The sequence below is a fragment of the Acartia tonsa genome, chromosome 5 (genome assembly GCF_053477335.1).
Source record: "Acartia tonsa isolate MP-2025a chromosome 5, ASM5347733v1, whole genome shotgun sequence".
Taxonomy (NCBI): Eukaryota; Metazoa; Arthropoda; class Copepoda; order Calanoida; family Acartiidae; genus Acartia; species Acartia tonsa.
Genome location: NC_137264.1, coordinates 7,720,364 through 8,204,663, shown reverse-complemented (window position 1 = coordinate 8,204,663; position 484,300 = coordinate 7,720,364). Strand labels below are relative to the sequence as shown.

Below are 484,300 nucleotides of genomic sequence, written 5' to 3'. Positions count from 1 at the left end.
ATGGACCATTGGAAGAAAACGACTTAACGGTTTCGTCGTATTTTCACAGTAGATTTTCTATAGGTTAGGTTAGGTAAATGTTAATGATTGCCCGCAAGGGCTAGAAATAGGAGAAAAATACTGTGAAAATACGACAAAACACAATGCTTCGTTTTCTTTCCATGATCCATATATATTATATTTATGTGGCCTACTTTTTCTAGGTCCAAATTGATTTACCATTATAATATATTGTTTCATATATGAAATTGCTACCCTACGCAATGGAAACTAATAAAGTGAGATTAAATTCAAGGTAGAACTAATAGATGTATAACACAGACAACTACCCGGTCCCTGTCATTGGGACCTTTTTTCGTCCGCTATCAAATTGCTTTTTGCAAATATTTACGATGTTATTTGCTGCTATTATCTCCTTTGATTTTATATTTTTTATCCAGGGATCTAAAGGGATAAGACAATGGCAGATAAATTGATGTACATCCTCAATAATAATGCACAAAGTTCTCTTTTTTGCATAGATTACAATTTTTAGTCGAAACGTTTGGACATTTAACTTAATGAATCAACAAATCAAAATTCTTTAAAAGTCCTCAAAGTTATTAATTAGTGAATAAAAAAACGTAATTAAGAACTCTGGGGACTAGTGTAATAGACAGCCCATTGGGTCCTTCCTGCTTTTCATCAATTTGAATAGCTACAAAGAAATCTATAATTTAGAAGTGAAAATATGATAAATTCAGTATTTACATACTGAACCATTTAAAGGTATTTTAAACAAGGATGAGACCTTGAGTAAGAATAGAATATATATCCTTATACTAAAGTAACAGGATGTTTGTGTATCTGTGTGTCTATCTGTACCGAAGGATCTCGCTAACCGCTGAACCGATCGGGTTCTCCTTAACAGGGTAGCTTCTCATAGGTCCCGGGAAGGTTTATAACTATTTTCTTTGGGGGGTGGGACACCCCCAACCCCCCCAAAAATGAAAAATACCCCCCCAAAAAATTTTTTTTTTTTAAATCTTTTAACTAAAATTAAAAATAATGGGGGGCACTCCCCCCCCCAAAAAAAAGATTTCCACCCCCCAAAATATTTTTTTTTTACTTTTTATCAAATTCGACTCCCCCCTCCTTAAGTGCCCCTAGAGGCCTCTAGGGGCGTAGCCGCTAGTATATACTAAAGTAACAGGATGTCTCTCTGAATGTCTGCTTAGATCTTGAAAATGGCTAAACTAATCTCTTTTCAGAAAAGTTATTCACATTTTAGGCTTTGGTTTTAGGCTGATGAACATCATATCCCACAAGAAAAATACCCCTTCCCCCTAATTTTTTATCTGAACCAAAATAAGTTTGGGTTAAAGAGTTGCACACTACCTCTTGCTTTGAAGCCCCTAGAGGCTTGTGGTGCAACCACTAGTAATGATATTTTTGTACAGAAGCATCGCAATTTAACATTTCTAAGCTTAAATTATAATTTCTCGCCACTACTTTGATTCTGAGAATAATTGCATGAATTTTCTATTCTACTATTTCATTGCAAGGCTTATTTAGGCACGAATAACGAATATTAGATTAGATTTATTATTCTTGGGTGTACATACATAGAAAAAAACAACAATAATAAATGAATTAAATGAGTATTATATACATTTATATATACAGTCAAATTTTATTGAAATGGTTAATTTATAAAAAAAATCTTTCTTCCCAAATGGCAGTTTCCTAAAAAGTAGGAAGTATGCAGTAATGTGTATTTACACATTGTTTTCATACAAGCCATATAAGTAAGACAACAAAATAGAAAAAAAGATAATAAGCAATAGATAAAATCGTATTGGAGAGGAAAGAATGATAATAGGAAGGATTGATTAGGGCATACAAGTCTCACACCATTATTGCAATAATAGAAATTTAAGAAATTTTCAACAAATAAATTTTAACTAATTTATCAGATTTTAAACAATATTGAAAAGAAATATACTTGTAGATAAGCTACTCTATAATTAGTGTTGCTTAGTTTAATGGGCTTCGAAACCGATTAATATTCGCTGGATTAAAACCGGTTCTCGCCATGTGTAACATCGTATATAGCCAGTTTTCTACAAATATCAAAATAAAAATCATAAAATGACCATTTTTGTTAACCTATGCCTTCGGCTCTTCAGGGCTAAAATAAATGTTTTTATTTTTTCTACATTAAAACATCCGCGGAAAGCTGTCTATAATATGATGCGATAAATAATAGGACGGGTTCATATCGGAATTAGACAAAGAGGGGATATGCAACAGATAAAATTAACCTTTAAAACATTTCTGACCGAAAAAAACTTTAAAAAATTGAGTTTTAGAACGCGACCACTAAAAAATATATTTAAAAGAATTAATATGCAAAGATGACATTCAAAAATTTTTTGAATCAGAACTATTGCTTCATGGTGCTCCCTGGAAAGGCCTTGAGGAGCTGAATCAGGAACTTTTGTCCGTTTCAAAATATCTCGTTCCTAGCCTTAGAAATCACTAAAAAAAACACATTTTATTGAGAATTGTCCAATTTGTAGAGGTTTTTAGATTTTCTCAGGCTAGGAACGAGATTTTTTAAACGGTCAAAAGTTCCTGATTCTACTCCTCAATGCCTTTCCTGGGAGCACCATGAAGCCATAGTTCTGATTCAATAAATTTTTTACTCCCATTTACAAATAGCTATACAATTGAATGTCTGGTCGTCAGCGGTTTTAAGACTTAGGATTAATTTTAAATCATCCAGAGGTGTATTATACTCATACAAATCATTTGCAAATCCCCGCTTTGGCCTCAGAAAAAAAATGTCCAAAATCAACCCTCCCTAATAAATAACTATTAATAAATCATATTCTTTTTGGGTAATGTTTTTCAATTTTAAAGGCTTTATTCAAAACTAGCGGCTACACCCCTAGAGGTCTCGAGGAGCACTTGAGGGAAGGTAGGAAAGCAAAATAGTAAGATTTTCTAGATAGTACTAACCGTTGACTCTATTGTTTTGGGATAACAGGGAAGTTTCACATAGGTCCCAGGCTTGTTGAAGGCTATCTAATCTATGTAGTCGTTGGATGTTATTAGTTATTTATCGCATCTTATTATATACAGCTTTCCGCGGATATTAAAATGAAAACTAAAGCCAGTTTTCTCAGTCCCAAGCGACCGAAGGCGCGTGCTTACAAAACTGGTATTTATGATTTTTATCTTAATATTTGTGAAAAATTGTCTGTAATACGATGCTATACATAATTTTTCAGTATGACTGAGCACCGGTTATAATCCAGCGGATTTTAGTCAGTTTCGAAGCAAACCTGGAAAAGCTATTTCTCTACCTCCTTCAGATGAAAGGATCCCTACTGACTAGGGGCGTAACCGATGATATCTATAATACAAAGTAGCTTGATGTCTGTCCGTCCGTCTGTCCGTCCGTTCGTCCCTTAAGATATCAGTAACCACTGAACCGATCGGATTCTACTATTCATTGAATAAACCTACTGATTCTATGGTGGTTTTAGGCTATTTTCTTGGGGGGTGGGACACCCCCAACTCCCCAAAAACAAAAAGATCCATTTTTTCCGCTGGGTAGGTAATAGCAGATGTAATTATACCACTTGGGGCACAGCCCCTAGAGTCTAGGGGCGAAGACCACTGATATCAAATATAATAGAATCTAACCCTAAACCAATTTTAATTAGAGAATAGGCAATCAAGTCTTTGTTCCAAATAATAGATATTCTCACACCCATTATGTGTAATAAGGTTCAGGGAGGAAGGGGACATTAAGCTGTTTATTACACTAGTCCCCCAAGTTTTATAGTAACATTTTCATATTCCTTGGCTTCACAACTTTGGGGACTTTTAATGATTTGTAACTTTGTTAATCATTTGTAACTTTATTAAATAGAGTGTCCAAATGTTTAAACCACTAACTAACCACTCGAGGGGTGATTGTGTGTACATCATTGGCATGTACTTCATTTTATCGGCCATTGTCTTATCCTTTTAGATCCCTAGATTACATGTATCTATATATTTAGAGATAAAGGCAAAAGTCATATTCCAAATTTTTAAAAGCATTTCAATAGAACAGTATAACCATATTTGATTGTATTGTAGTAACTCTTTAAGTAGAGAATGTCAGTACGTCTTTTTACAGATTTTTAAGTACGTTGATCTAGTAAACGGTTGAGGGGGGTTGTATTCACCCCCAGACATAAAATTACAACCCTAATTCAACCCTCGCACCTCGATTTTGGGATCAGCGGGGTGTCAAAATTTTGGACCTGGCAAACCTATGGGCACGCCACTGCTTTACAACAAGCTCTTTATGGTGCCAATAAAAATGATGTCATAGAATAAAAATGACCAATGAAAGGCCAATACCAAAACTAAATTACCCATAGCAGGCAAGTATACATTTAATTGACCAATGATAGGCCAGCATGACGTCATTTTTTGTAGTCACTATAAAAAGCTTCACTTTACATATCTATCTATTCTTGGGATTTCCATAATACAATATTAATATTTATTAATAATTTGATTAGATTTAAAACTAATTATCACATGTGTGTGTGTGTGTGTGTGTGTGTGTGTGTGTGTGTATGTGTGTGTGTGAGTATGTGTGTGTGTGTATGTGTATGTGAATCAGTTTCAGAATAATTGCCCATTATTTCGAGTTAGGGATCTTAAGGGATAAGACAATGGCCGATAAATTTATATACATCTCCAATGATAAAACACAAATTCCCACTTCTGTAGATTTTAATTATTGCCTATAACGTTATGACACTCAATTAAATAAATCAAAATTCAATAAAAGGCCCCAATGTTGTTTAGCAAACGAAAAAGAAATCGTTATGATCAAACTTCGGGGACTAGTGTGTCTGAGTTGATTGACTACGCTTTTATTGATGTTGTCATCCTTGTTTAAAGTTATTGTATATCAAGATAATAATCACAATATTATTTACTAGCGTCTATACCGGCCCTAGAGGCCTTTAGGGGCACGTAAAAAGTTTTTTTTTCTTTTCAATTATGTTAAGATCAGCTGGTTACCAAAAAGTATTTTTTCGCTAATATTTTTCTATGGAGGGTGGTTGTATCCTCCTTTAAAATAGCTATAAACCTTTCCAGGACCTATGAGAAGCAACAGACAGAGATCCTTTTACTTTATTATAAAGACTAGCGGCTACGCCCCCTAGAAGCCTCTAGGGGCACTTCAGGTAGGAGGGGAAAAAGTCGACCTCATCCCATTTTAAATCTCAAAAGAATAGGTAAAAAAAAATATTTTTTTGAAGGGGGGAAGGGGGTGAAGACACCCACCCAAAAAATAGGTTAAAACCTTCCCAGGACCTATAAGAAGCTTCACTGTAAAGGAGAACAATATCGGTTCAGCGGTTAGCGAGATCCTTCGGGACAGACAAAAACGCTTACTACTTTATATAATAGGATAGATAAAATTAAATTGCAGCTACTCTACAATTCTTTCAAGAAGGTCTGTCATTTACAAACTAAGGGCGACGCTATTAGTATGAGAAATGTAGCTACACACAGTGAGGGAGGGGACATTGAGCTGTTTATTACACTAGTCCTTAAAGTTTAGTTTTCTTTAACGTTGGCTAAAAAATTATGGGGACTTTTAGTCAATTTCGAGATTGGTTGGTTTATTAAGTTGAGTGTCTAAATGCTTCAACCACTGATTGTAATGTACATAAATTATGTGTATAATCAATGGGGATGTACATCGGCCATTGTCCTGTCCCTTTACATCCCTATATACAAGGGTTAACCTTATTAAAATTGCGTCAAAATATTTCTTAAATATCAGCTATAATAATACTCAATATCGTGCCAAGTAGGGTAATTGGTTAAAATTAAATATAGGTGGGGTGTTACAAAATAACAAAAGATTTTATATGGATGAATTAAATTAGGGATCTAAAGGGATAAGACAATGGACTATAATTTGATGAACATCCCTAGTGAAGATACACAAAGTTACCCCTTCTGTAGATTACTATTAATAGTTGAAATGTTTGGACCCTCAACTTAATAAAACAAACTATCAAAATTCACTAAGAGCCTCCAACATTGCTAAGCTAACGAAAAAGAAAACGTTAATATTAAACTTTGGGGACTAGTGTATTAAGCATTCCAATGTTTCCTCCCTCCTTAACATTATAATCTTTTTTAGGACTTTTATCTTTTTCTCCATGAAAAATGATTTTGTAGCTCCTCCTTATTAAATCTTTTGTTGGTTGGCACGTCAATTTTAATATTAGGGGTCAGGTACCAGGGAGGGAGAAAACAATGGGCTATTTATTACACAAGTCCCCAAAGTTTTATGATAATGTTTTCTTATTCGTTGGCTTAACATATTTGGGGACTTTTATTGACTTTTGATTGGTTGTAATTGTAATTTACAAAAGGGGTAATTTTGTGTATTATCATTTGGGATGTACATCAATTTATCTACCCTTGTCTTATCCCCTTAGATCCCTGGTCAGGTACGGAGCTAGGGATAAGTATGAAAAACAAGTACAATTGTGTCTTTAAGCAGGGAAAAATATTTCATATTAAATCAGAATAAAATGTTTTTATAGTAGGGTCCTTCCAGGGATCTAAAGAAATAAGACAATGGCTGATAACTTGATGTTCAGCCAAAATGATGATAAACAAATTACCCCTAGGTAGATAAAAATTATTAGTTGAAACTTTGATACAGCTATTTGATAATTAAACTAATTAAGAACTTTGTGTACCTGTGTAATTTACAGTCCAATATCCCCTCCCTTCCTTTCACGTTTTCGATATTTTTATAATTTAAGTCTTTTTCTTTGAAATTTGATAACAATACTTCAAATTAATATCTATCTATCTATATTGTTTAGGACAGAAGCAATTATTCTAAAAACAAAAATAAGAAAGGTCTTCCCATAAATATTTTTATATTGAATATTAGGGATGTTGTGCATTTATTTAGTGGCAATTGTCTTATCCCTTTAGATCCCTGGCATTTATTAGATTTTCTAAAATTGTTCCCTACCCCTTTATTATGGAATTAATATGGTGTTTGATATGGGTTTAATGAGATGTATTGTTAACTTGACCTATACCATTAGAACCAGGAACAAAGTGATATTTTCTTTTAAAAATATTATCATTTTTTAAAATCATTAAAAAACGTTTTTTTTGTAAATTAGTACTGCTTTAAATCTATCTTTAGTCATATTAGTAGTGAAAACTTTCTTTGCTTTAAATAAAATAGTAAAAAAAATAGCGGTCATGCCCCTAGCCTCTAAGGGTTCTGTATCCCAAAAAAGGAACTCAATCGGTTTAGTAGTTAGTGAGATCTTAAGATTCAAACAAAAAAACTTACTAATATTAGGACTAAGCCCTTTTTTCCTTATCTACTTTAACTGGACGACTTTCAATCCTTAGGGAAACATATGATTTTAAATTTAAACATATGAAAATTTTAAAGAAAGTGTAGCTTATTTTAGAATATCCAAGAAGATATATAAAAAATATTAAATTCGTTAAAGTGCTTTTATACTTTGTTGCGTTGATTCAATGACGTCCAAGCTTTTTATTTGGGATATGAGAGAGGGGTCCTTTATTGATGAGTATAGGCGTTTCTGCCATTGAAATATCCCTGACAGGGTTAATGGTATGTCATGGAGGGAGTGGGCATTGGACTGTTTATTACACTAGTCCCCAAAGTCTTATAATATTTTTAAAAGCGAAGCTTTTCTATGATTAGGGTTGGTCCGTCCGTCTGTCCGTCCGTCCGTTACAGTTAGCATTTTTCATTAATTTAAACAGGTTAGAATTGTCCTATCGATTTTATACTTTGCATGCTGATTCCTATAACAGTTAGGTACGACTTAGAATGCGCAGCAACTCTATTATCGTTACCAGAAAGTCCGTATGTCCATTTAAAACAGGCTGATTTTTACTTTTTTGACAACAAATTTTTGAATGTTTAAATCATCCTATTCATCTGATTTTTTAAATACTGATTCCTATTACAACAAGGTATACCGTTATAAGCGAAGCATCTCTATAATCAAGTCCTAAATACGTCAGTATGTCCTTAAACAGTAACATGTATTTAGTAACATGTATTTATAACATGTTTTGCATCAAATTTACTTATAATTTTGCATAGACAATGGACATATTCATTAATATTCAGTTTATTCAGTTCTTACACTCTACAAGTGTTAATGTTCGTTTGTCCTTCCATTTATGGATGTTGTCATCCTTGTTTTCTTATTTGTTTGCTTGAAAACTTTGTTGGACTTTGTTGAATTTTGATTGGAGGGTTCATTAAGCAAAGTGTTTAAACGTTTCAACCACTATTTGTAACCTACAGAAGGGGCAATTTTGTGTATTACCATTTGGGATGTACATCAATTTATCTGCCATTGTAATATCCCTGCCAGGGTTAATGGTACTTGGCCCTGTGGAAATCTTTATTCACAACAAATGAATAAATAACAAGAACAAAATTCTATCATAGAACACAATTTCGTATACTATGGTAATTTTTATTATGTTATTGTAAGAATAGTTTAAAACCACCCTGAAACTTAAATCTGGAAATTAAATAGCCTAAAACAATCATAGGACCTATGTAAAGCTTAAAATAGAGGACCCTTTCGGTTTAGTAGTTATTGAGAACTTAATTTAAATAAGAATAATATAAAGGTAGAGACTTTAATTGACTTAAAGAAGTGCTTAAAGCTAATATGATAATTCATTTCTAATACATTAAGCATGCACGATAACTTGAGATAGGAATATGGGAACAAATAACATATACAGATCAGTTGAATTTGAATTGCCGAATGTGTACACAGTTTCCTCGGTGTTTCCTCATCATATCTCAATATTACTACTAGCTAAAAAACATCAAACTTCCAAAAAATATCTAAATTTGAATGTATAAACGATTTATACATATACATTCAAATTTAAATTTAGATTCTTTTTAATTTTGAAGCTTTTTTAGCTAGTAGTATATATTGAGTTAGGATGAGGAAACACCAAGGATACTGTGTACACATTCGGGAATTCAAATTCAGCTGACCCATATACAAGGTCATGCAGAATATTGGATATAGTATATGTGGATATTGTGATAGATTCTTGCATACCCTCATAAAATGTTTCTCTCAGCTGGCTAATATAACGATGCCCCCATCCACCCATATCATGACTTTACGCCATCCCCTCCGTTGACCAGGAAGGAATGTATTGACCAATATATGAGGACTATATTAGCAACCTTTATTGACGACAAAATAAATAATACCCTGTCATAATATCCACGTATTCTATATCCATTCTTAGAATCTCCCAATCGACCTAGAGCGAATATGCAGGGAGGGAGTAGACATTGGGCTGTTTATTGCACTATCAATTTATCGGCCAATGTCTTATCCCATTAGATCCCTTGCAAATATTAGTGAACAAGGATGACAACTTACATAAAAAATATTGTAAAAAAGTACAAAGCTTGTCAAAAGTAGTTTCAAGATAATAAAGTAAGTGGATGTATGTAAGTGTGTGTCCAGTAAAATATAACATAGGGCTGTACTGATTACTTCAAGATTTTGAGTTTGACCTGCGCAGGTTTTAGGCTATTTTTTTCACTTTTTTTAAAACGAGGGGGGGGGAGATATATCCTCCATTCACATACGCCCCTGGAGGCGTCTAGGGGCGTATCCTTTTTTGTAAGAAATGTGAAGAAATTGAAAATTTATTTCTAGATTTTTAAATTTTAGTTGTATTAAAATTAAAACATGATAATAACAATGAAAATGATAGATAGAGGGCACCTGCTAAATCTTTTTAGGTGTTCCTAAAAGATGCACAAAAAAAAACAAGAATCTAGAGGGATAAGACAATGGCCGATAATTGATGTACATCGCCAATGATAATACACAAAATTACCCCTAATTGTTTATTATTTCTATTGAAATTCTATGCTTATTAGTATTTCTACAATTATAAAAAAAATTGTGTTATATATTATCGATATTTAGCTATTTTAAATGTTTGTTGTATTATAAAATTACCCAATCACTACTTTTTTCTAGCGAGTACAGGTGTCTTGTCTTGTATTAAATACCATTTTTGATACATAGAGTGGCCGTTTTTTAGACAAAGAAATTTCTTATGCTTTTAGAGAACATAACATACCCCCCCCTCCCTATTGTATGTAAGAATTATGTGCACACATATTTTCATATCGTAAGGATCTTAAGGGATAAGACAATGGACGCTATATTGATGTAAATCCCTAATGATGATACACAAAATCACCCCTTCTACATATAGATTACAATAAGTGGTTGAAACACTCGGACACTTAACTAAATGAATCAACCAATCAAAATTCAATGAAATTCCTCAATGTTGTTCAGCTAACGAAAGAGAAAACGTTATTATAAGACTTTGGGGACTAGTGAAATAAACGGCCCTATGTCCCCTCCCTTCTTGATTATGGGCAACCATATACACAACATGGAGGCTGATATTTGTCAGGGATCTTGTGGGATAAGACAATAGACGATAAATTGATGTTCATCCCAAATAATGATAAACAAAATTACCCCTTCTATAGATTTATATTATTGGTTGAAAAATTTGAACTCTACTAGTTTTGAATGCAACCAATTAGAATTCAAAAGATACAAAGTTTTGTAGCCAACGAATAATATATTGTTGTAATGAAACTTCTGGCCACAGTGCAATTTTCAGTCAAATGCCCCCCTCCCCGGCCCCTCACAGGATATTTGTATTTTTAGAATACTTGGATTTAGTCCATGGAAGTTTGCTCGATCAGAGAGAGAGAGGGAACAATGGGCTGTTTATTACACTAGTCCCAATAGTTCCAAAAGAACGTTTTCTTATTCGTTGGCAACAACTTTAGGGACTTTTAATGGATTTTAATTGGTTGAATCATTAACCTAAGTGTCTGAACGTTTTAACCTGTAATCTACAGAAAGAGTAATTTTGTGTATCATCATAGGGGATGTACGTCAATTTATCAATTGTCTTATCCCTTGAGATCCCTGGAGTTCGGTCAATTATTAGGGTGGAGCTTGGACAATTTTGAAATGAAGACAAGATTTCAAAAAAATAAGAAGGAAACAATTTAAACAAATGTCCCACCCCCCGAAAAAAAGATTAAGACCACCACAGGACCAGTAGGAATGATCCTCGAAAAGTAGAGCCCTGTATGTTCAGCGGTTACCGAGATCTTCAGCTTAGACAAACTGCGAACGGACAGACGGACAGACGGACAAACAGACAGACAGACCGACGAACGAGAAAAAATGTCTACTGTTTATAATCATTCATTAAATGAGAATCTAACTTTTTCATTGAGAGTTAGTGATTCTTTTAAATAACAAAATCCCTTTAAAATAGCCAAGTACCAGCTAAGGACCAACATGATAATTCAAATATAATATTATAGACCTTGTAAAATAGTAGTTTTAGAGCTCTTATTGGACATACACATCTCAGCTTACAGGATAATGAGATATTTGCAGAGAGCTAGGGGTGTCCCCAAAGTTTTAGCCTAACAACCTTGGAGACTTTGAATTTTGACTGGTTGGTTTTTTAAGTTGAGTGTCCAAACATTTCAACCACTAATTATAATTTGTAGTTAATATTTGGGATGTACATTGTACATCAATTTATCGGCCTTTGTCTTATCCCTTTAGATCCCTGGATATTTGTTTTAATAAATATCTATCCCTCTCCGAGTGCAATTGTATTTTTTCTCGTATTCATTCGAATCCGGTGGATAGGAACCGGTTATCATCCATACGAAAAAACTATGTCTAGCATCGTATTATAGCTAGCTTTCTACGAATATAAAAATGTACAATCATAAGATTAAAACCAGTTTTTTAGCCGGTGCCTTCAGCACCTCGGGGCTAAAAAACTGGTTTTAAACTTATAATTGTACATTCTATATCCGCGGAAAGCCGTTTATAATACGATGCGAGAAATAACTATTATCACTTAAAATCTAAAATTATAGATCAAAATTGTTGTCACTTTTAACAATTCATTGTTTTTTATTCTAAATAACACTTGGAGTAAAATTACTATATTTAATAGCTCAGGTCTAAATGATTTTAATAATGTTTAGAGTTTTAGAATACAGCCTAATATTTATTTACCTTGTATTATATACAGCTTTTCGCGGAAGTTAAAATAAGAATTTAGGCATGAAAATCAGTTTTTTTAGACCCGAGGGGCTGAAGGTACGGGCTAATAAAACTAGTATTAATGTTATGATTTTCATTTTATTATTCGTAGAAAACTAGCTATAATACGATACATGATTTTTCAGGAAGTCCTAGAACCTTTTTTAATCCAGCGGATATTAATCGTTTTCGAAGCCATACTGAAAATATCTAAATGAAATTTTTAAGTATAATTGCGGCAACCGAAAAATGCTTGATATAATTAGGGTTAGATTTGTAACCGACTTTTTGAGGTTATTTAAAATACATATTTGGCTGTTGATACTTTTTAACTCAATATTTTGAACAGCCATAAAAATAATCAGATGTATAAAGTTACTAATACAACAGATTTTTGTGGTACCTTAAATTTATGTTTAATGTTTTAATTTATGTCCATGAATATATGACCAAAAATTATGTAAATATATTGTATTCACATTTTTACTATTTAAGACTTTATAGTTTAGTTATTTTAAATAAACACTTTAAACTAAAAAATGCAGTAATTTTGGCGCACCTGCCCTATACTAACAAATTTAGTTTTTTGGTTTTGTTTTAATATTAAAAAACTAGCAGATGCGCCCCTAGCATTTAAAAGGACTCTCCACAGAAAAATCAACTTTGGATTTTTGAAAATCTAACCTGAAACTATTATTCTCTGTTCAATTTTAGGCATTTTTTGTTTTTGTGGCATCGCGATCGAAGCCCTTTGAAAATTTTGTCCGCCGCCTATTTGTACTGCCGCTATAATAATATATACTACACTTTCCTCCACTCAATATATGTTTGCCGCTAAAGAACATTTGCTCCATTGCAACCGGCCGCTCTACAATTTATCCTCTTCCTTGACTGGACAATCCTGCCGCCTCCATTTTGTGTTCGCCTCCGCCAAATATAACCATCTTTTGCCGCAGTTGCCGCATTCATCGCCCTTCTCCGCCGCTACTCCGCTATACATTGCGTACGTCGCTATACACAACACCCCCAGCCTCCATTTAATTTCTGAACAAGGGAGAGGGGAGCATGTATTAAAAAGCGACGTACAGTGGAGTAGCGGCGGAGAAGGGCGATGAATGCGGCAACGGCGGCAAAAATAGAAGCTAAAAATCACTAAAGCAGCACAAATTAAATGGCGGGAGGATTCACTTAAAGGAGGTAAAAAATTTCAAAGGGCTTCGATCGCGATGCCACAAAAACAAAAATGCCTAAAATTGAACAGAGAATAATAATTTCAGGTTAGATTTTCAAAAATCCAAAGTTGATTTTTCTGTGGAGAGTCCTTTTAAAGGGATAGTGATTTTTTATAGAAGTTACCTTGGATCAACTGCAGTTCACGGTAAAATATTCCTGGTAACGAATATTTTCAAAAATCTATGAATTTTAAAGGCTGCTAGCTGCCAAACGCCCACTGTTTTAAGCGGTCTAAGAAGGCCTACAATTAATCTGGAATAGCCATAAATCACTAATGCATAGTTATCTAGCAGTGCAGAGAAATGCGCGAAAAAAAACCTATTTTACGCGTTTTTTCTTCAGTCAAGCCTTCCCTGTGCATCATTGGATCTTGGCTATTCCAGATTATTTGTAGACCTTCTTATGCCGCTTAAAATGGTGTGCGGGTATGATCTGTACGTTCAGTCGTTTGGCAGCTAGCAGCCTTTAAAATTCATAGATTTTTGGAAATATTCGTTACCAGGAATATTTTACCGTGAACTGCAGTTGATCCATTACCTTAACCCATCCAAAGACTTAATTTAAGAAAAATAACCTAAAACCATTGTTGGACCTATTCGGTGCCATCTTAAATTCTCAATTATTTGAGTATTTAGAGAGATTTATCTAACAAACACAAAAAAAACTTACTGCTTTATGTAACACTAAATCTTAAAAGAAATTTTTTTAAAAAATTTTATAAAGTTTTTACATTATAAATCATATGATTTTCCTTATTTTTATCCTTATCTTTCTTAGATAGTAGTAAAACTTCTTATATTAAATAAGCAAGGATAACAACATCCATTAAAGCGAAGCTTCAAAATGAAAAGGTAGGATAAACGAACATTACTTGTAAAGTGTCAGAACTTAATAAGCAGAATATAAATGTATAAACATAATTGTAAATAAAATGGTTACTGTTAAGTACATACTAAAATTGTACTTTGTTGTTCGAGGATTCAGTATTCCAAAAAACAGATGAATATACATCACACTAAAAATTATTGTCAAAAAAGTTAAATATTATGAATGGACGTACCGACATTCTGATAACAATTTTGAGTTGCTTTCTAAATCGTACCTTACTGTTAAAGGAATCAAAATGCAAAGTTTGAAACCGATAAGACAATTCTAACCTGTCCAAATTAACGAAAATATCTTACCATTCCGGACGGACGTACGGACCGATCCTAATAATAGAAAATCTTCGCGTTTATAAAGATAAGATGGATTCTTTGGGCTGTTTATTACACTAGTCTGCAAAGTTTTATAATAACGTTTTCTTATTCGTTGGTTTAACAACTTTTTGGACTTTTATTGAAATTTGATTGGTTAGTTCATTTAGTTGAGTTAGTTCAAATGTTTCAACCACTAATTGTAATCTACAGAAGAGGTAATTTTGTGTATTATCATTGGGGATGTAAATCAATTTATTGGCTTTTGTCTAATCCCTGACTATATTACACTATTATACTTTCACTGATATGTAGTTTTTAAATTTGCCGCTAGATGTTATGATAAAAATATGAAATATACAAAAATTTTAAATTTCAACAAAATTGAAGATAAAAATCTTTTGTTATTAGTAGTTTTTTTAAATAATGATAAAGTTGTTATTTGGTAATACTTTTAAATAATGTAAACATGCAAAACAGAAAAATAATTTTTATTATAAATATATAAACAATGATATTTTATATCATGCCATCAGAAGCTGAGTCCCATACGTAAGGAATTATGAAGGGCTTTTACGCCTTGACAGAAATATTTAAAACCTATGACTACAAGCAAACATTAAATCTTATGCGTATTTTTAGTAGCGAAGCTACTCTATAATTCACTTTGTCAGTCCGTCCGTCCGTCAGTCCGTAACGCTATGGGGGAAATGGGATTTACTCAGCTCCTATAAAAGATAGAATGCTGAAATTTTTTGACAACATTCCTATCATTAAGGAGCACAATTAACTATAAAACATCATTTGCGGTCAGACCGCTTTTTAGCAGGTTTTAGGCTATTTTTATATTTTTCTCCATATCTTCAGTGTTTATGGACCGATTTTCAAAATTTTTTCAGTTACAGATATCAAAATTAAATTTCCCGTCGTTTAAAGAAAGCAACCATGAAGGCCTGACTGTCTTTTTTGCAAGTTTTAGGCTATTTTTTTATTTTTCACATTTTTTCATATTTTCACATTTTTCTCCATTCATTCAGTGTTTATGGACCGATTTTCAAAATTTTTTCAGTTATAGATATCAAAATTAAATTTCCCGTCGTTTAAAGAAAACAATCATGAAGGCCTGACTGTCTTTTTAGCAGGTTTTAGGCTATTTTTATATTTTTCACATTTTCTCCATATCTTCAGTGTTTATGGTCCGATTTTCAAAATTTTTTCAATTATAGATATCAAAATTAAACTTCCCGTCTTTTGAAGAAAACAACCATGACAACCAGACTGCCTTTTTAGCAGGTTTTAGGCTATTTTTATACTGTTCAAACTTTTCTGCTTCGCTACTTATGGATGTTGTCATCCTTGTTGTTAATTACTAACGGCTGAGCCATTAACATCCAGGAGCACTGAATTTAATGGACTACAGAAAATCTTGTGGAACCAATCAAATACTTTAATCTAAAAATTAAATAACCTATCCTAGGTCAAGATTTCCTAAAATTGAGAACCCAAAATAAAGTAGCTACTGTGAAAATACGACGAAACCCATTACTTCGTTTTCTTTTTTCTTTGGTGGTGATAATTTTTTCTGGGAATGATTTCTCTTTAGAGGATGTTGGTACCCTACCTAAAAATAGTTTTAATCCTTCCCAGGACCTATGAGAAGCTACATTGTAAAGGAAAACCATATCGGTTAGCGAGATGGATCCTTCAGTTTTACAGACAGACACACATATAGACAGATATACATCCTATTACATTTATGTAAGGATAAAATAGCTTCACTTTTAGAAAATTTAATAAATATTAAAGGGAGTCACAAATATATGCTAACCTAATGAAAATTTGAATTTTTAGAAAAGATTTTAGTTAGTTTACTTATGAAGTATTCTTATCTCTAGCTAACTCTGTTTTTTTTGTCAAGATAACATCCTTTTGTCTGAAGCTTAAAATATCTAAAACTACTGAACTGATTGAGTTATTCTTTTTCAGGACGCTTTACATGGGTACTTGGATGGTTTTAGGCTGTTTTATTGATAGATTTACTAATTTGGATGGTTTAAGCTTTTTTTTCTGTCCCCTTTGTCCATTTTAATACGGAGCCCCTAGATGCTAGGTGCCCATAGTTGCTAGTGTATATAAAATTTAAATGTGTAGAATGAAAGGAAAAGTCTTGGCAATAAATAAAGTTTCACATGGGCGTTGTAACAATAATTTTAAGGGAGATAATTTTGGACAATTCAAGCTATGAAATATTTGGAAATGTTCATTTCTACCCCAAGTAACTTCCAAGCTATTTATGTTTAACGTTTTTTATAGGAGGTGGGAGGCATTCTTGGCTGGGGTGAATCCCAATATTACCCGCCTTCCCCCATATGGGAAAAAATCTTTTCAGGGGGGTGAAATGAGAAATTAACTTTCATTATTTAGCAATTCTCCCCCCCCCCCACACCCAAAGAAAAAAGTTTGGACATCAAGTTTGCTACGTCTCCCCACTTCCTAGAGGTATAAAACCCATAAAGACTTCTTCCTCCCCTTATAAAAATTATTTAAATGCATGATAAACCCCTTACCTATCCATTGGTATATATACACATACAGTCCAAGGAGGTTAAGGCCGAAGCATCTATTATAGATGTTAATTATTTCATTGTCCGAAAGTTTCAGCATGCAAAAGCGAAGGTACATGTGCGAATTGTGTCGTGGTATAGGATTCAAAAAGATAACTGAAGAATAGAAATGTTGTTCATACAGTGCAGTCATGTAAATTATGCTGCTTTACTATTCTTTTTTTTTTAGAGCGAATTCAGACTTCTTTGTAAGGCCAGTATAATTTTTCCATTGTCAAATGCTCACCTCCATGGCAAAGTTTATAATCTTATCATCATAGCACGTTTTTGCAAAATGTATGAATATTTACATGCAGTACTGCGTAAACACCCAAAGAATTTCGCCGACAAATAATGTATTCTATTGAAAAGGGCATGGAAATATTTAGTATATACAGGTGCAGGTATGCATATTCGCTACAAAGATAATTATGTCCGTAAGAAGCTCAGCAAAACAGGAAAAAAATGTAGAAAAACTTGAATAAAGACAGGTAAAAAGTTACAGCTGGTGTACTTTCTTGCGTACGGTTGGATTAACGAAAATACATAATAATCTTATCATAGACAGCTTTCCGCGGATATTAAAATGAAAAACTATAAGACTAAAACCAGTGCTGTTAATCCCCAAGGGGCCAAAGACCATGGCTAACAAAACTGATTTTAATCTTATGATTTTTATTTTAATATTCGTGGGAAATTGTCTGTAAGATGATGCTATACATAATATTTCAGTATGGCTGAGAACCCGTTCTAATCCAGCGGATATTAATCGGTTTCAAAGCATAAAAATGGGTTAAAACCAGGACTAATATCTTTCCATGTTCAACTCTTTTATTCAATGCCTTAGTGAATTTTATTTGTTAGAATTTGTTATATACGTTTTCTATATGAGAGTTTGTGACCATAGACTAATCATTAGCAAAATCTCTAAAAACTTTCGGAGAGAACGGTTTTTATTTATTTCCCAATATTTTACAGAGGAGGGAGGGTTCAATTTTTGCAATTTTCAATTTTTACCCCCAATTTTAGTAAAACTTCCCAAAATTGTTAAGCCATCAAATAAAAAACACTATTATAAAACTTTGGGGACTAGTGTAAAAAAAACATCTTATTTTTTCCTCTCTCTCTGGAAAAGAATTATCTAAAGATACTCTATTGTTAAGATTCTTAAAGGGTGGGTAATAAATATTTTATGAGATTTATGTATGATAAAAAGAAAGAATTTAGCATTAAAAACTTACAGGTTATGGGTCAAAAAGGGTAGGTTACATTTTTATCCAGTACGGCTTAGAAGAAATAATATATATTTTGGAAAGAACCGGTTCTAAGCCACAATGAAAAATTATGTATCATTTCAATTTTTTTTTGTGGGGGGGAATATGGACAATAAGCTACTATTACCAAAAGCCACTAGGTGTGAGATTCTGCTTTTGGAAGCTGACCATTATTGGAAAGAAAAACAATTCAAGTTATTGTCCCCTCCCTTCCTTCAAAAATAAACTAAAAATAAACCAAGATATGTACAATGTACATGCCATGCAACTTAATTATAATTGTCTGCTGCTGCTATGCCGGGCTCATAATATAAATAGTGAGACTACGGAAATGCTTGGTACGAAGCTTTTTATAGTGCCTAAAAAAAAAGGACTTCATAATGGCCTAACATTGGTCAATTAAAATGTATACTGGCCTGCCATTGTTAATTTAGTCTTTTATTAGCCTATCATTGGTAATTTTTATTGTACATATGTCATTTTTTATAGGCACTATAAAGAGCTTCGCCTGGTGCATTACCAATTTACAGTTCAAACTTTCACATAGGACACGTGCAATCAAATGCAAGGATCTAAAGGGATAAGACAATGGCTAATAAATTGATGTACATCCCAATAATTATACACAAAATAGATTACAATAAGTGGTTGAAACGTTTGGACACTGAACTTAACGAACCAACCAAACACAATCCAATAAAGGTTCCCCAAAGTTGTTATATCAACGAATAAGAAAACGCTATTACAACACTTTGGGTACTAGTGAAATAAAAAGGCCAATGTCCCCTACCTCACTGAATCCAATGGTTGGTTGTCTGTCGGGCTCTGTATTTTAATCATAGTGTCCATTTCTAGGCAAATATTATATCCCAAATATGCTACGACTTAAATTCCTTACGGGATTAGAAAATAAGTTTTTTTGTTGCGATAAACCCAATCAGAATTTAAGAATGAATACAATCATATTAATTAGTAGCATAGTTATCAATCGCATCTTATTATAAACAGCTTTCCGCGGATATAAAAATGTACATTTATAAATTAAAACCAGTTTTTATATCTGTAGAAAACTGGGTATAATACAATACTTAATTTTTCATTATGGCTGAGAACCGGTTCTAATTCACCGGATTTTAATCGGGATCTAAGAGATACTGGAATAGTTATTTCTCGTATCGTATTATAAACGGCTTTCCGCGGATATAGAATGTACAATTATAAGATTAAAACTAGTTTTTTTAGCCCCGTGGTGCCGAAGGCACCGGCTAAAAAAACTAGTTTTAATCTTATGATTGTACATTTCTATATTCGTAGAAAACTGGATATAATACGATGCTAGACATAGTTTTTTCGTATTCATGAGAACTGGTTCCTATCCACTGGATTCAAATGAATACGAGAAAGGCTATTACTCTATAATCATGGAAAGCCTCTACGTCTGAATGTGAAACTTTATAACAAAAAAGTTGTTAGCTGGTAATAATTTTAATTTAAACATATAGATAAAAGTTTTTCCTTTTTGTAAATCTGTCGTAGACAACCGTCTGTTTTTTGCCAGGCTTAAAAAGGTTGATTATGCTCATAATGAAAATGGCGGTGGTATTTAATTGGGTTTTTACTAACCCGCAAAAATTTATTGATAGCATAACAAATTGTCTTTAGAAGTAGCGCAGCTACTCTATACTTATAGTTTTTGCACGTCACGCTGAGTAAGACGTGACGTTATTTACTACACAATTAGTTAATGTTGCTTCGCTTCAAATAGACACATTTGTCCTTGTCTTGTGTATTATTAAAAGTAGTTTTTTTGTGCGTTTTTGTGTGCACACTTTATTTAATCCTACATCCCACAGATGACAATTGTATGTTTGCTTTGGTCTATATATGGACTACAATTTTTAGGGAGGGAGGGGACATAGGAATATAAAAGTATTTTTTTTAGGTTAAGATATAAGGAAGTTTAAAAAACAAGGATGACAACATCCATAAAAGCGAAGCACTGAGACGGTAGGACAAACGGATATTATCTCTTGTATAGTGTCAGAACTGAATAATCAGAATATAAATGTATAAGAGTCAAAGCAAAATTATAAGTAAATTTGTTGAAAAACTGCTTGATACAGAATAATGTTTATGGACATACTTAAATTTTTAGGACTTGATTATAGAGTTGCTTCGCTTATAATATTGTACTTTGTTGTCCCAGGAATCAATATACCAAAATTCAGATCAATCGGATAATTATATCACGTAAAAAAAATTTTGTTAAAAAAGTAGAAAAATTAACATGTTAAAATGGACGTACGGACATTCTGGTAACAATCAAAGAGTTGCTACGCTTTCTCAATCGTACCTAACTACTACAGGAATCCCCATGCAAAGTCTGAAATCGATAGGACAATTCTAGCATGCCTAAATTAACGAAAAAAGCTATCCGTCTCGGACGGACGGACGGATTAATTATAGAAAAGCTTTGATTTTAAAAACAAGATTAACAACATCCAAGAGTATAGTAACGAAGCCAATGTGTACAAACAAGAACTTGATAAAAGATGAAGGGTCAAAGTAAGCTGAAGAATAAATAAGGTAAATTTAAGATAAAACTTTCAGACTCCTATCTCATATTACAGCCGATTAAATCACATTTCGTACAAAGAAATCAGTTTAACAACAAATAAATAAGATGGATGGACATGAAAATCTAAGAACTGTCCCAAAAGGTATTTTGTTCATATTATAAAAGTTGAGAGATTCCCATTACTTAGAACTATGATGTGCTATCACAACCACATATACATTTTTCTTTTCCATAGTGTTTTAAATTCGCCAAGAAGACTAGAGTAAAACAATAGAGGGGGAAAGGTTTAAATAACTAAATATCCCTACCCCATGGGCTCTATCGCTAAAAAAGAAAAAAACATTTTGTAGCAGACAAAAAAGATCCCCAACACTGGAACCAGGTAGTTGTCTGGGTTATACATCTATATTTATATATTTATTCTAAGATGAGCAATAGCTTGTCAAAAGTGTTTAGTTATATTTAATGATATGAGTTCAGCAACAAAAAAGGCGGCTTATGCCAGGGATCTAAAGGGATGAGACAAAGGCCAATAAATTGATGTACATCCCTAATGATTATACACAAAATTACCTTTGCTCTAGATAATAATTTGTGTTTAAATGTTTGAACACCCCAAATAAACCAACCAAAAAAATCAACGAATAAAAAAACGTTATTATAAAACTTTGAGGACTAGTGTAATAAACACTAAACAGCTCACTGTCCCTCTCTCTCCCTGGGCTTGTGCTGTAGTAATAACTGCAGTCTTCATGATTTGATAAAGTGATCTAAAATGTGTAAGTGATAGCACAAAGAAAACTAATATTATGATAATATTTTAATCCTTCCTTATCTAGCAAATGAAAAAACTAACACGCCGCGCAATAAAAGATTAAAATCGTAATCTAAGATGTAGGCAAATTTTTATTTAAAATGTGTTTTACAACTTAAAACTATATGTTTATTTGGCTTTTTAGTAGCGAAGCTACTGTATAATTTGAAATGTCCGTATGTCTGAAACGTTTTGGGGAAAACGCGATTTTATCGGCTTCTATAAAAGATAGAAGTCTGAAACTTTTTGGCACTATTCCTATCTGCGAATCCAGTATGTAATTTACTTTGACCGTCAGTCATCATAAAAAAGCAATCAGGTTTTGTGTTTACTTCTCCAATAAATTTATTCTTTATTTTAACAAATACTCTTTCATTCTACTTGTATGTATTCCCATCCACAATTTTTTTGTGCTTCGCTACTTATGGATGTTGTTATATTGATGTTGATATTTCTAATTGTGAGATATTTCCCTCCCCCCCCCCAGTCTCACCCCATTATAACAAGGATGACAACATCCATAAAAGCGAAGCTCTAAAACGGTAAGACAAACGAATATTAACACTTGTAGAATGTCAGAACTGATTAATCAGAATATAAAAGTATAAAAGTCGAAAAAAATTGTAAGTAAATTTGTTAAAACTGCTGAAATACAGGATAATGTTTAGGGACATAATTACATTTTAGGACTTTATTATAGGGATGCTTCGCTTAAAATAATGTACTTTGTTGTCCTAGGAATCAGTATTCCAAAAATCAAATCAATCGGATAATAATATCACATTACTAATTTGTTGTTAAAAAAGTTAAAAATCGACATGTTTAAAATAGACGTACGGACATTCTGGTAATGATTATAGAGTTTCAACACTTTCTAAATTTTTCCTAACTACCACAGGAATCACCATGCCAAGTTTGAAATCGACAGGACAACTCTAACATGCCTAAATTGACAAAAAGGGCTATCCGTTCCGAACATACAGACGGACCGACCCTAATTATAGAAAAGCTTCGCTTTTAAAAATTAAATTATTCCTCTTTAATCAAATATAAACAGACCACAGGTAGATGTATTCTTAAAGTCGAATCAATGAGTAAAATAAAAATTTTCTCGCATTTGCATTGTGTCATTAAAAATGCATTCTAAAGATCAAGAACGTCCATGCTTCTTTATTTGGGTGGGGTAAAAAATTGAAAATTATTTTTTTTTTTTTGTGGGGGGGTAAACTTTATCCACCCCTTTACCCTCCCCCTTGGACAAAACTGCTTAAGATCTCATGACTTAATAAGTTTTAAAAGTGCTAATCAAACAAACATCCTGTTACTTTATTATAATGATAAAAAGGTACCTAGTTTTCTTAATTGTTTAATAAGTTGTGTAATAGTAATGATTCTTAGATTAGGTTAAGTAAGGGTTTGAGTATTCCCGATGCATGCACAGGCTAAAAACGCAGGGATGTAAAGGGATAATACAATGGCCGATAAATATACGTATTGTACATCCCCAATGATGATAACAAAATAACCCCTTGTGTAGATTACAATTATTGGTTGAAAAGTTTGAATACTCAACTTAATAACCAACCATTAAAAATTTAATAAAGTCCCCAAAGCTTTTAAGCCAACAATACCTTTTTATAAAACTTTGGGGACTAGTGTAATAAAAAGCCCAATGTTCTCCTCCTCTTCCTGCTAAAAACTACTTTTTTGGGTATAGTCCTTTCCACGACATCCCTCCATAAGGGGCGATTCTTCGTATTTTTCACAGTAAGTTTTCTCCTATTTCTAGCCCCTGCGGGGGGCTCTAACCCTGCGGGGCCAATTACCTAACCCTGGGGGGCAATCACCTAACCCAATATAACCTAACCTAACCTAAAATAACCTATAAAAAGCCATTTTCAAAATACGACAAATCGCCCCTTATGGAGGGATGTCGTGGAAAGGACTATACCCACTTTTTTTTGTCTTCCCTGTTTTACAATTTTTTTTTCACAATATTTATCCATTTTTCTAAATTTTTTAATATTTCCCTCCCCCCTACATACAAATAATGATAAAGGAAGATCTCGATCATAACTATTTTCGGATAGATTCACCCCCTCTCTTTCTCCATTCCCTTTGAACTGGATGGTTCTGGATTATATATTCCAAAACTTGCTAGCGATAAGGTGTTTATACAAGTGCGCCAATGTTTTTTTATATAAAATTGTTAAAAAATGACATCTGTTTGGTTTTCCTTTGCAACTAAGCTTTTTTTTAGGTACAGGGAAGGTTTTTAACTATTTTGGGAGAGCGTATCTCCACCCTCCCAATTTAAAATCACACCCCCAAATTTTTTTTCTGAATATTTCTTATCAAAACTTAAATTAAAAAGTAGAAGGGCGGTTGACTTATCCCCCTCCCACCTTAAGAACACCTAGAGGCTTCTTGGGGGCGTCCGTTGCCCCTAGTCTTTCTTAAAATAAAAGCTATGTCTTGCATTTTTTTTCAATTAGGTGTTTGATCGTAATTTCATATGGTAAAAATATTTTTCTTATTTAATTGTTATCCTAATAAGATAAAAGTTATGCTTGAAAATTGTTTTAATAGCTATTTTTATATGTTGCATTTTTAGATAAACGTCAGAATTTGCGTCAGAATTTGCGTCATTTGCGTCATTTATATTTCAGATTTTTATTACCCGTCATCACAAATAATTACATTTTTTTCCTTTTTTGTGTGTGTCGTTCCTGCAAAATAAATAAATCAGATAGAAATAGCGATCAAATAAAAGGAGGGGGGGGGGGCATTGGGCTGTTTAATTAATTTAATGTTAATTAACGTTTTCTTATTCGTTGGGTTAACAACCTTCTGGACTTTTATTGAATTTTGTTTGGTTGGTTCATTACGTTGAGTGACCGAACGTTTCAACTACTTATTGTAATCTAAAGAAGGGGTAATTATGTGTATCATCATTGGGGATGTACATTATTTTATCGACCATTGTCTAATCAAATCACTGAATAGATAAAATAAGTTGCTCTGTTGTTTTGAATCTATATGCACAACTAAGGAAACACCACAACTCCGCCCATTTTAATAATCAGAATAAAACCTGAATGTCATACCGGGATCAAAGACGCCGCTACGCTCCTTTGCCTGTGGTCGAAAAAATTTGTATCAAAATTATGGGGTCAAGGGATTATAGAATGATATTAAAAATTTGCTATATGTTTAGATTTTTTAATAAAAAATTTAAATCATTTTAGGTATAAAGTAGAATTTTTATTAAGTTTAAATAACTACTGAACAGATTCTCCATTTTATGGAAGCTTCTTACAGTTCTCTGGGTGGTTTTTGGCTATTTAAATCTTCTATCTAAATTTGATTTTAGGCTATTTTCTTGCTCCTTCAAATACATAGCTCCAAAAGGCTAGAAGCGCAGCCGCTAAGTAAATGTAAAAAGTACCTAAATGTACAATATTTAAAAGTTTAAAGACCAAAAGAATTTTAATGATATGCTAAAATATAAATATTTTTTTTGTGATATTAGATTTTTTCTTACAATAATCAAATAAAAAAAAGAAATTCTTGGTTAGGAGCCCAGTATTCTTAGATCTTGATTAACTGGTAAACATTTTTTTTTACAATTTTTAAGATAATTTTTTTTAACAATTCCTTTTTCTCTGAATGAAAAATGACACAAAAATTTGGAAGAATAATTTATTAGTTAAATTATTTGACAGGCTAAGAAAAGGATTTTGGGATGTTACATTATGGTTTGGGGGGTTTCTTATAGCCTACTTGTTCTGGGAGGGAGGAGACATTGGGCTGTATATTACACTAGTCCCTAAAGTCTTAAAATATTATTAGTCTGATTCGTTGGCTTCACAACCTTGGGGACTTTTATTGAATTTTCATTGGTTGGTTCATTAAGTTAAGTGTCCAAATGTTTTAACCACTTATTGTAATCTACAGATGGGGTTAGTTTTGTTTATCATCATTTGGGATGTATATCAATTTATCAGAATTTAGATCCCTGCTACTTATTTCATAAAGAGTGTAGATACACTTCATTTTACTTTGTTTATACTCTCAAGAGGGTAAGAAGTAAAACTAGGAACCATCAAATGATAAAAATTTAGGATTCGGCGATGGGATAAGAGAATCACAAATATTTTAATTGGTTTTATCCTATAAAATTAACAGGATGTCTGTGTGTGTGTGCAAGAGAAAGGATCTCGTTAAGGTTCTATAAGTCCAAGAAAGAACTATTTTGGGGGAGGTTAACTCGATCCAGGCTTCTAGAGAAATCGTTAATAGAAAAAAATGATATCCATCAATTAATGAAAATAATATGAATGGCTTTTTAATCAACTCGTCGCTTTCCTTTTCTATTTTCAAAAGTGAAATTGAAAATGTGCTGGTTATTTAAGTTTTTATTAAAACAACATGTTCTCTTATTCGTAGACTTAAAATCTCAAAATTTTTCCATCAACAACTTTATTCTAGGATATATAGTACTTTGTATATATTTACTAATGTTCGGACATTCGTTTGGTATTTAAAGTTTCCAATCTATGTCAAGCCTGTTCAACAATGTTTTTTTCAAAATTTCTCCCAAAGAACGTGGCCTAATAGATTTTCAAAAAAAAAATACTCAACAGCATTAAAAAAGTAAGGTGTCAAATTAAAGATTGTAGAATTTTTGTTCATAATGGCAATTTTCTTCTTTTTTTGTTGCGTTTTAGTACCTCAAAACCAACTTAGTTTTCAAAATAAAACTAAGAGTTCTACAAAAAAAACCTATTGCATATCTAAATTCTATGTATCATTTTACATCTACTACTTACTAAAAGCACTGACTAGCTATTCTTTTTAAAAATCACAAAAGTTAGGACACGTTCTTTTTTTACATACATACATGATGTAATTGTTGGGCGTTCCCCTATTTACTCCTTTTTATTTTCATATAGGGTAATTTTAGATTCTTTTGTTAGAAAAAACTAATTATTTTTATTATTATCATTCTACAAAATTATGACAATATAAAACATCCCTATTTAGGAAGTGTAGCTTCTCTAAAAGCGAAAAATTAATTATAAAAATTTTACAAAATCCAGGGTGGCCACAGACTTTTTTTCAAAATAGCATAAAATAGTATGCAAAAAAAAAGTAAATAGTATGCAATAGTATGTAAAATTTTAAAAAATAGTATGCAATAGTATGTAAATTTTTTAAAAATAGTATGAAATAGTATGCATTTTAAACAAAATAGTATGAAATAGCAAGCATTTAAAACACTATAGGGCCTTAAAATGTTGGTTAGCTATCAGGAAACCATTACTTTCTTGTCTTATTAGATTGAAAAACATAGTAACAAACACCAACATTCTATTCTGAAAAAAAATAAAAAAAAATGAGCTAAGAATTAGTAAAAAAATAAGTTGTTTATTGACTATTAAAAATTTTGGACTAGTAAAATAATTTTGTTGTGCACAGTGTCATAATTCATATCGTGATTTTAAAAAGAAATATTATATAAAAAAATTGAAAGTTCAAATATAATAATAAATAATAATAAATAAAGGTAAAGTTTCTGACAGGGGCGTCAAGCTTTTTATTTTGGGGGGGTTAAAAATTTTTGAAGGGGGGGGTAAAATGGCGCGCGAAGCGCGCCGCAAATTTTTTTTACCCCCCCCAAAATTTTTACCCCGGGGGTAAAATTTGCTTGGGGGGGGGGTAATTACCCCCTCTGAAATCTGTTGGCAGGGGTAAATTTAGTTTACCCCTCCCAAAATTTACCCCCGGGGTAAAATTTTTGGGGGGGGTAATTTAAATTTTGTTAAATATATAGTATTAAAAATGCGCGCGAAGTGCGCAAAAAATTTTTTTATTAGAGATTTTTTATTTTGGGGGGGTAAATATCCCCTCCTAAATGGTTTAATAAATAATAATAATAAAAGTTCAAATAATAAATATTTTACAACAAAATGAGAGGATCTTTCTAATGACATAGAGAAACACATTATATTTATATTAGTTTGTTAGGAGTTAATCATAAACCTCAGTAACCTGTAGGATCATTTAATAATAAAAGTACTCCTCAATGATATTGAAATTTAAAAGGAGAAATCTTTACATTGAATGTAGAAATACCAATAACTTTCAATAAAGGTACAACAATCTGAACTGAAAGACTACTTTCTTCTGGAAACATTTCTAAAAAAAAATTGAAAACAAAGTAGCGAGTTTGCCGCATTTTCACAGTAGCATAGATAGGCATTTAGGTTAGGTAAGTGTTAATGATTGCCCCGCAGGGTTAGAGCCCCCCGCAGGGACTAGAAATAGGAGAAAAGATACTGTGAAAATGCGATGAAACCTGCTACTTGGCTTTCTTTTCATGATCAAAAAAATCAGTTTGTTTTAGTTACCTAAAAATTGAAGATTTATCTGAAATCCAAAGAAATAGTGGAAATAGTATGCAATTTTGGACAATAGTGGAAATAGCATATTTTTTTGGAATAGTTTGCATAGTATGCAAAAATAGTGGAAATAGTATGTTTGTGGCCAGCCTGAAAATCGTCCAGATTTTACAATTTCTTCAATATCAGACCAAATGTTTGAATCAATGCAATACTTTCAAGTGATTAATTGGGCTATATTCTAGTGATTTAGTGTGTTGAGTTGTTTCTCAGGAATCTAAAGGGATAAGACAACGGCCGATAAATTGATGTACATTGTACATCCCCAATGATGCTCACAAAATTACACCTTCTGTAGATTGCAATTAGTGGTTGAAACGTTTGGACACACATAATAATAATTAAACCAATAAAAATCAATTTAAGTTTCCAAAGTTGTTAGCCAACGAATATGAAAATGTCATTGTTAAACTTTGGGACTAGTGTAATAAACAGCCTAGTCTCTGTCTGGTTGTCAGTTTTAAATTTTGAATTATCCTAGATTTAGACAAGTAAGGTGATTCCAGGTAAAGAGCCAGTATTGTCACTGCGCTACTCTTGGAAGTAACTATCCTTATAGACAGCGTTGCGAAGCCGTTTGATTTTGGTGCGGCTCCGGTTCCGGCTCCGCGGAGCCGCCTCTAAAAGTAAAGGCTCCGGCACCACCCTAAAATCAAGGAAAACTCAACATATTTTTTTGCCAAGTCTATTTTTGACTTTTAAAGGTTTTAAAAGTTCAATTTTTAATAAAAATGGACTTGAAAAACTTAATAAAAAACTTAACGACACAACAGAGTTACCAAATTATAATTAGTAAAAGATCCCTTTTTTAGCTAACCCGGAGCCGGAGCCGTTTTTGAACGAAAATAACGGCTCCGGCTCCAGCAAAATATGGCGGCTCCACGGCTCCAGGCTCCGGCTCCATTACGCTGCTTATAGACAATAAAACTGTTATATTTTAAACAAAATATTTCTATTAGCATAAAAGAAAAATAATATTATGATGATTATTTATTATAAAAATGCATAAAAATGAAAGCATCTATAAAAAGTAAATTAATATTTTTAAAAAAATATGTAATATTAAGTAAAATGCATAAAATGCATAAAATGTGACCTAAATAATTTTATACCACTTAATTATATCAATATGGCACTAAAGTTAAAGTTAAAGTTAACCACAAAAAAAACATTTGAAAAATGTTTCAAAAGAAACTTTGCCTTCAAATCATTATCTTTTTAAAAAATATTTTATTTATTTTTAAACAAATCACTTTGATCAAAACCGCACATCATCTTTTCTCTGTGTCTCTTCAGTTCACCAGAAGTCCTAAATCCCGTATTACATCCGACACATGGAAATGGATTCTCTTTTGTATGCAACAAAAAGTGTGTGTTCAGATTCTCTTTTTGTGTAAAACCCGCGCCACACGTTGAACATTTATACGGCCGTTCGCCCGTATGACTTCGTTTGTGCTTCTCCAGGAGGGTTTTCCCGATAAATGCTTTCGGGCATACGTCACACTTGTATTTCTTGCCTAAAAATTGGGGTTGGGCCGGATAAATATTTGGCCAGATACCGGATGATTTCTAAAACCAGATATCCGGTCGGGTAACCGGATATTGGGATATTAGAGTTTTATTCATAAAATTATGTTTTATTATATGAAAAAAAACTTAAAAATTAAGCCCGTCATTCTGTAATATTAATTATTTATTACTTTTTGTTATATAGTACCTACTAAAAACTTAAGAAATAATTTTTGTGAATGTTTGTTAACAGGGATTTTTGTTGTATAATATAAAAGATTACATTGCCGGATATCCGGCCGGGTGGTTTTAATATCCGGTATCCAGCCGGATAATGAAAATGGCCAGAAATTCGGCCCAACCCTACCTAGAATATGGATGGCTCGCCGGTGGTCATTCAGCTTGCGCTTCGTATCAAACAGCCCCTCGCACATGTCACACTGCAATATCATTTCACCCGCGTGCATTCGTTTGTGGAGGGTTAAATTTTTGGCGCGAATAAATTTCATGGCGCAAATCTCGCAGGCAAAGTGTTTGCACACGTGCGAGTTCATGTCCTTTTCAAAGTAGAAAGATCGGTGGCAAGTTTCACAGCGCAGCTTTCCTCCTTCGTGGATTTTGTTGTGCTTGCGCAGGCTAAACCTAAAATTATGAAGTGTGTGTGATGAGGGGTTTATTGTTTAACATGAACACTGAGGTGAAGCATGGTTCCCCTTAATGTGGAACAATAGTTATTGAAGGCATCGTATTACAGACAATTTTCCACAGATATTAAAATAAATATCATAAAATTAATACCTGTTCGCTTAGTATGGGCCTTAGGGCGGATTCATATCGAAATTAGACCAAGAGGGAATGTGCAACAGATAAAACTAACTTTAAAAATTTCTGACCGAAAAAGAATTTTAAAAAATTTATATTTAGAATGCGACCACTTAAAAGTGTATTTCATTAATAAAAAATTCGTTTAGGGGGGTAATCACCCCTTCACCCCCCCCCCCCCTTTGGACGTCCTTGTCAGGAACTTTTGTCCGTTTTAAAATATCTCGTTCCTAGCCTTAGAAATGACTAAAAAACCATCATTTTTAAAGGTTTATTGAGAATTGTCCAATTTGTAGAGGTTTTTTAAGTTTTTCTCAGGCTAGGAAGAAGATTTTTTTAAATGGTCAAAAGTTCCTGATTTACTCATCAATGCCTTTCCTGGGAGCACCATGAAGCCATAGTTCTGATTCAATAAATTTTTGACATCCATTGACAAATAGCTATACAATTGAATGTCTGGTCGTCAGCGGTTTTAAGACTTAGGAACTTAGGATAAATTTTAAATCGTCCAGAGGTGTATTATATTCTTAAAAATCAATTGCAGATCCCCGCTTGGGTCCAAAATGTCAGAAAAAATGTCCAAAATCGACCCACCCTAAGCCTCCTGTCACTCAGGGCTAACAGAACTGGTTATAACCTTGAAATTTTTCATTTTAATTTACGCGAAAAGCTGGCAAAAAGATAACTATACCTAGACACAAAGGACTGTCCACAGTTTTCACAGGTAAAATTTTTCTGCTGAGGATTATCTGTTCTGTGAGTTCTCATGTGGGATCTGGTGTCAACAAATATGCATCAGAAAAATAAAAAGATTTTCTAAAATATTTTTTTAAAACAAGAACGACAACTTTTATTATAGCCAGATATTAGACCATTGTATCTGTATGAGAATAAATTAATCCTCCTCTAACCCCCAGATACAATAAACAAAATCATTTCTTTATCAAATTATTGGAGGAAGTTGAAGAATGTTACTTTGTACCATCCAATCCTGATCAAACCTCATTCTCCAAGATTTTTAAGCCAACTAATAACAAATCAGTTTAAAAATTGAGGGAGAAGATTTATACAGTAAATGGTCCCCTCAAACAAATTATAAAAAAAGAGACAAGAGAATGTTGATAAATACACTAGAATCCCCTCAGAAATAAAAGTTAGGTATAAAAAGTTTCAATTAATTTACAAAATTGCGTGAAAATAAAGATATTTTAAATGGCCTACAATTAAAATATGCATAATTTAAAACTATACATAATTGTCTGCCTGTAAGAAATTTTATCATCAAACTGGACTCCACACTTTGAGCAAGTTGTGTTCTCCTGGTCATCATGCCATTTCTTGTGCTTAGATAAGGCTCGGATATTTGATAATTCTTTCCCACATGTGTCACACATATGCACACTCTCCTAGAATTAATCCAATATCAGGGGTATAGGTATTTTCTGCATAGGATCCCCTGCAGTGATACATTTTTTCCATTTTTTTCCTTCATGAAGAAATAAAAAACAAGAAAAATATGGGGGAGGAGTTAAAAAATGAAGAAAATAAAGAGTACTGACAACATTTATCCATTTTTTTGGGAAAAATTAGGGGGGGGGGGGTGGAAATGAAATATTTTGCAACCGAGGAAAAAAATGAATCTTGTGCAGAATATGCAATACACCCCTGTCTAATATAAAGGGGTAGTTTCACGAAATGCATTGGAACTTAATTTAGTGAACCGCATATTTTTTGCTAGTTAATGGGTTTTACTATATTTATATGGCATATATTTAAAAGAATTTCAATTTTCTACCACGTAGTTTTGAAAATATAAAGACTTGAAAATCTAAACTGACCAAGCTAAATTTGCTTGATTCACTTCACTAAGAGAGAGAGGTGGATCAAGCCTCTCCATTTTTCAGAAGCCGTAAGCCCCGAACCTGATAAAAAGTGCTATTTTACCTTGTGATTAAAATGTATGGGCCAGGCAAAAATGAGAGGTTCAGATTAGATTAGCTGAGTGATACACATTTTTGTTCTGTTGGCAAATTTGTGATGCGTTGAGCCAGGAGGCTATACAGCCTGGTGCCACAAAGACATTATTTAATTTTAAAAGTTATGTGAAAGCGTCTGGGAAGCTTTAATAGCCCGGGAGCCCTCTGGATAGCTCAGATATCCTTATTTTGAAAAACTTAATACCTAAACTGATAACCTTTAAAACTTGATAACAAATATTTGATAACCAACATTTTTAAATTGAATTTTCTTTTTATACTTTGTATTGATACCTAAATAGCTTTGAGATTATTTTGTATATGTTTGTGCATCCATAAAAAAAAAGATAAAAAAAAAGAAAAGGAAAAGAAAAGAAAAAGAAAAAACCTAAAAAAAAAACCCAAAAAAAAACAACAAAAAAAACAACAAAAAAACAAACAAAAAAAAAACAAAAAAAAAAACAAAAGAAAAACAAAAAAAACAAAAAAAAACAAAAAAAACTAAAAAAAACCATAAAAAAAACAAAAAAAAAATAAAAACAAAAAAAGGATGCTTTAGTGTTTCTTATATTGTGATTTGAAATTAAATGTGATTTTGTTGTACTCAATTTTTCAAGGACACCTTTGCAGGGCCACCCTTATAAGGTTTTTAGTAAACCTTCGTCTTAGGGGAAAAAAAGAGTACTTTAACTTGTATTAGGATGGCAGCGGAAAAAGTAAAAGATCCCTGCCTAGTGTGCAATGAAACTGTTGCCAGAAAGACGGGAGGAATCCAATGTAATTTTTGCGAACTCTGGGCACATCCAAAATGTGTTAAAGTTAGTGTGCAACACCTAAAGGCATTAGCTGAACAGCCTGGCATGACATGGACCTGTGAACGTTGTCGCACTTTATCAATGAAACTTCAAAAACAGATACAAGCACTAAACCGCAATCAACAACTACTGGACGAGAGGATAACTAAAAATACAAATGCTATTGCTGATAACAAAAACAGTATTACAAGCTTAAATAAAAAAGTTGAGAATATTGACAAGGACGTGATTGTTAATAACAGCGTAGCAAAGTTCAGTGAGGAGTTAAAGGAGAGGAAAAAGAAAGAATATAATGTAATCCTACACCAGTTTGAAGAACCACCAAATACCCTTGACACTGGTTTTGAAAAAAAGGAATGGGACATTGTACAAGCAATTCAACTTTTTAAATCAATTCAATGTCCATGTACCAGTAATGATATCAAGTTTGTCTTCAGACTAAAAAGCAACAATAGTGAAGATATGAGCACTAGACCACTTTTAGTTGGTTTTCGAAGCACAGATAGAAGAAACAAAGTTCTCTCAAATGCTTACAAACTAGCTGAAATGGAATCCAACGTCAGTATCATACCTGATCTCACACCTTTACAAAGAGATGAAGAAAAAAAACTTAGAGAAAAGGCCATGGAATTGAATGAAAACATGGAAATGGAGGAAAGTTTAAACTGGGAATGGAGGCTGGTGGGCATGAAAGGCGAAAAAACGCTAATAAAATCACGGAAACAGAAGCCAGAAAATGTTGCTCCACCCCTAGGGCCAAGGGGCAGAGGAAGAGGTCGGGGAAGAGGACGTGGACGAGGCAGGGGGAGGGGAGGACAGATAGCCAGTCAGAGAGAAATTCCCCGCCAAGATACAGAACAAACCACCACCACACAAGGATTCATGAACAGCTCAGTGATACTTCCAATGAACGGAGAGGAGGAGACCAGCGAGGAGGAGGAGGTGGACGAGGAGGACTTCCCCCCTGTCTCCCAAATCCAAACCCTCAACCTGGACGAGGATCAAACCACACCAAACCTTCGGAAAAGGGACAGGACAGAGTCTCAAAGCCCCCAGGACCATGTAAAAAAGAAGAATTAGAAACATTAAAATATATTTATCTTAACGCAAGAAGTCTAATATCTAAACTATGTGATCTTGAACTTTTATTAAGTGAACGTGACCCTGATCTTGTTTTTATATGTGAAACATGGCTCAATGAAACAATCAATAATTCTACCCTTAAAATTACTGGCTACAATTTAGAACAGGAACTTCGTATTGACAGAAAGGACACAGTAAATGGTATTGGAGGAGGTATTCTTGTTTACTCCAAACCTGGCATTGTAATAGAACCTGTTCCAGTTAACAAAAATTTTATTCAATTTTGTCAATTTAAAGTTTTATCTAAGGAGAGTTCAAGTGATAAAAATCATACCTTTACAGTTATATATAGATCTCCAAATTCCAAAGAAACCAATAATGAGCTGCTTTTAGAATTGATAAATGATGTGTCTGATAACTCAACTCTGATTGGAGATTTCAACCTACCTGGCATCAACTGGACGAATGGAACCTGCGACAGAAAATCCTCACCTTTTTTTGAAACCTTTGCCAACAAAGGACTGGAACAAATGATCGATTTCCCAACACATGTTAAAGGTAACACTTTAGATCTTCTTCTTACTAATGACCCTGAAAACATTATCTCGGTGGAAAGTCTGGGCAATCTAGGCAACAGTGATCATTGTATAATTGAGGTAGAAATGTTATACAAAGCAAAAGTATCTGAAAATGAAACCTTGTTTCCAGACTGGCAGAACTGTGATACTGAAGGTCTCCAGAAGCATTTTGATAATGTTAATTGGAACAATTGTCTTTCTGGAAAAGATGTAGAATCCCAATGGCTGTGTTTTAAACAAATAATCAACGAAGGAGTTGACAAGTATGTGCCCAAGAAAAAAAGAAGCAGACAAAATAACTGTGTTTGGATGGACAAAAAGGTTAAGAATCTTATAAATTACAAAAAAAGACTTTTTAAACTTGTCAAAACTAATAGATCTGAAGATAATGTAAACAGACTAAGATTAGCCGAAAAAAAGTGCAAAAATGCAGTTAGAAAAGCAAAAAAAAATTATGAAAAAAAACTCTCTGCTAATGGTTCAAATGTCAAAAAATTTCATGCCTATATAAGAAGCAAAACTAAAATCAAATTTCCAGTCGGTCCCATTAAGAAAAATGGAGAAACAATCACTGATAACAAAAAAATGGCCAACCTCCTTAATCAATATTTTGGAACAGTTTTTACAAAAGAAACAAATGAACCAGCCCCAAACTGTCATATCTCTAGCAATATCAAACTTGAAACTGTTGTTATAACACAAAGCAAAATTATTGAAAAGATAAAAAAGCTGAAAGTTAATTCTTCCCCTGGTCCTGATGGTATCTCTGTCAAACTACTTCAAAGCCATGTTAATAGCTTATCTTTAGGATTGGCGATAATCTATGATAATTCTATAAGAACAGGCAAAGTTCCTAGCGACTGGAAGCTAGCAAATGTCACCCCAATCCACAAAAAAGGCTCTAAAGGAAATGTTGAGAATTACAGACCAATATCACTGACATCCATCCCATGCAAAATTCTCGAGGCTATTATTAAAGATAATATTGTGGATCATCTTTTAACGAACCTTCTTTTGAAATCAACACAACATGGTTTTATCAGGAACAAGTCAACTGTAACAAACCTTTTAGAATTTTTTGAATATGTTTCAAAAACTGTAGATGAAGGAAACAGTGTTGATGCTATCTACCTTGATTTTTCAAAGGCATTCGATAAAGTACCCATAAACAAACTCCTCATCAAACTGAAAGCTCATGGAATAGAAGGTTGTTTATTAAAATGGATTGGGGACTGGTTAACAGACAGAAAACAAAGAACAGTGATTAATGGACAATTTTCAGATTGGATAGCAGTTTTATCTGGAGTCCCTCAAGGGTCAGTTCTAGGACCAGTTGCCTTTATTATATTCATCAATGACATTGATTTTTGTATTAACAGACAACTAGTTAACAAATTCGCTGATGATACCAAAGTTTGTACCAAAATACTAGACCTAAAAGACGCCGAAGACCTCCAACTCTGCCTAGACAACCTCCTTTGCTGGTCCAAAAAATGGGGTATGTCATTTAATGTTGAAAAGTGCTCTGTAATCCATTTTGGGAATAATAATCCAAAATTTAGTTACAAAATGTCTGACACATCTCTCAAGGAAACATGTTTAGAACGAGACCTAGGTGTTTACATTTCTCCAGACTTGAAGCCCAGCGAACAGTGTAAATTAGCTGCCAACAGAGGTATACATGCACTGTATCAGGTACAGAAATCATTTTTATACAGAGACCATAAAACATTTGTTAACATTTATAAACAATATGTTCGTTGCCACTTAGAGTATGCCTCACCTGCCTGGAATCCATCTAATTTAGCTGATATTGACAAACTTGAAAATGTGCAAAAAAAGGCTGTCAACCTCGTCCAGGGATTAGAAGGATTGACCTATGAAGAAAAGCTTAAAAAGCTTAACCTAGAAACATTGAGAGTCAGACGAATAAAGGCAGATCTCACCCTTGCATTTAAGATCATTAGAGGATTTTCCGACGTTGATAAAAATACATGGTTTCATCTAGTTGATCAAAATAACAGAGTTACCCGTTTATCTTCCTGTCAATACAATCTTAAAACACAAAAATCAAGAACAGAACTGAGAAAAAACTTTTTCTCTAACAGAATAATCAACTTTTGGAACTCTCTACCAACAGAAGTGAAAATGTGTGAAAATGTTAAACAATTTAAAGAAAAACTAAAAACACTTACAATTGATGCTTGAATCCAGTGAAAATGACGCTTTGAAAAGTTAAAAATTTTGTTAATAGACACTTGATTCCTGAGACAATATGATATTCCTTTAATGGACCTCTTGGTCCGCATGGAATTATAACAATCAAATCAAATCAATCAAATCAAATCTTTTTGTGATATATGCAATATAAAAAGACGATTTTCAAGTCTTGATATTTTAAAAACTACGTGATAGAAAATTTAAATTCTTTCGAACATATGCCATATAAATGTAGTTTAACAAATTAATCAGGAAAAAATATGCGGTTCACTAAATTAAGTTTAAAGGCCTTTCGTGAAACTACCCCTTTAAAAGCTATAAAATAGTTTTATTATTATTTCTTGTCAGAAATTAGCAACCATAACTCTCCCAGGATACTGAACTTTACCTGACCTTACGTAAAACACTAGATAGAGCACGAAAATGTGTTTTATTAAAACTTTGGGGGAAGCCCTAAGAATTCTTATCTCAAATAAATTAATTTGATTTTTAATGATTCTTATTTAGTTAGAATTGACAACAATTTGCTAAAATATGCTAAAAATCCAAATTAAATCAAAGCTTATAAACATAACCATTAAATATCCTTAACGATTTTAAATAAAATTTGCACATAGACAAAAATTTGCAATAGATGACAATTTGATGATGTTGATCCCAGAGAGAGAGGGGATAATGGGATGTTTATTACAATAATCCCAAAAGTTCTATAATAACGTTTTCTTATTCGTTAGCTTAACAACTTTGGGAATTAAGAGAATTTTGATTGCTTGTTTAATTAAATTCAGTGATCAAATAATTGGGGATGTTCATCAATTTATAGGCCAATGTCTTATCCCTTTAGATCTCAGAGATGACCCCCCCCCAAAAAAAAAAATATCATACCTTATTTTCTGGATCCCCGTTGACTCCATTGGATTCAAATTTAACATCCTCCACATCATCCTAGGTGCAGATTGGAGTTTTATACAATACAACAATATGCCTATAGAAATACCAAAAATTGGAATTTTTAAAAAGTATCAGGATGTCTGCCTGCACCAGAGGATCTTGCTAACCGCATAACCGATATGGTTTTTTTAAATGTGTGGCATTGGGAAGGTTTATTATTATTTTAAGGAAGAGTATTTTTTGGTAATCAGCTGATCTTAACAGAGATTGAAAAGAAAACATTTTACATGCCCCTAGAGGCCTCTACTGGTGTAGTCGCTAGTAGTTTAATAATTGAAATTAAATTTTTGAATTATGTCTGGTAGTTAATAGACTATCAATTCCTTATTCTGTGATTCAATTTCATCCCAAAAGGATTTTCATAAAGCATAAAACCTGTGCCATACATTCCATATTTTTTTCTTCTACAACTAGAAATACGTAATGATATACATGTTGTTTTAATGTACAAACATTCCTTAAGAGCTGGATTAAGTAAGGCACTGTCAGGATTTCCACCTCCATTTTCTAGAGCAAGCTTCGCTCCTTGCACCATTTCCTAAATACACAAACATAAATGAAATGAAAATTTCAGGGATCTAAAGGGATAAAACAATGGCCGATAAATTGATGTACATCCCCAATGGTGATTATCAACATTCCCTATTCTTTAGATTACAATTAAAGGTTGAAATGTTTGGACAATCAACTTCATGGATCAACCAATCAAAATTCACTAAAGTCCCCAAAGTTGTCAAGTCAAAGAATAAGAAAACGTTATTTTTATAACTTTTGGGACTAGTGTAATAAACTATTAAACAGCCTATTGTCCCTCCTCTCTCTCATTAAATACCTAACTTATTAATACCTCTGGAGACGGTTGATAACAACTTAGGTCCAGACTTATAGTAGGTCCTATAGCATTACTATTGCAGACAATTAACCATTTGATTGCACTACCTTTGTCTTAACTTTGGAAATGTAATGAGCAGAGTTGCGCCTGCTTTAGCCCAAGGCATTCCCTCTTCTACTTCTATAACGTCTCTAGTTATGGATCGATTTGGGCCGAGATTCGAACCAATCACCTCCATAACAACGACCAAAAATGCTTTGTATTGTTAAAGAAATAGAGATAGTTTTCTAGTTGCTTTTTTTCAAATTAAGAGTTTTATTTGTTTTTTAACTTCATTTTTTGTCTTTCTCATTAGTTAATTTTCCCGAACAAATGAATAAACAGGGATAGGTAGGTATACATTCTGCATGGAATCCCCTGCTAAAAAAATATAAAAATATGTGGGGGAAAAAAAATAGCAGTGAAAAAATTTTTTTCATTTTTTCTCCTCCTTGGGAAAAAAACTTGTAATATATGGGGGAGGGGTAAAAATAGTACTGAAAACATTTTTTTCATTTTTGGGGAAAAAACCTGAGGGGTGAGGTGGAAATATTTTGCAGTCGTGGGAAAATCTTGCGCAGAATATACACCCCTGTAAACAAAAATTATCTACTCTTTGTTTTACCTTAGTTTTATCACTATCCCTATGATATCTGACCATATGTTCTTCATGCCTGTCTTTGCTAGTCTGTGTCCTCCAACAGACTAGGCACAGGTGGGCGCTTACATTTCCCTCTCCTTTCTCTTCATGTTCCTATAACAAATGTAATCTAGATAACTACCTGGATCCAGTGTTTGGGACCTTTTTTTGTCTGCTAAAATATTACTTTCTGCTCTTTTGTAGCGACTTAGCTGTGTTAATGTTTGCGACGCTATTGGCTGATATTCTAAGACCCAATTGGAAGTCGACACAGTGTCTACGGGGTGGGGACATACAGTTATTTTAATCATGCCCTTTTATTTCTTTACTTTAATGTTTATATAGGTAGCATAGAAATTGTTATTGTCTCATGTAAAGGGATGAGATACTACCTACCATAAGAAGTAGGGAATGTATTGATATGAGTATTGGATTAATAATCAGATATCATAGTCAGACCTTATTATGAAACTGATTATTATCCAACCTTGTACTGGGTAATTGTATGACAGGTGTCCTACTATTAAAGGCTACCTATTAGTAGGGCGTTAGAGGAATTCAAGTCATTACAAGTTTAGGAGGAAGGTAGATAGCTGGAATTCATTTGTCTATTATATAAACAGACAAGCGACTACGCCCCTAACATCTAGAAATTCTTTATTCAAAGGGGTGAGGAGCCAAAAAATTGTCTGAAATCATCTTGAGGCATAAATCTTTTTAAAAATGGCCTAAAACCTTCCTGTAAGGTTCTGTTACAGGGATAGATGTATAAAAAGTCGAGAGATAGAAAGCAAGAGTAAACACTTCGAGAGATGAATGGATAGAAAGTCGTCTTACCTGCATATGTTGGTAAAACTTTATTTTATTTGAAAATACAGAGGAACAAACTTCACAACTTTGGTCAATTCTATAAATAGATGGCTCAATTTTATTAATCAAAATCTAAGTATGAGGAAAAATAAATTCTACTAAACGGCAAAAATTATTAGGTACAATACAATGCTGTATGGAAATATTTAGTTTCTAAACTTTATGCTTTTAATTAAAACCAAAAAAGTTGCGCCTTCCTGTGATTTGTACTCATGTGTTGGTTCAATTTCTTCTTTTGGTCAAATGATTTGTTGCATATCTCACAAATATATTCTTCTCCACTGGGTTTTAACTCTCCTTTCTCCTGTTTATCCAACATTCAATCAATAAAATGCATAATTTGGATAACCTTACTTCAAGGATGAAATACAAGGATCTTAAGGGATAAGACAATGGCCTATAAATTGATGTACAACCCGAAGGATGCTACACAATATACACTTTCTTTAGATTACAATTATTAACTTCATGAACCAACCTATGAAATTCAATAAAAGTCCCCAAAGTTATATAAAACTTTGGGGACTAGTGTAATAAATGTACCCTCCCACCCTGATGATTACGCAGCCAAACAACCTACAAAATGATTGAACGACCTTTAATTTAGTAATAAATTTATCCTATTTTTACCAAAGAATTTCCTCCTACTCTAAATACAAATATCTCGAATCTGGCATAGTAGAACTAGAAACCATGATTTTTAAATGAAATAAAAAAATCAAAAAAGTGTTGCATACCTAATGGTTTAAAAAGAAGTAACTAAGTTTAAACATAGAATGGAGAGCTTAAAGGAAACCCGCAAGAAATACACCGCTCTAACTGCTGAAAGACTGTCACAAGTAGACCCAATAATCGACATAATTTATCAGTAAAATTTCTATCATGAGCGCCATTTGAAACGCCTATAATTTTTTTTTATTGAAGCTGAAGGCTTTAGATATGGGGTATTGGGTCTACGTGTGACAGTCTTTCAACAGTTAAAGCGGTGTATTTCTTGCAGGGTTCCTTTAACTAATCTACAACCCCTTCTTTCCATCGTTCATGGATTTTAATTGAATTTTTCCTTATGCTCTCTCATATGTTGCCAATATTTGATCTTGTTCATAAAACTCATGAAACAGACCTCACATTGCTGCTCCACCTAAAATTATTGGTATTATTATCAGGGATCTTCAGGGATAAGACAATGGAGGATTAGGATGATGGAAAAAAATATTCTCTATATACAGATTTAATATTGTCAAATGTCCAACTGATGCTGTTTTAGGTGTGGAGAAAATTACCTGCTACCTCCAACTTTTGAAACAACTCCAGAAGATGGATCCAGAATTAGTAAAGTACATGTTTTTATCGTTTGAAATTCATAATTAGCTAGAAAAGACAATAATGGCTACTAATTTCAGACTTTAAAGACATTACCTGGATTCCGTGAACTTGCCGGCATATATCCTCCCGCTGTGGATAGCAAAGAGGAGCTGCTTAGCCAGGCCACGGAAGTTGTAAGTATTTATTTCATATTATGTAAATATTTAAAAAGAAAAAGTAATTTTAGCATTAAAGCAGGACCAAAATGGTCATAACTCAATTTCAATATTTGTTTAAAATCATTGTTAAAAAAGTTTACTTTATAAAAAACAGAAAATTGAAAAGATTATATTGTATTTAGAAAATGAAGTTTTCCTGTTACCTGTAACATTTGAGCCCTTAGAGGACATTTAAAGGAATTCTGAGGTTTGTTTGATTATTATACATTTTTTGTTAATTTATGTATTATCAAAATTGCCGTTAATATGCAATATAAAAAAGATTCAAGATATTTCAAAAAATAGAAAGACAATTAAAAGTTATAGTTAATAAAGAATATTTAAATCTTTTAGTTGTACCTGATTGTATCTGGAATCATCTTGTTCTATCTGTATACCTGCAAAAGCCCGAAAACAATAGTGGTTTTTGAGTAAGGTACAATGATTATTTAATATTGAATGAAAATTTATCATTTTAAAGATTTTTGAAAAAGAAAGAAAATAATGTTGTTTTTTTTACTTACCAAGTTTATTTCCTTTTAAGATTTAAAAGTTCAACTTGCAAAGTGTGATGATGAAAAAGCTCCTATTTAAGAAATCTGCAATCCCTGACTAGGTAAAAGTCATTATATTTGTATTTAATTTATAAAATTTGCTAGTAAACTCCGGGTTATATTTTGTAGCACCATAATTTATTGTGTTTTTTGTAGCACCATATTTTCATATATTTAAAACATTTATAATTTGCAATTAAAAGAATATTTTTTTTTATGGAATGATCTTTAAACTTGCTACCAAATGCATAAACTTTCAAGAAAATTAATCTTGTTATTTTTCTTTGCAGTTTATTGATCAAGTCCTGGCAAGCCAATCAGCTAAGCCAACGTATATCAACTACCTGAGTGTATTCTTTTTCTACCAATTGTTCAATGCCTATTGCAGAAGACTATGGTAAAGCTTCCTGGTAAAGATGAGAAGAGGATATCTACATCAGATTGAGACTGTATCTAATGACTGAAAGTGGATTGTATCTGAGGTATAAAATTAATCCTTCCCTGGAAATCAGATGTCCTATACCTCGTCCCTGGAATAAAGGAAGCAACAAAACTGGACATTTGACAATCAATAAACTATGGTTCCAAGCTCGGTCAATTATAGCTTGAAGAGTCTAACAGCCACGTTTTAACCTGGAGGACTGAAGGTGGACCTGCCTGGGAGCCCCACCTGGCAGCAGCTGCGAAGCTAAAGCCGAACTAGCCGTCCCTCGCGGGGTTGCTAGCACATCACACTAATTTGCACTATTATATATTATATATATTGTTTTATAGTTGAACTTTTTCTTGCTCAATAAAAACGGCCGTAAAAGCGCCAACCCACTAGTCTCATGCGGTAGCCCGATATATGGCTACCGCCCGTCGGGCAAAATGCAGACGTTAAACCTTGTGGGCCCTAACTTGAGATTGAGACATTGGCAGTTTTAAGGATCTTAAGCGGCATAACTCTAATTTTCCATAAGTCCGCATGATTAAGTAGACAATTCCATGAACCTGAGAAGCTCTGGACTCACAGACCCTGGGCTGGATAACTTGCCCCCATTGCGCCGAGACAGAGCCCATCCTGTAAACCACACTACACCAAGGCCGCCAGTTTCAACGCGCGCTAATTTTGAGTCTGACTTGCCGGCGTCCCCCTTTACATCACGGAGAAGTTTAGCCCGTTCTCCCACTGGCCCCCTACCTGCCGCCAACGTTCCTATTGGTCCCTTGTCTGCCGCCAATTCCACGTTACGTCCCCTTTCTGCCGCTAGAGCTCCTATTGGTCACCTATCTGCCGCCAATTCCACGTCGCGCCCCCTTTCTGCCGCCAGAGCTCCTATTGGTTCTCTGTCTGCCGCCAGTTCACCGTCGGGCCCCCTTTCTGCCGCCAGCACCCCCACGCGTTCTGACGTTAGTGAAAGCAGTGGGGACACCCTACAATGGGATAATAGTGTTGAAGAAACAATACTTAGCTCAGATAATAGACAATTTGAAATTAGCCACACCGTCCGTGTAAAAACCCCCAATATGGTTTATGAAGGGGAAGTAAAACAGGCACTTGCGTCCCTCTGTAAAGCCCAAATCCTTTTTGAAAACCATCAAGAGAAAGGAAATGATTCTTTCAAGTATAAAACCACCGTCCTAGACCGTGCTGTAGAAGATTTAAATTTATCAGCAAGTCTGCTTAGTGACGTCCGAGCTCATTTTGAAACCAACCCGCCCGAGGATAGAAACCTTGTTGAGAAGGCCGGTTCCGCAACAACGCTGCTAAGTGATATACGGACGTTGGTCACTAAACTTTGCGACCACCTTTATGAAAGAAGTATAACTGAACGTGAGGCCGCAGCCGCGCCGCCGCCAGCTATTGCACCAGCAGCCGCCGCCCCTGGAAATCTTCCAACAGGGATTAGGGTTTATCCTGTCAATCCAAACAAAATGAATGATGCTACACGGCAAGTAAAATTAATGAGACTTGAGGCCACCAAAACCACAGACGTCCCGCGTGCTGGAAATGTGGAGGAGCTACTCTATGCCATTACAAACAGGATCCCTGAATCGGACGCACACTTGATGGAGATGCTGTACGATTTTGAAGAGTTACAGAAAGAGACTTTGGAGTTATTTAAGAGGCTTGACACACAAATTGTTGATGCCATGGAGCTTGATGAAGTTGAAACGGCTACAATGCTTCAAGAAACTAAAAATAGTCTTGATAAACAATACTTGCAAACACACGACTATGTAAAAGAAGCAGAGCTAAGTTTTGGGCTAAAAACAAAGTGTGTCACCAGTAAACATAAGGCCCAGTCCCTGACCGTCCCGGAATTCAGTGGAGAAAAGGGGTTAGATTATTTCACCTTCAAGCAACAATTTATAATCTACGTTGGTTCTATCCCTGACCTTACCAACTCTGACCGTTTGGAATTTTTGAAGAAAAAATGTTTAAAGGGACTCCCTGCCGCCATTTGTCTGCAAGAAACAACTATTGAAAAATGTTGGGACAAGTTATCAGAAAGGTATGGAAACATTCCCATGATCTTTAACAAATACAAGGATGAGTTTTTCCATTTCGGCAGATGTCCTTACAAAGATTATGAGAGGACAAAACAAGCAGATTGGTTATATAAGGTTCAAGCCAAGCTGCTAGAGGTTGAGAAATTTGCCGAGAATAATGACGTCACAAGCTACTTATATACAAAAAGTGACATTCACACATTGGTCCAACAGCTGTTAAACCGCGAGCGCCAGATAGAGTTGGGACGGCGATACCAAAAATTTAAATCTGGAATGGGTCTCATGGATGAACACAAATGTTTTGATGAATGTATCACTTTTCTTACTGAACAAGTTAGTGACATTAGTTGGCAATTGTCCATGCCCGCAATTTCTCTGCCTGGTGAAGATAAAACTAAGAAGGTGGAAAAGCAATGGAAGGAAAATAAAAAGGAGAAGGAAACTGTCCTCTCTGTGGGCGCCGGAAACAAACCAACTGACAAAAGACACGGGAGAAAAGTTATGGAAAAGAAGATAAGCAAAAAACCCCACAACTCCAACAGACGGGCGACGGCTATCCACCAATTGATGTTGTGTGTGGGGAATGTGACGGCATCCATACCCACCTGTATTTTTGCAAAAATTTCTTGGACAGGCCTATAAAGGAGAGGGCAAAGTTGGCCACCTCCAAAAAAGTTTGCCATAGATGCCTTCGAATGGACAGTAATGTTGATTTAAATGATCTGCAGTTATGGTGGGACAGGCATGCCAACGACTGTCGAACAGACGACTTTTGCAATTTGGATAATTGTGGTAAAGTCCACCATAGAAGGCAAAGGCATATTTTGTGTTGTAGTTATCATCGTAATACCAACAAAAAGAGGCTTGATAACTTCAAGGCCTCTATTGATAGCAGCAGGCTTCCCGGCGATAACCTTCTGTTTGTTGACACATACACAACATTACCTGACATTGGAAGTCAGGTGACGGCAACAGACCTACCTGCAAATGTTATCCCAGATGTTGAAAACCCTGGTATATTTATGTGTCAAGAGTTAGAGATAACAAAAGGAGGTCCAACTATACTACTTTTTTATGACAGTGGTTGCGGATCTGCCTGTTTGAGCACGAGAGCTGTTAATCTGATGGACACTAGGGAGATTAGGCCTGGACCTACAACTTTAAATGTCGCTGGAGGAAAGTCAATATACTTAGAATATGGTGACCGGCAATTTGAGCTACCAATGGCCGGGACTGACAAAAGAGCCACCATCAGTGGTATACAAATGGATCATGTCACCACCCAGTTCCCAGTCTGGGAGTTAACTGAGGCCTATAATGACATTGTTAAAGCTTATGGACACACTGTCAAATTGCCAACTGTACCTAAATCTGTTGGTGGTTCTGAAGTAGACTTGTTACTTGGGTCAAAATATAATTATTTGTTCCCTACTGTGGTTGCTACTCTGCCCAGTGGTTTATGTCTGTATGAAAGCAAGTTTGCCGGGATGGGTGGTCACCGTGGAATCCTTGGCGGTCCCCATGAAGCCTGGAGACTAGCTGCCCATGCTGCCAATTTTATGGGGTCAGCAGCATTTTTAACCTGTGAATTAAGAGCCTATCAGAGCCATAAACGTGCATTGTGGTCATCTCTGGACTGGAGTGTTGATATGCCAACAAAAGATATGGATGTTGTTGAAGATACGGCTGGACTGACAGAAACGCAACATTCAATAAATCATGCTAAAATGATGGAAAGACGATACTTTGAGCTGGAAGGTGTTGGAACAGAAGCCCCCTATAGATGTATTAACTGCAGAGGCTGCCCTACCTGTAAGAAGGGCAACCAACTGGAGCATCAGAGCCTAAAAGAGGAGAGGGAGGATGAGATAATCAGTCAATCTGTCAAATTTGCACCTGAGGAAAAAAAGGTCGTTGGTACACTTCCATTCATTTGTGACCCTGATGTTGAGCTAGGAGAAAATCATCATGTTGCTTTGGCTATCCTAAAAAGTCAAATGAAACAATTACAGGGAAATCCTGAAAAAAGGCAAGAGGTTCTAAAGTCACACAATAAGTTGGTTGAAAATGGTTATTCCTGTAGAGTGTCAGAACTACCGCCAGAAATACAACTTGAAATGGAAAAGAATAAAGGCTGTTATTATCTGCCCTGGCGAACTGTTCACAAGGAAGGCAGTTTAAGCACACCCGTAAGAACAGTCTTTGATGCATCCAGCAACTCTACCACCGGCAAAAGTCTTAATAACTGTCTGGCTAAGGGCAGTAACAGATTGGAAAAAATCCTTAATCTCTTGGTGAACTTCAGGAGTGGTGTGTATGCTTTCTGCTGCGATATTAAAATGGCATACAATCAGATAAAACTTGACCCAAAGAGTTACAGATGGCATAAATATCTTTGGATTGATGAACTTGACCCGAGTAAACCAGTGGAGGAAAGATGTATGCTAACCATTATTTATGGTGTAATTAGTTCCGGCAACCAAACAACTGAAGGTATTACACAAGTTGCCAATTATTGTAAACTAAATCATCCTGAATATACACTAGGAGCTGAGGTGCTGATAGAAAAGTGTTATGTGGATGATGCCAATGATGCTATGGATACCATTGAGGATAGAGTAGAAGTTATTAATGGTATCAATTTTACCTTGGACCTTGCCAATATGGAAGTTAAAAGTTTTGTCTTGTCTGGACAAAAACCTGATGAAAAAGTCTCTTCAGATGGTGTAAATGTTTCAATCCTTGGCTATACCTGGGCACCAGAGGAAGATGTCCTGTCTCTTGAAGAAAAGCCTTTGTATTTTGGCAAGTGTAAGCGTGGAAAAAGACCTGACCCTGTTAGTGGAGACCTTAAGGAAGCACTTCGTAGATACTTCACTAAAAGGACTATTCTGTCCCTCATTGCTCGCAGCTTTGATCCTTTGGGTTTAGTTTCCCCTGTTACTGGAAACTTTAAGCTTGACTACAGAGAAATAATCGACTTACAAGTAGGATGGGATGATGGTTTACCTGATAAGTACCTGGACAAGTGGGTTAAGAACTTGGAATTGATGCAACAGCTGCCGAAGATAAAGTTTCCCTGTTCGGCTGCTGGTAAAGATAGTGTTGATTTGATTATTAGTGTTGATGCAAGTAAGGATATAGCTATTGCTTGTGGCCATGCAAGACACATATCAACGGATGGCGAGGTTACTGTTAAACTAATTGCTGGCAAATCCAAGATTATCACAGGTTCAACCATCCCACGTGCTGAGTTAAAGGCTGCCGTCATGGGGGCTGTATTATCCAAGGTCATTATAAATAACTACAGAGGCAAGATTAATAACACATATTTTGTTAGCGACAGCTCTGTTGTACTTTCCTGGCTAAATCAAGATAGCCGCCCAATGTCCATTGGTGTAAGAAATGCTGTTGTTGAAATCCTGAGGTTCAGTTCCAGGGACCAGTGGTATCATGTTGAAACTGCGTTAAATGTGGCTGATACTGGAACCCGTCCAGGAGTAACAATTGAAGACATTGGTCCAGAATCTGCCTGGCAAAGAGGAAAGGAATGGATGTACCTGAGTCCTGATGACTGGCCAATTAAAAAGGTTCAGAGTATCCAACTGACTAAGGAAGATAAAGAACAGGTTGGAAAAGAAATTAAGTCTATTTCTGTTAATGTTAGCCTGCAGGATGAGTTGACCGCTAGATATGAATATGGCAAGTATGTTATTGACCCTAATCGTTATGGTTGGTGGAGGACAATACAAGGATGCTGTTATTTAAAAAGATTTGGTTTGTGGCTCTTAAGCAAGTCAAAGGATATAAGTGGAAAACTACCAAATAATGTCAATATGAAGGATCGTTTGAGTTCTGTGGAAATTAAAGCTGCTGAAGACTACTTTTTCCGTATCGGAACTGCTGAAGTAAAGAAGTTCACTAAGTCAAAGGACATTTCTGGCACTGTTGAAAGGGACGGAATTATTTACTACACTGGCAGAATTCTTGATGGACAGAATATTTTGGATCCTGAAAATGTTTTCCCAGACCTGCGGCCACATTTGTTAGACCTGTATTGGACAGGTACAGCCCAATTTCATATGCAATTATGAAACATGTCCATGAAAATCTTGTCAACCATAGAGGGACTCAACACACCCTCCTTGAGTCCAGATATATTGCCTTCATTATTGGAGGTAGAAATCTGGCAAAGGAAATCAGACTAGGATGCCAGCTGTGTGTAAAAAGAAAGGCCGGACTGTTGGAGGTAAAAATGGGTCCTGTTCATGAAAATAGGATAACTGTAGCACCACCCTTTTTTAACACCCAAGTGGATCTCTGCTGACCATTTATTGCCAGATGTGAGCATAACCACCGTTCATCTGTTAAAGTTTGGGCGGCCATTTTCCGTGACCCTGGATCTGGTGCCCTAGCCACTCACATTATGCAAGATTATTCAACAGAGGCTTTCTTACAGTGTTTTTCAAGATTCTGCCACAACCACTGTGTTCCAGACATGATCTACATTGATCCAGGTAGCCAGTTAAAGTCAGCGTGTAACAGGATGGAGTTAAATGTGACCAGGTTGACCAGAACATTGAATGGTAAGCATACCATTGGAATCAAGTATCAGGTTGGACCAACAGGTGGTTCAAATTATCAAGGTGTTGTTGAGAGATCTATTGCTGAAGTTAAAAAGCTGTTTTTCTTGACATTTGGTGGAGTTAAACTGAGTATTTTGGCCTATGAAACTGCTCTGTCATTTGTATGTAACGAGTTAAATAATCTGCCTATTTGTATTGGGTCTAAAACCAGCGAGCTTGATCACATTGATTTGATCACCCCCAGCAGATTAATGTTTGGCAGAGCAAGTAATAGAAGCTTAAATTCCCCTGTGTGTGTAGATAAACCGACAAAACTATTGGCTCAATTAGACCAAGTCTATGAGTCATGGTGGAAGGTTTGGACTACTGAGAAGATTGCTGACTACATCCCAAAAGCCGCTAGATTTGACAAGACGACGCAGCAACCTAAAGTTGGAGATGTCATTGTTTTCTGCAAGTCAGAGGGGGAGAAGTTTGTCGGAAATCAAAATTTTAAGCTTGGGATAATTTCTGAGGTGTTTACCAGCAAGGATGGAGTCATTCGTTCAGTTATGGTTGAGTACAAGAATGCCAATGAGGCAGGCACCCGCCAGACCCGCCGTCCTGTCCGCAACATTGCAATCATTGTCACTGAGGACGAGCTGACACTTCCAGAGATCTTAAACCAAGCAGCCAAGAGAGCAGATTTAATGTACTTGTACAAAGGTGATAAATAAACGTTAATAAACATGTGAATTTTATGTTATTTTTATGTGTAAAAACACTTTTATTTGCCGAAGTTTTATTCTATAAAAAACATTCATTCAGTTTTATCCTAATTTTATAAAACCAGTTTTATCTTAATATTATTCTTGAAGTACAAAAAGTAATTTCAAAAAAATATCAAATAAATAAAAATATTTATGTTTGTAAATGCATAGCAAGAGGGTGTGTCATCACTAGACTATCCCTCAAGTTCTGCCAATAGTTAAACCCGGAGTGAGGTTGCAGGTAATTTTTCTTCCGCCCGGCAGTGTCAAATGTCCAACTGATGCTGTTTTAGGTGTGGAGAAAATTACCTGCTACCTCCAACTTTTGAAACAACTCCAGAAGATGGATCCAAAATTAGTAAAGTACATGTTTTTATCGTTTGAAATTCATAATTAGCTAGAAAAGACAATAATGGCTACTATTTTCAGACTTTAAAGACATTACCTGGATTCCGTGAACTTGCCGGCATATATCCTCCCGCTGTGGATAGCAAAGAGGAGCTGCTTAGCCAGGCCACGGAAGTTGTAAGTATTTATTTCATATTATGTAAATATTTAAAAAGAAAAAGTAATTTTAGCATTAAAGCAGGACCAAAATGGTCATAACTCAATTTCAATATTTGTTTAAAATCATTGTTAAAAAAGTTTACTTTATAAAAAACAGAAAATTGAAAAGATTATATTGTATTTAGAAAATGAAGTTTTCCTGTTACCTGTAACATTTGAGCCCTTAGAGGACATTTAAAGGAATTCTGAGGTTTGTTTGATTATTATACATTTTTTGTTAATTTATGTATTATCAAAATTGCCGTTAATATGCAATATAAAAAAGATTCAAGATATTTCAAAAAATAGAAAGACAATTAAAAGTTATAGTTAATAAAGAATATTTAAATCTTTTAGTTGTACCTGATTGTATCTGGAATCATCTTGTTCTATCTGTATACCTGCAAAAGCCCGAAAACAATAGTGGTTTTTGAGTAAGGTACAATGATTATTTAATATTGAATGAAAATTTATCATTTTAAAGATTTTTGAAAAAGAAAGAAAATAATGTTGTTTTTTTACTTACCAAGTTTATTTCCTTTTAAGATTTAAAAGTTCAACTTGCAAAGTGTGATGATGAAAAAGCTCCTATTTAAGAAATCTGCAATCCCTGACTAGGTAAAAGTCATTATATTTGTATTTAATTTATAAAATTTGCTAGTAAACTCCGGGTTATATTTTGTAGCACCATAATTTATTGTGTTTTTTGTAGCACCATATTTTCATATATTTAAAACATTTATAATTTGCAATTAAAAGAATATTTTTTTTATGGAATGATCTTTAAACTTGCTACCAAATGCATAAACTTTCAAGAAAATTAATCTTGTTATTTTTCTTTGCAGTTTATTGATCAAGTCCTGGCAAGCCAATCAGCTAAGCCAACGTATATCAACTACCTGAGTGTATTCTTTTTCTACCAATTGTTCAATGCCTATTGCAGAAGACTATGGTAAAGCTTCCTGGTAAAGATGAGAAGAGGATATCTACATCAGATTGAGACTGTATCTAATGACTGAAAGTGGATTGTATCTGAGGTATAAAATTAATCCTTCCCTGGAAATCAGATGTCCTATACCTCGTCCCTGGAATAAAGGAAGCAACAAAACTGGACATTTGACAAATATATTGGTTGAAAAGTTATGACACTACAATGCAAATTCATTAAAAGTACCCAAAGTGTAAAAGGGAAAAAATAGAATTACTATTTTTGAAAATATGATGAGGGTAGAATCAAGTCATATCTGTTTTAAAATCTGTTTTCTATATTCTAACATAAGATATAGTCCAGGTTCCTTGAAATACAGAAGGAAACGATTTGAATAATATATAGAAAATTGTAAATGAAAAAAAAACGCAATTAAATGCAACCATGTAGATAAGCTTGATATGCCTTTATATGCAACTAGCAGCTACGCATTTAAAGCTCTTTGGGCACTTGAGGGGGAGAGGGGCTGTTTTAATTTAAGGATAAAATCAAATATTTAAAGATTTGATTTTTACAACTTTGCTAATTGTGAACATCATATTTTTGTTGCCTTTTTTAAAAATATGTCCAGAAATCCTTACCTTATGAAATTTACTTCGATGTGCAATTAAATGCTTTTTGGTTGGAAAACTTTCATTGCAGTGTTCACACACAGATATTTCAAACTTTTTGGGTTTATGCGTTCTTTTGTGGTAGTGCAGTTTCACAGAGGTTGAGTAAGTTTTATAGCATACATCACATTCAAATGGCTTGTTAATGTCAGACTTGGAATCGCGAGAATTTTCCTCATTTTCATCCACTTCATAGTCGGGGTCTGTTTTATAATAGATTCCATTATCATCTATTGATCTATCCTATTACAGTGGGATGCTTTTAAGGTGACCAAACGCTAGATCCAAGTTTTGACTTTGCCGAGGCACCAGGAGAGATACAGTAGACCAATCTTTGATGTTAAGGTTTCTATGGTGAGCTAGTGTACTTAGACTTAGGGTCTATCTCTTACCCGGCTCCCACCAGAAGAACGAGGGAAATTGTGTACGAAAAAATTCACTTTGAAAGCATCCCACTGTATATAAAGTAGATAGATTCTATTTGTTTGTCCGTTAAGGTATCGCTGACAACCGAATCGATTGAGTTCTCTAATTTTTATAGGAAAGCTTTATTATAGTAATTGGATGGTTTAAGGCTATTTTTCCTCTGCAATTTAAGTCTTAGAGTAGTTGTTTTAGGTTCATAGTTTTATATTACAGAAGCTTTGTATTGATCCTTTGCAAGTTTTAGGTTATTTTGTTAAGGATACACCCCCCCCCCCCTACCTTCTCTAAGAAATAGTATAATCAACAGTTCCAGTTTACTAGAATAAATCTTGAGAATTTAAAGGAAGCGTGCAAGAAATCCACAGCTTTAACTGCTGAAAGATTGCCACCAGTTGACTCAATACCCAAAATTTGAAGCATTTAGCTTCAATAACAAAAAAGTTATAGGCATGTTAAAATGACATTTTAGGTCGATGAAAATTTTAAAAGTTTTCCAGCACTCAGCTTCAATAACAAAAAAGTATGATGTAGTGGGTCAACTTGTGGAAGTTAGAGCAGTGTATTTCTTGCAGGCAACCTTTATCAATTTGTAGTGCTTTTCAGAAAATTAAAGGTACATGTCAATAATGGAAACTATCCTTTCTTCTTCTTTTTCTTTTCCTCGTGTGTTTTGGAATGTTGCTCAAATTCTTGTTTACTAAAACAGGTTTTCCAACAAGTTCTACAGGTAACATGGAATAGGGACAAACATTCTGACACAAATAATCCTTATAATAAAGTAACAGGTTTGTTTGTCTGTACCGAGTGATCTCGCTAACCGCTACACCGATCGATAAATTTTAATTAAAAACTTAAAAATAAAAAATGGGGTAAGGGGATGTCAAACCCCCCACTTCCTCCCCTCCTCCACAAAAAAGTTTTAATTTAAAAATAAGTTTTGGGATTTAATTCCTATTACCTCAAGTGCCCCTAGAGGCCTCTAGGGGCGTCGTATCCGCTAGTGTAAAGATAAAGATTTAAGAACTTTTTTAATAAGCATTAATGCCAGTGCTATTTAATTTGTACTTAGTTGTAGTATTACCATCAATGTTAACCGGGGATCTAAAGGGATAAGACAATGGCTGATAAATTAATGTATATCCCCAATGATAACACACAAAATTATTCCTTCTCTAGATTAAAATTAGTGGTAGAAACGTTTTAACACTCAACTTAATAATCAAACCAATCAAAATTCAGTATAAGTCCCCTAAGTTGTTAAGCAAACGAATAAGAAACGTAATTGTAAAACTTTGGGTACTAGTGTCATAAACAGCACAATGTCCCCTCTCGCTCTCTCTCTGATATGCAAGGGTGAACCCTGACCCCATAATCAGAATGGCTATCCCCCTCCCTGCAGAGTATAGCTTCAGATCCATCTTCCATTTCTCCACTTTCTTCATGCTCCTTCATATGCCGATAAAATTTTACCTGGAATAAAATATACCTACTGATGATGACAGACAGAAAATTGGGAAGAGTAGGAAATCAGGGAGCTAAAGAGATAAGACAATAGCCAATAAATTTATGAATATCCCCAATGATAATACACAAAATTTGAAAAGTTTGCACACTGAACTTAATGAAATAAGCAATAAAAATTCAATTAAGTCCTTAAAGTCATTGAGGCAACGAATAGAAAAAAAACGTTACTATAAGACATTGGGGACCATATTGCAAGAAACAGCTCAATATACCTACTAATAATGACAGAGAAATAGGTAGGAAATAGAATTATGTACATTTCTAGAAGAAAAAAAAACTATTAAGCTATGTATTGACAGCAGCTAACGTCCAAATGGCTCGCTGTCAGCTATGAATAAAACAACATAAGATTTTGGGAACCATTGTAAGAAACCCCTCACTGGATACACTGATGATGACAGACAAAGTATTTTTAAAACAGAAAATTGGGAGGGGTAGGTAATAGAATTATGTACATTTCTAGAAGAAACAAATAAACTATTAAGCTATGTATTATAATTTGATGACAGCAGCTAACGTCCAATTGGCTCGCTGTCAGCTATGGATAAAACAATATAAGATTATGACCTTTTTAGTGTGAAAACCGCAAGAAAGTGTACTATTTACTATCATTGTTTACTAAACATGCAATTATGGTCAAACTTGATATTTTGGTCTTAACTCATTTTTATCATTTAAATTTTAGAAAAGTCAATCATGAATTTTACCTATAGGTATAAAGAAAATCTTTTAAATGAACTAGAAATAATAAGCTTACCTTATTAGTTAATGTAACATCACAAATATGACAATTCTGCTCAATTTTATGATTCTGACTTCTGTGCAGAATCAATTTCTTCTTGTCGTCAAATGTTTTATCACATATACCACATGTGTGCACCTTCTTCTTGTCTTGTATCTCTCCTTTCTCTTTATGTTCCTACATTTCAAGAAAAAAGTAATTTTAACAGTTATCTAATGGGATTAGACAATTAGCGATAAATTGATGTACATCCCCAATGATGATACACAAATTACTCTTTCTGTAGATTACAATTAGTGGTTGAACTGTTTGGACACTCTACTAAATGAACCAACCAATCAAAATTCATAAAAGTCGCCGAAGTTGTTAAGCTAACAAATAAGTTACTATAAAACTTTGGGAACTAGTATGATAAACAGCCCGATGTCTTCTTCTTTTAGCCCTGACCCTTCTATCCGTGATCATCAACATCTGTTGCCAGATTCAGAAATCTGGCAGTTTTCACCGGGTTTTTCCACAAATCCTTGGATGTGAGGCTGGTTGGGTTTTGTCGACAGTTGAATAAATGTGATGTTGTGTGGGAACTGTCACAGTTGGGGCATTTATCCACTGTGGAACCAGTCTTATCTATGCGGGCCTTGTAACTATTAAGATAAGTACTGTATCCAGATCTCAGTTGTGCCAGAGTTGATCTGGTGGCTCTGGGGAGGTCGCGTTCAGTTTTACTGATCTCTGGTGGGCGGGCATTTAAGACCTTGTTGGTGGTGCTGCTGATTAGGTCCTTCACGGATTTAGTGTGAATGACTTTCAGCCTGGACTTGTAGTCAGCCTCTGGCAGGTTAGGTCTAGAAATATTCTTGACTTCCTTGCCAAATTTTGACTTTAAGGTTTGTTTCATCTGCCTGGGTGGTGGGGGAGAATTTAGGTCCACCTTGTTCGGGTGTCCCGATTTCTGCGTTGCAAGTAGAAACTGTTTGCTCAACATTTCACAATGTTGGCGCACCTGCATTACCTTAGTTTCTGAGTGAAGGTGGTCAGTGTCTGACATCATGTGACAGCCTGTGGCTACTCTGAGAGCAGTATTCTGTGCTGTCTGGAGGTCTTCCCAGGAGGTTTTACTAAGGGCAGGTGTCCAGATTGGGCAACAGTAGTTGAGTAGGGATTGTCCTGTTGCCTTGTAAGTGTTGACAATGACTTCCTTCTCCTTCCCCCAAGATGTACCAGTCAGGGCTTTGAGGATGTTGTTTCGTGACTGTATGTTGGATTTAAGGTTCTTGGTGTGTTCTCTGAAGGAGAGGAGGCCATCGAAAGTGATCCCAAGGATTTTTGGTTTCTTCACTGTTGGAACTTTCTCTCCAGCAATTTCAACTCCTAGTTCCATACTAACTTCATTGGAGAAGGTTGTAAAAACTGTGGCTGAGGACTTGGATGGAGAGATAAACAAGTTGCGGCTCTTGAACCAGGTGTCCAGGACATTAAGATAAGAGTTGAGCTCTTTGACAATTGGTTCAATTACCGGGCCAGAATTAAGTATGTTGCTGTCATCTGCGTAGGAGACAAGTTTTATGTCCCCTGGAGGTTGCGGCATGGAGGCCATGTAGAGATTAAACAGGACTGGAGACAGGACGCCACCTTGCGGTACACCCTGTTTTACCTTCCTATATTTGCATCTAGAGTTTCTAAACACAACATAGGTCTGCCTGCCTCTGAGATATGCACATAGAAACCTCTTGATGTAGTCGTTGAGATGGAGCTGGTTTATATCATCAAGAAGGAGCTGGTGGTCAACTGTGTCAAATGCCCTGGACAGGTCTATGGCAACTGACACGGTTCTATGTGATGGTTTCTTCCTGTTTAGTCCTTTATGTACGTGGTCTATGATGGAATATAGAGCAGTACATGTGGATCTTCCTTTCCTGAAACCATGTTGGTGGTCGGCAAGTTGGACGGCCTCCGTGACATATGGGAGGAGCAGAGCTTCAAGGATCTTGATGGCTGGAGACAGTAGTGATACTGGTCTGTAGCTCGGTCCGAGGTTGGATTGTTTGCCAGGTTTCAGTAGAGGAATGATCTTGGCCGTTTTCCAGATGCTTGGGATGATTGAATCTTTCATGCATTTGTTAAAAATCTCGGTAAGAAAATTGATGGCATTCGGTCCAAGATGTTTTAAGGTGACAGGTGAAAGATCATCCGGGCCAAGAGCTTTAGAATTCTTGGCCTTCTTGATTGCTGCTAACGTCTGCTCTGGAGTGAAGATAATCTGTTGATGTTTAGATTTCTTTTTCAGGGATCTTAAAGTTCGTCGCAGAGCTTGGTTAGGTTTCTTCTTGGATTCTGGTGTATATTGCCTGTTAAATTGGTCAGCAATCTTCTTAGCGTGGGAATAGATTTTATTGTTGAAGCTAATACCTTGGTTGCTGGGTTGTTGAGGCTGGTTGCCAAGACTCTTGATGGTCGTCCAGAGTTTCTTGGAACCGGGCTGACAAGTGGAAAGGTGTTCAATCCATTTCTTTTTACGGTGTTCGTTTATTGTCTTGTTGATTTGTTTGTTTAAATCAGACAATCTGTTGTCAGCTGGATTAGCTTTCTTGATTTCATCACGCTGGTTTATAAGTCTAGCAGCTTCTGTAGGTAGGGCATTAAATGTCTGAGGGATTCTGCCTGCAGGAATGTATTTTTTGGAAGCTTTTTGGAGGGTTTTGCGGAAGAATTTTTCAGCTTTGTGGACATCTCTGACTGGTCTTGCTTTAGAGAAAATGCTTTCAGTGAAGGAGGTGAATTTAGGCCAGTCAGCTTTGGAGAAATTTATGAAGGTTTGGTGTTTGGAGTTAGATTTAGTAAGTTCAGCTGTCAGACTTATAGTGATGGGCTGGTGGTCGGAGCTCATCTTGTTCTCGACTTTCCAATTTGTAACAGGAATAAGATTAGAAGAAGCTATGCTTACATCAGGAGCAGTTGATGCTGTACTGGTGACTCTGGTGGGCATATCAAGATTTATGATGGCAGCGTCTTGATTGGATACAGCGTCAGCCAGTTCTTCCCCTCTAGTGTCGTTGGTGGCGTCAGAATGCCAAATAATGTTATGGGCATTCATATCTCCAAGAATATAGTAGGAGTCACCAAGGCCTGTGAAAAGGTCGTTGAGAGGGGGGGCGTAGCCGCTTGCGCAGCTACTTTGTGGAGGAATGTACACATTTCTAATGTAGAGTGGTGAGTCCTTGCTTGGTATGGAGATGGTCATAGATTCCAAGTGTGGGTCTTGGGCAAGTCTCGCAGGTGTTTTCTCAAGGTTAAAACTAACTTCTTTGTGAATTAAGAAAGCTAGCCCTCCTCCTTTGTCTCTACCACGATCTTGTCTAACAAATGTGTAGTTGGGTGTTTTCCTCTCTTTTGAAAGACGTGTAAGCTTCGTTTCTTGTATTGCAGCGATGAGGATCTTGCTATTCTCCATATGGTGAAGAAGTTCATCGAGTTTATTCTGGATGCCATTTATATTCCATTGCAATACTTGAGTGTTGTATCCTCTGTTGGGGAGTATGTTGGGGCGGGGGTTGGGGGGGGAAGAAGGGGGGCGGGGGGGATTCCGCCTATTTGGGGGTTTTTGAGATCTTTTAGGGGGTGAAAATTTTGGGGGTGAAGATTTTGGGGGTGAAGATTTTGGGGGTGAAAGTTTAGGGGGAGGGGGTGAGGATTTGGTGTGGGTGAATCCTGTGCAGCATGGTCCAGTCCAGGTCTTGTATTTTCTCCGTTCATTTGATGATTTAAGGCCGGAGCATTTGACATGGAGCCATTTTAAGCAGATGGAACATTCGACAGAAACTGGTGAAAGTTGTTTGTTGCATAGTGAGCAGAACCAAGTAGGACCTGGGTTTTGTTCAATGCCAGCTCTGATTAATAGGAGCCGAATAAGACATGCTGGTGTTGTCCTATTCTTTGTCAACCAAATTAAAAACTCTGTTTAGCTGAGGAATGTGCCTCATTGTCGGATTTAGTGAAAAACCGGTTTTGATGTTGATGATCTCTCTTGAAGGGTGGGAGATTGTGTGCGTTGGTTCTTGGCTCTGCTGCTGCTGCTGATGGTGTTGCTGCTGTAGTAGAGGTGGATGCACGGCGTAGACATGACCAACATAGCATCCAGCCCGATGTCCCCTTCCTACCTTGTTCTAGGTACATATACCTAGGTATGTAAGTTTCAACATTTTTTTACTTATATAACGGTATGACCTTTCTTATAGCCCTATTTATAACCTTCTCAAACACTAATTATTTTATTCATCACTTTTTATCCTTGCCTTAATATGTTGATAAAACTTAATTTTATTGATGAAAATTTCTTCACAGATTTGACACTTTTGTTCAACTTTGTGAAATTTACTTCTGTGCTGGATAAGTTGACTCTTGGTATTGAAACTTTTGTTACATTTCTCACATTTGGATGGCTCCAATTTCTTTGGCCTAAAACATTAAATAATTTTGTCGGTTTAAAACCAGTTTTTGGTCATAGGAATTTATTAGTTATGATTCATTTAAAAACTAGCGGCTACGTCCCTAGAGGCCTCTAGTGGCACTTTAAATATGCGTTGAACTATCTGTTTAAAATTGAGAACGTAAAGAAAAATTTAGATGTTTTATTATTTCTCTTGGGAGGGTGGTGGTACCCTCCCCCAAAATAGTTAAAAACCTTCCCGGGACCTTTCTGAATCTACCATGTTAAGGAGAACCCGATCGGTTCAGCGGTTAGCGAGATCCTTCGGTACAGACACACAGACAAACAAACAGACAAACATCCTGTTACTTTAGTATAAGGATAATTAGGCAGCAAATTACTATGAACCGATTACCTAATCAGACAATATTGTGTATAGTGTATACTATAATATTTTTTTTTATTATTTATCCACTTATCTACTTGTTGATAATCCTTATAATAAAGTAAAAGGATCTCTGTCTGTGTGTGTGTGTACCAAAGGATTTCACTGACCACTGAACCGTTATGGTTCTCTTTTAGCTTCTTATGGTTCCTGAGAAAGTTTATAACGATTTTGGAAGGGTACAACACCCTCCCAAGAGAAATATCCTCTAGAAAAAAAATGAGCCCCCAAAATTTTCTTTAACTTTTTCTTTTCTAAACTACAATTGAATGTTGGGGGGATTAACTTAAGAGGCCTCTAGGGGAGTAGCCGCCGGTATAATATAAAGGTATAATTGAATTCTGTTGTAATCAAACATTACCTAAAGAATCAACAACAAAAGTTTAACAAATGATACCTATGGTTTCTCTTATGATAGTAAAATTTCAGGGAAGTTGTAAAAGATTTATTACATACATCACAATGAAATGTTCCACTTTCTCCATTATTAATAGCACCATCCTCTCCATTTTCATCAACTAATCCATCTTCAGGGACAAAATCCTCGTCATCTAGGTCATCAATGTCAGCCTTTTCCTGTACATTTGACTTTTCACACAGGAATCTAAAAGGATAAGACAATGGCCGATAATTAAATATAAATCTCCAATGATAATATACAAAATTACCCATTCTGTAGATTACAATTAGTGGTTGAAACATTAAGATACTTAACTTAATGAACCAACCAATCAAAATTCAATAAAATACCTTAAAGTTGTTAAGCCAACAGAAAACTTTATTACCTATTAAACTTTGTGGACTAGTGTAATAAATAGCCAAATTTCCCTTCCCCCCCCTACTTTATCTCAATCACGTGCATGATATAGCAAAAAAATATTTTGTTTTCCATCAATCATTGCCTTAAAATTATTTTTCTAATTAAATCATTTTTTAAACTGTGTTTTAACTTGGCAATCTGCCTTTTCATTAAGTTCTTTTTAAAACTAAAAAATTAAAATATCAATTAGGAATGTAATTTTTATTTAATATTCATTAATAAGTCAAATGTTCCTTTGATTCAAGAATTTCATCAGGCTGAAGAACAAATTCCTCTTTAATCTCTGTATTTACCTAATAACAAAGTATAGGTATTAAGATCTATTAATTTAGCCAATAAATGATTTGAAGGACAATACTTTATTTAAATAACTAGCGGCTTCGCCCCTAGCCTCTAGGGGCTTTGCCCCAAGAGGTGATAAAAAAAATTAAGGCGAAATTCGTTAAAGGACCAAGCAAAAAAAAAAAAAAAAAAAATGGGGGGGGGGGATTTTTTGTTTTTGGGGGGTTTGGGGTGTCCCACCCCCCAAGAAAATAGCTTAAAACCACCACAGGACCAATAGGTATATACCCTGAAGAGTAGAATCCGATCGGTTCAGTGGTTACCGAGATCTTAAGGGACAGACAGACAGACGGACAGACGGACAGACAGACATCGTTCTACTTTGTATTATAGATGTATCTAAGTCTAAAATAAGATTAAGGATGAAATACGAAAAGCAAGAAATACACAGTAATAATACTTGATTTCAAAATATGTAAAATTATTTAATAATTATCCTTTACATTTAAACTTTTATAAAAGTAACAGGACGTCTCTGTGAGTGTGTGTCTGTCTGTGACCGCTAAACCGTTCTCCTTTACAATGTAGCTTCTCATAGATCCTGAGAATGTTTTTAACTATTTCACCATCCCAACAATATCGCCTCAAGAAAAAATGACAACCCCCCAAATTTTGTTACTTTTTCTCTTGAAATTTAAATTTAGGGAGTGGGGTGGGCGAATTTTTACATCCCTCCTTTAGTGCCCCTAGAGGCCTTTTAGTAGCGTTTCCGCTAGTTTATGTATATTTGAATCGTTGATCAAATAGAATGGACAATGACAATCATATAGACTACCCCCCCCCCCCACCCATTTCTAAAAATATTAAACCACCACAAAAAAGGAGGATGTGCTTAAGGACCATTTGGGCAGGAGGGGGGGTTTACTCGAGAACCCTTAGAGCTAGAGGGAGCTAATTTTGGATTTAAGCTTCTATGGGGCCAAAGTTACTTTTAAAATTATCGTCGACCCCCCAAAATTTTTTTTATTGCATTTCTCGCCGAATTAGGCAATTTGGAATCATTTGAGACCATGTTATTTTTTTCAAAAATTTTTCGCCTTACAAGCAACCCTGCGGGGGGACTTAGTCATTTTTTTCAAATTCTCGTTTATGAAGGTATATCTTAAATACAGTATGCTACTCTCTTAGTTTTAAAGATAGTTGGATGAAATCTTTTTGATTGTGTCACTAATTACCCCAAGTTTTGGTATCTTTAAAAAAAAACGGCGGCGGGACCGCCGCTCCCGCCGTCCGCCGCCGTTTTCCGCCGCCACCAAAAAAGAAATTTTTATTGCATTTCTCGCCGAATTAGGCAATTTGGAATCATTTGAGACCATGTTATTTTTTCAAAAAATTTTCCCCTAACAAGCAACCCTGCGGGGGGGACATTTTTTTCAAATTCTCGTTTATGAAGGTATATCTTAAATACAGTATGCTACTCTCTTAGTTTTAGAGATAATTGGATGAAATCTTTTGGGCTGGGTCACTAATTACCCCAACTATTGGTATCTTTAAAAAAAACGGCGGCGGGACCGCCGCTCCCGCCGCCTCCAAAAAATTTTTTTTATTATATTTCTCGCCGAATTAGGCAATTTGGAATCATTTGAGTTCATGTTTTTTTTTTCAAAAATTTTTCCCCTTACAACCAACCCTGCGGGGGGGACATTTTTTTCAAATTCTCGTTTATAAAGGTATATCTTAAATACAGTATGCTACTCCCTTAGTTTTAGAGATAATTGGATGAAATCTTTTTGATTGTGTCACTTATTACCCCAAGTTTTGGTATCTTTAAAAAAAAAACGGCGGCGGGACCGCCGCTCCCGCCGTCCGCCGCCGTTTTCCGTTTTGAAAAAAATAACATGGTCTCAAATGATTCCTAATTGCCCAATTCGGCAAGAAATGCAATAAAAAAAATTTTTTTGGTGGCGGACGGCGGGAGCGGCGGTCCCGCCGCCGTTTTTTTTTTTTTTAAAGATACCCAAACTTGAAGTAAGGGGGGGGGGAAGTTTGTACAGTTATAGGAAATGAAATTCAGTGTAAAAGTTTGGGAGGGCCGTGTGTGCTTGTTTTTATAGTTATCAACCTAATTCTTTTTGTAAAGTCTCTTATATGACTGGATGTACACATAAAACTTTGAAAATTGAATTTCGGCACTTTCCTTCTTGGGGCTTGTGGAGCACAAAAACCCCTCAAACGCTAAAAATATGAGTTCTGAGCTTATTTTTAAAGATATCAACCTGATTCTTTTAAAATAATACTTTTTTAACATAACTGAATCAACGAACCATTACAGATTTCATTTTGGGACTTTCCTTCTTGGGGTTTGTGGAGCACAAAAACCCCCCAAACACTAAAAATATGAGTTCTAAGCTTATTTTAAAATATGTCAACCTGATTTTTAAAATAATACTTTTTTAACATAACCTAATCAACAAACCATTACAGATTTCATTTGGGACTTTCCTTCTAGGGGCTTGTGGAGTAAAAGACCCCCAAAACACTAAAAATAAGAGTTCTAAGCTTATTTTTAAAGATATCAACCTGATTTTTTTAATAATACTTTTTTAACATAACCGAATCAACAAACCATTACAGATTTAATTTTGGGACTTTCCTTCTAGGGGCTTGTGGAGCAAAAGATCCCAAAACCACTAAAAATATGAGTTCTGAGCTTATTTTAAAGATGTCAACCTGATTTTTTTTAAAGAAAACTTTCCTAACATAACTGAATTAAGGAACCATTACAGATTTCATTTTTTACTTTCCTTTTAGGGTCTAGTGGAGCAAAAGACCCCAGAAAACACTAAAAATATGAGTTATGAGCTTATTTTTAAAGATATCAACCTGATTTTTTAAAATAATACTTTTTTAACATAACCGAATCAACGAACCATTACATTTTGGGACTTTCATTCTTGTGATTTGTGGAGCAAAAGACCCCCCAAAACACTAAAAGTATGAGTTTTGAGCTTATTTTTAAATATATTAACCTGATTTTTTTAAAATAATACTTTTTGGGGGTCTTTTGCCCCACTAGCTTCTAGAAGGATAGTCCCTAAATGAAATCTATAAAAGTTACCAACTTTGGTTATGTTAAAAAAGTGTTCTTAAAAGAAATCAGGTTGATATCTTTAAAAATAAGGTCAGAACTAATAATTTTAGTGTTTTGTGGTTCTTTTGCTCCAGAAGCCCCTAGAAGGAAAGTCCCATTTTTAGTGTTTTAGGGGTCTTTTGCTCCTGTAGACCCTAGAAGGAAAGTCTGAAAATGAAATCTGTAATGGTTTCTTAGTTTGGTTATGTTAAAGAAGTATTATTTTTAAAAAATCAGGTTGATGACTTTAAAATTAAGCTCAGAACTATTTTTAGTGTTTTGTGGTTCTTTTGCTCCAAAAGCCCCTAGAAGGAGAGTCCCAAAATGAAATCTGTAATGGTTCTCTAGTTTGGTTTATGTTCAAAAAGATTCCTTTAAAAATCAGGTTGATATCTTTAAAAATAAGCTCAGAACTCATATTTTTAGTGTTTTTGGGGGTCTTTTGCTTCACAAGCCCTTAGAAGGAAAGTCCTAAAATTAAATCTGTAATGGTTCCTTAGTTTGGTTAAGTTAAAAAAGTTTCCATAAAAAAAATCAGGTTGATATCTTTAAAAATAAGATCAGAACTCATATTTTTAGTGTTTTTGGGAGTCTTTTGCTCCACAAGCCCCTAGAAGGAAAGTCCCAAAATGAAATCTATAATGGTTCGTTGATTCAGTTATGTTAAAAAAGTATTATTTTAAACAAATCAGGTTGGTATCTTAAAAAATAAGCTCAGAACTCATACTTTTAGTGTTTGGGGGGTTTTTGTGCTCCACAAGCCCTAAGAAGGAAAGTCCCAAAATGAAATCTGTAATGGTTCGTTGATTCAGTTATATTAAAAAAGTATCATTTCAAAAATATCAGGTTGATATCTTTACAAATAAGGTCAGAATGCATATTTTTAGTTTTTGGGGGTCTTTTGCTCCACAAGCTCCTAGAAGGAAAGTCCCAAAATGAAATCTGTAATGGTTCGTTGATTCAGTTATGTTAAAAAAGTATTATTTAAAAAAAATCAGGTTGATATCTTTAAAAATAAGCTCAGAACTCATATTTTTAGCATTTGGGGGGTTTTTGTGCTCCACAAGCCCCCAGAAGGAAAGTGCGGAAATTCAATTTTCAAAGTTTTATGTGTACATCCAGTCATATAGGAGAGCCTACAAAAAGAATTAGGTTGATAACTATAAAAACAAGCCCACACGGCCCTCCCAAACTTTTATACTGAATTTCATTTCCTATAACTGTACTGTACAAACTTCCCCCCCCCCCTTAGTGACACAATCAAAAAGATTTCATCCAATTATCTCTAAAACTAAGAGAGTAGCATACTGTATTTAAGATATACCTTCATGAACGAGAATTTGAAAAAAATGACTAAGTCCCCCCCGCAGGGTTGCTTGTTAGGGGAAAAATTTTTGAAAAAATAACATGGTCTCAAATGATTCCTAATTCGGCGAGAAATGCAATAAAAAATTTATTTTTTGGTGGCGGCGGAAAACGGCGGCGGACGGCGGGAGCGGCGGTCCCGCCGCCGTTTTTTTTAAAGATACCAAAACTTGGAGTAATTAGTGACACAATCAAAAAGATTTCATCCAATTATCTTTAAAACTAAGAGAGTAGCATACTGTATTTAAGATATACCTTCATAAACGAGAATTTGAAAAAAATGACTAAGTCCCCCCCGCAGGGTTGCAACTGTACAAACTCCCCCCCCCCCCCCTTAGTGACACAATCAAAAAGATTTCATCCAATTATCTCTAAAACTAAGAGAGTAGCATACTGTATTTAAGATATACCTTCATGAACGAGAATTTGAAAAAAGTCCCCCCCGCAGGGTTGCTTGTAAGGCGAAAAATTTTTGAAAAAAATAACATGGTCTCAAATGATTCCAAATTGCCTAATTCGGCGAGAAATGCAATAAAAAAAATTGGGGGGTCGACGATAATTTTAAAAGTAACTTTGGCCTATAGAAGCTTAAATCCAAAATTAGCTCCCTCTAGCTCTAAGGGTTCTCGAGTAAACCCCCCCCCCCCCCCTGCCCAAATGGTCCTTAAGCACATCCTCCTTAAATGCCAAATATAATTCGGGAAAATATTAATTTATCACCAATTATCATATTCCCAAATCCATTGACTTGCCTCAAAATCAATGTCAGGAATAAAATTTTCTTCTTCTTTAGAAATTTTGTTGTTCTTCTCGACAAGAACTGGTAGATATTGAAATATTTCTTTTTGCAAATCTTTAAGGGTAACATTTCCTACGACACGTTCACCAAAAGCCTTCTTAACTTGTCTTGGCAGGCGGGTGTCAATCTTTTCAAGGCACCACAAAACAATAATTTCTTCGAAGGTTGGGGATAATATCTCATCCATACTTAGCTCCAGAGATCTTAAGGGATAAGAAAATGGACAATAAATTGATGTATATACCCATTGATGATAAATGAATTTGCCCCTTCTGTAGGTTGAAAAATTTGGACACTCAACATTATGAATTAGCTACCTATTCAAAAGTCCCCAGAATTTTTAATAAGAAAACATGATTAATAAACTTTGGGTACTAGTGTAATTAAGAGTCCAATGTCCTCTCCCTCCCTGTTTAGTTCTCTATCTGTACTGTAGAAATCAATATTGTCTCCTTGCTTTCTTAAATTGTTGCATACCACAGATCTATATGCATCAGATTGAAGGATAAGTAAATCAGGGATATAAAGGGATAATACAATGGCTGATAAATTGATGTAGATCCCCAATGATGATGCACAAAATTATCCCCTCTTTAGAATGCAATTAGTAGTTGAAACGTTTGGACATCCAATCAAATTCATTTAAAGACCCCAAAGATGCTGAGCCAACGAATAAGAAACGTTATTATAAAACTTTGGAACTAGTGTCATAAACAGCTCAAAGTCCCCTCCCTGTAAGTAAATACGTAATTTTTCTATATTGCTTTCTTAATTTTTTATTTCACAACAAGGACTTTATAAAAAAAACATTTCTCTGTAATGCTAGCCAAATGCTTAAGGAATAAATATGAAAAGAACAAGGATACCAACATCTATATAAGCGAAGTTCTGAAACCACAAACGAACATTAAAACCTTTAGAGTGTCAGAACTGAATAAGCAGAATATAAATGAATAAGTCTCTTGATAGAGATCCTACAAATTCTAAATTGTACTTGACAGTTATAGGAATCATCAAGCAAAGTTTTACAATTCTTAAATGTCTAAATTAACTAAAAGAGCTAACCGTTACGGAAAGACCGACCCTAATTATAGAAAACCTTCGCCTTTAAAACGATATGGGTAATAAAATCTTTTTTACATAAATGAAAAGAATTTAATAACCTATTTTGGTTTTAAAAAATCATGTTTTAAGTATAACTAACCAAACTGAAAGCCATTGAACACTTCATTAAATGCTACGGTGAAAATTTACTTGGATCTTTTCTTAAATTTTGAAGTGATTTTCTACACGATTTTAGGCTAATTTACTTATCCACCAATCCTTGCCTGAATTTAACATAAAAGGTATTAAAATCTTCCTTTCCAGAGTATTGAACATCACTAACATCAAAAATGCTTGGTTTTCGTTTTAATCCATGAAAATCCAGCAAAATGTCAATAATCATATCAAAACTTGTACTGCAAGTTGTGACTGCATTATGAACCAGGCTACTCGTCAGGTCACAAATACTTTTCAGGAAGGAGGTCAGTTGAGCATTTCTTTTTACAATAAGGTTGTCAGTTGTAGTAGAGTTATTTGCCATGTCAGTTTCAGTATGAATATCATTGTCAGTTTTGTTTGTTAAATTTTCCGGATCGTCAGGGTGAATGGTAGGTATTCGAGTTTTTCCTGTTAGAAATTAATAGATTTTAATTTGCCTTGAATGCAGGAATAAGGTATAGCCAATCAGCGAAATAAATTTAAAATAATAATGGGGGGCAGATCAAAAAATCGTCTTTAATACAATTCTTTGCTCCCTATGAATCACGAAATCTTTCCAACTATTTTTTTCGAATTATTTCAGTTGCTGGTTACAGCAGTGGGTTTCGTTGTATTTTCACAATAGCTTTTGAGTTATTTTAGTTTAGTTAAATGTTAATGATTGACACGCAGGGTTAGAGCTCCCCGCAAAGGCTAAAAATAGGAGAAAAGCAACTGTGAAAATACGACGAAACCAGCTATTTCCTTTTCTTTCCATGATAAAAAAATAAAAATACAAACAAACAATAGAAAATCTATTTTCCTTTAGATTCTGCTATGGGCAGCCATGTTGAATATAATCCACCAGGCAGAAATAGATCAGAGCTTTCCTGTAAATCATTTGCATTCATAATAATTTTTTTAGTACAGGCATATCGTTTATGTTTACTTATGAAGCTTTAAGGACAAAGTAATAAATAGGTGCTTTCGCACCATGTATCTTGTTAAGCACTGACAACCCCTTCTTATTTTTGAAATAAACTGAAAAAAGGGAGAAGGGGTAGGTTTTAGTTTGTCTAATACTTTACAGGTTAGATTGATTTAGGTTTTATTGGGTACTTACTGGGTAACCCCTCAAGGTTAGAGTCTTTAGAAAAAATACACCCATATAACCATTAGATAACAAAACAACAGTTGAACGTTTCTTTTCTATAATAAAAGTAAAATCTGCCTATTTGGGCCTAGACATAAACAGTTTTCCACGAATATTAAAATAAAAAAAAACATAAAATTAATGACAGTTTTGTTAGTCCGGGCTATCCTCTCCTCGGGGCTAATAAAACTGATTTTAATTCTATAAATTTTCATTTTAATAACAGCCTGAAAGCTTTCTATAATACAATTTGATAAATGATTATTCTGTTTAGTATAATCTCACGCCTGCGGAATAAAACCTAAGGACGCGTTACAATTCCTATTCATTAAACAAGGAAAAGAATTAGCATGAACTGTGCCTGATTGTAAAGATAGGCGCAGACTTGATCCTTCCACCCATCAAACTGTTGTCTTGTATTGCCACTAATGGCCAATGGTTTGGGTGGTCCTGCTGTCTCAAGGCCTGGCTTGTCCAACTCTTCCTCTACCATCACTAAAAAGTAATAATCAGGGATCTAAAAGGATAAGACAAAGGCTAATAAATTGATGTAGATTCCCAATGGTGATACAAAAATTAGTGGTTGAAACGTAAGGACACCCAACTTAATGAACCAACCAATTAAAATTTAATAAAAGTCCCCAAAGATATTAAGCCAACGAGTAAGAAAATGTTTTTATAACACTTTGGAGACTAATATAATTAACAGCCCAATATCCTCTCCCTCTCTGTCCCTACCTCCTTGAGTCTATCCCTATTGTTTACACAAATCTGACCAAACCACTTCTCCACTTTACATTCAAATTGCAATCATAAGACTGCTTTAATACCTGTCCTTTTTGTGAACTTTTATAAAATATTTACTTTTTGTTCAATCAATAATTTTACAACTAAATATGTTAAGAAAAATAACTTTAAATCAAAAGTTATATTTACCTTCCATTTTCCTAAAATTGGTCATAAAAAATATGAACTATGCATTTTTTTTACTGAAACAATACAAAATGATAATTAGTGTGAATTAAAATAGATTATTAAATATTAAATACAGTGTAAAATACAACAGATCAACTATGAGGAAGAACTTAACAAAGTTTTAGGGACATTAAATAAAAATTGTAAGTGGATTGATTGAACGACAAATAACAAAGAATATGATCAAAAAGTGAGTAATACTTTCGTTTTCTTAAACTGTTTTTAACCTATTTTTAAAACGTATATAAAAATTATACTATGACACCAGTAGAATGAGACTGCAGAGCCTAAATTTGAATTAAGTCCCCAATAAACTTTTTTGGGGGGATTTAAATATTAATTTTTACTGTTGCCGTGATCATTTTGATCCGAGCAAAAGGTCTTTTTTTTATTTGGGTAAAATTCGTAGGTTTTAGAGTGTTTTGCTTCATAAATATTGTATTCTGGTATAGAGTAAAATTAGGCCTTATGATTTTACTATAAAAATTCACTAAAAAGTTAATTCTTCATAATATATCAACGAATTAACATTAACATGTTTGTGTTCTCTCACTTATTTTAAAAACATAAAAAATGGCTGTAAAGGGTTAAATGACAACAAATGTTTATGCAATACAACAAATTTATTTTTGTCACCTATACAAATGTGTTATAAAATAAGATTATTCAAACTTATCTTTTAAAATAATTTTAAAAAGTATGTATCTTTTATGTGTACGGTTTTCATTCTTTTCATTTTACTAAATAAAAAATATTTAACTACATTGGAAATAAGTCACTTTGTGAAAACATTCTTTTTTTGAATTGTAAAGAATTATATAAAACAAGGCTTCTTATTGGTTAGATTTCAGAATTATTTGTTTTATTGTAAATGTTAGATTTTTCAATGAAATTAATTGTTTTGGAAAAAAAAATTATTTCCAATGAACAGAGTAATGTTTTTTTATTGTATCAATATAAAGTGAATTATATAAAAATGTTCTGTAAGCCACAATATTACCCGAAGTAAAAAAAAGCTTTTGCTTCGGTCAAAATGATCACAGCAACATATAAAATTAATTTTTAAATCCCCCCAAAAAAGTTTATTGGGGACTTAATTCAAATTTGGGCTCTGCAGTCTGATTCTACTAGTGTCATAGTATATTTTTTATAAATGATAAAAAAATAGGTTAAAAACAGTTTAATCCATAAATACAATGGAGTATTATAAATTTAAATATAAATAATTTAAACAATTACAAAAATGTCGCGTTGTAAATAATCTAAGAGTAAATGTGATTGCAAAAAATTACGAAAATCAAATAAAGACATTCAGTTTAATAATAAGTAAATAAATTATTAGTTTGGTATCTTTTGCAGGAATGTGATGAATGAATGGTAAGAATAATTTTTGGCTTAAATGTACCAATTTATGATGAAAAATACCTATAATTGGGACTCAAATTCTAGAATGCAGACGTGAAAAAGTCTTTTAAATGCAGAAAGGTATTGATAATGTTAAAACTTGTTTATATGCATGGTAGTAATATACAAGCAATGATCCTATGAAATTGATTCAACAAAAATTTAATACAAGAAAACATATTTCTAATAAGAGAGTTGTTTCATATTTCGAGCGGATGCGGCATGGTCGCGGGTTATGTGTTGTAGTATATATCACTAGTGTCAAAAAACATGGGAGTTGGGGGTGGAACAAATCCTTTACATTCCATCATCATTTTTACATATTCTGGTGATAATAATATAATATTGTCCAAATCATCACTCACATTTGATTGGTCATTTGATTCTTTTTGGGGATCATCAATATCATCTGATTGTTCATTATTTTCAGTGGTTGTTGTTGATTTTGTATTAGTTTCTTTGGTAACCTTAGAGCATTTGTGATTAATTAATCCATCCTTGCGCATATATTTTTTACAGTTATTGCAAAATTTTCTTTTATAAAGATAAAAATGTTTTCTTTTATGCAAAATAAATGCAGATTTGTTATGGAACTTGACATCACATTTAAAACATCTTAAATTAGCTTCATTCATACATATATGCCTTTCATCTAATTCAGAATTACATTTTAGGCAGATTTTCGCTGGTTCCTTCCCTGGCTTCGGCTCAGATTCTTTGGAATCTTTTCCTTTACTCTTTGGTTCAATGATTAATACTTTATTAAAATACCTTTTTAATATTTCTTGCTGTTGCCATATTGGTATCTGTGATAAATTGGTATCTACATGTTTTTTCTGGTTATGAGATACTAAGTTTTTGAAAATTTTATTGCATAAAAAACAATAATCATGTCTCGATAAATGCATTAACAAAGCATACGGAGTATCAAAGTTTCTTTTACAAAATCTACATTTATTATGTTCTTCTTTGGCATGCATTTTTAAGCTCTTTTCATCAACAAATCTAAGGGGGCATAAAGAACATACTAGCTCTGTTTTATTCATCAAATGTGTAATTTTGTGGCTAGTATACAGTCCTTTTGAAGCAAAAGTAGCTTTACAAACATCACATTTAAATGGATTTTCATTGTCATGGAGTCGTTGGTGAATTACAAGGTCTCCTTCGTATGAAAAAATTTCTTGACACAAATGACAAACAAAAGATTGAGTATGAATCTTTGGTGACTTTTCATTGTCGTGGAATCGTTGGTGAATTATAAAGTCTTCTACACCTGAAAAAGTTTCTTGACACAAATGACAATCAAAAGTTTGAGTAGGAATCATTGGTGAAGTAACAGGTTTAATATAATCATTCGTTTTCTTTGTTTTTCTTAAAACTTTAGAAAGTGGAGTACAGATATCATCAGCAATCTCTTCAATTGAACTATTAAGCTCAGTATTATCATTATCTTGTGTATTTAAATTTGCAGCACTATTTGATGTCATGAGCTTTTCTAAATTAATAACTTTCAGAAAAGGAGGAGGGGGAGGTCTATCTTCTGCTTCAGATACTTTTATTTGGGGTTTTGGTAGATCTGAAACAAAAAATATAACTAATTTTAAGACATGTAACATTTTCTGAATATTAATCCCAATAAAACCATAATTATCCCTTCTTTTACTTTAATGTTTCCTGGTAAACTTCCTGAATTTAATGTTTGTGCTAATAAAAGGGGTGTAGGTTTTTTCCAGCTAAGCTGAATTTCTTACGGCGAAGCGTTAAGAATTTTTTTAATATTTAAACTTATTTTACGATGGGAAATTATAAGATTGTTATAACAGGGAATAAAGGAAATCTAATTTTAAACAGAAAAAAGTATCTAAGATAACAAAAAGCATAACATTAGGGAAAATAGATTGCATAGTTTTTCTCCTTTCTTCTCCTATTTCATTATTTTCCCTTTCTTTTCTTTTCCTATTATGATTACCTTTTTTATTGGACTCATTGGTTTCCCCATAATTTCTGGCTGCTGTCCCACTCGCCTGTGAAGTAACAACACCGGTCGCAATATTCAAGGCTTGAACTGTTCTATTTGCGGGCAGAATCTTCCTATACCTGGTCGGAAGTAATTTTCCTGCCTTTCTGACCCAATCTCTGATGATATGCGGTGATATTCCATACTCCTTGCCAAGTTGGTTGATGGGATAATGTTCTTCTGATACTTTGCGCACAATACCCTCCTTCTGTCGGGGTGTAAAGGTTGGGGCAACAATCTTTTTTGTTTGCCTCTTTAACCCAATCTCTGATGATAAGCGACGATATTCCATATTTCTTGCAAAATTTTTTGATGGAAAAATTTCTCTCAGATACTTTGCGCACAATATCCTTCTTCTGGTTGGGTGTTAAGTTAGGGGTAGCATTCTTTATACCAAGGATTGATATCTGATATATGCTTACGAATCTTTAAGAAATACACCTGTTTAATTTTATGTTTTCTAGAATATGTTTTTGTTCTATGTGCACCCATTTAGTCTGACTATTTAATTTCTTAATCAAGATTTTCGTGTTTGTGTTCAATAAATTTCTCCAGTTTACTCATTCCGATCACTTTATGTGTAATAGTGAAATTGTAAAAATGAACATTGTTAGCATTTTCTTCTAAAATAAAGAATAAAAGTTTACAACATATTCTGTATCTACGATGAATATGTAGAGACTCGAACCTTGGAACTAATCCATTTCGAATGATTTCAAAACTACTTTGCTTATTAATACTATAAACAATTAAGGTTAGATAATCGCGCGATTTATCTGTAATACAAAGTAGCTTGATGTCTGTCCGTCTGAAAGCTTTAGATCTCGGTAACCACTGAACCGATTGGATTCTCCCCTTTAGGGAATATATCTACTGGTCCGGCCTGTTGTGGTTTTAAGAAATTTTCCTGGGGGTGGAACATCCCCAATCCCCCTTAAAAAAAGAAACAAAAAAATCCCCCTCAATTTTTTCAATCTACATAAAAATTTCACAAATTAAGTAGGTATATAATGTAAACATGGGTCTAGGAATAAATTTCCTATTATAAAAAAAAGTGGTAAAATGTTTTGTCTGCAGAATCAGATTTCGGTGGTTACTGATCCGGATTGAGTTCTACATTTTAGAGAAGCTTCATAAAGGTCCCAGGACGGTTTTAGGTTGTTAATAATCTTAATATATTTTTTGTTTTTTTTTCCTAGATGCTAGTAAATTTATGACAAAACATCATTCTTTTAATATTTTTTCAGTTTCTCTTTTGAAATTTGATTGATATTTGTTGCGGAATATGGTAGGATTTTTCTATAAATTTGCTTAAATGTGTCTCTAGGAGCAGTTCAATAAGCGGCTCAGAGCGTCGAAAGAAAACGTGGACAGGGGAGGATTAGAATTTCGCGTACAGACGATTATAAACAACCAGCTTTTGAGATCTTAGGGTGAATTTTGTTAAAATTCATTGGGAATTGTCTGACCTGATATTAATAAGAGAGAAAGCTCATAGAGCTAGCAGACAAATGCATATAGAATTAAATTGTCAGCTACGGCCGCTAGGTGGCAGTAGAGAGACGTGTGAAAGCTCGTAGCTAGCAGACGGATGCCTATAAAATTAATAGTTGTCAGCTACAGCCGCTAGGTGGCAGTAGAGAGACGTGACGTAACTGGGAGGACCTCTTACGGATTAATTTTGAAATATTTGTAAATTGGGCCCCATCGGCAGGCAAGAATAACGGCAGGGGCCATTTTGAATAATAGAGGAGCACTCTATGAAGGCGGTACGGGCCAAGTTCAAGTTTACAATTGCGGTAGACGGAATTTAGTCGGACCGGTACAATTATAGTATACCACGAGGGAGAGAGGGGGCTAAAGGAAAGCCCGTATATTCAATCATTCTTATTTTAACCACGGAACGAGCAACATCTAAACATAACAGTGAAAGAAAACCTAAAAGAGTTTGAACGTATTTATTTAAACTTTTCGCTTGTGATATGGATTTTAAGCTTAATAATATTTTTTCATATTAATACTAAGGAATCAAGCGAAGTTTAGATAACAAGTTTTTAACACATATGAAATGTAATAAAAGTGAAAAAATTTCCCTTTTCTATAAAAGTTTCGAGAATGGTGATTATATTTTAAAGTTTATTTGTTTTTGAGTTTGGTAATGTAAATCAGATAAATCAAAGATTCACAATTAGGGCACGTTTTTCGTAAAAAATCGATAAAATTAGCGATTAAATTGCACGAAATAGACGTTCAATTATAAGAATTTGTTCGATAAGATTTTACGAATACGTGTATTCGAGGCAAGATAAATACAGTTTTTTCATTTTTCGAAATAAGATATAAGTAGAGGCAAAGAACTTATTCTGTTCCTTTAAATTTTAAAATTTCCATTCTCGAAACTTGCAGGTTGTTTATAATAGGATCAGATATTCGTTCCGAGCCTTTCCTCGTTTTATTTCGACGTGCTTCAGACAATTATTGAACGCGAGGTTGGACACATTCCAAAGCAAATTTTGAAAAATATAGCTATGAAGAAATAATGTGAGGTTTTATTTGGAATTTTTCAAATGGAAAAGAAAATTGATATTTGTTGCGGAATATGGTAGGATTTTTCTATAAATTTGCTTAAATGTGTCTCTAGGAGCAGTTCAATAAGCGGCTCAGAGCGTCGAAAGAAAACGTGGACAGGGGAGGATTAGAATTTCGCGTACAGACGATTATAAACAACCAGCTTTTGAGATCTTAGGGTGAATTTTGTTAAAATTCATTGGGAATTGTCTGACCTGATATTAATAAGAGAGAAAGCTCATAGAGCTAGCAGACAAATGCATATAGAATTAAATTGTCAGCTACGGCCGCTAGGTGGCAGTAGAGAGACGTGTGAAAGCTCGTAGCTAGCAGACGGATGCCTATAAAATTAATAGTTGTCAGCTACAGCCGCTAGGTGGCAGTAGAGAGACGTGACGTAACTGGGAGGACCTCTTACGGATTAATTTTGAAATATTTGTAAATTGGGCCCCATCGGCAGGCAAGAATAACGGCAGGGGCCATTTTGAATAATAGAGGAGCACTCTATGAAGGCGGTACGGGCCAAGTTCAAGTTTACAATTGCGGTAGACGGAATTTAGTCGGACCGGTACAATTATAGTATACCACGAGGGAGAGAGGGGGCTAAAGGAAAGCCCGTATATTCAATCATTCTTATTTTAACCACGGAACGAGCAACATCTAAACATAACAGTGAAAGAAAACCTAAAAGAGTTTGAACGTATTTATTTAAACTTTTCGCTTGTGATATGGATTTTAAGCTTAATAATATTTTTTCACCCACCCTCCCATCCCCTTTTTAACTTCTTTTTTCATTCTTATTTCCACGAAGTATTTTATATAAACTTTTCCTTATATCTTTTCCGCCGATAAAAACATTTTGATAATTAATGAGAAGTTTTTCTTTTGTAAATCTTTTGAAAAATAAAATTTTTATTTAATATTTCATTCGCCGCAAGTCTTTGATTTCCATACGTATTTTCACGCACATTTTAGTTCTTTTTCTACGCTTGGTTTTATCCAATTTCCAATTTTAAGTTTATAGATTTACAATGCTACTTCTCTTTATTTTTGCAAGAATTTTTCCACAAATTTAGATTTTCTTTCATTCGATTTTTAATGAATTTATATATTTTCAGATTTTTCCTTTTCACAAGCTTTAATTTTTGCCGTTTTCTTTAATATGGCTGACGCTGAGGATGATGTGCAGCTGCCCGATATTGGCGATATCGTCCAAGACCTCCCAGTGTTTGATGAGGAAAACGGTTTCGAGCCTGTTTCTCCAGGTAAGCATAGTGATTAATTAGCCGCGGAAGTATTGTTATTCTTTTAGAATTTACGGCAGTGCCTAAACATTTGCAAAAGAAAATAAAGAACAGGAATGATAATAATAAGAAATCTGAATAAATTAAGGAGTATAATTTACGTGACGATATTTGATTGCATATTTCTAGTTTTTATTTACTGTTGGTTTTCAGTCAACGCACACCAATAACAAATTTAATTTGAAAGAAAATCACATAACCCATGTACATTTTGCAACCGTTTTTAGGGGACAACACATTGTATAATTGCCGACCTCTTCATTTTTTGTTTTTTAGATTTATATTTGTTTTCCTAGCACCATTTTAGTTATGTTTTTCCTACCACTAGAAAATTTTTCGCATCAAATTGCGATCTTCAAAGGTTTATTTTTTGCTCAAACAAATTTTATATTTTTAGCGGGAGATAATGACGACGGTCAGGACTCGGCCAGCAACGATGACAGCGACAGCAGTCACAACAGTCACCCTGCTCCACCGCACATATCACCACATGTGTCACAGCAGCCCCCTTTTATAGATGAAATAGCGGAGGCTGACCGCATGAATGTGGGAAATGAGAGAGACCCAGCTGAGTTGTTGGCAATGGTGGCCGACGGTGCCCCTTTCGGGCCTAGGCCTTCAAGAGCCTCTACACCCCTCATTCCAGCTCCAGCGTCGTACATTCAACAGGAAAGGGAGCGTTATGGGCAGCAACAGGAACAGTACAGGACAGCTCAACCCCATCCTCAACATGTTCCACTTGGCCGCTCTGGACCCGTTCCCCAACCCTCTCAAAACTTTCACCATGTCAGCATTCATGCACCCCCGAGTTTCCCTGGGGCTGCAGGAGCCAGGCCACAGAGCAGTGCTCCCAATGGTCGCGCACGGCACAGATCTGAGGAGACGGCTAGAGTTCCCACAAGTTTGGCTCAGCCTTTTATCCCGCCAAGAAGTCAAGCCCAAAGCAGAGGTTCAGCGACGGACAGGCCACAGGCACCGGATACACACCCAAACCAAGTTCCAAACAACGTTCTCATTGATGTCATCCGGATGTTGGCAGAAAACAGGAACCAGGCTGGCAGCAGGCAACAAGCCACAAACTCCCCCCAGCCCTCGACCAGCGGCGTTGCCGTTTCAAGCCAGCAGCTCCAGAGACCGGCCGCACAAATGGCCTTACCACAGAACTATGCTCAGGCCACTCCATTCCCCGATGGATGGCCAATTGTGGCGCTACCTAGCAGGAGATTAATTGGGGGCATTCTCACGAAAGCTAAGCCGCCGTCGTTCTGTCTCGCACATTATGCCGTAATCCAACAATCAAGGCTGGGTAAAGCTGCCGTGACTCCAGTTATTTAAAACTCATGCAGAAAGTTGGATTAGACATATTGTCGGTACAGAACAACGTCGAGGTAAAATTTACATAACTTTTTTCAAAATTTATTTCAGCATATAAAAGATCAAGTTGTTTTTTGATAAACCTTTTAAAATCACACAGTTTTTACTAATTTATTTAAAACTCCACGGGACATTTTAACGTTTCCTTCACATAGTAGTCAATTTTTTATGAGACCTATAGGTAAAAAATTTCTTATTTTATAATAGGACGCGGTTAGAGAGTTATACAACACGCATTTACCCCCAGAGGCACACGGTTCCATCCATCGGGCTATGGAGTTCGCATTAATGGCTGTGGAACTGTTGAAATTCATGTCTCTGTACTCAAGCTTGGCGTTTACAAACTCCCCCTCAGTTATAGTCAAGTAAGTTTTTGTTATTTCTACAAGAGCCTCGACATCTCTTTTAAATACTGAGCAGTCAGCATATCGGCTGTTTTTCATTAAACGATAGAAAGGAAGCGAAGTTGCTGGTCATGCTCCTAGATCTTTTATAGCATAGCCATTGCAGTGTCAAATATGGGAATTTCCCTTTCCATGAGTTCCAATATTCAACTATAAGTCAATTGTCACAAATACATATTTTAGATTCGCCTGTAACGATAACCGTGAGGTCCTCCATGGTGAGCGCCTCACCCGACTCAATAATCTCCGCAAGGAGCACGAGGAGGGTGAGAAGCGCAGGAGAGAGAGGGAACGCGAGGCTAATCAGAGGCCAGCCGCAAAACGTTTTACAGGCATATGCCACAATTGGTGAGTAATGTTTTATAATTTCTTTTTATAGTCCATAGAAAGAAATATATATATTAGTTTTTGGCAGTTATCCTTCAAAAAAAAAAAAAAAAAACTTTTTTCACATTGGCCGTTCTATTGATCTACGTTGTTTACAAATATTTTGTTTTTGCCGCTTTATTGCGTTTTCATTATAGAATTATCTTCACAAGCAATTTTGAGTGAAAGTTCTGTATTGATTCTCATGTTTTGTTTCCATACTAGGCATACAATAATATTTCTGATTTTATCGTTGGCCTATATTTTTCAGCCAGAAGCAAGGACACAGAGCCTCCCAATGCAATGCCCCGAAAAAGAAAGAATAGGGCGAGGCATCGAGCCCGACACTTACGGCTTCCTCTGCTCCGCAGTCGCCCACTAAGTTCCAGGAGCTCGATAAGTCAGAAATTTTCTTTCAAGACACGACCAAAGACAGCCAAAGCCCAACCTTTGACCAGGACAGCAAGAACTTTGATATCGACGGTGAAATTCATACTGACGCTTTTAATCCTAAATTAAACATTACTCTCAGTGACTCTTTAGTAAAATCCTTAAGTGACATATCTGATCAGGATTTTGCTGACTTTATCGACAACCAGATAAATGAACTCAGCTCGAAGGGGTTTGGTCTTGTCTCGGGGGGAATACATGATCCTCGAGCAATCATGTTTTACGATAAAGTCCTCCAGGCAAACGATTCAGTTTTAGACTTACTACATAACGGTTACAAGCCGGACATAGTGACAAAGTTGCCAGAGGCAACTGACCTTAGAAATAACCTAAGCGCTTTACAAAATATTCAGTTTGTATATACGAAAACTGATAAGTGGATTAAAGATCGCATAGTGGCAAAAGTTAATCATAAACCCTACTTTGTTAACCCCATCACCGTCGCACAAAAACTCGACGGTGAAGGGAATCTTAAGTTGCGCCAGTGTGTCGACTTGTCCAGGACACTCAACGATTGCTTGAGAAAAGTTAAAATGAAGATGGAGGATATCGGCGCGGTTTTACCCAGAGTTACACCTGGCTGTTGGATGTCAGTTTTAGATATCACGAGTATGTATTGCCACTTACGGATCCATCCCCAGTTCCGCAGCTTATTTGGATTCGCAGTTGTAAATCCTTCTGGTGTCCGCGAATTTTATGAATGCTTAACTCTGCCATTTGGAACAGGTAGGAATTCTTTACATATTTTACATTTTTTGTATATTTTTCGACGAGGGGATACTTAAAGAGCATAATGAAATGTTGCAAAATCTATTGTCACATATATCTTTTTGCGGCTTAAGAACCCTGAATTTCGGCGAATCAAAACGCAAAATGTTTACCGTTTTTCCTTTGGTTTTATACAGTTTATTTTTTCGAAAAAAACCCTTATGGGTTCATTCTTTTTTCGTCACAACAATTTTTAGAATTATTTTTATTAGGTCCAGCAACTTTCATCATGAATTCCCTCATCTTACCGATCAGGAGATATTGTCATTCACGAGGTGTCGACATTTCGACCTTCGTGGATGACTCTATCAACTGCGCATTATCCAAGATAAAAGGGACAGCCAGCTTAAAGTTCATCAAGTTTATTTTTGAATGCACAGGGTGGGAGCTCAACATTTTAAAATGCGTTGGTCCTACTACCGTTCTCTGTTATCTGGGTTTTAACATCAACTCTATTTCAATGAGGATAAGTGCCCCACAAATGAAAATAATCATTTTAACAAATGATATCAACAAAGCGGTGTCAAAGTTCAATAAAACGGGATTCATACACGCCAAGGAACTCGCTCACATCCTTGGCGTGTGTTGCCACTTGATCAGTTCCCACGGAAACGTAATGAGGGTTGTCACAAGAGCATGTCAGCAGACACTAGGACAGACTGTCCAAGAAAAGGGATGGAAGGGATCACTTGTCATTAACGCTAGAATGCTCCAAGAGTTCGACATGCTCCAGACTTTCTTAATAAGGTGTGTACATAAGTTTTAATTGACGGAAACTAGTAGTTTCGGGGTTCAAAATATTTTTCAAGTTATTAAGCCATAAGTTTTTTACACTTTTTCAATCTATAAATTTTGTTACTATCACCTCAGAAAGAAAATATTTTAACATTACTGTAGTAAATTTAAAGGGAGTGTGAACCAGAAATTTTCTGTTAATATATGTATAGAAGAGTGTTTTTGAAACAACATTAGATAAAAAAATTATCTGAAAGTTCCTTGTATAAGAAAATATTGACTTTTTAAACCCGGAAAAACCTTGTTGGGGAAGGGAAGAAAATTTTTTTGAGCAGCTGAGACTACATTTTTACTGTTTAAATCTATTTTCAATAACATTTTGGATGTAAAATATAGTTTAAAAGTTTTCCTGACAGTGTCTAATTAGTTATGTTATATCGAATTTTTATTTTACTACTGTGTTACTGTGTAATTGTCAAAAAATGAAGTATTTTAAAATGGAAATTATCTGTATAATGTCTGGTTTAGGATAGCACTGCCATCTCGTTCCTTACATGAATTTAATGATTGGACAAATGACTCCTGGGTATTTTTTCCGTTTTTCATTTTAGTTACTTATCATAGTTTAAAACAAAAAAAGTCTTTTTTGATAGTCTTATAATGTTGTAATTATATTTATCGCAAAATAGTTTGAAAAAAAATAATAATTATATATGTTTTTTACAAATACTCATTTGGGTATGGGTTAAAAATTACGACTAATATTTTGTCCATCTTCCTCTAAGGAAGAATTTACAACAGCTGTTTTTTGTTATTATTTTGTATCAGTAAAATCTAAGATTGGAAAAAAAAAATTTCATATATTTCCGAGTTTGTTTCATATTTTTAATTGATTAAGCGTAGCAATTCTAATATGATCATTCCTTGAATTAAGTTAAGTCCACTTAAATTATGGTGATTTTTTATGTTTTATGATGAGATTATGTTGTACGTACTTATAGCTGTGTGCCTAGTCTGCATAGGCGAAATAAAGCATAACCCACACAGACCAGCAATAACTTTTGCTTAAACCAAAATAAACTTAATACTTTACATTACAGACTAGCAGCTACGCCCCTGGAGCCTTGATAGGCACATGAGGTGGGATGGGGAAATCAACCTTCCCCCAATCTATGATTTTGATTTTCAAAAGAAATAATTATTTTCCTCAGGGCAGTTTATCTTCACAGGGTGTTTGTAACCTCCTAACGTACCAATAGTTATAAACCTTCCCAGGATATATAAGATCAAAGCTACATTGTAAAGTATAACCATATCGGTTTAGAGGTTAACAAGATCCTTAGTCAAACAGATAAGACATCCTACTAATTTCATGTAAGGATAATATATTTATTCTTTTCACTTTGAATTTTGATTTCTTGGATAATTAGACATAAGGGTATAAGCGAATCATCTCTGAAATTAAGTCTTAAAATGTAAATATGTACTGTACACATTAATCATTTTGATAATTTTACACCTATTTACACAATATTTGTCGTAAATCATACTTATCTATTCGTGATATTTGGTTTTACCTTTTTATTATTAAAGGTATGCCCCTTACTTTTGCCTATCAAATGTGCTATAATTTGTTTAATTTTATTTATTAAATTTTCAGAAATTAAAAATATGATAACATCTAAGTTGAACCACCTCCGTATTTCTTCAATTTGTGAAAGGTAAATATTTGATACAGATTTAGCTGAAAGTAAAAGCACGTCCGCTAGTGGTACTCTCCCCAAAAATACTTATAAACCTTCCCAGAAACTATAAGAAGCTACCCTGTTAAGGAGAAACTAATCGGTTCAGCGGTTAGCGAGCTCTTTTGGCGCAGACAAACAAACAATCATCATGTTAGTTTATTATAAAAGGATCATGTTTAAAATGAATTAACATCACCTTTTAATTATTGGCGTGCACAGGGTTTTACCAAGGGGTTCGTGAAGCGCAATTGAAAATTTGACTCCGTCTTATACATAAATCGATGAGGCTGTATAACAGACAACAAACTGGTGTATTTTTAGTGTCAAGGGGGTGGCCCAGGCCCCCCCCCCCCCCAATATGTCCATCCATCCACTCGAAAATCAAACAAGTGTCCTTGAATTGAAAAATTGCGAATTGCGCAATTTTTTTACATTTCGTGGGGTGTATCCACCCCACTTAATTTTGCCAAGTGGTGGGAAACAAGCAAGCCTGTGATTTTATTGAAACAAGGATGACAACATCCATAAAAGCGAAGCTATGAAACGGTATGGCAGACAAACATTATCTCTTGTAGAGTGTAAGAACTGAATATACAAAAATTTTAATATATAAGTTTTGACAAAATTATACTAAAATATGTCACATAACTTTTTAAGTAAAGAATTCTGTTTATTTAAGGACATACTGACATTTTTAAGACTTGATTATAGATATCAAAATATTGTACCTTATTGTAATAGGAATCAGTAATCCAAAAATCAGATCAATCGGATGATTTTATTACATAAAAAAATTTTTATGAAAAAGTAAGAAATCAACATTTTTAAATGGACGTACGGACATTCTGGTAATGACTATAGAGTTGCTACGCTTACTAAATCGTACCTATCTACTACAGGAATCATCATGCAAAGTTTGAAATCAATAGAAAATTCTAACATGCCTAAATTAACGAAAAAAGCTATCCGTTCAGGACAGACTGACTGACTGACAGATGGACGGACGGACTGACCGACCCTAATTATGGAAAAGCTTCGCTTTAAAAAAGAATAATTAAGGAGTAGATAAACTTTTGAATTAAATACATGTTGGCCTTCAAAATTAAATCAGCCCAAACTTTACATTTACATTGTCTCCAAACATTTATCTAATAAAATATTTTTTTGTTTAGACGACGTGGACAGTGATATCTAGACAAACTGAAGCTGATGATTCAAAATCAGTTAATAAGAAACATGTTCAATGGTTCAATTATAACAATCTCAATTTTATATTAGTACTTTTTTCTGTTCAATGATGACAACTCGAGGGGGAAGTTATTAGTGTTACTTCTGAAACACAAACTTATTCAGCTTACATTTCTTGGTATCAAATACGATTGCACGCCTCCGCTATTGGGAAGTTTTTTTTTCTGTTGTCATTAAATCCACATATATGACTAAAAGTGGACTTTTCACGAACAAGAGGCAGTAATTTTAAAGCTTCTTTTTAATATATACATTTAGTTACATTTATGAAAAAAGCATGACAACAACCATAAAAGCTAATAGACCTATAAAGCTGCTGGTGATGATTATAGAGTTGCTACGCATTCTAAAACATACCTAACAGTAACAGATATCTAATTACCCGTGACCGTGGCGCAATACTTAACACATACACTCATCGTCAGAGAGGTAAAAGGTTATATTCTCAGCTTAAAATCCCTTCATAGTTAAAGACGTTAAAAATGGTTCCTACTGCTGCTATGTCTGGTGCGCGAAATAAATAGTTAGAGTAGGGGGAATGCCTTGGCCCAAAACAGGCGCAACTCATTACCATGCACAGTTAGGTTTTACTAGCCTTCACACCTCATTTATGACGCAGAGTATTAAAGGTGCATGAGAGGTATAGAAACCGAAGCGACACCAAGACCCCTTGAGGTCATAAACAGATATTATTATGACAACTTTATGACTATTTTAACATGCCTAAATAAACAATCGGACTTACCATTTTATTGTAGAAGAGTTTCGTTTTTAAAAATAATTTGAAACTACAGTTACTAATACAAGCCTATATTTTGTGATGTTTTTGTTATATATGTATTTATATTCGTTTATATTATTTTCATAAAACATTAGTCCAGTCCACATTTTTTTTTCATTCATTTAACTAACATCACTTTGTTTGCTTCTTGCAATGTATTTGTACAGGTATATAAGTACAGTCCTCTTTCTAGTAAATATTTCGATAATAAAATTATTAAAGTCCAGAAACAATAGAAATATTTCCAATCTAAATATTTGTTAAATACACTTTATGAAAAGATCTAATTTCATAAAATTTCCATGGATTATATCTTTCTTTTAATTTTACCTAGAATATCATGGAATGACTCCTTTAAATATTATGAAAGACAGCTGTAATTATGGACCTTGTTTGCATTTTATTTTTTGTAAAACTGTTATATATGTATGTACTAGCGGCTTCATTCCTAGCCTCTAGGGGCTTTGCCCCAAGACGTTTGATCAAACCAATTTTTTGTATTTTAGATTTAAAAGAAAAATTTAATAAAAAAAATTCTTTGTCGGGGGGGGGGGGGGGGGGTGGTCGACCCCACTATTTTAGTTTGTTTTAAAAAGAAATTTTTTTTTGGTGGGGTTGGGAGTGTCCCAACCCCCAAGAAAATAGTCATAAACATTCCCGAGTCCTATGAGAAGCTACCCTGTAAAGGAGAACCCGATTGGTTCAGCAGTTAGCGAGATCCTTCGCTACAAACAAACAGACAGACTTTGTATTATAGACTAGCGGCTACGCCCCTAGAGGCCTCTAGTGGCACTTTAAATGTTTTTGTTTGCTACGATAATTCTTTAGTACGATACCTCTTTATTTTACGTTGAAGTCTCCCGTATTTAACAAAAATTTTCGATTTTTTTGTCATTTCTCTTGGGAGGGTGGTGGTACCCTCCCCCAAAATAGTTATAAACCTTCCCGGGAACCATGAGAATCTACCCTGTTAAGGAGAACCCGATCGGTTCAGCGGTTTAAAATCTAAATTACGTAAAATTGGTTTGATCAAATCTCTTGGGGCAAAGCCCCCTAGAGGCGAAGCGACTATTAATAATATACATCAATTTATTTATAAAATTATATCTATTAATAAAGTATATTTTAGAAAAGAATTTCTTGATCCATACATTCTATAAATCCATCGAGTTTAATTTGTTAGATAAGATTTAACATATCTAACTTCGAAATTATTAGATGTTGAAAATAAGGATGACACCATCTATAAGTAGCAAAGTAAAAAATTAAAAAATGTAATAACATCTTTATGAGCATGACAAAACTTGTGCCATTGGAATCTTTACTGAAAATGTCACCTGTCTATCTCCAGTAGCAGCCAAGATGAACACAAATACCCCATAGCAATATGGACTGACTAACAGAGAATTATAGAGAAGCTTCGCTAAAAAATAAAATCAAATACTAATAATAACCCGACACGTAACCACAAAATGCTTCAAAAAGGTAAAAAAAAGTAACTAAAATGACTACCTAGTTTTTATGAAAACTAGCGCCCGTTTGAAATGAAACAAGGATGACAACATCCATAAAAGCCAAGCTCTGAATTGGTAGGATTAACATTAACAGAGTGTCAGAACAGAATATAAATAATTAACGTCTAATCAAAATTTTAAGTTGAGGGAGGGGGGTAGAATTAGTGACTAGTCACACGACATACCAGCAATTTTATTTTGGGTGCTACTCCCTTAGTTTTAGAGATAATTGGGTAAAATCTTTTTGGTTGTGTCTCCAATTACCCCAAGTTTTGGTATCTAACTTAAAAAAATGCCGTTCACTGCCATCTTCTGTCGTCGTCAAAAAATTTGTTATTGCATTTCTCGCCGAATTAGGCAATTTGGAAACATATGAGACCATGTTATTTTTTTTCAAATTCTCTGTTATCAAGGAATATCTTAAATTCAGTGCTTCTCCTGTGCTTTTAAAGATATTGAAACAAAATCTTTTGAGTTTTTAGGTTAGTATAGTCAGTAAAAAATATTTGAATAGAAAATGGCGGCAGTACCGCTTCTGCCATCTACTGGTGTTTTCCGCCGCCACCAAAAAATTGTTTAAAAATTGCTTAAGTAAAGGACATACTTACATTTTTAGGACTTATTTATAGAGATGCTTCGCTTATAACATTATACCTTCTTGTGACATACATAAGTTTTGTCAAAAAAGGTTAATAATTAATATGTTTTAATGGACATACATACATTCAGGTGACGAATTTCGAGTTGCTACGCTTTTTAAATCGTACCTTACTATTTTAGGACTCATAATTTGAAATTAATAGAGTAATTCTATCATGTTAAAATTAACGAAATGAGCTCTTATTTATTATAAAAGCTTAGAAAATATTCTAAAACTTAAGGTCTAAACAAGTTTAATATCAATATAAAGCAACCTTGCACCCTAAAATGATCTCTAGGTTAATATATAAACAAGGATGATAAAATCTATAAGGTGAAGCTCTGAAATGTAGAACAGACCATCAATAACACAATAACAGTGTCAGAACTGAATAAGCATAATATTCATGCATAAGTCTAACTAAAATGTAAGTAATTGTTATGATTCGCTTTTATCATTGTACTTTGTTGTAATAGAAATCAGTATTTTAAAATTATATAATTTTAACTTTGAATTTGTTATCAAAAAAGTAAAAAATCAGCACGTTTCAAATGGACCTGCGGTTTTTTCTGGCAACGATTAGAGTTGATGTGCTTTCAAAGTTTTATCTGACTGTTTTAAGAATCATCATGCAAAGTTTGAAATCGATAGGACAATTATAACCTGTTTAAATTAACGAGCTAACCATTACAGACGGACGGGCGAACTGACCCTAAAAATAAAAAAGCTTTGCTTTTAACAACTAACCAAAACACATTTCTATCTGTCCCTGATATTTAATAGAAACCGAGAAAAACAATTCTAGCCAAATTTTAATCTCCATTTTTAGTTTTCCTCTGACATATTTTTTTATTATAGTTTATAGAAGCATCGCTACTAAAAAGCTAACCCTTGTAATAGTAAATATTATGAAAACAAGGATGACAACATCCATAAAAGCGAAGCACTGAAACGGTAGGACAAATGGAAATTAACACCTGTATAGTGTCAGAACTGGATATTCAGAATAGAAATGTAAAATTGTAAGTAAATTTGTTGAATAACAGCTTGATACAGGATAATGTTTGTGGACATACTTACATTTTTACGACTTGATTATAGAGTTGCTTAGCTTATAATATTGTACTTTGTTATACCAGGAATCACTATACAAAAAAATCAGATCAATCGGATAATTAAAACAGATAAAAAATTGTTATTAAATAAGTAAAAAAATCAACATGTTTAAAATAGACCTACAGACATTCTGATAATCATTATAGAGTTGCTACGCTTTCAAAATCGTACCTAACTACTACAGGAATCACAATGCAAAGTTTGAAATCGATAGGAATTCTAACATGTCTAAATTAACAAAAAAGTTATCCGTTCGGGACAGACGTGCGGACCGACCCTAATTATAGAAAAGCTTCGCTATTAAAAAAGTCTATCCTTTAAGAATGTTTATATTTAAAATTTAACTAGAACTAGTTAATACATTCACATTTTTAAAAAATACAAACAGATCAAGAAATCTTTGTTTATTTGATATTCAGGTTTTCTTGCATTCTCGACGAATTTCTTTAACACCTGAAAAATAAAATAAAAATTAATAAAGAACATTTTTGTATCTGTAGTTTATATTTTACTCGAGAACCCGTATAGCTTGAGTGAGCTAATTTCGGATTAAAGCTTCTGTAGGGACAAAGTTACTTTTAAGAATATCGGTGAACGCCACTCCTGCCAAAAATCGCCGTTTTCGGCGGTTTTCAGCGGGAGCAGCGGATACCGATATTCTTGAAAGTAACTTTGGCCCTAGAGAAGTTTAAATCCAAAATTACCTCACTCTAGCTCTAAGAGTTCTCGAGTAACCACACCCCACCCCCCCACCCCACCTCCTGCCCAAACCATTTTAGTGGACATTCTCCTTTAATTATCTATAAGTAAGAATTAAAAATAAATTTTACTCTCAAAACTTTGTTCGCGGTTTATAAGCGATATGAGGGCAATTGCCTTTATTTTTGTCTCATTTTTAGAAATCTATAAAAGTAACAGAATGTCTGTATGTGTACATATGTGTGCGTATGTCTTCGCAGAAAAATATTGCTATCCGCTGAACCTATATGGTACCCCTGTACATTACAATGTAGCTTCTCATGGGTACTGTACTGTACCTTCCACCCTCCCACATTCTCATTTTTTTATTTTTAAATTTGTACAACTTAATTGAAATTTGGGCCCCCTCCCCCCCAAAAAAAAATGGTTAACTGCCGATAGTTTTGATTCAAAGAAAATATTTTTGTCATGTTTATGTAAATTCCATTAAAAAAGTAACAGGCTGTATGTCTGTGTCTATGTACTGAAGAATCTTGCTTAGATAACTTTTTTTACTACAACCATCCTTAGAGAAATCGCCCTTAGAAATAATTATCCACCCCTCTAGTGAAGCTACTTATATGTCTACTACTTATTTCGTAAAGGCGGGATTATCCTTCGATGTATAAGTGATCATTTAGAGAATCCAGAGTATCATCTCCGTTAATGGGATGCAATACACCCAAGGATATTAGGTTTAGTAACATATGTACATCAGACAAAACCCTTTGATTGCACAACCTAACTGTGCATGGTAATAGGCTTTGCTGTTTTTGGGCCAAGGCAATCCCCCTACTCTAACTATTAATGTTGTGCATCTGACATAGTAGCAGTAGGAAACATTTTTAGCATCTTGTCATGTCGCGGTGTCGGGAAGAGATTCGAACCTATCACCTTCCGTACGACGGGCGGATGCGCTGCTTGTTGAGCCATGGTCGTGTAAAAGTCTAATAAAAGTTTAGAACTCAATATCTATAATACAAAGTAGAATGATGTCTGTCCGTCCGTCTGTCTGTCTGTCCCTTAAGATCTCGATAACTACTTAATCGATCGGATTCTACTCTTCAGGGAATATACCTACTGGTCCTGGGGTGGTTTTAGGCTATTTTCTTAGGGGGTGGGACACCCCTAACCCCCCAAAACAAAAAATCCCTCCACCAATTTTTTCTTTTAATTATTTAAAATAGTGGTGGAGTGGGGGCTCTCCAGGTAATAAAAGATGTAATTATACCTCTTGAGGCAAAGCCCCTAGAGGCTAGGGGCAAAGCCGCTAGTAAAAAATAAAATGCAAAAACAATTATTTGATTAGAATAAGGGGAAGTCCCAAGAAATCAACATTTAAACAAAAAAAAATTATTGATTTGAATATTTTTTTCATCTAGAGGCCTCTAAATGCATTTGAGGAAGGAAAGGAGAAGTCCAAAATTTTAAAAAGAATATTTATTTACTGCATCGTATTATATATAGTTTTCCGTCGATATTAAAATAAAAACTTAGTTAGTTTTGTTGAGTTAATAATACTAAAATTAATCTTATGATTTTTATTGTAATATTTGTGGAAAATTGTCTATAATAATACGTTGCTATACATAATTTCTAATCTAGTGGAGATTATTTGGTTTCGAAGCCATACTTTTTTTCATAAAAATATTTAGGTTGGGTGAGGTCGTTTATTATGTTTCTCTTGTAAGGGTGGAAGTGCCCTCTCTCAAAATAGTTATTTACCTTCAATGGAACTTTGATACAAAAGCTCCACTATAAAGAAGAACCATATTGGTTCATTGGTTAGCAAGATTCTTTGCTGAACACACAGACAACAATTTTTTCGATCTTCCTTTTACTAACAACAGAACTGATTAAAATCTCCATTTTGAGTGAGATAAAAAACATTTTGAGCCAAACTTATAGTTAGATAATGTCACTTTAAACAGCATATAAACTAACTAATTTTCAATTTTCTTACCAGCCAATAAAATGTGTTACTCGAAGATCATCCCTATTTAATTCTCTCTATTAAAACAAAATTACCTGTAAGAGTTACGAAGCTGCCACGAAGCAAATTTCGGGGAAACAATCATAATTCTTGACTGGCACCTTCTATTCACAGTTCTAAATATTTAGACAATTTAATTGATGGTTAAAGGATGAATTTAATTACTTACTCCCTAATGAGTCCCTATCCCCCCCCTCCCCAGCCCTTAGAGAGTTTTTTTTTAAAACAAAAGTATTTCTTAAATTAATCAATCACGTGAGGTAAGGGTAAGGGGGGGGGGGGGAGAACGCCCTCACCATTAAAGTTGCTGAAATAGGGGATAGGAAAGGAGGTAATCTCTTCCCCCTTCAAAAAATGGATCAAGGAAAGAAAACGAAGTTTCATCGTATTTTCACAATAGGTTTTGAAAGGTTATTTTAGGTTAGGTTAAATATGTGATAATGATTGTCCCACAGGGTTAGAAAATATGCCCCGCTGGGGCTAGAAATAAGAGGACGGCTATTATGAATATACGACGAAACCCGAAACTTCATTTTCTTTCCATGATTAAAAAAAATAAGTATTAAGAACTCGTCAAATGCCCTATCTTTTAATGTTATTTAAGGGGGGGGGGGGGTTATGCAGCCATCTCGTAATCAATGTATAAATGGCACATAGAATTCGAATTTCTATCTGAAATTCTGCATGAGTAATCCTTGGTAGGTAATTTTCCCTAAATTGAACAAAAAGTTGAAAAAGTAACGAAATTCGAATTCTAAGTGCCATTTACACATTGATTACAAGATGGTTGCTTTACCCCCCTCCCCCCCCTCCCCCGCGGCCGCCATCTCTAGAGCAGTTAACAAAATAATATTATTTCTCATATTTATTCAAATCCGGCGGATAGGAACCGGTTCTCATCCATACGAGAAAACTATGTCTAGCATCAATTATATCCAGCTTTCTACGAATATAAAAATGTACAACCATAAGATTAAAACAATTTTTTTAGTCGGTGCATTCGGCACCTCGGGGCAAAAAAAACTGGTTTTGATCTTATAATTGTACATTCTATATCCGCGGAAAGCGGTTTATAATACGATGAAAGAAAAAACTATTCCTTACTTAAAGCTTAACTAGCGAAGAAGCTGAAATAGTCAACATATCCGAGTAATTTCTGCATTTTGTCTGAAAATTATGTAATATGTATTATGTTGGCGCTGGTAGCATTAGTGTACTAACAATATAAAAACCACGTCCAACTGAAATTCATCTGGATAAAAACCAGTTGGATATGCATACAATTTTACCCCACATGATATTAAGTAAATTTGAATGCCTAAATTTGTGCCAATTAAAACCTCGGGAATGGCATAGACGTAAAAATCACGGCGCAATTAATATGATAACTATGTACGTTGAACGCTCTACTATATTACTAGTTTTGCCTACATTGAAAATCTTTCATAAACAAACGTGATGTTTATTTAAATTTATGTAATTTTCCAATCAGCTGTTTATATTTTCTGCTTCAAAATAATGGAGGGGAAGTAATGAAAAAAGGGAAGAGTGGAAATACTAGACTAACCTATTCCGAACCTAGAAAAGAGTTAATATATGTGTCACAGTAAATTTGTGGTGTCAATTTTGTTATGTAATTTTAATGCCTGATTTGAATTTCCAAAAAGAACATGACTTATTTCATCAATTTCTCTGTGCCTGGTTCATATTTTAATGAATAATTTACATCTACAGATAGCTTAACGGTTAGGAAAAGTCAAGAACTATGCGAAAAAGTTTAATTTTAGCTATAATGAGAGAAAAAAGCAATTTAATGCACATTTTATATAATACGGAAAATTTCTTCCTTTCCCCGTACCTTATAAAAATCGGCGGAAAAAGCCGTTTTTTAAGCAAACAAAAGCGCGTTTTGCTCTATCTGTGAGATATTATGAATGAGATAATGTTAAGATTTGATATTAAGATGAGAAAAATTCTCGTTCACAGTCCCTTTAACATTGCTGTAGTAACCAATAAAAATCTTTTTGTTTTAGTTTCAACGGGCAACCTGTGAATCGCTGCAATGTCACTATCAACATCATTCAACCAGCGAAACAGGCAGTGCTTCTAGAGGCAGTTGATCCCCTGGAAATTGCTCGACTGGAATCCGTTATGGTTTCTGATTCGAGCGATTCCAGGGCTTTTGTTTATGAAGCGGAACAGCTGCGCATAGTCAAGGAATTCCCATTTGAGATGTCAGAAATCCAACAGTCCAGTACTTTAAGAGAACTGCTGGCCGTCTCCAAGATGTTCCAACAGGAGGCTTTCCTGGAGCAAAACAGGCATAAAACCGTAGCCTGGTGCAGTGACAATCGGGGAATGGTAAGCATATTAAACCGCGGATCCAGGGTAGAGATTCTCCAGCGCCATGTCATTGACATCAAATTAGCCCAATTGAGATATGACATAAACCTCCTGCCCGTATGGCAGAGACGCAGTACACTCCTTCTCAAAATTGCGGACGAAGGTTCAAAGGTGACAAATACGGACGAATGGGGTTTCAAAATGGAGGATTATGACTTAATATGCAGACAGTTCAAAGTTAAACCCGTCATAGACCTAATGGCAAGTGCCACAAATTCTAAATGCCCTTTGTATTTTTCTAAGCTGCCAGATAAAGCGGCTGCTGGAACGGACTTTTTCATACAGCAGTTGAATAGTGATCAAGTTATGTTTGTATGCCCCCCCATAAAATGTATCATACCAGTATTGCATAAGGTTTTAAGCTTATCAGCAGCCACTATTGTTTTTGTAGTACCATTTTGGCAATCTGCCTGTTATTGGTCACAATTCATGGAGGTAGGTAGGTTCAGATCTTTTATAAAAAGAATTTTTGTTTTTAAGACAGAGTTTTCATCTGAGGCATCTGATTGTATGTTTAAAGGGGCATGCAATTTCTCCATGATTGCTTTTTTAATCAAAACCTAAATATGCCAAATATTATGTTGTTAGTCATTTATTATGATATTGCAATTTATTATTATCTGTGTGGGAAGATTGTATGATCGTAATACCTGATCCTCCTTATCTGTAATCTAAGATTAATATTATAACGTAGATTCCAAATTAGATTTTTTGGTTGCTTAAAAAGCCTTTATAGAAAAATTCTATAATTTAACACATTTATTGATGACATTTATCATGAGGCCGGTATATCTGGAATATATTCTTTCCACACAAAATGTTATATGTATTTTTATGTTTTTTGTATTCGGACAAAATAGTAATTGTCCAACTGATTTTTCAAATATGTTTTTTAGCCTTTTTGGCCGACGCTAAAAGGAAGTAAAAAATTCGTTTTTTAAGATCTCAGGTTGTGTTTTAGTCCACACATTAAATTGTACAAAGAATTTTACCTAAAAACGCATTTTATGATAAAGTATATAGTATCGACCGTTTGTTTTTTATATGTTTGTCAGATTTATCAATTTAGACCATTTCCTTTTTCGGAACAATACGCTTATTGAAAATTATTCTAGTCTGTGATATCAGAAAATTTAATTTGTTAAAGCCACATAAAAAGCAATGGGATGTGATAGGTTGGGTTTGAAGAAATTGTTTCATTCTTTAGGCACATCTTTTCCAAAATTTTTATTTTACAAAATTTGATAAGTTTATAAATTATTTGTTATAAACATCTTTCTTAAAGAAACTCTAACTTATTATACCCATTTCAGACCATTTTCCTAGAGTATTACCGGACGTACCCTCACAGATTTTGTTAAAATGGGCCGAGCCAGATATGATGCCGGGTTTCGTGCTAGAGGACAACAGAGACCTATGAGAGGCAAGTATAGTCAGTGTAGTTAGATCCAGGATAGACGGGGTAGAGTCTTTGTGGCATTAGCGTCTTTTTTCCTAGTAGTCAATGATTGTAACATCATATTTAATCGTTTAAATTAACGGCTTTAAATCATCCATGTCTCAGGGAACATGAGGGTCACACGCGATAAGATTGAAAACATTTCATTTCCCCAGTTTAATTGTTTTAAACTTTGTTTAGTTGGTGAAAGTTTACCCGCCGGAATCTCACACAGGCCGGCGCTGAGGCTCATGAAGGCGGCCAGAGCTTTAAACCTATCACCAGAGAAGAACCGTGACGCTCTCCTGTATTCCTCCGCAAGAGCGCAGTCTACCACTAGTGTGCATTCTCATGTAGTCGAAGTCTACATGGCATACCTGAGAAAGAGGAATCTACCAGCGACCACGTTCACTGAGAGGATTCTGAAGGATTTCATACACCACGTGGAAAATATCCAAAAGCCGTATTCCTTTTTAAAACAAGTAAGTTTTTTCAAATAAAAAATTGAAATGCGTTTCAGGTTGTTAGATATCTACCATTAGGATTCAAGGCCAATATTAAATTATTTACACATAAGATCCTCCTTTTATGATTTTGACGTAATTTGCATCAGGATTATATCACGTTCAAATTCATTATCAACTAGGCATCAGATTTGTCAAAGTTTATGTTTCTGGCTTTCCAAACTAAATAAAAGATGGTTCGTCTTTCCGTTTGAAATGTCCAGATATTCTCTCGTAACATAAACATAGCAATCATTACCTTATTACTCATAAATTTAGGTTCAAATTGAACCTTAAGTTAACAGTGGATAGCCACGAAAATATATAATGGCAAGCAATATCGTATTATTGACAAATCTAGGTAAAATTCGGAGCAGTATGTTAACAACCCATGAACAAATAAAGAATACGTTTTTTATTTTTTCAGGTGAACGGATCACTGAAAGCTTGGTCCTATATCATAGGCAAGCCGGTCACAGAATTCTCTGAGCAAGTATCGCGGCTCCTAGAAGGAGCCACCAGGCGCGCCGCGATCGAGCGCGCACCTATTAAGAAGGCTACTCCCATACCCAAAGCGACCCTCACAACAATAATGCAACGCATCGCCTACGGCTACAGAAACATCTGGGAGATCCCATTACCAATCTTCAGAGCAGCAGTAGCCATAATTTTGCAATTCCATACCTTTACGCGCCTCGCCGATTTAGAGCAAGTCCGCGCGTGTCATATAAGCAAGGACATGATCGGCGGGGTGGATGTTTTGCGCGTCATCTATCCAAAGCGCAAAAACGACCAAGAACATGATGGAGTGCAAAATCTACTCGTAGCTGAAGGAGGAGAGACGTGTCCTGTGCTGCTGATAAACAAATATTATCAACGATGTGGCTTCAGTTTTATGGGCGAAGGCGTGTTGGATGAGAATTATTTGTTCTGCAGATCGAGTGTAGTATGGACTCCAACCGGGAAACAAACTGTCTCAGACGGCAAGTATATGCTGAGCCTCAACACATTATTGAATGATATCAAGAACATTTGTCGTCAAGCAGGGTACTTCGGTCCGGTAGGCCGAAAAAGTTGCAAGATGGCAGGAGTTTCTGCCGCTTGCGACGCTGGCCTATCGGACGAAGCCCTGCGCGACAAGGGCAAATGGCGGTCGGTCGAAATGTCGAGAATGTACCGCCAGATGACGGAGCCGTATCAAATGGCATTGTCGAGATGTATCACCATGCAAGATAATCCTTATGTAACAAACTTTGCGCGAGAGTCCGGTCAACCTATCTACAGGGACAACGGAGCGCAACGTGATTGGTGCAAAAATAATTGTTCTCGACATCCGACCGCCATTCCCAAAATTGTCGTTCATTCGCCCCAACGAAGGCATAGAGATATCACAGTACAGCGGCCACAAAGTCGTCCAATTCCAACAACCCAAAAACGATTTTCTTTCCTACCGGCGATGAACGGCCAACCAACCAAACCGGGCCTGTTCCATAACATCGTGATAAATTCGCCGTTCACGGGCGGCAGGCAGCAGCCAAAATTCGTCGACGACGAGATTGTAAATGCCCATTTCACAAGGGACAATGAGACCTTCAGGTCCAAATTTAATATGGGTAATTAAGTTTATTACCAGTGTTCAACATATTAGTCTCAATTTTTTAAAGTATTATTTATGACCTTTTGACTACATTGATAGTTGAGATTTCCAAGGGAAAGTGTGAGAATTTTTCTAAAAAACAAAAAATCATAGGATTTCGTTTAAATAATTAATTTATAAGAATTTAATATCAGGATCACGGATCATATTTTTAAGATCACTTCGATATTAGTACAATGATTTTTTCATGTTTTTTCACCACACTTTTTCTTGGATTAAAACAACTTGAACCACGAAAATTCATTCTTTGACAAAAATCTTTTATATACACGAAAATTCTTTATGACATCCGAAATATAAATCTTCGGTTATAGTAATTCAATCAGTAAGCGTTTCAAGTGTTTTTATTATACCAGTGCCAAAATACAGTATCACAGATTTTATTTAATATTTGATAGTCATTTTTATATTTGACAAAAGTTTTTTATATACACGAAAATTCTTTGTGATATCCGAAATATAAGTCTTCGGTTATAGTAATTCAATCAGTAAGCGTTTCAAATGTTATACCAGTGCCAAAATACAGTATCACAGATTTTATTTAATATTTGATAGTCATATTTGGCAAAAGTCTTTTATATACACGAAAATTCTTTGTGATATCCGACATATAAGTCTTCGGTTACAGTAATTCAATCAGTAAGCGTTTCAAATGTTTCTTATACCAGTGCAAAACACATTATCACAGCATTTATTTAATATTTGATAGTTATCATTATATATTTTATCATAGAAGTTGTTTTTCATGTTATGAAAATTGTTGAATATACTTGTTAAAAGCAATGGTTTTGTTACATTATTTTTAATCGTTTTTCAAGCATGACCGAAAATTCGAACAAAGATCAACAATTTCGGGATATAGTTTTATGGTTTCTTACGGATTTTCGCTAATAAGCGACGAATTTTACGTTCAAAACATCGATCATACAACTTATTGTTACGTTAAACTCGATATCGAAGATTCAGAGGATTTCCCGAAATAGTTCATTTGTTTTGCATCACCGAACATCTTGAAAATAGTTCGAATTATATCGAGTCAAACACGAAATTCGCATATTGTCGCAATATTTCTTTCTTCCAACCGGCGAATTCGACGCAAACAGTTTGGGTATTCTTTCGCCAAGAAATTTCAAAATATATGGAAACAGAAAAGCATAGAACCAGGGATAAAAATTTTTCGAAACAGCGGGGTAATGTAAATCAGATAAATCAAAGATTCACAATTAGGGCACGTTTTTCGTAAAAAATCGATAAAATTAGCGATTAAATTGCACGAAATAGACGTTCAATTATAAGAATTTGTTCGATAAGATTTTACGAATACGTGTATTCGAGGCAAGATAAATACAGTTTTTTCATTTTTCGAAATAAGATATAAGTAGAGGCAAAGAACTTATTCTGTTCCTTTAAATTTTAAAATTTCCATTCTCGAAACTTGCAGGTTGTTTATAATAGGATCAGATATTCGTTCCGAGCCTTTCCTCGTTTTATTTCGACGTGCTTCAGACAATTATTGAACGCGAGGTTGGACACATTCCAAAGCAAATTTTGAAAAATATAGCTATGAAGAAATAATGTGAGGTTTTATTTGGAATTTTTCAAATGGAAAAGAAAATTCCAGGTTCATAATAAAAACATAAGGATGCCAAATTTACTGAGAAAATTTCATTTATTAATTTTTTATATAAGAAAATTTATCATTAAAAATAGCTTATTTTAAAATTTTATTTTGATATTTTAGAACTAAAAGCGTATTCAAATTGAATAAGAAAGGATATACAAGCGAATTTCTCAGAAATATCAATTTTAAAAATTAATTTATTAAAGTTTGGTAACCATGATTTTTATTCGTCTTCGCGGCAAATGCGCAAACTGGGTTACCAGATTTTAAATTTGTAATTAATATATCTTTTTATTATAATCTTTTTGTACAATAGACATTCAAAAAATAATATTGTTCTATGAATTCTATCAAAAATTGAAGAATTGTTTTTAGTTATCTTTTAACAAAGAAATTAATTAGAGTAAATAAAAAATATGGATTTCCAAGATATAAATTACTATGGCAACTCTGTTTCTAAGCACGTAATAATACTTTGAACGTGGTCGAGGAAAGTGTAAGTGGAATACATGATGGTGAGTTTTTATTCTATTTTATTTGAAAAATCCTTAATCTTTACAATAAGAATGCGTTAAAAATATTGTACTTTAAAGACGGTCATTATATTTTTTTTATTTTAACGCTAAAATTTGCATTTTTTGTAATTTTTTTTATTTATACAAGGCTCAATTTCAACCAAGTGATATGACATATCGTGATGAGAACATACTTAAATTAAAAATACGCTTTTTTTTGTGACGGTTCCGTTATTATATGATAAACCATTATAAAAGCTATTTAATTAGAGATCCCGTAACATGAAACGCATTGAACAGTAAATTAATAATATTCATTATAGTTAATTATGTGTACGTATAAGGGGAATTATTTTTGTCTAGAATTTTCTAAACGTGTTATTACGGAATCACACAACTTTAATTAAATGAGCCTCCATTTATTTTCAGAGAAAGTGGATTGTTTTTGACAATGAATAGCTTGGATCCTGAGTGTAACGAACTGAAGGCAAAGTATGATTCTTGCTTCAATCTTTGGTTCACCGAGAAATTTTTAAAAGGTTTCAATTTTACATCATGCTTTCATATATCGTATTTCTATAACCTTGAAATCCTATAATATAAAGTAATAAGGTTTTATTTTTGTCTTAAGCTAAAGATCTTTGAAAATAATGACACGAATTAGTTGTATTTATCAGGGAAGCTCGAGCGCTCTACAAGTGTCTGTGTCGTTTTAGGATATTTTTTTTCCTCACCCAACATCCCCTAGATGCTATGGGCGAAGCAACTAGTTTTATGATACAATTCAAATATTTTTAAGGAACACATTTTGTGATTTTGTGATACATTATATTTTAAAACACATGTCTACAACTTTTTACTTAAATTACTCAATAAAATCCACCTTAAACTGGTCAATGCTTTGAACTGAAACATTATATGCATTATTTCAAGACTTTTGTATTATATCATAAACGGAAAGTTATTCTATAATTATTAACGGATATGAAATTATTCGGCTGTATATATTAGTAAAGAAAATTTTATCCGTCGTATCTTATCAAAACACTTATAAGCTACATTTACCAGGGTGGGAGGGGATATTGACTGTTTATTCCACTAGTCCCCAATGTTTTGAAGTAACGTTTTCTTAATCTTGTCTTTAAAAACTTTGGTGAATTTTATTAAATTTTAATTGGTTTGATCATTAAATATAGTGTTCAAACGTTTCGATCACTAATTCTAATCCAATGAATGAGTAATTTTGTGTATCATCATTCATTGGGGTTGTACATAAATAGGTACATTTACTCTTTTATGTAGGTGATACAAATGATGATATGTGTGCTCCCCTGTTTGTTGTCTACAGAGATTGTGTAAGAGAAGCAATCAAGAAACAAAATATCAATTTAAACGAGGTACGAAATTGTTTTATTATAGGGGGAAAGGGTACTGTTTGATATACTAGTCCCCATAGTTTACTGATAACGTTTTCTTATTCGTTACCTCAACAACTTTTGGGTATTTTATTGAATTTTGATCGGTTAATTTATTAAGGTAAGTGTCCAAACGTTTCAATTAGTAATTATAAACTTCAGAATGGGTAATTTTGTGAATTATCATTGGGAATTTGAATCAATTCATCGGCAATTGTCTTATCCCTTCATATCCATGGGAAATCCTTCAGTTTTACCGTATAAACAAAAAAATCTAAAGAAGCCGTATACTTTATAATCTTTTAAATTAAATAGTCTTTGAACCTAAATAAAATCCAGAGGCTTAGGATTTTTGTATGAACTGGTTGAGGTCTCCTTTTTAGCGAAGCGTCATATATGTCCCGGGATGGATTCAGGCCATTCAATTTTTAGATTTAGCCTTTGAATGGTTTTAAACTATTTTTGTGCCCCTCCCCCCTTTTTTTACCTACACTAAAAGTTCTTAGATGCTAGGGGCGGAGCCGCTAGTATTCTTAATAAGTAAGAAAAATACTTGTTTCTAAAAATTGTCTATAAGTTAATATAATTTTAGGTTGATAAAACCGTGTTAGGAACTCCCGCTGAGAAACAGGTTCCAAACCCGGAGGAAACAAAAGCCCAGTGAAAATATAAATCTCAAGTGATATAAATATATAAAAACTTGTTAAACATTAACAGTTAGTCCTTATTAGTGTATACATATAGTGACAAGTAGTGGAATATATATCTGACTTAAGTCATTCTTATTGTTTGATCTCTACCTATACAGTAAATCACTGATATATTTGCAAGTTAGGTGATTACCAAAATGCCTGAAAACAAGAGAAAACGTCAGCTTTCAGGTTATGATTTATTTTTATAAACATCAAAAAAACTTGGATAGACAAGCAGATAAATCCAGGTATAGAGCAGATGTTCAGTTGTAATGTAAACTTATAAAGGAAATAGAGAGAAAATGCCCCCCCCCCCAAAAAAAAAACAAACTATAAAATCAAGATACCTCTCAAGAAAACAGTCAGTTACAGGTCATAGTAATCTGTACTGAAATTAAAAAAATATAAATAGCAGTAAATAAATTTCCGATAAGGTTACAGACTGAATGACGGACTAACAGACAGTGAATTATGGAGTGGCTTTGATACTAAAAAAACTTTTCTAACTTTGCTACCTATGCGTTTATCATTACGAGTCTAACCATATTATTATTGATGTTTATATCATAATGTAATTCAAACAAACAAATATTATATAGGCAATTCTCCTGAGGAGCCCGAAGCTAAACGTGCCAAATCTCTGGGAACGCCAAAATTTTCAAGCACGCCGCACCCTGCCAAAACATCTTCCAAATCATTGGATACCCCTAAAAATAAGAGCACTCCCAAAAATGGCGACACCCCCGACTCGGGCCTGCGCAGCTCAACTGCTTCCAAACTTTCTGGCGGCTCTGGTCCAAACAGCGGCAGTTCTCCTGTCCTCAAGGTTAAACCATCTCCCATAAGAACTAATTCAACCAGTACACCTCTATTAAAAAGTGTCCTCAAAACAGGCGGCACTAAATTAACACCAAATAATAGTGGCTTAAAATCCACCCCTTCAAGTGGATTTCTTTCAAGATCGTCGCTGAATGTGTCCACCCCAAACGGACTGAATCTAAGCGTCAACAAATCTGTAAGATTAAATGTAACTGGTGATAGTTCAATTAAATCTCCAGGAAGGCTAACAAAGGGAGAATTAAAGAAGCTCAATTCAAGCTCGTCGACTGCTGCAATGTTCTTGGGAAAGTCTACTAAAAAGTAAGTTATGTTTTTATACCATTTATTATTAAAACTAATTTAAGAAAAGGGACATATCTTGATTCAGTGGCGTGCACAGGGTTTTCCTATAGAATGTATTTCTTGAGGTGTTAATAAAAGTGGATGCTAGGCCCTTTCAATTTGATGGAGATTTTGACACTCCATTATCCTTATGCTGGAAATGTTATTTATAGATAAGTGTCTTTTATTTAAGTACTTAAGTAAGAGTGTAACTTAAGCAACGTGCTCTTAGATTTGTATAGATTATTTATTTGTTTTAAGGTCTGAAAATTCTGGTAAATTTTTGAGTGTGAGAAAGCGAACTATTGAAGAATACGTGGAGGCTTTTTTATCTGAGCCAGTGTCGGCTGCCAGTCTAGGAAATTTAATTTCTGGTATTGTGTTCAACACTGGTAAAGGTCTTATCGTAGCCTTGGATAAGTTGAGGGAAAATTTGGAGTACTTGGATCTTTCCCATGCAGGTACGTACAGCTGTTTATATTTTCCGCCTTATTGTGTAAAGGATTTTTAAATCATTTTGTTCTATTTGATAATAAGTGGTTTTCTTTAAAGGGGAAATTAATTATTTTTATGCCAAAACTTATTTTTTTCTCATAGATTTAATGGATGAAATGACGAAGCTGCCCTGGGCCCACCACCCTTCAGAAATCAGCAAAGCATTCAATAAATTCTTCATTGCCCTGTTGATTTACCATCCATTCTACAATAAAGACGTGTACAAATCCATGCTCAAACAGCTGACCGTCATCACCAATATAAATGACGCGAATAGGACAGAATTTAATGCGGAAACAACTATGGTTGTGTCCACCATTAAAAATGTTGATAATGAAGTTATAAATGCGCAGAAGAATATAAATAATTTTGTGAAAGTGTTGCTGAAGACTAGACCGAATGAGAAGACAGAGCTGTTGAGACAGATAGGTCTCAACTTTCCTTACTATAAGGCAAATATAATCTAATAACAACTAAAAACAACATTTTTTTAAGATAAAAGCGGTAGGATGCATGGAGGGATGGGTCAATGGGCTGTTTATTACACTAGTCTCCAAAATTTAGGATAGCGTTTTCTTATTAGTTGGATTCGCACTTTTGGGGACTATATTTAATTTTGACTTCATAATTGGGATTTTTTATCGGCCATTGTCTTATCCCTTAAGATCCCTGCTCGATGTCACTAATGTGTCGTTACAAAAGTATTTTGTTCAGATTTTCCTTGATTATACTCCATGCAGGTAGAAAAAAACATTCTATTCTCATAAAAGCACGCATTCCCCTCCCCTCCCAAAAAAAAAGTTTTGTCCACTGACTTCGGGTCTTAGATACCTTGATTTTCAAGATCTTGGGTTATGTTAAAATAACTTAATTTTAGCTTTAATACTTATTTAGATTATTTTTATCACCAGGGAGTGGCTGAAAGCGCGCCAAAATTTGTTAATTATCTACGCGGCATTCTTAGCCTGTACGGTTATTTATCAGATGCTGGCGAAGATATTCTTCAGATTGCTTTTGAGAGCATCATTGGGTAAACATGTTTGCAATGCAGAGCTGTCCATACTAGCAGCGCAGCAACTTTCCTTTTTTGTATTTCTGAACGTTTATTACTCATAATTTAATGTTTATTTCATTCGAAAATTGATTGTTGAATTTTGCAGTAAAGATTTATAATTCTCAGTACAATTAATAGAATATTAATCACAATAACAGTTTTTTTTAAAAGTCTTAAAAGGTTTTCATATTCTTTCTTGGAAATGTAATGAATTGACATTATCAAAGAATTTCTTTTTTCGCAGTAAGAATTGTAAGTCATGGGTAGCATTGTAACAATCAACTCTACAAAAAATCACGAAACCTTTTAAAGTAAATGGAAGTATATTTTTTTCTCTAACGTAAGTGAAGAGGGGTGGGTAAAAAGTGGATGAAAAGGGGATGGGGGTTGTGGGGAAATTTTCCTTTTGTATTGTTTGTCAGAGTATCATTCCCTTGTCCCTGACAGTAAGTAAATAAAACGGAACAAATAACAGCACCTTTAAGTTTGCATGGAAAATAGTTTTTTAATGCGTCAATTTAAATTAACTTCATTTAAATAAACTAGCGGATTCGCCCCTAGCCTCTAGGGGCTTTGCCCCAAGAGGTGATCAAAAAAAAATTAGGCGAAATTCGTAAAAGGACCAAGGAAATCTTCTGCATAAAAAAGGACCAAGGAAATCTGCAAAAAAAAATGGTGGACTTTTTATTTTTTGGGGGGTTGGGGGTGTCCCACCCCCCAAGAAAATAGCCTAAAACCACCACAGGACCAGTAGGTATATTCCCTGAAGAGTAGAATCTGATCGGTTCAGTGGTTACCAAGATCTTAAGCTTCAGACGGACGGACAGACAGACATCAAGCTACTTAGTATTATAGATAGCTTCATGTAAACATGTTATAAAAACTAGGCTTGATGCGAGCATTCCCAAGAACCATTTATTTCAATTTTACAACCAGCAACAGCGGAAAGAATCTGCTGGGAAGAAAGGGAATCCCCAGCAACAGAATGGTAAAGCAGACGATAAGTTAAATGGAAACGATGACAACACTAGATCTAGCGAGGTACTAATATTTTTTTTTCATTTTAATAGTTCATTTTAGGTAGTTCTAGTTTTTTGCTTGATAGAATGGCCGACATAAAATGGAATTTATTATTTTCTTTATTACTAGCGGCTACCCTCTCGGGGGCCCTTGAGGTGATGGGGGGTTGAATTCGACCCTCCTGGTTTTTTAGTTTAAAAAAGAAAGAAATACTATTTTTTTGAGGGGGGAGGGGGTTAGTTTCAATAAAAAACAGTGAAATAAAAAGTATTTAGTATATGGGAAAAAAAATTTAGTGGTGGTGGTATCCTTCCCGACTATAGATAAAATCCCTCCCAGGACCTATGAGAAGTTACACTGTAAAGGAGAACCTTATCGGTTCAGCGGTTAGTAAGATCCTTTGGTACAGACAGATAGAGATCCTGTTATCCTGTATATAAGGATTTACTTTTTTTTTTGATATAACTATCTAAAACTCAAGGGGTACTAGGATATGAAAAAGTCGATGGACGTTAAATTAGTCCAACTCTCCTTCAAATTATGATTTATTTAGGATACCAGTGCCGGGGAGGAGAATGTGGACGATAGCTCTGACAGTAACAGTGATAGTGATACAGACAGTGATAGCTCTTCTGATGAGGTAACTATGAGCCTGGAAAAATAGCCAAAAACCGGCTAAAAAGCATTCCGATCGACATGGATGTTTTTGATAGTTATTTATGCTTCATAATGATTGGAATGTTGACAAGAAGTTTCAGCTTTCTATCTTAAATATTAGCCGAGTAAACCCAACATAGCAGTAAAGCTTGACTGTCGATTTGACGGACAGACAGACATTGTGAATTCTAAGGAAGCATACTTCCTTTTACACTGTCTTTAACTTCAGCTTATTATTTTAGGAAGAAGATACATCAACAAGCACACCTGCCATGGACGAGATTGACCTTGTTCAATGCAAGAAAATGGATGATTGTATGGAGGCGCTCTTTGATTTTGTTAATGAAAAATGTTTCGTTGTAGAAAAATCTTCAAATGAAATCGATGAAAAATCTTCTAAAAACAAGGATAAAACTGATGCAAAGATTGTATTTTCATCAGAAAAAGCTCAGTCTGTGGTTCAGATCCTTTTCAAATTGTTCACCACCCATATTCTTCTTTCCTGCGAGCTTCACAACACTCAATATCTCATCTTTTATTTGGTCAATCAAAAGAGAGAATATGTAAAAGAGTTTCTGTCGCTTACCTGGGAGATCTTCAGAACCCCGACTCAGGCCAGCATGATCAGACAGGCGGCCATTTCACATTTTTCTGGATTTATTTGTCGGTCCCAGTTGGTTGATGCCAAGTTGTTGAAGAAATGGTTGAAGAAATTATTTGATTGGCTGCACAAGTATACAGCTCTTGACTCTAGGCATGCGCGTTGTATTTCCTTATTCTGTGTATAGCTTTTTAGGAAGGGAGGGAACAATAGGCTGTTTTTTTTCACAGTATCGTTTTCTTATTCCATGGCTTAACTTTACTTAATTTTGATTGGTTTGATCAATGAGTACTGTGTAGCGTCCAAACGTTTCAAGTACTAATTGTAATCTACAGAAGGGGTACCTTTGTAGTTCATATTTAATTTAATGGCTATTGTCTTATCCCTTTAGATCCCTGAATATACACCCTGTCAACTTAAGTGTTACTGGTAAATCTATATCGATTAGTATCGCCTAAATACAAGAAATACAACATGACTATGCTTCCAGTTCCACCTGTGATTTTATGTCGTCAAATTTGAAAGTGCACGGACCATTCTATTCTGCCTGCCAGTCTGCCTTCCACATCGTCGCTTTCAGACACACAGATCTAGTTGAGGTAATATTTTTCCAGTAGGGCTTCGAAACTGATTAATATCCACTGGATTAGAACCGGTTCCCAGCCATACTGGAAAGTCAATAATACCGTCGTATTAGATATAAATATATTGAAATAAAAATCATAAAATTAATACCAGTTTTGTTAATCTGGGCCTTCGGACTTTCGTGTCTTAACAAAACTGGTTTTAATTTTATATTTTTCATTTTAATATCCACAGAAACCTGCGATGTTATAAATAACTTTAATTTATCGCTGACATAGGCATGTCAGAATTGTCCTATATGTAACAAACTTTAGGTACAAGTTTCCTTTAAAAGTTAAGTACTGTTTAGTAGAAAGCTCAGCTTAGCATGTCTATAATTAACAGAAAGTCCGTACGTCAATTTAAAACATGCTGATTGTTGACACTGGAACAATGATTCCTAGAACAACAAGGTACAAGAGGATTTATGGATGTTGTGTCTGAAAGGAAAATCTTTTTTTTTTATTAATATTCTTATCTTTTAGCACGATGATGTCTCCTTTTTGCGAGAGTTGGATGTGAACAGCTTAATCATCCACCCCCTGAACCCACTGAGAGCTATGAACAAATCTGTAGTCCAGGTAATAGAGACGCCTATCGGATATTTTATTAACCACAAAGCATATACTTAAGAATTTGTGAAATTGATTAAAAACATTGTGGATCTGTGAAGAAACGGCGTTGAAACCGCGTTGGACCCAAGATAATTGAACTATCTATTAGCAGAAAGAGAGAGGACAATGGGCAGTTTATTGCACAAGTTCCCAAAGTTTTGAAATAACGTTTTCTCATTTGTTGGGTTTACAACTTTGGAGACTTAGTTGAGTGTCCAAACGTTTTAACGACAAATTGTTATCTGCAGGGGGGGGGGGGGTAATTTTGTGTACATCAATTTATCGGGCATTCTCTTATCCCTTCAGATTCCTGATTTATTAGCATTGTAATGCATCAGTTTTCATGAGTACGATTTTTGTTATATTTAAATATCATTTTGCAGGTATTTAGCAAGACTATGGCATTCTATCAAGTGGCATACTGTGATAATATCATTCAGAGAAACGCAAGGAAACAAGATATTGCATTATATTGGCATTTAACATTTTTTTAAAGGGGGGGGGGGGGGTTTATGCAACTATCTCGTAATCAATGATTAAATGTCACCTAGAATTCGAATTTCGATCTAAAATTTTTCTTGAGTAATTCTTGGTAGGTCTATTTTCCCTAAATCGAACAAAAATTGGAAAAGTAACGGCTGGCGGCTCAGTCGTTTAGCCGTTTTTTGCCTATTTTCAGGGCAAATTCGTCATTAATCACGTAGGAATTAACTTTTTAAAACATATTTTTGGGTTAATTCATGTTAATTAATAGCAATAACCATTTTCTAAATTTCTAGTACCAACAGCTACCGGCTAGAACCGTTTGATAAGGTTTTTGAGCGACAAAAAGTATTATGTGGAGATAGGTTTCGTGATTAATTTTCTCTTAAGATAGCCCAAAAATAGCAAAAAGGCCAAGCAGCCAGCCGTTAGCCGTTACTTTAACAACTTTTTGTTCGATTTAGGGAAAATAGACCTACCAAGGATTATTCATGCAAAATTTCAGATCGAAATTCGAATTCTAAGTGCCATTTAATCATTGATTACGAGATGGTTGCATTACCCCCCCCCCCCCTTATTTGCCTCAATTGTGTCATTTGCATAATAAAGAGGCACTCAAATGTGACGTGTAGTATAAAAAAGGTTAAGATAAGATATACGATTTTTCATTATGGCTTAGAACCTGTTCTAATCCAGCGGATAATAATCAGTTTCAAAGCCATACCGGAAATGCCTTTCCCATCAACAGTTACAGGTATTACTTACTGGTATTATTCAACAACATCTAGTAAACTTCATTCGAATCTGTGTTTGATGTAGTAACTTTAAAAAAATTCGTGACGCCTCATATGTATTAATCCAGAACATGTAATGCAATACTACGCAATTTAAAGGATAACCCTACCAGTAATTGGCCTTGCTTCACAGGGAAGTACGGCCAAGCCTTTGCTTCTGGACGATCATTTTCCGTACGATCCGTACATGTTGCCAAAAACAAAGCATCTTATTGAACCCTTGTTTAAGAAATACGAAGGTAAAGATTTGAATGTCGGATTTATAATTCTTTCCCTCTCAATCCTCTTAATTTTTTTTCATAATTGAAATTATAAAAATTAGTCAATATACCCAGACCTTGGATTTCTTTCCCAGCGTATAATTTGGTCCGTTGGTAGGTATTGCGCAAATGAGATATCTGAATTGATAGGATTATTGTCTTGACTGCTTAATTTCTTTCCCAGCGTATAATTTGGTCCGTTGGTAGGTCATGCGCAAATGAGATATCTGAATTGATAGGATTATTGTCTTGACTGCTTAAGAGACGCAATAATGTTATTTTTGATAAGTATTTGATGACCAATAAATTTACTCTTCAACTTTCTTAGTCCTTCGTGGATTAAGGAGATAATATTCATTTATTATTATACATGAATTGCTGAACTTTGTTGTGAATTTAATTTCATTAAAAAAAGTTTTTAGCATTTATTATCTCAGGGTTGAAGGATTATGTCTCAGAAACAGATGGAGAATGCGAAGATGAATTTAAAGGTATGGCTTATTTCAATTTGTTTTATTTAACAAAAATATTTACTTTATTTGATGCATTAATATATATAGATATTATGATTTATCAACTTTTAATTCCAGATGAAGTTGAGAAGAGTGAAGCTGCTCGCAAGCGCCGGGAACGGAAGCTGAGTAACTGCTCCTCCACCAACCTTTCCTTCACAAGTCAGACCAAGACTGGACGCACCAGAAAGTTGTCCTTCACTGAGGTCATCTCCAAAGAATTGGACAGCAGATAAAAACTCCTCAAGTTGATATAAGCTTTTCAAAGTGCATATAAAAAATGACGTCACACTGGCCTACCAATTTTCAATTAAAATTTATACTGGCCTGCCGGTGGTAATTTAGTCTGTTTATCGACCTATCATTTGGTCATTTGTATTGTATGACGTCATTTTTTCTTATAGGCACTATAAAGAGCTTCTGGTTGTTACCTATCAACTTTTGATTATAAAAAGTTGTCAAAATCTACCTACAGTTTAAGTTTCTACCTACAAGATATTTAATTTAAAAGCAAAGTTCATTATTTTTTTGTATTTAAAGAGTTAATCATTTCTTTTCTTTCTTATATTCAGAAGAAAAAAAATTAATACTGATGTTTAACTAAATTGAAAGTATAATTTTAAGTAAGAAATAAAGTCTACAATATGTAATATTAATTATTTTTATTTTACTTCCTACCTGCTTATAATGCATTGATGAAAAGTCTATTTTGAAATATTTCTTAATGTATTTTTCTTTATTTTTGAGTTTAAGATCAATTTTGAAGTAAATATTATTAATCTTATCTTAATTACCTAAAGTTTAAATGTTTTCATTTCAATTTATAAAAGTTTAAATTGTTATTTGTATAGGGTGAGAAAATAATTCTTGGTAGTTCATTAAAGGATTTGCTGCATTAGAGATCTCTACTACATTTATTAATTTTTGTATCAAGAAATTTTATTTATTAAAATCCTTTAGGGAATGAGAACAGATTATTTTCTCAATTATTTTGTATTACAGTTAAAAGAAATTTGTTATATTTTATTTACATGATGTGTTTCACATATGATTCATTCTTGTTTTCAAATTATTAAAGAAAAGAAAAATTTCAAATGTTGTTTTTGTTTATTTGAGTGCCATGTTCTTTTCAGATGTCAGAAATGTCCTTGGTTAGCTGTGATACCTTTGTAGTGTGCGGGGATCAAACTACCACGGGAGAAATTATATTTGGAAAGAATTCTGATAGGTACTATACAGGGGTGTATATTCTGCACAAGATTTTTTTTTTCCCTGCTACAAAATTTTTTATATTTCTTCCCCCCTAGTTTTTTCTCACCAAGTAGGGGGGAAATGGAAAAATATTTTAAGAACTCTTTATTTTATCCTTCCTACCACACATTTTTTTAAGTTTTTTTCACCAAGTATGGGGGGGAAATAGAATTTTTTTTTTCAGTTTTCTTAATTTTTACATTTTTCCCCCTCCAACCAATTATTTTTTATTCCCCCCCCCTCTGAGCAGGGGATCCCATGTAGAATATACACCCCTGGTACTATATTTAGGCAGTGAGGAAGGAGATAATGGGCTGTTTAAAACACTAGTCCTAAAAGTCTCATAATAACTTTTTTTTTATTCTTTAAACCTTTGGGACTTTTAATGAATTTTGATTTGTTGGTTCATTTAGTTGAGGTCAGATCCCTAATATTCAAGGATACGTTACGTGTAGAAATCTTTTATACCTTTCCCCTATTTGAATTTATATAGATGTTGAAACTAAAGCTTTTGATACCTGTTATATATTTTGATGCAATAAGGGGGGGGGGAAGTTTTGACACATTTGCGTAAACAGGGAGTATAGGCTTTATCTTTGGGCTGAGAGTATAGGTTATTAGGGATAAAATCATTCTTATATGATGAATTTTCCCAAGTTTTAAGATTTTTTGGATAGGCCTCCAGGTTCCGGAGCTCCAGGCCTCCAGGTCCTCTCTGTACAGGTAAAAATGAAAAAAAAAATTTTTTTTTGAAGAGTTAGAAGTCAACTTATGAAACAAAATATGCGTTTTTTTCTTCAAATATGTGAATAACATTAAAAAATATGCATATTTTTGTTTCATAGGTTGACTTCTAACTCTTAAAAAAAAAAATTATTTTTTTAATTTTTACCTGTACAGAGAGGACCTGGAGGCCTATCCAAAAAAAATCTTAAAACTTGGGAAAATTCATCATATAAGAATGATTTTATCCCTAATAACCTATCCTCTCAGTCCAAAGATAAAGCCTATACTCCCTGTTTACGCAAATGTGTCAAAACTTCCCCCCCCCCCCCCTTAATTAATAGTAAGGAGTAATTATTGCAAGTTTAATCTCGCTAACTGCTTAACCGATATGGTTCTTCTTTACAATGTAGCTACACTAATTTTAGTGGGGCAAAAGTTTTTTAAGAATCCACCACAGTTCTGCTCTATATTTAAAAATCATGTATCGTATTAATTATAGACAATTTCCCAAGTTAAATAACAATAATAAAATTAATACCTACCAGTTTTGTTAGCCACTAGGGACCGAAAGTATGGGTTTACTAATCTTAAAATTTTTCTACCCGCGTAAAGCTGTCAATAGCACGATGTGATAAATAACTAATAACTATTCTCCAAAAATTCAGTTGTTAAAAGAATCGTGTAAACTAGAAAACCTTGTTATGTTGAAGCTTATAAGCGTGAAGTTTTGTAGGCCTACTTTAACCCCACCCACCTTTCAAACTCTGCACGCCAAATATATTCCAAGATTTTTCTTTTACTAGACCATGTGGAGAGATACAAGAAGTAGTGTACTACCCTAGACAACAATATACAGAGCAGGAGAAATTAAAATATTATATATGTCTAGACCATGTGGAGAGATACAAGAAGTAGTGTACTACCCTAGACAACAATATACAGAGCAGGAGAAATTAAAATATTATATATGTCTAGACCATGTGGAGAGATACAAGAAGTAGTGTACTACCCTAGACAACAATATACAGAGCAGGAGAAATTAAAATATTATATATGTCTAGACCATGTGGAGAGATACAAGAAGTAGTGTACTACCCTAGACAACAATATACAGAGCAGGAGAAATTAAAATATTATATCTGTCTAGACCATGTGGAGAGATACAAGAAGTAGTGTACTACCCTAGACAACAATATACAGAGCAGGAGAAATTAAAATGCACATATATTGAAATAGACCAAGTTGAATCTACACACGCAGGTGATTTGATTGTGCTTTAGATTGGCAAAAAAAATATGATAGAAACATATTTTAAATTTATTAAATAGCCTTCAGTATTTTTAGGGATCTTGGACAAAGTAGCTTCGGACAAAGTAGCTTCGGACAAAGTAGCTTCAGACAAAGTAGCTTCGGACAAAGTAGCTTCAGGACAAAGTAGCCTCTTATGGGAAGTAGCCTCCACTGTTAATAAAGATCATAGCCGCAGCGCTCGGCCCCCTGGCCTGCCTAGCCGCGGGCGCTCGGCCCTCTAGCCTATAACCTAACCTAACCTAACCAAAAATTTGTAAAAATAATATTAAAAATTGTAAAAATCTATCAACCACTTCTTGCAAAATCCACGAAATTCTAAACCACCTATGTATTATCAGTTGATGATATTTTTCTAAAATAAATGTTCTGAGGCTAACATAGGTTGGGTTAGGTTAGGTTAAAGGCTAGGGAGCCGAGCGCCCGCGGCTAGGCAGGCCAGGGGGCCGAACGCTGCGGCCATATTGGAGACTATTTTTCTTAGGAAGCTACTTTTCTTAAGTAAATGTCCTGAAGCTACTTTGTCCTGAAGCTACTTTGTCCGAAGCTACTTTGTCCGAAGCTACTTTGTCCGAAGCTACTTTGTCTGAAGCTACTTTGTCCAAGATCCATTTTTAGGAAATATCTAGTAAAAATGTTACAACCTAGAATTCTAACGTAAGTTAAAACTAGTTACAGTCATGCATTGTCAAAAGACTTTTATGTTAGAGTTTATTATGTAAATGTACAAAACAGACACACATCAGATATAGAATACCTGCGCTTCCAAACAAACAAAATATTCCTATAGTGTTGAAAAAGATTGAAAAAAAATCTGATTTAGATGTTACGAATTTTAAAAAACCATCCATACAATTTTTTTCTGTTCAGTTATTCTGAGCAAACCCGAATGGATGTGGGGAGCTGAAATGGGAGCAAACGAACACGGTGTAGTTATAGGTAAGAACTAAAAAGTATCCCGCAGGGTTAGCTCTCTTCTTAAATTATCATCTTCATAATCATTCTAAATTTATATGACATTATTGTAAAAATAAGACACATTCTACAGTATCATATATCATAAGAGTACGAATTTTTAAGTCTTCAAACTAATGAAGACTTAATGAACTTTCAAGGTTCAACTAGAATTCTATTTTTAAATCTTTTTTAGGCAATGAAGCTGTATGGAATAGATTATCAAACGGTTCAGAGGATTTAATACCCAGGCTTCTGGGAATGGACCTTCTTAGGTAGGTATCTGTTCTCAGAGAGAGTGAGGAGACAATGTGCTATTTATTATTTAGTACCCAAAGTTTTATATAAACCTTTTCTTATTCCTTGGCTTACCAACTTTTGGGACATTGGTGAATTTTAATTGAGTGTTCAAACGTTTCAACCACTAATTTTTATCTTCTGAAAAGGTAATTTTGTGTATCATCATCGGGGTAGTACATCATTCAGCCATTGTCTTATCCCTTTAAATGCCTGATCTGTTCTTCCGCTAATTTCTTCTTGTATAAGAATGAGATACATCTATGAATAATTTAAAAAGAAAAAAATCAGATCCTTATCCAATTACAGGGTGCGGCACATAAATCGGGACATTTTGTAAGAGGGGGGGGGGGGGGGGCGGGGGGAGTTTGTACACTGTACAGTTATAGGAAATGAAAATTCAGTATCAAATTTTGAACTGGCCGTTTGGGCTTGTTTTTATAGTTATCAACCTAATTCTTTTTGTAAACTCTCTTATATGATTAATCAATCTATCTTAACGAAAGCCCATATTTTGAAAAAAATCCTACAGATTTTTAATTAATTAATGCATTAGTTATGAATATAGTAACAGCTTTTCCTTAAGTCAATCATAAATAGACCTATGTTAACATAAATTACACACATCCTATTATTTTACAGGCTTGGTTTAGAAAGAAGTTCAACTGCCAGAGAAGCAGTGGATGTTATCACAAATCTTCTAGAGAAATATGGACAGGGAAATATACAAACATATACTACTACGTAGTCAACAAAATAATCAACATTCATTAAAGTTTTTGTAACGGAGTCACAATTTTGTTAGGTTTTTTAGTAGTGCAACCAATCTATTTGGCTGATAAAAAAATATATAACCTGAAGGGGAAACGAGGGTGTTAACTAAACCAAAAAAATAGTTTAGCAGTTGCTTTATTGTTAACTGTTAATAAACAGAAGAAGTGTAACCGCCGAAAACTGTCAATTCACGCCATAATTCACAAAAAACACAAAAGAATACCCAATCTTAAATTAAAAGATTTCACTATTGTTGGCCAATTTGTATATTGATCAGGGTGGTCAGTGCTCAAATATCATTTCAGACTTCTCCTACCACAATTCTTTTCTTATAGCGGATGAAAAGGTAATGTTACTCAGATGGGAAGGGGACAATGGGCTTATTATTACAATAGTCCCCAAAGTTTTATATTAACGTTTTTTTATTCGTTGACTTAACAACCTTGGGGAATTTTAATGAAATTGATTGGCTGGTTCATTTATTTCAGTGTCTAAACGTTTTATCCACAAATTGTAACCTACAGAAGGGGTAATTTTGTGTATCATCCTTGGGGATGTTCATCAATTTAAACATTTTAGTTAATTCTAGGATGAAGCACATTAAAAATCTTTCCCTTTGTAAAGTCAACAACAAAATAATTTTAGGAGGCATGGGTGGTTGAAACAGCAGAGAGGTTGTGGGTAGCCGAACTTGTGACCACAGGGGTCAGAAATATTTCAAATTGTATGAGCATTACCAACAAGATTGATCTATGCCATCCGGAGCTTAAAACAAGGTTTGTAGGAATTTATTTTAGCTGTTTATTACACCTGTCCCCAAAGTTTTATAAAAATGTTTGGCTTAAAAACTTGAATTTTGATAGGTAAGGTTAATTCAGTTGAGTGTCGAAACGTATCATAATTCTTAATCGACAGAATAGGTAGTTTTGTGTATCATCATTGCGGATGTACAATCTACATCAATTTAACAACCATTGTCTTATCCTTTTAGATCCCTGGTGTTAATCTATTTTTGTTTTTCCTAGGGCCAAAAATTCAGGATGGTGGGATGGAGAATCTGAATTCAACTGGTGCGAGGTCATAGGAGCAACTGCTGGAGACCTTACGGATCCAGGTTCCAGGTAAATATAATAAACATTGACAGGAAAACGCAGGGAGGGAGGGACATTGGGCTGTTTATTGCACTAGTCCCCAAAGTCCAAATAAAGTCCTATTATTCGTTGGACAGGGGTGTATATTCTGCACAAAATTCATTTTTTTCTCCTGCTGCAAAATTTTTAATTTTTTTTCCCTCCTAGTTTTTTCTAGCAAGGAAGGAAATAAAATGGAAAAATATTTTTAAAACTCTTTATTTTATTCATATTATCCCCCCTCCCACATATTCTTTTAGTTTTTTTTTCACCAAAAAGGTGAGAAAAATGGGAAAAAATGCTTTCAGTTCTCTTTAATTTTTACATTTTTTTCCCCCAACCACTTATTTTTTTACCCCCCCCCCCCCTTTGCAGGGTCAAATTTGAAAATATACACCCCCTGTCGTTGGATTAATAATTTTGGGGAAATCTATTGAATTTTGAGTGCTCAAACGATTCAACCACTAATTACTATTAATAAATAGTAATAAATATCTACTTATTTTAGATTTAGTTGTGGTAGAAAGCTGTTGGAATCTGGAGCCTCTGACAAAAATTTTACAGTGTCCTCCATGATGGATGTTCTGAGAGATGAACCAAGCGGCATTAACAGACCCAGGTATCAATATTTGCTCTGTGAACATTAAAATAATAGAAATAACATTTTATTAAATGTACACTAATTCCTTTAGGCTTTAGATTTACCATCATTAAATAAAATTCCTTATTTTTATCGTATTACTAGTAACTTAAAATTTTTATCCAAATATTGTAAATATGTCGTTTTCTTCATTTCTTTTTATCAACAGCATTACCCTTGTTAAAAGCTATTTATCAAAGGGTTTTAAAATTCCATAAAATTGCTGGATTTTAGAGTGTTGTACATGAAAATATAACCAAAAATGTAATAAAAGCATGTAAACTTGACTTAGTGAATTGCATATTTTTAACTTTTCAAATGTTTAAACTAATTCATATGTTTGAAAGAATTTCAATTATCTACCATGTAGTTTTAAAAATATCAATACTTGAAAATCTTATTCTTATATATTCTGATAAATGCAATTTATAAAGCTGGCTTATTTTCACAAAAACAGCATGACTACTTATTTAGTGATATATATTTGTTTGTTATTTATTGTAATACCAAATTATATATTATATTTGTTTGGTGGCATACTTTTAACTTATAATTGAAATTATTTTTATAAAATGCACTTCATGCAACTATCCCTTTAACACTTTACTCTTACCTAACTAACCTAAATTTGTTTAGTGGTAACTTTCCAACAGCTGGTAGTCAAGTCTCTATTATGGGCAAAAGATCAGGTATGAATATTTTAAGAACCTCCCTCTTCCGTCAAGTACCATTTTGAAGCCTCTAGGGGCGTATCTGCTTCTCAGGAAAGGGGCTGTTTATTACACTGGTCTCCAAAGTTTTATAATAACGTTTTCTTATCCGATGGTTTCATATCTTTGGGGACTAAATTTTATTGGTTGCTTCATTTGGTTTAGTGTCCAAATGTTTCATCCACTAATTTAATCTACAGAAGGTGTAATTTTGTGTATCATCATCAATTTATTGGCCATTGTCGTTTCCCTTTAGACCTCTGGCTTCTTCTAGCATTACAAAAATCTCTAACTATTTTATTTAGATAATGTGAATCATTATCATTGGTTTACAGCTACTCCTAGTCCTAACAAGTAAGTTTAAGCTTTTCTTTTTGAATTAAGAAGATTAAAAATTAGATTGAAAATGATTTTTTTGGTGAAGAAGACATAGACATTTTTTCTTGTTTTTATAATCCGCAAAATTTATTAAATTGTAACAAACAAACTGAAACCTTTCTTGGCTGTAAGAGTAATGATGGGTCAAAAAGATTTGAGATCTAGGAAGCCGTTCATTTTCAGGGCGTTTTCTATGACTGTTCCATTACAATCTAACAAAGGTGGCTGTTGTTTCCATTTTTTGACATTTTGGCTAGGCTGCAGATAGTCGACATCTTATTTAGTTTGCCTTTAGTTGCTAGCTTTACTTGAAATATAATTCTTAGATTATTTAGCAAATTAATTTTTCAGGAGCATTTTTAAGCCATTCAGTTTCCGCATGAGCCTGCCACTGACTCAAGCTACTAGTTCCAGTTCTCCATTGGCACAAGGAATACATACATTTTGTTAATAGTTATTTATCGCATCGTATAAAAGACAGCTTTCCGTGGATAATAAGATATAAAATTGTATGATTAAAACCAGTTTTAATGGCTGAGAACCGGTTCTAATCCAAAGGCTATCAAGGGGGGGGGGAAGTTCTGACACATTTGCGTAAACGGTGAGTATAGGCTTTATCTTTGGACTGAGAGGATAGGTTATTAGGGATAAAATCATTCTTATATGATGAATTTCCCCCAGATTTAAGATTTTTTGGATAGGCCTCCTGGTTCCGGAGCTCCAGGCCTCCAGGTGGTCTCTGTAAAGGTAAAAATGAAAAAAAAAAATTTTTTTTTAAAGTTACAGGTCAACTTATAAAACAAAATATGCATTTTTAATATTATTCACATATTTGAAGAAAAAACATGCATATTTTGTTTTATAAGTTGATTTGTAACTTTAAAAAAATTTTTTTTTTTTCATTTTTACCTGTACAGAGACCACCTGGAGGCCTGGAGCTCCGGAACCTGGAGGCCTATCCAAAAAATCTTAAATCTGGGGGAAATTCATCATATAAGAATGATTTTATCCCTAATAACCTATCCTTTCAGTCCAAAGATAAAGCCTATACTCACCGTTTACGCAAATGTGTCAGAACTTCCCCCCCCCCTTGGTTTCGTTGCCATACTGCAAAAAAATCTTCTAAATCTAAATGTATAAAATGATGATTATATTAGTACGGAAGCACGAACTGTGGGTGCATCACGCAGGGGCGTGCATACAAACCGACCATCTTAGAAAAATTGAACATACTTTTATAGACAAGGCTTTTGAGGCTAGGAAGAGGTAATACCTTTTTTACTTTTTTTCTGGTTGCTTTAATCAATTTCTTATTTTTTATTGATTTTAGTTTATCATTCTCAGTGGCGCTGTCTGCCTGTCCTGTCCTTTTCATATTCTCTACATATATGTACTGTTTCTCTATGCGTTGAATGCTAAACAAAAATGGGCGTTATCCTCTTAGAAATTTTTTTTTCAATTTTTTTCAGGGAAGATACCTCCATACTTTTTAGAAAAACTAGCCAAAGTCCAAACATCTTTGTGAAGCTTCTCTATAATGGAGAAATTAATCGATTCAGTAGTTTCCGAAATCTCTTCAGACAAAAATTCTTTCTATTTTAGGAAGATTAAAAGTCCAAAATTAAAGTTGCATATAATATTGTAACATTCCTATTATTATTTTAGTGGAAAGGAAGAAGAAAATCTATTTAATATATCAACAGAGGAAGAGCTGAAGCTTTACTTTGCTTAATGAGAGAGGAGAAAAAATCGTCGAGATAAGTCGTTTAAGAATTTAAATTATTAAAATTTAAAAGTTTAGATGTGGAGAAAAAGTTATTTATCGCATCGCATAGAAAGCTTGCCGCGGATATTAATATGAAAAATTATAAGATTTAAACCATTTAGCCATTTACTTTATAGTTTTTAATTTAATATTTGTGAAAAATTGGCTGAAATACGATGATATAGATGTTTTTAGTATTGCTGAGAACCGGTTCTAATCCAGCGGATAATAATCGGTTTCGAAGTCATACTGAAATAAGAAGTTTCTCCTTATTTTTGTCTCGATGTACAGTACATATAAGATACTTAAGACATGAGCTTAACGACCTGACTTATTCTCTGACTAAATTATTCCTGATCCAATGGTCTATTTTACAAAAAGAAGAGAGAAAAACTTAATCCGTTGATGTATTCTGATATGTTTTTCTTTAGTTTAAGCCTGTTAGAAGTTAAATGACTATAAAATAAATGTAAAAGCAAGTAAAAATACAAATGAATGTTGATAATTTTAGATGCTAATTGTTAAGAAGACTATCTGGTCATTTTATCGTTAAAAAGAATTTTAATTATACTAATATTATTAATTCTCTATGGAAATATTGTCATCGAATCTCCTTTCAAAACATTAAGATAGCAAACAACTTTATAAGGGTGGTTCCAGGAAAGGTTCTAAACGAATTAGATAAAAAAAAAGTTCTTGTAGTTTAGTTTTCTTTAAATCATTTATTCAACAACTAAGTTACAACTAAGTATATGTGAGTTACATTTTAAAATAGTTATTGATTGCTTCGTATTATAGACAGCTTCCGCGCAAAATAAAAAGAAAAAATTTGAGATTAAAAACAGTTTTGGTAATCCCGATGGGCCTGGTTAACAAAACTGACATTAGTCTTATTATTTAATCTTAATATTCATAAATAAATGTCATCAATACGATGCTATACATGATTTTTCAGTATGGCTTAAAACCGGTTCTAATTGAGGGGTTATAAATCGGTTTTGAAGCCCTACTGGAAAAGAAATATTAATGCATTATTTACTTCCAAGATTGTAATACGACTGATTAATTCAAAATTTTAAAAATTACAGAACATTAAACATACATAAGAACTTCGTTGTTGTTTCTCATTCAATATAAAGATTATTTTAAATCTCTTTCATGGAACTAACCCTTTAAGCTTATAAATGATGCCAAACTTTAAAGAAAATATATATTTAGGTACATTTCACTAAACCTTATTGTTAATGTTAGATATTTTATAAATTGTTATATATAAATGTGTATTTATTAGCATTTGTTATGTTTTTCCGTCCAAGAAAAGACTTGAATAGTTATTTATCGCATCGCATAATAGACAGTTTCCCGCGGATATTAAAATAAAAATTTACATCAGTTTTGTGAGCCCCAAAAGGCCGGAGTCCTGTGTTAACAAAACTGGTATTAATTTTATGATCTTTATTTTAATTTTCGTAGGAAATAATCTGTAATACAATGCCATTCATAATTTTTCACTACGGCTGAGAATCTGTTCTAATCCAGCGGATGTTTATCGGATTCAAAGCCATACTGGAATATAGTGTCTATTTTTAAAAAATTCCAATAATATTCTTGTTGTGTTTGTTATGAAATAGTCAAAAATTGTTAAGTCCATAACTGATGAGTAATTTAAGTGATATTAGTTTTTCAAATCTATTAGGAAAAAATTGAGGAAAGAAGGGCTGTAGATTAGTTCAAAATGCATGGGCTCCTTTTTTTCTCTATAAAACTGATAGTACTTTTTGAATCTAAAAAAATTTTTGTAGGTTTAATTTTTTCCCTAACCCTTTTAACTTTTTACCGTCAAAAATTAGACGTTCGCAATTCTCATGAAATAAAATATACTTTAAGGGTGTGCAAAAAATAACGCGGACATTTTTGAAATTGAAATATAAGAACGATTCCTCTGCTACGTATAGTTACGGAGCTACGTGTTAAAATGTCCCAACTGATGTAAAACTTGACTTGCGAGTAAATTTTAAAATATAATTGAAAATTAGAGAAGATATTTAGCAAAAAGAGATGCCTACATTTTTTAATTTCAAATTGCGCGGCTTGTGTTAATAGTAGAAAAATGTTACGCATACCGTTAGAACCGATATGAACTGTATTTTTGGGAAATATAAGAACGGTTCCTGTGCTACAAATAATCTAGGAGCCAGATGGGAAAATGTCCCAAAATTTACTCGCAAGTAAAGTTTTAAGGCAGTTAGGATATTTTTACACATAGCTCCTAAACCATGCGTAGCACAGGAATCGTTTTTATATTTCCTAAAAATAGACTTCTTAGTGGTTCTAACGGTATGTGTAGTATTTTTCTACTATTAACACAAGCCGCGCAATTTCAATTTTAAAAATGTCCGCATTTTTTGCACACCCTTTATATGCTAAAGAGAGACCAAAGAATTGAAGAGAGTGATTAGTTATACTAAAACAGATGTCTGTCTGTGTGTTTCCGAGAGACCAATATGTATTTGCAATTTTTCAGCAAATACCATAATTTAAAAAGACCCATAATACTCTGTCTTTAACCATAGGATATAAGAAAAAATTGTTATGGGAATCATATACGTCCAAAGGGTGGGGTATGCGGATGTTTGGGTGTTTACCTCCAACCCTTCCCCCCCCCCCCCCTTCCTAACTTGGTAACTACTCATGAGGGGTATATCTATATACTGCAAAAGATTTATTTTATTTTCATTCCCCTTTAGGGGGGGGGGGGGCATGGATAAATCAATGTGTTTAGTACTCTTTATTTTATTAATTTATCCCTTCCCACATATTTTTCCCCTTCAAAAAAAGCTTGAACGTCTACGGGAACTGCTCCTATTCCTCCCACAATTTGGGAAAAAACCGTAGAGCGCAGCCACTAGTATTTTTTACTTTTCTGGTCAATTATATGTTACCTGTAAATGTTATATGTGATACAAAATATATTATATTTTAAAAAGAACCAGATTTAGAAAATAAATTTTATGTTATTTTTTTATGAAAATACTATAGAAAACAATGTTAAGATTATTATTGCAAGAGGGGGGGACTTTGGACATTAAATTGTAACGGATCCCAAAGTTGAAGACGTGCTCTAATTCGTTGCCTCAAAAAATTGTCTACTTTACTTAACTCTTGATTGGTTTTTGTAAACTAGCAGTTTCTAAACTTAATAACAAATATTTTTATTCTACAGAAGGGGTAATTTTGTTTATCATCATATTGGGTTTACAGTACATCAATTTACTGTCTATTGCCTTATTGATGAAGAAATATTATTGTTGTTACTTGTTATAGTTATTTGTCTAATTCTTTGCAAATTTGTTATTGTGGTCTACGAACAGTAAGATGGAAATTTTGTTATTTAATTTCTATACTCTATAATATGTTAAATGTTATTAGAATTTCAGATAAGTTTAGACTGTAAAGATGAACGCCATATTTCGTAAGCTGACGACGGTTGTACATTTTGATACTAAGAAGAACATAGCAGACGCAGAAAGATTTGGTTTAGGTCAGTATTTCAGGCAGGGAGGGGATATTGGGCTGTTTATTACACTGGCCCCCCAATTTTTTTTAATAGCGTTTTCTTATTCGTTGGCTTCATAACTCTGGCGACTTTTATTCAATTGTGATTGGTTGGTTTATTAAGTTGAGTGTTCAAACCAATAAATGTAATATACAGAGGGCAGGGGCGTCCAAGCTTTTTTATTTGGGGGGGGGGGTAAAATGGCGCGCGAAGCGCGCCGCATTTTTTTTACCCCCCCAACCCCCAAAATTTTTACCTCGGGGGGGTAATTACCTCCCCTGAAATCTGATGGCAGGGGAAATTTTTTTATACCCCTCCTAAATTTACCCCCGGGGTAAAATTTTTTTGGGGGTAATTAAATAATGTAAAAAGTACCTACCTAATTATGAAATATTTAGTAAGAAAAATGCGCGCTAATTTTTTTGTTAGGGATTATTTATTTTTTTTTGAAGGGGGTGGTAAATACCTACTGGGTAGGGGTAAATTTTAAATGTTGAGGGTAAAATGGAAAAAAATTTCGGGGTGCCTACGGCACCTCAAATTCATTTGAGGGGAGGGGGTATTCACCACTTTACCCCCCTCCCCTTGGACGTCCTTGACAGAGGGGGTTAATTTAGCTAAGAACATTGGGAATAAAAATCATTGTATTATCTCTTCAGATCCCTGTCAGTATTTAGAGAATTTAGAGAACAGCCGGACTAATTAAAAACTTTACTAGCCCTAGAGGCCTGTAGAAGCTAAACTGTAGAAGCTAAACAGACAGACTGACACAGATCTTGAGGATATCTTCTCCATGTCTAAATTTATTTCTGACGGATTTCTTGTTAATTTGTGTATATTTAAATTTCTGTTTTCCTAAACAACAAAATTTTATAAATATTTTTATTCAGTGAAGAAGAAGGAAGCGGAACCGGTTAAAGATAGAGTAGAACTTCCAACTTTAAATCAGGTTAATAGTAAAGTTTTTGTTTAATTTAGACAGATTGATTTTTAGTAGCGAAGCTACTCTATAATTTGAAATGTCCGTCTGTCCGTCTTAGTTTGGGGGAAACGTGATTTTCTCGGCTCCTATAAAAGATAAAAGGCTGAAATTTTTTGACAACATTTCCATTATCAAGGAGCACAATTAACTATAAAACATCAATGGCGGTAGGACCGCTTTTTAGCAGGTTTTAGGCTATTTTTGTATTTTTCACATTTTTCTCCATATCTTTGGTGTTTATGGTCCGATTTCCAAAATTATTTTAGTTATAGAATCAAAATTAAATTTCCTGTCGTTTCAAGAAAACAACTATGACGGTCAGACTGCCTTTAAGCAGGTTTTAGGCTATTATGTATTTTTCACATTTTTCTCCATACCTTTGGTGTTTATGGCCCAATTTCCAAAGTTTTTCAGTTATAGATATCAAAATTAAATTTCCTTTCGTTTCATGAACACATCAATGGCGGTCAGACTGCCTTTTTGCAGGTTTTTGGCTATTTTTATATTTTTCACATTTTTCTTCATATCTTTGGTGTTTATGGTCCGTTTTTTTTTAATTTTTGCAGTTAAAAATATCAAAATTAAATTTCCCGTTGTTCTGAGCATCCAGTATGTAATTTACTTTGACCGTCAGTCTGTTAGTCATAGTACTGAAATATAAATAAATATTAAGAAATTAAAAACAAATGTTGAAAAGGTTTCGTGATTTTTTCCTAATATACATGCTTTTGTCAACTAATATCTAAATTCTTATTTAATTGTTTATGCTTCGCTACTTATGGATGTTGTCATCCTTGTTTTGATTGATATAAAAAACGTGTTACTCTTCTTTCGAATGCTTACGGCTGTAAAATTGTGCAACCTGGGAATTTGTAGGAGGGTTGCATCCGCCCTGCTTCAGCAGGCAGCTCAGATGGACAAGGAACAGGCATGGTTAACATAGTCTGTGGACAGCATTTTAACTTTGAAATAGAAGAAGAACATCTCAGCTATGCTTTCACAAAACTAAAAAAGAATTTATGTTTTGTAAAAGGATAATATAAAAATTAAAATATAAAAAGGGGGGGGGGCGAAAGTGACACTTTTTGAAACCAAAACTAAAAGTCAACAAAGGAACTCAACTATAAAAAGAGTTACAGGTCTGAGATTTTGCATGGCAGTTGCTTTATAGGGGTACAATATGGAACTGTGAAGAAACGGCGGCGCAACCGCCGAAAACCGCCGTTTCCCGCCGAAGTTTTTTTTGCCTTTTCTCGCCGGTTTTCGGCGGTTGCGCCGCCGTTTCTTCACAGTTCCATATTGTACCCCTATAAAGCAACTGCCATGCAAAATCTCAGACCTGTAACTCTTTTTTTTAGTTGAGTTCCTTTGACTTTTAGTTTTGGTTTCAAAAAGTGTCACTTTCGCCCCCCCCCCCTTTAAAAGAATAGATGATAAAATAAATTTGTAAAGTATTACACTATGGAATAAACTTGGAGCTTAAAACATAAAATGCATATACAATAATATTTTTACCTCTGGGGGTATATTAAGTTGCCTGGGTTGGTAATTTTACTCAAACACACTGCGCTCGTAATGACTAAAAAGGAAAAGAGCATGCAGTTATTAAAAAAACAGAATTTTAAAAAAATTAAATATTTTTTTTCTTTTTTATTTTATTAAAATTTAACTATCTCTGGGTATTTGAATTTGAATTTTTCTTTATTAAATATTTACCAGAGAAGGGTAAGAAGGCTGCTATGCCAACAAAAATATCAGGTACAGCACAACAAACATCTAAATTGAATAATATGTTTAGGCTAAGATTTTAAGGATATAAAATTAATGATAAAAAAATACATTTTTATTTGATTATTACCTAATAGGTACACAGTTAACAATTATTTGACCAGCTTTTCAGGTACACAGCTTGTAGTCTAAATATTGATTTCATTTTAAGGACACAGTAACAAATTATTAAAAAGTTTATAAATGTTCTTTTAGGTAGGTACTATAGGTAGTTACCTTGATTCTTATGCAACCAAGCACTTCTTGCAATAAGATAGATTAATTTAATGCAGCTACACAATCTTTCATATGGCAGTCACATTCTAAATTAATAACAAAATTTGATAATTGTTCAATTGAATTAAAAATTAAGGAAATTTTGTATTACAATTTTTTTATAAGAAAGCTTACTTTTCATTTTCCTCCTTGGTCTTGAGCCAGCTATGGAACATGAGGTGGCTACACGGAGTTAAAAATTGAATTATCTTTCTGAAATGGTTTGATAAGTTTTAAAATTTTGCTTAATATTTTTTGTAATTTAAACAGAAAGAAAGAAAATATATAAAATAATTTTACTATAACATCTTCATGGTACAGGCAGGATTACAGGTACAGATGAATAGTTGACCAGGAGGGGTGCTCGTTTTCTTTCCTTAACATTGAAACATTTAGGTTTGTGGCTTAGCCAGCACAAAAATTGTGTTTGTATCAACGTAACATTATAGGAGGCGTAGCAAGAAACCCACGTTCTTTTCCGTTTATTTCTCTCCCTTAATGATCCTGTTGATATTTGTTATTTGTCGCATTGTATTATAGACAACTTTCCGCGGATATTAAAATGAAGAATTAAATTATTAAAACCATTTTTGTTAGCCTCCCCGTGGTGATGAGAACCGGTTCTAATCCAGCGGATATTAATCGGTTTCAAAGCCATATTGGAATACTCTTTACTTAAGGTTAAAGAAGAAGTGCTTGCTAGGAAAAGAAAACACGAGGACACAAATAATGATGCAGAAGGAGATATTAACATATTAGGTACCATATTTTGGACATACTAGCGGCTTCGCCCCTAGTCTCTAGGGGCTTTGCCCCAATAGGTTTTATCAAACCAATTTTTCGTATTTAGATTTAAAATAAAAATTTAAATTTTTTTTTTGGGGGGGGGAGGGGTAGTTGACCCCACTATTTTAATTTTAGTCATAAAAAGGAAAAAAAACTTTTTTTGGGGGGAAATTTTTCTTTTTTTGTGGGGGCTCGGGGTGTTCCACCCCCCAAGAAAATAGTTATAAACCTTTTCGATATGAGAAGCTACCCTGTAATGGAGAACCCGATCGGTTCAGCGGTTTCGCTACAAACAGACAGACAAACAGACAGACATACATCGTTCTACTTTGTATTATTGATAATGATTTATAAATGGTTTGATTTTACTGGACAGACAAAAAATAAATTGCTTTTTCAGACCAAAAAAAACTTGTTTCTTTATATTAGAACTAGCGGCTACGCCTCTAGGGGCACTTGAGGAGGAGAGAGTTGAATTTATCCCCCCCCAAAAAAAATTTTTAAATTTTAAATAAAAAAATAATTCTTTTTTTTTGGGGGGGGGGGTTTAATTTTTTTGGGGGGTTGGGGGTGTCCCACCCCCCAAGAAAATAGTTATAAACCTTCCCGGGACCTATGAGAAGCTACCCTGTTAAGGAGAACCCGATCGGTTCAGCGGTTAGCGAGATCCTTCGGTACAAACATACAAACAGACAAACACACAAACACACAGACATCCTGTTACTTTAGTATAAGGATAATAATATAGGTATTAGGATAATCATAAAGGAAAGTTTTTAGGGGTGAGAGATATGTTATGGGATGGGTAGCAACTCCCCCTGATATAACCTAAAACCTTTTTCAGATCATTAATAAACTTTTAGCTGTTAACGAGATCTTAGCGGACCTCCCCCATATAATAGTTAGACCAAGTATTAAGTACTTTCATTAGATCTTTAAAGTGCTACCTTAATTTTTGCTTTGAATTAATCCTTTCTTCGCCATCATCATTTTTAATAGCCTGCTTATTGTGACTTTCAGTTGGACGTACATAATGGACAAATAGAGGCAATGATTAAAATGTTCTTTTTAGGAAATATAAAGGAGATAAATGTAAAGAAAAAGAAAAAGTCACAACAAAAGTCAGAAAAAGAGCAAGTTAAAGAATTAATGCAGGAGAAAATTAACCGTTTCAGGTAGGGAGGGGACATTGTGTTTATTACACTAGTCCCCAAAGTTTTATAAAAACGTTTACCCATTCGTTTTCTTCACAACTTTTATTGATTTTTGATTGGTTGATTCATTGAGATGAGTGTCCAAACGTTTCGACCACCAGTTGTAATCTACAAAAGGAGTAATTTGTTGTTTTATCATTGGGGATGTACATAAATTTATCGGCCATTTTCTTATCCCTTAAGATCCTTGTATCAACATAATCACATAAACAAAGTAGTTGAAAATCTGCTTGATTCTGACGATCTTTAGCATGTTTGCTTTTTTGCTAATGTTCTTATTTGGCCATTTTGAGGTTTGATGTTACAAATTTTTTTAGTATACACTGCAATTTTAAGCCAGATTTTGCTGCGAATGAGATCGTGATATAAATAACTGCAAAGGGGATATGCTAATTCATATTTCGATCCATGAATTTCTTGTGCTACGCTGCTTATTGCTGATATCATCCTTGTTAAAATGTTTTTTAGAAATGTGAACAAGATAGTTGTACAAGGAACTGACATACCCTCTCCCATCTCTGAATGGAAGCAGGTAAACAAGGATGCACTGCTAGACTACATTAAAAAGAACAGGCTTCTCCAGTAGAAAATATTCAAGCCTTTATAATTCTCCAAAATATGCTTGGACGTCCCTAACGTTATGTAACTAATTACCCTCTCCCCAAACTTTAACACTAAAAGTAACGCAGGAATGACAAACGTCGGAATGGACACTTATTTGTATATTATTATTTATACCTTAACCTAACCTGTAGAGAAATGCATAATTAATTAAATTTTTTAACACTCCTGCGTTTGTTCTGGAACCCTTAAATTTAATTCTTCTCCTTGGTAATAAGAACCTAATACAGAAGTATATATTTTTATACATTGATTCATCACTGACATTAAATGTTGATTTTAGTTGGTTGACAACTATGGTGTTGGTGAGACAATGTTCAACAACATCACCTACCCCCGCCCTACTCCAATTCAAATGCAGACCATTCCCTTGATGCTACAGGACCGCGAGGTTCTAGCACGTGCCCCGACAGGTAAATATAAGTTTTAATTCAATGGCTATGTATCTCAATAATTTTAGTAACTCAATTGAAATGTTTTTTCCATCATGGCTTCGAAACCGATTAAAATCTGCTGGATAAGAACCGGCTCTCAGCCAAACTAAAATTGATGTAAAGCATCGTATAACAGACAATTTTCCATAAATATTAAAATAAAAATCATCTAACTATTCTCAAAAATATTTTTAAAAGGACCACCCTCAACGTCACAAAAAACGGTTTTTGATATTATAGCTCCCATAGGGCCTATATGAAAAATTAAAGACCATTTTTCCATACAATTTGGGGTCGGAGATTCCGAATCTGGCGTCCATTTGTATGTAGCTAACCTCCTTCATGCCGAAAAATGGCGCCAAAGTTGACTACCCTTCGAAAAATCCGCGAATGACAATTTTAGCAAAATAAAAATCTACCAAATTATTTTGATCATAAGATAGATAGTTAGATTTAAATGAATATAATTAATTTTTTTCTTTCTTAAACGTTGAGAGAGAGAGAATGAGGAAAAGAGATAGAAAGAAAGACAAAAGGAGATAATTATAAAGGGAGAGAAAGAAAAGTTTTTTTTGGATAAGACAGAGAGAGAAAAGGGGAAAGAAAGAATGAGAGAGAGGGAGAGAGAAAAGGAGAAAGAAAGACAAAGATAGAGAGAGAAAAGGAGAAAGAGGGAGAGAGAGAGAAAAGGAGAAAGAGGGAGAGAGAGAGAAAAGGAGAAAGAAAGACAGAGAGAAGGAGAGACAGAGAGACAGAGAGAAGAAGAGAGAGAGAGAGAAAAGGAGAAAGAAAGAGTAAGAGAGAAAAGGGGAAAGAAAAAGGGAGAGAGAGAGAGAGAAAAGGAGAAGGAAAGAAAGAGATAGATAGAGAGAGAGAGAGAGAAAAGGAGAAAGAAAGACAGAGAGAAAGAGAGAGAGAAAAAAGGATAAAGAAAGACAGAGAGAGAGAGACAGAGAGAAGGAGAGAGAGAGAAAGAAAGAAGGAGAGACAGAGAGAAGGAGAGAGAGAGAAAGAAAGAAGGAGAGACAGAGAGAAGGAGAGAGAGAAAGCGAGATAGAGAGACAGAGAGAAAGAGAGAGAGAGAAGAGAGAGAGAATACGAGAGAGAGAGAAAAGAAGAAAGAGAGAGAGAGAGGGAGAGAGAGACCAAGAGAGAATTAGAGAAAGAAAGAAAGAGAGAGTGAGAAGCAGAGATAAATAGTGAGAAGGAAAGAGAGAGAGAGAGAGAGAGAGAGAGAGAGAGAGAGAGAGAAAGAGAGAGAGAGAGAGAGAAAGAAAGAGTGAGATAGAGAGAGGAGAGAGAGAAATAGAGAGTGAGATAGATAAAAAGTGAGAAATGTGTTAGATAGATAAAAAGAGAAAGAGGGAGAAAAGGAGATAGAAAGCAAGAAAGAAAGAGGGGTGTAATTATAAAGTGAGAGAAAGAAAAGATATTTTGTGATAGAATAGAAGACCTTACGTGTAATCCCCTTATAATAAAGTTTGTCTGTCTTGTTTGTCTAAATGTTTGTCTGTCTGTTTTTTTGTCTATCTGTTTGTCTGTATGTTTGTCTGTCTGTTTGTCTGTCTGTACCGAAGGATCTTGCTAAACACTGAACCATTATGGTTCTCCTTTACAGAGTATCTTCTCATACGTTCTGGGAATTAAAATATATTGAGAATCAACTCATGTAAAATATTTAATGAACAAGGATGATAACATCCATAAATGCTTAACAAAATGTGGGGCATTGTAAAGTGACAGCTAGGAAGGGAGGAGACATACGGCTGAAAATTTACTGGTACCAAAAGTTCTTTTAAATAATTATCTTGTTCGTTGGCACAGAAGCTTTAGGTACTGTTATAAATTATGATTGATTAAAACCAAACTATTACAGTCCAAACTTTTGAATCAAATAAATTTTAATCTACCGACAGGGAAATTATATGTTTAGTAATTGGGGAGGGGGGGGGGGTATATCTATTTATGACCTAATGTCTTAAATTATCCCTTAAGATCCACAAAGTTTGAGAGTCACTCATTCGTAGGTTTAAACACTATTGTGACTTTCTGCATACATAGATACGTTGTACATCAATGTATTCCATTGTCTTATCAATGCTGCCTATCTGCTACAGAAATGGATATAGAATACGTGTCTATTGTGACAGAGGAATTTTGTCGTCAATTTAGGTTGCTAATATATAGTCCTCAGAAATAAGTCAATACCTTCCTCCATGGTCATGGAAAGGGATGAGGTAATGTCATAGAAGGTGATTGAGATTATAGTATACTAGCCAGCGCGCGAGAGAAACATTTAAATTTTATTCCCGTATTTATATCAAACTGTATCCATAACTACAGAAATCCTTGAAAAGGTTTAAATAAATAAGTTGATATTATAATTACTACTAATTACTACTACAAGTTGCTTCAACCCCAACCTCTGGTAGAAGGAAGGGAAAATAGCCTAAAACTACCCAAAGATATTTATAAGCTTCCCTGTAAAGTACAATCCATACAGAACAGTAATTTTAAAGTTAGTCACTTCAGACAAAGTAAAAAATATAATTTTTCGGGGGGTTATCATTTTTCCTAGAAACTATTTCTCTTGGGAGGGTGTAGATAATCACCCCAAAATGGTTATAAACACTCCTTGGACATATAAGAAGCATCACTGTAAAGAAGAACCATATCGGTTCAGCGGTTAGCGAGATCCTTTGCTACAGACAAATAACCTTACTACTTAGATAATAGAAAATACTAGCGACTACGCCCCTATGCATCTGGGGGCACTTGAGGTGGATGGAGGATTGAAGTCGATCACCCCCTGTTATAAATTAAGTTTTTAATAGAATAATTTTAAAAAAATCGGGGGGGGAGTCATTTATTCTAGTGGCAATTTCTCTTCTGAGGGTGATGTTCCCTCCCCCAAAATTGTTATAAACCTTTCCAATAGTTATGAGAAGCTACAATGTAAAGTAGAACCATATCGGTTAAGATGTGTTTACTGGGTGTTTTTTTTAATAGGACAAAAATATTGCTTAATTTAACCTACCTACTATTGACATAAATTAATGAACTATATCTTATTTTTTTCATTGGGTTGGAAGTTTCGTATAAGAAAAAAATATTTAGCGATCTGGTGATTACAAGTAATATAATAATATATCCAGGTTCAGGATCTACTTAGTAACAAGGATGACAATATTAATAAGTAGCCAAGCACAAACAAAATCTTGAAAAGCCGAGAAAATCACTTCATGTCGGATGGACAGACAGACGGACGGACAGACATTTGGAATTGTAGAGTAGCTTCGCTTAAAAAAAAATGGTGTTATCTTTAAGTAAATATAAACTCTTGAAATTGTATATCTGTAGAATGTCAACTTTTTCTGTCCGTCATTCCTTAACGCCATGGGAAATAAAATTTTCTCTGCTGCTATTGATGATAGACATCTAAAATTTTAAGTGAAGATTTTAATAGCATATGCACATCTAATTAATACATTGTTTTGTCCGTCTGTCTGTCGGTCATGCTTCAAAGCAAACATTATTTTTTAAGGTTTCGTGATTTACTTTTATTTTTTAATTTTTAAAGAACTCAACAACTGCCCCATAACTCACTTTGTCTGTTTGTCAATTCAGTGATATTTTTCTGTGTATAACTTGAGTTAATCATGAATAGGAAAAGAGAAATTCAAGAAAAACTAAAAATCTAGAAATCGATCTGGCACCCGAATTAATAAACAAATCTTAATAAAACTTGGTGAAAATATGTATAATGTAATAGACAAGTGGACAAAACAATGTATAGAATAGATGGGCATATGTCATAGGAATCTTCACTAAAAATTTTAGCTGTCCATCTTGAATAGGAGCCAAGAAAATCATGTTTCCCCTATAGCGTTATGGACTGACGGACTGACGGACGGACGGAATGACGGACAAACAAAGTGAATTATAGAGTGACTTCGCTTCTAACAAGGATGACAACATCCATAAGTAGCGAAGCACAAAATTTCGTGGATTGGACTGACGGTCAATGTTGTTTTCTTCAAACGACGGGAAATTTAATTTTGATATCTTTAACTTAAAGAATTTTTAAAATCGATTAATAAACACTAAAGATATGGGGGAAAATGTAAAAAATACAAAAAAATAGCCAAAAACCTGCAAAAAGGCAGTCTGACCGTCATTGTTGATTTCTTCAAATGACCGGAAATTTAATTTTGATATCTTTAACTGAAAAAAAATCTTGAAAATCAGTCCATAAACACCAAAGATATGGGGGAAAATGTAAAAAATATAAAAATAGCCAAAAACCTGCAAAAAGGCAGTCTGACCGTCATTGTTGTTTTCTTCAAATGATGGGAAATTTAATTTTGATATCTTTATCTGAAAAAAGTTTGAAAATCGGACCATAAACACCAAAGTTATGGGGAAAAATGTAAAAAATATAAAAATAGCCAAAAACCCGCAAAAAGGCAGTCTGGCCGTCATTGTTGGTTCTCCAAACGACGGAAAATTTATTTTTGATATATCTAACTGAAAAAATTTTGAAAATCGGACCATAAACACCAAAGATATGAGGAAAAATGCGGAAAATAAAAAAATAGCCTAAAACCTGCTAAAAGCCGTCCGACCGCCATTGATGTTTGATAGTTAATTGTGCTCCTTAATGATGGGAATGTTGTCAAAAAAAATTCAGCTTTCTATCTTTTATAGGAGCTGAGTAAATCCCATTTCCCCCATAGCGTTAGAGACGGACGGACTGACGGACAAAATGAATTATAGAGTAGCTTCGCTACTAAAAAGTATGACATTCCTAAAAGTGCAGCTCTAAAATCAGAAGTAAGGACAGACAACCATTAACCCTTGTAGAGTGTTAGAACTTGTAAACAAAATTGTCCTTATTTTTGTTCCAAAATTGCGTAAATACTTAAATTAAATTTTAGGACTTATAAAGTTTCCTCGCTTATGATATTGTACTTTGTTGTCATAGACATCATTATTCAAAAATCAGATTAATAGGATAGTTATCTGCATGCAACAGTTACAACCACTAATTGTAATCTTCAGAAGTTTATCATCATTGGGAATGTATTTCAATGTATTAGCCATTGTCTTATCCCTTTAGATCCCTTTTATTTGATCTTTTTGTTACGTTTTCCTTATTCTCTTTCTCTCCCTAGTATTATCTCTTTCTCTCTCTCTCTCTCTCTCTAATATTCTTTTTCTCTCCATCGCATTATCTCTCTGTCTCTTTCTCTCTCTCTCTCTCTTTTCTTTATCTCTCTTACTCTCTCTCTCTCTTTCTCTCTCACTTTATGTATTATTTTTTCTCTCTTTCTCATCTGCTCTCTCTCTCTCCTTCTCTCTCTCTCTCTTTTTCTCTCTCTCTCTCTCTTTTTCTCTCTCTCTCTCTTTCTCTCTTTTTCTCTCTCTCTCCTTCTCTCTCTCTCTCTCTCTCTCTCTCTCTCTCTCTCTCTCCTTATCTCTTTTTCTCTTTCCTTATCTTTCTTTCTCCTTTACTCGCTCTCTTTCTATCTCTCTCTGTCTCTCACTCTTTCTCTCTCGCTCCCTCTCTCCCTATCTCTCTCCTATACTATCTCTCTATGTGTTTCTTACCTCATCTTTTTCTTTCACTTTCTTTTTTTCTCTCATTCGCTCTCTCTCTCTTTCATTCTATTCCTCTCACTTTCATTCTATCTCTCTCTATTTCTCTTCTTCTCTCCCTCTCTACACAATGGCATAGACTCGAAATAAAGTATTACCACACTTTACCAATAAACTGTAAACAAATATGATAAATATACAAGCAGAATAACAAGTTAATGTTGAGATTCAAATCCTTCTCGTCCCTTCTTAAGCATAAAATGAATTTGAAAATTTTGAATTTAGATTTTAATTTCCTTATAAGAATGTTGTTTTTATATGTCGTCTTTATGACAGGTAAATATTTTATGAATATATTTCTTAAATTATATATATAAAAAATATATTGTACGATAATATCAAATTAAATCAAAAGTATTTCAATTTGTTTTATTTTTTTGGTGCTAAAATCATCCCTGACTTGAATGAGCGAAAAAGTTTGTTTTGATTAAAATTGCAGAAAGAACATATCATTAAAATACACAATAGTCTCTTTGTGAGTTTAAATTTATAACATTATTTTTTGTTAATGAATTAATGAAGAAAATTTTGTTTAAAATTTGAATTAATGGCATCTTGCATAATATGCTTTACATTCCATCTTAAAAATAAATCTGTATGACATATATGTTTAGATATCTGTAAACCACCAATTTATGACTATTGAAATTTGATCAGCTGATAGGTTTTAATACTAGATGTTTTTTTAAGTAGCGCAGCTACTCTAAATCTAGAGATAAATCTAATTTTGCTTGGAATTTACTTTTAGGTGTTTTAAACATTGTAAATTAAAGATTTTATTTTGATAATTAATATTTTAAAACATTATCTTCTATAAACTGTGAGGAAGTTTGATAAAATTACGTTTATTTTGCAAGCTTGATTGAAAATACTTCATTATTTTTATAATTCTGACAAAATAGATTTTCTGTTTAAATAAATAACATAGCCACAAAAAGGTTTAAGTAGTTATTGAAATATTTTATTACTATTCTTGCTAATAAAATATTCGTTAACTATGTTTAAATTGCATTTTTAAAATAGACAAGAAAAATATCCTACTTAAATGCTAATTTTATGAAGTTATCTTAAACCTTTTCCAAAAGTTTGTTTTATAAAACTATTTTATTTTTCATTGATTTTATTGATTATATAGGTTTAAAATATCAAAAGTATGTTTTAAAGGCTATAGATTAATTTTGATTAATTCGGATTTTTTATTTTTTCAATTTTTTTCAAATCTAAAAGAATATGCATGTCTTTTCAAAGAATAGATTATATAAAAAACAAAATTAAACATATTCAGGCTATCAAAAAGCAAAAAATATTCTTTTTTACCAATAAATCGCAAATTTTTAAAATCATTAAATTTTAAGCTTATTTTGCATGGAAACACATTTTTTCAGTTATTTTTTCTCAACAATGGATCTTAAATGATTATTACAAAAAACTTTTATGAATATGTTATTAACCAAAACTTCAAATAAAGGAAATAATTGCCGTTTGCGAAAATGTGTGCAAAAAGTTGCCAATATCTTGTTAGAAGGGACTTAATGGATTTTAATTCTTACTACTTACAACTTAGTGGACTATAAACTATTAGAAAAGTATCTCTTTAAGGTGAAATTTTTAGGGTCAACTTTTTTTCTTTTAAAATTCGCAGTGTCTATCTCTCTCTCTCTCTCTCTCTCTCTCTCTCTCTCTCTCTCTCCTTCTCTCTCTCACTCTGTTTCTTTATCTATTTTTCTCTTACTCTCTCTCTCCCTCTTTCTCCTTTTATCTCTCTCTCTCTCTCTCTCCCGCTCTCTCTCTTAGTCTTTCTTTCTCTTTTCTCTCTCCTCTCTCTTTCTTTCTCCTTTTCTCTCTCTCCTTCCTTCTTTCTTTCTTCCCCTTTTTTTTCTCTCTCTCTCTCTCTCTCTCTTTCCCCTTTTTTTCTCTCTCTGTCTCTTTCCTTTTCTTTCCCTTTCTCTCTCTATCTTTATATATTATATTATACATTTTATCCAAAAAAAACTTTTCTTTCTCTCCATTTATAATTATCTCCTTTTGTCTTTCTTTCTATCTCCTTTCCTCATTCTCTCTCTCTCAACGTTTAAGAAAGAAAAAAATTAATTATATTCATTTAAATCTAACTATCTATCTATCTTATGATCAAAATAATTTGGTAGATTTTTATTTTGCTAAAATTGGCATTCGCGGATTTTTCGAAGGGTAGTCATTTTTGGCGCCATTTTTCGGCATGAAGGAGGTTAGCTACATACAAATGGACGCCAGATTCGGAATCTCCGACCCCAAATTGTATGGTAAAATGGTCTTTTCATATAGGCCCTATGGGAGCTATAATATCAAAAAACATTTTTTGTGACGTTGAGGGTGGTCCTTTAAACTATTTTGTTCTGTTCTTCGTAAGCTTCATTTTGCAGGAATGAATATAAAATCAAAACTGTTGGCGATAGTTATAGAGAGATTATAGTTAGTTGAGTTTTTTTAACTCAAAATTAAATTAATTTTTCTGTTCTGGCTTATTCTTAACTTAGTTTATTGATTTCGGTTGTTGAATGTGTTAATTTAAGGTTCCGGCAAAACAGCAGCTTTTGTTATTCCTTTGCTGCATTCGTTGAAAGCTCCCAAGAACGGGGGTTATAGAGCTCTTGTATTAGTTCCTACTAAAGGTAATTAAAAAAAAAATCAATCTAAAATATTTTTACTATGGTTTCGAAACCCTTTAATAACAGCCATACTGAAAAATCATGTATTGCATCGTATTACATTCAATTTCCCACGAATGTTGAAATAAAAATCCCAAGATTAATTAATTAATTAATAAGTTATGTTAGCCCAGGCCTTCGGGGCTATTAAATCTGTCTATAATACGATAAATCTAGAACTAGGCCTTCAGAGCCGTTAAATTGGTTCATGCTAAAGTATTAGGATGTATGTGTGTCTATCCAATTCAAATTTTTCTCAAAAAAATACTTTACCTTTAACTGGGTTTTGTAATTTTGTACGCAAAACCAGTAACTTTTTAATTTAAAATGCATATGTTTGTAAGGAACAACCGCGACTGTGGCTCAACACGTAGCGCATCCGCTCGTCGTCGGGAAGGTGATAGGTTCGAATCTCGGTCCGACACCGCGTCATAACTAAAGACGTTAAAAATGGTTCCTACTGCTGCTATGTCAGGTGCGCGACATAAATAGTTACGAGTATGGGAAATGCCTTGGCCCTAAAACATGCGCAACTCACTACCATGCTTAGTTAGGACTTCTCAGACAAAGGTCGTGCAATCAAAGGGTTGGTTGTCTGATGGAAAAATGGACGCTTTACACCGCAATCATAGGGCTTAGGGCTGACAACCCTATCCAATATCCATAAAAAAAGCCACATTGTTACAGAAACACTGACAAATTGTCAGCGGCCTATGCTCCCCCTGTGGAGTGAAAACGGTTTGTTACTGTTTTTTCTTAAGGAAACTAATCTTGTTTTAATTTTAGAGTTGGCAATTCAAATAGAACGAGAATTTTGGAAATTTTGTCAGGGTACTGGATTAAGACCTCATTCACTCAGCAAGGTATAATGGTCGGGGTGCTGCCAATTTTAACACCAGCAAAAATAAAGCTACTGTGTTTTTGACAAAAAGTGGGTGTGTTTTTGTCAATTTCGATTTTAGCTGTATTTTTTTTACAGGAAGGGAGGGGACATTGAGCTGCATATTGCACTAGTTCCCAAAGACTCTTTGATAACGTTTTCTTATTCGTTGACTAAACAACCTTGGGGACCTTTATTGAATTTTGATTGGTTGGTTCATTTAGTTGATTGTACAACGAATAAGATAATGTTATTGTAAGACTTTGGGGACTAGTGTTACGTGTGATAAATAGTCAAATATCCCCTCCCTACCTGAAGATTATACCAAACTGTTGGAGACAATTTTAGTAATTTTGATTGTGTGTTGTAGGCGAAAGAAACCAAAAAGCTTGTGGTAGCTAGGCATGATATTCTAATTTCTCCACCAAACAGGTAGGACAAAATTCATATATATTTGATATAAACAAGGATGACAACATCCATAAAAGCGAACCTCTGAAATGGTAGGACATACTAATATTAACACTTGAAGAGTGTCAGAACTGACTAAGAAGAATATAAATGTATAAGTCTTTACAAAATTTTAAGTTGCAAAACTGTTTACTTAAAATACATTACATACTTACATTTTTAGGACTTCATTTTATGGGGATGTTTATAATATTGTAGGTACTTTGTTGTACTAGGAATCAGTATTAAAAATCACATATATAGGATAATTATATATCATATAAAAAGGTTATGTCAAAAAATTTAGAATAAAAATGTTTTGGACTTACACGGACTTTCTGGTAACGATTATAGGATTGCTACTCAAAATCGTTCCCAGCTGTGGCAGGTATCATCATACAAAGTTTGAAGTTGATAGGACAAGGGGGGGGGGGAAGTTTGTACACTTATAGGAAATGAAATTCAGTATCAAAGTTTGGGAGGGACGTGTGGGCTTGTTTTTAAAGCTATCAACCTAATTCTTTTTGTAAAATCTCTTATATGACTGGATGTACACGGAAAACTTTGAAAATTGAATTTTGGTACTTTCCTTCAAGGGGCCAGTGGAGCAAAAGACCCCCCAAAACACTAAAAATATGACTTCTGAGCTTATTTTTGGAGATATCAACCTAATTTTTTAAATGTAAACTTTTTAAAAATAACTGAACTTAGTAACCATTACACATTTCATTTTGGGACTTTCCTTCTAGGGGCTTGTGGAGCAAGAGACCCCCCAAAACTAAGAAAAGGAGTTCTGAGCTTATTTTTGAAGATATCAACCAGATTTTTTCAAAGAAAACTTTTTTAAAATAACTGAACTAAGTAACTACTACACATTTCATTTTGGGACTTTCCTTGTTGGGGCTTGTGGAGCAAGAGACCCCCCAAAACTAAGAAAAGGAGTTCTGAGCTTATTTTTAGAGATATCAACCTGATTTTTTTCAAAGAAAACTTTTTTAAAATAACTGAACTTAGTAACCATTACACATTTCATTTTGGGACTTTCCTTCTAGGGGCTTGTGGAGCAAGAGACCCCCCAAAACTAAGAAAAGGAGTTCTGAGCTTATTTTTGAAGATATCAACCAGATTTTTTTCAAAGAAAACTTTTTTAAAATAACTGAACTAAGTAACTACTACACATTTCATTTTGGGACTTTCCTTGTTGGGGCTTGTGGAGCAAGAGACCCCCCAAAACTAAGAAAAGGAGTTCTGAGCTTATTTTTGAAGATATCAACCTGATTTTTTTCAAAGAAAACTTTTTTAAAATAACTGAACTTAGTAACCATTACACATTTCATTTTGGGACTTTCCTTCTAGGGGCTTGTGGAGCAAGAGACCCCCAAAAACTAAGAAAAGGAGTTCTAAGCTTATTTTGAAGATATCAACCTGATTTTTTTTGAAAAGAAAACTTTTTTAAAATAACTGAACTAAGTAACTATTACACATTTTATTTTGGGACTTTCCTTCTAGGGGCTTGTGGAGCAAGAGACCCCCCAAAACTAAGAACAGGAGTTCTGAGCTTATTTTTGAAGATATCAACCTGATTTTTTTAAAGAAAACTTTTTTAAAATAACTGAACTACCTAAGTAACCATTACACATTTCATTTTAGGACTTTTCTTCTAGGGGCTTGTGGAGCAAGAGATCCCCCAAAACTAAGAACAGGAGTTCTGAGCTTATTTTTGAAGATATCAACCTAATTTTTTTATAGAAAACTTTTATAAAATAACTGATCTAAGTGACCATAACACATTTCATTTTAGAACTTTCTTTTTAGGGGATTGTGGAGCAAGAGACCCCCCAAAACACTGAAAATATGAGTTCATAGCTTTTTTTTTATAGATATCAACCTTATTTTTTCAAAGAAAACTTTTTTAATGTAATTGAACTAAGTACCTAACTGTTACACATTTCATTTTGGGACGCTCCTTCCAGAGGCTTGTGGAGCAAAAGACTCCCCAAAACTAAAAATATTAGTTCTGAGTTTTTTTTAAAGATATCAACCTGAATTTTTATGAGAAAACTTTTTAAAATAACTGAACTAAGTAACCATTACACACTCTTGATTACCACTACATTATTGATATCTTTAAAAATAAGCTCAGAACTCATATTTTCAGTGTTTTGGAGGTCTTTTGCCCAACCAGCTCCCAGTAGGAAAGACCCAAAATGAAATGTGTAATGGTTACTTAGTCAACCTGATTTTTTAAAGAAAATTTTTTTAGACAGAACCGTACTAAGTAACCATTTCATTTTGGGACTTTCCTCCTAGCAGCTTGTGGAGCAAAAGATCCCCTAAACACTAAAAATATGAGTTCTGAGCTTATTTTTAAAGATATCAACCTGATTTTTAGCAAATCTGTTGTGGCTACGTAGTTCAGTTAAATGAAAAAAGTTTTCCTTAATAAATCAGCTTACCTAATATCTTTAAAAATAAGCTCAGAACTAATATTTATGGTTTTCAGGGGTCTTTTGCTTTACTAGCCCCTAGAAAGAAAGTCCCAAAATTAAATCTGTAAAGGTTACTTAGTTCGGTTATTTTAAAAAAAGTTCCTTTAAAAAATCAGGTTGATATCTTTAGAAATAAGCTTAAAACTCCTATTTTTAGTTTTGGGGGTCTTTTGCTCCACAAGCCCTTAGAAGGAAAGTCCCAAAATGAAATGTGTTCTGGTCACTTAGATCAGTTAATTTTAAAAAGTTTTCTTTTAAAAAATTCAGGATGATATCTTTAAAAATAAGCTCAGAACTCCTATTTTTAGTTTTGGGGGGTCTTTTGCTCCACAAGCCGTTAGAAGGAAAGTCCAAAAACGAAATGTGTTATGGTCACTTAGATCAGTTATTTTTAAAAAGTTTTCTTTAAAAAAATCAGGTTGATATCTTCAAAAATAAGCTCAGAACTTCTATTTTTAGTTTTGGGGGGTCATTTGCTCCACAAGGCCCTTAGAAGGAAAGTCCAAAAATGAAATGTGTAATGGTTACTTAGTTCAGTTATTTTTAAAAAGTTTTCTTTAAAAAAATCAGGTTGATATCTTCAAAATAAGCTCAGAACTCCTATTTTTAGTTTTGGGGGATCTCTTGCTCTACAAGACTCTAGAAGGAAAGTCCCAAAATGAAATGTGTAATGGTTACTAAGTTCAGTTACATTTAAAAAGTTTTCATTGAAAAAAATCAGGTTGATATCTTCAAAAATAAGCTCAGAACTCCTGTTCTTAGTTTTGGGGGATCTCTTGCTCCACAAGCCCCTAGAAGGAATGTCCCAAAATGAAATGTGTATTTGTTACTTAGTTTAGTTATTTTTAAAAAGTTTTCTTTGAAAAAAATCAGGTTGATATCTTCAAAAATAAGCTCAGAACTCCTTCTCTTAGTTTTGGGGGGTCTCTTGCTCCACAAGCCCCTAGAAGGAAAGTCCCAAAATGAAATGTGTAATGGTTACTAAGTTCAGTTACTTTTAAACAGTTTTCATTGAAAAAAATCAGGTTGATATCTCCAAAAATAAGCTCAGAACTCCTGTTCTTAGTTTTGGGGGGTCTCTTGCTCCACAAGCCCCTAGAAGGAAAGTCCCAAAATGAAATGTGTATTAGTTACTTAGTTCAGTTATTTTTAAAAAGTTTTCTTTGAAAAAAATCAGGTTGATATCTTTAAAAATAAGCTCAGAACTCCTTCTCTTAGTTTTGGGGGGTCTCTTGCTCCACAAGCCCCTAGAAGGAAAGTCCCAAAATGAAATGTGTAATGGTTACTAAGTTCAGTTACTTTTAAAAAGTTTTCATTGAAAAAAATCAGGTTGATATCTCCAAAAATAAGCTCAGAACTCCTGTTCTTAGTTTTGGGGGGTCTCTTGCTCCACAAGCCCCTAGAAGGAAAGTCCCAAAATGAAATGTGTATTAGTTACTTAGTTCAGTTATTTTTAAAAAGTTTTCTTTGAAAAAAATCAGGTTGATATCTTCAAAAATAAGCTCAGAACTCCTTCTCTTAGTTTTGGGGGGTCTCTTGCTTCACAAGCCCCTAGAAGGAAAGTCCCAAAATGAAATGTGTAATGGTTACTAAGTTCAGTTATTTTTAAAAAGTTTTCATTTAAAAAATTAGGTTGATATCTCTAAAAATAAGCTCAGAACTCATATTTTTAGTGTTTTGGGGGGTCTTTTGCTCCACTAGCCTCTTGAAGGAAAGTACCAAAATTCAATTTTCAAAGTTTTCCGTGTACATCCAGTCATATAAGAGATTTTACAAAAAGAATTAGGTTGATAACTTTAAAAACAAGCCCACACGTCCCTCCCAAACTTTGATACTGAATTTCATTTCCTATAAGTGTACAAACTTCCCCCCCCCCCCTTACTACATGTCTAAATCAATGAAAGGAGCTAATCTTTACGGACGGACGGACCGACCCTAATTATAGAAAAAATATATAAAAGATATATTTTGTTTTACTTACTGATATTGGACATAATCGTCCTTGTGTTTAAATGAGTAAATGGCGTTTCTACAACCTGCAGTTTATCAAAATGTAAAAACTTCCACCAAAAATGCAGACATACTTAAAAACCTCCACCAAAAATGCAGACATACTAGAAAGTAACTGCCATAAATATTAAATCTAGGACTAGCACAGACATTTAAACATCAAAAATTGTCAATTATACATATAGTTCTTGTCAAAATTACATCTAAACCTTTTAATATGCCATAAATGCATCCTGTGACATCCACTGTAGTTGTGCAAGTTGTGGAAACGGCAACGACCCTTTTTAGGGTGGAGTCTAATAAATTGCCATTTTTCGCGAACGTACGCGGTCATACGCAGTGTTAGAAGGGTGACGCACATTTCTGATCTTTTTCACGATTTGAGAAAAATTAATAATTATATTATAATGAATTAAATAATCTTGCACTTACCGTTTTTATCTTATAGAGAAAACACGTAAATCAAAAGGCGAAAACTGAGATCTGAATTGTGCGTCACCCTTCCAACACTGAGCATGACGGCGTACGACCGCGAGAAATGGCAATTTATTAGACTGCATCCTTTTTTAGATTGGTGTACATGCTAGCACACGACCCTCCCTTGATAAATCTGGAGAAAGTTGAATGGCTGGTGGTCGACGAAGCTGATAAACTATTTGAGGTAAATTTAGGGATCTTAAGGGATAAGACAGAATAGAAGTATAGAATATAATTATTGGTTTAAATGTTTTTTCACTAAAAGTAAGGAACCAACTAATTAAAATTCAATTAAAATACTCAAAGTTTTGAGGTAACAAGTTCCAGCTGAAAATTTAAAAAAAAAAAATAATCTTTTAATAAAAACTGTGGATGAACCCTAGGTTCTCGAATAAAAAGATATTAAAGATGATAGTTTTAAGGGAGAAGGGGGGTAAATAAAAGTAAAATTGCCAAACATACAAAACTTTTGTTATTTTTTCAACAATGTACTACAACCCACTAGTTAGAGATGTAGCAGTGCGGCAGGTGTCCCAGAATGAACAACTGCCATTAAAACAATCAATGAAGCTTTCAATACTCGTTTATTCAGGTAGAATACAGCGGTTTTAAACAACCTAAAATAAAATCACAGAATTAGGTTGTTATAAATGAACTACAAATAGAACAATAAAGTATAATACAGAGTTAAAATACTAAAAATTGCATTGCTTTCTTAGTTTCTTTTAAAAGTCTTTTATTTTGATTTCGGGCTTTTCAGAATAGTGCATTTCAATAAAACAATCCAATGGTTCATTAGTCAAAGAATGTAAAACTTACTTCTCGAATCCAGCTCTTTCCACTTAATAATTTCCAGAACTACAGGCTTATCAGATCATCTCATCAACATAACCACCAGCAAATATCCACAGCAGCAATCAATACAGAACAATTCCACGGCAGTCAAGGACTTAATACTTCAGACCACAAGCCAGATTTGAGGATAACTCCATATGAATCGGTGTTACAGTGGCAGAATTTCAGTCTAAAAACATCAATCATATACTTTATGTTAGAAGGAGCACCATTTATAGATAATCAAGGGTAACTCTGTGTTTTTAAGCTTTGACTTTGAGGCTTTCTAATTAATTTGAAGGAATTAATATAAAGGTGAGTATTCTGTACCTTAATTTTAGCGAAGGATCTCCTTTTTCGCTATTGGTTCCAAGTTCTTTGTTCCACTTGGTGAATCCTGCAACGAAAAACCATAATTAGGTGATATTTGGATAGGCAGCAATCTACACTATAACTTTGATTCCAAATTTCATTAGGTAGTTATTCAATCAACAACATTTTACCTATGGTTCTTTGTGCTCAAGCTTTCCCTCTGATCCGTCACGAGGGGCACCAACAAGCTTCTCCACTAGAGATAAAAAGAGGGCAGATCCACTCTCAACAGGCTCAGCTAATTCCAGGCCTTAATAATATCAAATTAAGCCCAAACTTTTAATGGACTACAATGCTTTTAAAGTTAACTTGGAGGCCGTTACGGTACTCATTTATTGGTTCTTTACAATTAGATAGGGGCAGTGAACTCAATAGATTTATATCTTCAACTTTGGTTTAAATGAAATCTTTGCATATACGGCTTCGCTGGGTGAATGAATTGACTATTTTTAATATTTGTTTTACCTTGTATCTCAGCAGAGACAATTTATTATTACATTTTGAGAACTTTTTCACTCGTTAGCACTTTCTGAAATGGATTAGCCCATATTATTTGATGTAGATATAGGTTTCTTTATCACTTTTTACATATATATATAATACAGTTTTAACGATAGTAAATTTAACCAATTTTTGCTTAAAAGAAACAAAATAAGTTGTTAAAAACTAATAAACTTGGAGGTAAAAAGCTCAAATTAATTTTATAAATGCTTTGAATTGATTTAAATGTGTATTTTGTACCAAAAAATAACAATTTTCTTTAAACTTTTAGATAGACTATTTTTCCTTGCTTATATTAAGATGGCTGACGTTAGACTGATACAACGAATATAGAGATTTGAACGCTTGCGCGTCATAGATTAATCACATACATAGATTGGATAATATTTCATATTATTTTTACAAAATTAAACATTCTTTGCTAAAAATGAATTTGAAAATAAAAATGGCTTTTGCATTAAACAATTACAATTTAATATAAATTTAAGTTTTGTAAGTAATTAGCATTATTTCCGATACATATTTTTTTTCTCTATGGTGAAGAAATAGGTTGCGTGAATTTACTTTAACATATTTTAAATTACTAAACTTTGGCCTTGTTATGGAAGCCTTCTCTCAGTCTTCGTGGGGTGATTTGACTGGATTCCTTCTAAATATAAAACACTCCCCCAGGCAAAAAATCCACGAAAATCATCCCAGGTGTCTTCAGTTCCGGCCCTTACGGAGCTCACAGAACCAGTTTGAACTTTGAACTTTGAACTTTGACAAATATTATTTGAACTTTTACTTTGAACTTTGACAGAAATAAATCTTTGAACTTTTACTTTGAACTTTGACAGAAATAAATCTTTGAACTTTTACTTTGAACTTTGACAGAAATAAATCTTTGAACTTTTACTTTGAACTGTAGTTTTAACTTTGAACTTTTAACTTTGACAGAAAATAAAATTTTTGAACTTTTACTTTGAACTATAGTTTTAACTTTGAACTTTGAACTTTGACAGAAAATAAAATTTGAACTTTTACTTTGAGCTGTAGTTTTAATTGAACATTACATAATTTTAAAATCAGGTAAAACTTTGTACTTTACTAAAACTTTGATAAAATTTGGCATTGTTTAATTAATAACACAGAGCAATTGTCTTATGTTTTACTTTGGTCACGGAGCACTTGTCGCGTGATTTTACAATTTAATAGATTGATAAATTGATAGATTGAGAGTTTGAAAATTTGAAAACATGATAAATTGAAAGATTGAGAGAAAGGATAGAACTATGTGCTGTACTTACGGACCCATTGGAGATGGACTGCCTCAACATCTGCCTCCGCCAGCTGTCCTCCAAGCTCTAACTCGTGCTCCTGGTGCACCACCGCCAGGCCTCTCACCGCTCGCTTGGTTGTCCTCATATCCTTCTCCCCGTGGTTTCTATACTCTATCGTCACCTCTCGTACGTGCCCATCCCTAGATATGTGCACTTCTCTGGCTCTGCCAATCCTCCATATACACGTACCTAGGGGGCTACTGCCATCTCTACGGAACAGGACTATGTCTCCTGCCCCAACCTCTCCAACATTTTTACTCCACTTCTTGGGCTTTGGTACATACTCACCAACTTTCAACTCTTTCCACGCTTCCCACCAGGATCTTTCCACATCCTCCATGGCTTCCAACATCTTGCCAGGCCTTTCCACCGTTAACTGGCCCCCAGGTGCTCTGTTATTATTCCTGCCCAACAATAACCTGGATGGAGTTATCAAATCCAGTTGATCAATGTTCTGATACCTCGATCCTAAACACAAAGGCATCGAGTTCAAATCGTTACAACAGAACGACAACGCTGTCTCAAACTCCAACGGCGTGAACTTCAGCCCCTTGAACGCCACATTGAGAATCTCCTTGATGGACCGTATCGACCTCTCTACCACTCCTTGGTAATTCGAACTCTTAACGGGAGCAAGCTCAACCGTTAATTTGGCGCCCTTCTCCTGGTTCAACAGGTTCTGCACACTGGCTACACATATGTCAGCTGTCTCGAAAGCTCTCACTAGCTGGGTGCCATTATCTATCTTGACTAGACATGGGATGCCATACCGATTAATGTGGCGGGTAAGGGTTAACAAAAAACTTTCTGTGTCATACCCAGTCATACTATACGCCGCCACAGCCAGCGTCGCCGGACACTTGTACACCGCCGCCCACAATTTCATCGGAAATCTATGTGTGCCATAACTGCATCTTCCTTCTACAGGCCCAAACAAGTCAATCATACAAGTTGTGTATGCCGGCGCTATCTTCAACCGGCACGGGTCTACAGCACCAAACTCTCTCTCTATCTCCTTGGCCTTGTATCGCCGACAAAAGAAACAGTTCTTTTTTACCTCAATCGCCAAAGAGTTGCCCTCTAAGATAAAGGCGTGTTCTCTGCTCCTTCTCAATGTTGCAATGGATCCTCCATGGTGCGTCACATTCTCATGGCAGTGACGCATGATACTGTACGCCACCGGACTGTACCTGTCCAGCACAGGCTTGGCAAAGGCCAACTTCTCTAGATCCAGCATATTTTCCGCCAATGCATCGTTGCCTCCCGGTAAGATCCTCCCATGGTGGTACATAATGCCATCCTTAACTGTGCCAATGCTTTTTAACTTGTCTCGACTGTTGAATTTAGTTACCTCTGCCGTAGTCTTGCTAAAAACATATTTTTCCGCTCTCTTCAAAACATGCTCATCAACATCCACCAACACAGTGCCAGACACAACACTAAACTTGTTGCTGCTCCTCCGCCGCCAAATATCAACAATCTTCAAACATACAGCAATCAGCCGGACATACCTATCCCACGGGACCTTACTCGGGTTAACCAAGTAATGTGAAAACTCGTACCTCTCAACCATCCTCGCCGAAAAATTAGCCAGCACCAGCCCACGGCTTTCTTTGTTCCTCATCTCCTTCAGCGCCGCAACTTTCGTGTCCTGGTCAAGGGTAATCTCATCAATACTTCTCGTTGGCCACTCTGACTCTGGCCTGCTCATCCAAGCCTTTCCATCCTGCCACTCCGATCCAGGCCCAATCTCTGGGGATCCATCAGGTCTAGTCAATATATCAGCTATGTTCTGTGCTGACTCAACGTGGCGCCAACTCGTCACGTCACAGAATCGCCTTACCTCAATCGCCAGGTTGCGGATGCCAGTCTGCAGTGGTCGTGTATCACAGTGGATCCAGTATAGCGCAACCATTGAATCTGTAACATAGGTGATCTTCTTGACATAATTCTCAAAATTAAGTTTAACTAGGTGAGCCAATACACATCCCATGGCACATGCTGTCATCTCAGCTTTGGGGATGGTTAGTTTGGTGGTCAGCTTTGACTTGGACGCCACCATTCTGGTTACAAACCCGCCTGACAACAACTTCATTCTTGCGTGGACGACGCTACCAGCTAGCACCTGACTTGCATCTGTAGACACAATCAATTCAACCCCATGCTCTACATCCACAGGGTTACAGAACACACTACGTGTGAATCGTATGTTCCTTAGTTGCTGGACCATCATCAAATTTTCCACCCAAGTGTCTAGGTAGTTGTCCGGCAGGATCTCGTCCCACTCTGTCCCCAGTGAACAGATGGAACACATGTCAATTTTTAGTTTATTGGACCTCGGTGACACTAACCCGAGAGGGTCCCAGCACTCCATGGTTTTGCCCAACAGAATCCTTTTTGTGAACATGACCCGCAGCGCTTCCTTCAGGTCACCGGTCACTTCTTCTGGCACTTTACCTCGCTTCTTTTTGCCCAGGAACAAAGGTTTCACCTCGAGGGATATTGTGTCTTCCTTCGGCTGCCAACAATACCCAACGAGCCCAACACTTTCTCCATCTACAGACACTTGTTCATCCGGGTCGTGACCACTCCTCGTGACCGCTTTGACCGACTGCTGGCCCATTTCTAATACCTTTACCAGCTGCTCTCCTGCTAAGTCGCGTGTCTTCTCATCACGGTGGGCAGAAACAATATCATCCATGTAGTCTTTCGTTCGGATCACAGCTGCTCCAATCCGAAGCTCTGGTTGTTTGGCTTCAGCTATGTCCGCAACCATCTTAAAACCGTGGATGGTTTGGTTTCCTGAACTCTTGATCCCATAAATAATTGTTCTGACCACGTAAACAATGACTGCTCCAAGCAGGGACAATCCATCAATCCACAGGAACTTGTGATATCTATAATGCTGCGGCTGCAAGAACACGGAATTGTATGCCATCCGGATGTCGGCGCTAAGGGCAGCCCCTCCGCATCTGAATCCAATCAACAAGTGCAACAAATTAGCCAGCTGGTTACTTCCCTTACATAATATGTCATTTAGGCTCTTGCCTGTCTTGGTCTTGGAACTGCCGTCAAACACAAGCCGAACCGGGGTAGATATACTGTGGCTGTTATGGACAATGCGCCACGGAATCACATATCCAGCTTTTCTGGCCTCCACCTGTTCCTCTGGCGGCAGCGCCGCTAATGGTGCTACAAACCCATTATCCGCCAACTTGTTAAAACTCCGCAGGATCTCCTCTCTGGCAACTTCACTCTTGTTGGCTAACTTGACCTGAGTGCCCAATATCTTTTCGGCAACGTAGGTATTATCTGCCAAAGCTGATTCAGGATTCTCAGTAAATGGCAGGTAAGCAAATAACCTCCTCTGCTCGGCATCATAGCTGACACTTTGCTCTATATCATGTTGTTCACGTTCTTCCAACAATGATTCTTTCTCCACTCGCTCACCTTTCTTGCACTCGGAACAGACGCGGCACTTGACACAACGGTATGACATATCTGCACCTATCTGGTCTATCATCTGGTATTCCTTGAGCATCTTACTTGGTCCGGCGGCAAAAACGTGGTGGACAAACACATCATCCTCATCCATTAAGGGGTTCTCGGCTCCAGCATAATGCGAACATACCTCATGATGGTGATCAATGGTTGTGGCACTTTCATGAATCATCCCATTGTTGGAAAACAAACAGTCTCTCTGATATCTATATGCTTTAAACTCTGCAGTTAAAAATGCAGCAGGTCCCATCAGATGAGCGCGGCTCATAACATCTTTCCAAACTTCATGTGGTCCAGCTAATATCCCGTTGTGGCCTCCATATCCAGCCAACCTGGATTTCATAATGCAGAGTCCACCTGGTAAGGTAAGTACCACCTGTGGGTAATATAAGTTGTATTGAATGCCAATCATGATATCAACCGGCTGTCCTCCAATTTCAGGTTCAGTTGTCGGCATCTTTGCGGCAGGATGGCTCTTAGTAAAGACGGCATTAAGTTCTTCCCATACCTGTTTCAGCGGCCACTCTGGGAAACGTGTGCTAACTTTGTCCATTTGCAGGCCTTCAATGGTCGCAACCCGTCTTTTACCATCTTCACTTACCATCGGTAGCCAGAAACGTTCAATGCCATAGGGGATCTCAACCCTCTGGCCGCCAGCTACCTCAAGGGCGGTGGGGCCAGGCCGCTGCGTCTCTGTATCCAACGACGCACATGCCCGTGTGCTCAGGCAGGCTCCATAGCAACCGTTGTCGTAAAACAGGAGCAGCTTCTCACCGTTGGTTCCTTTTACATATTGCAACATGTATATGGGCTGGTTCTGTATACTTGGCTCCACTATGACGTCATCAACTTTACCTCGGCCGCCGCTGGCGGCGAAACTCGCATATACATCTCTGTCACCTTTGTCGGGCAAAGCATGATAACTGGCAAAGAAAAACCTGACATCGGTTGGTAGCAGCTTCTCGTCCAGGGAACGTTTAAACTCTGCCTCCTTCTCCATGTTGGCTTCCAGGTGATAGGTGCAGATGGCGATATGGTTCTTCCACACATCTGGCTTGTCCTTACAGGTTCCTTCATTGCAGATCCACTTGCTGTCACAGTACGGTTCGTGTTCTTTGAACCAGGCCTCCCTATTCTTCATGTCAAACTTGGCATCTAATCTCAGACATCTGTAGCATGCCTCTGCTTTCACCGTCCTACCGAACCTTCTCTTGACACGAGTTTCTTGGAACACTTCACAATACGCCAGGGATGTATGTGAACCTGGGCACAATCTACACTTAACCTGTTTCGCCTGTCTGCTCTTGTTCATCATAATGGCGGCAGCAGCATCGCCACTTGTCTTCTTGTCTTTATCTTTAGCCTTCTTCTTTTCCTTGTTGTTGGCGTGGGACACGGACCCGTTGTTGGCCGCAGCCGGATCGGCACCAGCTGAACTTGCTTCAGCGGTAACGTAGCTTTTTGCGGAACCGGCGGAACTTTCAATAGCTTGGGCGGCCGTATTAACAACTCCTTCACCATCACTGCTCAACTCACAATCTGCTGGCATCACACTGTACTTGGATGTGACTTGTTTCCTTGACTTGCTGCTGTCATAGTAACGTGTGCCAGACGTCACCATGATATCTATTTTAGCCGTGACCTCCCACAACATGGTCTGCAGAAATTGTGTCAGGGTCTTGATCATCATAGACTTGGTCTGTCTGGTACCAGGGTCAGTTCTTTTCTCAGCCAACAGAATCTTGTGAAATTCAATGAGGTCATCTTTCAACAACGCACCTGACAGGACAGCCAATACCGGTGACGACTCATACATATCCAGGATCTTATGTTGTGTAGCTAGCTTGGTGAGTGCTACAAGCTTCTGCTCAACTTTTATCAGCCAGCTGCGTTTTTCAAACAAGTTATCCGGGCAGGATCCACAGGCTTTGATTTCGCTTGATTTCGCGGAAAATAACAGTTCAGGCTTGCCGTACACTACCTTCAGGTGATCCATGGCTTCCTTGTACGTCTCTAGGTTGAGGATACAGTCCTTTGCGATACCAACCACGCATTCAAATTTAAGCTTTAGGTATTTCTCGTGCTCGTTGAATCCACCCATTGTCTCAAAGAATAGCTCCATCTGTGTTTGGAAGCTGTAAAAATCAAGGTTGCCGTGGCCCGACTCACCACTAAAAGTGGGAGGTTTGAGCTTGACCTTGTTGACACCAGCATCGTTAGTTCCAGGCGCAAGTCCAGCTTCGTCATACAGCACATCAAGGTGGGCTCTGGCCATTCGTTGGGCATTTATGCAGCTCTGCTCAGCTTCGTCCAACATCTCTACGGCACTGCAATCTCCGCAACTCGTTGCACACTTTAACAGGTCACTTATCTTCTTTTGGAAGTCTCTGTGTTGCTCCGAAGCCTGCCTGAACAAGGTTTCCCCTCCTTTGATCTCGTTGGTGGCCCTCGTCTTTAACTTCATCAACTGTTTGTATGCGCTGGTCACATACATAGTGTTGTCACTCAAATTCTTCAAACCATAATCTAAGCGTTGCCGGTGTACAGAGGACGCCTGATTTACCGCGGCGGCACTCTCAGATGGCGGCGGCGGCTGGGGCGGCTGTATCCTTGCATCCTCCTTCCTCCTTAACTCCTGGGCTTCCCACAGTTGCTTCCTGAGGCCGTTTAAGTGTGCCAGACATTCGCTTGAATTGATACTGTCATCCTCGGTGAACTCATCACAAGGGTTGCTTTTGAAAAACACTACAGCATTTGATAATTCATTCACTAATGTATGAACTTCACTGTTTATTGTTTCAGCCTGGGCTGTTGGGACATGAGCTGGGTTTATAAACACCAGATTATTGTCCCAGGTGAAAGTCACTCTTTCAATAACATCAATATGTTTCTTTATTTGAGCCTTTGCCATTTTACTGCGGCGTTTATCACTGGCTTTCGGCGGCGGCTGTTGCTGCTCCGGCGGCGGCAAAGGTTGCAGGCCTGCCTGCAGCTGTACCGGCGGTGGCGGCTCTCTAGCTGGCGATGTCGGCACTCTAACCGGCGGTGTCGGCACTCTTGGCGGCGGGGTTGGCGTCCTTGGTGGCACCAACGGCTGTGTTGGGTCACACGCCGCTACAACAGTTGCTTGACTTACACGTGACTCCGGCCGTTCCTCGTCACCAGTCGCAAACACCTCGCAGTCACAGGCTTGTCCTGGCGGGCACTGACATTCACTGGTTCTTCGAAGGTTGTGATGCTGACTAAACACCGTTGCCAAACTGTCGTTTCTAAACACTGATTGCTCTGTGGAGGTTCGCAGCTGTTGAATACCAGCCACACTCAGGTCTCCATAACTCCAATTCGTGTCTCTATCAACATCGTTCTGGTGGCGTTGGTCAGTATATGATCTTCTGTCCCTGATCCCGTTGATCAAATCGTTTACTCTGGAGTCTGTCTCCTCGTACACTCCCTCAGCTCGTGCTATACTCGAACTGCGGTAACCATGGAATTCCGGCGGCGATGAGGAGGCGTCTCTGGGGCTCGTGTAGCTCATAGGTTGCTCTGGGTAGCGAACTCTTGTTTAAAACTGTACTACAACCCACTAGTTAGAGATGTAGCAGTGCGGCAGGTGTCCCAGAATGAACAACTGCCATTAAAACAATCAATGAAGCTTTCAATACTCGTTTATTCAGGTAGAATACAGCGGTTTTAAATAACCTAAAATAAAATCACAGAATTAGGTTGTTATAAATGAACTACAAATAGAACAATAAAGTATAATACAGAGTTAAAATACTAAAAATTGCATTGCTTTCTTAGTTTCTTTTAAAAGTCTTTTATTTTGATTTCGGGCTTTTCAGAATAGTGCATTTCAATAAAACAATCCAATGGTTCATTAGTCAAAGAATGTAAAACTTACTTCTCGAATCCAGCTCTTTCCACTTAATAATTTCCAGAACTACAGGCTTATCAGATCATCTCATCAACATAACCACCAGCAAATATCCACAGCAGCAATCAATACAGAACAATTCCACGGCAGTCAAGGACTTAATACTTCAGACCACAAGCCAGATTTGAGGATAACTCCATATGAATCGGTGTTACAGTGGCAGAATTTCAGTCTAAAAACATCAATCATATACTTTATGTTAGAAGGAGCACCATTTATAGATAATCAAGGGTAACTCTGTGTTTTTAAGCTTTGACTTTGAGGCTTTCTAATTAATTTGAAGGAATTAATATAAAGGTGAGTATTCTGTACCTTAATTTTAGCGAAGGATCTCCTTTTTCGCTATTGGTTCCAAGTTCTTTGTTCCACTTGGTGAATCCTGCAACGAAAAACCATAATTAGGTGATATTTGGATAGGCAGCAATCTACACTATAACTTTGATTCCAAATTTCATTAGGTAGTTATTCAATCAACAACATTTTACCTATGGTTCTTTGTGCTCAAGCTTTCCCTCTGATCCGTCACGAGGGGCACCAACAAGCTTCTCCACTAGAGATAAAAAGAGGGCAGATCCACTCTCAACAGGCTCAGCTAATTCCAGGCCTTAATAATATCAAATTAAGCCCAAACTTTTAATGGACTACAATGCTTTTAAAGTTAACTTGGAGGCCGTTACGGTACTCATTTATTGGTTCTTTACAATTAGATAGGGGCAGTGAACTCAATAGATTTATATCTTCAACTTTGGTTTAAATGAAATCTTTGCATATACGGCTTCGCTGGGTGAATGAATTGACTATTTTTAATATTTGTTTTACCTTGTATCTCAGCAGAGACAATTTATTATTACATTTTGAGAACTTTTTCACTCGTTAGCACTTTCTGAAATGGATTAGCCCATATTATTTGATGTAGATATAGGTTTCTTTATCACTTTTTACATATATATATAATACAGTTTTAACGATAGTAAATTTAACCAATTTTTGCTTAAAAGAAACAAAATAAGTTGTTAAAAACTAATAAACTTGGAGGTAAAAAGCTCAAATTAATTTTATAAATGCTTTGAATTGATTTAAATGTGTATTTTGTACCAAAAAATAACAATTTTCTTTAAACTTTTAGATAGACTATTTTTCCTTGCTTATATTAAGATGGCTGACGTTAGACTGATACAACGAATATAGAGATTTGAACGCTTGCGCGTCATAGATTAATCACATACATAGATTGGATAATATTTCATATTATTTTTACAAAATTAAACATTCTTTGCTAAAAATGAATTTGAAAATAAAAATGGCTTTTGCATTAAACAATTACAATTTAATATAAATTTAAGTTTTGTAAGTAATTAGCATTATTTCCGATACATATTTTTTTTCTCTATGGTGAAGAAATAGGTTGCGTGAATTTACTTTAACATATTTTAAATTACTAAACTTTGGCCTTGTTATGGAAGCCTTCTCTCAGTCTTCGTGGGGTGATTTGACTGGATTCCTTCTAAATATAAAACAAACAATTAGTCAAAAATTTGATATATTTATTATTAAGGCTGGAGATACAGGTTTCAGGGAGCAGTTAGCCACCATATACAAAGCATGCAGTGGACCTAATATCAAGTAGGCATTTATTACAGGGATCTAAAGGGATAAGACTATGGCCGATAAATTGATAAACATCCCCAATAGAGACACATAAAATTTACCCTCCCGTAGTTTACAATTAGTGGTTGTCCCAGTGGTTGTTAAGCCAAAGAATTGGGGAATATTGTCTTAAACAGCCCTATGTCCCCACCCTCCTCCTTGCATTTATTATAACCCACGGCATGAAATGATAGGGCAGCTGCTTTGTTTCGGGTTCCAGCATGACTCCGATTAATATCCGCTGGATTGGAACCGGTTCTCAGCCTGAAAAATCATGTATAAAATTTGATTTTGTACGAATAAAAAATTTAAAATCATTATAATAATACCAGTTTTAATCTTATAATTTTTTTTATGTCCTCGGAAATGTTTCAACAATTCAATACGATAAATAACTATACCTACATTTAATAATTACAATAGGAAGAGTAGGGGGAATTCCTTGGCTTTCAAACAGCTATAATTCATTTCTATGTATAGTTAGGACTTACAGACAAAAGGCGGGCAATCAAAGAGTTGGTTGTCTGTTAAACGCTACTTATATTTATTGTGCTTGTTGGTTATTCCTCTATCTGGAAAAATCTAAGTCTTCTAATTTTGATATATTTCAGGCGTGGAATGTTTTCTGCTACTTTGGGAGAAGAAGTAAAGGATTGGTGCAAGTTAAAGTGAGCTTTTTTTTGTTGAAAGCGAAGCTTTTCTACATATGATTAGGGTCCGAACGTCTCTCAGTTAGTTCTTTTAGTTAATTTAGACATTTCAGAATTATCCTATTGATATTAAAATTTGCATGATGATTTCTTTAACAGTTAGGTACAATTTAGTAAGCGTAGTAGCTTTATAATCGTTACCATAAAGTCCGTACTTCCATTTTGGTTTTTTAATCAAGTGTTAATGTTCGTTTGTCCTACCATTTCAGAAGTTTGCTTTTATGGATGTTGTCATCCTTGTTTGTTTCAATATATTCGAGGAATTATAATCCTAAAAAATCAACCTTTGGTTTTATTAAGGAACAATTATGTATAAAAATCAAAATTGTTTGGTAACTTATATTGATATTTAGTTCAATAAGAAACTTAATAAGAAGCCTCTAGGGGCACTTAAAGGGAAGGGGAAAAGTCAATCCACCCCCAATTTCAATTTGTGTTCAAATAAGAATTTTTTTTTTTTAAGGGGAGGATCATTATTTATTGGGAGGGTAGATATAACCTCCCACAAAATAGTTAAGAACCTTACTTGTACCTATGTATAAGAAGATTAACTGTAAAGGAGAACCATATGATAAAATTGGCCAAGGGCCAATAAAACAGGTAACTTTAGTAATAGTACCTAATGACACGTGGCCTGTCTACACACACACGTACGGTAGCTGTACACTCTCATTTTTATAGCTATACTGAAAATAGATTGTACAGATCAAACTTCAAAGCCTTAACTATTATGAACACTGAATATCTGCAATGATAACAAGGATCAATTGTTAAGTCATATATTTTCATAGACGAGGATAATTGACATGATCATATATTTAATATAAATTACAATAATAAAATGTGGGCTCTCGATATGGTAGAACCTCGTACCAGGACTCGCCATCTGTAATAATAAAGAAATCATTTTATAGGGAACTGATTTCTTGTCACTAATACTATTTCTCTAGTTTTCTTGTTTTCTGGCTTTACCCTTCTTTTTCTTTTTCTCCGTGGATTTCTCGTTGGTGTCCTCCACCAGGTTATCGTAGAGACGGGCCAACTCTGCACGGCTGTCACGAAGCTCGTCCAGCTCTTTCTTGAGATCATCACGGGCCTGGCGCATGTCATAATAATCCTGGATGATTCTGTTGCACTCGCTCTTCTCCGTGGACAACTGCTTCCTAACCATGCGCACCTCGTGCTCGGACCTGGACAGATGGTATTTGTAGGAATCTAATTCCTTCTCCAGTTTTACCGGCTTTTGATTCAACGTTTTAAGTTTAAAACGCTGAAGCTCGATCAACTGCAGGTTAAGCTCGCGGATCTCATTCTTCTGTGCGAAGTTCTGCGTTGCCAAACGGCCGTAAGCGTTCCACATGGCGTGAAAACGTTCCGTTTGATCACCTGACATGCTTGCAGGGTTGTCCTCGCTGCTGGGGTCGTTGAGGGCATTCAGGAAGATGGTATCCAGCAGATCATTCGCCCGCCTCTCCACCGCAATCGCAGCTGTGCTCGACTCACTGCTGGAACGGGCACCTGCTGATGACAGAGAGCTGCCGCTGGCTCGGGAATACCTGCCACTGCCGGATGGCATGGATTCAGCACTGGACCTCGAGGATCTGCTGCTGCCGGATGCTCGCGGCTCACCACTGCTCACTCCACTGCCGCTGCCGGAGCTGCTTGAAACTCTCACAGGGATCATACCTGGAGGAAGGACAGCAGGGGGACGGCGTGCTGGTGGCTCTGGGAGGTGACGGCGGCGCTTCGGCTCTGACACTCTTGGCCTGGACAGGGATCTGGCGCCTTTCTTCGGGTTGGTGGCAACAAAAAGCCCACAGTTTCTCATATACTCCACGACAGACTGCGACCTGAGAAATTTGACTGTGCATCCAGGAGGCGTTGGGGTTAGGGACGCCGGGTCGTTGCGGGCTACCAGGGGATTTGTGCACTTCATGCCTATCATCAAATGTTTCACTATAGGACTGACAAACTTCTTCTGGCCGTCACGGGTGAGGGTAAGCCCCATGCTGGAGCCTGCCAGGAACTCCACGTATAACGTGGGGTTCACGCACATGACGGAGTGGTTCCGCTGGCGCTCCAGCAACGGTTTGTGGCAGTACAGGGGCTGTGTTGAGTAGTCTATCGCTAGCTGGCGAAGCTTCTTGTTGAACAGGGCAAACTCTTGCCAGTGGGCATAGAGATCTGGTGTGAAAACACAACTGCCGCAGCTAAACTTGTGGATTTGGCTTTTTACAGCCTTCTCGTGCATGTTGATCACCGTTTGGAAGACCTCCTCCGACAAGTTGTCAACCAAGTGTTGTTGGTGCGCCACTGAAACTACGTGGACAGGGGTGGTGGAGTCCAAGAGCAGGCTGATGCGGGTTTCAAGCTCGGCTAGAGTGCAACCTCCCAGGTTGTACCAGGTGACACCATGCTTCTCTTCAAGCACACTTTCCGCTGGGCGAGGCATGTCCGCAACCACATATAACTCGGGCAGATATGGTTCAATCTGCATTGAGTCCTGTGGGGCTTCTCCAGACGGGGCTGCTGACTTGTCCTCAGACATCTAAAAAATTTGTAGGTTTTAGATGTTTGTATAAAAATTCTAGAGAGAAAGAAATCAAGTTTAGATAGCTATTTGAGAACTTTTGTAGAAAGATAGGCGAAAAAAATTTGTGATATTTCGAATAAGCGTTTTCTAGAGATGAAACTTAAACTTGGCAGTAAAAAAAACTTTTGTTTGAGCACAAAGAAAACATTTATAAAGTTCGGGTTTTTAAATATTAATTTTTCTTTTCTTTTTATATAAAGAAAACGACGTCGTTTATCATTGAACAGATATAATTATTTTTGAAGAACTATTTCTTTAAATATCTATGTAAAGAGACCTGAGTTTTTGAAAAACTTTAATTATATTTTTATAAACACGCATTTTTGTATGAAATGCTCTATTTCATGTTCATAAAGAAATACGATGAAATTTTGGAGATGATATAATCAAAAAAAAACTTGCGAAGCACATAATAAACAATTATAAACTAGCATTATTTGTAAAATTTCATTTGTCACTTTGTGTTGTGATTTTTCTAGTAAGAAAAATAAGAGAGAAAACGAAAATTTTTGGACATAATCGTTTTTCCTTATCAAAATGTTTGAGTACGCGTTTTTTGAGAAAAAAATTACTATTGAAATTTTGAAAATATTGAGTAATTTTAAAAATAAAACTTACGTTTGTAGGCTTGGAATGGCTGATAAAAAGCTTTGTAGGGATTGTAGAACGTAAACGAACTGATGAATAGCACATATTTTTGTTTTAAAGTAAATTTGTGTGTATCGTGTTGACCAATCAGAAATTAAAAATGAACTAAACGTGCGGCTCATGGAGTGAGCGCAGAGACCGGGGAATGCCGCGTCTAAAACTTTCTGCCGCTTTTTAGTATGACGACTTTGGTGTAAGGATATTTGGGAGTAATATTATAATATTGTGGTATTATATTCTTATCTTTTAATGCACATAATAATTGAATAGAACGATATGATAAATTGATTTATTTACAAAATTTGTTATTTCTAAACTTTGAAAAGTTTAGTAGCTGCGTCTAATGACTTGCAAGCTCTCGGAGCTTATGAAACCTGTCTGTAATACAGTTAGCAGTTTGTTTCCATCTGCTCCTTTCTTGGTAAGAACATCACTTAACTGATGTTCTCCTTTCACCCAAATGATGCTGTTGACTTCTCCATCTTTTAGGCATTGTTGAATGGCAGCTATTTCTCGACGGAGACGCCTTTCTCCTACATTTGTGCTGGAGTGAATGGCATCGTAGGTGTCCTTGTTGTCTATAATGGCCCTGAGTTTAAACTCATACTTACCACCAGTCATGTCTTGTAGCAACTTTCTAGTAGCAATTGCAGCATCTAAACCATTGTATAAGCTAAGTGCTTCAGCTCCTAGGGTGGAGTTGACAACTCTCTTGATTTTGTTAGATTTCCAATCAAGAGCAGCAGCTTTGCCTGCAGCTGGATCTACCAAAAAAATGATATAGGCTCCAGTGCTATCTTTAGCTTCGTTTAGATTGCCATGTGAAGCATCTGTGTATAGAAACAGTTCAGCTGTCTCTAACTTTATGCTTGGCAGCTTAACACAAGCTTCATCTTTCAGCCTGAGTAGTGTTTTCTTGGCTGCTTTGAGATCTGCTACTTTTCCACCTTTGAATTTTGTGGAGAGATTAATCAGCTCGAAGGCTAGATCAGGTCTTGTACTCCTGACTGTCCAGTTAAGAGAGCCAACCATTTGTCTCAGAGTGGTAAGCTCTTCTTCTGTTAGTTCACTATCAAGTTCTGTTAACCTTTTGGCCTCAATGGTTGGAATCTTGACTCTTTCAACGTATGCTTTTTGGTCAAGAGTGATAGCATTTCTTTCTTGGTTTAATTGAAAACCGGTATACATAAAAATGCTTTGTTCTGACTTGCCAACTTTGAAAATTGACAGTACTTTGGGCATAATGACTTTGTTAAAAAAATCTGTACCAGCGTGAATAAAATCATCCACATGTAGGCCTATGATGCCTTGTAAAACTCCATCTTTGACCAGATAGAATAGACCATAGTCATCAACAGATTTCTTAAAACCGAGCTTTAAGAGCCTGTTTTCAACCTTGCCATACCATTGTTTGCTGGCATCTTTCAAGCCATATAGGCACTTGTTCAGTAACCATAAGAAACCATTCATGTTGGCTTCTTTGGGAGGTTTAACATAAACAATTCTATCAAGATCATTGCCTTGTAGGAAGGCTGAACGAATGTCAGTTGTTTGGATCATCCATCCTAAAGCTGTAGCTAGTGTTAACACAAGTCTTAGTGATGATTTGTGTAGTGTTGGCGAGTCTTTGGGAATATCCTCTGTTTCTTGGAAACCTCTAGCTGTCAACCTAGCTCTTGTTTCTGTGCCTTTTTCAGTAAGGACCCAGGTGGTTGTAATCCTTTCCTGACCTTTGTCTTCAACAACTTTGTATGTGTTGAATTCTTTCAGCTTTTCTAGCTCATTGTATTTAGCTTGCATACATTCATCAGATTTGTGCCTGTCTTGTGGGACTAGCACTGCCAGGAGTTCTTGGCTGATAGTGAGCATTATCTGATGCTCTTCGTTGATCCTCTTGAACTCTTGCTGAGCCATGTCAGTTGAGAATTTTTCTCCAGAGTCAAGTTCAACATTGTACCAAGTATTGCTGGCTTTACAGGTGGCTTTGCCTGCTCTGTTCATGATTAGAGCTGGTTTCCATTCATCATTGATTTTTAGCAGCACTTTTTCTTGTGTTTTAAATACAAGAGTGTTTGCTTGATTCTTGGCTTTGGCAGCTTTTGTTTTGCTTGCTTCTTTTCTCAGTGTTTGTGGTTGCTGGTCATTACTTGTAGTTGACTCATTTTGGGCCTCATGAAAGATTTCATGATCATCAGCTTGATTTAGAATATCTTGATCAGCGTTGTTGTCAGCTGCTGAGTGTTCAGCAGTTGGGTTTTGCTGATTTTTAGTGGTATCATTGTCCACTGGGACATCATTGTCAACTTCAACATTTTGGACAATGTTGTTTTGTCTTGTGATTCTGGCAGTGTCATTGGTGACAGCTTGATTGTTGCTGTCATCGTTGGGATTTAGTGCTTCCCTTTCAATGTCTGCTCCAGCAATCTCACCAGCTTCAATCTTCCTTCTAAGCTCTTCCTTGACAGGTAAGAGTCTGTTGGCGCTGACTCTTGTACAGTAGCCGCCGTGTCTGACCATGATAACTTTGTTATCTTGCCACATGACTTTACCTGGACCAAGCCATCTGTCATCCTTCTCACGGCGATAATATACATAGTCACCAGGATGATAAATGTGATCAACAGTTCTGATCTTTGATCTGAGAGCTAGTTTTAGCTTCTCACAGTTCTGTGCCTTTATAAAGGCTGCTTTAGCTGCTATCATAGCATTCATGTTTTCCTCAAACACTTGACAATGGGTGCGGACTTCTTGAGCTGTAGGAGGAGCCTCTAGGATATCAATCATGTGAGGTTTTCTTCCAAAAACAAGCTCATATGGAGAAAAGCCATATATGTTAGAAAGGATATTCTTGGCATAGCATGCCCAGGCTAAGCTGGTTTCTAGACCAAGTTCTGGATAGTCTCTCAGATTCTGCTCCAGAATAGTGTCAACAACATAGTGATGTTTCTCACCATATCCATTCTGCCAGGGACTTGAACTCCCTGTTGTGTGTATCTTAATATCAAGCTTGCTGCACACCTCCATCATCATGGTGTTACTAAATTCTCCACCATTGTCAAACCAAAATTGTTTGGGCTTGCCAAAGATTCTGATCCAAAGCCTGATAATAGCTTTGATCACTACCTGTGGCTCCTTGGACGGGATTACAGTGCCTAGAGTGTATCTAGTAAAACAATCAACCATGTATAGTATGTATTTACCGTGGAATATTTTAAGATCCATAGCAACAATATCATTGAAATCATTAGCAGGATTCAATGCTACTGCTGGTCTGTCAGGGCTCCTTTTGCGCAGGAGGCAACCTTCACAACCATCTATAATCTTATCAATAATGGGTAAAAAGGAATCATTGAATTGATCAGCGGATTTTAAAAAATCTATAAAAACCTTGCGGGGCCTGTGCCCTAGTTGCTTATGCAGCTTATCAAGAAGTTTGTGTACTTTATCAATAGACTCTTCAGTCAAGTCTATATTCATACATTCGGCAAGTAGAATGGTGTCATCATTATCATTTTCACCAAGTAGGTTTACAATGAAATGTCCGGCCGATGTTGTGTTAACCTTGAGAGGTTTACCATTAGCAGTGGCAGTATCATTAGCCATGTCTAACGCAATACCTAACTGCTTCATGTGAGACTTGGAGAGTAGCAATGGAATATCACTTGGGATAATGTCTACAGTGATTTCATGAATATCACCTGCAACTACAATCGGAATTGTATAAGCTTTTCCTGATTTTAAGGACTGATTATTACCAAATGTAAATTCCGTGCCGGTTGAGAAAGGACCTTTAATTTTCTTTTGTAAATGCTTAGGAATAGCCTTGAGATAAATTTGCATCCATTTATCCCCACTTACGGAACTTGTACAGCACGTATCAAGTGCGGCACAGTTAAGCGATTCTGCGGTGAATCTGCTTAATTCTGCTTTATCATTTGTAAAAAGAACTTTTTGTACGTTGTCCTGAGCGTCTTCATATTCGTCGCTCTCCCCTTCCGTTACTGAGCCCCTGTCGGAAGTTTCCCCTTGCATCATGTATGCTTGCTGATCTCCCTTCCTTTTCTTGTAATAGGGACATTGTTTTTGTAAGTGTTTGTATGACCCACACTCTCTACATTTTAACACTCTCCCCATTTTATCTTTTGGGTTTTGATCACTATCATTTTTGTACTTTGAGTTATTATTATTATTATTGCTAGAATTGCCTTTATAGTTTTGAAAACCATTGGAATGATTGTTATTATATCTATTGCTACTTGGATACGATTGTCCTTGCTTACCTTTGTATTGGTTTTTCTTTGCTTGCCAAGCAGCAAAGGCTTCTTCATGTTCTGTAAAAAAAGCTTCGTCCAGCGGCTGGGACTCAACCTTACCTTGGCCGCATACTTCACCTAATGAATTTGTGAGAACAAACATCATTCTTTCTTTTACCTTTTCATAGATCTCACTTTCATCACAGTCGTCCATGTATCCCTTGAGCATCTCGTACTGATGATTCTCAAGGGATGCACCGAGCAACAGGATGAAAGTCTTTTGTGTTTGATCTATGGCTACATTTTTATTTTTGCATTTATTACACGCGATGTCAAACTCCCGTATATACTCCGCAATCTTTTGACCAGATTTACGCCTAAAAAAATGTACCTTTGCAAAGGCCTCAATACTTTGTGATAATGGAGTTTTGCTTAAAATACTATCCAGGTATTTTATTACTTTATCATACCCCGACTCGTCATTAGCGAGTTCTGAGGGTCTATGCTTGGCAAATAATCCCTCTTGGATGTTATTTCCAAACGCTTTACTTTTATTTGGCAACCCTGTTACAAGATATGCACCGAGCTTTTTCTTTGGATGGTCTGTTGTGACTTTCCATAGCTCTACAACGTCTTTATATGCGTCATAACTGTCGAAGTCGTTCAATCTTGGAATCTCCAATCCTATCTTTAACTCTGTTGCCTGTGCCATTTTGTCTCACCGTTAAAGCTTCGTTTGATTAAAGCAATATACACCACCTTCCTTTAAAATCCTTTACTTTGAATAGTATGATTTATGAAGGCTAAGCTTTATAGAACCAACCTTGCGCGGTTGTTAGTTTCCTATTTTCTTACACTATAGCTTTATAGAATCCACCTTGCAGGATTTAGATTCTTTACACTGCCTTGGAAGGCTAAATTTGCAATTATAAATGCTGTCCTGAGATGTGTACTACTTGTACTTATGTGTGTTGACTGCCAGTGGCCGTAGATCTCTTGTTTTTTGAAAAAAAATTAAGCTACGCTCATGCTAGCATTGATAAAATTGGCCAAGGGCCAATAAAACAGGTAACTTTAGTAATAGTACCTAATGACACGTGGCCTGTCTACACACACACGTACGGTAGCTGTACACTCTCATTTTTATAGCTATACTGAAAATAGATTGTACAGATCAAACTTCAAAGCCTTAACTATTATGAACACTGAATATCTGCAATGATAACAAGGATCAATTGTTAAGTCATATATTTTCATAGACGAGGATAATTGACATGATCATATATTTAATATAAATTACAATAATAAAATGTGGGCTCTCGATATGGTAGAACCTCGTACCAGGACTCGCCATCTGTAATAATAAAGAAATCATTTTATAGGGAACTGATTTCTTGTCACCATATAGGTTCAGCGGTTAACGAGATCCTTTGCTACGGACAAAACTTACTACTTTATTTTATAGGATTTTATTTTTAGTTTTGATAATGCTGTAAGTGTCCGAGTGGGCGCCCTACAGGCAGCTACAGACACAATTGAACAGAAGCTACAATACTGTGGAAGTGAATATGGAAAGCTTGTGGCATTCAGGTCAGGAATTCTTAAATCTTATTTTTTTCTTTAAATCTGAAGATAGGCATATTATTTATATTTAAAGAAATAAAATAACTCAAATTAGATTAAAAAGATCATTTTCCTTACCTCGTAAGTGCAGGATCCTCTTTCGATTTTTAAGTGATAATCTAGAGAATCCAGAAAATTGTCCGCTTGTAATGGGATGCAATATAAAGATAATAGGTTAAGTAACATCCAACTGACAACCAACATTTTGATTTCACGTCTTAACTGCGCCTGTTTATTGGCCTTGGCATTCACCCTACTATAACTATTCATGTCGCGCACCTGACTTACCAGCAGTAGGAATCATTTTTAACGTCTTTAGTTATGACTAGGGTTAAGCCGGATATCCGGTTAAATATCCGGCCTGATATCAAATATTGCAAATATTTGGAAACCGGATATCCGATAATTTGCCAGATATCCGTCGTTGGCCAGTTATCCGACCGAATATCTGGTATCCGGCCAGACGAGTGGATGCGCTATGTTTTGAGCCACGGGTCGCGGGTTTCTAAAGTAACTGCCCTGTTAAGAATTGTTATTGGGTATTTGATATTAATCTGATGTAAGATTTGTTTATTTTCAGAGAACTGGTGCAGAAAGGCATAACTCCGCCTGTTCTAGTATTTGTCCAGTCCAAGGAGAGAGCTCAGGAATTGTTTAGAGAACTATTATATGATGGTAATTATTTTCTTTTTCTTTTCTTTTTGCAACATAAAATGATGTAAACTCCCCATTAAGGATCATTGTTTTCCATTACAGTTGGAGTATAGATTTATAAACCTGATAACTATCTGCCCCAAGGCAGAGACCTTTTTCGTCTGCTAGCTAATAGCTTTTTGTTTCTTTTGTAGGGACTCGATTGTGTCTATAATTCCGACTATCGTGGCTGGTTTCAAAGACACAATACAATGAAATTGGCGACAGAGTCCTGTCCTAAGCTTATTCCTCATTTATTCTTTTATTTTATTGTTGGACATTGCCTAAATGTAGAAAGGCGTTTACTTATTTATTGTAGGAGAACTGTCATTTTCTCAATTGCTATTATAATTTTAGATAGACAGCTGAAATTTCTAGTCATGATTCCTAATATTTCTACGGATCTGCTTTATACATTTGCTGTCGGTCATCCTTAAAAAGACAAAAACCTTATGATTTCAGTTCAAAAAGTCCTCAGTTTTCATGAAAACTATTCTTGTTTGAATTATAAATTATGTAAATTTAGGTATCCATGTAGATGTTATACACTCTGACCGCTCTCAATTACAGAGAGAAAATACTGTCAGAGCATTCAGGTAACTTGTAAAATATTTTTAAAACATTTTTGTTCACACTATTAATTCTTATCTTTGAATAATTTTGTCTTAATTCCATTTATCTCTATGGATTTCTATATAATTTTTCTCTCTTGTGAAAACTACACTTTCCCTGGGAGTGAGGGGATATGGGACTGTAAATTACGCTGGTACCCAAAGACTTGAAATACAGGCTCTGATACTTTGGGTACTTTTATTGAATTGTGATTGGTTAGTAACAAAAATGATAGTGTCAAAACCTTATAACCAACAATTTTGATCTATGGAAGGGATGATTTTGTTTAACACCAATGGGGATGTGCAATGTTCATTAATTTATTCCCCATTGCCTTATTCCTTAAGACCTCTCACTTTCTAGTAATTATCAACTTTTCATCTCAAATATTCTGTTTAGATCTGGAGGAATTTGGGTGTTGATCTGTACAGAACTGATGGGTAGAGGTATTGACTTCAAAGGGGTCAGTCTCGTCGTCAACTATGACTTCCCACCTTCTGCTGTAAGTATTCCTAGTAGCAACAATATATGATGATCTCTAGGGGACTTGTTGTCGCTTTGGGTTCTAGACCTCTCCGCGCACCTTGAAACAAACAATTTTGGTGTAAAGCGTCCATTCGCCGTAAAGACAAACAACCCTTAGATTGCACGACCTATGTCTGAAAGTTATAGCTGTGCATGGTAATGAGTTGCTCCTGTTTGTTGGTCAAGGTATTCCCCCTACTCTTACTATTTGTGTCACGCGCCTGACAAAACAGCAGGATGTTCCATTTTTTTACGTCTCTAGTATGACGCGGTGTGGTAAAGACTCTACCTGACAGCAAGCCGACACGTTACTAATATGCAGACACGGTATTGTAAATCATACTAACTTATCCCCAAAGTTTTATAATTATGTTCTCTAATTTGTGGGCTTACAAATCAATAACTGTAATCAACAGAAAACGTAATTTTATGGTCCTTTCAGGGACTTCGAGGACATTAGGCTGTTTGTAACACTATCTCAATGTTTATAACTATGTTTTCTTTTTCGTTACCTTAACAACTTTAGGGACTTCAATATTTTTTGACAGGTTGATTTATTAACAAAAATGTACAAACGTTTCAACTAAAGAATCTGTCCTAAAAAAAGGCGGATTCCGGATTCTAGCAATATTTTAAAAGGCTTTTTTTTTAATTAAAAATTTAAGTGCTACATATGACCTAAAAATTAATGTTCTTGGTGTTCTTACAAGAATCGAACCAGATTTTAAAAGATATTATATATAGAGGCGGAGTTGAAAGAAAAATCTCAAGACGCCTACCAATTATGAATCCGAATCCGCTATTAAAAACGGATTCCAGGTTCGGATTCGGATTCCAAAATTCGCTAAAAATTGGGCGGATTCCGGATTTGGATTGCCAACCCTAGTTTCAACCACTAATTGTAATCTGCCGAAGTACATATATTTATCGTCCATTGTCTTATCCCTTTGGATCCCTACAATGAAATCTTTAATTTTAGGTGAGTTATATTCACCGAATTGGCCGAACAGGTCGTGCAGGGAGGCCGGGCAAAGCTATTACTTATTTCACAGAAGAGGATAAACCTTTGCTCAGGAGTATTGCTCAGGTTAGTTACATTTACATCTTGGACTTTTTATGCAGAGAGATTGGGGACAATGTGCTGTTTAGTGTTTATTACACTAGTCCCCAATGTTTTATAATAACGTTTTCTTATTCGTTGGCTAAAAAACTTCTATTGAATTTTAATTGCCTGGTTCATTAAGTGGAGTGTCCAAACGTTTTATCGCCAATTGTAATCAACAAATGGGCTAATTTTGTATATCTCATTGAAGATGTACATTAATTTATCAGCCATTGTCTCATCCCTTTAGATCCCTGCCTACTAATAGTTTTCACTTCTTCTAGTAATTCAATTTTTGTTTATTGCTTTCTCGTCATTTGTATGTCCCTCGGGACATCAAAAACGATGGTGTTTTATGACGATTGAATATTTGTTTTTTTGCTCGCTTTGTCAGTTTGTCCCTCTATGATTTTATTTATTTGTATTTGTGCCTTACTTATTAAGAGATATAAGTTTTCCGGAATTGTAATGTAGGGAGTAGATTTGAAATCTGCATCACATTTTAAGGATTTTTTATAAAATTCGTTTTTTGTATAATTCTTTATCTAAAAGCGGAAATACAAATTAAGTTAATTAATTTTGGCATCCGTGATTGGTGGATTTTAAAAATCTGCGCTCTGATTGGATGTCGTTCATCATTCAACCAATTAGAGCGCAGGTAGTTTAAAATCCACCTATCCTATTGGTCAAAATTAATTAACTTAAAATGTATTTTCGCTTTTAGATAAAGAATTTTACAAAAAACAAATTTTATAAAAAATCCTTAAAATTTGATGCAGATTTCAAATCTACTCCCTACATTAAAATTCCGGAAAACTTATATCTCTTATTACTTATACATATTTTGTAAACCGGTCCTTAGCCATACTAAAAAAATCATGTATAGCATCGTATTACAGACATTTTTTTTTTTATAAAAATAAGAATAAAAATCATAAAATTAATACCAATTTTGTTAGCTCGTGCCTTTAGCCCCTCGGTTCTAACAAAACTTGTTTCATTCTTAAAATTTTCATCAAATGTCCGCGGAAGGCTGTCTATAATTCGTTGCGATAAATATCTAAACTTCCCTGAATCAGTGATTTTAATTTCAGGTAATGAAAAATTCTGGATGTGATGTACCTGACTTCATTCTCAAGCTGAAGGCATCAAAGTAAGTAATACTATATACACATTATGATTTCTTATATATATAGATCAGGGATCTAAAAAGATAAGACAATGGCCGATAATGATACACTTAACTATTCCTTCTATATATTACAATTAGTGGTTAAAATGTGTGGACACTCAACTAAATAAACCAGCCTATAAAAATTCAATAAAATTACCCCAAAAATACCATCGAATAAGAAATCATAATTATAAAACTTTCGGGACTAGTGTCATATCAGCCCATTGTCCACTTTCTCATTCAAATACATAAAGTATTCTTTTTGCTTTTGTAAAATCACGCCAGGAATTTCACGATTTTGTTTAGGGATGCAAAGAAAAAATTGAAAAACAAAGCACCAAACCGCCAACCAGTGTCTATGAGAGTTAAAAATGAAATAGCAAAAGAAAACGAGAAAAAAGCCAAGATTGAGGTAGGTTTTAAATACCCTTAATTTTAAATTGTATTCAAAACTAGCGACTGAGCTGCGCTCCTAGCATCTATGAGCTCTGTATTCAAAGGAGTATGGAAAGTTGGTAACTAGCCTAAAACCAAACTTAGATATAAAATTGAATAGCCTAAAACCATTCAGGGATCTATAAGAAGCTTCCATAAAATGGAGAAGCTAATCGGTTCAGTAGTTATCGAAATATTAAGCTACAGACAAAAAAAGCCTTACTACCTCATACAACAGGATAAGGGGGGAAAGTAGTTTTTTTTTCTTATGTCCAACCCCTGCGTCGTCTATGCATGCAGTGTTTTCAACCTTCGGGGCTACCTAGTACCCACTATATCCTAACATAATGTAACCTAAAGTAATAATTTTAATTAGATTTGATAATAAAGAAGGGCGTGGGACGGGTGGATTTATAATTGCTTTAAAAGGTTCTTATTGTGTAAGCGCCGAAATACAAAAAAAGAGTCATTAGGGTGTTTACGCCAACTTGAATGCGATACTTTGGCACAGTTGGGGTAAGCCCGATATTGGTCCTGGTTTAGTTTATAACTATTTTGAAAGAAGGTACCACCTCCTTCCCAAGAGAAATCGCCCCTAGAAAAAAAATCCCCCCCCCCCCCCCCCTCCCAAAAAAACCAAATTAATTTTTATTTTACTTTTTCTTTTAACTCTAAATGCCCCCCTCATAAAATGCCTGTAGAGGCCTCTATCTGCTAGTAAAAATATAAATAGCTAAATCATTTTTAGGCTTTGAAGAAGAAAAAGAAAGCAAAAGGAACCGGTATCCCGAAAAGAAAAGAAATCCAAAATCCAGAAAATTCAGAAAAGCCGTTAATCGAAAGAAAAATGAAATCGTCCAAAATCAGTAAACCCGCAAAGAAAGATAAAATCGGCAACCAATTTAAGAAAAACGAAGTTGTCAAGAAAAAGCTTAAAAAGAAGAAAATAGAGGAGGAATAATTTTTTTCGTTATGCTTGAGTAATGTATATTTTTTTTGTATCAACCCTCAAATTTTGTTAATTTCAGATTTTTAATAATGAATAAGTCTAGGGGTAAACCTGGTCAAAAGTATCAGAACAGGGAAGCATATAAGTTTGATAAATGGAGGACAGACCCTAAAGCAAAAATGTTAGCGGCTATGCAGGTGATGTATATTTTGAGTAAGGTTGGGCTGGATATCTTTTTGTCCGGATACCGGATATCCGGTTGGTTTATAAAATAAAAATAAGAAAATTACAGCCATTTAAAATTTAAAAGTAGGAATTTTGCAGTATAATATAAAAGATTATATTGCCGGATATCCGGCCCAACCCTAATTTTGAGTTAGGCTCAATAGTTTGCAGTCTTTCGTAGCGACTTGGCTGTGGTAATATTTACGTTGCTATTGGTTGATATTTAAAGATCCTATTGAAAGTAGGCAGAGATTGGGGACATAGTTATTTAACCCATTCCCCATATATTGTTTTAGTCGAATTGATGCCTATGCTACTAACTAACTTTTTTCTAAATTCTTTTTTTTGTTTCATTGTGCCGTTTATCTTAATTTTTTTCTATTTAAAAGTCATATCATAAAATCTTTGCAAATTGATGAACCTTTCTAATGATGACACATAAAATTAGACCTTCTGTAGATTACAATTAGTAGTGAAAACGTTTGTACAATCAGGGGAACAGTAGCTTTCGCAATATTCCGTAAAATTGTGAGCTTCCTGTCAAATGCGATTATTAAGTTTAACTGTTCTTATTATTGACCAAATGCATAGTATAATTCAACGTATATTTAAAAACTTTTTGACTTAATAAGCGCATTTGACTAGAATCTTACTTACAACTTACCTACAAAAAAAACAAAATTCAATAAAAGTCCCCTAAGTTGTTAATCTAACTAAGTTGAAATAAAACGTTATTATAAAACTTTATGGACTAGTGTAATAAACAGCCCAATGTCCTCTCCCTCCCTTATAATAATGTAATAAATGTGTTTAGGTTATAAACTGTTGTCCCAAGTGTACCCAAGTAATAGAATGGAAGATACAATTTGGCAAATATAAAACCTTAACAAGGCCAGCTACTTGTTTAGATTGTAAGGTAAATATAAATTACAGCGGCGGTGTATATTCTAAATAGGATCCCCTGCTAAGGGGGGGGGTTGAATATATGTAGGGGGGAAGGGAGAAATGGGAAAAAAAAAGAATAAAAAAATCAGCTGAAACTATTATCCAGAAAAAAATTTAAATCGGACCATAAACACAAAAATATTTGAAAAATCAGCAAAAACCTACCGACACAAAAATCAGACAAATAAGAGTCATTGCGGAGCGAAAAATTGTTGTAAAATTAACTAACTCTGAATATTTGTTCAGGAAAAAGCAGTGAAATATGCCTACCACACTCGTTGTATTCCCTGCGTAGAAAAGTCTAAGAGATGTTCCAAGTGTGGAGATAGCCAGTCTGAGTTTGTCAACCTTCCTCCGCCATCAGATTCAGAATTAGCAAAGTTAGTCATAATATATTCTTTTTCTTTATTGATAAAACAAGGGTAAAAACATCCATAAAAGTGAAGCTCTGAAACTGTAGTACAAAAGAATATCATCATTTGTAGAGTGTCATAACTAAATTATCAGAATATAAATGTATAAAGTCGTAACAAAATTGTAAGTAAATTAGTCAGGGGTGTATATTCTGCACAAGATTTATTTTTTTTCCCCAGCGACAATTTTTTTCATCCCCCCCCCCCCCGCCCTAGTTTTTTCTCACCAAGTAGGGGGGAAATGGAAAAATATTTAAAGAACTCTATATTTTATTTATTTTTTCCCTCCTACCACACATTTTTTTAGTTTTTTTTCACCAAAGAGGGAAGGAAATGGAAAAAATGTTTTCAGTTTTCTTAATTTATACATTTTTTTCTCTCCAACCACTTATTTATTATTTCCCCCCCCCCCCCTGATCCGGGGATCCCATGTAGAATATACACCCCTGAAATTAGCTCAAAAGCTGCTTAAATACAAAATAATGTTTATGGACATGCTTACATATTTAGGTCTTGATTATTGAGATGCTTCGCTTATAACATCGTTCTTTGTTGTCCTAGGTATCAGTATTTCAAAAATCAGATCAATCGAATATTTGTAACACATAAAAATTTTGTTTAAAAAGTTATAAATCAACATGTTTAAAATGGAAGTACGGACATTCTGGTAGCGATTATAGAGTTGCTACGCTTTCTAAATTATACATACCTACTACCAGAATCACCATGCAAAGTTTGAAATCGATAGGACAATTCTCACATGCCTAAATAAAGCTATCCGTTCCAGACGGACGTACGGACCGACCCTAATAATAGAAAAGCTTTGCTTTTGAAAACAGCCCTATATTTTGCTATGCTTGTTTGTCCGTCTGCTTTGTTGAGCTTCGCTGTTATAGATACTGCCATTTATTATCCTTGTTTTAATTTGATATATCCAGGGCGAACACTGCATACTATATATACTATTTATACTATATAGGATGAATTTGGATACTATATCATACTATATGACCAAAATTTACTATATATACTATATATCATTACCTTTACTTGACAAAAATTAACTATATATACTATATAACATTACATTTATATAACAAAGAACGAATATTGTCAGTTTTGTGACAACGCCTCTTAAGGAGCGTTTTGTCTTATTTTCACAGTAGGTCTTCTCCATTTCTAGCCCCTGCGGGGGGCTCAAAAGATACTGTGATACGACAAATGCATAAAGCTCTAGGTACAGTAAAAAAGAGACGAAGAAAATCCTTTAAAATATGTTTTTGTTTGTGATTATGATTTAAATATCATTTATTTTTTATAGAATTAACTTAAGGGTGAGGGGGAAGTTTTACCACTTTCGCTTACTCCGGGATTATTAGGCTAGGTATCAATGTGAGACTAGGTTTATTTAGGATAAAAGTTTACTTTTGGGTAGTAGTTCACTTATATTTAATAATTTTTTTTTGATAAGTTTCCAGGTTCAGGTGCTGCAGGCTAAAATGTGGTTTCTGGACAGGTAAAAAAATTGTTAAATTTAGAGATCAACTTATTAAACAGAATATGCATCTTTCAGAATTTTATTAACAATTAACACTCTGGACTGGTATAAATTCAAATTTTTTTTGAAGAGTTAGAGGTCAACCTATAAAACAGAATAGGCATCTTTTTGGATGTTATTAACATATCTGAAAAAAATTGAAAATTAGCCCCCAGGGTCAAGCCCTGCAGGCCTCCAGGTCCACTCTGGACAGGTAAAAAATCAAATTTCTTATTTTAAGAGTTAGAGGTCAACTTATAAAACAGAATATGTATTTGTTTTGGATCTTATTAACATATCTGAAGAAATTATATAAATCGGCCTCCAAGTTCAGGTCCTGCAGGCCTTTAGGTCCACTCTGAACAGATAAACAATAAAATTTTTATGTGAAGAGTTAGAGGTCACTTTATATATAGTAATATGCATTACTTGGATAATATTAACAATAACATATAGGGATCCAAGTTCAGGTTCATTCAGAACAGGTAAAAGACTCAAATTTCTTATTTGAAGAGTTCAAGTTCAGGTCTCCAGGTTTTCTCTGGACAGAGTCTACATGGAAGCCTAGAGCATCTGGAACTGGAGGTCAATTGTATTTTTTCTTTAGATATGTAAATAACATCTAAAAAGATGCTTATGGTGTTTTATAAACTAACCTCTAACTACATAAATAAGAAATTTTTATTTTTACCTGTCCAGAGTCCACCTGGAGGCCTGCAGCATCAAAACCTGGAGGTCGGTTGTCATTTTTTCTTTAAATATATAAATAGCATCTATAAAGATGCTTATGTTGTTTAATAAACCTCTAACTCCTTAAATTTAAAATTTTATTTTATTCGTGTGCAGAGTCCACCTGGAGGCCTGCAGGTCCTAAACCTGAAGGCCAATTTTATTTTTTTCTTCAAATATATAAAGAACATCCAAATATAAGCTCATTTTGTTTAACAAATATACCATTAAATGTTCAATTGAGGGAAGTTTGATTTTTACCTGTCCATAGTCTGCAGGACCAGAACTTAGAGGTCGATTTAAATTTTTTTCTCCAGTTATGTTATGTTAATCCAAAAAGATGCATATTCTTTTTTATAAGTTGACCTCTAACTCTTCAAATAAGAAATTTGAATTTTTTACCTGTCCAGAGTGGACATGGAGGCCTACAGGACCAAAACTTGGAGAACAATTTAAATTTTTTCTTCAGATATTTTTATTTAATAGCATTCAAAAAGATGCATATTCTGTTTTATTAGTTGGCCTCTAACTCTTCAAATAAAAAAATATCTAACCTGTCCAGAGTGGACCTGGAGGCCTGCAAGACCAGAACTTGGAGGCCTATTTTAATTTTTTCTTTATCTATGTTAATCTATCTATGTTAATAACATCCAAATAGATGCATATTTTGTTTTATAAGTTAATCTCTAACTCTTCAAACAGAAATTTAAATTTTTTTACTTGTCCAGAAACCACCTTCCAGATAGCCTGCAGCACCTGAACCTGAGATCTATCCAAAAAATGATTAAATATATGTGAAATACTAACCAAAAGTAAACTTTTATCCTAAATAACCTATAGTCTCACATTTATACCTAGCCTAATAATCATAGAGTAAGCCCCTTATATGTGAAATTGCTTTGATAACAGCTATGCTTTGAGTTATTATTGATGATGTATATACTATGTATTACTTAATAATTCTAAGTCCGATACTATATCATACTATATGAGTTTTAAAAAATATACTATATGGATTAAAAAAATATACTATAAAAATACTATATTTTTTTTGTTTTGGAGTGGTCGCCCTGTATATCTTATTATAGGAAAGATGCAGAATTCAAATCAGAGTTGAAACGTTTGCCTGAAAGAAAAAGAAGAACTTTACTGAGATATATGGAAAAATTAAAGCTTGGTAAGTTTTTCCCAGTATGGCTTCGAAACCGATTAGTATCCGCTGGATTAGAACCGGTTCTAAGCCATACTGAATAATCATGTAACGTATCGTTATATTTTCTTCGAATCAGGGGTGTATATTCTGCACAAGATTTATTTTTTTTCCCCGGCGACAAATTTTTTATATTTTTTTCCCCCCCTAGTTTTTTCTCACCAAGTAGGGGGGAAAATGGAAAAATATATAAAGAACTCTATATTTTATTTATTTTTTCCCTCCTACCACACATTTTTTAGTTTTTTTTTCACCAAGGAAAGGGGGGAAATGGAAAAAATGTTTTCAGTTTTCTTAATTTTTACATTTTTTTTCCCTCCAACCACTTTAGTTTTTAATTCCCCCCCCCCCCCCCCTGAGCCGGGAATTCCATGTAGAATATACACCCCTGCTTCGAATATAAAAATGTACAATTGTTAAAATAACCGGAAACGGGTAATTTGGAAATGTGCGTACCTACGCAATTGTAAGGCAGCTGCGCTGCATAAACTCTCTCATATTCTAGGCATTGTGGAGATACTGAAATAGATGTAAGAACATATTTAAAACCCCAAAGGATTCTGCAATGATAAAATCATAGACAAACACATGATAAAATGTCAATCTTATTTTATTGATAGAACATAGATAAATTAGCAATAATCAATAATAGCACATAATGATGAATTAAGATTTCATGATGATTTGGTGGGCAGCACCTGTAGAAGGGTCTTGGGCCAGTAAACCTGTAAGCAGTAATAATCAAATATTACTTCCATTTTCATTTGCGGCTTTTCTTCTCCTTCTTTTTCTGGCGGCGCTCTTTCTTGGACAAACGGAGATTTTCCATCTCTTCCTCCAAGGCCTTATTGTCACAGTGTAGCGCGTCCCTGACACGTGCAAGCTTATCATAAGCTGCATCCTGCCACCTCTCAGTCTCACGCAGCTTCTTGTTCTCTAAACGTAATTTGTTGAGTTCTAATTCCTGTTCTCCCTCCTGTCTGTCCTTCTGGATCTCGAGTTGGAGCTTTAGCGTCTCGACCTCGACACGGAGGTTAACTACCTCCTGACACTTCTCCCAAACAACTATGCCCAAAATTACAATGATCAAGGGGAAAAGATTAACCCTAAAGATGCTAGGGGGCGCACATTACAATGCAGAAATCCTGGTGGTGACCCTGCTGCACTCTCTCTCCCTGACGTACGGGTCCCGGGCTCTCCCACCTCTCTGCACCTGATGTAGCAGTCTCTCCAGGCACCCATTTGAGTTGGGGCTGCGGCCGCCATTAGGTCTGGCACCGCTCACAAGCGAGTCCGCTCGTTCCCTGCTGATGGTCCTATGGGACTGTCTCCTAGGTGGCGCACGCCTCGATGTGCTACGGGTTCTCCTCCCCCTAAATAACCCCCTGCTCTTTAAGAGCCTCACCATGTACTCGTCGGACGCCCACTCCTTTGTCATTGCTATCGGCAGCGGTAGCGGCAATGGCGCCAGCACTCTCTCCTTGGGTCTCCTCGGATGCTGATACGCGTGGCGAAGAAAGGAAGGCTTCTTCGTGTTGAGCCATAAAAGCGTCTGATAATTTGTCGGAGCTATTTTCATTTTTTAGCCCAAAGACATTTGTTAACATATCAAACATTTTTGTTTTGACATTATCATATAGCTTTTTATCATCGGATAAGTCAACTACCGAGTTTAGTAGTTCTATTTGTTGCACAGATAAATTTGCATTATTCATTAGAAACCCTGCTTTAATATCGCTAGAAAGAGTTGTCAACCCTGCATTTTCGGCTTTGGAAACTAAGTATTCAAAGTGTTTTGCATATTCTGCAAATTCTTGTCCGGCCGTTCTTTTATACTCTACTATTTCTCTCAGACATTGGAATTTAAGATGTTTAGAGGGTTTGCCAATGTGTCCGTCAAGAAATTCTAGGATCTTTTGTACAGAATCCTCTGCGGCGCCTATTTCATCGGGTCTATATTTTTGAAATAATTGCCTCTGGATGTTTTCTCCAAAGTGCTCATGAGTGTTTTTTATACCCGCTAATAGAATCGCCCCTCTTTTTGTTTTGGGAATGTCTGTGATCATGTCCCATAATGTCACATTGTCTTTGTAATCCGCATGTAATGAGTAATCAGAAAGCTTAGGAGCTTCTGTTGTTACCCTTACTTCTGACATTTTTATGGAATCCAATGAGGTTTCGTGAATTTGAAAATTTTGAACCAATGAGGTTTCGTGATTTTCGGAAAACTTAGCCTTATGAAAATTGTATATTTCTTTGGCTTTTGTACTTTTCTTTGCTTTATAATTGAAGCGAAAAGTTGTGTTTTGTAAATTATTCTTCTCTTTAATGTGGCGAGGATTTAACCTACCCATTAAAGGTTAGCTTTTTAGGTAATTTTTGGAGATTTTAATGTTTTGTAATGACGCTACTTTTGGATATATTTTCCTTTAAAAAAAAATGACAATGAAATAACACACAAATTAAGTATTTATTTTATTACTGGTTATTGTGTTTATTTGTATTCAAAAACATAAGCATATATTAATTATATATAACATATATTTCTATTACAATATCACCGGCTGCTACGAGCCTAACAAATTTTGGAAATTAATTTCTTAATGAAAATACACCGGCTGCTACGAGCCTAACAATTATTTTCGACACCGGCTGATATTAGCCTAAGATTTATATCATATAATCACACAGATTATTATTTATCAGACACCAGCCAGCTACGGGCTTAACATTTTCATTTATTTCAGTATTCCTTGAATTTTGACAATATAAATGTGTATCACCAACCTCTACGGGTTTAATCTTTGGAAATTTTTGCCTAATGAACAGAGTTTATGCATTGTGGAAGTTTACCGTAGATCTTGTCTTGAAAATCCTTATATTTTTCAATTGTAGCGCTGCTACTATTGTTAAAATAACCGGAAACGGGTAATTTGGAAATGTGCGTACCTACGCAATTGTAAGGCAGCTGCGCTGCATAAACTCTCTCATATTCTAGGCATTGTGGAGATACTGAAATAGATGTAAGAACATATTTAAAACCCCAAAGGATTCTGCAATGATAAAATCATAGACAAACACATGATAAAATGTCAATCTTATTTTATTGACAGAACATAGATAAATTAGCAATAATCAATAATAGCACATAATGATAAAATAAGATTTCATGATGATTTGGTGGGCAGCACCTGTAGAAGGGTCTTGGGCCAGTAAACCTGTAAGCAGTAATAATCAAATAACAATTATAATAATAAAATTTAAAATCAGTTTTGTTAGTCCGTGCCTTCGGCATATCGGATCTAACAAAGCTGGTTTTAATCTTATGATTGTACATTTTTATATCCGCGGAAAGCTGTTAATATGATGCGATAAATGTCATTTTATTTTGTAGTTCACATTCAATCATAAGGACATTGACTTGAAATAAAATAAAATGTGTAATATTTATCTTTTGCATCGTATCATAAAAAGCTTTCCTCTGACATTAAAATATAAAATTGTAAAACTAAAACCAGTTTTGTTAGCCCCAAGTGGCCATTCTTTACCCCTGAACGTCTTATTTAATGTATAATAATGTATATTCAGACAGTGAAAACCCAGAGAATGAGAACCAGGAGGCTATCAAGGATAAACTGCAAGAGTACACTGAAAAATACGCAAAGAATGATTTCGAGTTTGATGAATTTGATGATGAGCGCAGCGACGTCTCTGATGACAGTGATAATGAGGATCTAGATGATTAAATTTACAAATTATTTTTTTATAGTTTCAGATTTTTAAGCAATGTTTCCCTTACTGCCATTGTGGCAAAAATCAGTGAGTATTAACATTAATTTTCACCAAAAAAGGACTTTTCAAACAAGCATTTTATTATTTAATAAAAAGTCAGTGTCTAAAAAGTATTCGCAGACACTTTTTCTGCCAAGCAGTAATTTTCCAGTGAAATTGGAAGGAAAGAAACGAGTTGACAGGGACAAGCAAATAGCAGAGGAGTGCAGGCTCTCTCACCAATATGCTTGGCAGAGACAAAATAGGCATTGTATTGTTTTATTTAATACTGCGCCCCTAGAGGCCTCTAACATAACGTAATACGGTTTCTTTTAAATTAATGTTATAATCAGCTGTTAAAAAATGTCTAATAGGCCGCTAGTTTCGTTGAACATGATTTTTAAGCGATTTCTCTTGTGAGGTTGGTACCCTCCCTCAAAATACAGTCATTGACCTATGAGAAGCTTCACTGTAAAGGAGAGCGATTAGCGAAAAGCTTCGCTGCAAAGAGACACACACAGAGAGCCTGTTACTTAATTAAAAATATTACTTTTGCAGATTTTTTAAAACTTAAACTAAGAGTATTTAAACATTGAGGTATGTAAACAAATATTTTTCTTCCAAATGTTATTTGCAAAAGTATGCTTTTGTTTTTGTTCTGCGTATATTGTAGATTGATTTAGACTCCATTCTTCTTTCCCTTCCTGGATTTGTAGTCAGGGAGGGGGGGGGGGGGACATTGGGCTGTTTATTACAGTAGTTCTAAAAAGATTATAATGGTTCGGTTTAGCAACTTCGGGGACTTTTGATTCAGTGAGTTAAGTGTCGAAACGTCTCAACCACTATTTGTATACTAATTTTTCTGAATTTTCTTGGGGGAAATACATCAATTTAACGGCCATTTTCTTATCCCTTTAGATCCCTGATTTAAAGCACATAATTAAACAATACATCAAACAGGAAAGGTCCGGAATTCTTTTTACACGATGGTCCACCTTATGCTAACGGTTCGCCTCACATTGGTCATGCCATGAACAAAATTTTAAAGGATATCACAATAAGGAAAGATTAATATAATAGTTATTTATCAAATCATATTATAGACAGCTTTCCGCAGATATTAATATGAAAGATTATCAGATTTAAACCTGTTTTGTTAGCCCAGAGTGGCTGAAGTGCTGGTCTAACAAAACTGGTTTTAATTTTATGATTTTTACAGGGGTGTATAATGTATATTCTGCAAAATTGACCCTGCTAAAGGGGGGCGGGGGGGGGGGGGCGGAATATGTTGTTGGGGGAAAAATATAAGAGAAATGAAAACATTTTATTCCATTTTCTCCCCTCCTTGGTAAAAAAACTAAAATAATGTTGGGAGGGGGGATAATATAAATAAATAAAAAGCTTTGCAATTTTTTCCCCTTCCTTGCTTAAAAAAACCAGAACTTGTGTAGAATATACACCCCCTTGATTTTTATTTTAATATTCGTGGAAAATTGTTTGTAATACGATGCTGTATATGATTATTCAGGATGACTTACAACCGGTTTTAATCTAGCGGATATTAATCGGTTTTAAAGCCATACTAGAAAATATGTTAATTTTAAAAAGTTGACTATTAATTTTTCATACCAGATTTGAATGCAGCCAATGCAGAAAAGTGAACTATATAGCAGGATGGGACTGCCACGGCCTTCCCATTGAATTAAAAGCTGTAAAAGGCGATAAAAAGTTAGATCCAATTAAAATCCGCGAAATTGCAGAAAAATTTGCATTGAGTGCTGTCAACACTCAAAAAGAACAATTTTGCAAGTGGGGCATTCTTACAGATTGGAATAACATTTACAAAACTCTGGATAAACCATATGTGAAAAGACAGATTGAAATATTCAATGAACTATTTAAGAAAAAGCTTGTATTTCAAAATTATATGCCAGTTTTCTGGTCTCCTTCATCAAGAACAGCCCTAGCCGAAGCTGAGTTAGAGTATAATCCAAATCATAAAAGCACGTCTATTTATGTTAGGTTCAAATTGATTAAATTGTCGGATAAATTGAAAGATTTTGATGGCAGAAATGTTTTTGCGCTGATTTGGACAACTACACCTTGGAGTTTACTTGCCAATAAGGAAATTTATATTTGTAATCTTTGATAAAAATAATGGATTAACTAAATTGATTATTGAAACATTAGTATTATTTACCATGAATTTACAATTTTCTATTAACAAATGGAGAGGTATGGTTCGACTATAAGAGTAGGGGGTAGAGAGAGGTTGTGCCCTTTTATCCTTTTTAAGCAACTCTACTCTAAATCAGATAGTGGGACCAGTAACCTGCTAATTGCAATGAATTAAATCTACACCACTTTCTTCGTCATTTGCCAAATTTTAGGTATCAAATAGTAGAATCTAACTGAAAGGAAACGTGAATGCTTAATTGAAAAATGGTAATAGTTATGGCCAAACAGGATTTTAATCAACTCAACATATTAGTAATCTTTTTTTTTTATTTTTATATACGTTAATCTGCTTGACAAGTGATTACAAATATAAATACTATACCTAGGCAATATGTTACAATGAGAAAGAAGATTATCTAATAGTAGAACATGAAAATGATCTCTACATAGTTGCTAACAAACTATTTAATGATGATAAAATTAAGTCTGCCCTTCCAAATGCTACTGTAGTTTCATCTTTATCAGGTTTGTTATCAATGGTGTAACTGTGTATTTATTACTGCACATTACGGGTGTTCATAATGCAATCATCAAAAGATTTCTAGAACCAAGTAGGCTAAAAAGGGTGGATTTTTATGAAAACTTATGAATCTTTTGAAATTTTAAAAAAATTTACTATCTGGGCCAGTGGCTTTAAGTTTAAAAAATGCTGAATTAAAAAAAAACCTATAAACTCAGTTAAAAATAACAAATTTTACTTGCCACTAAAGAAGTTGTATCAACTTTTTTGCTTTTTATTTAAGATAGCTAGCCGGTTCTTTCAGTAAGTAGTAGATGTAAAATTTTTCATAGAATTCAGATATGCAATCGGTTTTTTTGTAGACCTCTTATTTTTAAAGTAATTTAAGTTTTTTTAAAAAATAATTAAGTCGGTTTTAAGGTACTAAAACGCAACAAAATAAAAGAAGAAAATGGCCAGTATGAACAAAAATAGTAAGATCTTTAATTTGACACCTTACTTTTAAAATTCTGTTGAGTAATTATTGAAAAAATCTATTTTTTTAACCTCGGTTTAATAAAAACTTTAGACCTAAATATTTTCTCAAACAGACATAAAAAACATGGGTACATATATACCTTTAGAATCAGAAAAATATTACGAATCTATTCTAAGCAAAATTGAAAAAGTTTTATAAAACTTAAATAAAAAAAATAAGTTTATTTTAAGAATCATAATTTTCGGCTTTAAAGGGTTAGCTTGAACCAAACCTGAACAAAACCTAAACAAAAGACAATGCAATGTAGCAGATATTTTTTAAACACAAGAAACAATAATGTATTTTTAACTGCATTGTTTTGAAGTTTATAAACAGACTGATGCATATTTGTTCATAATTTTTCATTCTTTACATGTTCTTTAATATCACTATATTTATTGTAGTATCTATTGTATATATTGTATGAACGTTCTCCTTTTTTTCTGGCAATTCTATAGGTTAGTTTTATAGGTTAAGCTTCCCGATTCGTCAATTTTTGCGATTTGTGATTGGCTAGTTTAGTAGTTACAATTCTTAAAATAAACTTTTTATTTTTTCTATTTTTTATTACAATTTTTTAAAACTTTTTCAATTTTGCTTAGAATCGATTCATATTATTTTTCTCATTCTAATGGTATATATGAACCCATATTTTTTATGTCTGTATGAGAAAATATTTAGGTTTAATGTTTTGATTAAACCGAGGTTAAAAAAATAGATTTTTTCAACAATTACTCAACAGAATTTTAAAAGTAAGGTGTCAAATTAAAGATCTTACTATTTTTGTTCATACTGGCTATTTTCTTCTTTTATTTTGTTGCGTTTTAGTACCTTAAAACCGACTTAATTATTTTTTTTTTAAACTTAAATTACTTAAAAAATAAGAGGTCTACAAAAAAACCGATTGCATATCTGAATTCTATGAAAAATTTTACATCTACTACTTACTGAAAGAACCGGCTAGCTATCATAAATAAAAAGCAAAAAAGTTGATACAACTTCTTTTAAAACAATATTAGGTTTATATTGACTTCCATAGAAAAAATTATCATGATATGTGCGTAAATCTCTATAAGTTTAAGGCCTGAATTTCTGCTCAGCAATCAATCAATCACTTTTCAACAGGTTTCAGAAGCATGTGCGCAAAGATTTTAAAAATTAATACCCATTCAAAATTTTATGATTTTGTACATAAGTTTTTATTTTGAAATGATTAGGGACTGAATTATCTGGCTGTGAGTATGTTCATCCACTGGATCCTGGAGCATCTCGTCCTTGTTTACATGGAGACCATGTTGTTATGACTAGTGGCACAGGACTGGTACACACAGCTCCAGCACATGGACAGGATGATTTCAGGTGCACTCAGATGATAGATAGATAGTATGAAAACCATGTTGTTATGACTAGTGGCACAGGACTGGTACACACAGCTCCAGCTCAAGGTCAGGATGATTTCAGGTACACACATATAGATAGATAGATATATAGTATGAAATATGTATTTCATCCAGTAGGAGGGGAGGGGATGGGTGAGGTCGCTACAAGTTTCACTTTATTAGAGTATCTGGTGTAATATCCAAGTAATAAACCATGTCATGACGAGAGAAACTGGATGCGAACACAGGTGTCAGTCACAAACCCTTTAATGAACAAATGTTTATTAATATTTTGTCTAGGATTGGTATGTCCCACAACCTTAGTACAGAGTGTCTTGTTGATGAGGATGGTTGTTATCTTGATTCTGTTCAACATGGACTTGCTGGTCTTAATATTCAAGGTTAGTGGAAACGCTCTATTTTCTCAAATCCCACTAAATTCAGTTCAAATAACCGAAATGTTACTAAGGAAATTTGTTTTGTATTAAACGCATACTTATTTCATGTCTAGAGAGAGGGGACAATGGGTTGGTTATGACACTAGTTCCCAAAGTTTTATAATAACGTTTTCTTATTCGTTGGCTTAACAACTTTGGGGGATTCAGTGAATTATGATTGGTTGATTCATTGTGCTCGAACGTTTCAGCCACTAATTTTTATTTACAGAAAGGGTAATGTTGTGTATCATCATTGGGGATTTGTACATCAATTTATCGGCCATTGTCTTATACCTTTAGATCCCTGAGTACAAGGAATAATCTAGTTATACAGTTATAAATTCTTAACACTAGGATAATCAATAAATTTTAACCTATGTCATATGGTAATAAACTCCCTCCTCACTTATTATATAACTTGTATATGATTTTACCTAGGTGATGGTAATAAAAGAATAATGGAATTATTGGCGGATGACATCATGCTAGAGAACGAATATATTCATAGCTACCCCTATGATTGGAGGAAAGGATTTATTAAAATGTAAACTTATATAAGGGGGGGGGGGGTAATGCAACCATCTCGTTGTCTGGGAAGGATGCTGTATCCCCCGAGAGGTATGAGACTTACAGACAGGATAGTTATAGAGCAGCTATAGCAAAGATAATCTACCTGTGTCTGCAAAGCAGGGCTGATCAAATTTACCACAAGAATCTCCAGAGGTTATCCAAGGGGTGCACGGCTGGCGGGACGGGAGTAACGGTTAGGGTCTCCAGAGAGGCGGGCAGTGCATTTATTGGTTCTGGAAGTATTATGTGGAGATCTTGATTGAAATACCTAGATAAGAATATGTTATAACATTGGCGAGGTGGTTGAAACCTAACTTCACCTGGCCTAACTATATCCTATTCTCCCCCCAGTGTACATTATTTGTATTAGTGACAGGAGGGCAAGGTTAGTGTAAGTGTATTATATAGAGAATTAAGCTGTACCTGGTTGTTAAATCTGGACAGCTTAGTTCTCTAAAGAGCCGGCAGACATTATAATTAAGCGGTCTGAAAAATGAAAATCTTTATTTGCTATTTGCAACCGCGAAATTAGAACGTCTGCCGTAGTGAGCCGCAGGCAACCCGTTGTTCTTCTCCGGTGATTTGATGGCCTGAAAGTGTACATACATTAGTGTACATGACACTCGTAATCAGTGAGCATATGGCACTTGGAATTCGAATTATGAACTAAAACTTTGCATAAGTAATCCTTGGTAGGTCTGTTTTCCCTAAATCGAACAAAAAGCTGAAAAAGTAACGGCTAACGGCCGTTTAGCTGATTTTTGGCTATTTTTAGGGCAAATCTGCCATAAATTATGTAGGAATCAACTTTTGAAACATATTTTTGCTTTAAATCATGTGAAATGATACAAAAAATTTTTTTTATATTCCTAGTACCAGCAACTAGCGGCTAGACCTTTTGAAAACGTTTTGGATGGTTTCGTGATGATTTGATATTAAAAAGAGGAAGGTGGTAATGTTATTTATTGGCAGGAAAATTCCAGGGCAAATCAAACCACTTAGTTTTTTTTTAGGTTTTAATCACTAACAAAAATCCATAGCAAAAGTCCACCTTGAAAAAAATGCTGTTTTGCCTCCAAAAATGTCCTAAATTACTGCTTTTTCTGAAGAAACTTCTTATTTTTTCTTTTTAAAGTCCGCGGACTTTTCTAGAAAAAGCCGATTTTTTGCCAACCCTGATTGAAAGGAACACAATGAAAATCGATAATTCCTGTTGTATTTTTTTGTTTTAAAACTTCCGCCCATCAACTTTCTGGCAAAAAGAATACCTAAGATTTAGAATGTTAATCATGTAACTAATAAATCTAAAAGTAAAATATCATGATACACAACCAAAAGATATGTAAAAATATCACTAAAAATAAATATTTGAATAAATCCTCCATTTTGAATAGAACAAAGAAACCAGTTTTCCTTCGAGCATCTAAGCAATGGTTTATCAACACTGACATATTGAAGCCAGCCGCTTTAAAAGCTGTCGATGATGTCACTATTCATCCACCAACTGCTAAAACTACTCTGAAGGTTAGTTAGGCAGGCTGATATTTTAATAACATATGTGCATAGAAAAGAAGTAAATAGATTTTTTTTAAAGAAAGGCTTATCTACATTTAGAGTCGAATACCTCTTATGGTTAACTGAGGCATGTTAGAAATGTCCTATTTATGTTAAGTATGTTATGATAATTCCTGTAACATTTAGGTAGAATTTAGAAAGCGTAGCAACTCTCTACCAAAAAGTATATATGTCAATTTTAACCATGGTAAATTTAACAATTATAAACAAATATTTTATGATATACTATTCACTTAATTGTTGGAATATGGATTCCTAGGACTATTGGCAGAATGTTATAAAAACATATCTATATAACAGAACAGATAACTACATCTCCCATTTTTCCAATGACCTTTTTCGTCTGCTAGCAAATCATTTTCTGCTACTTGGCTGTGTTGATAGTCCCATTACCATTAATTGATTTTCAAAGACCCAATTGATAGTCGGCACAAGATCATTGTGAAGTGGAGATACAGTTATTTAACCCTTTCTCCCTCTAGTATTTTAATGTTATATGCAAAGCTTCTCTATGATCAAGTATTTAAATGTAAATATGTCCGTATTCGTTGTTCGCATAATATGATAAATGCATTATTTGTTAAGGGGTAGTTGCACGAAGTGCATTTAAACTTGAATTTAGTTAACAGCATATTTTTTTCTGTTCAATAGTTAAAACTAAATCTAGGACATATATTTGAAAGCATTTTAATTTTACCTGGTAGTTTTATAAAATCCAGACTTGAAAATCATATTGTTTGGATATAAGCAACATAAATGACTGTCCTGTTTTTACAAAAACTGCAAGATGAATTTAAGTGGGGCCTAATTGATTGTTATTTATTGTAATACAAAATTATATATGTTAGATGGTATCTTGTAACTTGTGCTTGCAATCAAACTTTTTAATGCACTTAATGCAATTATCCCTTTCTATGTTGATTGTTAATGTTTACCTACCCAAGAAATTGAGATTATTTTTTCAGAGTGTTGTAGAAAACCGACCATATTGGTGCATTTCAAGGCAAAGAGTTTGGGGAACCAAGATACCTGTTATTTATAATATTAAGTAAGTTTTTTTCTATAAAAAAATTTTTGTTTATGGTTTGTCCCATGAATTCCATTTAACGAGTTAAGGGACTTTGAGTATATTATGGAAACCTTAAAATATTTTCATTTAGTATGAAAACCAGAGATAAGACATGGCCAATAAATTGATGTAAATCTAAAATGATGATACACAAAATTACTACTTCACGTTGACACACTTAACTTAATGAACCAACCAATCAAATTAATTACAGTCCCCATAGTTGTTAAGCCAACGATTAAGAAAAGTTTCTTAGGGGACTAGTGTAATAAACAGCCTAATGTCCCCTCCCTTCCAAAAGATATTTAAAAGAAAATAGTTTTACCAGGCGATGTTTGAATTGCGCCAAAAATATAATATAAAAAAAACTAATTTTGTTTTTTCTACTTTGTTAAGAACTGAAGAGGCTGTGATAAGTGATGAGTTAGTGGAACGATATTTAGATCTCGTTGAATCACATGGTACCGGGTTCTGGTGGACTTTAGGTAAGTCTTTACTTACAATGTTAACAAAGTATTAAGGTACAATATTTTTAGATAAAAAATGTTTCAGTGAGGTTTTCACCACCTTTGCTCTCACAAAATAGATATGCGAACCTATTAGAAGCTACATTGTAAAGGAGAACCATATCGGTTCAGACAGACAAACACACAGATCCAGTTACTTTATTACGAGGGTAAAATTAAAGGTTGACTCAACCACTGTTATTAAATAAATAGGGATTTAAAGGGATAAGACAGTGGCCGATAAATTGATTAAAAACCCCAAACAATATTACCACTTCGGTAGAAAACAATTATTGGTTGAAACGTTTGGACACTCAACCACAAAATAAAAATTTGAGGAAAGTCTCCAAATTTGTTGAGACAACGAATAAGAAAACGTTATTATAAAACGTAAGGGACTTGTGTAATAAACAGCTCAATGTCTCCTCCCTACATGTCTTGATTCACTACCTTGATATGATTAAAATATCGTTATTCAATATTCATGAATCCATTTTACAATAAATTGATAGGTACAATGTTTGTTTCAGAAATGGATGAAATATTAAAGGGGACAAGTTATAATCCAACAGAGTACAGGTTTGATTCTTATTTTACCACAAATAGAAACCAAATTTTTTGAAGTCCTTGGTCCTTTTTACATTGAAAGCCTTTATAATACTATATGAAGATAGATATTTGTCTATTGCTTAAGATGGCTTAAATAGCTTCACTTTGGTCCCGGGATGATCAGGGATTTTTGATTTTAGATTTAAGTCTTGGAGTGGTTTTAGGCAATTTTTTAAAAATCTTTGCAAACAATAAAAGCAAAAACAATTGAATTATATGGGATTCGAAAAGTAAAATATTTAGTTCTGCCGCATGTGCAAAAAAAATACATAATTCTTTTCTGAAAAAAATAATTGTTTAGACTTGGAAATGATATTCTTGATATCTGGTTTGACAGTGGAATATCTTGGTCAGCTGTTCTGGGCAGACAGGCTGATGTTTACCTGGAGGGTCTAGATCAATTTTCTGGTAGGTCAAATATTGATAGTTTAACATAAAGTGAGTCAGATAGACATTTTAAAAGCGTAGCTTTTCTATAATTAGGATTGGTCCGTCCGTCCGTAACATTTAGCTCTTTTTTAACCATGTTAGAATTGTCTTATCGATTTCAAACTTTGTAAGATGATTCCTAACAGTTAGGTGCAAAATAGAATGCATAGCTAATTTACTCTTATTTTATTTTTATTTTACAATCCGCGGAAAACTGTGATAAATAGTTATACTGTGTCTAATTTAGGTTGGTTTTACACTTCGCTATTGACTAGTGTAGCACTCACGGACAAAGCTCCTTACAAGGAAATATTTGTTCATGGCTTCACACTTGATGAAAAAGGAAATAAGGTCAGTGTATGTTACGTATATAGTAGAGCAGCTGCTTTATTGCAAAGGTAAATCCCTTACAACACTTTGAGTCAATGTTATCAACACCTACATCCCTACACAAACTAAAATCAGCTGTGAAACGCTTAAACTTTGTCAATTTTATTCCATAATTAAAGCAAAAACACATTATAGATTTTACACCATTATATATTACAAGAATACCATATTAAATGCCATTTTTAAGTCAAACTTCGCAAAATGTAACCTGTATTATTTTTAAACTAACAGGTACATTCCATTTTTCTAAATATGTTAAATTATTATATTTTTTTGGTAGGTATAGTTTCGTCGTATTTTCACAGTAGATTTTCTCCTATTTCTAGTCAATGCGGGGCGCTCGAACCCTGGGGGGCCAATTGCCTAACCCTGCGGGGCATTCACCTAAAATAACCTATCAAAATCGGCTTTGTCAGGAAAGGGACTCTATCTGTTTTTTCATTTTAAAAGTCTATCTATCTAGATGTCAAAATCTATTGGAAATGTAGTGGACCCCCAAGATGTAGTTGAGGGTACTAAATCTAAACCCGCCAAAGGTGTTGACGTTTTAAGGTAATTTAAATTAGTTTTTGTTTTGATGACTTCGAACTTAACAATTGGTGATATTTTGTTCCTTTTTCTTATGATTAGGGTTGGCAATCCGAATCCGGAATCCGCCCAATTTTTGGCCAATTTTGGAATCTGAATCCGGAATCCGTTTATAAATAGCGGATTCGGATTCTTAATTGGTAGGCTAAAATTAGCGTCTTGAGTTTTTTCTTTCAACTCTCCCTTTTTGAAGGCAAAGATTATCATGCTTATTATTTATAATATCTTTTTAAATCTTTTTTTTTAATTTATTTTAAAAAGCCTTTAAAAATATGGCTAGAATCCGGAATCCGCGAGAATCCGCCATTTTTTTGACGGATTCTTGTAAGAATCCGAATCCGGTCCAAAAATTTGACGGATGGCCATCCCTACTTATGATATTAACTCTCCTAGCAATTACAGTGTCACATATTTATCTGAAATGTATCAGATTCAATAAAATATTAACTATTAAGATATAACTATTAAAAGTTTCAAAATAAACAAGAAAATGTTCTTTTCAAAGCTCTGAAACTTTTTTTATCTTTTACTTAAAACACTTGATGAAAGGTTTGATTAATCGCTTCTATCCATAATTTTCGGCGGTTTCTCTCAAAGTGACAGAACCACACCCTTCCTATTTTAAAGGGGGGAGGCGGAAGTGACACTTTTTGAAACTAAAAGTCAAAGGAACTCAACTAAATTTAGTGTTACAGCTCTGAGATTTGACATGGGAGTTGCTTTAAAGAGGTAAAATATAGAACTGTGAAGAAACGGCGGCGGAACCGCCGCTCCCGCCGAAAATCGCCGTTTCCCGCCGATTTTTGTTTTGTCTTTTCTCGCCAAATGCAAATATAAGGAGCGATAGAAAAGTGGAAGGCTGCTAATGCAGTAGAAGAGAAGAAAAGTTTTACTAGAAGTATAATGCCGGTCAATATATTTCCACTTGACACTTGCGATTTTAATATGGACATGTTTAAAATATTTCAAGTGTCAAAAGAAAATAAAAGGGAATGAAAAGTTTATCTCAGATGATTGCAAATTGTCGAATTTAGTGAGAAAAGGCAAAAACAAATGTTGAAGGGAAATGTAACTCTTTATTTAGTTGTGTTCCTTTGACTTTTAGTTTGTGTCACTTCCGCCCCCTCCCTTTATTTGCAGAGAGGGGGTGTCAGTGTTTTCAGGCACTGGTGTAGAACTCAACTTTCTATCTTATCTATCCATCTATTTAGATGGTGGGTTGGTCTGCACGCTTCCAGTGGCAGTTCTGTTCTAGTTGGGGATAATATCCTAGCTGCTTCTCAACTTGAAGTCAATAAAATCAGAAATTCTTTAAAGTAAGAATTAGTTTAGTTTTTAATGAAGTTTAGTTGAAGATAAGTAAATGAGCTCTTAATTGTTACCATTTGCAGGGGTGTATATTCTGCTATTTTTTTTTCCCCCTGCTACAAAATTTTTTATTTCCCACCCCCCCCTAGTTTTTTCTCACCAAGTAGGGGGGAAAAGGGAAAAATATTTAAAGAACTCTATATTTTATTTATTTTATCCCTCCTACCACCCATCGTTTTAGTTTTTTTTCACCAAGGAGGGGGGGGAAATGGAAAAAATGTTTTCAGTTTTCTTAATTTTTACATTTTTTCCCCTCCAAACACTTATTTTTTATTTCCCCCCCCCCCCCCCTGAACAGGGGATCCCATGTAGAATATACACCTCTGACCATTTGTTAAATGAATAGAAATAATCTATAGGTAATAGGTATAGCTAATAGGAAGGTATATTCCAGACATGTCGTTTTGTAAGGGCATAATTTTTTTCATTACGTTCTTTCGTTCGCATTTGGGTGAGCTATAAATTGTCGCACAGGGGTGTATATTCTACATGGGATCCCCTGCTCAGGGGGGGGGGGGGGGAATAAAAATAAGTGGTTGGAGGGGAAAAAAATGTAAAAATTAAGAAAACTGAAAACATTTTTTCCATTTCCTCCCCCTCCTTGGTGAAAAAAAAACTTTTAAAAATGTGTGGTAGGAGGGATAAAATAAATAAAATATAGAGTTCTTTAAGTATTTTTCCATTTTCCCCCTACTTGGTGAGAAAAAACTAGGGAGGGGAAGGAAAATAAAAAATTTTGTAGCAGGGGAAAAAAAAAATCTTGTGCAGAATATACACCCCTGTTGTCGCATTTCTGAGGAAAAGGCGTTTCTTGGATAAATTTTTCCGTTTAAAAATTTCTTCCCTGTTTAGGTTTAGCGAATACTGGGGTCAGATGTATTATGTAGATAAATTATGTCTATTGTTACCTAGGTTTGAAATAATATTTGTGATGATCTATTTTGTGTTGACATGTCTTAAATTCACTATAGGCAAAAAAAAGAACTTTTCATTTTATTCAGATTTTGTTTGGGAATGTTAAGCAACCACACAACAGAAGAAAATTTGAAATATGAAGAAATGTTACTTTTGGATAAAATATTGCTACATAAACTTAAAATTTTTCAGGTAGTAGTGCATTTTTCACATTAATAGGTGTTTTAAGAAAACATGAAATGCGGATATTTTTTGTCCTTCTTGATGAATTTTTCCTATTACACTGGTACCCAAAGTTTTATAAATTATATTGGTTTGCTCAAAAAAATTGGGTCCTTTTTTATTGGTTCAAACTAGAAGTGTCTTACAACCGAAAATATTAAACTACAAAAGGGATTATTTTGCTTGTAATTGGAGATGTACAATGTAAATCAATTTATCTTCCATTGTCTTATCCCTTAAGATTCCCGAAGAAAAATATATTGCTTTAAAGCAATTTTCTGTTCGGTTTAAGGTCTTTCAAAGAATAATAGTGATTTTGCCAGACTGATATATCTTAGTATAGAGTATTTAATATTATATAGGATTTTTTTTTAAGTTAGTACCTGTTTTTTTCAACCTATTTTTTAAAAAATACACTATTCTAAGACATGAAGGTATATTTCGATTTTAGCAATCATTTTTAATTCATTTTGTCTAAAAAAATATAGGTATGAGACATAAGACAACAGCAAATATAATCAAAAATTATTATATAGGATAAATGTTCACTATTTTACAAAAGCCGTGAGTACAACAAAGTATGTCTGGCTGTGTTGGCCTTGGCTGCTGAGGTTTCTGCCACGCATTTCCATCTTGTCAAAGACAGGTACAATACAGGGAGAGAGGGGACATTGGGCTGTTTATCACTCTAGTCCCCAAAGTTTTTTATTGGTTAGCTTCACAACTTTGGGTACTTTTAATGAATTTTGACTGGTTAGTTCATTAAGTTGAGTTTTAAAATGTTTCAACTACAAATCTTAATCTATAGAAGGGGTAATTTTATGTATCATCATTTTGGATGTATGTACATCAATTTATCGGCCATTGTCTTGTTATCCCCGTAGAAACCTGGGTACAATAAGCCCTTCACTGGTCTGTTATACGTAGCGCAGCTACTCTATAACTAACTTTATCTGTACGTCTTCTAGCATTCTGTAACTGCATGCGGAAAAATGGATTTTTTGTATGTCCTGTTGGCAGTTCAGCTAATTAGGCATTTTGCATGCACTGGCATTTTTTGAGTTAGGTTTCTGAATTTTTTCTGGTTTAGACTATTTTACAAATCTCAAAAATAACATATGATGTAAAAAATAAGTTTGAAATGACCTTAATATTTTAATTTTATTAGACTTTATTGTGACCCAGAGGGATCTGTATCAAGAAAATCTGGCCTATCAGCCATTCATTTATTCACACAGGTTAATTTTTTTATGTAAAAGATACCTAACAATCCGATGCATTTTCCCCCGTTTATGAATTAATCCAAAATGAAGATTATCTATGCTTTAATACCTTTCCGTTTTTTTTTGGAGGGGGGGGGGGGGAGATGTCACACTCCCCAAGGAAATAGCCTAAAACCACCTCAGGACCAGTAGCAATATTATCCTAAAGAGAAGAGTCCAATCGGTACAGCTGTTACCAAGATCTTCTGAAAGGCCGACGTACTTTGTTTTATATTTTAATTATTTACCTTAGTTAGTCTTAAACTCAATAAATTACCGATATTCGTGTTTTTGTAGGCATTGTTAGGATGTTTATCCCCAATTCTGCCTCATTTGAGCGAAGAAGCTGCTAATACAGGTTTTTGATTTTATTATACTGTAACTTTCACCCCCTAAAAATCGCTTTTAATGTCTTTAAATCTACATAATCTTTCTATGTGTTATTTAGAGACATACTCCTGTTTTAAAGTCTTGAAACACATACCTCTATGGAAAATTCGCGCAATAAATGTCCCCCTTTGTCAAGTTTTAAGAAATACTAGTAAATAAAAAAATCTTGCGTTATGTTTAGTTGAGTGTTTAGAAAGTCCTACAAAGCAAGGCTGGTTTTCAAAACAAACTTGGAAAAATAATCAACTTGAAGAAAGGTAAAAATTTTCCAGCATGACTTCAAAACCGACTAATATCCGCTTGATTAGAACCGGTTCTAAGCATTACTGAAAAGTCTTGTATAGCATCCTATTAAAATAAAAGCATAATATTTTAACCAGTTTTGTTACCCCAGCCTTCGGCCCCTCGCGGTTTACAAAACTGGTTTTAATCTTATAATTTTTCATTTTAAAAGCGGAAAGCTGTCTATAATACGATGCAATAAATAACTATTAATCCCGTAAGCAAAAAACCATTTGATTAATATTAATAAAAATAAACTCCAATTGAATGTCTATAAAGCATCCACTAATAAATTCATATAAAAATTTAATCTATTTATTAATTAGTGCGAAAATTTAGAATGTTTACCTACGCACAGTACGCATATGCAAACATGCATATTAAGCACAACAGCCTTGGTGGTTGCATGCACAATCCAGTAATTTGAGCTTTTGCTGATAACAGTCATATACCTAGATAGGCAATGGAATACAATAATCTGTGCAACTGGAATTTCTAGCAGACTAATTCACGAAATATTTACATCCTTTATAATAAAGTAACAGGATGTCTGTTTGTCTGTGTGTTTGTGTGTCTGTTTGTACCGAAGGATCTCGCTAACCGTTGAACCGATCGGGTTCTCCTTAACAGGGTAGATTCTCATATGTCCCGGGAAGGTTTATAACTATTTTGGGGGAGGGTACCACCACCCTCCCTAGAGAAATTAAATTTTTTTTAAATTTCTCAATTTTAGAAAGAGAGTTCAACGAAAAACAAACATCAAACGTAAATTTTTTTTTACTTTTTCTTTTAAAATCTAAAATAAGAAATTGAATTATTAAATTCGACTCTCTCCTCCTCAAATGCCCCTAGAGGCCTCTAGGGGCGTAGCCGCTAGTATATTGATATATTATCAAATAAGCCATAATTTCCAAGCCCTTATCTCTTATTTTTGACTATTTGAAAAGTAAAATACTTGCCTATCTAATAAAAGTTTTTTTTTCTTAGTTTGACGCTATTGGAAGAATTACGAGGAATTATCAATAAAGAAACTCAAAAACCTTTAGAACACAATGCAGTTATAAAGGTAATAACTGTATGATTGTTATAATCAGTCATAGTAACGGTGTACGACGACGTATTTAATAGTTATTTCTCGCATCGCATTATAAATGGCTTTCCGCGGATATAGAAAGTACAATTATGATATTAAAACTAGTTTTTTAGCCCCGAGGTGCCGAAGGAACCAGCTAAAAAACTGGTTTTAATCTTATGATTGTACATTTCTATATTCGTAGAAAGCTGGATATGATACGATCCTTTAAATAGTTTTTTCGTATGGATAAGAACCGGTTCCTATCCACCGGATTCGAATGAATACGAGTAAATGTTTTCTTCTCAATCTGTTTAGATCAGCTGTTAACCAAAAATATCCGCTAGGTGGCGCTTTGATATTTTTTGCGGCGATTTCTCTTGGGAGGTTGGTACTACCCGATACCCAAATAGCTATAATCCTTCCTAGGACCTAGCCTATGAGAAGATACACTTTAAAGGATAACCATATCGGTTCAGGGGTTAGCGAGATCCTTCGGTACAGACAGACAGACAAATAGAGATCCTTTTACTTTATTATATTGATTGTGTTTCTGTTTAATAGATGAACGAGGATAAATTGAAAACCCTTGAGTCTATTTCAACAATCGAGGTAGCTGAAGTACTTGGTGTACTTTCTGTCAACTTTCAATTAAATAGCCAGGTATATTTTTAATCTCTATTCGAATATTTTATTTCTATATACTGAGGTAGCTAGATCATTTACTTTTTTGATATGTATGAACTGAAAGATCTCGGAAACGGCTTGCTCCACAAGCTTAAGGAAACTTAATATTTGGTCCTTCAAGTGTGCATATTTTAGGTGAGGGGATGATAAGTTTGTAAATTATTAAAAAAAAACTACTTCTTAAAATCTTTCACTTCTTTACACTAAAAACTAAATCTTTTTGGGCGATGGATCCATCATAATAGAACAAGGATGACAACATCCATAAAAGCGAAGCACTGAAACGGTAGGACAAACGGACATTAACACTTGTATACTGTCTGAACTGAATAATCAGTATATAAAAGTATAAGTTTCGAAGCAAAATTGTAAGTAAATTTGTTGAAAAACTGCTTGATACAGGATAATGTTTATGGACGTACTTACATTTTTAAGACTTGATTATAGAGTTGCTTCGCTTAAATATTGTTCTTTGTTGTCCTAGGAATCAATATACCAAAAATCAGATAAAACGGATAATTAGGTAGATCACATAAAAATTTGTTTTTAAAAAAGTAGAAAAATCAACATGTTTTAAATGGACATTCTGGTAATGATTATAGAGTTGCTACGCTTTCTAAATCGTACCTAACTACTACAGGAATCACCATGCAAAGTTTGAAATCGATAGGACTATTCTAACATGCCTAAATTAACGAATAAAAGCTATCTATCTCGGACGGACGGATGTGCGGACGTACGGACCGACCCTAATTATAGAAAAGCTTCGCTTTTAATAATCAACTTAAACTAAATGAATTATCATCTATCTTAAAGAAAAATTTATTAACAGGCATAAGGTATAGCCAACAAGCGTAATAAATCTAATATGATATTTGGGGGGCAGATAAAAAAGTCGTCAATTTTACTATGTGTTTCTCCCAACGACAGCAGAAAATTACCTATAGGTTTCGTGATTTCCCCCCGAATTATTTTCGCTGATTTAATTTTAAAAATATTAATGATATTATTTTTTAGGATAACATAACAATAGAGTTAAATAAATCCAACCTTGAGCCTTGTGAAAGATGTCGGCGGCTAACTGCTTCGGATTCTTCTGGATTATGCGGCCGCTGTTTGGCGGTTGTAGCTGCTATATAATGCCAAAAATTAATGCGTTAATTGGAGATTGGAGATTGGTTATTTATCGCATCGTATAAATTTCGGTTTTGTTAACCCTTATGGCCAGAAGGCCCGGGCTACCAAAACTAGTATTAATGATTTTTCATTTTACTATTCGTAGAAAATTGTCTTTTATACGATACGATACATGATTTTTCAGTATGGCTGAGAACTGGTTCTAATCCTGCGGATATTAATCGGTTTCGAATCCATACTGGAAAAAAATAAACATTTGTTAATCTATTAGATTATTTGAATTATTTTACAAAAGATACCTGCCGAATAAAAATAAATATTGAAAAAAAAAATATTTTCATTTATTATTTAAGTGTTACTCATATGTTTAATATTAATCATACAAAATTTTTTTCAGAGTATGAAATAAAATGCTTTCGTAATATTTTAATTTTATTGCCTAAAACTTAAGTTTACCCTTTACTTTTCCAGTGTGGTCTTCAAACCAATTAATATCCGCTGGATTAGAACCGGTACGTTCTAATCCAAATTGAAATATCGTGCATTGTATCGTATGATATCCAGTTTTCTAAGAATGTAAAAATGTACAATCGTAATATTAAAACCAGTTTTGTTAGCCTCTGCCTTGGTCATCTCGGGGCTAACAAAACTGGTTTAAATCTTATAATTGTATATCTTTATATCCGCGGAAAGCTGTTTATATTACGATGCCATAAAAAAAAACTATTATATTCTGAAGAGAATTTCTAATAAAACAAAGTTTTTCAACTATCATATTAGGATATTTCTGTAAATTCAACATTATAACATTAACAATATTTACATATTTGAAATTAAAAACTAACATTTAGAGGCCTCTAGGGGCGTAGCCGCTAGTTATGGAATAAAGGATTATTTTATTATTACAATTAAATTTGCCAGGGTTGAATTTTATTTTGTTAATTGTGTTAATTATTTAGACAATTAGGTTTTATGGCTTCCTAATAATTTACATGATTTTATTAAGGAGTTTTCACAAATTAAATTAAAACAGGCAAGGATAATTACGTACAAATTATCTCGCAAACGGCTTGATCTTATGTTCCATAATTTTTATTTATGATTCAGGGGAGGATCTACAGGGATAATACAATGGCCGACAAAGTTATGTACATCCCCAATGATGATACATAAAATTACCCTTTCTGGTGATTGAGACGTCCTGATATTCAAGTTAATGAACCAACAAATCAAAATTCAATGAATATTCCCGAGATTGTTTGTTAAGCCATCGAATAATTAAACGTTATTATAAAACTTTGGGGACTAGTGTAATAAACAGCCCAATGTTCCCTCCCTGTCTCCACCACTTGTAGCGGAGCCACAAACCGTTTTGGTGTGGTGTAAGGGGTGATACATGAAGTAAGAGAGGTAGGGAGGAGAAATTATTCTTGTCCCCAAAATTTTACAATGACATTTTTTTCTTAATCGTTGGCTTATTAACTTTGGGGACTTTTATTGAATTTTGGTTGGTTCATGAAGATTAGCGTAACATGTTTCAACCACTAATTGTAATCTACAGAAGGGGTAATTTTGTGTATCATTATTGGGGATGTACATCAATTTATCGGCCATTGTCTTATTCCTGTAGATCCCTGGGCACAGTGCAAATGAAGGTGCTTTGACTTTTGTGTCAGAACCTAAACTGGGACTTAGTGCATTTGGTTACCCTAGGTTAGGTAACTTCATTTCACTTTTCATTAAAATCTAAAATGCAGCGGTTTTTGAGAAAATTAGATTTGAAAATTTCAAGATCAAATTTCACCCACTAGGAGTTACCGCTTAATCATGACAAGAAAAGCAAAGATTATTTATTTAAACTTTTGAACAACTTTGCTTTTATAAAGTCTGTCATAAAACCTCTCTATATATGATTTATTTAAGGCTGAATTCCCGTGACCTTAGCAAAGCAATTGATAAAAATGACCATTAATTAACTCACTTCAGAAATGGTTTTATGAAGAACTTTATAAAAGCAAAGTTGTTCAAAATTTTAAATAAATAATCTTTGCTTTTCTTGTCATGGTTATGCAGTAACTCCTAGTGGGTGAAAATTGAACTTGAAATTTTCAAATCTAATTTTCTGAAAAACCGCTGCATTTTAGATTTTATTGAAAAGTGAAATGAAGTTACCTAATATAGGGTAATGAAATGCATTATGTCTAAATTTAGGTTCTGACACAAAAGTCAAAGGACCTTCGAATGCACTGTGTGGGATTTAACACATAGTGAAATTTGTTTAGCAAGAATGTATGAACACTTAAAATATTTTAAGGTTTAACTTGTCAGGTCATAAATGACACTAATTCATTAATATCTTTAATATTAAAATTTGTTTCGGCCCAAGCCTGTTAAAAGGATTGGTTCTTTTCCGAGGTCAATTTTCCTAGAAATTCTTCCCAAAATGCATATAACATACATGGCTGGTGATACTAAAACTAAGATTCTTAGAAAATTGTAGAGCAAATTAAGCAGAGCTGGATCTTTAAATCATTTTAGTGGTGAGCCAGATCGGGGTGAGCCAACTTTCCACCAATGAGAGCACAGCATTTTATGAAATGCCGCGCTATGATTGGCTGAAATTCTGCTCACCCCGATCTGGCTCACCACTAAAATGATTTAAAGATCCAGCTCAGGGGTGTATATTAAGAGATATAAGTTTTCCAGAATTGTAATGTAGGGAGTAGATTTGAAATCTGCATCAAATTTTAAGGATTTTTTAAAAAATTCGTTTTTTGTATAATTCTTTATCTAAAAGCGGAAATACAAATTAAGTTAATTAATTTTGGCATCTGTGATTGGTGGATTTAAAAAATCTGAGCTCTGAGCTTGATCTTTAAATCGTTTTTATGCCGCGCTGAATCGGGGCGATTCAGAGGTGAACCGTAGGCGCGCTGGTGGTAAGCCACAGCGCACCTTATTTTTAAAAGATTTTCGGTGCGGTGTTGTTAAATCGCTTGCGCACTCACTAAAATATCGATCCGCGCCAGTACAACTTTATTACTTAAGCAGTGTCAGTAAGGTATTTTATATAAAATACCATGTCAGTATAGTATTTTATATAAAACATTAATATATAATTTATTTTAAAAATAACTATAAAAATGTTTCAGGGGTGTATATTCTGCACAAGATTTATTTTTTTTCCCCTGCTACAAAATTTTTTATTTTTTTCCCCCCCTAGTTTTTTCTCACCAAGAAGGGGGGAAAATGGAAAAATATTTAAAGAACTCTTAATTTTATTTATTTTATCCCTCCTACCACACATTTTTTTGGTTTTTTCACCAAGGAGGGGGGGGGAAATGGAAAAAATGTTTTCAGTTTTCTTGATTTTTACATTTTTTTTCCCTCCAACCACTTATTTTTTATTTTTTTTCCCCCCCCCTGAGCAGGGGATCCCATGTAGAATATACACCCCTGAAATGTTTTCACGATAGTTTTGCAATAAAATATTAAAGTACCTAATAAAAAAAAAATATTTATTTATTAAATAAATCACCCCGATTTAAACCGCCAATGCCACTCGGTGATTTAGATAAAGAATTTTACAAAAAACGAATTTTATAAAAAATCCTTAAAATTTGATGCAGATTTCAAATCTACTCCCTACATTAAAATTCCGGAAAACTTATATCTCTTAGTGTATATTCTGCACAAGATTCGTTTTCCTCCCCTGCTTATTTTTTCCATTCTTTATCCCCTTAGTTAAATTAGATTTTCTATCTTTCTGTAGGATTTTTGTGTCTGTAGTGTAGATGAGGCTTCAAGTAGATTTTTGCTGACTTAATTATTTCCCCATATCTTTGATATGTGTTCAAAAACTTTTCTGGTTAAAAGTATCCACTGATGTTTTATTTTTTCATTCAACTACCCCCCCCCCCCCCATATATTCTTGTGCTTAATTTCAGATTAGTAAAAAATGTTTCGCATTATTATTATAAAGTATGATTGGCAATGGAATGCCCCGCAGGGTTAGGGCAATGCAAGTGAAAAAAAGAAAGATTTCATATGTATTTACTATTTGGCATTTCAATGATTTTTTTTCTGTTTAGTCTTCATACAGCTTATACCAACAATGAAATTATTTCGATAAAAATCACGAAACCTGTACGTGATTTTCATCATGAATTGACGACCTTTTCATCTGCCCCTCAAATATTTTTTTTAGATTTATTTCGCTTGTTGGCTAAACCCCATTCCTAGTTTTGATATTATTTAATCGCATTTTCAAAACCTTTGTACTATGAAAATAAAAAATATAATAATGATTTATCCATCAGATATTTGACAATTTTGTATTTGACATTCCTGAACTAATAATTAATTTTATTTAAAATATCATTCCTACGACAATTATGCACTGATTATAAGCGAAGTTTTTCTACAATCAATTCGTAGAATATGTAAGTCTTTATTAAACATCCTGTATTTAAGCAATTTGCGGATAGATTTATTCGAAGTTTTGCTTTTTTTCTAAATAATGTCAAATATTATTTTTGACTTGTTAAGCTTCGTTTCTATGGATGGTATCATCCTTGTTTTTCTTAATTTATCTATGAATTATTTCCTCAGGAAGAGAAGGGACAATAGGCTGTTTATTACACTAGTTCCAAAAGTTTTATATTAACGTTTTCTTATTCGTTGACTTAACAACTTTGGCAACTTTAATTGCATTTTTATTGGTTGGTTTAAGTTGAGTGTCCTAATAATTGAACTACCTACAGAAGGGGTAATTATGTGTATCATTATTGGGGATGTACATCAATTTATTGATCATTATCCTATCCCTGCTATGAACTATTTTCTACATGTGAAATCATGTAAACATTATTATATTAAAATCTAATGGTCAATAATAGTGTGTGAAAATTGTACAGAATGATAAATCTTACAGACAGGGATCTAAAAGGATAAGACAATGGCCGTTTAATTGATTTATATCCCAAATTATGATACTCAAAATTTCCTCTTTTGCAGATTAAAATTAGTGATTGAAATGATTGAACACTTAACTAAATGAGCCAACTAGTCTCCAAAGTTTTAGAAGCCAACTAATAAGATAACATTATAATAAAACTTTGGGAACTAGTGGTGATTTTTTTAAGGAGGGGGGGGGGTTGTCTTTTTTGGCGGGGAGGGGAGGGTTGAATATAGGGCAAAAGTCAAAGTGGCATTCTATAAAAAGATATTATTTTGAATTGAGAAATTTTCTGTTTTTTTTGGAAAATAATACAATGACATAGGCTTGAAGTATTGCTTTTTTTTCCTTTTTATGTTTTTTTTTTCTTCCTCCTTTCTTTTTAAATAAAATTCTTTTTAAATAAAATCTCTACTTACTAATCTTCAATGATATTTTAAAACTTAAAATATGGTATTAAACTTATATACAACAATGATCCATCTTATTATTTTTTATATTTGATTTATTTTGTTTTACTTTTCTCTAAATTCCTTCATCTATTTTTTTTTCTCCATCTTTCTTATTATTTACTGATTTCTCTTACATAATATAAATGTTTATTTGTGTTTTTCTTTTTTTTACCATCCCCACAACTCAATTTAACTAAATTAAAGTTTTAATTTTCCCTTTTTACAATTAATTTGTTTTATATTCTTTTTTTTCTTTTCGTCCTCCTAAAAAAGGGGCTCCAGGAATCAAATACACTATCCCCTTTTTGGTCAAGATAGTACTCCTGTAGCTCCTGGTGCATATCCTAAAAAATTTTCCTTTTATTCCACCAATTTATATTTAGTTAATAATTAAACTTAGTATATATTATATTATTTTTGTATGAGACTGAACATTATAATGTAAACTCTAAATTGTCAATAGATAGCAGCAATTTAGAGTATTGTATGTGCTATCTCCTAAGCTAGGGGGTACCTGGCAGCACCAAATAAACAAACATTATTATTATTATATTATTAATAAACAGCCCATTGTCCTTTCTCTCTAGCTCTAACACTCAATTTGATGAGCCAACCAATCAAAATTCACTTAAGTCTCTAAAGTTTTATAAGCCAACGAATAAGAAAACATTATAATAAAACTTTGGGAACTAGTATAATAAACAGCTTATTGTCCTCTCTCCCTAGCTCTAACCAGTGCCTTGATTCTTATTGATGTTGTCATCCTTGTTTATTATACCACTTGTCTTTACTGTATAAATCTTGTTCTGTACAACATGAACGATATTAAAGTTATTTTGACTTTTTCCCACCCTCCCTAGCTCTACAAGATTTAAACAATACCAGCTATAGGGATAGATAGATAGATTGCAATTAATAGAGTACTTCAGTTTTCAGAGAAGGTTACTATTGGTACTGAGAATCATTAATATAGAATTTATTGAAAAATACATCATATCAGAGATCTAAAGGAATGTGACAATGGCCGATAAATTGATGTATATCACCAATGATGATACACAAAATTACCCTTTATGTAGCTTACATTTAGTGGTTGAAACGTTTGGACACTTGACTAGGAAAATGAACCTACCATTCAAATATATTAAAAGTCCTCAAAGTTTTTAAGCCAACGAACAAGAAAACGTTAACTAAAATTTTGGAGACTAGTATAATAATCAGCCCAATGACCTCTCCCTACCTGGAGAATATATCTATTCTGATTTTATGTGAGTGGGTAAGAATAATTTATCTTTCATTGTTGTGTCCCTGTATCCCTGAGAATACCGGTATATTAGAAATTATTAAACCATGGTTGCTTGGGAGGGGCTAACATATTATTAATATCTTTCTTTACAACTCAGGGTTAGAAGGGATAGGCCAAGAGACGAGAAATTGTTTTTCCTCCTTAATTCTTGCGTGTGAAATTTTGTCTTTGGTGATAATTATTGGGTAGAGAAAGCTAAGGAGATAAATTAATCCGGGAAGGGGACATGGGGCTGTTTATTACATTAGTCCCCAACGTTTTTTTATAACTTATTCTTTTGTTGCCCAACAACTTTGGGGACTTTTATTAATTTTTGATTGGTTGGTTTATTAAGTTTAGTGTCCAAACGTTTCAACCACTAATTGTAGTCTACAGAAGGGTTGACTTTGTGTATCATCATTGGGGATGTACAATAATTTATTGGCCATTGTCTTATCCCTTTAGATTCCTGGTAACCACCAGTCTTACTAACTGATTCATATAAAACTGTAATAATCATATATAATGTTGGTGTTTATTCAAGCAAGCAAATTTTTGTCTCTTTTATTTTACTGGTGTCGCTACTATTACTGGTATATAATATATTTGATAAACTAAAGCCGATTTGTCAGGGATCTAAAGGGATAAGAAAATGGCCGATAAATGATGTACATCCTTAATGATGCTACACAAAATTTCCCCTTCATGGATTACAATTAGTGGTTGAAACGAATGGACACTCAAATTATTGAACAAACCAACCAAAATTCAATAAATCTGTCCCCAAATTTATTAGATAACGCATAAGAAAACGTTAAAACTTATCCAATTTGGGAACTAGTGTTATAAACCTCCCAATGTCCCCTCCCTTCCTCTATAGTATTGCCTATGTATTCGTATAGAGAAACAGAGAACAGGCACAGTAAAAATGATAGCTATATACTTCCCTATAGTAATTCAGCCTTTTTGGATGATAACACTTCTGAGAATTGTTTCAGTTTGCATGTTATTGTTCAATCTTATCCTTATCTTCTACCAAGTGATGTGCGCTTATAAGCACAGGATATACACCGCGCATGCGCACTCCAAGCACAAAACCAGAACTCACACACACACAGTGAAAAATCAGGTAAAATTCAAAGGTTACTCTGATTTAGGAGGTGGGGGAGAGTAAAGGAGGGGAAGGATATAAGGGATTGACTTAAAACACCGTATTCACAGTGTACCGCCTTAGTTTACAGCATTTTTGTGTAAAACATATGTTGTATAATAACCCATAATTTTGTATTATCAAAAATATAAAAAAATGAGTTGGTAAAAAAATTTTGTAAGAAATGCGCAAAGTAATGATTTAAAAATGCGCGCATATGGCGACCCCTGGCGCGCAAGCAAGTGCGCATAGGGGGGACTATCTAACCAAACATACACACAAACATAACAACACATTCAATAATACCTTTCCATTCCATTCAGCATAAATATATAAGATCACTTCCTTAACATTAAATCCATTATAATGTCCTTTATTTCAATTTTATTTTTGCATTAATTCAAATATAACTTCCTTTTGTTAATATAGTGAAATTTGTGAAAAAATGTTTGTGTTTGTTGGTTTTGCAATAGAAAGAAAACTTTGAAGTGCTATTTTCAAATATTTATTTGTGTTACCAGTTTTAATATATACTGCTATAATTTTATATGCAAATGTTAAATACAGTGGAGAATTTCTTGCAAAGCTTATGTTTTGAAATAGTGAATTTTTATAATTACATTGAAGTTAATTTCAGTGAATGTTAATCCGAATTTTGAACAGTGATTTTTAGAGAAAAAAATAAAACTAGAAAAAAAATGTTTAATTAAAGTAAGTTTATAGGGTTCATTTAGATTTTCCCCTTTCATTGTCATTTTTTGTTTTGAAAAGAATTGAAAATTAACAGTTTTCAACATGAATAATCAAATATTAATAAAACTTACTACCAATTTTCTAATTTAAATACGCAGCTAGCTAAATGACACTGCCTAATTTTACTTATTTCTTTAAAATCAATCTCTTACTTTTTCTTTTAATTAATATCTTATTTTAGAACCTAGTGTCAAGTTTAACTAATAATTTACATTTCATGTCATTTTTATAAGTTTTATGTATCAACAAAAACATGCAAATAAACAATATATATTTGAAGACACCTTAGCTTTTGTTGAGTCCGTTCTAAACAAAATATTATCCTATTATATAAAGTAAGAAGGTTTTGTGTCTGTAGCTCAAGATTTCAATAACTTCAGATCTTCAGGAAAGCTTCACTATAGGTCCTAGGATGGATTTAGCAATTTTTTAAGTCTTTGATGGTTTTGGCCATTTTTCTGTCTTCATCCAAACCCTTTGAGAGAGTCCCTAGGGGAGCAACCGCTAATTTTACTTTATTTTAAAAGCCGTTTTTGTGTTTCTTTATAGATATCATTTAATCTAAAAAATTTACAAAAACCTGCTCGGGACATCGAGATCTAAACAAAATACCTTACCTATAATATTATGATTCTGGATAAATTTTTTTTTTCAGAATGAAAATGCTTAAAATAACACTGAAGAGAAAAATATCAATAATGAAAATGCCATAGTTAAATAAAAACAGTAACATGTTCAACACAAACAGAAAACAAAAATCAAGAATAAGACAGACAAACAAGTAACAAAAAAAGTTATAAAAAAAAACATGGCGGCTCTACCGCCAACTGAATTTTCGCAGGAGGCTGTGCGGCAGCTGATGCTGGCGAACGGCGGGCGGATTACTAATCATGATTTGGTGAAAAGTTTTCGGCGGTGGCTAACAGATCCGTCGTGCAGAGAGGAGGCCAGGGTACAATTTAAGGTAGGATTAGCTTTTTTTCAGAATGGCTTCGAAACCGTTTAATATCCGCTGGATTTAAACTGGTTCTCACGAACATTAAATTAAAGATATATAAGATTAATGCCAGTTTTGTTAGTTTAGCTTATAATTTTTCATTTTAGTATCCACGGAAAGCTGTCTTTAATACGATGCGATAAATAACTATCAACATCATTCCGTTTTTGACAAAAATTAGTACCTATTGCTGAAATTGTAGGGGATTTTCATTGACCCATAAACAGGCGCAACCAATGCCTTTTTCTTCACATCCGGTTCTTCCTATTTTTGACCGCGTTATACTCAAATAAAAAGTACGTAATGCTTGCAATTGTAGGGAATTTGTATTGACCCATAAACAGGCACAACCCATGCCCTTTTCTTCACAAATAGTCCTTAATATTTTTTATTTGACCCAAAATAGTACCTACCTTAATAAAAAGTGCTTACTGCTTGCAATTGTAGGGAATTTGCATTGATCCATAGTTAAACAGGCGCAACCCATGCTTAGCTTCCTAAAAAAGTTAATTTTTCAAATTGTAAGGGAGAAAGGCTCTACAGTTTGTTTATGAAGTATTCCTTCAAAAAAAAAATGGCAGTTGTTCCACAAATAAAAAAGTACCTATGTATAATAAATCCCTAAAAATGAGGTCGCACTATCGTTTGATAGGTGCATGGTTTAAAATGAATTTTATGTATTTTTATCCTCTTTTTTTGTTAGCAGAACTAGAAAATGCAGTATTTTTGGAACACCTCGTATATTAACAATAAGTTAGGTTTAATCCAGATTAAGTTTGAACTACCCAAGCGTTGTAAATATCATTCTTGCATCATTTCATTTTGGAGTATTATTATAGAATATTATATCTTTTTAAGAATATGGATTGTTTGTAGGTTTAAAATATTAATATTTTAATAAACTCTAATCGCCATATCAAAAAAAAATATCACCACAACTCCAGTAGAGCACAAAAATGTATTTTTGGTGCTTATTTTAGATTTAGTTAAATGATACCTACTAAAAGTCTCCCCCCCCCCCCTCAATTTTAATTTGTTTTTAAAAGGAAATTTTTTTTCGGGCTTGTCATTTTTTTCTAGGTGTGATTTCTCTTGGGGGGTTGGTGTTACCCTCCCCAAAAATAGTTTCAAATCTTTTCAGGACCTATAAGAAGTTATATTGTAAAGGAGAACTATATTGCATAAGCGGTTAGCGAGATCCATGGGTACAAACAGACAGATGGACTGAAAGACATCCTGTTACTTTTATTTAAGAACTAGCGGCTACGCCCCTAGAGGCTTCTAGTGGCACTTTAAATGTTTGGTTTTTTTGGTTCAAGTCTCCTACGATACCTCTTTTTGTTGCGTAGAAGTCTCCTGGAGATTTTTTTTCTCGTATTTTTATTTAAGAATAATAATACCTGCTCTGCTACCTATTGAAGATAATAATCAGGGTGGATGTATTTTTTTTATAAATTGCAAAAAGTAATTAAAAAACTAGCTGCTGTCAAATTGTATCAATATTTATGCAACTGTTAAGTACCTAGTCAGTTAATGTTTTGCTAAGTTGAAAAGTAAACTGGATTTTTGTATTATTAAGCTAATACGTAAAGGGTAATGATATGTATTGTATAATGTATATATCTCGAAAAAAAGGAACAGAAAAATAAAGCAACAGGATGTGTGTTTGTCTGTGTGTGTGTCTGTCTGTCTGTACCGAAGGATCTCGCTAACGGCTGAACCGATCGGATTATCCTTAACAGGGTAGCTTCTTCTCATATGTCCCGGGAAGGTTTATAACTTTTTGGGGGGAGGGTACCACCACCCTCCCAAGAGAAATAAAAAAAATCGGAAAAAATTAAATATTTAAGAGAATTGAACGCAACATAGAAGTATCGTAGAGACTTGAACAAAAAAATCAACACTTAAAGTGCCACTAAAGGCGTAGCCGCTAGTCATTACATAAAGCAAAACATTTTTACATCGGTAATGACTGTTTTTTATACTTTTGATTTCAAAGGTTTCATTAGAAAAAATAGCTTAAAACCATGATGGGAGCGGTAGGAAGATATCATGTAAAGCATAACCCCACTGATATCCTTTGCCTTAATAGATAGACATTCAGACCTCGATCTACTTATGAATATAATCTAACTATTTCCAGTATGGCTTCCAAACCGAAAAATATTAAAACTATAATCATGAAAGTTATACCAGTTTTGTTAGCCCGGGCCTTCTACAACTTAGACTGACCAAACTGGTGCAAATCCTATAATTTTTATTTTAATACCTGCGGAAAGCTGTCTATAATACGATGTGATGAATAACTATTCCTTACCCTTAGCGAAATATTTTCTCTTATTGCATTCTTAAAAGCCTTTTAGATTAAATCATTAATAGCTGTTCTTAAATACCTTTAAATTACAGATAAAACACAACAAGTAACTAGTATTTTAATATTTTATACAAGGATGGCATTTTTAATGAGAGCAAAGCTTATCAAATTAGCCAATGTTTCAAATGGGCCAGCGTGAGAGAGGACAATGGGCTGTTTATTACACTAGTCTCCAAAGTATTACAACATCGTTTTCTTATTCGTTGGCTTAACAACTTTGGGGACTTTGTTATCCTTGATTCATTAAGTTTAGGGTTTTTAATCTAAAGGTTAATTTTGTGTATGATCATTGGAGATGTAAATCAATTTATCTACCATTGTCTTATCCCTTTAGATCCCTGATTATTATCGAATGTTATGAAGGATATATGTATGAGTTATATGACTACGTTTGTGTGTCCGTCTTGTCATAGATCAAGTTACTTCTTTTCAAAACAAAAGAAAAATTACTAGTAGACTTTATTTTTCAGGGATCTAAAGGGATAAGACAATATATTGATGTACATTCCCAATGATGATACACAAAATTAACCCTTTTGTAGATTACAATAAGTGGTTGAAACATTTGGACACTCAACTTGACGAAGCAACCAATCAAAATTAAATACAGTCCCTAAAGTTGAAAAGCCAACGATTAAGAAAACATTATTTTAAAACTTTGAGGACTAGTAGAATAAAAAGCCCAAGATTTTTTATTTAACTCGCATTGTCTGACCCAAAGTACTGGTACCCAAAGTTTTACAAAAATGTGCTTTTATTCGTAACATATTTTATAACATATTAAATCTGATTGGTTGGTACAAATCAACAGTGTCTAAACTTTTTCACCGATAATTTTAATCTAAAAATGTTAGAAGATTTTTGTTATATCTTAAATAATCAGTGTAAATGAGAATTTCATCAAAAGCTACCTATCAATTGGGACACATTTTAATATATTCTTTTAAATTATTCCTTTAAATATATAAGTCTCTAATATAACTCTATAGTTTTCAAGCTTAGTTTATTGAAATATTGGCCAGTTAATCCAAACACTTACACATCAGCGCATATACTTATTCCTAATAGATTAAAGTTACTAGAGTGTTAAAAGCTCATTTTATTGTACGTTTCTTATTAATTTACATAAATGCATCGTTTTTTTAAATTTTCTATTAGAACTACTTTGGATGGTGGTACGAAAAACATTCAATTTAAAAATATAAAAAAATTGCTTTTTAGTACCTAGTTACTTTTGAATAGCTTTTGCTTTTATTAGTTTTCATGCTGTGCTACTAATGGCCATTATCATCCTTGTTTTTCAGTAAACTTTTCGGGTATAGTCCCTTTCGTGGCAACGCCTCTTAAGGGGCGGTTTGTCGTATTTTCACAGTAGCTTTCCCCCTAATTCTATCCTCTGCTGCGGGGCCAATTGCCTGAGCCAACTTAACCTAACCTAAAAAAAACAATAAAAACTAATGTGAAAATACAACGAAACGCCCCTTAAGAGGCGTTGTCACAAAAGAGACTATACCCGACTTTTCCACTTTACCCTGTTCCTAATAAAACTTTGATTTGTAAAGAAAACTTTCTAAAGTCGCGTATGGCAAAAATAACAGTGGATTTTCACCCTTTCCCATCATTCAGCCTTCTAAGTGAACTGTTTTTCTATTAAAAAATATCTGTTTATAGACAATCGTTGCAAAATATTATGCAACTTTATTTTCAGTGGTGTAAAATGATCATTTCAAAGTAGGTAGGTGTTACTGTTCATACTTAAATATTATGAAATAACCAGGGAGGGAGGGGACATTGGGCTGATTATTACACTAGTCCCCAAAGTTTTATAATAACGTTTGCTTATTCGTAGAGATAACAACTTTGGGGACAATATTGAATTTGATTGGTTGTACCCAATCTACAAAAAAAGGGTAATTTTGTGTATCATCATTGGGGTTGCACATCAATTTATCGGCCATTTTCTTATCCCTTTAGTTCCCTGAAATAGCACCTAACTAGGACAACTATGTCCATAAGTAACAAAGCGACAACAAGCTTTCAACATTTAACGTTTGGCTGGTTTTGTCAATAAATCATTGATTATGACATTTTATTTAAAAAATTATTATTTAAGGTACCTAATGGTTTTTGTTTTTCTTAATTCTATTATATACCAAACGTTGTAAGGTTTTTCTGTTGCCCGTCTGGATCTTGCTAACAACTGCACCGATTTAATCCTCTATTATATGGAAGCTTCACAAAGGTCTTGGATAGTTATAGAATATTTATTTTTAAATTTGGATGGATGGTTTAAGTTATCGCAGTATGCAGCATCCCCTAGATGATAGGGGCACAGCAACTAGGTAAAGAATTAAACCAGGCAAAGAATTAAAGTATGATTTGTAAAAAGCAATAAAAACGAATGTTTTGACTAAAAATGCTAAATAGTGATTGTTAGTTTTTTTTTATCAATAAATGCATTGTCATTGCTATGATACTGTATATCTATTTATAACAAATTTACATTATTTAATATAAGGTCAAATTACAATTGATAATACTCGATTTAAAGATTATGGCTGCGTCCCTAAACTAATTGTTATTCTACCCATATGTGGATATGGCCACCATTTATATTCAGGAAGAGGGGGACCTTGGGGTGTTTATTACTCCAGTCCCCAAAGTGTTGTAATACGTATTCTTCTTCGTCGGCTTTACAAACTTTGGGGACTTTAATGAATTTTGGTTGGTTGGCTCATAAAGTTTCCAAAGAGTCTCCAAACGTTTAACCACTAATTTTAATCTACAAAAGGGGTTAATTTTGAGTATCATCATTGAGGATGTACATCAATTTATCAGCCATTGTCTTATCCCTTTAGATCCCTGACATTTATTGCTATAAAACCATAAACAGCTTAAATTTTGCCCAGGACAAATACGAAACTTTAGAAAAATTGTCCAAGTCTAAATTGCCATTTCTCAGGTCTTACTGGACAAAACTAAGACCAATGTACACAAATAGGAAAATAATTTTGCGATTCAATGCTAAAAGTATGAGGTAATATTTGATTACTTTTCATTAAAAGATAATGAAAATGCCATGATAAAATAGAGGAAAGGGGAGTATTTTGATTAAAACATGGGAATTCAGCGAGGTTTTTAAACTTTTCAATGTGAAGCCGCTGTTTTTTAACCAACTAAGCTCCGATTGTAATGAAAAAGGTGCCAAAAACATTGCGCTATTAATTATACTAGTTCCCAAAGTTTGATAAAAACTTTCTTATTCATCAGATTAACAACTTTGGGGACTATAAAGAGTTTTGATTTGATGGTTCATTAAGTTAAGTGTTCAATCGTTTCAACCACTAGCTGTTATCTACAGAAATGGTAATTTTGTGTAATTTTGGGGTTGTACAACAATTTATCAGCCATTGTCTTGTCCCTTTAGATTCCTTTGGCTTTTAAGTTTTAATGCTACTAACTATAACATATTTGTTAGTTATTTCATCAGGTTTTCAGCAATTTTACTTATAGGTATAATCCAGGAGGACGTACGGACAGACAGGTATAATAAACTAACGAGTAGCTGCATAACAGATTCAGCAAACAAAGGGAAATAAAATAAATTGATGTAAATCAAGTGTTTTATTCAATTTTATTGCTTTAATAAAGAAAATTTATGTTATAACAATGTAGCTACCTACCTACTTAACATAATATTAGATTTTCCCTATTTGTATTTTAACAAAGTAGTGTTTGTATCAGAGAGAGAGGGGACAATGGGCTGTTTATTCCACTAGTCCCCAAAGTTTTATAATAACATTTTCTTATTCGTTGGCTTAACAACATTGAGGACTTTAGAGAATTTTGATTGGTTGGTTAATTAAGTTGACTGTTCAAACGTTTCAACCACTAATTTTAATCTACCAAAGGGGTTAATTTTGTGTATCATTATTGGGGAAGTGCATCAATTTATCGGTCATTGTCTAATCCCTTTAGATCTTGTCTGACTTTTTTTGAGCAAGTTAAATGGGAAACTTTGTTTATCAACTGCTATTAAAGATAAATAGCTGATATTTCTTCTTCCATGAACGTTTGGCATTTACTAAAGTTTGTCTATCTGTGGTTCGCTTTTAGTTTTAAAGGATGTTGTCATTCTTGTTTTGTTAAATAAACAAAAAGTCTCTAAAACTGGGGCCTTGTAAGTATAAGTTACATAACAAAAGTATGGTTTTCAAGTCTTTATTTTTGAAAACTGTATTTTTTTTGTTTTGATATTTCTGAGTTGGATAATCTAGTTGTAATCATGGAATAAGCCCTACTGCAAATTATTTTGGTTGTTTTGCTTGATAATATTTTTTATGTATATATGAGTAAGAATATATTTGAATAAAACAGTTAGCTACATGTTTATTGTTTGTTCAATAAGTGTCTTAATAAAATTTCTGTTTTACTAGTTTAACTATTCTATCATAATAGCCCGTGTCAGTTCTTTTGTTCTTTAGAATAGCGTTTCTTATTCGTTGGCTGACAACCTTGAGGACTTTTCTTGAATATTGATTGGTTGGTTCATATGAGTTCAGTGTCCAAAATGTTTTAACCACTAATTGTAATCTACAGAAGGAATTATTTTGTGTATCCACATTGTGTATGTTCATCAATTTATCGGTCGTTGTCTAATCCCTTTAAATCCCTAGGATATACCCTATTTATAGATTAGCTGCACTGCTAAAATGTAAGCTAATAACAGAGACCTCATTTCGTCACTTAAAGTTTTGTTAGAAGTACTAAATTTTAAGTTGCTGCTCCTTTAAAAATACTATCATTCTTGTTTTTCATTTAATTTTGTATTACATTCTTTAAGAGCTTTGCTTTTATGGATGTTGCCATCCTTGTTTCAAATAAGAAACTTTTCCTCTTAAGTTTTGATGTTCGTCTTTTTTTATATGCTTAGCTATTGGGGATGTTGTAATCCTTGTTCATACATTAAATGAATGCATGCATAACACAATAAAAAATATATAATTTGCGTTTCATACATTTTATATCAGAGTTTACCAAGTATTACAATAAATGAAAACTTAACGAGTAAGTGCTAAAATCTTGAAAATAAATAATATTCATCACAGAGAATGCCTTTTCCACTATGGCTTTGAAACCGATTATTATCCTCTGGATTAGAACTGATTCTTAGCCATACTGAAAAAATCATTTATATCATTCTATTAGAGACAATTTTCCATTAAATAAAAATCATGAAATTAGTACAAGTTTTGTTAGCCCGGGCCTTCGAAGATTAGGAGATTTCAAAGGAATATTAGTTTTATATTTTAAGATAAATTCGTCTATTTTTGTAATATACCCACAAAAACTTTTGATACTAGAGAAGCTTAAGATTCTTTTTAGCACATACCCAAGTTAAAATCATCGTATTTTATTTTTTGCTGCTTTATTTGATAAAATATTGGCATACTCTGCCTTACTTAATGAAATATTGGCATGTTCTGCTTAATTTGATCCAAATAATCTATATAGACTAAACAAAATATATATAATCTCAATTAAAATATTTATATTTAGGATTTTGTAAACAACCGTGCAACAATCAGACAATTTCATACATATTTTTTTTATAATTTTGACTACCTATTGATATGAAAAAATCTATCTATACCAAAAAAAATAGATATTATCTCAATTAAAATAGTTATTTTTAGAATTTTGTGAACAACCTTGCAACAAAATGTTTATTTTTAGGATTTTGTGAACAACCTTGCAACAAAATATTTATTTTTAGGATTTTGTGAACAACCTTGCAACAAAATATTTATTTTTAGGATTTAGTGAACAACCTTGCAACAAAATATTTATTTTTAGGATTTTGTGAACAACCTTGCAACAATCAGACAAGAGGACGGGGAGAAGTATTTAGTTCTGAAGAAGAAATATTTTCCTGAATATTATACAAATGACACCAAGGCGCAAATTCTCAGTCCCCAATATCAACAGGTTTGTACTATTTTAGTTCAGAGAGGGAGGGGACAATGGGATGTTTATTACACTAGGCCCCAAAGTTTTATAATGACGTTTTCTTATTAGTAGGCTTAATTACTTTGGGGACTTTTTTTGAGTTTTGATTGGTTGAGTGTCCAAACGTTTCAACCACTACCTGTAATCTACAGATGTAGTAAATTCGTGTATTATTGTTGGGGATGTAAATCAATTTATCGGCCATCTTCTTATCCCTTTAGATCCCTAATTTGTAACTCACTGGCTCCGACCGGGGATATTAAGGGATAAGACAATGGACGATAAATTGATTTAAATCCCCAATTATGACAGAAAAAATTACCCCTATGTAGGTTAAAATTATTGCCTAAGAGTTTAGACATTTACATTTTACATGCTGGTGGTTTGAATCAACCAATTAAGAGTTTAGTTTTTAAGCCAACGAATGAGAGAACGTGTTATTTATATAATCAAAGTTTGGGTACCAGTATTATTTTCAGTTCAATGTCCATTCGCACCCTTGCTTTTGGCTGACAAAAAAATTGCAGTCTTTTGAGATGTTTCAGCTTTATTTTCCTCCAGTCAAAAAATATTAAAGAAATACACCGCTTTAACTGCTGAAAGCCTGCCACGGATACACCCAAAACCCAAAATTTGAAGCCTGACTGAAGTCATGTACGTAATTTCATATTTATAATGGACAAGAGATGTAGAAAATATTTGCCTTTGAAAATACAAATAGGAAACTATTGTGGATATTCATCTACCATAGGGGAAAAGTGTGGATATTCAACTACTCTTGGGAAATATGCGTGGATACTCAGCTACTTTTGGAAAATTCGTGGATATTCAGCTACTATGGAGCCGTTAAATGTTTTTAGTCGATGAATTTTGAAAAATCATTTAGTAAACTTATTTGAATTTGATCTAACAAAAGAATTGAAAAGGTGATACTGATGAAAGTAGTAAAATTAAACATTTATCTTCTAAACAATACAACATAACATTAGTTTCTGATCATAAACTTAACAAGCAGAAATAGTAGGTATTGGATTACAATTTATTACTTACAGAAATAGGATTCTTCCCATCTATAAGGAAAATCAATTTTAAATACAAGAAACAAGGATGCCTTTGAAAATTAGGAAGTTATGAAAATTCGGTTTTTATATGTATGGAATCATTTACTAAACCATCCCCTATAATTGAACTATATGATAACAAAATCAATGCGACAATAACTTCAAATAAATCTGTTGTGACCAAGATACCTTTTGCTTAAAATTAATTTTCAAATATAATTTCAGGAGTTTTACACAAACAATCCAGAGAAAATGTATGAGCGGTCAGGCTACATGCCCAGCCCTTCAAGTGGGTACAGCAGTTCTTCTGGAGGTCATCAGCAATCTCCAGGTAATACAGCTATGTCAGGCTACATGCCCAGTCCTTCGAGTGGGTACAGCAGTTCTTCAGGGGGTCATCAGCAATCTCCAGGTAATACAGATAGGACAGGCTACATGCACAGTCCTTCAAGTGGATACAGCAGTTCTTCTGGAGGTCATCAGCAATCTCCAGGTAATACAGCTAGGTCAGGCTACATGCCATGCTCTTCAAGTGGGTAGAGTAGCTCTCCAGGAGGTCATCAGCTATCTCCAGGAAATACAAATAGTTCAGGATACATCACTCTGTATTTAAGTGGTTTCCAGATTTTTATCAGCAATCCCCAGGAAACATTACCAGCCAGGAAAAACTTATTCCTTCAAATAAATAATCAAAGAAATTTATGGAATTTTTTAATCTTGATAATATAATATCTAAAATTACTCTTTACTTTTAGGTTATATAACAAGCCCTCCATCGTATACAAATGGTCCCTCATCACTAAACACTCCATCCAGCTTGATATCCCCCCCTTCCTCTTCATATCATACAAACAGCGGGAGTGGTGGGCGCAGCTCCTCCCCCTCCTTGTTGGACGAAGTTATGGCTGGGTTCAACCCCCCGTCCCGAACCCTGGGACGTCAACCGGCTTCGTTGCCTCCTGCCCCTCCAACACAGACATACAACAATAGGAATTTATTTATTTTTTTTATATCATAACTTAAATATATTTCAAGGGCAGCATTCCTAAGAATTGTTTTGTTTTCTTTGCTATTCTATCATGTAAAATATATTTTCTTTAGTAGGAACTTTTTCCAGGGAGGAAGTGGATATTGGGCTGTTTATTACACTAGTCCCCAAAGTCTTATAATAAGGTTTTCTTATTCGTTGGCTTAACAACCTTGGGGACTTTTCTTAAATTTTTGATTGGTTGGTTCATTTAGTTATGTGTCCAAACATTTCAACCACTAATTGTAATCTGCAGAAAGGATAATTTTTTATATCAACATTAGGGATCACTTTATCGAAATGCATTTGAGCTTAATTTAGCGAACCGCATATTTTTTGCTAGTGAATGGGTTAAACTATATTTATATGGTATATATTCGAAAGAATTTCAATTTTCTACCACGTAGTTTTTAAAACATATACCTACTTGAAAATCGTCTTTTTAAATTGCATATATCACAAAAAGAAAGATTTTCAAGTCTTGATATTTTCAAAACTACATGGTAGAAAATTGAAATTCTTTCAAATATATGCCATATAAATATAGTTTTACCCATTAACTAGCAAAAAATAAGCGGTTCACTAAATTAAGTTCAAATGCCTTTCGTGAAACTACCCCTTTCGAAAATAAAACATTAAAATGAATTACAGTAATCAAACTGGTTATCAAGCGCCTCCCTCTTCTCGAGGAGGAGGATATCAGCAACCTTCTTACCCTAGCTCTGGTCAATATAATACAGGTATGCATTAGAATAGATAGATATTAGGATTATAGATGGATAGTATAAGGGTCATTTTTTTTACACAGATGAGTAGATGAGTTACGCCCCTTATTAGGGGCATTTGATTGTAAATAGAATAGTTAGATCCCTCCCCACTTTTTTTTCTAGGCATAATTTTTCTTCGTAGGGTAGTGTTATCCTCCCCAATATATTTATAAACCTTCCCAGGCCCTATACAAAGGTATATAGTAAAGGAGACCCTAATCGGTTCAGCGGTTACCGAGATTCTTCGCTAGAGGTAAAAAAAACTAATTGGGGGAATTCCGGTCATTTTTTCTTCTACCTAAAAAAAACATACTTCTAATAACTTTTTTTCAAGACATTATCGTCGCTTATGAAAGCTTGATGCTTTTCTTGGATCTCGCAACTAAATCTTGGAATTTTTTGAAAAACGTGATTTTTTCCTCAAAAATGAATTAAATACTGAAGTAGATAAATAGATTTTGACTAGATTTTTATGTTGATGGATAGAATTAGACATAGATAAAAATGGATAGATATATTTGTAAAGTTGACAGTTTTATGAATAAATAGATAGCTGTCGCGTCCACCAAATAACTCCTGGGAACACCAACATCAAACTTGTCTCTGTTCGCCTATGATAGACTATTAGACATATAGTCATCAGTTGAGAGGAATTGATAAATAGACAGACAATGAATCTTATATCCTTTTATTTTTAGGAACCTCACAACGAAATTCAGTATCTGGTGGTGGATCTGGTTACAGTAACGGAACCAACAGTATTCAAAACAATCATTCTTCAACAACAAATTACAACAACTTTGCTCAACAACAACAACAACCGTCACAACAGTCAAGCTCCAGGTATTGTAGTTGTTGTTGCTTTAGAACAAAGTTGTTCTACAAGTCACAACAAGTCTTTATTTACTATGGATCTAAATAAGATAAGACAATGATGATACACAAAATTCTGTAGATTAAAATTAGTGGTTGAAACGTTTGAACACTCAGTTTAATGAAACAATCAATCAAAATTCATTGATGTCCCCTAAGTTGTGAAGCCAACGTATAATAAAACGTGATTATAAAACTGCTAGTATATTATACAGTGAAAGAGTGAAATACATTACCTACCTATAGAGTAGATGCGCTTTTGATAAGAAAAGTAAGGTCAATTTCAAGTAGTTAATTTAAATGATTTAAAGAATGTATTTTTTTTGCAGGTATAATGGTTATCCAGGCGGGCAACCACAGCCTTCCTCCATCCATCCTCAATATAACAATAACAGTATTAGGTAATTTTCAAAAGGGGGGGGGGGGTAATGTAACCATCTCGTAATCAATGATTAAATGGCACTTAAAATCCAAATTTCATTACGAAACTTGGCATGAGTATTCCTTTCCTTGATAGGTCTATTTTCCCCAAGTTGAATAAAAAGTTGGAAAATTAACGGCTAACGGCTGGCGGCTTAGCCGTTTAGCCATTTTTTGGTTAAGTATTTTCAGAGCAAATTCATCATGAAACCTATCTCCACATAATACTCTTTGCCGCTCCAAAATGTTTTCAAACGGTTCTAGCCGTTAGTTGCTGGTACTAGAAAGGGGGGGGGGGCGAAAGTGACACTTTTTGTAACCAAAACTAAAAGTCAACAAAGGAACTTAACTAAAAAAAGAGTTACAGGTCTGAGATTTTGCATGGCAGTTGCTTCATAGGGGTACAATATGGAACTGTGAAGGAACTGCGGCGCAACCGCCGAAAACCGCCGAATTTTTTTTTGCCTTTTCTCGGCGGTTTTAGGCGGTTGCGCCGCCGAAAACCGCCGAATTTTTTTTTGCCTTTTCTCGGCGGTTTTAGGCGGTTGCGCCGCCGTTTTTTCACAGTTCCATATTGTACCCCTATAAAGCAACTGGTGCATTATTTGCCAAATGTACCACTTTTCTGCACTACCTCTCCGATTTTGTTAATACTCTATATTTTGGTCCGTTGGGTCATTCAAGGATGCTGGATGGCCAAAAAAAAGTTTCAGAGTCCCTGGATGTCTAGATATCTAGCTATCTATGAAGGTAGGTAACAAAAATGTAAAAAACACCCATTTTTTCATTTTAAAAATTAATTATTTCATCAATCTTACATCCAATCTATACATTTTATACACCAAAATGATTGCTTATTCATGTAAAAATCGCACATAATGCTATTTTGGCCAAAACTCTAATTTTTCAGGGTGTCCAACAAAAAGTGTATTTTGGATATCTAGCGTAATACCCAAAATACCTGTCCGAAAAAAATCATTTTTTTTGGCTTAAATCCTGTTTTTTATCTGTGTGCATATGTGGCATATAACGGTTTGGACCACCCGGGACTATAAGGTTGTCAAATTTCACTTTGGGACACCCTGTAAATGTGATTTTTGCGTCTGTAGAGCTAAAACTTGGTCCAAATTGGCTATTTTTTTCAAATTACTCTAATATGTGTCTTAGTATGTTTGGCCATAGTGTTTTCTGACCAGATTAATATTTTCATATTTTTTGGACACCCTGTATTTTCAAAAAAAGAGAAAAAAAATTTTTGTTTTTTTTTAAATTTTTTTTCTATTTTTAAGTTACTTAAAACTGTCATATAGATACAGATTTTGACTAATAACAATAATATTTGCCTATTTTACAATATTTTACACTTTTGGGACACCCTGTGCATGTTTTTGAAAAATGATGGTTTTTGCCCATTTTTGGGGGGAAGGAGTCGTTTTAAGGCCATAGACTATTCTTCATTTTTGTAGAACTTTTCAAGACACATCATTTGTTTTTAATGCAAAAACCGCAAAAACCGAACCGTTTTGCCGTTATTCACCGCCAAAGGCGGAATTTTTTACGATTTTGCCGTTCCGGAGGTTGTAATGGGCATTTGTGGTAAGAAAACGTTGATTTATCAAGATCCCTCTTAAATACTTTTATTTAGATATCTAGACATCCAGGGACTCTGAAACTTTTTTTTGGCCATCCAGCATCCTTGAATGACCCAACGGACCAAAATATAGATTATTAACAAAATCGGAGAGGTAGTGCAGAAAAGTGGTACATTTGGCAAATAATGCACCAACTGCAATGCAAAATGTCAGACCTGTAACTCTTTTTTTAGTTGAGTTCCTTTGACTTTTAGTTTTGGTTTCAAAAAGTGTCACTTTCGCCCCCCCCCCCCCCCCCTTTACAAAATAGTGTTTGGTAAAATTTCACATGATTTAAAGCAAAAATATGATTCAAAAAGTTGATTTCTACGTAATTTATGACAGATTGGCCCTAAAAATAACCAAAAAACGGCTGGGCTGTTAGCAGTTACTTTTCCAACTTTTTGTTCAGTTTAGGGAAAATAGACCTACCAAGGATTACTCATGCAATGTTTCGTAAAAAAAAATTGGATTCTAAGTGCCATTAAATCATTGATTACGAGATGGTTGCATTAACCACCCCCTCCCCCCACCTTATACCTAAGTTAAAAATTTGTTGTAGATTATTAATAGACAAAGGGATAGATATGAACACAATTAAATTAAAACCCAATCCTTTTGAAGTTGAAACTATAGGTATTTTTATTTTGCTTTTTAAATTTAGAATATTATATCATATAAGTTTTATACAGTAAAACAACGTATTTTTCTTCATTTTTTTATTTATTTCAGCCACTAATCTTACGCTACAGGAGGGGTAATTTTGTGTACATCAATTTGTCGGCCATTCTCTTTTCCCTATAGTTCCCTGATTAGTAACGCACAATACCTGGATAGACAGATTGGTAGGGTGTGTATCATCATTGGGGATGTCAACTAATTTATAAGCCATTGTCCTATCCCTATAGATCCCGGGCTAATTGTGCATGATTTATTTAATAATTTTATGTTGCAGGTCTGATTCACGGCAAGATCTGCGCTACGAGGCCACCAATAGAAGCTCTGTAAAAGATCTGAGGTACAACAATAGTCCTGCCAACAATCCACCAAATAATATCAACCATGATCCCAGGTTTGTTAAATAACAGTTGTTAATCATATCAGGAATCTAAAGGGATAAGACAATTGGCGATATATTGATGTACATCTCCAAAGATGATACACAAAATTACCCCGTTTGTATATTACAATTACCTAGTGGTTGAAACGAATGGACACTTATTTAATGAACCAATCAATCGTAATTCTTTTAAAGTTCCCAAAGTTATCAAGCCAACTAATTTGAAATATTGAGTACTAGTGCAACAAACATTCCAATGTCACCATCCCTCACTGGTTTCATCATATACACCAAGACAACATTTACACCAGAGGCGTGCAGAAGGGGTGGTTGTGGTTAAAATCTACTTTCAATTAAAAATCTGCCTTCAAATCACTTGTCCTTATTTACGTCCAATTTTTTTTCTTTTCTACTTAAGGATATTGTCATCCTTGTTAATTTTTACACTAATAACATGAAATAAATATATATTAAAATCTTTTAAACCAAAATATAAAAACTTTAGGTTACAACGAATGGACAGCAGACAATCAATCAATCAAACCCCGCCGTACCTACCTGAGCGTCAAAACAGTCGGCCCGACCTTACGATGGGCGGTGTAGGTCCCGGCGGCCGACCTTCCTATGACCGGCACAATTCAGTGAGCTCGCCGCCGGTTGCAGCTGATTCTGATTATAATCCTAATATGTTCTCCCCGCATTATTCTGCTAATTCTAGGTAACACATTATTTCAGGGGTCTAAAGGGATAAGTAAATAAATTCTCCAATGATAATACACAAATTTCCCCTTTCGTTAGATTACAAGTAGTGGTTCAAACGTTTTGACACATCATAAACAAAACTTTTAAAAGTCAAAAAATAAGAAAACGTTATCATAAAACTTTTGGGTCTAGTGTAATAAATAGCCCATTGTCTCCTTTCTCACTCAATGGGACAATTAAAGTACATATAGAAGGGAAGGTGATTTCTTAATGTACAAATCTCTTAACCCAAGTATCGTGGTAATTTAAAAAAACATAACTGCAAAAATGTGTAAGTATAGCTTCCTTAAAACATTTTTAGACAACCAAATCAAATACAAATCTTTACTTCACTATAAAAAACACTGTCATTGTTAATTTATTGTTGTCAAATACGTTATGAAAAAAAAGATCTTCAATTAATCTTTCTAAAAACCTTTATAGTTATATTTTCTTATTATAGGTATTCAATAACGAGTACAACCTCTCATAGTAGCGGGGGATCTCACATACCATCCCAAGCTGGCTCCTTGTCACCCGGATTAGGCCCAGGTAAGGAAATTTATATTTTTAAATTTGATTAAAGGTGTTTAGACGCCTTGAAACTATATTTTTTTTTTATATATTTTGCACAAAGAAAATTTTCTGCTAGGTAGGCATAAGAAAGATGTGTAACTTTTTATCTTAAAGAAACTATCTTTATTGGCATAAATTAAAATAATATACTACTTGAAGCAAGAATGCAGATTGGCAGAAACCAAGAAACTAATTTCATCTATCGAAAGAGTACATTCATTTTGTAAGTTGTTTTAAGATTGACAATTATTTGTTTAGGTTCCTCGTACCCAGGTGGGCCACAAACTACCCCACCTTATCCTGCTCCACCTGGAGGCCAGCAGCCTTACCCTGCGGGTCCATCTGGTCCTGGAAGGAGTGCCAGCTCACCTCACACACCCTACCAACCTGTCTATCCAGGTATTGTGAGTTAGTAATCATGGAACTAAAGGGAAAAGAGAATGGCTAATAAATTGACGTACATCCCTAATGATGACACACAAAAATACCCCTTCTGTAGATTAAAATTAGTGCTTAAAAACTTTTGAATACTCAACTTGATATCAGGGGTGTATATTCTACATGGGATCCCCTGCTCAGGGGGGGGGGGGAATAAAAAATAAGTGGTTGGAGGGGAAAAAAATGTAAAAAGTAAGAAAACTGAAAAAAAATTTCCATTTCCCCCCCCCCTTCCTTGGTGGAAAAAACTAAAAAAATGTGTGGTAGGAGGGATGAAATAAATAAAATATAGAGTTCATTAAATATTTTTCCATTTTCCCCCCTTCTTGGTGAGAAAAAACTAGGGGGGGGGGGGGAAATAAAAATTTTTGTAGCAGGGGGAAAAAAGTAAATCTTGTGCAGAATATACACCCCTGCTTGATATACCAACCAATCAAAATTTAGTAAAAGTCCCTAAATTTGTTAAGGCAACGAATATGAAAACGTTATTGTAAAACTTTGTGGACTAGTGTAATAAACAGCCCATTGTCCCTTCTCTCTCTGGTTAGTAATAATAATAGAAGCGTAGCTGTTCTATTTATAGGATTTCTCCGTCTGTCCGTCAGTGATTAAAGCAATAATACATACCTAATCTACGCATGCTTCCTCCGTACTAAGTGGGATTACATGTTTAAAAAGTCAATTTTTCTATTAATACATTGATTATATCATAATATTTTCTGTAGGTACTGTTAATTTTAATCTAAAATATTTTTTTTTGTTTTTGCTGCTTTACTCTCCATGTATTAAAATATTTCTTTTTTTCAAGATGCCTCGAAAAGAAGCCAACTATATACCCGTACAATGAGCAATTCTGGTCTACCAAATACCCTGCAGGGATACAGCGGGTCCCCTGGCACCCTGCAGGGATACACTGGGTCCCCACAGGGTTACTCTAGCTCCCCGCAGTCAACCTTACCCGCTGCTAGCAGCTATGCTACTTCGCCGCCGGCTAGAATCAGTCCACCACAACCTTCAATTCCGTCTTCCCGGTATTTGGACGGCGGCTTGGGACTGCCGCCTGCCCTACCGCCCTCCAGATCTTCTGTAACATCATTAGAACAATCGGCGGGAGAACGTCGGGGCAGTTTAGCCTCATCAACCGGTAAAATTGAGCCACCTCCCTACCGCCCTCCACCGCCTGAATTGGGGCTGCCGCCCCGAGCCCTTCCACCCATTCCCAGCTCCGGTGTAAGTCGGCAAAATTCAGCGTTGCCGCCGCGGCCTGGTTCTCGCCCTAGCGCCGCCCCGCCGCCAGTCCCAAGTTTGGATCCCCGCCGAAATTCTACAACCAGTCTGCATAGTTTAGCCAGTAGTATGCATGGCTTGCCCCCGCCACCAGAACGGCCCACTCGCCTTGATGTAGATCCGCCTGATCTAGGACTACCACCAGTTGCGGCAAGAGATACAAAACCACCGGCCGCCCGGCCGCTACATCATTCATCCGGCTCTAGGCCGGATGAAACCATGTTATCTAATCAAAAATCTGCAGGGTCTTTATCAAAATCGTATGGTAACCTTACGGCCACATCATCTGTGAATAATTTTGATGAAAACAAAGAAAATTATCGGCTGGAAGCTTCACAAAGTGTTGACAACCTCTCTGAGGAAGTGATAAGTGTCCGTGAAAGAACTAAAACATTCAACCGTATGGCCAGTGACGTCTCGTTAACGGGCAGCACTAATAAGCTGGCCAGCATTGTTAAACGGCGGAACTCGCGGGCTATAGAGATGGGTATGATGTCACGACGAGGCTCGAACCATAGCACCCGGGGCGGTGGGGAAGAGGACTCTCTGCCGGATACGTCGAGCATTACCACCTTGGATCCTACAATCAAGTCATTTATGATCATGGCAGCTAAAGGTATAGTTTTTATTATCATGTTTTAAAATTTAAACACAAAAGTATTTGAACAGTGAAGCTTTTCTATATTGAGAATTGGTCCGTAAGTCTGTAACTGATAGCTTTTATCGTTAAATTAGGCATGTTTGAATTGTCCTATATATTTCAAACTTGGCATTATGCTTCCTGTATTAGTTTGGAATAGCGATGCAACTCTATAATCATAAACAGAAACAAAGGCACAACGGATAAGGAAAGATGTTAAGTATTTGTAAACGAGCTTAATTAGTAATAATCTTACCTATTTTTTTGCGTATTTTCCGTAAAGTTGGATTTTGGGTTGTAGTCAAATACTCTTATTAAATCAAAGTGTTCTTAATTATAACCAAATGTATATTTATATGTAATGGTTCATACGTAAGAACAGATTGACTAAATAAAAGCATTCGACTAAAACCCAACATTCAACTTTACGGAATTACGCGAAAAAATTACCCTCTTTATTTCAATTCTCTTCTAGTTGACCTTTAAGTAGGTTACGTTGTAGTTTTAACTTTAATTTGGTTTAGGTGATTATCAAACAGTTGCTAAGATGTTATCTGAAAATCCCAAGTTGGTGAGACACAGAGATCTTACATCAGGTAGGATATATAGAATACAGCCTCAACAAGGATGACAACATCCATAAAAGCGAAGCTCTGAAACGGTAGGACAAACGAATATTAACACTTGTATAGTGTTAGAACTAAATAATTAGAATATGATGTATTAAAGTCGAACGAAACAAAATTGATTGTAAATCTGATGAAAAACTGCTTAAATACAGGATATTATTTAAGAACATACTTATATATTTTTAGGACTTGATTATAGAGATTCTTACAGCAATGTACTTTGTTGTCCTAGGAATCAGTATTCCAAAATCAGACCAATCGGATAATTTTATCACATAAAAATTTTATGTTAAAAAAGTTTAAATGCAACATGTTTAAAATAGACATACGGACTTTCTGGTAACGATTATAGAGTTGCTTCGCTTTCTAACTCGTACCTAACTCCTATAGGAATCAATTCATCATGCAAAGTTTGAAATTGATGGGACAATTCTAACATGCCTAAATTAACGAAAAGAGCTATCCGTTACGTACTGACGGACGGACGAACCGACCCTAATTATAGAAAAGCTTTGTTTTTAAAAACTGTAGCAAACCAGCTTATTCCAACAATGAAATTAATTCGAGAAAAAAATTAACGAAACTAATAGGTGTTTTTTCAGCTGTCGTTGGGGGGCAACACATCGTAAAATTGACGACCTCTCCATTTGTCCCCCAAATATTATTTTAGATTAATTTCGCTTGTTGGTTATACCTTATTCCTGCTTGCAAACAATTGAAATAATTTTTAAGAAAAAAAAGTATTTACCTAAGGTTTTTGGGGCTTCTTTTAGTGCAGACCTTTTAGTTCTCATTAATTTTATTTTTCAGTTTATTTTGCTTGTTGGTTATATCTTATTCCCGATAGGTTCATAAACATTTATTTTTGATTTGTAATGTCCTTTAACAAGGCCAACAAATTCCATTAGCAGCCTATTGTTCACCTCTCCTAACCTAACAATTCAAAATGATTTTCTAAAATATTTATGATAAAGGGGTGGCTAGAAGGTTTACCCACCACCTTAAATTTTAGTTTAAAAGAAAAAGTATTTTTTTTTTAATGGGGAAAGATTACTAAGCTATTTCTGTTAGATACTCTCACCCCCCCCCCCCCACCCCCTTAAAAAAATATTGAAAACCTTCCAAGGATAAGATTTTTACTGAAAAAGAGAGCTATATCGGATAAGCGGTTATCGAGATGTTTCGACACAAATACATAGACAAACACACATCCCGTTACTTTTAGTTAAGGAGATATTTTGTTTAGGTTACACAGCTCTGCACTGGGCTGCCAAGCATGGAAATAATGATCTGGTCAAACTTATTGCCGGCACATTCAAAGCTCAAGTCAACGTCAAGTAAGTCTTTTTTAATAGAGTAAAATGTTTTCTCGTATTCATTCGAATCCGGTGGAAAGGAACCGGTTCTCATCAATACGAAAAAAAACTATGTCTAGCATCGTATTATATCCAGCTTTCTACGAATATAGAAATGTACAATCATAAGATTAAAACCAGTTTTTTTAGCCGGTGGCTTCGGCACCCCGGGGCTAAAAAAACTAGTTTTAATCTCATAATTGTACATTCTATATCCGCGGAAAGCCGTTTTATAATACGATGCGAGAAATAACTATTCTTTTCAACCTATGTTAAGATCAGCTGTTATCAAAAAGTCTACGCTAGGCGGTGCAAAATATATATATTTTTGGATTTTCGGTGATTTCTCTTTGGAGGGTGGTGGTAACCTCCCCCAAAATAGTTATAAACCTTCCCAGGTCCTATGAGAACGCACACTGTAAAGGAGAGCCATATTGTTTCAACGGTTAGCGAGATCCTTCGTTACAGACAGAGATTATAAAGATTAGCGGTTGCGCCCTAGTATCTAGGGGCTCTATACAGAAGGAATATGGAAGGTCACAAAAATAGCATAAAACCATACCCAGACTTTTTAAAAAGTTGTAATAGCCTAAAACCATCCTGGAACCAGAGATGGGAAAAAAACAGGTTTTTTTAAAAAAGATCAAATCAGTGTGGTTTTTTTGGTTTAAACCGGTTTTTATTGGTTTTTATTAATAAAAACCAGGTTTTTTTGTTTTTTTTTAAATATTTTTTTTGTTTTTTTTAATAATATCCAAATTAAAGTATTCTAATTTAATATAAAGGGGTAGTTTCACGAAATGCATTTGAACTTAATTTAGTGAACCGCATATTTTATCCTGGTTAAATGGTTAAACTACATTTATATGGCATATATTTGAAAAAATTTTAATTTTCTACCACATAGTTTTTGAAATATCAAGACTTGAAAATCGTCTTTTTAAATTGCATATATCACAAAAAGACAATTTTCAGGTCTTGATGTTTTAAAAACTACGTGGTAGAAAATTGAATTTATTTCAAATATATGCTATTTAAATGTAGTTTACCCCATTAACTAAGAAAAAATATGCGGTTCACTAAATTAAGTTCAAATGCATTTCGTGAAACTACCCCTTTAGTATAAAGATTTAAACTATTAAAAGAATTTTTAATTAGGTATTTATGTTTTTGACTATATTTTTTACATTATAAAAAGACTAGCGGCTAGGCCCCTAGAGACCTCTAGGGGCACTTGAGGAGGAGAGAGTCGAATTTAATAATTGAATTTTTTATTTTATATTTTGTAAGAAAAAGTAAAAAAAAATTATTTTTTTTGGGGGGGGGGGCCAACATTTTTTTTTTTTTTTGGGGGGGGGTTGCCTGCCCCCCTCATTTTTAAATTTAGTTAAAAAGTTTTTAAAAATTTTTTTCGGAGGGGGGGTTGGGGGTGTCCCACCCCCAAAGAAAATAGTTATAAACCTTCCCGGGACCTATGAGAAGCTACCCTGTTAAGGAGAACCCAATCGGTTCAGCGGTTAGCGAGATCCTTTGGTACAAACATACAAACACACATACAAACATCCTGTTACTTTATTATAAGGATATAACTGGAAAGATAGGCCTTTGTATTAAAAAAAACCATTTAAACCATCCCACCTTGGTTTTTTTGGTTTTTTTAGCTTATTTTTTTGGTTTAAACCACTTGATTAAAACCACGTGGTTTTTATTTTGCCATCCCTGCCTGGAACCTATAAGAAGCTTCTCTATAAAGTGGGACCATATCGGTTCAGCGGTTAGGGAGATCCTTCGCGCTACAGACAAAAGGCTTACTACTTTATATAATACTAGCGGATACGCCCCTAGAGGCCTCTAGTGGCCTTTAAATGTTTTTTTTTCATTTTAAATATCTAATTTGAGAAATAACTTGTCTATATTATCAATTTTTAAATTCATGCGTCTACGCAGCGCGACCACGCTAGCGAGACTACTCTAGCGACACTATGCGGCGGAAATATTTCAATTTTTTTCTCGATTTTATTGTGATTTCTCCTGGGAGGGTGGTGGTACCCTCTCCCAAAATAGTTAAAAACCTTCCCGGGACATATGACAATCTACCCTGTTAAGGAGAACCCAATCGGTTCAGCGGTTAGCGAGATCCTTCGGTACAGACACACAGATACATAGACACACAGACATCCTGTTACTTTAGTATAAGGATAGCATAGAGTGATCAACACAGTTTAATTAAACATGTTATTTTTACTTTATATAATAGGATACTTAGAAATAGAATATTGTTATTAACTTGTTTTACATTCGTTTGTTGCAGAATTAAAGCAACAAATCATCACCTGAAAATAAGAACAAAAACTAGGGATATAAAGGGATAAGACAATGGACGATAAATTTATGTACGTTACAAATGATGATACGCAAAATTAACCCTTCTGTAGATTAAAATTAGTAGTGAAACGTTTGAACACTAACTTAACTAATCAAGTCTCCAAAGCCAACGAATAAGAAAATGTAATTAAAAAACTTTGGGAAATAAAAAGCCCATTGTCCTCTCTCTCTCTCTCTGATTTAAACTAATGCTTAAATATTATTTCAGGTCTCACGGAGGGTACACAGCCCTGCACCTGGCCGCTCAACACGGACACCAGGACGTATTTGATCTTCTGGTCGGGGCATACCATGCTGATGCTAATATTAGGTAATTTTCAGGGATCTAAAGTAATAAGACAATAGCCAATAAATCAATGTTGTACATCCCAAATGATAATACACATAATTACTCCTTTTGTAGATTATAATTTATGGTTAAGCTTTTGAACACTTAATTATTAAACCAATCAAAATTCACAAAAATCGCCAGGTAAACGAATAGGAAAACGTTATTATAAAACTTTGGGGACTTTTGTATCTTAACAACAGCCCATAGTCCCCTCCTTCCGATCCAAGGTAATTATACAAATATTTCTCTGGGTTCTCTGGGGACATATGTGCAGTGGGTATTTTAAAGTCTATGGTATGGTGCGGTTTGATTCAGGCTGCCACAATTGCTAGCCATTTATGATAATGCCTAAATTTCCTCTGATGTTAAGAATCATTATTAAAGATCAATCAATATTTTTTTCCAGTATGGCTTAGAAACCTATTAATATCTACTGGATTAGAACCGGTTCTCAGCCATACTGAAGAATTATGTGGAGTATCGTGTTACAGACAATGTTCCACGAATATTAAAATAAAATAACATTAAATTAAAACCAGTTTTCTTAGCCCGGGCCTCGACACGCGTTTTCATTTTTTTGACCGCGGAAAGCTGTCTATAATACGATGCCATATTATGACTATTGCAGGGATAATTCTGGAAAACGAGCTCGACAGTATGTGACACAGGCGGATGCCAACTCCAGCACTTTCTCATTAAGCAGTGATACATTCAGGTAACAATCACGTGATTATTAACAGGGATCAAAGGAATAACACAATGGACGCTAAATTGATGTATGTACATCCCAAAATATGATACACAAAATTATTCCTTCAAAAGATTAAAATTAGTGGTAAAAACGTTTGAACACTTAACTTAATTTAATTATCCAACCAATAAAAATTTACGAAAGTCCCCAAAGTTTATAAGCCAACGAATAAGAAAACGTTATTATAAAACTTTAGGGACTAGTGTAATAAACAGCACATAGTCCCCCCTCTCTCTGTGTTTATCAACAGCACAACTAAGATTTGATGAATTTTAATACAGACCTTATTTTGAGGTTTCATTCATTATGTTGAATTTAAGTTGGATATTTATTGAAATCAGGCATTTAAGCTGTGGTTAGGTTTATGGGTCACATCCATAACATTTTCACATGCTTAAAAGAAGAATCACACTATAATTTTTATTATTTTTTTAGACAATTAAAAGACAGACGACGAACAAGAACGAATCGGTTAGAGAAGAATCAGAGCGGAGGAATGCTCAGATTTGGCTCCATTTCAGTCAAGGTATTTTTTATTTTTGTTTTAATTGTTTTTTTTAATTCATTTATATTTTGGTAGAATTCAAGCACAAAATAGAAATGAAAGAATCAGAGCAATTTTAGATCTATCTGCGTTCCCTTAAAATATTTTCATATTACTAATGGTTTTTAGTACCTCAATTTATGCGAAAACCTATTTTGTGATTGGGAAATCGGGTATAGTCCCTTTCGTTGCAACGCACATTAAAGTGGCGATTCTTCGTATTTTTCACAGTAGGTTTTCTCCTATTTCTAGCCCCTGAGCTGCGAGGGGCCCTAACCCTGCGGGGCCAATTGCCTAACCCGCTGGGGCAATCACCTAACCCAATATCACCTAACCTAACCTAAAATAACCTATAAAAAGCCATTTTAAAAATACGACGAATCGCCCAATAAGGGGCGTTGCCACGAAAAGGACTATTCCCGGGAAATCTTTAGTAATAATTAGAGGATGAGAAAGTATGATTGGGTTGAATTTGAGCTTAAAAGGATCCTTCGCAGTATACTTCGCCCTTTTTAAAAATACCCCTACTTCAGGGATCTAAAAATGAATTGATGTACATCCACCATGAGAAAACACCAAATTACCCCTTCTGTAGATTGCAATAAGTGGTTTGAACGATTGGATTATAAGATTATGTTATTATAAATCTTTGGGGACTAGTGTAATACTTTCTTACTCCTAATTGTTTTACTTTCGTAATGATTATTGAACCAAATTTAAATTTTTTCAGGTAAAAAAGACGACCGAAGCTTTCAACAATTATTTTAACAGCAGCAGCAACAGTAGTAGCAGCCACAACTCTAGCAGTCACAACAACCCCAGATGGCAGGACAAAGACTCGCAAAAAATGCCGCCGCCCAAGTTTGCGCCCATCAAAAAGCGCAAAAGCAAGCGCACCATTGACTTCGGGTTGTCGCGGAGTGCGCCGACGACGCCGGTGGGCAAGCCGCCCGCCGCCGCCGCCATTCCCGAAGTGAATGAGGAGCGCGGCTCAGATAGCGACAGCGAGTTTGGGTTCGGCAACAGTTGGTCAAATGCTTGATTGACTTTTTCTTTTTTTTCTCTTTTTCACTGTTTATTGAACCTAAACTTGCCTTTCCAAAAATGTCACTTTTTGAAATGCCCTTTTCGCTTTTACGTGTGTGCTTTTAAATTACCTAATTTCTTTTTTTAATCTTTCTTTTATAATAATCAAAAATTTACTTGCTTTTATTCTTAAATCTTTATACCTATTAGGATAAATGAAATAAGATATTTGATTATTTTCTTCAAAGGTGGCATTTTTTGAAAGAGTCGTTTTATAACCTGTTCAGTAATTGCTTTTGTGCTCTTCTATAGAACAACCAAATTTACAATTTTTATATAGTCATTTTCTACGTATCTTACACAGGATAAAATAATGTTTTTTTGTTTTGTTAAATAAACATAAATTTCTAATAACATACACCTACAAGAGAAATTTCTTTAAAAAAACTTAATTATGCATGAAAAAAAAAAACCGGTTTTAAGGCATATTTTTGAAATGGTCATTTTTAAATATTTAGATTTTATATAACAGGCTTTACAAAGGTTTTCAAATGATTATTTTTTTTCTATGAATAATTAAGTTTTTGTAAAAGAAATTTCTCTTAAAACACCCTTCATACATTATTTTTTTGATGGGGGAAAAATGTAATATTATTTTGCATGTGTAAGAATCCTGCTTATAATCTACCTACTATGAGATGCTACCAGGGGTGTATATTCTTCAACTGATTCTTTTTTTACCCGCCTACTAAATATTTCATTTCCTCCCCTAGTTTTTCCCCCAAGGAGGGGAAAGAAATGGAAAAATGTTTTCATTATTCTATATTTTACTCATTTTTTTTACCCCTCCTACATATTTTTTATTCCTCACCCCCTCCCCTGGATCCCATGCAGAATATATACACCCCTTACTATTAGATGCTACTGTGCTTATATATGATCTGTTAAATTTTGTCATAATTTCAATAAACTTAGTCGAAATTGAGATGGATGAAAAATTACTAAAAACTACCTATGCTCTTTTTAAGTTTCTAAAAGGAGGGAAATTTTCAACATGGTTATTCATTTTACACATGTGATTTTTAATATTCATGAAATTGTCATAATTATGAACAGTTTAACTCATTAAGTGTCGTTGACTAAATGGCAACACACAACTTTACTGAAAATACGCGAAAATAATGACCCTCTTTCTGACCAAAAACGACAAAAAATTGATTATTAGAAACTCACATGTGAAAGATATTCATTTTTTGTATAATGGACAAAGATGGCGGGAAATATTTATATATTTTGGACATCTATAATTTTTAACTAGTTTATTGAAATTCTAAAATTCTTCTTTATCCTATTTGTTCTGTGGTTCTTGTAAACCTCGTCTATTTCTTAATTGTCAGAATATGATTCTTTATTACCTAGCTTTTTACAAGGTAGCTGTTCACGAAAGAGAGGTCAGAATTTTAAAAAATCTATTGATTTCAACAATTTACTACTTAAAGATTTAATTTATTGCCTGAACTAATCAAAGGGACTATGCACGAACGAGAGCACGTGATTTTTAGCACCTTACAGCAATGAATTTGAACAGTTTTTTTTGTGAATGTATTAGGTTTCTGTTTAATTTAGTTATATCGACTAAAAAATCAGTTTTACCATGGTTTTATATGAAAAAAACTCTGAAATGTTAAACGATTTTTGACGATATATCATCAAATGTTTTGTTGAGTTCAAAGCCCAAAAACATCAAATGCTATAAAATGCTAACGTACATTAATGAAAATGTTTTAATTAATTATTACAATTTACCACATATTTATAAGTAGATTTACAGTTTTCATCGAAAAAGTAAACTTTTGTGTCAAAGCATTCGATAATATATAACCTCAACTCGTTATTCATTTTCAACATTTTTTGTCAAGACCATGACAGACCTTGTCTTTTTTCATTTATTTAGTTCTTTATAATGGAAACGAAGTATATCAACTAAAAAATTACTTATATCACTTCTGGAAGGCAGAGAGAGAAAGAGAGAGAGGGGATAATGGACTTTTTATTACCCATTTTTTATAATAAAGTTTTCTAATTCGTTGGCTTAATAACTTTGGGGACTTCAGTGGATTTTGATTAGTTAGTTCGTTTAGTTCAAACGTTTCAACTACTAATTTTAATCTACAGAAGGGATAATTTTGTGCATTATTATTGGAGTTGTAAAACAATTAATCAGCCATTGTCTTATCCCGTTAAATCCCTGGCTGAAAGGTGCTTAAAATCACTCGCTCTTGTTGGTGCACAGTCCCCTTTTTCAGCCCTTATTCGCAAACAGTTTCCTTGATTTCTTGCATTTAAATATTAACTTTGTATTTATACTTTCTATCTATCTATCTTTCTACGCTTTTTTTAGTAGCGCAGCTACTCTTTTCAATGTAGCTACAAATGACAATGTATCATAATTAAATTATGCATTTCTTTTAGAAGAAAAAATATGTGATAAAATATTGTAACATTTTAGTATTTAATTATTATGTTTGAAATCTTGATTATAAGATGCGAATATTTCTATAGAATATTTTATATAATATATTATTAATTAGATAACTAAGAAGCACATTTAGTAAGGCAGCTTATACGTTTCTCCTTTCTTTGTAAGAAAAAGGGTGTAAGGCCCGGGCAAACAGAAGGATATCATATGATTTTTTTTTATTGTTCGTGGACAATAGTCTATAATACGATGCATATTCTTTTCAGTGCAGTGTGGCTAAAAACCGGTTTTAAATCAAAACAATTGGACAATAAAATTATTAATTATTAGTAGATGTATAACCCAGAAAACTACTTGGATTCAATGTAGAGGGGATCTTTTTATTTTGCTTGCAAATTGATTTTCTGCTCTTTTGTATCGGCTTGGTTGTGTACTTGGTAGATATTAAAAGACCCAATTGAATATTAACCAATGATGTCGGGTTATTAACACAGCCAAGGCGCTACAAAAGAGCAGAAAGCACTTTGATGGCAGACGAAAAGGTTCCCCAACACTGGATCCAGGTAGTTTTCTGGGTTATACATCTTTACTTATTACATTTATTGTCTTTTGAGGAAATATATTTCAGCTGCCTAAAGGGTGTGTAAAAAATGCGGACATTTTTAAAATTCAAATTGCGCGGCTTGTGTTAATTGTGGGAAAATGTTATAAACTCTAGTTTTTGGAAATATAAGAACAGTTCAGGTACTACAAATAATTTATGAGCCAGGTGCTAGAATGTCCCAAAATTTACTCGCAAGTAAAGTTTTAAGTCAGTCTGGACATATTACCAAGTAGCTACCTAACTATACGTAGCACAGGAACCGTTCTTATATCCCAAAACTAGAGTTCATAGCGGCTCTAACGGTCTGCGTAACATGTTTCTGCTAGTAACACAAGCCGCACAATTAGAATTTTAAAAATGTCTGCATTTTTGGCACACCCTTTAACCTAGGAATTGAATATTTGCACTATCATTATTGGTTCACTTGTTTTTATATCACTCCAAACAAATTATATTTATTTAAAATTACAGTTTTATTTAAATGTTGAATTATTAAGTATTAAATGCAAGAAGTGCCTTTATTTTATTTTTCCTTGTAATATTTTACATTTTTTAACTGTTCGCGATTTTATTTGATATGAATCCTGTATGTTTGTGCACTTTTAACCCAAGTCTCCCATAAAAAATTAATTATAAGCTTTCAATTTTAATAGTTATTTAGACAGGTTTCCGCGGATATTAAATTGAAAAATTATAAGATTGAAACTAGTTTTATTAGCCTTAAGCTCAGAAGGCTCGAACTAATAAAACTGGTATTAATTTTATGATTTTTATGAATATTCGTGAAAAATTGTTAGTAATACGATGCTGTACATGATTTTTCAGTCTGTTTGAGAACCGATTCTAATCCAGTGGTTACTAATCGGTTTCGAAGTCATATTGGAATAATGATTCCATGAGTAATTATTGTAAAATCTTAATTGTCACAAAACTAATTTTTAGGATATAATACAATGTAAATATACAAGGAAAAATTTATATTAAAAACTTCATTACAAGAAAATGACAATCCTATAATTAAACTGACAATCCAAACATAAAAAAAATAACTATTGCTACCATTTATTTTAATATTATCATTCCACAATGACAGGTATTATTATATATTAATTAACAAAATGTTCAACGAAATGAAACAAAATCAGACGAAATATATATCTTATAGATAGAATTCATGTTTTTTTTCAACGCGAAGCTTTTTTAGGACAGGTTCGTCCGTACAGTCATCTCTTTTCGGTAATCTACACAGGTTAGAATTGTCCTATCGATTTTAAACGTAGCATGATGATTTTTATAACAATTAGGAACGGGAATCATATCAACTGTATAATTGTTACCAAAAAGTCCGTACGTCCATTTAAAATATGCTGATTTCTTACTCTTTTGACAAATTTTTGTATGTTATAATCATCCTATTTATCTGATTTTTGGTCATTTTTGTCAGAGAGGTGATTGGTTAAAACACAGCGTCATTACTAAGAGAGTAACAATTGTTTCTACTACTGTCGGCACCAATAGAGTATGGGGAATGCCTTTGCACAAAATACAGGGAGTAAGGTAGGGGACAATGGGCAATTAATTCAATTTAAGAGTTTTCGCTGAAAGACCATAAAATCCAGATTTATCCAGAAAAGGGCGTATTAATAAACTGTAGAAAACTATAAAATGAGAAAACAATTCCAAGAAAAAAGCATTAATTTAAAAATTAGACTACCAGCACAACAGACTGACGTAACCATTCAGTAATTAATTACTAGAAAAATCATCTCTGGAACCTGAAAAAAAAATTATTCAAACCAGCCATCTCATAACAAATTAAATTTATTGATACTCGTCTGCTATATTCAAAACTAACGTTACGAGTTAGCGGCATTTGATGCGCTAGTACTCAAAGTCAGTCAGAACCTGCTAAATTCTTGCAAATTCCCTTTAAGCCAATACCTAAAGTCTGAGACTCCTAAAAATTGAATATTCGATCCATTGTCCCCTCCCTTACTCCCTGCATTACCATGCACAGTTAGGACTTCCACACAAAGGTCGAGCAATCAAAGAGTTGATTGTCTGTAATATCCCAGATGTTTGGACAGAAAAGTAAAGATTTTGATCCCTTTATTATCCTCGGTTGTTAAACCTGACAAGAGCATCAGGGTTCTAAAGGGATAAGTCAATGGAAGATTAATAGATATACATCCCCACTGATAATACACAAAATTACCCTCTTCTGTAGATTAGTAGTTAAAATATTTTAACCATTCTACTTAATGAACCAACCAATCAAAATTCAAGATAAGCCCCCAAAATTGTAAACTAACGAATAAGAAAACGTCAATATAAAACTATGGGGACTAGTGTAATAAACAGCCCAATGTTCTCTCCCTCCCTGCACAGCATAAGTATTCATTTATAAATTTCTTTGTTTCGTAATATTTGTTCTTTTTAGTAGCGAAGCTACTCTATAATTCACAATGTCCGTCCGTCCGTCTGTCCGTCCGTCTGTCCGTCTGTCCGTCCGTCCGTCTGTCCGTCCGTCCGTAATTAATGAATTGGGGGAAACGTGATTTTCTCGGCTCCTATAAAAGATAGAATTCTGAAATTTTTTGACAACATTCCCATCATCAAGGAGCACAATTAACTATAAAACACCAATGGCGGTCGGACTGCTTTTTAGCAGGTTTTAGGCTATTTTTTATATTTTCCAAATTTTCCCCATATCTTTGGTGTTTATGGTCCGATTTTCGAAATTTTTTCAGTTAAAGATATCAAAATTAAATTTCCCGTCATTTGAAGAAAACAACAATGACGGTCAGACTGCCTTTTTGCAGGTTTTTGGCTATTTTTATATTTTTCACATTTTTCCCCATATCTTTGGTGTTTATGGTCCGATTTTGGAAATTTTTTCAGTTAAAGATATCAAAATTAAATTTCTGGCATTTTAAGAAAAGAAACAATGGCGGCCAAACTGCCTTTTAGCAGGTTTTGGGCTATTTTTATATGTTTGACATATTTCCCCATATCTTTGGAATTTTTGGTCTAATTTTAAAACTTTTTTGCATTAACAGTTTCAAAATATTTTTTCCCATTGTTATGTGCATCTAGTATGTAATTTACTTTAACCGTCTTCATCATACAAAATAAAACAAGGTTTTGTGTTTTCCCAATAAATCTACTCTTGATTTTAATAAATACACTTTAAATCTACTTTTACATATTCCCATCCACAATTTTTGTGCTTCGCTACTTATGGATGTTGTCATCCTTGTTATTCTCCTAATCCTCTCTTATTGACCTCTTGCTTATTGTATAGCTACTCAATAATTAATGATGTCCGTTCGCCTGTCTGTATGTGTTTCCTGTGAATGTTGACTATAACATGGCTATTTACCGACGGTTAAGTCCCCAAAGTTTTATATTAACGTTCTCCTATTCATTGGCTAAACAACTTTGAGGACTTTTATTGAATTTTGATTGATTGGATCACCAAGTTGAGTGTCCAAACGTTCCAACTACTTATTGTAATCTACAGAATGGGTGATTTTCAGTATCATCAGTGGGGATTCGACGGATATTAATCGGTTTTGAAGCCATACTGGAAAAACTATTTATTTTTCTATGAATAGAATCGTCCCTGTTAACACAAAACATTTAATTCAGTTTTTCTGACCTCTTTGTTCAAATATTTGCCGAATCAGAAATTGTATTCAATTCAACTATTATACTGGGATATAGGGACGATACAATAAATCCTTATAATAAAGTAACAGGATGTCTATCTGTCTGTACTGAAGGATCTTGCTAACCACTGAACCTATATAGTTCTCCTTGACAAGGTAGCTTCTCTTAGGTCCTGGGAAGGTTTATAACTATTTTGGAGGAGGGTAACACCATTCTCCCAAGAGAAATCGCCAATAAATATTTAAATTTTTCCGCAAGGCGGCGCCAGTATCGTAGAAACATGACTTAAAAACAGCTGATCTTAACATAGACAAATCATTTATCAAATTAGATATTTAAAATTAAATAAAAAACAAGTGCGTATCCTCTAGTAAAACATATTTAGCATTTTAAAGATAAATATCAAAACATTGTTAAACTAAGGGAGGAAGGACATTGATTTAAAATTACAATGGTAACCAAAGTTTTATAAACATGACTTTGGATACATTTATTTAAGCCTAATTAAGCTCTGTAATTGATAACGGAGGGAGGTTGCAGTAAATACCCTGAAAAAAAACCTTCTCTAAACGAAAATGAAAGAGCCAAGAACCATCCCGGAACATTTTTAGAAGATTCTTTATAATAGTGAACTCTATTGGATCACAGGTTAGCGAGATTCAAAGTTACCAACCCTTTCTCTGCATGTGTCGTTGAAAACAGGGAGGAAGGGGACATGGGGCCGTTTATTACACTAGTCCCCAAATTCTTACAATAACCTTGGGAACTTTTAAAGAGAATTTTATTTGTTTGGTTCATTTAGTTGAATGTCCAAATATCTAATAACTAATTGTAATCTACAGAGGGATAATTTTGTGTATCATCATTGGGGGATGTACATCAATTTATTGACCATTGTCTTATCCCTTTAGTTCCCTGCATTGAAAGAATTTCTTATTACTTTTCTCTTTATCCCGGATCTGATCAATTTTATGAACAAAGAAGATCATTGACATAAATTGCGAGTAAAAACCTAATCTTTCTCAACAAAAATAGCTTCTTTGTAACATTGTATAATCAGGGTTCCTAAGGGATAAGACAATCAACGATATGTTGGTGTATACCTGCAATGATGATAAACAAAGTCACTCCTTTTGTAGGTTAAATCTATTAGAATACATATAGTCTTGAAGTCGACGAATAAAATAACGTGCTTATAAAACTTTGAGTACCAGTGAAATATAAAGTCCAGTGTCCCCTCCCTCACTACATTATACATTTACAATAAAATTAAAATGCTGATGTATTTAAAATGTCAAGGTTATATGTCATCATTTTAATTTTGCTACCATAAGAAGTTCAGTTAAGGATAAACAAGATGACGTCACAAAGAAGCAAAGCCTGTGCTCGAACCCACGACCCTAAGATTAAGAGTCATGCTCTCTGTTTAAAATGAAAGGCTAAACCCCTGTAAAAACTAATGAAACTCTATTGGTCGGTAAGGGTTCATGTTGGATGTATTTATAGCATGAGAAAAATACATCTACTGTACTTTTGCCGGATGTAAAAGTGTTATAGTCCTGATAGTAATCAATTCCATTTTTACTATTTACAATGTTATACTCAATTTAGTTTGTTATACAAAGTCAGATTTCTCCTATCCTACAATATAAAGTAGTAAAAATCTTATATAAGTTACTGATCAACAAATAAGATTTCTAAAACTTATTTGCTACTCCACAGATTATGACGTCATACGATAGAATAACCAATGAGAGGCCAGCATAAATTTTACCATTGGTCAATTACAGTGTATACTGGCCTCTCATTGGCTATTCTGTCGTAAGACGTCATAATCTGTGGAGGGACTTTAATCATCTTCAAATAAAAATCTTAATTGTAGTAAGTAAGACTTCAGCAAAGCAGTTAACAACAAAAATATAAATTTACCTTTTAAATTAGTAATATACGTAATTTGTGGCCATATCAGTGATCGAAAGGGATAAAACCTAAATGATGGCTGATAAATTGATGTACATCCCCAATGATTATACACAAAAATAACCTACTGTAGATTACAATTAGTGGTTGACACGTTTGGACACATGTTGGACACACATGTTAATGAACCAACCAATTGGAATTCTATAAAAGTCCTCAAAGTTGTTAAGCCAACGGATAAGAAAACATAATTATAAAACTTTGGGAACTAGTGTAATAGGCAGCCCAAATTTTTCCTATCTCACTGCATTAATATAGCCGACTTAAATAATTTTAAGTAAATAATTTTGAATAATATCATTTTGAAAATATGTCAGAAATAACCACTTTTATGTAATGTCATAAAGTCGACATAAACTATTATGTAAATATATTCAGTAAATATGAATTAACAACATGCATCTATAGAAGATGGTTTAAGTAATTTCATTCATTCATTCATACTATCTATCTACCTATCAATGCATGTATTCATATTAAAGTTCTTTGGGATTGGGTCCGGTTTTAGTATAAGAACAAATTTTTAAGTCAGGGGCGTCCAAGCTTTTTATTTTGGGGGGGGTAAAAATTTTTTAGGGGGGGGTAAAATGGCGCGCGAAGCGCGCCGCAAATTTTTTTTACCCCCCCCAAAATTTTTACCCCGGGGGTAAAATTTGCTTGGGGGGGGTAATTACCCCCCCTGAAATCTGTTGGCAGGTGTAAATTTAGTTTACCCCCCCCAAAATTTACCCCCGGGGTAAAATTTTTGGGGGGGTAATTTAAATTTTATTAAATATATAGCATTAAAAATGCGCGCGAAGCGCGCAAAAATTTTTTTTATTAGAGATTTTTTATTTTGGGGGGGTAAATACCCCACCCTAAATGGTTGGGGGTGCCTACGGCACCCCCAGGGTAGGGATAAATTTTGAATGGGGGGGGTAAAATGAAAAAAATTTTGGGGGTGCCTACGGCTCCCCCAAAATCGGTTGGGGGGGGGGGGGGTAATCGCCCCATTACCCCCCCCCCTTGGACGCCTATGTTTTAAGTAAAGGAATTAAGAATGATACCTCTATCAACAATTGAAAATTTAATTAGAAGAGGAATTGAGGGTGGCTTAATAAAAGTTTTTTATAATACTAAAAAAGATAAAGGGATCTTTTTATACATATCCTTTATTTAAATTTCCAAACGTTTAAGGTTTAGATTAATAAAATATGATAGAAGCACCTTATAGTGCCTAATAAAAAATGACGTCATACAATACAAATGACAATACTAATAATAGGCCAGTATAGATTTTACCATTGGTCAGTTACAATGTACATTGGCCAATCATTAGTCATTTGATCTTCAATATGATATGCCTATAGGCTCATTTAAATCTTTTTTTTGGTAAAAGTGCCAAAAAGAAAGCTTAATGATTAATTTGGATGACCTTTATTTTTGCATTTTCCATTTATTTTATTGGACGGTTTATGTGTTAGAACCTGAGTAAATCCTGTAGATTCCTTAATGTGTATATATATGTACTCAGCAAATTTGCATATTGAATGTACTTGTTAACCATACACTTTAGCTAATACCATTACATTATTCTGTGTGTGTGTGTATATTTTCACAATTAAGTCAAAAATTTAACTACAGCGAAGTTTTATATAGTGCCTATAAAAAATGACGCCATACTGGCCTACTATTGGTAATTTTGTCTGTGTGTTGGCCTATCATTGGTCATTTGTATTATATGACGTATATTTTTTAGGCACCATAAAGAATTTCACCAACAGCTATATACTTTGAGGGACAACTTCAATGATTGTTTAAGATATAAAGGTCGTTTGGAGGTGGAGTTTCTCTAATACTATCCCTAATAATAATTTCATGGGAACTTCATGAAAAGCTTCAATTTATATAGGACAAAACTATTATGGTGATCTTTAGGTACAAACATATGTATAAACTGGCATAGATAGACATCCTACTTTTTTTATATAAGGATTAGTAGTAAATCTTCTCTGTAACTAGGACAAATCCGTCATTTGTCCATCTGTTAAAGATTTTGAGCAAATTTATGGGCAAGAATGTCCTTATTGTATTACATTTTTGCTGGATAAAATCATCTTTTTTCTTATGTTTTATTTAAACACTCTTATTATGTACATAATGCACTAGGATTTCCTTACAAAAATTATTCAACAAATCAGCATTTCTAAAATTAGATTCTCTTTAGTAATAACAAGGACGACAATTGTGTCGTTGAGGAGCGCAGCACTAACAAATCTATATCATAGGGATCGTAGTATAACATTAAAAAATATGAACGAACTGACTCTAATTATAGAAAAGTTTTGCTTTCATTTTACAACTAAAGTCAAATTTAAAATGAAATTATTTGTTAATGTAGATAACTTTCTATCTGTTATTCTATCTATCTATAGATGTATCCTTATAATAAAGTAACAGGATGTCTGTCTGTTTGTCTGTCTGTGTTTCTGTTTGTCTGTACTGAAGGATCTCGCTAACCGCTGAACCTATCGGGTTCTCCTTTACAGGTTAGCTTCTCAGGTCCCGGGAAGGTTTATAACTATTTTGGGGGAGGGTACCACCACCCTACCAAGAGAAATTGCCCCCCCCCCAAAAAAAAATCCCCCCCCCAAATCTTTTTCTTTTAAAATCTATAATAATAATTTGGGTTATCAAATTCCACTTTCCCATCCTCAAGTGCCCCTAGAGGCCTCTAGTGGCGTAGCCGCTAGTAATGTATAAAGTACATCCTGTTAGAATAATGCATCAATTTATTTGTATAGTGTTTGCAAATAAGATTATCTAATGTAATACTATTCAATGCGCAATATCCCCCAAACTATCCTTGGACCACAACAGAGTCCCCAAAGTTTATAATAAAATTTTTTTATTCGTTGGCTTATCAACTTCGGGGTGAATTTGGATTGGTTGGTTGTGGGTCATGAAGTAGAGTGTTCAAACGTTTTAACCACTAATTTTAATCTACAGAAACAGTAATTTTGTGTATCATCATTGGGAATGTAAATTAATTTTATCGTCTATGGCTTGTACCTTTACATCCATGGAAAAATTTGTGAACAAAATATGTTTTGAATAAGAGTTAAAATATGGGAGGGGGGGGGGGCATGTAGCCCACAAGTAAGTTTGAGGGATATTGCCATTGAATATAATTATGCACTTACCCTTCCATGTTATCACAAACATTATTAAAAGCATGGCTTTTATATAATAAGGGTAGGTCCGTCCGTCCTATCGATTTAAAACTTTGCATTGTGATTCCTACAACAGTTAGGTACGATTTAGAAAGCGTAGCATCTCTATTATCGTTACCAGAATGTCCGTACGTTGATGTTGATTTTTAACCTTTTTGGCAACAAGTGTTATAATCAGGGTTCGGAAGCCGCGCGTAAGCCGCGTGTAAGCCTCAGTGAAATCTTCATTTTATCACTATAAAATTCAGCTGGATGTATAAAACTGCTCTTTAGCAGACAATCCTTCTTTCTGAAATTTTTTTTTCTGCTCACAACCAGGTTTAAAACTGAGGCTTATGCGCGGCTGAGGCGCGGCTTCCGAACCCTGGTTATAATTATCCTTTATCTGAATTTTGGATACTGATTACTAGGACAACAAAGCAAAGTGTTATAAGCAATATAATAAAGTCCTAAAAAATAAAGTATGTCCTTTAAACAGTATCCTATATATTTAAGCAGTTTTGCAATAAAGAAGAACAATATCTCATTATTTACACCTATCTGTCCCTTAAGATCTCGCTAACACGCTGGATTGATTGGATTCTAATTTTTGGCGAAAATGTTAACTGGTTTTGACATCGATTTACGCTAATTTCTGAGAGAGACATAAAACATTTAATTCTGCTAAAAATTATATGAAAAATCCAATGTTGAAGCTCTTTGTAATGCCTATAAAAAAGGGGATAAATTTAAAAACTTTTGGCCGATATATTCTGAATTACGTCTCATTAGAGTAATGGATTTGATTATAAAAAATTATAATTTACCAGGAAAGATTTTTCTCGTTGGTTGGAGCTATCCTACCCCTAAATGATAAACCATGAATTGGAAGACGGAAAAAAATCCCTCAAAAAATCAGCAAGTCACGTCATAATAACGAGGGATTGACCACCTCTTTTTTAGTGGTTTTCTTTCCTACTCCTCCTCTCCTCATCCCTCATTTTTATGACGTCATTGAGGGACTTTCTTCGTCTTCCATATATAGATTCTTGGAAAAGACATACTTAATGGGCCGAGCAATTGGCGAGATCTTATTGGTATACAGTACACATACAAGCAGACAGATACAAACATCCTTTCATTTAATATAAGGCTGTCTAAATATTTTAATTAAAGTGTTATATTTTTATCCACAGTAATAGTTTAAACCTACTCAAAGATATGAATTAAATCCTGTAAAACCTCTGTGCTGATATTATATCAACATTATATATCAGGTATGACAATTGTTATTTTACCTCATATTTTATCATATAATCATCACTAGTGGCTTCGCCCCTAGCTTCTAAGGGATTTGCATTAAGAGGTAATAAGAAGTCCACCTCTTATATAAAATAATTTTTAAGTCAATAGATAATATTTAGATATATTATAAAAAATTTGGAGAGGTGGGTATTTTTTCTTTTTTGGTGTGTATCCCAGTATATATATTCCCTGCACTGAAGAGAAGAGCCCAATCAGTTCAGCGGTCACTGAGATCTAAAGCTTCAGACAAACGAAAAGACAGATGGACAGACGGACAGACAAACAGACAGAAATCGTTCTACTTTGTATTAAAGATTATGTTGAGATAATCAACATAAGTAGCTGTAGATAATGTAATTTTAAATATAGACAGCTACCTGGATCCTCCATTTGGTGATCTTTTTCTTCTGCTAGCAAATTGCTTTCTGCTCTTTTGTAGCTACTTGGCTGTGTTAATATTCCCGACGCTATTAGTTGGTTTTCAAAAACCCAATTTAAAGTGTGCACAGGATCCTCGGGTTGGGGACATACAGTTATTTTACCGCTTTCCCCTCTATTGTTTAAATCTAATTTCAATACAAATATCTTCTTTAAGTTTAACAGGAATATCGCACTTTACTTTATGATCTTTCTCAATTGAAATAGAAGCCATAAAAATGATTTATACGCCAATTCAACTGAAAAATATACTGAAAGACAATCATTGCAAAGGGGAGATTTTGCACCAAGAGAAAACAAATTTTCCTCCAACTTTTAGTAATTTATGAATATGAATATTTTAAAAGTAAAAATAATCATAGGGATCTAAAGGGAAAAGAAAATGGCAGATAAATCAATGTACATCCCCAATAATGAAACACAAAAATACCCCTTCTACAGATTACAATTTGTGGTTGAAACGTTTGAACACTAAATTTAAGAAATCAACCAATCAAAATTTCCTAAATTCCCCAAAGTTGTCAGGCTAACAAATAAGAAAACGTTATTATAAAACTTTGGGGACTAAACAGTGTAATAGACTGTCCATTGTCGATCTTCTCTCTCCCTTAGTCATAATAAGCATTTACTTTCAAAGCAATTTTACTGATTTTTTGTTCAGACTTCTTTTTTTCTTTGCTATTAGCAGATACGCCCCTAGAGGCCTCTCGGGGACACTTGAGTTGTGCTGGTGGGAGAGGTGGGGGCGGCATCGACCCCCCTTTCAATTTTAGTTTTGAAATGAAAAACTATTTTTTCTCTATCGAATATTCATTTTTTTCCAGGGTCGATTTCTCTTGGAAGGGTGGTGACAACCTCCCCCCAATATTTTAGTTATAGACCTTACATGACATATAAGAAGATCCACTGTAAAGAAGAACCATATCGGTTCATCAGTCAGCAAGAACCATCGGTAAACACATAAATACAAACAAATACATTCTCTTAATCTTATATAAGTGCCTTTAGTATATAATCATTAATGTGTTTTTTTATGATTTGTGAAACATCGCTAGACTGTTTGTTTTTGTTCTTGTTTTTCGTATTTTGACTTATAAGACACAGACGAAATGAAAAGAAAACAAAAACTCGTGTTTAATTTGTAGCAATGCTACGCTATATTCCACATTTCAGCTAGTACGTCTGTCTGTAAGAGAAAATTAGCCGTTATAAGCATCATATTACTATGACCTATAAGTTACTATTCTATAATTCACTTTGTTCATCCTTCTGTCAAATACGCAATAGCGTAGATTTTGACGAATAAATAAATAATACCATGTTGTAATAGGAATCAGTGTTCTCAATGTGGTGATAAATCTATCACACAAAAAATTGTTATTAAAAAGTTTTAAAAGCAACTTTTTCCAATGGACGTACGGACTTTCTAGTAACGATTATAGAGTTGCTACGCTTCCTTAATCGTACCTAACTGTTTTTAGAAACCAGCATACAAAGTTTGAAATCGATAGGACAATAATAACATGTCTAAATTATCGAAAGAGTCAACCGTTCCGGACGGACGGACGGACATACTGGTGGACAGAACCTAATTATAGAAAAGCTTCATCTAAAAAATATTTCCGTCATGCAACTATCAAACTAAATGCTAAAAAGCATCTACTCTGTACAACCGTTTGTCCGAGCGTTTGTCTTTATCTGGCTGTTTTAGATACATTATACAATGTTTAATATTAAAGAGCTTCGCTTCCAACGGATGTTATCGTTGTTGTTGTTATATAAAATGTAGATTTGTGTACCATTAAAGTTTTTGTGTTGTTAACCTACATACAGACACTCCTCAAAGTTTACACAGGGATCTTAAAGGATAAGACAATGGTCGATAAATTGACGTACCTCCCCAATGATGATACACAAAATTACCCCTTCTGTAGATTAAAATTAGTGGTTGAAATGTTTGAAAACTCAACTTAATGAAACAGCCAATAGAAAATCAATTTCTCAAAGTTGTAAAGTCAACGAATAAGAAAACTTTTGGGACTAGTGTAATAAACAGCCCATTGTAACCTCTCTCTTTACATAGGTAGGAAGGGAACAATTGCGGTTTTAAATGCATAGTCGTGCACAGAAAAATTAAGGGAGGGGGAAGGGGGTTGTTTTACATTAGGTTGGGCAAAATTGGGTACAAGGTAGCCCCCCTGTTTAAACCCCGCAAAGATTTTAAAAGAAAAGCTACATTTTTTTCTAGGGGTTTTTTATCTTGGAATGGTGATGGTACCCTTCCCCAAAATAGTTATAGACCTTTCCATGACCTAAGAGAAGGCTAACCTGTATAGGAGATCAATAACGGTACCATGAGATCCATCGTAAAGACATTCAGACAGACAGGCACACAGAGATCCAGTTACTTTCATATAAGGATAATTAAGGTTTTTTTGTCCTTTGTCCTATCCTTTAATTTACCTGGAGTTCACCTGTTTGTTGTCCTACAGCTAGACAAATTGGGATCTGCAAAACGTAAAAAATTTGATATTTTTAAAATTATTAAAGTTTACATAGATTTTTTTCTTGAAAATGTTAGAATCCTCTGATCAATATCAAACTTTGGATGATTATTCTTGTAAACCTTATGCATCCTATCATATAAAGTGGTAACGTTATTTTTGTCTTTAGCTTAATATAGAGATAAGTTATTAACCAAATGAGTTCTTCTACTTAGGCAGGCTTCACATATGTAGGTCCCAGAGTGGTTTAAGGCTATTTTCAGCTCTTCTGACATCTAAAAATATATAGCTCAGCACAGCTGCTAATAATTTTGTAAGCATAGAAACTGTTTAATCAGAACCAGAAATCCCGGTGATCAATAAAAACAAAATGAACTTTTAGCTTTCTACACTCATTTTAAATGATTTAACACTAGCTTTTCGTAATATAGATTCCTAGCTTGATTAACAATAATCATCAATCATAATTTTTCAAGCTTCGGTTTTATGGTTGTTATCACCTTTTCAAAATTCAAAATTTCCGCTTAGCCATATATATATGTATAATACTAGAGGTGGCGTTCTAAAATTATCCCGCTATTAGCTAGATTGAATATTAATATTTTTCTTCTATTGTCCTATCCCTGTTTAAAGTATTTAAGTATTTATAATTTTGCCTCTCTTTCATTAAAATATTTTTTTTTATTTCAAATTATTGTCCTGAAAGGGTTATAATGTTTAGTTAACTGTTAAATTTTAGTTCAATATCTGACCGCATTACCCACGTATCGCTAATATCAAATTATTTTAAAACTAAGTTTTCTTTTATTTACTTTATTATAATTTTAAATTTTCTGTTTAATAAATATATATTTAATACTTCAATATAATTCAAATAGCAACATGAAATAAAAAAAGAATTTATTCTTCATGCAGTAAAATAATGGGTCATATCGTGCTGGTCAATGAGAGTTTATTATGGATTATTGGAGCACTATGGGTTTTAAACACTTAATATTTGGAAAACTTGATCTGTCATGGATCTTGTTGCAATGAAGCAGGCCTTTTTGTACATGTTAAAAATTGGAAGATTTCATTTAATAAAAGTTCCCGCAAATATAAGTATTAAATAAAATTATATTCTCAATTTTCCACGGTTATTAAATAAAAAGATATATGATATAAATCAGTTTTGTTAGACCCGTTTGTTAGACTAGTTTTCATTTTATGATTTTTATTTTAATAGTCTTGGAAAATTGTCTGTATACGATGCTATACATGATTTTTCAGTATAGCTGAGAACTGGTTCTAATCCACCGGATATTAATCGGTTTGGAAGCCATACTGAAATATATCTTCCTTTATTCTAGAAATATATCCTCACATAGTGCAACCCAATGCAAACACCATACAAAATATCGGGAAACATTATAGAGGAATTCAGGATTCAGTAATAGGACAATGGATGATTTTATGATTATGTATTCTTATTCGTTGGCTCAACAACTTTGGGGACTTTTATTGAATTTGATTGGTTGGTTTATTAAGCTTAGTGTTAAAGCGTTTCAACCAATACTTGTAATCTACTGAAGGTGTAATTTTGTGTATCATAATTGGGAATATACTTCAATCTATTGGCCATTCTCTTAATCCTTAAAATCTCTGCCTTTTATTCTAAGGTAGATCAAATTGTTGGGGATGGGGGGGCGGGGGAGGTTGGAAGAATGTTATTTTGGGTACTAATTTCCTCTTCTAACCTTTCCAAAAGTTAGAAAATTTTATGCAAAGCTTCATTCATTGTCCATTTTACCCTTAAGTTGATTTATTCAGATATATATTTACGTTCCGATGGGAAATTCACTATATAAAACATGAATTTTCTTCACAGGTTGTCAACAATTTTAATCTAAGTACATTATCTAAAACTTTATGAGGGCATTATATTCATAACTGGTTGATAACTATTAAACATTTTTATAAATGCCAAAAAGGTAAATTAAGAGCTTCCCTGAGAATCATAGAACCAAACCATCAATAAAAAATTGGGCCTATTAATGTAATAAATATAAGCAATTCATTGGTTAAATAAAACTCTGACCAATTCTATGAAAAATAAAGAAACAAGAAGGGAGGGAACATAGGACTATAAATTACACTGGTACCCAAAGTTTCATAACACAACATTATTGGAAAACATAACAACTTTGGGTACTTTTATCCAGTGTTTTGGAGCCGGAGCCGGGAGCCGGGAGCAGCAACATTTTTGGTGGAGCCGTAGCCGTATTTTTCGATAAAAACGTCTCCGTCTCCAAATTAGCTAAAAATGATTTTTTAAAGTAATATTATAATTTGGCAACGGTCTATTTCCATATAATAAACTGAAAAACTATTGTTACTTAACAAATAGACACACATCCTTATACTTTTATATAGCTTTAATCAAATAAAATCAAAATTATTTTATTTTATCAAATTCAATAATGAACAAAAATGATATATTAATTTTAAGGTAGGAGCCGTAGCTGGAGCCGGAGCCGCATCAAAATTAAACGGCTCCGACACCCTACTTTTATCAATTCTTGATTGGTTTACGACCATCAGTGTCCATTCTATTTTTACACAAATAATTTTTACTGAAAGGGTTATTATGGTCATCGTAATTGGAGTTGTATATCAATTTATCCCCCTTTTTCTTGTCACATCCCTTTAAATCCTTGCAATTTCCAAGAGTTTGTTTTCAACAAACCGTACAGCAAGAAAAAAAAACATGATTGATGTATTTTTCAACATAAAGAGATGGGTATCCACGGATTAGTCTATGTTGGAGTACAGAAACCGGATCACTATACAAATTTTAGTCCTCATATTTTAGTCAATACATTACTCCGTGGTCAGAGGAAGGGGTGGGGTAAAGTCATGAGGGGGGGGGGGAATCGTTACATTAGCCAGCTAGGAAAAACAATTTTATCAGGGTATGCGAGAATCTCTCAAAATATCCACGTTTCTATATCCATTATTATAGTCCAGTTTTCATTATACAACATGGATCGATACGTGGGTTCCTTAACATATTTATGGCTATGATTTAGATAAAAAGAGTGGGTTTACTTATTTTACTATATATCTGTTTACTATTTTATATTTCTGTTAATTCTAAGTTAAGTCTATTGATAGAAAAGTTTCAGAAAATTAGAAAGTTTTAACATTTTATTTTTCCCTTTTTTTCTCACATGAATAATGTTTGCTTTGTTAATTAAATTGCCTTTTCTGTGTGGGCTAATTTCCATCATAAATTTGGGTTACAAACTAGAAATAACTTTTCCAGTATGGCCTCGAAACCGATTAATATCCGCTGATTTAGAACTGGTTCTCAGCCATACTGAAAAATCATGTATGGCATCGTATTACAGACAGTTTTCGGCGAATATTGAAAATTAATCATAAGATTAATAGCAGTTTTGTTAGCCTGGGCCTTCGGTCCCTCTAGGCTATCAAAGGCGGTTTATAATCAATATAATATCCGCGGAAAGCTGTCTATAATACGATGCGATAAGCAACCATTATCATTATTATATGATCGTGGGTCTGTATATCACTTAATAAAAAAGTATTTTAATCTACTCAGCAAGTTTGAGAGTGAGCTAAATAAAGAGCATAGGTAAAGACACTTGTTTTATCTACAGAGATTAACTTATCTATTAATTACCTCATACGGGCGAGGATGCTGTTCATGACACTCTAACGCCAGAGCTGGATCTTTAAATCATTTTAGTGATGAGCCGGATCGGGGTGAGCCGAATTTCAGCCAATCACAGCGCGGCATTACATAAAATGCTGTGCTTTCATGGTGGGAAAGTTGGCTCACCCCGATCTGGCTCACCACTAAAATGATTTAAAGATCCAGCTCAGGTCCAACAACCAAGAATAACTAATTGTGGAGCCAATCTCTCTTTTTCTATCCATACACCTTGGGTAATTAGGCTAAGAAACACCCAACAGACAACCAACCCTTTGATTGCACAACTTTTGTCTGGAAGTCCTAACTGTGTAATGTAATGAGTTCCGATGTAGGAACCAATTATAACGTCTCTAGTTATGACGCTGTGTTAAGCCGAGATTCTTACTCAAACCTCCCAAAAAAAGATTATATTCTGATTATTCAATTCTGACACTCTACAAGTGCTATTTTTCGTCTGTCCTACTGTTTTAGAGCTTCGCTTTTATGGATGCTGTCATCCTTGTTATACTGGTTTTCTTTGTTGCTCTTTATACTTAAAGTACAATGTAGACGTTTTTTGTTACTCTTTGTGTCTTGATAATTATAAATTATACTCTGTGATGGTCTCAATTGGTTCTAAGAAAGAACTAATCTTGGACAAAGGGGACATTAAGCAATAAAATATGCTGGTTAAGAGATATAAGTTTTCCGGAATTGTAATGTAGGGAGTAGATTTGAAATCTGCATCAAATTTTAAGGATTTTTTATAAAATTCGTTTTTTGTATAATTCTTTATCTAAAAGCGGAAATACAAATTAAGTTAATTAATTTTGGCATCCGTGATTGGTGGATTTAAAAAATCTGCGCTCTGATTGGATGTCGTACATCATTCAACCAATTAGAGCGCAGGTAGTTTAAAATCCACCTATCCTATTGGTCAAAATTAATTAACTTAAAATGTATTTTCGCTTTTAGATAAAGAATTTTACAAAAAACGAATTTTATAAAAAATCCTTAAAATTTGATGCAGATTTCAAATCTACTCCCTACATTAACATTCCGGAAAACTTATATCCCTTAATGCTGGTACCCAAACTATTTTAAATTTTAAGTACTTTAATTAAATCTTGATTAGTTAGCTCAAACTATCAGCATCAAGACATTTAATGAAAAGAGGGGAAATTATGTTTATCATCACTGAGGATCAACTTATCGTTCATTGTGTTATCCCTTAAAATAACCTTCTTTTAACCAATGGCGGGACCGTATATTCACATAAGTAGTGCAGCTAAAACTAAAATAAAACAAGGATGACAATATTTATTAAAGCGAAGCGCTGAAAGGGTAGGACAAACGGACATTAACACTTGTATAGTGCCAGAACTGAATAATCAGAATATAAATGTATAAGAGTTGATGCAAAATTGTTAGTAAATTTGTTGAAAAACTGCTTGATACAGAATAATGTTTATGGACATACTTACATTTTTAGGACTTCGCTTATAATATTGTACTTTGTTGATGTGAAACCCACCTGACGATAATTTAACACTCATTCTGACGACTATATTACACCCCTTTAAAGCATACAACCTCCTACATCCAATTTGGGGTAATCTTAGTAACATAAAATGGCAAATAATTGTGCACACCACTGGGCTGTTTAGTACACTAGTCCCCAAAGTTTTATAATAACGTTATATTATTCGTTGGCTTAACAACTTTGGGGACTTTAATGAATTTTGATTGGTTGGTTCATTAAGTTAAGTGTCCCTTTAGAACTGTGGTAAGAAAGATGCCCTGACAAAAACCTGTGCACGCCACTGACGACAGGAAATATACGTCCCTGACAACGCCACTGACGACAGTATTCTAAATATCTGTCCCTGTAACAAAGGATTTATTCAGGGATCTCAAGGGATAAGACAATGGCCAATAGATTTATGTACACATCCCCAATGATGATACACAAAATTATCCCTTCTGAAAATTAGATTAGTGGTGGAAACGTTTGAACACTCAACTTAATAATTCAACCAATTAAAGTTCCCTAAAGTCCCCAAAGTTGTTACGCCAACGAATATGAAAACTTTATTATTAGATTTTGGGGACTAGTGTAATAAACTGCCCATTGCATTGACCCGTCTCTCTCTAGATTTATGAAACAAAGACAATAATGTAATGTAGCACAACATAATATTAATTATAACAATGTGTAATCATAATAAAAAGGATAATTAACTTTTATTAGATGATTTTACAGTTGTTTTTGTTGAGTTTCTTATTTCCTTTATATATTTTTCTTTTCTTGCAATTGTGCCCATAGAAATTAGGAGTTTTGTATGAGAGGAGAAAGAAAAAAGCCTAAAACCACCCAATCACTTAAATTTATGAATAAAATAGCCTTGAACCTAACCTGGACTAATGTAAAACTTCCCAAAATAGATAAATTTTTCAGTTTATTAGTTAACGAGATCTAAACGGACAGACAAAAATATCTGACTATGTTTTAAATTACTGCGACCTTAACGTCTAGGGGATGGAGGTCAGTAAAAATAGCCTAAAACCATTCAATGTGCCCCAGAATAATATGTATTTTTATTGAGCTATTGACCTTTAGAAAATTAAAATCTTTTCATGTAGTCTAAAACTTTAAAATTATCAAAAGGCTCTTGAAAGGGAAATCCTTTTATTTGCTCGCTAAAAATAAATCTACAAATGGACACCTTTTATTGTAAACTCATTACATAAGATATTTTGTAGAAAAAAATGTAACATTTATGTAAGACTGTTTTAGCCTTAAAATTAAACAAGAAAAAAACTATAGGATGATTTATTCAATTATTAGCGTTTATTGCTCTAGTCTCTATAGGAACTGAGAATTTTATCGTCTATATATAAAAGGGCTTACAACTTTTAAAAATCATCTATAATACAAAGTAGCTTGATGTCTGTCCGTCTGTCCGTCTGACCGTCTGTCCGTCTGTCTGTCTGTCCCTTAAGATCTCGGTAACCACTGAACCAATCGGATTCTACTCTTCAGGGATATAACTACTGGTCCTGTGGTGGTTTTAGGCTATTTTCTTGGGGGGTGGGACACCCCCAACCCCCCCCCCCAAAAAAAAAATCCAACCCCCAAAATTTTTTTTTACATTTTTTGTAAAATCTCAGTAACTGCTGATCAAATTGGGCTCTACCTTTCTGGGAATATACCTACTGGTCCTCTGGTGGTTTTAAGCTATTTTCTTGGGGGGTGGGACACCCCAACCCCCCCAAAATTTAAAAAATCTTCCAAAACTTTAAAAAAAAAATTTTTTAAACAAAAACCAGTAATTGGGGTTGTGGAACCCCACTGCAACATGGGGCGAAGCCCCCATGAATCCTCCCCCCTGAAAAAAAAATCAAAATCTTTTTTTTTAAATTTAATTTTTGTGTATGCGAACAACCTAGGTCTAATTTTTACGAATTGAAATTTTTGTGTATACAGCAAACAACCTGGGTTTAATTTGTACAAATTAAAATTTTTGTGCATAAAGCGCACAACCTGGGTTTAATTTTACCACAGAGTAATTAAACAAAGAATATTTTTTTGAATATTTCTATTAAGGAGGGTTGACTTCCCAAAACTATATAGGGCGAAGCCCCTAGAGGCTAGGGGCGAAGCCGCTAGTGTTATAAAAAGTATTAAGGGTTTTTTGTCTGAAGCTTAAGATCTCAATAACAACTTAACCAAATGGGTTCTCTGTTTTAGGTAATCTTCACATAGGACTTGTGATAGTTTTAGGCTATTTTCAGATTCAAGTCTTCGGATGGTTTTAGGCTATACTTATGCCTCTTTAGTAAACTTTGAATACCATGCCCTAGATGCTAGGAGCGCAGCTACTAGTATACAAATAATTGGGGATTTCTTTGAAAACACAACCTAACTGATCCATATGTTTTTGAAACCACTTTCATACAAATTTCCGTATTTCAATATCAACATACTATGTATGTCCTTAGAAGTACTGTATTAAATTTCACCATTTTTTTTTTATCTTAAATACATTGGTTTCTTATTGTTGACCTCCTTAATAGTCATAACTTTTTGTCCAAATTGCTTTACCAACGGATAAACGAACAAATAATATAGAATGTCTTCGCTTCTAAAAAAAGTTTTAATTATATATATGTTGAGCAATTAGGTTATGATATAACCGTAGATTTGTATAAAAACAAGGATGACAACATCCATAAAAGCGAAGCACTGAAACGATAGGACAAACGGACATTAACACTTGTATAGTATCTGAACTGAAAAATCGGAACATAAATGTATAAATGTCGAATCAAAATTGTAGGTAAATTTGTTGAAAAACTGCTTAAAAACAGGATAATGTTTATGGACATACTTACATTTTTGGACTTGATTATAGAGTTGCTTCGCTTATAATATTGTACTTTGTTGTCCCAGGAATCAATATACCAAAAATCAGATCAAACGGATAATTAAAACACTTGAAAATTTGTTGTTAAAAAATAGAAAAATCAACATGTTTAAAATGGACGTACGGACATTCTGGTAATGATTATAGAGTTGCTACGCTTTCTAAATCGTACCCAACTACTACAGGAATCATCATGCAAAGTTTGAAATCGATAGGACAATTCTAACATGTCTAAATTAACGAATAAAAGCTATCTATCTCGGACGGACGGACGGACGTACGGACGGACGGACGGACGGACCGACCCTAATTATAGAAAAGCTTCGCTTTTAAAAACAAGGATGACAACATCCAATATATTAGAATATTTGAAAGTAGATGCACAGGAAAATTTAAGTGATTTAGAATCAAACACATATAAAATTATAATGTTTTGAAAGAAGGGGACCATGGGCTGTTTATGACACTAGTCTCCAAAGTTTTATAATAATGTTTTCTTATTCGTTAGCTTCACAAATTTGGGGACTTTCATTGAATTTTGATTAGTTGGTTTATTAAGTTGAGTTTCCCAACTTATTGTGGTCTGCAGAAGGGTAATGTTGTGTATTATCAATGGGGATGTATTTCAATTTATCGGCAATTGTCTAATCCCTTTAGATACCTGCACAATAGAATGCTTCTCAAAAAGACAGAACTCAAGCAGTAAAAAAACAGTACTTCTTTTATGATAGGATAGATAAGAGACGAATAAAATGAGTTACAGATGAGCTTTAATAGTTTTTCCTAAAAACTTGTTTGTCTTATTCTTTAAAGTGCCTGTCAATTACAAAAATATTTTATAGAACTTTTATTTTTAGATAATAGTCACACTGTTCCTTAATGCAATCAAGTCATTTTAAGATTAAATATAAAGGGTTTAGGCAATAGATGTAGAATATACATGGATATTATGACAGGGGAAAAATTGTCGTCAATTTAGGTTGCAATTTCCCCTCGCATTTATTGGTCGGGTCGTTTATCTAGTAGGAAGGGAGGATGAGGGAGATCTTTTAGATATTTTAGCCCTCTACAGAGTTCACTTTTTAAAGAAAATAAAATTCTGTTGTAAGATCCAAGTAAATCAATTGTTAAGGGATAATTTTATTTGTACTAAAAATCAGTTTATTATTTTTATTTATGATTAAAGACCCCCGAACATTACCGACATAGATACAGAAGGACAGTCCGACAGACAGACACATACATCTATAGAGTAGCTTTGGTTCTAAAAAAGTATATTTTTTTTAACTGAATTTGTTAAAAGAGTATTTATATTTATATTGGAAGAAAAAGTTCTGTATAAATTTTATTTTCGGGGAATAATTTCCTTCAAATCATATAGAGGCTGGCGCGAGCTTCTAGTAGATACTAATAATAAAATTTGAAACTTAAATTACATGGAAATTTGTCTTCAGATTAAAAACAATGTATTTTAATTTTTTATTAGTGTCGTCTTCCCTTAATTTCTGAAATTTACGGTTCCAGTACAAGCGAAGGAGTGACAAACGTCGGAGTGGACACTTAACTTAACCTTACCTATTCTAAATCATCTTATAGGTTTTTAAAATGCCTAACAACTGTAAGGGGGGATTATTTGTATATTCATATCTCAACCTCACCTAACTTGTATAAATACTTCATTAACTTAATAATTTAGACACTCCTGCGTTTAATAACTTCTACGTTTGTCACTCCCGCGTTTGTCCTAGAACCAATTTTACATCTTTAAAACACAATCCTACCTTCTCCATCCCCTCTAGAAGTGAATCCTTTATACTAAAGTAACAGGATGTCTGTTATTCTATTTGTGTGTTTGCGTGTCTGTGTGTTTGTACCGAAGGATCTCGCTAACCGCTAAACCGATAGTGTTCTCCTTAACAGGGTAGCTTCTCATAGGTCCCGTGAAGGTTTATAACTATTTTGGGGGAGGGTACCACCACCTTTTCAAGAGAAATAACAATATATATCGAAATTTGTATTTTAAATATAGAGACTCCTACGCAACATTGCGAGGTATCGTAGAAAGAGACTCCTACGCAACATATCGTAGAAACTTAAACGCAACAAAAAAAACATTTAAAGTGCCACTAGAGGCTTTTAGGGGGCGTATCCGCTAGTATTATATAAAGCAGTAAGGTTTTTTGTCTGAAGCTTAAGATTTCTATAACAACTGAACTGATTGGGTTCTTAATTTTAGATAAATTTCACATAGGTCCCGGGTTGGTTTTAGGCTATATATTTTATATTTAAGCCTCGGGATGGTTTTCGGCTATTATATGTTTATTTTTAATCTATCTAAAATCTCTGCACCATTTACAATATTTCTCTGCACAGAATAAACTTTTATTATTTCATTTTTAAAATTACATAAAATCTAATAAAACTTCAAAAAAAGTTCTAAAACTTTTGAAGTACTCTTGACAAAGGTCAGCAGTGCAGTCGCGCCTTCAGCCGCGGCTGTTACTGAATACAATATTGCGAGTAAGACATTGGTGACTACGGCTGAGGTTTACTATTGCCGGCTGCAGTTGAGTGGCTTAGACAGAGGGGTGCAGAATTTAAAATTTTATTTCAGCGGCAGAGTGCAACTGTGTCCTAATATGGCTGCAGCTGAGGGTAGTTAACACAGAGTTTGGCTGCCGTATGGTGTAGCTACTCCAAGCCGCCAGTCTAGCTAGGTTTTATAGATGATTTAAAGTTGTTTGGAAATTGTGTCTGCTGATGGTAGCTGTGACTAAGGCTGCCAAGCCCTTATTTTTGATTTTTTTTAAAGATAGTGCAATTTCAATTCAATTGACTTTTTTTATATATATCAAAATTCAATTTACGTTTTATTAGGAACAAAGCTACTCTGTATGTCCAAGTTTCTGTTTGTCCGTCCATTTTGGGAGAATTTCCAAAGCTGCTAAAAAATATGTAGAGTTGATTTTTCAAATAATTTTGTCCAATAGGCAGTTAATATTCGCCCTGTACCCTTATATGAAAGTAACAGGATGAGTGATTTCCTGTGATCGAGTCTATCCTTTAAGCTTTTTGAAGGTCCCGGGAAGGATTCAATTTTCTTAGGGAGGATAACAACAACTGAATTAATTCGAAAAATATTTGGTAATATCAGCATATTTTTTTCGTGATTTTTGCCACCTTTTTATATGCCCACCAAATATCATTTCATATTTATTTCGCTTGTTGGCTCAGCCTCTCAAGAAATATTGCCCCGAGATAAAAACTCAATTTATTCAGATTTAAGTGGGAAAAAGTATCCCCATAAAAGGGGATAAATTAAAAGTTTTTAGCCAAAGTATACTGTTCGACGTTATATTTCCTTCTTTAATGGCGTCAATCAAAATAGTTTTGCCAAACGTTGTAACTTTTGTCCCCCTTTTTTTAGGAGATACTTTTCCCAGCTTCCCTGAGATATGAATTTTTAAGTAGCTTTACAAAGTGTTAAAAATATCAGCCGTGTAACGTCATAAAAATACGTCTAAATCCATTTTTGTAGAAGATTCCTTTCCCACTTCACCTCTCATCCCTCATTTTTATGACTTCATATGGCTGATCTTTTGAGAAACTTTGTAAAACTTATTTTTAGATGCATAATCTCTAAATTCCTGAATAAATTTTTTACTTAACTTTTTGTGAATTGATCTTGGTTTTTATTTGTAGGCCAACTTTTTGCTCTTTCTTTATACTTACTTTTACTTTTATGCAGAGAGGGAGAGGACAAAGACAATAAATCTAATCTACATCCCCTTTTTCCTACCTATAATTATCACGGAGCTCAAGGAATAAGACAATGAAGGATAAATTGGTGTAGATTCCCAGCTATAATAAACAAAGTTATTCTTTCTGAAGATTAAGTTATTGTTACGGATAAGAAAGTATGGTTATAAACTTTGGGTACAAGGGTTCCAGGACAAACGCAGTAGTCCCAAACACAGGAGTTGACAAATGCAGGAGTGTTAAAATATTAATTTTATTAAGTATTTCTATACAGATTAGGTTAGGTTAAGATATGAATGTACAAATAAGCCCCCGCAGTGGCATTAAAAAAACCTATAAGAAGTTCTAAAATAGGTTAGGTTAGGTTAAGTGTCCACTCCTGCGTTTGTCCACTCCTGCATTTGGGACTCCTGCGTTTGTCATAGGACCGGTACAAGTATAATTTATTTATAGTCCAATGTCAACTCCTCCCATCCCTGACAATTTACATACAAAAAAATATAAATAAAGATTATTGTCCATTAATTTTGTATTTTAAATAATTTAAATTTTACTATATTCTCATTTTTTTCTTGTCTTTATTTTGTTTAACTTTTAATTTTTTTATTCATTTTCATATCTCTTTCTCTCTCTCTTTCTCTCTGGTCTTTGTTCCTTCGCCCCTAGTCCTAGGCCCCTAGGGGCTTTGCCCAAGAGGTTTGATTAACTTAAATTTTCGTATTTTAGAGATGAAAGAAAAATTTAAAAAAACAACAAAAAATTTTGGGTGTTTTTTTTTCATTTTTTTGGGGGGGTTGGGAATGTCCCACCCCAAAAGAAAATAGTTATAAAACTTCCTGGGACCTATGAGAAGCTAGGAGAACCCGATCGGTGCAGCGCTTAGCGAGATCCTTCGATACAAACAAACAAACAGACAGTCAGATAGACATCGTTCTACTTTGTATTGTAGATATTTCTATATGTTTGTATTCATCAATATATCTTTTATAGGATGTCCAAACTTTTTTTTTGTTGGTGGGGGGGGGGGTACATATTTGTGTGGGAGGGATTATCCATCATCTCTATATCTATAATACAAAGTAGATCGACTGATGTCTATCCCACCGTCTGAAGCTTAAGATCTCGGTAACTGCTGAACCGGTTGGATACTACTCTTTAGGGAATAAACCTATTGGTCCTGTGGTGGTTTTAGGCTATTTTCTTGGGGGGTTTGACACCCGCAATCACCCCCGGGCCCCCCCCCCCAACAAAAAAAAATTTAAAAATCACCTCCAATTTTTATTTCAATTACCCCGGTAGTAGCCATATAAGACAATGGCCTTGAATTGATTTACATCCCGAATGATGATGCACAAAATTACCCCTTCTTAGATTAAAATTAATGGTTGAAACGTTTAGACAGTCAACTTAATCAACCAACCAATCATGATTCTATTAAAATGTCCCTATAATTGTTGAGCCAACGAATAAGAAAACGTAGTTGTAAAACTCTATGTTTCTAGTGTCATAAACAGCCCAATGTCACCACCCTCCCTGGACATTTCCTTTTAACGCGAAGCAAGCCTCCGATAAAATACAAATATTGCGAAAAGTTCCAAAGATATTCTATAACAGCATAATTTCAGTCTATGCTGTCCTCCTTTATACAGCTGTTACACAAGTCTAACTCGAGTCTGAATGCGTAATAAAATGCAACTACACTTTTACACAATATACGCTTTTCTCTCACAGAAATTAATACAGAGAGAGAGAGAGAGAGAGAGAGAGAGAGAGAGAGAGAGAGAGAGAGAGAGAGAGAGAGAGAGAGAGAGAGAGAGAGAGAGAGAGAGAGAGAGAGAGAGAGAGAGAGAGAGAGAGAGAGAGAGATAGATAGATAGATAGATAGATAGATAGATAGAGAGAGAGAGAGAGAGAGAGAGAGGCAGTGATTAATACAGAAATTAATATAGAAATTAATACAGAGAGAGAGAGAGAGAGATAGATAGATAGATAGATAGATAGATAGAGAGAGAGAGAGAGAGAGAGAGAGAAAGAGAAAGAGAAAGAGAGAAAGAGAGAGAGAGAGAGAGAGAGAGAGAGAGAGAGATAGAGAGAGATAGAGAGAGAGAGATAGATAGATAGATAGATAGATAGATAGAGAGAGAGAGAGAGAGAGAGAGAGAGGCAGTGATTAAGAGAGAGAGAGAGAAAAGAAATGGCTTGAAAAAGAATTGTAGAAGCAAAGTAAATATTCTGATGTATAAATGCTAAACGAAATAAGTTTTAAATAAATAAATATGAGTTATGAGTTAAATTGGTTTACTAATTGTTTTGAATCTTATTTTTTCTTTTAAACTTTTGTTAGCCTTTGAGAGACAAAGAGAGTAATAAAAACAGTTAGAGAGAGAGAGAGAGAGAGAGAGAGAGAGGTAGCAAGAAAGAGAGGTACAGAGCAACTGAGAGAGAGAGAGAGAGAGGTACAGAGCAACTGAGAGTGAGAGAGAGAGCAGTAACCTAAAGGGAGAGAGATCAAACAATGAGAGAAAGGGAAGAGAGAGAGAGATATAAAGATAGAGAACTTGAGAAAAAACTTTAAAAAGAGAGTAAATCATAGAGTAATAAGGAGAGAGAGAAAGGGCGGAAAAAGAGATAGAGACAGGGAAAAAGAGCTATAGAGAGTGATATATATAGAGAAAGAAAGAGAGAGAAAGACAACGGAGACAGAGAAATGTTAAAATCTGTGTCGGAGGAGTTTTGAGTTGTGTGTCGGAGTAAATAAAATAAAGTAGATGATAGTTGTAAATAAGATTCTTTCAGTGAAACATACGTTAGAGAATCTTAGAATTAATTCTTGATCGAGTTTATAATGTCATTTGATGTGATTTATTTACAACAACTACACACACCTGTTATGTATTTTTAAAAGCGAAGCTTTTCTATAATTAGGATAGGCCGTCCGTACGTCTGTAACGAATAGCTTTTTACGTTAATTTAGGCATGTTACAATTGTCCTTTCGATTTCAAACTTTGCATGGTGATTCCTGTAGTAGTTAGGTAAAGTGTAGCAACTCTATAATCGTTACCAGAATGTCCGTACGTCCAATTTAAACATGTTGATTATTAACTATTTAATAGACAAATTTTTATGTGATAGAATAATTCGATTTATCTGATTTTTGGAATACTGATTTTTAGGACAACAAAGTACAATATTATAAGCGAAGCATCTCTTTAATCAATTCTAAAAAATATAAGTATGTCCTCTTTTATTATTCTGTATTTAAGCTGTTTTTCAACAAATTTACTTACAATTTATTTCGACTTTTATACATTTATATGTTAATTATTTAGTTCTGACACTCTACAAGTGTTAATGATCGTTTGTCCTATAGTTTCAGAGCTTCGCTTTTATGGATGTTGTCTTCCTTGTTTTCCCTCAGTTTCATAACTTAAAGTTACTTTTATTATTTAGATTTTAATTTTTACAATCAATTTACTCCTTTACAATTAATTAAAAATAAAAATAATTTTTTTGGGAATAAAAAAGAAAATATTTTGTAAAAAATCATTTTTCTTATTATTTTTAACAAAGATAAAGATTATCTCTTTTAATTTAGAATTAGAGTGAAATTATAATAAGTGCATACAAATCTTTAATATTTGTAAGGATTGAAAGAGTCTGAATTGCCTTTGCAGAACTAAGCTAGTTGAACCTATGGATGGACGGACATATTCTATAGTGTAGCTGCAACTCTGTAAAATAATTGAGCGGAAATCTTAGTGTCTCATCCGTAAGTAATACTGTAAAAGCCTTAGATTAAAATAGAATATATATCACCCAATATAGAATATAGAATCTCACCTACATTTGAACTTCTTGCGGTTTCAAAGAAGAGTTATTAAGGTCCTGAGTCCTAAAATACCCATAAATGCTAGAGGCACAGCCACTAGTTTTTAATAAATACTTAGATAAATTTTAATTTGATAATTTTTTTCCCTTAATTTCTAAAAATCTAGTTTGAATGAAATATAAATTTTTGTGTCAAACGCTACACTTTAGTCAAACTGCATATAAATAATACATTTAAATAAAAGTACAAAATTGTTATAACATATTTTATAAGGAATAACTTATAGTGACAGAAGGCTGTACTGTAAGAAATTAATCATGTTCAGTAACTTTTTGATTAAATTATTGATTTTCTATTGAATATCCAATAATCTGAAAGGATTGAAGTTGATTAGAATTAAATCCTCAATCATTACATTTCCAATATTCTACAAATTAGATATTTCAGATTAGATGTTTTAATATAGAGTAAAAGCGGCTACGCCCCCTAGAGGCCTCTAGGGGCACTTGGAGTGGGGTTGGGGTTCTGATCATTTTCAATTTCAGTTTTATGGAAAAAGTTATTTCTTTTTCTTGGGGTGATTATCAAAATAAAATCATAAAATTAATACCAGTTCTCTCAGCCAGGGCCTTCGGTTTGTAGGAGCTAACAAAACTGGTGTAAATCTTATAATTTTTCATTTTAATTACCACGGAAAGCTGTTTGTTAATACGGTGCGATAAATAACCATTAGATTGCGAGTAAAAAATCAATAGATGATACTAATATTATATATGTATACAAATATAGAAAATACTAAATGACACAGTTTTATAGATTTTCAGGACGAATAGTTTTGAACAAAGAATCCCTTGTAATGTATTGATTACTCTGCATATGCATTCAGGGATCTAAAGGGATAAGGTAAAGTCAGATAAATTGATGTTCTTTCCCAATGTTGATACACAAAATTCGCCTTTCTGTAGTTTTAAATAGTGGTTAAAACGTTTGGACTGGACAGTGGACACTCAACTTAAAGAATGTCCCCTAAGTTATTAGGCCAACGAAAAAGGAAGTTACTATACGACTTTGAGGCCAAGTAAATAAACAGCACAATGTCCCCTATCTCACTTTTTTTGTATTATTGTATGTATATGTGTTTTATATCTTTACACTGCGAATACAAGGATGAAAATATACATAAAAGCGAATCTCAACAAATCCAACGAACAAGAAACGAAAAGTAAAGAATTTGGAGCAACATATTAGATAAAATATGTCGTTAAATTGCCCTAATATAGATATATTTATGTAGACATACTAACTTTGTTATACTTTATTGATACATGAACCACCCTGCAAGGTTATTATCACTAGGACAATTCTAACAGGTCTAATTAACTATCAGAGCTCTAAGTAATGGACCGACCCTAATTGCAGAAAATCTTTTCTTTAAAGAACTCAAGTAATGAATCTTATTAAAATTTGTTTATAGCTGACGTTTATTCCTACCCCTAAATTTATTTCTCTTTAAAACCACAAAGTTAGGCTTAGCTGCGGCGGCGGGTCATGTGAAGGAAACGAAGTAGCGGGCTCCTCATATTTTCACAGTAGCTTTTCTCCTATTTCTAGCCCCTGCGGGGCAATCACCTAACCTAACGAAACCCACAACTTGGTTTCCTTCACATGACTTAAGAAGGCTTTATCTAAAACGTTTTTCGTTGTATGTTGTCCACAACGATTGTTTTGTTAGATGTGAGTTGCTACTATTATTTCTGCGGATTATCCTATACATTGCAACAATCCCCCCCCCCCCCCAACAATCCTTATTTCTTAGTTATTCAAAAATGATTCTTCTTTTCTAACTTCTAGCAAGGCCCTTACCCGAAGAGTACTAGTCTTTCTAGTCCTTTCCAACTTATTAACATTTTCTCGATATGTAATTTTATATACTTTGCTAACAACATATAGCCTAATCAGCCTAGAAATCATTATTCCAAGAATTGTGGCATAAAGTTAAGAAAAATAACATGGTTTATTGTGCCCCTTTGAAACATTAACACTTGTATAGTGTCAGAACTGAATAATCAGAATATAAATACATATATAATAGTCGAAGAAAAATTATAAATAAAATTTGTTGAAACGTTAGATACAGGATAATGTTTATGAACATACTTCGCTTAAAATATTGTACTTTGTTGTCCTAGGAATCCGTATTAAAAAAAAATCAGATCAATAGGATAATTTAATCTGATAAAAATTTGTTGTTAAAAAAATTGAAAATCAACATGTTTAAAATGGACGTACGGACATTCTAATAACGATTATAGAGTGGCTTCGCTTTCTAAATTGTACCTAACTGTTACTTAAATCACCATGCAAAGTTTGAAATTGATAGGACAATACAAACATGCCTAAATTACCGAGAGATACACATTACCTACAGAGAGACGGACGGCTTGTCCCCAATTATTGAAAAGCTTCTCTTTCAAAAATTATAAAACAAGGATGACAACATCCATAAAAGCGAAGCACTGAAACGGTAGGACAAACGGACATTAACACTTGTATAGTGTCTGAACTGAATAATCAGAATATAAAAGTATAAGATTCGAAGCAAAATTGTAAGTAAATTTGTTGAAAAACTGCTTGATACAGGATAATGTTTATGGACATATTTACATCTTTAGGGCTTGATTATAGAGTTGCTTCGCTTAAAATATTGTTCTTTGTTGTCACAGGAAACTATATACCAAAAATCAGATCAAACGGATAATTAGATCACATAAAATTTGTTGTTAAAAAAGTAGAAAATCAACATGTTTAAAATGGACGTACGGACATTCTGGTAATGATTATAGAGTTGCTACGCTTTCTAAATCGTACCTAACTACTACAGTAATCACCATGCAAAGTTTGAAATGCTTAACATGCTTAAATTACAAATAAAAATGTGAAAGTGTAGAGGGTCCACTTGCATTAGAAAGGATGTTGTCCATGTTTCTACAGGACAAATTATTACAAATGATGTGCTGAAAAAGAAACACTGCTTAATCAGGGACGGAAGAGACATTTGGCTGTTTTTTACACTAGTCCCCAAAGTTTTATAATAATGTTTTCTTATTCCATGGTTTAAAAACTTTGAGGAATTTGATTGGTTGGTTGATTAATTTGAGTGTCAAAAAATTTCAACCACTGATTGTAATCTAAGGGCTATTTTTTAAAATCATTATTTGGGATGAACATCAATTTATCTGCCATTGTCTTATCCCTGTATATCTCTGCTGCTTAATACACATATAAGCTACGTCAAGGATGGGAACATATATTCAGCTATTTAAATCAATAATTGTACCATATCATGATGCAATTCTTATTTTCTATTTTTTTTATTGTTTAGGTGCGTTATAATCAAATTAAAATTTTGCTATTTGTTACCTTCAATTAAAAGATAAAAAAACTATTAATATGTCATATTTAGTGATTTATTTACGAAAATTGCCTTTAAATTATCTATACAATATAAGATTCCTAAACATACTCTATGGATGCACTGAACTGATATTTACACGTAAAATTTTGTTGGCAAGTTATGGATATAATTGTCCTTGTTTGGTATATGATTAGTCCGTATCTTTGCAGTGTTTTAGCAAGATAATCTTTTAACCTTTCATGCAGATACTAGAGACACACAGGGATAAGACAGTGGACGATAAATTAAACATATCCCAAAATTTTAGGTGTGCAATTTTGCAGTTAGGGAGGAGATTTTGAGCTGTTTATTGGACTAGTCCCCAAAGTGTTCTTATTCGTTGATTCAACAACTTTAGGGACTTCTATAAAATTTTTATTGGTTGCTTCATTAAGTTTGGTGTCCAAACGTTTCAACCACTAATTACATAAGGGGTAATATTGTGCATGTTCATTGGGGGTTGTACATCAAATTACCGGCCATTGTCTTATCACTTAAGATCCCCGGCAATTCTGTCTTGGTAAGGATGAATATTAGGGTATGTAATAATTTTTATCGTCATTGTTCTCGCCCTCCCTGAAGTACTGTAATGTACTTGTCGTAGAAAAACAGAGAAATATATTGGAAAGAAAAAAATGCAAACAAGGAGAATTATATTAGGCATCTAAAGGGATAAGACAATGGACGACAAATTGATGTACATCCCCAATGATGATACACAAAATTAACCCATCTGTAGATTAAAATTAGTGGTTAAAACGTTTGAACACTCATTGTAATTAGCCAACCAATTAAAATTATTTAAAGTCCCCAAAGTTGTTAGGCCAAAGAATTAGCAAATTATTCCTTTCCTATTCGCTGCTCAAGTTTGAAAGATACGTTTTAATCAGTTAAACATAATATTAAGATAAACAAAACAAGAATGAGAACATCCATAAGATGAAAAATTATTTTTATAATATTTAAAACAAAAGCAGCCTATTAAAGCAGGCAGTAAAGAAGGGGACAATGGTCAATTATTTTAATTTAAGAGTTTTCGCTGAAAGACCATGAAATCCAGATTTATCCAGAAAATTTTAAGGAAAATGTAAAGGGTATGTTAATAAAATTTAGAGAACTATAAAATAAGAAAAAAGTTCCAAGAAAAAAAACATTCATTTGAAAATTAGATTACAAGCACATCAGACTGACGTAACCATTTTGTAATTAACTACTAGAAAAATCGTTCCTGGAACCCGTTCAAACATAGCCCCATAACCCTAGATTTAAGGGTTCTTAGATTGTTTAGTACAGAAATATCACAATGTTGATACTTGTCTTATTATTCAAAATTAACTCAGCTAGTTAGCGGCATTTGATGCAATAGTACTCAGAGTCACTCAGAACCAGCAAATTCTTGCACATTCCCTTTAAGCCAGTACACAAAGTTTGAGACTCCTAAAAATTGAATATTCGATCTATTGTCCCCTCCCTAGCTCCCTGCTAGTAAAGGACACAATACAATCTGTCCCGATTTTGTATTACTTTTGCGGAACATGATTGCAGTTACGTCATATTTTTCTTTCCCGAAAAAGGGAAGGGGGAAAGAAAAAAAAGGGAAGGGGGAAAAAAAGAGATGGGAGAAAAAGGGGGGTTTCCCCATCTCTTTTGAAGAGATTTTCTTCCCCCTTCCCTTTTTCGGGAAAGAAAAATATGACGTAACTGCAATCATGTTCCGCAAAAGTAATACAAAATCGGGACAGATTGTATTGTGTCCTAGTAAAGTAAGCATTTTTAAGGAAAAACAAACAAAGTGAGCTGTAGAATAGACGCGCAACTTTAGGAAAATCTTCAAAAAAAATTAGTCAACTATTTAGAACAGCAGCCGAGAAAATTTCAGTGAAAAGACATTTTATTGTTCTTGCTATAAGATTATTGGTCAATAAAATACGTACCATAAGTGAATAGCAGGAAATTAAATTTTGGCAAATGTTTTAAAAATCTAATTAAGATTTATCAGCAAGTATTTAAGTTATTTGTTAATTTTAGCAATTGTCAAATATTTTGTTGACATATCTTTAAACCTTGGATATTTTCATTCATTTTGCCCACCAAAATTGTAGAAATAGTTTTAGTTAGAGATAAAGGGGACAATAAGATGTTTATTACACTAGTCCCCAAAGTTTTATAATAACGTTTTCTAATTCGTTGGCTTAATAACTTTGGGGACTTAAGTGAATTTTGATTGGCTCGATCATTAAGGTGAGTGTTAAGGGGTAATTTTGTGTATCATCATTGGGGATTTACAGAAATCTATCAGATGTACTATAAACAAATCTAATCAAACCCCCATCCAAAAAAATAAAAACTCATAAAAAATATTTAATAATTTCAAAGACGAAGTTTAAAAATCAGTAGGTACATTTTGTTTCAGCTTTTACGCTATACTAATATAAAAGAATGTAGTAAAGTATTTCATAGTAAAAAAGAGAAATAGATAAAATACTCTAGTAGAAAAAGTATTTGCTTTTCTCAGTTATTGAATAAAACTCTAATAAAATTTTATGAAATATTTAGACACTTAAATCCTTTTTTAAAATCTTCAACAACCTAATAAAAATCCTAATGTCCGTTTTGGGTATCTTTGCTTTAGACAACCGCAATCAATCACAAACAAATTTGAAAGATTATTACTTAATGACGATACCCGCAAAAAGTCAGGGATCTAAAGGGATAAGACAATGACCAATAAATCTATATACATCCCTAAGGATGATACTTAAATTACTCCTTAGAATAAGTGGTTGAAACGTTTAAACACTCAACTTAATGAATTAACCAATCAAAATTCACTAAAGTCCCCAAATTTGATAAGCCAATGAATCAGAAAACATTATTATAAAACTTTGGGGACTGGTGTAATCAACAGTCCATTGTCTCCTCTCTCTCTCTAGCAAAAAGTACTTTATTCTAACTTTCTCGTATTCATTCGAATCCGGTGGATAGGAACCGATTCTCATCCATACGAAAAAACTATGTCTAGCATCGAATTATATCCAGCTTTCTACGAATATAAAAATGTACAATCACAAGAATAAAACCAGTTTTTTTAGTCGGTGCGTTCGGCACCTCGGGGCTAAAAAAACTAGTTTTAATCTTATAATTGTACATTCTGTATCCGCGGAAAGCCGTTTATAATACGATGCGAGAAATAACTATTAACCCTTACAGATCGGGCCCCAATTCCCACCTTAATAGATCGGGGGGGGGGGGGGCTCAAAGAGCCCCCCCCTCTATCTCAGCTCCTGGTACAGATAAAGACGTAAAATTTTTTTCTGGTGGTTTATGTGTATTTTTAGAGAAAATTACTTTTTCTTGTCATAGCGGCCAGACCGCTCCTTAGCCGCTTTTTAGCGGCCAGCCGCTAAATTTTAAAACAACTGTAGAGCGGCCAATTTTGCAGCTAGGATGACCAAATTTTAGGACGAACTTTTATTTTTCATAACAAAAAAAATATTTTTCTGATCATCGCCGAAAAACGGAAAATAACGGAAACCGCCATTTTCGGCGGTTACGGCGGTAAAACGGTGGTTGGCGGCGCAAATTAATATTTTATCTGTTTAATATTGCTCAAGGATTTACCAAAAAAAATTATAGGTCTCTAGCTGTAATAGAAGCCACGATATTTATGATTTATGTCTGTAGTAAAAGCCGGACAAAAATCGGTCATAAAGTCGGTCAGGGAGCGGTCAAACGGTCATAACACCACTTTTTTCAGAAGGTCATTGATATCTAAGTATTCACCAAAAAAATTTTAGGTTTCTACCTTATACACAAAAGTCATAATGTAGAAATTAAGATTTATTTAGAATTTTTTCTAATTTTTTTTGCTACCCAACCGACTTTGACCGGACACCACGACCGACACAGACCAGATATCTTAATAAAATCAACTCTTGCCGACGTATAATTACTAAACTTAAAAAGTCATGAAGTTACAGCTCTCCAACTTACCTACAATAAAAATGAGATTGAAAAAACTAGAGGGGGGGGGACCCTTTGAGCCCCCCCCCCCCGATCTGTAAGGGTTAAACTATTTGTATAATTTACTATTACTGCCACCCAGCCAATATTAGCAATCAAAGTTGCCCAATAAATCATCTTAATTGCTATTTAGGTGTTTTCATAAAAAAATATCATCCAAAAGTTTTTAAATAGACAATTATTTTGAATATATGAATCGTATTTTTTTACCTTACCTTGTAAGGGCAGAATTCTCCTTTGATTATTAAGTGATCAGCTAGAGAATCCAGAGAATCATCCGTTTGTAATGGGATCCTATACTCTAACACTTAAAGATATTAGGATAAGTAACTTCCAACAACCTAACCTTTGAATCCATGACTTTTGTCTTATAAGTCCTAACTGTGCATGGTAATGAGTGGGGTCTGTTTTCAGGGAGTAAGGGAGGGGACAATGGGCAATTAATTCAATATAAGAGTTATCAAAGAAAGGGCATGAAATCCAGTTTAATCTAATAAATTTGTAGGAAATTATAAAGGGATTGTTAATTGAATAATAGATTTCCATAGCGTCATGTAAAGTGAAATCACAACTTGTTTTTGATGAAATATATTGAGGTTTTTTTGTGTGATTTTTATATTACAAGATTATTGGACCCGGCCAGCTGCTAGCAAGAATATGACTTCCCCTTTTTTATTCTGTTTATTTCCCTTGCCCCTTGCCCCCACCTCCCTTCTCCCTTCTCCCCGTCTGCTACATTCCAAACTAACACAACGAGTGTTTATTTCCCTTGCCCCCACTTCCCTTATCCCTTCTCCCCGTCTGCAATATTCAAAACATACATCACGAGTAGCGGCATTTCATGCGCAAGTCCCCAAATTCAGTCAGAAACTGCTAAATTTTTGCACATTCCCTTTAAGCCAGTCCCCAAAGTCTGAGACTCCTAAAAATTGAATATTCGATCCATTGTCCCCTCCCTTACTCCCTGGTCTGTTTTACCTCTTTAGTTATGACGCGGTGTTGGGCCGAGAGTGGAACGACAAACGGATGCGATACATAATAAGCTATGGTCGCGAGTTGATAAATCGTATTTAGAATAAAATACAGAGCCATTCAAATTTGAAATCCTAATTATTGCAGACAAGCAACCCTATTGATTTCACGACTTTTGTTTGAAAATCATAACTGTGCGTAGTATTGTGTTTAAGGTATTCACCCATACTATGTTTTTGCTATTTTTTTTTTCTATTATGTTGTCTGATGCAAACACTGGAAAGTAATATCCAGACTAAGAAATGAGAAATCTAGTCTTTATCTTCAATTTCACCAATATCCTGCAGGGATCTAAAGGGATAAGACAATGGCCGATAAATTGATGTACATCCCCAATGATGACAAAAAAAATTACCCCTGCTGTAGATTAAAATTAAGTGGTTAAAACGTTTGAATATTCAACTAAATGAATCAACTAATTAACGAATAAGAAAACGTTGTTATTAAACTTTGGGGACTGGTGTAATAAACAGCCCATTGTCCCTACTCCTTGTGAATATCCTGTCTGTTTAACTTAGACCTTCATAAATTACACGTAGAAAGGGGTTGTTTATGAATTCGTTCTATCTATTTAGAAATTTATTAAGCAAAGTTTAAAGTCAACAGGACAATTCTAACATACCTCAAATTACGATTTTTGACGGAAGCAGCTTAGAGTGCCTATTAAAGAATGACGTCATACAATAAAAATGACCAATGATAGGCCGGTATACATTATACCATTGGTCAATTACAATATATACTGGCCTATCATTAGTAATTTGTATTGTATGACGTCATCTTTTTATTAGGCACTGTGAGCTGCTTCTTTAAAAAGAAAAACTGTTATAGAGTATCTTCGATTCTAAATGACAAAAATCATGATTTAAATTGTTAAAATACTCTAAAATTTGTGAAAATATCTTCAAATTGTTTACTTTAAAGTAGCTACTTTAGCCATAACAAACATTAAACCTTAAATATGTATTAAAATTTAGACAAACAAATCACCCCACAAATCCTTCATTTCAGTCTGAATCTGTATTTCTAGTTAGGGATCTAAGGGGATAAGACAATGGCCGATAAAATGATGTACATCCCTAATGATGTTACATAAATTTATCCCTTCTGTAGATTAAAATTAGTTGATAAAATGTTGTGACACTCAACTTAATAAACCAACCAATAAAAATTTAATGAGAGTTCTCAAAATTATTGAGCAAACTACGAAGAAAAAGCTATTATGAAACTTTAGGTACTAGTGTAATAAACTTCCCAATGTCCCCTGAACACTCAACTTAATAAAGCAACCAATAAAAATTCATTAAAAGGCACCAGAGCGCCATTAAGCCAACGAATAAGAAAATGCTATTATAAAACTTTGGGGACAAATGTAATAAACAGCCCATTGTCCCCTTTCTCTCTGATAAAATTAAACTTTTCTTCAAAACTAAAAACTCGTAAAGCTAAGAGTCACCAAACGGCTGCAAGTCTTTAACAGCAAAATGTAAGGCTACAACTCGTTCAATTTGTAACTTTGAAAAATTTACGTCATTTTTTCTAGAATTACGTCAGACAATGTATTATGTTTATCTTGAATGAAAAAACTCGCTGTCGAAATTTATTTTATTTACTTTCAATTATACACATACAAGAATGACAACATCCTTGAAAGCGAAGCAATTTGGAAAATTAAGATTTGTAAGTTACCCAGGGAGTAAGGGAGGGTCAATGGGCAATTAATTCAATTTAGGAGTTTTCAAAGAAAGGCCATGAAATCCAGATTTATCCAGAAAATTTGAAGACATTTGTAAAGGGTGTGTTAATAAAATTTTGAAAAGTATAAAATAAGAAAAGAGTTCCAAGAAAAAAACCATTAATTTGAAAATTATATTAATTGTACATCAGACTGACGTAACCATTCTCTGTAATTAATTACTAGAAAAATATCCCTGGAACTCGTTCAACCAATATTCCTAAAGTTTAAATGCCACCATAAATTTAAGGGTTCTTGGATTGTTTATTACACAAATATCACAATAAAGTTTTTATCTATGAAATGATATTTTTTGGAAAAAAATGTTAAAACCTGCCATCTCATAACAAATATATCCGTCTGCTATATTCAAAACTAACACACTGAGTTAGCTGTATTTGATGCGCTAGTACCCAAAGTCAGTCAGAACCTGCTAAATTCTTGCATATTCCCTTTAAGCCAGTACCCGAAGTATGAGACTCCTAAAAATTGAAGATTCGATACATTGTCTCCTCTCTTACTCCCTGTATGTTATCGCATTAAATTAAAACAATATAATTTTACAGTTTTTACTTTCATAACAGTTCACATTAAAGGATTAATAGTAATAATGCAATTTTAATTTGATTCAATTTATGATGAAAAAAAAATCAAAACGGACGTATGGACAGAAGCAGCCAATACGAACAAAAGCAAAAACATATCCTCGTATCTCTCTAAATTAATAGTTAATTAAAAGTTATTTATAGATTTCCTGGGATATAAAAATGTACAATTATAAGATTTAAACCAGTTTTATTAGCCCAGAAATGCCGAAGGCACGGGCTAACAACTGGATACAATGCGTTGCAATACCTGATTTTTCAGTGTGGCTGAGAACCGTCTCTTATCCACCGGATATCAATTGGTTTTGAAGTATGCATGCATACTGAAAATGAAATTATTATCAAACAAGAACAATTTTTTTCCCAAGAAACGAAGCAAAAAGGAATAGAATGAACTACAGAAAAACAACAATAAACTGTAATAAATCATAACTTTTGTATAGAAACATAATTAATATTAAATTTGACAGATAAAATGATTTTAGTGGTCAACTTGTTTCATTGCATTAAACAAGCCTCATGATAAAATTTAGTTTAAGTCAGAGAGAGAGGGGACAATGGGCTGTTTATTAAATTAGTCCCTAAAGTTTTATAATAACCAGGAATAAGATTTTACCAACAAGCAAAATATATCTCAAATAATATTTGGGGGGCAAATGGAGAGGTCGTCAATTTTACGATGTGTTGCCCCCCCCTCCAACGACAGCTGAAAACCCCGTATAGGTTTCGTTATTTTTTTCCGAATTAATTTCATTGTTGGTAGAAGCTGTATAATAACCTTTAATAATTCTTTGGCTTAATATTTTTGGGGACTTCAGCGAATTTTAATGGGTTGGTTAATTCAGTTGAGTGTTCAAACGTTTCAACCCCTAATTTTTATCTACAGAAGGGATAATTTTGTGTATCAGCATTTGGAATGTAAATAAATTTTTTGACCATGTCTGAGTTTAAGTAATTATTATGTTATCAAACGCCTTTCTAATATCAAACTGCCATAAATTAGGCATTTCCAAATTTCAGAGCATAAATAGTTTTAATTTAAATCGTTGGTTATTTTTTCCCCGTTGTTTTTTCTTTTATTGTTGTATTTTTGAGATGTACATATTTTTTCACTTCTTTTGAAAAAGACTACAAACTTTTGAGAATTTTTCTGTTTTGGTCCAATAAGGAAAGATTTCATAGGCAAGAAATTTTATTGTTTTTTTAAATTGTAAAAAGGAGGGGTGGGTTTTGTTATCTAATCATCAATTAGAGGGATTATACCAGTTTTCCTATTAATTAATGCATTTGATTAAATTTCCATGTATATGACAGGTTCATATTAATCAGAACAATTAGGTTTCTATAAAACTGTCAACAAATAGTGCTTTAAAATTAGGAATTTGGCTGCCCCCCCTCCCACTTTGGAAATTTTCATAAATGGTTTTAATATTTTGATAGGAAAGGGGGCCGGGGTAGGGAGGTTATAGTAATAATTTGCCAAAATAAGCCAATTACCCTCCCCCCCCTCCAAAAAAAAAGTAGTTCATTGATCCATACGTCCGACTTAACTAGAAATTATCATTCGAAATATTATTATATTTAATAATTTATTTACAATACATACATAAAATGTATTTACAAGGAACAAAACCCATGATAAAATGATAATGTAATTTCAAAATATGTCAAGAAATAATTAACTTACAATAGTGTAACTATCATTTTATAATTTGAAATATTTGCTAGGAACCAATTTGAAACTGTTTTGTATAAATAACTAGATATTTCTTTTACTAGATCTAGAGCTGCATATACATATAATCTGATATAGACGATGCATCATACTATTAGGTTATATATTTGAATATATATATGAGATATTGGAGTTACAAACTGTTGTAACTATTGTAGCTGTGTTTAGTGCCCTAAGAAAATGGGAAAAGATGTCACATATTTTGGCCTACCTATTCTTATTAGAGGGAAATAGAAAGGGAAGGGGAAAGAAATACCCTAAAAAGAGATAGTGTACAGGGTAGATCCTGACGTCACTAGAATAGGTAGGCCAAAAGCACTGACATCTATCCCCATTTTGCTAGGGCACTATAGACAGCTACCATATTGGGATATGCTTTAAATTATACCAGCGGCTGTACCTCTAGCACTTAGAGGCTCTATTTGAAGGGGTAGGAAAGGGGAAAAAAATGGGCTAAAACCATTCCAATCTAAAAGTAAAATAGTATAAACCCATTTAGGTCCTTTGTGAAGTTTCCATAAAAAGGAAAACTCAATCGGTTCAATACTGATCGAAATCTTAAGCTATAGACAGAAATCCTTACTACTTCATACAATAGGAATAGGATAGAATATTCTTTATTTGAATCATTAGATGTTTGCGTTTCAAATAAATTTGTAAAATCTCACTAATTTTCAATTTTTCCTCTGCATTTTTAATCTAAAAGAAAAATTCAAAATAATATTTTCATTTTCAGGCTTTTATTTTTGATTATATTGAGATTTTTTTTGTTAATATTAAAACTTAAAAAGACTGTTTCATTTTTACTACTATGAAAAGAAATTTATCATATTAACATTCGCTTACTTGAATATTGTCATTATTGATGACTGCTAAGCAGGGATCTAAAGGGATAAGACAATTGCCGATAAATTGATGTTCATCCCTAATGATGATACACAAAATTATCTCTACTGTAGATTACAATTAGTTGTTCAAACGTTTGGAATATCAACTTTATGAACCAATCAATCAAAATTCATTAAAAGTCCCTAAAATGGTTGAGAAAACGAATAAGAAAACGTTATTAGAACACTTTGGGGACTAATATAATAAACAGTCTAATGTCCCCTCCCTCCCTGACTATTAGGGCTAAAACAGACTCTATGAGTGACATCCTTTCTGCTAAATAAACATTAGATCATCTAATCCTTTTACACTAAAGATAACATACGCAAAACTGTTTTTTAAAAACATCAAAAAAATAAAGAACTTCGCATTGTTTGAATTATTTATGAATTGCCGATAATTTTAAAAGTGTTGTTTGTACTTTTATATATTTAATTTTTTCAAATTTTTTTCGAATAATCTTCTTTTTTTAAATGTTGCACCTTTTCTATAAAAATCCATTGTTTTCAACTACAAAAATTCACGAAAAACATTAGCGGACAAAATACACATTTGCCATTATTGTTTTCATTCAATTTTGTAAGTCAAGCATTTATGTCAAAAATGTCATTTTCTTGCAGATATTAAGATTATATTCACGTAAGGAAAGTAACATAAAATAAGAAAATAATTTTACAGGCGAAAATTTGATTTAAAAAATTTGATTTCTAGAATAACGATAACAAGAATGAGGGCGTCTGAAAGGCGAAACTCCATAAATCCTTCATTTGGACAATCATAGTTAAAATAGACTGACGTCAGTGTTCTTTAACAAACTAGTGGTTGTGCTCCTAGCTTCTAGGGTCTCGCTAAGAAGAAGATATGGGCAGAAAATATAGTTCTCATTTGCTAGAAGATTTGTCCAAATCTTCAAATTTTACACTGTAGATATCTTATCTATATTATCATTAAAAAAAATATTGAAATCAAAATGTACAAATATAACTTTTTGCATTTTTTCACCTTTTCAATACTTCCACATGTATCATACATATATTATTATACATAACTAGCGGCTGCGCCTCTTACATCTAAGGACTTTTGTTGAAGTAACAGGGAAAGACAGAAAAATAACATGAAACCTGACTTATTTGATAGTCTAAAACCATCACGCGACCAATGTGAAGCATGTCTGAAATTGATAACTTAATTGGTCTAGTAGTTGCCAAAATCTTAGGCATTTTAAAGTTAGTATCTTATGCCACAGACAATGCCCTATGAGGTAATGGGAAGTCAACCCTCCTTAAGAGAATTTTTATTAGAGCTATAGATAACCTAAAAAAATTGCTGTAGGATTTTTTTGTTTTAGAGGGGGTTGGGGTTGTCCCAAGAAAATAGCCTAAAACCACCACAGGGCCAGTAGGTATATTCCCTTAAGAGTAGAATCCAATCATTTCAGTGGTTATCGAGATCTTAAGGGACAGACCTGCTAACAGACAGACAGACAGACAGACATCATTCTACTTTGCATTATTGATTAGAATTTGTACATCAAAATTTAATGGACTTATCATATATAAATTCTATAACGCTGCAAGCTTACTAGTTATTGCTGCTCTTCTTAATAATAATCCTTGTTTTTATATTTCAGATAAAGTGATAATGTGATTGGCGGAAAAGCTGAGTGGTTTGGAAAGAGTAGCTTTACTCCTTTCAGGGCACCAGAATTTCTAGGAATAATTATGAAAACAAATTGTGCAACAGGATTTATATAGTCAGGGATCGTATAACGGAGGATAAATTAGTATTAAACCCGTAATCATATTGTGTGAAATCATATTTAAGAAAAAGATTGGTTTAAGATTAATTTATCCGGGGATCCAAAAGGGATAAGACAATGATCAATAAATTGTTGTACATCTTCAATGATGATACACAAAATTACCTATTCTGTATATTACAAATAAATAGTAGTTGAAACATTTGGATACTCAACCTATTGAACCAACTATTTAAAATTCAATAAAAGTCCCCAAAGTTGTCAAGCTAAAATATTGGGGACTAGTAAATAAACACAAACAGCCCAATGTCCCCTCTCTTTATCATGAACTAGCGGCTACGGGGGGGGATTTTTCATTTTTTGGGGGGGTTGGGGGTGTCCCACCCCCCAGGAAAATAGTTATAAACCTTCCCGGGACCTATGAGAAGCTACCCTGTTAAGGAGAACCCGATCGGTTGAGCGGTTAGCGAGATCCTTTGGTACAAATAAACACACAAACACACACACAGACACACAAACATCCTTTTCTGCATATCAAAAATACAATCATTCAACTCAAAATTTAATCATATAACTAATAATAAGTTCATAATATATTTTACATGAAAAGCGCAATTGCCTTTACCTAAGTATGAAGTTTCTGCGCTTCTATTATTATATGTAGAGTAGCTAAGCTCTATTTACTGCTATAAAAAATATAATTAGAAATGTATATAGCAGCTGAAATTTTATATTGTATAAGTTTTAATATACATTTAATAGAAAATTAATCAAGGAAAGAGCAGAATAAACACACGGATAGACATATAGATTAAAATATATATTTCAGTATTAATCTTCACCCCTTTCATCCCCCCTAATAGTATAAAAATACAAAAAGAATTTTTAAAAAATTTTAGGTTTCATTTAATTGGTCTTCAATTTTTATCTTATAACATACTTTCCAGTATGGCTTCGATACTGATTAATATCCGCTGGATAAGAACCGGTTCCTAGCCTTATTGAAAAATCATGGGTAGCATCGTATTACAGAAATTTTCCAAGAATATTAAAATAAAATCATAAAATTAATATCATTTTGTTTTGCCCCGGCCTTCAACAATACTGATTTTTATCTTATAATTTTTTATTTCAATATCCGAAGAAAGCTGCCTTTAATACGAAGGGATAAATAACTATTTAAATTTACAAATAAAATGGTATGTTTGTATAGAGGGAAATGTGATTATTATTTGAATAGTAAGGCTAAAAATACTTTTTGTAATTGTTATTTGACCTAAGCTTGATCTTTAAATAATTTCAATGGTACGCCAAATCGGGGTGCGCTGAATTTCAGCCAATCACAGCGCGGCATTTCGTAAAATGCTGTGCTCACCCCGATTTGGCGCACCATTGAAATGATTTAAAGATCCAGCTCTAGACTTACATATCAAATATTATATCTAAAATATTTTAAAGAAAATGTATTCCTATTTGTTGATAAAGAAGAGTACATATAGATTAATCCTTTATTGATTTTTTATCTATTAAATCCAGATAGACAGAGATAGGAGATGTGTGTTAAAATTATCTTCCCTCAATTTTCAAATTATATATTAAGAGTTTTTTGTTTATCGAAAGGATAAGATCGGAGGATTTATAAATTGATTTGCTATTGACCCCTCCTACACTAATTGCTAGTGGTTGCGCTCCTTAAAACTCCAAAAACTTAATTAAGTCATTATACCAACTTGAATTTTAATTTAAAATAAGACAAGTCTAAAGGGGTTGATTTTTTCGTAGTTAGTGGGGATAAATAAAAATCATTTGGGGACCTATAAAAACAAATTGAAGCAGAAAAAAAACAATTCGTTCTTCGTTCAGCAGTATTTTTCAATACAAATATAGAAATCAACACCCTGCCTCATTTATATAAGGATATGATATCAAATTAGTATTCTTCTCAAGTAAACATTTGTAATGTGCAAATAACAATTTGATTGCAAAAATAGATAAAGGGTTTAAGTTAAATTAATACTTCAAAATATAACAAATATTTTGCAAATTGAAGCAATTAGGGTAGTGAAGCTCCTCAAATAATTTTGGATTTTACCCAGATTAACATTTCATATAAGGTACATAATAATGATTCAATTGAGGATGATTAAAGTCCCTCCACAGATTATGACGTCTTACGATAGAATAGCCAATGAGAGGCCAGTATACACTGTAATTGGCCAATGGTAAAATTTATGCTGGCCTCTAATTGGTTATTTTATCGTATGACGTCATAATCTGTGGAGGGAGTTTAATCATCTTCTTTTAATTGCAAAAATAAGATGAAAATTAAATTAAGATAAGATAAGGGGCTTAAATTTAATTAATGTCTTAAAATTGAACAAATATTGTGCTAATTGAACTGATAAGAATAGTGTAGCTCCTTAAATAATTTTGGATTTTACCCAGATTAACTTTTCATGTACAGTACATAATAATGATTTAATTGCAAAAATAAAATGAAGCTTATATTAAGATAATGGATATTAAATTAAGAATTAGACATTACCCAGGTTAACTTTTCTCCTAATTGTAGCAAAGGTAAAAGGGTCTAAGCCTTGAATAAAGTATCATCATGAATAAAAGTTGTAACTGCGCTTGAATGCTTGAACACCTAAGCTTTTTTTACATCTTTGTCAATCCCTGTATTGTTTAATAATATTAGTTTCTATATCAGAATGCACCTTTCCATATTTTGTAAGATTTTGATAAAAATTAGGTCAGTGTTGAATTGGAAATAATATTTTCGTATATCGTATACAGATGTATTGTCTCAGGAATTGAGTGATGAGTAAATGAGCAAAATTAGTGAACGATTTGTACTTTATAGAAGGGCTTGGTGGCTGCGCATGCAGCTACACATCTGTCTGTGTAGTAAAAAGTATAGGATGCAGGGACATAAAGGGATAGGACAATGGCCAATTTATTGATGTACTTACCCAAGGATTATACACCTAATTATCCATTCTGTAGATTACAATTAGTGGTTGTAATGTTTGGACACTCATCTTAATAAACCAACCAATCAACATTGACTAAAAGTCCCAAAAGTTATTGAGTCAACAAATATAACATTAATATAAGAATTTGGGAACTAGTGTAATAAACAGCTCATTGTCCCCCCCCCCTCTCTCTCTATCTGAATAGGATGAGATTGTTACAATATTAAGAAAATATTTTAATTTACTGCATATACATATTTTGATATAAAAAATGAAGACCTAACATCTTCACAATAAAGCTTTAAAAACCTTACTTAACTAATACCAATTTTGTGAAGTATAATCTTATCCCTTTATGTCTGGTTATTGCAATAGACATGATATTTGTATGACATTTACACAAAAGGTACAAAACTTTAACAATAAAGCAAAATATTAGGCTTACAATATAAAACTAAAAAATGTACAAACAGAAAAATCTGGAAAGATAATTAAAGAACGTGTCTTAACTTTTGTGATTTTTTAACCCATTCGTGACGAGCTCCAAAAGTTCAAAGTTTTGATTCAATGAGGTTCAACAAAATAGATTTTTTCATTAATTACTCAACAGAATTAAAAAAAGTAAGGTGTCATATTAAAGATCTTACTGTTTTTGTTCATAATGGCAATTTTTTTTTCGTTTTAGTACCTTAAAACCAACTTAATTATAAAAATTAAATTACTTTAATCTAAATTCTATAGATCATTTTACATCTACTACTTACTAAAAGCACCGACTAGCTACTTTAAAAAGAAAATCACATAAGTTAGGACACGTTCTTTAAAATATGTTTGGATAATATTAAATGATGATATCCTATTTAATGAATTAACCACTGTTTGTGTGAGCTTCTTGTTATCCTTTACTAAAGTAATAGAATGTCTGATAAGATCTCATAAACAGCTAGACTGATTGTTTCATTATATTAACAGAAAATATATATTGGTCTAGGGTAGGATTTCTGCTATTTGAAGAAAAGTATCACTCACCCATTCCTTGGATATTGCCCAGAAAAAATAATTATGAGCCAAAAAATTTTTGTCAGCAAAAAATGTGTAGGTTACCCTCTACTTATAAATTACAATGTTCAGTAACCATTCTCATAGAGAAGTCAAAGAAAAAGATAATTTGATTATCACTGTATCCCTGTTTTTAGGAAATTAAAAACTGTTAAAAAAGAAAATTAAAAACTTACTCATTAATGTAAAATTTAAATTTCAAGAACATAATTACAAAGAATGACTGGCAGAATTTTTATTTATTGTAAGTTCATAATTTTTACCTTTTGATAAGCGTTTTAAAATTACTGCCAATAATACTACTACTACTACTAACGCTGAAGTTAACCCTTTATTACTTTGTTCTTACTTTCCCTATTTATAAGAGAATATAGATTAAAGGGAGTGTGAACGTAAAAATTTCTCATCTGATTATCAAATCTTAACATTTACTAAGCACATTTCACTACACTGATCAACAAAAAATATCCTATTCACAAAAATATCCAGAAATAATGCCTTGATTTTATGGTATTTTGAGAGGGAAAAAGGAAAAAACAGGGAAAATCTGAACGTTTTTGTTTCTTATAATGTTTGTAGGGATATTTAACTTGTCATATATAGTTGAAACAATTTACTTACTGTTAAGGATTTATTTTATGCTATAAAATTGCCAATTCGTTTTTTTATAACGTAGTAATTAGGTAATAAAGACATATTTTAAATTCGTATTATTGACAAAAAAATACCTCACTGTCTACAAAGGGTTGAATCTCATAGGTTATATAAAATAATAATATCTTTTTTTATTGTGTTGAACAATAAATAACCCACTTTGGAGAATTAGTTTACACTTTTATCAGACTGTTTATAAAGAAATATTGCGTCTTTATTATTTACAAATTTGTAATTAAAGGTGGGCGAGAGATGAGCCATTTAAAGTTAATTGGATACTAATAAAAAAACTGTTTCTGGCTTTGTTATTGTATTTGGTTTTCAATAAAAAAATATTGCTTATTTTATCAATTTCTAAGTAACTATACATTGGATTAAAGCAAGGATTATGTTAAAAGTCAGCTTAACTGTTAGGAAAAGTCTAGAACTATGTGAAAAAGTTTAATTTTAGCTATAATGGGAGAAAAAAGCAATTTAATGTACATTTTATATAATACGGAAAATTTCTTCCTTTCCCCGTACCTTATAAAAATCGTCGGAAAAAGCCGTTTTTTAAGCAAACAAAAGCGCGTTTTGCTCTATCTGTGAGATATTATGAATGAGATAATGTTAAGATTTGATATTAAGATGAGAAAAATTTACGTTCACAGTCCCTTTAAAACCAATTTCTTTAGTTAAAAAAATTCTGATAATTTGGTACTAAATTTAAACCATTATAAAATATTGTTACAGGGTTAGTGCTTCAGAATAAGAAAGATTTTTTATCTTCAAGTTAAGAAATATATTACTTTTTAAGAGGTGTTCAAGGAGAAAGCAAAAATTTGAGGATTCACAATATTGAAAGAAGTTGTATCAACTTTTTTTTTTATAGCTAGCCGGTCCTTTTAGTAAGTAGTAGATGTAAAATTTTTCATAGAATTCAGATATGCAATCGGTTTTTTTGTAGACCTCTTATTTTTTAAGTAATTTAAGTTTAAAAAAAAAAAATTAAGTCGATTTTAAGGTACTAAAATGCAACAAAAAAAAGAAAGAAAATGGCCATTATGAACAAAAATAGTAAGATCTTTAATTTGACACCTTACTTTTTCAATTCTGTCAGGTAATTATTGAAAAAATCGATTTTTTTAAACCCACGAGAATAAAAACTTTGAACTCAATTTTATCATTTCACAAGTAAAAAAATATGGGTTCATATATACCTTTAGAATCAGAAAAATATTACGAATCCATTGTAAGCAAAATTGAAAAAAAAAGTTTACAATATAGTATATAAACTACAATAAAAGGAATTATATGAAAATTTCATATTATATTGTACAGGCAACGTCTTAACTTTTGAATTGGGTATAAAAATGGTAAGGGGGTATAGAGGGGGTAAAGAGGGGTAAAAAAGGGAAGACGATAGTGTTGCCAGAACAAAAAATACAATTGGCCATTTTTATATTTTTTTAATTTTTTACTTTTTTTCAATTTTGCTTACAATGGATTCGTAATATTTTTCTGATTCTAAAGGTATATATGAACCCATGTTTTTTAGTCTGTTTGAGAAAATATTTAGGTCTAAAGTTTTTATTAAACCGAGGTTAAAAAAATAGATTTTTTCAATAATTACTCAACAGAATTTTAAAAGTAAGGTGTCAAATTAAAGATCTTACTATTTTTGTTCTTACTGGCCATTTTCTTCTTTTATTTTGTTGCGTTTTAGTACCTTAAAACCGACTTAATTATTTTTTTAAAAAACTTAAATTACTTAAAAAATAAGAGGTCTACAAAAAAACCGATTGCATATCTGAATTCTATGAAAAATTTTACATCTACTACTTACTAAAAGAACCAGCTAGCCATAAAAAAAAAGTTGATACACCTTCTTTTCTAACAAAAAATTCTGTAATTCCATCACTCTTTAATGTTGTCTAACAAAGTTTACATTATTGCACCTCATATGAGAAAAACTTTTTGCACATTAATATCTTGTCCACAGACATAAATACAACTAATAGGCCCATAAAGGCATCAAACTTAAAAGCAATCTTGTAATATCCTGTGTAGGAGCGCAGCTACTCTTTACATCCTAAAACTGTATTCAATTTTGTGAAATCTTTCTGGTAAAATAATTTATTTCAGGAGTTCTGCAGTTTTCATCGTTCTTGAACTCTTGAACATTTAAACAAAAATAATGAACATAAAAGCCATTTCATTTAAAAAAAAATTGGTTCATTTCAGCTTTTTATTTATTTTATTGTACTTTCACAACAAGTTTTCAAGATACTTTTCCCCCTTCTTGGTTTTATGTGATAATATTTCAGACTAAGCTTTATTTATGGCAAATGGCAGATACACAAATGCAGTGCAGTCCTTTTATATTTTATAATCATAGAAAGTTTGAAAATAGAATTACAATACTTATCAGGGATATAAAAGGACAATGGTCGATAAATTGATGTACAGCCCACATCTGTCTTGAAGTGTAAATGGAAAACAAAAAATGTTTTAGACATTTAAATCAAGATTAAATCCTAAAATTTTTAAAATATTCTAACAAGGTTTTTTTTGAGAAAATTAGCTTTGAAAATTTCAAGTTCAATTTTTGTCCCCTAGGAGTTACAGCATAATATTAATCATGACAAGAAAAACAAAGATTATTTATCTAAAATTTTGAACAACTTTGCTTTTAAGAAGTTCAAACAGTTATTTCATCACATTAACTATTGTAAAAAAAAACTAAAAATATTATTTGATTGTTCTTAGAATTATTCTTTCACCTAACAATATTATATTTTTAATTAATTAGTTCCTTAACTATAATGTTTTATATTCTTTCACCTTATTACAAAAACAAGAATGTAAAAATCCATAAAAATCAAAGATCAGCCAATCAAAAACATGAAATGTCAAAGTAGCAACTCATTCAATATGGAAAAGTCTGGTAATGGTTTTCCAGTTTGTTTTCGAAACCGATTAATATCCGCTGAATTAAAACCGGTTCTGAGCAATACTATACAATTATGTATTGCATCATATTACAGACAATTTTCAACGAATTCAAAATAAAAATCATAAAATTAATGCTAGTTTTGTTAGCCCGGTCCTTTGGTCCCTCGGGGCTAACAAAACTATTTTTAACCTCATAATTTTTCATTTTCATATCCGCGGAAAGCTGTCTTTAATACCATGCGATAAATAACTAAAACAGTTGCTACACGAATTTAATTGTACCTAGCTGTCACAGGAATTATCATGACAAGCTTATGATAAAAGCTATATATTATGGAAATACATACAGACTGTCCCTATTAATAGGAAAGCATCGCTTTTGTCCTTTACAGCAAAACAGCAAAACAGCAAAATCAAATTCGTTGGAAATAAAAAAAGTGATAGGTACCCTTAGAATTATTAATTTTTTTGCTATTTCATCATACTTGTATCCAGTGCATTGGCGTGCGGTAGAGGAGTGTCAACAACCTTCTTAAAATTTAAATTGGGAAGGCATTTCTTCGCCTTTTTTTCACTCCCCCCCCCCTGGTTAATCGCTGTGCACGCCACTGTTTCTCTCCATATTATTCTATGATCCCTAGTCGCATATCACACTTCATAAATTACAATGTATATAGGAAAAAGTTTATAGGGATTAAAATTGAAGTTTAGTCTCCTGAAATGTAGAAAAAGCGTACTTTTTTTAATGACAATCACATTTATGCATGATAGCTTTTTACAGTGACTATAAAAAGTGACGTCATACTCTCCTACCATTGGTCAATCAAAATGTATACTGGCCTACCATTGGTAATTTAGTCTGTTTATTGGCCTGTCATTGGTCATTTGTATTGTACAACTTCATTTTTTTATAGGTCTATAAACAACTTCCATGAAAAATAATGTAAGTTGCAAAATTGCAAATTCCTGTTTCTCTGAACTTTATATAAAGATACTTTTATTTATGTGTCTCAACCAGTTTTGGATTTCTTTTCATTTTAGCTTTTTATATGATTTTATACACAAACATTATTTCCTTTCTTTTCATGGAGTTTGGCCTATTAATTTAGCAGATTAAATAAGAACAATAACTAGACAGTCCCAGGGAGGAAAGGAGGGGACATTAGGCTGCTTATTACACTGAGCTGGATCTTTGAATTGTTTATAGGTGCGCTGAACCGGGGCAATTCATTTCAGCGCATCAGATTATTAATACCAATCTTTAAATCGAAATGGCATGGGGCGAATCGGCGCGGCCAGTGGCGCGGTACCAGCGCGCCAATGGTACTCAGCAAATACCATTGGTGCGCCAATCCAGGGTGATTTATTTAATAAATAAATATTTTTTTCTAATTACTTTAATATTTTATTGCAAAACTATCGTGAAAACATTTTTATAGTTATTTTTAAAATAAATTATATATTGTTTTATATAAAATACCGTAGTGACACAGCATTTTATATAAAATACGGTACTGACACGGCTTAAGTAATAAAGTTGTACTGGCGTGGATCAATATTTTATTGAGTGTCGCCAGTGATCTAGCAACACCGCGCCGAAAACCTTTTAAAAATCCATGTTTTATAGCAGTAGTTGTGGCACCATCAGCGCACCTCCGGTTCACCTTTGAATCGCCCCGATTCAGCGCACCTCTAAAACGATTTAAAGATCTAGCTCTGGTCCCCAAAATTTTATGAAAATGTTTCCTTTATCGTTGGCTTAACAATCATGGGTTTATTGGTTAGTTCATTCAGTTGAGTGTTCAAGCGTTTTAACCACTAATTGTAATCTACAGAAGGGGTAATTTTGTGTATCAACATGGGTGATGTACATTAATTATCGGATATTGTCTTATCCCTTTAGATCCCTGACAATAACCAGACAGTCTCATTGTTTTAACAATTTGAACAGAGAAAGCATAATTATATAATTTTATTAATTAATCATAATTGATTTTACATTAAAAACAATAAATATTCATGTAAAAACTTTAAATACAGAACTAATATTATTAAACATTTTTTAAATTGATGAAAATGCTTTAGATTATTTTTAAAGGGGAAATATCTAAATTAGATGCAGAATAAGACTGACTGAAACGTAGTTGGTAGGTTAACTTTGCTGTTATTATAAGTAAATATTTCTTATTTTATATTAAAGAGAAATTTATTAGGCAAATAAATTGTATTACATTTAGTTTGAAATTGAAGATCATCATTTTTTTGCAACGGTTTTCTTTAATCTGATTTATTTTTTAAATTTTCTGTTTTGATACTTATAACTAAGATCTATTTATCGCATCTTATTATAGACAGCTTTCCGCAGCCAGGAAAACGAAAAAATTTTCAGATTAACAAAACTGGTATCAATATAATGATTATTCATTTCCATATTCATAGAAATTTGACCATAATACGAACGATATATGCTTTTTCAATATGGCTGAGAACCGGTTCTAATTCAGCAGATATTAATCGGTTTCGAAGCCATACTTTAATATCTGTTCTAGTTAAAAAGCAAGTGCTTTTTAAAATCTACACCTTTATCTTTATCCCAATATTTGTATGTTTAAAATTTTGTGAAGGAACATTAATTGATATATATTGTCTAATCCCTGCAATGTACCAAGGATCTAATGAACCAACCAATCAAATTTAATGAAAGTCCCCAAAGATGTTAAGCCAACAAATTAGAAAATATTATTATGAAACCTTGGGGACTGGTGTTAAAAACAGCCCTATGTCCCCTCCCTCCCTGCAACGTACTACCAAGTAAGAAGAAAGTAAGAGAAAAAAGCATGAGATTAATATTACCTAATGTTTTCTGCCAATTTGTCAAGATGTGTTAGGGATAGAGAATTATTTTAGAATAGACAAGGACGATTATGTCCTATAGATGAGAGAGAGAGAGAGAGAGAGAGAGAGAGAGAGAGAGAGAGAGAGAGAGAGAGAGAGAGAGAGAGAGAGAGAGAGAGAGAGAGAGAGAGAGAGAGAGAGAGAGACAGGACCAAAAGCTATGCAGGTACTTGAAAAGGGCTTTTCTAATAAAAACTATCGTTGGAAAAAGTAAAAATGGCTTTAAGTTCAAGAAGTTTCACTTTATGCGAAGAAACATTTTTTTTCTGTATATATTTGAATACTTTAAAGTAGTAAGACTTGGCGGACGGACAAACGGACAAATTTAATTATAGAGAAGCTACTGATCTATTTAAATTTTAGAACACCAATACTTTTCTGTGTTAGGGTATCAGCTTATTTTTTTCTTTAGAATAATTGATTAGTACTATTTTCTCTCACTCTCTCGCTAGTTTTATTAACTATATATATTTATGTATATCGTTTCTTTATTTATTTTAATCGATTCCTTATAAGTAGCGCAGCTAATTTATTGTTAGATTTACACGTTCTATAATAAAGTAAAACTAGCAGCGGGCTGAAATAACGATATTCCCCATTCCCTCCCTTTACCCCCCTCCCGCCTAATGGATGAACAAACTGACTAAAGAGCCTTGTAGCCTTATAATGCTGCGCTACCTGTGGACAAATCCGGACATAATCGTTCTTGTTTTTGTACTTTTGTTTTTGGTAGTGCTTCCTCTTTGATTATATAACTTACTTTAACTTTTTAGAAGGAAAACAGTAAAAGTGTCTAACTATGACGTCAGAAAAAAATTAACAATTAACCAATGAGTGGCCGCTATATATTTTACCATTGTGAATACTGGCTTCTCATTGGTTAATTGTTAATTTTTTCTGACGTCATAGTTAGACACTTTTACTGTTTTCTTTTAGAAGCATAGAATTGATTTTTTCCCGATTGAAAACTTTCGATTATGATTCCTGCAATAGTTAGGTATAATTTGGAGAGTTTTTACACATAGTGTTAACAAAAAATATATTAAGATTCGTTTTGACACTCTAAAAGTGTTCATGTTCGTTCATTCTACAGTTTGAAGTTAAAGCTTCGCTTTTATGGATGTTGTCATCCTTGTTAATATAGGATTTAAAGCCCAACTAGCAAAGTTTAAAGGGCTTACATTTTGTGAAAAATAAAGTCATTTAATGATAATGTTTATGGATTATAAGTATAATAAATTCTAAATAGGTGTTTCTATGAAAAAGTTTTTGTAGTTTTTAAAAAACTATTTCAACATATTATAAAAAAAATTAAGCATTTTTCTAGGTTTTTTTTATTTCAATATAAAATACAATTGGCTACGCCCCTAGAAGCCTGTGAGGGCACTTTTGGTGAGAAGGTTAGAAGTCGCCCTCCCCCACCCAATTTACAATTAGAAAGAAAGTGTGAAAATTTTTTTTTTGGGTGGTAGTAATCTTTTTGGGAGGGTGAAGATACTCTCCCCCAAAATAGTTAAAAACTACTGACAAAAAAGCTTACTACTTTATAAAATAGTTTATTGATTAATAACAAACAACTGAAAGCCCCCCCCCCTAATTTGTCTTGGTGGGTCCTATAGAATGATTCCCTATTAAGGGAAGGACAATAAACAAATAGGCATCCTACCTCCTTTATATAGGAAAGAAAAAACGACAAAATTGCAGTTTTGTACCCATACTAAACTGCATTAAAAGTTCCCTCATTTTTTTTTTTTCCATAAAATGTGCATCAAATTTTTTATACTAAAGTTATCTATAAAATATTGTTCTTTTTACAGAAGCTTTATTTCTTTAGATTGATAATGTAATGTCTATCAAAGGCCTGCTTTATGTCAAACTGTCCTTAACTCAACTTAGATATAAAACAAGGATGGCAGCAAAGCACGAAAAAAAAAATCACGGAATGGACAAACGGACAAAGTGAGATTGAGAGCATATGTTCAGATTTCATAACGAAGGACAGAAAGAGAGAAAATGGAAAAACTGCGAAACATTTAAAAAAAGCATAAACGACAGACATGAGGACATAAAAATGTATAGACTAGATTCATTGCAATCTTCATTGAAAAAAATCAGCTGTCTACCTTCATTATCAGCTGTAAAATCACATTCTCACATATACGACCCCTTAAATAGTGGATGTAAATATTCTTTTTTTCTCCGCGAGGTAGTCATTTCAATAATCTTTGAACTTAAATTGGCCAATAATTCAAAGATTTTTTCTATTTAATTTGGAAAATTTTTTTTGTTTTAAATTTTAAAGTTTACCTCGGGGAAAAAAATGACTACCTCGGGGAAAAAAAAGAAAATTAAAAACCAAAATTAAACCACATTTTAGCATAAAAATGAGTTTTTGTTTAAATAAGAATGATATTCCTCCTTATCGTTACGGACAGACATAGTGAGTTACAGAGTAGCTTCGCTACTAAAAAGAGATATACAAAGGGGGAGGTAGGTTGTGCTAAAATTCCGTAAGGGTGTGAGTTTTAAGGCTTAAAAACAGTAATAGAACGATAAAATTTACGTTAACTTAAAATTTTTTGTTGTTGTTCTTTTCAATAAGAAATACACATATTTAGTTAATATCATCGTTCTACTACTGTTTTTAAGCCTTAAAACTTAAACCTTTACGGAATTTTAGCACACCCTACCTCCCACTTTTACCTTTTATCAGGTTCAAATGCAACCAGAGATAATTAATGCACTTAACAAAAAATTTGAAATTTAATAAAAGGACAGTAAACTGTAATACATAAATATCATACAAAAGGTCATTACTTTTTGCTGCTTTAAAAAGAAGATGATTAAAGTCCCTCAACAGATTATGACGTCATACGATAAAATAACCAAAGAGAGGCCAGCATAAATTTTACCATTGCATTGGTCAATTACAGTGTATAATAATCATTGGCTATGCTATCAAATGACGTCATAAACGGTTGAGGGACTTTAATCATCTTCCTTAAATAAAAAACTATCTTTCTACAAAAAGCTACTTTTTCTGCAGTAACTTTGTCTAATTTATGCTTTTGTTTTTCAACATAAAATGCTTTTAGTAGCCTAAATGTTTCCCTTTTCCCCACTAAATTAAACATCGTGGCCACACAGAGAGAGAGGGGGGACAATGGGCTGTTTATTACACTAGTCCCCAAAGTTTTACAATTTACTTTGGGGACTTTAGTAAATTTTGGTTGGTTGGTTCCTTAAGTTGAGTGTTCAAATATTTCAACCAACAATTGCAATCTACAGAAGTGGTAATTTTGTGTATCATCATTGGGGATGCACATCAATTTTATCGACCATTGTCTTATTCCTTTTGATCCTTATCTTTTCCCACTAAATTAAAAAGCGAGGCCATGCCTCTTATTTTATGAAAAATAATATAAAAGAATAAAAATTAGTTTGGTAATTTTTATATTATTTTTTGATGTATGTATAAAAATAAAATAATTAACAATCATTTTTATATTTTAATTTACATATTTACACATAAAATTATTTAAATTTTTTTAAATAGCTAAATTTTGCTTTTTATAATTAGAGTTGGTACCTCAGACTTTTTTTTAAATAAACTGATTAAAATGGTTTACATTGAGACTTTAATGAATGGCGTCATCCTTGTTTTGAAAATAATTTCATGAATGAAAGTATTAGCATAAATATGCTCTTAGTTCAAATAAATGCCTAAACTATGATTGGAGGATTCTATTTCACACACTACAAGTTTTATGAGATTTTAATGCGAAGCAGCTGATAGTGCCTGTATAAAAAGATGACGTCATACAATACAAATAACCAATGATAGGCCAGTATACATTGTAATTGACCAATGGTAAAATATACAATGGCCTATCATTGGTCATTTGTATTGTATGACGACATTTTGGCTGCTTCTGATAATGCCTAATAACATAACAAGGAAAAATCTGTTTATAAGTAGCGCAGCAAGAAAAATATCGCAAATATGAAGCTATTCTATAGCACATTTATACAATTAACTTTCGATTCCTATTATATAAAGTTAGGTTTTTTTTATCTATATTGAAGGATCTCGCTAACTGCTGAACCGATACACAGTTTTCTTTTTAAGTGAAGCTTCTCATAGGTCTAGGGATGTTTTAAAATTATTCTGGCGGAGGGTACCACCCTACCCCCTAATTTTTTCTCTCACTTTTTTTAAACTAAAAAGGCTATTATTAAAGTAAGTAACATGATTGTTGTAGAATATTAAACATATCTACATTGTTTCTTATAATTTTTATTATATTTTTAATTTTTTTGATCTTGTTATTGTGGCTCTTCTTTTGGACAAATTTTTCGTTGTTTTTTTAATTTACTAATATATCATAATGTATTAATAAATGAAGCTTAACAAACAATACCGTGTAATTTCCATAACAATGTTACCTTTATCTTAAATTTTTTCTAAATAAATTTGATTTAGTACAAGATGTGAACACCATGTGTAGTGTTATGCATTTTTCAGGCAATAAATTCTTGTGAATAGTTTTCTAAAGCTTTCTGGGGATATATTGTGGAAAAAGTATTCATTCATTACGGCGGTTTCCTTAATATGCCTAGTTGACGACAGAACCCCCCCCCCCCGCTTATTTTTGAAATAAATTGAAAATAAAGGGTTTTGTTATTTTGGGTCCTGGGAAACCTTGCAGTTTAGTCATAGAAAAAAAACTACTTCCCCATATATTCAATTTATTACTGAAATTTTGTTTTCGAAAGTATATAATTACAGGGATGGTTCATTTTTATTCTTCATATTAAAATAAACTGAGGCCATCTTAAGACTAGTAAAAAGCTTCACTGAAACATTACAATAAATTCAATCAGTTCAGCTGTTTATTATCTTTGATTTGAGATAAAAAAGACAAAAATGAAATTACTCAAAAACTGACAGTTTTCCTCTAATATATACATTTTTGCCACATTTATGTTTTAATTATATTATATAAATAGACAGATAAATATAAAAGTTGTCTAATTTCATTATTCAAAGTCTTTCTAAACAATTAAAAAAAATAATTCTCCTCAAAATTTTATTCATAACTTTGATCTTAAGTATTATGAAAAAAAAACTATATACAGAATGGTCAAATCTAAACGCTAAAGACATTGGCCTGATAAATTAATGTACATCCCCAATGATAATTTAAAAAAACTACCCCTTCTGTAGATTAAATTAGTGGTTGAAACGTTTGGACACTTAAACTAATGAATTAACCAATCAAAATTTAATAAAAGTCCAAAAAGTTGTTAAGCCAACTAATAAGAATTGTTATTATAAAACTTTGGGGACTAGTGTAATAAACAGGCCGATGTCTCCTCCCTCCCTGGAGCAAAACTCTCCAAATATATGTGTTACTATGTTTTAAGGTCTTTTATCAAGATTCACACTAAGGCCTATATATTTAGGATGTTCAGTGAATTCAGAAACTCTACGCAAAATAGCACATGTGATAAATCAACTCATTTGTATCAACTTGGCTGTATTAATATTTACGACGCTATTGGTTGATATTCAAATACCCAATTGAAAGTCAGCACAGTTATTTAATACACCCCCCTCTCTCTATTATTTTACTTGAAAAAAAATCATTTTTATATACAATGATACTTTATTATACTTCTATTACATATTTATTCAGGAGTTGGTTGTCAACACCCTTTAGACAAGAAATATTAGATCATGAAAAGAAAACAAAGTAGCGGGTTTTGTCGTATTTTCATAGTAGCTTTTCTCCTATTTCTAGCTCCTGTGAGGGGCTCTAATCCTGCGGGGCATTAACTAACATAACCTTACCTTATCTAAAGTAACCTACCAAAAGCTACTGTGAAAATACGACGAAGCCCGCTACTTCGTTTTCTTTCCACGAACCGAAATTTCTTAGAGTTGCCTTCTAGGTCTATTTCATCGTCTGACTAATCACTAATAAGTCATTTTGATAAAAAAAAATTTCTGTGCTGCTAAAAGTTACAATTTTTTGCAATATTGTTGAAACATTTTTGGTATCTATTTCTTGCAGCAAATGTCTAAGCACTGTAAAAAGATGCATTTAGGCACTACAGTCCAGGGATATAAGGGATAAGATTGATGTACATCCCCAATAATGATAAACATAATCTTCAGTCGAGAACAATTACTGTTGAAATTTTTGGAACCAACCAATAAAAATTTGATGTTTAGTCCCTTTCGTGGCAACGCCCCTTAAGGGGCGTTGCTTTGTATTTTCACAGTAGCTTTTCTCCTATTTCTAGCCCCTGCGAAGGGCTCTAACACTGCGGGGCCAATAACCTAACCATGCGGGGCAATCACCTAACCCAATATAACCTAACCTAACCTAAAATAACATCAAAAGACATTTTGAAAATACGACAAATCGCCCATTAAGGGGCGTTTTCACGTAAGGCCCAAATTTTTGTAAGTCACAAAAGTGGTTGAGCGAATGTATAAATCACTTTTCGAAAATCATTATTAGGGCAAAGCAACCAGTTTAGAAAATAGGCATTTAAGAAATTCTTAATTTGATTTAAAATACTAAAAGTCAATATCCAAGTATTTTATGTATTTTATAAAAGGCTATTATGTTTTTATTTAAAAATATGATTTATGGAATGAGTTTGATTTTAGCATTTTCTTATACATGAAGAGTTTTTATAAATAAGAAATCAGGATGATAACTGAAATTAAAAACAAGCAAATAAGTCGGGTCATGTGCCCGTGGATCATTGCAATGGATGATGTAGCTGTCTATAGTGCCCTATCAAAATGGGGATAGATGTCAACACGTTTGGCTTACATGTTCTATTGACGCCATAGTAGAGGGAAAGAGAAAGAGAAGGAGGGAAGAAACCTCCTAGATAAGATATGGGGTATAGAGTATGATATGACCTCAATAGAATAGGCACGTCAAAAGTGGTAACATCTATCCCTATTTTAATAGGGCACTATAGACAGCTATCCTTATACCGAAACTAGGGGGAGGTTGCGTGAATTGAGAAGAATTTGAGACAACATGTTGTGATAGCAACACGAATGGGGTTAACTTAAATTCTCATCATCGTAACTCTGTGCACTACTACAAAGCTACAGTGCCAATAGTCTTACAAATGCAAATGAAGCAATATACATTATCAAAGTTGAAAATCATGATTTTATTAATAAATAAAAATGATTTTGGTAAAACCAAAAATATGTAATGCTTAGGTTTCTAGGTTAAACTTTTGTAAAAGTCTCACTTAAACTTTCTTACAAGTAATTAAAGAATGTAGAAATTGTTTGCTGGTATACAAAACTTTCAGCCATAACTTAGGGATATAAAGGGATAAGACAACTGCCGAGAGATTTATGTAATACTCAATGATGATATGCAAAATTACCCATTCTGTAGGTTACAATTAATAGTTGGACACTCAACTTAATGAAACAATTAATCAAAATGCATAAAAGTTTTTAAGTCAACAAATAAGAAAACGTTATTAAAAACTTAGGGGAATATTTTAAAAACAGTCAATTGTCCCCTTTCTTCCTGGCCATAACTTCTGCCTAAATATCAACAAAGCAAACTTAGATTACCACCAAAATAAGAAAACCATACTGTCTGTGTGTACTGAGGGAACCAATATGGTAATAACCGATGAACCAATAAGGTTCTTCTTTTCAGTGAAGATTCTAAAAGGTCCAGGAAAGGTTTAAAGCTATTATATTTATTATATATTATATTTATATGTAGTTACAATGTTTTTATTTAGCTCTTTTACCAAATTTTGCCAAATAGGATGTATTTATAGGATGTTTGCCCATAAGATTAGCTGTATGGAAAGCTAAGGACATCAATAAACTTTTTTTAATGTCTAGGAGGCAGTCGGATTGACATATATACTATAGATATAGAGTAGTTGCACTACAAAAAACTAAACGTTTCAACAACCAATTTTAATCTACAGAAGCGTTAATTTTGTTAATCATTGGAGATTTACATCAATTTATCGTCCATTGTCGTATCCCTTTAGTTCCCTCAAAGCAAGCACGCTAAAATTTATGTAGAAATGGATTAAATAAGTCTCTGAGTTGAGAACTTGGAATAGATTATGTATTATTTGTAGTTTATATGCAAGATAAAATATTTAGTTTTAAAACAGCTTTTAAACAAAAATAGAAAAAAGACATGTCTTTATGAGGTTTAACTACCACCCGAAGTCAAGTTGGGTTTTGTAATCCAAAAACCACGGGCGCGCGGGGGGTATAAAATGTGCCCGCCCCCTTATAAAACTAAAAATTGAAATTCCTTCAAACACAGGCATGTTGCATATCAAAATGACCGCATTTAAATGATGATTACGAGTCTAAAAACTATTTTTATAAATATTGCTCCTAGTTCGAAAAAGATCTCATTAAGTACCTAAAACAGCTGATTTAGTCAAAACTGTTTATTTGGTAGGTTATTTGAAAATCATTTTAATTTTTGGTTTTATAAGGGGGCGGGCACATTTTATACCCCCCGTGCGTCCGTTATTTTTTGGTTACAAAACGCCTTTCAAGTTTAACAGGGTTTTATATTGGCCCAGTAACCCTTGCCAATGTCTACTAATGTGAAAATTCTAAAATGCTTGCAAATCGACCCGCCCTAATTGCATATACTATTAATAAAGCCTAAACTCAAATATTAAAATGAGCATACAGTGATATTCTGACATATAAGTAAGTACATGATGTTGTACTTTAGAGTATGCCATCCATTTCGCAAAATGTCTAATCTAAAATAATTATTAAAGCACAAATTATTATTTCTACCCTTCTAGTTTATTTGTGTGTGTTTCAAAAATTAAAATGAACTATCACACAAAGTGCATATTGAGCGCTTTAAATCCCACCCTTAAAAAAAGTTCTTCTATTATGCCTTACAACTGAGGGGACCCAATACCCAATATATGGAAGATGATTAAGTCCCTCCACAGATTATGACGTTATACATAAATTTTACCATTGGTCAATTACAGTGTATACTAGCCTCTCATTAAATATTCTATGGTATGACGTCATAATCTGCAGAGGGACTTTCAAATAACTACCACCACACTTTTTCAATTTATTTCAAAAAGAAAGGGGGGGGGGGATTTGGGTATTAGTGCTCAATAAGGTACATTGTGTGAAAGCGCTTAAAAAATTGCAATATTAAATTATGCGGATGTGATGTGACACCTTTCTTGAGAGGATTGAATAATGAATTTCACTTTCTTAAAATGTTGGCAGCACTGCCTGCCTTCAGGGATCTAAAGGGATAAGATTATGACCGATAAATTGATGTACATCCCCAATGATGATACAAAAAAACAACCTCTTTTTTAGATTACAATAAGTGGTTAAACGTTTGGACAAAAACCAACCAATGAAAAATCAATAAAGTCACTAATGTTGTTAAGCCAACAAATAAGGAAACTTTATTATAAAACTTTGGGGACAAGTGTAATAAACAGCCCATGCCCCCTACCTCCCTGGCTAGGCTTCCATGTATCATTCATACCAAAGAAGGTGTATCAACTTTTTTTTTTATAGCTAGCCGGTTCTTTTAGTAAGTAGTAGATGTAAAAATTTTCATAGAATTCAGATATGCAATCGGTTTTTTTGTAGACCTCTTATTTTTTAAGTAATTTAAGTTTTTTAAAAAAATAATTAAGTCGGTTTTAAGGTACTAAAACGCAACAAAATAAAAGAAGAAAATGGCCAGTAAGAACAAAAATAGTAAGATCTTTAATTTGACACCTTACTTTTAAAATTCTGTTGAGTAATTATTGAAAAAATCTATTTTTTTAACCTCGGTTTAATAAAAACTTTAGACCTAAATATTTTCTCAAACAGACATAAAAAACATGGGTTTATATATACCTTTAGAATCAGAAAAATATTACGAATCCATTGTAAGCAAAATTGAAAAAAAGTAAAAAAATAAAAACATAAAAAAATGGCCAATTGTATTTTTTGTTCTGGCAACACTATCGTCTTCCCTTTTTTACCCCCTCTTTACCCCCTCTATACCCCCTTCCCATTTTTATACTCTAATTCAAGAGTTAAGACGTTGCCTGTACAATATAATATGATATTTTCATACAATTCCTTTTATTGTAGTTTATATACTATATTGTAAACTTTTTTTTTCAATTTTGCTTACAATGGATTCGTAATATTTTTCTGATTCTAAAGGTATATATGAACCCATATTTTTTTACTTGTGAAATGATAAAATTTAGTTCAAAGTTTTTATTCTCGTGGGTTTAAAAAAATCGATTTTTTCAATAATTACCTGACAGAATTGAAAAAGTAAGGTGTCAAATTAAAGATCTTACTATTTTTGTTCATAATGGCCATTTTCTTTCTTTTTTTTGTTGCATTTTAGTACCTTAAAATCGACTTAATTTTTTTTTTTAAAACTTAAATTACTTAAAAAATAAGAGGTCTACAAAAAAACCGATTGCATATCTGAATTCTATGAAAAATTTTACATCTACTACTTACTAAAAGGACCGGCTAGCTATAAAAAAAAGTTGATACAACTTCTTTAGAATAAACCCAGAAAACAGCAAAGAAAAACAAAAGTAGTTGTTTAGACCCAACCATAAATGATCTCAAAGCCTTGTTTCATTGCAACCAAAAGAATAGACCAAATTATTTTCTTATTAATCAAATTTATACATTAAAAAAAACTATTTCACTTGTATTTAATAAATCTTAAAGTCTGCAGTTTTGTAATTACACTAATACTAAGCCTTAACAGAATATGTAAGTAAAATATTAGATATAAGTATTTCATATTAATACTGGCTTCATCCCCTAGTCCCTAGAGGTAAAAGTCGATTCTCCCCATTTTTATTTTGGAAAAAATAAGAGATGGGGAATTTTTGATACGTTACTAAAAATACACTTTTACCTTCTTATACAATATATTACACTGTAGCCATTTATAGGTAAAATATCTATATTTTTTGCTTGTATTTAATGTACATTGCTCCCTATGTATTATTTGATTCGTACAAAAAATTACTCGTTTTTTATAGAAAATGTAGTTTCTTTCAAATATTAATTAATATAAACAATATTCTATTGAAAAAAGACCAATTCAATGTCAAATGTATTGATAATAATTGTAAAAGAACTAGAAGTAACGAATATATCCAATTAAAAAAAACTTTTCAGTTTTATCCAGAAAATTTAAGAATATGAAAATCAAATACGAATTTAATAGAAATGTGAATTTCGTAGTATAGCTACATCTATGATTAGCAAAGCACCTAAACCATAAATGGACCAACAGACAAAGAGAGTTTCAGAGCAGATTTAAATATTTAATGGTCATAAAAAGAAAAGAAAAAGAGAGAAACAACTTCGAAACTGACACACAGATTCCCCAATTTGTATTAATTTTGAGAAACAAGACTCCAGTGACGTCATATTTTTCTTTCCCGAAAAAGGGAAGGGGGGAAGAAAATCTCTTCAAAAGAGATGGGAAAAACCCCCCTTTCTCCCATCTCTTTTTTCTTCCCCCTTCCCTTTTTTTTCTTTCCCCCTTCCCTTTTTCGGGAAAGAAAAATATGACGTAACTGGAGTCTTGTTCCTCAAAATTAATACAAATTCGGGACAGTTTTCTGTGTGTCTCGAAACTTCTATATACATATAAATGTCTTGTGTAGCATGACAGAAAGACCAACATACCTAGTTAATTATGTACTTGATGCTTATTGGTGTAGGGAATCCTCACACAAAAAATCAGATGTCTTTCTTAAATAGTAGATGAGAAAATTACGTGTACACTAAAATATTTCAGCTTATATGGAATAGGTATAATATCTTAGGCAAATAAGTCAGGATTAAAACGTGGAATATCATATAGCTAATTATGTAGAAATCTAAGTATGTAAATTCATTTCTTTTCATTAATTAGATGAATCTCGTTTTTCCAGTTTTTAGAAATTATAAGCTAACTAAAGAATAAGTGATATTCAGTGACTTCTCTACAATAAATTTTATTTTGTTGTTTTTTCTGCTATACTTTTGGACATTAAACTATCTTTTTTCGTTAATAACCCGCAAAAACAACTCTAAAACAACTTTATTAATAATAAGTTTTGCAAATGGATACAAAATACATGGATATTGTGAGAGATTTTCGCATACCCTGATAAAATGTTTCTAATTGCGGGCTATTATATATAAAGATACCCCTCGCTTATGACTTTACCCCATCACCTGACCATAGAGAAACGTATTTACTTACATCTGATGACTATATTAGCAATCTAAATTGACGATAAAAATTCCCCTTTCACAATATCCACTTATTCTATATCCATTGTTTTGCAAATATAAGCTGACGTAAAAGATAACCTAAATAAATAAATTGTGTTATTGTTATTAGCGAAGCTACTTTATAATTGACTTCGTCTGTCCTTTGTCTCAGAAATTTGTTGGCTTTTATTTAAAACAAAATTTGATTGTTTTTTTTCATGCATAAAAAAATATATACATATAAGCAATGAAAATAAAGGTTTCGTGGTTTTCTATTATTTAAAAAAAGTACTTCTCTCTCTTTTTTTCTCAATTCTTCATTACGACCACTAAACATCAGCTTTATAACTCACATTTTCTGGTTGTTCATCTATGTGCTTCGCTACTAATGAAAGTTATAGGTGTTGTCATCCTTGTTTCTTTATAAAAATTACAAAATATACAAAAACAAAGGATTAAACAGATTCTAAGTATAGACAGAGAAAGAGAAAAGTTTTTATCGATTGTAATCGTTTTTAATTAGGGCCCTGATTTTACAGAAGTACAGTTTCAACGGTTTATATCTACTATATTACAATTTTTGCGATGCTAACATAAATGGATTATTGTATAAAAAGCTCTGAATCTTTTCAATAAAATCATTCATAACAATCAAAAATCAAATAAGAATTATTTATTTTGTGCATTCACGTTATCTTAGTCGTTTGTTCAAAAAGTTTGGGGAATTTAATTACATTTTTATTTGTTGGTTATAGTGTCCAGACCAGTTTTAATCTACAGAAGGGGTGATTTTATTTAACATCATTGGTGATTTGTCAATTTATCGTCCATTGTCTTTTCACCTAAGAATAATACATTATACCTTATCATATTTGTAAAAAATATAAACACGGAGTAATATGTTAAGAATAAAAATTAACATATAAGAAAAATTTGACAGAACTGGCATTAATCTTATTTTAATATTCGTGGAAAATTATCTTTAATACGATGCTTTTAATGATTTTTAGCCTGGTTGAGAGCCGGTTCTAATCTCTTGGATGTTAATCGGTATCGAAGCCATACTGGAAAATCAATACCTTCTATATTTAAGAAAAAAATTTAAAAAGCGCGTAGCTGTTGTACAATTTGTAACCATAATTATCCTGCTGCAGTTTGTATAAAAGCTGATGAAGTGCTGTTGTTACTGTTTGTCCGTCAGGCAAGGTTCTTATCTGGCTGCTCTGTGGTCTCTGGTAGGTATCCAGATAGATAGATATATATATATATATATGTAAAATTCATATTTTGTTTGTGAGTTGACCTATTATATATAGATAGATAGATAGATAGATATATAGATAGATAGATAGATAGATAGATAGATAGATAGATAGATAGATAGATAGATAGATAGATAGATAGACAGACAGACAGTCAGACAAGGTTCTTATCTGGCTGCTCTGTGGTCTCTGGTAGGTATCCAGATAGATAGATATATATATATATAGATAGATAGATAGATAGATAGATAGATAGATAGATAGATAGATAGATAGATAGATAGATAGATGGATAGATAGACGGACAGTCAGACAAGATTCTTATCTGGCTGCTCTGTGGTCTCTGGTAGGTATCCAGGTAGATAGATATATAGATAGATAGATAGACAGACAGCCAGAAAGTCAGACAAGGTTCTTATCTGGCTGCTATCTGACCACTAGTAGCAGGGGCGTCCAAGTTTTTTTTGGGGGGGGGGAGGGTAATTCGTTTTTTTTTTTTGGGGGGGGGGTTATTTTTTCCCCCCCTCAAAATTTTTACCCCGGGGGGTAAAATTTGCTTGAGGGGGGGGAGTAATTACCCCCCCTGAAACCTGTTGGCAGGGGTAAATTTTGTTTCCACCCCCAAAATTTACCCCCGGGGTTAAATTTTTTTTGGGGGGGGTAATTTAAATTTTAGTAATATTTAGTATTAAAAATGCGCGCAAAGATTAGAGATTTTTAATTTTTTTGGGAGGGGGTAATCCCCACTTTACCCCCCCCCTCCCTCCTTGGACGTCTTTGACTGGTAGGTGTCCAGATAGATAGATTAATAATTATTATTCCATTGTCTAATCCCTTCTTGAGTTGTAGATTTTGATAGTTGGATAGTTAGACCGACGGATAGATAGGTAGCTATAGATAGATTGCATTATAAAACCATCAAAAATGCAAGGAATTTATTTGGGACATTTAGGAATTTTGATATTTTAACAGCAAGCTTCCTACAATATAGCAAATAGTAATAATAGCAAAATGATGGATGAAAGTTTTAAGGAATAAGGGGGGGGGGTTATAAATGTAATGATAATTTGTTTCTTTTGATTATGATTGTTCTTGTATTGTTGTCTAATTTAAATAGAGATATTGATTTTTTCTCGTATTCATTCGAATCCGGTGGATAGGAACCGGTTCTCATCCATACGAAAAAACTATGTCTAGCATCGTATTATATCCAGCTTTCTACGAATATAAAAATATACAATCATAAGATTAAAACCAGTTTCTTTAGCCGGTGCCTTAAATTTTTAGAACGTTTTATGGATTTAGGTTCTAGAAAACAAATTTTAGTTTTAAATAATAAAAGCTTAGCTAAATTATTATTTACTAGTGGTTACGCCCCTAGAGGTGCATGTAAAATATCTTTTTTTAATCTTTGTTAAGATCAGCTGTTAACCAAAAATATTTTTTCGCCACTGGATGGAGTTAGATTTCAATTTTTCTTGTTAGGGTGGTGGCACCCGCTCCCAAAATAACTATAAACCTTCCCAGTGCCTATGAGAAGCTACATTGTAAAGGAGAAACATATCGGTTCAACTGTTAGCGAGATCCATCAGTACACACAGACACACTTTTTGTTATAGGAATAATCTTGTTTATTCATTGTTTCTGACAAAGTTTGTCCCTCACTAATATTTTATGGTGAAAAGTTGAGATATTATCTTTGCAAAAAATTTGCACACAACTCTGCATACCTAATATATTGCATTTTTGGCAAAATACTTTTGTCGCCATTAGTACAGTCATTCAATGATGATAAACGAAATTACCCCTTCTGTAGATTAAAATTAGAGTTTGCAACGTTTGAACACTCAACTTAATGAACCAACCAATTAAAATTCACTAAAATCCCCAAATTTGTTAAGCCAACGAATAAGAAAACGTCATAAAAAAACTTTGGGGACTAGTGTAATGAACAGCTCATTGTCCCCTATCTCTCTGAATGAAACTACTTGAATATTTTAAGGGGTGGTTAATGGTCTAATGGCGATATAAGGATTTTGCAGAATTTTTGCGAATCGACTCTATAATTAAGTTTAAAAAGAAACTTATGTATAAAGAAAACATCTTTAAATAAAAAAATATATATTTAAAGTTTTAAACCTAACAATGTAATTTTAAAAATCATATTTGGTTGATAGATATAAAGAGATTACATAATAAAAAAAATATAATCTATATTTTTAACAAAAGAGTTGGATAATGTTATTCTTGTTTGGTTTATAGAAATAAATTGAATTTAATATCCTTTTTATTGAAGTATTTGAATTTTCCAGAAAACCTTTTTTTTCATTTTCCTTAAACATTGAATAAATTTTTACTAAAATTTACTTATTTACTAAGAATAAAATCATCTTTTAAAGAAAATATTAGTACCTCGAAAGATTGAGAAAAAAATTAAGGCCATAAGATTTGTCATTTATGTTAAGCCTATTTATTTGTGCTATAATATAAACATATAAAAAGTTTAATGAATTTTTGCATAAAAGTCATTTAAGAATAGGACATTTTAACAATAACAACTAATGATTATATTAAGTTCGACTTATTTGAAAGTTTTATTGAAAACTTAAAGATATTTTTTTCATATTTTGTAAGATCCTGGAAAAATAAATAATCTCATCTCCGTTCAATGAATAATATTAATTACGTTTTTTGGGAAAAATTTATTCATTTTCCATTCCTGGTTTTTTCATTGAATGTTTTGCTAATATTTCCTATAAAAACTCCATGTTTTAAACAAACATATAATAAGGAAAGAAATAGGCAATCCATTTTCAGCACATCGGCGATGTACTGAATTTTAGTTTCCGAAAGTGTACCTAGCGTCCACGTCCTATCTCAAAATTTGCTACTAGCTAAAAAAGCTTCAAACTTCCAAAAAAAAATCAAAATTTGAAAAATTTAAATTTTGAATGTATAAATCGTTTTTACATTATATCGCTTTTCCCTTTGACCGGAGTGGCTGAAAATAGCGTTTGCAATAATTGGGTAATCTGCTGTATAACTATGGAAATTAGGAAAGAAATAGGCAATCCATTTTCAGCACATCGTACACGCTGTCTGATGACTGATCTTAATTTCCAATTGTGTACACAGTTTCCTAAGTGTTTCCTCATCCTATCTCAATATTTACTACTAGCTAAAAAACTTCAACACCCAGTAAACTGTGTGCACATTCGGAAATTAAATTTCAGTTTATCGTACTTGCTGTCTTTTGACCCTTTTCTGGTAACCAAGATACTCTATGAATCATAATATCTGTCCTTCCGAAAAGCTCTGTCAAGATTCCTCTGAGTCACCTTTTCCGCAGGGATCTAAAGGGATAAGACAATGACCGATAAGCTGATGTAAATATCTAATTATACAACCACTTCTGTAAATTACATTTAGAAGTTGAAAAGTTAGGACTCTCAACTTAATGAGCCAACCAATAAAAATTAGTCCCCAAAGTTGTTATGCCAACAAATAAGAAAAGAGGGTATAGTCCCTTTCGTGGCAACGCCTCATAGGGGGCGTTTAGTCGTATTTTCACATTAGCTTTTGAAAGGTTAATATAGGTAAGGTTAGGTTAAGTTGGGTTTGGTGATTTCCCGCAGGATTAGTCAATTGGCCCCGCAGGGTTAGAGCCCTCCGCAGGGGCTAGAAATAGAAAAAGGGGAAAAGCTAATTTGAAAATAGGACGAAACGCCCCTTAAGGGGCGTTGCCAAGAAAGGGACTATACCCGAAAAAGATTAAGCATAAACGAGCAGTTAATTTCATTTGTTCGTCAGTATATAGAGCCTTCCAAATTTGTAATAAATAGTGTTTTGTTGCTTTAATGAATGCATTCATAAGCTCTTATCATTAGATATAGAATAATAAATGGAAAATAACGCAACTATACTATAATTAGAATGTGTATGTCTGTCAAAACTTTTAAGTAAGTTATACATTTAATGACAACTACCAGGCGCAAGTGGTGGGGACCTTTTTGTTTTCGGTTGTAGTTTAAATGGTAGGTCCGGCTCTCAGGCATATCTCAAATTTGGCGAACTTAAAACTTTGCAACGCCTTAATAGAAATTAATTTGTTCTATTTAGAATATTTACATTCCATATTAAAATGCACTAAAAATTATTAAAATATTTCATTTTGTACAGCAAAAACGTTAATTTGATTTTAAAAATTAGCGATGGTATCGGAGACAACTTCGCAGGAAACTAAATAAAATTCGTGTTACACCTCTGATGACTTTGGAGTTTAAGTTTTTAGTAGCGACAGACGGGCAGACAGACGGACGGACATTTCGAATTATAGAGTAGACGGACAGAGGGACGGAAGGACAGACGGACAGACAGAAGGACGGACAGACGGACGGACGGACGGACGGACGGACGGACAGACAGACGGACGGACAAGCGGACGGAGAGACGGACGGAAAGACGGACGGAAGAACAGACGGACGGACAGGTGGGCGGACAGAAGGGCGGACAGACGGGCGGAGAGACGGATGGACAGACGGACAGATAGACGGACGGACAGACGAACAGACGATCAGACAGACAAACGGACAGACGGACGGACAGACGGACGGGCAGACGGACGGACGGACATTTCGAATTATAGAGTAGCTTCGCTACTGAAAACCAGAAGGGGGGAGGTGGCATTTAAGTCTTCCCCCCCCCCCCAAATGTTAAGGGGTTATTGAATTATTTTATGAAATAGGGATATGGTTTCATCAAATAAATTTATTAATGATAATAAAACAAGGATGACAACATCCATAAGTAGCGAAGCACAAAAAAATCGTAGAAGGGAATGTGTACAAGTAGATTTAAGGTGTATTTTTAAAATGAAGAATAGATTTTTCGGAGAAAATAAACACGAAACCTTGTTTTATTTTGTACAATGACGACATAACATTGGGAAAAATTATTTTGATTCTGATATTCAAAAAAAAGTTTGAAAATTGGACACCAAAGAAATGGGGAAACATATAAAACATATAAAAATAGCCAAAAACCTGCTAAAAGGCAGTCTTACTGCTATGTTTGTTTTCTTAAAACGACAGAATATTTATTTTGATATCTAGAACTGAAAAAGTTTTGAAAATCGGACAATAAACACCAAAGATATGGAGAAAAATGTGAAAAATATAAAAATAGCCTAAAACCTACAAAAAGGCAGTCGGACCGTCATGGTTGTTATCTTTAATTGACGGGAAATTTAATTTTGATATCTGTAAATGAAAAAATTTTGAAAATCGGACCATAAACACCAAAGATATGGAGAAAAAATAGAAAAATTTAAAAATAGCCTAAAACCTGCTAAAAAGGAGTCCGACTGGCATCCATGTTTTATACTTGATTATACTCCATATTAAAAAGATTGTTGACAAGAAATTTCATCCTTCTATCTTAAACAGGAGCCGAGAAAATCGTTTCCCCTATTCTTTCTCAGATAGACGGACAGACATTTCAAATTATAGAGTAGCTTCGCTACTTACTAATTAGGGGGGCAGCAGTTCTGACACTTTTGCGTAAACAGGGAGCATAGGCTTTATCTTAGGAGTGAGAGGATGGGTTATTTAAAAAAAAAGTTTAGTTTTGGGGTGTATTTTCCTTATATTTAAATTTTTTTGATAGGTCTCCAGGTTCAGGTGCTGCAGGCTGGAAGGTCACTTCTGGACAGGTGTAAATGAAAAAAAAATTGTTTGAAGAGTTAGAGATCAACTTATTAAACCAAATATTCATCTTTTGGGATTTTATGAGCATATATGAAGAAAAAATAAAAAAACAGCCTCCAGGTTCAGGTCCTGCAGGCCTCCAGGTGAATTCTGGACAGGTAAAAACTAAAAATTTTTAATTTTGAAGTTAGAACAAAACTCATTAAACAATAGTTGCTACTTTATGGATGGTATGAACTAATTTGATGAAAAATTTGAAATCAGGCTCCAGGTTCAGGTAGTGCAGGCCTCCAGGTAAATTCTGGACAGGTAAAAACTGAAAAATTTGAGTTTTAAAGTTAGAGCATAAGTTTTTTAACAAAAGTTGCTACTTTATGGATAGTATTAACTCATGTGAAGAAAAATTTGAAATCGGGCTTCAGGTTCAGGTACTGCAGGCCTCCAGGTGGATCCTGGACAGGTAAAAACTTAAAATTTTTACTTTTGAAGTTAGAACAAAACAAACTTAACAAAAGTTGCTACTTTATGGACAGTATTTACTTGTTTTTACTTTTAAAGTTAGAGCATAACTTCTTAAACAAAAGTTACTTTATGGATAATAGGTATTAACTCATTTGAAGAAAAATTTGAAATCAATTACAAATTTTTCTTTAAATTATTTAATACTATACATAAAGTAGAAACTTTTGTTAAATAAGTTTTGTTTAAACTTCAAAGGTATTATTTTTAGTTTTTACCTGTCCAGAATCCACCTGGGGGCCCGCAAGAACCTGGAGCCCGATTTAAAATTCTTCTTCTAATGAGTTAATAATATCCATAAAGTAGCAACTTTTGTTAAATAAGTTATGCTCTAACTTCAAAAGTAAAATTTTTCAGTTTTTACCTGTCCAGAATTCACATGGAGGCCTGCAGTACCTGAACCTAGAGCCCAATTTCAAATTTATCTTCAAATTGGTTAATACTATCCATAAAGTAGCAAATTTTGTTAAATAAGTTATGCTCTAACTTCAAAAGTAAAAATTTTTAGTTTTTAACCTGTCCAGGATCCAGCTGGAGGCCTGCAGTACCTGAACCTGGAGCCCGATTTCAAATTTATCTTCAAATTGGTTAATCCTTATACTAAAGTAACAGGGTGTTTGTCTGTACCTAAGGATCTTGCTAACCACTGAACTGATCGGGTTCTTCTTAAAAGGGTATATTCTCATAGGTCCCGGGAAGGTTTTTAACTATTTTGGGGGAGGGTACCACCACCCTCCCAAGAGAAATCACAAAAAATCGAAATTTTTTTTACGTTTCTTAATTTTAGAAAGAGAGTTAAACGCAAATATAAATGTCAAAAGCAACATAGACATATTTTAAATATAAAAAAAAACATTTAAAGTGCCATTAGAGGCCTCTAGGGGCGTAGCCGCTAGTACTATCCATAAAGTAGCAACTTTTGTTAAATAAGTTATTCTCTAACTTTAAAACTGAAAATTTTTTGTTTTACCTGTCCAGGATCCACCTGGAGGCCTGCAGTACCTAAACCTGGATCCAGATTTCAAACAAATTTTTTTTCTCATTTATACCTGTCCAGAAGTGACCTTCCAGCCTGCAGCACCTGAACCTGGAGACCTATCAAAAAAATAGATATAAGGAAAATACACCCCAAAACTAAACTTTTTTTATTGAATAATCTATCCTCTCACTCCAATGACAAAGCCTATGCTCCCTGTTTACGCAAAAGTTTCAGAACTGCTGCCCCCCTTAACAAAATTCACCTAGAATTGCCCTCTGGCACATATCTTATAACATAACTCCTCATTTTAACAACAACCAAACATGGAAGCCAACATCCATATAAGCAAAGCTCTTAAATGGTAGGACAAACGAACATTAACACTTGTAGAGTGTCAGAACTTAATAAGCATAATTTTAAACATAAGTCAATATAAAGTTGTTACACTTTCTAAATTATACCTAATTTTTATAGGAATTAACATGTAAAGTTTGAAATTGATAGGACAATTCTAACCTGTTTTAATTAACCGGAATAGCTAACTGTCCCAGAATAAAATAAACTCACATACAGACGGACAGACCATAATTATAGAAAAGCATTGCTTTTAAAAAAACTAATATGTATTTACTCACTGACAGTAAAAAACTGATTCGTTTTCCAATATTTTTTACAAAAGCAGAAAAAAAGTTACAATGACAAGCTGACAGACATCTAAATTATAGATAAAATTCGCCAACAATTTCAAGATCCATATTTCAACTCCATTTATCCCTGCAAACATAATTTACATTGATGCGAATACATTCAAACACATGCGACGCATGTGAATTAATTGATACTTTATCTAAAGTCGCTTGTAATAAAAGATTTAAATATATCTATGTATATAAAATACATTAATATACAGATTTTTATTTTTGTTTAAATTTTAATTATTGGTGGTGTTTAAACCACTTTTTTGAACAACGCCCCCATAAAACGTTTCCATGTATAAATTGAAGAAAAGTACATTAAGCTATTAAGTACATCGATAAAGTATTTTTTTTCTTCATAGTATATAAATTAATTTTTGAAACAAACTTAGAAAAAAAGCTTTTGAGATTTTAATAATCATTAATTAATTCTTCAAAAAAAAATTAATTTAAATATCTGAAAATTTGCCGTTAGTTCTTAGTTGGTATAAAACAAAATAATTTAGAGTAGCGGGGCTACTCTATTACTATTAATATTACAGAAATTTTACATGAGAATTAAAGTAAATATCATAAGATTAGCACCAGTTTTGTTAGCTCAGGCATTCGGAACCTTGTTTTTACTAATTATCCACGGAAAGATGTCTATAATACTATGTGGTAAATTACTCAACAAAATTTATTTAGGATCTACAATTTTGATATACAAGATACAAAATATATTTGTTTTATTTAATGAAAAAAAATATATTTCTTTTATTTCATGAAAAAAATATTTTCTACTTTTCATCCCTTTTGTCCTTGTTAACACAGTATAAACTTTGTACAGCAGAGAAAGAGTGGGCAATGACAATAGTCCCCAAAGTTATTAGGTTGAGTGTTCACACTTTTCAACCACAAATTTTAATCTACAGAAGGGGTTATTCTAAGTATCATTATAGGGCCGGGGATGTATATTAATTTATCGGCCATTGTAGTATCCCTTTAGATCCACTACTGTATACCCCTTCTAATATAATTTGCTTTTGTGTATTGATGAAACAATATGCTGATGTGATAATATGCGGAAATGACCGCACACCGTTTAATTGGTACTTTCCCCCCCCAACTTACTTGTTTCACTACGCCTCCCACAGTACAAAACTGTATAAAAAGTCGTCAGAAATTAAGAACTAAAAATCATGAGATATTTGATCATGCAGGTAATGCGTGGACCTACCAGATTCCCCACAACCTTGTTTTCTTCCTTGTTTCTTTTATGACTCTGTAAAGCATTGTTCTTGTTCTATGTAAATGCATAAAAGCTAATCTCTTCCAAAATAATACATCAAAATTCTCCTTTTGGTAGCTTTTAATTTGGATAAGAAACTTTTATTGTTTTTTCTCCCCCAGTGGGCATTGGACTGTTTATCACACTAGTCCCCAGAGTTTTATAATAACGTTTTCTTGTGCATTAAGTTGAGTGTCCAAACGTTTCATCCACTAATTAAAATCTACGGAAGGGGTAATTTTGTGTATCATTAATGGGGATTTACACGAATTTGTCGGCCATTGTCTTATCCCCACCTACCCCCTCCCTGGTTGAAAAGACATAAACAAATATCAAAACTTTTAAAAGGAAAAATTACTACAATTTGTCTTTGGAACATGTAAACAAACAAAAGAATCAGCAGGGATCTAAAGGGATAAGACAATTGCAGATAAATTGATCACAAATGATGATATACATAATGACCCCTTCTGTAGATTACAATTAGTGGTTGAAACGTTTAGACACTAAACTCAATAACCAAGAAATCAAATCCCCAAAGTTTACGAATAAGAATACGTTATTATAAAACTTTTGGACTAGTGTAAGAAACAGTCCAATGTCCCCTCCCTCCTTCACTGAGAATCAGGGGTTGGACAAATATTGAAGTAATATAATAAAGAGGGAACGAGTTATATGTAACTGTACTCAAGGTGTGGGGACCCTGTGCCGACCTTCAATTAGATATTTTAATATCAGCCAATACCTTATTATCACAGCCAAGCCGCTACAAAAAAGAAAAAAAGAAATTTGCTATCCGACGAAAAAGGTCGACACCTTTTGGGCCAGGTAGTTGTCTGGGTTATACATCTATACTTATACATTTATTGGAGCTTCTGATGCTTTATCAGATAGAGTGAATGCTATCGTCTCTATTAAGATAATTCTTTATCTAATGGTCTAAAAGTTATCAGATTTCCACAGTATGTTGTTATTTTTTCCTTAATCAGCATGCTTAATGTTCCTAAGATTCTTACTGACATAATTGTCCTTGTATCTGAATGTCTGTCCCTATTTTAAAGTAAACAAAGGATAAAATATTCTACAGCTTTAAACTTTTCCTTGTTATCTAAGATTTGTATAAAATATTTGGTTCTAAAAGGTGAGAACAAAGGTTTCTATCCTTATAATAAAGTAAAAAAATCGTTTTTTTTGTGTCTGTCTGTCTGTGTGTGAGTACCGTAGGATCTCGATAACTAATGAACCGAAATAGGTCTCCCATTCCCATTTACAGTGTAGTTTTTCATGGGAATTTTAAAAGCTTTTTAGGGGGAGGATACCACCACCCTTCCGAGAGAAATCGCTAAAACCAAAAAAAGAAACATAACTAACTCTATCTAGCGTAAAAAAAAATATTTTTTTGTTTAACAGCTGATCTGAACATAAATTGAAGAAAAAAAATATTTATAAATCTTTCAAATCCACCAATGAACAACAGAAATCCTTATAATGAAGAATCATGATCTGTATCTGTCTGTCTGTTTGTACCAAAGGATCTCGTAACCGCTGAACCGATAAAGTTATCATTTATAGGGTATCTTCTCATAGATCCTTGGTAGGTTCATAACTATTTTAGTAGTTTTTCGCCCAATGAACTAAACCTATGATTAATTCACCAATAATTCATACATTTATTATTTTCAGGCATATACAGGATTACAGCTACAAGACGTTTATTGTGACGTGGCGAAATTACAAGCAAACCATACAGAATTACATAGGTATTACTGGATATATAGATAGATAGACAGATAAATGGATAGATAGATGGATAAATAGATGGATAAATAGATGGATAGATAGATGGATAGATAGATGGATAGATAGATGGATAGATAGATGGATAGATAGATGGATAGATAGATGGATAGATAGATGGATAGATAGATGGATAGATAGATGGATAGATAGATGGATAGATAGATGGATAGATAGATGGATAGATAGATGGATAGATAGATGGATAGATAGATGGATAGATAGATGGATAGATAGATGGATAGATAGATGGGTAGGTAGATGGATAGATAGATAGAAAGATAGATGGATAGATTGATGGGTAGATAGATGGATAGATAGATGGATAGATAGATGGGTAGGTAGATGGATAGATAGATGGATAGATAGATGGATAGATAGATGGATAGATAGAAGGATAGATAGATGGAAAGATAGATGAACCACTAGGAGATATCTATAATATATTCTATCTATCTATCTAGAGAAAGTATTATAAACCCACATGGTTGGAACCAATAGGAGTTATCTATAATATATTCTATCTATCTATCTAGAGAAAGTATTATAAACCCACATGGTTGGAACCACCAGGAGTTATCTATAATATATTCTATCTATCTATCTAGAGAAAGTATTATAAACCCACATGGTTGGAACCACCAGGAGTTATCTATAATATATTCTATCTATCTATCTAGAGAAAGTATTATAAACCCACATGGTTGGAACCACCAGGAGTTATCTATAATATATTCTATCTATCTATCTAGAGAAAGTATTATAAACCCACATGGTTGGAACCACCAGGAGTTATCTATAATGTATTCCCTACAGCTGTCAACATATACTCTAGGAAATGGATAAACATTTTTTATATTAAAAAATTTTACTCAAATACAAGACGTAATATACAGGGATTCAGGGGACATTGAGCTGTAAATTTTACTGGTACCCAAAGTTTTATAACCGTGTCATTTTATTAAAAAACTTTTTACACAAACTTTATTTAATTTTCTTGAATTTGTAATTGCATAAGGATTTCATTATGGATGTATATAAATTTATCGTCCATTGTTTTTTTTTTAACTATCATTTACTTATTTGTCAATTACCATCGGTTGCGCCCCTATAATCTAGGGGCTATGTATTCAAATATGATGGGTAAGAGCAGACTTTTATAGATTTAAAATAAAGTAGCTGAAAACCACCCAAGGACCTATGTGCAGTTTCCCTTAAATGTAGTACTCAATCGGTTGTTAGTGAGATCTTAAGCTACGGAAAAAAACATTACATCTTATATATATTTGTATTACATTAGATAGGATAGTACATAATTCTTGGAAACATTAATTGATTAAAATTTAAGTTAACATATAGCTGACAATCTATAATACAATGTAGAATGATTTCTGTGCGTCGGTCAGTCTCTCTGAAGCCCATAAAAAAGCCTCTAGATGCTAGGGGTGAATGATATTCTATTTAAAGCATGTTCTTTACAGAAATTTTTTTTTCTTATTTGATGCTCAATTTTGGTTAAGTTAAACAAATTAATGGGTTCGGTTATTAGAAGTCCAGAAAAAGGACTATAAATTGATATACATCATCAATTATGATGAAAAACAAATGTACCTCTTATGCAAATAAAAAAAGGGGGGGGGGGGTAGTAATGCTACCATCTCGTAATCAATGCGCATTTGGCACTTAGAATCATAATTTCTTTATGAAATTTGGCATGAGTAATCCTTGGTAGATCTATTTTCCCTAAATTAAACAAAAAGTTGGAAAAGTAACGGCAAATGGCTGGCGGCTTAGCCGTTTAGCCATCATGCGCTTGGCCGCTCCCAGATATTTTTAACCGGTTCTACCGATTCCTACGTAATTAATGATAGATTTGCCCTAAAAATAGCCACAAAACGACTAAACGGCTGAGCCGTTAACCGTTAGTTTTTAAACTTTTTGTTCGATTTAGGGAAAATATATCTACTAAGGATTACTCTTATCAAATTTCATAGCGAAATTCGAATTCTAAGTGCAATTTGCGCATTGATTACGAGATGGCTGCATTAAAAAAACCTTAGTTAATAATATTAAACGAATATGATTAAACTTTGAGGCTAGTGTAATTTACAGTTCATTGTCCTCTCCCTCCCTCATCATACCAAATATTTATACCTTCAGGTATTCTTTATGTGGCCTAAATGTTTTTTCTTCAATTGACATATAAAATGATTTTTATATAAGAAATACGAAAAAGTTTAAGTAATATTCCCCTTGTTAGCTGGAATGGTAGAAGTTTTTTTCGGAAAAGGAAATAAAAATATAGCTATTTATAGTGTGTATGGTAAGATCACAGAAAATAATGTTTTTTGGTCCTTTTCAAGTATTTTTTTTTTCGGGGGGGGGGGAATCAATCGTTTTTGTCTTCTGACTTGATAGAACCAATTGGTTTAAAGAGAATGAGATAAGACAATGGACGATAAATACAAAATAATACACAAAATAAACACTGCTGTAGATTACAATTAGTGTATGAAACGTTTGGACACTCCACCTAAAAAATCAACTAATCATAATTTAATAAAAGTCCCCAAAGTTGTTAAGTCAATGAATAAGAAAATGTTATTATAAAACTTTGGGGACTAGTGTAATAAACAAACCAATGTCCCCTCCCCTCTTTCCCTGGGTGTAAACCTGCATGTTATTCAGATGTTATTGAATTGTTGACACAATTGTGGTGTACATTCACCTCCGCATATGTAACACATTTTCAAATTAACAGAACTGCATATCCTTATAATAAAGTAACAGGATGTTTGTGTGTGTGTGTTTGTATGTTTGTACCGAAGGATCTCGCTAACCGCTGAACCGATCAGGTTCTCCGTAACAGGGTAGCTTCTCATAGGTCCCGGGAAGGTTTATAACTATTTTCTTGGGGGGTGGGAAACCCCTAACCCCCCCAAAAAATGAAAAATCCCCTCCCCAATTTTTTTTTTAGATTTTTGTAACTAAAATTAAAAATGAGGGGGGGGGGGCACCCCTCCCAAAAAAAAACTTTTTTTCACTTTTTCTTTTAAAATCTAAGATAAGAAATTTAATTATTAAATTCGACTCTCTCCTCAAGTCCCCCTAGAGGCCTCTAAGGGCGTAGCCGCTAGTTCTAATATATAAAGTAGTAAGCGTTTTTTGTCTGTCCCGAAGGATCTCGCTAACCCCTGAACCGATATTGTTCTCCATTACAGTGAAGTTTCTTATAGGTCCTGGGAAGGTTTTAAACTATTTTTAGGGAGGGTGTCTTCAACCCCCTCCACCCAAAAAAAATATTTTTTACTCTTTGAACACAAATTTGAAATGGGATGAGGTCGACTTTTCCCCCTCCTACCTTAAGTGCCCCTAGAGGCTTCTAGGGGGCATAGCCGCTAGTAAACTGATAAAGCAATACAAACTGACCGATGCTTATACTTATACATATTTCTTGACCATATTTCTAGCACCTCTACACCTCTACAGGGCATATTTAACTTTTACTAAAATTCTAACCTTAACTGAATTAAGGAACAAAAATATTTTTTCTCTGTTTGAAACAGCCAACTGCCAATATGCTTTTTAAAAAAATTGTTGAGCCTTAGCCTCTAGGAGAAAGTTTAGGGAGTTCAGTAAATAGCATTAAACCACCTTGAGACATTAAGAGGCATATCTGGAAAGTACAACCAGTTTTATCTAGCATTTTCCGAGATTTTTAACTTCAGACAAAAAGGAATCTTGCTACTTCTTAGAAATTTGTGTATTTTTTTGCAGAGATCTGACGGGATAAGACAATGATCGATTAATTGATGTTCATTGTACATCCCCAACAATGATACGCAAAAGTACCCCTTCTGTATATTTAAATTAGTGGTTGAAACATTCAAACACTCACCTATCTATCAAAATTTACTAAACTCCTAAAGTATTAAAGAAAACGTTATCAAAAATCTTTGGGGACTAGTGTACTGAAATTTTTTGAGTGTTGTAGTATGCGGAAGTGCATGCACAACATAATTGTAATGTCACAGTTTTATTTGATTTATGGTCCTTGCAAGTCATTTTCATAAATGTATTTTTCTCTCAAGAATAGCGCATTTATTTAGCTTAGATTCCCTTACTCTGCATGCATATTCCTATCATATAAAGTATAATTTTGCTGGTCTAAATGGGTTGTACTTTTTAGGGAAGCTTAATAAATGTCTTGAGCTAAATTTAGGCTATTTTCTTGAACTCACCCGACTTTAACTAGTCTATAATGTAAAGTAGTAAGGATTTAACGTCTTGGTTGTACTTTTCAGGGAAACAATGTTACGTGGGAGGGCATAATAACAAAAAGTAAATGATATAACATAGAAACAAAGCTGTATAGAACTTAATGAGAGTGTATAAAAACGCCAAGATGAATAATTATTAGCATAAGAAACCCAACAATCTTTTTTTATTGAAAGTAAACAAAAAATATAGAGTAGCTGCACTAATATGTAATAGTTGTTCATTTATATTTTACAAAAATTTACTCAAAAATAAAAATAATAAAATGTTTATCTATTATTAACTATTTAGTGATGATATCTTTACCCTTTTTAATTGTGGGTATTAAAAAGGTAATTCTTTTAATTGTTTTTCTCGTATTCATTCGAATCCGGTGGATAGGAACCGGTTCTCATCCATACGAAAAAACTATGTCTAGCATCGTATTATATCCAGCTTACTACGAATATAAAAATCACAAAATTAAAGCCCCGAGGTGCCGAAGGCACGGGCTAAAAAAACTGTGTTTTATCTTATAATTGTACATGCTCTATCCGCGGAAAGCTGTTTATAATACGATGTGGGAAATAACTATTCTTATGTTGTATCTATCTATTTTTTACCATCTCCAAACTATCTATACATCTATCTATCTAATCTTTTAAAATTTGTATGTATTGTAATACTCTTTGATTATATTTGGATCTTTACAACCACCTATCAATTATACCTTTTACAGGCTAGGCTGTTGTCCATGACCCTTTAACGTCAGGTCCGACAACCAAGGATAACTAAGGGGAGCCATATCCACCCACTTTTTTCCAAACACACGGACAAAAAAGTGTTAAAGTAGCTTCGCTGCTAAATATGAAACCCTTTTCCCTCTATATTATGGACATTAAAAAGGGTAATTCAATTTGAATTTGAATTAAATGTAGCATGCAATATAAATGAGGTGAATAATCCTTTCAAACAAGAACAATTATATCCATCATTATGTCCAGGAGATGTAATATAACAAGAATAACTTTTTAATGAGTGGCACAGTAATAATAACGAATTTTTAACTTTTTTAACATCAAATTTTTATGTGATATAATTCTCCGACTGATCTAATTTTTTGAATACTGATTCGATCCTAGGACAACAAAGTACAATGTTATAAGCGGAGCATCTAAATAATCTAAGTCCTAAAAATTTAAGTATGTCCTCAAATTTATATTTTATGATGTATTTAAGCATTTTTTCAACAAATTTACTTATAACTTTGTTTCGGCTTTTATACATTAATACATTTATATTCTGATTATTCATCCATGACACTCTACCTTTGTTAATGTGCGTTTGTCCTACCGTTATAGAGCTTCGCTTTTATGGATGTTGTTATCTTTGTTTGCACTTAAGATGTTGGTGATTTTGATGTTGCCTCACAAATAGTCGAAAGTTAGAAGTTATGGTTGTAGTAGAATTAATATTGAGAATACCTGTCCCCGCAGGACAGCCAGGGTGGCAATAATCAGGTTAATATGGCCATCAGCCAACAAACAAGGTCAACACTTACAAATTATTCATGGATTTATCTATCTACCCATTCTATGTCCATCTGCCTATATATCTTGGGATTTATATAATGTTTTTTTTGGATGGTGGTGGTACCCCCTCCCCAAAAATAGCTATAAACCCTCCCAGGACCTACAATGAGAAGCTACACTGTAAAGGAGAAACATATCGGTGCGGCGGTTAGTGAGATCTTTCAGTTCAAGAGACAGACAAACAAACAGACAAAAGATATACATTATTATAAGGATAAACTTTAAATGTTAAATAATATTTTGCAAGTTGTCTGGGATGTAGCTTTAGCTTCTTATGCTACCAATCTAAATGCTTAGAAACAAGGATGACAACATCCATAAAAGCTAAGCTCTGAAACAGTAGGACAAACAAACATTACTTGTAGAGTATCAGAACTAAATAAGTAGAATAGAAATGTACAAGTCTAAACTTAATTATAGAAAAGCTATGCTTTAAATAACAGGAAGATCAGTCCTTAAAAATAAACAATCGGAACCCCAAATTTGGTCTGTTTAACCTTTTTTAAAAGCGAAGCTTTTCTATAATTAGGGTAGGTCCGTCCGAGATAGATAGCTTTTATTCGTTAATTTAGGCATGTTAGAATTGTCCTATCGATTTCAAACTTTGCATGATGATTCCTGTAGTAGTTAGGTACGATTTAGAAAGCGTAGCAACTCTATAATCATTACCAGAATGTCCGTATGTCTATTTTAAACATGTTAATTTTTCTACTTTTTTAACAATAAATTTTTATGTGATCTAATTATCCGTTTGATCTGATTTTTGGTATGTTGATTTCTGGGACAACAAAGAACAATATTATAAGCGAAGCAACTCTATAATCAAGTTATAATAATGTAAGTATGTCCATAAACATTATCCTGTATCAAGCAGTTTTTCAACAATTTTACTTACACTTTTGCGTTGACTCTTATACTTTTATATTCTGATTATTCAGTTTAGACACTATACAAGTGTTAATGTCCGTTTGTCTTACCGTTTCAGTGCTTTGCTTTTATGGATGTCATCCTTGTTTATGTTAAAATCTCCAAAAGCTGTAAATATAATTTAATATTTAGAACATTTTGAAATTCCAAAAAATGTATGGTTCCAAAAAATGTTAGTGGTGCGGTTACTCCTTAAACGTTACATCATTATTTTTAAAGAATCCCCCTTTAGGACATTAGAGTAAAACAAGAGAGGGATAGGGGTTAAATATCTGTATGTCCCCACCCCGAGGACCCTGTGCCGACTCTTAATTTGGTCTTTTAAAATCAACAAATAGCATCGGGAATATTAACACAGCCAAGTGGCTATAAAAGAGCAGATAGTAATTCGTTAGCAGACGATAAAGGTTCCCAACAGGGGGATCCAGGTAGTTGTCTGGTTATACATCTATTCTCGTAGATTTATTTTCCGGACAAAAGTGTATTCCATTATTCATGATAATCCCTTGATAATAAGGAAGTACTTAGGAAAAATGGAAAGACTGGGGATAGGAATAGTTATTTATCGCATCGTATTATAGACAGCTTTCCGCAGATATTGAAATAAAAAGTTATAGGATTCGGTTTTGTTAGCCCTGAGGGGCCGAATTCCTGGACTAACAAAACTAGTACCTTTTATGATTTTTATTTTAATATTTGTAGAAAATTGTCAAAATACGACGCTATACATGGTTTATAAGTATGGCTGAGAACCAGTTCTTATTCAGGTGATATTAATCGGCTTCGAAGCCATACTGGAAAGATGTTAATAATCAATTTTATAAGACGCGCAGCAATACATTTTTTGGCAAATATTGAAAATAATTTACTGTAGAACTTTTCGTTAAAATCTATTTTACACTAAATGCTTTAGCTAATGCTTTCAGTCGAACTGACTAACATTAATATACAGAATTAAATACTGGAAAAATAATATTTTATACTTTTAGCATACATGAATAAAAACTTTTCTTTTGCCAGAAGGCAATTAATCTTTTTTTGTTAGGTGTATGTTCCCTTTTTGTAAGTAAGTGATATAAATGGATCTTTTCTCGCTAATTACAAAGATCTTTATTAGTAGCGCAACTACTATATAATTATCATATTGTCATATTCAGTAATTTATTGACAATGACGACCAAAACTTGCAAAACAGTATAAATATAGCCAAAAAAACTTTCTCTAGTTTTTAAAGTCTGATATGGCACTGGTCGCCGGAAGGGAAAAGTAGTTTTTTGAAACAGGTTCTCTCAGATTATTACAGATTCTGATATATACATATATAGACTAATGAAAAATGCAAAAAACGAAATCAAAAGCGTTCCTTCTTGGGAGAAAATGCGGGAAAAAAAGATTTTAGCTATTTTTAACCTTAAATTCACATTGGCATGCCTGTAAAAAAATATACACACATTGTTCTATTATAAGTTTTTGAGCTATCCTCTGAAGTATACACAAGTTTTAAAAATGCAGTTTTTTCTTGAATTTTAAGTTTGATACTTGTTACACAAGCCTTTTTCAAATTATATTATTATTGGTTATATAATTATTTTATATAGGTAAAATTGTATATTTTGGGTACTTTCAATTTTAGCTTAATTAAAAATTGTCTTTGAAATGTGTATTTTAGGTTAAAAATAGCTAAAATCTTTTTCCCGCATTTTCTCCCAAGAAGGAACGCTTTTAATTTCGTTTTTTGCATTTTTCATTAGTCTATATATGTATACTAGCGGCTACGCCCCTAGAAGCCTCTATGGGCAATTGAGGAAGAAAAGTCGACCTCATCCCATTTTAAATTAGAGTTTTAAAAGAGTAAAATTTTTTTTGGGGGGGAATGGGGTTAAGACACCCTCCCCAAAAATAGTTTAAAACCTTCCCAGGACCTATAAGAAGCTTCACTTTAAAGGAGAACAATATCGGTTCAGCGGTTAGTGAGATCCTTTGGGACAGACAAAAAAACGCTTACTTCTTTATATAATAGGATATCAGAATCTGTAATAATCTCAGAGAGCCTGTTTCAAAAAACTGCTTTTCCCTTCCGGCGACCGGTGATTGGGGGGGGGGGTGGGGCATTTAATGTACTATAATAATGAATTCCTTATCGATTGGATGTTACATCAGATAATCATGTACTCTAATACAGTGAAACTTGTAGCTGGATAAAAAACGATCCACCCTTTACTCCATCCCCTCCCCTATACTGGATGAACGAACTGACCATTAAAGGGTATTCATGTTAGTTACCTAAATTGACGACAAATTCCCCCCTGTCATAATATCATCCACGTATATTCTATAGCATTTGCATCATTTGTAAATAGTTAAATGTTTTGTTAAAGTCAAACATACTAAAATTAAATAAACTTAAATGAATTTAATATGAATTGGAGCAGGGATAAAGGAGTAGGGCAAAAATATGAATTTTTTGTTCTCCATAACTTTACATACGTGAAAATCATGCATCTTTTAAATTTTGGGTGGAAGCAATGGGAGCTAATTAGTAGGGGGGACAAAGTGTCTAAAAAAATCAGCCATATGACAGCATAAAAATGAAGGATTATTCATCTCTTTTTTAAGGGTTTTCTTTCCTACTTCTCCTCTCTTCTCCCTTATTTTTATGACGTTACATGGCTGATTTTTGAGTCACTTTGTCCCCCTACGTAAATTAATATAACAGTCAAAATATGTCATCTTCTTGACTAAGAAGGATATATTTTCAGCTTTTTAGGGTTTAACGATTTCTTGCAACTCATAGCATTAAATTTCTCTTCCGTCATATCCCATGTATGTAACCAAGTTTACGGCTCTATTAGGAATTCTAAATATATAAATATGCAACAATTTTAAATTGCATATTTTTCTTTTTTCTTCTATTTTTCAGATAAATGTGCCGGTTTCCTTTTTTTGTAATTAATGCAATGAACAAAAGCATTTGCCAATTTTCTTCACTTTTTTGGCTCAGGGGTTAGGGTATAGTTTAATTGTTTATAGACATACTTACACTTTCAGGACTCGACTACAGAGATGCTTCGCTTGTATCATTGTACCTTATTATCCTAGGAATTGGTATTTCAAAAATCAGACAAATAGGATAATTAAATCACATAAATTTTGTTGTCAAAAAAATAAAAAATCAAGATGTTTTGATTGGACGTACGGACATTCTGGTAACGAATGTAGAGTTTCTACGCCATCTAAATCGTACCTTACTACTACAGGAATTACCATTCCAAGTTTAAAAATAATATATAATTATGAATCAACGATATGAGATAAACGTTATGGACGGACGCACGGAAAGATGGACAAATCCTAATTATAGAAAAGATTCGCTTTTTAAAAATTAAAATAATTAAATTGTCTCTTTCAGAGATTTTTAACAAATTCATGCCCATATTCAAAGCAGCTTATAAAATAATGCCATACAAGACAAATGACCAATTATAGGCCAGTATACATTTTAATTGACCAATGGTAAAATATGTACTGGCCTTTCATTGGTCTGTTTTATTATATGACGTCACTCTTTTATAGGCACTATAAGTTGCTCCCCATATTCCTGAATTGTGTCCACGCTCCATCCAATAATTTTATGCATTACTTACAACAAAAGAAGATAAAGGGCGTGAAAAACGTTTCCTTTCATTCTCCCAAACAAGGACAAGTAAAATCTAAAATTGTTGCATTTTAAAGATATGGACTTGGATACAAAAGTAACAGGTTGTTTTTCTCTGTGTGTGCCTGTCTGTAGCAAAGGATCTTGTTAGCAGATGGTCCGTTATGGTTATCATTTACAGTCAAGATTCTTACAGTAAAGGTTTAATACTTTTTTGGGAAAAAATATTCCACCTGAAAAATATTATTTTTACTTTTAAAAACTGAGATCAAAAGTATAAAGATTTTACAGATACAATCCCTTTGATCACACGTCCTTTTTGGCCTTAAAGTTTTTTTTCTATGCACTTCAAAATCTTCAAAATGTCATTGTGCATTGTCAATAATATGTCAGTTTTGGCAAGTTTTATTGAATAGACAACGTAAACAATTGAAATTGGATTCCGACATAATGAAACCAGTTTTGACATAATGTGTAGTATAGAAGACACTAGCAGGTGCGCACCTAGTATCTAGGGGGCTCTGTATTCAACAGGGGTAGATAGTAGACAGAAAAATAGTCTAAAACCATCCCAAGAACTAAATCTAAAATTGAAATCGACTATAAGCCAACCCTCGACCCTTGTGAAGCTTTCCTATACAAGATAAATTAATCAGTTTAATAGAAAGGAATCTTAAGGTTCAGAAAAAAACCCGCTATACTTTATGTAATGGGATAACTTTACTTAAATATCATCATTTTTAATAATAGCAATATTTTATTGCCAAGATTTGAACCTTCTACCATCCCGACAATACAACTAACTTCATAAATGTACCTAATCCCTAGCAATGTGTACTACTAATTAAAGTAACCTAGACTCAGTCCTCTAATTAATAATTACAAATAATCACATAAGAATCTTAGGTATTTCTCTGTTATTGCCTGTCATAAGTTTTGGTGTGACTAGGTTCCTAAAACCGGACCTCAAGTCCTATATTTGGTGCCAAAAACTTGATCCCTATAGACAGATTGTCTTTCAGACAAACCCTTAATTTCCCCACCCTGCCTTACTCTCTTTATTTTTAGATGTAGTCACTCAATGACTAATTTTCTATTTGAAAAAAAGGAAGCAGCTTAGAGCGCCTTATAAAAAATGACGCCATACGATACAAATGATTGGCCAATATACATTTTACCAGTGGTCAATCAGGCTGCTCTAAAAAAGTGATTTTAAAACACTAAAATGCAAACCTTTGGGAATAAACAGCTTCAAAACCAGGGGCGTCCAAGCTTTTTTATTTGGGGGGAGGGAGTAAAATTTTTTTAAGGGGGAGGGGTAATTTTTTTATTGGGGGGGGGGGGAGTAAAATGGCGTCCTTGTTCAAAACCTTCCACAATATAGCTTAAAACTTGTGGGAAACAGCTAAAATAAGGAGAACCTATTTGGTAAAATGACGTCATTTAGGATGTTTCGGCCAAAAGTTTTTAGAGAAGCAGCTTATTGTGCCTAATGAAAAATGACGTCATGCAGTATATTTGACCAATGATAGGCCTGTATACATTGTAATTGACCAATGGTAAAATATATACTGGCCTATCACTGGTCATTTGTATTGTATGACGTCATTTTTTTATAAGGCAGTAAAAGCTGACTCGTTTTATACTCGTTTTGTTATATGCACTATAAAGAGCTTCTATTTTTCTGTGTATTTTCATTATCTAAGAGTTCAACGTGGCGAGTAAATCCGCTATTTATTTCTTTTTAAAGATTATCATTTACGTATTTTTAAAGATAAGGATGAGTTGTATAATGGTTCAGAGATTTTCTCTTATCTTTCAGGGATCTTAAGGGATAAATCAAGGGCCGATAAATTGATGTTTATTCCCAATGATGATAAACAAAATTAGATGTTCTTTAGATTATAATGAGTGATTTTGGATGCTCAACTAAATGAACCAACTAATCAAAATTCAATAAAAGTCCCCAAGGTTGTTGAGCTACTGAATAACAAAACTTTATTATAAAACTTTTGGGAAATAGTGTAAAAAAACAGCCCAATGTCCCCTCCCTCCCTGCTTATCTTATAATCCTACTTATGTAGAGATAAAAGAATAAGTGAATCATTAAATGATATATGTTTTTGTCCATTGCAATCTCTTCAACGGCCGAATCGATCAGTCCACTGTTACTGAAATGCAAAAAACTTTTTTAATAAAAAGATTTTATTTCAAGACTTAACAGTAGATCTTTTCATGAAAATACACTTTTTCGAATTTTAGTCTTCTGCTAACCTAAAAAGTTACTTTAGGAGCCTAGAAATACATGTACAAAATTTCAGCTCTCTATCTCTACTGGCGACCTAGCGCCAGGCATGTAAAATATCAACAAATAACGGTAGCACGGCGGTTTTAACAATATCTCACCAATGTGCAGGTTTTAAGCTCTTCTGCATATTTCAATTTAAACACATAAGGACAAAGATATATTATCCCAAAAATCTTTTGTCAAAGTCTACTCTACACCTAGCGCCAGTCAGTTTTCTAAAATCATGCATTTTATACCTGTGAAAATAGAAATCGCCAGCGCTAGGTGTAGAGTAGACTTTGACAAAAGATTTTTGGGATATTATATCTTTGGCCTTATGTGTTTAAGTTGAAATATGCAGAACACCTGAATTCATCTTCCAAGCCATTCTCTAGGCATTTTAATTTTTTTTTATGAAATAACGGGATTTCAAAACTGCCCTTTGAAAAGGCCTAAAAAATATCTTTTTTTGTCACTTTTTTCACTGCTTATAGCTACAACTTATTAAGATATTATGCTCAGTTAAAAACAATCGGCGCCTCCAGCACCAAAACCGGCAAAAACTGGCAGTTAAACTTCTGTGCCCCTACTTGCCCCCCTCTTCGGTAAACAGTGGTTATCTCAAGAAGTAAAAGAGATATCAACACAGAGAAAGAAAGCTTTTTAAATAAACTGAACTTAGTAACCATTACACATTTAATTTTGGGACTTTCCTTCTAGGGGCTTGTGGAGCAAAAGACTTACCAAAACACTAATAATATGAGTTCTGAGCTTATTTTTAAAGATATCAACCTGATTTTTTTTGAAATCTTTTGTTACCATAATTGAACTCAGTAACATTTACAGATTTCATTTTGGGACTTTCCTTCTAGGGGCTTGTTTGGCAAAAGACCCCCAAAAACTAAAAATATGAGTTCTGGACTTATTTTTAAAGATATCAACCTAATTTTTTTTAGAAAACTTTTTTCACATAACCAAACTCAGCAACCTATACAGATTTCATTTTGGGACTTTCCTTCCAGGTGCTAGTGGAGCAAAATACCCCAAAAACACAAAAAATATGAGTTCTGAGCTTATTTTTAAAGATATCAACCTGATTTTTTAAAAATATTTTTTAAATAAAACTGAACTCAGTAATGATTACACATTTCATTTTGGGACTTTTCTTTGAGGGGCTTGTGGAGCAAAAGGCCCCCCAAAACACAAAAAATATGAGTTCTAAGCTGATATTTAAAGATATTAAACTAATTTTTTTAAAGAAAACTTTTTTAACATAACCAAACTCAGCAGGGGCATCCAAGTTTTTTTTGGGGGGGGTAAAATTTGCTTGGAGGGGGGGGGGTAATTACCCCCCCCCTGAAATCTGTTGTTAAACAAAATTTGCCCCCAGGGTAAAATTTTTTTTTTTTTTTGGGGGGGGGTAATTTAAATTTTATTAAATATTTGGTATTTTTTTTGTTAGAGATTTTTTTATTTTGGGGGGGTATTCAAAATTGTTTATCCCTCCTAAATGGTTGATATCTTTAAAAATAAGTCCACAACTCATATTTTTAGTTTTTGGGGGTCTTTTGCCAAACAAGCCTCTAGATGGAAAATACTAAAATGAAATCTGTAAATGTTACTGAGTTTGGTTATGTTCACAAAGTTTTAAAAAAAGAATCAGGTTGATATCTTTAAAAATAAGCTCAGAACTCATATTTTTAGTTTTGGGAGTCTTTTGCCCAACTAGCCCCTAGAAGGAAAGTCCTAAAATAAAATCTGTAAACATTACTAAGTTTCATAGACGTCCAAGAGGGGGGGTAAAGTGGGGATTACCCCCCCCCCCAAACGAATTTAGGGGTGCCCCCCCCCAAAAAAAAAAGCTAGGACGCCCCTGCTGAGTTTGGTTATGTTAAAAAAGTTTCCTTTAAAAAATCAGGTTGATATCTTTAAATATCAGCTCAGAACTCATATTTTTTGTGTTTTGGGGGGTCTTTTGCTCCACAAGGAATGTCCCAAAATGAATTGTGTAATCATTACTGATTTCAGTTTTATTTTAAAAATTTTCTTTAAAAATTTGGGGATAAATTTTGGGAAGGTAAACAAAATTTGCCCCGGCCAACAGGTTTCAGGGGTGGTAATTACCCCCCCCCCCCCCCCAAAGCAAATTTTACCCCCCCCCCCCAAAAAAAAAGCTTTCACGCCTCTGCTGAGTTTGGTTATGTTAAAAAAGTTTTCTTTTTTTAAAATCAGTTTGATATCTTTAAATATCAGCTCAGAACTCATATTTTTTGTGTTTTGGGGGGTCTTTTGCTCCACAAGCCCCTCAAAGAAAAGTCCCTAAATGAAATGAGTAATCATTGATAATTTCAGTTTTATTTAAAAAATTTTCTTTAAAAAAATCAGGTTGATATCTTTAAAAATAAGCTCAGAACTCATATTTTTTGTGTTTTTGGGGGTCTTTTGCTCCACTAGCATCTGGAAGGAAAGTCCTAAAATGAAATCTGTATAGGTTGCTGAGTTTGGTTATGTGAAAAAAAGTTTTCTCAAAAAAAATTAGGTTGATATCTTTAAAAATAAGTCCAGAACTCATATTTTTAGTTTTTGGGGGTCTTTTGCCAAACAAGCCCCTAGAAGGAAAGTCCCAAAATGAAATCTGTAAATGGTACTGAGTTCAATTATGGTAACAAAAGATTTTTTAAAAAATCAGGTTGATATCTTTAAAAATAAGCTCAGAACTCATATAATTAGTGTTTTGGTGGGTCTTTTGCTCCACAAGCGCCTAGAAGGAAAGTCCCAAAATTAAATGTGTAATGGTTACTTAGTTCAGTTTTATTTAAAAGGCTTTCTTTCTGTGTGTTGATATCTCTTTTACTTCTTGAGATAACTACTTTTGGCCAAAGAGGGGGGCAAGTAGGGGCACAGAAGTTTAACTGCCAGTTTTTGCCGGTTTTGGTGCTGGAGGCGCCGATTTTTTTTAACTGAGCATAATATCTTAATAAGTTGTAACTATAAGCAGTGAAAAAAGTGACAAAAAAAGATATTTTTTAGGCCTTTTCAAAGGGCAGTTTTGAAATCCCGTTATTTCATAAAAAAAATTAAAATGCCTAGAGAATGGCTTGGAAGATGAATTTAGGTGTTCTGCATATTTCAATTTAAACACATAAGGCCAAAGATATAATATCCCAAAAATCTTTTGTCAAAGTCTACTCTACACCTTGCACTGGCGATTTCTATTTTCACAGGTATAAAATGCATGATTTTAGAAAACTGACTGGCGCTAGGTGTAGAGTAGACTTTGACAAAAGATTTTTGGGATAATATATCTTTGTCCTTATGTGTTTAAATTGAAATATGCAGAAGAGCTTAAAACCTGCACATTGGTGAGATATTGTTAAAACCGCCGTGCTACCGTTATTTGTTGATATTTTACATGCCTGGCGCTAGGTCGCCAGTAGAGATAGAGAGCTGAAATTTTGTACATGTATTTCTAGGCTCCTAAAGTAACTTTTTAGGTTAGCAGAAGACTAAAATTCGAAAAAGAGTATTTTCATGAAAAGATCTACTTAACAGAATCGTTTTCTCAAAAAAGCTCTCTCGAAGGCTTGATTGGTACAGCCACTAGCCTTTAAATTAATCCTCTTTAAGTGGTAAGTTTTTTTTCTTTGTTTTTCCCGCTTTCTACTGAACCGATTAAGTCCTTCATTTTAGGAAATCTTCTCATAGGATTATAAATGGATTAAGGCTATTTTTGTGTGCCATTCCGATCCTCTAGGTGCTAGGGAAGTAGCAGCAACAGAACTATGAAGATATCTAATTTAAATAATAAAATTTTGAATTTTAATTGTTATTTATCGCATCGTATTATAGGCAGATTTACGCGGAACTTTAAAAATATAAGATTAAAACCTGTTTGTTAGCCCCGAGGGGCCGAAGGTCCGTGGCAACAATATTAATTATTAAATTATAGGATTTTTATTTATATTCGTGGAAAATTTCTTAATTGCGTTGGTATACATGATTTTCACTATGACTGAGATCCTGTTCTAATCCAGCGGATATTAATCGTTTTCGAAACCATACTGGAATATTTCAAATCCGGTGGATAGGAACCGGTTTTCATCCATACGAAAAAACTATGTCTAGCATCGAATTATATCCAGCTTTACGAATATAAAAATGTACAATCATAAGATTAAAACCAGTTTTTTTAGCCGGTGCCTTCGGCACCTTGGGGCTAAGAAAACTGGTTTTAATCTCATAATTGTACATTCTATATCCGTGGAAAGCCGTTTATAATACGATGCGAGAAAAACTATTACTTATCGCTTAATTTCTGATGATATTGGCTCTTACAATCTAATTTCTATTTCTAAGTACAAACTGATGCAGAATTATAGAATTCTGTAAGATCTTACGTCTACTTTAAACAAGGATGACAATAACCATAAAAGCGAAGCGGACGGTAGGACAAACGAACATTAGAGTATCAGAAATGAATATGCAGAATTCTGAACATAATTGAAAAAAAAATGTTACAAAAATTCTTAAATACAGGATACTGTTTAAGGATATACTTACATTTTTAGAACTTGATTATAGAGGCTTATAACATTGTACTTGTACTTGTTGTTGGAATCACCAAAATTCAGATGAATATGATAATTATAACAAACACAAATTTGAAGTTGAATTTGTATGATCCACTCGTCTAATAAAAGATTTTACCTTAAATTTATATGATACTAAATAATTTGCACGGATATCATGAGTTTTTATTTCTTTGATGTGAAAATTTGGGGGTTAAAAGACTTTTTTTGTATGACAAGTGTAACACTTAAAATATGGCTAGCTAAGACAGAAGAGTTATTGTGATATAACTGAACAAAACCATCTATAAACCTTGTGAGTGTATGAAAATCCAGGGATCTAAAGGGAAAAGACAATGGCCGACAAATTTATGTATATCCCAAATGATGATACTCAATTTTACCCCTTCTGTAAATTACAATTAGTGGTTGCAACGATTGGACACTCATCTAAATATACTAACCAATCAAAATTCAAGTTCTCTAGGTTACTAAGCCAACGAATAAGAAAATGTGGATCATGGAAAGAAAACAAAGTCATTCCTAATTAGGACAGAAGTCACTGAAAATTGGTCTAAGGAAGGCTACTTATGTCCTTCATCTAACAAAATCTAACTTAAGGGAGGTGACTTATGTCCTTTGTCTGACAAATTCTTACATTAGGAAGGCTGCTTATGTCCTTCAAGTTGCAAAACTTAGCTTTTCTGTCCTTCACATAGCAAAACCTCACAAAACATAGCATTTCTGTCATTCACATAGCAAATTCTTGCAAAACATAGCATTTATGTCCTTCACATAGCAAATTCTTGCAAAACATAGCAAATTCTTGCAAAACATAGCATTTATGTCCTTCACATAGCAAATTCTTGCAAAACATAGCATTTATGTCCTTCACATAGCAAATTCTTGCAAAACATAGCATTTATGTCCTTCACATAGCAAATTCTTGCAAAACATAGCAAATTCTTGCAAAACATAGCATTTATGTCCTTCACATAGCAAATTCTTGCAAAACATAGCAAATTCTTGCAAAACATAGCAAATTCTTGCAAAACATAGCAAATTCTTGCAAAACATAGCAAATTCTTGCAAAACATAGCAAATTCTTGCAAAACATAGCATTTATGTCCTTCACATAGCAAATTCTTGCAAAACATAGCAAATTCTTGCAAAACATAGCATTTATGTCCTTCACATAGCAAATTCTTGCAAAACATAGCAAATTCTTGGAAAACTTAGCATTTATGTCCTTAACATAGCATTTTGGTCCTTCACATAGCAAAATCTCACAAAACATAGGTTTTTCTGACCTTTTTCTACCAGGAGATCAGAACTAAATCAGAACACACATAACAAGAGTTTTACATAATTTAACTCTGCATAAATTATGATAATTCATTATTATTACCCCTTCCCCCCCCCCCTATTTAAAATTTACCCCTGCATAAATTATGATAATTCTTTATTATTACCCCTCCCCCCCCCCTATTTAAAATTTACCCCTGCATAAATTATGATAATTTATGCTGAGTTAAATGTACTGTTTGAACTTCTATCTAACAGGATATGAGAACTTAATCAGAACACACATAACAAGAGTGTTTACATAGTACATTCAGATTAACAATTATTCAATTGGCCCCTTTCCAGTCCATCATATGACATGGGAAGGAGGTTGAGGAGCATTTTATGCAGCCTAAATTCCACTATGCTATGCCACTTTTCCTAAAAGGCGTCATAGCTGGCCTCTTTTGTGTCCATCATATGGGAGGTGGTGCCATGTAGGAAAAGTGGCATTGCATTCTTGGGAATTTAGACTGCATAAAATGCTCCTCAACCTCCTTCCCATGTCATATGATGGACTGAAAAGGGGCCAGCTATGACGCCTTTTAGGCCCTAGAATGCAATGCCACTTTTCCTACATGGCACCATAGCTGGCCTCTTTTGTGTCACAACCTCCCAGTTCTCATATCCTGTTAGATAGAAGTTCAAACAGTACATTTAACTCAGCATAAATTATCATAATTTATGCAGGGGTAAATTTTAAATAGGGGGGGGGGGAGGGGTAATAATAAAGAATTATCATAATTTATGCAGGGGTAAATTTTAAATAGGGGGGGGGGAGGGGCAATAATAATGAATTATCATAATTTATGCAGAGTTAAATTATGTAAAACTCTTGTTATGTGTGTTCTGATTTAGTTCTGATCTCCTGGTAGAAAAAGGTCAGAAAAACCTATGTTTTGTGAGATTTTGCTATGTGAAGGACCAAAATGCTATGTTAAGGACATAAATGCTAAGTTTTGCAAGAATTTGCTATGTTTTGCAAGAATTTGCTATGTTTTGCAAGAATTTGCTATGTGAAGGACATAAATGCTATGTTTTGCAAGAATTTGCCATGTTTTGCAAGAATTTGCTATGTTTTGCAAGAATTTGCTATGTGAAGGACATAAATGCTATGTTTTGCAAGAATTTGCTATGTTTTGCAAGAATTTGCTATGTTTTGCAAGAATTTGCTATGTTTTGCAAGAATTTGCTATGTGAAGGACATAAATGCTATGTTTTGCAAGAATTTGCCATGTTTTGCAAGAATTTGCCATGTTTTGCAAGAATTTGCTATGTTTTGCAAGAATTTGCTATGTGAAGGACATAAATGCTATGTTTTGCAAGAATTTGCTATGTTTTGCAAGAATTTGCTATGTGAAGGACATAAATGCTATGTTTTGCAAGAATTTGCTATGTTTTGCAAGAATTTGCTATGTGAAGGACATAAATGCTATGTTTTGCAAGAATTTGCTATGATTTGCAAGAATTTGCTATGTTTTGCAAGAATTTGCTATGTGAAGGACATAAATGCTATGTTTTGCAAGAATTTGCTATGTGAAGGACAGATAAACTATTTTATGCAAGATTTTGCTATGTGAAGGACCAAAAAGCTAGGTTTTGTGTGGTGAAGGGAGGCTACTTATGTCCTTCATCTTGCAAAATCTTTGTTAAGGGAGACAAGTTATGCCCTTCATCTAACAAATTCTCACATAAGGGAAGCTACTTATGTCCTTCCTAGGAAGGTGACTTCTGTCCTAATTAAGGAATGACTTTGTTTTCTTTCCATGATCCGAAAATGTTATTATAAGACTTTGGGGACTAGTGTAATAAACAGCTAATGTCCCCTCCCTGCCTTGTGAGTGTATGAAAATTCTTGCCAATATTTCCTAAGTATCTGATCCAAAAACATTTAGCTAATCAAAGATATTACGTGTCGGATGATTTTCATATTTCTAAAGCTTTTATCTATCTATCTATCTATCTATCAATCCATCAATCTATCTATCTATCTATCTATCTATCTATCTATCTATCTATCTATCTATCTATCTATCTATCTATCTATCTATCTATCTATCAATCTATCTATCTATCTATCTATCTATCTATCTATCTATCTATCTATCTAATCTATCTATCTATCTATCTATCTATCTATCTATCTATCTATCTATCTATCTATCTATCTATCTATCTATCTATCTATCTATCTATCTATCTATCTATCTATCTATCTATCTATCTATCAATCTATCTATCTATCTATCTATCTATCTATCTATCTATCTATCTATCTAATCTATCTATCTATCTATCTATCTATCTATCTATCTATCTATCTATCTATCTATCTATCTATCTATCTATCTATCTATCTATCTATCTATCTATCTATCTATCTATCTATCTATCTATCTATCTATCTATCTATCTATCTATCTATCTATCTATCTATCTATCTATCTATCTATCTATCTATCTATCTATCTATCTATCTATCTAATCTATCTATCTAATCTATCTATCTATCTATCTATCTATCTATCTATCTATCTATCTATCTATCTATCTATCTATCTATCTATCTATCTATCTATCTATCTATCTATCTATCTATCTATCTATCTATCTATCTATCTATCTATCTATCTATCTATCTATCTATCTATCTATCTATCTATCTATCTATCTATCTATCTATCTAACTATCTATCTATCTATCTATCTATCTATATATCTATCTATCTATCTATCTAGGGTAACTGTAACCTCCTGGTACCTTGGTTGATGTCAACCTGTTTAGCTACATTAGCAGATATGGCAATCTCATTTTATATTCTCATTTTTAATGGGGTAAGTTTTCACTTTAGCTTAAGCAAAGCTACTCTATGTGTCTTAGGCCTTAGTTGGTCTGTTTGCAGTTAATATTGAGTAAGGATATTGCATTAGAATAGTTTCATGACATATCTAAAAGTTGATAATCAATTATAAAAAACGAATTTGTTTTTTGGGGTAAGGGGAACAAAACTTAATTTCAGTTTTTAAATTGTGGATTTTATTGTTCAATTCCTTGATTTAGAAGGCAGACATACAAAGACAATCTTGGAAAAGCTCTTAAGTTTTTTTTGCACTTTTCTCTTTATCAAAAATGACATTACTGAAACTCAATTTTGAGTGCACAATGTACTTTTGTATTTCTTAGTAGTGAAGCTCCTGCAATATACGTGTCATAGACGTTATGTTCTATTCAGGGATCTAAAGGGATAAGACAATGGCCGATAAATTGATGTACATCCCAAACGATAAAACACTAAATTACACCTTCTGTAGATTGCAATTAGCGGGTGAAACGTTTGGACACTCAACTGTTTAAACAAACCAATCAAAGTTCAAGAATAGTCCCCAGATTATAAGCCAACGAATAAAAAAACGTTATTATAAGACTTTTGGGACTATTGTAATAAACCTCCCCGTAAAATAAATGCACATAAAGTACTGTTTAATATGAACATTTACTTTTTAATGCATTTCTGTATAGGTAAAATAAAATTTAATATTATGTGTGTGCCATCACTTCTGCATATTGTAATAACCGCAAAAATACAATACACAATAGCAGTTATATCAGTTATATATCGGTTTTGTGACATCGCCTCTTAAGGGGCGATTCGTCGTATTTTCACAGTAGCTTTTTTCATATTTCCAGCCCCTTCGGGGGACTTAACTTTGTGGGGCAAATTGCCTAACCCTACGTGGCAATCATTAACATTTACCTAACCTAACCTAAAATGAATAAACCAAATAAAGTTAAGAGTGGATCGAACAATGGGGACGAAGCAGTAACTTTATGTAAATGCTGCCAGCGACCAAACTGGTGGCTACGCCTGCACAGTACATAAATTGAACCATTTATCTAATTTTCAATAGCTTCACTTAAGCTGCCATTAGTGCAAACTCTGTAAAATAGCCATACTCTAGACACATTACAACTTTTGTAATCACAAAAGTTTCAAGCAAATAGAGAGATAGAAAGAGAGAGAGCTGATTTCTATATAAAATGCATTTAATGTCTAGATTTTTGACATACATTAATATAGGTATGGAACAAAGGTGCTCATTGATTTACAACTCTTTCTTCAATCAACCCAAAAGTAATAAGTTAAAAAGTGATGATAACAAGCATAGGAATATATTTTGGCTTTGTATTGTTTTCATGTCGAATAATGACGATTTAAAAAAACACTCATTTGTTCCAGGCTATTTATGGCTTAATAAAAAGAAAATAATACTTTTAATACTCTGTAATTAATATTGATGCTTGAAAACAACAAAAAATATCAATATACACAATCTTCTATTTTATTTACTTTTTTTTATTTTCTTTTGTTTAAAGGAACATCAATAATTGTCTAAAATAAGTCTACAACCCTGAGGACCCTGTTCCGACTTTCAAATGGGTCTTTGAAAATCAACTAATATCAACACAACAAAGTCGCTAAAAAGCATTTGCAGAAAGCATTTGCTAGCAGACGAAAAAGGTCCCCACCAGGGGGACCAAAGTAGCTGTCTGGTTATACATCTATATTTATAGATATATTATTTTAGGTTCGATTTGAGCCCGTAACTTCATTTATATTCACTCTCCAATTCTTTACCTTAATGGTTCAGGTAATATTCTGTAAAAATGTCGTTAAACTGGCCTACCATTGGTCAATTAAAATGTATACTGGCCTACAATTGGTCAATTAAAATGTATACTGTCCTGCTATTGGACATTTGTATTGTATGATGTCATTTTATTGGCATTATAAAAACCTTCAATATTCACTTATATTTCAGTTGATATATAAGCTTTTAGAATAAAATAAATTTTCCACCTTAAATACTCGATAATACGTCTTCCATATATTAAACTTTTATTTAATACAATATATATAGTCTATTAGAATAATATCATTTATGTCGATATTGTAACCACGTAATCTTATTAGTTGCCTCAAAAATTAATGGTACACTTTAAATTGCATTGTCGGTTGTCCAAACCTTTCAACAGATAATTAAAATTATGTTTTTATTTTAAATTCTAAAATTGTATGTAATACTCTTTAGTTGTACGTACAAATTACAATAGACATATCATATCTAGATGACCCCATTTTTAGCAGACAAAACCTTTCTTGACGATATTCTTGACGAAATTTTTCGACGATATAATTTCTAGACGGCAAATTTTATCCTAAGAAGTTCAACTATTCATAACTAAAAATTATTATATGTTTTGCTTTATGCTTTACATTATACAAGGGAAGAAATTTTTACACGAAATAATTTACCCAAGAAAAGCTTTATCCTAAGATTTGCGACAATGTATAGCTGACTCATAATGCGAACGCAATGAAAAAAAATGCACTTCATTACCAAAATCTGTAAAATGTTTCAACCAATGCAATGGCATATACCTTCGCTGTTATCCTATTGGTTGAATTAGAGAGTATGTCTCTATATTATCTCTATTGTAAGTACAAAGGTTTTTTTTTTAATGCAACCATCTCGTAATCAGTGAGCAAATGGCATTTGCAATTCGAATTTCGATCTGAAATTTTGCATGAGTAATCTTTGGTAGGTCTATTTTCCCTAAATCGAACAAAAAGTTGAAAAAGTAACGGCTAACGGCTCAGCCGTTTAGCCGTTTTTTGGCTATTTTTAGGGCAATTTTGCCATTAATTATGTAGGAATCAACTTATTGAAACATATTTTTGCTTTAAATCATGTAAAATGATACAAAAAAAACATTTTTAGATTTCTAGTACCAGCAACTAGCGGCTAGAACAGTTTGAAAACGTTTTGGAGCAGCATAGAGTATTATGTGAAGATAGGTTTCGTGATGATTTCCCTTAAAAATGGTTTTAAAAATGGCTTAACTGCTGAGCCGCCAGCCGTTAGCCGTTACTTTTCCAACTTTTTGTTCAATTTAGGGAAAATAGACATACCAAGGATTACTCATGCAAAATTCCAGATCAAAATTCGAATTCTAAGTACCATTTGCTCACTGATTACGAGATGGTTGCATTAAAAAACCCCCCCTTAAATACATAATTGAAAATTAAAGTAACCCTTTCTATACATTTTACTTTTAATTCAATTTAAGAATATTTAAATTCATTGTTTCAATTAAATTAAATTTATATTTGAATTTAGGAAGATTAAAGAATGTTTCATGAAAAGAATTACAGACTTTGAATTAGGCACGAATTTTAGAAATAATAGAAATTTGAAAATGAATCTTAAACTTTGCAAAATAAGGCAATAGACCAGGGATCTAAAGTGATAGGGCAATGGCTGATAAATTGATGTACATTCCTAATGATAATACTTAAAATTACCCCTCCTGTAGCAATTAATGGTTGAATTAAATTTTTTGGACACTGAACTTAATGATCCAGCCAATCAAAATTCACTAAAAGTCGCAAAAGTTGTTAAGCATACTGATATATTATATTATAAAACTTTTGGGACTAATGTAATAAACAGCCCATTGTCCCTCTCTCTGTAGAATTAGGCACGAATTTTAGAAGTGATATAAATTTGAGAGTGAATCTTGCAAAAGGAGGCCAAATACAGGACTAAAATTTGGTTTTGTCATTCGACACCATCATGATATCTTAGTCTTTTCTTTACCTAAAACATATTATATTAAAAAAAAAATTTGTCACATGACCGTTCTTAGCAATGAATCTATAATTCCTTTTTTTCCTGGTTAGAACTTTTGGTACTAAAACTATTGCAACTTTTCTTATTTTGGCTAATTTTACAAACATTGGGGACTAGCGCAAACAATGCCGCAAAAAATTTTATCCCGAGCAGATTAAGCTCAGTTTATTAATTTAATAAAGTAGAAACTTTATTGTGGTACTTGTGTAATTAGTAATTTTAATAGAATATATTAAAATCAGACTTACAGTTACTAATGCATGAAGCAACTCTAATTCTAGAAAAGCTTTGCTTGAAAGATATTATGTGATTTCATTATCTCTAATATAATGTTACTGATTATATCAATTAATTATTGCAAATATTATATAAATAGAACTATATACTATATTTTTCTATTCTTTTCATATTAAGTTATTGTAATTTTACATATTTTTTATGCGTGCCCTGAATAAATCATAAAAATTGTCTAATTAGTAATTGAATTGATATTTTTAAAAAGATACACAATTTATGAAATCGAAGATTTAAACTCATTTGAAAATTTAGATTCTTGCCTCGTTGATTCTCTGGCGTTATATTTGGTACCCCCTCCCCCCAAAATTTTCAAAATTGAAAAAAATGCTTAGAGGATAATGGATGTACCCAAATACTATGTAAACAAACGATATCATTATCAAGGATCTTTAAGTATAAGACAATGGCTGATAAATTAATGTACATGCCTTGTAATGATACCCAAAATTCCCCCTTCTGTAGATTACAATGAGTGGTTGAAACGTTTTTACACTTAAATTAATGAACCAACAAATCAAAATTCAATAAAAGTCTCCAAAGTTGCCAACAGCCCATTGTCCCCTCCCTTCCTGATTATTATGCAGCATGGTTATTAAACTATATGTTTGCACAATATAGCAAATGAATAGATAAGTACATATATATGAGAAGCTTTTTAAAAGCGAAGCTTTTCTATGATTAGGGTCGGTCCATACGTCCGTCCGAGACAGATAGCTTTTTTCATTAATTTAGGCATGTTAGAATTGTCCTATCAATTTCAAACTTTGCATGATGATTCCTGTATTAGTTAGGTACGATTTAGAAAGCGTAGCAACTCTATAATTATTACCAGAATGTCCGTACGTCCATTTTAAACATATTGGTTTTTTACTTTTCAAAAAAATATTTTATGTGATCTAATTATCCGATTGTTCTGATTTTTGGTATACTGATTCCTGGGACATCTAAGTACAATACCATAAGCAAAGCAACTTTATAATCAAGTCTCAAAAATGTAAGTATGTTCATATATTCTGATTATTCAGTTCTGACACTATTCAAGTGTTCATGTCCGTTTGTCCTACCGTTTCAGAGCTTCTTCTTCTTCTAGGGCTTTCTGTACCGATAGTACACTGCCTACTGCTCGTGCGTTTGCACTAACAGTGTCTGGCCTACATGTTTTTAAGGAGAGAGAGAACTCGGCTACTGATCTCCCCCTCCGTTGCCAAAAAAAGACGGCTGCAGATTCCAGGTTGCCCTGTACATTACAGTTTTGTCTCCTCTGGCCTCCTGGTCGGTTAGCCATCCGGATGGATGTTCCCGGCTTGGACCACGTGGAGGTCCGACCATACCCCAAGCCACCGTTTCAGAGCTTCGCTTTTATGGATGTTGTCATCCTAGTTAAATATAATCTTTATTAAAATAGATCTTGTATGTAAAAGTCAACTTTTTATAATATATTTCCCAGAGTAACATTTTTGTGAGACATTTCATTAAAAACTTTCATAAGTTTTTCTGTTGTTTTGAATGAACATTTAAAATATTTGCATTGCAACATTACATGTTTGTTATTGAACATTACATGCTAGATATTGCTATGTTTTATTACAAAATAGTTACTTAAATTCTAAGCAAGACCGCAGCTCTAGCGTAAAGTGTAACTTGCCAACTTGTGGTTTGAATGTTTGTTTGTGGCATGTCTGCAGCCAAATGACAAAAAAGTATATTTATTAAGTTTTGGGAATAATTATGAAACTTTTTATAGTGCCTATAGAAATGACGTCATAATGACCTACTATTGGCCAATTAAAAAGTATTCTGGCCTACCATTGGTAATTTAGTCTGTGTATTGACCTCTCATTGGTCATTTGTATTGTATAACGTCATTTTCTAATAGGCACTATAAAGAGATTCAAATGACAATTATATTGGGATTATTTTCTCCTTTTTTGTAAATGTTTAAGGGTCTACATGCGGAAGGGGACGCCAATACAAGGGGAGGGGGGAGGTGCAAGGGAAGAGGAAATTATGGAGGTCTATAATGGTAAAGGAAATTTTGTTGTCTTAGCCTTACCAACAGACAGGCAGACAGAAGGACAGGCAGACACAAAGATTAAATGTAAATCCTTATTATAAAGTATCAGGATGTCTGTCTGTCTGTTTTTACAGAAAGATCTCGCTAACAGCTCAACCGATCTTGTTCTCCTTTACAATGTAGGTTCTCATAGGTCCTGGGAAGAATTTTAACTATTTGGGGGAAGGGTACCACCAACTTCCCAAGAGAAATCGCCCCTAGAAAAAAATTAACCAACACAAAATTCTTTTTTTAAATTTAAATATAAAGTAAAAAATTGGGTTGTTAGATTCAACCCCCCTCCCTCAAATGCCCCTTGATGCCTCTAGGGGCGTAACTGCTAGTTTTAGATAACTCAGTTTTGATGATATACAATAAAAAACATAATTTATAATAAATTGAATTTCATTGACCTACCCCTATGCTTTGTGTATTTTATGTCATTGAAAAGACATTTATGTAATATGTTTAAAACTGAACATATTTAGAATATTGTGTATTATCCCTTGGGTAGCTAAATGACCCACCTAACTCACCCCCTGGTTCAAGGAAAAGGAACAGAAAAGAGGAGTTTTATCCCTTCCTCCAATTTTTTTTCTTACAATATTTTGTATATGCTTAGGCCAACCAACATGAAAATATTTGAAATACTCTACCCCCCCTCCCCCCATTTCCATTATTTTCATGAATAAAAGACTTGCAAGGGGGGGTGGTTGAATGGTTCATTATTCGTTGAAAGGATGTTAGAGAATATTTTGCATATATTTGCAGTAAAGGCCTGAACCATTTTCTAAAACAAACTTTATTTCTGCATGTCATTATGTGAATTTCATGTACAGCTGTTTTTACAAGTCTGTAAATATTGAATAATAAAAAATCTTGGAACACTAACATATTTTAGAGAGGAGACATTGGGTTGTTTATTACACTAGTCCCCAAAGTTTTAAAATAACGTTCTCTTATTCGTAGGCTTGAAAACCTTGAGGACTTTTATTAAATTTTGATTGGTTGGTTCATTTATTTGTTTGTAAAAACATTTTAACCACTAATTTTATGTATCAACATTGGGGATGTACATATATTTATCGGCCAGTGTCTTATCCCAAAATGTCAAATCGTCACCCACAATTTGATAGTTGAATAGATTTGAAAAAGGTCACATATTGCTATATTAGGACAAAAAATTAAACAAAATAACGAAGAAATGAGTTTAGTAAATACATTTAACTAGAAAATTTATTTGTTGTAATCAAGATCATATCCAAAGCTATTTTGCTTTTGTATATAAACACTCCTTATGTGTATTGCATGGCTTAGATATTATAAGTTTGTCTATATTGGCGTCATCAAATTATTATAAAAACTTTATGGATAAGGTCTTTTATTTGGAACATTTATAAAAATTCGAATGGTTGATTTTATTCATGTTTTGATGTGTAGGTTCTAGACAAATTTAAATAATTTGTTGGCTTTGTTTCTTTGTCAGAAGATGTTTATTGTGCCTATAAAATTACGTCATACAATGAAAATGGCCAATGATAGGCCATTACATAGACTAAATAACCAATGGAAGGCCAGTAAACATTTAAAATGACTAATGGTAGGCACTATAAAAAGCTTTTTTTCCAGTCGTTTCTTTATCTATCGTCAAAAGTTCTCTTTTTAAAAATGAAAAGTTTAACCTAATTATTATGGCCAGTTTACAGAATTTTAATAATAGTAAGGTATGTAAATTGATACAACAACCTGAATTGCAGATTCATCCATAAGTTCCTTCATCTATTGTCAAATTTAAATTTGAATCCAGACTAAAATTTTGAAAAAGGATTTACTGTATTATTGAATGCGATAAAATCTTAATATTTTCAACGAAATTTTAAAATCTGTTAAATCTAAATTTAATATATTAAATCTATTAATTTAAATTTTTTAATAGATAGTGTCTAGGAGCCTTTTCCCTAAAGGTTCAAGGGAAAATATAAATTAAATTCTTTAATGTTTTTAAATATTTCTTTGCCATTTTAGGGCTTCACCCCTACAGGAGAAGGGAGGTTTCACGATCTTCTTGAATTTGATAAAAAAGTTTAAAAGAAGAAAAGAAATTTAAAAACAAGAAGAAAAAAAAGATCTTAAGGGACAGACGGACGGACAGACATCAAGTTACTTTGTATTATAGATTACTTTTTTTTGTCTGTCTTTATGAATTATTTTCATATTTATCTATCTGCCTATTCATTCTCCAATTTTCAAACTTTTCATGTTATTTATCTTGCATTCTATTAATTAACACAACATTAGCAAAAGATAATATTTCCCTGCAAATTTTTGCAAAAAAAACTTTGCGAAATCTTAATCTACTTTAACAGCTAGCTAAATTTAAATGTCAGATGTATCCGGGATAAAAGAATGTATAGATTACATAATCGTATTACATAAAGGTTGTGAGGTTTTTTTCTGAAGCTTAAGATTTCAATAACTACTGAGCAGGTTGAGTTCTACTTTTGAGGGAAGATTCACGTAGGGCAAGTTACTCTTAGGCACAATTTATCGATCACGTTATTTGCTACCTTGTAATTTGCGCAAAATTAAATGTGGTAACTTATAATTATCAAAAAAATTATGAATTAAAAAAATTAAAGAGAGGGGCATTTTTTCTAAGTGTGGCTTCGTCCTAAGGTGTGTTGGGGGGTTCCCTCATCCCCTCATTTGTTTTTGTAAACAAAACTATCTTTTCAAAACATGCCTATCTTTTTATCCTCTGCAGTATTTTGCTGTTTATTTGTTAAAAGAGAATGCTTTACCTACTTTCCCTCCCTCATGCATATTTCAACTTTTATTTACATTTTTAACAATCTGAAACCGCAGCAGGGATAAGCCAATGGCAGATATATTGATGCACATCCCCAATGAAGATACACAAAGTTACCCCTTCTGTAGATTAAATTTAGTGGATGTAACGTTTAAACACTCAACCTAATGATCTAATCAATTAAAATTAACTATGCCAACGGATAAGAAAAGTTTTAGTATTTAGCGTAATAAACAGTCCATTGTTCACTCTCTATGAACCGAAGCCGCCAATAAGGTGACTAGATAATGTTCAGCTGCCATGTTTTTCAAACTGCAACCTTAGATATCCATATACGAAGCCAAGAAATAAATAAGTTTTAATCAGATAATCCAGAGCATCATCTGTTTGTAATGGGATGAGATACTCTAACACCCGAGGATATTAGGTTAAGTAACATTCAACAGAAAACCAACCCTTTGATTGCTCGACCATTGTCTAAGAAGTTCTAACTGTGCATGGTAATGAGTTGCGCCTGTTTATGCCCCCTTTTCTCTAACTATTTATGTCGCGCACCTGTCATAGAAGAAGTAGGAACCATTTGTAATGTCTGTAGTTATAACGCAGTATTGGGCAGAGATTCAAACGTATCACCTCTTCGAAGACGAGAGAATGCACTACGTGTTAGGCCAAGGTCGCGGGCTAGCCAAGAAATAAATAGTACAATGCTGAAGATTATTTGATATTTTTGGCTCAGAACCCTGGGTAAATAACATTATAGAAATTTACTAATGCTAAATAAAAACCATCATAAGAACACGACTCGCGATCTTTTGGTGTGAAGGCATTTCCGCTAATGTACATCCGCATTTTAATAAAGCATTTAAAACTGCACTTCTTTTTATTAAACATTGCCCTTAATTTTATTTGCTTTTTAGGTTTACAGAAATGCGTTAATGGCACGTTAACGAAATATGAAGTTTTTATAGTGCCTACAAAAATGAATACCATTAGTAATTTAAAATGTATACTGGCCTGTCATTGGTAATTTAGTCTGTGTATTAGCATATTGTTGATCATTTGTATTGTATGACGTCAATTTTTTTGGGCCACTATAAGCTTCTGAAATATCAATATTTATTTTCATTCTTAGAAGTTTTTTACAATATAGCAAAGAATTGATTTAAACATCCGCTTAGTAGGTCAGCTAGACTGAATTTGAGTTTAGTGGTCAACTCTAACTTGCATTGATTTTAATTTTTGCTATTATGAAGATTTTGCTGTTTATTGAGAACAATCTAAGATGCGATAAAAATAAGTTGATCTAATGAAACGAAAATGTTTCTGTAAAACAGTAAAAAATGATAACATTACAGGACACAAGTCCAAATCATTAGTTAATATAACTTTACCCGATTGAAAAAGGAAAACATCAAACTAGCACTTGGTAAAAAAGGATGACAACATCCATAACATAAAAGCGAAGCTCTGAAACGGTAGGACAAACGGACATTAATACTTGTATAGTGTCAGAACTGAACAATCAGAATGTAAATGTATGAAGAGTCGAAGCAAAATTGTAAGTAAATTTGATGAAAAACTGCTTGATACAGGATAATGTTTATGGACATACTTACATTTTTAGGACTTGATTATGGAGTTGCTTCGCTTATAATATTGAACTTTGTTGTCCCAGGAATCAGTATACCAAAAATCAATCGGATAATTAGATCATATAAAAATTTGTTGTTAAAGAAGTAAAAAAAATCAACATGTTTAATATGGACGTACGGACATTTTGGTAATGATTATAAAGTTGCTACGTTTTCTAAATCCTACCTAACTACTGCAGGAATCACCATGCAAAGTTTGAAATCGATAGGACAATTCTATCCGTTCCGGACTTATGGAGGGACGGACGGACGGACCGACCCTAATTATAGATAAACTTTTAATGAGGGTAACATTGTTTATCATTACTAGTGAATTGAACTCCCCCCCCCCCAAAAAAAAAAACACACCATTCTACTATATTTACATCATGTTGTTTTAACAATTTCGACCCTTGCTTAAATGCAGAAACACCAATAAAAGTTTGTAGAGCAGAAAGTTTTCTTTCGTTTGCTTATCAGAAAACAATAATTAGATGGACTGGAAAATAAAATCTTGAACACGTCCTGGTAGCAACCAATCAGCTTCATGTTAAAGAATATTGTATAATATATGCATATCTGTTTTTTTTTTAAGCGAAACTTTTCTATAACTAGGGTCGGTCCGTACGTCCGTCCGTCCGTCACAGGTGGATAGCTTTTTTTTTGTTAATTTAGGCATTTTAGAATTGTCCTATCGATTTCAACTTTGCATGGTGATTCCTTTAATAGTTAGGTACGATATAGAAAGTTTAGCAACTCTATAATCATTGCCAGAATGTCCGTACGTCCATTTTAAACATGTTGTTTTTTTTTTACTTTTTTAACAATTTTTTTATGTGATCTAATCATCCGATTGATCTGATTTTTTGTAAATTGATTCCTGGGACAACAAAGTATAATGTTATAATCGAAGCAACTCTATAATCCTATAAGTCCTAAAAATGTAGGAATGTCCATAAACATTATCCAATATCAACCAGTTTTTCAAAAAAATATTTTGCTTCGTCTTTTATACCTTTATATTATGATTATTCAGTTCTGACAGTATACAAGTGTTAATGTCCGTTTGTCCTACTGTTTCAGTGCTCCGTCTTTATGGATGTTGTCATCCTTGTTTTTATATGCACAGCTTATGCGGAGCTGCCAAGTCATGGTATTATTATTAAAATTCATTCTCCAAATAAAAATACAAAATTTTTACGAAGATCAATAATCTCCAACAATGAAAATTGTTGATTCTAAGTGTATGAAATATCTATTGTATGTCCTGACGCAAGAAAACTTTGACACAATTAACAAACAAAGATGATATTCAGGGATATAAAGGGATAAGACAATGGCAAATAAATTGATGTACATACCAAATGTGATACACAATATTCTGTAGATTAATACTTATTTCTCGCACCTCGGGGCTAAAAAAACTGGTTTTAATCTTATAATTGTACATTCTATATCTGTAGAAAGCTGGATATAATTCGATGCTAGACATAGTTTTTTCGTATGGATGAGAACCGGTTCCTATCCACCGGATTCGAATGAATACGAGAAAATCAGTTATTAGAACGTTTTGACACTCAACTTAATAAACCAACCAATCAAATTCAAGAAAAGTCCCCAAAATTGTTAGGTTAGGTACTAATGTGATAATTATCCCAATGTCCCCTCCCTACCTAATAATATTCCACATAAAACAGAGAAAAACAATGCACATGCGGTTTTGTTCATATTTTTTCACCTACAAATATTGACCAAAGTACGACAATATTCATAAAAACTCAACAAACCAGACAGAATGACAAACGAACATTACTATCTATAGATTATCACTTGGAAACTAGAATATTTATTAAAGTCAAAACTAAATTTTATGTAAAAATGTTTCAAAATTGCCCAAATATAGGATGCCTTTACATTACTTAAGTACAATTTTGAATTACAGAGGTGCTTCGCTTATAACATAGTACCTTGTCGTACTAGCACTCACATCTAAAATAGAATGGAAACAGCAACATTGAATAAACATAAACAAAGGTTTATTTTGTGAATATTTTTATATATTTTGTCTTTTTACCTAATAAATAATTTTGGAATTATTTTCTCAATCCACAATTTCTATCTATATTTTCAGATATAAACCATAATGGTTTTAGGCTATTTATCTAGAAGTGCCTAATCTAAATTAAATATGGATTCATCTTTAAACATTTAATTACTTCCCTCCAACCCACTTTTCTAGGACAATGTGTTTAAAAGATATGGGCGCAGTCGCTTAGTTAGAAAGAAATAATATTATATGAAAATGACAGCTTGTTTATGATTAAAATCTAGAATACACTTTTTTGAATTAAACTAAGATATAAAAAAGTGTAAATATTTATATTATTCTTTCCTGCAAAAAATAATATTCCCCAAAATCATAATATGCCTTTACAAAGAAGCCAAAGTTAAAGTAAAATTTCCTTTGGTAGAGGAACAAAGTGTCTCAAAAATTAACCATGTGACGTCTTAAAAATCACCTATCATCTCTCTCATTTTTATGACGTCACATGGCTGATTTTTGGGTCACCCTGTTCCTCTAAGTTTTTGCCAATATTTTAAAGCTACAAAGGCAGAATTGTATGTTTTTGCTTTCAAAATTAAAATCCAACTTTTTCCAAAATCTAAAATGATAAGTTTAACAAGGATGACAACATTCATTAAAGCGTAGCTCTGAATTAGAAGGACAAACGAACATTAAAACTTGCATTGTAGAGTGTACGTACTGAATAAACTGAATATTAATGCATAAGTCTACACAAAATTGTAAGTAAATTTGTTGCAAAACTGATTAAATACATGTTACTGTTTAAGGACATACTGACTTTTTTAAGACTTAATTATAGAGATGCTTCGCTTAAAACATTTTACTTTGTTGTAATAGGAATCAGTATTCAAAAAATTAGATGAACATAATAATTTTAACATACAAAAATTTGTTGTCACAAAGGTAAAAAAAACAGCTTGTATTAAATGGACTTACGGACCTTCTGGTAGCGATTATAGAGTTGCTGCACTTACTAAGTCTTTCCTAACTGTATTAGGAGTCAAAGTTGTTGTTCTTAAAAATCATACCTAATCGTCTTTAGAATCTTTATTCAAAATTATATTTTTAACACTAGTTACTCATTAAGTATCACTATATAAAATAAATATTGTATAACATATTTTTTTCTCTTTTTTTGTCTATCAATTTGAGAGCATATATGTATTATATATTTTCATATTACTAACGATCTGTCTATGTACATGTACCATTTTCATGGAAAGAGATGCATCCTATTATATAAAGTAGTATGGCTTTTTTTGTCTGAAGCTAAAGATCTGGGAAAATACTTGTCCAAATAGAATGTATTTTTCGGGTAAGCTTTATAGATGCCTCTAGGTACGAAGCAACCTGTAAAAATAAATCTATTAATTGTATAATTAAATAGAGCAACTTAGTTTAAAAATCTGGAAAAAGTTCAGATTTGTTTTTTGGATTTTAGATCTTAAATCTTTTTCTATAATACTTTTCCTTCCTCGAAGATGTTTACCCAAGAGCACATGGCATAAGTCCCAGGGAATAGAGGATAGACAACATCATCTCTTGAGGATGGGAGCATTAAAAAGTCTTGTTTTGGAGTACCCAATATTGATTATGGTTCCAACATTTTAGATTTAAAGTACCCTTTGATCACACAACCTTTTTTGAAAAGTCTTATACTTAAACCAAAACAACGTTCTTGACTACTTTAAACTACATATATATCCTAAGTACTAGGGGTGAAGACGTTATAGTTATGAGAAATTGATAAATCTTTGATCTCTGATAAGGCCTAGACAAAAAATATACTTTATCTACAATAATACATTTAATAATCTACCTATTTGTGTGTGCATTTTATGCAATATTTTTTGGAGCAAAGCTACTTTACAAACAAATTAAGTGTATTTTTCCTTTCCGAAGAATGACTTGGATTTCAAAAGCAATAATATATTTAATTCTGTGCAGTTAGTGGACAAAATAATCCTTGTGTATTATTATTATTAGAAGCTTTTTATAGGTTATAAAAAAGATGTCATACTGGCCTACCATTGGTTAATTAAAATGTATTGTATACAGACCTTCAATTGATAATTTAGTCTATGTATCGGCCTATCATTGGTCAGTTGCATTGTATGACGTCATCTTTTTTATAGGCACTATAAAGAGCTTCAGAAGAAAATACTCGGCTGTTAAACGCTATCCTTTAGTCAAACTACCATAAATACCTTAAATCAATTAAATAACATGTTAATATAATATTCTAAAAGGCTACAAATTAATATTATAGTTGAAACTTTTAATTTTCTAGTACCAGTAAATATTTACTTTTTTATATAATCTGTACATCAAAAAATATAGTTTAAACAAGAATTACAAAATCTATAAAACCATTGCTAGTAAATGCAGTGCTTCGTAGTAATGACGAACGTTTTATCTATCCCATAGTAAATTAGACGTTAGGAAAAACGTGCATATATAAAATGTATAAAAGATCTTTCAATAAAGAAACATAATATTATTTGAAATACAGCTTAATTTAACATCAGACCAGACACACGACCTCATATCTAAAGGGATAAGACAATCGCCAATAAACTGATGTACACTGTACATCTCCATTGATGATGTACAAAATTACCTATTCTGGACACTCAACTTGATAAACCATTTAATCAAAATTTAATAAAAGTCTCCAAAATTTTAAGCCAACAAATAAGAAAACGTTATTACAAGGCTTTGGGGACTAGTGTAATAAACAGCTTAATGTCCTCTCCCACCCTGCTTACGACCACAACCTGGATGTAGAGAAGCTTCTGATAATGCAGCAATACTTTTCCAACCAAATGTAGTGTAAACACATAGAAACACTTTTTGTGTTATTGTTAAAACCAGAGATAAAAAGAAAATTTAATATTTTGAAAATAACGAATTTCTTGTAAAAAGCTTATAATGACCAATGATAGGCCAGTATAAAATGTAATTGACCAAACGTAAAATATATACCGGCCTATTCTTAGTTATTTGTATGACGTCATCTTTTTTTGGCACTATAAGCAACTTCAATTTCTTGATAGGAAAAACAGCAATTATTAAATTATTAAAGGTTTAAAATTGCTTATCTTTAATATGATGCTGCTCTATAAATATGAATGTATGTCTTTTATTGTTAATTATAAGTACAACATATGCACAAAATAACACACAAAAATTGTACTGAAAAGGGATTGGTTAAGTTTAGTTTTTTTCATTTATGGTACTTTTGTATCTCATTTTCCAGTGTAACTTCAAAACCGATTAATATCCGCTGGATTTGAATCGGTTCTCAACAATACTGAAAAAAATAATGTATCGTATTGTATTATAGACAATATTCTACATATGGTGAAAACAAGTTTTGTTAGCCCGGACCTTCAGCCCATCGGAAGGAAAAAGAAGATAAATTTGCTAGTCAGACTTCCACACCAGGGAGGGGAGGGGACACTGGGCTGTTTATTTATAAAGTCTCCAAAGTTTTAAAATAACATTTTCTTATTCGTAGTTTAACAACAATGAGAATTTTTATTGAATCTTTATTTATTGGTTCATTAAGTTAAGTGTTTAAACGTTTCAGCCACTAATTGTAATCTAGAGAAGGGGTAATTTTGTGTATTATCATAGGGTTTTTATCCCATTGTCTTATCCCTTTAGATCCCTGCATTCGCTCACTGATTTGCATCATTAATACTTTAATGGTTATCATGCCAATTAAGACTAAGCTTTTAAGGCTTAAAAATTAGAAAACTCAGTTTCATTTTTGAAACAGGGAAAAGTAAGAATTAAGAAAATGATTAAAGTCCCTCCATAGATTATGACGTCATACGATAGAATAGCGAATGAGAGGACAGCATAAATTTTACCATTGGTCAATTACAGTGTATACTGGCCTCTCATTGGCTATTCTATCGTATGACGTCATAATCCGTGGAGGGACTTCAATCATTCTCTACAAAAATGACTGTATATTATTATGCAGTTAATGTCAATAGCAATAGAGTTGCAAACGTTATAGCTCTTAAATTATGTGAATTCTTAACAAAAGTCGTGCAATTAAAGAGTTAGTTATCTGTAAACCACAGGTCGCACTAAAATGAAGCTATTTCTTTTTGTAATTGGCTTCTCGAGGCTTTTTTATGTAATTAAGGTAACAAATTTGTTTGCGAACTATTTTGGTTCTTGATGCTTGAGCTTCAATCTTTATTTATTTTGAGTAAATTTAATATCTGCTATGATTATTGTATTAATTTTTTTGGATCATGAAAAGAAAACGAAGTAGGGGGTTTCGTCGTGTTTTCACAGTAGCTTTTCATGGGTTTAGGTTAGGTAAATTTTAATGATTGCCCCGCAGGATTAAAGCCCTCATTAGGGGCTAGAAATAGGGGAAAAGCTACTTTGAAAATACGACGAAACCCTCTACTTCGTTTTCTTTCCATAATCTATTTGTTGTAATGACAATTATCACGTTATAAATTTGCATAAAAAATTTACAAATACCTTTTATATATTTAGGTTAAGAGTTTTTAATAAAACATGATTTTTATCATTGTTATATATTTAGACGTTACAAAATTTATATTTTCTTTTGTTAATTTGCTATTATAAGAAATTTACAAATTATAAAATATTTACTGAGGATAAGGTCAAGCATCTGCAGTTATTTACCATTTTTATAAGTTAGCCATCAATAAATAACTAATATTAATTTTTACAAAACGGTTATCGTTAACATTATTGTTTTTTTTTGTTGGGGGATTGCAAGATTTTTTTCTTTTTTCTAGAACATTAGAATTTATTTAAAAACATTTAAAAACCTAATCTTCATAGGAATCACTAAAACATTCTAGTCTGTTAAAGTTTCCACTACTATCCGAAAACAATGATAATATTAACACTCGGCTAAAAAATCGCAGCCAATTTCGTAGCAGTGGTAAGTGTTTTTTAATAGAAAAATAACCTCATTTTTTTGGTTACAACATGATAGCCACAGGATGGATTTCTTTCTTTAATAAGACAATTTTTATCATGCAGTGGCCTGGAATTTGCTGGTGTCTAAAGAAACAACCTTTTATAAGGAATTCAGTCTTCAAACCAGCAGTTAGTCGCAATCACTTCAAAATTTGTAAATCTTTACATTATTTACATTATATGGACACTAAAGCTTCTTTGTCTGAGTAAGTTTTCAACAAATTAATGAAAGTAAAAACAATTTCTTGGCTAAAACTGCACTAACAATATTTCCCAAATGGCTAACATGTAGAAACAAAGAGACAAAGAAAAATAGTAAATATGGCTTCGAAACCGATTAGAATCCGGTGGATTAGAACCGGTTCTCAGCTAAACTAAAAAAATTATCTATATCTATTATTATTATATCCAGCTTTCTACGAATATAAAAATGTACAAGCATAAGACTAAACCCAATTTAATTCGGCATCTCGGGGCTTAAAAATCTGGTTTTATTCTTATAATTGTGCATTTTCATATCAGCGGAAAGCTGTTTATAATGCGATGTGATAAATAACAATTATAAATCTTTATTATTTTTATGAAGTTTGTTTGTTACTGCTGCTATACCTCTGGATTAAATTTTTCTTGATAAATGTGCAATATTTTAGATTATTAAGATAGATTGTTTATAATAGTACATGATAATTTAAAGGTTTTGATCTAATAATAGATTATCTGGATCATGATTTAAGCATTTAATTTTTCTGTCAAAACTCATACATTTCTACTATTTTGGGGAAAAAGTGGATGTATATTAATTTGTTTACAATTGTCCTCTCCCTTCCTCTGTTAATGCAACACATGGACTCAAAACAACTTTCTACATTTTACACAATAGGTGTAAAAAATTTAGAGTTTTGCAGTTTCCACCAAAAAGTTTACTCACTTTCTAACAACTTTAGTAGCTGTGCTCCTATCATCAAGGGGCTCCGTATTCCAAGTGGAAAAAATCGGTCAAAAACTATACAAATACTTGAACTTAAAAAATTAGCCTAAAACCATCCCAGGACATATAGGAGTCTTCTCTAAAACAGTAAATACTTCAGAAGTTATCGAAATCTTAAGCTAGAGACAAAAAAATCTTACTACTCTATAGAAAAGGATAGAAAAAACTTACTATAAGTAAGCAGTCATGAAAGTAAATAAAAATCCTAAACTGCTTCGCGCATTTATATTTTAAAAGCAGGCCTTTCTTTTATTGGAACTAAGAAAATCTAATTTTTATTAAGGATCATTTTATATGAAGCTTCACTGTAAAGGAGAACAATAACGGTTCAGTGGTTAGCGAGATCCTTTGGGACAAACAAAGAACGCTTACTACTTTATATAATAGGATTAATTGATGTAAATATAAAATATAAGTATAATGCTATAAAAAGACAATTTTATAATTTATTGAAATTAACTTTTGTAAAATTCTCTGATTGCTTGCATAAAACTTATTGAATATACATATTATTTTATAAGTTTATCCAGGAAATTTTAACACTATCGCACTTTAATGTACAACTCCAATATCCCGTAGTTAGTTATAGCTGCACTAATTGTGGATATGAGTTTTCTTGTGCTTTTTCTAAGTTAAAATGCATTTGATTAACTATTAAGAAAAAGCCTAAAACTTTACTGGGCAAAAACACATCAATCATTAGAAAAATTTACATTGATAGTTTTGCACCTTTAAGTTATTACAATATTTATTAATAGCGGCTACGCCCCTAGAAGCCTCTAGGGGCTCTTAAGGTTAACTTTTGTATTTTATTGTATATCACTTTTTAGCTACCGTTGTATGTTATAAAAGAAATAAAAAGAAAATCTGATAAAAATGATGTCTGAAAATTGTAGAAAAAGCAAGTCAACACTTAAATTGAATTAAATTATTCAATTTCATGTTACTACTCGTCTCTTACTAATTTTATAGTGCTGTATTTTGACAGCCACTCTTTAAGCGAAATTTGTAGGTTTATTTCAACTATCATATATTTATTTTCAAAGAAGTGATACCATTTAACTATACTCAATTGAGCCCTAATTTGCAAATTTAACCCTTTTTAAGATTGTAAGCCAACAACATCGTATAACATTATAGACAATTTTCCTCTAATAATAGAATAAAAAAATAAAAGAATATATACCAGTTTAGTTGGCCCAGGCCTTCGGCACCTCGGGTCCAATTGAACTGGAATTTTAAATTTTACTCTCTTTAAAATAAAATTTACTTATCCTTTTGAGTGTACATTAATGAATATTATGTATATGTGTGTGTGTGTGTGTGTGTGTGTGTGTGTGTGTGTGTGTATGTGTGTGTGTGTATGTGTGTGTGTGTGTGTGTATACTTGTGCAATTTAATTTGCACTGCAGGATTTCTAATTAGCCAGGAATTAGCACACTACAGATAGAGAGAGAGAGAGAGAGAGAGAGAGAGAGAGAGAGAGAGAGAGAGAGAGAGAGAGAGAGAGAGAGAGAGAGAGAGAGAGAGAGAACAAGGATAAAAACATGCAGAGGTGCATGTATAATAAACTAGCGGCTGTGCTCCTAACAACTAAGAGCGCTGTATTCGAAGGTATATGATAATTAGAAAAATAGCTTAAAAACAAAATTAGATATCAAAATTAAGTAGGCTTAAACCATCCAGGATCCTATAAAAAGAAGCTTCCATCAAATGGAAAACTCAATCGGTTTAGGGGCTATCGAAATCTGAAGTTACAAACAAAAAAGCCTTAAATTTATGTACTTTCCCAATTATGATAAACAAAATTACCCCTTCTGAAGATATAAATTTGGATTATGCTAGTTTGTACAACCCTTTAAGATTAAATAAATGTACCTTAACTTTTTGAGCCACTAAATGAGAGAACATGATTACAAAACTTTAGGGACTAAAGTCAAATGTCTCTATCCTCTCAGTTCTAATAGAAGAGAGGGATTGTTGTGTCATTTTAAAATAGATATCTGAAAGATAAAACGTGATAGAAGAGCTGTGGGCTTACAAAAATAGAATGTACAGAGTATTACGTTTTCACTGCATTGTTCAAAATAAGACATTGGGATCTAGTGCAGTTCACGGTAAAATGTTCCTTGAAATGATTTTTCCAAAATTCTATTAACTTTAAAGGCTGCATGACAGCAGTCAATCAAACGACTGAAAGTACATGACATGCCCACACACCGTGCTAAGCGGTATAAGAAGAACAACAAATAATCAGTGATTTATGCATTTTTTATCATTGGATTTTTGGCTATTTCAGATTCTTATACCGCTCACCACGGTGTGCGAACTTAACATTTACGTTCAGCCGTTTAACAGATGCCAGCCTTTACATTTCATACTTTTTTTTTTGTAGGTAATCGTTACTAAAAGCATTTTACCGTGAACTTGACTAGATCCAAACATTTTAATTAATTAGATGATGAGTAGGATAAAGGAAAATTAAATAAATTAATTTAGTTCATTTTCAAATTTATTTGAATTAACCATACTAACGCGGCTGCGCACTGAACGTGTCTAGAGGGATAAGATATCGTGTCTGACCGATAAATAATTTACATCCCCAATGACTACCCCTTCTGTATATTACAATTAGTAGTTGAAACGTTTGGACACTCAGCTTAATAAACCAGCCAATCTAAATTTATTTTAAGTCCCCCAAGTTGTTAGGCCAACAAATAGTAAAACTTTTGGGACTAGTGTAATAAACAGCCCTTCCTCTCTGTACTGAACCTCCAAAGGCATCTACTAAAATGTTAAAAGGATTGGGGGGGGGGGGGTGGGGGGGGCAATTAAAGCAGGGTAGCTACCCTATTATCAAGAAATTAATTGTCTCAAGGTCTTAGCGTACAGACAGACATCCTACTTTATAAAGTATTAAGCCTTTTTTGTCTGTAATGAAGGATCTCGCTAACCGCTGAACCGAATGGGCTTTCCATTTGAGAGAACCTTTACATAGTAGCGGGATGGTTTTAAGCAATTTTATTTTCAATGTAAGTCGATTTAGGCTGTTTTCTGTCCTTTTCTACCCTTTCAAACACAAATGCTCTAGAACTAGAGGCGCATACGCTAGTGTATATACAACTAGCGGCTTCGCCCCTAGCCTCTTGGGGCTCTGCTCCAAGAGGTGAAAATCGTAAAGGACCATGTAAATCTCCAATAGGTAGATACCCTGAAGAGTAGAATCCGATCGGTTCAGTGGTTACCGAGATCTTAAGGGACAGACAGACAGACGGACAGACAGACAGACGGACAGAAAGACATCGTTCTACTTTGTATTATAGATATACCTCTATGTATAAGGATAAGCTGTTTAAATATTTGAAAACATATTTTACTTGTCATAAACAAAATATGTTTTTCTATTTTGTTTCAAAAGTGTTACCAGTCTAGATGGTGAGGGATATGTAATGAGATTTAAAAGTTCATAAAATTAAAGTTAATTTTATAATAAAGTAACAGGATGTTTGTGTGTTTGTAAGGATCTCTCTCGGTAACTGCAAAACCGATCGGGTTCTCCTTAACAGGGTAACTTCTCATAGGTTTTTGCGATTCAACGCCTCTAGGGGGCATAGCTGCTGATATTAGTTATTTTCATATGAAAATTTTATTGGCTTAGTAACTTTACAAGATGCGTAAGTCATAGGTCTGCCTAATTGTTTACCTAACCCTCCATACTAAGTAACCAATACATATTTTCTAATTGTTTACCTAACCCTCCATACTAAGTAACCAATACATATTTTCTAATAGTTTACCTAACCCTCCATACTAAGTAACCAATACATATTTTCTAATAGTTTACCTAACCCTCCATACCAAGTAACCAATACATATTTTCTAATAGTTTACCTAACCCTCCAACCCAAGTAACCAATACATATTTTCTAATTGTTTACCTAACCCTCCAACCCAAGTAGCCAATACATATTTTCTAATTGTTTACCTAACCCTGCAACCCAAGTAACCAATACATATTTTCTAATAGTTTACCTAACCCTCCAACCCAAGTAACCAATACATATTTTCTAATAGTTTACCTAACCCTCCAACCCAAGTAACCAATACATATTTTCTAATTGTTTACCTAACCCTCCAACCCAAGTAACCAATACATATTTTGCTGTTTTTCTTTCCCCCTCACACCCAACAAATATTGAAGATTGGATAAATAAGAAATTCCTAAAAACATATTTTGAAGATCTTTTGTTCTAGCTTCTAGAATTGTAATAGATTCTTGTTTATGAAGAATATTAATATACAGATAATAGATTCAAAATACTTACTAAAACTTTTCTTTTTTTCAAAAGTAACCTACATTTAAGAAAGCTAAAAAGAATCATGGATCTAAATGGATAAGACAATGGCCAATAAATTGATGTACATCCCCGATAATTATACACAAAATTACCCCTTCTGTAGATTACAATTATGGGTTGCAACGTTTGGACAATCAACTTAATGGATCAACCAATAAAAATTATTTAAAGGTCTCCAAAGTTGAAAAGCCAACAAATAAGTAAACGTTATAAGGAACTGTGAAACGAGTGTAATAAACACCATATTGTCCAATTCCTTCCTCCATAAAATAGTTTTTATATTAATGGTTTTAAAAGAATTTGAATTAAAGGATTATAACAAAATGTTTGTACTCAGTATTATGGTAGGCAAGACTGACAGATGGACCTTTTATAATTACTGACGGACCAGCTAAGTTATATAGTAGATGCTCTTGCTTGCTCAATACACATTGATCTAATGGCACGCTCTAAATTAAAGTAAATGTATTTTTCAATATAAAATTTATGTCCGATAGACCGATTAATCATACCGAATGCCCAAGGTTTCGAGATTTTTCTTTAAAATCGCCTTACATATTTAACAGTATCAGAGAAAACGTTCCCAGTGTCCTTGATAAAGCTGAATTTTTTTTAGATACAACAAATATTCTGGATATTATAGGTTCACACAATTAGATTTTAACCCCTCTAATAATTGTACTCTATGAATTGTACATATGAATGTATTAAATTGGAATGTCTTCTGTCACGTGAAAGTTGTAAGTAAGGGGAGAAAAAAACTAAAACTAAAAGTAAAACAATTTCTGTTTCCAGAAATTTAAAAATAATTTTTAGAGCAAATTACACAAATATACTATTCCTGATTATAAATGTTCATAACTTTAAATATAATGAACCTTATTTCAATTATTTATATTTAGTTTTGTTGAAGCTCTTATAGTGCCTTTAAAAGATTACATCATACAATACAAATGTCCAATGATAGGCTAACGAACGGACTAAATTACCAATGGCAGGCCAGTATACATTTTGTTTGACCTATGGCAGGCCAATATACATTTTATTTGACCAATGGCAGGCCAGTATGACATCAAATTCTTAGTTGGGATTATCCATTAGATTTCCGAGAGGTTAGAGGGAGTTGTAAGGGCAAAATATTATCCTACTACCTTGGAAAATCCCTCCCCCCCTTGCCCCATCTTTGATGTTTTCCTTCCTATGGTGGTTTGATTCAGAGAGAGAGGGGACAATGGGCACTAGTCCCTAAAGTTTTATAATAACGTTTTCTTATTCGTAGGCTTATCAACTTTCGGAACTTAAGTGCATTTTTATTGGTTGATTAATTGAGTTGAGTGTTTCAACCACTAATTTTGTGTATCATCATTAGGTATGTACATCAATTTATCGGCCCTTGTCTTATCCCTCTAGATCTCTGGGTTTGATTTGATTAGAACCTTGACCTTCTATTGTTGAAAATATGTGGTGCTCATACATTGAATTATCATATTTTTGCCAAGTAAAGGTCAAAAATATTTTTGAATAATTATGAATATGAAAATAGATTTAAATATAAAAAAAGACGTTGATTAAAGTCGATTGTGAGGAATTTCATCTTACATTTAATGCTTAAGATTAATAAAAGAATAAAAAATAGATTCCTTTTTTTCAAGTTATAGTGATTGATTTTACAAACTGTCAAATAGCATTAAACTTGCACTAATTAAAACCTAAGCAAAAAAATATGGAGGGTTAATTTAGACTCTGAATTTAGGGGAGAAAAAACTTTAGGACCCTAGGTGGAGTTTGCGACAAAAGGTTGAACGCAAATATTAAATTGTCACATAGATTTTGTCTGGAAAAAGTAAAGTAATATAGAATTATAGAGCCATAACAATTTTACAATTTTCTCGCATTAAACATAAATCTACGTAAGTACAATTTACGTTCTCCATACTAAAAAAGTTCTCAGTTCTTTTAAAAGCAACATTTTACCGAGACTTGTGCTTAACTAAAAGATCTTGTTGGACGTACATTTAAACATACACAATACACATACATATAGCTACTTTTATATAAAGAATAATATTTGTATTACTCCTATAAGGTCAGTTATATATATTATGTAGTATATACATTTTGTATTTAGGATTGGATGTGCAAAAACAACATGTTTTGCAATGTGAAACCATCCAGGGACTAGGGATAGGTACCTTCATTAGTGACGCTATATTGCCTAAGGTTCATAATAAACTTTTAAAGAAAGTAAATAAATCAGGGCTCGGCAACCGCGCGTAAGCCGCGACTAAGCCTCAAAAGAAAACCTGTATGGATACTTTGATTTTTTTTGAAAAGAAGGATTGCCATATACAGGTAAGGTTTAGACGTCAAGCTGATTTTAAAATTGGAAATGGTTATTTTCTCTGAGTCTTACGCGCAACTGCCGAGCCCTGGAATAAATGACTTTTTAAATATGGTGATTGTACATAACTGAGAGTTGCCCTTTTTTTGATATCTTCAGGGTGCAATTTATATTAAATAGCTGTTAGTTGCCATATTGGAGCTTTTTACAGTGCCTATATAAAATGACGTCATACTGGCCTTCTATTGGCCAAATAAAATGTATACTGGCCTGCCATTTGTAATCTAGTCTGTGTATAAATAATTTGTATTGTATGACGTCTTTTTTATAGGCACTATTCAGATTCATTAAATATCTGCTGGTAGATTTGTTTTTTAATATCTATGGTTGCTGATTACAAGTCATAATTTTTTTGCAGCTACCTGTTAACCCTAAAAGCTAAGCCAACTGCCTATTTTAAACAAAATTGGTGACAAACTATGAAAATGGGACTAATTCGTAAATAGTTATTTATCGCATCGTATTATAGTCCATATATATTTCCATGAAAAAATTGTAGTTTAGAACCAGTTTTGTTATGCCCGAGGCTGCAATAATGGTACTAAATTTACTTTCATAATCGGGGAAATTTCTCTTATTCGATGCTATACATGATTTTTCAGTATGGCTGAGAACCGGCTCTAATCCAGCGGATAATAATCGGTTTCGAAGCCATACTGGAAAAGTTGTTCAAATTATATTTAAAAACCCTTTTTCCCTGTGTAAAGCACTTAACTCAACTAGTACATTTGTTACCAAATAAAAACTTTCATACAATTTTTTTTTTACAAAAAGCTGAACAACAAAAGAGATGCTATAATATTTTAGTTAAAAAAGTAAACTTAAAAAAATCAAGACTATAATTTTCCAAATATATTACAGTATAATTTCCAATTTAATGTTAAAGTATGTTTTTGATATATTTATAATATCCGCAGTTTTTATAGTGGTGCAACTACTATATGATTATAGTTTATTTGTATATACAGATACAAATCCCATACAGAGAGAAAGGGGACAATGGGCTGTTTATTACACTAGTCCCCAAAGTTTTATGATAACGTTTTCTTATTCGCTGACTGAATAACTTTGGTGACAGTAGTGAATTTTGATTTGTTGTATTAGTAAGTTGAGTGTTCAAACGTTTCACCCACTAATTTAATCCTCTGAAGAGGTAATTGTGTGTATCAACATTGGTAATGTAAATTTATTTATCTCCCATTGTCTTATCGTTTTAAATCCCAGTACAAATAAACGCACAGACATAAACCCTTGAAGAAAAGTCTCTACATAAGAATATAATGATGGTACAGTTTTTAATGAAGATAGGACTATAAAAATACTTCACCGAAAGGAAGAACCTAATTAGTTCAGCCGTTGCGAGATATTTTGCATCATACAGACATTCAATAACTTTGTAATATAAAAGATGTGAATTCTTGTATTGGTGTTTTTTTTTGATGAAATAAAGATGAATGCCAAAAGTTGTTGGCCCACTAAAATATATTTTCTGGGTTTACAAACCATTTACTTAGTTCTAGTTTTAAAAGTACAATTAAGCATGTTTTACAATTAATTTATATGATATTAGGTAGCGGAGCAATGAAAATTCAACAACAGTTTAAATAAAAACAAGGATGACAACATCTAACATCCCCAATTATGATACACATTATAACTATTTCTGTAGATTACAATTAGTGGCTGAAACGTTTGGACGCTTAACTTAATGACCAACAAATTTAAGAAAAGGCCCCAAAGTTGTTAAGCCAACATATAAGAAAACATTTTTATAAAACTTTGGGGACTATTGTAATAATCAGCCCAATGTCCCCTCCCTCCCTTCGTATCAGGCTACTGAAGGCTAAAAATAGCTGGCTGTAATATACGTACATTTTTTATATTTATTAAAAAAATAAATTCAATTTTATATTCAAAAATGTTTAGTCACTGCAGGAAATTATTTTTCTTAAAGAAGGTGTATCAACTTTTTTGCTTTTTATTTAAGATAGCTAGCCGGTTCTTTCAGTAAGTAGTAGATGTAAAATTTTTCATAGAATTCAGATATGCAATCGGTTTTTTTGTAGACCTCTTATTTTTTAAGTAATTTAAGTTTTAAAAAAAATAATTAAGTCGGTTTTAAGGTACTAAAACGCAACAAAATAAAAGAAGAAAATGGCCAGTATGAACAAAAATAGTAAGATCTTTAATTTGACACCTTACTTTTAAAATTCTGTTGAGTAATTATTGAAAAAATCTATTTTTTTAACCTCGGTTTAATAAAAACTTTAGACCTAAATATTTTCTCAAACAGACATAAAAAACATGGGTTCATATATACCTTTAGAATCAGAAAAATATTACGAATCTATTCTAAGCAAAATTGAAAAAGTTTTATAAAACTATAATAAAAAAAATAAGTTTATTTTAAGAATCATAATTTTCGGCTTTAAAGGGTTAGTTTAAACCAACCCGGAACAAAACCTAAACAAAAGACAATGCAATGTAGCAGATATTTTTTAAACACAAGAAACAATAATGTATTTTTAACTGCATTGTTTTGAAGTTTATAAACAGACTGATGCATATTTGTTCATAATTTTTCATTCTTTACATGTTCTTTAATATCACTATATTTATTGTAGTATCTATTATATATATTGTATGAACGTTCTCCTTTTTTTCTGGCAACTCAATAGGTTAATTTTATAGGTTAAGCTTCCCGATTCGTCAATATTTGCGATTTGTGATTGGCTAGTTTAGTAGTTACAATTCTTAAAATAAACTTTTTATTTTTTCTATTTTTTATTACAATTTTTTTAAACTCTTTCAATTTTGCTTAGAATGGATTCATATTATTTTTCTCATTCTAATGGTATATATGAACCCATATTTTTTATGTCTGTATGAGAAAATATTTAGGTTTAATGTTTTGATTCAACTGAGGTTAAAAAAATAGATTTTTTCAACAATTACTCAACAGAATTTTAAAAGTAAGGTGTCAAATTAAAGATCTTACTATTTTTGTTCATACTGGCTATTTTCTTCTTTTATTTTGTTGCGTTTTAGTACCTTAAAACCGACTTAATTATTTTTTAAAAAAACTTAAATTACTTAAAAAATAAGAGGTCTACAAAAAAAACCGATTGCATATCTGAATTCTATGAAAAATTTTACATCTACTACTTACTGAAAGAACCGGCTAGCTATCTTAAATAAAAAGCAAAATAGTTGATACAACTTCTTTGAATAAAGAATTTCCTGTAAAATTAGCTTATATAGAACATTCTATAGAAAGCAAGGCTTAGGTTAGAAAAATCTTCAAAACATTTCTCCAAAAACCCTTTTCTAAATTCAAATGTCGCAACATCCATAAAAGCGAAGCTCTGAAATTGAAGGACAAACGAACATTAACACTTGTAGAGTGTAAGAAATGAATAAGCAGATTATTAGTGCATAAGTATTAACAAAATTGTAAATAAAGTAAATTTGTTGCAAAACTGCATAAATATATAATACTATTTAAGGATATACTTACATTTTTAGGACTTAATTATAGAGATGCTTTGCTTACAACATTGTACCTTGTTGTAAAAGGAATCAGTTTTTCAAAAATCAGATGAATCGGATAATTTTAACATACAAAAATTTGATGTCAAAAAGTAAAAAATCAACATGTGGACATACGGACATTTTGGTAATTATAGAGTTATTGCGCTTTCTAAATAGTACCTAACTACTACAGGAATCCCCATGCAAAGTTTTAAATCGATAGGATAGTTCTAACATGCCTAAATTAAAGAAAAGAGCTAACTGAGACGGACGGACGGACGGACCTACCCTAATTATAGAAAAGCCTTAAAATTTATTAGTCAGAGAAAGCTTCACAAAAATTTCAGTCTTCTGTCTCATATAGCAGCTGAGAATTTAGGATTTTAAAATCTAAATCTCCTTTCTATGTAGAATTACTAGAGGCTTCGACCCTAAAAAAAATAAGTACTACTGGAGCTGCTACCACTAATTTCAAATAATTTTTTTTTAATTGGGGGTGGGGGAATGTCCCACCCCCCAAGAAAATAGCTTAAAACCACCACAGGAACGGTAGATATATTCCCTAAAGAGTAGCATTCAATTAGTTCAGTGGTTACCGAGATCTTAAACTTCAGACTGACGGACGGACAGACATCAAGCTACTTTGTATTATAGATAAAATGATGAATTAACGAAGGGCGTATGGACAAAGTGTGTTATAGATAAAATGTTCATTGTTTACAAGAATGTTCACTAAAATTTAATAAACCACCATTATTAGCATAGATAAAAAAAACTATTTTTTCCAAAGCCTTTCGGACGGAGAGTAGTCAAATAGTAGCTTTTCTACTTAAAAGATGAATGAAAATAATAATATAAAGGTGTGAATTAAGAAATATTTTAATTAATTTAATTTAAATCCTGGCCTGTTTGATTTAAATCCACGTTAGGATTAAGTATTTCGGCCTAGTAACATTTAAATTAAATTTTGCTGTGCAATCACATCTGCACATGTAAAACATCAAATAAAATCTGCAAATTATTATAACAGCAACAGAAATATAGTATAGATGTATATACATATAATTACCTCACTTCCTTTTCCAATGACCTTTTTCGTCTGCTATTAAGTTGTTTTCTGCTACTTGTCTGTGTTAATAATCCCAACACCATTGATCAATTTTCAATCACCCAATTGAGGGTCTACACGAGGACATTATCATGAGGAGATACCCTTTCTCCCTCTAGTGTTTTACTCTAATAATATAACAGCACTTAAATTACCCTTCCCACCGTCCTCATTCGTCACGCCCTCTTATCTATTTTGGCTTTTTAAGCTGTTTTATAGAAGTTGCAGTTGTTATCCTATGCGGAAGTGAATACACATATCGTCAAATATTCACATTATATGTGCATGAAAACAAGACAATGAAAATCCATGAAAACAAATGATAATTCTTGAATTGTAATAATGGATAGGACAATGGATGATAAATTAATTCACATCCCTGTTGATGATTAACAAAATAATCCCTTCTGTACATTGCAACCATAGGTTAAAAGGTTAAGATAATAATAGTTTTGAGCCAACCAATTATAATTAAATTATACTTAAAGAGAATAAGATAAAACCTTTGGATACCAGTGTAAATTACAGTCCAAGGTCCACTCCCTCCATGCTTAAACTAAAACTTGTATATGCTACTATTATGTCAGATGCATGAGAATATGAAGAACAAGTGATCTTTACAATACATATACATCTTTTAAGATCTAAAGAGATGCTAAACACTATGAACATAAATCTATAGCTGTATACACATCAGTTTACTTTAACGATTAAGATAAGAATAAAAAAATGATCAAATATTAAATTAAATTATTTACTTTATTTATAATTTATTTGTTTTTAATTATTTTTAGAATTTGTGTACTGTACGCTAATGTGACAATCATAAATTTTTATTTGATTTATTTATATTTAAATGTTTTCTTGTAAAATAGTTAAAATACATAAAAAGTAAACTTATTATAAGTGGTAAAATTCTACACTACTTAATGATTTCACTTATGTTACATACAATATTATTATACTTTCTTCAAAATCCGATGACACTTTTGCTAATCTGACTAAAATTGTTAAAATTTTGGCCCCCAGCCCAAATATGGTTGATTTATGAAAAAAATTACCCATGCAAAATATTTTTTCTGTAGTGCAGAAATTGCGATGGTACAATCACTGCAAAGTTTTCAAAATCTGCAAAAAGACCTGTTTTTAAAGCTTTTTTACATCTCAATATTAAAGATTTTTACAAAATTTCAATTCTAGCTGATTTCTAATCCGGTATCCAGAAAATTACCAGATATCCGACCGAATAACCGATTTTCCTGTAAATCACCAGATATACGGCCAAATAACCAGATATTTGCCCAACCCTATCGTTTATGTATGCAATTTGATAATTTTTTCAGGTGTATAGTATCTCTATATTATAGGAAGAATAGTAGTGGGGGAGCTAATACTATAATTATGTGAGGTGTTTAGTATCGATACTATGTATAGAATCTCTATACAAGTATAGCAAGGATAGTAGTGGGGGAGCTAATACTATAATTATTTCAGGTGTATAGTATCCTATGTATAGTATCTCTATACAGGTATAGCAAGGATAGTAGTGGGGGAGCTAATACTATAATTATTTCAGGTATATAGTATCCTATGTATAGTATCTCTATACAAGTATAGCAAGGATAGTAGTGGGGGAGCTAATACTATAATTATTTCAGGTGTATAGTATCCTGTGTATAGTATCTCTATACAAGTATAGCAAGGATAGTAGTGGGGGAGCTAATACTGTGATTGATTATGAATCTGCCAACTCATATCCACTAAATATTATCAGGTTAGTGTTAAAATTTTCTGAGATGAAATAAATAATTATTTAATTTATTAAAATGTTTAGTCTAAAAACTTTTTAAATATTTTATTTTTTAGTCCTTTTAGTCCTTTTGGGGAAATTTGATAGTTGGTATGCATCATTTTTATGAATATACAGCAAAATCTACAAAAGTTTACAAAAATGAAACTAAAAACAATCACATTTTGTAATCTCTAAAAAGCCGTATATGATTTATTTCAAATTTTAAAAAAATAATCTCTGGGTACACTTAAAGAAAAAGGTCGGGGTTAACAACACTACTCTTTCAATTCTAGTTGGGAGGGCGGAGGTAACCTCCTCCATAATAGTTATAAACATTCCCCCGACGTATAAGAAGCTTTACCGTAAAGGAGAACCTTATTACTTCTTTAGTTAGCTAGATCCATTGCTACAGTCAGACAGTCATCTTGCTATTCTGTCTGTGTTTATAGGATTTTACATAATAAATCTATTTGGTTCATCTGACCCCATTTTTAGTCGAACTTAGAAAGGGATTTTTAGCAGACAAATGCCTTTTTTTGTTATATTAGAGCTATGGAAGACTAAAGCTAACTTTATCCTAAAAACTATTCACAACTAACTTATTATATGTTTTGTCATGTGCTTCACAATTTGAAATGAAATAATTTACCTAAGATATGCAACAATTCATAAATGACTCATAATGCAAATGAAATGAAAAAATTATGCCCCTACGTACCAAAATTTATAAAATGTTTGAACCAATGACATGTCTGGAATGTACTCTCAGGGTATCCTATTGGCGTAGTAAAAGAAATATAAAAAAATTACTATAAGAATTAAATTTTTGTCTACCATGTCTTTTTTAACCCTCAACTTTAGTATCCCTCATCCAGAGAATGTTGGTCACTATACCTGTTTGTCGCCGGTTTGAACCCACCTGAGAGGGGGGAGGTTTTGTAATTATCAAAAATTAGAAGTTTCTGTATAGTAAAAGTTGTCGCAATTATAGGTATTAAATTACTGTATTTATTTAGGAAACGAAGTGGTATCCAAGATGCTCAAGAGTTGAGTAGAATATTGGAGGAAGAAGAGGAAAGAGATAATTGGTAAGAACTAATTATAGAGTAGCAACGCCTGTTATATAAAGTAGTAAGCTTTCTTTTCATTGCGAACCAATTGAGTTCTATTATCCTATTATATAAAGTAGTAATGGTTTTGTGTCTATAGATTAAGATCTCAATAACTACTCAACTGATAGGAACCTCTATTTTAAGTAAGCTTCACACAGGTCTTGTGATAGTTCTAGGCTATTTCATTTTAAAATTCATGTCTTAGTTATCAGCTTTTTTCTAGCCCCTTTGAAAACAGAGCCCCTAGATGCTAGGGGCACATACGCTAGTTATTATAATAAAGTAACAGTTTGTCTGTGTGTTTGTATGTTTGTAAAGATCTCGCTAACCGCTGAACCGATCAGGTTCTCCTCAATCTTGATTAGCTTTTCATAGGTCCCGGGAAGGTTTATAACTATTTTTGGGGTGGGTACCACCACTTTCCCAAGAGAAATCGCCCCTAGCAAAAAAATTACCCCCCCAAAAAAATCCAATTTAATTTTTTAAACTAAAATTAAAAATCCAATTCAATTCCCCCCTCCTCAAGTGCCCCTATAGGGCTCTATAGGAAAGGTTCGTAAAGGTCCCAGGGTGGAATTAGGCTTTTTTATTTCTTAATTATTGTCATGGGATGGTTTTATGATATTTTTGTAACCTACCATCCTTTTAAAATACACAGGTAGGTAGATATGAATAAACCTCCTTAAATTACTGCTCTTGTGGCCATAATAAAGAAATAGCTAAATGGAAACTAATCCATTAGCATGGCGTGGCCAGGTTTGTAAACCTGTCCACGGGGGGTGAAAAAGGGTGATGTCAAGCCTCTCCATCCTCTCTCATTTGTTGCTCAAATAATTTCTTTTTTAATTTCTGAAAAGTAAATCTTAATGGGTTGGTTGAAATTGCAGTGTTTAAACTGATCAACCAATAATCATAATCTACAAAATGTATTTCATTTTTAGGTTGTACATAAATTTATCGTTCGTTGACTCGTCCATTAAGATCCATAGTTGACATCAATTATACCCCCTTTCTGGGCGCCAATGAACCCAATTATTATGAAAGTACATGATTTTATATATGATAAGCGACCACGCCCCTAGAGGCCTCTTTTTCTTTTCAATCTATGGTAGGATCAGCTGTTTACCAAAATAATATCCGCTAGGCTTTATATTAATTGACGGATTTTTGATGATTTTTCTTGTGAAGGAGAACAAAAGCGGTACAGTGCAGCGGTTAGCGAGATCCTTCGGTACAGACAGAGATCCTTTTACTGTATTATAAGGATTTGAAAGTGGGTGCAGAGCAATTATATGTTTATGTAAAAAGTAATGGTATATGCAACAACTAAAGATTGCTTAAGAAAAGAGAACTATATATTAAGATATATAAGTTGGAAAGAATTTTAATGTTAGAGGGAGATTTGAAATCTGCATTAAATTTTAAGGATTTTTTATGAAATTCGTTTTTTTATAATTCTTTATCTAAAAGCAGAAATACAATTAAAGTTAATTAATCTTGACATCTGTGATTGGTGGATTGAAAATTATCTGATAGGAGAAGCTTAAGTGTCGCACATCATTCAACCAATTAGAGCGCAGGTAGTTTCCAATCCACCTATCCTATTGGTCAAAATTTATGAACTTAAATTGTATTTCCGCTTTTAGATAAAGAATTATACCAAAAACGAAATTTATAAAAAAAAAATCCCTTAAAATTTGATGCAGATTTCAAATCTCCTCTAACATTAAAAATCCTTCCAACTTATATATCCTACTATACATCATTAATCAAATATTTAGATTATATATATTTTCACAGATTAGGGGATAGGACAATAGGGGAAAATTTTCGCCCCAATCATAATAATTAAAATCGCTCCTTTTGTAACAAAATTGTTAGTGGAGAAGTTCAATTTAATGATGGTCAAACATAAACCCCCCGAACGTCCCCCACATAAAGAAAAAATCAGGCATCTTCTTCTTACATTTTCCAAAAAAGGGAGGGGACATTGGACTGTTTAATGCACTAGTCCCCAAAGTCTTATGATAATGTTTTCTCACTCGTTGGCTTAAGAACCTTGATTTTTTTTATTGGATTTTGATTGATTGGTTCATTTAAAAGAGTGTCCAAACCTTTTAACCACTAACTACAATTCAATGTAAGGGGTAATTTTATATATCATCATTGGGTATGTACATCAAAATATCGGCCATTGTCTTATCCCTTTAGATTCTTGCATCTTCCTTTACAATGATCCAAGGCTTGTTTTTATCATTATTTAGGTTCAACAAAGTCCAAGGGAAAAATAGTTTTTTTATTTTAATGAGTTAATTTACCTATTAATTTTCCCGTGATAAAATACATCTGATCATTTACTAAGTATATTTGCGATGAATTTTATTTAATGAAATCTTCCAATTTTTAACATGTACAAAACGGCCTGCTTACTTGCTTCAAGATCCATGTCAGATCTATATAGGAAATAAATGTCTATAAACGAGCTCAAGTTTTCCAAGGAATATATAACTAAAAATCATAGTGCTCCAATAATCCATAATAAACTCTCATTGCCCAGAACAATAAGACTCATTATTTTACTTTATTAAAAATAAATTCCTTTTTTTTATTTCATGTAGCTATTTACCTTATATTGATGTATTTAATTTCTAATCATAAAAGAGAAAATTTAAATTTATAATATAATAAATTTAAGAAAACTCTGTTTTAAAAGAATTCGATTGTGGCGACATTTTGTGTGGTCAAATATGAAACTAAAATTGTAATCAGCATCATTAACCCTTTAGTGATGGTAATGTAAAGAAAAAAATATGATTTAAAAAATCTTTTTAAAATCATTTAAATTATTAAATATTTACTTTCTTTTAGATAGTAATGCCGGGTGAGGAAAATAGATTTATTGAGAAATAGATATGCATATAGAAAACTAGCCAATAGGGAGATAATTATATCGAGCCAACTCTTGTATTTTATATTTATGATAGGTATGCTATATCGATTACTCTCATATTTTCAATGCATTCATTTTATTCACAAAATTTTACATCATATGCAATTGAGATTATTTGCGCTTTCCCTCAAAGTGCGTGGCGAGCACTTTCCCTTTGTTTTGGAAATAAATTCAAAATAGGGAGGGGGGGTGTTGGAAGTTTTTATTAATAGGCCTTTTCAATTACCCTGTGGGAATACCTGGTACCTAATATATCCTAAACTAACCTAACCTAACCTGGCATAATGTATAAATCCCCAGAAATAAAACTACCCCTCACCATTAATAGGGTAGACGTTAATTTTCTTGAGTAGTTACTTTTTTAGGGCTTAATTCAACATGGAATGATTTTTAAATTTAAATAAATGTGAATACTATGTCAGTCATTAGCTCTTTATTGCCATACTAGTGTGGCTATACCCCCCTTCTCATTTTTTGGGGGGTTGGGGGTGTCCCATCCCCCAAGAAAATGGTTATAAACCTTCCTGGGACCAATGAAAAGCTACCCTGTTAAGGAGAACCCGATCGGTTCAGTGGTTAGCGAGATCCTTCGGTACAAACACACAGACACACATCTTGTTACTTTATTATAAGGATTAACAATTAACAATGTAGTCTTATTTCCATTTTTTTGGCAAATCTTACAAAACTTCCTTCAACATAAAACTAAAAGAATAAAAGAAAATTTAACCCAAAATATAAATGAGAAGGGTGTTTTTTCAAAATAGTAAAAAAAGAAATCTTTAAAAACATCTAAAATTATCAGCACCAGTGATAGTTAATTTAACTAAAGACGTTAAAAATGGTTCCTACTGCTGCTATGTTAGGTGTGCGACATTAATAGTTAGAGTAGTGGGAAAGCCTTGGCACAAAACATGCGCCACTCATTATCATGAACAGACAAAGGTTGTGCAATCAAAGATAAAAGAAGAGATTTAGCTCCCCTTAGTTATCCTGGGTTGTTGGACGTTAGAATGTCATGGACAGGAGCCTCGCCAGTTGTACAACTTACCTGTGTAACAAACATTTTATTGTTACTGCGCTATTAAGAGACAAAATTGTCCTTGTTTAAGCAAATGATTGTATATTTTATTTTGTATTCATGAGCAAAGATTTAAGCCAGACCAAATTTTTGTTTTATCTTTATGTAACAGACCAGCAAACTTTTACATTCACATCCAAAAAGAGAGAGGTTTATTCGTGGAAATGATAAGTAGGAGGATGTTTGTTTGTGTGTTCAGTAAGATTCTGAACTAATATTCTCTAGGGGCACTTAAGGAAGGGGGGGAGAGTGGAGTCGACACCTTTGTTTCATCATAGAAAGTTTTTAAAAATAAAGATAAAATACTTTTTTGATACCCTTCCAAAAAATAGTTGAAAATTTTCCCTGGACCTACATATATGAAGCTTCATTCTAAATGAAAACCACATCTGTTCAGCGGTTAGCTACAGTCAAAAAAAGCTTACTTCTTTTTATAATAGGATTAAGTTAGTCTTGGCGCCAACTCATAAAATTTCACCATACGCCAAAAAGTTAGAATATATTTTTTTGTGATGGTTGCCCGTACTGTTTAACATTTATAACGCACTGAGTACAATGTCATTGAATTTCTTCGTATAAATTACTTGGTTGTAAAGAAAATGTATATTTCCTGAGAAAATCATACCTATTGGGGAATTAGAATCTACTCTAAACCTTGTGAACAAACTTTAAATATTGATCATCTAATCTATAACTTAATTTGTCCGTCCGTCTATTCTAAATAATTCAATATACTTGTCTATATTTCTATTATTCGCTACCTTATTATATATTTTCATCCTTGTTAGTTAATATCCCCTTCCTTTTATTTCCTGACAGACCCAAGGTTAAGATGAAAAATTTCACCAGAATTCTGTCCTCAAATCTCAATTGAAATTTCAAATCTCGGAAAAGCAGAAACAATTTTATCTCATAAATTTTTTTTATACTTTTGTACTTTTTATATATTTCATTCATTTTCTCTTTGTTTGTCGGTCAGATGTCCAGCTGTCGTGCGGGCAAAGCGGTTACATGGTTTTCATGGCTGCTATTTAAACACAAGAATGACAACATCCATAACAGCGAAGATCTAAAATGAACAAACGAACATGAGAACTTAAAAAGCAGAATATACGCGTATTTAAAATTGTAAATAAATTTATTGCAAAACGGCTTAAATGTTCAAGACATGGTTACATTTTTAGGAATTGATTATAGAGAAGCTTCTCTTATCACATTGTACTATTGTCCTTAAAGTCATACAATAAACTGTTGTCAGCAAAGTTAAAAATCAACATGTTTTAAATGGACGTACGGACTTTCGAATAACGATTATAGAGTTGCTACGATTTCTAACTCGTACCTAAATGTTATAATAATCATCATGCAAAGTTTGAAATTGATAGGACAACTCTAACATGTCTAAATTAATTACAAATGAACACACGGACCTATCCTAATTATAGAAAAGATTCGCTTTTAAAAAGGTGGTTGTAACTTTCTCTGATCAATTAACAATTACTCTATGACTTTAATTGTCCGTCAGTCCATCAAAAAGGTTAAGAAGAAAAGTTTATTGATGTAAATGTTAGAATATATTTACATATTATTCAGTGGAATGCGCAAACGTTAGATTTTTGAAGCTTTGGTAGGAGGAAAATTGGGGAAGCCAGGAAAAATCAATTTTAAATCTCAGGAATTGTTTAACACCCCCCCCCCCCTCCTTTCTCCCTCTCCTCCCTCTCTAATATAGAGAATTTTTGTTGAAAGACCAAAATTTCCACTCCGTCCCCTTTATACACTCACACTAGACTAACATAAAAGCCACGCCTCATTTTCTTTCAACAATTCCTCTCCTATACGGTAGGATTCAAAGGGCTAGTAGGAATTCTAATATGTAGTTCATTATTTTTCCACTAGGAGTCCTAAACATGAATCTAACCTTTAAAATATCTTTGCAAATATTATCAGAAATTATTTAATAACATATTTTTTTTTGTTTCTGTTGTGTTCTTTTACTAAATAAAAAAAAAAATTAGACTTTGGCCGTAAACAAAATTTGGTAGAAATATTTTTCATTTACCTTTTAAACTAAATTTTTCAACCATCTAATTAAGTCAACTTTGCGCAGTGGCGATACAGTAACCAATGATCGACTAGAGAGGAGCTGTTATTGCTAGTTGAAAACTATAACCAATACCCCGCCCTGGAGATGTGAAATATCATCACCTGAGGCAATTTCTGAGGGCTCTTACGGGAGCTAATAATCTATTAATATCTTATGTGTAATGACGTAATGTGTTGCACAGTTAGAACTTACAGACAAAAGTCTTCATTAAGCAAGATACGGTCCATGAACACAAAAATAGATCCTTTTTAGTTATCCATCTTTTAGAGGTTTTACATACTTTAACACTCATATAAAAGTAACAGGATCTCTGTGTGTATGTACCGAAGGATCTCGCTAACCGCCGAACTGATATGGTTATCCTTTACAATGTAGCTACTCATAGGTTCTGGGAAGGTTTATAACCACCCCCCCCCCCCCTCCAAAATTTTTTAATTTGATTTTTTCTTTTTAAACTAAAAAAATTCAAGTGCCTCTAGAGGCGTAACCACCAGTGATTAATATTTCTATTTATTAATTTGTGTGCCTGTTAATCTAATACTAGTGGCTTTGCCCCTAGTGCCCTCTAAGGGCACTTAAGGAGGGGGAAGTTGAATCCCAAAACCTATGTTTTTGTGGGGAAGGGGGATTTTTTGTAGGGATGATTTCCCTTGGAAGGAAGGTGGTACCCTCTCCCAAAATAGTTATAAACCTTCCTGGGACCTATGAGAAGCTATCCTGTTATGGAGAACCCGATCAGTTCAGCGGTTAGCGAGATCCTTCGGTACAGACAAACAGTGAGACATCCTGTTACTTTATTATAAGGATTTATGTTTGTAGTGAGAATGATGATGGTAAGAAGGATTGTTCATCCAGCGACCAGTCTCGTGGCAACAGTGATGATCACCTGGACTCAAACCCGACAACTAGCGGCACCTCTGGAGGCACAGGAAATTATGTTGATATTAAACTCTAGTGTTTTAAGAAAATTACCAACTTCATGGTCTGATTTGATTTCTCAAAAATGTGGGGTACTTTATTAAATTTCGAATATTTTGTTCTAAACTAATAGTGTACAAACTTTTCAACCACTAATTTTAATCTACATAAGGGGTAATTTTGTGGGTAATCATTGGGATGTACATCAATTTATTGGCCATTGTCTTATCATTTTATATACTCCTGAGTTCTTAGTATTGAGAATAAATCACTGAATTCTATGAATTCTAATATACATATGGTTAATTTAATTGAAAGCAATATAACATTAGGTATGTCTACACTTCAACTTGATTTGGATAACCATGAAATAATTATATCTATAGTACAAAGTGGAATGAGGTCGGTAACCACTAAACTGATTGAATTCTACTCTTCAGGGAATATACCTACTGGTCCTGTGGTGGTTTTAGGCTCTTACCCCCCCCTCACCCCCAAAAAAATCCCCCCCACCTCAATTTTTAAAAAGACTTTTTGCGAAATTTGAGATTTTTGCGAATTCGCTATTTATTCGCGAAAATTTGCGACTCATTCGCAATTTTTTCGGCTGGTTAGGTGATAGAATTAAGATGTAATTATTTCGATACTCACATAATTTTTTTAGCACGTACCTAATGGTTTTCTTAATTACCTGTTCGAGCAAAGCCCCTAGAGGCTAGGGGCGAAGCCGCTAGTTATTTATAAAATATCAACACAAACCCATGTTTACAGGACACAGTTCAACAAGCAGCCCAGCTCCTAAAACTTCTGCAGTTTAAATTCTTACCTTAACATATAATAAATAAATAACATAAAATAATCTCAATTTTTTTAGTCAACCTTTGTATTGTATCAATAATGGTTATTAATGATTTTTAGAATTTTAAAATTGAAACTATAACAAAATAAAAACTGTCATTTTTGCCAAATTTTTAAGAGAACAGAAACAAATATTCCTAAAAACATATATAAATAAAAATTAGTAATTAAAAAGAAATATTTTCTTCAAATCAGAAACTTTTCAAGATTTTCGTCTCTGTCTTTAAGAAAAACAAAAATATTAAAATTTTACTAAAAATATTTTATAATATTGTAACTTTTTAATGACTAAACTTATAAAACTAAAAGCATTTATTATAATATGTAATAGTAAGTTGAAGAAGCGGCAGCTGCGTGCCAGCCGCGACGAAACCTCAAATTTAAAGCCATTTTAACACTTTTAGACTATATTTGAAAAAAAAGCATTGCAATATTTGGGTCAGGTGTGATAAAGGTTTATTACTCGGAGGCTTTCCTGCGTCTGTCGAGCGGCTGCCGAGCTCTTGAATATTCTAAAGAATGATTTAGAACAGGGCATGTAATGAATAAACAAGAACGAATGGTGCAAATTATAGCAAAGCTTTTTGCAGAGAGAGAGAGAGAGAGAGAGAAAAGCTTTACTCCTAACAATCTCATAAAATGAAATCATCTACAGAAGTGATGATTTTTTTGTATCATCATTGGGGATGTACAATAATTTATCGGCTATTGTCTTATTCATCTAGATCCCAGGTATCTTAAGAGATAAGACAATGGCCGATAAATTGACGTAAATCCCCAATTTTAATACACAAAATTACCCCGTCTGTAGATTAACATTTGGGATTGAAATGTTTGGGACACTAAACTGATTAAATCCACCAATTGAAATTAATTAAAAGTCTCCAAAGTTGTTAAGCAAACGAATAAGAAAATATTGGTGACTAGTGTAATAAACAGCCCATTGTCCTCTCTCTCTCTCTCTCTCTCTCTCTCTCTCTCTCTCTCTCTCTCTGGATATTACATAAAAATCTACAACTACTGCCTTTGGAAAAGGTACCTTACATGTTTGTTTGTACATGTGAAAGCAGTCTATAGTGCCTAATAAAAAAATACGTAATACAATACAAATGACCAATGAGAGGCTAGTACACATTTCACCATTGGTAAATTACACTGTATACTGGCCTAACATTGGCCATTTGTATAGTATGACGTCATTTTTATTAGGAACTAAAAGCTGCTTCGTACATGTGTAATATTTTGATGATTGTTAATAAGTCTAAATTAGTTTGGAGTTTAAATAGGCTATGGTGTATTTGTGTGGCTAATACAATTTTTACTTTATGGAAATTTGTTGCTTAACATATATAATCTTCTCTGAAAAGGAAAACAAGATCAAAGCACAAATTTCGGAGCTTTTTATTCTAATTAAAAATCATCTGAATATCATAAATTAACCAGTTCTTTCTATATTAAAATAAAATTAAAATTATACATTTATTTTATAATCTATTTTTTTATTTTAATTAGTATACTTATTTTCAATTTATTTAAATAGAAACCAATTTTTAAAAATAATTTATATGTTTTATAAGTCCACTTAACTAATTAACATGAAATAATAAATGAAAATTTTAGGTTAACTTCAAATTAAGAACATTATTTTAGTTAAAACTTGTATTAATTAAAATGATCTGATTTAAAAATCAGTTAAAATGTTTGAAATATAGGATTTTAAATTGTCACTTTTTTGTTTCAAAATTCAGCTAGTAAAATAATAAAAAAAATTTATGTAAAATTCAATTTCAATTTTTATTATTTTTTATTTGATGTTTATAAAGCCCTTAAAAGTAAAACAATTTGCAAAAAGAAGATAAAAAATTGACCTAAAAAGTGTCTAAATGTAAAAATGTTGAAGCCTATTGCATTGTCTATTAATCATAAAGTGTTTCATTCAGAGTTTATATAAAAAGGTAGATTTTTTTTCGTAAATAAGGGAGAAGACATTCGTGGGATATATTGATCTACAACACTTTCTTCTACCTAAATGGGTTTCAGTACAAACGTAGGAGTCCCAAACGTCGGAGTGGACAAACGCAGGAGTGTTAAAACATTAATTTTAACACTCCGCGTTTCTACACAGATTAGGTTAGGTTAAGATATGAATGTACAAATAAGCCCCCCGCAGCGGTTAGGCATTTTAAAAACCTATAAGATGGTCTAAAATAGGTTAGGTTACACTCCGACGTTTGTCCACTCCGACGTTTGGGACTCCCGCGTTTGTCATAGGACCCCTAAATGAATTAAACAAGAATCAATACAATTAGAAATTGTATTTTTTTACGCGCGTTTTCTTTTCTGTTCATCATTGGAACTTGTTATTCAAGATTGTTTTGGGCTATTTATGCCGCATTTTACGGTTTGAAGTCAAAACATGAATGTGAAGTCGTTTGGAATCATACAATTTTCGGGATAGATAATCGATACCAGGAACATTTTTCCATGAAATGAACCAAATTCTACTAATCTGAGGTGGGATCTTAAAAAACCTTACCCCACTGAACTTTGGAACACTCATTTGGAACACTCAATTGCTCCTTTGTTTTCCCATTTTTTTGGTACATCAAATGGGGGAAATGCAAATGTCATTCTTAAAAAAAAATTTAATTGAAAAAAATAGTGGGCCAAAATAATGTTCCAAAAGACCGAGTGGGGTAGTCACAATTAAATTTGGAATATTTTTTTTTTAATTCAGAGATTTTTCAAATTTTCAAATATTTAATTAATTAAGCATAAAAAAATATGCCAAAAAAAACAAAGACAAAAATCTTCCAAATTTCAAAATAGTGTTCTAATGGGGATATTTTATCCCCACTCAAAAATCATTTTGGAACATTATAATCAGTGTGGTAAAAGTTTTTTAAAAATCAATATTACCAAATTTTTTGTTTGCCCCACTGGTTATAATGTTCCAAAGTGATTTTAGTGGGGTAAAATTTTTTTAAGAACCCACCTCTGCAGTTTACCAGGGAGTAAGGGAGAGGACAATAGGCAATAAATTAAATTTAAGAGTTTTTGCTGAAAGGCCATGAAATCCAGATTTATCCAGAAAATTTGAAGAAATTTGTAAAGAATGTGTTAAAAAATTTAGAAAACTATAAAATAAGAATAATAAATAAAGTTCCAAGAAAAAAGCATTCATTTAAAAATTAGATTACCATTACATCAGACTGACGTAACCATTCTGTAATTAATTACTAGAAAAATACCCAAAGTCAGTCAGAACCTGCTAAAATCTTGCCCATTCCCTTTAAGCCAGTACCCAAAGTCTGAGACTCCTAAAAACTGAATATTTGATCCATTGTCCCCTCCCTTACTCCCTGGCAGTTTACTAACTTTTGATCAAAACAAAAAAATATAGATTAGGTAACGAAAAAAAATGTAATAGCCTGAATCAACCCATAACAATTCATCACTAAGTTTTATTTAGAGGAACTTAAAAAATCTTTTATTTTCACTGGAAAATATGAGCGCTAAATCTCAGGGATCTAAAGGGATAAGACAATGGATTATAACTTAATATACATCTCCAATGATGTAATCCAAAATTATCCATTGAGATTACAATTAGTGGTTGAAACGTTTGGACATTCAACTTAATTAGCCCACCAATCAAAATTCAAAAAAGTCCCAAAAGTAGTTAGGCCAACGCATAGGAAAACCTTATTATAAAACTTGGGGACTAGTGTAATAAACAGCCCAATGTCTCCTCCCTTCCTGACTAAATCTGTATGTGGTAAAATTGTTGTTGGCTTGTCTACCAAATCAATTCATCTTTCTGCCAACAGAGTTTTACACAATTTCACTGAGAGCCCGCAGGGATTCAGGCAGGGGCGTCCAAGCTTTTTTTTTTGGTGGGGGTAAAAAATTTTAGGGGGGGGGGTAATTCGTGTTTGGGGGGGGTAAAATGGCGCGCGAAGCGCGCCGAAATTTTTTTTTACCCCCCCCAAAATTTTTACCCCGGGGGTAAAATTTGATTGGGGGGGGTAATTACCCCCCTAAAGTCTGTTGGGGGGGGTAAATACTCCCCCCAAATCTGTTGGGGGGGGTAATTACCCCCCCCAAACTAATTTACCCCGGGGGTAAAATTTTTGGGGGGGGTAATTTAATTATGTAAAAAAAGCACCTACCTAATCTATTAAGTTAATAAGTACTATCCTATAACATAAAGTAGTAAGTAAGGTTTATTTGACTATAGCTTCAGATTTCATTACTTTTTATACTGAGTTCTCCTTTTTAGGAAAGCTTCACATAGATCCCAGGATGGTTCCACACTATTATAGGTCAATCCTTTGAGTGCTTTTAGGCTATTTTTCTCCTCCCTTTTTACCCTTTAGAAAACACGAGTTCTTAGATGCTAAGGGCGCCACTACTATTCAAATATACATATAGTAGTATCTCATTCTTTAGAACATAAAAATACAATAATTAACTCACTAACCAATGAACCAATATGATTATACTTTAAAGTGAAGCGTCTTATAGGTCCTGGTAAGTTTTATAACTAGTTTTGAGACACCCTGACATCCTCCCAAAAGAAATCGCCTATATAAATTCTTTTTCATTATTTAATGAAATATTTAATTTAGTTAGGTATCTATTTTATGGAATCTTCAGTGCTTTACAATTACATCATAGATCCCCCCCCCAAAAAAAAAATTTCAGTACAATTTTTTTTAAGAACATTCAATTTGGGGGGGGGTAAAAAGTTTTTAAAGAACATTTATTTTGGGGGGGGTAATTACCCCCCCCAAAATCGTTTGGGGGTGGTAAATACCCCCCCCAAAATCGTTGGGGGTGCCTACGGCACCCCCAAGGTAGGGGTAATTTTTTTTTGGGGGGGGTATTGTTCAAAAAATTTTGGGGGTGCCTACGGCACCCCCAAAATCGTTTGGGGGTGCCAAATGGCCCATTACCCCCCCCCTTGGACGCCTATGGATTCAGGAAAATTTAAATAGGCTACCTACCTAAAAAAGTTAATTGATTCATGAACAATACCGAATTAATTTGAATTATTTGAATTTTTAGACACAAATTTACTGGAATAATTATGCTATACTGTTGTGTTTTATAAAAGAAAAATTTGGGAGTTAATTCTGTGCCTCTTATACTACTATGAGTAATACTAATCTAATCTACATTCCTTAATTCACCCCCTTGTAAATTCAGAATTTAGACCCCCGAAAATGTAATAAAGAATGATCTATCGTCAATTGTCATTTCACTGTATCCCTTCTAGTTTAGAAAAAGTCTATAGGTTCATGGACAATTTTTAAGGCAAAATATCTTTTTCAGTATGGCTTCGAAACCGGTTAATATCCGCTGACATACTAAAAAATCATTTGTATCGTAGTATTACAGACAATTTTTCACGAATATTGAAATAAAAATCCTAAAATAAATACCAGTGTTGTTAGACCGGGACTTCGGCCCCTCTTGGCTCACAAAACTGGTTCTAATCTCATAATTTTTCAATTTAATATCCGGGGAAAGCTGTTTGTAATACGATGCGATAAATAACTATTTTTTCATAGCAAAAATTATGAGTTTGAAAATTATCTTTATTCAAGAAAAGTGTCTTACATATTGATTAAAAAAAACCTAAATTCTAATAGGTTAAAAATTAAAATTGATAAAAAATAAATTTTGACATTTTATGTTTTGTCTGGTAATTTGTACAGTTTAAATAAATAAAAATGTATTTTTTTGAAGAAAAAAAAAATATTTTGTATTGAAAATGTGATAAATTATTTATTTAATTAATTCGTAAATTATATTACTATCCTATGTAAATTATGTAAAATTGTATAAAGTGTTGTCTTCAAATAATAAATTTTGGATTTAAATTTGTTTCTTAAAAGCAAAGCTTTTCTATAATTAAGATAATCCCACCCGTTCGTCCGTCTGTCCGTAACGGATAGCTTTTATTGTTAATTTCAGCATTTAAATATATGACTTTTGGAATAATGATTCCCAGGACAACGACGTACAAAATACTAGGCGAAGCATCTCTATAATCAATTCCTAAAAATGTAAGAATGTTCGTAAAATTTTTGGAATCCTAGCTTGCACTTTGAAATTACACATTTAAAATCAGTCAATAAGAAAGATGATCTAGCCTATCAAAATAACCCAACCTGTGCATATAATTTTTTTTGCAAGAATAATTCTACCTTTCTCTGGCAAAATTGAAATTGTTTCCAAAATAAATCATGTTCTACCCAGGGAAGGAGAGAGGACATTGGGCTGTTTATCACACTAGTCCCCAAAGTTTTATATTAACTTTTTCGCGGGCCTATAAACTTTGGGGACTTTAATTTAATTTTGATCAGTTGGTTCATAGGTTTTTACCACTAATTGTAATCTAAAAAAGAGAATAATTTTGTGTATCATCATTAGAAATGTACATCAATTTATCGACCATTGGCTTATCCCTTTAGATCCCTGTGTCCTACTCCATGAAATAAACAATCTAAAAATGGAAACATAACATTTCTCTTTCAATTTATCTTTGTTTTACAAAAATAAAAAGAAACATGGAGGGTTATTCTAAAAAAGACATCTATGACATTGTACCTTGTTGTAAAAGGAATAAGTATTAAAAAAATCAGATAATAAGGATAATCATATTACATAAATAAATTTTATCAAAAGGGTTAAAAATCAATATGTTTTAAATGGACGTAAAGACATTTTTAGTAAAGATTATAGAGTTGCTACGCTTTCTAAACTATACCTAAATTGTTATAGGAATCATCATGCAAAGTTAGAAATCGCTAGAACAATTCTAACAGGTCTAAATTGACGAAAAAAGCTAACCGTTAAGAATAGACGGACTGACTGACCCTAATTGAAGAAAAGCTAAATAATTGTAAAGTATTCTTAACAGTTATCGTTATTTTGGGAGTGGGGACAAAACACCTAATTTAAAAATACCTAATTTAAAAATGCCTAATTTTATAAATGTCTAATGTGACAAAACACCTAATTTATAAATACCTAATTTAAAAATGTCTAATTTAAAAATACCTAATTTTAAAAATGCCTAATGTGACAAAACACCTAATTTAAAAAATGCCTAATTTTATAAACACCTAACTATAAATACCTAAGTTTAAAAATACCTAATTTTAAAATACCTAATTTAAAAAAACCTAATTTTAAGCATATCTTAAAACTGTTGTTGAATATATTAAACTGGCGGCTACGCCCCTTAGAGTCCTCTAGGGGCGATTGCAGTGAGGAGGGAAATTATTAATTATTCAGGGGGGGGGGTTACGACCCCCCTTCAAAATTTAAAAATATAGTTTGAAATAGAAAACTGAACGGATGTACGGACGGACCAACCCTAATTATTGAAAAGCTTCGCTTTTAAAAATAAATTTTTATGATAGTTTGTGGCACCTCACATGAGAAATAAAATAATTAGTAAAATCAAAGGTTTAAGGACAAAGAAAATAAATATTATTTTTTATTGGTTTCTTCCCTAACCTAAGTAGCCGTAGCGTCGCTTTCTTGGGGGTTGATAGTTGACCTGACCATCCCCCATTTTAGTTCTAGTTTTATAAAGAAAGATTAAAGAAATATAAAAAAAACAGAGGGAGGGGGGGGAGGGGATTTTTTCAAAGGGCGATTTCTCATTGGAAGATGTTGGTAACCTCCCCAAAAGTGTTATAAACCTTCTCATGACCCACGAAGAAGCTTCATTGTAAAGATGAACCATATTGGTTCAATGACTAGCGAGATCCTTCAGCAAGAACAATCAGCTAATTGGATTAATGTTATCAAAATTTTAAGTATTTTAGTGAAAAAAAATAGATATTTTAGAATTAGGCATTGTTGAATTAGGCGTTTAGATAGTTTAGAATTAGGTATTTTTAAATTAGGCGTTTTTAAAATTAGACATTTTTAAAATTAGGTATTTTTAGTTAGGCATTTTTAGTTAGGCGTTTTTAAATTAGGCATTTATAAATTAGGCATTTATAAATTAGGTGTTTTTAACGTAGGTGTTTTTAAGGGTCATCTCAAAAAACGCCTATCTCAGAAAACGCCTATCTCAGAAAACGCCTATCTCAAAAAACGCCCATCTCAGAAAACGCCTATCTCAAAAAACGCCTTTTTCATAAAATGCCCACTACATACTACTACAATACTTGTCAATACTCTTACTTAAAACACAAATAAAAAGTTACCAAATCAACCACTTAATAAACTATGTACAAAGATGGATAAGATGGTAAACTAAGAGTAGCTGCTATATTAAGAAAATAGGGATAGTTTAAATAAATGGGAGAAAATTATTGTAGGGAACACATTGGAGGAAAGGGTTTAATTATTGAAGCTAATTCAAAAGTACATCATTTTTGAATCTGGTAAAAATAAGAAGGAATATAGGGAAAAGACATTAAAATAACCTCACCCTATTTTTCCCCCAAAATTCATCAACTATGTTAGGTTGTTAAATTGTTAAATAGAAAATGTTAAATTGCTTTATGATTTATAATAATTATTCTAAATAATTTTTTATTTTGAGGAACAGCTATATAATTCTGATAAGTTTAAAGCATATCATACTCAATGAATATTTTGTATATTATTTGTGTATGTTAATAATTATATAACATGAATCTAAAATTTCTTTTAAGCATAATAAAAACTAGAACAAAATTTTGTGTTTTCCAAATTATCTATCCCTTCCTTACACCCTACCCAAATTTCACAACCCTATTTTTAAATTCACCAATCAAAAATTCCACAACATCTTTATGAATATCTCTTAACAAATTTACTAGGTTTAGTCATATTTAAAACATTTTTACATGATATTCTGTTAATTCAAGATATTAATTCAAATAATAAATAAAATAGATAAGAAGTATGTTTTAATAGAGCTCATAGTTGTTCATCTTATTGTAATAAGTGAAAAGTAAACTGGGTTGTTTGCAGTAGATATATGGAATAAAGAAACTTAAAACATGAATTTAATAGGTAAAAGTTTTTGTTATTTAGTTGTGATCAAGTTCCTAAGGAATGTAAAAGAGTGACATTATACTTCAGGGATAGATATTTCAATAAAAAGATTTATAATGTACATATTGCACAATATTTACAATACCTTCTTAGACTAAGATGTTTCACTGCAAGATAATTTGTAAAAAATGTAGTAGGCATTTTATGAAAAAGGCGTTTTTTGAGATGGGCGTTTTCTGAGATGGGCGTTTTTTGAGATAGGCGTTTTCTGAGATAGGCGTTTTCTGAGATAGGCGTTTTTTGAGATAGGCGTTTTCTGAGATAGGCGTTTTTTGAGATAGGCGTTTTCTGAGATAGGCGTTTTTTGAGTATAGCCGTTTTTAACATTAGGTATTTTTAAACTTAGGTGTTTTTAGTTAGGCATTTTTAGTTAGGCATTTTTAAATTAGGTGTTTTGTCCCCACTCCGTTATTTTGGATGTCGGATACATTTAGTTATATAGTTGTTATTGATACAATTACAGAGGACAAAACTGCGCTTTAGCTTTATTTATAGCTAGAAACATGCTAAAGATGCTCATAAAAGCGAGGGGTAGATTACCAAAGGGATGCGATGCTTCTCTATAAGTACACAGGAAGGTAGTCTGTCATGTGGTCAATTTCTTGTTAAAGTAAAATAGCTGATGATTTTAACTTAAAAATCCCTTTTTTATATTTAAGATGTATACAATATAAACATTTCTATAGTGTACAATGTGCATGAAATATTAAAGTAATTTTTTTATATATTTCTTCACAACCAATTTAGATTAACAAGGAACAAAATTTATGTAACAACGCAATCCTCTTAAATTAAAGTAACAGGATGTTTATCAGTCTGTCTAGTGCGAAGGATAGCCGAAATGGTTCTACTTTACAGTGGAGCTTCTTGAAGGTCCAGGGAAGGATAAGACTATTTTGGTGGAGGATACCTCCAATTTCCCCAGACAAATCTCCCTCCCCCCCCCAAAAAAAGATTTTTAATTACTTTTATTTCAACACTAAAATTTAAAGTGAAGCGTCGACTTCAACATTTGAGTAAAATGATGGAGGGAGAAGGGTTGAATAACTGTATACCCCCACCCCAAGGGTCTGTGAAAATCAACCAATAGCGACGTTAATATTAACACAGCAAGTCGCTACATAAGAGCAGAAAGCAATTTGCTAGCAGACGAAAAGGTCCCCAATGGGAGGATCCATGCAGTTGTCTGGTTATACATCTATATTTATAGATTCATTTTTACAACACATATGTATGTGTAAGAACCATCCAATCAACCCACAAACAACGACTTCTTGTTGAATAGATTCCCATGTAATCCCCCCCCCCCCAAAAAAAAAAACATGTTTTTAATAAATTTCTAATAACAAACAATATATATAATCGGTCCTATTTTTTACAGAGAAAAATAATTCATTCATTTGAAATGCAGTTTTAGATTGTTTTTTTAATGGTTTTAGAAAACAAGTTTGTAATAGTTATTTATTACATAGTATTATAAATAGCTTTCCGCAGATAATAAAATGAAAATTTTAGATTAAAATCAATTTTGTTAGCCCTGACGGACCAAAAGGACGTTCTAACAAAACTGGTATGAATATAATCATTTTTATTTTAGTGTTCTTGGAAAACTGTCAGATTTTTTAGTCTGGCTGAAAATCGGTTGTAATCCAGCGGATGTTGGTCAGTTTTGAAGCCATATTTGAAAACAGGTTATTATAAACCTATTTTTACAACAAAGGGCCAAATAATATAATATTTTTGAGGCTAGCCAAGAAGTTAGGCTTTTCTAAGCGTTGATCATTTCTTCATATCTATTACTTACATGCACAGGATATTGCCAGGGGGCGTGGATATACGACAAGAGGATTTTTATTGTCGGATACAGCCCATATATAATCGACATACATGTTTCCTGTTTGATTGGGAAATTGGCGCGTGAAGCGTGGAAATTTTTTTTCAACCTTTCTAAATTAAAAAGGATATGATTTTTTTTCTTGACACTTCCCTTGGCTTTATATGGAGGTGTAGGCGTGTTGTATTCCCCCCCTCTCTCATTTTATTTTGCCAGAGGGTTAGATACACTCTCCCCCCCCCGGCGTTGCTACAAAAGACCAACTCTACAAAAGACCAACAACTACAAAAGACTAACACCTACAAAAGATATAATGGTAGACTATTTGCAGCTTTAGACCTTCTAGCATTACGATTTTTGACTGTTGGCCTTTTTTAGGTGTTGGTCTATTGTAGAGTTGGTCTTTTGTAGCAACGCCCACCCCCCCCTCTCTTTTGCGTGCTTCTATTTAAATCTATGCAATGCTATAGTGACTCAAACTCTTAGGCTAGCCTATGAAACTTTTTAATAGCGAAGCTTTTCTAAAATTTGGGTCGGCCCGTCCGTACGTCCGTCCGTCCGAGATAGATAGCTTTTTTTCGTTAATTTAATCATGTTAGAATTGTCCTATCGATTTCAAGCTTTGCATGGTGATTTTTGTAGTAGTTAAGTACGATTTAGAAAGCTTAACAACTCTATAATCATTACCAGAATGTCCGTACGTTCATTTTATAAATGTTGATTTATCTACTTTTTTAACAACAATTTTTTATGTGATCTAATTATCCGTTTGATCTTATTTTTGGTATATTGATTCCTAGGACAACAAAGTGCAATATTATAAGCAAAGCAACTCTACAATCAAGTCCTAAAAATGTAAGTATATCCATAAACATTATCCTGTATCAAGCAGTTTTTTAACAAATTTACTTACAATTTTGCTTCGACTCTTATACTTTACTATTCTGATTATTCAGTTCTGACATTATACAAGTGTGAATGTCCATTTGTCCTTCCGTTTCAGTGCTTCGTTTTTATGGATGTTGTCATCCTTGTTAAATAAAATTTGATGACTTTAGGAGCCAAGTAATGTTTTTCCAGTTATATAAATCTAGAATTTGCCTGATTTTTTTTGTATACAGTTTTTATTTGTTTTTACCTATTTGACAGGAAGGCAAATAATATTCAGGAGTTCTATTTACTTAAAGTTAATTATTTAAATAAAATGTAAATCAAAGAAACAAGAACGACAACATCAAGCGACATTCATTAAAGTACAAATGAAATACGTACATGTACAAACTATTAACGATTGACCCCAGGGATCTAAAGGGATAAGATAATGACCAATAAATTAATATACATCCATAATGATAATACAAAACCTTTTTAGATTACAATAAGTGGTTTGGACACTTAACCTAATGAACTAACCAATAATAATTCAATAAAATTCCCCAAGACAACGAATAAGAATCGTTATTATAAAACTTTGGAGACTAGTGTAATAAACAGCACATTGTCCCCTCCCTCTGTCGAACAGACACAGGAAGTAAATTATGGAGTAGCTCAGATTCTAAAGAAAATTGAAAACTGCCAAAGAACGTGATAACATTATGAAAATTGTACTGAGTAACAAGAAGTTTTAGCCAGGAATAAGTTATAAACAATAAGCAAATTAATACAAAAAATGATTTGGAGGGCAAAATGACGCAACACTTATTAAATTGCACTTTTCAGCTGACGTTGAGGGGCAAATATATGTACATATATCAGCATTAATCAAAAAATATAAAAATTGCGGCATTTTCAAAACATTGCTTTTATAAATATTTCTTTTTTTATAAAAAATTCAACCTCCTAACTGTAGTATGACTGTTTTAATGCTAACAAGTTTTAGCAAAGGGTAGCCAATAAATTATTCAAATACTAGCGTCTGCACCCCTAGCCTCTGGGGACTCTTTATTTAAAAGGGTAGAGGAAAGCAGAAAAATAGCCTAAGACCAACCAAAGACTGAAAGCGAAAATTTTAAAAACCCTTAACCCCTCCCCCCCCCCCCCCCCCCCAGAATCTATTTGAAGTTTCTCTTAAATGATCCCAATCGATTCCTAAGCTAAAGACAAAAAAAAATTTCTACTACCTTATATAGTAAGACTTGTTAAAAGGGGGTTGTTCTCTGTCCCTCATTCTATAGGCAACAAAGAAAACAGAATTAGACATCCAATTAAATTTTGTTCATTTCCAGGTAAGGTTGGTTAGGTTTTGAGCTATTTTTATTTAACAAGGATAATATATCCAATAATTGCACACAAATCATGGACTGGAATAAGGACATGGTGATTAAAAGAGCAGATTTTTAAATCAAGAATAAGTCTATTGTGAAAATTCACGAAACCTTTTTATCTGTATGTAATTTTTTTGATGATTATATTTAGCTGAATGACTGACAGACTGATGGACCAAGTAAATCACATACTGAATCTCCAAAAAATATTCATCCGTCCATCTTAAATATCAGCGGAGAAAATGATATTTCCCCCATAGCGTTAAAGACAAACAATGTGAATTATAGAGTATCTTTGCTACTAAAAAAGAATGCAATGGTGTAAAAAGGAAATTTTTAAAACTAAAACTAAAAACATGATGAAAATAATTTCAAACAAGCGGTAACTAGGTTTTTTTTATATTTGTTTAGTGTATCTTGAGGGCAAATATTTGTTTTCATAATTTTTCTTTCATTTTAAACAAGAACATGAAAATTAATCAATGCGAAAAAACAAAAAAGTTTTTTTGATAGGAATATATGTCGTTTGAATGAATGAATTAATAGGTCATTTCAAATCCCAAATAAGTTTTTTCTTATTACAACTCCTGTCATAAGCCAGGATTAAACTCCGGCCATATTTTTAGCACATGTCACATCAAATAACAGAAGGCACTATCCATTTAAAATTAGGGTCAATTTCAAAAAATGGCATTCCAAGACGGAACGTAAGGGGACAATGGGCAGTTTGTTACACTAGTCCACAAAGTTGGAAGATGGAATTTTGTGAATCATAATTGGCGATGTACATCAATTTATCGGCATTTGTCTTATTTCTTTATATCCCTGATGCCATGAGCTCCTCCCACTCATTTTTATTTTCCTTCAAAAATCTTCCTTGAGAAAGCTCCGCCCATTCCCTAACAATTTCAAATCACGACTCCACCCACCAATAAGTAACATTACAATCTTTAACCCTCTAAATTTCTTTAGTTTTTAATTCAACATCCTTTCCATAGGTTTCAATATAATTTTTGACAATCATCATATTTAATGTTTTTGAAGACAAAACAAATGAAAAATGGTTACTAAAATCAAAATATAATTTCATGTCTTAGAATAGTGTAATTTTATTAAAAATAGTTTGAAAAACTATTAAAAACTTAATAATAATTAAACGAACCACCAGCAACAGAATATAATTAACTAAGATAAAGTAAAACATTTCAATAAGCTGCTTTAAAGCAGGGATTTGAAGATTTGAAGGGAGTGGACAATGGCCGATAAATTGGTGTACATCCCCAATCATGATACACAAAAACATCCCTTCTGTAGTTAACAATTAGTGGTTGAAACGTTTGGATACTTAATTTAATAAACCAACCAACCATAATACAATAAAAGTCCCCATAGTTGTTAAGCCAACGAACAAGAAAACGTTACTATAAAACTTTGGGGACCAGTGAAATAAACAGCCCAATGTCCCCTCCCTCCCTATTAAAACTGAAGTAAACTTCTGGAAATTGATATGGGACTTATAAGAGGAGTAGAGTGGCTACACTTTCAAAGTAGTGATAACGGTGAGGTATAAAAGTTCGACTTTTATTTAGAAATTGTTAATCTTTACTGTTATTTGTAAAGTGAAGCAGTATGCTGAAATCCATCCTTATCCTGGCCTTCTTGGCAGCTTCGGCTCATGCGGTGGTAAGATTTTAAATTGTGAAGCGCCTCTATAATCAAATCCAAGAATGTAAGTATGTCCTTAAAAAGTATTTTTTCCGCTAATATTTAAACTTATTAATCAATATTCTGCCTATTAAGTATATTTCTATAAAAGTTTTAAATTTTGTATATGCTACTGCTCCATTTAATTTGTTTGTATCTTGATAATATGGAAATTAAGAATGATTACATCCATGTATGTCTGACTGACGGCCACACTAAGTGAAATATAGAGTAGGTTCGCAACTAAAACTATTTTAAGCATAGTATGAAAATATACAAATATGATAAAGTTATAATTATTAATGAGTTTTGAAGTCCATTCTAGTGCCTATAAAAAATGACGTCTTACAATATAAATGACCAATGATAGGTCAATACACAGACTAAATTACCAATGGCATACCAGTATACATTTTAATTGACCAATGGTAGGCCAGTATGACGTCATATTTTAATAGGCACTATAAAAAGCTTCATAATTTTTATCATTTAGTGCGACTATACCTTTTCAACCCCAACAGAATGGACAACTGGATTAGACGGAGCACTTAAAGGAAATTGTAAGTAAATCACAATTTATCAGTTATTATTAACAGCGCTCTTCTCCTTAATATCCGTTCGCCTGTCTCAGAAACCGAATTGGGGAAACTTGAATTACTCAACTGCTATTCAAGATAAACAGCTGAATTTTTAGTAACATACCCCGTAAAAATAAACATCCATAACTTGGTTGTCGGTCTAGCGTTAATGTTACAAAAGACTATAAACATTCGTGATTTTAATACATTCACTAGAAAAAGTCCAACTAGACAATAGACATAGTACATCTAGATAAATAGTACAACTGACCCTATTTTTCGTCAAATTTAAAAAGCGAATTTTTGCAGACAGAATCTATTGTTTACATTTTGTTATATACTAGATATAGGCAACAAAATTTGAAACGAATTTATTCAACAACATAATTTTTAGAAAGCTAACTTTATTTAAAGAATTCCATAACTAACTTAATATATGTTTTGTCTTATGTTCACATTATACGAGGGAAGAATTTTTTACACGAATTAATTTACCCAGGAAAAGCTTAATCCTTAAATATGCGACATTTTATAGCTGACTCATAATACGAACGAAATGAAAAATTTATGCCCACGTGTAACAAAATGTTTACACAATATCAACCAATGAGATATCTCCTTTAGTATTCTCCTATTGGTTGAATCAAAAAATATGTCTCTTATATAACTCTATTAACTAGGCAAAAGAATAGACATATTTCTGACCAAATTTGAAACAAAAACTGCTGTATGAATACAAAGAACCTAAAAGGATTAAACAATGGATGATAAATTGGTGTACATCCCCAATGATGATACATAAATTACCCCTTCTGTATATTACATTTAGTGGTTGAAACTTTATGATAACTCTGCTTAAAGAACCAACCAATAAAAATTCAAGCAAATTCATTACAGTTGTTAAGCCAACAAATTATGAAATGTTACTATAAAAATTGGGGACTAGTGTAATAAACAGCCTAATATCCCCTCCCTCCCTGACTAAACCTTGTTTTGTTCAGTCGATGGCTATACTCTATGTTCTGGTCAAGACTTGATGGCTAGATTTAAAGAATTCAAGAACAACAACAATCTCCCAACTACCGTACAGTAAGTTTTGTAGTAGCGAATTTACACTATGATTCTAAATGTTTGTATGTCCGTCCGTCTTGCTAGGGGGAAATGTAATATTCCCAGCTGCTATTGTAGATAGACGGCTGAATTTTTTTTGCAAAGATTCCCTTTATTTGAGCATCAACTTTGTGTGTCAGTCTGTCGTTCATGCATATAATGTATTTTTTGTTGTTGTTATCGCTAAAAATTGATGATGTCACTCTTGTTCTTGTTCCAAATATTGCTCGCATAGCGTGTCGAATTTATTTTATACCCCCAATAGTTTTGAATGTTCAATTAGGTAAAAGTTTTCAAAATTAAATTCAAAAAAGTTTCTGACAAAATCATTATTTTAGTGAGTATAGAAATTTCTGGGCTTTTGCAGTTGATTACATGTTTATGGATGAATTTCTACGTTTTGCTCAGGTAATCCTTTGATTCAGGCCTCGCCAGCTGCGCGTTAGAAACCTGTAAGCCTCAGGAAATTCATTCTTTTGGAATTTTGAAAACATAAGCCAAATATACATTGTTATACATATTATATTTTTTTTTTCGTGAACAAAGTACCTTCCTAGTCTACAGTTTATTGCAGTTTTTCTAGATGTTGAATGCCCAAAAATCTACTTTTGAGTACCAAAACTAATACTCTATTTCTTACTATGTCAGTCATAGATTATAAAAGGAAACCAAATCGGTTCTGCGGTTAGCAAGATTCATTGTAACAGGCAAACACACACATAGAGACAGACAGAAGGACATTCTGTTACTTTTATATGAAGATATCAAGTAAAACAAACATGTAAACAATTTCCAAAATAATTCAGATTGCTGCTTCAACTGCTGGAGGAAACTTGGATGTTGCCAGAGATTTGTTCACCAGAAATGTAAATACAGCTGTAGGAGTGGACCCAGTTAACCCTGACACAAGATACACCTACTACATGATTGGTATGTATTTATTTCTATGCTGTTAGAAAATATATACCCAGCAGCCGTTTGGCTCCAAAAATCAGTGAATTCGCAAACTTTGGCAAGCAAATAAATGCAAATTTGCAAACTTTAGCAAGCAAATAAATGCGAATTCACAAAATTTAGTTTACTAACAGTGGTCTAAATGGATAAGACAATGGGTGATAAATTTATGATCATCCTCAATGATGTTACACAAAATAACCTCTGCTTTAGATTACAATTTTAATAAGTCCCGAAAGTTTATTAGCTAACGAATAAGAAAACGTTCTAATAAAACTCTGGGAACTAGTGCAATAAACAGCCCAATGTCCACTCCCTCCCTGGTTTACTACAGTTTATTAGTTCATATTATTGGAGGCAACATGTTTGTCAGTCGAGACTCGAAATAATTATTTTTCTCGTATTCATTCGAATCCGGTGGATAGGAACCGGTTCTCATCCATACGAAAAAAATATGTCTAGCATCGTATTATAAACCGCTTTCTACGAATATAAAAATGTACAATCATAAGATTAAAACCAGTTTTTTTAGCCCGTGCCTTCGGCACCTCGGGGCTAAAAACAAATTGTTTTAATCTTATAATTGTACATTCTATATCCGCGGAAAGCTGTGTATAATACGATGCGAGAAATAACTATTTAAAACCTATCTTTTGTTCAGCCTTTAGAAAGAGTAATATGGTAAATGCTGCCTCAATCTACAATCCTTATCCCCCAACATGGGACAATCTGTTCACCCAACACAGAAAGTAAGTTCCAATACAATGTGCACTTGAATTATGAAAATTATATCTGAGAAGGATTTAAAGCACCTTTTAATTTTAAACTTATAACAAGATTACTGTGCTAAATACAAACTTCTTTATTAGGTCGACTCAAACAAGACTTTTCGTGTAATGGCTAGAATCATTTGCAGAGCATCTAATTTATAACTTACATTATCCATCCATATTTACGACTGTGACATTTGTACAAAATAGTTTGAATTTACTTTTCACTTAATATATCCTATGTATTTTAATAATAGATGTCAATTACTTTTTACTATTTCTACAACAACATTAAAATTCAATTTTACTGTAATAATGTACCATTTTATTGGTGTATTTATATTGCAGCCTTATTCCTTGCACGTGGCAGAACGGTGCTGATCAGTGCAATGCCGCGCTCAATATCAACTTTGGTCAGCAAGTAGAGTTTGATCTGAAGAATACACTGGCCAACCAGGTAATCATTGTCAATAATTGAATCTCTTTATAGTGCCTATAAAAAAAGAGTTGAATTAAAAAACTTTTGGCTAAAGTATCCTTAATGACGCCATATTAGAATAGTCCATTATACTAATATGATGTAGTTTGGAATACTTCGGCTAATCGAATAGGATCATCAGCGCGCAGCACAGCACAAAAAATATGAATTTGGACGCAGACAGTTGTTTAGCCAAAAAGTTTTTAGTAATCAGGGATATAGAGATGTGACAATAGGCAATTATTTTTTTAAGTTCTCGCTGAAAGACCATGAAATTAAGATTTTCCAGTTTTCCCCATCCCTACCCTTTTTCCCTAACAGTCATAAAACATTTCCATAAAAAAAGAATGTTTTTTTGTGAAGGGCTCAAAGTTGGTTATTGCAATATAAAAAATTTAAATAATAAGTTGATTTTTTAAGATTTGTATGACCTCGGATGAATTCTACGGAGTGACAGCTCCTACTACTGCTGATTGCAAAGAATTTAGAACACATGCTGAAACGTTTGAAGGTGTCAGGTTAGCTGCAGTTTTTAATTATTTCATAATATTTTGATCATGCTGGAATGGATATCCCAAATATTCTGGCAATGTGTGATCGCATCGCAAAACTTGAAAGTTCTCTCTCCCTTCCACGGAGTAAGAAATAGGAAGAAAATAATTTGTCATGTGATCACTTTACTGACATAATAATTTGGAAACCTATTACGTGTATTACAAAAAATGCGATATTTTGTTGTGATTACAGTATTAATTTTAATACAGTAATACGTACATTATCATTTTAAATACGATAATAGCTAAATATATTCCATTATCCCATCTTATTATAGACAGCTTTCCTCGGTATTAGATAAAAAAAATATAAGATAAAACCAATTTTGTTTTAATATTCGTTGTAAACTGTCCGTAATATGATGTGATTTTTATATGGCTGAAAACCGGTTCGAATCCAGTGGATGTTAATCGGTTTTGAAGCAATTCTGTAAAATATTTTCTATATTAGATCCTTGCTCCAACAATTCTTTTTCTTCATTGCTCCGAATCCGATTAATTTCTGCTGGATTAAATCTGGTACTGGACCATACTGAAAAATCATGTTTCGTATGGTATTATTGGGAATTTATTAAAAATCCTAAAATAATTCCCTGTTTTGTTGGAGATGGCCTCCGTTCTCTTTGGACATGTAAATTAGATGTACTGAATTTTAGTTTCCGAAAGTGTACCTAGCATTCGCGTCTTATCCCAATATTTACTACTAGCTAAAAAAGCTTCAAACTTCCAAAAAAAATCAAAATTTGAAAAAATATAAATTTTGAATGTATAATGTATAAATCGTTTATACATTATATCGTAGCTGAAAATAGCGTTTGCAATAATTGGGTTATCGGCTGTACACATTTGGAAGTTATTGAAGAAATAGGCAATCCATTTTCAGCACATCGTAAATTAATATTACATTTTGTCCTTTTATCATCCACGGATAACTGTCTGTAACACGATGCAAAAACCACCTTTTTATTCCTAGGAAATATTGGGGTAAAACAACAGAGAAGGAAGGGTTTAAATAACTAAATGTCCTCACCCCGTGAACCCTGTGCCGACTTTCAATTGGGTCTTTAAATATCAACCAATAGCGTCGCCAATATTAACACAGCCTAGTTGCTACAAAAGAGCACAAAGCAATTTGCTAGCAGACGAAAAAGGTCCACAAGACCGGAACCAGGTAGTTGTCTGGGTTATGCATTCTTATTACATCTATTATAGAAACAACCAAGGAGGCGTGTTAGCAGTATCCGCCTATGTGTCAGATATGCAACAACAAGGGACTGTGCTGAATTCACTACAAGCCAGAGCTTACTTCTATGTGGCCTGCAGTGCTACTTATGATTTCCAAGGTAAAAAAGCACAGTGGACTTTTAAGGTTTGACTCTATTATACATGAATATTCACGAATTCCCAAAGATTAGCCGAGTACCTAAGCTTATTTCCCTAGAATAATTGAATATCCACACTTTCCCCCTATGGTAGTTAAATATGCACAGTAGTTTCCTATTGGCATTTTTAAAAGCAAATCTTCTCTGCATCTCTTGTCCATGATATGAATATCAAATTAAGGTATGTTAAAATTGCCCTTTTAACTTTAATCCTTTCAAATTTTAAGTTGAATATTCGCATAGATATTCAACTATTGTTGAGCCTAAGTTTTGTTTGTAGACCCTAATAAGAATCATGTGCGTAATTTTATTTTCTAAGTTCTAAATTGCTCTAGTTATGTTATTTTATAAAAATAAAAATTAAATTTCAAAATTAAACAAAATAATCTTATAATATAAAGTAGTAGGATTTTTTTTGTCTGTAGCTTAGCTTAAGTACTGAACCGATTGAATTATCCATTTACGGAAGCTTCTTAGAAATAAGAATCAAATAGCCTAAAATCACCAGGGAAATTATAAAATTTGGAATTCAATCGGTTCGGTACTTAAGCTAAGCTACTGACAAAAAAATCTTATTACTTTATATATTACTAGCGGCTACGCCCCTAGAGGCATCTAGGGGCGTAGTTTTTTTTAAATTAAAAATTGGGTGGGGTAATTTTTTTCTAGGGGCGATTTCTCTTGGGAGCGTGGTGGTACCCTCCCCCAAAATAGTTATAACAATTCCCGGGACCTATGAGAAGCTACCCTATTAAGGAGAACCCGATCGGTTCACCGGTTAGCGAGATCTTTCGGTACAAACACACAGACAGACAAACAGAAATCCTGTTACTTTAGTATAAGGATATGATTATTTTGTTTGATATTGAAATTTAGTTAAGTTTTGGGCTATTTTCTCACCAACCTTACTCCTTCCAATACATAGCTCCCAGATGCTAGGAGGCTAGTTATTAGTTAACTATATTTTGTTAAGGTGATGGTTTTGTTTTCAACAACGCACCCGCCAACGAGTTCGTGGTGAGAGGAGACGTTCCTCTAGACCAGCTGGACGGAACCTACTATGTCGTGCTTCCCCACGCCTTTGCTGAGGAGCCCGCAGAGCCCGCCCAGCGTCGCCTTAACCCCAAGATTTCTCTTAGCACCTTCAGAGGATCAGCATAATTTTTTGTTAACTTTTTCATTAAAAAAAATAAAAAGCTGTTAATAGTGCCTATAAAAATGACATAATACTGGCATACCATTGGTCAATTTGGATATATATTGGCCTGTCATTGGTAATCTAGTCTATTTATTGGCCTATCATTGGTCATTTGTATTGTATGGCATCATTTTTTTTATAGGAACTATAAAATGCTTCAAAAAATTATATTTGTTTTTTATACAATTTTGTTAATAATAAACTATTGTTGAACTGTTAATTTTTTAAAACTTTAATATTGGAAGAGGATCTTCTTCACACATTTGGTCTGTCGGGGATAGACAAAACAATATTTATACGTCGCAATGTTGATATACACACAAACAAAAGTTTCTCCCTAGTACAATTTGACAGACTCCTTACCGCTTAACACGGCTAATCAATGCCAGACCATCAGGTATCTAAAGACAATGGACGATAAATCAATGTACATCCCCAATGTTAATACACAAAATTACCTCTTCTGTAGATTAAAATTAGAGGATAAAACAACAAAACACTCCACTTAGTGGAGCAACCGATCAAAATTTAATTGTAAGTCCCTAAAGTTCTTAAGCCAACGAAAAATAAAACCTTATTATAAAACTTAAGGGACTTGCGTAATAAACAGCCCAATGTCCCCTCCCATTCATTCCGACTATGCTAATTATCTAATTATGGTTGCGCTTTTTAAAAGCGAATCTTTTATGTAATTAAGGTCGGACCACCCGGAACGATTGTGCCTTTTTGTTGATTTAAACATGTTAGAAATGTCCCATCGATTTCAAACTTTGCATGATGATTACTATAACAGTCAGGTACAATTTGAAAAGCGTGGCAATTCTATAATCTTTACTAGAAACACCGTACGCCCATTTAAACGGTTCCAGGACAAACGCAGGAGTCCCAAACGTCGGAGTGGACAATTGGAGGAATGTTAAAACATTAATTTAATTAAGTATTTTTATGCAGGTTAGGTTAGGTTAAGATATGAATATACAAATAAGCCCCCCGCAGAGGTTAGGTATTTTAAAAACCTACAAGATAGTTTAAAATAGGTTAGGTTAAGTTTCTACTCCTGCGTTTGTCCACTCCGACGTTTGGGACTCCTGCGTTTGTCCTAGGACCATTTAAACCTTTAACCTTTTAAACAACAATTTTTATGTAATTATCTGATTCATCTGAATACTGATTCCTATTACAACAAGATACAATGTTAAAAGATAAGCATCTCTATAATCAAGTCCTAAAAATTTAAGTATGTCTTTAAACATCATCCTGTTTTAAAGTACTTTTTCGACAAAACTTATAATTTTGTTTGGACTTTTATACTTTTATGTTCTGCTTATTCAGTTCAGACACTCTACAAGTGTTAATGTCCGTTTATCCTACGGTTTCAGATCTTCGCTTTTATTGATATTGTTCTCCTTGTTATCAACATAATTTATTGCCTGTCTATATAGTAATTTCCTCTCAACATTGACTTTATTGCTGATAATATAATAATTACAACATTTTTAACAATTATAATTCATATCGTTACATAGCATATCTCACAGGATCCAACTGGCCACTAACCTCGTGTTGGTTAAATCAAAATTTAAGATTTCAGAAAATTTAGTTTTGTAGGAAATATTAGTATTTTAGAGTATCTGTATTTCCAGTATGGCTTCGAAACTGATTTATATTTGCTGGATTAGAACCGGTTCTCACCCATACTGAAAAATCATGTAAAGCATCGTACAACAGACAATTTCCCACAAATATTAAAATAGAAATCGTAAAATTTATACCAGTTTTAATAGCCCGGACCTTTAGACCCCGGGGTCTAACAAAACTGGTTTTAATCTTTTAATTTTTCATTTTATTATCCGCAAAAAGCTATTTATAATACGATGCTATAAATAACTATTTTCTTCTTTTTTGAAGGGAAAGAGTACTAAAAACTTATCATCCACTGCATTAATTGTTTTTAAGTGTAAATATTGATTAAAATTAAATAAAATTTTGTTAATTATTTTTAAAGATTTATTGCCAATATATTGAACGTAGTGGTCAGTTAGCTCCAATGTGACATTACATTTATTTAAATTAAATCAGTAACATATTTTGATCTAGTAAGTATAGGGGTAATCAAAATCAATATTAAACAACAGCATACAGGTATTTATACAGGGGCTCGGCAGCCTGGCGTCAGCCGCGACGATGGCTTTAAATTTTAAAAGTTTTGATGCCATATCTGGGTCAAGTTTAAACTTTTACCAGATTTTTAAAATTGTAAAAGTTGGATTTTCTGAGGCTTACAAGGAGCTGATGCGCGGCAGCAGAGCTATGAGCTGGATCTTTAAATCATTTTAGTGGTGAGCCAGATCGGAGTAAGCCAACTTTCCACCAATGAGAGCACAGCATTTTATGAAATGCCGCGCTGTGATTGGCTGAAATTCGGCTCACCCCAACCTGGCTCACCACTAAAATGATTTAAAGATCCAGCTCTGGTTTTACCTATATCTGTCTATTGTTTTTAACAAAATTGTTCTTAATTTCTTAATTTACCATTTATATTATTTCTAATTTGCTAAAAGAATCTAACCTAACGTTTCAATATGAAAGCCATTATAAAAAGCACTTATAACTAGCAAAAAACACTTATCATGATGCTATTCTAGTAATTCAATTCTTTAGCTCTAACCCATTTAATAATTTGATATATATTTGTGTTTTTATTTATTTCCACTTTTTATGATTTTAATTTAACAAAAAAATTAATTGAAAATCGTTGAAGTGATCTATAACTATTCCATTTCACTTTTCGAATGAAACTAAGAACTGTTAAATCACCACAAAAAGAGGGGTAGGTTTCTGGTAGAATCCGTAAAGGTGTGTGTTTTAAGGATTAAAAATAGTGGTAGAACGATAATATTTACTAAATAGATGCATTTCTTATTGAAAAGAACTATAGACAAAAAAAAATTTTAAGTTAATATAAATTTTTATGTTCTACTACTGTTTTTAACTTCTAACACATAACCTTTACGGATTTTACCTGAAACCTACCCCTCTCTTTATACGTTTACAAATATCAAAACAATAACTTTAAAATAGCACAATAACATTAAAAAAAACAGTGCCGAACAAAATAAAGATATAAAAAAATAAATATAATTTCCAATTTTCTAAAAATATTTTACTAAAATTAAATGCACTTTCCATTGACCAACAATTCCTTTTTTTTTCAATGATGATAAATATTTTAAAAGTTCTTTAAAGTGCCCATAAAAAAGGGTGATAAATTAAAAAAAAAACTTATAGTTAAAAAAATCCCGAATGAATAGAAATTAGACCAAAAGTTTTTAAATGATTCCCTTTTTCATAGTTACTGTATAAAGAGCTTTTTTTCTTCAAGGCTTAAATTTTAAAAATTATCTTAGGTATTAATTACTATTTTCAGTTTACAAAAAACATAACATTTTCAAAAATAACTATATGAAATATCACACCTAATAAGAATTTTAAACTTTGCAATTAAAAATCACAACCACATATATTTAATATTTCATATTTATACTATGTTATTTAATTTTTTGAAGCTCTTTATAGTGCCTATAATAAAAATGATCAATGATAGGCCAATAAACAGACTGAATTACCAATGAAGTATATATTCATTATAATTGACCAATGGTAGGCCAGTATGACGTCATTTTTCTAGGCAGTATAAAAAGCTTCTATTTTTTACTTACTTTAGGGTTTTAAAGACAGCAAATATTTCATAAATATTTTAATAATTTAAAGAATTAGAGATTTCAAGGTTTCTTTGTAAATGTCTTTAAAACCCAAATGTATTTGAGTATTTTCAATAAATATTTTATTAATTAGGTATTATAATTGTTCTAATTTCTATTTAAGTCTTTCATTTATATACATAGCATAGCAGATTTATTTTACAAGCAATTTTAACTATTCTGTATTTTAGAATTCAATATTTTGCATATTTTTATAAAAATAGCATAAGACATATAATTTGGTATATTTAGCAAAATAAAAAGAGTAATTTCCATGTCACAATTAGAATTCAGGGAATTAAAGGGATAAGACAATGGTCAATAAATTGATGTAGACAAAGTTACCCCTTCTGAACATTGAAATTAGTGGTTGAAACGTTTTAACACTCATCTTGAATCAACCAATGAAAATTCAATCCAAAGTTGTTGATCTAACGAATAAGAAAACGTTATTATAACTTTGGGGACTTGTGTAATAAACAGCCCATTGTCCCCTCACTCTCTGATTTGAATTACAATATGATATACATGATAAATACATAATAAATAATTATTAAACTAATGTACGACTAATTACAATCATTGGGTAGGATTCTTTTTAACATTTTGCACCCTGTAAAAATTTATTACTTATTTTTTATCTTAATGCTTATATTCAGGGACAAGGTACCAGGATTCTGACAAACAATTACAAGTGAAAATTTCCCCACAACACACTTCCTTCTTTTACTTCTTCATATCCTCTTCCCTTTAGTTACAGCACAAAACAAGTTTTACCCCACCAAAATATCCCAATTTTGAGCAATTTCAAATGAAATTAATTTTCTGAATCAAGGCCCCTGCTTAAATAAAAAAGAATAGTAATTTTTGTTTTTAAATTTTAATATACATATATTATATTGTAGTCTAGACCTTTGTAGAGCATTTGATGATATACTTAATTAAATGTTTAAAGTATAATCTATAATACAAAGTAGAATGATGTCTGTCTGTCTGTCTGTCTGTCTTTCCGTCCGTCCGTCCGTCCGTCTGAAGCTTAAGATCTCGGTAACCACTGAACCGATCGGATTCTACTCTTGAGGGTATATACCTATTGGTCCTGTGGTGGTTTTAAGCTATTTTCTTGGGGGTTGGGACACCCCTAACCCCCCCAAAAACAAAAAAAATCCCCCCCTTATTTTTTATTTTGCTCTGCTACAGGCTGCCGCAGGCTGCATTTTTTTTTTTTTTTTTTTTTTTGTAACCTTTGTGGAAGGTTTCCACACTTTTTTACCATCTCTTGAGGCTAGGGGATAAGCCGCTAGTCTATAAACAAAGTAGAATAATGTTTGTCTGTCTGTCTGTCCGTCCGTCAGTCAGTCTGTCCCTTAAGATCTCGGTAACCACTGAACCGATCGGATTCTACTCTTCAGGGAATATACCTACTGGTCCTGTGGCGGTTTTAGGCTATTTTCTTGCAGGGTGGGACACCCCCAATTCCCCCTAGAAATGAAAAAATCCCCCCTGATTTTTTTTCATTATTTAAAATTAGTGGTGGAGTTGGGGCTTCTCTACAGCCCATAGAGGCTAGGGGCGAAGCCGATAGTAATAGTTATAAAGCGCATCGTATTATATAAAGCTTTCCGCGGATACAAGAATACAATAATAAGATTAAAAACACTTTTTAAGCCCCGAGATGCCGAAGGCACGGTTTAAAAAATTGATTTCAATCTTATGATTGTACAATTATATATTCGTAGAAAACTGGATATTATACGATGCAATACATAATTTTTCAGTATGGCTGTAAGAAGCGGTTCAAATTCACCGGATATTAGTCTTTTCGAAGCGAAACTGCCAATAAATGTTTACAGGGTGTTTCATAACTGGCACCAGGCACCGGTATTTTTTACATATTTTTGAAAACAGGGTGATTCAAAACATGGTCTTTTTCAATTTGAATAAAGATATTTCATTATTTTTTATTCTTGAAAGCAATTCTCTCTTAAAAAAATGATTTCCAAAACTTACATTTTTTTTAACAAAAAAGCGCATGTTATAATCCTTGCCCGTTTTGTCACAAATAAACAAAGATAGAATACATAATAGCAACATAGTCTTATCACCATAATTTATAATGTTATTTCATTATACAACTAAAACAAGCTTTCAGTAAAAACAGGTTTGTAATTTTGCAATACAACTTTTTTAAACCAGTTTTTATTTTGAGGTATCATATGTTTTGAATGTATTTTTCTATGTAAATCAATAAAGAACCGGTTTTACTGAAAGTTAGTTTTTGTCTGTTTGTTTCTAGAATCACCGCTGGGTAGGTTGTCTGAATGTAGCAGTTGCAATTATGCAGCACACATTGAGGCATTTGCCAGCTTTACACTGAAAATAAAATAATATGTTTAGTAATTTGTATATTTTTGAGTTCTGAACCTCGAAGCTTGAAGCTCTTTATAGTACCTCAAATGACGTCATACAATACAAATTACCAATGATAGGCAAATATACAGACTAAATTACCAATAGCAGGCTAGTATACATTTAAATTAACCAATAGTAGGCCAGTATGACGTCATTTTTTATAGACACTATAAAATCTTCACGAATTTACTTATACGCCTGAGCTTTGCTGACTTACTTGAAGCTTATTTATAAAAGATGAAAATAAAAAGCGGAACAAAATATAATTTCCAGCTTTTTAATTAATGTGCATATTTCTTTTTTTAAGAGCGCTGAAACAGCATTTTAGCTTAGCAGGACGAATTATTACACATATCCTTATACTAAAGTAACAGGATGTCTGTGTGTCTGTGTATCTGTGTGTCTGTGTGTTTGTACCGAAGGATCTCGCTAACCGCTGAACCGACCGGGTTCTCCTTAAGGTTTATAACTATTTTTTTGGGGGTGGGACACCCCCAACCCCCCAAAAAAATGAAAAATCCCCCCCTCAAAAAATTTTTTTTTTAAAATCTTTTTAACTTAAATTAAAAATGAAAGGGGAGGCATCCCCCCCCCCAACAAAAAAAAATTTTCGCCCCCCCCAAAAATTTTTCTTTTACTTTTTCTTTTAAAATTTAAAATAAGAAATTGGGTTATTAAATTTGACTCTCTTCTCCTCAAGTGCCCCCTAGAGGCTTCTAGGGGCGTAGCCGCTAGTAGAAAATAACGCAGAATCAGAGAAATACTAAAATAAAAGTCTGTTTTAAATGGACGTATAGACAGACCCTAATTATAGAAAAGCGAAGCTTTTAAAAATGCATGAGTATATATGTAAGTCTAACCTGGCCCAATCAGGGAAAGTATTGAGAGCAAACAAGGGGATGGCATAGCTGTTGATGGCCAACACAATAGTAAACACACAAATTACGTTCATCACTAGACCAGCCTAAAATTATGCATTCATTAGGATTATACTAATAATATAGTATCAGTAATCTTAAGGGATAAGACAATTGCGGATGAATTGTTGTGCATTCCCAATGATGATACAATAAAACTACCCCTTCTCTAGATTACAATTAGTGGTTGAAACGTTTGGAAACTCAACTAAATGAACCTACAAATCAAAATTCAATAAAAGATCCCAAGGTTTTTAATAAATAAGAAAACGTCATTATAAGACTTTGGGTACTAGTGTAATGAACTACCCAATGTTTGTCTGTTCATAATTCAAAAGCGAAAAATATTTGCAAAAAGATTCGTCAAATGTTAACCCAATTTTTTTTTCCTATAAGCTATCTACAGGTAAAAAGTGGTGAAAGTTAAAGGGGAATGCTGCCACTTCTACCACTAGCAAAAATACATACAATCACTGTTTTTCATTAATTTCGTTTTTTTGTTGTATTTTTGGCAACAATTTTTATCCACTTTCAAAATTACACCTTTACTGCTGTCATAAACATTGTTTTATAGTCATTTTCACACCTATAAAATTAAAATTGATGACTAAAATACACCTATTTTTATATCAAGATTAACTTTTCAACCCAAAGAATAGAATAGAACTAACCTTCATCATATCAGCAGTTTTGAGAGTACTGTGACCGAAAACAATTGCATTTGGGGCGGTGGCTACTGGCAGAGCAAATGCATACGAGCATACAATTCCTAGATAGATAGATAGACAGATGAATAGATAGGTAGATAGATAAATGGTGGCTACTGGAAGAGCAAATGCATACGAGCATACATTTCCTAGATAGATAGATAGACAGATAGATAGGTAGATAGATAAATGGTGGCTACTGGTAGAGCAAATGCATAAGAGCATACAATTCTTAGATAGATAGATAGATAGACAGATGAATAGATTAGTAGATATATAGATGGTGGCTACTGGCAGAGCAAATGCATACGAGCATACAATTCCTAGATAGATAGATAGACAGATAAATAGATAGGTAGATATATATGTAGATGGTGGTTACTGGCAGGGCAAATGCATACGAGCATACAATCCCTAGATAGATAGATAGACAGATAAATAGATAGGTAGATATATATGTAGATGGTGGTTACTGGCAGGGCAAATGCATACGAGCATACAATTCCTAGATAGATAGATAGACAGATGAATAGATAGATAGATAGATAGATAGATAGATAGATGGTGGCTACTGCCAAAGCAAATGCATACGAGCATACAATTCCTAGATAGATAGATAGACAGATGAATAAATAGATATATAGATGGTGACTACTGGCAGAGCAAATACATACGAGCATACAATTCCTAGATAGATAGATAGACAGATGAATAAATAGATATCTAGATGGTGACTACTGGCAGAGAGAGCAAATGCATACGAGCATACAATTTCTAGATAGATAGATAGGCAGATGAATAGATAGGTAGATAGATAGATGGTGGCTACTGGCAGAGTAAATGCATAAGAGCATACAATTCCTAGATAGATAGATAGACAGGTGTATAGATAGGTAGATAGATAGATGGTGGCTACTGCCAGAGCAAATGCATACGAGCATACAATTCCTAGATATATAGATATAGATATATATATATATGTATATGGACAGATGGATAGATATATAGATAGTAAGAGTAATTGATAAAGATAGATAAATATATATATACATTAAGATATAAAAGTTGGAAAGAATTTTAATTTTAGAGGGAGATTTGAAATCTGCTTTAAGATTAAAGGATTTTTTATAAAATTCGTCTTTTGTATAATTGTTTATCTAAAAGCGGAAATACAATTTAAGTTAATTGATTTTAACATCTGTGATTGGTGGATTGAAAATTATCTGCGCTCTGATTGGAGAAGCTTAAGTGTCGCACATTATTCAACCAATTAGAGCGCAGGTAGTTTCCAATCCACATATCCTATTGGTCAAAATTTATGAACTTAAATTGTATTTCCGCTTTTAGATAAAGAATTATACAAAAAACTAATCTTATAAAAAAAAACCTTAAAATTTGATGCAGATTTCAAATCTCCCTCTAACATTAAAATTCCTTCCAACTTATATATCCTAATATACATATGTAAATATAGATAGATAAAAAAGATATATATAGATAGATAGATAGGTAGATAGGGTTGAGACACATCGCACATGGGGATGTATAGATAGATAGATTGACAGATAGAAAGAAAGATAGATAGAGAGATAGATTGATAGACAGAAGCATAGAAAATAAATAGATAAAGAGATGAAAATAAAGGTAAATAGATAGACAGATGGATGGATGGATAGATAGATACCAGCAGGTAAAGTCAGGTAGAGATAGATAGATAGATAGGTATATAGATAAAGAGATAGATAGATGGAATGATAGACAGATGGATAGATATGTAGATGGATAGATAGGTAGAAAGATGGATAGATAGATAGACAGATGGATAAATAATCATACCAGCAGGTAAAGTCAGGTAGATAGGGTTGACACACATGGTAATGGCCATCTCTGAGAGGATAGGCACCAGTACGTTAGCTGTAGCTGTGTTGCTGGCAATATTTGTGATAGATACGGTCAACAGACAAACCACTCCAATCAACTAAACAATATAAAGTTCTGGTTAATTTTATTTGGTAAAACTCTCTAAAGAAATTTGGATGCACAGACGGACATTGTAGAGTAAATTTTCTACTAAAAAGGGTATAGTCTCTAGGTTTGCAACGCAGTAATTTCTTTTATTTGACAATCTCACACATCAATTTATAGAAAATTAAAAATTACAATTTTAATTAGAGGGTAGCGAGTTTCGTCGTATTTTCACAGCAGCTTTTCTCAAAATTTATAGCCTCTGCGGGGGGCTCTAACACTGCGGGGTAATCATTAACATTCACCAAACCTAAAATAACCTATCAAAAGCTACTGTGAAAATAGTCCTAACCCTAAATAAAAATATAAACAAGGATGACAACATCCATAAGCAGCGAAGCTAAAAAATTATTGATGGATATCCTAATCCTTGAAACGTAAAATCTAAGAATCGATCTTAACCAATAAGCAAATCTTAAATCAACTTTGTGGGGATATGTAAATTGTGAACTTATTTAATTCTTAAAAATATCAGCCGTCTAACTCAAATATGAGTAAAGAAAATCATAAAAACTTAAAAATCTAGGAATTGACCTAGCACCCCAACCAATTAGCAAATCTCAATAAAACTGGATAAAAGTATGCAGAATATTAAAGTATTCAATCCCTGAAAATTTCAGCCGTCTATCATAAATGAAAATCAAGAAAACTTAAAAATGTAGGAATCGATCTAGCACCCCAATTAATTTACGAATCATAGTGAAACTTGGTGAAAATATGAAGAATGGTAAAATATTAAATCCCTGAAAATTTAAGGTGTCTATCTTTTATAGGAGTTGAGAAAATAATGTTTTTCCCTCTCTGTCACTAACAGACGGACGGACAGACGGACATTTCGAATTATAGAGTAGCTTCGCTACTAAGCAATAAAAACTTACAATTGGTTGTGGAAGTGCGGAGAGATTCAACATTTCCAGTTGTTCCACCAACAAAGATGAAAGTCCAGAGTTTTGCGAAGCTGCGGCCAGGGCGAAGCCACCACCCAGCAGGAAAATTACACCCCAGCACATCTAGAATAGTAATTTATCGTTACGTATTATATACACCTTTCCGTGGATATAAAAATGTTAATTCATAAGATAAAAACTAGTTTTGTTAGCCCTGAGGTGCCGATTTTATGGTTGTATATTTTTATATTTGTAGAAAACTAGAAATACATGATTTTTCAGTATGGATGAGCACCGGTTTTAATCAGGCGAATATTACTAAGTTTTGAAGACACACTGGAATACCAATTCGACCATTTGATTTCTTTAATCACTAAGGGGGGAAGGTTAATGCAACCTTCTCATAATCAATGAGTAAATTGCACTTTGAAATTGAAATTTCGATCTGAAATTTTGCATGAGTAATTCTTGGTAGGTCTATTTTCCCTAAATCGAAAAAAAGTTGTAAAAGTAACGGCTGGCGGCTCAGCCGTTTAGCCGTTTTTTTTGGCTATTTTCAGGGCAAATTCATCATTAATAATGTAGGAATCAACTTTTAAAACATATTTTGGGTTTAATTCATGTTAAATGATAGCAATAACCATTTTTATAAATTTCTAGTACTAACAGCTACCGGATAGAACCGTTTGATAACGTTTTGGAGCGACACAGAGTATTATGTGATTATAGGTTTCGTGACTAATTTGCCCTAAAGCCGAGCTGAGCCGTCAGCCGTTAGCCGTTACTTTTCCAACTTTTTGTTCGATTTAGGGAAAATAGACCTACCAAGGATTACTAAGGCAAAATTTCAGATGGAAATTCGAATTCTAAGTACCATTTACTCATTGATTACGAGATGGTTGCAATAACCCCCCCCCCCCCTATTTAAGAATACGAACACAAAAATATACATGATATGTCTAAGATAATTGAATTTCGAAATATACCAGGGAGGAGGGGACATTGTTTATTATACTAGTCCCCAAAGTCTTATAATAACGTTTCCTATTCGTTGGCTGGACAACCTTGGGGACATTTAATGAATTTTAATTGGTTGGTTCATTTAGTTCAGTGTCCAAACGTTTTAACCACTAATTGTAATCTACAGAGGGGGTAATTTTGTGTATCATCATTGAGAATGTACATTAATTTATCGGCCATTGTCTTATCCTTTTAGATCCCTAGCATAATGCTGTTTTTATGTGATAAGAATTTTACCTTAGTTTCAATTAGCCTCCAGGTGATCAAGCTTGGAGAGTTTTGCAGGCATCCAGGTGTCATCCGGGTGAACGGCGGGAAATCATAGGTCTGAAATAACAAAAAGATAGATAGATATCCAGGCATATTGGTAAAGGATGGGAAATGTTAGACCTAGAAACCTTTGGGGGGGGGGGGGGGAGGTCATTTTAGTTTTTAAATAAAAATTTCAATATTTTTTCTCAAAAATTATTTCTTGAGGTACCCTTACCAAAAAAGTACTAAACTTTTTTGGACTTTATGATTCACCATGTCGGTCCGGTGGTTAGAGACACACACAGACAACAAGACATCCCGTGTTGAAGTGTAAACAATAACAAGACAGTGAGAATATCTGTGGGTAGCGGAGCCAACATAGTTTATTATTATAATTTCTCACCTGTGGAAGTATAAACAAGAACAAGACAGTGAGAATATTTGTGGGTAGCGGAGCCAACATAGTTTATTATTATTATTTCTCACCTGTGGAAGTATAAACAAGAACAAGACAGTGAGAATATCTGTTGGTAGCGGAGCCAACATAGTTTATTATTATTATTATTTCTCACCTGTGGAAGTATAAACAAGAACAAGACAGTGAGAATATCTGTGGGTAGCGGAGCCAACATAGTTTATTATTATTATTATTTCTCACCTGTGGAAGTGTAAACAAGAACAATACAGTGAGAATATCTGTAGGTAGCGGAGCCAACATAGTTTATTATTATTATTATTTCTCACCTGTGGAAGTGTAAACAAGAACAATACAGTGAGAATATCTGTAGGTAGCGGAGCCAACATAGTTTATTATTATTATTATTTCTCACCTGTGGAAGTATAAACAAGAACAAGACAGTGAGAATATCTGTTGGTAGCGGAGCCAACATAGTTTATTATTATTATTATTATTATTTCTCACCTGTGGAAGTATAAACAAGAACAAGACAGTGAGAATATCTGTTGGTAGCGGAGCCAACATAGTTTATTATTATTATTATTATTATTTCTCACCTGTGGAAGTATAAACAAGAACAAGACAGTGAGAATATCTGTTGGTAGCGGAGCCAACATAGTTTATTATTATTATTATTTCTTACCTGTGGAAGTATAAACAAGAACAAGACAGTGAGAATATCTGTGGGTAGCGGAGCCAACATAGTTTATTATTATTATTATTTCTCACCTGTGGAAGTGTAAACAAGAACAATACAGTGAGAATATCTGTAGGTAGCGGAGCCAACATAGTTTATTATTATTATTATTTCTCACCTGTGGAAGTATAAACAAGAACAAGACAGTGAGAATATCTGTAGGTAGCGGAGCCAACATAGTTTAGTATTATTATTATTTCTCACCTGTGGAAGTATAAACAAGAACAAGACAGTGAGAATATCTATGGGTAGCGGAGCCAACATAGTTTAGTATAATTATTATTTCTCACCTGTGGAAGTATAAACAAGAACAAGACAGTAAGAATATATGTGGGTAGCGGAGCTAATCTATTTATTATTATTATTATTTCTCACCTGTGGAAGTATAAACAAGAACAAAACAGTGAGAATATTTGTGGGTAGCAGAGCCAACATAGTTTATTATTATTATTTCTCACCTGTGGAAGTATAAACAATAACAATACAGTGAGAATATCTGTGGGTAGCAGAGCCAACATAGTTTATTATTATTATTATTTCTCACCTGTGGAAGTATAAACAAGAACAAGACAGTGAGAATATCTGTGGGTAGCGGAGCCAACATAGTTTAGTATTATTATTTCTCACCTGTGGAAGTATAAACAAGAACAAGACAGTGAGAATAGCAGGGGTGGCTGCGCCCACAGCAACTCGGCTACCACGAACAGTGTCATGTCTAGATATAACAATTATAGTTGTATGTATCTTTGGTCAAAAACTGATTTTACTGGCAATAAGACAGTGGTTTTAGGTATTGAAAGCGAAGCAACTTTACAAGTCTTTACACCATAGAGAGAGAGAACAATGGGTTTTATAATAATGTTTTTCATTCGTTGTCTCAACAACATTGGGGACTTTTTAAATTTTGATTGGTTATTTTAATAATTTGAGTTCCCAAACGTTTCAACCACTAATTGTAATATTCAGAGGAAGTAATTTTGTGTATCATCATTTGGTATGTACATTAATCTATCGGCAATTGTCTTATCCCTTTAGATCCCTGATTGAACGCAGATTGTCGTCTGTGTTAAAGAATTTAAAAGCTTTATTATTCTATTAGTAATGGTTAATACTAAATATTAAGAAAAGTTAGTTGTTGTAATGCCATGTAGAAGTTATGTCACTGATGACCACTTTTAAGAAATGCTTAATTAGTCAACATAAATCATTAAAAAAATATAAATTGTAAAATTAAATGTTTAACTATACAACAAAATTTTATAGAGTTTAGGTTAGGTAAAGTTGGATTAGTTAAAAAACATCTTAGTTAGGTTATGTAAGCCCCAATCAGGGTACTGGTTACAAAAAAAAACAACCTTGTTAAACCAAAAGAAGATTTCTATAGAATCATATGAATTTGTATTTTGTTAAGATATAAAGTAAAAATAGAAAAAGTACTTCTACAGTAATGGTTTTCATTTCAATTTTCCTCAATATAGTAAAATAACATCTTTTATCCAGAGAAAAATGAATATAAATCTTGAAGTAGTTTATCATTATATTATATACATATAATAAAGTAACAGGAACACTACTATTTGTCGCTGAACCAATGTTCTCCTATATAAGGAAGCTTCTCATAGGTTCTGAAAAGGTTCATAACTATTCTGGGGGAGGGTAACACCTACCTATTAAGAGAAATAGCCTTTTAAAAATGAAGAAACTGCACTAAAACAGCCCCAAAACCTTATTTCTATGTCATTTTAAACAATGAACATGGATGAATATCATTAGGTTTTTTACCTTTGTCTGTAAAGAAAACTGAAATAATTTATTTTCAACTAGCGGCTACGCCCCTATGTTAAGATCAGCTGTTTACCAAAAAAATTATTTTTGGGGCGCTTAATGGGTTTATTTATATTTTTTGGGTTATTTACGATTTCTCTTGGGAGGGAGGCGAGACTCTCCCCCTAAAAAAGTTATAACCCTTCCCAGTACCTACTCTGTAAAGGAGAACGATATCAGTTCAGGGGTTAGCGAGATCCTTCAGTACAAACTAACAGACAGACAAAGATCCTTTTACTTCATTATACGAATTGGTTTGTAAATAGTTTATGCAAGGTCAAAGGCGTCCAAGCTTTTTAATGGGGGCGGGGGGAGTTAAAAAGTTAAAAATCAAAAATGTTGGGGATGCCTACGGCTTGAACGGCAGGCTTATAATGTTGAACCAAACTACTTACATGAAAAGATCTGCCCAGCCAGTCATAAACTTCGGACTTTGGAAGAACCAGAGAATCAGCAGGATCGAAAACAGGATAAACACCTACACAAATAAATTATTAATATTTGCAACATAGCAGGGATCTTCATGGATAAGACAAAGTACGTTAAATTGTTTTACATCCCCATTAATGATAAATAAAATTAACCTTTTTTTTATTAATTGATGTTGGTTGAAAAGTTTGAAGAAAGATTTAACTAAGGTACTGAAACCTTTAGGTAAAACACTACCTGCACCTCCTACAAAAGGATATAAACAGGTCGAGTCTAAATTCTTATTTTTTGTATTGTAAGGTTTATACTTTTAATATTTACAATATTGACGGATTCGCCCCTATCAACCTATTTTTTTCGTATTTCAGATTTAAAAAGAAAAAGTTAAAAAAGGTTTTTTGAGGAAGGAATTTTTATTTTTTTTTTGATGGGGGGGGGGGTTGGCGACTCTTTTTTAATATTTAGTTTTAAAAGATTTTTTTTGGGGGGGAGGGGTATTTTATATTTTGGGGGGAGTGTGGGTTGCCCACCCTCTAAGAAAATAGCTTAAAACCATCCTAGGACCAGTCGGTATATTCCCAGAAGAGTAGAGCCCAATCGGTTCAGTGGTTACTGAGATCTTAAGCTTCAGACAGACAGACGGACAGAAAGACATCGTACTACTTTGTATTACAGATGGTTTACAAAAATTATAAATAGTCTAAACAACTATTTGTATGCGATTTGGCTGCATAAATAAATGGATGTTAGAGAATAAAATTTATTAAATTGGCCTTTATCTATAAAATCTAAATGAATCGTTCGATATTTAAACAACAATAAATAAACACGAATAACATGATTTAATTTGATTTGTCTAGTTTATTATCTATTTCAATTCTTAGTTTTTCGTAAATGTACATTTTTACAATGTACAATACATCTATTATTATCAATGAAACCAAATTCTTATATAAAAGTAACAGGATGTCTATAAATCTCTCTGTATGTACCAAAGAATCTCGCTAACTACTAGACCGATATAGTTTTTTTTATTCCATTAATACTTCTCATAGGTCATATATCATAAGAAGATTTATAAATATTATATGACAGGTACCTCAACCCTTCTATGAGAAATCGACCCTGGAAAAAATAATCCCTCAAAAAAAATTCTCTTTATCTATAATACAAAGTAGCTTGACGTCCGTCTGTCCGTCCGTCCGTCTGAAGCTTAAGATCTCAGTAACCACTGAACCGTTTGGATTCTGCTCTTCAGGGATTATATCAACTGGTCCTGTGGTGATTTTAAGCTATTTTCTTGGGGGGTGGGACACCCCTAACCCCCCAAAAAACAAAAAAATCCCCCCCCCCATTTTTTGGTTTATAGGGCAGTTGGTGCAATAAAACTAATGGCAGCACCAGTAGTACTTTTTTTTAATTACCTCTTGGGGCAAAGCCCCTAGAGGCTAGGGGCGAAGTCGCTAGTAAAAGTATAATGTAAAATGGAGGGTCAACCTCCCCTCCCCCTTCCATCAAGGTCTCTAGGTGCATAGTATAAAGTTAAAGGAAAATAAAGAATAAAATTTATCTTGACCTTATTCATATTTCATATACTTCATTGTTAAAATGAAAAATATAAAATTTTCTTTTATCTAGAGAGGTATATTTCTTAAATGTATAAAAACAAGGATGACAAAGTCAAAAGGTGGCAAAAAAAAACCTCAAAAAAACGAAGAGCATCCAAAAAAGCACTGCTATGGTCAGACAATCGAATTGTTAATAATGTCTTGAATAGAACCAAAATAAGTATTGTTTTACTTTGCTTTTTCAGGAAGGACCACACTGATAGACGGACGGACTCTTGGCATTATAGAGTTGCTTCTAACTCTAATCTATAAATAAAAAGATGAATTTCTATACTATAAAATATGTCATAAAATACAAAGACTGCAAAAAAAGTTTTATTGTAATGACATTTTGATGGGGTGGTCTCACTTCCGCATATTAAAACATCCGCATTGTTAAGTTTTATTTTAACAAAATTACACAATCCTATTATGTAAAGTAGTAAGCTTTTTTTGCCAGTAGCGAAAGATCTCGCTAACCGCTGAACCAATATGGTTCTGCTTTACAGTAAAGCTCCTTAAAGGTCCAGGGAAAGTTTTTGACTATTTTTGGGGAGAGTATCTCCACCCTTCCAATAAAGAAATGTTAGGAGTTAGTCATATTAACCCCACCCCCCCTCCAAAAAAAACCCTTATTTTCGAATATAAGGAGGGGGGATTCAGTTTACAGTTCACATTGCATTGTTTGAAAGAACTTGAAAATTTGTGCTATCGTAAAGATATGCAGTTCTAAAGGAAGCTTTTCATCGTATCTTTAAAAATGACATCATACAATACAAATGACCAATGATAGGCCAATACAGAGACTATAATACAAATGACAGCTCAGCATACATTTTATTGTCCAATGGTAGGCCAGCATGACGTCATTTTTATTGGCACTATAAAAAGCTTTGTTCTAAATATTGAAAATGTGTTATCTATGCGGAAATGAATGCAAACTAATTTTGATATCTTTTGATGGTAAAACTTTACAGGTTGCACAGCAAAACTATTTTCTTTTTTTTCTAATAAATTTTATTCATCAATATTTTACAATGTTTTATTGTGTACTTTACATCAACTATTCCTTAGATATGCAAGTTCATTTTTTCTATGGTTTGTATTCTAAAATATTTATCTTTAAAAAAAGTATTTGCTCCAACTGAAGAAATCTTTCAATAAAAATGGTATTCTAGAATACAGGTGACCAAAATTTGAATAATAGTTAGTAAACCAATAATGGTCTTTAAAGTGCGCAAGTTTTTATTCTATCTGTCCTCACCTCCCCCTCCCAAAAGAATAAGGCAATGGCCGATCTATTGATGTACAATGTAGCACATCCCCAATTCTCTAGATTACAATTAGTGTTTAAAACGTTTGAAAACTCAAATTAATGAACCAACCAATCAAAGTTCACTAAAGTCTCCAAAGTTGTTAAGCCAATGAATAAGAAAACTTTATTATAAACTTTGAGGACTAGTGTAATAAAGTTAAACAGCCCATTATCCTCTCTCTAGTACAAATTGCAGAAATAAACAATTTGGTAGCACTCAAATATACTTTTTACATTCTAATTAAAAATTAAAAGTTAACAGATCTAAATATGTAAGTTAGTTTGAAAGTCAAAGTTAGAAATGGATAGGAAAACTATTAAATTATAAAATATATATATAAAATATTTAAGATTATGTATTTCTGGTGCTGCCATTTTTTGTGAAGTAGTTACCCCAGAAAACAATTTATTTTTTAGGGGGGGGAATTTTTTTTTTGGGGGGGGGGGGGGTTGGGGGTGTCCCACCCCCCAAAAAAATATCTTAAAATTACCAAAGGACCAATAGGTATATACCCTGAAGAGTAGAATCCGATCGGTTCAGTGGTTACCGAGATCTTAAGGGACCCATTCCTTATTCCTGGGCATAACAAAACATATACAATAACTTTGTCTGGCGTAGTCAGATTTCGAAGAAAAAGCCCATTAATTGAGCTGTATTAATTGAGGTATCTAAAAAAAAATTCAAGCAAATGAAACAAAAATAGAATAAAAACGCACCTGGATTTCGTGAAGAGTCATCCTTCCTAGTTCATAATACTTTTCTGTTATCACTTTCATGGCTCTATCTTCTTGTGCCTTAATAATAAGGTTATATCAATATTATGTAAAAATTAAAACTTTTGAAATTATAATGGTTTTATTCTTTATATTACATAAAAATAGTTGTTAAAAGGTTAAAAATAATCATGTTTTAAATGGACGTTTAGACTTTCTGGTAACCTTTGCGGACAGACGAAAGGACCTACCCTAATTATGGAAAAACTTCGGGGTTTTGTCCCTTTCATTGCATTAACACCTCTTAAGGGGAGTATCGTTGTTTTTTCACAGTAGCTTTTCCCCTATTTCTAGTCCCTGTTGTTTGCTCTAACCCTGCGTGGCCAATTGCCTAACCCTGCGGGGCAATCCCCTAACCAAACTTAACCTAACCGAACCTAAAATACCCTATCAAAAGGTACTGAAAAAAACGACGAAACGCCCCTTAAGAGGCGTTGCCACGAAAGTTACTATACCCAAACTTCGTTTTTAAGAATTATCATATTTAGAAAAAAAAAATGTCCACGTTATTAAAAAAACATGAAGGTCAGTGTGAAAATAAAATGTAATGATTTCATCCTGTAAGGGAAAAAATGGAATTTAAAGTTCTTGTGATTTTACATTACATATATTGACATACAAGTCTTACAAAAGAAGCAGCTTATAGTACCTATAAGAAATGACGTCATACAATACAAATGACTCATGATAGGCCAGTATACATTTAAATTGACCAATGGTAAAATGTATTCTAGCCTATCATTGGTCATTTGTATTGTATGATGTCATTTTTTTAAAGGCACTACAAGCTGCATCCTTTCAAATTAAAAAAAAAGCCAGGATTGCTATTATTAGGGAGTGTGGTGATATGATCTTTTTAATTTATGTGTATTTTCATTATTTTTAAGAAAGCTATCTTTTTGTCATGGTTCGGTTTCGGACTATTTATCATTTACTTAATAGTAATTTTATCATTATATAATTAGAATAAGATATACAGCATCGTCTTAAATAAAGTAGTTTTTTTAAAACTAACTGAAGATATTGGAAAATTGGTTCTACTTTAGTTGTACAGGAAAGCTTAATGCATGTTTTGGGGAGGTTTTAGGCTATATTTCAAACCGCCCCCTCCCCCCCTGTCTTCCCTTAGGGAAATGGGACAAAGAAACTAGTAAGTAAAAACATTGTCTATTATATTATTGTTCTAGTATTATAATTCTATTATAATCATGAATGAATACACGAAGAGACAAAGCCTAGACAAGCTTCCAGGGATCTAAAGGGATAGAAAATGGACGATGAATTGATGTATATCCCCAATGATGATACACAAAATTACCCCTTCTATAGATTACAATTAGTGGTTGAATTGTCCTGACACACAACTTAATGATCCAACCAAAAGTCCCCAAAGTTGAATCGAATAAGAAAACATTGATATAAAACTTTGTGGACTAGTGTAATAAAAATCCCAATGTCCCCTCCCTCCCTGACAAGCTTCAGTCAGACAAAGACCAGGGAGCAAGAACAAAGTAACTCAACAATTAATCTACATTCCTTTATTCTACCAAACATTTTCAAGCTTCAAAAGGAAGCATTTTTCTAAAATTGTTTGAGGAAAGATTGATTTGACGTCCAGTTGCCTATACCTGAACCCTTGGACAAGGACACATAAAAAAGGTTGTTTTTACACAATAACCAATGTTTTGGACATCAAAACAACCGATAAGCATACAATTGATTACCCATTTTTTCCCTAATTTCCGAAGTTGTACGACAGATAACCCAACTATTGCAAAAGCTATGTTCAGCTACTCCGGTCAAAGGGAAAAGCGATATAATGTATAAACGATTCATGCTTTATACATTAAAAATTTTAATTTTTCAATCTTTTTTTTTAAGTTTGAAGCTTTTTTAGATAGTAGTAAATATTGAGATAGGATTAGGGTGATACGTACAAAATCGGAAACTAAGATTCAGCTGGTAAAACAAAGTGGGAAGTTTCTTTTTCCCCTACAGGATCGAACCCTTATAAATGTTAACTATTCCTAAAAGCTAGATATTTGCAGTGGTAGTTTACAAAATTGAAACACTAAAAGAAATTGAGCTAATCGTAAGGTTAATATGTTATTAGAATTGTCATCCTAAATCTTGGACAGATTTCAAAATACTTGGTTGTTTTTGTTGCTAACTAACATGGAGATATCATAATTTAGAAACAAATGTCTACTTATATGGCTGGCACACACATATATATTATGTAACTTATAATATTAACCCCCATACTGTTTCCTTTTTCTCAAAGCGAAGCTATTCTATAATCAGGGTCGTCTGTACGTCCGTAACGTTTAGCTTTTTTGTTAATATAGGCATTTTAGAATTTTCCTATCAATTTCAAACTTTTTATGAAGATTCCTAGTTAGGTACAAATTAAAAAGCGTAGCAACCTATAATCGTTACCAGAAAGTCAGTACGTCTATTTAAACAATACTGATTTATAGCTTTTTGTATGATATAAATTATTAAAATAGACATGTTAGAATTATCCTATCGATTTCAAACTTTGCATGATGATTCCTATGAGAGTTAGATACAATTCTAAAATCGTAGCAACTCTATAATCGTTACCAGAAAGTTTGTACGTCCATTTAGAACATTTTTTAACATTTTGACAACATTTTTTTGTATGATATGATTATCCTATACATCTGATTTTTGGAATAACGATTATTAGGACAACAAGGTAAAGTATTATAAGAGAGACAACTCTATAATCAAAACCTAAAAATGGAATAATGTCCTTTTACTGTAGCCTATTCTTATTATTATTATTATTCTATTATTTTTTTACAATTTTGTTTAGACTTAGAAATTAAGGCCCTGCTTATTAAGTTCTGTCACTATACAATAGTTATTGTTCGTATATCCTTCCTTCTGATTTTAGGGATGTTGTCATCCCTGTTTCAACACTGAATTCGTGTTACATAAAGCTTAATCTTGCTCACTACGAATAAATAAAGTTTTATCCTTTTCCCATTTTTTGAAAAAAAAATTTACAGATACACCTCAAGGTCGACTAAATTTGACTCATTGGCGTTATAGTTTCAAAATCTTACAAGAGCCCTTTAATTGGCAAGCCTTTATGTAATAAATCTAGTGCTTAGACAAAAATCAAAAAAAAAAGAGGTTGGGTGAACATTTTGATTTGAAGATACAGCATTTTGATTATTATACATATGCAGTAAGCTAATGGGGTTTAAGACAATTTCTCATTGGAGGGAAGATCTTTCCTTCACTAATTAAATAGTTAAATATATAATTAGTCTACATTAAAGAAGGATTCATTTCAGTTCAGTTTTTTAGCGATATTTTAGCGGACAGTATATACTATACATTATACAACCTGCCATCCTTATCAGGGGGGACCGCCATTTACGCAACCAGAAAAGCACAGTAGATGTATTTTCGCCAGTGAAATTTAAAAAGTATGGATGTAATTATGACATACTGACATACCCGCAACCGTGGCTCAACACGCTCGTCGTCGGTGAGGGGATAGGTTCGAATCTCGGCTTGACACCGCGTCATAACTAAAGACGTTAAAAATGGTTCCTACTGCTACTATGTCAAGTGAGCGACATTAATAGTTAGAGTAGGGGGAATGCCTTGGCCCAAAACAGTTAGGACTTCTCAGACAAAGGTCGTGCAATCAAAGGGTTGGTTGTCGGATGGGTGTTACTTAACCTAATACCCCCGGGTGTTTGAACAGAAAAGAAGACATTTGATTCCCCTTGGTTATCCTGGGTTGTTGGCGTTTTATGTCATGGACAGCATCTCCGCCCGTATGAGGTATGGCATACTGAATTTTAACTGTATAAATGACAATAATATTGAAACTCCTGGCAAGCTTACGTCTAACATATTATTTTTACTGTCAATAATACATCCATGACTGGCAAAATACATCTGCGAAATCTTAACACATGTCAAATATATATTTAACTAGCGGCTACGCCTCTAGGGCCTCTAGGGGCACTTGAGGCGTAGGGTATTTTAATTTTATAACCATTTTTTTCATTTTGAATTTAAGAAACAAATATTTTGGGGGAAGGAGGATTATTTCTAGGGGCGATTTCTCTTGGAAGGGTGGTGGTACCCTCCACCAAAATAGTTATAAACCTTCCCAAGACCTATGAGAAGCTACCCTGTAAAGGAGAACCCGATCGGTTCAGCGGTTAGCGAGAACCTTCGGACAAACAAACAGACATCCTGTTACTTTATTATAAGGAAAACACATACCTTTGTTCTGGCAGTTGCCTTGCCCCTCAGTTCCCATTTTTGAACTTGCTGCAGCCACAACCAGGCTAATACTAAACAAAAAATGGATGTACTTGTATTTTAAATATAATTTTAACCTATCCTAACATCCTAAAAAATAGATAAATAGCTTAAAACCGTCTCCTGATAATGGCAACCTTTCCATAAAATTGTGAATCGCTTCATTGTCAAGTTGCTTTGAACACAGTAATAGTGGCCACTATAAATTTTACCATTGGTCAATAACGGCCTCTCATTGGCTAATTTTTTTTGTTACGTCATAATCAGTCAGACACTATTACTGTGTTCAGTTGCTTTTATTTAAAATATCCAACTAATACAAAACATAAAATAAATAAAACAGTGTCCTACAAAGTGTTTATTTAACTCTGAACCCCCCCCCCCCCACCCATACTCCTATTTTTAAATAAATAAAATAAATAGAAAATAAGGGGTGGAGAACGTTTTCCCTATACCTAACCCCTCTGGGTTCCTACTCCTGCTATCCGGTGCCCAATCTACCTCCCCCCCTCCCCTTATCCCCTTATTCTCAATTTATCTATAATACAAAGTAGTCCTTATAATAAAGTAACAGGATGTCTGTTTGTCTGTACCGAAGGATCTCGCTAACTCGGGTTCTCCTTAACAGCGTAGCTTTTCATAGATCCCGGGAAGGTTTATAACTATTTTGGGAAGGGTACCACCAACCTCCCAAGAAAAATCACAAAATCACGAATTTTTTTTTACTATTCTCGATTTTACGCAACATAGTCGTACATATTTGAAATAAAAAACATTTATATTGCCACTTGATGCCTCTAGGGGCGTAGCCGCTAGTCTTTAAATAATGCACATTGATATAATATGCTAAAGAGTATACTTTATATAAAGTATACTAACTTGTGTTTATTGTCATGATAGGAATAGCAAAGGCCATCCAGGAGGCAAACGTCAATCCAGTATTAGGTCCAAACATCTAGAAAAAATAGGTCTTTATCGCATCGTATTATAAACAGCTTTCCGCGGATATAAAAATGTACAATTATAAGATTAAAACCGTTTTTTAGCCCCGAAATGTCGAATGCCAAGAACGGTTCTAATCCACCAGATATACCGAAAACAAATATTACTTTTCTATTACTTATTATAAAAATAAAAAATCTGGTCATTAATACATATACAGATCTTTCTAACTAAATAGTATGAGAAACAAGGATGACAAATCCATAACAATTAACCAGCAAACACATAAAATTATGGATGCGGTAAAACGGACAAAGTAAGTTATAGAGCATAATTTAGAAGAGAAAGAATATGAGATCAATCATTTTGAAAAATCACGAATCATCTATAAATATCAAATATCTTTGTCTTTTGAAGTATGACCGATAGACAGACAGACGGACCAAGTAAATTAAACACTGGAAGCTCAATGGTAAAAATTTCAGCCTTCTACCTTAAAAAGCAGCCGAGAAAATCACACTTCCCCCATAACGTTACGGACTGACAGACAGAGAAAATTATAGACACCATGGAAACTGTCCCAATTTTTATTAACTTTTGCGGAACATGTTCCAGTTACGTCATATTTTTCTTTCCCGAAAAAGGGAAGGGGGGAAGAAAATCTCTTCAAAAGAGATGGGGAAAACCCCCTTTTCTCCCATCTCTTTTTTCTTCCCCCCTTCCCTTTTTTTTCTTTCCCCCTTCTCTTTTTCGGGAAAGAAAAATATGACGTAACTGGAACATGTTCCGCAAAAGTTATACACAATTGGGACAGTTTCCATGGTGTCAAAATTATAGAGTAGTTTCGCCACTTAAAAAGAACATATAATACATTTGTTCTCGTAGATTTTTTTTCTGTAAAAGGAAAAGGAACAATTAATCATTCATATTATGATTCTTCATTTTATAGGTATGTACAATATCTACTTACTATATGTATTTAATACAGGGTGCTGAAAATGGAATGAAATAGCAGTAAGCGAAGCTACTCTATGATTCACTTTTTTGTACGTCCGTCTGTTAGTCATTCTGTAATGCAAGGTGTGCAATTTACTTTATTAAAATAAACATAAAAACTCCTCTTTTCTTTTTATTTTCTCTATATCTACTTTGTGTGATTTAGTTTAAAAATATTTGATTTAAAATTTCAATATTTTTATATGAATTAATCTTTTAATATTTTTAATTGTAAAATTATAAATTTGAAGTATTAAGATTAGTTATAGATATTTAACTAAAATATAATTAGATTTTTTTGTGTAGCACCCTGTGTACACTGTACATGATCTGCTTTTCAGATAGATATTGGATTAAAGAATTTCTATAAGTAAAACACTTATTCATTTTTCATGTACTCAAAAGTCTCTTTTCGCTCAGGAAGGGAGGGAGGGGACATTGGACTGTAAATAAATCTGTAACCCAATGTTTTAAAACACGTTCTCTTATTCATTGGCTTGAAAACTTTCAATACTTTAATAAAATCATGATTGGTTGATTCAAACTAGAAGTTTGCACCAATAATTTTGCACCTGCATTAAGGATTATTTTGTTGATTATAAATTGGGGTATACACCAATTTATCCTCCATTATCTTATCTCTTAAAATCATTGCTTTTTACCTTTAAAATAATAACTTTTATTTTTTTGTTAGAAAATTTTTATAAAACCAACCTTGGACAAAGTGTCAGGAACCACAAGATTTGGTGGGGATCCTAAAATAAAACAAAGTATCATGTTTACTCAAAGTTGAAAACAATATTTTTTTTTGGGGGGGGGTTAAGCTAGCTTTGGCTCAGTGGAGATAAGTGCCCCGCTGGGTCTCTCTGGAAGGGAATTAAGCAACATATTTTATAAAGAAAATAAGTAAGAGTTAGTTTCATGTGGGCTGCTCGTCGGTTCATGGGATTTAGCTCCGCTCATATTATTAGAATTATAATTGTAAGTTGCAAAATAAGTAATACTGTGAAATAACTGCAGTACGTCTTTACGTCCGACATTCACAATGACACGAAGCTCTTTAGTGTTTATAAAAAATGACGTCATACAATACAAATGACCAATGATAGGTCAATACACAGACTAAATTATCAGGGGGTCCAGTATAGATTTTAATTAGATTGGTAGGCCCGTATGACGTAATTTTAAGACACTATAAAAAGCATCGGGATTAACCCGAAAATCTAATTGAAGTAGAATTTAAGTTAGCTAGACTTCAGAATAGCATTTGTTAACTTAAGTCATTAAGATATTATGAGAAAATTTGCGAAAATTCGTCAAAATCAGGTTGAAACAGTGTATAGTGTCCAATAAAAAATGACTTAATTTAATACAGATGACCATTGATAGGCCAGTATATATTGTAATTGACCAATGGTAAATTGTATACGGGCCTGTCATTGGTCATTTCTATTGGATGACGTCATTTTTTTGGACACTATAAGCTGGTGTCATTGGAAGCTTTTTATAGTGCCTGTAAAAAAAGAATGTCATATTGGCCAACCATTGGTCAATTAAAATGTATACTGGCCTGCTATTGGTAATTTAGTATGTGTATCGGCCTGTCATTGTCCATTTGTATTGTATGACGTCATTTTTTATAGGCATTGTGAATGTCGGTCGTAAAGACGTGCTGCAGTTATTTCACAGCATTACTTATTATGCAACTTACAAGTATAATTATAATCATATGAGCGGAGCTAACAAACAATGTTACCCACCTGTAATAACGCCAGTTCCGCCAATATTAGCCGCATAAGCAATTCCCATCAACAAGAAGTTTCTTTCTGCCTCTTCCTTGGTATTCAAAGCATCTAAAGATAGAAATATTATTATATAAAAACGAAGACAGTTAAATGCCATAGGAGAAAATAACAAAAAAAATTAAAGATGGAAGCGCTGAAAGTTTCATGCATGACGTAATAAAAATACGTCTAAATTCATCTTTCTTTAGTGGTTTTCTTTCCCACTTCTTATCTTATCCCTCCTTTTGAGACGTATTTTTATGACATCACTTTCGAGCGCTTCCTAAGGAACTACATTTTCTGAAGAAAAAAAATTAAATTCGTGTCCTTATCAATTTCACCAAAAAGTTTAAATTTGGATTTGATAAGATTTATTTGAATAATGATATAACCTTTATCAACTGTGACAGCAATAACATCTTCCCCAGGTTGACTTAAGATCTCTTCAACGTCCTAGAAAAAAAGAACATTTATTTCTTTATATATTCTTCAGGATGCTGTGAGTATTGGTGCAAAAAATATAACATAACAAAAAAAATTAGCCAATGAGAGTCCACTATAAATTTTACCATTGGTCAATAACGGCCTCTCATTGGCAAATTTTTTTTGTTATGTCATATTTTTTGCACCAATACTCACAGCATCATTCTTCAGGAACCCGTGCCTGTAAATCATTATGTAGCTCATCAGGTCGTCGTCGAGGAGGTGATAGGTTCAAATCTCGGCCCGACACCGCGGAATAACTATAGATGTTAAAAATGGTTCCTACTGGTGCTATATAAGTGCGCGACATACATAGTAATAGTAAGGGGAATGCCTTAACCCATAAACAGGCGCAACTCATAAACATGCACAGATAGGACTTCTAGACAAAGATCGTGCCCTCAAATAGTTGGTTGTCTGATGGGTGTTACCTTACTTAAAACCCTGGGCGATTGTCTAAAGCCCATGTATAGAACAAATAAAAGGTAATAAGCATATTTTCCTCCAACAAATTTATGCTTATATGAGAGATAACCACCTATTGGTAAATTGTATCTGATTCATTTAGAATCATTTATTTCATAATAAAACACATAATTAATGTACATTATTATTAATCAATTGCAGCTCAATGAGTGCAAAAATAAATTTAATTAATAATTCTATGAAAATATTTAACCTCAAAGAAAAAAATAAAAACATTTCAGTAACATACATTGAGAAAAAAAAATCTTGGTCATGTTTTATTTATCTAAAGATTGATATTTTTGATTTGATAATAGTTATTACATCGTATTTATAGACAGCTTTCTGCAGATATTAAAATGAAAAATTATATGATTAAAACCAGTTTTGTTGATTCTGGGGGGCCAGAGACCAGGGCTAACATAACTGGTATTAATGTTATTATTTTATATCAATATTTCTAAAAATTGTCTCTAAGATGATGATGCTATACATGATTTATCAGTATGGTTGAGAACCGGTTCTAATCCTTATTTAAAATCAATTCTTTTTTAAAAATTTTAATTTTATCTATCTACTAAGGGAAAACAGTAGTTGCCTTGAAAATAGGTTGAGGATTATTAAAATCGCCTTGAAACAAGAAAAAGAAAATTCGAATCTAAAAGTTAAATATTATCAAGAAATGGACTTATGAAATATACAGTTTTATTTTAAATATTTTCTTGGGTAAACCTCAATTTTGATAAATCCTCTATAAGCTACAGAAAATCTTCAAATACATATTTTATAAACCTAATTCTTATACTTTTCTTACAATTTGTATTTTTTCTTTTTTTTCTTAGGTAAAATATTTTCCAGTATTGCTTCGAAACCGATTTATATCTGCAGGTTAGAACTGGTTCTAGGCCATACAAAAAGATCATGTATAGCATTGAATCACAGACAGTTTTCCACAAATATTAAATTAAAAATCATAGAATTAATACTAGTTTCATTTTTCATTTTCATATCCGCGGGTTTATTTTGCTTTACCTTGGATAGCAGAGAAATTTTTTCCAGTCTTGAATTCTTTCTTTCTCTCATTGGTTCTCGTTCCATTGTATTTCTACGGCGGAATCTGCTCCTAAAGCAAAAAATATTATTTTAATTGTTACTTCTTAATTAAAAATTGTTTAAAACTTAAAACTTCAAAATTAGCAGAATATTTGTTGCTGAATATTCTATTTTAGGTTAAAAAGAGTTTTGAATAAAAAGAGTGAGGGCTATGGCCCTCTTTTATTAAATCTTCAAACGGTGACACGATACATTTTTTGACAAAGCTCAAATTGTGTTAAAATTGTGTCTAAAATGATCCATGTGATGTAATAAAATGAGGGAGATGAGATGAGAAGTGGGAAAGAAAACCCCTTTAAAAAAAAAGATGGATAATCCCTCATTTTTATGACGTCACATGGCTGATTTTTGACTAACTTTGTCCCACTAAAAAATAATTTGAACGTTTGCCTAACCTCTTAATCCTATAACAGTCCACTTTTTTCAAAATAATAAAAGCTTGCAATATTTATATTTTTGCACTGAATATAAACTCTGTAATCCTTCACACTCTGTCAAAAAGTTGAATAAGAATAATAAAAAGTTTTGATAGCTTTCAATAGGATTTATATGGATAGCTAGATAGATTTTTATAGATAGCGGTTACCGCCAAATTTAGTATTAGATTTGATCAGCATGATCAATTCATTATACACTAGCGGCTAAGCCTCTAGCATGTAGGAGTTCTGAGCTGGATCTTTAAATGTTTAGCCGTTGCCGTTGCCGCTGCCAGAGGCACTGTCACTAACCTAACAGCGATCTTTAAATCAAATTGACTACGCGTGGCCACGGCTATATGCGATCTTTAAATCACAACCTTTTTTTTGAATTTTAAGTAAAAATATGAAAAAATAATAATAATAGGTAATGCGTAAACACTTCAAACATTTAAAAATCCATGTTTTATAGGCAGCAGTGGCAGTGGACACGGACACGGCTACGGCTACACATTTAAAGATCCAGGTCTGTATTCAAAGGATTAAGAAATGGGAAGAAAAAAATTAAAACATTTCAAGTCTAAATCTAAAAATTAAATAGTCTAAAACCATCATAGGGCTTATATCTAAAAATGAAATATCCTAAAACTGTTTAGAGACCGATGTGAAGTTACCTTAAAAGGGGAACTTAATAAGTTTGGTAGTTATTGTAATCTTAAGCTTTAGACAAAAAAACCTACTACTTTATATAATAGAATAGTTTTATAATGCTTTAGATTGACATACTGAGTCGTTGAGTAGACTGAAAAAATGTTAAACAGTCTTAATTGCAAGTCCATGTAAGGACATGCTAAACCTTATTTTTTTCCTTTTTAAGAAACATTTTCTGCCTTTATTTTTTTCAAAAAAAAATTATATTTACTAATTTAATATGTAAGTCAAATTTATATGATTTGTGTCATGCAGACTGAATGAAGAGGGTGCCAAGTTCACTGAAATATATCTCAAATAAATAATTATGAGTAAAATACGTCTCATTTAAATCAATATATTAAGTTTATTGTTATAGTAATTTTAATTGTATTCTATATATATTTTTTTTTCATTTTATGACTATGTTTAAATTTATGCCCAAATAAATATGTTTATGTTTTATGTTTATGTTTAAGATGATTAAAGTTCCTCCACAGATTATGACGTCATGCGATAGAATAGCCAATGAGAGGCCAGTATATACTGTAATTGACCAATGGTAAAATTTATGCTGGCCTCTCATTGGTTATTCTATCGTATGATGTCATAATTTGTGGAGGGACTTTAATCATCTTCCTTACGAACACTAAAATTAAATTAAATTGAGGGAAAAAATTGGTCGAAGGGAAAAACTTGAAAATAAATCTTGGAATCCATAGCAAATGGATTATTACAGAATTTAGGTCACTCATAAAAAAGGTTGTCCAATGTCCAAACAACAATTTTATAGAAAAAAAATTAAAACTTTTAAATACAAACTCATAGTGTTGTTTAAAGGTATTTGACACCTACATTATTCAAAAATATATATTTGTGATATATGTATTTTATGAAAGTGGCAGGAATATACACGGTAAGACAATACCCGGTATATTGATGTACGTCCCCAATGATGATACACAAAATAATTCCTTCTGTAGATTAAAATTAGTGGTTGAAACGTTTGAACACTCAACCTGATGAGCCAACCAATTAAAATTCACCAAACTGGTTAAGCCAACGTATAGGAAAACGTGGTTATAAAACTTAGAGTACTGGTGTAATAAACAGCCTTTTATCCACTCTCACTCTGTTAAAGTGTTCATAGCTGACATTTTATCGGTATAACGATATGATTTAACAACATCTATCAATAAAGAATTTATAAAAAATCATCATCAAAAAAATTCAAAACAGGAAAGTAAATCCATCAAAAAGATATTTATAACCATTCTACATACTTTTTTGTGTTCTTGCAATAATCCTCAAGGAGGGAGGGGCAATGGTCTGTTTGTTACACTAGTCTCCAAAGTTTTATAGTACCGTTTTCCTATTCCTTGGCTTAATTACTTTGGGGACTTTTATTTAATTTAGATTGGTTGGTTAATTAAGTTGAGTTTTCAAACGTTTCAACTATTAATTGTAATCTACATATGGGGTAATTTTGTGTATCATCATTGGGTATGTATATTAATTTATCGTCCATTGTCTTATCCCTTTCGAACCCTGAATAATCCTACACAGTTTGTACATTCAACAAAAAAAGGAATAGGAACTTTTTCACTCAAGTATAAAATTCAACATTAGAAAAAAAATCTTATCTAATACCTTTTGAAATATAAATATTATAGAAAGAAGGTTAAATTTTGAAATAAGTACTTAAAAATTTAATAAATATTTTCTAAAAGCTAAATTTGAAAAATTTTCTGATTATCAAATTTATCAAACAAATAAACACATGGACGAAGTTCATTTAACTTTAATCCATAAGTACAGGAAGTACATGGCTAAGACGATTGGCTATAAAGTGATGTATACTTATTAAGATTTAACAATTTTACACCTTCTGTAATTTTGAATTATTAGGAAAAGTTTATATCAACCAATAAAGATTTTTAACCAACTTATTTTAAGGTTCCATGCCCCCTCCCTCCCTGCTATGAGAAGGAGATAGATAGTAGTGCATCCATGATAGAATATGAAGGATTACTCCACACAAGTATATATTTCAGGGAGAGAGGAGACAATGGGCTGTTTAATACACTAGTCCCTAAAGTTTTATAATAACGTTCCCTTATTCGTTGGCTTGACAACTTTGGGGACTGAATTTTAATTGGTTAGTTTATTAAAATAGTGTCCAAACGTTTCAACAACTAATTGTAATCTGCAGATGGGTAATTTTGTGTATCATCATTGGAATTGTACATCAATTTATCCGTCATTGTTTTATCCCTTTCGATACCTGATATTAGATGAACTGAAATTTAAGTTCCGAATGTGTACACAGTTTCCTTTTTGTTTCCTCATCCTATCTCAATATTTACTACTAGCTAAAAAACTTCAAACTTCAAAAAAAATCAAAATTTGAATGTATACACGATTTATACATTATACATTTAAAATTTTAATTTTAAAATTTTGATTTTTTTTGAAAGTTTGAAGCTTTTAAGCTAGTAGTAAATATTGAGATAGGATGAGAAACACCGAGGAAACTGTGTACACATTCGGAAATTTAATTTTAGTTCATCTGATATTTTTTAGTACTGTTTCTGTAACATAACTAATATTTAGCATTAGCACATCTACTATATAATTAGCAATGATGGATGGGACAGTTGGCTTAAATTTTCTCGTATTCATTCGAATCCGGTGGATAGGAACCGGTTCTCATCCATACGAAAAAACTATGTCTAGCATCGTATTATATCCAGTTTTCTCCGCGGAAAGCCGTTTATAATACGATGCGAGAAATAACTATTACTGGTTTCTTAAGCGCGCTTTCTCATTTGTTGGCTTAGAAATTGAATTTTTTATTAATTGTATTTTAGTTTGACTTTTCCTAAAATTATTGGTTGAATTGTATGACCACTTATTTGAAATGGATAGACCAGATGGGAAATGAGACAATGGCCAATAAATTTATGTACATTCCCAATGATAATACACAAAACTACCCCTTAAGTAGATTACAATTAGTTGTTGTAACATTTGGGCAATACACTTAATGCACCGAACAATCTAAATTCAATAAAAGTCCCCAAAGTTTTAAACGAATAAATAAATATTATTCATAAACTTTGGAGACTAGTGTGATGAACAGCCCAATGTTCCCTCCCTCCTTGACCAAAACTTAAAGACCATTATTTTTTTAGTAAACAACTTACATAGGTATTAAGTAATAAGTATATATCTCAAATATATCATTATTTTGTATGATAAACTAAATTAATCTAAAGTAAGACATTTTTTTATTTATTTAATTGCCTTTTCCTTGAATGGATTTACTTACATTTAGTTAGAAAAAAAACTACATGAGATCCATATTTTAAACAAGTTAAAATATATTTTAATAGGTAAAATTTACATCTTAAAAGTTTAATGTATTTTAGCATGTAGTGGGTATAATAAGGAAAATTATGCTATTAAAGTAGAAAAGAGTAGACACGGATTAAATATACTTTGATATTTTTAAATGTCACTGTATAAAAATAAGTGGAGGAATATAAAGTCAAAACAATGAAAGAAAAGGAAAGATTTATGATTTACTTAACGAGGTGGAGTATCAGACCTTTTATTTTCAATTTTGTTTTTAGGTAATATTTTTTAAAACCTTCCCAGTACATTTAAAAAGCTTTACTATGCGAGATCTTTTAAGACAGACAGACTGAAAACAGACAGACGCACATCCTTTTTTCTTTATATAAAGATACATTTTTCCACTTTTATCTCTATCTAACAACAAATTTACAGTAAAGGGATATACAATGAAAGTATATTAATATAATAAATATATTTTCTATTTTATTATCCCTGTTTTACTGGTTTTAAGTAGACCTTGTGTAAAGATTTGTAATTTCCTTAAGAATAATAAATAAAGTTTCATTATTCCCTCTCCTGTCTACAGCAATATGTAGTTGAATATATTATTAGTAGCGAAGCTACTCTATCATTCGAAATGTCCGTCCTTCAGGCTGTCCGTCTTAGACAGAAAGGGGGAAGCGTGATTTTCTCGGCTCCTATAAAAGATAGCGAGGTGAAAATATCAGGGATTAATTATGTTAACAGTCTTCATATTTTCACCAAGTTTCATTAAGATTCGTCAGATGGTTTGATAGATCGATTCCTACATTTTTAAGTTTTCATGATTTTCTCAACTCCTATTCAACATAGATTTCTTTACTCCTATTTGAGATAGACGGCTGATATTTTTAGGGATTAAATAAGTTCATACTTTACATATCCCCACAAAGTTTCATTAAGATTTGCTAATTTGCTGAGGTGCTAGATCGATTCCTAGATTTTTACGTTATAAATCTTACAAAGTCTCGTGATTTTTTAGTTCAATGTTTTTTTTTATGAAACTGCAATAAAGTTCTTTTTCCGGATATCCATCCATAATTTTTTAGCTTCGCTACTTATGGATGTTGTCATCCTTGTTTAAAGTTTGCATGAATTTTAATTTAATTTTGTTTAGTTGGTTCTTAACTTGTAGTGTTTTTAACTTTTCAACCAATAAATTAATTTAAAGAAAGAGTAATTTAAAATGTTCAGGGAGGGATAGGACATTGGGCTGTTTATTACACTTGTCCTCAAAGTTTTGTAATAGTTTTTTCTTGTTCGCTGGCTTAACAACTTTGGGTACCTTAGTGAATTTGATTGGTTGGTTCATTAAGTTGAGTATTCAAACGTCCCAAACACTAAAATTTATCTACAGAAGGGATAATTTTGTGCATCTTCATAAAGGATGTACATCAATTTAACAGCTATTGTATTATCCCTGTAGTTCCCTGCATACTATCTTATTCGTTGGCGTGAAAGTTTGGGTTCTTGATTTTAAAATTCGATTAATTAGTTTTAATTTTTCAGAGTCTTTAATTTTTTAAACAATAATGTAATCTAAAAAAGAGTAATAGAGTTTTATCAATTCATCGTCCATTGTCTTATCCCTAAAGATCCCTGATCTATCTATTCTAGTATACCTCATATCAATTTCTTGTCCTGCGCCCCTATCCATGGAGTTCAATCTAACATTGGGTAGGAAAGCCACCATGCTCTCGGGGTCATTCGCTGGATTCAAGGAGCCAATGCTGGTTACGGTCATCTGAAAAAATTAAGCTGTTTATAGTGACGTCATGCAATACAAATGACCTATGATAGGACATTACACAGTCTAAATTAGCAATGGAAGGGCCAGTATACATTTTAATTGACCAATCGTAGGCCAGTATGGCGTCATTTCTTATAGGCACAATATAAAGCTTCCTGAAAAAGGGAAAATGTTGGTACAGAAAACACAAAATTGAGCACAATCTGAAAAATTGAATCTTTTTTATAGAAAAAAAACACTTGAGCCATTATGAATGCGTTAAATGTACTAAATTATGTGTTCAATTAAAGCGAAGAATTTTGATTCAGGCATTTGGTATTTAAATAACTGCAATATTTATATGTTTAATTACATACTATGAGAACAACCGACTGACGAACAGACTTTTGAGTGGTTTGGTTAATTTATGTAAAGTGATAATTTAAGTTACAATTATAAAAATGTCAAAACTTTTTAATTTTATAATCTAACTTTGCCAGACATTTATAGACGGTGTGCCATCAATTTCACAAAAGTATGGAATGTATACCATCTGTACCGCTAATATTCAACCTTTGCTCATCAATAAAAAAGCTTTTTATACTGCCTATAAAAAATTGCGTTATACTGGCCTACCATTGGTCAAATAAAATATATACTGGCCTGCCATTGGTAATTTAGTCTGTGTATTGGCCTATCATTGGTCATTTGTATTGTATTGCGTCATTTTTAGGCACTATGAAGAGCTTCATCATTAAAAACCCATCTAATTTTCTTGTTATTTTTTGCAAATATATTAAAATTTGCAAAAGTGAGAATATGCATAAGAAATTGCACACCCAACATATTAGGACACAGGTAAAGGACAATGACATACAAAATAATTTTTCTTCTAATTCTTTGGTATATTTTGTAAAAAAAAAAAGGGGTAGATTTAGGTTTAAAATTTTAGTGTGTAATTGTCATTGTCCTTTTTCTTCCTGCATAATATGATATATGCATTAAGAGAACTAATTTATATAATTTCAAACTTTCATTCACCCGTAGAACTATGCCTTCCTAAGGTTAGATATTATTATTAAACAAAATTCAATGTGGAGTAATGAATTGTTATAAAAATGAAAGTTTTTTTTTAAGTAGGATAAAGTTTATTGTTATCTTGGGGTCACCTAAAAATACGTCTTGTCCAAGGGGGAGTAAAGCAGTATTCACCCCTCCCCCCCCCCCACAAAAAAAACAATAGGGTGCCTTAGCAACTCCAAAAACCATATTTTATCTCCCCACTCCCCAAAAGAAAAAAAAAGCTTGGACATACTTGCTATATACATACTTAGCAATGGTTTATTCTTTATAAATTTAGTCTTGATGACAAACAAATCTTAAATAATTCAGGAATAAAAATATTAAAATTGTCCTACAATAAAGTTAACATAACACAACACACAGTGCGTATGAAGGTGCTTTGACTTTTGTGTCAGAACCTAAATTGGGACATGGTAGATTTCATTACCCTAGGTTAGGTAACTTCATTTCACTTTTCAACAAAATCTAAAATGCAGCTGTTTTTGAGAATATTAGATTTGAAAATTTCAAGTTCAATTTTCATCCACTAGGAGTTACCGCATAATCATGACAAGAAAAGCAAATATTATTTATTTAAAATTTTGAACAACTTTGCTTTCATAAAGTCTGTCATAAAACCTCTCTCCATATAATTTATTTAAAGCTGAATTTCTGTGACCTTAGCAAAGCAACTGATAAAAATGGCCATGAATCAACTCACTTAAGGAGTGGTTTTATGAAGAACTTTATAAAAGCAAACTTGTTCAAAATTTCAAATGAATGGTAATGAAATGCACCATGTCCCAATTTAGGCTCTGACACAAAAGTCAAAGCACCTTCAAACGCACTGTGAACACCATACAAGATCCAAACATAAAAATTTTGTCCTACAATAAAGTTAACATTACACAACACCACACTGTGTTCCAGAAATCCCGAAAAATGACAAAAAATCATAGAGAGTGTATAATTGAAAATTTTGATGAAATTTCCTTTAAATAGCAATAAGTACACATATATCTTTTTAAAAATGGTGAAAAATACTTATAATAGGGATTTTACACAAGGGGCGTCAACGGGGGGTGTAAAGATAGTATAATAAGCACATTTCAGAAGCTGTAACTTCCTTTGTTTTTGAGCTACATTGACGGGAATTATATCAAAAGATATTGTACAACCACAATAACAATGTTTGTTGACCCTTAATAGTCTGGGGGGGGGGAGGGTCCTTCCCCTTCTGGTATTTTCTGTCTCATTTTCTGTGTGTGAAAGATAGAGAGCTATAACTGAGTGACTTGTTTTAAATTGGTACGACACATAACTGAAAGGATGCCAGGATACCTTGCATATCATACAGGCAAAGAACAAAAATATTTTTTTTATGACTTAAACTTAGCATTTCATCAATGGGCTGTTTATAATACTAGTCCACAAAGTTTTATAATAGTGTTTTCTTATTTGTAGGCACAACAACTTTTGGGACTTTTATTGAATCTGATTGGTTGGTTTATTAGTTGAGTGTCCAAACATTTCAACAACTAAATGTAATTTATAGAATACACAATGGGCAATTTTGTGTATTAGCATTGGGAATGTACATTAATTTATCTGCCATTGTCTTATCCCTTTAGATCATAGATATGTAAGACTTTAATTTTTATTTTCATTTTACTTTAAAGGAAACATTTTCTATCTTAATCAACATAAATTCTACTCTGTTCTTCTTTGTTAATAAGTATGAAAGAACCTTTTGTGAAAGGTTGCTCAATAAAAGGGTAAAGGGAGTAGATAATGTTAAACATATAAAATCAGAATATTTTTTGTTGATCAAGGAAAACACATATAAAATTTTAGACTTCTAGCTTTAATGGGATCTAAGATTGATATAAATCGAGCAACCCCCCCCCCCTCCCCCTCTAATAAGAGGTATGATAGTTCAGATAAGAGCTAAGACATTAGTAGATAATCATTTATTTGATTTTAAAACTTTTCTTTACTTTAGTCTAATTGAATATGTGTTTTAAATAATAAGAAAAATATATTACTTTTATGCCTTAAAAAATTGTTATTTTTTTGGTTGACTCTAGTTACTTAAGAGCTTAAAAAAACAAACTTCGCAAGATTTCGGAAGATTAGGCTAAAGTTCTATGATATTGTACATAGTTCTAATTTACTCATACGAGAGGATTTTATTGCCATCCTTTGCCATTTTCAGTTATGGAACCAAACGTAAAATTTTCATTTTAAGAAAATTGTTTATCTTACAAGAAACGGGTATGTCTAGAAAAGTACCTACAATTACAACAAAAAATGAAGATTTGACTTCTTTTAAAGGCTAAACATTTAAAGCATTGCATATTGAATCCAAAAATGTATAATACTTAACAACAGCTTTAAAAATAAACCGTCCACACGGATTTGAAATGTAGTTTAGTTGACCAAAAAAACAGTTGTCTACTAAGATGAAAAGGAACTTAATTCGAAACCTCTGGTATAATTACACATACAATTCTTATTTTTCATAGTAAAGAGTTAATTCTTTCGGTTTTATTTCCAAAAACTTGTGTATATTACTAAACAATTGTTTAAAAGTGTATATTCCAAAATGTAAAAATCGATTTTTTGTCACTGTCAGGAACATAGTGCACCATACAAGATCCAAACATCAAAATTTTGTCCTACAATAAAGTTAACATTACACAACACCATACAAGATCCAAACATCAAAATTTTGTCCTACAATAAAGTTAACATTAAACAACACCATACAAGATCCAAACATAAAAATTTTGTCCTACAATAAAGTTAACATAACACAACACCATACAAGATCCAAACATAAAAATTTTGTCCTACAATAAAGTTAACATTACACAACACCATACAAGATCCAAACATAAAAATTTTGTCCTACAATAAAGTTAACATAACACAACACCATACAAGATCCAAACATAAAAATTTTGTCCTACAATAAAGTTAACATTACACAACACCATACAAGATCCAAACATAAAAATTTTGTCCTACAATAAAGTTAACATAACACAACACCATACAAGATCCAAACATAAAAATTTTGTCCTACAATAAAGTTAACATTACACAACACCCTACAAGATCCAAACATAAAAATTTTGTCCTACAATAAAGTTAACATAACACAACACCATACAAGATCCAAACATAAAAATTTTGTCCTACAATAAAGTTAACATAACACAACACCATACAAGATCCAAACATAAAAATTTTGTCCTACAATAAAGTTAACATAACACAACACCATACAAGATCCAAACATAAAAATTTTGTCCTACAATAAAGTTAACATTACACATCACCATACAAGGATTGTTTCTTTATGATAAAACTAGCGGCTACGCCCTGAAAGGCCCTTAGTGGCATTTAAATGTTTTTTTTTATTTTAAATATCTTATTTGAGAAATAATTTGTCTATGTTATCAGCTGTTAAATTTATTCTTCTACGCAGCGCGACTACGCAGCGACACTATGCGGCGGAAATATTTAAATTTTTTTCGATTTTATTGTGATTTCTCTTGGAGGGTGGTGGTACCCTCCCCTAAAATAGTTTAAAACCTTCCCGGGACATATGAGAATCTACCCTGTTAAGGAGAACCCAATCGGTTCAGCGGTTAGCGAGATCCTTTGGTACAGACACACAGATACACAGACACACAGACAAACATCCTGTTACTTTAGTATAAGGATTGACATTTCACAAATCATACAAGAAATTACCATCAAACTATTGCAATACAAAAATGGGATCGTGGAAAGAAAACGAAGTAGCGGGTTTCGTCGTATTTTCACAGTAGCTTTTGGTAGTTTAAGTTAGGTTAGTTAAATGTTAATTAATGCCCCCCAGGGGCTATAAATAGGTGAAAAGCTACGTCGTTTTCTTTCCATGATCCCAAAAAAGTTAACATTTGAAAACTAGATCATAAAAGAAAAAAAATATTTGTTTAAAAACTATTAATGTATATGAAGGAAATATGGGATGAATTGAACTAATTATCAAAATACACACAAAACAATTAGAATTTTAAAAGTACTAAAATAGAAATATAACTAAATAAATACAAAGATATAGAAGAACTTATCTAAATAGATAGATACACATAAAATAAATAGTTTATGCAAGATAAAGTTTGTAAAGCTAATATTAAACAGAAAATTTTGATTTTGCCAGGAAAAGTGTAAGGTGCTTTCAATGTGCCTATCGAGAAACAAATTATTTTCAACTGAATTAAAAATAAGGGCGAGGGGTATTTTTCCCCTATGTGGAAGCCCTAACCCTGTGGGCTTAACCCTGCAGGGATGGTACCTATTATAACCTATTTTTACCAGACCTAAAATGAAAAGAAACAAAACAAAAACTACCCTCTCCCCTTTATTTTTAATTCATTTGAAAAGCGCCTAGTAAAAATTAGCTACAAATTTTTGTATTATTTAAATAAAAGTAAACTAGATTTAAATGTAGATATTACTGTTTAAAATATGAGTGTAAAAATCACAATACAAAGGTGCAATTTTTTTAACACAATACTCAAAACTTTAAATTACTTGCATCGTTTTTCAATTTCATCATGCTTTTTTAAAATGCCTTTAAGAGCCAATTGCTTATTTGAAATTTTTATATTAAATACATTAGTCAAATAACATAATAAAAACAAATTGTTATTTTTTGTGATTCAACGTACTAGGTATTTGATCATCAATAATTTCGTGGCTTTCGAGCATTAAATCAAATTTAAACTGCAGAAATTTTGATAGTGGGTAAAAAGTACTTCAAGATATTTTTAACTCCAATGACTAAAAAAAAGTCTTCACTTAATTGAAAAACGACGTAAGAAGGAATTGCTATTTATCGCATCGTATTATATACAGCTTTCCGCGGATATTAGAATAAAAATTTTAAAAAAAGGTTAAAACCAGTTTTGATTAGCAAAACTGGTATTAATTTTATAATTCAAATATTCGTGGAAAATTGTCTGTATTACGATGCTATACATGATTTTTCAGTATGGCCGAAAACCGGTACTCTAATCCAACGGATATTAATCGGTTTCGAAGCCATACTGGAAAGTGGATAGATATAGAATGAGAAGGATAGATTTAGTTTGGGTACCTGACAATTATAAGTTTGGGTACCTGACAATTATAGGGGATGTGACTCCAGGGGCCAACAGTATTGTAATGCTGATAAATATATACACAGGTAAATATACAGGAAGACAGGAGGAGACATTAGGCTGGTATTTACACTAGTACCCAAAGTTTTATAATAACGCTTTCTTATTCATTGGCTTAGAAACTTGGGTAACTTTTCTTGATTTTTATTAGTTGATTTACTAAGTTGAGTGTCCAAATGTTTCAACCACTAAATGTAATCTACAGAAGGGGTAATTTTGTGTATCATAAAGGTGTCAATGATGATGATTACTGTTACAATTATGTCTCGTAGGTAGCTATTTATAAAGTGTTGAATAAAGCAAATTAAATTGATGGTGGATGAATAATATGGAAAATGATGTGGATAGATTTGAACCGCAAAGGCTGGGCAGCTGTCATAAAGCCGAAAATCTACTGCAATTTTGTTCTATCCTAATGGGTGTTTAGTTGCCATTTGTAACAAGCTTATTTAAAAGAAATAACACAGATATTTCAATAGGGATTGGTTGGCGAGTTTTAAGACGGTGATTTTCTTCATAGTGCCTTTTAAGCACTGACCTCCATCCCCCCATTGCTAATCCACCCCCCCCCCCTCCCTACCTCTACTCTTATTTTCAATCTTTAAAAAACTATCGGATATGCCCCTAGCATCTAGGGTCGCTGAAAATGAAAAGTGGGACTAAAAAAATTGCCTCATCCCAAGACTGAAATCTGTAAATAAAATAGTTTAAAATAATTAAAATAGCGTGCTTAATATTTAGAACCCAATCGGTACAATAATTATTGAGCTCTTAAGCTTCAGACAAAACAAAACCTTACTACTATATACAATAAGGGGGGGGGGAGTTCTGTGCTCGAAAATTCACTTTAAGGTAAACTACTACCAAGCCCCGGTGTGTGTATACCTGATGGTTATAAGGATTATGGTTCCAGGGACCCACAGTATTGTAGTGTTGGTAGCTTCGAGGATTTATTGTCAGCTGGTTAATTGATGTAAATGTCCTAAATAAAAACAATAATTTGTTTAATTCTACAAAAAGCTTCCCTGAAAATTTAATCGTTCATTTCGATTTACTTATATTTATACATTAATTTCTAATGATTTATATTCAAAATACAAAAAAATGTTGTGAAAGGTTTCGTGATGTTTTACATTTATTTTTTACTTTTATTTTTTACTTTATCACAAATCAACTATGGCTATGTATAGCAAAAAGGTGAAAACCAAGACTCAAATCTGAAAATAAAATAGCCTAGAACCATCTCACAGGACCTATGCGAAGCTTACTAAAAATAGAGAAACCCAATCAGTCCAGTAGTTATTGAAGATCTTAAACTTCAGACATAAAAAACTTACTACTTTATGTAATAGGATTAAATAAAAAAGTAACAACCCTTTTCTCAGAAAGATATTTCGCCATAGAGTCGCCTTCGAGCTCGTACAATATATGAACCGATTCCTATGCTACCTCGAATCCCATTAGCCATAAATTAACACCTGATTTTTTAGCGATAAACTTTGGAAAATCGGCCTTTCAAGCAAAAAATAGCATGCGAGTTCGCCATCGATATCGTAGCAGATTATGGGGCGAGTTCGCACAATAGTAGCATAAATTAAAAGAGAGTGAGAGAGAGAGAGAGAGAGAGAGAGAGAGAGAGAGAGAGAGAGAGAGAAAGAGAGAGAGGATAAAAAAAAGAAGTGAAAAAAAAAGAGCTGAGATGCTTTTATACTTTAGAAAGAACCGAATAGAGAGCAGCATTACTTTATGCTACTCTGCTACGATGGTGAACTCGCATGCTAACTTTTCTTGAAAGGCCGATTTTCCAACGTTTATCGCCAACGATATCGAACAACTAGCATGCTACCTTTTTTTAAAAAGTTTCGCTGGGTTAATATCCAATATTATTTTGAAGTAAAATTCTGTTTCAATCTGTTACAAAATATCTAAAATTCAAAATGTCTAACATGTATTGAATGTGCTTATATTTTGTGACTTTTTTATGAGGAAACTAAGCGTATAAATCCTCTTAGGAATCTTTAAAATCCAGTAAATGGTATAATCATATCATTATAGCTATGCACTGTTAACTGACAATTAAGAGTCATTATTAAGAAATGTTTTATATATGTATTGAACAATACTTTATAAAGACACATTTTTTCATATGGCCTCTCCCTCCCTGCAAAAAAATGCATAATACAAAAAAATCTATTTTTATGACTTGTGAATTTTTCAATAAAAGATATTGCAAAATAATTTTCAATATTTCTGTCTCTCATTCACATTTTTATTTCTGCTTCTAAAACTTTCAATAAAACCTGAATATTATTTCATAGATTCATTTTCCATATCATGTTAAAGAAAAAAGGTTGTTCTATACAAAATCTAGCGGCTACGCCCCCTAGAGGCCTCTAGTGGCACTTTAAATGTTTGTTTTTTTATTTCAAATATATAACTTGAACAATAATTTCTATGTTGCGTTCTTTTTTTTTTTTATTTTTTGTGATTTCTCTTGGGAGGGTGGTGGTACAATCCCCCAAAATAGTTATAAACCTTCCCAGAACCTATGAGAAGCTACCCTGTTAAGGAGACTCAAATCGGTTTAATTGTTAGCGAGATCCTTCGATACAAACACATACAGGGCTTTTCCAGGGGGTTGCGAGAATTGTACCCGAAACTTTTTACAGGTATGTGGGATATGATTACACCTCCTTCAACCAAAATCTAGGAGGTTGTATTTCAGACATCAGAGTAAACCAATTAAGTCGCTATAAAAGAACAGAAAGCAATTTGTTAACATAAAATCTTATGCAGATGCCAACCGTATCAAAAATAATCATAAATTGTTTTTCCAGGGAAAAAGGAATGTGATTCTGACAAGCAATTCTAAATGAAAATTTCCCCACAACTCCCTTCCCCTTTTTACCCACCTCTCTTCAGTTATACGAAAAAAAAACAAGTTATACTCCAACTTTACTCCAACAAAATATTAAATTTCGCGGCAATTTCAATTGGAATTAATTGGCTAAATAGCAGCCCCTGTGTATTTCTAAAACTTTTTTATCTCTAACTTTTTTGTTTTTCTCCTGATTTCTTAAACTAGAGGTTTCAAGACAAATGTAACTATTGGATTTAATGTCAATAGTTTCAAATTTGAAAATAAAACACTAAGATTGATTTATACAATTTTCTTTTAGAATGGAACAGCTTATACAGTGCCTATAAAACATGACATCATACAATACAACTAACTAATGATAGGCCAGTATAATATATATTTTTTAATTGGCCAATGGTAAATTGTATACTGGCCTTTCATTGGTCATTTGTATTATATGACGTCATTTTTATAGGCACTATAAGCTGCTTCAGTGATCATTGTTCAAGGTGTCTCCGAACGCTCAATGTCATATTCGGGGCAGGACTCTAGGCCACACCTCAACATACTAAAGACGTCAATAATGACGTGTCTACATAGCTAATATGTTTGGAGGGTTTCAATAAACAGGCACAACTATTACTTATGAACAGTTAGGACTTCCAAACAAGGTTCGTGTAATCAAAGAGTTGGTGGTCTTGAGTCACTAGAAAATTGTTGGTACCTTTGGTTCATGGGCAGATCAAACTCATCATAGTCAAACATGTCTTCTTCCTCACTTGCGTGCGGAGAGTCCTAGATAGATAAGATACAATCATAGATAAATAAATATTGTTCATCATAGTCAAACATGTCTTCTTCCTCACTTGCGTGGGGAGAGTCCTGGATAGATAAGATACAATCATAAATAAATAAATATTGTTCATCATAGTCAAACATGTCTTCTTCCCCACTTGCATGCGGAGAGTCCTGGATAGATAAGATACAATCATAGTCAAAAAAATAGTCTAAAACCATCCTAAGACTTAAGTTAAAACGAAAATTTTACAAATCCTATAATGGAGGACCCAATCGATTCAGTGGATAGGGAGATTTTTACGGACAAAAGCATTTTGAGTTATATCTCTTGTTCATCGACAGATGTAAGATTAGACATTCAGTCAGGAATAATTGTATAGAGTAGCGGCGCTATTATAAAACTAAACCTTATCGTTGGTGGCGGGTTTTCCATTCTCAACTTCTTGCATCCTTACTGCCTTCTCCCCTTTCTCGTCTAAAATAAAGAAATAGGTATTTTTCGCATCGTTTAATAAACAGCTTTCCGCGGATATAAAATGTACAATAATAAGATTAAAACCAGTATCGTGAGCCCCGAGGCTTGTTGACTTAACAACTTTGGGGACTTTTATTGAATTGAGTGTTTAAACGTTTCAACCACCAATTATAATCTACAGAAGGAGTAATTTTGTGTATCATCAATGCGGATGTACAGTACATCAATTTATAGGCGTTGTCTTATCCCTTTAAATCCCTTAGTAACAATTTACAGACAGAGTGAGGGAAGCATGACAAAAAAGAATGAGTGTTACGAAAGAAAAAAAATATTTACAAACATAAAAACATTAAAAATGTGAAAATAAAAGGGTAGGAGAGGGGTAGTTTTTTCCTACGCCTAATTGTGCACAAAACTGCGGTGCAACTACCCAATATAACCTAACCTAACCTGACCTAAAATAATAGACAAAAAAACTTCCCTTCTTTTAAATTTATTTCAAGCATGGAAGGGGGGGGGGATTTGACTCTGTGCTCGACAAGGGGTATTTTGAGGGAAATTGCAAAATGAAGCTGCAACTTGTGTATAGCTGAATGTAGAATAAGAAAACGAAAAGCAACAAGCTATTTAATTTGCCTATATAAAAAATGACGTCATACAATACAAATGACCAATGATAGGCCAATAAACAGAATAAAGTACCAATAGAAAACCAGTATTCATTTTAATTGATCAATGGTAGGCCAGTATGACGTCATTTTCAACAGGCACTATAAAAAGCTTCGAAAAGCAATAATATGTACATTACCAGTTTTACCTCCTTCCGGGGACTTGTGACCGCCAGCTGACCCGTTCACTGCTTCCTGGGACTTCTCTTTGATTGGGGGAATACTATCCACAGATTGGGAGTGCTCTTCACCTAAATAGAAAGAAAATGAACCATAAGTAGTAAGCTTTTCATAGTGTTTAATAAAAAAAGCAGCATACTGGCTTGTTGTCCTTGGTCAATTAAAATGTATACTGGCCTGCCATTGCATTGTTAATGTAGTCTGTGTATCGGCCTACCATTAGTCATTTGTATTGGATGACGTAATTTTTTAATGGGCACTATATAGAGCTTCCCTAAGTAGTCCATCCAAGATTTAAGTGATCATCTAGAGAATCCAGGGAATCATCCGATTATAATGGGATACGATACTCTATCACACACGGATATAAGGTTAAGTAACATCCAACAGACTTTGATTGCACGACCATTGTCTGAGAAATCCTAACTAATCATGGTAACGAGTTGCGCCTGTTTATGATCCAAGGCATTCCCCATACCCTAACTATTTGTGTCGCGCTACTGACATTGCAGCAGTAAGAACCATTTTTTACGTCTTTACTTATGACACAGTGTCGGGCCGAGATTCGAACCTATCACCTCCCCGATGACGAGCGAATGTGTTGAGGATAGCAGGTTAATATTATTCTACCTCTGGTGGAACCATTGCCGACAGGTGACATGCTTTCTCCAACTGCCAGTGGGGGCCTACAAAATTGTATCAATAAGTATTTTGACCCAGGGACTGTTTATTACACTTGTTTCCTAAGTGTCATAATAACGTTTTCTTATTCGTTAGCTTAACAACTTCGGGGACTTAAAGGAATTTTAATTGGTTGGTTCATTAAGTTGAGTGTCCAAACTTTTTAACCTTTAATCATAATCTACAGAAGGGTAATTTGGTGTAATATAATTTGATATTTGCATCATTGTCTTATCCCTTTAGATCCCTGATTTGACCATTTAAGAACTTTTTTGGCATCAGAATGTGGTACTGAATGGTTTAAAAAAGAAATTGTTTGTTATATTTATTCAAACATTAACTAATTATATTTAATTTTTTACATGGGACTGTTATTTTATAATAGCGAATTAGTTACAGCTAAAGTAGTTTTTTCTATCTCATAAATTAATACACCTTTTATGTAAAATTAAATACTAACTTCTACGCCCCTACGGGGGAGAGGGAGGGGGAGGAGTCCATCCCCCTATTTTTAATTTAATTTTTTTAAGTAAAATTATATTTCGGGAGGGGGTCATATTTTTTTTTAGGGTCGTTTGTTGGTACGCTCCCCGAGATTATAGTTATTAACCTTCCAGAAGCTACATTGTAAAGGAGAACCATATTGGTTCCTTGGTTGGCAGACAGACATCCCGTTACTTTTCTGAAAGTATTTACTTGTAATTATCCAGCTTAGCTCCCTGTGAGATGCTCGACATTTGTCTCCTGACCCTAGCACCAGGGACTACAGGTCCAGCACCAGGGACTACAGGTCCAGCAGGCACGTCCTGACAGAAGGATATTTCACTCTTAAAATATATAAGTATAATTTCATTGTCAAAAAGGATACTTTTCCCCATAAGTTGCACAGCTAAACTTGTATTATTTGGACAAACATACAGACAGACATATGGACAGACATACACATGGACAGAGAGACACAGGGACAGACAGACATATGGACAGACATACATACCGATAGACTTAGAGACATACAGACATACATATGGACACACATAAAATCAGACACAATTAGCAGACAGACAAACAGACAGACATATGGACAGACAGACATGTCGACAGACAGACATATGGACAGACATACATACAGACAGATATATATGGACTGACATACAGACAGACATATGGACAGACATACAGACAGTTATATGGACTGACAAACAGACAGGCAACTAGATAGACATTCAATAACAACAAAAATAGACAGACAAACAACCAGAAATACAGAAACGTACAGATAAACATAAAAACAGACATACCGACAGACCTAGGGATAAAAATACAAACAAACAGACAGACACACAGACAGTTAAGGAGACAATCAGCAATCAACTTAAAAAGGATTATTTATTTTTATCCCAAAAAATCACGAAACCTTATGCATTACAAAAAAAATTCTATGATGTTTATTTCTACATCTTTAAAAACACTTGTTATGTTAGAAGTTTACAAATTCCTATTCGAAAATATTTGTTTTTTAATAACAAGGATGACAACATCCATAAAAGCGAAGCACTGAAACGGTAGGACAAACGGACATTAACACTTGTATAGTATCTGAACTGAAAAATCGGAACATAAATGTATAAATGTCGAATCAAAATTGTAGGTATATTTGCTCGTATATACAAATGATTTTAAATAAAACCTAATTGCCTGAACTGAATAGTCAGAATATAAAAGTATAAGAATCAAAGCAAAATTGTAAGTAAATTTGTTGAAAAACTGCTTAAAAACAGGATAATGTTTATGGACATACTTACATTTTTGGACTTGATTATAGAGTTGCTTCGCTTATAATATTATTCTTTGTTGTCCCAGGAATCAATATACCAAAAATCAGATCAAACGGATAATTAAAACACTTAAAAATTTGAAGTTAAAAAAGTAGAAAAATCAACATGTTTAAAATGGACGTACAGACATTCTGGTAATGGTTATAGAGTTGCTATGCTTTCTAAATCGTACCCAACTACTACAGAAATCATCATGCAAAGTTTGAAATTGATAGGACAATTCTAACATGCCTAAATTAACGAATAAAAGCTATCTATCTCGGACGGACGTACGGACGGACCGACCCTAATTATAGAAAAGCTTCGCTTTTAAAAAGCAACATCTATTCTTTAATTTAAGTGATATTACTTCTTGAAACCTTAAATGTTTTTTTTTATTCTATAAAGAAATTAATTTTTTGTTCAAGGAAAAATTATTAGTTGCTTTCCGCGGATATTAAAGTGAAAAATATAAGATTAAAAGATAAGCCTGGGCTTTCGGCCTCTAGGGGCTAACAAAACTGGTATCAATCTTATGATTTTTATTTCAATAATCGTGAAAAATTCTCTATAACAAGATGCTGTACATCATTTTTCAGTATGACTGAGAACCGGTTCTAAGCCAGCGGATATTAGCCGGTTTCGAAGTCATACTGGAAATAGGTTACCAAATATTAAATCTCGGTGTTACCATGTTACCTTGGCGTTGATGGCTTCGGCCACCGCGTCGACAATGGGCAACATCATGGCCGTGGTGGCCGTGTTAGAGATCCACATGGACAGGAACATGGTGGTCAACATGAAGCCCAACATCAACCTCGCCTGGCTTACACCAACCTAATAATATTAGAGTAAAACACTGACCTTGTACCCAATCTCAAATGGGTCTTTGAAAATCAACCAATGGTAACGGTATTAACAAAGCCAAGTAAAAGAAGAAAAAAATTGTTAGCAGACGAAAAAGGTCATTGAAAAAGGGAGAGAGGTACTTATCTGTAAATACAACTAATATCTATACTATAGATATGTTCTAATAATAATCCTAATTAAAATCTTATAAATAACATAAAGTATTAATGTTCTGTCTAAAGCTAATGATCTCTAACTTTGCTAGTCCGAATTGGTTGAACTTTTCTGGTAAGCCTTGTGTTGGTTTTGAGCCATTTTCTTACCATCCCCGCCTATCCCTAGTTAATAGGGGCAAAGCAACTAGCATCTGTAAACAGTAGACAGGGGAGATAATCATTACTCATAATATTACACAAATTTTTTATGCATGTCGTCTTACTTAATGAAGTGCATGATTAAATGGACCAAACGGCCAATAGAATACCGACAAGTTGATTCCCTGAACATTTTCTGGGTTCCTTATATTTCAATAAGTTGCGCCTGTTTTTGGACCAAGCATACTATAGCAATTGGACATAGTTTCATCGTCTTTAACAAGATTTGATGCGAGACTCGAACCCACACCCCCGGCAGCTGCACTAAGCTGCATGCATACCAGGAGAGATCTTTATAGTGCCTATAAAAAGGGGATGCATCTAAAAACTATTGGCCGAAGTCTCCCTAATGACGTCATATTAGAGTAATGGATTATTCTAATATGACGTAATTCGGAATACTTCGGGAAAACTTTTAAGATCTATCCCCTTTTTTAGGCACTACATATAAAGAGCTTTGGCTTACCATCATGATAATCCTGAGCGCCACCCTGTTATGAAGTCCACTGTGCTCTACAGCTATGGCCATGATCAGACCTCCCAGGAACATGTAGTTGGTCGCGTTCAGGTAGTTGATGGCAACCTCCTTCGTGGACATCAACCCCAGCAGCGGTAGGGCAACCTAAATAGGACAAAATTTAATGTATATATTTCATAGTTAATGTCTGAGGTCAAGTGCAGTACACGGTAAAATGTTCTTAGCAATGATTATCTCCAAAAATCTATGAACAGTTATCTCGCACTGCACAAGACTTATTTTACTCGTTTTTCTTCAGTGAACATTTCCCTGTGCATCATTTGATCTTGGCTATTACAGATTATTCATAGACCTTCTTATGCCGCTTAAAACGGTGTGCCGGCACTAAATGTAAGTTCAGCCGTTTGGCAGCTGGTAGTCTTTAACATTCATAGATTTTTTGAGAAAATCGTTACCAGGAACATGTTACCGTGAACTGCAATAGATCTAGTGTCCGTCGGTATGACACTATGCCCTTCAAGTTGGCAATCTGACAGCTAATATAAAAATTTCTGCTAATAAAAAGGGCTTCTTTTACTAAAGTGCTTGGAAACTTAGTCAAATTCATGAAGTTTTTTAATGTACCTATATGAAATGACGTCATACTGGCCTGCCATTGGTCAATTAAAATGTATATTGGCCTGCCGTTGCAAATTAAGTCTGCATATTGGACTATCATTGGTCATTTTTTTATAGGCACTATAAAGAGGTTCCATATTCATCGACCTATAAAATTACCCATTTTTGAAAAGATTTCTAACTTTATGACAGAAAGATAAATTTTAGTTGTGCTAGCTACCCTAAAAAATCAAATATTAAATACGACTTTAAATATTACAAAATGAGAGAAAAAAATTGATATTTATATTATTTAATTGGATCCAACTAGAAATTTCTTAAAATATAGCCATTATGATATTATTTGGTAGCTATAGTAATAGAAATTATTAGAAAGGGGACCATTTTATGGAAAAGGATTATAGAACTTGTATAAAATACATAGTACATTGTTTCAGGGAGGGAGGGGACATTTTGATGTTTATTAAACTAGTCCCCAAAATTGTATCAATAACTTTTTTAATCGTTGAATTAACAACTTTGGGGACTTTATCGAATTTTGATTGGTTGGTGCATTAAGTTTAGTGTCCAAACGTTTAAACCTTGAATTGCAATCTACTTATACAAGTGGGATAACTAACAATCTTAGAATTTTGGAAATCAAACTTAGACCCGCTCATCATATAATAAGCCCTCTTATCAAATGCTTTAGTAAAGTCTAAAAACACAAATCTACGATTAATTAATGCTATTTTTAAAAGCGAAGCTTTTCTATAATTAGGGTCGGTCCGTCCGTCCGTCCGTCCGTACGTCCGTCCGTCCGTCCGTCCGTCCGAGATAGATAGCTTTTATTCGTTAATTTAGGCATGTTAGAATTGTCCTATCGATTTCAAACTTTGCATGATGATTCCTGTAGTAGTTGGGTACGATTTAGAAAGCGTAGCAACTCTATAATCAGTACCAGAATGTCCGTACGTCCATTTTAAACATGTTGATTTTTCTACTTTTTTAACAACAAATTTTCAAGTGTTTTAATTATCCGTTTGATCTGATTTTTGGTATATTGATTCCTGGGACAACAAAGAACAATATTATAAGCGAAGCAACTCTATAATCAAGTCCAAAAATGTAAGTATGTCCATAAACATTATCCTGTTTTTAAGCAGTTTTTCAACAAATTTACCTACAATTTTGATTCGACATTTATACATTTATGTTCCGATTTTTCAGTTCAGATACTATACAAGTGTTAATGTCTGTTTGTCCTACCGTTTCAGTGCTTCGCTTTTATGGATGTTGTCATCCTTGTTAATAGTTAGATTATGGGTGATGCCTTGGTCAAAAACAAGCGCAACTCATTACCATGCACAGTTAGAACTCCTAAACAACGGTCTTGCATTAAAAGAGTTGGTTGTCTGATGGGTGTTACTTAACCTAAAACCGCGAGTGTTTTGAGAGAAAAAGGTAGATATGGCTCCCCTTAGTTATCCTTAATTGTTGGACCTGACGATAAAGTGTCATGGAAACTTGGAAAGCAGTCTCAGCCGTTTGAGGTAATACAGTTACTATGAATGCTATGATACCTATGGTCAATTATGGATGCTGTACGTATTGGTGCAAAAAATGGGGACAATTTTTAAATTGATTTGACGGGGCTGTTTATTTACGTCACAAGTGAGGGGAAAGAAAAGGGAAGGAGGAAAGAAACCCCCTAGAAAAGAGATGGGGGTATGACGTCACACGCCAAAACAATTTGAAATTTGTCCCCATTTTTTGCACCAATACGTACAGCATCTCAATTATGTTCTTGTTATTTGCGTATATTATAATTCTAGACAATTGACCAAATTCTATGAAATTAGATTAATAATAACAATATCTGTAAAATGATATCTTTTTAACGAAATAAGTTTAGGAATTCTAGTATTATCGTTAATGTTGAATATTTGGTTAAAGCCAGTTTTTTTTGTATCTTTAAGTGATCTCAAAAGTATTATATCCTATTTGATATAAAATACATTAATCTTATTGTAATGTATTTAAAGCTTTTATCAAATTTAGATTATTCTAGTTTCATCTTTATTGTAGGATGTTTTTAGTAGGGGATATAAGCGTCTCGTTCAATTTAAACTTTTTATTAACACTATTTTTATCATTATGCTAAAGCAAAAAGTAAATAAGGGATAAACCTTTTCTCATATTCATTTGAATCCGGTGGATAGGAACCGGTTCTCATCCATACGAAAAAACTATGTCTAGCATCGTATTATATCCAGTTTTCTACGAATATAGAAATGTACAATCATAAGATTAAAACCAGTTTTTTTAGCCCGTGCCTTTTGATTATTTTGTTATTTTATTGAGTGTCCAAACGATTCACCCACTAATTATAATCTAAAGAAGAGGTAAATTTGTGTATCATCACTGGGGATGTATATCATTTATCGGTATTTTTTTTGGGGGGGGGGATAAAAAAATATGACCCACTCTCACCCTCCAACTATTTAATAAATTGAAGATTTAGATAAGGGTTCATGCTCAATACATTTGTAAAATATGCTCTGGCACGACATAATATCAATTGGATACAAACTTTCTTCACTTGTTATTTCTTCTTCTTACAAAGAATGTACTTTTCCAGTATGGCTTCGAAACCGATTAATATCCGTTTGATTAGAACAGGTTCTAAGCCATACTGAAAAATCATGTATCGTTTCGTATTCTTGATAATTTTCCACAAAAATAAACATAAAAATCATAAGATAAAAACCAGTTTTGTTAGACCGTACCTTAGGCGTCTCGGGACTAACAAAACTGGTTTTATTTTATACCTTTTCTTTTTGATATCCGTGGAAAGCGGTCTATAATACGATACATGCTTTTTCAGTATGGCTTAAAACAGATTCTAATCCAGCGGATATTAATCGGTTTCCAAGCCTTTCTGGAAAAGTACATTCTTTGTAAGAAGAAGAACTAACGAGTCAAGAAAGTTTATGAAAAATAATCACAAACTCTCCTATGCAACTTCTTACATAGTTATAAAACTTTAAGAAACTATTGTTTTGAATATGATTACTGGGCGTTATCCTCTTAGAATTTTTTTTTTAATTTTGAAAATTTGAGTACCCACCCCCCCCCCCCCCCCCCCCGACAACGACGAACAACTATTTTAGGTTAGGTTAGGTTTTAGGCTAGGGAGCTGAGCGCTGCGGCTAGGCAGGCAAGGGGGCCGAGTGCTGCGGCTAGGCAGGCTAGGGAGCCGAGCGCTGCGGCCAGAGTTCATAGTTTGCTGTCGGGGGGGGGGGGGGGGGGGGGGAAGGAGTACTCAAATTTTCAAAATTGAAAAAAAAAATTCTAAGAGGACAATACCGATTACTGATTAGGTACGCTTGTCTAGGGAAACTTAATTATTTCTTATGAGAACCAGAGATCTAAAGGTATAAGACAATGGCCGATAAATTGATGTACATCCTCAATGATGATCGCAAAATTACCCATTCTACAGATTACAATTAGTGGTACAAACGTTTAGACACTCAACTTATTGAATCAACCTATCATAATTCAGCAACAGTCCCCAAAGATATTAGGCCAACGAATAAAAAAACGTTATTATAAAACTTTGAGGACTAATGTAATAAAAAGCCCATTGTCCCCTCCCCCCTGTATTGGACAGACTAAAAAAGCATATAGATCTATCATTTTCGTATTCCCAGACAATTGTACATTAAACCTTTTAAAGTGTAACTAGTTTTCCCAAGATATAATACTTTTGAGACAACATGCAATCTTTATTTTGTTCTACTTATTAAGTTATTATTCTAATAAAGAAAATGAGCATATTATTATTTACTTAAACGGTTTTTTTATATTGTTTTGTTTATATTTCGTAATACTACAATTTTTTGGCTTTGAATAAAATATCCCAGAGAGGCATTCTCTAAATCTGTATTCTTATTTACTAAGTATATTTGCGATAACTTTTATTTAATAGATTCTTCCAATTTTTAACATTTACAAAACAGCCTGCTTTATTGCTTCAAGATCCATGTCAGATCTATATAGAAAATAATTGTCTATATATGAGCTCAAGTTTTCCAAGGAATAAATGTTTAAAACTCATAGTGCTCCAATAATCCATAATAAACTCCCATTGACCAGAACGATATGACCCATATGATACTAGCGATACGTGCGTAATGTGGTCAGATATTGAACTAAAATTTAACAGTTACCTAAACATTTTAACCCTTTCAGGACGATAATTTGAAATAAAAAATATCAGGATCCTAAAATATATTTTAAAGAAAGGGGAAATACTTTAATACTTTAAACAGGGATAGGACAATGGAAGAAAAAGATTAATATTCAATCTAGCTAATAGCGAAGCGGAATAAATTTAGAACGCCACCTCTAGTAACAATAATAAGCTAGGGATAAAAAAAAGAAGGAAACCTTTAAAACTATGAAAAACTTAATTTACTAAACAGAAAAGATTTTGGTGCCCAGACTATTTGTATTTCAGAATGAGTTTCCTCTGTCCTATTGGTAATGAAAAAAAACTTTGGTAAATTCCCAGGGGAAAAATATAGACAATTGCACTGATTTTTTCTACTCATCTCTATAAAAGTAATTATATACTTTCAACCAGCAAATCATTTATAATCAATTATTAATATTTCGCAAAATGTTTACTGAACAAGGAAGTCAAATTGCTTCAAGTTTTAGACTTATATTACCAAATTCATGTAGTCTATTTGTTTCAAATTATATTTTTAAATTATATTACATGACTTTGCAAGGGATAAAGAACCAGAAAAAAAATTTTGTAATAATCTCACAACCTCACATAAATACCTACGACAGGTATCATAGATGTTATGGGCGAGGGAAAGGGATAAAGAACCTGTAAAAATGATGTAATAATCACGCAACTTTACAGAAATAATCATGCAACCTCACATAAATACTTACGACAGGTATAATAGATGTTATGGGCGAGGGAAAGGGATAAAGCACCAGTAAAATTGATGTAATAATCACGCAACCTTACATAAATAATCTCACAACCTCACATAAATACCTACGACAGATATCATAGATGTTATGGGCGATGGAAAGGAATAAAGAACCTGTAAAAATAATGTAATAATCACGCAACTTTACAGAAATAATCACGCAACCTCATATAAATACTTACGACAGGTATCATATAGTTATGGGCAAGGGAAAGGGATAAATCACCAGTAAAATTGATGTAATAATCACACAACCTTACAGAAATAATCACACAACCTTACAAAAAATACTTACCACAGGTATCATAGATGTTATGGGCAAGGGGAGAGCTTCAGTCATCCAGTAAGACGCCATCAGCAGGATAACATACGCACACTTCATAGCTTCAATTGTCTAAATTGAAAATAAATAATAGGTCAAACAAAAACTAAAGCTTTTATACTAGAATTATTATCATCTTAAGAATGTAGCCTTACATTAAAAATTATGCGTTAGATTCTAAGAGAAATGACAATAAAAAAAACAGGTCGTTTAGGTTTCATGACTGAGTGCTAAAAAACTGTGAGCAAAGGCCATTCTTAATAAAAAGCCATAGCCGATATAATTCAATATTTGCTTAATTTTCTTAAATAATCAAATAAATCAATTATTTTCATTTAAAATAATGTTTTTTTTTAAAATTAATCCATGCATTTAGGAGCCATTATTGCACAAATATAATTATTAATGAGTAATAAGTTACACATACATAAGTATATGATCAAATGAATCATTCAAATATATACATTATATGTAAATGCACAAAGAGAGGGAACAAAGTGATCCATCACCTTCGCTTAAATACTACTTTCACAACAAACTACAGTGTGTTTTTTTTTATGAGAACTTTTTTGAAAGCAATTTTACCCCACTTATAGTTATCAGAATTTAATGATTAATGGCTTATTTTCTTCGTTTTTGATAACCATTTATAGAACATCAAAAAAATGTTCCAGTTTTTATTAATGAAGTGCAGAAAAATCAAAAATTCAAAACCTAGGTGTCAACATCTAAAAATGGTTTTAGCGCATTTTTCTCATGCTCGAATCTTGTACCCTTTGCAAGAATGGCTTCAAAACGCTTCAAAGTTGATATACAGAGTTAACAATTGATACAGATACTTTTGGGGGCATTTACTAGAACATATCAAAGTTTGAAGGCCATATCTCAACCAAGGAGGTAGTACTGGCCCCCCAAAGTCGACTACTGAAAATCCGATTTTTTTCTTGCAAAGGGTAGAAGATTTGAGCTTAAGAAAAATGCGCTAAAACCATTTTTAGATGTTGACACCCATGTTTTGAATTTTTTATTTTACTGTACTTTTTAAATAAAAACTGAAATTTTTTTTGATGTTCTATAAATGGTTATAAAAAACGAAGAAAATAAGCCGTTAATCATCAAATTCTGATAACTATAAGTGGGGTAAAAAAAAGTTCTCATAAAAAAAAACACACTGTATTATAATACCCAAAATTAAAATAGCGAAAAAAAAGATTTCTTTAGTAATAGCTAAAATATCAAATCACAACCACATAACAAGCTTATTTATTAAAGTTTTAGTTTTGCTAATTTGTTAATTTAATTTTTTTATACTGGTGTTTGTGGAATCAATTTCTATTTTAAGTTTGGCTATTATGATTATATTTGTCATCATTAAGATGTCTTAAGAGGTTAAATACTGTGCCCCTGTGCCGACTTTTTATTTGGTCTTTGAATTTCAGCCAATAGTTAATTTTAAAACAGAAAAGTCGCTACAAAAGAGCATAAAGCAGTTTCCTAGTAGACGAAAAAGACAGGGACCAGGTAATTGTATGGTTGTGGGACAAAGTGACTTAAAAATAAGCCATGTGACGTCATAAAAATGAGGAATATGAGAGGAGAAGTGGGAAAGAAAACCCCTTAAAAGAGATGGATATTCCTTTATTTTTATTGCGTCACATGGCTGATTTTTGAGTCACTTTGTCCCACTACGTTGTATGGGTTATACATCTATAATTATTACATTTATTATTAAAGGATTGTATGCGGAAATAATAGTTCACCAATATTGAAACAATATCGTACTTTGTGACAGAGTCTATTAATAATCCTTAAAAGTAAATTAAGGTAAATTATAGTAAACAAACAGCTAGAATTATCTAGAAATATCCAAATTTGGTTAAAACTATAGAATTGTAAAAGTAATTTTGAAGCTAAACAAATAGTAGAATATTCATCAATGATTATGGAATCAATTAATGTATTAAGTATAGATGTATAACTCAGCCAACTATCTGGCCCCGGTCTTAGGGATCTTTTTCGTCTGCTAGCAAATTTCTTTATGCTCTTTTGTAGCCACTTACATGTTTTAATATCTATAATGCTAGTGGCTGATATTCAAAGACCCAATTAAAGTCGGCAAAGGGTCCACAAGGTTAGGACATTGTACATATATTTTACCTCTCCCCCTCTATTGGTTTACTCTATATATTATGGAAAAATAAACGTTAAATGGCAGAAAGGCTTTAATAGTTATTTCTCGTATCGTATTATAAACGGCTTTCCGCGGATATAGAATGTACAATTATAAGATTAAAACTAGTTTTTTTAGCCCCGAGGTGCCGGAGGCACCGGCTAAAAAAACTGGTTTTAATCTTATGATTGTACATTTCTATATTCATAGAAAACTGGATATTAGGGTTGGGCCGGATACTTTTTTGGCCGGATACCGGATACCGGATATCCGGCTGATTTCAAATGCCGGATATCCGGTAACCGGTCGGATATCCGGCCAATGCCGGATATCCGGCAAATATCCGGTTATCCGGCCAAATTACCGGATATCCGGCCGGATAACCGGCCAAATTACCAGATATTAAAGTAGTAAAAAAAAATTTCTTCAGAAATCTTATATAAATTTACATAAAGTTAAACTTATTCAAAAAAAATATTCTTCTAGCTTCAATTATAAGAAAATTATAGCCATTTAAGATTTTAAAAAGCAGAGATTTTTGGTGTAAAGTATAAAAAGTTATAGAGCCGGATATCCGGCCGGATAGTTTCAATATCCGGTATCCGGCCGGATATTGAAAATGGCCGGATATCCGGCCACACCGGATATCCGGCCCAACCCTACTGGATATAATACGATGCTAGACATAGTTTTTTCGTATTCATGAGAACCGGTTCCTGTCCACTGGATTCGAATGAATACAAGAAAATAAAATAAAAAAATATAACAGCTCATTTGCTCAGGTCACTTGGACTGAACTGAATGAGAATACAACCCAAACTCATATAGAATTTGTTAAGAATTTTGTAGGCTTTGATGGAAGAAAGTAGATTCATTTTAACACTATTGCCCTCTTAATAGTATTAAATTTTGTCCTAGTTTACGCCAAGTAGCATGAGCAACGAAGCTTCTTATAGTGCCTATTAAAAAATGACGTCTTACTTTCCTACCATTGGTCAATTAGAATGTAAACTGACCTGTCTTTGGTAATTTAGCCTGTGTATTGGCCTATAATTGATCATTTATATTGTATGGCGTCATTTTTTATAGGCACAATATAGAGATTCAAGAGCAACATTATTTAACATCTTAATATATGACGTTGTTTGGACTGAAACTCCAACAAATTTCTTTAAAATTACTTTAGGCTAAACTAGCGGATGCGCTTCTCGCATATACGATCCCTGTATTCGAAGGAGTTAGGAAAGTAGGAAAATAGCTATAAACCATCCAGTGACCTATTAAAAGCTTATATGAAAGGAAGGACTAAATCGGTTCAGTAGATGTCGAAATCTTAAGACAAAAAAACTTACTACTTTATAAAATATGATTGTCTGACTTACCAATGGTTCTTCGGCCACGAGGATGATTGGAGAGAGAATAAAAGGTGCCAGAATGACCAGCCAGGTACGCCAGTAGACTGCCAGGTATTCGCCAAGCCGGAATCCTAAACATTGATAAATCTATAAAATAGATGTATAATCCAGACAACTACCTGGGTCCATGTTGGGGACCTTTTTCGTCTGCTAGCAAATTGCTTGCTACTCTTTTGTAGCGACTTGACTATGATAATATTCCCGACGCTGTTGGCTGATATTCAAAGACCCAATTGAAAGTCGGGGGAGGTTCCAAGGAGTGTGGACATACAGTTATTTAAACCCCAACCTTCTTTTTCTATCGAGTATAAAATAAATGTCATGTTTGAGTAAAATGACAGAAAGGTGAAACTTTGATACCAGACAGTATTAAAATATAAACCAGCAATTTTAATCTTTAGTTTGAAATAAATTTTCGCAGACATCTTACCCAAAACTACTTGATTATAGAAGTACATCTCTTATGATAAAGGCTTAAGAACCATATTTCAAAAATCATTTTAAAAAATTTGTCAAAAAAATGATGTTTATGATTATAGAACTACTGCGCTATCTGAAATCATCATGCAAAGTTTGAATTAAATAGGACAATTTTAACACGCCTCAATTTACTCAGATCAGAGCTATTTGTCCTGAACGTATAGAAAGACCGACCCTAAGTGTCGACAGCTTTCGATTCAAACGAATCCTTAATTTAATATTTTTTGCTGAAGTTTAGAAACAGTGAAAGCAAGATATACTTAAGAGTCCAAATTGATATATCAAATACGATATCTGTCAAATTAGATGTTAATTAGATGTTACAGCTCATATTTTTACATTAAACAGGGGAATAGTTATTTCTCGCATCGTATTATAAACGGCTTTCCGCGGATATAGAATGTACAATTATAAGATTAAAACTGGTTTTTTCGTATGGATGAGAACCGGTTCCTGTCCATCGGATTCGAATGAATACGAGAAAAAAAAGTTACAGTTTGTTAAAAAATTTGCTATTTAAACATTGATGTTTAAAAACCCAAAATATTTTATCAAAATATATTTACTAAAAGTTATTAAAGTAATATTTGCTTATTTCTTTAGTTTAGTAAATAAATGAACAAAATAGTAGGGTATTAAAGTATTTAAGTCAGCAAAAATCAGACCTGTGCTTCTTTATAATACACCTGTACAGCGTATAGAGTTACACAGTGTACATTATTTTAAAATAGAAGCCTCTAGGGGCACTCAAGGGAATGGTAAGTATAACCTCAACTTTTACTTCTTGTTTTTAGAAGACATTTTTTTGTAAATTTTTCTTTGGAGGCTTACAGTACTCACCCAAAAAAAGTATAAACCTTCCCTGGACTTAAACGAAGCTTCACTGTAAAGGAGTACCAATTCAGTTCAGCAGTCACCAAATGTTAAGCTACAGTCAGACAGACATAAAGACACACGGACATACAGACATCCTGTCACTTTGTTATGAGGCTAAAAGATGTAGGGTGCCTGTTTGTTTGAATAATCTCTGATTGGTCTCTTATGATCTTTCAAACGGTTTAGTCAAATAATATCTAAACCTCATATTATCAATATCAAGCATGATAAATTCAACTTTATACTTTGTTTACAACTAAAATTTTGTGAAAATACTCTAAAATTAGAGTAGAATTTGTAATGGGATAGCCGTCACCAACAGGGCTCGGCAGTTACGCCTCAGCCGCGGATAACCCTCAACTTTAAACTATAAAAGATGGATTGTTTGTGTAGGAACAGGCTTAGACATCCAGCTAAATTTTATGGTTGATGATTTTAATATGACGATTTTACTATTACTAAGGCTTACACGCGGCTGACGCACGGCTGCAGAGCCCTGGCCACCAATTAATCTAAATTACATATTTGAGAAAAATGCATATCTATTTTCTTTTGGGGTAAAAATAGAAAGAAATAAAACTAAATATATTAAATGCATAAAAGTTGTTTAAATATTACAACTATTATTCTTGAAAGCAAATTAATTGTATATCACAATTTTGAATGATCAGACAGACAAACGGTCGAACATACAGAGTTGTTTGTCAGAGGAAGCTTTTCTTTAAAATATAGAAAATGGGAATCATCACAAAAAATTGCCGCCTATCTTTGATAGAGAATTTTTTTTTTCTCATGAAATAGACTTTGAAAAAAAACAGATGAACTAATTGATAGACAAATATACAAACTGGCCAATATTCGTTATATTTATGAAAAATGTGGTGTTAATATGAAGAAAGAAAAAACATTGCATTTACGCAAATATCTGCATAAGGAAAACTTTACCCCCTATATTTCTATGTGTTTATATAAAACAGCTTCAAACAACAAGCTTAAAGCTAGCTAAATTTTACCTTTTAGGAAACAATATTTTTAATTTAAAAACAACATAATTTGTCGTGCAATAAAATCAAAAAAACACTGCTTGTAATATGTATAGCAACAAATTTGATAGCTGTCTATAGTGCACTAGCAAAATGGGGATAGATTTAACTGATTTTGGCTTACCTCTTCTATTGACGTCAGGAAATACCCTATACATCTAGAGGGTTCTTTCCTCTTCAATTTCTCTTTCTCTCTACTATGACGTCAATAGAATAGGTAGGCCAAAAGCTGTGACACCTATCCCCATTTTCCTAGGGCACTAAACGCATAAAGTTCAGACACTCAACTTTGGCAAGGTGACCGATTATTCTCGTATCGATGTCACTTTCGCCCTTTTGGTGTCCTTTAGAGTTTTCTCTTTGTTATGCCAAAAGCTTTATATAGACACCTTAACATTGGTCTACCGTAGCTTCCCTGGTGACCCGGCAAAGTCAAAAGTTCGGCCACCTTGAAAACATGACACTGTAGACATACTTAAATTGACATATAAACATATTTACTTTAGATAATTACTCTTAAGATTTTTTTAGTTATACTGCACATTGGGACTAAAATCTTTTTCTTTATGGTTATACATCTCATATTTTTCCAACAAAATTTAGCTTGAAGGAAGGAGCACTAGTAGAACCTTGTACATTTTTGTAGATTTGCAGTTGTCATATCAGTTTACTCTTTTAGAAGTAATACAATAAGTACATTTTTTATTGAATGTACAAGATATAAACAAGGATGGCAACATGCATGAGTAGCGAGTCTCTTATATATATAAGCATGAAGAACAGTCAAGCAGATGGAAGAAAAAGGTGAGTATATTAGACAGACAGGCGGACATAATGAGTTGTAGAGCAGATGCTTAGCGGTTATTAGAACACCTGAAAAAAAACTTATTTGGCACCCGAGAAAATCACGTTGAATAGTCAGAAGATAAGAATTTATTTCACAATTATATAAATAATTCGACAAATCGCCTTTAATATTCCAGTAAAACTAAAGTTCTGCTATTATGTCGTCAATTTAGGAATTTAAATATTAGGTCATTATTAGAATGGCGTTATATTGTATATTAAATTTATTGTAGTAATTCTCAATGACTAATACAATATCAAAACAATCTTTATAGTTTGAAATTTATAAAATTAATTTCTTAATTAATATTTGAAATGGCGATTTTCATTAGAATAGACATCAAGTTATTCATGTAACATCTCTTTAAATATAAATCTCTCTAATGACAAATATTTCCAGTAAAAAGATACAATTTAGACAATATCAGAACAAAAGAGATTTTTGTTGAATATTAAATTTGATTTCTTCTTGTTGATTTTTGAGAGAAAAAGTTGCATGTTAAGCACATTTCATTAAAAATTTATTTGTGCTGCAATTGCAGGTGTGTATCAAAAACCATCAAAAACCCCAGAAAATCATGTTACAACAACTGCAAAAACTGCTTATTTCCCCTGTTTATTATCTCATATGCGCCCCCATCATCTAGGGGAATCGGGGCCAGAGAAAAAGACTAAAACCATTCCAAGACTTAAATTTTAAGATAAATTAGCTGAAAACTATCTAGTGACTTTTGTCAGGCTTCCCTATATTGGAGAACTCAACCAGTTCACTAGTTATCAAAATTTTAAGCTCAAGAGAAAAAAAAACTTACTAATTTATGTAATTAGATAGACATACAGTATGTATCTATTTTCTAAACGAATTCAAATATGAAATACTAACTACTCGTGTAATATGCGGAAATGAATGCACATCCCATTTGTAAGATGTAAACGTAGCTCAGGTTTTATTTGCAGGGATCTAAAGGGATAAGACAATGACTGATAAATTGATGTACATCCCCAATAATGATTAACAAAATCACCCCTACTATAGATTAAAATAAGTGGTTGAAACGTTGACACTCAACTCTATGTTCTTAAGGGAAGGGAACGGACAATGGCGCTAAAACTAACCTACAACCCTTTTTACCTAGGATACAACAAATTGCATTGAATATGAGTTAAACTGTTTTTAACCTATTTTTAAAACGTATATAAAAAATATACTATGACACCAGTAGAATGAGACTGCAGAGCCTAAATTTGAATTAAGTCCCCAATAAACTTTTTTGGGGGAATTTAAATATTAATTTTTACTGTTGCCGTGATCATTTTGACCGAAGCAAAAGGTTTTTTTTTATTTGGGTAAAATTCGTAGCTTTTAGAGTGTTTTGCTTCATAAATATTGTATTCTGGTATAGAGTAAAATTAGGCCTTATGATTTTACTATAAAAATTCACTAAAAAGTTAATTCTTTATAATATATCAACGAATTAACATTAACATGTTTGTGTTCTCTCACTTATTTTAAAAACATAAAAAATGGCTGTAAAGGGTTAAATGACAACAAATGTTTATGCAATACAACAAATTTATTTTTGTCACATATACAAATGTGTTATAAAATAAGATTATTCAAACTTATCTTTTAAAATAATTTTAAAAAGTATGTATCTTTTATGTGTATGGTTTTCATTCTTTTCATTTTAATTAAATAAAAAATATTTACTACATTGGAAATAAGTCACTTTGTGAAAACACTCTTTTTTTGAATTGTAAAGAATTATATAAAACAAGACTTCTTATTGGTTAGATTTCAGAATTATTTGTTTTATTGTAAATGTTAGATTTTTCAATAAAATCAATTGTTTTGGGGAAAAAAATTATTTCCAATGAACAGAGTAATGTTTTTTTATTGTATCAATATAAAGTGAATTATATAAAAATGTTCTGTAAGCCACAATATTACCAGAAGTAAAAAAAGAGCTTTTGCTTCGGTCAAAATGATTACAGCAACACTAAAAATTAATTTTTAAATCCCCCAAAAAAAGTTTATTGGGGACTTAATTCAAATTTGTGCTCTGCAGTCTGATTCTATAGGTGTCCTAGTATATTTTTGACCCCCCATTCAAAAATAGGTTAAAAACAGTTTAAAGGATAAAGCATCTATCGTCCTTAGGGAGGGAGGGGACATTGGACTGCAAATTATAATGGTTCCCAAATTTTTATTGACCAAATATTTTTCGTTGGATTAAAAACTTGAACTAAATCTTGTTTTGATGTTTCAGACTAATAGTGTTAATAAATTTTAACCAATAATTAAATTTACTTTTGTTAATCATTGTTGGAATATGGAAATGTACATCAATTTATCGTCTATTGCCTTATCCCTGATCCTTGATGTATTACATAAGAGTATTATATGTTATATGAGTAAAACTTATCTCATAAAATTTTAGTTTCAGCTATTATTTTAACATACTATTACCAAGGGGCTGAATAAATTTTATCAAATACCAGCAGCTAAGCCCACAGAACATTTATATTTTTTTTATATTCGTAGAAAGCTGGACGTAATACGATACAATGCATAATATTTTAGTAGAATGTTACCTGTTTCATGTTGATCTGGTTGTGCCGGGACCACAGTGAGCCTGCCACTGGAGGATGTTACCTGTTTCATGTTGATCTGGTTGTGCCGGGACCACAGTGAATCTGCCACTGGAGGATGTTACCTGTCTCATGTTGATCTGGTTGTGCCGGGACCACAGTGAACCTACCTCTACTAGAGAATGTTACCTGTCTCATGTTGATCTTGTTGTGCCGGGACCACAGTGAACCTGCCACTGGAGGATGTTACCTGTCTCATGTTGATCTGGTTGTGCCGGGACCACAGTGAACCTGCCACTGGAGGAGGTTACCTGTCTCATGTTGATCTGGTTGTGCCGGGACCACAGTGAACCTACCACTGGAGGATGTTACCTGTCTCATGTTGATCTGGTTGTGCCGGGACCACAGTGAACCTGCCACTGGAGGATGGCTGCACCAGGAACACCTTCTTGCCAGCTCCCTGCACTGTGTGGGCTCCTGTAGTAGAGCTGGCACCTCCAGGAGACATAGCCTTCTCTAGATAGATAGATAGATAGATAGATAGATAGATAGATAGATAGATAGATAGATAGATAGATAGATAGATAGATAGATAGATAGATAGATAGATAGATAGATAGATAGATAGATAGATAGATAGATAGATAGATAGATAGATAGATAGATAGATAGATAGATAGATAGATAGATAGATAGATAGATAGATAGATAGATAGATAGATAGATAGATAGATAGATAGACAGACATACATACAGACAGGCAGACAGGCAGAAAGACAGACAGAAAGACAGACAGACAGATAAATAGATAGATAGATAGATAGATATGATATTGGATATTTTTAGGTGTGGATATTATTTATATAATTTTGGATCTCATATGATATTGGATATTTTTAGGTCTGGATATTATTTCTATAATTTTGGATCTCATATGATATCCCAGTATCGAGATATGTACAGGAAAGGTTTACCGAATAGGTTTTAGATGTGTTCCGTTTTTAAAACGTCTGTACGTCCGTCCGTCTGTAACGCATAGCTCTTATAATTTAGGCATGTTTGAATTGTCGATTTCAGCCTTGACATAGTGATTCCTGTAGTAGAATGCTTTGCAAATTGTTGATTTTTAACCGTTTCAACAACAATGTTTTATGTGATATAATTAGCCTATTCATCTGATTTTATGACTTGACCCCTAGTACAACAAGGTACAATTTTATAAGCGAAGCATCTTAATAATCAAGTCCTTAATTGTAAGTATGTTCTTTAACAGTATCTTTTATGCAAAAATTTGAAACGTTGATGGCTGTTTTACCTTTAATGATGAATGTTTTTTTTAAATCTATAAATAAACAATCGTTTTATTTTATAAATTTAGCTTATTTGTTTAATAGTATTTTTGTTTAAATTAAGAATAACATTTTGTCTTTATAGTTTACCGTCTATAAAGGGTTATTTTGATTTAATATTCTTAGCTTCTAATTTTGTCGCTAGGTGTTTCAATCAGAAAGTGTTTTTTACAGCTTTTATTATTTAAATACTTTCCACATTAGATCTTTAAATAAATTTTTATTTTTTTTAACAATTTGTCATTTGAGAGTATTTTAATATCTCATTGATTACAAATTGTTTAAATCATTCTTTAAATATGTAAAGTTGTAAAGTAATAATAAAATTTACCAAGTTTCAATTATATATGTGAAATTGTAATAAACGCCATGATGTAAATTTTGAAGGCATACATGCCATTTTCCGTATAGATCAACAACTTCATGAAAAGAATTAGTTTGTTATAGAAATTATTGATAGCTGCGCTCTAACTACTATCATAGTTTAAAGCAAATAAACTTTCCTTGAATATTTCCAAAACTAAATTTATGATCTTTAGACATGAAAAAATGCCCAAAGTAAATAATTTTAAACTCTTTATTGATAACATTGAGATAGAAAGAATAGGTAATGACTTTGATACCAAATCCTTTAAATTTGTAGGGATCTCCCTTGATGAGTTACTAAATTGGAATCAACACATTAACAATGTAAATAATAAAATCTCCAGCGCACTTTATGCATTAAATCAAGTGAAAAAAATATTACCATTGAAAACATTGAAAACTATTTATAATTCAATTTTATAGCCACATTTACAATACTCTGTAATAACCTGGGGTAATGCAAAGTTAAAGGATTTAGAACCACTTATTATGAAACAAAAAAAAGCAGTAAGATTAGTGTCTAAATCTAAGAATAATGCCCACTGTGAACCACTCTTTTCACAACTTAACATTTTAAAATTGCAAGATATTTTTCATCTAAGTGTATCTAGTTTCATTTCAAAATTCCTCAAAAACCAACTTCCTGATTCATTCATTCATTCATTCATAGATAGATAGATAGATAGATAGATAGATAGATAGATAGAAAGATAGAAAGATAGATATATAGATAGATAGATAGATAGATAGATAGATAGATAGATAGATAGATAGATAGATAGATAGATAGATAGATAGATAGATAGATAGATAGATAGATAGATAGATAGATAGATAGATAGATAGATAGAAAGATAGATATATATATAGATAGATAGATAGATAGATAGATAGATAGATAGATAGATAGATAGATAAATAGATAGATAGATAGATAGATAGATAGATAGATAGATAAATAGATAGAAAGATAGATAGATAGATAGATAGATAGATAGATAGATAGATAGATAGATAGATAGATAGATAGATAGAAAAATAGATAGATAGATAGATAGATATATAGATAGATAGATAGATAGATGGATAGATAATTAGATAGATAGATAGATATTTAGATAGATAGATAGATAGATAGATAGATAGATAGATAGATAGATAGATAGATAAATAGATAGATAGATAGATAGATAGATAGATAGATAGATAGATAGATAGATAGATAGATAAATAGATAGATAGATAGATAGATAGATAGATAGATAGATAGATAGATAGATAGATAGATAGATAGATAGATAGATAGATAGATAGATAGACAGATAGATAGATAGATAGATAGATAGATAGATAAATAGATAGATAGATAGATAGATAGATAGATAGATAGATAGATAGATAGATAGATAGATAGATAGACAGATAGATAGATAGATAGATAGATAGATAGATAGATAGATAGATAAATAGATAGATAGATAGATAGATAGATAGATAGATAGATAGATAGATAGATAGATAGATAGATAGATAGAAAGATAGATAGATAGATATATAGATATATAGATAGATAGATAGATAGATAAATAGATAGATAGATAGATAGATAGATAAATAAATAGATAGATAGATAGATAGATAGATAGATAGATAGATAGATATATAGATAATTAGATAGATAGATAGATAGATAGATAAATAGATAGATAGATATTTAGATAGATAGATAGATAAATAGATAGATAGATAGATAAGATAGATAGACAGACAGTCGGATAGATAAATAGATAAAAAATAGATAGGAAACATTGTTTTTAAAAAAAATAGAATTATTTTATCATGACATGTTGGTTTGAACTTTCATAACCCAAAGTCCAAAAAAAGGTTGAAGAAAAATGTCACATTATCAACTGTCAAAGAAATTTTGCAAAGTTTAAAACTTTTTTATGTAAAAAGTCTTAAATTACTAGAACGCTGATGCCCATTAGTAGCGCAACTATAGCGGTTTTTTCAGGAATTAAAAAAATCAGTTATTAGAAGATCTTTATTTTATTCGCCGTATTTTTTTTTTTTAGAGTTCGTTAATAATAAGCTTTAATGTTAACATTTGACAAAATGACAAAATGACCCTAATATGAAGTGTCTGTTATACTTTTCACATAAAACAAATGTGACAACATCCATAAAAGCAAAGCTTTAAAATTAGAAAGAAAATTTTTAGGATTTGATTATAGAGATGCCTCTCTTATTATATTGTACCTTGTTGTCTTAAGAATCAGAGGAATAGGATAATTACCTCATAAAAAATTTGTTGTCAATAAGTTAAAAAAACAGTATTTTTAAAATGAACGTACCAACTTTCTAGTATCGATTATAGAGTTGTACACTTACTAAATCGTACCTAATTGATTAAGGAATCATAATTCAAAGTTTTAAATCGATATGAAAATTCTAACATGTCTAAATTAACGAAAAGAGCTAACCGTTACGGACTGACTGACGGATGTACGGTGGATTCTAATTTTAGAAAAGCTTGGCATCTAAAACATTGTACCATACCTTGAACATTTGAAGACATAGCTTAGAATAGACTGATACTTTCGATGATATAATATTTATAAGCACTTTAAGAAGTCACTTTATATCTGTATTTCTTATTCTATGTCGTCATTTTGGCAATTATCTGAAATTAAACACATTTGTTGAATATTATATCTTATTATTTCTACTATTTTTTCCTCATTAAAGTTAAGTAGATTTTGTTTCAAAAATTTTACGGATTTTCTAAATAAAATAATAATATCATATTATGTCTAAATTAAATGTTTGTTTGTTTTTTGAACAGAAAAAAAATATTGATATTTTTAATTTAAAAGAGAAAAATAAAAATAATGAATTCCTATAATATTATCTATTTAATTTTATATCTGTCTATCTCAAATTTATTGGGTTATATTTCTATATGTTACCTAAAAGATAAAAGCTAGAGGCAGAGCCGCCAATATTCGTTTAAAAGTACATTTTACCACAAAAAAAAATCTTTTTAAAATTCCTAAAAATCTTTTAGCTGATTTTTGTGTAAGAAAAATACATTGTTATGTCTAGAAATAACGGCTAAACTAAATGTTGACTTTTTCTGAATCAAATTATTAATGATTTTTACAGAATTTGTTTAGGGCTCTCAAGGGATAAGACAATTGCTGATAAATTTATGTACATCCCTAGTGATGATAAACAATATGAACCCTTTTGTAGATTAAAATTAGTGGTAGAAACGTTTAAACACTCAACTTAATCAAACACACAATAAAAGTCCCAAGGTTGTTAAGCCAACGAATAAGAAAACGTTATTGTAAGACTTTGGGGACTAGTGTAATGACAGCCCATTGTCCTTTCTCTTCCTGAAAAGAAATAGATTTCTAATGTCAGGGAAAGGAAAATAAAATGAAATTTAAAAACTTCATAGCCTTAATAAGAACAATATCATACTTCTCTGAAAAAAAGCAATTTGACATTTTTGAGATTTTAATGTATGGAGTGACAGATATTCTTAGGAGGCATTTTTAAGAAAATAGACAATGTGTAACCTACAATCTTTAATTTGAGTTTTAAAATAGAAATTAAAAAATTTTATTTTTAAGGAGTGGGTAATATTTTTCATTATGGCTTCGAACCTGTTTAATATCCGCTGGATTAGTTCCAATTCTCATCCATGCTGAAAATTCATAATTAGCATCAGACAATTTTCCACGAATATTAAATTAACAAAACTTGTTTTAATCTTTGAATTTTTTCATTTTTATATCCGTGGAAATATGCGATAGATAACAATTCTGAACAGATGGAAAAAAAATACATATTATTGTTTTATTTAGGAATATAAAAAATTTACATATATGAAGATATGTAGAAACTTTTGAACTCTAGAAAGTTAAACAGATTTTTCATGAATAATTTAGTAGATTTTTTTGATCAATGCTTAAATCCTTTATTTTAAATAATCTTTCACTTTTAGTTTTAATTTGAATCAAATAATGTTTTTTTTTTAAAGAATAAGACATGCCTAAATTGTGTAACTTAATCTGAAAAAGGATGAGAACATCCATAAAAAAGAAGCTCTGAAACGGTAGGATAAACGAACATAAACACTTGTAAAGTGTCAGAAGTTCAGAACTGAAAAAGCAAAATATAAAAGTATAAAAGTCGAAACAAAATTGTATGTAAATTTATTGATAAACTGCCTAAATACAGGATAATGTTTTAGGACATACTCAAATTTTTAGTACTTGATTATGGAGATGTTTCGCTTATAACATTGGACTTTTTGTCCTAGGAATTAGTATTTTAAAAATCAGATCAATCGAATTTTTATATCACATAAAAATTTGTAGGTAAAAAAAGTTAAAAATCAACATGTTTAATATGTACGTACGGACATACGGCAACGATTATAAAGTTGCTACGCTTTATAAATCGTTCTTAACTACTACAGGAATCACCATGCAAAGATTGAAATCGAAATTCACAAAAAAAGAGCTAACGGACGGACGGACCAACCCGAATTATAGAAAAGCTTCGCTTTAAGAGGTTTTTTTACTTTAGAAATTACATGAATAGTAAAAGTTCAAGTTTCCCTAACTAAAGATAAAAGTGCACTAAGCGCGTCTTTCCGCTAAAAATCTATGGATAAAGGTATCAAGGGTTAATTCTATTATGTAAAGATCTAAGGTTTTTTTTGCAGGAGCCTTAAGATCTATTGATCTGATTTGTTTATCTCTTTTAGGTAAGCTTCACATAGGTCCCGTGATGGTTTTAGGCTATTAATTTTTCATATCTAAGTCTTCGGATAGCTTTAAGTATTTTTCTAGACCCTTTCTGCCCCTTTCAATACAAAGCCCCTGGTATGCTATGAGCACAGTCGCTGGTGTTTTATAAAGGTTTATAAAAGAAAAAATACTATAGTTTTATAACAAAAGTTTCATCAATAGAAAACTATAAGGGGAAAGCATTAGGAAAAATTAAGAAAAAGCGTATTCTTAAGATGTTAAAAATTATACCAATTGCTTGTTTTCCCAGCGCGTTACATTAAATAACAAGAATAGTGGAAATGTCTTACCCCATAAACAGGCAGAGTACAGTACTATGTTACTTTACCAAACTGACTGCCCATTTGGGCCAACAAAATTGAAATTTACTATCTGTGAAAAACTGTCTATAATACGATGCGATAAAGAACTATGACAATCCCTTTATTCTAGGGGTGACCTGGGGCGTCTAAGCGCAGTTAAAAAGTTCTTGGAGACTTCTGATTGCTTCACAGAACCAGTGAAAACTACGATGGTCCTACAATGTATTCAAAACAATGGTGGTTCTACAATATAGTGAAAACTATGGTGGTCCTACAATGTGGTCAAAACTATGGTGGTTTTACAATATAGTGAAAACTACGATTGGCCTACAATGTAGTCAAAACTACAATTTTCCTACAATGTGGTAAAAACTAACGTGATTCTACAATGTAGTCAAAACTACAATGGTCCTACAATGTGGTAAAAACTAAGGCGATTCTACAATGTAGTGGTAACTACTATGGTTCTACAATGTGGTTAGAACTATTATGGTTCTACAATGTAGTTAAAACAATGGTGATTCTACAATGTAGTTAAAACTACTATGATCCCACAATATAGTAAAAACTCCTATAGCAATAATGGCACGTTTTTAACAAAGAAATTATTACGCAGATTTTCCTAATAGCTCTTTTTTTATGCTGAAACGCTTTTTAAATTCTTTTCTTTTCTATAAGGAATTTTTTGGAGGAATATATTTGCTGAAATGTATGAGCATAGTAATTTTGTCCCAAGGTAAGTAAAAGGAGTATTTTGATTTTTGCTTCAAGCAATATACACAAGCATTTTCTTTTTCAAAGGTAAAGCTTTTCTACAAAAAGGGTAAAGTACACGATATATAACTGAGGGACCATCCAACCGCCCCTCTCCTTTAGTTTTACAGTTTTTAAAAATCGTGTTTTTTGTGTTTTTGAAGCATGGTTTTAGACATCACGTTGGGATAAAAGTAATTACGGAGTAAAAAATATATATGTATAAGAGGAAGGACGGGGGGGGGGCGGGGGGGGGGGGGTTGATATTGTTCAACTCATCAAAATTCTTGCCTCCCAGTCCCATGTAAATAAACAACAGAACTACATTTTTTGTGGGGGGGGGGGTATTTTTATGAATATTTTCATTCCTGTTTATGTTTTAACACCCTGACCATGTCAAAACTATTTTGTTAACCCATAATAATATAACAAGGATGACAGCATCCATAAGTAGGGAAGCTCAGAAATTATGAATATATTTACAATATACCAGTGTCATCCTATATATTTGATGAAATAGGGAAATGACGAAAACTTCAAAATCACGCAACCTTTAAATCACGAAAAATTAAAAATCTAGGAATCGATCTAGCACCACAATTTATAAACAAATCTAAATGAAACTTGAAATATGTAGACTATTAGCATATTCAATCCCTGATAATTTCAGCCGCAAATCCTGAATAGGAATTGAGAAAACAATAGAAAACCAAAAAATCTAGGAATCGATCTAGCACGGGTCCCTATTAATAAAAAATCGTAATAAAACTTCAGGAAAATATGTAAAATGTAAATTTAAGCAATCCCTGAAAATTTCAGCCCATTATCTTAAAAAGGAGTTGAGAAAATTACAAAAACATGAAAATCTAAGAATCGATCTAGCACCCCAAATGATAGACGGATGGACAAATATATATTTAGATTAGATGGGCATATGTTATAAGAATCTTCACTAAAAATTTCAGCTGTCTATCTTTTATAGGAGCCGAGAAAATCACCTTTCCCCCACTTTGTCTCAGACGGACGGACAGACGGACGGACGGACATTTCGAATTATAGAGTAGCTTCGCTACTAAAAAACTGGGCTATAAAGCAGGGAGGGAGGGGACAATGAACTGTAAACTTATTCTCGTATTCATTCGAATCCGGTGGATAGGAACCGGTTCTCATCCATACGAAAAAACTATGTCTAGCATCGCATTATATCCAGCTTTCTACGAATATAAAAATGTACAATCATAAGATTAAAACTAGTTTTTTAGCCCGTGCCTTCGGCACCTCGGGGCTAAAAAACGAATAAGAAAAAGTTATTATAAAACTTTGGGGACTAGAGTAATAAACAGCCCAATGTCCCCTCTCTCTCTGATGTTTTCTACCAAAATGTCCTATTTAGTAATTTATTGACAATACCTACCTAAATTTATTTTGCTGTTAGGTCTTTTAGGTTAGGTGGTTATTTAGTTATACTATAAATAATAAAAAATAACTATTAACTAATATTTCCAATTAACTGTTCAATAATGTAATAAATTGATCGTTAATTATTATACCAGTAATAATAAATAGTCAATTATGAATATAAAAGAAGATATTAATAAATATATTTGTCAATTAAAAGATATTTAATATTACTTAAAAGAGTTAGTAGGAATAGATAATAATCTGTATACTAGTACTAATGGCTTCGTCCATAGCCTCTAGGGGCTTCACACCAAGAAGGAGTGGATTTAAACCCCCACATTGTTGCTCATAAACAATATTTCTAAAAAATTTTGTAAGAAAATGGGTTTATTTTTAACCAGTGGGTCTAATTCCCAAAAAGCTTTGCCAAATTATTTTAGCAGTTACAGAGATCTTATAGTTTAGACAAAGTGAACGTCTAAGGTTATTGACAAATTTGATTGGAATGCATTGCTTTATCCCCCAGGGGGTATTATATTGTGTAAAACCCAATGGAAAAATATACAAATAGCCAAAAACCTGCTAGAAAGAAGTCCGAACGCCATGGATGTTTAACAGTTAATTGTACTTCATAATGATGGGAATCTCGACACAAAGTTTCAGCCTTCTATCTTTGACAACAGATGTTAAAATCACAATTCCTTTATAGCGTTATGTACTGACGGACGGACAAAAAAAAGTGAATTATAGACTAGCTTCGATACTAAAAATATGGAATATTATATAACATTGCTAAATATAGGATGTACTATGGACTATGAATAGTTAATGTTATTGACCTCTAACTATTTTTATACTATAAAGTTTCAAAGGATAAAAGAATCAATAAATTCTATTGGGAAATTAAATTTTTATCAATGAGAGATAAAATTATTGGTTGAAAAGTTTGGGAACTACTAGTTTTACCCATCCAATCAAGATTTGATAAAAGTACCCAAAGTTTTGATGCCAAAATTTAGACTAAAAATTTTGATGTAGCTGATCTACAATTGAGTAATAAAATAGGCTTTTAATACATTAAAAAGAAAATACGTACATAATTACGTTTTTTTTTATATTTAGATGATTTATATAATTTTTTGTCTAAATAATTATCCTTTAAACCAAGCTAAATGGTAAATATTTTTTTTAAGTTTTCAGCTCCAATTATTTACAAGGTCCCAAAAATTTACAATATTTTTTACAACCAGCGGTAGGCATAAAATATTTTTTTTGTACAGTATATTTTATTATTCAATATATCTATAATACAAAGTAGAATGATGTCTGTCTGTCCGCCTGTCCGTCCGTCCGTCCGTCTGTCCTTCCGTCTGTCCTTTAAGATCTCGGTAACCACTGAACCTATTGGATTCTACTCTTCAGGGAATATACCTACTGTTCATGTGGTGGTTTTAGGCTATTTTCTTGGGGGGGTGGGACACCCACAATCCCCCCAAAACAAAAAAATCTTCCCACCATTTTTTAGGCAGTTATTTTAAAATAAATGGCAGCACTAGAAATACCTACTTAATTTTTTTAAAATAAACTCTTGGGGCAACGCCCCTACGCCCCTAGAGGCTGGGGGCGAAGCCGCTAGTGCTACTATATTGTAAAAGGTCTGTAACAAAAAGTCTTTTGAAATGGCAAATTATTTAGGATGATAGGCTTATTTATGATCAATTTTGTACTGTACATATTTCTAAAATTAAAGGTTAAAATTAGAGTTTTCAAAACGTTTATATAAAATAATAAACTAAACTAAGAAGTTTTTATATATCCATTACAATTTAAGAAGTAGTATTACGGTGTTTATTTTTCTTTGTACTTGTGTTAAAGTTGTGTACATTATTGGTCTATTGGGTCTTAGAACTCAAATTCAATTCATCTGCTTGTACTTTTGTGTATTTAATTTTAAGGGATATTTGGGCAGGGATCTAAAGGGATAGGACAAAGGCCTATAAATTGATGTATATCACCAATGATGACAAACAAAATTACCCCTTCAGTAGATTAAAATTAGTGGTTGAAACGTTTGAACACTCAACTTAATTAACTAACAAATCAAAGTTCCCCAAAGTTGTTAAGCTAACGAATAAGAAAACTTTAATTATAAACTTTAGCGACTAATATTAAAATATTCTAAATACTTTTTATACAAAAACTCTCTTCAAAATTACTACAAATTACAAAAGGGGGGGGGGTAATTTTTAGGAAATAAACAATTTAATTAAAATTTAAAAAGAAAAGTTCATATTTTTTCTCTTGGGAGGATCTGAGAAGCTATCCTGTAAAGGAGAACCATATCCGTTAAGCAGTTAGCACTTCCTTCGGTACAGACCGACAGAGATCCTGTTATTTCTATATAAAGATTGATTTCTATGAATTTTCATTGGTATTACTGTATTGCAATTTATTACTGTTTTTAGTTAAATATCATTGTTTTAATGTGGTCTCGCTACCTTGGGGGGAAAAGTGTCCTCGATTTTAACTCTTTTTTTCCCCTTGAATTTGGTTAAAACCAGAAACTGAATACTTTTTAACCTAATAAGTTTCGGCACCAGCTATATTTACTTGTTTGAAGGTATAATTAACTTGGAGGGGAAAAGTTTCATGAAAAAAATAAAACCCAGCATTTTTTATGTACGTAAGGTCTTAGATATTTTAACACTAGAAAAAAAACTGCTATCGCCGCGCTACACATGGGCTAAATTGTTCTTGTTGTATTTTAAATCAGGGATCTAAAGGGATAAGTCAATTGTCGAATAATTGATGTACAACCACAGTATTGATATACAAAATTATCCCTTACGTAGAAAATGATTAGTGGTTGAAACGTTTGGACATTCAACTTAATGATCAAACCAATCAAAATTCAATAAAATAGGAAAATATTATTTTAAAACTTTGGGAACTAACTAGTGTAATTGTCCCCTCCCTCCCTAATTTTAAAATATAATAATAAAAAGTGCCCAATTCTTTCATCAAACAAAGCTTTGACAAAAAGTAAAATTAATGATAACATCTGTGGGCGTAACCAGGGGGTGGGGACTCAACATTTTTATTTCAAATTGTCACAACTTACTAGAAGGGAGAGTTCAATAGTAACGAAATCTTCCACTAATAGCTATAACTTTTTAAGCTTCTAATGTTAATTTTGTTAATTGTCTAATCCTTGTATGTCATACTAGCGGATTCGCCCCTAGCCTCTAGGAGCTTTGCCCTAAGAGGTGATTTTAAAAAAATAAAAAATATAAATTCTGGTGCTGCCAATTTATGTGAAGTAACTGCCTTCAAACAATTTTTTTTGGGGGGGAGTTCATTTTTAGGGGGGTTGGGGGTGTCCCCCCCCCCCAAGAAAATACCACAGGACCAATAGGTATATACCCTAAAGAGTAAAATCCAATCGGTTCAGTGGTTACCGAGATCTTAAGCTTCAGACGGACAGACAGACATCGTTCTACTTTGTATTATAGATAACAGAAAAACTCACAAAGTACGTTTAATAATATCCCATTTAAAAATATTTTATCTGTAGCTAAACCTGCATGTACACGAGTTCAAACAGAAAAAAGAACAGTACAATTTCTAGCAGGCATTGTCAATAAATCACTGAATATGATAATTTGAATTTTCATTAAATCAGTCATTTCATCAGAAGAAAGTAATATTTAAGCTTTTTAAAATACATTTAAAAATAAGGAAAGTATTCATGTACATGTATAATTATAAAAAAATTGCTATGTGTCTTTTTAGCCCAAGACTTGTAAAAGTCATGATCGACAAAGAATAAATTACATATGATTTTCATTTACGTATCTGCGGACAACAACATAAAAAATTCACGTAGTATTCATATCTCTAGCAATTAATGTCCCTTACATAGTAGTAAATAAGGGGAACAGGGGAAATAAAATTTTGCGCGCGAATTTTTAAAATTCACACAACCTACATATTATACATTGCAAATTTATGTGCAATTTTATTATGAACCAAGCCGAAATAAATCTACCATGCCATTGTGCCAATTTTGCAAATTGAATAACATGTACTTTAGAAGACTTTTTCTTCCAAAAGCCCAACAAACTTTGTTTAATAATTTTAACGGCTTATCACATAAATAAAAAATTCCAAAGAAGGTGTTGGTATTGGAACCCCCATTCCCCCCCCCCACACACAAAATATTAAATCTATAACCCCCCCTCCCCCTCCACACACACACCTACTCCAATAACCATTTAGAAAGCCGTTCATAAGATCTTAATGAAAAGAAAAATGAAGTTAAATCAAATAATGTTGTACTTTCCTTATCAAAGAAAGAGGACAATGACCGATAGTTAATTTACACCCCTTGATTATCCCTCATTTTTACAAGTTTTTAATTTTACGTATGCAATTTTTTGGGTATTGTCCTTTCCACGACATCCCTCCATAAGGAGCGATTCTTCGTATTTTTAAAATGGCTTTTTATAGGTTATTTTAGGTTAGGTTAGGTTATATTGTGTTAGGTGATTGCCCCACAGGGTTAGGTAATTGGCCCCGCAGGGTTAGAGCCCCCCGCAGGGGCTAGAAATAGGAGAAAAGCTACTGTGAAAAATACGAAGAATCGCTCCTTATGGAGATATGTCGTGGAAAGGACTATACCCAATTTTTTTGTTAGGGGGGGGGGGTGATTGTCTTCCCTATTCCCTGACCATTTACTAATGGAATAATGGAAGCAAGATCCAGGGACTTAAAGGGATAAGACAATGGCCGATAAACATCCTTAATAATACTACACAAAATTACCCCTTCTGCAGATTACATTAGTGGTTGAAACGTATGCAATGGCCTCTCAATTTAATGAACCAAAAAATCAAAATTAAATAAAGTCCCAAAAGTTGATAATCCAACAAATAAGAAAACGTTATCATAAAACTATGGGGACTAGTGTACTAAACAGTCTTATATCCCCTCCCTCCCTCCCTGAGCAAGATCGAATATTGAACTGACAAAATTACATTTATATATTTGTCAGAGCTTTCACTGTTTCACACAAAAATATGACTTTAGCAAATATTTTCAAATATAATTATGAAACAAAAAACGTTTTTTCTATTTATCAGTTTACTGTTCTTTCTTAAACTATTGAATATTCTTATTTAAACTAAACTTAAATTGTCAAAACAAATTTCATTTGAAAAGTATGAAAATAATAATCGAAGATGAATTAATTATCTTAGTAGTTTTAAAACACTTAAAGACAAAAAAAATTTAATTTTTATTATTTTTATAAGAAAAAAAATTACTGAAATATTTTGTCACAAAAACTCTAGCAGTTTCAGCGATCTTGTTGGGCACACATAAGCGTTTCCAGCGTTCCGGCAGTTTAAGAGATATTATTAAACACACATCAAAATACTTTAGTGAAAAGAAAAATATTTCCAGTATGACTTCAAAACCGATTAACATCCGCTGGATTAGAACCGGTTTTCATCCATACAAAAAATCATGTATAGCATCGTATTACAGACATTTTTTTTCACGATCATTAAGATAAATGAAAAACATAAAATGAATATTCTATTTGTTATTTGGGGCCTTCAGCCTCTATGGGCTAACAAAACTGATTTTAATCTTATAATTTTTCATTTTAATATCCGCAGAAAGCTGTCTATAATACATGCGATAAATAACTATTTTTTTAAGTTCTGCATATAGCTTTTATGTGACTACTAAAAGTTTGTATTTTGAACGGAAGAGAGAAAATTGCAGTATGACTGACTCACTCCGTCATTGTCGACGGACGAACTAAAATAATTTCCAGAGTACGGGGGGATCTTTACACCCGTTAAATACATATTTTCTCTATCTGGGGTAAAAGTATCACAAAGTTGGCTAAAAATAGGGAGAGATAGGACAATTGTCGATAAATCAAATTTCCCCCAAAAAATGTGCTAAAATTTGATTTAATGTGTTTAAAAATATTTGAGGTAATATTGAACTGAGCCTTTAAATATTAAAGCTCCCAACGACATTATTTTGCACTTACTATTAACTATATTAACTAAGAAGAGCTTGTCAATGACATGTCAATTTTAACCACTTTTATAACTTTTATGGTATGAACTAAATCCTCACAAATTTGCTTCCAGGAAAATAAAATAATCACTTGGTATTTTTACTTTCTAATTTCTCCCTGATAATTTTATATATTCTATATATTATTAAAATGATCCGTAGCTACCATATAGCAGGGCGCGGCAGCCGCGCCTCAGCCTCAGTGAAACCATCATATCAAAACTTTAAAATTTAGCTAGATGTCTAAACCTGTTCCCAAACAGACAATACATCTTTTCGATTTTTATTTTTTGCACACAAGCAGGTTTAAATTTGAGGCTTATGCGCAGTTAAGGCGCGGCTGCCGAGCCCTGTAAAAACTAGTTTGAACCAGAGAGAAAGAATAAAGTTGTTGTGTATGTGTGTCCGTCTCCCCATAGCAAACTAACTTCAAATTATTATTCCTAATAAAAAGACCTCTGAATATGTTTTCATAATTCAGCATAAAAAAAAATTTAGTAAATCCTAAATTGTGTAATTTTGTATTTACAAAGGTATAAATGCACATATCTGCATTATGGCGAAAAAAAGATTTACAGAGTTAAAGATTAGTAATAATTATAATAAAGTTACAGGATCTCTGCCTGTGTGTTTGTCTGTGTGTACAGAAGGATCTCGCTAAGCGCCGAACTTCTCAAGTCTTGGAAGGTTTATAACTATTTTGTGGGTGGGTATCTCCACCCTTCCAAGAGCAAGGAAACAATCTTTCTACATTCACTTTTTAAACCTTTTAAAACTTGGGTAGGTCGACTCCCCCTCCCCCAAAATGGTCAAAATTCTACTGGGACCTATGTGAAGCTTCCCTAAAATCAAGAACTAAATTGATTCAGTTGTTTGTGAAATCGATAAAACTTTTTACATCATAAGATATGATATTTATCATAACAATTTAAAATTTTGCTATTCAGTTTTTTGCGAGTTTAAATGAAAATTAACCTCAGTCGCCCGTTGTTGTTACTTTTCCATGCTAGGCTATGCTTTCATTCCTGGAATGGAATGCAGGGGTTTGTACTATACACACAGTCACGGATATAAAGGGATAAGACAATGACCGATAAATTGATGTAATCCCCAATGATGATACACAAAATTATCCTTTTTTAGATTAAAATTAGTGGTTGAAACGTTTGGACACTCAACTTCATGAACCAACTTATCAAAATTCAATAAAGTCCCCGAAGTTGTTAGGCCAACAAATAAGAAAAAGTTACTATAATATTTTGGGGACTAGTGTAATAAACAACCCCAATGTCCCATCGCTCCCTGACACAGAGCAGGGTTGTGCCCGCGTAGAGTTACCGCTCAATACAGCCAATTAAATTTAACATTTATTATTGGCTGCGTAGAATCTATGTAATCCTTTACCATTAAAAATGAAATAAAATTTTTGTACTATGCTCTAGTGGAATAGTATCCATATAAATTATGAAATTATTTTATGATTATTAATTACTGCTTTAGGTCTTAGGTTAGGTTATGTTTGGTACATGAATAGCCCCGCAGGGTTAGGTCATCCCGTTGAGGTTAGGTTTAAAGATGAAACTACCCACCCTCCTTATTTTATTTCAAAAATGTGTACTTAGAGAGTACCCATGTAGCTATTCAGCCAATTAATATACAATTTTTGTTTTCTGTGTAAAGCCTTATTAAAATACAATTAATATACATACATTTATAGATTTATATTACCGGCAAAGAGTATTTTTATTGGCTTGTATCTTGAACTTATTAAATGGAATAATCAATGTATAGAACAATAAAGATTTGCTATTAATATTTGTGTAGTTACATTGTATGAACTATTATCTCGCGTAGACAAATTTAGTTTATGTAATAGAGTAAAAATAATAATTAGATATTGTATTCTTTTTAAATTCTTTTTAACAAATCTTTTTATTTTCATTTTAACTATTATCTTTTTTAATTCTTTTTATGTATATAAAAACAAAATTGTTAGCTGAGAGGTTTTTTCCAAAAATAAATATTTTTTTTAAATTATGAAAAAACAAGAATATAACAAAGAAACATAAAAAGTATTTGTCGTTTTTATTAATTTTAAAAAATATTGTTACTCTTAATTAGGGTATTTACGTCCAACTGTCTATAGTAAGTTTAACTAAAAATAAGCTTTATTTCTAAAGATAGGCATCTAAATTTATGGTGTAGATTCTTACTACAATGAGGCTTAAACAACTTATAAAGTGCTGACTGTTCTCTCTGAATCTAAATAAAAGGATATGTGTGTGTGTATATGTCTGTCTGTCTGTAACGAAGGATCTTGCTAACCGTTGAACCTTTACAGTGTGATTTATCATAGGTTCTGGGAAGGTTTATGGCTATTTTGGGGAACGGTAGGACCACCATCCTCCCAAGAGAAATCGCCCCTAGAAAATTTTATGACTTAATGGGCTTCCTTTTGAACATGGGAGGAAAACTTTTTCTTTTTACAACTAAAATTTTAAGTGGGGGAGTCAACTCTCCCCCCCCCCCCCCCCACATTTCAAGGGCCTCTAGGGTCGTAGCTGCTAGCACTTTATACAT

At 33.2% G+C, this 484,300-nt stretch overlaps 14 protein-coding genes, 2 long non-coding RNA genes and 1 other non-coding gene across 62 annotated transcripts; 11 read left to right on the top strand and 6 right to left on the bottom strand.

Annotated features, from left to right (window-relative positions):
* Nucleotides 1-29,346: 29,346 nt before the first annotated feature.
* On the bottom strand, nt 29,347-70,149 carry LOC145318660 (uncharacterized). Its single transcript, XM_080160093.1, has 23 exons — nt 70,095-70,149; nt 69,515-69,653; nt 68,831-68,890; nt 68,092-68,436; nt 67,175-67,247; nt 66,717-66,968; nt 61,423-61,480; nt 60,765-60,945; nt 59,789-59,951; nt 55,512-55,673; nt 54,630-54,700; nt 53,871-53,957; nt 52,775-53,009; nt 41,817-41,892; nt 40,951-41,057; nt 40,719-40,790; nt 39,867-39,995; nt 38,830-38,908; nt 38,305-38,366; nt 32,011-32,153; nt 31,439-31,522; nt 30,293-30,567; nt 29,347-29,933 (listed from the first exon to the last, which is right to left on the bottom strand). The coding sequence occupies exons 1-23, from the start codon at nt 70,117-70,119 to the stop codon at nt 29,647-29,649; spliced, it is 3,165 nt and encodes a 1,054-aa protein (XP_080016219.1). The 5' UTR covers nt 70,120-70,149; the 3' UTR covers nt 29,347-29,646.
* ais (DExD-box helicase 52) lies at nt 32,581-171,545 on the top strand. 2 transcript variants are annotated; one of them, XM_080160099.1, is made up of 21 exons: nt 32,581-32,620; nt 123,189-123,291; nt 124,197-124,255; nt 127,012-127,090; nt 128,190-128,292; nt 128,800-128,863; nt 129,236-129,365; nt 137,597-137,695; nt 138,518-138,594; nt 138,982-139,043; nt 144,131-144,221; nt 156,057-156,124; nt 156,760-156,816; nt 165,832-165,942; nt 166,556-166,650; nt 167,195-167,264; nt 167,680-167,782; nt 168,785-168,892; nt 170,002-170,060; nt 170,388-170,493; nt 171,265-171,545. In XM_080160099.1, the coding sequence occupies exons 2-21, from the start codon at nt 123,207-123,209 to the stop codon at nt 171,475-171,477; spliced, it is 1,839 nt and encodes a 612-aa protein (XP_080016225.1). In that variant the 5' UTR covers nt 32,581-32,620; nt 123,189-123,206; the 3' UTR covers nt 171,478-171,545. The 2 variants fall into 2 exon arrangements, with proteins under 2 accessions (XP_080016225.1, XP_080016226.1); XM_080160100.1 differs by having other exon boundaries at nt 32,586-32,620; nt 123,181-123,291.
* On the bottom strand, nt 70,933-74,198 carry LOC145318664 (uncharacterized). The gene is made up of 2 exons (XM_080160101.1): nt 73,507-74,198; nt 70,933-73,113 (listed from the first exon to the last, which is right to left on the bottom strand). The coding sequence occupies exons 1-2, from the start codon at nt 73,844-73,846 to the stop codon at nt 71,771-71,773; spliced, it is 1,683 nt and encodes a 560-aa protein (XP_080016227.1). The 5' UTR covers nt 73,847-74,198; the 3' UTR covers nt 70,933-71,770.
* Nucleotides 76,962-79,981, top strand: LOC145318666 (uncharacterized). 2 transcript variants are annotated; one of them, XM_080160104.1, is made up of 4 exons: nt 76,962-77,387; nt 77,824-79,165; nt 79,388-79,552; nt 79,842-79,981. In XM_080160104.1, the coding sequence occupies exons 1-2, from the start codon at nt 77,285-77,287 to the stop codon at nt 78,759-78,761; spliced, it is 1,041 nt and encodes a 346-aa protein (XP_080016230.1). In that variant the 5' UTR covers nt 76,962-77,284; the 3' UTR covers nt 78,762-79,165; nt 79,388-79,552; nt 79,842-79,981. The 2 variants fall into 2 exon arrangements, with proteins under 2 accessions (XP_080016230.1, XP_080016229.1); XM_080160103.1 differs by having other exon boundaries at nt 77,824-79,552.
* Nucleotides 88,883-92,911, bottom strand: LOC145318671 (uncharacterized). Its single transcript, XR_013879444.1, has 3 exons — nt 92,403-92,911; nt 91,334-91,414; nt 88,883-89,020 (listed from the first exon to the last, which is right to left on the bottom strand). It is a non-coding gene; the product is annotated as an uncharacterized LOC145318671 (long non-coding RNA).
* Nucleotides 99,357-101,586, top strand: LOC145318670 (TP53-regulated inhibitor of apoptosis 1-like). Its single transcript, XM_080160107.1, has 4 exons — nt 99,357-99,435; nt 99,865-99,974; nt 100,738-100,832; nt 101,443-101,586. Exons 2-4 carry the CDS (start codon nt 99,887-99,889, stop codon nt 101,512-101,514), a joined length of 255 nt encoding a protein of 84 aa, XP_080016233.1. The 5' UTR covers nt 99,357-99,435; nt 99,865-99,886; the 3' UTR covers nt 101,515-101,586.
* Tif-IA (RNA polymerase I-specific transcription initiation factor RRN3 homolog Tif-IA) lies at nt 101,592-110,951 on the top strand. Of its 3 annotated transcripts, none has more exons than XM_080160098.1 (15): nt 101,592-101,731; nt 102,142-102,682; nt 102,965-103,164; nt 103,301-103,650; nt 104,110-104,228; nt 105,140-105,293; nt 105,826-105,912; nt 106,172-106,683; nt 107,021-107,129; nt 107,640-107,735; nt 108,152-108,221; nt 109,147-109,284; nt 109,743-109,796; nt 109,896-110,084; nt 110,233-110,951. In XM_080160098.1, the coding sequence occupies exons 1-14, from the start codon at nt 101,698-101,700 to the stop codon at nt 110,051-110,053; spliced, it is 2,622 nt and encodes an 873-aa protein (XP_080016224.1). In that variant the 5' UTR covers nt 101,592-101,697; the 3' UTR covers nt 110,054-110,084; nt 110,233-110,951. The 3 variants fall into 3 exon arrangements, with proteins under 3 accessions (XP_080016224.1, XP_080016222.1, XP_080016221.1); XM_080160096.1 differs by having other exon boundaries at nt 110,222-110,951; XM_080160095.1 differs by having other exon boundaries at nt 109,896-110,951.
* LOC145318665 (secernin-3) lies at nt 110,955-120,005 on the top strand. The gene is made up of 14 exons (XM_080160102.1): nt 110,955-111,045; nt 112,942-113,054; nt 113,973-114,041; nt 114,253-114,331; nt 114,996-115,073; nt 115,407-115,473; nt 115,773-115,903; nt 116,153-116,248; nt 116,766-116,876; nt 117,534-117,586; nt 117,913-117,961; nt 118,337-118,416; nt 119,143-119,251; nt 119,651-120,005. Exons 1-14 carry the CDS (start codon nt 110,960-110,962, stop codon nt 119,715-119,717), a joined length of 1,188 nt encoding a protein of 395 aa, XP_080016228.1. The 5' UTR covers nt 110,955-110,959; the 3' UTR covers nt 119,718-120,005.
* LOC145318672 (uncharacterized) lies at nt 125,187-126,743 on the bottom strand. The gene is made up of 6 exons (XR_013879445.1): nt 126,467-126,743; nt 126,293-126,378; nt 126,147-126,204; nt 126,005-126,064; nt 125,804-125,867; nt 125,187-125,293 (listed from the first exon to the last, which is right to left on the bottom strand). It is a non-coding gene; the product is annotated as an uncharacterized LOC145318672 (long non-coding RNA).
* Nucleotides 144,603-287,397, bottom strand: LOC145318658 (uncharacterized). 4 transcript variants are annotated; one of them, XR_013879419.1, is made up of 8 exons: nt 155,321-155,472; nt 154,987-155,105; nt 154,814-154,880; nt 154,469-154,673; nt 145,375-145,493; nt 145,202-145,268; nt 144,857-145,061; nt 144,603-144,654 (listed from the first exon to the last, which is right to left on the bottom strand). XR_013879419.1 is itself a non-coding variant. In XM_080160080.1 (6 exons), exon 6 carries the CDS (start codon nt 154,100-154,102, stop codon nt 147,017-147,019), a length of 7,086 nt encoding a protein of 2,361 aa, XP_080016206.1. In that variant the 5' UTR covers nt 154,103-154,266; nt 154,469-154,673; nt 154,814-154,880; nt 154,987-155,105; nt 155,321-156,005; nt 287,380-287,397; the 3' UTR covers nt 146,770-147,016. The 4 variants fall into 4 exon arrangements, 2 of the variants coding, with proteins under 2 accessions (XP_080016206.1, XP_080016205.1); XM_080160080.1 differs by lacking the exons at nt 144,603-144,654; nt 144,857-145,061; nt 145,202-145,268; nt 145,375-145,493 and adding exons at nt 146,770-154,266; nt 287,380-287,397 and having other exon boundaries at nt 155,321-156,005; XR_013879420.1 differs by lacking the exons at nt 154,469-154,673; nt 154,814-154,880; nt 154,987-155,105; nt 155,321-155,472 and adding an exon at nt 145,709-145,860.
* On the top strand, nt 171,543-180,288 carry LOC145318669 (uncharacterized protein C9orf85 homolog). Its single transcript, XM_080160106.1, has 5 exons — nt 171,543-171,662; nt 172,505-172,606; nt 172,882-173,015; nt 176,403-176,491; nt 180,113-180,288. The coding sequence occupies exons 1-5, from the start codon at nt 171,555-171,557 to the stop codon at nt 180,268-180,270; spliced, it is 591 nt and encodes a 196-aa protein (XP_080016232.1). The 5' UTR covers nt 171,543-171,554; the 3' UTR covers nt 180,271-180,288.
* Nucleotides 180,311-198,727, top strand: IleRS-m (Isoleucyl-tRNA synthetase, mitochondrial). Its single transcript, XM_080160094.1, has 23 exons — nt 180,311-180,561; nt 181,256-181,357; nt 181,928-182,421; nt 182,861-182,998; nt 184,728-184,869; nt 185,190-185,290; nt 185,765-185,852; nt 187,291-187,420; nt 188,437-188,519; nt 188,937-189,025; nt 189,577-189,625; nt 189,957-190,063; nt 190,332-190,435; nt 190,938-191,026; nt 192,274-192,378; nt 193,432-193,537; nt 194,104-194,213; nt 194,736-194,805; nt 195,127-195,187; nt 195,401-195,476; nt 196,489-196,567; nt 197,138-197,236; nt 198,278-198,727. Exons 1-23 carry the CDS (start codon nt 180,311-180,313, stop codon nt 198,398-198,400), a joined length of 2,796 nt encoding a protein of 931 aa, XP_080016220.1. The 3' UTR covers nt 198,401-198,727.
* Nucleotides 207,623-238,170, top strand: LOC145318659 (uncharacterized). 32 transcript variants are annotated; one of them, XR_013879428.1, is made up of 22 exons: nt 207,623-207,958; nt 216,222-216,353; nt 217,661-217,766; nt 218,191-218,425; nt 219,114-219,202; nt 219,928-220,072; nt 220,432-220,503; nt 223,109-223,225; nt 223,719-223,931; nt 224,418-224,506; nt 224,789-224,929; nt 225,777-226,871; nt 227,420-227,491; nt 228,771-228,861; nt 231,473-231,574; nt 232,224-232,310; nt 232,782-232,872; nt 233,621-233,996; nt 234,182-234,267; nt 234,586-234,890; nt 235,235-235,346; nt 236,240-238,170. XR_013879428.1 is itself a non-coding variant. In XM_080160092.1 (20 exons), exons 1-19 carry the CDS (start codon nt 207,803-207,805, stop codon nt 234,226-234,228), a joined length of 3,153 nt encoding a protein of 1,050 aa, XP_080016218.1. In that variant the 5' UTR covers nt 207,623-207,802; the 3' UTR covers nt 234,229-234,267; nt 234,615-238,170. The 32 variants fall into 32 exon arrangements, 9 of the variants coding, with proteins under 9 accessions (XP_080016218.1, XP_080016217.1, XP_080016214.1 ...); XR_013879441.1 differs by having other exon boundaries at nt 233,621-233,715; nt 234,204-234,267; nt 234,586-234,624; nt 234,835-238,170; XR_013879440.1 differs by having other exon boundaries at nt 233,621-233,715; nt 234,204-234,280; nt 234,586-234,624; nt 234,835-238,170.
* LOC145318667 (uncharacterized) lies at nt 280,903-380,063 on the top strand. Its single transcript, XM_080160105.1, has 11 exons — nt 280,903-280,987; nt 305,039-305,119; nt 315,998-316,074; nt 316,864-316,946; nt 320,681-320,721; nt 337,481-337,576; nt 339,329-339,391; nt 369,338-369,453; nt 370,488-370,559; nt 377,541-377,644; nt 378,411-380,063. The coding sequence occupies exons 2-11, from the start codon at nt 305,054-305,056 to the stop codon at nt 378,455-378,457; spliced, it is 765 nt and encodes a 254-aa protein (XP_080016231.1). The 5' UTR covers nt 280,903-280,987; nt 305,039-305,053; the 3' UTR covers nt 378,458-380,063.
* On the top strand, nt 376,713-376,853 carry LOC145320410 (U4 spliceosomal RNA). The gene has a single exon (XR_013880196.1). It is a non-coding gene; the product is annotated as a U4 spliceosomal RNA (small nuclear RNA).
* A 13,172-nt stretch (nt 380,064-393,235) lies between the features above and the next one.
* LOC145318657 (uncharacterized) lies at nt 393,236-400,615 on the top strand. Its single transcript, XM_080160077.1, has 10 exons — nt 393,236-393,350; nt 393,865-393,931; nt 394,951-395,038; nt 395,398-395,467; nt 395,866-395,989; nt 396,675-396,762; nt 397,132-397,240; nt 397,682-397,779; nt 399,028-399,158; nt 400,171-400,615. The coding sequence occupies exons 1-10, from the start codon at nt 393,297-393,299 to the stop codon at nt 400,356-400,358; spliced, it is 1,017 nt and encodes a 338-aa protein (XP_080016203.1). The 5' UTR covers nt 393,236-393,296; the 3' UTR covers nt 400,359-400,615.
* A 5,468-nt stretch (nt 400,616-406,083) lies between these two features.
* Nucleotides 406,084-472,875, bottom strand: LOC145318655 (Na(+)/citrate cotransporter-like). Of its 8 annotated transcripts, none has more exons than XM_080160069.1 (29): nt 470,902-472,875; nt 467,000-467,143; nt 460,758-460,861; nt 457,179-457,277; nt 451,257-451,412; nt 450,267-450,404; nt 448,450-448,580; nt 447,703-447,758; nt 447,033-447,143; nt 446,157-446,224; nt 445,676-445,746; nt 442,977-443,073; nt 442,051-442,098; nt 435,707-435,828; nt 429,499-429,589; nt 427,911-427,971; nt 427,495-427,587; nt 426,449-426,489; nt 424,676-424,751; nt 423,758-423,828; nt 419,423-419,500; nt 415,750-415,832; nt 414,158-414,245; nt 412,362-412,451; nt 411,096-411,227; nt 410,029-410,170; nt 408,157-408,254; nt 407,429-407,532; nt 406,084-406,529 (listed from the first exon to the last, which is right to left on the bottom strand). In XM_080160069.1, the coding sequence occupies exons 1-29, from the start codon at nt 470,918-470,920 to the stop codon at nt 406,493-406,495; spliced, it is 2,649 nt and encodes an 882-aa protein (XP_080016195.1). In that variant the 5' UTR covers nt 470,921-472,875; the 3' UTR covers nt 406,084-406,492. The 8 variants fall into 8 exon arrangements, with proteins under 8 accessions (XP_080016195.1, XP_080016196.1, XP_080016197.1 ...); XM_080160070.1 differs by having other exon boundaries at nt 447,042-447,143; XM_080160071.1 differs by having other exon boundaries at nt 448,450-448,559.
* Between the last annotated feature and the right edge of the window lie 11,425 nt (nt 472,876-484,300).

Bases quoted from the DNA above. Each gene is read 5' to 3' on its own strand.
- LOC145318660 (XM_080160093.1), bottom strand. From the start codon at position 70,119: ATGACCAATTTTAGGAAAATGGAAG. The intron at 68,437-68,830 runs AGGAAAATAGAT...TTAATTTCTAAC, and splicing joins CTGCCCATAGCAGAATCTAA to AGGAAAAACTCGAATACCTA. The intron at 31,523-32,010 runs GCAGACAATTAT...TGTTGACACCAG, and splicing joins GATGATAAAATTTCTTACAG to ATCCCACATGAGAACTCACA.
- LOC145318664 (XM_080160101.1), bottom strand. From the start codon at position 73,846: ATGGAATATCGTCGCTTATCATCAGAGATTGGGTTAAAGAGGCAAACA. The intron at 73,114-73,506 runs GTAATCATAATA...TTTTTGTTTCAG, and splicing joins CAATGAGTCCAATAAAAAAG to ATCTACCAAAACCCCAAATA.
- LOC145318666 (XM_080160104.1), top strand. From the start codon at position 77,285: ATGGCTGACGCTGAGGATGATGTGCAGCTGCCCGATATTGGCGATATC. The intron at 77,388-77,823 runs GTAAGCATAGTG...TTATATTTTTAG, and splicing joins TTTCGAGCCTGTTTCTCCAG to CGGGAGATAATGACGACGGT.
- LOC145318670 (XM_080160107.1), top strand. From the start codon at position 99,887: ATGAATAGCTTGGATCCTGAGTGTAACGAACTGAAGGCAAAGTATGAT. The intron at 99,975-100,737 runs GTTTCAATTTTA...TCTTTTATGTAG, and splicing joins CACCGAGAAATTTTTAAAAG to GTGATACAAATGATGATATG. The intron at 100,833-101,442 runs GTACGAAATTGT...ATATAATTTTAG, and splicing joins AAAATATCAATTTAAACGAG to GTTGATAAAACCGTGTTAGG.
- Tif-IA (XM_080160098.1), top strand. From the start codon at position 101,698: ATGCCTGAAAACAAGAGAAAACGTCAGCTTTCAG. The intron at 101,732-102,141 runs GTTATGATTTAT...AATATTATATAG, and splicing joins GAGAAAACGTCAGCTTTCAG to GCAATTCTCCTGAGGAGCCC. The intron at 109,797-109,895 runs GTATGGCTTATT...TTTTAATTCCAG, and splicing joins ATGCGAAGATGAATTTAAAG to ATGAAGTTGAGAAGAGTGAA.
- LOC145318665 (XM_080160102.1), top strand. From the start codon at position 110,960: ATGTCCTTGGTTAGCTGTGATACCTTTGTAGTGTGCGGGGATCAAACT. The intron at 114,332-114,995 runs GTAGGTATCTGT...ATTATTTTACAG, and splicing joins CTGGGAATGGACCTTCTTAG to GCTTGGTTTAGAAAGAAGTT. The intron at 118,417-119,142 runs GAATACATACAT...TGATTATATTAG, and splicing joins CAGTTCTCCATTGGCACAAG to TACGGAAGCACGAACTGTGG.
- ais (XM_080160099.1), top strand. From the start codon at position 123,207: ATGAACGCCATATTTCGTAAGCTGACGACGGTTGTACATTTTGATACT. The intron at 124,256-127,011 runs GTTAATAGTAAA...TCTTTACTTAAG, and splicing joins AACTTCCAACTTTAAATCAG to GTTAAAGAAGAAGTGCTTGC. The intron at 127,091-128,189 runs GTACCATATTTT...TGTTCTTTTTAG, and splicing joins AGGAGATATTAACATATTAG to GAAATATAAAGGAGATAAAT.
- LOC145318658 (XM_080160080.1), bottom strand. From the start codon at position 154,102: ATGAGCTACACGAGCCCCAGAGACGCCTCCTCATCGCCGCCGGAATTC.
- LOC145318669 (XM_080160106.1), top strand. From the start codon at position 171,555: ATGAATAAGTCTAGGGGTAAACCTGGTCAAAAGTATCAGAACAGGGAA. The intron at 171,663-172,504 runs GTGATGTATATT...AAATGTGTTTAG, and splicing joins AAATGTTAGCGGCTATGCAG to GTTATAAACTGTTGTCCCAA. The intron at 172,607-172,881 runs GTAAATATAAAT...ATATTTGTTCAG, and splicing joins CTACTTGTTTAGATTGTAAG to GAAAAAGCAGTGAAATATGC.
- IleRS-m (XM_080160094.1), top strand. From the start codon at position 180,311: ATGTTTCCCTTACTGCCATTGTGGCAAAAATCAGTGAGTATTAACATT. The intron at 180,562-181,255 runs GCATTGTATTGT...TACATCAAACAG, and splicing joins GCTTGGCAGAGACAAAATAG to GAAAGGTCCGGAATTCTTTT. The intron at 197,237-198,277 runs GTATATTTTTAA...ATTATTTTTTAG, and splicing joins ACTTTCAATTAAATAGCCAG to GATAACATAACAATAGAGTT.
- LOC145318659 (XM_080160082.1), top strand. From the start codon at position 207,803: ATGGCGGCTCTACCGCCAACTGAATTTTCGCAGGAGGCTGTGCGGCAG. The intron at 207,959-216,221 runs GTAGGATTAGCT...ATTTATTTTTAG, and splicing joins AGGCCAGGGTACAATTTAAG to GATTTTGTGAACAACCTTGC. The intron at 232,873-233,620 runs GTATTTTTTATT...AAATTTTTTCAG, and splicing joins TTGGCTCCATTTCAGTCAAG to GTAAAAAAGACGACCGAAGC.
- LOC145318667 (XM_080160105.1), top strand. From the start codon at position 305,054: ATGAAGTGCTGTTGTTACTGTTTGTCCGTCAGGCAAGGTTCTTATCTG. The intron at 339,392-369,337 runs GTAATATTCTGT...TAATTATTTCAG, and splicing joins TCTTTACCTTAATGGTTCAG to GTGTATAGTATCCTGTGTAT. The intron at 369,454-370,487 runs GTTAGTGTTAAA...GTATTTATTTAG, and splicing joins TATCCACTAAATATTATCAG to GAAACGAAGTGGTATCCAAG.
- LOC145318657 (XM_080160077.1), top strand. From the start codon at position 393,297: ATGCTGAAATCCATCCTTATCCTGGCCTTCTTGGCAGCTTCGGCTCAT. The intron at 395,468-395,865 runs GTAATCCTTTGA...AAAATAATTCAG, and splicing joins AATTTCTACGTTTTGCTCAG to ATTGCTGCTTCAACTGCTGG. The intron at 399,159-400,170 runs GTAAAAAAGCAC...TATTTTGTTAAG, and splicing joins TGCTACTTATGATTTCCAAG to GTGATGGTTTTGTTTTCAAC.
- LOC145318655 (XM_080160069.1), bottom strand. The intron at 447,759-448,449 runs GTAAATACTTTC...ACAATTTTGTAG, and splicing joins GCTAAGCTGGATAATTACAA to GCCCCCACTGGCAGTTGGAG. The intron at 414,246-415,749 runs GTAAGTAGTTTG...TGTTATATCTAG, and splicing joins GGCTGGGCAGATCTTTTCAT to ACATGACACTGTTCGTGGTA.